This window comes from Chiloscyllium punctatum, chromosome 19 (genome assembly GCF_047496795.1).
Source record: "Chiloscyllium punctatum isolate Juve2018m chromosome 19, sChiPun1.3, whole genome shotgun sequence".
Lineage (NCBI taxonomy): Eukaryota > Metazoa > Chordata > Chondrichthyes > Orectolobiformes > Hemiscylliidae > Chiloscyllium > Chiloscyllium punctatum.
In genome coordinates this window covers 79,222,716-79,753,029 of record NC_092757.1, presented here as the reverse complement: position 1 = coordinate 79,753,029, position 530,314 = coordinate 79,222,716, and the positions used below count along the sequence as shown (strand labels likewise).

Here is a 530,314-nt window from a genome sequence, read left to right as displayed (position 1 = left end):
GTACTGCATTCTAATTTTTGAATAATTGCTGCATTGCTATTGACAAACAAATGCATGATGTGTTTTAATGCAACACTGCAATAACTGGAAACCTGAGTGACTAGACTGAGAACATCTTCATCACTAAAGCCATTTAAAAATAGATGTAAATGTACAAAATACACACACACACACACACACACACACGTGACTGGTATCCCGAAGGCAACATATTTATCCTTTATCACGATAACTGTAAACTATATTTTTCTGTCACATCTAACATTTGTTAAAAAGTCACTAGCATGATTTGTAACAGCATCACGTCATCAAACTCTTAATTTGTTGTAAAGTATCTTGGTTACATCAGAGAGTTGTGAAAGGTGCTGTACAAATGCACCATGCAAAGGTTAATCTGTTTTACAGATCAGGCCATTTCAAGATCTGAATGAAAAACCAGAAAATCTGTTGAGTGATCTATACTGATCCAACTCACCTTTTATACTCCAAATGGAGCTCCTATAGCAACAGTACATTCATTTTCAAGTATTGCTGGTTTTTTAATGTTTACCCACTATCCAGGATTATATACTCACCAATTTATCTTGCATTTTGTCATTTTATATTAACCTTATAGTTCTGAACTCTCAAACCTGCTCTTATACATTCCCTTCTTAATGAAACCCTAATCCAGATTTAGTCTGTTTATGTCGTATAAAGCAAGTAACTTAATTGTCATTATGTTTTACTTATCATTTTAAAATACCTCAACAAAGCTATCAGCACTTTGCTTTCCACGCTGGGAATGAACAGTATGTAAAAATCAGTCCAGGGTTTCCAATAAGTTCTGTCTGTTTGTGGACATAAGTCCAGGATTAAAGAATTAATGTGAATCTGGTTCACCTCCCTGTGCTGCCATTCCGAGCTCACATGCTCAAAGCTCCAAGCAGTGAGGGAGGGCTGAGAGTGGGAACAAAATGTCACTGTTGTCATCATCTGCTCTTATGATTACTATTCTATGCAGGCGAAGCACGACAACCGCAGTCTGCCATTAGACTGCCAACAGCTTTATTCGCTTACAATAGGCACTGATCTTAATTGCAAACTTGGGCTGCAGAAAAGGATAGGGGAGGGCAAGTGGAATCTCTCACTGCCCAGGCAAAATGGGCTTTATTCACGCTGTAGGAAAGATACCCATTTTAGTGAAAAGAATCAATGAGTAAAAAAGGGTTATTCATTTTTGTGTGTTGCCCAAGCCACCCTTTTTTCTTTCCAATTCAAAACAGCAGAGCAAAAACAAAAGGTTTAGTAAGGTGAGCTATTGCCACCGCTAGACCCTGACATGCGCCGTTTGAAATAATTGCCTGAAGAGGGTAAGGTCACTTCTACCAGCCCGACAGAACTGGATTAATTGTGAACCAATCCTGCTCCCTGAACCTGCACATTCTTGACCTGTGATGCCAATTAGTGCATTTGGGGCTAATCAGGAAATTGTGCCTGTTTGAATTAGATGCACTTGAACGAAAAACTGATCAAAATGAAATAAGGTAGGCTGTGAGTCCAGTCATTGCTGCTGCCTAAAGCATTAAACAACTGATCATCTCATGGATTATGATGGGGACTTTTTAAAAGAAAATGTTGATAGGATACACACGTGTATATATACTGTAAACATTTAAACATAGGACATTACAGCACAGTACAGGCTCTTTGGCCCCTGAAGTTGCACCGATCTGTGAAACAAATCTGAAGCCCATCTAAACTACACTATTCTGTTTTCATCCATGTGTTTATCCAATGACTATTTAAATGCCCTTAAAGTTGACAAATGTCCTACTATTGCAGGCCGTACCAAACCCTACTACTGAGTAAAGAAACTACCTCTGGCATTTGTCCTTTTCTACAGGACGTTGGTTAGAGCACTTTTGGAATGTTGTGTGCAGTTCTGGTCTCCCTCCTATTGAAAGGGTGTTGTGAAACTTGAAAGGGTTCAGAAAAGATTTGCAAGAATGTTGTCAGGTTTGGAGGATCTGAGCTACAGGGAGAGGCTGAACAGGCTGGGGCTGTTTTCCCTGGAGCATTGGAGGCTGAGGGGTGATCTTCTAGAAGTTTATAAAATCATGGGCATGGATAGGATAAGTGGACAAAGTCTTTTCCCTGGAGTGGGGGAATCCAGAACTAGAGGGCATAGGTTTAGGGTGAGAGGGGAAAGATATAAAAGGGACCTAAGGGGCAACGTTTTCATGCAGAGTGTGGTGTCTGTATGGAATGAGCTGCCAGAGGAAGTGGTGGCGGCTGGTACAATTGCAGAATTTAAAATGCATCTGGATGGGTATATGAATAGGAAGGGTTTAGAGGGATATGGGCCAAGTGGTGGCAAATGGAACTAGATTAGGTTAGGATATCTGGTTGCCATGGATGATTTGGACTGAAGGGGCTGTTTCCGTGCTGTACATCTCTATGACTCTCTCTTTCTGAAGAACATCCCACCCATCCCTCCCACTCCTTTTTGGCTCACTATTACTAATGCTTTCTACACTTCTCCCTCCTACTTCTCCCTTTGTAAACAGGCTCTGGTTTTCACTGTTCAATGCACAGTAAAAGGCTCAGCTTTCTGTTGAAACAATTGTTCAGAGTTGGGTTTTTATCTGCTTTTGACATGAGTGAAGTAGCAAACCTTGTTACATTTCACCTTAGCTCAAGTTGGACTTGAACCTAGATCCCCGACCCAGAAGGAGGAACACTACCACTTGCATCACAAGAGGAGGCAAGCACAAGGAGGCTGGACTGAAATATTATTTTTTGATCCAAACCCATAACTTCTCAAATACTGTGAATTAAAGGCCCAAAGCAAGAATCATGCCCCTAGAACAAGCTGTAGACATTTTTATGGGAACATTTTTATGGAGGCCATTAATTTTTTTAAACCTGACTATCCATAGAGACACTGAGTAGCTGTCTGTAAAAGAAACTGATGAGTGCTTGTAAAATGGCTGACATCTGTACTGTACAGAGCAACAATGGTGCACACTTGGGTTCATATCTGCTGGATTTGTTGTGCCAGTAAATGGGATTGAATATACATGTATGCACAGGCAATATTCAGTAAAACCCAGAGTGTTGATTCTTAGCTCTAAGTATCCTGGGAGGAGTGGTGTTAATAATGCAGTAAATCTATAATTTCTTTACCCTGTTTGAATTTTATGGACTTAGTAAAAAGCAGTAAACTGGTAGGCAATTGGAGCAGCAACACAGAGAAGAAAGGGACTGCAACAGTTCAAGGCGTACCAATTATTCATTTTTTTACCCAAAGGAGATGAACATGTAGCCACGTTTTGAATAACTGTGGACCTATTCCTGTCAGTCTGCTGGTGAACTTTGTGGGTTTAAGTGCTACAAGTTCGCTACTTACTTTCCCCTTTCAGTCTTATTGCATGAATGCATTCCAATTCCCTACCTACTGTGTTTATCAGTGTCTGTGGCCATAATGGGACTTCTGCAGTTTTTCAAAATGTTAAACCCTGTTCAACTTTCCAATTCAAACACGTTTCAAGCCCAGTGCACTTGTTTTGAAAGAAAGGCACAAATGTGTTCTCAAACATTTTTGCAGAATCTCCTCAAAAGGTTGAAGATTACTAGTTTTCAGATTAAATCCCTGTAATTCAAATAATTCCGTGTGAGGGAGGCTGAGTCTGGGGTGAGTGTATTTGGAAACTTGATGCATTGTGTGAAAGAGGAGCTTTTAAATAAGGTTTACTGCAAAAAGTAAATTGTGCTGAGTAAGAATCTCAGAAAAGGATAAGGTGTTTTTTTCGACCTTCAGCATTTGAATTCCAACTTTGTGTAGCAGTAGCAAATAAATCAGTAACTGCTTTAATAAAAACTAAGTTTTTTTTATCATATTTGTTTTATTGATATTGTAAAGGTATTGGGAGAAAGGGCAAGATTATTAATTATAAATTATTTTGCAATCATTAATACATATTCAAGGTGACTGGGTGGGTGATGATATGTAGATAAGTATTTTATGAAGATGATATGACAAGGATACAAACGAGAAAATGACTGCATAACTCTGAGGTGCAGAGGCATCTAGCGCATGGGTCAAAACAGTGAGTATGCAGGTACAATGATTAAGCAAGCTAATAAAATGTAATCTTTTATTACAAGATTAAATTTTTAAAGTAAGGATCAAAAACAAATAGCTGGAGAAACTCAGCAGGTCTGGCAGCATCTGTGGAGAGATAGCAGAGTCAGCAGTCCTGTTTGAGGATTTTGGGAATGATATAGAAACGGGATCTATAGGGTTGGAGGGCTATGAGGGAGAGATCACCAGATGAAATGAGATTAGCGACCATTGTGGACACTGTACAGACTGCTATTGGATGGCGGGTCATGGTCCGAGGGAGATAGGAGGAGGTGTCTGAGAGCTGGTGAAACATCGCCTGTGCGATGTTAACAACAGCACCGCCCTTGTTGGAAGGCTTGATGACAACATTAGAGTTGGATCTGAGGGCATGGAGTGTAGTCAGTCGGAGGGAGCAAGGCTTGAATCGGTAACAAGCAGAGAAATTAAGGCAACTGACGCCAACAGTTCTCGATGAACAGGTTGAGTGCAGGTGAAAGGCCAGAGGGAGGGGTCCACATCGAGGAAGCGTGTTGGAGACAGGTGCAGGGGAATTTAAAAAATATATATAAAATGAAAGATGCTATACTTCATTGCATTGCAGAGAACACACCTCGAAGGCTGTGTTCAGTTTTTCGCTTACTTTTCACATTTCCCATTCATCTCCAAGTGTTGAGGCAGGGCATACTTTGACCCATATTGCTCTTATACTGAGGAGCGATTGCAGATGTGAAATTTGTTCTTCGTTTAAATAAACTGTGACAATTGCGCAGATCGCCTCTTATCCCCAAATTCGAAAGACATTTGCTATCCTCCGGAAAGTCGCCACCCGTACCCGTTTGGTGCAGGCACCTTCAAAACCTATTTATCATTGAATATTAATCCAGTCGGACATAAGTTTCACAGTAACTGAGAACAGCGGATATTGGAATTGTACGGTCCTCATTCCTCCTCCTGTGCATCCTTCACATTTCCATAAGTACTGGTACAGGAGCATTTTTTTCTAGTCTTCCATAAACATGATTGATGGGTTAAAGATTTAAGTGGCCAACTCCCACTAATTTGTCAAAGTTTCCATTACATTAATCAGTACAGGTGCAGTGTGAGTGAGAACAGAGCGTGGTGCTTACTGAGCCATTGAGCAATGCTGGAAACAGGGTGTGAATCTGAATGAACATTTCATCCCGGGACAAACAGTGAGTGTTATCTTGGTGATTTCTGGAGTAGTAACAGTACTTTTCCAGTCTTCCTGTTTACTTCCAGTAACAATGTGACTTTGCAAAACAACCATTAAAGCTTTGGAGTTATGTGGGTCTGTGATTTTTTTATTTTCTGTAACTTTTGCCTCTGACCTTCAATACTGCCCTTCCCTTTGCTAATTCAGCACTGCACTCTTTCTGTCTGTTTTGTATTCAATGTTAGTGCACTTCTTAGTCATAGAGATGTACAACATGGAAACAGACCCTTCCGTCCAACTTGTCCATGCTGACCAGATATCCTAACCTAATCTAGTCCCATTTGCTAGCACTTGGCCCTATCCATCTAAACCCTTCCTATTCATCTATCCATATAGATGCATTTTAAATTCTGCAATTGTACCAGCCTCCACCATTTCCTCTGGCAGCTCATTCCATACATACCCCACACTGTGTGAAAACCTTGTCCCTTAAGTCCTTTTCTATCTTGCCCCTCTCACCCTAAACCTATGCCCTCTAGTCCTGGACTCCCCCACTCCAGGGAAAAGCCTTGTCTATTTATCCCATTCATGCCCATCACGATTTTATAAATCTCTATAGTGTCACCCCTCAGCCTCCCAACGCTCCAGGGAAAACAGCCCCAGCTGATTCAACCTCTCCCTATAGCTCAAATCCTCCAACCCTGGCAACATCCTTGTAAATTGTCAATTCTCCTACTCCTCTGATGCTGCCTGACCTGCTGTGCTTGTCCAGCACCACACACTCTACTCTGATCTCCAGCATCTACAGTCCTCACTTTCTACTTCTACTGCTCTGCCCTCCTCCATCCTCTTTGTTACTACTTCAGAAAATTCAATCAAGTTCATGAGATGTGATTTCTGATGCACAAAGCTATGCTGACTATCCCCAATCAGTCCTTGCCTTGCCAAACACGTGTAAATGCTGTACCTCAGGATTCCCTCCAACAACTTGCCCACCACTGAGGTCAGGTTCACCAGTCCATAGTTTCCTGGCTTTTCCTTACCAGCTCCTCTTCTGGAATGTAAGCTATGATCTTGCTTGAAGGGACACAGTGTTTAAAGCACATTCCTCTCTGCATTGTTTTAATGACGTCATGATGTGGATCAGAAAATATAAAACACTCCAATCTCATTAAAGTTCATTTCTATTTAAGTAGCTTAACTCATCCAGTCCGGTATCCTATAACTTTGTGAATGATCAATGTATTTAAACTCTGCTTGGTAAATAAATCAAAGTCTGTACCTCTTTAATTAAATAAGTTGAAATTCATTTCTGGTGAAATTTTATTACAACCCATTCTCAAAATGAAATGGAGACTTTCTTAATCAGATCTAAACTGATTTATGACAAGTTTACTATATGTGTGTGCATCATTAGTGCTGCTGTATTATGTCCAAAGGATAACCATTCCTCAGTGGTGGCTGGAAAACAGAATTGTGCTCACATGTAACTCTACGAACAGTTCCCAGATTTATATTCTGACGGGGGGAAGTTTCCATCAGAAATAAATGACTGCCTGTGGGAGATTTGTCAGATCTGAAGCAGTCATCTTGTCACATTTTTAAAAGCCTGGAAACCATTTGAATCTCATATTAGTATCTGCTCGTTCTTTCCCAGGCTCAGTGAGTGGTTGGTCTTGCAGCTGCACTGATACCTAATAAATAAATGCTTTCCCAGTATAGGTATGTTCTTCTTTTACAAGAATCACAACATCAATCTTTCCCTGGCTACACTGGATTCCCTGTTGGATTAGTATCAGTGTGGTAGTGCACCTGTGTGCACAAAATGCCCCTGACTCACGTCATGTTGAATTCCAAAGTTTCAATATGCTTTCAGATGAGCCAATTATCCTGGACCCCTGTACTCAAGAGGGGAAGGATGGAAAAGATACTCGAACAGGAGACACAGTGGAGAGGATGGGTTTGGATAATTTTACCCTGCTCAATGCTCCAATAGCAACCCAGAGTAGTGGCAATCTGTTGCTTATCTGGCTACTCAGTTGGGAAGTGGCAAATAGTATTGGGACACCGCATGAGGTGAGATACTCCAGTAATTAAATTCCAAGCGATAACCTGTAGTTACTGTGCTGTTCCAGTAGAGGGAGCATTTCCAGCTATTTTCTAATAAACCCTATCCTCTCATAATGGGCTATTGTGCTTCTTTTTAAAAATGGATGGTATCACCTTGACATTTGGCCCTTAGTTATTCCACAATCTGTACATTTTAATAAGCATTTTACACCTAGTTTGTATATCATTCCTCAAAGTCCCACAATTGTGTATCAGATTAGCTCAAATGGCATATTCATTAAGCAGCTAATTAAATAGTAATAACCTATGCAATATAAGACACAGCAGTGGCATTGCAGGGAGTGGAGTGCTTTATTTCCCCTCCAACTCTTCCCTTCACAGTTTGATGACGCAGCATTGCCCTTTGATGGGAAGGGCATTGCTTGTCACTGGCCATGCTGGTGTTTCCTTTCTTCCTTGTAGTGGAAATTGAATAAAGATTTATACACCCATTGTCTTTCACTGTGTCTCACACCTGCAATAAAAAAAACACAGCAGTTTAAAACTGTGTAAAGGTGGAGGTCAGTTGGCTTGGACAACTGGTTTGCGATGCAGAGTGATGCCAACAATGTGGGTTCAATGCCCACACTGTCTGAAGTTACCATCAAGGATTCTCCTGAAGCTCTCCCCTCCCTCCAGGAGTGATGACTCTCCAGTTTAAACCACCACCAGTCATCTCTCTCTCTCTCATGAGTGAGTGGCTCGATGGGACAATGGTAACTTTAGTTTCATATATTTAAAAAAATCCATTTCATTCAACAAATCCTTTGGTCAGAAGGATTTTCAGTTTGCTGCCAACCCACATCAGCAGCAACCTTCAATCAGCAAAAAAAAACAATTATCTATTAACTTGATCTCAGGATGTGCCTTTTTGACAATTAAGGTCATAAAGATAAAGGTTGCTTGAAACAAGTTCCTCTTTAACCATTTTCCCTTTTAAGCAAAGGCATAATTATGGACACTATTGTTATTATTTAATAGGCTGGTGATGAATGTGATGTGACATTTATTATAATAAAACAGCATTCTGTCAGATCAGAATTATGTCTTGTTTAATGCTATGGGGATCCTTATTACATTTTGACTTATGAGACTGCCACTTTAAATTGGTTACTGTAAATTTGATTAATCAGCAGTGGAAGAGAATTCACCAGATATTAAAGACACTGTAAATGATGATGGGATCAGAAGTGAAATGGTGTAATAGAGTGGAATCTGCTGTATTTAACATTCTGCCTGTTATTTTGCTTTTACTTTGAATGATTATCCTTCTGTTCCCCACAGTGGGAATAGAAAACTCTGCATCATTTCACTTACAGTTAACTGGGTATTCTGCCTGACCGCAGGCAATACACTCCTACATATTGTATTTGTAAAAAGGTCAAACTTGTACTGAACTAAGCGAAAAGTTCTGGAAACCCAGTCAGTTAGTAGCTGTGGCAAAAGAAATAAATAAAATTTCAGGTCCTTAACTATCATTAGAAAAAAAGTGTGGATTTTTAAAAAAAAATGATGTCCATTTTGAAGGTGTTTGTTTGCTATGTTAAAAAAGTGGATATTCCAAAACAAAATTTTTACCTCTAGTTCCTTGGTATGATCTTGCTGTGCACAAGGGGGCAAACATAATTCACCACCAGTTTTTGTCAAGTGCTTCCCAATGTTCCTGAGGGATGACCTAAAAAGAAAGGCCTCCTTTTGCAATTTCAAGATGTCTCAGAGAGCTCTCCAGCCAATGATGTCATTTAGGGCTGTAGTCACTATTACAATGCAGAAGGTTCCCACTATGTTATAGTGACCAGATATTGAGATGTTGATTGAAGGGATACATATAGGCAGGATGGTGGGGATAATTCTCCCAGTCTTTTCCAAATTAACAGAGTATTTCATATCCACCCAAAGTGAGCAGAGAAGGCCACACAGTTTAACATCATTCAAGAGCTAGCTGTGCTCCCCTTCAACTGTGCAATACTCCTGGTATTGCACTAGAGGGTCAGTAGATCCTTATGATCAGGCAGTGAACTATAATGTTCAGGAATTCTTCCTTCAAAGACCAAACTTGTATTCGTAGGTTCTAGTGGTGTAAGTCTTCAAATCGAATGGGCAGCAGAGTTTAGACTTGAGTTAGCTTATGTGATGGTACCTTCAGAAGTCCATCAGAACTACCAAACTACAACCATCTTACCATTACCATCACTGGGCATCTAACATCTCCCTTCCCACAACATCAATTCCCAGCATTAATCTGAAGGTTGACCAGTTTTTTCACCGATCGCCTTCCAAACAGTCTGCTTGTCAACTCCACTGAACATCTTGAGCAATTGCAAACGCAAAGAAAATGAAAATAATAACAGAAGTTACAAAGATGTGAAAGCAAAGTTCTAGGAGCTTCAAAGTTGATTTTGATGGTGCTAATTCATCAATCCAAGGGATAACATGTCTAGAGCATGAAAACAGACCCTTCTGTCCAACTCATCCGTGCTGACCAATCACCCCAATCTGACCTTGTTCCATTTGCCAACATTTGGCCCATTTCCTTCTAGATCCTTCCTATTCATAAACCCATCCAGATGTATCTGAAATGTTGACTACCCCCCACCACCCTATCCCTGTAACCCTGCATTTCCCATGGCTAATCCATCTAGCCTGCACATCTCTGGGAACTACACAGTAATTTAGCATGGCCAATCCACCTAACCTGCATATCTTTGGTCTGTGGGAGGAAACCCACACAGACACAGGGAGAATGTGCAAACTCCACAGTTGCTCTCAGGGTAGCATCAAACCTATGCTGTGAGGCATCAGTGCTAACCACTGAACTACCCAAAAGAGAAACAGCTCTTCCAGCCACAACTTTTTCCTGTCATCCATCTTGGATTACCCAGCGTCCTTTAAAGTAAAGAGGTTCTCTGCCCTGGGGGTGGCTTCAAACCAACCTTGAGGTTAACAGCCGAACACGTTAGCCTATCGTGTCACAGAAACTTTGATCACACTATCACTGAGCTTATTTTCCCCAGCACTTGTGTGTGTTGGCACAGGGCCCACTGAAAACCACCAGGTGTGTAAATAAACTTTATTAATATTCTACCACCAAGAAAAACACTCACATGGCCAAGGAACCAGTGATAAGCAGAGCCCTGGGAGGGGCAAAGAAAACATGAGGGGAGGGTAAGGACAAAATCAAAATAGCATTAGAAGAGGAAATAAAGCACTCCACCTCCCTACCCAGTGCTCACCTCTCCCCAAAAGGCATGGAGTGTGTGTTGGTGGACACAGTATACAGTACTTGCACTCCAAGGGCACCTGGACTCTTACGTAACCATGGAAAAAGTCAGGCAGTCAGCTGAAATGATCCCCCTGCACAGCCCGCTGCCTGGACAAGCTAACGGCCAGGAGCAGACTCACGCAGAGATCCTCCAACCTCTGCCCATACCCCTCAGCACCAGGTGCCCAAAGATCAGCAGCCAAACACATTATCACTGAATAACCTTGGAGGTGACTACTTCTATAAACATGCATAATGAATAGCAATGTGCTTTTGCTTTCAATAATCAAATCATCCATTGTTCGTACATAAGATAAACTCTATTCAAAAAGGTGTCAATAGAGCTGGAGAAGACAGGATTGGTTTATTGTTTTTGTAGAATCGAGCTACAATCTGTGGGATCAACAGACCCTGTGCAGTAAGACAGATCAAAATAGACAAACAGACTAATTTATACAAAAAAAGTTTATTTTTTTTTAAAGTTGTACGTTATTGATAGAGCTCTTCCTACATTGCAATTTTCATTAAAGAAACAAGGAATTACAAGCAGTTCTGCAGATAAATTTAATTTCATTTACAGTGTTTGACACTGTCTGGATTACCCTTGTTCAGCTTTGCAGATACTCAAGCATAGACCATTCAATACATCATTTAGACAATGTGCTCAAAAAAAGACAAAAGTTTCTACAAGTCTCACATTGGTCTGAGTGATCTACAGCTGCCCAGAAATACAATTCAAAGTTGTTCACAGGTAAAAAGGGAGGAGAGAATGTGCACATTACGGTATAGTGAGTTTGGGCTCACTAACAGAGACTGTGCTGGTTTAAGGAAGAGTGCAGACCTGGAATTGATTTTAAAAAACCCCATGAGAAACATACATCACTGTGAAATATCTAAGCACTCACTGCATAAGCAAATAATCTCTCTCAACTGCAACAGATCCACAAATCAAACCAATCTTTCACAGATCCCTGTTATAGGGCTCAATTCTCTCGCAGAATGACAATGCAAAACAGCAGCGCATTTATGTTTCACTGACTATACTCAGACCTCACACCATACTATTTAAAACAGGCAAGCGCTCTCTCTGCTGGTTTCAACTCATCTCTCAGGTAGACCTAGAAAGGTAGTACACATGACACAACAATAACACAGCAGTGCAAATAGGATCATTACATCTACAGTTTACTTCTTGTTCAAAATGAACTTTCACTGTGATCGTCCCAAGTTCATAGCAGCAGCTTACAGGTAGAAGGGAGGTGGAGAGATGTAGACACTGAAGTCTGTAAAATTATCCACAAACCAAGCACAACTCTCTCCATTCCAAGGTCCTGTCCGCATCAATATGAGAAATGTTAATATCTGCCTGTGAGTCCCACTGAAAGGACTGTGATAAAAACATTAAAGACAAAATAATTAGAATTAAATTTTAGAAATACATCTATGTTTAAAAATAAATACAAAGAAATTAATTCCACTATTAAAGCTGTAGAAAGCCCAGCGACTTTTAATGGATTTACGGTATTCTGAATCACTGGTTTATCTGAGGGCCTTGTGGGATACAGAACAACTGACGTTCAATCCATTTATATTGGATTTAGCAATGTCTACACCTTAATATTTTCCATCAGAGTTATGATCCTTTGGGAGACTTTAAATCCTTTTTGTTTGTGAAAACAGAGCAGTAGCAGATTAGTCCCTCAAACCGTGTTAAATGCCCCAAAAAGGAGCGAGGTTCCTGGTTTCCTTTTCATAAATGTCAGGGATTACTCCGATGGGAGACTGCATCATTTTAACACTGTTCTTGCCAAACAGTTTCCGTTCGTACTCTATCAGCTGCCTCCAGAAGCCCACGTTGGGCCGAATGATGGGGCGACGAGATTTGACCCAGTTGTGAGCCTCGAGAAGGGAGATCTTGTGAAACTTCATCAGGTAGGCAATACACAGTGAGGCTGATCTGCTGACGCCGGCTACACAATGGACCAAGGCCGAGCCGTGTTTTTTACTGACGCTGTGGATTTTATCGGCGATGCTGTCAAAATACAGAGAGATGGGGGCGTGTGGTAGGTCAGCGACAGGCACTTTGACATACTCAACCTCCGGCCAGTTAGCATTGGGGATCTCCATGGTCGCATTAATGATGCAGGTAACACCTTTCGACAGGACCAGGTTGCGATTTGTGGCTGCATTGCCACTGCAGAGGTAGAGACATGGGGTAATTTGAGCGATCCCCCCCAGGACGCCCCCAGTTACCAGCCGGGGTTTGGAAGAGGGACCTGGTGGGGTCCGGTGGAAGAAGCTTTGGCTCCGGGAACTCATCGAAACGTTGGCTCAACGGGAAGGTGCAGTAGAATACTGGAGGGGCCTCAACACTTCTCCAGTGGAATTAAGCTCTTAGCCAGCTGGCTGTCCTTCTGCTCAGGTTATTGGCCCTGAAAAAGACACAGTGTTTTTCAAAAAGAATGTTATTGCATCAAATCATTTGTGCGGCCAACTCAAACACATCCAAACCAAAAACAGCGAAAACTATTCACCAACATATTTCTGCAAACCCGTCCAGAGAGAAAAATAAAATCCTCAGGACCAATCCTATCACAATTGGTTCAAGAATGCTTCTGCAGAGTCCCTTTCCTTCACCTGCGCCCATCCTCAAAAATCTCTCAAAATAATTTTCACCTGACAGCAGGTGGGACAAATGTTAGGAAGACTTTCCGCTGATCAGGACAGCGAGGCTGCTTATGGTCAAAGTTCAAAAATCACAACACCAGGTTATAGTCCAACAGGAGCCCTCCAAAAGATAGCGCTTCCAAATCAACCTGCTGGTTTATAACCTTGTGGTGGGAGATTTGTATCTTTGTAGACGCCAGTCAAACACTGGATCCTCCATCCCCAAACCCCATTCCACCCCCATATTAGACAGCCTAATGAACATAAACTTTGTTTTAATAGACTTTGTTTTAATATATTTATATTAATGAACAAAAAATGCTGCAGATCTGTCAAAAACATCTTTTGTTGATAGCTCTACAAACTTAGGATCAGCTGAGCTAACCCACATATGGTTATTATAGGAGAGGCACCTCATCCCTTGGTTATTTACCAGCTAGTAGAAGAGAAACACTGTGTAAGCAGTGGTGTCCCTCTTGATTGGATGGGAATCGGTCACAGGAGAGCTGACGGGTCGGAGGGTCTTGTTCCTTCCTGTCAAAGGCTTCAATCCACAAAGCATTCACTTCCCTCCAGAATCCATTTCCCTTTGTCCCCTCACAGCTCGAGAGTTCAGAGGACCATTGCGAGACCCCCAGAAGAGGTTAGGATCAGCCTTGGTCACACTCCCTTGACCTGCCCTGTTCCCACAGGAATTGACACATGCAGTCAAAAATCCCAGCTGAAAAATTGGCCTCCATATCCCAGCCTCCATTCTTGTACCACCAGAGAGAATCTTTCTGGGATTTATGAATGAGATGGGGTCGGAGAGAGATTACAGGTGCTCCTCACATCCCCAAGGCTGAACGGAGTCTGTAAAGTGGTGCGTGGCCTTGTATCCCACCATTGTTCACTTGAGAAATTACTACATTGAAATGGTTTGTGCTCCAAACAATGGGAACAGTACTTGTGATTGCTTGCCAACTTGCTAAAAATCTGTGGACTGAAACAGAAGGAGTTTTGTCTACAGAGATATAAAGAGAGAGAGTAAGACAAGAGTGGATACATAAAATCTGAAGTGGCAGCAATAATGAGAGAGAGAGACAGACAGACAAGTGTCAGAAAAGGATAAAAATCACAACACCAGGTTATAGTCCAACAGGTTTAATTGGAAGCACACTAGCTTTAAGAGCAACGTTCCTTCATCAGGTGATTGTGGAGGGCTGATGAAGGAGCATCGCTCCGAAAGCTAATGTGCTTCCAATTAAACCTGTTGGACTATAGCCTGGTGTTGTGTGATTTTTAACTTTGTACACCCCAGTCCAACACCGGCATCTCCAAGTCAGAAAAGGAGGGAGTAGAGCAGAAGGAAGATGAAGGGCTGAGATTTTTAAAATTAGAATTTAATGAGAAGCCTTGCAGTGTCTACAATATTTTATGTAGATTCCTTACCACCCCTGCACTTGTGTTTAAAATTAGTTTGTGCAATATGGATGTCCCTGGCTGCGTCAACATTTACTGTTGGTCCCTTATTGTCACAGAGAAGGTGGTGCTGAGCTACCTTCCTGAACCACTGCAATCCTGTGATGTAGACATAATTTTCAGGGAAACAATTCTGCAATAATCGCTTTTTAAAAAATACAGAAAGTGATTTGTGTTAGTAAACTCTCACCAACTCAAGGCAGAAGTGTAGCTAAGATGCTAATACAAAAAAAGAGAGGAGGAAGGCTTGCATAACACTGGTTGGGTTAGTTACAGATCAGAAAAAAAAGATTAACACATCCAGCGCTTAGCAACAGGCCACATTGGACTTAGGCCCAGTTCATTGTTCAAAATCAAATTGGCTTTTGATTGTTTGGAACTGTGTGTATTCTTGATAAAAATCATTTTTATGAAGATAACTGACATGAGGGAGAGAGTCAGCCAAAGTGTACAACTTGGTCTCTTTAAGAGCAAGGTAATGGGGTGGGTATTTGTGTCATAATGGCAAAGTGGTCATAAGCAGTGGGACAAATCCTGCACTGAGCTTGGGCAGGTGTTGATCACATGGTTAAAAACGTAGGGCTCTTAAATATACAAGCTTGGAGCCTGATGCCTGCTGAACGACCTTGTGGAGGAATGGATCACTGGATGTTGCGAGAACACAACTCTTTCTCCCCTCCCCCCCCCCCCACCAACCCCCACCCCAAACCCTGTCTTTACCACCTCAATCAGCACTGATATAAAGCGCATGGACTACACAGCATTCCTACACGTGGGAGGCAGCGGGGAATGCAAGCGTTACTGCACGGGAGTCACAATCAGCCCTCTTCCTACCCTACACTCCCATCACCATCCTCAATGATCCACATTCAATCTTTCTCGCTGAGGTCCCTGGGAAGGTGGAACGTATTGCAAACAGATCACACCAGATACGGAGACTTCACCAGAGTCCCATCCATCCTCGGGCTCTGACCAAATCCATTCACTGTATTCTGTAGAACAAACTCTTTCCTGCCTCAGTACCACCACTGTGGAAAACTACAACAGGTTATAAATATTTAATATAAATATTAATTATAAATTATAAAAAGTACTTCCTGAACATAACAAGCCTAGTTGGAGTGTATCCCATTGCTAGTGGTTTGTGTTGCATATGTGCCTCCTCCAACTCTATTAATGTATTATTCCATTGTTTTCTCCCTCCTGTTTGTATCTAGCATCTCCTTAATGGCTAGTTACTGTGGTAGCTCCATGTTCCCACCAGGTCGAACTGTTTGGCTCTGCACCATTTGGAGCACACACTATCACCGACTGAAGGAACTTTGATAACGAAGAGCGTCACAGCGGTGATCTGTGCAGGAATGCTCACCACCATGGCTACCCATTGCTTCAGTGAAGTGTCACCAGCGTGTGGGAGGAAGGATTTTCAAAGAATGTTGTCTTCCTGCAATGCAGTGCAGAAACAGGGAGATTGTACAGAAACAGCTTGTGCGGTTGCCATAGTGACAGCACCTTTGCAAAACCATTTTGAGCAATGAACCTGGACTCACAAGTCTAGCAAAATCAGACAACTTTGAGCACATCCTTTGGCGTGGTAATAATGTCACTGGATTAATAATCCAGGGGCCCTGCTAATGCTCAGGTTCAAACCTCAATATCACCACCACCACTGCTGGTGGGATCCAAACTCAATTAATCTACAAATGAAAGCTACTTCCACTAAAAGCTGTGACCATGAAAAACAAACATGACCTGTTTAACTAATGCGCTTTAGGGAAGGAAATCTGCCACGTTTACAGAGTCCAACCTACATGTGACCAACACTTGACCACTGCCCAAAGTAGCTTGGCCAAGTGCTCAGTTCAAGGGCAATTAAAAAATAGGCAACAAATTCCTGGCCTTTCCAGCAATATCCACTTTCTACTAAACAACAAAAAAAACCCCAAGAAAATTCCCTTCATCCCATTCATGCAATGTTTTCTCCTCGACTCGCTTTTCCTTGCACAAACATTTCTTCAATAATTGAAACGATTTCATCTTAATTTGTATTAATTGGGAGACTACATAAATCCCCAAGGATTATGTTGGCCGGACCAGATAGAGGGAAAGTTGTGAAGAGAATAACCACCAGGTACACCAGGTGACCCATGACTGATTCATTTGCAATTCCAAACACTCTGATAGGCCTTTCCATGAAATAAAATTCTGAATGCCCTCTTTACAAATGGAAGAACTTCCCTCAAATTCCTAATAAATTGGAAAAACATAGACAGAACATGCAGAGTGCTCAACAAACTGACATACTGGCAGCAATCCACAAGCCAACCTTCCATCCACTGACTCCATCTATACTTCCCCCTGCCTCAGAACTTAGCCAACATCAAAGACCTCTCCCACCCTGGTTATAATCTCTTCCAATCTCTCCCATCAGGCTGAAGATACAAAAGCTTAAACACACGTGCTACCAGATTCATGCACAGCTTCTTCCCCACTGTTATTAGACTTCTGAATAGACCTCTCAAATTTTAAACTTAAATATTGATCTTGCTCTTTATGTGCCTTCACTGAAGTCATAACATTGTACTCAATAAAAACTGCAAAATTAGTGGAAGCTGTAAATCAGAGACAAAAATAGAAATTGCTGGAAAAGCTCAGCAGGTCTGGCAGCATCTGAGGATAGGAAACTGATTTCTCTCTACAGATGCTGCCATACCTACTCAGCTTTTTCTATCTTTGCCTCTAACACTGTATTCCTCACTCTGCTCCGTGAACCTTATGCATTTTGTGTGGTATGATCTGCCTTTACTGCATACATCTCACTCACTGTACCTAGGTACATGTGACATTAATAAATCAAATCAGGTTAGAAATTCTCAGCATCTGATGGCAACTCCAACTTTCTAAAAATGGAAGCAATGCTCTGACAAGTGCTGTTCAAAAAGATCTGCTAGGATTGGTATGTATCCCATCCCTCATTGTTACAGCCCAGGAAGATTAACATTTATAAACATGCCATTAAAGTGTAAAGTAGAAATATTTGCTTAGAAATGCTGGGAATAAGACATAAAAATCAGAAAACGTGAAGAGATTCATTCATTCATTAATTCATTCACAGGGTGATGACGTCGTTGGCTAAAACAGCATCTATTGCCTATGCCGAATTGCCCAGAGGGCAGTTCAGAACCAACCACATTGCTGTGGGTCTGGGGTTGCATGTAGACCAGACCAGGTAAGGATAACTGCTTCCTTCCCTAAAAGACATTAGTGAACCAGATGGGCTTTTCCCAACAATCAACAATAGTTTCATAGTCACCATTAGGGTCATAATTCCAGATTATTTTTTATTGAATTCAGGTTCCACCACCTGCCTTGTTCGGATTCGAACCCAGGTCTCCAGAACATTACCTGGGTCTCTGGCTTAACCGTCCAGCGATAATACCAGTCAGTCATTGCCTCGCCTATAATCCAGCAGCATTCATGAGGAAAGACCAGTTATGTTTAGGGTGCAGACCCTTTAATCAAAAACCAAAAACATATGCGCTGAAATACCTTCCTGTGATCTCAATATGACATCTGGGTCCTCCTGAAATAGCACACAGAGATTCTTCACTCATTTAGAAACGTTTAATCAGTGTAATGGGCGATTAAGCAGGAACATGCATTTGCTCAGGACTCTCTGGGGTGGGGGAGTCTAGAACTAGAGGACATAAATTTCGGGTGAGAGGGGAAAAGATCCAAAAGGGATCTAAGGGGCAACCTTTTCACACAGAGGATGGTGTGTGTTTGGAATGAGTTGCCAGAGGAAATGGCAGAGGCTGGTACAATTACAACATTTAAAAGGCATCTGGATGGGTATATGAATAGGAAAGGTTTAGAGGGATATGGGCTAAGTGCTGGCAAATGGGACTAGATTAATTTAGGGTATCTGGCTGGCATGGACAAACTGGATTGAAGGGTCTGTTTCCATGCTGTACATCTCCGTGACTCTATCAAAACATTTTGAAAGCGATTTTAAGGCAAAACTACTTTTGTCTTTGAAGGGATGTTACTATTGTAATACAGGGAAGTGTACTGACTCATATGCACAAACACGTTATAACCATTTACAATTGACCTCTACATTTAAAGATACAAGGGTCAGAACAGACCTCCTCACTGATTCCTAATTACAGGATCAACACTCTGCTCAGAAGAGGAGATTAGAATTATTTATGATGCAGGATAAATATCGAAGTTCCAATGGTGGCAAAAGCAGACCACAAACCTTGTTTACCCGTGTTTATTACAAATTAATAACGTATTTTGTGTGATTAAGTATTTATGAACCAGCTTTGCTCAAAAAGGGAACATGCCTTTTTCTCTCACACAGCACGACAGTGAATTCAGCATCACCCAGATGTGTTCAGTTGATGCTCGGTGCTGGCCAAAATGAAAATGGAACTAATCGACGGCTGTGAGAAAGGCTCTCCTTACAGTTCCAGCTCAAACCAGTTTCAGAATAGAGGACAGCATCCAGATCACACAGCTCCCCATTGTCAAATCGCTGTGCCCGGTGACCAGGAAATACTGACCCAGAACCAGCCATTTCAAAACTTCAAATCATTTTGTGGCGCTTTGCTAATTATTTTGTGAAGCAGATTCCCAACCAGCGGTTTAACCATCACACATGGTCTGTGCATCATATTCTAAGATGGATTTTGATCAAGAATCGACAGAAATTGTAAGAAATGTCTCTTTCTCCTACATATTGTTATAAGGTAGAGAGTAAACATTGCAGGTTTGATAGTAAAAAGAAATGCAGGGGCTCTATGTTAATTAGATCAGAGTGTGTTTGTCCTTTTCAGGCCTATCAGGGTTAGGAACTCTACCGCTGCACTGCAAGAGGGCCTCTGCACTGGTCTTGTTTTTTCCCTTCCCAGGCCCAACCAGTACCCTTTATTTTCTTTGTTTTTCTCTCCAAAAATTACTTGTGCTAATTTTTTTCTTCATATATATCGAGAGACAGAACTGAGCTTGCTTTTTGTTTTTAAACTGAGTGACTCAGGAAAAAAGACACCACTGTTTATATACTTTATTGTGCATTTTATTCTACCACCAGGAAAACACATGTGGCCAAACTCTGGAATGTTGATGTAATGGAATATTATCCACACTGTAGCTCCTTAATGCTGTTTTAACTAAGTGCTCTGACTAGTTGTTCCAACAGCAGCTAATGTACAGGACACAGGGGAGTGTTCAGCTCCTGAGGGTGTTGGAGATCACCACGTGGTTACCAACTCTGGCTGCAGACCACGGGGATTGTTTCAGCCTGGGGTCTTCCGGCAGAGTTGGCCGACCTTGGCCCAGTTGGAGAGTCTGGTGGAGGAGCTGCCATCTCGAGTCGTGGCACCAGGATACTCTTCCCAAGGGCCAACAGGGTATTCCCAGGAAATCAAAACCTCAGTGCTCTGACTGCTTGACTGCACAGACGCACCATGGTGCTCTTAAGGCTGCGAGAATTAGGAATGGAAGGCCATTTAGCCCCTGGAACCTGCTCCTTTATTCAATTGTATCACGGCTGATCAGACATCCCTCGCATCACCTTTCATCACATCCCTCACTGATCAAGAATATCTCTCGGCCTTTGATGTACAGAAGGACTCTAAGCCCAGAGATCTAAGTTCCTTCTCATCTCTGTCTCAAATTGGTGCCCCTGTCCAGGCAAGGGAGATGTTTGAGCTCAAGGCCAAGATGGCAGCCAGCTGGGATTCCATCAAAGTTGTCCGCAGAGGCTCTGTCAAGTGGGGTCTCCTAGAGGTGACTACACAGATAGTACCATGGATGAATCCCAACAATTTGTAAGGAACCTCTTTTGTACAGTTAAGCCGTCACAGGTTTCACTTCCAGCTTGCTGAGCCCAAAGTCTCTAGCTAATTTTGCTACAAAGCCATTCTAACTCCCTACCCATGCTCCTACACACTTGTGTTAAAGTGCAGCTCTACATGAAGAAAGGGTTTAAGAGGGTTATGGGCCACGTGCTGGCAAATGGGGCTAATTATATTAGGATATCTGGTCAGCATGGATGAGTTGGACCAAAGAATCTGCTTCCATGTTGTTCCCCCTGCTGATTTACCCTCTGAACTACAACTGGTGCCAGTCTGTGAGCTGGTGAATACTGGTGTAAATTTGAATGACAACCTGCACTGCATAGTGCTCCCTCTTTGACATCTCAAAGGAATAACTGGAGCTTCTGGTGGTGTTCAAATGGGACTGAAAATAAAGGGCATGCATTAACATTTGGTGGCCCTGGGTTAATATTTAGCAGCAAGAGACGGTTGGCTTTTGTAAGCTTCCAGAATTTCTCTCTCACGCCATCTCCAATTATTCCACCCATTTTAGATTTCACACGTGTAGCCTTTTGAACATTATATTTTTTCACATTCTTTGCACAATATATGTTCTCAGCGTTATTTACACAGCTCTGAGTTTCCAGTTTGTAGACAGATTGTTTCCATTACCATTATTTATTTTCAATATTATATTTACAATCCTCATTTACTCCCATTATCATTGCTACACAATTTTCTCATGAATTTTTGCAGAGGCCTGCAATCCAGCAAAATATTATTAAAACTCAGTTCGGTAAACATGGTTCATTATGATTGCTTCTTTAGCATTAAGGTTTGGATAGAAAAAACTGAGCTGTCATGCCTTAATTGTTCCCGCCCCCGCCCCAAAACAGTTTCACAAATCTGATTTTCCATCTATCATCTGAATTCTGGCTTTTTCAAACGATTCAACTCTCTCAACAATAATAATGTTGCTGGTTAATTTTCTAACTATTTTAATGAATTGCTAACTGGGGTTATTAATTGACCTTCCAATTGCTGAACCTACTGCCACTAAAATGGTCAATACCTTAAAAAAGAAACGTTTTATCTTTCTCAACAAATATATTCTGTTGAGACATTAAAATCTTGACCTGATAAATGATCCACCCAGAGCTAACTGAGAAAGGATAATATTAGATTGAAATAATGGGGCTTATACTATTGCGAAAAGACTGAACCCAAAGAGGTTTAGAAGCCAGCAAATAATAAAGGCAGAGGAATAACAACTGGAAAAGAGGAAGAAAATTGGTAAACAATTTCTTCTCCGCTCTGACCTAAACTGAAGACTGCGAGATCTGGTCCTGGATGGCCCTGCCAAGAGAAACAATCTTCCTCACACATTTTCTTGGTCAAAAGGTCCTCAACAACATTATCATTTACTTGAGAGGGATCAGCCCTCATTCTCCGGAGCACTGGGCGATATAGGCCTACCCTATTAACTCTGCACCTTCCCCATAGTCCTGACATCTCTTAGTTTCAAAAAGTATGTTGCTCAGAACATGACAGAATATTCCAAATTGCAAACTAAAGAATATTTTGTATAAGTCAGGCCTTAACCCTTTGCTGCCTGAACATCTTCAGTATGAGGCTACTAAAGCCCTCTTTCAACTTCAGCTGTGAAATAGAAAGTAACAGGAAATACATGCGGAACTTATGTAATATGTGAGGAAGAGAGGGACCACATGGTTTTTAGGTGGTTGGATTAATTTTTTGCTGATGAATTTAGGTACCCTCTCTCGACCAGTGAACATGGTGGCTCAGTGATTTGCACTGCTGCCTCACAATGCCAGGGACCAGTGTTCGATTACACCCTCAGCTGACTGTGTCTGGAATTGCACATTCGCTGGGTGCTCCAGTCTCCCCTCTCAGTCCAATGATGTTAGGTGGATTGGCCCTACTCAATTGCCTACAGTGTCCAGGGACATTCAGGCAAGTTGGATTATCCATGGGAAACACAGGGTTACAGGGATAGGATAGGGATCTGTGTTGGATGCTCTTCAGAGGTTCAGTGTGTACTTGATGGGCTAAATGGCCTACTTCCACACTGTATGGATTCGACGAACAAAATTAATGAAGTGGGGTGATACTATGTGCTTTTTTAAAAAAAAGTTTAATCAAATGTGGCTGTATCTTCCAAACTAAACTCTCTCTTTTCCGAAGATCTCCTAGTCCTCCTTGAAGCACTTATTCATTTGATGATTGAGCTCCAGAAGGTTCAGAATTGTCTATTCTCCACACAAATCTGTTAAAGTGGAGTCCTCTTCTGTCGCCTGGTGACTTTCAGTTCCAGAGGATAGACCCTGTCCAAAGGGATTATTACCCCTCTCCAACCCAGGGATACATCTAGGGCCAGCTAACTCAGACATGAACCAGGAATACAAACCCCTTTCAAGCAAAATTAATGAGCTGGGCAGTTCGGACCCACTTCCAGATGGAACATTAAACTCCGATGGTGGGCTCTGTTCTCTCAGGTAGATGTGGAAGATCCAACAGCACCATTCTGAGGAGAGTCAGGAGCTAGCCCTGATCTCCTGGCCAATCTTTATCCCTCAGTTATCAGTTATAGAGTCATAGAGTCAAGGAGATGTACAGCATGGAAACAGACCCTTCGGTCCAACCCGTCCATGCCGATTTGATATCCTAACCCAATCTAGTCCCACCTGCCAGCACCTGGCTCATATCGCTCCAAACCCTTCCTATTCATATACCCATCCAAATGCCTTTTAAATGCTGCAATTGTACCAGCCTCCACCACTTTCTCTGGAAGCTCATTCCATATACGTACCACTCTCTGCGTGAAAATGTTGCCCCTTAGGTCTCTTTTATATCTTTCCCCTCTCACCCTAAACCTATGCCCTCTAGTTCTGGACTCACCGACCCCAGGGAAAAGATTTTGACTATTTATCCTATCCATGCCCTTCATAATTTTGTAAACCTCTAAGGTCACCCCTCAGCCTCCGACGCTCCAGGGAAAACAGCCCCAGCCTGTTCAGCCTCTCCCTATAGCTCAAATCCTCCAACCCTGGCAACATCCTTGTAAATCTTTTCTGAAGCCTTTCAAGATTCACAACATCTTTCCGATAAGAAGGAGACTAGAATTGCACGCAATATTCCAACAGTGGCCTAACCAATATCCTGTACAGCCGCAACATGACTTCCCAACTCCTGTGCTCAATACTCTAACCAATAAAGGAAAGCATACCAAACACCTTCTGCACTATCCTATCTACTTGCGACTCTACTTTCAAGGAGTTATGAACCTGCACTCCAAGGTCCCTTTGTTCAGCAACACTCCCTAGGACCTTACCATTAAGTGTATAAGTGCTGCTAAGAGTTGCTTTCCCAAAATGCAGCATCTCACACTTATCTGAATTAAAGGGGGCATAGCTTTAAATTAAGGGGGGGGTAGATATAGGACTGATGTTAGGGGTAGGTTCTTCACTCAGCGAGTCGTAAGTTCATGGAATGCCCTGCCAGTAGCAGTAGTGGACTCTCCCTCTTTATGGGTATTTAAGCGGGCATTGGATAGGTATATGGAGGATGGTGGGTTAGTGTAGGTTAGGTGGGCTTTGATCGGCGCAACATCGAGGGCCGAAGGGCCTGTACTGCGCTGTATTCTTCTATGTTCTATGTTCTAAACTCCATTTGCCCTTCTCAGCCCATTGGCCCATCTGGTCCAGATCCTGTTGTAATCTGAGGTAACCCTCTTCACTGTCCAGTACACCTCCAATTTTGGTGTCATCTGCAAATTTACTAACCGCACCTCTTATGCTCGCATCCAAATCATTTATGTAAATGACAAAAAGTAGAGGACCCAGCACCAATCCTTGTGGCACTCCACTGGTCACAGGCTCCAGTCTGAAAAACAACCCTCCACCACCACCCTCTCTCTTCTACCTTTGAGCCAGTTCTGTATCCAAATGGCTAGTTCTCCCTGTATTCCATCAGATCTAACCTCGCTAATCAGTCTCCCAAACATCCTGGTTGTTATCATATTAAAATACACCATAGTCTTTCTCTAGCAAGAGCAGGACTCAATTGTTGGTGGTTTAACCGGAGGGTCACCACACATAAGGCGCGGGAGAGGTTGAGAAGGAGAGCCCTTCGAGGTAACCTCAGTCAGGGCTGGAATTGAGCCCATGCTGTTGTCCTCACTCACGATCACAAACCAGCCAGCCAACTGAGCAAACTGATTCCCTACTCCTATCAGAGTGCGGTGTGTGGCAGCGTGCTGTGCACAAATTAGTTGATGCATTTTCTGCATGGCTCCGCACTTGTATCCATCTCACCCTGTTCTCAACAGACTAGGTAAAGCAAGAAAAGCCAGCATTTATATCACGCATTACACACTAGAATTCACAAAGCATTTTAAAAACAAACATTGGACTTTTTGAAGTGTATTCACAAAATCTTGAAAGAAACTCCTGTCTATAACTAAGAATACAAGATGTGACAACAGAATTTTATATTTGAAGCATTTTACCATAACTAAAGTACTACTGACTAATTAGGGAAATTAAACTTTAATCACAAAACTAAAAATACCCTTTTTTTCTTTTAGAGCAACTAAGATCACAGTTCACAGGAGGTATGGTCAGCACATTTGCAGATAACACCAAATTTGGAGGTGGTGTGGTGGACAGGTTACCTCAGATTACAACGGGATCTTGATCAGATGGGCCAATGGGTCGAGGAGCAGCAGATGGAGTTTAACTTCGATAAATGTGAGGTGCTGCATTTTCGAAAGGTAAATCAGATTAGGACTTATACACTTAAATAGTAAGGTTCTAGGGAGTGCTGGTGAACAAACAGACCTTGGAGTGCAGGTTCATAGTTTCTTGAAAGTGGAGTTGCAGGTAGATAGCATAGTGAAGATGGCATTTGGTATGCTTGCCTTTATTGGTCAGAGTATTGAGTATAGGAGTTGGGAGGCCATGTTGTAACTGCACAGGACATTGTAAGGCCACTTTTGGAATACTGTGTGCAATTCTGGTCTCCTTCCTATCGGAAAGACGTTGTGAAACTTGGAAGGGTTCAGAAAAGATTTACAAGGATGTTGCCAGGTTGGAGGATTTGAGCTATAGAGAAAGGCTGGGGCTGTTTTCCCTGGAACGTTGGAGGCTGAGGGGTGATCTTATAGAGATTTATAAAATCATGAGGGGCACAGATAGGATAAATAGACAAAGTCTTTTCCCTGGGGTGGGGGATTCCAAAGTTAGAGGGCATAGGTTTAAACGTGAGCGAGCAAAGATTTAAAAAAGGGATCGAAGGGGCAACATTTTCACACAAACCGTGGTACATATCTGGAATGAGCTGCCAGAGGAAGTGGTGGAGGCTGGTACAATTATAACATTTCAAAGGAATCTAGATGGGTATATGAACAGGAGGGTTTAAGAGGGATATGGGCCACGTGCTGGCAAATGGGGCTAATTAATTTAGGATATCTGGTCAGCATGGATGAGTTGGACCAAAGGATCTGCTTCCATATTGTACAGCTCGATGATTCGATATAATTTTACACCATCCTTGAAGTAGATATTTAATCCTCTCAGACTCAGTCAAAGGTGATCCTGAGCTCCCAAGTGTTTACTTTGTTCTCAGCAAGGAAGTTTTTATCTCTCAGAACTGTCTATTACAATGAGGTGTTCTCCATTAGAAATTCTTCCTCACACACAAACTACATAAATCTTCTGGCCTGGTTTAACATGAACCCCTCATTACAGCCTTAGTTCAAACATGGACAAACAGCAGAACTCCAGAGGCAAGGCGAGAGGGTCAGCCTTTGACATCAAGGCCACATTTGATCAAGTATGGCATCTAGGAGCCCGAGAAAAACTGGAATCAATGGGGATCGGGTGCTAACTCTCTACTGGTTGGGAGTCATAACTAGCACATAGGAGAATAGTTCTGGTTTTTGGAGGCCAGTCACCTCATCTCCAGGACATTTCTGCAGAAGTTCCTCAGGGTTGTGTCTGAGATCCAACCATCTTTAGCTGCTTTAGTGACCTTCCCTGCGTGGTAAGGTTAGGGGTGGGGATGTTCATTGATGATTGTACAGTGCCCAGCACCTTTCATGACTCCTCAGGTATTGAAACAGTCCATGTTCAAATATGACAAAGAGATGGACAATATCCAGGCTTGGACAGACAAGTGACAAGTAACATTTATGCCACACAAATGGCAGGCATCGATCATCTCCAAAAGAAAGACAAAAAAAAAGACCAGAAACTCAACTGGATTTGCCACATAAACAGTGGCTAGAAGGGCAGGTCAGAGGGGAATACTGCGGCGAGTAACTTACCTCCTGACTCCCCAAAGCCTGTCCACCATCTACAGGGCACAAGTCAGGAATGTGATGGAATAACTCCCCACTTGCCTGGATGGGTGCAGCTCCAACAACACTCAAAGCTTGACACCATCCATGATAAAGAAGCCCGCTTGATTGGCACCACACCCACAAACATCCACTCTCTCCAGCACTGATGCTCAATAGCAGTACTATGTATGAATTACAAGATGCACTGAAGAAATTCACCAAAGATCCACAGACAGAACCTTACAAACTGACCATTTCCAGTTGGAAGGAAGAAGGGCTACAGACACATGGGAACACCACCACCTGCAAGTTCCCCTCCAAGCCCCTCACCATCCTGACATGGAAAAATATCGCAGTTCCTTCACTGTCACTGGGTCAAAATCCTGGAAACCCCTCTCCCTTAGGACATTATGGCTCAATCCACATGAACAGCAGCAGTTCAAAAAGGCAGATCACCACCACCTTCTGAAGGGCAACTAGAAACAAATGTAAGTGATGGCCCAGCCAACAAACCTCATAACCCATGAATGAATTTAAAAAACCCATCTGTAGTTTTGTGTAGTGAACCACAGTGTCTTGCTGCTCTCAGTTTGATCCTGGCAGACAAACCTTGACTGGGATATCTTAGACCCTTTCTGTCTTAAAGCTCATCTCCTTGGCAATGTGAAGGGCCTTGGGCTTTGTATTCAGTTAGAAAGGCTGATTGACACTCCTTGAGGCCCCAACTCTGTTTTTTTGTGGTAGTAGATAGGCAGTTTAAAAGCCCAATTGTTTACAACAGGACATTCTCAACACTTTGCTGGGACTGTGGAGAGCACATTCTCTGTTAAATAGTAGCTACATGAGACATATGAACGCCTTAAACATTGTTTTTAATCTTTAGCGATCAAACCACTCAAGCTTGCTGTGAGGATAATTTTAAGAACAGGTCAGATGACCCTGTAGTTTATCTTCAAGACAGTCCCAAAACTAATCTTCTAAACCTCATAACTGCAACACCATTAACAGCGCCACAATAACCAGATTATGTTTTTTTAAATACTATTTATTTAGGGATAAAATATTGCTTAGGCAATATAGGATAAATTGTTTACTGTTGTAGAAAATGGTGTTATAGGATTGTGTGTGTTCTCACCTGAGGGGAGTAATGATAAACTTGGTTTAACAGCTCATCCAAAGGACAATCATTCTATCACAGCAGCATTGCACTGGAGTGAGCTTGATACTTGCAGTGAGGTGTCTGGTGTGAAATCAGAACCCACTGTGTTCTCACTCATGGGAGACAGTGTTACTCACTGAGCCACTGACCAATGCACCTTTCACTGTTAAAGCCACAGACAGCTTGCAGTGAGACAGGATCATCTGGACCAATTACTACAACAAAATGAGAACACTCCTCTCTGGAGGGCTTTGGATAAATTTTCAGCTCATTAAAATGACAGCACACTGCTTTCAAAAATCCACACAGTTAGGCAGAAGGTAATCTTATTTAGATTCCACCGTGTAAAACTTATTTCTGTTCAATTTCCTTCTAATTAGAGCTGGTAATTAATTATTGGTTGACGGAAGGAATGTGGAAATATGGAACGCCTGCCAGCCCCTGCTTTCCACATTAAGCTAATTGAGAGGTTTATAACAATAAATGGTTTCAATAGAATAGATAGAGAGGAAGACCAATTTCTTCTAGTGAAGTAATCCGGAATTAGATAGCAATAATTAGGATATTTTATTCATTCGTTGGGATATGGGCATGGCTAATAATGTCAGGATTTATTGCCGGTTCTCAAATGTCTTTAGGAAGTGGTCAGGTACTTCCTGAACCATTAATGTCCAGTTGCTGTAAGTGCACAGCGTGGAAGGGAGTTCCCGGTTTTTTTACCCAGCAACGCTGGAAGGGACGTGATTCCAGATCAGGATAGTCAGTGACAGAAAGGAACTTGCAGTTGGTGGTGCTACCCTTGTCCTTCTGGGTGGTAGAGGTCACGGGTTTGACTACTCTAATCTAAACTCTGGTTTCCAGCATCTGTAGTCATTGTTTTTACCGAGGTCACGGGTTTGGGAGGTGCTGTTGAAAGCACCTTGGTGAGCTGCTGCAGTGCATCCTGTGAATGGCACACACTGCAGACACAATGTACATGGGGCAGGGGAGGTGAATGTTTAAAAGGGTATTGATGGGCTGCATTGTCTTCAATGATATCAAGTTTCTTGGTGTTGTTCAAGATGCACGCAGAAGTTATGTTTATGCAACCTCCAAGCAAGGAGTGTTAGGATAGAAATCTGCAGGTTATTTAAAAACAAAGAAAGGCGAAGCTCTCAGTTTTGTGTGCATTCATGTAAGAAGAGTTCACAGGAACGAACTGGAGAGAATAATTAGGTTGAACTCTAAGATTTGATATCAAGGGAAATTTCTTCAAATGAATTTCCATAAAAGGTGGTGTTGGAAAACAGGATGCAATTTCACTTTGCTGTGTTTTAAGATCTTTCTAACTGCTCCATGTGTCGTTTTCCATCTTTTGTGTAATAACCTTCTAAAGTATTGTTAAATAAATGCTGCAGCCTTGTGTGACTATGTTTCAGTGAATTGATCACATTTATATATTTATTATGAGTTATTGGTCAAACCGGATTTCATTGTGATCGGACTTGTCCAGTAGTATCATTCACTAGGATAATACTTGCCACTTTAAAACTCTACTGAGCTGTGGTCTTGTAGCATGCAGGAATGGAGTGCTTTATTATGTGAAGACTTGCAATGGAATCAACTACTTTACCATCAGCAAGTGCCCCCACTCCCTGACCTTATGGTGGAGGTAAGGCCACTGATAAGCAACTGAAGATGGCTGGGCCTTGGGCATGTCCCAAAGGAACTCTTTTGGCGATGCCCTGTGGCTTCGAGCCTACCACAAACATAATTTGTTCCACTTTGTGCTCCAGCCTTTTCCTCAATCTGTGACATCAAGGTGAGCAACTCTCGTCTCACAGAGTCATAGAGATGTACAGCACGGAAACAAACGCTTCGGTTCAACTCATCCATGCCAACCAGATATCCCAACCCAATCTAGTCCCACCTGCCAGCACCCAGCCCATATCCCACCACACCATTCCTATTCATATACCCATCCAGATGCCTTTCGTTGTAATTGTACCAGCCTCCACCACTTCCTCTGGCAGCTCATTCCATACCCATACCACCCTCTGCATGAAACACTTGCCCCTTAGCTCTCTTTTATATCTTTCCCCTCTCACCCTAAACCTTATGCCCTCTAGTTCTGCACTCCCCCACCCCAGGGAAAAGACCTTGTCTATTTATCATATCCATGCCTCGCATGATTTTATAAACCTCTATAAGATCACCCTTCAGCCTCCGACACTCCAGGGAAAACAGCCCTAGTCTATTCAGCCTCTCCCTATAGCTCAAATCCTCCAACCCTGGCAACATCCCTGCAAATCTTTTCTCAACCCTTTCAAGTTTTACAACATCTTTCCGATAGGAAGGAGACCAGAATCACACGTAATATTCCAACAGTGGCCTAACCAATGTCCTGTACAGCTGCAACATGACCTTCCAACTCCTGTACTCAATACTCTGACCAACAAAGGAAAGCATACCAAAAGCCGCCTTCACTATCCTATCTACCTGCAACTCCACTTTCAAGGAGCTATGAACCCGCACTCCAAGCTCTTTGTTCAGCAAATGTCCCTAGGACCTTTACCATTAAGTGTATAAATCCTGCTAAGAAAATCGCTTTTCCAAAATGCAGCATCCCACATTTATCTAAATTAGATTCCATCTGCTACCCCTCAGCCTACTGGTCCATCTGATCAAGATTCATTGTCATCCGAGGTAACCTTCTTCTCTGTCCAATACACCTCCAATTTTGGTGTCATCTGTAAACTGACTAACTATACCTCTTATGCTCACATCTAAATCATTTACATAAAATGATGAAAAGTAGTGGGACCCAGCACTGATCCTTGTGGCACTCCACTGATCACAAGCCTCCAGTCTTGAAAAACAACCCTCCACCACCACCCTCTCTCTTCTACCTTTTGAGCCAGTTCTGTATCCAAATGGCTAGTTCTCCCTGTATTCCATGAGATCTAACCTTGCTAACCAGTCTCCCATGGGGAACCTTGTTGAATGCCTTACTGAAGTCTATATAGATGACATCCATCTCTCTGCCCTCAATCCTCTGTTACTTTTTCAAAAAACTCAATCAAGTTTGAGAGACATGATTTCCCACACACAAAGCCATGTTGACTATCCCTAATCAGTACTTGCCTTTCCAAATACATGTACATCCTGTTCTTCTGGATTCCATCCAACAACTTGCCCACCACCGTCAGGCTCACGGGTCCATAGTTCCCTGGCTTGTCCTTACCACCTTCCTCAAACAGTAGCAAGTTATCCAACCTCCAGTCTTCTGGCACCTCACCTGTGACTAACGATGATACAAGTATCTTAGTAAGAGGCCCAGCAATCACTTCTCTAGCTTCCCACAGAGTTCTAGGGTACACCTAATCAGGTCCTGGGGATTTATCCACCTTTATGCATTTCAAGACATGCAGCACTTCCTCCTCTGTAATACGGTCATTTTTCCAAGATGTCACCATCTATTTCCCGACATTCCATATCTTCCATGTCCTTTTCCACAGTCAACACTGATGCAAAATACTTGTTTAGTATCTCCCCCATCTCTTGCGGCTCATCTCAAGTTCTGCTCCTTTATTCACGTTTGGTACAGGGCTGTAGCGGGGTCAGGGTCTCAAGGAGTGGGGGTTGTTGCTGCTGGATAGCACTGCTGACATCTTCCATGAATTTACTGACAGCCGTGAGGAGACTGACGGGACACTAACTGGCTTGATTGGGTTTTTCCTGCTTTTTACGGACAGGACATACGTGAACAAAATCTCCACTTTGTTGGGTAGATACTACATTGGGACAGCTTGGTCAGAGACGCAGCTAGCTTTGCGGCAGTATCCAATTCTGTCAGCTATTTCTTGACACCACTACATCTAGTGCACCAAAATAATGACAGTCAAGGACATCTGGCTGAAAGTGTCTGCTAATTCTTCCATTTCTTTTTTTAATGTCTGTGCTTTTGAAAAACAGTAGAAATGGAATTCTTGAGTACTGAGTAGATCTTAAGACGTTTAAAAGCATAACTTAAAAAACATATTCTTTGATGTGATGTGCCAACGTTTGTTGGCATTCCTAACTGCCCTTGGCTAATGATGACATTCATCTACTGTTCATTGTTGAAAACCTCATCTGGTTGACTCATGTCCTTTGGGTAAGGAAATCTGCCATCCTTACATGGCCTGGCCTACATGTGACTCCAGACCTACAGCAATGTGGTTGATTCTTAACTGCCCTTTGGGCAGTTAGGGGTGGACAATAAATGCTGGCCCAGCCAAGGATACTCTCATTCCGAGAGTGAACAAAAAAAAATGAAGGTCCTTCTTACATTACTGGAGACAGTGGAGTAGGTACACCCACAGCACTGTTAGGAAGTGAGTTTTGACTCAGCCAAGAAAAAAAATGCAAATTGAGGAATAATTCAACCAACTCTTTATCTTTCAATATGTAATTTGTGTTAACAGAAATTCTGAGTAGACAAAGTCAAATCAAGAACTAGCACATATAAGATGGGCTGAATGGATTCTGCGTGTTGTAGGTGTAGCTAGCTTCAAATAACTGACCTGCCCCTTTCCATTTTTACATATTTTAGAGTTTCCAGTTTTCAGGAACAAACTGGCAAAGAAACGTGATAAAAATGAATAAGATTTATCTCTATTCACAATTGAAACTTGCCACAAGCCTAGCAGTTTGATTTGAATAATTTTTTTAAAAAAAAGATTCCCTTCAGCATATTTTATTTCTGACCAACAGCTCCATTGTCAAGACTTTTCCTAAATTAACTTAAGGTCCACTGCTTTCATTTGCAAGTCATGTCACCGTAGTCTTAGCTGACAACAGGCTGCCCCCTCATTACAGAGAGGTGACTGGTGGCAATTTAACTAGAGTCACCACACCTCAGGCAAGGGGAGAGATTGAGAAATGGAGTCCTTCATGGTAAACTTAGCCAGTGTGGGAATTGAACCCACACAGTCAGCATCACACTGCTTTGTATACCAACCATCCAGTCAACTGAACTAAACCAAGCCCCTCAACAGAGCTGTAACCAATGTCTTCTGCAAAGTTCGATTTCCTTATACAGAGAGTTGCAAAGGACAAAGTTCCAGATAATTCTGCACATAGGGAGCATTCACATATCATTGTTCAGTAGACAAGAGGTGTGAGAGAGTTTTAATCTCCGAATATTGCTATGCACTGTTTGTCACTGTACGTACTCTAGTTTGGATATCTCACAACTGCAGGTACATACCTGACTGAGTGTGCACCGAGTTAAAACCAAAGGGAACCCTGCTGGGTGTCTTTTGATGAGGCAACTATACTGAAAAAGATACATCAGCCAGAAATGTGACGTTTTGTTTGCCATTTCAGCACAGATGCATTCTACTTCCATAACTTTTGGGTGGCATGGTGGATCAGTGGTTAGCACTGCTGCCTCACAGTGCCAAGGTGCCAGGTTCAATTCCTGCATCAGGCGACCGTCTGTGTGGAGTTTGCACATTCTCCCTGTGTCTGTGCGGGTTTCCTCCGGGTGCTCCGGTTTCCTCCCACAGTCCAAAGATGTGCAAGTCAGGTGAATTGGCCATGCTAAATTGCCCATAGTATTAGGTGCATTAGTCAGAGGGAAATGGGTGTCTAGGTGGGTTACTCTTTGGCGGGTTGCTGTGGACTGGTTGGGATGAAAGGCCTGTTTCCACACTGTAGGGATTGATTTAGAAAACCCATTTCTCCTTGAGCTCTCCCAATAACTCTTTGCAAAGATTTAATCTCCACCCAGCTGGCATTCAGCAATAACCCCAAACGGATTCCCCTGGCATTCATTTAGGAAACTGGAAATCATAATAATACTGGGATTAGTGGAATTTTGACTGGTGCAGACCCGATAGGTCAAAGGGCCTCTTTCTGTGCTGTCGACCTCTACTAACCCTTTCCAAGTCATACATTAATAATCCCCACATGCCACTGGCCTCAGGTCTGATTAAATGAACCCAACGGTAACTCACTCTGGTGGAGGACAGACACGGTCATTTCCAAAATCCAGTTAAACTACATCTGTGCAAAGTGTGTTAGACTGGTGTCAAATCCATAAGAAATGGAGCTTGTGATATACAAAGAATCATAAAATTTTAAGTACAGAAGGAGGCCATTCAACCCATTGTCTCTGTACTGGCTGTGGAAAGAGCTATCCAACTAGCCCCATATTCATCACTTTCAATATATATCCAATTCTCTTATGAAACTGCACATGGCATCCACCTCCACCACTCTCCCAAGCAGTGCATCCCAAATCCTAACAATTCTCTGCACAAAGAAGTCTCTCTTCATCTCACTCCTTGCTCTCTTGCTGACAATCTGGAAATCGTGACCCTTAGTTACTGACATACCAACTAGTGCAAACGGAATATCCTCTTTGCCCTTTCAACATTGTTCATAATTTTGAACACCTCAAGAAGATTACCTCTTAAAAATTCTCTGCTCAAAGGAGCATAAGAGTCAAGATTAGAGTAGTGCTGGAAAAGCACATCAGGTCAGGCAGCATCTGAGGAGCAGGAAGGAAGGTGCTTGATGAAGGGCTTTTGCCCGAAATGTTGATTTTCCTGCTCCTCAGATGCTGCCTGATCTGCTGTGCTTTTCCAGCACCACTCTAATCTCCAGCATCTGCAGTACCCACCTCCTCCAAGGAGAATAAGCCTAACTTCTCTATTATTTCCTTTATCTAAAATCCTCATTCCAGGTATCAGTTCTAGTAAACCTCCAATTAATTCTCTCCAGGGCTTTAACATCCTTCCTTAAATAAGGCGCCCAGAACTGAACACATACACTAAATGTGGTCTGACCAATGATTTGTAGAGGTGGAGCATTAATTATGTGTCTCTTATGTGTCTCTATTTATAAACCCAAGGATCCTACAAGACTTCTTAAACACTGTCAACTCGCTTGGCACCTTCAGAGAATTGTGTACCTGAACGCCAAGGTCCCTCTGCTCCTGGAATACTTCTAGTGACAAAACATCAGCAGATTGAATATTCAAAAGATTAAAACTCTCTCTCACCTTGTCTACTGAACAAAGAAATATGGACGCTGCCAACATACAGAATTATCTACTCTTGTGCTCCCCGCAAAGTTGTTCTGTTGAGCCTGTATTGTCTCTCCCAGTTTCCTCTACCAAAATGCACTACCTCACATTTTTCTCGACATTGAAATTCGTCTGCCAGCTCTGCCCATTTGGCCAACTTGTCAATGTCCCATTGAAGCAAATTCCTGCACAGTTTGTGAAATCTGAGAATTACAAGGGACGGGGCAGGGAAACGTGTCATGCCTCCACTTTCACAGATGGAAATAACAGAAGGTTTACATGATTCATTCCTTGGATAATGGACTTACTTTATGATGAAAGGTTGACTAGACTGGCACTATACCCCTTTGGAGTTTAAAAGAACGAAAGCTGACCTGACTGAAGTATTGAAGCTCCTGAGGGGTCTGAATGTTTGAATGAGACTAAAACCAGGGATCATAAGTGGTCTTCCTTTAGAAGAACATTTAAAAAGAGTTTTGTTTTCCTCTGGGAGGGCTGTTTGAGTGTAGAATTCTTTTCCCTAGAAGGCAGTGAAGATTGGATCTTTAAATTTATTCAAGGTTGACTTAGATAGATCTTTGACCAACAAGAGGTAGGCGTTATGGGTGCAAGCAGCAAGGACTGGAGCAGAGACCACAACCTGATCACCCATGATCCTAATGAACAGTAGAACAGATTCAAAAGGGCTGAATGGCCTGGACCCGATCCTAAATGCTCCCTCATTCTTCAGTTGATGAATGGATAAATATAGGCTAAGACACCGGGTAGAACTCCCGTGCCGTTCTTCAAAATAGTGCAACTGGATCAGCTCCATCAAGCTGAGCAGAGAGAGATTTAGCCTTAAATTAACATCTCTTACAAGAGGCAACACCTCAAGCAATACAAACCTCCCTCAGGATTGTACTGGGATGTCACTTTGTAGTCAGTATTTGAGGTAAACACCTAAACCTAAAATCCTTGGTCACCCAAAGATAAGACAGCAATCAGGACCTGATCCAGTGTACCCTAAAACTCTGTGGGAAGCTAGGGAAGTGATTGCTGGATCTCTTACTGAGATTTTTGTATCATCGATAGTCACATGTGAGGTGCCGGAAGACTGGAGGTTGGCTAACATGGTGCCACTGCTTCAGAAGGGTGGTAAGGACGAGCCACGGAACTATAGACCAGTGAGCCTGACCTCGGTGGTGGGCAAGTTGTTGGAGGGAATCCTGAGAGACAGGATGTACATGCATTTGGAAAGGCAAGGACTGATTAAGTATAGTCAACATGGCTTGGTGTGTGGGAAAAGTTGAAGAGTTCCGAGGTGCGCCGATTTTCCTGCTCTTCGGATGCTGCCTGACATGCTGTGCTTTTCCAGCACCACTCTAATTTAGACTCTGATTTCCAGCATCTGTAGCCCTCACTTTTGCCTTTATGCGTGGGAAATGTTGTCTCACAAACTTGATTGAGTTTTTTGAAGAAGTAACAAAGAGGATTGAAGAGGCAGAGCAGTAGATGTCATTTATATGGACTTCAGTAAGGCGTTCGACAGGGTTCCCCCTGGGAGGCTGGTGAGCAAGGTTAGATCTCATGGAATACAGGGAGAACTAGCCATTTGAATACAGAACTGGCACAAAGGTAGAAGACAGAGGGTGGTGGTGGAGGGTGGTTTTTCAAACTGGAGGCCTGTGACCATTGGTGTGCCACAAGGATTGGTGCTGGCTCCACTACGTTTCATCATTTATATCTTCACATCCAAATCATTTATATAAATGATTTGGATGTGAAAATAAGAGGTATATAGTTAGTAAGTTTCCTGATGACACCAAAATTGAAGGTGCAGTGGACAGCAAAGAAGGTTACCTCAGATTATAACAGGATCTTGATCAGATGGGCCAATGGGCTAAGACATGGCAGATGGAGTTTAATTCATATAAATGCGAGGTGCTGCATTTTGGGGAAGCAAATCTTAGCAGGACTTGTACACTTAATGGTAAAGGTCCTAGGGACTGTTTCTGAACAAAGAGCTTGGAGTGCGGGTTCATAACTCCTTAAAAGTGGAGTTGCAGGTAGATAGGATAGTGAAGGCGGCTTTTGGTATGCTTTCCTTTGTTGGTCAGAGTATTGAGTACTAGAGTTGGGAGGTCATGTTGCAGCTGTACAGGACATTGGTTCGGCCACTGTTGGAATATTAGGTACGATTCTGGTCTCCTTCCTATCGGAAAGATATTGTAAAACTTGAAAGGGTTGAGAAGAGATTTAGAAGGATGTTGCCAGGGTTGGAGGATCTGAGCTATAGGGAGAGGCTGAACAGGCTGGGGCTGTTTTCTCTGGAGTGGAGGCCGAGAGGTGACCTTATAGAGGTTTACAAAATCATGAGGCACATGGATAGGATAAATAGTCAAAGTCTTTTCCCTGGGGTGGGGGAGTTGAGAACTAGAGGGCATAGGTTTAGGGTGAGAGGGGAAAGATATAAAAATAGACCTAAGGGTCAACTTTTTCATGCAAAGGGTGGTACGTGTATGGAAATGAGCTGCCAGAGGATGTGGTGGAGGCTGGTACAATTGCAACATTTAAAAGGCATCTGGATTTGGAGGAATATGGGCCAGGTGCTGGCAGGTGGGACAAGATTGGGTTGGGATATCTGGTCGGCATGGACGAGTTGGACAGAAGGGTCGGTTTCCGTGCTGTACATCTCTATGACTCAGCCATAATGACACAACTTCCCTAGCTTTTTTTTTCCAAATAAATCTCTTCTTGGTTTCATCCTCTCACTCCACAAGACATTCAACTCCAATCACATTCACTTGATTTTGTTCCAGCACCTTGCTCAAGTGACCAAGGGGCACAGAAGATTCCAGGACCTGAGCATATAATCTAGGCTAACATTGGCTGAGGGAGTGCTGCAGAAGAACATCGGAAATAGGGAGGAGGAGCAGCAGGAAGCGAGGAAGACGACGACATTAGTTTTCCTCAAGCCTGCCCTCTCATTCAATAATACCATGGCTGCTTTACACAGGGCTTTACTTTGGATGCAACATTACACAGCGACCACCATGTGTCTGCTCCGCTAGACATGATCGGTTATTGTATTAGTTTTGAAAAGCTGGGTGTTCCTCAGTGCCCTGGCCACCATTTATTTCAAATGAACCTCATTCTAACAATCATGCAACTGAATCCACCAAAAACTCAATCAAACAGCCATTTATCTGAGTGCTATGGAGACCAACTTGTCATCGAGTCCATTCCAGACATCAATCTTGGCACCTAGAACCTAATGGTTATTGACCAACATCCTTCTGTCCACCATCACTCATACAGCCACAAAAAAAATTGAGTAAAAATTAGAAAGTTCTTTTCTGATCTTCTTGGAACCAGAACCAAAAAGGAATTTCTTCCTTCAATCCAAAGGCATGTAGATTCCAGAAAAATGTCTAATGTTCTTCCCACAATTCTGAACAATGAAGAACCTCGCCGCACTGCACCTGAACAGGCTGGATTTATCAGAGCAGTTTCAGTATTTGCCATCTCTCAGATGGACAATGGTCAGTAGGAGGTTCCTTTGTGTAACATTGTAATGGCACCAGTGCTTTAATAAGAAAACAAATGCATTTGGGTCTGTATTAAAGACACAAATATAAAGACATGCAATATATTCAAATCAAAACAAAATTAACCTCCTTGGGGAATCAACGTTCTCCAGATACTACCCCAGAACAAAAACAAAATGGAGTCCTGATGGGATCATACAGGACCAAAGACCAAAATATCCTGCAATTATAAAACAAGCAATACAACACATGTTGGCAAATTTCATTCCTGCTTATAATAACAATTAAGTTCAATGTTGTGAACTCAACCCATTCTTTATATGCCAATTTATTTCACACCCTGCCACAAAGTGGCTTCAAATAAAGCCCAGTGGAACGGCTATGATACAAACGGGAGTCAAAGATGCAAATGCTGCTTTTAGCATCTGCCTTACTCATCCCTCCCCCCCCATGGTCACATTCAATCCCAGTGAGGCTGGAGTGTAGGGCAACATTTCATTGCAACATTACAAAAAAAAGAGCACAAGTATCAACCTGAATCCTCCAAAGGATACAGCTGATTTGGGACGGTTCTCAATTAACTGAAGGTTCAAAATGAGTATGCAGTTGTTCTCTCTCACACACAAACTGCTGGAAGAAGGCTGACTGTGCATACACAGGGCAGTATTAGTGCTCCTTTGATGCTGGAGAGGTCACATTTCCCTGCAATGCTTATAACCATTCTTTGTGTTGACCTACGCCAGCCATTGTTTCCCCGACAATAGCATATTCCAGAGCTAGAAATAGAGACTGGCACCATGGCTCTTCTCAGAAGCAGCTGCCAGCCACAGAAATAGCATCAGTTAGATCCGTTATAATCCTGTTGACACAAAATTCACAGGAATTACATGACCACAACCCTGTAACTATGCATTTGTCCACAACAACTGTGTCCCACTGATGCATGGAAGCAGACGTGATTGAAGTAAGGGGGCTGTGCTGGGAGTCTGATCTTCGTTATACCTCTGCCAGACTTAATTCCACTAGGAATGAAAAACCAGTTTTTCTAACACTTCTAATCTCACTTTAAGGGATTAAAAACACACACACACACACACACACCGAAGTGTGGGGGGAGGGTGGGGGGGGGAAGAAAACCAGATTTTGGATGTAAGTATTTATTTATCACAATCCATTTTAATACAATAGGAACATCTCTAGGGCTGCAGCATTAGATCACTGGACATGAATGAATGGCCTCTTCACATATTCAGCCCAATTTGTTCAGCATGCTGAGTTGCTGAAATCGGGTGCCCACAAATTTAATTAACACCATCCTCCTACTTCCCAGCACAGGAGCTGACAGTGGAATGTCAGCAATAGAGATTACACATATCTCCTGAATCAGCTAAGTGGAATCCCTGAAGTCGCAGAAAGTCCCTGGTTTGATTCTGAAAGCCACAACTTAGTCCAGTCCGATCCAAATGATTTAATTTTAAGTGCTGAATAGTTAACACCATGTCCTTCCCTTTTTGTTAAGAGATCTAACCTCAGGTAATACTTTGTTATTTTCCATTTTCAACTTAGTTGGTAATAAAAGGGTTGAATGTTGGGCAGGTAATAACAGGCACTAGATAGGATACAAGAACACAAATTTCTGATTCAGTTAAATGTTAATCTATAATATCACAAGAGTGATTAGACTAATTGACAAATACAACCAATTCATCATAAAAACAGCACATTAATACCGAGGAATAATTTTCCAAAACTAAGTATCTGCCACACTTCTGTTCCACATTTAGATTTTGACCAAAGTGCGGATTTTGTGCCAGATATAAATGGGTGAGCAAATGTGTTTTAACTCATAGTGTAACACTATCAGCTCCCACTGTGTTACACTCACATTTGAGAATCATGCAGACAGACATGAGCAAAATCCACCCTGGCTCATTGTGACACAGGAGGCGGAAAACTGGTCATCACAACAGCATTTTGGGGAAACTGAAGCTGTTGAAAAATGAAGTGACCTTCGATGATAACAATATGAAAGGGAAAAATAAATCTAACCAAACCAGCGAACTTAATGCAGTGCACTTAATGAATAAGATAATGAAATAAATTAAACTCCCTTTGGAATGACATGACTATAGAAACAGTTTAAAAAAAAAAAAATTTATTTGTGGGTGTTGCTGGCTGGTCAGCATTTATTGCCCGTCCCTATTTGCCCTTGAGAAGGTGGTGGTGAGCTGTCTTCTTGAACCGCTGCAGTCCACCTGCTGTGTAATGCATATTATAACATTTGAATAGGTTAGAGGCACAACAGGTCAAATAGCCTCTTTCAACATCATTCACCTGTATGATTCTAAACTCTAAAAGATCACAAAATAGCAATACATCATTTTATACTAGAGATCAGAAACAGATGTGGTTATCATGATACACTGAGTAACAATAATTCGAACTCGCGCTGTTTGGTTTATGTTTCCATTCAATCTCCCTCAAAATGCCATAAAATACACTGGTTTGACTGAAACATTTTGAAAGGTTGCTTTTATACCTGGCATGAGGAAGGTAATATGGCTGGGCTAGTAATCCAGAGTGAAGCTCAGAGGACAAGGGTTTGAATTCTACCATGGCAGATGGTGAAACTCTAATTCAATTTTCAAGAAAAAAATCTGAAATTAAAAACTAACCAAATGATGATCATGTAACAATCATAACATTCCCATCCGATTTTCTGGATGCCCGTTAGGGAAAGAAATCTGCCATCCTTACCCAGACTGGACAACATGTAACTCCTAACCCACAGCAATTCTTAACTACACTCTGGAATGCTCCTTAAGCCATATAGCTCAGTGGCAATAAGAGACAGGCAACAAATGCTGGCCCAGTCAACAGTGCCCACATCCCATGAATAAATAAAAACAACACTGAAGCACATTTTATTGTAAAATGAACAGACACCCTCCTACAAATGTGTGACATTCAGAACCGATTCAGGGCAGCTTTCATTTTGGAACCAGTTAAAATTAAATTTTAATTAGGTAAGGAAATTGACAGTGTTGAACTGTGGGGGAGGGAAGCAGGAATTAAGATGTAGATCAGCAATGATCTAAGCAAACAGCTGAACAGACTCAAGGCAAGTAAATGGTCCACTCCTGTTGCTTGGCTTTGTATTGGAATAAAATTCCATTTTGAGCGCCTAACATAAATTAAATATCAAATAACAGAGTAACATTTTTCAAGAATGAGAATAGCTCTATGTACAATGAAAGCTCCCAGGTATAAGCACAGTGGCTGTGTTACTGAATCCAGAATAATGTCAACATGAATTCAAATCAGAATCTAACAATTTAAAATTAAATCTATGGAATAAATCTGAAGTTTTTTAAAAATGGTTAATAATGGTGACAGTGAAGCTACAAAATTGTCACAAAATAACCCATATGATCCATGAATGCCCATTATAGTTGGAAATTTGCCTTTCTTACATTCTGTGGCCTTCATGATTCCCGAGCCACAGTGCTGTGGTTGACTCTGAACTGGCCAATGATATGGCCCAGTAAGCCGCACAGTTGTACTAAGCCACTGCAGGATACAGACTGGCCATCTCACTCTGACTTGGGCACAGGACAAGACATGCCAAACCAAGTCCATTTCACCAACAGCTGGAGCCTTGTCAAAACTGGGAGAACTGTCCCACAAAAATAGTGAAGCAACTTCTCTTACATAGATAGCCGCACCATGTGCCAAACTCCTCCATCACCAGTACTGGGTCTGTCCTGTCCCAGCAGCATGAGCAATGACAAACCTAGCACTGAGTAACAGTTGCATGCAGTTGAGAGAGAGCATCGCTGGGGGTCCTCAACATTGACTCCCAAAAGTTTCATGATATTAGATCAAAATATGAGCAAAGGATCTTCATGCTAATTACAATATAGTGTCCTTCCCCAGTTGTGTTGAACACCAATTTAGAAGCAGCACTGAGGACAGCAAAGAACAGCTTCTACACTGGGTGACAGGGCAGAACCTCAATGGCCATCACTAAGGGTGGCTCAGGAACCACACCACTGATACAGCTCGGGGTTCTAAAGGATAAGCCTATCAAACTAGGTCTGGTTTTCTTCCTGCCCCCTACAGACCATCAGAAATACCAACCAGACCTTGTTCTCAACAACTGCCCTCTTGTAGGTATATCTGGGATTGACAGTATTGGTCAACAGTGGCCAGAGTCCTTGTGGAGATAGAAGCCATGTCCTCACAGAGGGCACACTCCAATGTGCTGAGCAGGAGCACAAAGCAGGGCAGTTACAAGGCTCTGTGGGCCATCAGCAGCAACACAAGTGTACTCCTGCCCAGTCCACAATCTTGTGGCCCACATTATACCACTCCACGGTGAGTATCAAACCAGGGGATCAATCCTGGTTCACTCTGGCTGTACAGGATCATATCAAGGCAGCACCAAACATCAATAAAAATTTGTAGCAGCCCGGAAAGGAAGGCTAAATAGTAGAAACAGCATTTTCTGTAATATATTTGCAATCTGTGGGGGTCAAAGGCTAGACCTGCAGTTACTGCCCATCCCGAATTGTCCACAGCACAGAGGTTAAGAGTGAACCATATAGCTATGGGTCTGGAGTCACATGTCCATCAGACCAGGTAAGGATGGCCATTTCCTTCCCTAAAGGACAGTGATGAAGCAGACATATTCCCTCTACCACCGCTCCCCCCCCAAACAATAATTTCATGGTCATCATTAGAGACTCAATCTTAGGTTTTTATTGAACGTAGGATTTGAACCCAGGTCCCCAGAACATTACACAGCTCTCTAGATTAATTGGCTAGCAATGACACCGCTAGTCCATCACCTCCCTCTGATAGACAGGGCCAAGCAATCCTGCAGACAACAGATCAAAACAAATCTCTGCAGCTGTACTAGTGGTGATTAATGGTGGACAGTTAAGTAACTAACCAAAGGAGGGGGTTCTATGAACATGTCTATCCTGAATGTCAGAGATATTAGAGAGAGTAAAAGTCATGGCTAAAGTATTTCCAACCACCTGGAGTAGATGATTCATCTGTGTCTCCTCTTAAGGATCCCAACATCACAGATGCCAGACTTCAGCTAATTTGATCTGGCCCTCAAGATATCTATAAACGTCTGAGTGTGCAGATACAGTCCAATGGTAATGGCCCTCGACAATGTTCTGGCTGAATTGCTGAAAATGTCTGCTTTGGGATCATTGATGCACAACTGCATCTTTAACATCTATCCAATAAAATAGCTTCTAATCTACTTACCCACAGCCAGGTCAATCTTAGCTGACTCTCCCTCTGCACTCAAGTAATTGCCTTTGTTTAATTTTAAAATCGTTGTTTGTATGGTGATTTTGACTTTGCTATGAAATTTAAATTGAACTCAGTTGTATTATGATCACTATATCCTAGTGGATACAGTGAGATTACTGATTAACCTTGCCTTATTAGACATGCAAATTATCTCTAAAATAATGTTATCTCCAGTTACTTCCATTTCAGATTGCTCCAGGAAACTGTCACAAAATCATTCTGCAACTCAACTTTTAGACCACCCTTTCCAGTCAAAAGCTGATTAAAGTTGACCACAATGATTACACTGTCTTTGCTCTAAGCTCCAATATGTTTTTATCTAATGCTCTAACAATGTAACTGTTAGATGACATGGAAACTACACCCACTAGTGGAGTATGACACTAGTCCTGCCTAAACTCCACCCATTTTGATTTGATTTAGTGGTTTTCTGAATCAAGAACTTTCTCCACTACTGTCATTACTTTCATGGCTCCCCATTCTCCTTAATTATTTCACCAACCCTTTTAAAAAATATTCCAAGGTACACTTCTTTTTAAAACCTATTTTCTAATCAACCCGTTCAGTAATGTTATTGCACACCTCTGGAACAGGTAGGATCTGAACCCTGGCTTCCTGGCTCCAAGGTAAGGATACTACCACACACAGTGCAACCGCACCTTTGTGATGGCGATTAATCTACTTGCCTGGATAAGTACAGCTCCAAGATTAAAAACCTCAACCTCATCCAGAGCAAAGCAGACTATGACTGGCACCCCATCCATCTCCTGTAAACATTAGTCCCCGCTGCTATCGAAGCTCAGTAGCAGCAGTGTGTCCATCTACCAGATTCACAACCGACCAGGGTTATTTGACCCAGTACCTAGAAGAACATGGGTCGGAGATGCACAAGGACAGCGCTCCCTGCACATTCCACCCAGAGTCACACACCATCATGACTTGGAATCACGATGTATTGCTAACATTTTCACTCACTGAGAATCCTGCAGCTCCATTCCGAACAGCATTGCAGAAGTAGCTTTTACACATGGACTGCAGCAATTCACCACCATCACCTGACACAGTGTTAGTTATAAACCCTGGCTTCAGTGTCAATGCTGTCAGCCCACAGATGGATAAGAAGCCACTACAGTATTCAGTCATACTTGGAACATCAAGAAGAATGTCTATTTGGTACATTATTGCTGAGATAAATTGGTGCAGGGGAATCACGCACACACACACAAAAGCACATGCACTACTCTGGTCTCTTCATCCATTATCACAAGTTCTCAAGACACACAATCCTGATGAATGTACAAACAGAATGCCCAACTTGTCCTGTGGGGGGGTGGGGAAGAGAAAGGGCAGGGCTCCATAGCAAATGACGTCTTCTACTGTACACCTACCCATCCCTCCCTCTCTCTTCAACCGGAGCTAGGCTCAAGACACATGTGTAATGCTTCTCAGTATTCTGTCCAGAATTCTAGAGATTGGGATCCATTCCCTGATTGAGACGGTGCAGAAACTGACCTCGGAAAGTGTTCAAAGCAGCTTGCAAGCTGATGTATTACAAACATTTGATCTTGCAGCTTCTGAACATACATGAAAGACAACATTCGCGTCGGGTTTACAGCTACATAAAGACTACACAAAATACTGGCCACATAAAAAGCGTGCAAATGCTGTCTTTTGTAAAACAAAAAAAGTGTGCGCGCGCGCAGGGAGACAGTCAACTTCCCAGTTAGGGACCAATTAACCGACTCAAAATGCTACCAGGACGGTACAAGAGGTTGGCACAGCCCCAGGCACACCATCTCAGTTTAAACTTCCCCAGTATCATTATTCCACACAGTTTCTCGCCTCAATGGTTTGCAGATGAAGCAGGGCACAGGCCAATTCCCCGCTGACGTTGGAACTCGGGAGTACAGTAAAAGGAAATGTAGCTGCAGTGTAGCAGGTCACTGTGGTAACACTTCCTACACACTGAATGGAGACTGTTCGTTTCACCAGGTTCTCCGGGCCGTTTTGGCTGTAACCCTTTTACTGATCGATACCCCCCCCCATCGAAATGCTTTAATATGCAATGATGCGCGCACACACACGCACATTCCCCATCCCACGGCCGTGTACTTCAAATGGAACTTGTGACCGGGAGATTCACATTGTTGATTTTTTTTTGTTATAAATTGCAAGGGACTATTATGATGTGTTGAATGCTCTCGAACAGTGGGAGACTCCGCGAGGGAATCAGCCCCCCAGCTCCGCCGTTGATGCTCCGAGCTGCGGACTATATGCATTAAAAGCAGCAAATATTTACAAGAAGCAATCCATCTCTCCCTCGAACTCGGATCATTGACGGGCTCGGTTCACAATGCAGCGGAGTGTCGCAGTCACAGATATATTAAAAATTACAAAAATAAACCCCAAAAGCGGGCTGCATTTTCACTTCCATCTTCACTTTACATCTCGCCTCCCAACTTGCTCAACAAAATAAATGATGTTGGAGCCCAGTGGAAATTTTTCTAAGAGATATTTGGCGACCGCGATGATTTCAGGGTAATTTTCCATCCCCGGTCCAGTGTGTAATAATGACATGGATTAGTGTCTCTTTAAGACACCGAGGTTTAATACTCGGACTGAACTTCGCCCTCTCTATTTCTCTCCCTCTCTCGTTTATTAATAGTTTTAATATTTATTTTACCTGGTTCTGCTGAGGTGCCATTCTATAACCACCTTCACTGGGCTTCAGTCTCAGAACGGCTCAGCACCGGACTAGGAGCTGTAAGCTTCCCTCTACAGTCACCGGGATGAGACTGTGTTCACTGTCGATACTCCAAAAGCGAGTGGAGAGACGGGAAAACAGGAGCCAATACAGAACAGCACCACCTCCCAGACTCTGAGAGCAACGTCACCCTGTCCCTGTACCCCCCCCCCCCGAGCTGGCCAGCACAGGGACAGAGCTGCAGTTACGATTTAAAGAGGCACATAGTTCCAAATTCTTGTACTGAGATGGTTCGATTTTTTTTTGCTGCAAAATCCACGCACCTTTAAATAATAAGCACGGCTCCGTTGAAAAAGCCCCTCAAAATGGACAGTATTTCCAATTCAATTTCTAACATCTAGATTTCAATGGTTTCCAAATAAATAAATGCCAATTACAATGAATAACTTTCAAACACGCAGCTGGAGATGACAAGGGGCAGCCTGTGATTTGGAAACCTGATTTGGGATGGGGGGATATTAAACCTACTGACGGCTCTTGCGATCATGTCCCTACCTCTGGGACTGGAAACATGGGGTCAAGTCCCACCCACTCCAGGGGTGTATATTACTACCGAGAGTGTGGCGCTGGAAAAGCACAGCCGGCCAGGCAGCATCCGAGGAGCAGGAGAATCGACGTTTCGGGCACTAGCCCTTCATCAGGAATGAGGCCGTTTTATTCCTGATGAAGAGGTTTCTTGACTTGTTGTGCTTTTCCAGCACCACACTCTCGACACTAATCTGCAGTCCTCACTTTCTCCTAGTGTGGACTAATATGTCTCAACAGGTTGGTTAAAAATATTTGAACCCACTTCTTTCAGTTCCGGTTAGCATCCACACTCATTAGGATGGGCTCATTGCCCAAACAAACAATACTTTGTTTCAGGTTGAGAAGGGAAAATAAACAGAGTAGGTTAATAACTGGTTGAGATCTCAATATGTTATTATGTGATTGGATGATACAGTCACGTGTACAAACTTGGAATGCGAACTATGCAAATATGATTGGATGGAGATGGGCTCAGGAAATGTGTAAGCCATGATAGGAACTTCATAATTTGTAAAAGCAATAATATTGGAGATGTACTCCATTTTCTTAATAGGTACATCTCCTGCACATGCACAAACAAATATTTAACAGGGAAACACGAGTCTTATCTGGTTTAAGAGGAAATCAAGGGGCAAACTCACTCTTTAACGGAGTCTATTGACAGCAAAAGGACCTTTAACCTTTTTCTTGTGTTTCACATCCCTGATGGACAATTCCTGATGGAGAAAGTGAGGCCTGCAGATGCTGGAGATCAGAGCTGAAAATGTGTTGCTGGAAAAGCGCAGCAGGTCAGGCAGCATCCAAGGAGCAGGAGAATCGACGTTTCGGGCATGAGCCCTTCTTCAGGAATAAGAAGGGCTGATGCCCGAAACGTCAATTCTCCTGCCCCTTGGATGCTGCCTGACCTGCTGTGCTTTTCCAGCAACACATTTTCAATTCCTGATGGAGCCAACATTGCAAACACTTCTGATAGCCCCAGGCCAAATAGAACTACCATTAACTCGGAAGCATCCTGAACTGGAAATTACTTTTTCTAAAATAAAACCCTTCACGATAATATGATTTGCTGTTAGATTACACTATTTGACCAATCTAATTTAAAGGCTGTGTGATAAAATCAGGAAGTGCCGGAGAAACACAGATTCTGGCAGACCCAAGGAGTCATATCGCGTTTTTCTCTGCACAGATGCTGCCAGATCTGCTGAGTTTCTCCAGCAATTTCTGATTTATTTCAAATTTCCAGCATCTGCAATTTGCCTTCACCAGAGACAATGTGGCTGGCCGTTGGAAATCTATTGATGGGGAAGAGGATCAAGATAGAATTAAGATAATTTTATGAGGACAGTATATTAGAAATCACAGTCCTCTACAAAAGTCCTTTGACCTGTTTGCCTGTGTCAAATGATGACTGTAGAAAACATACCGTCCGGGTGCTACAGAAGGTTGTGTGCACAGCCCAGACCATCTCCCATCCATACACTTCCTGATGCCATGGAAAAGCTACCAACAGCATCAATGACCTATTATACCCCAGTATTGCTCTCTTCCAACCTCGTCCGTCAGGCAGAAGATACAGAAACAAGAACAGCTTTTTTCCCTGCTGTTATTAGACTGATGAGTGGACTCAACAAATAATGTTGATCTTGTTAATGCTGATCTTGTTTCATGCACCTCCTGTGCTTCACTCTGTCTAAACACCCCATGATCTGTATATCCTTACATACAATGATCTGTCTATACTGCTCACAAAGCTTTTCACTTCTATACATGTGACAATCAATTAAATCAACTCAGGTGATCAGATCACCTAATATTGCCATTGTCGCCTCTGGTCTCTGATATGCACTTGGGTTTATTTTTCAACTTCCTTGAAATCATTAAGGAAGGATACATAGTTTATCAATTTTCTGAGCATTTTGAAACATTATCATTAATAAGTTGCTTAGATGTATCTGCTATCAAGATAGAAGTAAAACAATGACTGATCAATTTTCAACTGCCTTCATCTGATTTTAATATCTGAGACTCTTCATGGACTAAAATGTTTTTTTTGGAAAAAAAAGGAGAAAACACTGCCTTAGGATTGACCACCTGACAATTTTGAGAAGGAAACTGGGTTTGCAGCACAGACCTGGGATGAGAGGAGGTGGTGTAGGTGGGTACAATTACAACATTCCTGATGAAAGGCTTATGCTGGAAATGTCAACTCTCCTGTCCACGGATGCTGCTTGACCTGCTGCGCTTTTCCAGCACCACACATTTTGACTCTGAGCCAGCCTTATTAAACCAATGTGAGATAAACAGAGATGGTCTCAGCTAAAACCAAAGTTTTATCTAAAGGCAACAAAGCTCAGGTGAGAAGAAATATTCATCCGCCATCTTTCATGTACGTGTCTCTGGAAGTTTCACATATTTGGTTGAAATTTTCATGAATATTTTCCAACTTGAAAAAACAATCATGCCAGACATGGGAATACACAAATGAACTTTAGGGAACACAGCTTTTGGGCAAAACAGAGAAGAAAAATTGGTTTGTACCACAGAACTGGGATGAGACGAGGTGGTACAGGTGGGTACAGTTACAACATTTAAAAGGCTTCTGGATGGGGACAGGAACAGGAAGATTTATGACTGGATAACTCTATACCTCTCCCTCTCCCTTAGCCTTATGACAAACAGCGCATGTTCTCGTTTCTGTATCTTCTGCCTGACGGAAGAGGTTGGAAGAGAGCAATACTGGGGTGTAATAGGTCATTGATGATGTTGGTAGCCTTTCCATGGCATCAGGAAGTGTATGGATGGGAGATGGTCTGGGATGTGCACACAACCTTCTGTAGTTTCTTACAGCCCTGGGCAGCGCAGTTGTGCACCCGGACAGTATGTTTTCTACAGTCATCATTTGACACAGGCAAATGGGGAAAAATCTATTCACCAGAAACTCAAGATATTACAGATTTTGTCACAGCTGTCAGGTTAAAATATAACATCCCAAGGACTCCAAAGACTTTTTAAAATGATGCACATCCTTGCCCTTTTTTGCACCAGAAACATACTTTTTAAACTTCATACATGTCTTTGTGCATGTATTTGACGTCACATTTTATTCTTCTTCTTGGGTTCAGTAAGTAATGTGATTCCTTTTCTACCACTCAAGGAAACTTTGTATTTGGCTCCTTAATTTTAACCAAGTCATAAAGTTGTGCAGCTCAGAAACAGACCAACTTGTCCATGCCGACCAGATATTCTAAATTAATCTAGTCCCATTGCCAGAAATTGGCCCATATCCCTCTAAACCTTTCCTATTCATGTACCCATCCAGATGCCTTTCAAATGTTGTAATTGTACCTGCCTCCATTACTTCCACTGGCAGCTCATTCCATGCACACATTACTCTCGGTGGGAAAATGTTACCCCTCAGGTCCCTTTTAAATCTTTCCCCTCTCACCTTAAGCCTCTAGTTTTGAACTCCCATGGGAAAGACCCTTGGCTATTCACCCTATCCACGCCCCTTATGATTTTATAGACCTCTATAAGGTCACCCCTCAACCTCTGATGCTCCAGGGAAAATAGACTCAGCCTGTCCAGTTTCTGTCTGTAGCTCAATTCCTGGCAACATCCCAGTAAATCTTTTTTGAACCTTTTGAAATTTAAACGACAGATTTTCTATAGCAGGGAGACGAGAATTGAACGTAATATTCCAAAAGTGGCCTCACCAATGTCCTGTACAACCATAACATGATATGCCAATTCCTATAGTCAATGCACTGACCAATAAAGGCAAGTGCCAAACACCATCTTCACCACCCTGTCAACCTGTATCTCCACTTTCAAAGAACCATGCACCTCCACCCCTAGGTCCCTTTGTTCAAAAATGCTCCCTGGGGCCCTATCTGAGTAAGTCCTGCCCTGATTTGTCTTACCGAAATGCAACACCTCACATTTATCAAAATCAAACTCCACCAGCCCACTCCTCAGTACTACAGTTTAATTTAAATGTAACAGAGCTACATGCTAAAAAGGCAACAAAATAACTCTTATGATGTCCACTAGCGTTATGTCCCACATTACACCCTTTGTTACATTGCCTTGTGTCCAATTCTCCATCTCATCATTTATGACAGGAATTCCAGTTTCCTTGATTTTATTTTAAAAATCTTTTTCCAAACCTGCCTCTTGCCACGTTCCGACCTCTCAATTCCCATCACGTTGTCTCTCTTTCCTTCTCTGTCTCTGTCGATTTATTTATTTCTGTATTAACCTGAAAAAGTGTTATGAAAGCAGTTTTGCTTTGCTCCTTGCTATTCTGCCCGTCCATTTGCAGGAAGGCTCTTTTCTGATATTTGTGAAGGATGTGATAAATGCTGTCGACGGGAGGGATTGCTTATACTTTATCAAACGAGATTATTCATTCCTTTTACAATTAACGCAGCTACGAGAAGGACTTTTCCACAAAACCATACACTTCGCACCAAGTCCCAAATATCCCTTCCTAAACAATTGGCCAATGTATTTTGCTTTCATTTTTGATTTCTGGTGATGCATTTTGATTCTTTCTCTTTGTTTGCCCAACATTTTGAGTTTGGAATGGTGCAGATACAGTTGCTATGGTAGCAGTTTAATCCAGTATGAAGAGAAACACTTTAAAGTGGCCATTTGAAGGATTAAACCAAATTGGTTGCCATGGCTAGGTGGCAGTTCATTCAAATTTAAATTACGTTCAGCCTTCCAACTCTGAAATCCAAACCTCACTGCCTGGTTTTATCCAGTATTGTTGTTGTGTCTAAATATTAGCTGTTCCATGCAGGTGAACATTCCATTTTCTTGTATCGTGTCCAGGACACAGTTGCTTAATCACAGCACTGTGTAAATGTGACACTGCAGGAAGAATTAACAATTCCAAATCCAACCCGTTCCATTCTCATTTTCACATGAGAGTAAACAAAAATATTATTTAGCTGTACCTTGTTATTACAAACTAGTTGTTGCAATAAACATACTCAAATGTACATTTAATTATAACCTAAACTAGTGTATCCCTTAGGGAAGAAAAATTACTTTTACAAATCCAGTGATTGTAATAATATGGTTTTGACTATTCGTGAATAATTAGCATCTGGGTAGAAATGCAAACTGCAACATGCCTAGGGCTTGTCAGATATTTTTCCTTCAGTTGTATTTGGTAAGGATTGTTTATAATGGAAGAGCTTGCTGCAAGGTGTAGTCAGGAGTCAAACATATGTCATGATCAGATTAACTTCCCTTTCCTGGAGGCTGTTATTCTGTTTCAGCAGTAGCACAGTTGGTAGTTCTCTCACCTTCAAGTCACAAGGTTCTGGCTCAAGGCAGCTGGAGAATGTAACTTAAAAGGAGATTTTGAATTTGCATATTAAAGGGCCTAAACCAACATATCCCCTCCTAAAAGATGCAAGACTTAACCTGTTTGGTTAATATAACATTACACCTCTGTGACACTGTAATCCTCTTGCTATAATTTCTGTGTCTTCTGGTCCTGCTCCACAACTACCTGATGAAGAGGCAGCGCCTTGAAAGCTAGTGCTTCCAAATAAACCTGTTGGACTTTTTTTTATTTCAAAAATATACTTTATTCATAAATATTTTGATCTAATCAACTGGACATGCCATACATCTGTAAACATTCCATTTTTTCGTGTATTGAAACAGAGTAGTCATTCCTATTTACAGGTTGGTGCGATTACATTGAGCTGAGGTACCAGCAGAGCCCAAATGACTGCATGGGCCCCCTGTTGTTTTTTATTTCAAAAATATATTTTATTCATAAAATGATTTGATGGTCTGTACATTTGGTCATGCTATACATATGTCAACATTTACATACACAGATCAGAATTTATCATTGTTATATACAGGTCTGTGCATTTCTCAATCATATGCCCATATATTTTGCTAGGCATCAGCAGAGCCCAAACGACTGCATGGGCCCCCTGTTCTTCCTTATTCATAAAATACTTTAATGATCTGTACAACTGGACATGCCATACATATGTAAACATTCCATTTGTTTGCATACCGAAAACAGAGTAATCGTTCCTATTTACAGGTCTGTACGATTACATTTTTAGCTGAGGTGTCAGCAGAGCCCAAATGACTGCGCGGGGCCCCCTGTTCTTCTTTAGGCAGGCAGATGTTACACGGTGGTCTTACCCCACCGTGCCTTGGCAGCAGCTGCCCCAAGCTTCAGCGCGTCCCACAACACATAGTCCTGGACCTTGGAATGTGCCAGTCTGCAACACTCAGTCGGGGTCAACTCCTTCAGCTGGAAGATCAACAGGTTTTGGACCATCTAGAGAGCGTCTTTCACCGAGTTGATGATCCTCCAGGCACAGTTGATGTTCGTCTCGGTGTGCGTCCCGGGGAACAGACCGTAGAGCACGGAGTCCCGTGTCACGGCACTGCTCGGGACGAACCTCGACAAACACCACTGCATTCCTCTCCAGACTTCCTCTGCATAGCCACCTTCCAGAAGGAGGTGTGTGACAGTCTCGTTCCCCCCGCAGCCGCTTCGAGGGCAGTGTGCAGTGCGGTAGAGCGTCCGGGCATGCATAAAGGATCTCACGGGCAGAGCCCTTCTCACCACCAGCCAAGCCATGTCTTGGTGCTTTGCATGGGCCCCCTGTTGGACTATAGCCGAGTGTTGTGTGACTTTTAACTTTATTTTTTTATATTTCAAAATATACTTTATTCATAGCAATAAATCTTTGGTACTTGTACAATTTGCCATGTCGTTCATAGATATATACATTGCATGTATTAACATTACAAAGAACAGATTGAATTAATCGAATTTATAGTTATCCTATTTACAGTTCCCTTTATTAACCATCCAGTCTCTTAGTATTTAGCTGTGGCTTCAGCGGAACCCACCTACTGAGTGGGTGCCCTCTTATATGAAAGCAAAGGAAACTTCTTTAGCCCCCAGTTTATGGGGGTTACCATTGTCCATTTGACTGTCCTGTCTCTGGGGTAGCTGTCTATATCCACAAGGTAAGCACGAACTGCTGGACCTTCGCTGGGCTGAGGTAGCTATCCAGCTCCTCACTGGGGTCATTTACCCGCTCTGGTGTCATTGAGCCAAGGCAAGGGTCCTCACTGTCCAGTTCTGGGTCTGACAATGGGACTGTCAGAGGATCACACCTCTCAGTTGCCTGTAGTTGTGGGGTAGTGGGTACCCCCTGAGGGTGGACTTCGGGGGGGTCTGTTGTTTCCTGGTTGGGAGGAAATGCCCTCCTCTTTACCTACGGTGCTCTGTCTCTACTTCTGGTCGTGATGACCCTCTTTGCGCCCATCTTCCCCATCCAAAGAGCTGGCCGACCCTCCCTCTTTTCCCCCTTTGCTGGGAGGCTTTGGGGGCCTGGCAGGATTTTCTCTTCCTGTTTTTAACAGGTATCCACTCCTCCGCCTGCTTGATTACCTCCTCCTCCATTTCTTCCATCTGCCCGGCTAGAGCTAGGATCAGCTGCTGTGTCTCTCCGCTGGCTGCCCCCTCCTCCACTCCAGCCTGTTCTTCTTTCTGGGTGTCACCAGACTCCGTTTCCCTGCTGTCCGGTTGGACCTCGCTGGTCTTTGGGGGTCCACGGCTCACATTGCCACCTCCCGCCATCTGTGCGTAAGTGGGACCCCCCCTGTCTTGGGCAGGTCTTATACATGTGGCCCGCCTCTCCGCACAGGTTGCAGCTCTTTTCTTCCTGACAGTCCTTAGTCAAGTGACCCTCCTGTTTGCAGTTCCTGCAGATGGTCACCTTGCAATCCGCCGCCATGTGTCCCGACTTCCCGCAGGTTCGGCACACTTTCGGCTGCCCTGCATATGTCAGGTCGCCTCTGCTCCCTCCAATTGTGAAGCTCGAGGGTGGGTGGAGGATGTTCCCACTATCATCGGCCCTCAGAGTTACCCTGACCTGCCGCTTACTGGTCCAGATCCCAAAGGGGTCGATCACATCAGTGACTTCTCCCTCAACTTGGACGTACCCTCCCAGGAAGGTCAGGACATCAGGCGCTGGAACGTAGGGGTTGTACATATGGATTGTAACAACCCGATTCCTCTGTGCAGGAAGCACACAGAATGGGGTCGCCGACAAGATGGAAAAAAGTGGCTCCCCTTCCTTCTCCTTGAAAACCTTCAGGAGCTGTTCGCACTGCTTCACGCTTCTGAAGGTCACATCAAAGTAGCCTGCCCCAGGGAAATCCTGCAGGCAGTACACGTCTGCTGCGGTGAATCCACAGCATCCCAACAGTACTTTCTTAATCAACAGGATGCGGTCGACTGGTGTACGATCCTCTACCTTCTTCACAGTCACCCGGACTGTGTTTCGAACCCCCTGCCCAGGGCTGCGGGCAGCTGTTGAGGCCATAGCTCTGAGGTTGGCTGATCCCTGAATTGGCGTTAGGCCAAAGCCAGCATAAAAACCCACCAAGAGCAGGTCAGCACAACCAAACGATCCTCCAACGTCCAATTATGATCCAGCGATGATCTCCTCACTAGCTCTGATGACTCGCAACCTGTTCTGATAAGAACAGATACTTGATCCTAACCTCGTCCTGGGAGAACCACCTTGGTGATCATGGTATCTTTACCGACGGCGCTCTGTCTCTTCTTCTGGTGGTGATGGCGTTAGGCTGAAGCCAGCATGAAAACCCACCAAGAGCAGGTCAGCACAACCAAATGATCCTCCAACATCCAATCACGATCCATCGATGATCTCCACTAGCTCTGATGACTCGCAACTCAACACCCCTCCTGATAAGAACAGACACTTGATCTTAGCCAAAAGGCCGAGAAGCGATCAACTTTATGCATAGAAGTCAAGACTTATGCTCCTAGTGCAGTGCTGCACTGTCTGGGAGCCACCTCTCAGTGAGACATTGACAAGGCCCCATTTGCCTGCTTAGATAGGTGTACCTGATTCTATGGCACTGTTTGGAGAAGAGTATAGATGTATTCCTAATGTTTTTAGCCAGTATTTATCCCTGAACCAACATTACAAAAGGAGATTATTTGATTATGTTGCTTGTGGGAACCGTCTGTATGCAAATTGGCTGCTGTGTTTCCTATACTATAACAGACACTACACTTCACAAGGACCTAATTGGCTTTGAAGTACTTTGAGATGTCTGATGGCTGTGTAAAGAACTACATAAATAAAATATTGTGTCAATTAAGATTTTATACAGTGGGTGGCTTTGTTTCTTCCTAGTGCTAGTCCATAAATTACAAGGTTCACGCAATTTTATTGATGGGATTTGAGTTTATAGCTTCTGGGCAGCTCTTCAATTATCTACATGAACAAAGAGGATCTAACCATCACCCTTTGACATTCAGTGACATTACCATTTCTGATTCTACCACTTAATATATTAGAGTTATCATTGAGTAGAAACTGACCTGGACTAGCCATATAATCAACATGGCTACAAGAACTGACCAGAGGCTTAGAATTCTTCAGCGTGGGGAGTTCACATCTTGACTGCCCTCAAATCCTGTCCACCATCTACAAGACACAAGTTCAGAATGTGACTCAGTTGGGGGGGGGGGAGACAGTGGCTCAGTTGGGGTGACATAGTAGCTCAGTGGTTAGCACTGCTGTCTCACTGTGCCAGAGACCCAGGTTCAATTCCAGTCTCAGGCGACTGTCTGTGTGGAGTTTGCACATTCTTCCCAAGTCTGCATGAGTTTCCTCCCACAAACCAAAGAGGTGCAGGTTAGGTGGATTGGCCACGCTAAATTGCCCACAGTGTTCAGGGATGTGTAGGTAAGGTGCATTAGTCAGGGGAAATGTAGAGTAATAGGGTAAGGGAATAGTTCTGGGTGAGATACTCTTAGGTGGGTTGGTGTGGACTTGTTGGGCCAAATAGCCTGTTTCCACACTGAAGGGATTCTTAGATTCTAATGTACGCCTGTCTGGATGAGTCCAGGTCCGGCAACACACAAGACGTTTTGACATCATCCAGGACAGAGCAGTCCGTCCACCATCTTAAATATTCACTCCCTGCACCACTTGGAAGTAGATGTTTGGAATCAACCTGTTCTGACTGTTCTGACACATCTCTGGAGCAGGTAAGAGTTGAAGTATCCTCTCCCCATAACAAGCCACAAACCATTCTGACTTGGAAATATGATGCTGCTATTCCTTGACTATTGTTGCGTCAAACACCTGGAATTCCCTTCCCAACAGCACTTTAGGAGTGCCTACACCATATCAAACGAAAGCGGAAGCTCACCATCACCTTGTCAACACCTATTAGGGATGAGCAATGATCACATCCCATGAACAAATAAGAAAATCCCGACTTTACTGTAGTAAAATCAAACAAAAAGTTGTGGATGCTGGAAATCTGAAACAAAAACAGAAATCACTGGAGAAACTCAGCAGGTCTGTTATAAAAACAAGACTTTATTCAATAAAATAAATATTATTAACACCCAGTTTGAGATCTACCCTTTGAACTAAACTATCACACTGGATTAATACTGCTTACAAGGGATAGGTTACAGTAGGGTTATACAGCAATGCATTAAACCCAAATACCTGAATGAGTGAGAATATCAACTGGTACAACATTATTTTTCATTTAATGTATAGATTTTCATAAATGGACTCAGACATTGAAATGTGGAAGTTTGAAGGACATGGCTTTGCAAGTTGATTATTGTCAGCGTTCTTCAGAAATTCTGATGTTGGGAGGGGTTGTAGTGCATTTGCAAAGTGCCCTGTCACTTTGAGGTCTCTCATCTGACTACAGTTCAGACTGAAGGGACCAAGTCTCCTCATATTCCAGAGGGTCACATGTAAAATGATTTTGGATTTTCACTTTAGTTCCTGCCGGATGTGATTTCAGAAACAGAACTACCCACAATGTGGCACAAGGTAACACTAAATTAGTGCTCTCTGAAATAGGACATAATATTTAGAATTAAGGCTGCCACATTAGTTCAGTGGATGAAATTATAATCATTTGAGATTATAATTCACGCTATGAAAAATGAAAAGGTGCTATTATGTCCAAAATGCATCACAGCCAAATCAGTGCTTTGTAAGTATTAGCAGCCAATGGAAGCACTGCAAAGCCCGGGGACAGATACTGGCTGTATATACTTACTGCTTTTGTAAGGTAGGTTAATGAATAAATATTCACCATGGCCATCAGAAAAGAAAGGCCCTGAGATCTTCTTCTTCTGTCTGTGAGGGTAGATGTAACCTCAGTTTAATCCCCAACTGAAGGTCAGAGCCCCTCTCAATGCCAACTCTGTGGTGCTAGTTTAGGCTCTCAAAACCTCTAGAGGGAGGAGTGAATGTTGCGTTCTCCGAGTCTGACGTGAGAGTGCTATCACTGAACTATAGAGCAATGACGGAGCAGAGCTGAGGGGCTGGATGGCCTAATGTTGATCCTTATTGTACGGCTGCAAGACAACCTATAGACAATAGACAATAGACAATAGGTGCAGGAGTAGGCCATTCAGCCCTTCGAGCCTGCACCGCCATTCAATATGATCATGGCTGATCATCCTTAATCAGTATCCTCTTCCTGCCTTATCTCCATAACCCTTGATTCCTTGAGAGCTCTATCCAACTCTTTCTTAAATGAATCCAGAGACTGGGCCTCCACTGCCCTCTGGGGCAGAGCATTCCACACAGCCACCACTCTCTGGGTGAAGAAGTTTCTCCTCATCTCTGTCCTAAATGGTCCAACCTGTATTTTTAAGCTGTGTCCTCTGGTTCAGCACTCACCCATCAGCGGAAACATGTGTCCTGCTGCCAGAGTGTCCAATCCTTTCATAATCTTATATGTCTCAATCAGATCCCCTCTCAGTCTTCTAAACTCAAGGGTATACAAGCCCAGTCGCTACAGTCTTTCAGTGTAAGGTAATCCCGCCATTCCAGGAATTGACCTCGTGAACCTACGCTGCACTCCCTCAATAGCCAGAATGTCTTTCCTCAAATTTGGAGACCAGAACTGCACACAGTACTCCAGGTGTGGTCTCACCAGGTCCCTGTACAGCTGCAGAAGCACCTCTTTGCTTCTATACTCAATTCCGTTTGTTATGAAGGCCAGCATGCTATTAGCCTTCTTCACTACCTGCTGTACCTGCATGCTTGCCTTCATTGACTGGTGTACAAGAACACCCAGATCTCTCTGTACTGCCCCTTTACCTAAAATGATTCCAGTGAGGTAGTAATCTGCCTTCCTGTTCTTGCCACCAAAGTGGATAACCATGCATTTATCCACATTATGCACATTTAACCCACAGACTCTTGGAAAGCACTTCTCTTTCTTATCACCATCATCCCTTCAGGTTAGCACCAAATTTTGCCTCCTACTTAGAATCATATAATCCCTACAGTGTGGAAGGAGGCCATTTGGCCTATCAAGTCTGCACCGACCCTCCAAAGACCATCCCACTCAAACCCAGCCCTGCACCCTAACCCTGTGATCCCACATTTCCTATGGGTAATCCACCCATCCTGCACATCCCTGGACACTATGGGCAATCCACCCTAACCTACACAATCTTGGATGTGGGAAGAAACTGAAGAAACGCCTCTCAGATAGTCACCCAAGCCTGGAATCGAACCCGGTCCCTGGTGCTGTGAGTCAGCAGTGCCCACTACTGAGCCACCATAACTCTGGCCCTCTAGCTACCTCACAGACGAAGTCAAGAGGTGAGAAGTTGATTGAGTGATGGCCAGCATGTCTGAGTAATAGGATTGACATGGGAAAAGGAATCTGAGGGAAAGTGTTGCGGTGAAAGGGAAAGACTTACCTTTGACGTTAATAATAGCCAATCTTTTCTGACACTCTACTGTTGTGTTTCGTACCAGACTTTCCATGTGTACAGGTATTACTGAAATAGTTTTTTAAATTCACTTATGGGATGTAGGCATCTAGATCAACATTTATTACCCATCACTAATTCCCCAGAGGGCAGTTCGTTGCCGTGGGTCTGGAGTCACATGTAGGCCAGACCAGGTAAGGACAGCTGATTTCCTTCCCTAAAGAATGTTAGAGAAGCAGAATGATTGCTTTTTATTTATTGAATTCAAATTTCACCATCTTCCATTGTGGGAATTACATTGTGGGGATTACTGGATTACTAGTTCTGGATAAGCAGTCCAGTGACATTACTGCGATGCCATCGCCTCCTCCTATAACTGATTTGTTGTTTCCTAGTGAGATAGGTGGGGTGAACATTCACTTTCTGTCGGTTGTCTGTCATGCTGTGAGAATGTTCTGGAAAACACATTACCGTATTTCTCAAATAAAGTCTTCTTTGCTCAAAGAATGTGGAACCTCCCACCACACAGAGTAGCTGAGACAAATATCACAGATGCATTTAAGGAAAAGCTAGTTAAGCACATGAGGAGAAGGGAAGGCCTCTAAGAATTTGGACAGACTGAGATGAAGTAAGAAAGGAGAAGGATTTTGTGGAGGATAATAACCAAGCAAGGAACCATTGGGCTGAGTGGCCTGATGCAGTGCTATAAATACTGGTAAAAATAGACTTGTTGTCCCATGATATAATATGAGTACAAACATTCTCTTATTTCCCTGTTGTAGACTAATAATGTGCAACATATGAAACATCCTGCCATGTGCCTTCCCTTAAATCTGAAAATAGATGAAAATTGCTTTCCCACTATTTTCCTGGCATTTGTGACTTCTTTCGCTGTCTCTTTATTTTGCTTTCTCCTTTATCCACTTGATGTGCCATAAAAGGATTAATTAATGACTCATGCTGAATTCTTCACATTTTTATTTACAATATGAGTGCTCATATTTAGGGGATCTCCCCAGCACTGTTCATGATTCATTTGGCACACAATTGTGACATTTAGTTACAAACCTGGCCTTTCCCCTTTAAGCCAATGTTTGAGTTTGACCTGTGAGAATCTAGATTATGATGGATACTTATAGTTGAAGTCAATGATGGTACAGTGGTTATGAATAGCAGATTTTGAGTCTTTAAATAATTCTTACCCCTTGATGGGGATGCATGGGGAGCAGGTGACTTGATTGTAAAGTGATATCCAGCCCAAAGCACCCCCATTCTCGTCAGGTGGGTTTGGTCATATAGTATTTATCCAACTGGTACATGACAGAAATGTGCTAGGCTTTCATAGACGCACCAACAAGTAGAGTCAGAGAGTCATACAGCATGGAAGCAGACCCTTCGGTCCAACTAGTTCAAGCCAGCCATAATACCTAACTAAACTAGTCCTACTAGCCTGCACTTGGCCCATATCCCTCCAAGTGTTTCTTAATCATATACTTATCCAAATATCATAGAGTCATGCAGCATGGAAACAGACCTTTTGATCCAACGTGTCCATGCTGACTAGACATCGCAAATTAATGTAATCCCACTTGCCTGCATTTGGTCCGTGTCCCTCTAAACCCATCCTATTCCTATTCATATACCCATCCAGATGCCTTTTAAATGTTGTAATTGTACCAGTCTCCACCACCTCCTCTGGCAGCTCATTCCGCACACATATCATCCTCTGTGTGATAAATCTGCCCCTTAGGTTCCTTTTATATCTGCCCCCTCTTACCATGGCCTCTAGTTTTGGACTTCCCTACTAGGGGGAAAAGACCTGGGCTATTCACCCTATCCATGCCCCTCATAATGTTCCATGGTGCTTGCTATAGAACACACTTATTTCATAAGACCTGCAGTTACTTGTACAGGGGGTTGGTGAGGCTGAACCTGGAGTAATGTGAACAGTTTTGGTCCCCACATTTAACAAAAGGATGGAATGGCACTGGAAGAAGTTTAAAAACGGTTCACGAGGGCTGAACCCTGTATTGAAGGGGTTCGTTTATCAAGAAAAGCTAAACAGGTTTAGTCTTTATTCATTTAGAAGAATGAGGGCGATCTTATTGAAACATATAAGATTCTGAGAGGATTTGTCAGGATAGGTGTTGAGAAGAAGTTTCCACTAGTGAGGGAATTTCAAACTAAGGGACGCAGTTAGGGAATAAGAGAACACTCGTTTCAAGCTAAGACACAGAGGAATTTCTTCACCCAGGGGATAGCACATGTCTGGAATTCTCTCCCCAAGAAAGTTGTAGAGGTGAGATCATTCAAAGTATTGAAGGAGAAGGTAGATATATTTTTGAAATATCAAGGAGCTAGAGGGTGATGAGGAGCTGACACTGAAGAGGAATTGAGGCCTGAGGCAGGTCAAACGTAATGAAGGGCTTATGCCTATAACGTCGATTCTCCTGCTCCTCGGATGCTGCCTGACCTACTGTACTTTCCCAGCGCCACACTCTTGACTCTGATGTCCAGCAGCTGCAGCCCTCATTTTCTCCCAGTTACCTGAGGCAGATCAGCCATGATCTTGGTGGGCAGGCTTGAGGGGCCAAATATCCCACTCTTCCTCCCGTTTCTTATGTTCTTGTTGAAGCGTGTAAGGCTGCTTTAATTATTTCACTGACAAGTGTGGCTATGGGTTTCTTGCTGACAACATCTTGATAAGTCTAACAGTAGATTATTCGAATGTCCATGAGGAAGACACACATCTTCTCACTCAGTGACCCTAGGATCTTTTAATAGATTTCAAGTGTTGACTTGGCAACTTTATATTCAAGAGTGGCATAAAAACATTGCATTTAACAGTTTGTTGCATTGACAGCAGGGTAGATGAAAACTGCATGAGTATGTAAATTTGTTGTAATATCGTTTGTTACTCTTGGCAAGGCTTTGCTATCTTATAACAACATGGACAACATCAGGGCCATTGGTTTATGCTGACTGAAGATGTATCTCGGAACTTTAATGTTGGTTTTGAGGTTTGAATTTCACAACATTGTCCAAAATTAGTAGCCTTATATTCAATATGTACTACTTTATCTCAGCATTTAAATTTTATGTTTTAACACTAGGAATACATAGCAAGGAGGTGAAAAAGATGCAACATTTCGAAGAAATTAGAAGCACACTTTTTTTATGTTGCTATTTTCTCCAGCCAGTAGGAAGCCTAATTGATGTTACTCATCATCCGATACCTTCATAAATTCTTAGAATCTGGTCATAGTAACACATTGTCAGCATCATTGATTTAGCCAATTTAAATTAATGCTTTGGCCTCCATCACCCTATAAAAACTCTCTCTTCCTCCTTTAACAGAACAATGATTCCTCACTCTTCTGAAGACTTGCTCCAAATTGAATAACTTGTATATGTTACTATGACTGAGAGCTAACTTGGCAAATAGGAAAGCAGTGAGATTGGATAATTTGTAAGGATTCAACAACATTACAAATGAGTGGAAGCCTTATATTTATAGAGCATGTTATCACATCTTTTTCCAATTAGCTTTATTTAACATCTAGAAAATAATAAATCATTTCAAGTCTCTTCTCAGGAATAATATAAAAACAAAAATCGACACTGAGCCACTTAAGGCAGATCTTGCTCAAATACGTGGGTTTGAAAGAACCCCTGAAAGGAGGAAAATGAGGTCGAAAGGTGGAGAAGTGTAGGGATAGAATTCTGGAGCTTGGGAAAAAGGCAGCTTAAAGGAGTAGCCATCGACTGGTGGAGTGATTCAAATCAAGGATGTTGGAAGTGCTGGAATCAGAGGAAGGCAGATATCTTGGAGGGCTGTGGGGCTGGAGGAGTATTACAGAAATAGGGAGGGGTTTGAATTCCCATCAAAGATGAGAATATTAAAATCAACATGTAGTTTACCTAGGAGCCAATGTAGGTCACGGTGCACAGGGACGATATGTGAAGGGGATTTGGCATGAATGAAGACATAGGAAGCAGAATCCAGGTAACACACAGTTTATGGTAAGTAGGATGTGTGAGACCAGTCAGGAGTAGGCCAGAATAAAGTCAAGTCTCCAGAGGATTAAAGACGTAAATGGGGGGTTTCAATGGAAAATAAGGCAAAGTGTCGCATAATTATGAAGGTGGACATTAACAGACTCAGAGATCATGATGGTGCGTGTATATGGTGAGAGATTTATTTTGGGATCAAATATAGTACCGTGATTGTGATCAGACTGGCTTAATCCATGCCTTGGAGAGAGATGGAACATAGAACATTAGAACATAGAACAGTACAGCACAGTACAGGCCCTTTGGCCCTCTATGTTGTGCCGAGCATTTATCTTAATCTAAGACCAATCTAACAACACACCCCTCAATTTACTGCCATCCATGTTCTTGTCCAGCAGTCGCTTATATGTCCCTAATGTAAACCACTGCTACCACCACTGGTAGTGCATTCCACACACCCATCACTGTCTGAGAAAAGAACATACCTCTGACATCTCCCCATACCTTCCTCTAATCAGCTTTGAATTATGACACCTTGTGACAGCCATTTCTACTCTGGGGTAAAATCTCTGGCTACCTACTCTATCTATGCCTCTCATTACCTTGTACACCTCTATCAAGTCACCTCTCTTCCTTCTTCTCTCCAGTTGAAAAGCTCTCGCTCACTCAAACTCTCTTCATAAGACAATCCAGGCAGCATCCTGGGGAGTTTATAAATAGGAGACAGAACTTGAAGCAGGGACTGAAAACAACAGCTTCAGACTTTCTAACATTTAAATGGAGAAACTTCGACTCATCCAGTACTTGATGCTGTATAGGTGACGAATAGTGGAGGAATCGCGAGTGCTAGTAATGAGGTGAAGCTGGGTGTTAAACTAAATATAAGTTTTTTAAAACTTGTTACTGAACAGTTACAATTTATTTCATTGACTTCCTAACCCCGGAGCTGTTATAGGATAGAAGGAGGCTGCTTGGTCTATAGTGCCCATCCTAATTCTCTCTAAGTGTAATCGACCCGCCTTTCCCACATGGCCCCATTCATTCTTACGTTTCAGTTAACAATCTAAGTCCCTCCACAGGGACTCTGAATTGAATCCTCCACAGTATTCTCAGACATTCCAGATCCGAACCAGACATGTTTCCTCATGGCGCTGTTGCTTCTTTTGCCAATTGTCTTCAATGTGTGCTCTCCTGTTCTCGATCCTTCCACCAATGGGAATGGTATTTCCCTATCTACTCTATCCAAACCCCTCATGATTGTAAATACCTCTATAAATCTCCTTTCATCTTTCTCCGAGGGAAGTCCTAACTTCTCCAGTTTAGCTACATTACTGAATGTAGTGAAGTTCCTCTTCTCTAGGAATATTGTTATGAATCATTTCTGCACTCTGTCCAGTGCCTTCACCTTATCCCGAATGACAGCTTGCAGACAAGTTGAAAGCTACACTCCATTTGAGGCCAAATCAGTATTCTATACTTTTCATGGAACCGACTTCCTTATTTTATACCCTGTGCATCGATTAGTAAAACATAGATACTATGTGCTTTACAACAACTCTCTCAACCTGTGCTGCAACCTTCAATAACAGGGTAAATGCAGGTTCCTCTGCTATTGTAGTCCCTTTAGAATGGCGCCCTTTATTTAATATAGTCTCTCCACCTTCTTCCTAACAAAATGATTCACTTGATACTTCTCCACAATAACTCTCAGACGATGTATTTGGTTGCCATATTAGCTTTGTCCTGTTATATCTATAATTACTGGTAATATTCACTTCCACCACCCTGACACACTTACATTGTACCAATGGCCTCTGAGATGGTAGACTATGGATTCAAGCCCTATCTAAGACTAAAACAAATAAGCCACATTAACACTTCAGTTCCTAGAGAATGCCTAGAGAACATTATTACAGGTTCCATATTTTAGATGAGATATTAAAGCTAATTAATGTGGAGATGAAAATTCTGGGCACTATTCAAAATATAGATTAGACTACATTTTCCACTGAAGCAAACTCAAAATATCTATCAACTCATCGGACCTCACTTTCTGAGAATTATTGGCTATGTTTACCCAGCAACCAACAAAGATTGTATTTTAAAATGTATGAAGAGCTGTAGAACATTGTGGGAACATGATAAGGTGCAATGTAATGCCAGTCGTTTCTTCCTAATATCTGTCAACATAAGACACGCAATTCAAGGGAGAAATCCCTTCTGAAATAGCCTGTGGGTGAACATGATTCTGGAGCTGCAACATTGGCTCGTAGGAAAGATTCACACAAGAGTAAATATGAAAGTTGATCAGCAAATGAACAAATTTTCATTAGCCCTAGAAAATACAGAGACAAGACTGGTAATATTACTGATTATATTTTTCCTGTGTGGGCATCCATACAAACATAAACACCACTGAAGTAGACATGCTTCCTCAAGGTATGCAACTGAAGTCACTGAGATAAAACTTCATGTAGGTATTCCTTTTGCTTGCCTCAATATATTACCTCTGAAGGATAAATTCAATCATCGGTGAGTCTTTGCTACCATTATGTGTTTAACTGCTTCTAATCTGCTAGTGGCTTCTCAAGATTCTTTCTTCTACTCTTAAAAACAAGCTATCAGCCAGCTAGCCCCAACAGTGATGGAACATGAAGAGGATGATAAAATGAAAAAGATTTGCCAGTGGATTTCAAAATCTCTTCTGAGTCACTCTTTATAAACGTGCAATTTCCTTCTCCCATTCTCTTATGGAATTGATGCCTCATGCTAGGATATGGTAGGGGCACGGGATATAGGGGCGGCACGGTGGCTCAGTGGTTAGCACTGCTGCCTCACAGCACCAGGGTCCCAGGTTCAATTCCAGCCTCAGGTGTCTGTCTGTGTGGAGTTTGCACATTCTCCCCATGTCTGTGCGGGTTTCCTCTGGGTGCTCTGGTTTCCTCCCACAGTCCAAAGGGCTTGTGCAGGTCAGATGAATTGGCCATGCTAAATTGCCCGTAGTGTTAGATGTAGGGGAATGGGTCTGGGTGGGTTGCTCTTCAGAGGGTCGGTGTGGACTTGTTGGGCCGAAGGGCCTGTTTCCACACTGTAGGGAACCTAATCTAATCTAATCTAATCTAATCGTAGCAACTCACTAAATTGGCCGTCCCTAGTAAAAAGACAAGTTAAGCTTACGTCAATTGTCTACATTGAGTATGAGGGTTATATAAATAACTGATGTGACTTCAGGATGTACACAGTGATGAGATCGTTGGTAAGTATTGTGGAGTTTAAATAGAAAAACAAAACCTGACAGTCAATAACATCTCATCTGCTCACACAAATCATCTCAGCAATACAACAGGAATCTGTAGATGATTAGTCAGACATGGGTCAAAGGGGTGGAGAGTTGCTTTTTTCTCCCCAACCCTTAAACCTGGGATGACAGAGGCAATATTGCAGTGGTTCCAAGGGGTAAGTAGGACTTGGAAATGTATCACACATTTAATACATTTCGTTGGGTTAACTGGGAAGCACTTCCTTTTTTTATGTTTAGACAGTTCTTCTTCTAATGTTTATTTTTATGACGTTATAGCACGGTGCAGACAGGAGCACATGCCAGGACAATGTGTTATGATGTGAATGCAAAATGTATCTCTTCAAGCAATGTTACATGAAGCTGGATGAAAATCAGAGTAATGCACTGCATATAGGATCTCCTTTGGCTAGCTTCACATGATATGTTATATCACAGCAATAGTTCCTGACTTAGAGTCAGTTTGCTGATGTGTTGTGCAACCAACCAAAATCACATCACAATTGCAAGAATCCTGCAGGCAGCTGTGAATTGGAACTAATATTTCAAGACATCAGGTACAAGATCCACAGAAACCAAACAGCAAACAGGCAGTCCTCGGGTTGAATATTTCAAAACAATGTGGAATGTTTCTTGTTTTCACTCACGCAACAGGAAAAAAGAAAAATATTCCTCAGCAAACCTAAAGCAACTTAAGCTCTGATGCAGCAATTGCCTATTTGGTGTATCTGTTTAGTGTGGAGAAAATGAGGATGACAGACGCTGGAGATCAGAGTCGAGAGTGTGGTGCTGGAAAAGCACAGCAGGTCAGGCAGCATCCGAGGAGCAGGAGAATTGACTTTTCGGGCAAAAGCCCTTCATCAGGAATGAGGCTTGTGAGAAATAAACGGGAGGGGAGTATGGGGCTGATGGGAAGGTAGCTGAGTGTGCGTTCAGTAGATGGAGGTGGGGGTAATGGTGGTAGGTCAGAGAGGGGGACAGAGTGGATAGGTGGGAAGGAAGTTCATCAACTTTACAAATACATTCTACCCCGACCTTAAATTCACCTGGATCATCTTAGACATCTCCCTCCCCTTCCTGGACTTCTCCATCTCCATCAACGGTGACTGACTTAACACTGACATCTTCTACAAACCCACCAACTCCCACAGCTACCTGGACTATACCTGCTTCCAACCAGTAAAATGCTATCTCTTATGCCCAATTCTTCCGCCTCCACCGCATCTGCTCCCAGGAGGACCAGATCCACCACAGAACACACCAGAAGGCCTCCTTCTTCAAAGACCGCAATTTCCCCTCCCATGTGGTTGATGATAACCTCCAGCGCATCTTCTCCACTTTCCGCACCTCACCCTTGAATCCCGCCCCTCCAACCATAGCAAGGTCAGAACCCACCCTGGCCCTCACCTTCCACCCCACCGACCTCCATATACATAGCATCATCCTCCACCATTTCTGCCACCTACACAGGATCCCCACCACCAGAGATATATTTCCCTCCCCACCCCTATCTGCTTTCCATAAAGACTGTTCCCTTCGCGACAACCTAGTCAGGTCCACATGCCCCCACCACCCCACCCTCCCCTCCTGACACCTTCCCCTGCTACCACAGGAAGTGCAAAACCTGCACCCACCTTTCCCCACTCATCTCCGTCCAAGGCCCCAAGGGAGCCTTCCACATCCATCAAAGCTTCACCTGCACTTCCACTCGTCACTTACTGTATCCGTTGCTCCTGATGTGGTCTCCTCTACAATGGGGAGACAGAATGCCTACTCACAGAACGCTTCCGAGAACATCGCTGGGACACCCGCACCAACCAACCCCACTGCCCTGTGGCTGAACACTTCAACTCCCCCTCCCACTCCACCGAGGACATGCAGGTCCTGGGCCTCCTCCATCACCAGTCCCTGACCACCTGACGACTGGAGGAAGAACACCTCATCGTCTTCCTTGGGGCCATCCAACCCTATGGCATCAATGTGGCTTTCACAGTTTCCTCATTTTCCTTCCCCCACCTTATCCCAGTTCCAACCTTCCAACGTGGCACCGCCCTCATGCCTGTCCATCTTCCTTCCCACTGATCCACTCCACCTTCCCCTCTGATCTAACGCCATTACCCCTTCCTCCATCCACCTATCGCACTCTCAGCTACCTTACGCTCAGCCCCACCCCCTCCCATTTATCTCACCATCTCCTTGGCTCACAGCCTCATTCCTGATGAAGGGCATTTGCCCGAATCATAAATTCTCCTGCTCCTCGGATGCTGCCTGACCTGCTGTGCTTTTATCTGTTTTCCACTCTCATATCTGTTTAGTTTATGTGATTGGTGCAGCTGTTTGGTGTATCTGCTTAATGTACATGTTTAGTGTTTCTGGTTAATGTATTTGTTTGCTCTTTCTGGTTAATGGACCTATTTGGTGTTTCTGGTTAATGTACCTGTTTAGTGCTTCTGATTAATATATTAGTTTAGTGTACCTGTTTGGTATATCTGGTTAATGTACCTGTTTAGTGTTTCTAGTTAATGTTTCTGGTTAGCATACCTGTTTAGTGTTTCTTGTTAACGTGCCTGTTTGGTGTTTGTGGTTAATGTGCCTGTTTAGTATCTCTGGTTAATTTACCTTTTTGGTGTTTCTGGTTAATGTACCTGTTTGGTATTTCTGATTAATGTACCTGTTTAATGTACCTGTTTAGTGTTTCTGGTTAATGTACCTGTTTAGTGTACTTGTTAGTGATTCTGGTTAATGTAGCAGTTTGGTGTTTCTGGTTAATGTACCTATTTGGTATTTCTGGTTAATGTGCCTGTTTGATGTTTCTGGTTTATGTACCTGTTTGGTGTTTCTGGTTAAAATAACTGTTTGGTGTTTCTGGTTAATGTACCTGTTTGGTGTTTCTGGTTAGTGTAACTGTTTGGTGTATCTGTTTGGTATTTCTGGTTAATGTACCTGTTTGGTATTTCTGGTTAGTGTACTTGTTGGTGTTTCTCGTTAATGTACCTGTCTGGTATAAAGACCAGGCAGCTGGGTTCTCCTTTGAATATCTTTTGGCAGAAGCTAAACTTGTTGGTTGGCAAGGAGTGCAGAAATGATTCATAGCTGCAGATGAAACATGTTTATTTTGTTAGTAAAAATGTTCAGCCGCAGGTTATATAACAAGGCCCCCATTGGCAGAATAATCCTCTGCAGTAACAAGTCAAAGTTGCAATTCATTTTGTGGCTCACTCAGTCTAAATGTTCTGTGTCAATTCATTATGGCAATCTCTCTTCTATGGCTAAAAATAAGTTACAAACATCGTAGGAAGGAATATGTGAGATATGACCACAGAAATACACACACAGATCAGTCAAATGAAAGGCCAGGTTAATATTTTAGCCAAAGTCATGGTTGGAAGAATAATCCATTGTTCTCTTGCTGAAGCTGAGCAATTGTGCATCGCAGCTATTTGCTATTTATTTCAAATTACATATGCAGCAGAGTTGTCCCATCAAAACCTGCAGTATGTAGTTTAACTGTCACTCCAGTTACAGTACCGAGTACAGAAGTGTAAAGAGGCCATGTCTCCATTGGCTGAACAAGAGCTATGCAGCCTAACTTTCCAGCTCAGATCTTCGACTGTTACCCTGTAAACTACTAGTGCATGCCCAAGGATTTTTTTTAACACAGTGAGGAATTCATTAGCTTAGACCACTCTTATAAACTGTGAGCTCCAGACCCTTAATCGAGGTGAACAATTATCCCTAACTTTGCTGTAATTCTCCTGCTAATTACTCTTATTGATTTCCATTTAAAGGAAATAGGAGATTTCTATTCACTCTCTCCTGGCCCCTCACAATGTTACACACTGTAATTACATTTTTACCTCATTTTCCTCCATTCCAAATGTCCCACAGCCTGTCAAACTTTCATTGTGTCTAAGATTCTCATTTGTAGTGACATTTGCAAAAGCACCTCCATACCCTCTCTCGTGCAATCACAAAACAACGCAAAGCTAGATTGAAAAGTTTTGCAGCCCTGGGCACTGAGAATATTTTCTGTATCTCTGCACAACACACTAATGACTCATTAAAATTCTAAGCTGTCATAAAACAATATAAAGAAACGGCCCCTTCTTTTTACACTCCATAAATAATGAAGGAAATCACAATACACTGGATCTGAATCTCCTTCTTTCAGCTCATCCCATATTACTTGAGTTTGTCACAACACTAATGAATCACCCATGAGCAGCTCCCCCTGTCAGTCATCCTCCTCTTCCAATCCATTTATGATCCTTTGGATCATTCATCTGATCTTAAGACTTCATCTATTCCTTCTTCCTTGGCAATGCCAACTCCGTCACCTACCTTACCATGTTTCCTCAGTCTCTCTTCCTAACAGAATGCTGTAACATTTCAATCTCTTCTCAACATTTTCTTTGATGATCCCACAACCTTCACTGACCCCCTGCTTTACTGGTTACTGGTAATGTCCTTTCTCATCATTCTCAGTGTCCATGTCTCAATTCCTGTCTAGTCAAGGTAACACTGTTCTCTATTTGTTGCCCAGGTTTCATCATTATTTAACAAAGCTGGTCTCACAGCTTTCTTACAGATTCCTCCTTTCAGTTTCAGCAATATTCTTTCACAAAACACTCCACTGAACTTCTTCAAATCACTCTATTTCAACAGTTTCATCTTCTGCTATCCCTGGCCCTGAGTACTGGAAACTGCTCATCTTCTCCAAGCTCACCCATATTCATTACACCTTCATGTTGTTCCCCTTCCCTGCTCTCAAACAGCCAGTCCATAGGCTGGCTCTTTAGTTGACTGATTCTCAAAGTCCTGCCTTTCAGAAATTGCCTCCAATTCTCTAGACACTCAGTCATGTTATCATTATCCCCACCACATTGCTCAATATTACATGCAAGAATTGATCACAGTACTTCAGGTCTTATTTTGGATATAGAATAGAATCCCTACAGTGTGGAAACAGGCCCTCCAGCCCAATAAGTCCACACTGACCCTCCGAAGAGTAACCCATCCAGACCCATTCCCCTATTATCCGATATGTACCCCTGACTAATGCACCTAATCCACACACCCCTGGACACTATAGGCAATTTATCATGACCAATTCATCTGACCTGCACATCTTTGGACTGTTGGAGGAAACTGGAGCAGCTGGAGGAAACCAACACAGAGACGGGGAGAATGTGCCAACTCCACACAGACAGTTGCCTGAGGCTGGAATTGAATCCGGATCACTGGTGCTGTGAGGCAGCAGTGCTAACCACTGTGCCACCATGCTGCCCTGTGTTCCATGATAATCACTGGATTAATGGTGCTGGAAGAGCACAGCAGTTCAGGCAGCATCCAACGAGCAGCTCGTTGGATGCTGCCTGAACTGCTGTGCTCTTCCAGCACCACTAATCCAGTATTTGCTTTCCAGCATCTGCAGTCATTGTTTTTACCTTCCATGATAATCAGGCTGATGAAGGGATCAGTGTGAATTCTTGGCTCATTGTCTGCTGATGCTTTATCCTGCTGATGCTTTATCCTGCTGATGCTTTATCCTGAGCCATTTTCCTGGTAGTTTCCTGTGGGCACTTGTTTGCCACTACTCAGGAGTGGGATGAGGATGCAGGTCCCAAATCTATCTCCCCTGGAATTGGAATTGAACCAGGGTTGTTGGGATTCTGAACCATGTGCTAGCCTCCTGAGCTAACCAATATCTAATGGACACTACACCGTGTTCGAATTAAGCTGTGTAATGCTATCATGCATTAATGGAAAAAGAAATCTGATTGTAAGTGCTCTAAAAATGACATTCAGCCTCCTTCCTATCACAGCAATGATCTAACATCAACTTCCAATCATAATTCGAATACAGAAACCAGACCAGAAAAACAAGTGAATACAATAAAGAACTGAGGATGCTGGAAATCTGAAACAGAAACAGAAATTGCTGGAGAAACGCAGCTCCTCGGATGCTGCCTGACCTGCTGTGCTTTTCCAGCACCACTCTAATCTTGACTCTGTGGAAAGGAAGCCATGGTTACTGTTTCGAGTCTAGTGACCCTTCGTTGGAATTGGAGTTCGGAACTTCAGTTCTGAAGAAGTGTCACTGGACTTGAAATATTGACTGTGATTTCTCTCCACAGATGCTGCCAGACCTGCTGAGTTTCTCTGGCAATTTCTGTTTTTGTTTCAGAAAAAAAAAATTCCTCAAATAACTGATATTTTCTGACTCTTTATTTCTACAACAACTTAACAGAAAACTTATTTGGAGGAAGTAATTATAAAAAATAATTGTGGAAATTTGAAGTTTGTGTAAACCATAATGATAGAATAAATGAGAACTGAGAATAAAAACATTGATAAGTATTGACAGGGCAGAGGTTATGATAGAAAATTAATTAAGTTATGCATTTATCTCTTGCTGCTTGCATATCTGACTAATTAGCAGGCAAAAGAATATATTTCTTCAATTAGAATTCTTCAATCTATACATATATTGTTCTGCTTTGGAAAGGAGATGTTAAGAGGTTCACAGGAAACTTGGTGGATGCTATTTCAATTCAAAACGCACACAGATTTGAAATATTTCTCAGCAATGAAAAGGTTAATAATTGAGTGAATAAGTTCATTCAAGCCCTCTCTCATCTGATTGCATTTTCTGCAAAGCAACATTGGATCCTGCTAGCAAATAAGCTTTACTAACATTTTTAAAAAGTGCACAAGCAAGAGAAGTTACAGATGACTAGAGTAAATGTCCTTATTATTAGAAAACATTTATGGAATCATACAGTCATGCAGTATATGAAGAAAGACTGGATCGACTGGGCTTCTACTCACTGGAGTTTAGAAGAATGAGGGACGTTTTCATGGAAACATATAAAATCCTGATGGGACTGGACAGAATGTTCCCGATGTTGAGGGAAGTCCAGAACTATGGCCCACAGTCTAAGAATAAGGAGAAACCATTCAGGACAGAGATGAGGAGGAATTTTGTCACTCAGAGTTATGAACTTGGGATTTCTCTCCCATAGAAAGCTGTTGGGGTCAGTTTGTTAGATGTGTTCAAGAGAGAGTTGGGCGTCACCCTTGCAGCTAAAGGGATCAAGGGGTCTGGAGAGAAAGTGAGGGTGGGAGACTGAAATCACATGATTAGCTGTGATCTTATTGAATGACAGTGCAAGCTCGAAGGGCCAAATGGTCTACTCTTGTTCCTCTTTCCGATGTTTCTATGGAAACAGACTCTTCGGTCCAACCAGCCCATGCCAACTTTTTTCCCAAATTAAACTCGTCTTACCTGCCTGCATTTGGCCCATATCCTTCCAGATGTTTCTTATTCACTACACCCACACTCACTACACCCACACTCACTCAATACCCTCCCTCACTACATTCTCACTCACTACACCCTACATCCAAATGTCTTTTAAACTTTGTAACTTTACCCATTCCACCACTTTCTCTGGAAGTTCTTTCGCACATAAACCACTGTTTGTTTAAAAAAATTGCTCTTCATGTCTTTTTGAAATCTTTCTTCTCTGTCCTTAAAAAAATGTGCCCTCTTCCCCCAGTCTTTAACTCCCCCACCCTAGGGAAAAGACCCCTGTTATATTGTGCATGGATTCTAGATGGAAAAAAATGTTGTTTAAGGTTAAGTATTAATATCTTAAATGACGTTGTATTAATTTACATTAACTTAAAGAGAAGCTGGAATATAATTACTCTAGCTCATCTGTCGCACTGGACAAAACACAGATTAAGTATTTTGAATGTACTCTATAAATTTTAAATGCATGCTTAGAGCTGAAGCATCTCTCAGTAAGAACAAGGTTAATGAATTTGAGGAAAGACAAAAAGTATAACTTTAAACGGGTATAAGGACATAGAAATACAATACAATGTGGGCAGCATGGTGGTTCAGTGGTTAGCACTGCTGCCTCACAGCGCCAGGGACCTGGGTTCAATTACAGCCTCGGGCAACTGTCTGCGTGGAGTTTGCACGTTCTCCCTGTGTCTGCGTGGGTTTCCTCCCACAGTCCAAAGATGTGCAGGTCAGGTGAATTGGTCATGCCCAGAGAGTTAGGTACGTCATTCAGGGGGAATGGGTCTGGTGGGCTAGTCTTCAGAGAGTCGGTGTGGACTAGTTGGGCTGAAGGGCCTGTTTCTACACTGTACGTAGTCTAACCAGTCAGTCTAACCAATACATACTTGGGAGATACTTGTGCCAAAAGCATTGCAGCTGATAAAGACAGGTTATCATTACATAGTATATACATATGGGACCCTTGACTTAATAACTGTAGACGAACAGGAAAAAAGGCAGCAAAGTTACACTAAACTCGAGTGAAAACATTGACACTACATGTTAGGAAGAATGTAGAGCCTTTGGAGAAGGCAGAGAAGAGAATATATTGGACTGATTCCATGGATGAGGGCTCAAAATGGATAAATTGGAGAAGCTGAAGTTGTGCCCCTTAGAACAGTGAAGTCGAAGAGGAGATCTAATTGAGAAGTTTAAGATCATGAAGGGTTTAGGTGGAGTGAGAGAAACTGTTTCCAGTGGCCGAAAGGTCTATAGCCTGAGGACATAGATTTAAGTCCAATAATGAAATCACTAAAGGTGATGCGCAGAAAAATATTTTGAGCAATATGCGATTAAGATAAAGAAGTATTGCTTGATAATGCTGTCACAGATTAAATTGTAGCCTTACAAAGGGAACTGAATTAATACTGCAGAGGGAGCTGGGGAAATAACAGGTGAGCAGATTAACTGGATTGCTCTTCGAAAGGGCCAGCATGGACATGACAAGCTGAACGATCTCCTTCTGTGCGACGCTGTCCCATGATTCTATGACTCTACCTAGTAACACCCAACTGAGGAATATCAAGCTGTTTATTGGCTACAATTTGGGTCTGTTGGTACTTGGATGATAGACTGTATTTCTTGGGTTGCTGTAAAGAATGTATTGCGCACAAAACAGGAATTCAAAACCATAAAGCGTCTGCCAGGAGCAACTTCACTGCAAGGTGCATGTTTGAAACCAAATTAGATTGAACTTGTATTGGAAAATGTTGGGCCTACACAGCAGGTCAGGCAGCATTGATCGACAGGGAAACAGGCTTCATGTCGATGATGTTGGGTAGAGTGACACTGGAAGGCCAATGACCTATAATATTAACGGTTTCTCTCTCCACAGATCAGGCTGATCTACTCTGTATTTCATATGTTTTCTGTTTTTATTTCAGGAAGCAGTAATATGTTTCAGAATGTGCAATTGTTTGATCTGAATCAGGAGTTGGCTTTCATCATTATGTTGAACTTGTGAGGATCTGCTTTTGATTCTTCCTTTGGAAATGGAGCAAATGTTTCCCACTGTGCTTTAGTGGCTTCATCATAGTGTAGACACTGTTCTGCCCCACACTGACTTTTGTAGGATTTAAGCCTTCCTCATGAAAGTTAATAAGTTGATCAAGGACGTGTCCATAAAAAAAGACTGCAATTGCTGCTTTGAGTGAGCCAATGTTATTAGTTTGTCAATCGTTTCAAAGTCTGATTTATGTGTCCTTCAGTTGAATTCATATATGTTTCATTTGAAGATTTCATTTACTGGTTATTCTGAAAGTTTGATAGTGGACAGGATCCTCCTGTAGAAAATATTCCATTGGCTCCACTGGTCCCAGAGTCATCAAAGGCTTTGCAAAATGTGTGTTCAGTTTCTAACACTAGGAGAATTATTGCTGGATTCACATGATTTGAACAATTAGCTATATTCACAAAAAAAGCCTCTCTTCAAACTAATTAAATGTTTGGTCATTATTGAACAGTTCAAACACAATGAAAAAAACACACTGTTTCAGAGATAGACAAGTTGCATAAAATATCAACATCCAAAAGAGAATGCTTTCTTTGAATTGGAGATATTTTAGTTTTGACTTTGACATTGCAAAACTCTTATCAGATACACTTGTTCATGATCTGCAAAGAGTTTATGTAACTCCAAGGTATGTACCTTCCATTAATTCACCCCCATATGGAGAAGTGCACCAGTATTAGTGTCATTTGCCCCATAACAGCTGCAGCTTTCTTGATGAAGGTTGAGTCAGACACCTCCCAACTCACTTGCTTCTAAGTATGGACCTTGAGTGGCAAAAAAGAACTCAACGTCATAGTCATGGAGTCAAAGAGATGTACAGACCCTTTGGTCCAACTCGTCCATGCTGACCAGATATCCCCATCCAATCTAGTCTCACCTGCCAGCATCTGGCCCATATCCCTCTGAACCCTTCCTATTCCTACACCCATCCAGATGCCTTTTATATGTTGAAATTGTACCAGCCTCCACCACTTCATCTGGCAGCCCATTTCATACGCACACTACCCTCTGCATGAAAAAGTTGCCCCTTAAGTCTCTTTTATATCTTTCCCCTCTCACCCTAAACCTATGGTTTCTAGTTCTGAACTTTCACACCCCAGGGAAAAAATCTTGTCTATTTTCCCTATCCATGCCCCTCATGATTTTATAAACTTCTATAAGGTCACCCCTCAGCCTCTGACACTCTAGGGAAAATAGCCCCAGCCTATTCAGCCTCTCCCTATAGCTCAAATCGTCCAACCTTGGCAACATCCAGTAAATAGTGAGTTTTGAGAAGACTTGTAGCTCAGGTTGAGGTTCTGGATATAGGTTCACTCGCTGAGCTAGAAGGTTCATTTCCAGACATTTCATCACCCTACTAGGTAACATCTTCAGTGGGCCTCAGGTGGAGCACTGCTGATAAGTCCTGCTATCTATTTATATATTTGGGGTTCTTTGGATTGCTGATGTCATTTCCTGTGGTGATGTCATTTCCTGTGGTGAAGTCACTTCCTGTTCTTTTTCTCAGAGGGTGGTAGATGGGGTCTAACTCGATGTGTTTGTTGATAGAGTTCTGGTTGTAATGCCATGCTCTAGGAATTCTCGTGCGTGTCTTTGTTTGGCTTGTCTTGGGATGGATGTGTTGTCCCAGTAAAAGTGGTGTCCTTCTTCATCCGTACGTGAGGATACCAGTGAGAGAGGGTCATGCTTTTTGTGGCTAGTTGGTGTTCACGTAGCCTGGTGGCTAGTTTTCTGCCTGTTTGTCCAATGTAGTGTTTATTATAGTTCTTGCATGGTATTTTATAATATCTCACTAGTACCCTTACATATGGATGAGGAAGGAAACCACTTCGACTGGGACAAGCTAAACAAAGACACGCATGAAACTTCCTAGAAGCATGGCATTCCAACCAGAACTCTATCAACAAACACATCGAGTTAGACCACATCTACCACCCCCTGAGAAAAAGAACAGGAAATGACAACACCACAGGAAATGACATCACCAACCCAAAGAACTCCAAACATAAATAGAAAGCAGGACTTACCAGCAGTGCTTCACCTGAAGCCCACTGAAGATGTTACCTAGTAGAGTGATGAAACGTCTGGAAACGAACTTTCCAGTTCAGCAAGCAAACCTACATCCAGATCCTTATAAATCTTTTCTGAACCCTTTCAAGTTTCACAACATCCGTCCGATAGGAAGGAGACCAGAATTGCACGCAATATTCTAAAAGTGGCCTAACCAAAGTCCCCTACAGCTGCAACATGACCTCTCAACTCAATACTCTGACCAATAAAGGAAAGCATACCAAACGCCTTCTTCACTCTCCTATCTACCTACGACCCTACTTTCAAGAAGCTATGAACCTGCACTTACAGGTCTCTTTGCTCAGCAAACTCCCCAGGACCTGACATTAAGTGTATATAACTCCTTCTCTGATTTGCTTTTCCAAGATTCAGCACCTCACATTTATCTAAATTAAACTCCATCTGCCATTCCACAGCCCATTGGCCCATCTGATCAAAATCCCATTGTAATCTGAGGTAACCTTCTTCACTGTCCATTACACCTCCAATTTTGGTGTCATCTGCAAACTTACTAACTAAACCTCTTATGCTCACATCTAAATCATTTATATAAATGATGAAAGGTAGTGGACCCAGCAGCGATCCTTGTGGCACTTCACTGGTCACAGGCCTCCAGTCAGAAAAACAACCCTCCACCACCACCCTCTGTCTTCTACCTTTGGGCCAGTTCTGTATCCAAATGGCTAGTTCTCCCTGTATTCCATGAGATCTAACCTTACTAACTAGTCTCCTTTGGGAAACCTCGTCGAACGCCTTACTGAAGTCCATATAGATCATGTCTACAGTTCTGCTCTCATCAATCCTCTTTGTTACTTCTTCAAAAAACTCAAACAAGTTTGAGAGACATGATTTCCCACATACAAAGCCATGTTGACTATCCCTAATCAGTCCTTGCCTTTCCAAATACATGTACATCCTGTCCCTCAGGATTCCCTCCAATAATTTGCCCACCACCGACATCAGGCTCACTGGTTTTTGGTTCCCTGATTTGTCCTTACCACCTTTCTTAAACAGTGGTACCACATTAGCCAACCTCCAGTCTTCCTTCACCTCACCTGTGACCATCGATGATACAAATATCTCAGCAAGAGGCCCAGCAATCACTTCCCTCGCTTCCCACAGAGTTCTCGGGTACATGTGATCAGGTCTTGGGGATTTATCCACTTTTATGCGTTTCAAGACATCCAGCACTTCCTCCTCTGTATTATGGACATTTTTCAAATGTCACCGTCTATTTCCCCACATTCCATATCTTCCATGTCCTTTTCCACAGTAAACACTGACTCAAAATACACGTTTAGCATCTCTCCCATCTCCTGTGCCTCCACACAAAGGCTGCCTTGCTGATCTCTGAGGGACCCTATTCTCTCCCGAGTCACTCTTTTGTCATTAATGTATTTGTAAAAACTCTTTGAATTCTCCTTAACCCTATTTGCCAAAGCTATCTCATGTCCTCGTTTTGCCCTCCTGATTTCTCAAGTATACTCCTACCACCTTTATACTCTTCTAAGGATTCGCTTGATCTATCCTGACATATGCTTCCTTCTTTTTCTTAACCAAATCCTTAATTTCTTTAGTCATCCAGCATTCCCTATACCTACCAGCCTTTCCTTTCACCCCAACAGGAATATACTTTCTCTGGACTCTTGTTATTTCATTTCTGAAGGCTTCCCATTTTCCAGCCGTCCCTTCACCTGCGAATATCTGCACCCAATCAGCTTTTGAAAGTTCTTGCCTAATACCGTCAAAATTGGCCTTCCTCCAGTTTAGAACTTCAACTATTAGATCTGGTCTATCATTTTCCATCACTTTCCATCACTATTTTGAAACTAATAGAATTATGGCCGCTGGCCCCAGAATGCTCCCCCACTGACATCTCAGTCACCTGCTCTGCCTAATTTGGGAGCCAACTTATTTCTTTCTTGTGAGCAAGAACACCACTACACCTTCTGTGGAAAATATTTCCCAGTAAATTTGCTTCCTAACCTATTTTATCATCTACGTAAAAACAATGACTGCAGATGCTGGAAACCAGATTCTGGATTAGTGGTGCTGGAAGAGCACAGCAGTTCAGGCAGCATCCAAGTAGCTTCGAAATCGACATTTCGGGCAAAAGCCCTTCATCAGACTTTTGCCCGAAACGTCGATTTCAAAGCTACTTGGATGCTGCCTGAACTGCTGTGCTCTTCCAGCACCACTAATCCAGAATCTATTTTATCATCTAGCCTACTTTAAAAGCATTGTTCACTCGATATGACAGAGGAACAAATGGAAGAAGAGATGTAAATTTTTGCTTTTCCCCCCAGGGTGGAGATCTTCCCTCTGTCAAGCCTACAACAGCTTACCCTCTTACCAATCTGGAAAACAAGCAAATCTTATTTATTTGTGTAGCAAAATAAAAAGGACGTGATGCTGCTTATTTCATGCATGGCCTGATGCAAACTGAGAGAATATTTGACTAAAGTTTGAAAAATTCTTAAAAGACTTCTGAAAAAATAAATGCGTTTCAACCATGAGTGTTTAACATGTCTTAAAGAAGCTGCATTATATATTGTTGCAGGACGTATTATACAACATAATGGGGTGACTCACTTGTGCTGCCAATAAGCGGTGAGATCACAAAATGTGAAAGATTCTCCAGAAAAAGTGGAGTCAAACAGTGAGACATTTCCTTATTCCATTGATGGCATACAATTTATTCTGCCTGGCTTTCATTTAGTAATGGCTAGTAAGAACAACACTTGAAGCGAGAATGGTAATTTTAAAAATTAATTTGGAACAACCCAAACAAGGTCATAACACTTTAGTTTTACAATAGTCATTTGGAAAAACAAATTTGAACACAAAAAGACATTTTGTTGAAGCTTTTAGTTTTACATTCATCAGAACATTCACAATAAATAAAAGGGTAAGAGGAATCAATATGTTTGATTTAAATTTACACAAAGCTTTACATTTAACTGACGAATACAAGGTTTGTCAGCGTCTTTTTTTCCACAATATCTCAGAATTATTTGTTCCAAAGTTCCTGCCCAACAGGTTGTTGGTTTGCTTGCTGAGCTGATGAGTTTGAAAACAAACCCACCAGCTCAGTGAGCAAACTGACAACCTGAGCTACAAACCTTCTCCAAGATCTCTGCCCAACCCTTTGTAACTAAGCTTCACATGGTCAAGAGGGAGTGAGACACAGCCCAGTGAGTATGTAGTTCGGGGAATCTGGAGGTAGTGTGGAAATTTGGCGCAGAGGGGAAAAGGTGTCTTTTGTTTGCATGTTTGCCTTGTAGTTTGTAAGTTTTTTTTTAAACAGGATAACTTGAAGACTAATATCAGAGACTCAGCATGAAAGAGTGACATCATAGATAAACAGAAAGTTCATTGGTTGGTGATAGCTATTAATTCAATTATTATTATTGATTACTTGCAAATTGAAGGTAACTAGGAGAAATATTTACAGGCTACAAACTAAAAGGCCAGTCTGAAATTTTTAATAAGTCAAATTAAGTAATTGAAATAGAAATGCTGGCCCAAGCAATGTGTTGTAATTACATGATGTGGGAGCTGGTGGACCATATTTAGGTTCATAGTGACCACAGGTGTAACAAGTGCTGGTTGTCTGAGGAACTCTGACTCAGAGTTGATGGGCTGGAGTCTGAGCTTCAAACACTGCGACACATCAGGGTGGGAAAGAATTACCTGGAGCTGTGTTTCAGGAGGAGGTCACAACCCTTAAATTAACTACTTCAAATCTGGTCAGTGGTCAGGGACAGGAGGGTGTGACTACAAGTGAGGCAGGTAAAAGGATCCAGAGGTGGCTGAAGGAGCCTCAGCCCTTGAGTTTGTCTAACAGTTTGAGTTGCTTGCTCCCTTTGTACTGGTGCCAATGACCCATGAATTTAAATCTGTTTTCCCCACAACAATCTTTGAGCCACGTGTTTACCTCTTTAATCTTGTTGACCTTATGCCAATTTGTTTGTGACTCAGGTAGTAATCCAGTTCTGCTTTTTAATTTAGCCTTTAGCTCCTCACATTCCCTCAGCAGATCAAAGTGGGGATTGTAGGGAGGATGAGCAAACTGACCAAAGCACAGTGGTGCAGGAAAGCCATTCAACAGGAAAGAGAAAAGGGAAGGTAGTTGTAATCGGGGATGGTATATTTAGAGATCTCTGTGGCCAGGATCGAGAATTCCAAAGGCTGAGCTGCAGAGGAATTGAGAGTGGGAGGGGAAAGATTCTGTTGTCCTGGTTCACATAGGTACTAACAATCTAGGTAGAAAGAGGAAAGAGGTTCTGCTGAGGGAATATGAGCAGCTAAAGGCTAAATTAAAAAGCAGAACCAAAAAGGTAATAATTGCCGGATTACTACCTGAGCCACAAGCAAATTGGCACAGGGTCAACAAGATTAAAGAGGTAAACACATGCCTCAAAGATTGGTGTGGTAAAAACAGGTTCAAATTCATGGGACATTGTCACCAGTACAAGGGCAGCAGGGAGCTGTCCCAATGTGTGGGGCTCCAGCTGAGTCATGCTGGGACCACAGTCCTAGTGAATTGCATAACTAGGGCTGTGGATAGGGCTTTAAACTAACTATTGCGTGGGTGGAAGGGTGAAATCAATTGCATGGAAAATTATAGAATAAGTTAAAAGGGATGCGGTGGAGAAGGCTCAGCAGATATTAAAGTTCCCAAAACAAATAATAGGTCAGAGAATAAAGAAGTAGTCAGAAATCTAACTTCAGGCACAGTAAGGGGGCAACTGTGAGGAGACGATTGGCGGGGGGCGGGGGGCAGTGGCGAAGGCAGTCAGAACAGGACTGAGTGTGTTGTATTTGAAGGCACATGGTAGACTTAACAAGGTAAATGTAGCACAGATTGAAATTGGTTGATACGGTGCTGTGTATATCACAGAGATGAGACTGCAAGAGGATCAGGGCTGAGAACTAAATATCCAAGGATATGCATCCAATTGAAAGGACAGGCAGATGGGCAGAGTAGCCTTGTGAGTAAGAAACGATACTCAATCGAAAGCAAGAAGTGATATAGGGTCAGAAGATGTGTGTGTGTGTGGGTAGAATTGCAAGGTAAAAAAAGAGCTGATGAGAATTGTGTACAGGTCACAGCAATAATCAGGATGTGGGGCAGAAAATAAACCAAGAGATAGAAAAGGCATGTAAGAAAGGCACTATTATAATAATCATGGAGGACTTCAATATGCAGGTGGACTAGGAAAATCAGATTGGTTGCGGAAGAGCTCACTACATATTACCAAATCAAGAATCAAAGTGTTCACTATTGAGGCAGACCTGATTAGGAAGCTTAAGAAATCTTCTTGGGGCAGTGACTGTAATATGATAAAATTAATCCTGTAGTTTGAGAGGGAGAAGCTGGAATCAAATGAAACGGTATTACAATTGGTAACTACAAAGGGAGGAGGGAGGAGCTGGCCAGAGTTGAATAGAAGGGAAGCCCAGCAGGGATGATGGTGAAGCAGCAGTGGCAGGAGTTTCTGGGGGTAATTCTGGGGGTAACTCATCCCAAGGAGGAAGAAGCAACCATTTCTGGGAAGGGAAGTCAGTGACAGCACAAAAGCAAACAAAAAAAAACATACAATGGGGTGAAGACTAATGAGAAGCCAGAGGATTGAAAAACCTTTAAAATTCAGCAGAGGACATCTAATAAAAACAATAAGGGGGAGAAGATGAAAGTGAGAGCAAGCTAGCTAGTAAAATATAAAAGATTCCAAGACCCTTTTTTTTGCATATCAAAAAGAGAGAGGCAAGAGTGAACATTGGGCTGATGGAGAATAAGGCTGGAGATGGAATAATTGGGATCAAAATAATGGTGGAGGAACGGAATAGGTGTTTTGCATCAGTTTTCAGTGTGGAAGATACCAGTAGCATACCAGAACCTTCAAGAGAGTCGGGGGCAGAGATGAGTGTAGTGTTCATCACTAAGGAGGTGCTGGGGATGCTGAAAGGTCTGGATGTGAATACATCACTCAGAACAAATGGATCATATATCCCAGAGTTCTGAAGGAGATAGCTGAGGAGATTAGAGAGACATTGGTACTGATCCTTCAGAAAACCCTGTAGTCAGGGAGGGTCCCAGAGGACTAGAAAATGGCTAATGTGAAACCACTGTTTAAGAAGGTAGGAAGACAGAAGACAGGAAACTATAGGCCAGTTAGCCTGACCTCGGTGGTTGGTAAGATTTTAAGTGCATTATTAAGGATGAGATTCCAAAGTACTTGGGAGTGCATGGTAAAATAGGGCTGAGTCAGCATGGCTTCATCAAGGGGACATCATGCTGACAAATCTGTTAGAATTCTTTGAGATAGTGAGCATGTCAGACTAAGGAAAGATAGTGGATGTGATATATTTGGATTTCTAGAAGGCCACTGACAAGAGAATGCTAAATAAAAGCCCATGGTGTTAGAGGCAAGGTACTGGCATGGATAGAGGTTGGCTGGTTGGCAGAAGGAAGAGATTAGGGATAAAGGGGTCTTTTTTAGAATGGCAGATGGTGCCATGTTGGGAACACAATTATTCACAATACATTAACAATCTGGATGAAGAAATGGAGGACACTGTTGCTAAGCTTTCAAATGAGACAAAGTTGGGGGGGGGGAGCAGGTAATGTTGAGGAAGGGGGAGGCTGCAAAAGGATGTGGACAAGCTAGGAGAGTGTGCAATAGACCACCAGATGGAATACAATGTGGGAAAATGTGATGTAATGCACTTTGGTAGGAAGATTAGAGACTTAAGGCTACAGTAGTCACCCCATACCCTCGGGGAATATGTTTCAAGACGTACCGTGGAATCGCAAAACCCCGGATAGGAGCGAACCCATTTAAATGGGAAATTTACCTTCCCAGCAGCCCCTGCTCCCTAGTCCCTGAAGGTTCCCTGTAATATGTTCAGGCTGCGGGAAACTGCGAGATACTGAAACCACAAAAACAATTCTGTGGATATGGTGGTTGACTTGTATTTTCTAAATACAGCAAGACATCAGAAATCTGAATCACAAAGGGACTTGGGAGTCCTAGTTCAGGAGGTTAACCTGCTGTTCAGTTGGCATTTAGGAATGGAAATTTAATGTTACCATTCATTTCGAGAGGGCTAGAATACAACGCAGATATGTCCTGCTTAGGCTCTATTAGGCTTTGGTTGGACCGCATTTGGGATTTTTGATAGCAGTTTTGGGGCCCCATATCTAAAGGAAGAATATACTGGCCTTGGAAAGGTTCAGAGAATGTTTACAATAATGATCTCAGGGATAAAGAGCTTGTCATATGAGACGCAGTTGAAGACTTGGGTTCTGTACTCAACGGAGTTTAGAAAAACTGGGGAGTGGGGGAAGGAATCTTATTTGAAATTTACAGAGTACTGAGAGACTTGGATAGAGTGGACACAGATGTTTCTAGTACTAGGAGAGACTAGGTCCCAAAAGCACAGCCTCAAGAATGAAGTGGAGGCAAATTTGTTTATTTAAGACAAATATAGATAGGTTCTTGATTGGTAAGGGATCAAGGGTTATGGGTAGAAGACAGGAGAATGGGGTTGAGAAACATCAGCCATGATTGAAGAGCAGACTTAATGGACCAAATAGTCTGCTCCTATATCTTTTGGTCTCAATCCCATTTCTCCTGTAACGATCTCTTAAGGAAAATCCTAAGGATTCTTACTGGCTTGGCAGGATAAATGCTGAGACAATGTGTCCCTTCATGAACCAGAGCTATACTCTCAGAATAGAGGGGCATCAAGTTAAGACAAAGATCAGGAGGAATTTCTTCTCTCAGAGTTGTGACTTTGGAACTCCTTGCCACAGAGTGCTGTGAGAGAAGGATCCTTCTGTTTATTCAAGACTTAGATACGTTCTTAATCAGAAGGGGAATCAAAGGTTATGGGAAAAGGGTAGGAAAGTGGACATGAAATGTCTCTGCTCAGCCATGATTCTATTGAATGGTAGAACAGATTAGACTGACCAAATGATTAACTGCTGTCCCTATTTCTTATGGTTTTATATTAAAAAAAAGTGTATCTCATGTAGGAGAAAAAAATGAAGCAGTGTTACTGATCTCTTTATAAGCTTCAATCCCTAATTCAAGATATTGATACTTTTAAAAGGTGCCAACTGAATCCAAATCAACTATTGCTTTGTTGAGGTGTCTATTCCAAATATGCACTGTGGTGTGTACAAAAAAAAAGACTGCAATGGTCCAGATTACTCTCAGCATTAAAAAAAATTCTTCAGGGTAGCTAGCACATAAGAGTTAGGATGCCAAACACTGGAATGCTGCAAAGTAAAACAAATTGCATTGCAAAACTTCTTTGCAGTACAAACACCAAAAATTTCTAAATCATCTGCATACCATCCGAAGTAGATTTGGATCAGTAGGGCAAAGGAGGATACTTGAGGAAGCAAATTACAATTTTTGTGCTATAGGTAGAGTTCATGGTCAGAAAAAAAACCAAATCTCAGGCTTGCCAACAGAAATGAGATTAATAATTTAAGGCCATTAGATTTTCTTCAGTCATCTAATGCACTTCTTTATCATAGGTTAACTTTTTTGTGTACAATGGAATGTAATGATCAAAATCATTCCTTAATTTTGTACTGGTCATCCTTGGTACTTTATGTTTAACTGGACTTTATGTACAATTTTAAATCGACCTGCTCAGACATGTTATGGCACACCTCTGGGGAGGGTGGAGCTTGAACCTGGATCTTATATGATGCCAGGGAGAGATGAGCATGATGCGTTCCAAAACCCTTGGGCCAAGCAGCTAGCTGCAAACAAATCTATGATTCTCAATACTGGAAATAAATGCAAGTATTCAAACATAATACTGCCCCAGTTAGTATCTTTGATTACTAGTAAAATCTGAATTTCAGTGAAATATTCAAACTTATAGTCAGTGTTTTGAATCAGAAAACCTTAACTCTTCATTTTGTGAAACAATTCACCGTCCTTCATTGATGCTGAATAGATTTATTACATATCATTTATTTTACACTAAGCGATGTCTTTGTGATGGTGAGACAGCTTTGTAAATACAAGAAACAATCCACAAAGAGCTAAACACTTAAGAAAATTTCATCAGATTTTATAATAAAAAAGTTTAAATATGCATCTTTACACAAACAACTACAAAAAAGCTGTTTATTATGCTGAATTCACACCACTAGTCACCAAACCATAAAAGATCCAGAATCAGTGAACAATTTCAATCTTTTACAAAAAGAGAATAAATAAAAATACACGATTTTCCTTTTTCACTCTGTACATCACCAACAGAAAAAGCTGAGGTTGCCAGGTGACAGTCTGCTATTTTCCAAGGTTGCTTAGTGACAGCACAACTGAACGTCAGCTTTGGGTTGCACATTTAAGCTTTCGTAATATATCCTTCTTGTATCAGGAAATCATAGATCTTTCTGGTTTTGTTCACATCTATTTTAATGAGAGTCCTGGCCTGGGCTAGCTTCAGGCCACCTAATCTGCTGCTCTCATTCATTAAAGCCGACTTATACTCCAAATATGCTCCTGGGACCAATCGTACCATCTGGCACAGCTATGAGATAGGTAGATAGAAAAGATTCATAAAGAACAATGTTCAAACATATTTGTTGTATACTAAAGTCCTACATATAAATATTACAATTATAGGAAGATCATTCCTTGCTATTATGATAAACATTCTAATCTGTCTGTCTCCTGAATGCTGAATTTCCAGCATTTTCCATTTTAATAAATAATGCTGAGGTTTGTTGTTCAATTACTGCTGCCAAAATGGAATGAAATTGCAGAAGATACCATAAAATGATTAAATAAAAGGGTTAAATGATAGCCTTTTGTTTGGAACTAATTAAATAACTTTCCCCTCAGACCCATGAAATGAAGGATTAATTTATAATTAGCATTTCAGAATCACAAGGAAGTAGACTAATGAATGTACCTCCTTTTCCTTATCATTGAGCTTCTCTGTTCCTGGAAGGCCTGTGAGGTTCAGTGGGGGTGCATTTCTCCTACCTGTTCCATCCATAATGAGAAAGGGGCAAAAATTATTAAATCAATATCACAAAAGGAGCATTCCCTACTTGTCTCTTCTGAAGCCACAGCTGCTAGAAAAGCATTTCAGAATTACTGAGTGTGCACATTCTTATTACTTTGATAATCTTTCTTAAATATTCCAAAGTACTTCACAGACAATAAATTACTCTTGAATTAATCACCACTATTATGAAAGTGACAATTCTGCAACTCTGGTGAAGGCTACCAAACATTCAAAACAAAGGACGGGACTTCTGCTCGTATTATGTCAATCACCTTTCTTCCTCTAAGATGATGAGTACATTTAAAACTACAGGAATCTATGGTAGTTGAGACTGGGTCAGGAGTTCATTAATAAGTGGAAAGCAAGAACCTATTACCAGAGGTGAATTCAGATTAAGAGAAAAATTGGGTGAGTGCTGAGTAGGATCCTGAAATGACAAACATTGCCATCCTGAAGTCCCTACACTTAATGAACGAATGTGTTGACACTAAAAATTGTGGCGAACAGCAGATAAACAAAATAGAGCACAAGGATTATAATAATTAAGACAGTAAATTCAATGAGATAGACTATTGGTAAATGAAGGTTATATTCAAGTGAAACAGTACAAATTAATAAAATAGGAAGCAATCTTGGGAAATTCACCATTTCCACTGGGAAAACTGGCTCAAAGATACCACAGATTGAAAATAGGATTACTCCATTGTAACACTAATTCTGACTCATGCATACTTCAAGCATATTTCCCTTCTGGACAGGTAGACTGCTGAACCTAACTCACAAATTTAAATTAAATGGTGTCATCTGATGAAGATTTTGAAATGAACTGTGTGCAGTGATTGACAAGCTGTTGAAATGATAAGTCAATGACATGAATCATTCTTTGCACAAACTGAATGTCTCCAGCCTTTTATTTGCTTCCGATTCCACAATGTTTTGCTTTTGCATACATGATGAAGCTGTTACAAGAAAGGGATACTGAGTTTTGGTAATTGGTAATAAACATTCTTTCACAGTAAAGTTCATTCAAACCCAAATTCAGACAAGAAAAAGCACTTGTTTTAAGTAAGAAAAAATGCAGCCTGCAGTGCAAAATGAAAAAAAACTAGGAAAAGAGGAGACAAGTGATCTGTTGTTTAAAAATTCCTTATTTTTTAAAACTGGCATGATAATGCTGCCAATAGGATTTTCCAATCTCAATCACAGGTGTGTAAAAGATTACAAGTCATAATGATACACAAGTTACTGTTTTCATAGTTTGCAATTCTATAAACAATCTACAAATTGTACAGGAATGCACATTTCTCTATGAAGAAGGCTCACAAACACATTAAGACAATTTGTACATCTGACTGGACAGGAACAGAATTTTTAAATATACAACCACTAAACACAGGGAATTCCTGTACATGCAAAAATGTAAAAGAAGTTAAGCAAATGAGATTCGTCCTTATTCATAATATATTCTGACTAGAATAAGTGCTAGTTTGATTTTGACAGAATGTATAAAATTACTGTGCACCTTTGCTCATTCATTTATCGTATTAATTCAACTTCGCCCTGATGCTCTGCAAGTCGTATGTACAATTTCAATCATGTATAAACCAGAGGAAGAAAAATATACTGGTTCATTGTGAAGATCTAACCTATTCTAAAAAAGCAAATTGTTAATATATTGAGTTAGTCAAACTCTGTAGTGACATGGTACATACAACATAAAATTCTGGTTAATAAAATTAAGGTTCATAGAATATGAGGGCAAGTGTGCAACTGAAAAAAAATTGGCTTTTTAAAATTCTGTTAGAAGTTGCAGCAGTTGCATATCCAATTGTGACCTTCTGGAACCACTTCAGCCGATGTTGCATAGATACGCCGCATTACTACAGATAAAGTTTCAGGATTCTCACCCAAACAAAGGAATAATGATACTTGTTTGGGTCAGAAAGGTTAGTGGCTTGGAGGCTGTTGTCCTCCTATGCAGTTCTTGCCCTTATAGATGGCATAAGTTATGGGTTTGGAAGGTGTTGCTGAACATGCCTGGTTAAGTTGCTGGAAGCAGAAACAATCAAAGAATTAAAAGAAAAATGAAAGGGTAGTTGAAGGATATGGTATAAGAATATGGGGCCTGAGCTGGGGAGTGGGACTAAGTGGATTATTCTGAACGACTTTGTGCTGTAAATGACTCTAGTACTTGATGAAGTTAAGGAAAGCTTCCTGCACTTCTCAGCCATGATCAGCAGTTACTTACCTGCAGTTGGAATGACGAGTGCCACAGGGTTTAATCCTGAATCACTGAAATGTAAAGATGAAATACACATTAGTGCATCTTCAGAACATGGAACCTAATTTAGTAAATCAAAGTGGTGGATTTTTTGATTTGGATGACATGCTGATTAAATGAAAAAAATGACTGAGCAGAAAAAAACTTATGTTCTTTGTGTAGATTATTCCCTGCCATCAAATATCAAAAGATATTCCTTCAGCAGTAAACATTTAAGAAGCCATCTGCTTGTGTGCAAGGGTGAATGAGCATAAGTTTGGTAGGGTATAAGCAATAGACAAATACAACTTGGCCAGTGGGTCATTACAAATTTTGACTTTATTTAATACTAAACATGAGGTATTTTAACTAGAAAATAACTCTAATATAGACTATGTACCTTCTATAAACAATTGCACCCTTTCTCCAAATCTTCTAAAGAAATAAATAAAACAAAACCAAACAATTTGCATGATATGCAAGATTTTTGCAAGTGCAAACTGCATGAGATACATTTTGGCAGAAGGGATAGGGACAGTCAAAACATACTGAAAAGCAATATTCTAAGTATGCAGAAATAGACCAAACCATGGGTACATATATGGACCAAGACGACTAGCAGGATATATTGAGAACTTTGTTAGCAAAGCATATCAGATGCTGGGCTGCATACAGTGTAATACTGAGTACAAAAGCAGTTTAAGTTTCACTAAATATTTAAAAAGCTCTAAAATTGTACCCAGTTCTGTTCAGTACACTTTAGGAAGGACATGGATATCTTTGAGATGGTGAATATGAGATTTACTAGGATGGTTCTTTGGATGACAGGATTTAGCTACAAAGTTTAGCTAAAGAAGCTGAGATTACTTTCCTAAGTGTTAAGAAGGCTGAGGGAAAATCTGAGCGAGGTGTATAAAATCATGACAAATTTACATAAGGTAGACAAAGAAAAACTTCACATTATCTAATAAAACAAGCACTAAGAAGTGCTCTTGTGGCACAACAGTACTGACCCTATCAATGAGCCAGGAATCCAAGGTTCTAGTCCTATCTATTCCAGAAGTATACCATAACAACTCTGAACAGGTTGATCAGAAAGTATCTTATAAAGCTGAAGGAAAGGAAGATATAAGGTTTTAGGTGAGTAAGAACTTTTCTAGGCAGTGAATTGAATTGGAACTTATTGTCCAAATGATCTCAATAAATACTCAAGGCAAATACATTTGCAGAGCCATGGGGACAAAGAGTGTGAATGGGACTGATGGGACTGCTTCCCAGTCTCCTAGCATGGGCTTCATGGGCCAAATCCCCTCCTTCTGTGGTGTAATCACAGAACCTTGCAGTACAGGAGGCCCTTCAGTTCATCGAGTTGACACAAATAAAACTAAATATACAAATCCACTTTCCAGAACTTAGACCACAGCCTTTTTTCTGTCCGGGAGCAGCGGGAGACAGAGCAGAGGTGACATGGAAACCAGGAGGGTGCGGGAAGGTAAGGAAATTGCTTAAAAACTTACCTTCGAAGCCCACACAGCCTTTTTCCTGTCGGGGAGCAGTGGGAGACAGAGCGGAGGTGACATGGAGACCAGGAGGGTGCCGAGAAGGTAAGGACTTAGCATATATTTGGGCAGCGGCTAAACCCGAGATACTAGATGTGTAGTATCTCCCTCCACCCTCCTCTAACCAGAAGTGAAAGGTTCTGTAAGGTAAGGCTTTATTTTTTCTTTTTTATATATTTAAGTGCATTGTTTGGCTCAATAGGTGGGGGCAGCAATTGCCAAGATCATGGTACCGTGGCAGGCACTGTTGTTCAGAAGGGCGGGAAAAAGACTCGTAGGGCCATAGTCATAGGGGATTCTATTGTAAGGGGAGCCAGTAGCGGTTCTGTGGCCAAAAACGGGAGTCCCGGATGGTACGTTGCCTCCCAGGTGCTTGGGTCAGGGATGTCACTGATCGGCTGCACAGCATTTTAAAAGGGGAGGGTGAACAGCCAGCATAAAGGCACCAACAATGTAAGTAAAAAACAAGATGAGGTCCTGAAGGCAGAATTCAGGGAGCTGGAGAGAAGTTAAAAGGAGGACCTCAAAGGTAGTGATCTCGGGATTGGCCACGTGCCAGCCAGTGTAGAAATGAAAAAATAAGCAGGGTGAGCACGTGGCTTGAGGAATGGTGTAGGAGGGAGGGGTTCAGATTTATTGGACATTGGGACCGGTTGTGGGGAAGGTGGGACTATTACAAAATGGACGGTCTACATCTGAACCAGAGTGGAAGCAATGTCCTTGGGGGAGTTTTTGCTACTGCTGTTGGGGAGGTTTTAAATTAATGTGGCAGGGGGCTGGCAACCAGAAAAGAAGACAAGTAGACAGCAAGGTGGAAACTGGAGGCTGTAAGAATCATGAAGATAGCGTTAATAAGGGGAAGAGTAGGCAGACAGTAGATGAACACAAAGGAACTGGTAGCCTCAAGTGCATCTACTTTAATGCAAGGAGTATAGTGGGTAAGGCAGATGAACTTAGGGCTTGGATTGGTGCCTGGGAGTATGACGTTATTGCAATCACAGAGACTTGGCTGAAGGAAGGGAATGATTGGCAACTAAATGTTCCAGGATATAGATGCTTCAGACAGGACACGGAGGGAAGTAAAAGGGAGGATGGAGTTGCATTGCTGTTCAGGGATGACACCACGGCTGTGCTAAGGGAGGACACTATGGAGGGCTTGAGTAGTGAGGCATCATGGGTGGAACTGAGAAATAAGAAGGATGCAGTTACATTGTTGGGGCTGTATTACAGGTCTCCCAACAGTGAGCATGAGGTAGAAGAACAAATACGTCAACAGATTATGGAAAGATGTAGAGGCAATAGGGTAGTGGTGATGGGAGATTTTAAATTTCCCAACATTGACTGGGATACACTTAGCATCAGAGGTCTAGAGACTGTCCAGGAGACTTTTCTAGAGCAGTATGTCAAGAGTAAGATGAGGGACAGGGCCATATTGGACCTGGTGTTGGGGAATGAGCCAGGCCAGGTGGTAGAAGTTGCGGTGGGGATTTCTTTGGGAACAGTGACCACAATTCTGTAAGTTTTAAAATACTCATAGACAAAGATGAGAGTGGCCCTAAGGGAAGAGTACTAAACTGGGCCAAGGCCAATTATATCAAAATTAGGCAGGAGCTGGGAAATGTAGATTGGACACAGCTATTTGAAGGGAACTCCACATGTGGGAGGCTTTCAAAGATAGGTTGAAGATAGTGCAGGATAAGCATGTCCCATTGAAGGCAAAGGATAGGAAAGGCAAGATTCGTGAACCGTGGATGACAGGAGAAATCGTACAACTAGCCAAGCGGAAAAGGGAAGCATACAGGCAGCTAAGAACAGAATGGGTCCTGGAGGAATATCGGAAGAATAGGACCAGTCTTAAACGAGGAATCAAGCGGGCTAAAAGGGGTCATGAAATAGCTTTAGCGAGCAGAATTAAGGAGAATCCCAAAGCCTTTTATTTTTATATAAGAAGCAAGCATGTAACTAAAGAAAGGATTGGTCCACTAAAGGATAATGAAGGAAGGCTGTGTGTCGAACCTGAGAGAATGGGTGAGATTCTGAATGATTACTTTGCATCAGTGTTCACTGAGGAGAGGGACATGATGAATGTTGAGATTAGAGATAGAGGTTGATTAGGCTGGATCACGTTGACCTAAGTAGGGAAGATGTATTGGGTAGGCTAGAGGTGGACAAATCCCCAGGACCAGATGGGATCTATCCAAGGTTGATCAGGGAGGTGAGAGAGGCAATAGCTGGGACCCTGACAGATACCTTTGTATAAAGGTGAAACGCCGGAGGACTGGAGGGTTGCTCATGTTGTCCCCCTGTACAAGAAGGGTAGTAGGGATATTCCAGGTAAGTACAGACCAGTGAGCCTGACGTCAGTGGTGGGAAAGTTGCTGGAGAAGGTACTGAGGGATAGGATTTATTTATATTTAGAAAAGAATGGGCTTATCAGTGATAGGCAACATGGTTTTGTGCGGGGGAAGATCGTGCCTTACCAACTTAATAGAGTTCTTTGAGGAAGTGACCAAGTTGATAGATGAAGGAACGACTGTTGATGTCACATACATGGATTTTAGTAAGGCGTTTGATAAGGTTCCCCATGGTAAACTAATAGAGAAAGTGAAGTCACATGGTGTGCAGGGTGTTCTAGCTAGGTGGATAAAGAACTGGTTGAGCAACAGGAGACAGAGAGTAGTAGTTAAAGGGAGTTTCTCAAAACACAGAAAGGTGACCAGTGATGTTCCACAGGGATTAGTGCTGGGGTCACTGTTGTTTGTGATATACGTAAATGATCTGGAAGAGGGCACTGTTGGTATGATCAGCAAGTTTGTAGATGACACGAAGATTGGTGGAGTAACAGAAAGCATAAGGTACTGTCAAAGAATGCAGGAGAATATAGATAGACAGGAGAGTTAGACAGAGAAGTGGCAGATGGAGTTCAATCCAGGCAAATGTGAGGTGATGCATTTTGGCAAGTCTAATTCTAGAGTGAATTATAAGTGAACGGAAGAGCCTTGGGAAAAATTGATGAACAGAGAGATCTGAGAGTTCAGGTCCATTGTTGCTGCAGAGGTGGATACAGTGGTCAAGAAGGTATATGGTATGCTTGCCTTCATCGGATGGGGTATTGAGTATAAGAGCTGACAGGACATGTTAAAATTTTACACGACATTGGTTCACTGCATTTAGAATACTGTATACAGTCCTGGTCGCCACATTACCAAAAGGATGTGGATGCTTTGGAGAGGGTGCAGAGAAGGTTTATGAGGATGAGGATGTTTCTGGTATGGAAAGTGCTGGCTATGAAGAGAGGTTGAGTAGGCTAAGTTTATTTTCATTAGGAAAAAGGAGATTGAGGGAGGACCTGATTGAGGTCTATCTACTAAATCATGAAGGGTACAGACAGGGTAGATATGATAAGCTTTTTCCCAGGTTGAAGGATTCAATAATGAGAGGTCACGCTTTCAAGGTGAGGGGTGAAAAGTTTGAGGGGGATACACGCGGCAAGTACTTTACACAGAGGGTGGTGGGTGTCTGGAACGCGTTGCCAGCAGAGGTAGTAGAGGCAGGCACGGTAGATTCATTTAAGATGCGTCTAGACAGATGCATGAATAAGTGGGAGCGGAGGGATACAGATGTTTAGGAATTGGGCGTCAGGTTTAGACAGTAGATTTGGATTGGCTCAGGCTCGGAGGGCCGAAGGGCCTGTTCCTGGGCTGTAAGTTTTCTTTGTTCTTTGAATGTTATAATTATTCTCCTTCAGTCAATCTGTGGTTGAATTATTTTCTACTTCAGCTTCCAAGAAAGAATATATATTAGTAGGGAGTACTGTGTAATTAAACTTAAGTGTCTTAGGTTAAACAAAGAATTGTTTCAATGTGCAAAGAGTTGCGTGCAAGCTTACTGAGTTCTGGTTGGTTCTCATTCCCCCTATGTTTACTAAGATGTTTGTATGATATTTTTACTACAGGATATCTGCAACACCAAACTGAAAATCCTTTTCTTCATAACATTTGCAGAATGGATTCTGTATTAATACATGAAATTCATCACTGAAGTTCGGTTTACACTCTCAACAACAAAAAAAAACCTTCCTAGTACTGTTGCACAAATACATCCCAATGCAACAAATATGTTAAGAGGTCACAGTCCCATAAGGCAAAGAAACAAATTCAAAGACAACAAAGTGGGAAGAAATTTCAAACATCAGAATATAATATGCATTTCTTCCTGTATTTAGTTCATGTATGAATATCTTAATTACAAGTTACATGAGCTTCATATACGGCACTGGTCTGATTCTATTTAAATGTAACTTGAGCCAATGCTGATTTTTTCTTTATAAAAGGGTGCAATAATAATAGGATGCAAACTGAATGACTTGGAAAATGTAGAACATTTATGTGATGCCAGACTCAGTGACAAACACATATTTTTACTGGAAATATCAGAAATGGAGTGTTATGCCTTTTGTGATAAGCAGTAAGTACAAAGAAGTGGAAGGAATCAACTGATACACAGCATCACGCCTCAACTGGTCAACAAGCATAATCATAAATTAGAAAAAGTAATCTGAAGTGGTCCAGCTTGTGGACTGGAATTCAGCTGCTAAATCTGGTATAAAGGTTTGGAAGGATGATGACCGTGTACCACCAGATGATTTAAAGTGACTAAAATCTAAGTGACTGCATAATTTTTCTCTTTCAATTTTCATGCACAAAACAGGATGTCATGCTATAGTACCATGCAACAGAAACTCAGTCTCTAACATCATACTATGGATGGATGGGAAGTAAGGATCCTGAATCCATCCTCAGAACAACCTTTGTTGGAATCATCAGGACTCTCCCACCAAAATAACTTTAAATCCTCCCATGAAGAGAAAAAAAATCAAACGGTGATAAAATCACAAGGGTTAAACAAATTTCTGGGCATTTCTAGTCCAAGAGAACTCACATTGCTGCTTGTTTGTGTAACCACTGCTGGCAGGCATTGGAGTCTTGCAGACACTGAAGAACATCTGTGAGCATGTTGCGTTTTAGACGCTCCTCCTCACGATGCACCTTCAAGCAGTCATATACTTTGGCACCTACACAAGATGTGATCAGAGCACCATGAGAAAATTTTAAAAAACAGACACAACTGGAAATATTCTAAAACTAAAATATTCCAGCAACTTCTCCAACACAACACTTCTTTAGAGTGGTTCTAAAATTATGCAATTTCACAAAATACAAACTATTCTTACTACATATTATACCCCATAGTTTGTTATATATCAAATTTAAATCATGCAAGTTGTCTAGACATACTTTGCAGCAATTTAATTGCAATTTTCACTGACTCATTTTCTGATTACATAACTAGAGGACACAAATAATGATTTAAACAACAAGATAAAACTCATATAGGCATCATAGCATAGGAGGAGGTCAGTCAGAATATCAAATCCACATCAGCATTCTGTAGAGAAATTCAGCCAGACCCATTTACCACCCAACTATCCCGTAGTCATGAAAGTCTATTTCCATCCAATTTATCCATCATCTGATTCCTGCAATTTTAAGAAAAATGCACACTTCCTCAGGCATTCCATACACACTGCTACTTGGGCCTGGATATTAATAGGATTGACTGCATAGGATGGGAGGGAGTGTGGATCCAGAGTTTCTAATGGAAAATCCCAAGACAAGAGTTTCTCCAAATTCTGAAGTTCTAACCTCATAAAATAAATTGCATCTTTCAAATTGAAGAAAACAGGATTGGTAGATCTGATCTCAAACTCGAAGTATTTAAATTGCCAAGACAGAAATGGATGAGTTGGAATTAGGGTGAGATCTTTAAAATTTTCAACATCTGACCTCTCTGTAAATTCAATCATTGATTCTTCGCCAATAAAACAGCAAATACCAACACTAATTAGTTATCAAGCCCAGCTATAAGAAGGGAGAAGGCAAGTGAAAGAAAGGGTAGAGATAAAAGAAGTTCCCCAAATGAGTTACACTTCATCCCAATTGTTTTATTATTAAACCACACATCAGGGTTAATTAACTATTAATGTAATCAATTAGTCATTGAATGCAGTTCCTTGAATTACGTTGCTCAAGAAGGTCTCAAAAACAAAACTAGAATTAAAGGTATATTTCACTTTGTTACTAGCTAGCCAGTTAATTCACAAATTATTTGATGAAATGGAAATCTATTAAAAGTGATGTAATCCATTGACTGCAATGTTTGAACAGTGTCTCTGCTCAGTACCACCACATGACATCTTTTGGATTCAGTTGGGCTTCTGATGTCTGTAGTGATTGTAATAAGACCAGCCAGGTGGATCTTACAGAATATAAGTTCCCTGATTAGTCCAGATTAATAGCCACAATGAGGGTGCCCTGGCTGACAGATATAAACAGGAGTATCAGAGCTTCTGTTCACTCAAAGCTGGCTCTGAGCAAGTTGGATCAATGTCATGGAGTCTCCATGTACAGTTAAAGGGCGACTTGGTGAAGGGATGCTGGCCTCTGAGGAGTTATTTCAGTGCAGAATTCTTGACACCGATTCAGTTTCCTCAGAACCAGCTCTCAGAGTGAAAAGAACTTCTGACACTCCTGGTTATATGTCAGCTAGGGCCCCCTGAATGGACCAGATTAACAGCCCCAATCAAGGAACTTATATTCTATGAGGTCCACCTGGCTGACCTCATTACATTCACTTTATCTCTGCCCCTCTGAGCCTGAGGACATAGGCCAGTTCTTTTCTTTGTAGCTCCGCCTGTGGTATTTCAGCACTGGGTCAGGTTCCTCCAAGTCAGCCTCTGATACAGGAAGCTTGTAATGGATGTTAGCTTGCCTCTTACACTCGGAAGAAATTCATACTCCTTTTCAGGCGGCAAAAGTGATGACGTCTGTGTTCATCTGAGATTCCAAGGCATCTTCAGTGCTTGAAGGAGAGGGAAAACCCATGAGTTCCAGAACAGTCAGAAAGGCAGTCGAGAAGCTGGTCATATTTTGCTCCCGCGCTGTTTGCGAGTTGCAGCTTTCATATGGTCACATGCTTGTTCAGGACCATCACATCTACCCAAGCTTTATATGTCACTGGACCTGACCTCACATCGACCATGCCTCTTACCCATGGAGGGCCATTCCCATAGACTTTGTCTCCCGTAGTAAGCATTCTCTCTCGCCTAGCGGAGTCTTGTGTCTGGCACTGGTATTCCTGATGCTGTTTCAATATCCACAAAATATTTCATAGAGTAAAGGTTGTGAGGAGAAAGGTCATGGAAGTGGCTAATAAACTGCTAAGCCAACTTTAGTATACAGAGGAACTAACAGTCTCTCAGAATAAATCTCAGCACTTTTGTCCACATTATTCTCCAAATAAAATGGGCAGGACTTTATTGTTCTATGTGAACTGGACGGAAGTAGCGATTGAAACATAAAGACTCTTGGTTACTACAGGAATTGTTCAAAGTTATTTTTAAAATAGTGTTACTCTGAACTAAAATTTGATACATAAAACTTTACTAATATATAAAAATCACAACAGCATATGCACACTAAAACTTTTCCTTCATACGCTAATGGAATCCGATGCTATAGCAAACATTTTCATCATATAATATAGCTTTGTCTCTCAGAACACTTGTCTGACCTGTTGCATTATATTTATGAGCTTAAGAGAAAGCATACTTATTAAAAAACATTTACAAACAACTCACCACGGAATGTGAAAATTCCTGCCAGTCTATATTCTTGTAGTCGTTTGATCTCCTTCCGAAGTTCAAAATCCACTGAAGAAACAAATATTGGTAGACGATAAATTTTCATTGAATTTTCATAACTGCACCCCTTCCGCTCAAAACATGATATTTGTGGATTCATAAATGAAGTAATTCTAAAGAAGTTGTTGTGAGTTTCCAATTTTGTTAAGGAATTTAAACACCAAAGATCATTATTTTTAAGATATTCAAGACAGTAAACAAAAGCAGGAATAAAGATATTTTTAAAAATCTTTCAAGTCAAGGAATTAAATGATTGATATTTTGATCGATGATGTTTTCATTCAAAAGCAATACCAGGGCAGTGAATTGCTTGGAGGGAAACTTGTAATTAGTGGTGGTCCCATGTATCTGCTGCCCTTATCTTTCTAGAAGATGTGGTCATAGATTTGGAAGGAGCCTTGGTGAATTTCTGCAGTATGTCTGTGGGAGAGGGAAAATTGTTTGTGGATGCGGTTCCAGTCAAGTAGACTACTTTGTCCTTGATAATGTCAAGCTTCTTGAGCATTGTTTGAACTGCAGACTTCCATGAAAGTGGAGAGTTAAGTGATGAGTTACTCAGTGCAGGAGTCTTTGCCTCTGACCTTGTGTTTATACAGATAGTTTGATTCAGTTTCTGGTAAATGGTAATGTCCATGATGCTGATAATGGGTGACTCAACAACAGTTATGAGGGGCAATGATTAGATTCTCTCTCGTTGAGTATGTTGATTGCCTGGCACTTTTGTGGCGCAAATGTTTGCTTGCCACTTTCCAGGTCTTGCTGCATTTGGATGTTGACTGCTTTAATATCCAAGGAATCATGAATGTGCAATGTTCAGCACTAATCATGTTAGATACAGGTGAAGATAGTTAGGCCCAGGACACACTATCCTGAGGAGCTTCTGCAAAGATAACTGATCACTCACAATCGATTTCCTTTGTATTAACCAGTGTGCCCCATTTTGCACTGGCCCCAGTTTTGCTAGGGCTCCATGATGCCATATTGAGCCAAATGTTGCCTTGATGTCAAGAGCAGTTGCTCTTATCTCACCTCTGGAATTCAGCTATTTTACCCATATTTAAACTAAGGTTGTAACAAGATGAGGAGCACAGTGGCTGCATTGGAACTCAGACTGAATGAATAAGCAGGTTACAAGTAAGCAAGAACTACTTGATAGCACTGTAGGTAATACTTTCCTTTGCTTCACCGATGATTGGGTACACATGATTGGAGCAGTTATTTGCTTAATTGGAATTGTCATGCCTTCTGTATACTGGGCTGAAAAATGTCTTGCTGGAAAAGCGCAGCAGGTCAGGCAGCATCCAAGAAGCAGGAGAATCGACGTTTCAGGCATAAGCTCTTCTTTATACTGACTGTATACTGGGCATAGCTGAGCAATATTCCACATTGTTGGTAGATGTTAGTGTTGTCGATTCACTGGAATAACTTGGCAAGAGATGCAGCACGTTCTGGTTGAACATATCTTCAGTAGTATTGTCAGAATGCTGTCAGGTCCACAGTCTTTGGAGTATCTAGCACCTTCAACTGTTTCTTGATATAATGTGAAGTGAATCAAATTTGCTGAAGACTGGTATTTGTGATGCTGGGGACTTCTGGAAGAGGTCAAGATGGATCTTGTACTTGGCAATTCTGGCTGAATACTTCCACGATTGCATCAACTTCAATGATGTGCTGGGCTCCCCCGTTATTGAGGATGTAGGTATTTGTGGTGCTGTCTACTCTAGCGATTGGTTTAACTGTTTACTACCATTCACAACTATGTGTGGCACACCTGGACAGCTTGGATCTGGTCTGTTGGTTGTGAAATCACTTAGCTCTATCACTTATTGCTTATGCTGTTTGGCTACAAGTAGTCTTGTTTAAGGCTTCACCAGGTTGACTTTTCAATTTAGTTTTAGATATACCTGGTGCTCTTCCTGACATTTCTTCTTGTAATCTTCACTAAACCCAAGATGGTTCCCTGGCTCAACTGTAAGTTGAGCAGCAAGTATTGCAGTATTGCAGATTGTGTTGAGATATGATTCTGCTGCTGATGGGCTACATTGCTTCATGATTCCCAAGTCTCGAGTTGTTATATCTGTCTGAATTCTTTCCCATTCAACACAGTGATAGTGCCACACAACGCAATGTGAAGACAGAACTTGTCTTTATAACAGCTGTGCAGTGGGTACTCTTACTGACACTGCCATGTGACAAATGCATCTGCAATAAGCAGATTGGGGAGCATGAGGTTACATATGACTTTCACTTTTGTTTGTTCCCTCCCACTTGCTGCAGACCCAGTCTGTCTTCCCTTGTTGTTAGTCCCTTTACCACAGAACCAGTCTAACAGTAACATCCTTTTGGAGTCAACAACCTTAATCAGTAGTGATGCTGCCAAGCCACTCTTCGTGGCAGACATTGGTTCCCTAACCAGAGTATGTTCTGCTAAATTTGAAAGGCTGCAACTACTGTGAAAAATGGAAAACATATGAATGTTACATACACGTATGGCTTTCAATAAATTTGTCATGCTCTGTAGGTCCCAGTAGTCTTGCAAAGTGTCTCATAGCTTCATAGAGGTCTTGAACTTCTTTAGGGTACCGTCGTTCAAGAACTGCAATTTTGGAAGAGGACATTTTTGATTATAGTTTTACAATGGTTATAAGGTGTAACTGCAATTAACTCCTGGTTAAACTTCATTATAATATCTAATGCTTTTTAACACTGACACACATTAATTATTTCCAGACATTCCAATAGTGCATTTCCTGGATAGAGACTCATTCATTTACAATTAATCTGTTTCAATGAGTTCAATGAACTGTCAGCAGTTTAAATGGCAAATTAGTTGCTGGTGAGTGAATTATTAGCATGTAAAATGGTTTTTTTTCTAATATTATTTTCTGACTCATAGCACTGATCATGGGTAATTTAAAAACAAAATTAATTTCACTGGCTTTCTCTCTCTTATTTCAAGGTAATTTTCTTTTCTTTCCCTGGCTATACAATTCAGAAACTTTGCTGTTGCCTTTTCTCTATTTCGAACACTTTAAAAGGTTCTATCTACCACATTTAATCATACATAGTTTGCACTATTGATACCATTTGCACTAATGTCCTTTATTCAAAGCAGTCTTTCCTTACAAGACTACAACAAGCTGCAACATAATTGGTAACATTTGGAACTATGGATATAGATGTCAAGCACTGACAGACAACAGTCATATGGAAACTGTTGCAATCCACTCACAAAGGACCTTCGCTCTTTCTATCTTTCTCCACTTCTCCAAACCCATCATTTGCCCATTAATATATTTTTATCCTCATTCTAGTCAACACAGTCTCTCTTTGATTTCAGACTCCCTTCTCTTAAGAAGATCTCTCTTATTCCATCCAACAACAACCTTAAGAGATACTTCAACTCAGACCCGAATATACTTATAATTACATTACGCTTCATTAAAACCATAAATACCGAGTCTATTAGATAATATTGAATTCTAATATGTTATTTAAATGAATAAGTTAATTTTCTTTTCTCCAATTATATCAGATAGGAAATAAACACAAGGGAAGAAGTCTTTTTAAATTGGCAATGAAAATCAATACAGTTCTCTATTATATATAATTTTCCAATTTATTTTAAAACGTTATCATTTTCTGAAGGGTTTAGGATATTTTCTGGCACTTAATATTGTAATATAGAGAGGATCCTGTAACTCATATTTATTGCTGCAGAGCAATACTGAATCCTGAAAGTGATCAGGGTTTGCAATGACGTGTAACTGCAACACTCAGCTTACGGCAATGATAATGAACTGTAATTTATCTGTTTGTTGTTTTTAATTTAATCTGCTCTCAGTTTCTGCTGTTACTGAGCGAGTGAAAGCCAAGTAGAAACCTTGGTGAGTATTAATTACATTAATTATTTATTGTGAACAGCTGTAAAGAAAACGGCAGGATACGACATTCTGAAGGGACATACCCCTATTATCAGAAATTGTCTCTTGTTTATAGCGGCTGACTCAGCTATGTATTTCTAATTTTTAGAAGTACATATAGTACCAGACACTAAATACGCTAAAAATCATGGTGATGCAATGTGCTAGGAAAACTGATATCCAATTTGTAGTATGCTGACTATCTACTGATGAAAGCTTCTAAGCCATTTTTAGCTCAGCGACTCACTTTCGTAACAACAGGATGACTTCCATTAAGCTTGATCACCATTATTGGCTTTTAAAAAAATTTCTCATTTCAACAGATTAACAAGTACTAATATTCCTCTCTCAATACTACTGACATCAGTACCACTAAAATCTGTGCATGCTTCAGCTTCCCTGTTTGCACAATTTATTATTGAAGAGTTAAATTGCTGAATGAAACCAAATCTGGACAGAGTGGGAAAAAGGTCTAATGAGTGGCTCATACTCAATATGTTATGTATATATATAGCATCTTTAACACAGAAAAATGTCCTAAGGTGTTTCAAATGCATAGTCAAACCAAAATAAATGCCAAGCCAAAGAATCAGATATTAGGAGAGTTGACCAAAAACTTGGTCAAAGTGAGGAGTTTTGAGAAAAAGGAAGGCAGACAGGCAGCGAAAACTGGGGGAAATCTAGAGAGTAGATTCGAAAAGACTGAAGTTGCAGCTGACAAAAATGGAGGCAGTTTTAGGGCTGATGGAGGCTAAAGAAAAGGAATAGAAAAGCCAATTTAATTGCAAATGTTGGAGCCTGGAGGAAAAAAATATAGGTCAGCAAGCACACGAGTGATGAGCGAAAGGATTCTGGTGTAGGATAGGATGTGGGTAGTAGAACTGTTGAGTGTTCAGACTATGGACAATGAAAAATTGACCAGAAAACATATTGGAATAGTTAATGATGAAAATTTCAGCAGGAGATTGAATCAGGCAGGAGAGGAAACAGACAGGCTACAAAAAAAATGATCATCCAAATGACTAGTGCAAAACCAAGTACAAATGTTCTTCAAATTGCAAACCCATTGCTTTGAATATGGAAGTTTGACTTAAAAGAGTCTGTTGTAAATTCATCAGGTAGTTACATGGAAAGTTACAGTCCGATCTGTCTAAAGGAAACATCAGGAGAGTAAGCAATTTTGTACAATATTAACTTTTGCATGGTGCAATAATTGCTGCTATTTTACCAGTTTGGCGGTACAAAATTACTGACATCGGTTAAAGTTGCAATTAGTAGTAGTTTAGATATGATAATTTCAGTTCCATACTCTTGGCACTGGTAGAAACAATAAAATGGCTGCTATATCATCGAAGTAATTGAGAGACAGGTTAGCTATTTATTGATGTCCTAAAAATTTAAATCTCCCATAAATCTGCTTTATTTCTTTAGGCTAATGTAAAATAAAGTATGAAAAACAAACGCAGCAACCCAAATCAAAAGCAGATCGTATAATCCAATTTTGAAGAATGTGAATTTTGGTTATAAAGCCAACATTTCACATTCCTAGCTTTTTTCAAAGACATGTGGATGGCCTTTGGCAACAAATGTTAACAGCTAAAGCCCTTCTTGCCAGCACAATGATTAAAGGAATTATTAGGTTAAAGGATTAATAGAGGTATGCATAAAAGGATTAGGCTGCAATAAATCTGACAACTTTATTACAGAGCAAATTTGTACACTAATTTTCCACACAAAAATGGAGTTACTCCTTTAAGTAGAATTAATAACGCAACATAATACAAAGTATAGTGCACAGAATGTGCATTCACAAGTTGGGCTCAAAACCCTAAATCCATCTCAACCTAGTAGAAGCAAATACTCAGCAGTAGCAGCAGCAAGTGCATCACTGATACTTGATGTACTTCTGCACTGACAGTGTAGACACCTGCAATTAATATTTATACGATACTGCCTGAAGAAGGAAACCTTTGAAAAGGTTAAGTTCTGCATGACACCTCCAAATGAGACCTGTACCATTACAAACTTGCCTTCTTTTGACATACTAGACATTGTTCCTACTCACTTTGAAATTTTCTGAGGTTGATCAGGCCATGGTCTCTCAAAATTCTGTGGAGAGAGTAAGATTCTCCTGTCACAAATTACTTTTTAAATTATTGGAAAAATCAAATCACTTCTAGATGAATACATAGTATCATAAGTTTTAATGAGAGAACATAGAACATACAGCGCACTGGCCCTTCGGCCCTCGATGTTGCGCCAACCTGTCATACCAATCTGAAGCCCATCTAACCTACACTATTCCATGTACGTCCATATGCTTGTCCAATGACGACTTAAATGTACTTAAAGTTGGCGAATCTACTACCGTTGCAGGCAAAGCATTCCATACCCTTACTACTCTCTGAGTAAAGAAACTACCTATGATATCTGTCCTATATCTATCACCCCTCAACTTAAAGCTATGCCTCCTCGTGCTTGCCATCACCATACTTGGAAATAGGCTCTCCCTATCCACCCTATCTAACCCTCTGCCTTTATAACATTTATAATTACTAAAAATAAGTTGAATACATTAAGAGAGTAACCTTGCCCCACAAGGGGTCAGTAGGATGGGAAAAATGGATGTAAACACATTTCATTATTTCACTGATATTTAAGTACATTCAAATACACCACAATCAACCTTATACAAAAACTGGCCTTTATATGGTATTAGAAAGTTCTGCAGCTGTGTTGAACTGATACAGATTCTTCCAGCTTTGACATAGCAAGGTAGTGCTGTATAGAGATCATTAACTTTACTACACTGCTTGGGGAGGTGGGGTAGGAGTCCAGATCATCTGATGATTTGAACAGAATTTGGATAACCTATTTCACAGCTAGTCCACTCCAAACTGAGTCCCACAAATTTCATACAGAATACGATTTGCTGCTTGGGAAAAATGATCTTGCAGAATAATCTCTGGAAATCAATGTTATTTTTAAATGTCATGCAGCAGGACACTGCTATTATTAAAACCAAATGACACCATGTAACTGTTTATCTAGATGCTCTGAAAATGTCAGTTCTGAGCAGACTGGAGGAGGACTTTGGGAATTAAGTGCCCTGATGTCACATTGAGAAAGGAGCAGTACAAAGCATTAAAATAGATGGAACAATATAGGTAAAGTATATCACATTTGATCAGTGTTGGGTATCCCTTCAAATATTTTCATGTACATTATAACACTTCAGACACACTTAATTTACTCAGAAGTTATTTGGAACACCTTGAAGCCATATATTTCTTTCTAAATGATGCACTACTGGCAACAACTTATATTTATACAATATCTTCAAAACTGTAAATAGGTTAAGATACTTCAGAAGTAGGTTGTAAGCAGTTGGTGGACACAGACAGGAAGGTGGTAGTGGTAGAAAAATAAAATTAGTTAGCTGCAACACAAGCTGTTTTGTTTATTTTGACAAACATACTGCCACCAACTGCACAACAATTTACGTTTCAAAAATATTAAATGTGATTTAACTGCAGACAGTTAAATGAGAACATAAAACATCAATTTCACTGTAAAGTTGTCAACACTGTAAAGTCTACTCTGGCTGTCATGGACCAGAAATCAATTTTATAGATTGTTATTTTTCTGTCTAGAATGTTTAATTCTAAGTCAAAGGATCTCTGTTTCTGATTCCATTATAAATTTTCAATTGCTTCAGTACACAATGAAGATCACAGCTATACCACACTTGTGGTAAACTATCATGGTTAGTTTACATGTTTACATTACTGGAAAATCTAACCTAGCAAGACTTCTCTACCATATTTTATAAATAGAACATAGAACAGTACAGCGCAGTACAGGCCCTTCAGCCCTCGATGTTGCGCCAACCTGTCATACCATAAATATACTATCTCTACCTTTAATACAGAATACAATCAATGATTCAGCATTACAGACATGCAATGCAACACAACAAACCATCTTGTAGTGTTTTATTACAACAATGTCAAGTGCACTACCGCTGATAAACTGAGGGAGATGAAACAGCAACTTATTTTGAAAGGTAAAAACAAAACAGAAAAGCTAACTGCGTATGAAAACAAAAAAAAACCAGGAGCAACTTACTTTTTTCTTCGTTGTCTCTCTTTTAATCGGGAATAATAGATATCAACCACTGCAAGTTTTAAAGCTGTTTAAATGAAGTGAAAAAACTATTAAAATGATGCAGGGGTTATGTAAGGAAATAGCAGTACCTAATTATCAGATGAACAGTGAAACACTGAATTACAAAATAAACCAATAGACAACATCAACAGTGAAAGGATGCTTTCACTGTAGTTTTTCATGAAAGACATTTTTTGGGCAAAGCCAATTCAATAGGCTCTAGATACAAGGAATCACAAACAAAAGTATTGGATTAACAGTATATTACAAAGTATTACCATGAGGGGAATTATTATACTTGGTGACAGGTAAATGGCTCTGAAGCAAAGAAATGTTGTCTTTTTTGTATGCCCTCAGTAACCATAGATGCTTTGTTTGCGATACAGGCTTCTTCCAAATTAAACCCAACAGTCACATGAAAGATTTCTGGACTAACTTCAACAAAATGACCACTTTACAATGGGATGTTATCATAATAGACAGCAACTGGCATTTTGCTATATACAAAGCAAGAAGGAATGCTGTTTGAGGGGTTTACAAGACTAACAAAAGATAATTTTGTCGATCAACGAACTTACCATGCAAAATATCAGAGTCGTCTTCTACAAAATCAATATCTCTCAAATCCCATTCTGCATAATTGTCAAATTCCTGTATTAAAAGTATTAATTTTAATTCTGCTTAAATATTTTTAGATTTTCAATAAAAAAGTAATGTGAAAAGCAGAGAAGTAATTGCTGCAACTTTTAGTTCCTGGCAACCGGCCAGTTGCAACAACCTGCTGAACAGCAAATATACAAAAATGTAAATCTATAATTCCTTGAGCTCCAGGGATTTGTGATCAATGCTATTCCTTTGATTTGCAAATACCCTTTCAGCATGTCTCCCTGGGTGTCAACTTTATCCCAAAAACTGTCAAAATCACAGATACTGGCATAATTTAGCTCTGCAGTGCAAATGTTAAAATGGGGCAATGCTGTACAATAACACGCTGCACTGCACCCAACAGCAAATCATTTTTTGCAGGTGTAGGGGAGGAAACAAAATTGAATGCTAACTGAGTACTAATGGACAAACAAAATTGAATGCTAACTGAGTACTAATGGACAAACAAAGTCAGCCAACTAGCTAACAATCAAACAAGCCCTCTCTAATTAACTTCTAACTATTTTAAAACTAACATTAAGATGCATGAATACCAAGGAAACTAATCACCATAGAAAATCAGTTTACTTGCAAGACTAAAGTCAGTAATTAGTGATTGTGTAGAATCAGTCATTTGTAGAATGATATTACATAAATTATACAGAACAAGACAGTTGGGCCTAACTTGACTATGATGTTATTTACACATTTAATGCAGGATGTGGGTGTCACGGGCAAAACCAGTATTTCTTGCTCCTCCCAAAGTGAGTTTGGGAAGGTGTAAGGGTGTGAACAGAGTAGTTTGCTCAGCCATTTTAGAAGGTAGTAGGTTTGTTTTACACATCAGTCAGATCTGTTTAGGGCCTAAAGAACATCAGTAATACAGTTATGATTTTTATGACACTTCTAGTTTCACATTCAGAATTATGGATGCTACCTTAATTTAGTTGGCTGAATTTAAATTCGCCAATTGTCATGGAGCAACATGAAATCACTTTTTCCGAATATTAGTCCAGGCCTCAGGATTACTAGCCTAACAACATTAACATTATATCATGGTACTCTGGTGCTACCCATTAAATACATTTTTGCCACATGCCTCAACTACTCATTTCGTATTCTAACCAGTCTCTGGGTTTACTTCTGTTTTTCTATTATTTACAAATGGTTACATTTGTTCCAATCTTTTAACGTAGATTGTAGAACAAATACACGAATCAAGTAAAATAAACAACTTACTTCAACAAAGTCTGCTCGTGCTGGCATATACCCTGCCATATCTCTTGACACTGCAGAATCAAACGTTGGTCGAGGAGGATCATCACAAGCTGCAATTAATTGGGAAAAGCAAGATCTATTTTATGGTAGCAGAATTTCATTTGAAGCAGAAGACCAAAAATTAGCTCTTAATGTAAGACAACAGCACATAAGATTCTATCCAGCTTCAGAAAACCCAAGTAGTGTTTTATGATGGAAGATTCAGCCTCATTTTTCCTTCCAGATGGTGATTGACCCTCTGCATATTTCCAGCATTTTGTCTTTTATTTCAAATTGCATTTAAAAAAAGACTCTGTTAAAAGTCCATTAAACTAAGAATTATTTTGCATTAAGAGGCATTGAACAGTTATATATTACCCTCCAGTAGTTATTTTTTGAAGAGTAGTGCTTCAATGCATGATGGTCACAGATGGACACTGAAGCAAAAGTCTTTCAACTTGATGGCAATCGCAATTGAGCCTAATCAAGTCTAAACTCAATTTGATTCCCCTTCCCCACCCCCTGCCACAACATGACAAAGAAGAATGACAAACTAACTCTTTCATGACCTAATCATCAAAGTCAACTGCATTAATTCCTACTGGCAGTGAGAAGAAAACACTAGCACAGCAGAGACTGAAGATCTCCCTGGTCTATATAGCTGAACCATCAGGGATGCACCATAACCATAAAACTTTTCACAGGCCAATCACAGTTCAGTTATTGGAGATATTCTCTTGCAGTTAGAATCTGAAATTCTAGTATCTCAAATTTAACAAATACTCACCTCTAAATGTGATTGCTGTATCAAGGTCTTTGGTTTCTTCAGACTGCTTCAAACTCAGTAATGTGGAAGAAAACAGAGGATTGTTGACAAAATGTTTCATGTAGTGCTTCTCGCAATCTTCCTTGGATTTTGTACGCATCTGATTGGCTACATCTTGCCTTCAAAAAGGAAGTTTTTTGGAATTGTTTTAAAATATAGTTAATAGGTTGCTATACATTTCTCTATTATGGTACTGGGCATAACTCAACACTGAACCAAGAGAAACAAAGCTACAGTTTGTTTCTACCCAGACTTTAGTGCAATCAGCACAAAAGACCAGAAAATTTTAAACATACATAAATTACACCAAAAACTGCACGTCTGTGCTTCCTGCAATCTAATATGCAAGTTTACTAACAACTTGCATTTAAATGGTGCCTTTAAAATAAAAATAAAATCTAAGATGCTTCCTAGCTCTGTTACCAAATACTGATATTGCACCATAGGAGATATCAGAAAAGATGACCAAAAGCTGTGTCAAGGTAGGTAAGATTTAAGGAACATGTTAAAGTAGTAAGGATAGATAAGTTCAAGGTGCGGATTTCGGAGGCTCGATTCAACGAGTTGAAAATATGATCACTAACTCCACAGCATTCAAAATCAAAGATGTGCACAAAATGCTAGAAAGGCTCAGAGATTACAAATCCTTGTGGGGCTGGTGAAGGCGCAAACAGTAGCCAAGGTAAGTCCTTGAAAGAATATGAAAACAAGGGTGGGAATTTTAAAATTGAAACTCAGTTTCAGATATCTTTGAGGGAGAGGTAAGGAAACAATCACTACCGAATAGTTTGTGGTTGGAATGCATTGGCAGTTCCAATATTCAGTTGGAGGAATCCTCTTCTCAGCGGAAGTGGGCACTGCAGATGGTGGAGATCAGTGTCAAGATTAGAGTGGTGCTGGAAAAGCACAGCAGGTCAGGCAGCATTTGAAGGGCTTTTGCATGAAACGTTGAGGAATCCTCTTCTCATTCACCACTGCATGCTAAACAAGATCCTTAGCTTGCAACTTCCAAACCCACAATTGCTTGCATCTAGAAGGACAAGGGCAGCAGATACATGGGAATACTATCACCTGCAAGTTCCCCTCCAAGCCACTCACCATGTTGACCTGGAAACATATCGCTGTTCCTTCACTGTTGCTGGGTCAAAATCCTGGAACTGCAACCCCCTCCCCCTAAGGGCATTATGGGATCCAAGTCAATGTGTTTGTTAATAGAGTTCCGGTTGTCTATCAACAAACACATTGTCTTGGATCCCACTTACCACCCCTGAAAAAAAGAACAGGAAATGACATGACCAACCCAAGGAAACCTGAACACATAAATAAAAAGCGGGCCATACTACCAGTGCTTCACCGGAGGCTCAATGATGATATTACCTAGTATGGTGACGAAACGTCTCAAAATGAATCTTACAGCTCCGCAAGCAAACTTACATCCAGCTATCAATAAGGTGAACATTGAACAATGCTCCACCCTGTGGGACACTCTCAAACAAGAGGCCATAAAGTGAGGGGCAGTATGTTCAAAACTGAGATGAGGAGTAATTACTTCTTTTAGAGTTGTGAATCTGTGGAACTCACTGATCCAGAATGCAGTGAAGACAGAATCAATCAAGATTCAAGAAAAGAAAGTATCTGATGAAAAGTTGGATAAAGGATCACAGGGAGCAGGCAGGAAAGTGGAGTTTAGACCAGGATAAAATCAGCCATGATCATGTTAAATAGGTTCTGTGGGCACAAAGGCTGAATTGCCTACTCCGCTCCTAATTCCTATGTTTTTATATGATGGAAATGCAGAGAGCTGAATTCTGACACAGAAAGTATCTATTATTTTGTTCAAACTAAAACGGATATTGTGTTCTTGAGTATTATTTGGGGGGGTGGGGGGTGGGGAAAGCTGTTAAGCCTCCTTTATTATTCCATAATGCCATGGATCAGATTTTAAGTGGACTGGAAGGAGTCTACTGTTACCTGAATAATATTTTAGTCAGAGGGAAATGAAGATGAGCTTCTCCACAATTTAGATGCTACTCTGCAGAAACTTGAAGATTATGGCCTAAGAGTAAGGAAAGACAAATAGAAATTTACAAATGTTTGCACTGAATAGTTAGGCTAAGTCATTGACACTAAGGAAGTGCACACATCACCAGCACCTAAAAATGCAAACCAACTGTGATTATTTTTGGGCTTGCTAAATTACTTTAGCAGGTTTGCCTCAAATGATGTACTTGGACTTCCAGAAGGCTTTGATAAAGTGCTGCACAGGAGGCTGCTAAGTAAGAGCCCATGATATTAGGAACAACGTACTGGCATGGATAGGGGATTGGCTGACTGGCAGAAGGCAAAGATTGGGAATAAAGGGTTCTTTTTCAGGATGGCAGCTGGTGACTAGTGGAGTTCTACAGGGGTCCACGTTGGAACCAAACTATGCACGTTATACATTAACAGTCTGGACAAAGGAACTGAGGACGTTGTTGCGAAATTTGCAGATGACACAAAGATAGGTGTAGGGACAGGTGCTGTTGAGCTGAAGAGACTGTGAAAAGACTTAGGCTAAAAGTGGCAGATGGAATATAATGTGGGCAAATGTGAGGCAATGCACTTTGATAGGAAGAACAGAGGCGTAGACTATTTTCTAAATGGGAAAAGCTTCAAGGTCAGAAGGGAAGGGGGGGAGAATAGGAGAGTGATAGTGATAGGAGATTCAATGGGGAGAGGAACAGACTGGAGATTCTGTGATCGTGAATGAGACTCCTGGATGGTATGTTGCCTCCTGGGTGCCAGGATCGAGTCTACAGGATTCTTAAGGGGGAGTGTGAGCAGCCAGAAGTTGTGGTACACATCGGCATCAATGACATAGCTAGGAGAAGGGATAAGGACCTGAAAAATGAATATAGAGAGTTAGATTGGAAGCTAAAAGGCAGGATGAGCAGAGTAGCAATCTCAGGATTGCAATTAGTGCCATGGGTTACTAAGGCTAGGAACAGAACGCGAATGCAACCAAACATGTTGCTGCAGAGCTGGTGTAGGAGGGAGGGCTTCAGACATGTGAATCATTAGGATACCTTCTGGGGAGGGTGAGACCTGTACAAGGAGACTGGGTTGCAGTTGAACTGAACGGTGCAATAAAATTCTGGATGGGAGGCTTGTTTGAGCTCTTCGGGAGGGTTTAAACTAGTTTGGCAGTGGGAAGGAACTGGAGCTACGCATCAAGATGGAGTAGCTGGAAAACAGGCAGATACAGCACGCAGAGAGTCTGTGAGGAAGGATAGACAGTAGGTAGGGCAAAGTTGCAGTCAGTGTGATAGGCTGAAGTGTGTCTATTTTAATGCAAGAACTGTCAGGAATTAAGGTGAGGAACCTAAAGAGCATGAATCAGTATTGTGGCCATTAAGGAGACTTGAATATCACAAGGGGAGCAATGGTTGTTGGATATTCTGGGCTTGAGATGTTTCCAAAGGAATTGGAAGGGAAGTAAAAGAGGTGAGAGAGCATTGGTAATCAGGAATAGTATCACAGCTGCAGAAGGAGAGGTTGTTGAGGAGGGTTTGTCTACTGAGTCAGTATGGGTGGAAGTCAGAAACAGGAAAGCAGCAGTCATTTTATTGGGAGTTTTCCACAGACCATCCCAATAGCAACAGAGACACAGAGGAGCAGACTGGGAGATTTTGGAAAGGTGCAGAAATAACAGGATTATTGGCATGGGTAACTTCAACTTCCCTAATGTTGAATGGAACCTCTTTAGTGCAAATAGTTTGAATGCAGCAGATTTTGTCAGGTGTGTCCAGGAAGGATTCCTGACTCAGTATGTAGATAGGCTAATGAGAGGGGAAGCCATATTGGATTTGGTACTTGGCAAAAAACCAGGACAGGTGTCAGATCTCTCAGTGGGAGAGCATTTCAGTGACAGCAATCACAACTCCCTGACCTTTACGATGGTCATGGAGAGAGACAGGAGCAGATGGTATGGGAAAGTTTTTAATTGGGGGGAGAGAATTACAATGTAATTAGGCAGGAACTGTGGAACATAAATTGGGAACAGATATTCTCAGGGAAATGTACGAGAGAAATGTGGAGGTTGTTCAGGGGCACGTGTTGTGAATGCAGGATAGGTCTGTCCCAGTGAGGCAAGTGAGAAATGATCGGGTGAAGGGATCTTGGATGACAAGATATGTGGAACATCTCGTCAAGAGGAAGAAGGAAGCTTATTTAAGGTTGAGGAAGGAAGGATCAGATAGCACTCTTAAGAGTTAAAATGTAGCCAGGAAGAAACTAAGAATGGAATCCAGAGAGCTAAAAAGGGGCATGAAAAAGCCTTGGCGGATAGGATGAAGGAAAATCCCAAGATGTTCTACACTTGTGTGAGGGACAAGAGGATGGCCAGAGTCAGGGTAGGGTCATAGAATCATAGAGATGTACAGCAAGGAAACAGACCCTTCGGTCCAACTCGTCCATGCTGACCAGATATCCTAACCCAATCTAGTCACACCTGCCAGCACCCGGCCCATATCCCTCCAAACCCTTCCTATTCATATACCCATGCAGATGCCTTTTAAATGTTGCAATTGTACCAGCCTCCACCACTTCCTCTGGCAGCTCATTCCATACACGTACCATCCTCTGTATGAAAAGGTTGCCCCTTAAGTCTCTTTTATATCTTTCCCTTCTCACCCGAAACCTATGCCCTCTAGTTCTGGACACCACCACCCCAGGGCAGAGACTTTGTCTATTTAATTTATCAATGCCCCTCGTGATTTTCTAAACCTCTGTAAGGCCTACCCCTCAGCCTCCGACGCTCCAGGGAAAACGGCCCCAGCCTGTTCAGCCTCTCCCTGTAGCTCAAATCATCCAACCCTAGCAACATCCTTGTAAATCTTTTCTGAACCCTTTCAAGTTACACATCATCCTTCTGATAGGAAGGAGACCAGAAATACACGCAATATTCCAAAAGTGGCCTAACCAATATTGTGTACTGCTTCAACATGACCTCCCAACTCCCGTATTCAATATTCTGACCAATAAAGGAAAGCATACCAAAAGCCTTCTTTACTATCCTACCTACCTGTGACTCTACCTTCAAGAAGCTATGAACCTGCACTCTCTAGGAGCTTACCATTAAGTGTATAAGTCCTGCTAAGATTTGCTTTCCCAAAAATGGAGCACCTCAGATTTATCTAAATTAAACTCCATCTGCCATTCCTCAGCCCATTGGCCCATCTGATCAAGATCCTGCTGTAATCTGAGGTAAGCTTCTTCGCAGTCCACTACACCTCCAATTTTGGTGTCATCTGCAAACTTACCAACTATACCTCTTATGTTCACATCCAAATCATTTGTTATATATGACGAAAAATAGCAGACCCATCTTGTGGCACTCCACTGGTCACAGGCCTCCAGTCTGAAAAACAACCCCCCACCATCACCCTCTGTCTTCTACCTTCGAGCAAGTTCTGTATCCAAATGGATAGTTCTCCCTGTATTCCGTGAGATCTAACCTTACTAACCAGTCTCCCATGGAGAACCTTGTCAAACGCCTTACTGAAGTCCATATAGATCACGTCTACTGCTCTGACCTCAACAAACCTCTTTGTTACTTCTTCAAAAAACTCACTCAAGCTTGTGAGACATGATTTCCCATGCACAAAGCCATGTTGACTATCACGAATCAGTGCTTGCTTTTCAAATACCATGTAAGTCCTGTCCCTCAGGATTCCCTCCAACAACCTGCCCACCACCGATGTCAGGCTCACCGGTCTACAGTTCCCTGGCTTGTCCTTACCACCCTTCTTAAACAGTGGCACCATGTGAGCCAACATCCAGTCTTGCGGCACCTCACCTGTGACCATCGATGATACAAATATCTCAGCAAGGGGCCCAGCAATCACTTCCCCAGCTTCCCATAGAGTTCTAAGGTACATGGGATTTATCCACTTTTGTGCGTTTCAAGACATCCAGCACTTCCTCCTCTGTAATCTGGACATTTTTCAAGACGTCACCATTTATTTCCCTACATTCAATATCTCCCACATCCTTTTCCACAGTAAACACTCATGTAAAATACTCATTTAGTATCTCCCCCATCTCCTGTGCATTTCCGATCTCTGAGGGGCTCTATTCTCTCCCTCGTCACCCTTTTGTCCTTAACATATTTGTAAAAACTCTTTGGATTCTCCTTAACTCTATTTGCCAAAGCTACCTCATATGTCCACTTTTTACACTCTTGATTTCCCTAAGTATACTCCTATTGCCTTTATACTCTTCCAAGAATTAATTTGATCTATCTTGTCTATACTGACATACGCTTCCTTCTTTTTCTTACCCAAACCCTCAATTTCTTTAGTTATCCAGCATTCCCTAAACCTATCAGCCTTTCCTTTCACCCTAACAGGAAAAAACTCTGGACTCTTATTATCTCATTTCTGAAGACTTCTCATTTTCCAGCCATCCCTTTACCTGCGAACATCTGCCCCCAATTAACTTTTGAAAGTTCTTGCCTAATACCGTCAAAACTAGCCTTCTTCCAATTTAGAACTTCACCTTTTAGATCTTGTCTATCCTTTTCCATCACTATTTTAAAACTATAGGATTATGGTCACTAGCCCCAAACTGCGCCCCCATTGACACCTCAGTGACCTGCCCTGCCTTATTTCCCAAGAGTACGTCACGTTTTGCACCTTCTCTAGTAGGTACATCCACATACTGAATCAGAAGATTTTCTTGTACAGACTTAACCAAATCCTCTCTATCTAAACCGTAACACTATGGCAGTCCTAGTCTATGCTTGGAAAGTTAAAAGCCCTGACCAAACCACCCTGTTATTCTTACAGATAACTGATACAAATTTGTTTCTCAATTTCCCTCTGACTATTAGGGGGGTCTATAATACAATCCCAATAAGGAGATCATCCCTTTCTTATTTCTCAGTTCAATCCAAGTAACTTCCCTGGATATATTCCCAGGTATATCCTCCCTAAGTACAGCTGCAGGGCTATCCCTTATCAAAATGTCACTCCCCCTCCTCTCTTGCCTCCCTTTCTGTCCTTCCTGTAGCATTTGTATCCTGGAACATTAAGCTGCCAATCCTGTCCATCCCTGAGCCACATTTCTGTAATTGCTATGATATCCCAGACCCATGTTCCTAACCATGCTGAGTTCATCTGCCTTCATCTGCCCTGACTGTTTGACTCGCTTCTTTTCTCAAGTGTACCAGTCTCAGATTTATCACTTTCCTCACTATCTCCCTGGGTCCCACCCACCACCAACCCTCCTCCTCCCCCCCCCAACCTTAATAGTTTAAATCCTCCTGAGAAGCTCTAGCAAATCTCCCTACCAGTATATGAGCCCCTTCCAATTCAGGTGCAACCTGTCCTTCTTGTACAGGTCACTTCTACCCCAGAAGAGATTCCAATGTTCCAAAAATGTGAATCAGCTCCCATATACCAGCTCCTCAGCCATGCATTCATCAGCTCTATCCTCCTATTCCTACCCTCACTAGCTCGCAGCACCAGGAGAAATCCAGATATTACTACTCCCGAGGATCTCCTTTTCAAATTCCTGCACAACTCTATATTCTCCCATCAGAAACTCATCCTTTTCTCTTCCTATGTCATTGATTCCAATGTGTATAATGACCTCCTGCTGGCTCCTCGCTCCCTTGAGAACATTTTGCACCCTCTCTGAGACATCCTTGATCCTGGCACCAGGGAGGCAACAAACCATTCTGATTTTTCGCTGCTGGCCGCAGAATCGTCTGTCTGTGCCTCTGACTAGAGTCTCCTATCACAGTTGATGGCTTGGAACCTAATGTACCCCTCATTACATTAGAGCCTGGCTTGATGTCCGAAACTTTGCTGTTCGTGCAGAAAATCCATCACCTTCTACACTTTCCAAAACAGCACACTTATTTGAAATGGAGATAGCCACAGAAGACTCCCGCACTACCTGCCTACCTCTCTTATCTTTCCTGGAGTTAACCATCTATGTGACTGTATCTGCAACTTTTCTCCCCTCCTATAACTCTCCCTAAACTCCCACATCCAACAAGAAGAGCATATCACCCTACTAAAGGCAATTTTTGCTTCTTTCAATCTACAGATCCAGAACATAGCACTGTCTTATTCTTCTACAAAACACTGCTTCAGGCTAACTTAATACTTATGGCTTATATTTTTAAGTTTAAACGAGAGATATATCTCAAAAAAGCATATAATCAAGAAAGAACCTACTCTATTCACTCAATCAGGAATAGTGGAGGAAACTTGTGCCTGGAGTTGGAGGAGGTCCTCAATGAATGCTTTGTTTCAGTATTCACTAGTGAGAGGAACATTGTTGTTTGTGAGGACAGCGTGAAACAGGCTTATATGCTCTAACAGATTGCTGTTAAGGAGCAGGATGTGCAGGGAACTTTGAAAAACATGAGGATAGATAAGTCCCTGAGCCAGATAGGATATATTCCTATTGTCTACATAGGACGATTCCTGATGAAGGGCTTATGTCCAAAATGTCGATTCTCCTGGCTCCTTGGATGGTGCCTGACCTGCTGTGTTTTTCCAGCACCACACCCTCAACTCTAAACTCCAGCATCTGTAGTCCTCACTTTCTGCCAGATAGGATATACCCAAGGTTGCTATGGGAAACAACGGAAGAGATTGCTGCGTCTTCGGCAATGATATTTGTATCCTTTCTGTCCATTGGAGTAATACCAGATGATTGGAGGGTGGCACATGTTATCTCCTTTCTCAAGAAAGGGAGTAGGGATAACCCTCCAAATTAAAGACCAGTCAGTCTTATGTCAATGTGGGCAGATTATTAAAGAGGACTCTGAAAGACCGGATTAATGATTATTTGGAGAAACATAGCTTGATTACACATAGTCAGCATGGCTTGGTGAGAGGCAGGTCATACCTTAGAAGTCTTCATGAATTCTTTGAGAATGTGACAAAACACATTGAAGAAGGTAGAGGAGTTAATGTGGGGTATATGGATTTTAGCAAGTCATTTGATAAGGTTCCCCATGGTAGGTTCATTCAGAAACTAAGGAGGCATAGGATACAGGGAAATTTGGCTGTCACATCCAGAATTGGTTGGCCCATAGAAGACAGAGGGTTGTAGTAGATGGAAAGTATTCAGCCTGGAGCTCGGGACCAGTTGTGTTCTGGGATCTGTTCTGGGACCTCTGCTCTTTGTGATTTTTATACAAGACTTGAATGAGGAAGTGGAAGGGTGAGTTAGTAAGTTTGCTAATGACATGAAAGTTGTTGGAGTTGTGGTGGTGTGGAGGGCTGTGGTAGGTTGCAATGGGACATTGACAGGATGCAGAGCTGGGCTGAAAAGTGGAAAGTTGTGAAGTGACTCATTTTGGAAGGTTGAATTTGTATACAGATTACAGGATTAAAGGCAGGATTCTTGGCAGTGTGGAGGAACAGAGGGATCTTAGGGTTCATGTCCATAGATCCCTCAAAGTTGCCACCCATGTTAACAGGGTTGTTAAGGTGGCGGATGGTGTGTTAGCTTTCATTAGTTGGAGCTTAAGTTTAAGAGCTGTGAGGTTATGCTGCAGTTCTATAAAGCCCTGGTTAGACCACATTGGGAATATCGTGTTCAGTTCCAATTGTCTCATTATAGGAAGAGTCTCATTGAAACTTACAGATACTGAGACATCTGGATACAGTGAACGTCAAGAGGATGTTTCCATTAGTAGGAGAGACTAGAACCTGAGGGCACACCTCAGATTAAAGGGATAATTCTTTAGAAAAAAATGCTTATCGGTTGAGATGAAAGCAAGTAGCAAGAGACTTATCTGGGCATGGAGCATTTGCACAGAATGTTGCTGTGTTGTACATTCTGTGCGATGATATGCCACATTTTAATATTTGTAAATTTTTCAATGAAATACCAAATAGTCTCACTTACACACATTCCATGTGTTCTGAAAGGCCTCAATAAACACAATTGGGACAAAGACTCAACTTTCTTATTATAGTTCATAGCAATTTTTTTATCTTAAACATCAGAAGCTGAAGTGTTTGATGGCCTGCTAAATCAATATTTTGGTGCTATTGGAATTCCTGTCTGAAAATTAACCAGTAAACATCTCATAGGAATCAGCTGGCTTAGTTGGCTGGGTGGCTGGTTTGCGATGCAGAGTGATGCCAATAGCATGGGTTCAATTCCTGAACCAGCTGAGGTTACCACAAAGGACTCTCTTTCTCAACCTTTGCACACATCTGAGGTATGGTGATCCTCAGGTTAAACCACCATCACCACTGAGAGAGAGCAGCCGAATGGTCCTCTAGCAACTTTACCTTTAAACATCTCAAAAATATCTTGACAGAGAATTCAGAAACCCACTTTCTTTAAGATTCAGTACGTGAAGATTGGCAGGACTAAGACTGAACTTGGGTGTTCCCCAACCCAGAACACTAAGGGGCAACAGAAATGCTGTGATTGATAATGTCAGTGATTGACATTGGATAATGCATCACAGTCCTCACCACAAAGACTTTGCCTGTGACTTGATCCATTTAATTATTACGGAAGAATCATAATGTAAAGACGCAGTTAAGCTCTGGGAGCTGTCAGTGTGCACCTGGAGGGTAACAACTAGGGTCTTTGGAGAGGAATAGTCGAGATGAGGTGATAAATTGCAATATCACAGAAGGCAAGGATGGATAATTATAATAATCTGGCCTGGCATGAGATGTTTAAGAGTGCAGGAATTGGACCTTATGCAGTGGTTTTCAACTGGTGTGCCGTATCAAGGTGAGAAGCGTACCATGAAATTTTTTTCGATCATGCTTCCAAACTGCTCTGGAGCCTGTGTCTATTATTGAAGGCAGTATCTGCTGCCATTTGTCACCGTGCATACGGAGTAAAGAAATCCATTCAATTATTCAGCTAGTGTGCCTTGATATTTAAAAGATTGGGAACCACTGATCCTATGGACTCAACTTCGAGAAGATAATGCAGATGGTTTGGCAAGGAGATGAAAGAATATTAAAATTGAAACAGCGACCAGCAAGATTTGGGACGTAAGCAAGATTTTGGGCAAGGAGATACGAACAGAGAATAGGAATTGCAGCTGAATGCTTTTAGCTTAGTAACAGAAAGAAACTTGAATTTGTGCAATAATGACTATAACAGGAGGACAAATTTTCAGCAGATAATACATTTTTCTAAAAGATTGCTGGAATGAAAGAGCTAAGACTTGAATTGCAAACAAAAAAATGACTTGTATTACCAATTTCCAAAACCACAGTCCATCACTGCCTCAAGTAGCGCCATTTCCTCCTGAGCAGTCCAGTTTGGATCCAAAATGGGGAAATCAGATGTCTGTGTACAGGTCATGGAAAGTAAAAGAAAATGCTGTTTATAGCCATCACTGTATCTAACTAATACTGAACTTTTAAGTAGAAAAATGGAATTTCTATTTTAAACTGGTGAAATCTTGGCACATCACAACTGATCTACATCTGCCCTGAGGTGCTGAAGCGACAGGTGCTGTATATTCTCAAATAAATGTTAATCTTGTGCTCAAAAAAAATTTTTGGCCAAAATCACACTTATTTTTAATGTATCGTGTGTATAAATCAACTTTGTAAATTTTGGCCAAAAAATCCAAAATCATCATACCACGCACTCACTGCTGTGGTCAAATATACCCTAATGCAAATCTGCTCATTAACAAATCAGCTATTTTTAATCAACCTGTTCGGAGATGTTAATACACATGTCTGAAACTAGAGGGACCTGAACCTGGGCCTCATGGCTCAAAGGTAGGGACGCTACTGACGGCAGCTGTTGAGCTTTTGTTGCTTGTGATTATCAATATGTAATGTCAAAGGTCAGCTCACGGTATGTGCTGTGCCCTGCCAATCTGCCTTCGCTCAAAAGGGAATTGCAGATGCACAGTCTAATTCAAACATGCCCAAGAATGAAGAAGCAAAGACAGGAAGGCCTAGCAGCTGGAAATCAAAGTTGCAAAATTCATCAATGACAATTGCAAGAATGAATCTGTTACTCAAGGATTTTTCCAATCTTTGCCCTGAAACAAATAAGAAAATTAAGCTCTGGCGATTTCAAAACTAGTCCTGGATGGTAAACCAATTTTGTACTGTGACAGAAGACTAAGATGACATTGTCTTGCCCAGCAGAACTCGATGACAGAGTTAGATTTTAGGGAGTCTTTAATTAGGCATTGACAACATAACAGATAGAGATTAGTCTGTATTGGGGACATGGTTTAAATTCTCATTAATTTTGACATGCCAGCTCATCAGATGGTGAACAAAGCTCAAGAGAAAACCGGCCATCATTATCAATGTCTGATGGGACAAGGTTTAAGACAGTGCCTATATTCATGGGAAAGAAACTTCCCAAAGCAGCAATTCCCAAAAGGAGTAATCATTCACATCCACAATAAAGGACAGATCGATGGAAGTGATTTGAAAACGTGGCTCTGAAGAGTCTAAGCTTCCAATGAGAATAATGTAAAGGAATAAAGTCTTCTCATGTGGCACATTTTCAATCACACACTGATGTTGTTCCTGAACCTAGATAGGAAAAAGTAATATTGCAGCTAGCCCTGGTGCTCTAATCAGTTTTGTCCAACTGATGCCTCTCTAAATAAGCCACCAAGAATAGCATGAGAAAAAGTGGAATCACTAGATAACTGGAGAAGACTACCATCAAAGAAGGCAGCATATGGAATCTTACATTACCAACCCTGTGTGAATGGCATTTAAAGGCCCAGAGATGAAATTAAGATTAGATTGTCACAAAATAATTCAAGAAATGTGAGATATCCAATGTATTTGATATTGTAGACGATCATTTAAGAGATGAAGAGTGAGACAATGACAACTGTTGAAGATGATCTTTACAATGATGGTGTGCACAAAGCAGATTTGGACATATTACTTGGTTCTGACAATGAGCAGTAGGCTAAATTTTATGGATTTCTACATTCTCAGTGCATACTCTGCTACAAAGTAGTACTTCAAAAAAAAAGAAACTGAGCTAAAATACATATATTTGAATAGCAATGCCCTGTAGTTCACTAATGATGTGTTCCCAGGGAAGGTTGCAACTGGTGTGTTTTGTAACAGCACAAAAGATTAACTTCACATGAAGAGTACACGACACATGCAGTGTGCAATTTTACTCCAGAAAGAAGCTTCCCCTCATTTTCTTTAAGACTGCAGATAAGCAAAGATTAAGATCACCACGAGCAAATAGGTGCACAGTAATAGTGTGCAGATAAGCAGATTTGCAGAATAGTGTTAACTTATTCTTCATGGCTTTCGTTTTTGATAAATTTGATTAATTTATAGTACACATTTTAACATCTATGGAGGATATTATTTATTAATAAGATTCAATAATCAAAGTACTTTTTGGGTTGTTCTTGCCTTATTTTGAACAATTTCTGACTTACCAGGTCCATGAAAGTAAGATGATGAGAGAGAGGAATTCAGTCTCTTAAAACGATTACTTACATTTAAGTTAACCATCTCACCTCCCTCACCCCAGGGTTGCCTAAAAACTTAGTCTCAGAAACTCAACTTGAAATGAATATATTTATTTAATCTATTTGCTCAATAACTTTCGTATAACTTACTTTGACAGTGTATTGAAAATATATAGAAACCATGCTGAAACAAACAAGTTACTTTGTCTTCACATCTATGTCCTTTTATACCCAATGCTTGACCTGCATGAAGGATGTAGACCTGTCATCTTGTAAAGACAACTGAGCGAGAGCTCCCTAACACACTAAATATCCTTATGTAATACTGTTAGGCATCTGCACAAGCTATGCACAGAGCTTCATCCAATCTCTAACATTCTTTTCCAATATCACAAATTCTCTAGCTTCCACATAATTACTTGTCTGCTCTATAATTTTATTGATTAAATTTGAATTGGAATGGTTTTTCTGCTGTTCCTTCTTGATTGCATGTTGCCTTCATAGAGAGTGGAACTGGCATAATAGATGGAAGTGGAGGTTAATGTGCACAGGCAACAAGAGCTGAAAATAGTATGATGTTGCCTTCAATGTTAGATAAACTATAACTGAAATCATTTAAATAAATGTACACTACATGCGGAATTGGATAAAAAATTATAATTAACATTAATGAAGTGATCAGAAATTTCTTACCTACAAAATAAATTCTTTATTTGACTAGCTATCTGTAAGAGAACTTTAAGAATCTCTGTACTCACCATTATTTCATAGCTGTGGTCACTTTCATGTTTCTTGTATTCAAACCCTCTGGTAAAGCACTACAATACAAAAGGTCAAAAATATTTCAAAATACCATTCTTCCCCTTAAATATTCTAAGGTAGCATTCAGTGCAATAATCTTATAAAGCAGCAGGACCAAAATTTATTTGGTTAATAAAACTTAAATATTTCTTCAGAATCTACTTTTTTTTCTTTTTATCCCCTAATAGTACCATTTGTAACCAAATCTTTCAAACTGATGCATAACCCACACCTTTTACAATGTTTTTCAATACGAACCATTTATGAATTTTAAGGCTTAATATTGTCACTATATCATTTAACAGCACCAGCCATATAAACATTGCTGTTTCAAGAACAGGCCACAGGCTAGGAATTAACCTCCAGACACCCCAAAACTTGCCCAACAACTCAAGACAAAGGTCCGAAGTTAAAGAAAATCTCTCCCCCTCCTGGATTAATGCATCCCCAAGAACAATTAAGAACTATACATTTGAGTTCAAAGCAGTCTGCTTGATTAGCAACCCTTCCAGCACCCTACGTATTCACCCACCATATCGAGTGGCAGCAGTGTGTACAATATAGCAAGCTGTATTGTAACAACTTCCCAAAGCTCCTTTGTTGGAACTTTCTAAACCCACAACCTCCACTACTTAGAAGAACAAGGGTAGCAATTTCACCAGTACATCCCACCTGCAAGTTCCCCTTAAAGACATCCTGATTACCTTTTCCTTGCTGTTACTGGGTCAAAATCTGACAAATCCCTCCCTGATAACACGATGGGTGTACCTACATAAAATGGACTGAAATAATTGAGGTGGGCAACAATTGTTGTTCTTGCTAGTAAAGCCCTTATCCCAACAACAAATTTAAAACAAAACACTCATCTTGAGGCTAACAGCTCACATTTCAGAAAAAGTCAAGCACAAAATTTGACATCAAAAGAGGACAGAAATTACTTTTTAAGTTCATACATGAAACTGTAGCAGAATCAAAGAATTGCACAGGTTTAAAATGATTATCGATGTGCTATCACCTACAATGATTTTCTGCTTTTCAGTAAAATAAATGATAAATGATTTATTTTTGAATTACCTTTAAGATGAAGAAGGCATTCTTTTAGGTTTTTTCTCTGTGATCAACTCAGTAAGGGATCTACAGGGTAGGTGGTCCGGGTTTGGAAAGCTAAACTTCAGATTTGTCAGACTTGGCAAGAAAAAGACTGAATAAGTGAATTGACTTGCAAAGTCAGAAAACGAAGCTGACAATTGCAGGTCAAACTGTTTTTTTAAAAGTATTGTTCACTGGTTGAGCTTGGTTTTACTGTTCATATCTAATTGCCTTGAGAATGTGGTAATGATCAGCCTTTTTGAATCCTTGCAGTCCTCTGTGGGTAGATATAGCCACAGTGCTTTTAGGAAGGAAGTTTCTGACTTTGACCCAGTACACTGAAAGAATGACAATATAACCCCAAGTAAGGACAAGGTATGGATTGAAGGATAACTTGCAGGTTGAAAGTGTGCAATCTGTTGCCCTTGTCCTTGAAAGTGGTAGGGGTCATTTTTGAAGGAACTGTGGTGAACTGTTGCAGTATGACTCATGGATGGTAAATGGTGATGCCACTGTGGATTGTTGGGAAAGGGCATTAATTATTGGTGGTGGTGGATAGTGTCAAACTTCTTGAATATTACTGGAGTAGCACTTATGCAGGCAAGTGGAGAAAGCTCCAAAACATTCTTGACTTTTACAGTGCAGGACAAGCTCAGTGGAGATGACAAATTATCGCTGTAGAATTCCCAAGTCTCTGACCTCATCTTGAGGGCATGATATTTATATGGCTGTTTCAGTTATTTTTGGTCAATGGTAACATCAGGATGTTGATAATGGGGGATTTGTGAAAGCAACCTCAAGATGATTCGATTCTCTTGTAGGATATGGTCATTGTCTGGCATTCTTGGGTACAAATGTTACTAATTACTGTAAGTCTGAATGTTGTCCAGTTATTGTTCCATAACAACGTAGGCTGCTTCAAATGGTGATGAACGTTGTGCAAACATCACCACTTCTGATCCTATGAGGACGGAAAGTCATTGAAGAAGTAGCTGAAGGTGGTAAGGCTTGAGATATCATCCTACAACTGAGATTATTGACTTCTAATATCCACAACCATCTTTCTTTGTGCTAAGTATGACTCCAATCAGTGGACAGGACATCCTCAAATACTTTATTGTACTAAATAAAACGTAATTGCTGAGCTAGAAACAGCAAGGAATAGAAAAATAAAACATCACATGATCACATTGCCTTGTTACTTTTCATTTTGTGGGATTTTGTTTCCTGATGTAAATCAATGAAGTATTATCTTTCTTAAAATCGTAACTATTTGTATTATTTTGGACTTCGATATTCATACATAGGTTTATTGCTGATCTATGATCAAGCTTTGTAAGTGCAGAATGTGAAATGTAAGTATGGAAGACAAACATATCACTGGCATTCTTTTATAAGGTCATTTTATGGGAGCGTACCTGTAAACATATAAGCAGTGGAGGAGGTCCACAGTCTGCACACTTTATGTAGGGTTCCATTAGGTAAGAGGAACATCCACGACATGGTGGTTGATCGAAGGGGTCACCTGAAATAACGTCAGAAAAAGACAATTCAGCAATTCCAAATAGAATGAACACATTTAGTGTTCAACCAATCACCTTGTGGTATCTGTAACAGGGGAACCGTTACATTTTTGCAGTCACCTAAGCCATTCCGACATCTACCTACAAACCACTTCTCAGTTTCGGTAATTATCAATGCGAATGAAACTGCCATATCAACCAAGAGAAAAAAACACAGCAGCTCAAATACAGACTTTAGCTTTTCAAACTTTGCTTTGTCTTTGAAAAAAACTTTTAGCTGTGTAGCACTAGGTTGGAGTATTGGTAATTACAAGCCATGATTGCAGCAGAGTGAATGAAATGATTTCAAAGCATCAACGAATAAGCAGATACAAAAGCCTTGTGTTAAAACAATGATTCAAAGTAATTTTTAAAATTATTTAAACGTAAAACATGACAATCGGATTAGTAACAACACTATTATACGTATATATTTTGTTAATACAAACATTCTTGCTCCCTGTATTCTTGAGTTTCTGATCAGGAAATGAGCCATTATACACAATTTGTGCAACTTCAATAAGAAAATGCCAGAAATACTCAGCAGGTTGGGTAGTATAGCCAGAGAGAGAATTAAGATTTTTAGTTTGATTACCTGTCAACAAAAATGGAAAAAGTTATAGATGTGACAAGCCAGAAAGTAGAGAGGCAGGAAAATTGTGGAAAGAACGGAAAAGCTTTGTTGATTGGGTGGAAGGCAGGAATGGTTAAATGCCAAAAGATAATTTTTTTTTCATTTTAGTCCTCCTGTATTCCACATTATAAAACCTTCCCTTTTATTCTAATCTCCTTTCCTGACCACTGTACTTGCTTAAAACTCTGTAAAGTGTGTAACCTGTTTTCCAGTTCTCGTGAAACGTTATTAACCTGAAGCACTAACCATTTCAATGTCTGCAGATGCTGCCTGACCTGCTGAGTGTTTCCAGCAAAGTTTCAATTTCAGATTACCAACATCAGCACAATTTTGCTTCTGTAAACAGCATACACGAAGCACTCCCATGATCTAACTTTCTTGACATGAAACTAGGGAATAACAGAAAACTAAATTCTGCTTAAAAACCTGGAAGCAAAGAATGTGACTTTCAATTTTTTTTGGGCAAATGCAGCATTAGTTTTTGGAAGGTCTCAAAATATTTTTGATGGCATTCTAGGAGGAGATAGAGAAAATCTGAAAACAAAAATCATTGCCCCTTGTTTGACTAATATCAGAAGCAACATTTGGTTTTTTGGACTGGATAATCAAAAAGGTTCATTAAAAAGATGTGGCATGGTCGAAGGGAGAAGATATTCAACAGGACAAGGTACTAGTTTGCAGCAAGGGTTTTATTTCCTTTCCCCTTTCACATGATCTTCTCAAGCCTGATGAGGGGCTTATACCTGAAACGTCGACTCTCCTGCTCCTCAGACGCTGCCTGATCTGCTGTGCTTTTCAGTGTCACACTTTTCAACTCATGCCTCAGCAATCCATCCTAACATTATAGGCATTTTCCCAGTTGTAAAGTTTGAGTGGTGCTCTGGTTTCATATGGATATTGTTAGAAAAACTTGCTTTTACATCTAGATTTTAATTTGGTGAGTTAAGGTAGGATTCGGTTACATAAAATTTCACACAGACACAAAATGAAGAGACAGATACAGGAGTTGGGGGGTGGGCGGGCAAGTGTTAGTGATTGGGGTCTTGCAATAACATTTAAATACCTGCATAGAAATGGCTACATTTGATACGTTCTGTACTCTCTAAAGATCCTAGAAAAATGCCTATCTTTTTCTTATCACAATAATGGACCAATCATTTCCAGGATATTCTGCATGTCTCAGATTTAAAGGTTTGTTTTGAGGGGTGCTGTTGAAATATTATGGAAGTGTTTTGACTGCCAGCCCAATTCAACCAAGGTAGATCTTGTTGCCTCAGTTGACATGAACCAACCTTGTCTGGTCTGTTGCAGCTCAGGTCACACAGTTTGCCTGCACTTCCCCCTGCAGCCATCAGAAGCGAGGGACAGCAAATGCACAACACACGTGGCATGTTCTCTTGACTAAATACAAAGCTCCAAACGCAATTTGTGACACAAACAAGTCAGTTGGAGGGATTAATCTGAAGAAGGTTAGTTTAATACGCTTTATTTGTAGGCGTGGGCTTCTAAAACGCTGTTTTTGTTAAAATAAACATTTTTTGGTGAAGGGGGGGGGGGATGAAGTCGCCTCTCAAACAGTGATTCACACATTAAAAAAAGCACAGCACATCACACTCCTGCTGCAGATTTATTTTAGGTAAAGACATTTGGATTTGTTTTTGGATTATGTTTGGGGGGAGGGGGGAATGAAAGTGGAGCTTTTATTGAGAAGCAAGTTCTCGCCCAAATGCGAGTCCGATTCAATTCTCAGCTCATGATAAACGCTGCAGCCACAGGCCGGAGGGGAGCCCCGATCCTCCGGTTATCAGCCACCCCCCCCCCTCCCCGAGGATGAGGCGCAGCGTCGGGGGGGCTACTCACTGCCGAAGGGCGCCAGCCGGTCCATGCTTCGCAAAGCGGCGCCGACGAGAGACAGTAAAAATAAGTCAAATTTAATTAAACCGCGTTGTCGATCCAACACCGGCTATTGCTTCCGATTTTGAAAAAAATATAAGTTTCTGACTAAAAGGCTGCTCTTGCTCCTCATCGCTCGCCCCGCTGGCCCTTTGCCGCCATTTTATTTCCCACTCACTCCAGCGGCCCGCCCGCAAGATGGCCCCCACCGTCACTCAGAATGACTGACACCCGCCCCCGCCAATCCAATGTCAGAGTTCCCCACATAATCCCGCCCCCCGCCAATCCAATGTCAGAGTTCCCCACATAATCCCGCCCCCCGCCAATCCAATGTCAGAGTTCCCCACATAATCCCGCCCCCCGCCAATCCAATGTCAGAGTTCCCACATAATCCCGCCCCCCCGCCAATCCAATGTCAGAGTTCCCCACATAATCCCGCCCCCCCCGCCAATCCAATGTCAGAGTTCCCCACATAATCCCGCCCCCCCGCCAATCCAATGTCAGAGTTCCCACATAATCCCGCCCCCCGCCAATCCAATGTCAGAGTTCCCCACATAATCCCGCCCCCCGCCAATCCAATGTCAGAGTTCCCCACATAATCCCGCCCCCACCAATCCAATGTCAGAGTTCCCACATAATCCCGCCCCCGCCAATCCAATGTCAGAGTTCCCACATAATCCCGCCCCCCACCAATCCAATGTCAGAGTTCCCCACATAATCCCACCCCCGCCAATCCAATGTCAGAGTTCCCCACATAATCCCGCCCCCGCCAATCCAACGTCAGAGTTCCCCACATAATCCCGCCCCCTCGCTGCCCAGTAGCTCCGACCTAAAAGTCCAGCACCTCAGTCCTTCCACCCCACCAGCCACAGGAACGGAATTCCCCGGTCCTCACCTTCCACCCCATCATCCGCCAACATGTCTGCCACCTACAAATGGACTCCACCATCAGAGATATATTTACCTCCCCACCCGTATCTGCTTTCCGTAAAGACCTGTGCGACTACCTGGTCAGGTCCACACGCCCCCACCAACCCACCCTCTCCTCCAGACACTTCCAAGGTGTGGTTCTCACTCCCTATCAACATTTTAATGAATGATTTTACTATCATCTGCATTTTACAGTAAGAATACAACAAAATACACATCAAAAAGCTTTCATTTGTCGCCACAGTCCAGCACCATTTTGAATGATTTAAGAATAAGGAATAAAAAGTATGTCTTAAAGAGACCATCAGTCCTGAGCCACCTTATTACCAATGTCAATGCTTGTGCCGCCATTCCTCCTCCACCGCTTTCTTTGCCATCCATAGCAGACCCAACCAAAGCCGTTGAGCCTTGGGTGCTAGCATTTGCTGCCGGGCTGATTCTCCACAACCTGTGCCAGACCAACCAGCGTCTGAGTCACATCTCTCATCACAGGACCAAACTCATCAATGCTGCTTTGCCGCCGCCAATGCCAGACCCAACCAACAATGAAGTTGCCGATCCTCAGGCACCATGGTCAGCACGGTGGCTCAGTGGTTACCACTACTTCCTCACAGCACCAGGGACCTAGGTTCGACTCCAAACTCAGGCAACTGTCTGTGTCGAATTTGCACATTCTCCCAATGTCTGCGTGGGTACCCTCTGGGTGCTCTGGTTTTCTCCCACAATCCAAAGATGTGCAGGTCAGGTGAATTGGCTATTCTAAATTGCCCATGATGTTCAGGGATGTGTAGATTAGGTGCATTAGTCAGGGGTAAATATAGGATATACGACATGGGAATTGGTCTGGATGGATTATTCTTTGGAGGGTTTGTGTGGACTTGTTGGGCTAAACAGCCTGCTTCCAAACTGTAGGGATTCTATCTTTTGCCCAGGGGTCTACCTCATGAACGGTGCCTCCACTGATTCAGATGCCAGGTCTTGCACTCAAACCAGAAAAATAAGTAATGGGCTCACTTTAGGTCTTTGCTGGGGTCTCGCTGCTGCTGCTGCTGCCATTCACACTCAGGACATGAGATAAGTAAAGATATATAGAGAAAATAAAACATGGAAAAAAGGAAATGGTTGAAGCAGATGAGCTCCAATTCAGGAGGCCTACTCTGCTGCCATCTTGTTTCCAGTCTCCAAGGTTCTCAAGTTTCAAGAGTCTGGACAGAATTTAAAATTGGTTTAGAGTTCACAAGTGACCATACATTCACCAGCAGCTGCATATTGCAATTTAGGTGCATGTGTGTACTGATTCATACCTAAATATGAGTGAACTGCATTGTACAGTTATTGTGACTTTCATGACTTGAAATTAATTGACTGAGAGAAGTGCTTCAAATACTGTTGAATACAGCTAGAAGCCACAAATTAACCAACTATGATCTAATTTTATTTATGTTGGTGGGATAAATGTTAATCAGCTCTCCTCCTCCAGAAAGCATAGAACTGAAGCCAAGAAAGCTCTTGTGGTGCAATGGTAGTGTCCCTACCTCTTAATCATGAGTTCAAGTAACTGAGGTGTGCCATAAGATTCTTGAGCACGCTGAGTGTAACAATCTTTAAATACATTTATATTTGTTTATTTTACACATTAAACGTATACAAACACAACCATTCTGCCTGTGGCTATTCATAGGGTCTAGTTAATCAATGCTCACAAGTTGCACAACACAACTAATATAGGATTAACAGTTTGTTTGACTGTACATGAAACAGAATCTGCATGTTTACAGCTACCATTCTCCTTGGAATCTCCAGAGCCTGTTCTACTGTGGTAGGAGAAACACTTTACTGGTCTTACAAAACAGGTTTTTGTATTAAATAAGCAGTAGTTTATTACATGTTGGCAACTAATTACCGGTTACTTTGATGGTAAATATAGTCTGCTCTGGATATTAGGTTTTACTCTTTTGAGAGGTAAGAACAAGGACTGCAGATGCTGGAAACCAGAGTCTAGATTAGAATGGTGCTGGAAAAGCACAGCAGGTCAGGCAGCACCCGAGGAGCTGGAAAATCGACGTTTCGAGCAAAAGCCCTTCCTGATAAAGGGCTTTTGCCTGAAATGTCGATTTTCCTGCTCCTCGGATGCTGCCTGACCTGCTGTGCTTTTCCAGCACCACTCTAATCTTTACTCTTTTGAGAGCCCATTCTTCCTGCAAAGACATGATATCTAATGGATGGTGCTTAAGGCACTCCATATTTACCCTTCAGACCTTTATGAAATTGATGCAATCTCAAGATTAAATATGATTAATGAGGATATTCTAGAATTGCAGTCTGTCCCTCAAAGCTTCAACATGGGCACTTCCCTGACACCCCTCCCAACAAGCTTCTGCTTAGAATGACTTCAGTAGAAACCCCATAAAAAGTTACACTTGTTTAATCAGACATGTGAGCTTTTAAAAATTATGAGTAAAATTTAATGTACAGAATTTTTGAAAAATAATTTATATAACCATTACATCACAGCCCATCTAGGGGTGACATGGTGGCTCAGTGGTTATCACTGCTGCCTCACAGTGCTGGGGACCTGGGTTCAATCCCATCCTCGGACGACTGTCTGTGTGGGGTTTGCACCTTCTCCCTGTGTCCGTGTAGGTTTTCTCCCAGTCCAAAAATGTGCTGCTTAGATGGCCATTCAAAATTCCCATAGTGTTCAGGGATGTGTAGGTTAGCTGCATTAGTCAGGGGTAAATGTAGAATAACAGGGTAGGGGGATGGGTCTGATCTGCAGTGCTCACTTTCTGCTTGTTGGGACAAATGGCCTATTCCACACTGTAGGGATTCTAAGATTTGTGGACTGATAAAATGATTACATTTTCTAAAGCTTAATTTAAATTTTAAAAGTTTTATTTAGAATGATTTCTCTTTTCCCTTACTGCACATATATGTACCATTATGTAGTTTGCTATTAAAAAAAATATTTCAGTATTTCGTTTCTGATTTATAAGATTATTTGTAAAAATATTTTAATGTTTTTGGATGTTTATATAGTCTGATAACATCACTGCTGTTTCAAGTTGTTAATGCCCAGTAAAGATTGCTGAATCAGTTGCTGCAAGACTGAATGGGACTGGAACTGAAATTTTCATCAGAGACATTGCAAGATTTCTCAGCAAAACGTACGTCACAGCCAATTTTAAAAATATATCATGTTGTGGGGTGTGGGCGTCGCTCGCTGGCCAGCATTTATTGTCCCTCCATAGTTGCCCTTGAGCACCCTTACTCTGTTGCTGCTCTTAAGTCTTAGTCAATAACTTCCAACAGGTCTGCACTGAAATGTCAGCCTTTATTGTGTTCAACTCTCTGAACTTGAAGTAACCAGCAAGTGTGCCAGCAGTAAGTCAGGATACATGGATAGAGCTGCGAAAATGCTATAATGCACAGTATGAATTATTCTTAAATATGTGTCATGCATTTTTGTTTGGTCTTTTGACATATGGAGAAATGGGGTTGCATAGTGGACAAATTTCTGCAAAGGTTATGCCACCTAGCTAGTTTCCCCGTTTGAAAATATTGGAATTACTCTAAATTGAATAGTGAATTGACACTAACTCAAGGATACAATTTAAAATTTGCTGATATTATTGAGGAGAAAGTTGTAGATCAATAGGAAGAAGCCAAAGATAGAATCCAAGGTAATTCTTAAAAGTTTTGTTTGCTTTCTTTCTGAAGTAAACCATACTAAAAACTAATCATCCAGTATGAGATCTCTGAATTGACAAGTAGTGTATCATATAAAGATCAATTTTAATTACAATGTTGATTAAAAAATCATTCAGAATCTGAAATTAAACAGAAACATTGGAAATACTCAAAACGCCAGCAATAACTTTAAAGACTTTGCTATTTACTCCGAAAGCTACTGTGCTTCCAATTAAACCTGTTGGACTATAGCCTGGTGTTGTGTGATTTTTAACTTTGTACACCCCAGTCAAACACCGGCACCTCCAAATCATTGCTGCAACTAGGCTGCCATCTGCTGGTTACCAGAAGTTTGGTGAATCTTTCTCCTCCATTCCCTTCAAATCTTTCCAGTTTTGTGTTCCCAATATGTAACTTTCATTAAGCATGCACATCATAAATGTGGATATAATTTCTTTCAGATCTTTGATCTAAATGTGCCAGAATTGTTGAAATCATATTTCAAGTAAGGATCTTGTTGGAGCATGAAATCAGAAACTACCCAATTAAGACTGAAGTATCATATTCTTTTATTCCTTTTTAACTAAATATTAAATTATAAATAGTATTGTTGTCTAATAAAACTGTTTGAGATTTTGTGCCAATGCTTTGTCCATTTCATTTTTTCTCCATTTTAAACGTAGACTGCTCAGATTAACTTAATCAATCTGTGTAAAGAAAAAGCAAGTTGACTGAAGCAAAATGCTTCCTTTATGATGCTCCTGTAAATTACTCTTAAAATAGTAGCTATAACAAACACCTGAATATCTCTGAATAGAAATATAAATTGGAGAGGCTGTGAAAGACCATGAGTTTTGTCATCAGGCCAATCCGTAACTCAACAGTAAACATGCACATGGCCTGTCAATTTAGTTGTGACTCAACCTTGGGTTATCCAACCATGAAAAGTTCCTTTCTGAACAACTTAGAAAATATTGGACTGATACTTGGAAGTCATCACATGAGAAAATAGTGCCTTTGAAGTCTAGAAGGGTGGAATCTTTCAATCACTAAAATTGATGTGGAGGACTAATAGGATCTGAATTTTCTTGCTTTCAGTATGAGTGCATCTGAGATTTCATAGCTGTAACATCCAATGGGCAGCAATACCTACAAATAACATATTAGAGAGACTGATAAAACAGCATTTAACAGCTCATCCAAAAGTTCACTTCTTCAACAATACAGAGCTCCCTCAGTTCTATACTGGAATGTCAACCTACATTACTGTGCTCAAGTCCTGGAGTGAGACCTGAACATTTAACCTCAAACTCAGAAGTAAGTATGTTATCTCTGTCCTGACAGCTAAATGTCTATTTGGATGAACTACTGAATGGCAGCATATGGATTTCATCCCAACACCAAAGTCAATAATTTGAGATGAAATTGAGTACAAATGAGGAAAGTAAATCCAATGGCTACTTCAATTAAATTTTTGTACTGAAACACATTCAGCGTAAGAATATACTAAGTAACACAAACAATTCTTGAGAGGTAACAGTGTTTTCTTATGAAGCCAAACCTGAAGGCTCTCATTTTCATAGCTGGAACTGAACCAGTAGGAAAACAAAAGCCACAATACCCATAAGTAATAGACTCTTATAATAAATACATAAGTAGAATAGTGGATAGTCACCATTAAGTGATAATTTAAAATATTTTGATAGACTGTCAAGTTTGCAAGTTGTCCTTTGTGACAATCAGGCTGATTTTCAGCAGTATTTGCTGGATATGGAAATAATATTCAAGATGGCAATGGAGTAGGGCCCTGAGCTGGAGCTCCTCTGCTCTGTCTGTTTCATTCCTTTTCTTGTGTTTTTCCCCCTTTCTACGTACGTCCCATCCTTGGATAGCATAGTTGGTGGTGGTGGATTGAGCTAGCGTGGACTCCTGGCCTCGAGGTGAAGCCCAGCATACTCGTGTCTGCTCCATCTGCTTTTTTTCTCTTGCTCTCCTTTAGAAGGACTGTAATGCTGAACTTTTGACTTTGTTTGTTTATTTTTCTAACCTATACCCAAGATTTTGTACCTGGGCACCTTTGTATCTAAGATAGTGACTTTGTACAATTTTCACTGCACTCACATACCCTGTATTAGAGTACATTACAATAAAATCTAATTCTAATTAGTGTTATTTGATATATGAAAGTCCCATAATGTAGATTAGCATGTGAAATGAAAATGAACTATTTATAGCTGAAGTCAGAATTCAAAAATTTAAGTTACTATATTGCAAATTTTAAATGTAAAAACAGACCTTGCAAGTTTCCTTTTTACGTTTATTAGACTTAAAACATATAATTGTAATCTTTAACTATGTACAGAAAATTTAAAAATGCATGAGCTTTATAACAATCAAAATTCAATTCTCTCTGTTCTACAAGACAAAATTTTATAATGCTAATATCTGAAAAAAAGCAGGCATGTTAGGAGTATGTGTATTACACAACTTGCACTCACCAACCTAAAGAAAGATGCAGAATGCATTCAACAAATAGAACAAAGCGAAACCAGTTTTTTTTGGTCAAACTGTATATGTCTAAATTACAAAATGCAACAGTGAACCACAATTTGTTGTATTAATATTATTCTGTTTCTCTGTAGAGGGTACGGTGATTATTCATTAGCAACTCATGTAGTGTAATCACCTATAAGTTTGATTTAAAATGTAATAATAGTGAGTGCTATGTAAAATATGTTTTGCTGATTGCTTTTAAATGTAAATGACATTCTCTACAGCACACACCAATTATTGTCTTGAAATCCACAGAAATCACACTAATATACACTTTCCTTCAGAAATTTGGTATGGTGATGAGATATTAATGGGATAATTCGTATGAGTTACAAGAAAAACTAATGGTATATTTCATCATATCCTGAAGTTAAAATTTTTAACATAGCTGTCTTAAATACAGTCAAGTGTCATAATTCAAACGTCTGCTACTAAAAAAGCTACTCAATGCGAACAAGATTGAATTGGTTGCTCCATTTTGCTAGATCCTTAAACACAACTGACAAAAATACAGCCACATTTAGTAAATAATTTTTACTGTTAAACACAGCCTGCCCTTCCTTCCTATAAGTACTTGTTAGCGTACACTCCACAGCCAGGACTGCAGATATCGCCTTCGGGGATTACTGCATGGTGTTGTTGAATTGTAACCTGTAGATCAAAGAGAAAATGTTAAACATCATAATTTAAGTTTGATCAGCTCATTAATTTTTTGACATTAATATTGTTCCTGACTACTATGTTCTTTGTTTACTTAGTCTATTCATATTTAAAATTTTAAAAACCTTATATTCACTTCCACTGCTATTGAATTCTCCATCATAAGTTTCTATATCCTATTCTATAATGTAAACTGTTTATATAAACACATCATGCTATAACTGCATTTAGATAGAAACTGGTTCACAGCCAAATGCTTCCCCAAACACAGTGAGAAAAAGACTACCACAACAAAACTATTGTGACAAGGACCTCAGAAAAGCATTCCTCTAGTCTTAAAGAAGCCAGTCATGATGTAGAAGGCAGTGCACCAGTCCATAAGAGGACAACTGTTAGTTGACAAGAATGCCATTAATATCAGGATGAATCAGGGCAGATGCAATGTTGGTGATCAGGAGAAAGGCAAGCAATGGCTATTAATTTCAATGTACTACTACTACTCCTAGTTCCACATTCAGGCAAATCCTTTCTTTAAAATAAAAGTTATGTATTTTTTAAAAAGGCTCCAAGTGTTGCCTTATAGGTCCACTGCTTTGGCTATTTTGGGCTGAGAAAACACAAAGCAGCAAGAATTCTAAACCAACGTCATCAGAATACTTCAATTAGTCTTCATTCTCTGTACAAACCAATAAGATCAATTAGTTATACATCTACATTTTATATCAAGGGTCAGTTCAGATCATTTATTGTATCCGTTGCTCCCGATGCGGTCTCCTCTACATTGAGGAGACTGGATGCCTCCTAGCAGAGTGCTTTACAGAACATCTCTGGAACACCCACACTAATCAACCACACCGTCCTGTGGCCCAACATTTCAACTCCCCCTTCCACTCAGCCGAGGACATGGAGGTCCTGAGCGTCCTTCACCGCTGCTCCCTCACCACCCGACGCCTGGAGGAAGAACGCCTCATCTTCTGCCTTGGAACACTTCAACCCTAGGGCATCAATGTGGACTTCACCAGTTTCCTCATTTCCCCTTCCCCCACCTCACCCCAGTTCCAAACTTCCAGCTCAACACTGTCCCCATGACTTGTCCTGCCTGCCTATCTTTCCACCTATCCACTCCACTCTCCTCTCTGACCTATCACCTTCATCCCCATTTATCCATTGTACTCTTTGCTACCTTCCCCCATCCTCCTCCCTGACCTATCAACTCCATCTCTACCCCCATTCACCTACTGTACTCTATGCTACTTTCTCCCCACCCCCACACCCCTCTCATTTAACTCTCCACCCTGCAGGCACTCTGCCTCTATTCCTGATGAAGGGCTTTTGCCCGAAACGTCGATTTTCCTGCTCCTTGGATGCTGCCTGAACTACTGTGCTTTTCCAGCACCACTCCAATCTAGATCAGTTCAGATCAATTTGAAGCTATTTCTTCTCTGTCTCAGAAAGTTGTAACTTCCAAGTTTATTAAGTTGGTATTTCAACACACCACTGAGGGAATGTTGCATTGTTAAGACACTTATTTTCTGTTAAGAAAAAGCGTTAAATCGAGTTCCTTTCCACACGAATGTAAGAGTTCTCCTGCTGTCTTCACCAATACCACTGGAGAAAAACATTTAACTTATGTTTGCATGATCTTGCAGTACAAAATTGGACTGTTGCATTTTTACTGACGGGTGACTTTATAGAAGTTTATAAAATCATGAGTGGCATGGATGGGATAAATAGACAAGGTTGGGCAGTCCAGAACTAGAGTGCATAGGTTTAGGGTGAATGGTGAAAGAATCAAAAGGGACCCAAGGGGCAACTTTTTCATGCAGAGGGTGGTGCGCGTATGGAATGAGCTGCCAGAGGCAACATTTAAAAGGCTTCTGGATGGGTTTTTGAATAGCAAGTGTTTAGAGGGATATGAGCCAAGTGCTGTCAAATGGGGCTAAATTAATTTAGGATATTTGGTCCGCATGGACAGAACAAATGTCATATACAAAATACTCTGCAAGGACTGCAACAAACATTACACTGGGCAAGTGGGCAGGAAACTAGTCACCAGGATACATGAGCACCAACTAGCCACCAAAAGATATGACCAACTATCATGAGTATCCATACACAGATGAAGAGGGACACCAGTTTGACTGGAACAATTCATCCATCCTGGGATAGGATAAACAAAGACACGCATGGGAATTCCTAGGGGGCTTGGCATTCAAAGCGGAACTCCATTAACAAACATATCGATTTATCATCCTCTCAGAAAAATAACCGGAAGTGATATCATCCACCGCAATAGACCAAGACACATAAATAGCAAGCAGGCTAGCACACCAGTGCTTCACCGGAGGTTCACTGATGATGCTACCTAGCATGGTGACGAAACATCTGAGAACAAATCTACCAGCTCAGTGAGCAAACTTACAACCTGAGCTACAAATCTTTTCCAAAATCGCAGATTCCATTTTTGATAAAAGAAATCTGTCAAAAACCAAATGAAACCCCGATATAAAAATGAAATGATCCATGCTTATTGTTGTTCACATTAACTTCACCCTTTAACTGTCATATTGAAATCACTCCGCTATCAATTGATCTTTTAACAAAATCAATTATTTTGGTTCTTTTATTACTGGACACATTTTTCAACATTATGCAAATATATCATGCCACATTGTTCAAGTAATTTTAATGTCCAATTGTACTTCTCCATTTTAAATTTCAGCACTTAGTTCATCTGTGTGCATTTTAAAAAGATCATAATAGTTGATACTTTTCACTTTGTTAATTTTAGTAAACAAAAAAAAAGCCACATAACCAGTGAAGTGATAGAAAGTGCTGAGTCCATCTCTCTGTTTGATGTTGATCTGAGGATTATTCCAGTTCAAAATGATGTTAAAGAAAGTGGAAAGCAAAAAAAAAATCCTTAATTTATTAGAGCACTTTGCTCAGTCTTCAACATATACTAAATGTCTTCACAACAAAATACTTATGTTCAATCACTGTGATAAATGGGACAATCAATTTCCACATCACAAAGCGTCACAAACAGGAAATTAGACGAACAATCGATTAATCTGTTCTTGATTACAGTGAATGCAGGAGGACCCAGCACTTAACTCCGCAGGTATGTGAGAAATCAAAGAGGTTTGGGCACCTGAGCTAAGTGTTGTGATAGTCACATGGGATCAGATCCATTTCGTGCAGACACAAGCCAGTCGTGTATTTAGTGTCTGGAAATCTTTCTGCTAATAAAGCCTACTAACCGGTTTGGGGAGTCTTCATGACAAACATGAAGGTATATGGTACTCAGCAAGACTGGTTTCAGATCGTACTGGCCTCTCAATCTGATTGTCTGGATCAGTGCAAAACCATACATATTGGTTGGCACTCTTAAAAACACATTGGTGACCAGCTTGACACAAGCTACAGAATACAAAACCCGACAGATCTCTGCAGGAAATCCTGGGATGATCCTTTAAAAAACAAATTCAGAACCAAGGTAAACTTCAATGCCACCTACACTTCTCAATGACCTAAGAATCTCCATCTTGGTATATAACTCAGTGGTCTCTACTTTGGAGAGGCATTTCCTTCAGTGACACTGCTTCTTAAAACTTTACAGGAAGCATGCCTCAGATGATACAGTCTCTAGAGGGTAACACCTTCTGAGAATAAGAGGATGGCTCTTGCCTCTTTGCATTCTCCTTGTCCATTCCCCATTATGTTCTTGGTGCCTCTCTTTGGGTGCTGCTCAGGCCCCCCTCCTCAATGGAGGTCTCTTAGCATAATTGAAAGACGCCAGTACAAACAGCCATACACTTCTCATGATCTCAACCCCTTTACTCCACACAACAAGAATGCGTGCTGTGCTAGCCAAGTTTGGCTTGCTGCTAGAATACTACCATGCCACAGTTTCTCTTGTAATGGCAGTTGAATGCAGCAAAGATTAATCTTCTGTTTTTTTTAAAACTATAAAGGCTCTGCAGCTTGGTTATTATTCAAATTGGTTATTATACTAAAATTCAAAATCAATACTTTATTACCTCCCCAACATTTCCAAGTGTGACCTCCTCTGGGCATGCTGGACACCTTTAGGAATGTCTCCTAGTGACATGAACAAGACAAGCTTCTCTCTTCACTGTTTTTCCACCCTATCCAAGGTTTTTGTGCATTCCACTGACCCTGATTTAGCTCAGTACTGCCCTCTTGACGACTATTGGGGATGGGAACAAAAACTGCCTTTGCCAGCAATGGTCATAGTTTTTGAATATAAAAATTTGATAAATAACTTGTCCCAGATGCCAACAAACACAAAACTGAAATAAAACAGCATAACAACTTATAGTATGTTAATCTTAAAGTTCAGATATTATGATCAATACACAATAAAAAAATGAAAACTTGTTTTTAATGTATATTCGTGTAAAATATCATTTTACACAATTATGTTTCAGCCTGGCTCTCAGTATCCCCAGTGAAAGAAGAACTGGTGAATCTCTTCCCCACCCAGCAGACACACAGTCCTCTTCCTAACCAGCTGATATTTGACTTACAACTTTCCCTCTCTCCACATATCCCCATAAATCTTGTTCTCTTGTGTCCTCTATTCCTCAGCCCACATTTACTCAGCCTTTAAATGTTAGAATGATGGCTTTAGGAAAACCACAAACCAACATATTCTACACCAAAAGATATCTTTGGACACAAATTGTTATACGGATGAGTTTGATCATTTAATTAACAATGGAGACTTAGAACATACAATGCACTAAGTTTAAGTAACTTATTTCCACTCTGAGTTTAAGGTACCAAACTAATTTTGAAATATTTACATCAATTTTGGAACTAATTGTGAATATTTTGATTGGTATTTTTAAATGTTCTGTTGATGGTTTTCATTTCATCGTTCTATTTGTTTATTTATTATATTTCCTACTCTTGGTTTCTTCCCTGGTTCAACAGCAAGAATGATTTGCGATTTGTATAATTATAGCAGTAAGTGTTTGGAAATTGAGTAGTTAGTGATGCAAGGGAACAGTAGTGGTACTAGTAATAAATGGTGAGTAATTGAAGAGGCTGAATAATGATACTGTATAAGTGGTAGGCAAGGGAAATGTTTGGAAGTGCAGCATGCATTTGGAACAGCATTCTGAGGGTCAGTTTCCCTAGACCAGCCACAAGGTGGAAAGAAAAATAAAAAAGTCAGAATTCTGTCAATGTTGGAAATTTCTTATCCCTCGAACCAGGAATAAAACTGCTATTGTGCAGAATACATGGCACAAACACATAGAAACATGGAAAGTAGGAGCAATAGGACATTCAGGCCTTTGAGTCTACTCTGCTTTTCAATTTGGTCATGGCTGATTATCCAACTCAGTACCTAGTTCTGCTTTCTTCTCATAACCTTTGATCCCTTTAACCCTAAGAACTATACCTAACTCCTTCTTGAAAACATTCATTGTTTTGGCCTCAACCATTTTCTATGGCTGAGAATTTCACACGCTTCCAGAGGCTCACCATTCTTTGCGTAAGGAATTCTCTACTTATCTCATATATAATACGTATTATATGTAAGTATAAGCACAATTGGTTAAAATCTACTCCCTTGTACAACAACCTACAGAGTGACAAGTAAATTTACTCAATCAGTTTGGCTGAAGCCACAGCAATAAATAACATCACTATAGTTTCTGCTGAAGCTTTTTAGACTTACCTGTCTGTGGTGTTGTAGAAACATAAATTACAGGGATAGTCTGTATCCTTGTCAAGAAGGCATTATAAGCTACAAGACAAAATAAATTGTAGTTATACTTATTTCCCTACTAAGGTCCATTAGTTTCCTATTATTTTTATTTTAATGCATTGTAGACCAGCAATGCAAAGCAATATTTAAAGTTCTGTATCTTTAGAAAAGAAAATCCTTGAAACCTATATTACTACAGTATTTGTTTGCAGTTCCCAATATTATATGTGAAAATCTAAACAAAAACAATAAAATGTAAAAAAGGTAGGAATTCTGGAGAGTTTATAGAAACTAAAATACGTTGATTGCTTCGACAATCTACAGCACTGAATTACTGCATATTTCTCATTTTAAACATTCTCATCATTGTTTAATAACAGGATGTATATTTAATGACTTCCAGGCATTTGATAATGTTGCTCTTGATGGATAATGCATAAAGTATATAAGAGTCAGAAAGGAGATGAATTCCTCATATCTTTTTCCACATTAGAGTAGCAGTCTCCCTAATCTCTTCTCCAGTTCAAGTAGGAACTCCCTGTGTTCAAAAAATGAGGGTGGGAGAACCTTATTATTGCTTCAGGGGAGAGAAGTGGAGTGAAGGTAGAAGTGTGGGAAAGTGAATCAGACACAGCTGAAGGCTAGGAGAGAGGACAGGGAGGGGGGGGGGGCGAGATCCTGATTTGACTAGCATGTTGAAAGCACTCCTGCGAAAGGTGGCATTATTGGAACAAATATGATGGAGATGGAGAAGCTGGGAAAATAAAAAGGAGTCCTTGCAGGAAGCAAGATTTGAGGAAACGTAGTCAAGGTAACTGTTGGAGTCAATGGGTCTTTAATGGATGAAGGTGGACTCTCTACTTCTGGACGTAGAAACAGAGAGGTCAAGAGAGAGAAGAATCAGAATGGACAGGGTGCAAGTGAGAAAGGGATGGAAAATGAAAAAAGTTAGTTAATTTGTGCATTTTCAGGTGAGCAGGAAGCAGCATTAATGATGTAATCCATTCCCTGGTATTCCCTCCCTAAGAGCACTGTGGGTCAACCTACATGGATTGCAACAGTTGTAGAGGGCAGCTTACCACTACCTATGACAGCAACACCCATATTCCATGAATGAATAAAGGGGAAGAATAGGACTTGAAGAAGAAATATTCCACACCCCCCACAAAGGGCAGGCATTACATGGACCCATGCAGTTACGCACAGCCATACCTATTACTTGAAGAACATGAGGCAAGTTGAAGGAGAAATTGTCCAAAGTGAGAACGAGTTCAGCAAGATGTAGGATGATGGTTATGAATGGGATTGCCCAGGCCCTCTTTTAAGGAAGCAGCAGCAAACCTTCAATCTACCCTGACGGGAATGGATGTGTAGAGAGATTGCATGAGCATATGAGGAGGTCGTAGCAAGGACGAAGAAACTGGAAATTGTGGAAGCATTGTAAAGTACTGGAACAATCTGGATGACAGGAGAAAACAGTGTCGAGGAATAAGAAATAAGTTCAGTAGAGCAGGAACAGGCTGAAATGACAGGTCAGCCATTAGACTTCGAAATAATAACAGAAAGTGCTGGAGAAACTAGCATGTCTGACAGCATGTTGGAAAGAGAACCAAGGAAGCCTGGCATATAGATACAGCAGGTAATAAGGCAAATGGAATTTTAGCATCTATTGCTAAAGGAATAGAGAATAAAAGTAGATAGTGTTGCTGCAATAGTACAGTGCATTAGTGAGACTGCACCTGGAGTACTGTATACAGTTTTGGTCCCCTTAACTGATGAGTACTGAAGAAGTTCAGAAGACATTCACTAGATTGATTACAGAGATGAGAGGTTTGTCTTATGAAGAAAGATGAAGCAGCTTAAGCTTATTCTCTCTCGAGTTCAGAAGAATGAGAGGAGATCTAATTGGGGTATACAAGATGCTAAAGGGGATGTAGAGAGCATGTTTCCTTTTGTGGGACAATCTAGAAAGAGGTCATAATTCTAGGATAAGGAATAACAGATTTAAAACACAGATGAGGAGAAATTACTTCTCTCAAAGGGTCATGAAACTATCCCAGAGTGTGATGGATGTCAGGATGTTGAGTAAATTTAAGAAAGAGATAGTTTTCATGAGTAATTGGTCAAAGGTCAATTAAGAGCAGGCAAGAAATGGAGTTGAGGCTGAGATGAGATCAGTCATAATTGTGTTGAATGGCAGGATATGGTCAAGCAGTTGTATTGTAAATGGATTCAGGGAAGTCGTACAGGAAGATATACACATAAAATTCAGATCAATGCGGATGGAATTTAACGCTGAAAAGTGTGAGGTCATGTACTTTGGAAGACTTAACAAGACAAGGGAATACTCAATGAACAGCAGAATATTAGGAAGCTCATAGGAACATACGATCTTTGGGTGTTTGTCCATATATTCTGGAAGGTGACAGGAGAGGTCAAAAGGGTAGCAAAGAAGACATTTGAGACACTCACCTTTATTGGCTGAGGCATTGATAATATGAGCAGGACATTATATTGGAGCTCTACAGGGCTTTAGTTAGGCCACAGCTGAATGCTGTGTGCAGTTCTGGTTTCTGGACTATAGGAAGGATGTGACTGGGGCTGCAGAGGAGATTCACCAGGATGTTGCCTGGAATGGAGTATTCTAACTCTGAAGAATAGTTGGATAAGCTTTGGTTGTTTTCTTTGGAGCAGAGAAGGCTGTAGGGGATCTTGAGTGAGGTGTATAAGATTTATGAGAGGCATTCATAAGGTGAATAGAAAACAGCTGTTCCCCATAGTCAAAGGGTCAATAACAAGACAGGGGGACATAATTTTAATGTGAAAGGCAGGAGGTTAAAAAGGGATTTTAAGGACAGCTCTGCTGGGAGCAAACCCATGTTAACAAGATATGGAGCCAGAAGAAGAGGGTATAATCAAAATGGAGGACACTGTTGAAAATGTAGAGTTGGTGAACTCAATTGCTTTGAGAAAAAAATATGCAACACCCATGTATAAAAGGTGAGTCCAAAAAAAAGTTAAAAAGAGATGTACTACTCTTTGAATTGGTCATCAAAAGCAGATAACTGGATGTTGCAGTCAGTGCAGTAGATGCCACCAGTAAATGTGATGTTGGTATGAACAGCTGTTGATTGCCAGCATACACATTGTGAAAGTCTTCCTTCACTTTCACCTGCAGATGTGCTTAAATGATTGCTCTCCAAGTGCTCTCTCATTTTTGAGTGGGAGCAGCGGCTGAGTAAAAACGAACCCGGAAGACTACAGCTTAGGTAAGACAGTTTGTTTTAAAATTACTTACTAGTAGCGGGCAGTGGTGTTTTTTTGTTCCTCTCTCTTCACAGAAAGAGCGGGAGCAGCAGGGGAAGTGACGTCTACCAGAGGGGCAGCCGGGAAGGAAAGCAGTGAGTATAAATACTCACCCTTCGATACCAACGGCCATTTGAGTGGGAGCAGCAGTGTGTATATAAATCAGGAAGGCGGCTAAACCTGAGATTCTACACCTGTAGTATCTCCCACCCACCCTCTTCCTCTAACCTCCTTAACTACACTGGTTTTCTTTTAAGGTAAGGATTTTCTATTTCTTTACCAGTGACTGGTTAAAAATTTACTTTGTTTTTGTGTGTGTATATATATATTAATTCTTTAGGGAAAGACTATAGCAGAGAGGTATCAGAAAGTATTCTAACTCAAACTTGTATAAAGTAACTAAGTAATTAATTAACTAAGCAGAGATGGCTGGGCAGGTGATGTGCTGTAGCTGTATGATGTGGGAGCTGGCTGATCCCATTGTGAATGGCAGTGACCACATCTGCAGCAAGTGTTGGTTGCTGGAAGAACTCCGGATCAGGGTTGATGATCTGGAATCTGAGCTTCAAACATTGCGGCACATCCGGGAGGGGGAGAGTTACCTGGACGCTTTGTTTCAGGAGGCAGTCACACCTGGCAGATTAAGTAATTCACATTCAGTTAGTGATCAGGGACATCAGAGTGTGACTGTAAGTGAGGCAGGTAGGGGGAACCTGAGTTCAGGAGTGGAGGAGGCTCAGCCCTTGACCTTGTCCAACAGGTACGAGATTCTTGCTCCCTGTTCGGATGAGCCAACTGACCAAGGCACCATGGTGCAGAAGGCCATTCAAGAGGGGGGAGTTAATAGACAAGTAGTGGTTATAGGGGATTCTATAATTAGGGGGACAGATAGTATCCTTTGCAAGCCGGATCGGGAGTCTCGCATGGTGTGTTGTCTGCCCAGTGCCAGGGTGCGGGACATCTCTGACCGGCTTGAAAGGATATTGGAGCGGGAGGGGGAGGATCCAGTTGTTGTGGTCCACGTTGGGACTAACAACATAGGCAAGACTAGGGTGGAGGACCTGTTTGGGGATTACGAGGCACTAGGCAGGAAATTGAAGCACAGGTCCTCAAGGGTCACAATCTCCAGATTACTACCCGAGCCACGTGCCAATTTGCATAGGGACAAGAAAATTAGGCAAGTATACACATGGCTAAGGGATTGGTGTGGGAAAGAGGGATTCCACTTCATGGGGCATTGGCATCAGTTTTGGAACAGGGGGGATCTGTACCGTTGGGACGGTCTCCACCTGAACCGATCAGGTACCAATGTTCCAGTGAAGAGGATAAATAGGGTGGTCAGTAGGACTTTAAACTTCTGAGTTGGGGGGAAGGGAAAGTGAAAGCAACAGGGAGTATGGCGTTAAATGGAAAGTCAAGCAGCAGGATAGCATGTGTCCAGGCGGATTTAAAATTGAGGCAGACTGGGAATGCAGAAAAAAGCAAGGATAACTTAGGACATCATATGACTTCCAATATCTCTAATGTTAAGAAAGTTAGCATTAAGGCGCTTTACCTGAATGCGCGTAGCATTCATAACAAAGCAGATGAACTAATGGCACAGATCATAGTGAATGATTATGATGTGGTAGGCATCACAGAGACTTGGTTACAGGGGGGTCAGGACTGGCAGTTAAACCTCCAAGGATTTTCAACTTATCGAAAAGACAGGGAGGTTGGCAGAGGGGGTGGGGTTGCCTTGTTAGTTAAGAACAATATTAAATGTATGGCACTGAATGACATAGCGTCAGATGATGTGGAGTCTGTGTGGGTGGAATTGAGGAACCACAAAGGCAAAAAAACCATAATTGGAGTTGTGCACAGACCTCCTAACAGTGGTCAGGAGCAGGGACGCAACATGTACTGGGAAATAGAGAACACATGTCAGAAAGGCAAGGTCACGGTGATCATGGGAGAATTCAATATGCAGGTGGACTGGGTAAATAATGTTGCCAGTGGATCCAAAGAAAGGGAATTCATGGAATGCTTACAGAATGGCTTTTTGGAACAGCTTGTCATGGAGCCCACAAGGGAGCAGGCTATTCTGGACCTAGTGCTTTGCAATGAACGATCTTAAAGTAAGGGAACCCTTAGGAAGCAGCGATCATAATATGGTAGAGTTCAGTCTGGAGTTTGAAAGAGAGAAGGCAAAATCAGATGTAATGGTGTCACAGTTAAATAAAGGTAATTATGAGGGCATGAGAGAGGAACTGACAAAAATAGACTGGAAGCAGAGGCTTGCGGGTAAGACAGTAGAGCAAAAATGGCAGGGGTTTGTGGGTATAATTAAGAACACTGTACAGAGGTTCATCCCCAAGAAAAGAAAGATTATCCAGGGAGGGATTAGACAGCCATGGCTGACAAAGGAAGTCAGAAAATGTATTAAAGAAAAAGAGAGATCCTATAAAGTGGCCAATAGCAGTGGGAAATCAGAAGATTGGGAAGGCTACAAAAACAAACAGAGGATAACAAAGAGAGTAATAAGAAAGGAGAGGATCAAATATGAAGGTAGGCTAGCCAGTAATATTAGAAACGATAGTAAAAGTTTCTTTCAATACATAAGAAACAAACGACAGACAAAAGTAGACACTGGGCCACTTGAAACTGATGCTGAAGCCTAGTGATGGGAGATAAGGAAATAGCAGGAGAACTTAACAAGTACTTTGCGTCAGTTTTCACAGTGGAAGACAGGAGTAATATCCCAACAATTAAAGGGAGTCAGGAGGCTGAGTTGAGTATGGCTGTCATTACAAAAGAGATAGTGCGAGAAAAGCTAAAAAGTCTTAAAATTGATAAATCTCCTGGCCCCAATGGGATATATCCTAGAGTTCTGAGAGAGGTGGCTGAGGAAATAGCGGAGGCATTGGTTGAGATCTTTCAAGAGTCACTGGAGTCACGGAAAGTCCCGGATGATTGGAAGATCGCGGTTGTAACCCCATCGTTCAAGAAAGGATCAAGACAAAAGATGGAAAATTATAGCCCAATTAGCCTAACCTTGGTTGTTGGTAAAATTCTAGAATCCATCATTAAGGATGAGGTTTCTAAATTCTTAGAAGAGCAGAGTCTGATTAGAACAGGTCAACATGGATTTACTAAGGGGAGGTCATGCCTGACAAACCTGTTGGTATTCTTTGAAGAGGTGACAAGTAGGTTAGACCAGGGAAAGCCAGTGGATGTGGTCTATCTAGACTTCCAAAAGGCCTTTGATAAGGTGCCACACGGGAGGCTGCTGAGCAAGGTGAGGGCCCATGGTGTTCGAGGTGAGCTACTGGGATGGATTGAGGATTGGCTGTCTGACAGAAGGCAGAGAGTTGGGATAAAAGGTTCTTTTTCAGAATGGCAGCCGGCGACGAGCGGTGTCCCGCAGGGTTCAGTGTTGGGGCCACAGTTGTTCGCATTAATATGATCTGGATGAAGGGACTGGGGGCATTCTAAAGGTCAACATGCAGGTTGAGTCTGTGATTAAGAAAGCGAATGCGATGTTGTCACTTATCTCAAGAAGGTTGGAATATAAAAACACCATTGTGCTACTGAGACTTTATAAAGCTCTGGTTAGGCCCCATTTGGAGTACTGTGTCCAGTTTTGGTCCCCACACCTCAGGAAGGACATACTGGCACTGGAATGTGTCCAGCGGAGATTCACATGGATGATCCCTGGAATGGTAGGTCTAACATATGAGGAACAGATGACGATCCTGGGATTGTATTCATTGGAGTTTAGAAGATTAAGGGGAGACTTAATAGAGACGTACAAGATAATACATGGCTTGGAAAGGGTGGATGCTAGGAAATTGTTTCCGTTAGGTGAGGAGACTAGGACCCATGGACACAGCCTTAGAATTAGAGGGGGTAAATTCAGAACAGAAATGCGGAGACATTTCTTCAGCCAGAGAGTGGTGGGCCTGTGGAATTCATTGCCACAGAGTGCAGTGGAGGCTGGGATGCTAAATGTCTTCAAGGCAGAGATTGATAGATTCTTGTTGTCTCGGGGAACTAAGGGCTACGGGGAGAATGCGGGTAAGTGGAGTTGAAGTGCCCAGCAGCCATGATTGAATGGCAGAGTGGACTCGATGGGCCGAATGGCCTTACTTCCACTCCTATGTCTTATGGTCTTATGGTGATCCTTGCAGCATACCAGTCCAAACACGAGGATGCCAATCAACTAACATACACAGGCTGGGGTTGAAACTTGCTCTTAATCCCTGAGCCTGTGTATTCTTGAAGTGGGGTGGCAGGGGGGAATGTAAAAATGTTTCTCATCCACACTGCTTTTGTTTTACACCATCATATTCACAAATTGAGATACTTGCAGGGGATTACAACTGCAGCCTGTAGTTCATTTTCTTCCTTCGAAGCATCTTTGACACCCTATCAGGTATTACATCCTGGAATCTCTCTACTGAATTTATATCTGTAGTTAACTTTGGGCTGTATGACTTTTGTTTTAAAAAAGCACACTGTAATTAAAATATAATATGCCTAAGTGTAGTTATGACTGTGGTCATGATAATGTTAATGCCAATTACTCTTTTGATAGTGACAAACTATCAAATAAATTAAGATGAAATAGTACTATATTACATTATTATTTACAACAATTGCAGCTTTTCCTGTTTGTTAAAAGAAGATGTAAAGATCAAATGTGGAAAGCTTTTCAGTACCCCAGGTCGGTGTGGGAGTCTGTCACTTAACCATACACCAACACTGTTGGATGCTGAAAATAACTAATTAATCTTTGAGTGTGACATTCTAAGAAGAAACAGTAACAAAGGCTATGTAATTTTAGATACTTACCAATAAAGATGATAGCAGTTGTAGCCAAAACCGCAAATAAGGTGAACATCAACACTTGGTAGGATTCCACCAGCTGGTCAAAGAAAGTGGATTCCTCAAAAGGGAATTCTCCTATAAAGCAAAATTGAGAAGTGGATTTCCATTGCAATTAGGCTGAATTTGTTAAACTGATCTACATGGAATTGTAAGTTACAACCTATATTTGGTTAAATCACACTTTGGTGATGGAAATGGGATAAATTTGAAACATTCTTTAATTGCATTTAAAAATTCATTTAAAAACGAAAATGCATCTTACACCAGCTTATCTAACTCTAAGCAATACATCCAAAATTAGATGCATATTAAATAACGTTCAAGATAATACTCGTTTTAAGGGGCATAGGAAAAGTTGCCATCTACAGCAAACCTTTGTGTTTTACTATCAGGCTCACTCTGCAAATTCAACATTAAAAAGAAATTTGGCCAGTGTCAATATTACTTCAATTATCTTTGTAAGTTGAGTTATAGGGAGAGGCTGAACAGACTGGGGCTGTTTTCCCTGGAGCGTCGGAGGCTGAGGGATGATCTTATAGAGGTTTAGAAAATTATGAGGGGCATGGATAGGATAAATAGACAAAGTCTTTTTCTTGGGGTTGGGGAGTCCAGAGCTAGAGGGCATAGGTTTCGGGTGAGAGGGGAAAGATATAAAAGAGACCTAAAGGGCAACTTTTTCACACAGAGGGTGCTACATGTATGGAATGAGCAGCCAGAGGAAATGGTGGAGACTGGTACAATTGCAACATTTAAGAGGCATTTGGATGGGTGTATGAATAGGAAGGGTTTGGAGGGATCTGGGCTGGGTGCTGGCAGGTGGGACTAGATTGGGTTGGGATATCTGGTTGGCATGGACGGGTTGGACCGAAAGGTCTGTTTCCATGCTGTACATCTCTATGACTCTAAGTGCTTAAACTATAAACGTTGTTGGAAACACTGAAGAATTGCTCCTTCAGTCTTCCTGAAGCAAGACTATTTTGAAACTTGTAACACTGATATCCAAGACACCATTTCAGCTTTTCTGCACAAAGTACAAGTTCCTGCACACATCCCTCTGATACTGAAGTCACCATCGACAACCCTTGCAAAATCCATGTTTTCTTTTCCCTGGTATTTCTGACCATCTGGCCAGATTTTGGAAACCCTGGAGAAGTTTGGTGAACCATGGAGAAGCTTTCTAAGGAGTTGCGAATATTTCAAAAGGTGAATGTTAATTGCTTGATCACTTCTAATGTAATAATAAGATGCTGTATTATGAGTTATATGTGATTTACTGAAGTAATGACAATAGGCTCCCTTGTGAATTGATCACCACTGAATAATTTTTGAGATGTATTAGAGTAATTTTTCTTTTTTGCAAAATATTATTAGACATTTAAAACCGAATAAAGCAATACCTGGGGACCCTGCTGTCATGATCTGAAGTGACTTATATGTCCACAGTCCTTTACATTTGGAAAGTAAGATCTTTGTCTGCAGCTTTCAGTTTGATAAATTTCTGCTCTTGGATTGTTTTGATTGATAGACCATCTGGCGCAGCTTAGAAAAATAATCAATTTTGCAGTGGTCTCATTTCCTCCAGTTTGTATTGACAGCCGGGTCAATTTGAATGCTTGGCTGAATTAAAAAAACCTACAGAACCACTTATCTCAGCAGTAAGCCGTGTACAGGTTGATGACAGCCACAGAAGTTATTAAATGATTAGCTGTTTTCGATGGTGTTTACAGAAATAAGTTCATTTTAATAACAAAATAACCATCTGAAGGGACTGACATTATTTTCATTGAATCAAAATCTTTTTAAGAATATAAATGTTTTTGTTTTGCACTGATAGCTCTAATAAGATTGTTAGACATAAAAAAAACTACTCAAAGGATTCCCACTATTATTGCATGGCTCCTGAGGACATTGTGAATGGTAAAGAAGGACACATGAGAGGGCTCATGGTGAAGATGAGAGGTGCATGGAGATGGGAAGTGAGTCAGGCAAACAGTAAGGATTAGGACGGCATAAGATTTATGCTGAAGAGCTGGACCATTTTAACAAGTCCACTTGGCAATTAACACTCTGCTGTAGCTTCCTTGACACGCAGAGACCTGAATCCTGCCCTCTAAATCTCCAAGGGGTAGAAGAAGATGGATGGGGAGAGGATTGTTGTAAAATTCTAAATAATCTTAATTTAGGGATTTGATTAGTAGGTCAGAATGCTTTGTTTACCTGTTCCTCTTACATTTAATTTACCCCCAGAGCTACAGTGGACTAAAACCTAATGATTAACCTTTGCTCTATTTTATCCTTCCTGCACTCGGAAACATGAAATCCCTAGGCAAAGGACAGAAGAACATATGCATTAATATGCTTGTACTATACCATCTGGTCTTCCTCTATCGATGTAACTTAAAACCTTCAGACAGATATTTTAATGCTACAGAATATTGTGGGACACTGCACACTTTTTTATTAAGGACTACTTAAGTAAGCTTCAGTTGCGAGACTATGAGAAGTAAGATTTGGATATTAAAGGAAGGATGCAATTAAAAAAGAAACTTGACAAATATTGTTATGAAAACGACAGTATTGTATTATTTGTGCTAACTCTTGCCTGTTGTGCCACCATTGCCTCCACTCCGCAGAACTGTGACGGTCACATGTACTGACTGTTTTGTCAAGATGCTGGATACACTGATATTGGTACATGGTAATCCTTGCTGAAGAAGGCTAAGATTTGCAGTACTTAGTGAATAAACAACATTGTGCAATGAATGTGACCTAACAGGCTTACTCACTACAATCACAGGTGACTGTGATCGAACCTAAGGATTAAATTAAATAAGGTAACATTAATGCTTTTATACATTAAAACAAAAGTACATCTCAAATAGAAGTCACAGGATATCTTACATAACATTTGTCTTAATTAGCTTTCATTCATCTCTGATCTTTGCAAAGCTAACTGATCTCATAGCAAGATGGGTTATAGACAAAAAAAACGGACAGAGCTTGTGCTTCATATTACCATTTGGCTGTGATCATGCATGCATGTGGATATCAAATGAACATAGGATCATGGTCAGCTGCGAACCTGTCAACATTGGCATATGAACAAGTTCATTTACAAAAGATATCAGGAAGTGACCAGAGCTCATGAAACTATGCCCCAGCAATCACTGATCAAACAACACAAGAAAGGAAGACAATGAGGTAATTTATTTATTGAAGTGTGGCTTGTCCAGTGGAACAATAACTTAGATAAAGATTTTTAAAAATAGGATGGTGTATGCTAAAACCCTAGCGACGCCACTCCTGTTACAAATTGTTCTCATTGCAAAAGGATTCTGGAAGATTTGTAAAATTCCTCTGATTTTAACTTCATGAATTCCTAAAAATACTATACTTTAAAAAAACTGCTTTGCTACTAATTACCTTTATTTAAGATAAATGCATGCAATTGAATATAAGCGTTTACTAAGATTAGTTTTTATTCCACTGTAACCGCCTAATCAGAAACACAGCAGCTTGGTTATGTATATAAATGGACCTCTGCCATGCTTCTAGCAAGATGTAGCAGTGATGCTCTGAGCAAATTCCTGGCCATGCATGCTGTCTTATAAATTTGACACTGTAGCATTGCATTTGATAACTGCTAATGCCCAAAACTTTGTTCAGTAAATCCTTACCAGTCTGAAAGTTCAATGCAACTGTGTCTCTGATTCCTTACCTCCAGTTCATTTAATACTTTAGCTATACCAAAAATGGTGATGTTTACTGTTGGCTCTTTGCAACTAAGAGTCACAACTGATTGGTTCATATAAAATCCAGGAATGAAAGGAATCTCTGTTCTTCCAACTTGACCTGCATAATGGCCTCCCAGAACAGAAGCTTTTACAGATATATAGGTGTCTCCACCTATACTTAACTCCTTATGTACAGAGTCTGACAGTTCTTTTATTGTGACGGTGCAACTGTAATGACCTAAAAATTGAAAGCAAAATAATAGATACTCAGAAATTTACGATTGCAGAATTCAACTAGTAGTTTTTTAATTCAGTCAAAACTGATTTTCTTTTGACACATTGGATTTTCATTATTTTCTTTTCAAAAATATTGTCATAAGGCGTTAAAACATTTTTTGAATCCACTAGTTCTAATCTTTCCCATAAGGGGAAACATTCTCAGCATCCAACCTGTCAAAATCCCTTAAGATTTGAATGTTTCAGTAAGGTCACCTCTCATTCTTCTATACTCCAATGAATACAGGCCCAAACCTTGCTCAAAAAAGACATTCCCCATTTTCTTGGAATAACACAAGTCAAGTGAATCTTTATACTATAGTAATAAGTAAGAAGTTCAAAACTGTATGCATTATCCAGTTGAGGTAGCACTAAAACTCTACGCAATATTTCCTATTTAGATATTTCATTACCCTTGCAATAAATGACATTCCATTTGCCTTCCTAATTGCTGTAATTCATATACCAGGAAATGCATATCTGTCTATACTGAAGAGTTTTGCAATCTTTTTCCAATGTAAATGAAGATGATTAGTGGAGTGAACCTTATCTCTTAGACATTTGCCACGATACTGTCTTTATGGCATTTTATTTAATTGACTCAATGACCAGAATTGGTATAAAGTTAAGTTTTGCATTCTATTTCCTTCAACAGTCTCTGGTAACAGCAGAAAATTAGTATTGGGTTCAATTGATCTAGATTAATAAATAACGTGGCTTTGTAGCTATGTGAGAACATGATGTAACCAGCTTTTTCATGTATTGATATTAAACAGTGCATTGATAAGTCAGTTATAGCTATCATGATTAACATGGAAATAATTAGATATATTTTGAAATACTGCCTGCATGAAACAGCAAGAGAGATCACAACATTCTAGAAGGGCTATGTTATTCATTTACCTGTATCAGCTATGAATTCTGGTACCACAGAGAAAACAGAAACTGCTAGGAACTGCAATCCAATATTACTAAACCGCACAGAACAGGCAAGGTTTGATGCAGGGTTTAGCTTTGACATAGCTTTAACTTGAGCAAAACTGCAGTCTCCTGGATGAACACAAAAGACTGATGTCAGACAGTTCAATATGAGTAGACTTTATGACTACAAAGTTATAATTTATCTGCATTAATTAGGTAAATATACAGATAGCCTGACAGCAATATAATACTGGAGCGCTACAGCCTTAAGTTGCAAGACAAATGATACTGCCTGTGATTCAGCACTAGGAGAAAGGGAGGGATAGTGATTCTTTCAAAGTATTTTTCATATGTTAAGAAAGATGTTGGGCATAGTATAACTCAACTGTAATGTTTGATTAGTGCCAACATCTAGGAGATAATGAGGACTGCAGGTGCTGGAGATCAGAGCTGAAAATGTGTTGCTGGAAAAGCGCAGCAGGTCAGGCAGCATCCAAGGAGCAGGAGAATTGATGTTTTGGACATGAGCCCTTCTTCAGGTTAGTGCCAACATTTAACAAACATTCCTGTTGGGAACGCATGCTGATTATAAATGTTTTGTTTGAAAGAGTTCACTCATTGCATGTCAGTGGAATAACTCTCCCTTCAATTGACCAATCTAAATAGATTTGCTTTCTTGGAAAAAAAAAGCAAAAAATGATACATTAAGATTCAGTCATTTATAAAGAACTTGCACAAGACCGTAGAGTTTGAATGCTGAAAATGCAGTATATAAATGGAGGAATTTGGAATGTATCAAAATTTAATTTGATTAAAGGACATGATGATGGAAACGCTAATAACGCATGCTACTTATGTGAACGTATACAAAATGAAGTCAGGCACTTAAGGAAACATAATGGCAATACATTGTCTAATTTACACAAATTGGGGTTCGGCTCAAGAGAGAGAGAAAGGTTCTGAGTGCTACAGATATCTAGTTCATGGTTTATGTGTTTTAGTATACAAGGCACTCAAGTTAACTGTTGGAAATTGGATAAATGTAACTGAAGCACTCTGGGATTTGTGTACTAGGAAGGTTTAGGTTGTGATTCTTTAAGAGGCCAACAGCTAAAAAGTAATTAAAAAGTTGGGATTTAGCGATTGCCAGAGGAGCCAAAACAATTGACAGTTCCAAAGGTTACAACAAAACTGAAAGAACTGCAGTTCCTGAAAATCAGAAACAAAAACAAAATGTAAATTGCGGGGAAAACTCAGCAGGCCTGGCAGCATCCATGGAAAGAAATCAGAGTTAATGTTTCAGGTCCAGTGTTCCTTCTTCAGAAGCCAAAGGTTACTCCTTTTTGTTTAACATAATCAGAATAGAAGAGATGGAACTATAAAACAAAGGGTGGGTTTGCTGGAGATGTTGTGTCTGCACAGCCTGCAATAATAGCAGTCCAAGAGGAATCTGGAGCTAATATAAAAATAAAATACTGCAGATATGGAAATCTGAAATAAAACCAGAAATACTGGAGAAACTCAGCAGGCCTCATAGGATCCGTGGGAAGAGAAAAAGAATTAACATTTTGAGACTGATATGGCTTCTTCAGAAAGCTTTCCGAGTTACATTAGCCTAGAGGTATTCAGTAAACTTCAATGGTCAGGTTAAGGAGAATCTGGAACAAGCCACAGAGTCAGGCAAGTGCATGGAAGTTAAGAAGTTCCTTGGTTTAACTTACTGGGAGCATGTTTGCCAAAAGTCAGTTGTAGTTTGGAATTACACGTGTTGAAAGTAGTTCCAGGTAGCACAGGGGCTGCTGTTAGCAGACACCAAGAAGTTAGGGCTCAGCAGAAGACCCAAAGATTGGTGGCTTCATGAGGAGGAGAAAGCATTGGGCTAAAAGGCTTTGGAAGCCACCAATGGTTCAGTGTAGCTGTTATGGTGGTGATGGGAGCCCATAAGTAGTATTTGCTTGGTGCAGCTGAGAAGGACTGGAGCTAAGGGAAGTTCAGCTGCAGCTCAGCAACACTGTTTGTTAAAAACTGAATTGCATTAGGAATTAGACACCTGGGAGCAGATTCAGGAGTCCTGGGGAACTTAGTCTCAGGAAAAAGGACTTATTTACCAAGAGGTGTGCATCTAGGAAAACTTAACAAAAACCGAAATTCACAACTGATCTTGGAGGAAACTGTGTGGGATGGCTCACAGCACAGGAACAGATAAGTGAATAGTTTTTAAGTGTAGCCTTGCTGTAGATCTACAATTGTGAGTAGAGTGAGTTCTTTCTTGATTATATATTTTATTGATATCTGTCTTTTGATTAAATTTTAAAAATATAAGCCATAAGCATTAAGTTAGCCTGGAGCAGTGTTTTTTTAGAGCAAGAAGACAGTGCTATTTTCTGGGTCTGTAGATTGTGAAGGAGCAAAGATGGCCTTTAGTAGAGTAATGCTCATCTTGTCGGATGTGGGAGTTCAGGGAGAGTTTTCATGTTACTGAGGATTATGTCTGCAGGAAATGTCTTTGGTTGCGAATCATATCATGTAAAATGGATTGGTTAGATTGACAATTAGAGGCAGTGAGGAATTTACAATAGCAAGGGGATGTGATGGATGGCAGTTATAGGAATGGAGAAAAGCTGCAGATATAGTCACACAGATGGGTTAACGCCACGAAAAGTAGGAGAGGTAGGCAGGTAGTGCAGAAGTCTTCTGTGGCTATCCCCATTTCAAACAAGTATGCTGTTTAGAAAATGTAGAGGGTGATAGACTCTCAGGGGAATGTAGCACAAACAACCAAGTTTCTGGTTTAAGGCAGTCCAAAGATGTGCAGGTCAGGTGAATTGGCCATGCTAAATTGCCCGTAGTGTTAGGTAAGGTGTAGATGTAGGGGTATGGGTGGGTTGCGCTTCGGCGGGGCGGTGTGGACTTGTTGGGCCGAAGGGCCTGTTTCCACACTGTAAGTAATCTAATCTAATCTAATCTAATGAGGGGTACGTTGGGTTCTAAGCCATCGAATGTGATAGGAGACTCTATAGTCAGAGGCACAGACAGGTGATTCTGTGGCCAGCACCGAAAAATTAGAATGGTGTGTTGCCTCCCTGAGGCCAGGATCAAGGATGTCTCAGAGAGGGTACAGAATGTTCTCAAAGGGGAGAGGGACCAGCAGGAGGTCATTGTACACATTGGAACCAACAGCATAGGAAGGGAGAAGGATGAGATTCTGAAGGGAGGATATCGAAAGTTAGGCAGGAATTTAAAAAGGAGGTCCTTGAGGATAGTAATATCAGGATTACTCCTGGTGCTATGAACTAGTGAGGGTAGGAATAGGCAGATACAGAAGATGAATGCGTGTCTAAGGAGCTGGTGCACGGTAGATGTTTTCACGTTTTAGGATTGTTGGAATCTCTTCTGGGATGGAAGTGACCTATATATTTCCAGGAATATATCCAGGGAAGTTACTTGGGTGGAACAGAGAAATAAGAAAGGGATGATCACCTTATTTGGATTGTATTATAGACCACCAAATAGTCAGTGAGAAATTGAGAAACAAATTCGTCAGGAGATTTCAGTTATCCATGAGCATAACAGGGTGGTTTAGGAAGGGGATTTTAACTTTCCAATCATAGACTGGAACTGCCATAGTGTTAAAGGTTTAGATTGAGAGGAATTTAAGTGTGTACAAGAAAAGTTTCTGATTCAGTATGTGGGATATACCTACTTGAGAAGGTACAAAACTTGACCTACTCTTGAGAAATAAGGAAGGGCAGGTGACTGAGGTGTTAGTGGGTCTGCACTCTGGGGCCAGCAACCATAATCTTATTAGTTTTAAAATAGTGATGGAAAAGTATAGACAGGATCTAAAAGTTGAAGTTCTAAATTGGAGGGAGACTAATTTTGACAGTATTAGGTAAGAACTTTCAAAATCTATTGGGGGGCAGATGTTTGCAGGTAAAGGGACAGCTGGAAATCACCAACCCAAGGAAAACCAAACATATAAATAGAAAGCAGGAAACACCAGCAGTGCTTCGTCTGGAGGCTCACTGAAGATATTACCTGGTATGGTGACAGAAGGTCTGAAAACGAACCTTCCAGCTCAGCAAGCAAACCTACATGAAGAATTTTTCATTTTATTGCACACTGAAGCCAAGATGAAACTCAGTCTTTTAGTGAAACAGAATTAGATGGGGAGTAATTGGAGTCATGGTACAAAAATATAATTCAGTTCCTAATTTGAAATCATGCAATCAAGATTTTCCTCAAATATATATTCCTATATTCACATTTATAACAAAATATCCTAGATAAAATTCCTACATTCTGACACTGTAATTTTCCATTGTTACTGGAGAAAATGCAGTTAAGCAAGTGTGTCTTAAATTTCTCTTCACAACTATGGTTTCCCACCTGTATTTAGAAACAATGAGCACTCACCTCTCAGACTGCTGTCTTTGTTCATAGTTGTCACAAGAAATCTGTACACATTAATATTAGGACGACCAATTACACAAGTGAAACCATGAAAGGAAACTGAGGCTTTTCCTACACCAATAACTGTGATCTGAAATAGAAAGAGGAGAACTATTGCATTTTGCAACATAACCAAGGCTATAAGGATTCAATACTAGAAATTTGTTTTTGCAAGTTTTGATTATAATGGTCATTATACTGGAAATAAGGAGAAAGGTGAAGTTCCATTTGATGAACATGTGGTAGCAGAAAGAAAGAAAAATCTCTGAAATAATGCCACTTTGTTTATGTTTTGGTGAACTCTTCACTTCATAGGAATAATATTTTGTGCATAACTAATGAAATTAGATATTATCATATTTCCACTAATTTTATAGTCTATCAAGCATGATTATATAAAATACATCAAAATTAAATGATGGAAATCTTACTTCTCTGTAGGTTCTCACAATTCCTGGAATTTCATAATATACTGTGGTTGACCCTGTACTCCTTGTAACTCCCAATCCTGTGGCCGGATCAATCTGTAGAACTTCACTTGATAACTGATACCAGTTCCCAGGTTCACCTAAACAAATCCTTCAGTTTTGATTTTAAGATAAATAACTTCAAGCAACAAAACAGCTGATTCCACATTTTGAAAAAAAAAACTTGCAGTACTTCTTCAGACATATCAGATGCAGAAGCAATTTCACATTGTGGAATATTAAGCATGTATTTGCTTATCATTATTACCAAGAAGTAAATCAAGAAAAATGCTCCCTTTAAAATACTTCTGGGTGTCAAAATTATAAACAAAAGATTTGAAGAGAATGGAATTTTTGCAGCTACTGTAAAGGGTAACATGACATATGGGACTAAGTTGTGGGCTAAGATACTGTTTCTTACACCATTTGGAATTAAATCTTTTGTTTTCCTCTCAGTTATAAGGATTATAAACAATTTGAGCTGAAGCAATTCCAATGCAGCGCTCACCATACAAAAGATAATGTCACAAAACTTTCCAAAAAGCAGGAGGTTGCATTAGATTGTTCTAATTTGGGGTAACTGAGGCACATTTCTGTCTTTGTTGAAATTACACTAACTATTATTCTGAAGAAAACACAAACATAATCAAGCAATCCCTTTATATAAGTGAAAACTGAAGGAAATTCATTCTGCCAGACTTTATTCTGCTTATAGCACAAATAAATTTTACTGTGGTGTCTGCCCCACATATTTTATTTGTTAGTCCTTGTTCTTGCTTCTGAGGAGGTCACAGGTTTAAGCATCCCCCCCAGCAACTTGAGCGCATAATCGAGCTGATACTTCAATGAATTTTGGAGAGAGTGCTGCAAAAGGTGCTGTCTTCTGGTTGATAAACTGAACAAAAGCTCCACCTGTCCATCTCTGGAAACAGCCTGCATCATGGGGTAGGTGGGAATGGAAAGAAAATCGCTAACAAATGGAAGCTGGTGACCTATGTACATCATTTAGCAGCTTGGAAGAGAATTCCTGCTCACCTTAGTTCCAGATTTAGAAAGCAGTGGGAGCCTTCTTACCATTGTGCTGCTAACTCAACGTGTGGTGAGTGAAGTACTGGGGCAAATGATTCTAAGGCCACCAGATAGAAAGCTGCAACAGCAGCCAGACAGCTTTTGATTCCAGCAGAAAAATTGCTTCTTTAGTTATTTTAAGATTTCCAGCCAACTATAATGCTGTGCTATTTCAAGTCTTTTGAATTATGAAACTAAACTTTGTGGTATCTTTTATGTCAAAAAACTAACCTTCTTGGTTTACCAGTACACTGCTGAAACATATCACATCACTCAGTATCACATGCTCTGATATGTTGGGCCATATCGCATATTGGGTAGGTATTGGGATATAATCTGCAATGCCTGGGTGCCTGTTATCCCAAACTGCTAACAGGGTCAATCCTATATTGGCAGCCTGTGCCACGTAAGTATTATTCCTAGTACCAGGTCCAATCAGCAGCAGATCATCCCTAGATTGGTTTAAAAAAAATCTATTAATCTTTCAAGCATATTTTATAGAATTAGACATGAAAAATCATTTTTTGCACTAATCATTTTGAAAACATAATGAAAGTTGGACCTAGGAAGGATAACTGTAAAAGTAGCAATGACATTTCTATCTATAGAACACTATGGTCCAGATTTCTAATAGGTGAACAGATAATGCAGCAGCATAAGCCAGATGTCGAGTCGTGTAGAAGTACCAATTCATCAAATTCCAATTCAAGTTTAAATTTCTGATAGACAATCACTCAGCATTGGGAAAACTCTGAAAATGTTTGAATTATAGTTGGAAAACTGAGGCAGAAAAATGGGAGTTACAGACTGGTTACCCTAAAGTCAACAATAGGGAAATGCTGGAGTCTATTATAAAGGGCATAATAACAAGAACTCAGAAATAACCCCTGGGATTCTCTATTACAAAACGATGTGGAGGCCAAATCACTGTTTATATTTAAGAAATGGATAGATTTCAAGAGGGATTACACAAAGTTAACATGAATTTGTTACAGAATTGTTATGGCACAGATGGAAGCCATTCGGCCGATCATGCCTGCACTGGTTCTATTACCTAATGCCAATCTCCTGCCTTTTCCCCATATCCATGCACACGATTTCAATCCAAATAATCAATCAATACCTCTTGAATACGTCAAGTGAACCCTCCTCCATTTCTCCAGGTCCTATTTGCTGTCTGGAAAGGATTTTTCTCAATCTATGAAAAATAAATCTTATTTGACACATTGGATGTTTTCAGGATCTATCTAGTAAAATAAAGGAGGGAGAATCAGTGGATATGCTGTATTTGGATTTTCAGAAAGATTTTGGTAGAGTTCCATGTAAGAGGCTGGCATGCAAAATCAAAGAACATGGGACTAGGGGTAATGTATTGGCATTGATTCAATATTGGTTAGCAGACAGGAAATAGAGAGTAGGAATGATTGGGGCTTTTTTTCAGAATGGAAGACATGGACAAGTGGGAAACTCATGAAAAAAAATCTGGGATTCTCTAACACAGAATGTTGTGGAGGCCATGTCACTGATTATGTTTTAAAAATGGGTACATTTCCAGAGGCTAAAGATTCCAAAGGGTATGGGGAGAGAGATCAAGAATACAGGATCCACTGCAAACATGCTGAATGGTGGAGCTGGCTTGATAGGCTGAATAGCCTACTGCTAATATTCCTCCTCCTACACTTTTAGTTCTAACTCATATCTGGGTCAATTACTTAGAAATAAAATCTGCTCTAACTCCTGAGTAACTATAGAATTGATAATCATACCTCCTCACTCTACACCTTCAGGTGAAATAGGGGAGGGTGTAAAAGAAGAACACAGTTACTACAGTAAAGTAGGACATTACCTTGGAAGGGATTTTGAATGAGGCTTTGTGGGTGGAGCTTAGGAACAAAAAGAATGTAAAAACTTTGCTGGGAGTGTATTATAAGCCCTCAAACAGTCATTAGGCAATAGAGGTGCATATATTCAGACAACTCACTGAGATGTATAATAATAATACGATAATCATATTAGGGGATTTCAATTCACAAACATGAATTGTGATTGTCATAGTGTAAAGTATTTTAGAAGAGGCAGATTTCTTGAAATGTATTCAGGAGAGCTTTTTATCTCAGCCCGAAGAAGGGCATGGTGCTGGGGAGTGAAGCCAGACACATAGTCAAGATGGCAATGGGGAGCATTTCAGTGATAGAGACCACAACACAGTACGATTCAAGTTTCTTATGAAAAAGAAAAGCGATGCCTGCAAAAAGAGAGTTTTAGATTGGGGCATGGCAGATTTTATTTTTAAAAAGGTTTGATCTAGCAAATGAATACTGGGAACAGCTACTTGTGCGAAAATCTGCAGATCAGTGGGGAGTATTAAAAGGTAAATGGGAAGAATACAAGCCCAACATGTTCCCTTCAGGGTGAAATGTAGGAGCAACAAACCCAGGGAAGCTGAGATTTATGGGAATATTCAGGACTGGCAAAGAAAGGAAAGAGGTTCTTAGCAGATACAAGGGAAGCAAATCAATGTAGGTCCTAGTGAAACACAGGAAGTGCAGGAGGGGGAGGGTGGGAGCTTAAGAAAGCAATTAGAAGAGCAAAGGGGGGCATGAGAAAACACTGGTGGGTAAAGTTAGGAAGAATCTCAAGCTGTTCTCCAAGTATATTAAGGGGAAAAGAATAACCAGAGGAAGAGTAGGGCCCATTAGGGGCCAAGGGGGAAATCTGTACAGGGAGCCGGAGGACAATGATAGAGTGTTAAATGAGTCCTTCACAACCATCATCACTCAGGAGGAGGATGACGTAGGCACAAAATTTGGGCAGATGGATTGAGAGGATCTTCAGCAAAGTGATATAGGGAGTAAGGAAGTATTGGATTTTTTAAAAATCAGATTTAAAAATAGATGAATCCTTTGGTCCCGATGAGTTGTAAACCAGGCTTGTGTAGGTGGCAAGGAACAAAGTTGCAAGGACCCTGTCACGTTTTTTAAAGCCATTTCTTGCCACAGGGGTGATGCCAGAGGACTTGAGGCCAGCTAATGTTGTTCCACTTTTCAAAAAGGGTGGTAGAGATAAACCAGAAATTAAGGAATTACAGATCCCTGAGCCTTAATGGTAGGAAACTGTTGGATAAGATTCTGAAGAGGCAAGATTTCATCGTAGGTAGTCAGCATGGCCTTGTCAGAGGTAGGTCATGCTGAACAAATTTGAATAAAAATTTTGAGGTGGTGATCAGGTGTGTAGGTGAGTAGTGCGTATGACATACACAGATTTCAGCAAAGCCTTTGACAAGATCCCACATGGGAGATTATTGAAGGTAAAATTACAAGATGTGGGATACTTGGCAAGATGGACCCAAAATCAGCTTAATGACAGGTGACAAGAGAGTGGTAATACAAGGTTCCTTGAGAGACTGGAAGCTACTTTCCAGTGTTTCACAGAGATCGCTCTGGGTGCTTATTGTATACATGCAAAATGTAGATGAGAATGTCCTGGGGGAGGGAGATGATAATTGTTTGCAGATAACATAAAAATATACTAGGTGGTTAACAATGAGACAGGTGGTCTTAGTTTAGAGGAAGGTTTAGATGGGTTGGTCAGTTGGAATTTAACCCTGAGAAATGAGAGATGATGCACTTTATAGGAAGTAACAAGACAAGGGAGTACTAAATGAATGGCAAGATACTAGGAAGGCCAGAGCATCAGAGGATCTTGGGATGCTTATATACAATTTCCTGAAAGTGGCAGGAAAAGTTAATACTGATGTTAAGACGACAGAGAGGACACTTGCCTTCATCAGTTGAAGCACAGATTATAAGAGCAGAGAGGTTATGTTGCAGCTGTACAAAACTTTGGTTAAAAATAGCTGAAGCACTGTATGCAGTTCTGTTTGCTGCACTTTGGAAGGATGTGATTGGACTGCAGGTTTACCAGTATGTTGCCAGATTTGGAGGACTTCATCTTGAGATTGTTTTCTTTAGAGCAGAGCAGGCTGAGGAAGAGACCTGACTGAGATAATACATTTATGAGGGGCATGGATACGATGGATAGGAAGCTGCTATTCTCCTTAGTTTAGAACATAAAACATTACAGTGCAGTACAGGCCCTTCGGCCCTCAATATTGCACCGACCTGCGAAACCAACCTGAAGCCCATTTAATCTACACTATTCTATTCTCGTCCATATGCCTATCCAATTACCATTTAAATGCCCTTAACGTTGGTGAATCTACCGCTGTTGCAGGCAGTGCGTTCCATGCCCATAATACTGAGCAAAGAAACTACCTTTGACATCTGTCCTTTATCTATCACCCCTCAATTTAAAGGTATGTCCCCTCATGCTAGCCATCGCCATCAAGGAAAAAGACTCTCACTGTCCAACCTATCTAACCCTCATGTCTCAATAAAGTCGCTTCTCAACCTTCTTCTCTCTAATGAAAACAGCCTCAAGTCCCTCAGCCTTTCCTCGTAAGACCTTCCCTCCATACCAGGCAACAACCTAGTAAATCTCCTCTGCACCCTTTCTAAATCTTCTACATCGTTCCTATAATGTGGTCACCAGAACTGCGCAATACTCCAAGTACAGCCACACCAGAGTTTTGTATTGTGTATTGATGTGGCCAATCTCCCTTACTTTTCCCTATTTATAAAGTCAACGTCAGTGCAGTGCTAATATAAAATGGTGGCTGTGAACAAATCTAAGATGTCCGACTTGACTCATTTGTCAGCAAGGGAGAGGGGGCAATGTGTCAAAAGCCATTTCCATTCATAGATCTTTGCAGAGATAGGAGATAGCTCTTTGAAGGTGATGAAAATGCATATTCCAGAACCTGTTTACAGGGAATGCTGAGACAATGCCACATTCCAGGTCTGCCTTACCTTCCAAGCTCCAAATATCTGAGAGACTCAAGTATACAAAACCTGAAATAGCTCAGCCACTGAATTGTAGATCTGAAGCCTTGGATCAGAATTTGTCACAGGCTAAGAATCCTGTGTGCCTTGGCCCGATCCAAATCTCCCCCAGTTCCTTCCTGACTTTTGTTCGCTATGATACTGTCCTTCTATTTCTCTCCCATCTTTCAGAACCCATGAAAACTTCCACCTTCCAATCTGTAACTCATAGTTTAAAGGCATCATTTTAAGGTTGGAGGTCCTGCAGAAATTTGAGGAAAACACTTTTTTATCCAGAGAGTAGTGGGAATCTGGAATGCTCTGCCTAGGAGGATAGTAGAGGTGAGAAACCTCACTAAAGATTGTACGTGCATGAGCACTTGAGACATTATAATATTCAAGGTTATGGGTCAAAAGTTAGAAAATAGGATTAGGGTAGATAGGTCAGCACAGTCTTGATGGAATGAAGGGCCTCTTCTGTGCCATGTGACTCTAGAACTCTGCTCACCAGTAATCTCCTCACCAGGCTCTCCATATCATTGTGCCTGCCCACCCTTCTAAAAATAAAGCATACATCTTTCCTTTGACACTGCCCCAACTAGAACAACACTGGACACCCTTCCTCCACCACCCATCCCCCCAGGCCTCAGGAGAAGGGTATGCAGAAGGAGCTAATCACAAAAGACTGAGACTTCATGTGAATTCAGGTTGGACAACACCACCCCCATTCCAAGTAGCTATCCTAATTCATGAGAGAAACAATGTGTGAAGAGTTGCTTTTCTAATCACAGGCTGTTTCTCACCTGCATCTACAATAAAAAGGTTCACTAGCTAATACACCATAATGGTTAGGCATGGTGTTAGTGAGGCATTTCCCACCACAATGTGAAGACGAAAAAACACCAGTCACTTGCCAGTACTGGTCTGATTTCTCATTGGCACTAAGGGGACTCTCCCACATCTGCACTAAACTGATTCCGAATAGAGATTATTAGCAAAGGAACCAAAATTTGCTGCAGAACCCAAGGAATCCATTTTCATTTTTCTGAAGTATGACAGCCTTCCTTTGAACCTTAAATTATTAATCAAAGGCTGTAATGTCCTCTTTATGTTTGGTGTTCTTAAATCAGCAAGTTTGGACATGTTAAAACACCTCCATGGCCTTCAAAAACTGAAGTGGCACTTGAATCTTGACCCTCTATCCTCAAGACCTTCTATCCTATGACACTACTGCTGTGTCATAGGATCCCTCATTAGTAATGTTTTTTTTATCAACCTCTTGTCCACTTTGATGCTGCTATCAACTGTAATAAGGAACATTTTGACCTAACTTCAACTGATATATGAATAAGACTGGAGACAATCTGGTGTCAAATCAAATGGGTGACACCAATTTGTCACACAGTATCATCAAGGCCTCCCATGAGTCCAGATACACAGGTATAGACAATGATTTTCCCATGATAGAATCCATACAGTATGGAAGCAGGCCATTTGGCCCATTGAGTCCACACTGACCATCCAAACAACGTCCCACCCACCCCCACTCTATTCCTTTAACCCTGCATTTCCCAGGGCTAATCCACTGACATCCACTGCATGCACATCCCTAGACATTATGGGCAATTTGACATGGCCAATCAACCTAATCTGCACATCTCTGGATTGAGGTAGGAAACTGGAGCACCCAGAGAAAACCCATGCAGACACAGGGAGAATGTGCAAACTCCACACAATCAGCTGCCCAAGGCTGGAATTGAACCCGGTTCCCAGGCACTGTGAGGCAGCTTGGCTAACCACCATGCCACCCTGTTCCTTATAGTACCTGCTAGATGTTGCCATTCACCAATAACACTGCTGGTTCAATTACTGCGGAGTTATTTTTCAATTGTGTGCTGGTAGCTGAAGGTGTTTCACCTTACAGCCACATTGCAGACAGCACACCACTACTGCCACCATGAATAAACATCCTGGCAATGATTCGGGATCTTTGGACATCCTACATGCTCTGGCTTTAAGAGGTGTATTTTGACCATTTTTTTAAAAAGGAGAGATCAAGAGGTGACAATTAGTCTGCTTCAAGCCAATAAAGTAAACATGTGACGCTTTGGAGCTTCTAAAAAAATTGGAACAGTTGAAGCAGCATGAATATGTGACTCCCACAGAATCAATGCTTTTGTTTAGATTTCAGTAGTTGCTGGGATTTAGAACCTGGGTGTGGAAGCCATCTTTTTCTGTGTTTCAGCTAAAAGCTGGAGTTCTCTATGCCAGAATTTTCTCTTGATATTCTTTCCTCCTGGACTGAAGAAACATTGCATGTGAGACAATCTATTTTATTCAATTTGCCTTTGCCAAGGGTGTATGGGATGTTATTATATTGTAACAGTTGCTGTTTAAAAGTTAAATAATTTATTATTGTGTTTAGTTTTCCAATAGAGTTAAAGCTGGACCAATTCTTATTTCTTTTGTTAGTATTTTAACTATAGAGTAAACATAAAGTGTGTTTTGCATAAAGCCCAGCTGTTTGACTGATGAAAACACATCTGGAACACAATGCCTTATACTTGGCTTCAAAGGAGAAGTTAGAATCTAGGTGATCTCTTAGGGGTTCTGAGGGGTTTGGTCTGGTCCATAACATAGTGCAAACTGATAAATGCTTATTGATTATGTACATGACATATAGAACAATGAGACAGAAGGATTTCAAAAGAACTTTCTTCCATCAGATCCTACAACAGTATAATCTGACACAGGATAATTATGCACTGTAGTTATTAATTCCATAGTTGGCTAGATGGCTAGTTTGTGATGCAAAATAACAATAGCACCAGTTCAAATTGTATATTGACTGAGATTATCATGAAGAGTCCTCTTTCTCAATCCCTCCCCTCATTTAAAGGGTGGTGGCCGCCAGGTTAAAACACAACTGGCAATTCTGTCTCTCCAATGGGAGAAAACAGCCCTATAGTCCTCTGGGACTATGACGACTTTATACTACTTCAATTTTATTTAGTTATGTTATTAAATCCCCAGCTCATGCAAAGCATTCCTGCTATAAATACCATGAGAAGGACTACTACATAGTATGAACTCCACAGAAGCTGGTACCCTGTCACCAAATCACTCTTTATTTACACATGAACAGTCCCTGACTTCAGTGTTCTTCAGAGTCAGCTCTCAAGAGTGGCAGTACCTCTGATACTTCCCTTTTTGTCTGTCAACATGGGCTCCCTGATTGGACCAGATTGACAGCACCAGTTAGAGAACCCACATTCTATGAGGTCCAGCTGGTTGATCTTGTTACATTCATTACATCTTACCCCCGAGTCCACAAATTTAGGCTGGTCTTTGTCTTGGAGAGCTCCTTGGGTGTTTTAGTATTAGGCGAAAGTGAGGACTGCAAATGCTGGAGATCAGAGTTTAGATTACAGTGATGCTGGAAAAGCACAGCAGGTCAGGCAGCATCCGAGGAGCAGTAAAATGGACATTTCAAAACGTTGATTTTCCTGCTCCTTGGATGCTGCCTGACCTGCTGTGCTTTTCCAGCACCACTCTAATCTACACTGTTTTAGCATTAGGTCAGGTTCCTCCAACTTGGTATCCAACTCAGGCATGTGTGCAATGCATGGGAGCTCACCTCTTGAGCCAGGGGCACCTTGGTAGAATTTCACTCTCCTGGTGGCAAAGGCGTTGAGGCAGCTACATTGTTACGTCCTTCTCTGATTCAGAGGACTCGATAATGTTTGATAGAGATGAAGATCCAATGGGTTCAGGTGGCCTTTCCAAATGTTCATAAGGCAGGTTTTGCTCCCTCACTGTTTGCAAATTTGGGGCTTTCATATGGTCCACATGCTTGTTCAGGTCTGTTGTACCTATCCAAATTTTAGAGGACATTGGTCCTGACCTCATGTTGATCATGTCTTTTACCCACAGGGAGATATTTCTGTGTTTCTTACATCAAAACTTCGCCCTGTATCAAACTCTCTCTTGCCTGGCCGAGTCTTGTGTCTGGCATTGGAGTTCCTGATGCTATCTCACTTTCTTCCCCATTTCCATGAAGATCAAACTTAATCTGGTGTGGACGCTTCTACCCATTAGCAACGCTCCTGGTGCTATCCCTGTAGTTGCATGTGAGGTGATTCTACAATCAAATAAGAACCGTGACAGCTTAGTATTTAGCAAGGCTGTAGGCTGTTTCTTCAAGCCAGCCTTCAAAGCTTGAACTGCTCTTTCAGCGAGGCCATGGGATGATGGGTTGTACGGAGGTGTCCGCATGTGTCAAATGCCATTCAACTTAAAAACAGAACCAAATTCCCCACTAGTAAACAATGGCTTCTTATCTGTGACCATCACTTCCAGGACTCTGTGTTCTAAATGCATTCGGATTTAGTGGTTCCTCTCTCCACTGGGCCATCTATAAGCTAATATCACCCCCAATACCATACAGAGAGTCATCGCATGTCAATGCCAGCTCTTTTTGGGGATTATGAAGTACCAACACCTTACAGGGTGATAACTGTTTCTTTATGTCATTGAAAGCTAGGATTTGTCTCTGCGACCATTTCTAAGACCAACCCTTTTTTTAAGGAGTTGATGCAAATATGCCAGTATGAGTAACAGGTTATGCATGAACTTCCCATAATAATTCATCAGCCCAAGAAGTTACCTTATCTCCTGGACTGATGCGGGAGGTGGGACACCTTTGATCACCTTACTTTATCTTTCAACTGGTGGTGTTGACTCTGTGGCCCAAGTAGGTCACTTGGGAGAACCGGAACACCTTTTTCCTTTCAGAGGTATATGCCTGCCTTGGAAAAACATGGTAGGATTATATCCAGGTTCTTTAAGTATTCTTTTTTTAGTTTTCACTGTTATTAGAATATCTGAGGTAGACCTTACAAAATGTTCTCCATTGTCTGTTGAAAAATTGATCAGGCTGATGAGACCTCAAATGACAGTCACTTATATTGGTACAAATCCTTATGGGCATTAATTGTAGCATACATCTGGGAAACGCAATTGCAAGTAAGCTTGGCTCACATCCAAATTCATATCAGAAAGCACCTCCATGGCCAGCTTTGCATATAAATCCCCTATCCAAGAGATTGGGTATTTATCCAGCTGCACATGGTTTCGCATTTGTTTAAAGTCCACACAAAGGCGAACCTAGCCTGTTGCCCATTCTGTGAATTGGACTCGTTTGATCTTTCCTTCACTTGAGAGCCTCCAGATGTCTGCCTCTACTTTTGCCCATAAAGCAAAAGGCATTAGGCAGGCCTTGCAGAATCGCTGAACTCCTTCTTGGTCCACAAACAAAGTAGCCTTGGCTCCTCTAATAAGTCTTCCAGGAGGGTCTAGACAAAGAGTCATAGAGATGTACAGCATGGAAGCAGACCCTACGGTCTAACCCGTCCATACTGACCAGCTATCCCAACCCAATCTAGTGCCACCTGCCAGCACCCGGCCCATATCCCTCCAAACCCTTCCTATTCATATACCCATCCAAATGCCTTTTAAATGCTGCAATTGTACCAGCCTCCACCACTTTCTCTGGCAGCTCATTCCATACACGTACCACCCTCTGTGTGAAAAAGTTGCCCCTTAGGTCTCTTTTATATCTTTCCCCTCTCACCCTAAACCTATGCCCTCTAGTTCTGGACACCCCCGACCCCATGGAAAAGACTTTGTCTATTTATCCTATCCATGCCCCTCACAATTCTGTAAACCTCCAAAAGGTTGCCCCTCAGCCTCTGACGCTCCAGGGAAAACAGCCCCAACCGATTCAACCTCTCCCTATAGCTCAAATCCTCCAACCCTGGCAACATCCTCGTAAAACTTTTCTGAACCCTTTCAAGTTTCACATCTTTCCAATAGGAAGGAGACCAGAATTGCACGCAATATTCCAACAGTGGACTAACCAATGTCCTGTACAGCCGCAACATGACCTCCCAACTCCTGTACTCAATACTCTGACCAATAAAAGAAAGCATACCAAACGCCTTCTTCACTATCCTATCTACCTGCGACTCCACTTTCAAGGAGCTATGAACCCACATTCCAAGGTCTCTTTGTTCAGCAACACTCTCTAGGACCTTACCATTAAGTATATAAGTCCTGCTAAGATTTGCTTTCCCAAAATGCAGCACCTCGCATTTATCTGAATTGAACTCCATCTGCCACTTCTCAGCCTATTGGCCCATCTGATCCAGATCCTGTTGTAATCTGAGGTAACCTTCTTCACTGTCCACTACACCTCCAATTTTGGTGTCATCTGCAAACTTACTAACTGTACCGCTTATGCCCACATCAAAATAATTATTTAATGACAAAAAGTAGAGGACTCAGCACCGATCCTTGTGGCACTCCACTGGTCACAGGCCTCCAGTCTGAAAAACAACCCTCCACCACCACCCTCTGTCTACCTTTTGAGCCAGTTCTGTATCCAAATGGCTAGTTCTCCCTGTATTCCATGAGATCTAACCTTGCTAACCAGTCTCCCATGGGGAACCTGTCGGACGCCTTACTGAAGTCCATATAGATCACATCTACTGCTCTGCTCTCATCAATCCTCTCTGTTACTTCTTCAAAAAACTCAATCAAGTTTGAGAGACATGATTTCCCACACACAAAGCTATGTTGACTCTCTAATCAGTCCTTGCCTTTCCAAATACATGTACATCTTGTCCCTCAGGATTCCCTCGAACAACTTGCCCACCACCGATGTCAGGCTCACTGGTGTATAGCTCCCTATCTTGTCCTTACTACCCTTCTTAAAGAGTGGCACTGTGTTAGCCAACCTACAGTCTTCCGGCACCTCACCTGTGACTATCGATGATACAAATATCTCAGCAACAGGCCCAGCAATCACTTCTCTAGCTTCCCACAGAGTTCTAGGGTACACCGGATCAGGTCCTGAGGATTTATCCACCTTTATGCGTGTCAAGACATCCAGCACTTCCTCCTCTGTAATATGGACATTTTGCAAGGTGTCACCATCTATTTCCTTATATTCTATACCTTCCAAATCCTTTTCCACAGTAAATACTGATGCAAAATACTCGATTAGTATCTCCCCCATTTTCTGCAGCTCCACACAAAGGCTCCCTTGCTGATCTTTGAGGGGCCCTATTCTCTCCCTAGTTAGCCTTTTGTCCTTAACAGATTTGTAAAAACCCTTTGGATTCTCTTTAATTCTATTTGCCAAAGCTATTTCATGTCCCCTTTTTGCCCTCCTGATTTCTCTCTTATGTATACGCCTACTTCCTTTACACTCTAAGGATTCATTCGATGTATCCTGTTGATACCTTACATATGCTTCCTTCTTTTTCTTAACCAAACCCTCAATTTCTTTAGTTATCCAGCATTCCCTATACCTACCAGCCTTTGCTTTCACCCTAACCGGAATATACTTTCTCTGGATTCTCGTTATCTCATTTCTGAAGGCTTCCCATTTTCCAGCCATCCCTTTACCTACAAACATCTGCACCAAATCAGCTTTTGAAAGTTCTTGCCTAATACTGTCAAAATTGGCCTTTTTCCGATTTATAACTTCAACTTTTAGATCTGGTCTATCCTTTTCCATCACTATTTTAAATCTAATAAAATTATGGTCGCTGGCCCCAAAGCGTTCCCCCACTGACACCTCAGTCACCTACCCTGCCTTACTTCCCAACAGTAGGTCATGTTTTGCACCTTCTCTCATAGGTACATCCACATACTGAATCAGAAAATCTTCTTGTACACACTTAACAAATTCCTCTCCATCTAAACCTTTAACACTATGGCAGTCCCAATCGATGTTTGGAAAGTTAAAATCCCCTACCATAACCACCTGAGATCTCCTTACAAGTTTGTTTCTCAATTTTCCTCTGTTGGGGGTTTATAATACAGTCCCAAGAAGGTGATCATCCCTTTCTTATTTCTCAGTTTCACCCAAATAACTTCCCTGGATGTATTTCCGGGAATATCCAGCCCAGCTGTAATGCTATTCCCTTATCAAAAATGCCACTCCCCCTCCTCTCTTGCCTCCTTTTCTATCCTTCCTGTAGCATTTATATCCTGGAACATTATACTGCCAGTCCTGCCCATCCCTGAGACATGTTTTTATAATTGCTATGAATTCCATGTTCCTAACCATGCCCTGAGTTCATCTGCCTTCCCTGTTAGGCCCCTTGCATTGAAATAAATGCAGATAAATCTATTAGTCCTACCTTGTCCCTGCCTTCCCTGACTGTTTGACTCACTTCTGTTCTCAGCTGTACCCGTCTCAGATCGATCTCTTTCCTCACTATCTCCCTGGGTCCCATCCCCCACCTTACTCCTTTAAATCCTCCCAAGCAGTTCTAGCAAATTTCCCTGCCAGTATGTTAGTCCTCTTCCAAATTAGGTGCAAACCATCCTTCTTATACAGGTCACTTCTACCCCAAAAGAGATTCCAATGGTCCAAAAAAAAAATCCTTCTCCCATACACCAGCTCCTCAGCCATGCATTCTCCTTCTATCCTATTACTGCCTTCACTAGCTCGTAGCACTGGGAGTAATCCAGATATTACTACCCTTGAGGACCTCCTTTTTAAATTCCTGCCTAACTCTCTGTAATCTCCCTTCAGAATCTCAACTTTTACCCTTCCTATGTCGTTGGTTCCAATGTAGACAATGACCTTTTGCTGGCCCCTCTCCCCCTTGAGAACATTTTGCACCTCTCTGAGACATCTCGATCCTGGCACCAGGGGAGCAACACACCATTCTGCTTTTTCGCTGCTGGCCACAGAAACATCTGTCTGTACCTCAGACTAGAGAGTCCCCTAACGCAATTGATCTCTTGGAAGCCGACGTACCCCTCATTGCATTAGAGCCAGTCTCAATACAGGAAACTTGGCTGCTCGTGTTACGTTCCCCTGAGAATCCATCACCCCCTACATTTTCCAAAACAGCATACGTGTTTGAAATGGGTATAGCCACAGAAGTCTCCTGCACTGGCTGCCTATCTCTCTTACCTTTCCTGGAGTTAACCCATCTATGTGACTGTATCTGAGACTTCCCCGCTTCCTATAACTGCCATCCATCACATAGTGTTGCTGTTGCAAATTCTTCATTGCTTCTGTCTCTCCAACCAATCCATTTGATCTGATAAGACCTTGCAACCAACAGGATGTATTGCAGATATAATCTGCAGTAACCCTTAACTTCTCTTTAAACTCCCACATCTGACAAGAAGCGCATATCACTCTACTAAAGGCCATTTTTGCTCCTTCACAATCTGCAGACCCAGAAAATAACACCGTCTTAATTCGTGTACAAAACACTGCCCCAGGTTGAATTAATAGTTACGGCTTATATTTTAAGTTTAATCAAGAGACATATCTCAAAAAGCATATAGATCAAGAAAGGACCCACTCTACTCACTACTGCAGACTTTCTGTAGGTCACACCTAAAAACAATGCAGTTATCTGCTTCTGTGCTGTGAACTTTGCCCAAACAGTTCCTTTGAGATCAGTTGTGAATTTCACTGTTTGTTAATTTTCCCAGACGCACTCCAACATCCAGCGATACATGAATTCAAACAGCAAAGGCAGTAACTGTGCAGGTTCACGGCTGTGTCAGTTTTTCTCTCTCTACTGCACTGACCTCACCATGTGCTTCCTTTGTCTGTTCTTCTCCCTTTAAAAACAGCTGTTGTTTTGACGTTTTTTTCAAAGATCTAAAACAATGCAACAGCATATAAAACAATAATTGCTGTTCCTGGAATTCGAAGAAATCAACTCCAACACCTAACATACCTCAATAAAGGAGTAGCTGTTACAGGCAGAAATTTTTTCCCGTCCTCCATCTTGGATTACCCAGAATCCTTCCAGGTAATTAAGTATGACTTTACTTAGGCAGCTATTTTCTAATTGAAACAAGAAAGTTGAGCAAACCTAGGCAAATCTCTTGCAACAAATTTCATCCAATAAAGGTTTGGCCTGAGCCTTTTAATACAATCACTGGTAACTGAACCAGCTACTTTTCATAACAGTCTGAAACTGAAGCTGTACCCTTCATCTATGAAGATTCCTCAGTATCGGTTCTCAGCTTAACGGAGATCTTGCACAAAGTTAAAGACAATGAATTTTGTTAATAATTGCAATGACTGACACAGTTGTACTGGTATCAACCTCCATTAGAAATGGATTTTCATTTAACCAGACTTCTATCTTGACTTGTTCTGATTTTGATGTTGCTAAACAATTTGACTGTTCAAAACCAAATGTGGATGGATTTTCTAGGATATGAACGCTCCTGGATACAGGCCGAAGTAATCTTACTCAGTTTAGGTCTAGTAGAACTGTTTTGCTCTCTCGGGTCCGCATATCCACAACAACTACAATGGCCTGCTGGCCAGGATCCTGAAGGAAATTTTAACCATTTGGCCTAGGGTTAGCTTTGTTTTGAGGTTTTGCTATGAGCCAACCTAAAGCCCCTCTGATCAAGATATGTCCTGAGTGAGTCGATGCAGTTTTCTGCACTCAAGTGATGTTCCCCCACACTTAATCAGACTGGTGAGGGTGTCCACTTCCAATGGAATATACTGTGGAATATCGTACGCTTCACTGCTGCATTTTTCAATGGTAAAGCCAGTTGTCACACGTAGTTGAAGTCCAGGTGGACTTCAGCTAGAAGACATTTTTGTATAGTTACATCATTCATTCCTGATATCAGATAGTTTCAGAGCATCTGATCAAGGCTTAAACCAAAGTCGCAGGCTTCTTCCAATTGCTTAACCCAGTCAAAAATCCCAATACAAATTCCCCTGGTTTTTGACTTGCTGAGTGAAAACAATAGCTTTTCAGAACTAGAGGCAACTTGGGGATGTAATATTCCTTAATTACGTTTGTTAATTCTTGAAAGGTTTTAGTGGTGCCTCAGAGAAAATTAAGCACCTAATGACAGAGAAAGCTGTAGCTACAGAGGCGGTTAAGAGAATTACTCATTTCTTCTCTGCCACAATATTATTTGCTCGAAAAGAAATACCAATTCTTTCTACGTACTGAACTCAGTTCTCGACGGCAAGGTTGAACGTCTCAAGCTTCCTAAACAAATGCTTAACCTCAACTCAAATACGACTGCTGAGAGCAGGTTTCTTTAGGATTGTGCTTTACTCCTATTGCCATTAAAATAACTCCAAATAGACGACTATGTTGTCACCAAGTTATTTATACATGAACAATCCTTGGCTTTGGTCCTACGCATTCAGTGTTGGGTACCAGGATGTCAATACCTCTGACACTCATCCTTTTTATATGTCAGTCAAGGCTCCCTGATTGGACCAGACTTAACAGCCCAAACAGGGAACACATTTTTTTTAATAGAATCATAGAAATGTACAGCATGGAAACAGATCCTTCAGTCAAACTCATTCATGCCGACCAGATAATATAGACAGGGTTTTATTTTGGTTAGGTAGTACCTTTTCAAAGGCAGCAACAACAGCACTATGTTTTCAAAGAAGGAAAAGTAGGTTTTCATGTATATATTGCAGTTTCTCCAGTGTTTCTCAGTATCCCAATTTCACCTCAATGGTGCAAAATCTGCTATCCAAATACTCCTTGTGAATGTCAGAATCTATGCCACAGATAGAAGGACAAATTCCAAGTAGATACCATTCATGAAATTTGAATTATCAGGCATGAGATTATTGTTCTCGAATATCAGTATCAAGCACTGTCAAACACTGAGTCGATTGATCCCATAGTTGGGACTCCTAGAGTCCATTTGCATTAGTCAATCCTGCAAGTAGGCTAAGGATTTTCTTTAACATTTATTACAGTTGACCCACATGCTCTATATTATTTGTATAACAGTACAAACCAGGTTTATAACATAATAACATTTTATGACCCAGATTAGACATTGCATCTTTAGGGAACATAAATAACATGAGTCCATGAAGATTGGACTCACTTATCACTATTGGTCGTATTTGCACTACCATACAGAACAAAATAAAAGGCATGTTTCCCTGCATTATTAATCTGGTTTCATGGACTTTTAACACATGAAACATTATAATTCTACTTTAGCATTGCTAACTTTTTTTGCCTTGATTTCGCCCTGACTCTGAGTAGAGAAAACTATGGCTCAAAAAAAACACAAGGCATTACAGAGCTAGATAATGTTGCACTCTTCTCTACAAAACCAGTGCAACTTAGGAACTGGCTGTGTTTTAAAGTAGTAAAAGAATAGCTCGACTAAAGATATTGAGAGTCTAATTTCTGGGTTTAAATAATGTTTGCAAATCTTCCAGTGAGGGTTAATTTTAATCTAACTTTGCAAGCAGGAAAACCAACAGAATTAAATGGATGATTGATATAGAATATCAGATCAGGACAAACCACTAATAATCTCCACTGAATTCAAGGGAAGGTAAACTACACTAAGTGGAAAACCCAGTATATCACCCATCTTACCGGTTACCCAAGTGACGGGCTACCCAATCAATTAGAAAGATGATTCTGAAATGAGCTGGAGTTCTGAACTCAGTATTCAAAATTATTGGATCCCTCAAATCAAACTCTCACCAGTCTTTTGAGGTTTTACATCTTTATTTTACACCTAATAAATGACTGTTAGCATGTTTCTACATTACTTTTATTGTAACAATACATGTACAGAAAACTCTGTATAAGACGTCTTACACACATTGTGTTAATAAGCCAAATTCCTCTTAATAAGTTGCTTTGCCATTGGGATGATGAAATCAATCTAACTTCCAGTTTCAATATCAGCAATTTCTATGATTGTAGTTTTTTTTCTCATTTGTTCACGGGATGTATTGCTTATCCTTAACTGTCCTTAAGAAGATTGTGATATGCCACTTTCTTACACTACTGCAATCCATAGGGTGTCCATGTATAGGCATTAGTGCTTTTAGAAAAAGAACTCCAAAATTTTGAGCCAGTCACAATTAAGGAATGTGATGAGTTTCAAGTCAAGATGGTGTGAGAGTCAGATGGAAATTTAACAGATGGTGTTCCCGTGCCCTTGTTCTTCTAGACAGAGGTCATGACTTTGGAATGTGTTGCAGAATTACTACTTTAGCAAGAGAAACTTTTGATTATTTGATTTTATCCCATTTGCTTTAGTTTTGCAGGGCTACTTGTTGCCCTATCAGTGATTTCAATTGAGCTTTGGAAGCAGCAGGCATTTGCATATCTCCAAATAATATTCCCCTAAGCTATTGGCGACCTAATGTTAGGGAGGCCCAAAGAATCAGTCATAGTATAAAAGATCTTGTGATGCAGTTGTAAAGACTCGACTTCAGGGCTAGAAGGCCTGGGTTCAAGTGCCAACTGCTCTAGAAGTGTGTTATAATGCATCTGAACAGATTGATTTAAAATATATAAAGGTTCAGTCCTTAAAATTTTAGGAGGTGCTGTGTAGCTGCAATGAATTAAAATTTCATAATGCAACAAAACAAAATTAACATTATTCCAATATAAAAGCAGAACAATAACAATATTATTAACACATTCATCGGATCACATTTTGCAGAAGTCTGCTGCTAGTATGATTAAATCTGTTCCTTACAGGTTTGCCTAAGGTTTTTGTATTACAAAGTAAATAAATTGCCCTTGTTACTTATAATTATGCTCGACGTGTTTTATTAATAATTCAGAGATCTATTAACATGTAAACAATATAAATAATATTCCTATTCTGATTGATGGGAAAATAATGATGAAAACAAAGTTAGGAAGCTTTTCTTGTTGAGTCCCCAGAACTATTAGAGTCAGAATTCCAAATAATATTCATTAACAATGATGATGCAAACTGAAACTAAGACTTGCAAACTAAATAATTTTCATTAAAAATACTTGAGAATTCAGTTGTATCATTTCAAAATGGGGGTTTATTAAAAATGTGTGACATCAAATTATGATTCCAATTTTAATCATCAGGAGTCTTTGGGAGTACAACTTTCAGATAACCTAAATTAGATAACAGATAATGCCAGCTATATGTCGAGTATTGAGTTCAGAGTGTATCCTGAGCTGAAGTCAGGGAAGTACGCTAGATCTATGGTAATAATTGCTGTCTGTGTTCACAAATGAAGACATTGGCTGGGGTGGCAAGTCATGCAGACTGGAACAATTTGCATGGGTGAGAATGCCTATTTTTAATTAGTAGAATGGAACTGTGTACATGAGGTGATTCTATAGAAGTCAGATGAATAGAACCAGGAGGTGTCAGGCTCAGAACTGTGATTTAACTGGAGGCATTCCTAAAACACTTGATTCCAGGAGACAGCAATGTTTCTATGGTGTGATATGGCGTTGATAATTTCAATGAACTAACTATGATGTCCCAAAGAGATTTAAACAACCTAACAGTTCGGATTGTAGACTTTGATCCTTTATTCTCCTTTCGATGCATTAAATGGTTAAAATGCCAGATTTAGGATAAGAATGTTTGTATCTGATGGGCACATTTACAGAAACAAAGAAAGGTGACTTGATATAGCAAAGGACATTTAATAATTTTTTCCAAGCCAATCTGATGTGAAAATTAAATTGTAATATATAAAGCCTTCATAAAACTGGGGAGTTTTACATTATGTTGGTAAAAGATATAAAATCTGAAGGCAAAAAATAATTGCCATTCATATTCTCTACTTTTTTGCTGCAGGCTAAATATTCATTTTTGATTTACCCATGGGAGAAAGCTAATACCAGCTGTCACAGACAAGTCCAAGAACTGAAGAGTAAAGAACTCAAACAACAAATTCAATATTGGAGCTTGAGCAAATAAACAATATGGAATCATAATGTTTAACTTTATTAAGATTCAAGATTGAAATGTTTGCTATCCATCTCCTGATACCTATAAATGGAAAGCCAGTCTTCTGTTGCTGCTGCACTCAGCAAAACCTATTATTGAGTTCTTATGCATGATGTGCTGAGCTCCAGGTATATCAACAGGTTACTTATTTTATCTAAATATTGCACTTTAATGTGCTGCAATTACCTTTGGATATATAAATTGTAAATCTGCACTGAATGAATTGACTGGTACAGAAGCTGCTTTTAATTACCAGTTGAGCACGTATCTCAACACGTATCTTTAGGAAATAAAGAAGGATATCAAATTTCTCATTTATGAAAGGTATTTAAAAGAGGATCACTCTGTACCTGGCACTTACTAATAATTATATCAGATTTCCCTGCTGTAACAAGAACACTGAATTGGTTTAGATAAAGTTTTAAAACAATTTGTATCAAAATAAATGCCTTCCATTTGTTCTTCAAGATATGTTAATACTTTCTATAGTCAGAAATACTGCTTACCTGTTAACAGCTAAATACAATTCTGTGTTGTGCGCGTGGAATTGCTCTCCACTAAGATCATAAAAGTTAACCATAAAAGTCAATGTCATTCCAAGAGGGACAGCAGCCAGTTCTTCATTTTTGGCAATATGTAACTTGGGGCTGGTGTTAATACTGAGGTATGCCACTGGAGCCACCTAATAACAATGCAGAAGCAACATACATGCTAAGTGAATCTTAGTTAGCACATGAGGCTAATGTTAGTGCAGATTAATAACTGTTAACCAGAACAAATTTTGACAAATTTCAGCTAAGTGAATTGACAACCAAAGTATGTTAAACCTTTTTCTTATGGTACATTATCAAATAACGACTGCAGATATAAGACCTTAAAACATAGGAGTAGATGCAGACCATTTAGCTTACTGAACAAAGAAAATTACAGCAGAGGAACAGGCCCTTCGGCACTCCAAGCCTGCACCCATCCAGATCCTCTATCTAAACCTACAGCCTATTTTCTAAAGATCTGTATCTCTTTGCTCCCTGCCCATTCATGTATCTGCCTAGATACATCTTAAACGACAATATCGTTCCCGCCTTTACCACCTCCGCTGGTAACGCGTTCCACGCCCCCATCAACCTCTGCTTTCCACACACATTTCCCCTAAACCTTTCCCCTCTCACTCTGAACACGAGAGCCCTATAATTGAGTTCTACACTCTGGGGAAAAAAGCTTCTCACTATCCACCCTGTCTATACTTCTCATGATTTTGTAAACCTCAATCAGGTCCCCCTTCAACCTCCAACTTTCTAATGAAATAACCCTAATCTATTCAACCTCTCTTCATAACTAGCGCCCTCCATACCAGGCAACATCCTGGTGAACCTCCTCTGCACTGTCAGTGTTCCAAATGCAGTCGAACCAAAATCTGGTACAACTGTAACACGACCTGCCAATCTTGTACTCAATACCCCGTCCGATGAAGGAAAGCATGCCGTATGCGTTCTTGACCATTCTATTGACCTGCACTGCCACCTTCAGGAACAATGGACCTGAACTTCCAGATCTCTCTGTACATCAATTTTCGCCCGGACTTTTCCATTTACTGCATAGCTTGCCCTTGAATTGGATCTTCCAAAATGCATCACCTTGCATTTGCCCGCACTGAACGCCATCTGTCATTTCTCTCCAATCCATCTACATTCTGCTGTATTATCTGCTACTCCACCAATTCAAAGTTTGTGAGAAGATTTGTAGTTCGGGTGCTCGTTGTTGTGGTTCTGTTCACTGAGCTCGGAATTTGTGTTGCAGACGTTTCGTCTCCTGTCTAGGTGACATCCTCAGTGCTTGGGAGCCTCCTGTGAAGCGCTTCTGTGATCTTTCTCTCCGGCATTTGTAGTGGTTTGAATCTGCCGCTTCCGGTTGTCAGTTTCAGCTGCGGATCCATGAACACCAACTAGCCACGAAACAACATGACCAGCTATCCTTAGTAGCCACACACGCAGATGACAAGCAACATGAGTTCGACTGGGACTACTATTACAGGACAAGCCAAACAGAGAACAGCCAGGGAATTCCTAGAAGCATGGCACTCATCCACAGATTCAATCAATAAACACATTGACCTGGACCCAATATACCGACCACTGCAGCGGACAGCTGGAACTGACAACCGGAAGCGGCAGATTCAAACCACTACAAATGCCGGAAGAAAGATCACAGAAGCGCTTCACAGGAGGCTCCCACGCACTGAGGATGTCACCTAGACAGGGGACGAAATGTCGGCAACACAAATTCCCAGCTCGGCAAACAGAACCACAACAACTCCACCAATCTTAGTGTCATCTGCAAACTTTCTAATCAGGCAACTGATACCTTCCTCCAAGTCATTTATAAATATCAAAAACAACAGTGATGCCAGCATGGATCCCTGTGGAACACCACTGGTCACAGGTCTGCATTTTGAGAAACTCCCTTCCACTACTTATCTCTGTCTCCTGCTGCCCAGCCAGTTCTCTATCCATCTAGCTCGGACATCCTGGACCCCATGCAATTTCACCTTCTCCATCAGCCTACCATGGCGAACCTTATCAAATATATTACTAAAGTCCACGTATATGACATCTACAGCCCTTTCCCCATCAATCAACTTTGTCACCTCCTCAAAGAATTCCATTAAGATTTGTAAAACATTACCTTCCCCACAAAAAACCATGCTGCTCATTACTGATAAGCCCATTTTCTTCCAAATGGGAATAAATCCTATCCCTCAATATCTTCTCCAGCAGCTTTCCTACCACTGACATGAAGCTCACCGGTCTACAATTACCTGAAGTAATCCTGCTACCCTTCTTAAACAAGCAATTCTCCAGTCCTCTGGGACCTTACCAGTGTTCAAGGATGCTGCAAAGATATCTTTTAAAGCCCCAGCCATTTCATCTCTCATGCCCCTCAATAACCTGGGATAGATCCCATCCTGACCAGGAGACTTGTCTAGAATACCCAAAACTTCATCCCTTCTTATGCCAACTTGACTTAAAATACTCAAAGATCTATCCCTAACCTCACATCCTTGGTGAATACCGATACAAAGTACTCGTTAAGAATCTCACCCATTTTCTCCACGCAAAACTTTCCTCCTTTATCCTTCAGTGGGCCAATCCTTTCTCTAGTTACCCTCTTGCTTCTTATATATATGAAAAAAAGGCTTTGGTATTTTCCTTAACCTTGTTTGCTAAAGATACCTCATGACCCCTTTTATCCCTCTTAATTCCTTGTTTCAGACTAGTCCTACATTCCCAATATTCTTCCAAAGCTTTGTTTGTCTTCAATAACCTAGACATTATGTATGCATCCTTTTTCCTCTTAGCTAGTCTCACAATTTCACCTGTCATCCATGGTTCCCAAACCTTGCCATTTTGATCCCTCATTTTCGCAGGAACGTATCCCTCCTGAACTCAAATCAACCTCTCTTTAAAAGCCTCCCACATATCAAATGTGGACTTACCCTCAAATAGCTGCTCCCAACCCACATTTCCCAGATCCTGCCAAGTTTGGTATAGTTGGCCTTGGGTCTTCTCTGCAGTTCAATGAAATCCTGGCAGAATTGACATGCTCAGCTCCACTTTCTTGCCTTTCCCCCATAATTCTCAAATCCTTTACTGATCTTGGCCATGAATATATTTGATGACATTGCCTCTACAGCTCTCCGTAGTAAAGAATGCCAAAGGTGAACTGCCCTCAGAAGAAATGTTTCCTCATCTGTCTTAAATGCACGACCCCTTACTGAGATTATGCCTTTTGGTCCTGGAATCTCCTGCAAATAACCTATCACCTACCCTATCAAGCCCTGTAAGAATCTTATATGTTTCAATATAGTTGTCTGTCAATCTCTTAAAGTTCAATGAATACAAGAAAACTGAAAACTCTGAGGGAGCTTTATCCATATTATGGTAGAATTTAACGTTCAGTCTGAGAGGGAGAAACATGAATCAGACGCAACTGTGCTAAGCTTAAATAGGGTAATTACAAAGGCATGAGGGCAGAGCTGGCTGGATTGGGAAAAGAGTTTAGCAGGTATTCAGGAATAAGAAAAGACCTGGCATATGGAATATAATGTGGTAAAATGTAAGGTTATGAACTTTAGCAGGAAAAAGAGCTGAATATTACTTAAATGGAGAAAAACTACACAAAGCTACAACACAGAGGGATTTGGAAGTGGTCGTATATAAATCTCAAAATGTCAGCACACAGGTGCTAGGAAGGCAAATGGAATATTCGTCTTTATGTCAAAGGAAATGGAGTGTAAAAATGGCAGGAGGAGTCTTGCTAAAGCAATAAAAGGCATTTGTCCGACAACAGGTGGAATACTGTGAACAATTCTGGACTCCTTATGTAACAAAATATACACTGGCATTGAAGGCAGTCTCGAAATGTTTCACCAGGCTGATGCCAGGTATGGAGGCACTGACTTATGAGGAGCAGTTCAGTAGGTTGGGCCTGTATTCAATGGAGTATAGAAGAATGAGAAGCAACTTTATTGAAACGTACATTCTTAGGACTTGACAAGGTAGATGTGGAAAGGTTGCTTTCCCTTGGGGGAAGTTTAGGACCAGAGGGCACAAACAGAATGAATTTGACCTTTTAAGGCAGAGAATGAGGAGGAATGTCTTCTTTCAGAGGATAATGATGTTGTGCAATTGTTTACTATAAAGGGCTGTTGAGGATGAATAGTTGAGTGTATTCAAGGCTCAGATAAATCTTTTAAGCAGTAAGGGAATCAAGGGATATGGGGAAAAGGCAGGGAAGTTGAGTTCAGGATTATTAGTTCAGACATGATCTATGGCATGCTCGCCTTTATTTGAAGGATCAATAACCGGGGGGATAATTTTAAGGTGAAGGGCAGGAGGTTTAGAGAGGATTTGAGGAAAACATTTTTCACGCACAGGGTGGTGGAAATCTGGAATACACTGACTGGGAAGGTAGCAGAGGTGGAAAACCTCAAAACCTTTTTCAAGAAGTACATTAAAAAGCACTTGAAATGGCATAATATTCAAGGCTGTGGGCCCAGAAAGTGGTATCAGAGTAGTCAGGTCAGTGCAGGCTCAACAGGCTAGAGACTTGCTTGTTCTTAAATCTCATAATCTACGGAGAGGTTGTTGGAGTCATGGAGCTGAACTGACCCAGCTCTTGTGATACCCACCCTATCTTCCAGGGCTGGCAAAATACTGGTCTAACTGTCCATCTCATTTTCATGTATGGATTCTACTTTCAAGAGCTACTGACATATTTAGAAGAATGGGCAAATGGAGAAATAAAAAGTGAAAAATGAAGATTATAAATTATAAATTCCAAAGCAAATGATTTCCAGTGCTATTTCCACTGGTCTCTTTGATTTGGACAGAATCACACTATTACATACAACAAACATATTAACTGAATTGGGACTCATCTAAAAGGATATCTTGCTTTACAGGTGTCCCCCTGTATCCACGGGTGATATATTCCAAGACCTACTGTGGATGCCAGAAACCATGGATAGCAGCGAACCCTATCCCATTTAAATGGGAAACATACCTCCCTGGCAGCCCCTGGAATTATTTCTGGAATGTTTCATGTAATATTTTTTGGTCGCGGTAAACCACAGATAACTGAAACTGTGGAAACCGAATCCGTGGATAGAGGGGTTCTACTATATTCTGCAATTTGGTACACTTCTGCTACTTGGAGGACATGCTAACTATTATTTATCTTTTCCATTCATGCCTGCACATGCATTAAGTATATATTGAATTTTACAGGAAAATGATATACCTATGCAAAAAGTAGAATTAAACTGTAGTTTGCCTCAAATTTAATTATTTTAGTGATAAGAGAATGTTATTGGCTTTTATTCACTATTTAGAGTACATGTTGGAAATCATTCAAATGGTTCAACGAGGGATTTGAAGATGTAGGACTGATAAGTAAAACATTATTAGTTTTACAAGCAATCTAAACATTTTGTCCTTTGATGGTAATATTTCTGTGTCTTCAATTGCATGTCATAACCCAAAGTTTTTCTGAATTGACTCAGTTGAAAATAATTTGTCTCCAAAGGTCTTCTAGTTACCCAAGATTCTGAGCTGAAAGCCTTCAGTTATATTAAGTAACTTTTAATGAATTCTAGTCATGCACTTGTACTTGCATGTAATTTTTTATTATTTTCTCCCTGTGAGGAATAGGTTTCTTCTACATGCCCTCAACAGTACATATAAGCATCTGCTCTAAGACTTCCAACTACAGTTTACTGCAACAATTTACTAAGGACTCAATCATGACAACCTCTGGGTTAATTCTTTTTTCCCCATTCATGAGATGTGGGCTTCTTGGCTATGCTACAATTTATTGCCTAACCATAATTGCCCTCAAGAAGGTGATGGCCAGTTGCTTCTACTGCTGAGAGCTTCTTCTACTGCTCAGTGTTTGGAGGCTTCTAATCTGCTCTTTGTACATTTCAAGTTACAACATAGTTGTGATTAGGATCATATTGCACACAATGATCAATTTGTATTTTTTGGCTTCAATGAAACATACCATTTCTAAGTTCACTGCTAGAATAATTAATGCAACACGGGGACTATTTAAAATGACATTTAATGCTTAGCATTGGAACTCACTATATTGCAAAATAGTGAAATACTTACCCTTACTCCTGTTACAATAGTTTGATTCAGTCCAAAGTATTCAAGTGATGTTACCGTGAGTGCAGAAGAACCAGTTCGAGGTCCCGATGTCAAGACACCATGTCCATCTTCCATTATCACAGACTTATTGTGAGGACATTTGCGCACTTCATAGTTGACATAGGCTTTTCCATCCCTGTTGATTTCAAATGAGAACCTTAAAACTTTAGCACAGGTATACAGGCTCACATTTGGTAAAGGTATACCTGCTCCACATTACATTTATGTCTTATTGGAGAAACATGTTATTTCAAATGGATTGTTAAGAAGCAAAGAGTAAAATTTTCCCCGCATGTTTCGGAACTCTGCAATTAAGGTCAAATGGGGATCAGAAGCCAACAACATTGGCAAGGAGTTGAAAAAAACATAGCATGAAGGATGACACATTGACCCTCACGACATCTTGTTCTAATACCATTTGCATGCTATATCTTCTTTCTTTCGCTGGCACTAGGTCAAAATGCTGAACTCCTTCCAAACAGCACTATGGAGTGGACTACAATGATTCAAGAAGGTGTACCATCACTCTCACCTCAAGGACAGTTAGAGGTGGACAATAAATAGTGGCCTAGCCAGCAAACTATTCAACACCAATGAATGTTTTACAAACATGTGGCATCAGTCAACAGTGCTGCTGCTGGTTATGGATTAGTTAGTCAAATCTGGAGCTATTACATCACTGCTATAATGTACTGGTCAGAGATTCCACACAACTCTAATTGAAGAATTATTCAGATCTCAGTGTTATTTCCTATCTTTTCCTGTTATTTCCCCTTCTGTTGTGTAAATTAAGCTTTCATCTCAGTTCCATTCTCTTCCACATCGACTCCCTCCTTGAAGTCTGAATATCACAACAAACCAGCATACCCTCTACAATGCCTCACAATTGTTACGACACAACGGCGAACCCCTCTGTTAATTAAACTAAACACCCAGAAAAGCTCACCTCGCTTCGTAACCCGTTAAAGTATGAGTGAGAGAACTCTCAAATTTCACTATTTAAAGAAAATAATATCAATTTATTCTTTAACTCTAAAAGTGAACATTAAATGACAACTTTTCACAACTCTAAGCTCCCTTTTCACTTAACTGCTTATTATCTGTCTTCAACTTTATCACAATATACTGTTCCAATAAACCACTTATTAAAATTACATCAACTTAATTTCAAAACCATACAGCGGCTGGTGTCTTCGGTGTCTGTCTTCTTCTGGCTAAAGATCTCCCCGGGTTGTCTTCTTTCCTTTACTGCAAATATGCTTCATTTGAAAAGGTACCTTTGATAGGTAGTGTTCCTAATTTCTTGGTTCTCGATGGCAGTTGCTTGGTCTGCTTTTCAAAATGCCTGCCTTTTTAATACTCCCGACATCAGATCGTCTCATCAGTTCGATGCTGGCAAACAATAAATTCAAACGCCATTGGGTTTTAGTATCCTGGGGCATAATTTAAACTGATTGGTTAAATTCAAATTGTTGTCAAACCAGGAACCAACTCAGGTATCAATTTCACAGCCAAATCTTACATATTTTCAATTTTTCAATACAAAGACTGCTGTTTCAAGCTCAGTGCAGAATTCTCAGCATTCACTCTCTTTTCAAGGTAGTATACATGCCTTCAACTTCACAACACCTCCCTCCTTAAGAAAAAAAAAGAACCATCATTCTGAAAAGATGGCTTCTTTTTTTTGCTAATTCTTAATCCCATTACAGTATAAACACACAGGACATTAATCTAAGTTCATACTAATTTCTGCACACACCCACACACAGGAATCTGTTCAATCTTATCCATACTTTTTCCTTTAAATCCACATACCCACATTTTTATGACCTGCAACATGTACAATTGTAAATTAAAAGTCTGTAACACAAGACTCCAATGAAATAGTCTTATATTTTTGTCTTTAGATCATTCCAAGAATGTAAGAGGAATGTGGTCAGTTTACACAACTATCTCTGACACATTGCTCATCACATAAACATTAAAATTTTGTAAGGCCAGTACCAAACTTAATCATTCTTTTTTGACTGTGGAATATTTTCTCTGGTTGGGTGTTGAGTTTGAGAAGTATCCAATTGGTTGTTCAATTCCATCATCACTATCATGTAGCAGTACAGCTCCAACTCCTATATTGCTTGCATCAATTGCAACTTCAAAGGGTTTCAAAAAATTTGGTGTAGCTGCAACTGGTGTGGTTAACACTGATTTTAAATTCTCAAATCCCTCCTGACATTGTTCTGTCCACTGTAAGTTTGTATTCTTCTTTATCTGTTAGTGGTACCACCGCACTGCTGAAGTTTGGAACAAACTTCTGGTAGAATCCACTTAGCCGCAAAAATTGAAGCACCACTTTCTTTGAGGATGATTGTGGAAATTCCTCGATGGCTCCTGTCTGCGCGTTCCTTGGGGTCAACCTTCCATGACTGATCTTAAGTCCCAAGAATGTCACCTCTGCCTTTGCGAATACTGTTTTCTCTAAGTTTATTATCAGTTTTGCTTCTCATAATAATTCAAAGAACTCTGCCAACTATACCATGTGATCTTTCCATGACTCACGAAAGATCAGTGGGCGGCACGGTGGCACAGTGGTTAGCACGGCTGCCTCACAGCGCCAGAGACCCGGGTTCAATTCCCGCCTCAGGCGACTGACTGTGTGGAGTTTGCACGTTCTCCCCGTGTCTGCATGGGTTTCCTCTGGGTGCTCCAGTTTCCTTCCACAGTCCAAAGATGTGCAGGTCAGGTGAATTGGCCATGCTAAATTGCCTGTAGTGTTAGGTAAGGGGTAAATGTAGGGGTATGAGTGGGTTACGCTTTGGCGGGGCGGTGTGGACTTGTTGGGCCAAAGGGCCTGTTTTCACACTGTAATGTAATCATTAATCATCACTACATCATCCAGGTAAACTGCAGTTTGTTAATCCAGCCACAACTCTGTTCATGAGTCTTTGGAATGTGGCTGTTGCGATCTTCACTTCAAAAGGCTCACTTTGAATTGATACAGCCCATTCACAGAAACTTCTTTTGCCTTCTGTGATAAAGCTACCTGCCAATAACCATGCAGTAAACCCGACTTTGTAACTGGCTTGTCCAACTTTCTCTATATAGTTCTCCAATCTTGGTATTGGGTATGAGTCCAATTTTGTTATGGCACTGACCTTCCGATAGTCCACACAAAGTCCTCGAGTCCCGTCAGGTTTGGGAACTAACACAATCGGTGAACTCCATTCACTCTGACTCGGTTTGATGATATCTTCGTTGAGCATCCCGTCCACTTCCTTCTGGACCTGTGTGACTTTGGGAGGAAGTCTGTAGGGTTGTGTTTTATTGGAACAGTATTCCATACTTCCACCTCATGCACAATAGCATTAGTCCTCCTAATCTTATTCCTGCATATGTCATGTAGCAGATCTTTAGATCATTCCAAGAATGTAAGAGGAATGTGGTCAGTTTACACAACTATCTTCGACACATTGCTCATCACATAAACATTAAAATTTTGTAAGGCCAGTACCAAACTTAATCATTCTTTTTTGACTGTGAAATATTTTCTCTTGTGGGTGTTGAGTTTGAGAAGTATCCAATTGGTTGTTCAATTCCTTTCAACAAACCTTTCAACTGGGTTCTTTGCTCCTGAGGCAGATTGCTCACTAACCTATCCCACTCCTCAAAGATGTCATCAAACTATGGAATCCCTACAGTGTAGACACAGGCCCTTTTGGACCAACAACTCCACACCGACCCTCAAAAGAGTAACCCACTCAACCCCATTCCCCCTACTCTATATTTACCCCTGACTAGTGTACTTAACCTACATATGGGCAATTTAGCATAGCTAATACACCTAACCTGCACATCCTTGGACTGCGGGAGGAAATCTGAGCACCCGGACGAAACTCACGCAGACAAGGGGAGAATGTGTAAACTTAACATCAACAGTCACCTGAGGCTGGAATTGAACCTGGCACAATTAAGTAGCAGTGCTGACCACTGAGCCACCGTGCCGCCAATTCTATGATATCCTCATTATTTAACGTATTTTGAGGCACATCAAACTCCACGACATCTGGATTTGATTCCTCACTCTGTGGGGCAATAGCTAACACCCAGTTCCCTGTCTCTATTATAGTAAGGCTTCAACATATTCACAAATCATACCTGAGACAGTTTACCTGACTTAACTTTTTCTCAATTTGATAGGGACCATTAAACCTGGCTTTGAAGGGATCTACCATTGGTAAAAATACTAAAACGTCATCCCCACAGGAAAACGTCTGACTTTCAGAGTTTTTATCTGCCACCTGTTCCACTCTATGCTGTGCCCTCTTCAGGTGCTGTTAAGCTAATTCACCTACCCAGTTTAATCTCTACCTCATCTCAGATACATAATTTAAGTGTGAGATCTCAAACTTCGGTCCTGTCAATTTTTCTTTAATTAATTTCAAAGGCCCTCTCACTTCATGTCCGAATATTAACTCAAAGACAGTAAACTGAGTCAATTTGTTTGGAGCATCTCTAATGGCAAACAATATGAATAGGATACCTTTATCCCAATCATTCGGGTAATCCTGACAGTACACTCTTAACATGATCTTCAGGGTCTGATGCCACCTTTCCAAAAGCTCCTTGGGACTCAAGATGATACGCACTTGATTTAAGGTGCTGTATGCCTAAGCTATCCAAGACTTCCTTAAACAGCCTAGGAGTCAAATTAGACCCTTGGTCTGACTGAATCTCTCTGGGTAGCCCATACCATATGAAGAAAACTACTAACTCCTCTACCAGTCTTTTTGCCTTAATGCTTTGTAACGGAATTGCCTTCAGAAACCTGTTAGATATATCTATTCTGGTTAGCAAGCACTGATGCCCACTTTTAGTTTTCAGGAGGTGACCTACACAATCAATCATAACCAGCATAAAAGGTTCTTCGAATGCAGAAATTGGCAACAAAACTGCTGGTTTTATTACTGCCTGCGGCTTACCTATCATTTGGCACGTATGGCAAAATTTAACCACATCCTTGCGCAGTCCAAACCAATAGAAATGCTTTTGTACCTTAGCCTGAGTCTTCATCACGCCTAGATGTTGTCCTGCTGGTAATTCATGTGCTACCTGTAGCATCTCCTGTCTGTATGCTACCTGCAACACAATCTAGTGCACTTCCACCCATTCCTCCTCTGCATTAACCTGCCATGGTCTCCATTTTCATCTGAGGATTTTATCCTTAAGATAACCCTCAGGAAAACATTCTGATTCCATTTCTGAGTATGCCTCTCCTATAAACATATTTTATTGTCTTTCTGTTCTAAGTCCATTAGCCCTTCAGGACTAAACACTTCTGCCTGTTCAGGTTTTCCTGCACCATTACATCAAACAGGGTGTACACTAACTGAAACTCAAATCCTTCATCTGTGTCTTTAGTTTTTGCTTCTTGCTGTGACTTATGATAGTTGAATCTTGTTACTATACAGTCTGAAAAAATTCCAGGGTATTTTTCTTTTAACTCCTCAGTTCCCTAGTCTTCCTTTGGCTTCTCCACAACAAGGGTTGTTACTCCCACCTTGGATCCTGCTGAATCGTTCACAAGGACAAACTGTATTCCTGGAACTGACACTGTCAATCACTTCCACTGTTACTTCCCAGTCTTGTGTTGGCTCTCCAACCTGATCTTACACAGGGGAATGCTAAATTACCACTCTCTTAGGTAACAGGTCAAAAAGAGTGCAAATACGTTCATGTCTTAGAACATAGAACATTACAGCGCAGTATAGGCCCTTCGGCCCTCTATAGTGCGTCGATCTGTGGAACCAATCTGAAGCCTATCTAACCTAAGCTATTCCATTCTTCTCCATATACCTATCCAATGACCATTTAAATGGCCTTAAACTTTGGCGAGTCTACTATTGTTGCAGGTAGTGCATTCCATGTTCTTACTACTCTGAGTAAAGAAACTACTTCTGACATCTGTCCTATATCTATCACTCTAATTTAAAGCTATGCCCCCTTGTGCTAGCCATTGCCATCTGAGGAAAAAGACTTTCACTGTCTACCTATCTAAACCTCTCATTATCTTATATATCTCAATTAAGTTGCCTCTCAGCCTTCTTCTCTCTAACGAAAACAGCCTCAAGTCCCTCAGCCTTTCCTTGCAAGACCTTTTCTCCATACCAGGTAACATCCTAGTAAGTCTCCTCTGAACCCTTTCTAAAGCTTCCATATCCTTCCGATAATGCGGTGACCAGAACTCCACGTAATAATCCAATATGGTTGCACCAGAGTTTTGTACAGCTGCAGCATGATCTCATGGTTCCAAAAATCAATCCCTCTACCAATAAAAGCCTACACACCATATGCCTTCTGAACAACTCTATCAACCTGGGTGGCAACTTTCAAAGATCTATGTACCTGGACACCGAGATCTCTCTGATCATCTACACTACCAAGAATCTTACCATTAGCCCAGTACTCTGCATTCCTGTTACTCCTTCCAAAGTGAACCACCTCACACTTTTCCGCATTAAACTCCATTTGCCATCTCTCAGACCAGCTTATCTATGTCTTTCTGCAACCTACAACATCCTTCGTCACTATCCACATATCTACTGACCATCCCCAAATTTACTAACCCATCCTTCTATGCCCTCATCCAGGTCATTTATATAAATGATAAACAACAGTGGACCCAAAACAGATCCCTGTGGTACCCCTGAGTAACTGAACTCTAGGATAAATACTTCCCATCAAACACTACCCTCTGTCTTCTTTCAGCTAGTCAATTTCTGATCCAAACAGCTAAATCATCTTAATCCCATGCTTCCGCATTTTGTGCAATAGCTTTCTCATCAGTTCAAATTCTCTCTCCCTTTCTCTTTCTTCTCTCTCTCTTTGCTCAGCTAAGAACCTTCTATCTCTTTCTCCTCTCATGGCTCTTCTTTCCCTTCCTGTATCTTCTAACTCCATTTGCCTCAATTGCAACTTACATTTTTTCTAACTCTACTGCACTTGTTTGTTTCACTGACACATCTAAGTGCTCAATCAACTCCATTACAATTTCAACTTTCCTTTTGTCCCTGGTTAAACCCAATTCTAACCTGTTTGCTGATTCTAAAAGAATGCCGTTCCTATCTTTCTAAACTTTCTTGGCAAATTTGGGAAGCATTTTCAAAACCTAGAACTTCTTTAGCAATCTTAAGAGCCACTTCTCTCACTTTTAATTTAACCAACCACAAGTAACCAAAATTAAACAAATTGTCTCACCTAAGTTTTATTTTAAAATCTAGGACACTAATCGGCAAGTGTTTAAGTCTGCTGGGATCTTTCGTATCTCAAATCTGTCCAACTCTCAAACCGTATCTGTCTAAACCTGTCTAAATCATGGATAAGCCCCCAAACTGTTATGAGATGGCAGTGAACCCCTCTATTAATTCAACTAAACACCCAGAATAGCTCACTTTGCCTCGTAATCTGTTAAAATATGACTGACAGAACTCTCAAATTTCACTATTCAAAACAAAAATCGTGAACATTAAACAACAACTTCTCACAACTCTAAGCCCTTTTCTCTCTTAACTGCTTTATTATCTGTCTCCAACTCTATAACAATATACTGTTCCAATAAAACACTTATTAAAATTACATCAACTTAATTTCAAAACCATACGGCAGCTGTCATCATTAGGGTCTGTCTTCTTCTGGCTGAAGATCTCCCATTTTTCTTATTGTATATATGCTTCATATGAAGAGGAACCTTTGATAGAGAGTGTTTCTAATTTCTTGGCTCTCGATGGTAGCTGTTTCGTTTGATTTTCAAAATGCCTGTCTTTTTCATATCCCCAACATCATTGTTTGATGCTGGCAAAACAATAAATTCAAACTTGATTGGGTTTAGTATTCTGGGGCATAACTTAAACTGATCGGTTAAATTCGAATTGCTTTCAAAAAAGCAATCAACTCAGGTATCACACATAAATGTTAAATATTTTCAAATTTCCAGCACAGTCTGAGACTGCTCTTGTAAGCTCTCAGTGTAGAATAGCACTCACTCTCTTAAAAGATACAGTACACGCCTTCTACTTCATAACACAATACCCAAATCCTTCCGAGCCCCAACCTTTTACCAACACCAATTCTTCTCCCACCCAACCGCTAACTTACCAATGCTCATTTCAAGATTCATTCAAGCTTGTCAGTCCTCTGTGTTTCTTCTTTGTGGCACAGAGTTCAATATATTTGGATACAAATACACAGTGTTAACTGGTGCATGATACCTTTAAAGAAGTGTAAACCACGTTTAACAAGATTCTCTTGAGTCACTCACTTTTTCTAAGGGCAGAATACAATTACAGTTTCATGCTCATGCATGTTAGTGGCAGTTCCATGTTGGGATATGCATGGCTTGAAGGTGGACGCGCTGATGCTGCTGCTTTCATGTATCTGCTTCCTCATCATTGTAAGCAGTAGAGGTTATGGGATTGGAAAATGCTGTCAAAGGTACCTTGACAGTCTGCTTAGATGCATCGTGTAGATGGTTAACAATACAACCATTCTGCATTGGTGATGGAAACAGTAAATAGAATGTCAAATAAGTGGACTGCATTATCCTAAAAGTGCTGAGTTTCTTGCAAGTTAATGGATTAGCACTCATCTAATCAAGTGGGGAGTATCTCATTACACTCTGGATTTGCACCTAGTAGATGCTGTACAGGATAGAGTTAGGAGGTAATATGCTGCAGAATACTTGGTTCTAAGCTAAAATTACAGTTGCAACCAGCATAATTTGGAGGTGCCGGTGTTGGTCTGGAGTATACAAAGTTAAAAATCACACAACACCAGGTTAGAGTCCAACAGGTTCATTTGGAAGCCCAAGGTTTTGGACTTTATAGTCCACAACCACCTGAAAGAGCAGCCCTCCAAAAGCTAGTGCAACTAGCATATGATGCATCAGCATATAGAGGATGATTATTTCGGACATATGAGAAGACAATAGCTTTTGCATCAAGAGGAAGAAGCTCTAGGAATCACTTTTGCATTACAGAATTCCACCAATACCCGTAGGGCTCGGAATTTACCCTACCAACAGATCACAAACTATTGACTACAATATTTAGACCTCATACAGGGATACAGTCTTTAGCAGCAAGCCAACTCACACTTACACAATTAAGTATTTGCAATCAACTTACAATGGAAATGCTGATGGTCTCGCTAGGTTATCTTTGCCAGATGAGTTAACTACAAACAGTCCTTATGTAGACATTTTCTACTTCAATCATGTAGACAACACCATAAGAATGGTGAGAAAGATCACGCCAAAGAATCCATATTGGGTTAGAGACAAAACAAAACTGCAGATGCTGAAGTCCAAAGTAGACAGGCAGGAGGCTGGAAGAACACAGCAAGCCAAGTAGCTGTTTAATATTTCAGCCTTCCTAGCCTATCTGGGACCACAACATTAAGAAATTAGGAAGGTGAAATAGGAGTGACATTTCTCTGGGTTGCATATCTAAAAAGGATATTGTTGGTAACAGGTTGAAATGTTGTTTTGCTGATTACATTATGTTAAGATAATAAACATAATGAACTGTCATATATATAAATAAAGCTTTCTCCTATACTATGCATAATAAACCTGTGTTCTTCTGCTAAAGAACACTGGCAGCCTCATGTGAATACATTCAGTGACTAATCACCAAGAAAGAATTAAACTTAGGACTTATCAAGCCAGGTTTCATTCTGAAGTCCGACTTGTCAAGTATTACCATCTGCTCAGATCATGACAACATGACTTTGATTTTCCCAGTCTTCACTAAATATAACACAGGGTAACTGCAGCAATACATGAGCAGGCTTGGTTAAGATGAGCTTAATCAATGCAGACTTAGAATCAAAACTAATTTTTGCACTGCTTCGCTCAGTATTACCTTGGAAACAAGTAATTCCTGAGACAACCGGAGGAGTTCAACATGCAAACAAACTTAACATGCGAATATATCTAACAATTAGAAAGGCAAACAGTCTTGGTTATTAACAATTGTGAAAGGACACAGTAGGATACAGACAGATTGGCAAATTGGGCACAGAAATGGCAGATGGAATTTAATCCAGACAAATGAGAGGTGATGCATTTTGGAGGATCAAACTGAAGTGTGAATTATAGTGCAAATGGCAGAATCCTAAGGATTAACATACAGATGGATCTGGGCATTCAGGTCCACAGTTCCCTATAATTGGCAACACAGATGGCCAAGGTGATTAAGATGATATATGGCTCCCGGGGTAGACACATGCCAAGGAGGCCTGGTGGGCACATTTATGCAATCTAGACAGTTGGTGGCCTTGTGAAAGTTGGGATTCGTGGATGTGTGGAGGTATCTCCACCCAAACGGGAGACTTTATTTTCTATTCCAACACACACAAGAATTGGTATGTTCTTTATGCCGTCGGTCTGTTTGGACAGAATACTGCTTGCAAAATTGCTAATATAACTATCTCACACCATGTGTCAGTGTATTTAGATGTTAAAATCAAGAGTGACTGAATAGATGCATAACACTGACGCATGGACCCACTCCCATTAAGGAATAGCAAATTTGCTGAGTACATTGTAAGAAAGTTCAGGACCTTCTGGGATATCAACTCTGGTACGGCCAGTAATCCATCGGTACTTTGGGAGGCCACTAAGGCATATTTATGAGGCCTGACAATTTCATATTCAACAACTAGAGAGGCAGAGAGGGGAAGCAGCAACAGATGTTGGAGGCCTGGTTGAAGGTGCCTGAAGAAGCATATTATAATAGATCTTCAGTGGTCAAGCTGCAGAGGATCACGGCTCTCCTGGCTGCTCTTGACTCAGTGCACACACGTGTGGGAAAAAAAGGTCTCCTTTGCTAAACAAAGGTTGTTTGAACTTGGAGGTCAGCAACATAGATATCTGACTTATCTGGCTAGAAAGAAAAGTGTTTCGCAATCCTTTATATCTATCAGAGAGAGGACTGGCACAGTTACCTGTGAGTTGAAGAAGATCAATGCTAGATTTCCGGAATACTTTGCAGACTTTTACTGGTTCGAGGGTGGCGAAGATGATGCAGTGAGAATACAAACCTTTATTGAGAACCTGGACTTCCGCGGTATAAACATGGAACTTGCCTCCCTGTTAAATGCACCTAGTATGACACAAGAGGTGCTGGAAGCAATAAAGCATCCCCAGGGTGGCAAAGCACCGGGGCCAGATGGATTCCAGAATGAGTTTTATAAGGAATTCATAAATGAGTTGGCGGAGCTACTTCTGGGGATGTATAGTCATTCATTTACTCAGGATTGTCTCCCACCCTGGCTAATATCTCCCTCATTTTAAAGAAGGGGAAAGACCCTGAAGAATGTGCTTCATATGGACCAATTTTGGTGTTGAATGTGGACTTTAAAATTCTGTCTAAGGTGCTGGCCCTGAGGTTGGAAAAGGTATTGCCCGATATTATAAAAGATCAATGGGTTTTATCAAGGGCCATAGATCTTATGACAATGTCAGGAGGATACTGAACATGGTGCAAGTACGCCAAATATTGATCCCAGGTTTGGTCGTCTCCCTAGACACGGAATAACTTTTGACCAGGTATAATGGCCATACCTGTTTGGGTCCTAGATCACTTTGGTCTGGGGGAGCCTTTGCTAGGTGAATGGTAGTATTGTGCAATGATCCTAAGGTGGCAGTCATTACAAACAGTACTAAGCCAGATAACTTCAGTATTGGGAAAGGTACAATTGGGATGTCCTCTCTCATTGCGTTATGGCGCCAAGGATGGGAATGGTGGAGCAGAAGATCATCCTATACGCTGATGATGTCCTTTTGTTTTTGGCCAATCTGGAAAAATCCATACCCTGATCGATACAAAAGATTAGTTTAATTGGCAGTTTTTCGGAATAAAGGATCAACTTCACAAAATCAGAAGTCATGCCGGTGCGGGAATTAGTGGAGGTGCCTGATCTGAAGGATTGAATGCAGTTCCTGTTTAGATGGTTATCAAAAGGTTTTCTGTATTTTGGGAACCTCTATTACCCCTGCCTTACACCAGCTATATAAAGCTAACTTTGCATAGTTACTGGAGACGATAAAACAGGATCTGCAGTGGTGGGAAGGATTACTGTTATTACGGTTAGGCTGAATACCCCTGATCAAAATGAATGTTCTTCCTTGCCTGTTGTACCCCATGAGAAAGCTCCCATTATTGCTACCCAGACGAGTGTTACGGAGACACAAATAGTTGGCTTGGGTCCTTCATTTGGTGTCACAGGCTCCCCCTAATTAAATTTACTAAATTGCAACTCCCGCAGGGTGGTTGGGGTGGGGGTGGACCTTCCAGACTGGAAGAGATATCAAATAAATACTGTTAGCATACGTGGATGACTAGGTACGGGGGGATTTGGGCCCATTTGGCTTGACATTGCAGCCTCGCAGTTGAGATGTCCCCGGGTTAATCTATTATTTATGGCTAAGGTGAAATCTGTGACTGAGCAGTGTAAGAGCCCAATCATTTTGAATATGGTGAAAACTTGGAGGATAATGAGGTAAGATGAGGGCAATTGGCTTAAGACCTTGTTGTTTACCCCTTTGGTGAGAGTCCTAGGATTTAAACCTGTGACGATGGACTCTAGCTTTAAGGCACGGGGGAATAAGGGAATCTCTTGTTTGGGAAATTTATTCAAGGGGGAGGTCTTGATGTTGTTTAGTCAACTAAGTCAGAAATATGGATTGTCTAATAGGGACATCTTCCAATACTTTCAGATAAGGAATTATATACAGAGGAGGACCACGCTCCTGGCTCAGCCTTTCAAGTCAAACAGGGAGAAAAGTGTGCTCTGGTGCACGGGCGCTCTTTTGGTTACTACTTTGTATCATTTATAGAAAGGGTATGCCTTAGGAGATATGGAGAGGCTATGTGGGACTTGGAATCGGGAACTAGGAGAGGATATTTCATTGGAAACATGGAAAGATATATGGGAGAATGTAAACAAAATCTCAATACATAAAGTGCAGGGCATGCAAATGAAGATTTTACACAGGCTCATATGCGGCCAGAGAGGCTAGCTAAATTCAAGAGAGGAGTGTTTCCAGGATGTCCCAATTGTAACATTAGTTTAGGCACTCTTGCACACTGGGCGGCACGGTGGCACAGTGGTTAGCACTGCTGCCTCACAGCGCCTGAGACCCGGGTTCAATTTCCCGCCTCAGGCGACTGACTGTGTGGAGTTTGCACGTTCTCCCCGTGTCTGCGTGGGTTTCCTCCGGGTGCTCCGGTTTCCTCCCACACTCCAAAGATGTGCAGGTCAGGTGAATTGGCCATGCTAAATTGCCCATAGTGTTAGGTAAGGGGTAATTGTAGATGTAGGGGTATGGGTGGGTTACGCTTCGGCGGGGCGGTGTGGACTTGTTGGGCCGAAGGGCCTGTTTCCACACTGTAAGTAATCTAATCTAATCTAATCTAATCCAGAGATACAAGAGTGCCATAGTAAGGGAGCTGAAGGAATTCCTGGGAATTGAAGTCAAGGTGGATCCGGTATTTCTTCTCCTGGGGTTGCCAAACGTGTCCTCTGAGGGGGAACAAAGGAAGAGTTGCGTAACATTCTTAGACACTATGTGAGGAAGATCATTCTAATGAATTGGATGTTGGAAAAACCCCCTAGGTCTTATCGGATGGTACAGGCTGGTGATGGAGCATCTTCCCCAAGACTATCTTATAAATATCGTGCATCACAAAACAGAGCAGGTTTATAAAGATGAGTCAGCCCTTTCTAAATTATATAGATGCAGACTCATAGGCAATATTAACCAGGATTATACTATAGCCATGGGAGTTAGATTGGGCAGCCCGTGGGCCCTGAGAGGGGGAAAGTGGGAAAATACGGGAACAATGACTGGTGCTCCCAGGGATGGGAGCTTCAATGGAGGTGCAGTGACTGAAATAGAATAAAGTAATGTGATGTTATTTAATTTAGCTTGAATTCAACTTAATTTAGCCTTTATTTAATTTGATTATAGTTCAGTTTAAGTAGATATGTTTGTTCTGGTAGAATTGTAGGTAGTTTATTATTAATAGTATTGTGATATGACACTGCTGTACTACCTCTATACTTTTGTATTCTGTTGCATTTGTAAAAGATTTGAAAAAGTTTTCAATAAAAAAACATGCATGTCTTCATCAGCCAGGGTATGGAGTACAAGAGTTGGCAAATGATGTTGTAGCTACATAAAACCCTTGTTAGGCCACATTTGGAGTATTGTGTGCAGTTTTGGTTGCCACATTATCAGAAGGATGTGGAAGATTTGGAGAGAGAAGGTTCACCAGGATATTGCCTGGTCTCGAGGGTATTGCCTATGAGGAAAGTTAAAAAGACTAGAATTGTTTTCATTGGAAAGATGGCGACTGAGAGGAGACCTAATAGAGGTCTACAAAAGTATGAAAGGCACAGGTAAGGTGGATAGTCAGAGGCTTTTTCCCAGGGTTGTAGTTGCAATTACAAGGAGGCACAGGTTCAAGGTGAAAAGGGGAATGTTTAAGAGAGATGTGCGAGGGAAGATTTTCAGACTGTGTAAAGTTCTGGTTGCCACATTACCAAAAGAATGTGGACGCTTTGGAGAGGGTGGAGAGAAGGTTTATGAGGATGTTGCCTGGTATGGAAGGTAAAAACAATGACTGCAGATGCTGGAAACCAGATTCTGGATTAGTGGTGCTGGAAGAGCACAGCAGTTCAGGTAGCATCCAAGGAGCAGCGAAATCAACGTTTCGGGCAAAAGTCCTTCATCAGGAATAAAGGCAGTGAGCCTGAAGCGTGGAGAGATAAGCTAGAGGAGGGTGGAGGTGGGGAGAAAGTAGCATAGAGTACAATGGGTGAGTGGGGGAGGGGATGAAGGTGATAGGTCAGGGAGGAGAGGGTGGAGTGGATAGGTGGAAAAGGAGATAGGCAGGTAGGACAAGTCCGGACAAGTCATGGGGACAGTGCTGAGCTGGAAGTTTGGAACTAAGGTAAGGTGGGGGAAGGGGAAATGAGGAAACTGTTGAAGTCCACATTGATGCAGTGGGGTTGAAGTGTTCCGAGGCGGAAGATGAGGCGTTCTTACTCCAGGCGTCTGGTGGTGAGGGAGCGGCGGTGAAGGAGGCCCAGGACCTCCATGTCCTCGGCAGAGTGGGAGGGGGAGTTGAAATGTTGGGCCACGGGGCGGTGTGGTTGATTGGTGCGGGTGTCCCAGAGATGTTCCCTAAAACGCTCTGCTAGGAGGCGCCCAGTCTCGCCAATGTAGAGGAGACTGCATTGGGAGCAACGGATAAAATAAATGATATTAGTGGATGTGCAAGTAAAACTTTGATGGATGTGGAAGGCTCCTTTAGGGCCTTGGATAGAGGTGAGGGAGGTGTGGGCGCAGGTTTTACAGTTCCTGCGGTGGCAGGGGGAAGTGTCAGGATGGGAGGGTGGGTTGTAGGGGAGCGTGGACCTGACCAGGTAGTCATGGAGGGTACGGTCTTTGCGGAAGGCGGAAAGGGGTGGGGAGGGAAATATATCCCTGGTGTGGGGTCTTTTTGGAGGTGGCAGAAATGTCGGTGGGATGATTTGAAAGTGTTAGCTATGAAGAGAGGCTCAGGCTTGGAGGGCTGAAGGGCCTGTTCTTGGGTTGTAAATTTTCTTTGTTCTTCTTTCACACAGAGTGTGGTTGGAGCCTGAATGCATTGGTGGAAGCAGGCACATTGGCAACATTTAAGAGGCATCTGGATGATTACATGACTAGGGAGAGAACAGAGAGATATAGACTGGATAATGGCAGCAGGTTTTTTTAAAAAGTCTATTTAGGACATGATAATCAGCACAGGTTTGGAGGGTCAAAGGGCCTGTTCCTGTGCTGTACTTCTCCCTTGTTCTTAAAGGGGGTTACAGTAAGAATAAAATGATTCAACTGAAACAAATTTCTTAGAAACCTTGACAGAGTGGATAGTAATGTTTATTTCTCTGGCTCAAGAACTGGAGAATGAAAACATATCATCAAGTTCATGGATTGTCGACTTAGGACTGAGATGAGGAGAAATTTCTTCACTAATGGAGTGGTGAATCTTTGAAGTGTTCTACACCAGAAAACTGTGGATGCTTCTCAAACTGAGATTGATAGATTATTGAATACTGAAGAAACCGACAAGATAGGGTGGGAAGGTGTAGTTGATGTAAAAGTTCACCCATGATGAACTGAATGCTGCAGCAAGTTCAAGGGTCACTGCTGTGTTTAACTGTTGCATTATAATTAACAGCATACAACCACAAATTCTGGCTGCAGATGATCACACTTAAATGTAGCTTTTATCTTTCTGTGACCAGTTTTCTTACTATGTACTTTATTAGCCTTGCAATATTAATCTATGACTAAAATAGGAATAGTCAATTCTCCCTGTCTGTGTCACTATAGCCAAGCACTAGAAAATACAGAAGAATCACTCATGTTGTATTGCCTTACTGTGAAAGGACCATTAACCACTGTTTGATGCAGCTTTGAAATTTCTTTTTGTGGTCAGTTCAGCATGCAAATAAAGAAAGGGGTTACAAAAAAACTCCCACACATGAGCTAAATTTTAATATACTATGACATTATGATACATTGCAACTATGCCACCCTGAAAAGAATAAAACTTAAAATAAACCACATCCTTTGCTTTGATGTGACCACTCCAGATTTGAAAACATTTACACAATCCCAGAAATATGTTTACTTACAGTTTTAAATTGACATGAAAGATAAAGCTAAAATATATAATTGTGCTGCTTCATTGGAAATGCATTTAAAAAAGAATGCAAATGAGTAAACTTTCTTGGTTGTAGCCACATTTGTTACTCATACTTAAGTTGCCTTGAGAAGGCAGTTGTGTGTCTTCTCCTTGAACTACTGCAGCTCTTGAAATGATTATGCTTTCACAATGGTGTTAGTTTGGGAAATTTCAAACAACTGATCTTTGACAATGAAGATTTAATAGATTTGTCTAAGTCAGGATGATGTCCGATTTGTAAAGGGAAACACGGAATTAATGTTACTCTGACAATGTTCCACTTTGTTTTTCTTGGTGGTGGATGGCATGGAAGGGCTTTCTATGATGTTAATATCATGAGTCCACTTTAACTTGGGGTCAGTTAGATATTTTCAGGATAATGGGTGACTTGGCATTGGTGTTATCATTATAGGTCAAAAGGAGATGTATGGGCTTTCTCATGTTCAAGATAGGATTAATTTATGTATTATGTCACTAAACACTTGCCAGTCTGTCCATGCTTCACATGAAAGGAGCTGAACACTGAATTGTTAATGAGCAGCTACACACCTGAACCAATGATCATCCAGCTTAAGATGACTGGGTTGAGGCTGCTTCCCACAAAATAAATTGTTCATGCTTTAGGTAATACCCAATTTTGATCAAAATAATTCGAAGTACAAAAGCTCACCTAGAGGTTTGTAACTTTAGATGAGAATTTGGTGACATCAGTACTTCTTTTGCTGGCAGAGAGAGAGGCAAAAGTTGCAATATTCCAAACACCTTTAGTGAATAAAATAAGAAGTATTACTGTAAAATACCTTCATTAATCCAAACATGCACCGCTGTTGCAAAAAGAAATCACAATTCAGAGTTTAATGTAGTGAGTTTTGAACAAAAAAAAAGGCAACTTTTTTTTTAGGTATTGTAAGAATCTTTTCTAATGAAGTATTAAGTAACATCAGATAACTAGTTGGAAATACTGAAACTAGGGTTTCAGTATTAGCATAATTCCATAATTAGCAAATTTATTTTGTCTTTACATTTAGCATTTACTGAAGAAAATACATGGAATGTATAGAACTGGGTTATCTAGAAGTGTTCAGTGTTAAGAAGATACATTAAATAGATAACCAATCCCTATCTTTTACATTAAAAGCTTATTTTTATCTGAATATACTTAAAAGTAGTGTTGATGAATTGACCTTTTAAAAAAAAGAAAGAAAATTTACAGCCCAGGAACATGTCCTTTGGCCGTCCAAGTCTGAGCCAATCCAAATCCACTGTCTAAATCTGTCGCCCAATTCCTAAGCATCTGTATCCCTCTGCTTCTCACCTACTCATGTATCTGTCCAGATGCATCTTAAATGAACTTACCGTGCCTGTCTCTACTACCTCTACTGGCAATGCGTTCCAGGCACCTACCACTCTCTATGTAAAGTACTTGCCGTGTGTATCCCCCTTCAACTTTTCACCTCTCACCTTGAAAGCGTGACCTCTCGTTATTAAATTCTTTACCCTGGGAAAAAGCTTATCTCTATCTACCCTGTCTATACCCTTCATGATTTAGTAGACCTCAATCAGCTCTTCCTCAATCTCCTTTTTTCTAATGAAAACAAACTTAACTGTCTCAATCTCTCTTCATAGTTAGCACCTTACCAGGCAATATCCGCGTAAACCTTCTCTGCACCCTCTCCAAAGCGTCCACATCCTTTTGGTAATGTGGCGACCAGAATTGTACACAGTATTCTAAATGTGGCTGAACCAATGTCGTGTATAATTTTAACATGACCTGCCAGCTCTTATATTCAATACCCTGTCCGATGAAGGCAAGCATACCATATGTGCTCTTGACCACTCTATCCACCTGTGCAGCAACCTTCAGGGTACAATGGACCTGCACTCCTAGATCTCTCTGTTCATATACTTTTCCCAAGGCTCTTCTGTTTACTGTATAATTCACTCTGCAATTAGACTTGCCAAAATGCATCACCTCACATTTGCCACTTCTCCAACCAACTCTTCAGTCTATATTCTCCTGTATTCTTTGACAGTCCCCTATGTTTTCTGCTATACAACCAATCTTCGTGTCATCTGCAAACTTGCTGAGCATACCAACAGTGCCCTCTTCCAGATCATTTATGTATATCACAAACAACAGTGGCACCAGCACTGAGCATTGATCCCTGTGAACTGTTTTGGATAACAGTTGTATGAAATAAATATATTAAACATAAAGCAGTATACAAAATAAAAATCATGTTCCTAGGACATCATTAGCAATGTGGAATTGCAATTGTACAAAAGCAGCTGAGTTGATGTGCTTTCTATTTTTTCGTTTCTGCAATTCTAATCATCAACTCAACATCCTAAACTGAACTGCAAGTATAACATTTAAAGTCTCTTGCAGTTCAACATGCAAAATTAATATATGTCACTACTTGAGAGTTGATCCTAAGTGGAGTACAAATATTATTAAACTAAATTACCATAATTTGAATCTCATCAGAAAATCTGTCAAAGTTTCCTTCAAACTGAGCAGCAGATGGATTCTGTGAGGTTACTGTGACTTTTAAACCAGTTTTCCCTTCTGCTTTGCTATACAGTAGCATAGCAAAATTATGTTCTGCAGAAAGCTGTAAAGAAATCTATAAAACAATCACAAGTATTTCACATTACAAAAGGTGCTGTGCCGGTAACAAAATGCTTAAGAACAGTAGTTTCTTTTGCAATACAGACAAAGAACATATTTAGGACAATATTTTAACATTTTTCATCTCTGCTGGTAGTTAAGAAATGTATGTCCCATCAAGGCAACAACAGTTGAAGAGAATTTTAATTTTGCCTATAAGGAGAACCAAACTTATTCTCTCAATTTATTACGTTTAATACTGAGAAGTTTAGGTTTAAGAAGTCAAAGAAAAATACTTGAAAGTGTAGAGTGATATTCAACCTTAATGATCCATTGCACTAATCATTATTTCAAATTTCTATATCAACCAAATTACGTTAAAGGGCATGGATTTCCTCTGCAGAAAGAAGCTTTATATGAAGAATCAACCAGGCTGTTCTTTTGCATGGCTGGGTATCCAGATCAATAATGAAAGGTCTTCATGTAGGTCATTAGTTTCCACAGACTAACAAATCGAGCTATGGCCTATTAAAGGTTGGAATGGTAGGAAATTACATATATTTATAAATGTGGAAAAGTTAAGGAATATTACAGTTACCAGGGAGAGAAAGTAAAGCTACCTGACCTACATGCCCAATTCTGCTATGACTGAAAAAAACAAATGTTTTATTTTTTTTCCCCTAAATCTGCTGGTTTCCATACTAAGGGTAGTTAAATATCAGTATTTTATGTCAGTAAAAACAAATTGGTACAAATAAAGACAACCTCAAAATATTTCAAAAAGAAATGTATGAGTATCTGAGTTGTGAAATCATGTTGTGGCTATACAGGAGATTGGTGAGGCCACTTTTAGAAAATTGTGTTCAATTCTGATTGCCTTTTATAGAAAAGATGTTGTTAAACTTGAGAGGGTGCAGAAAAGATTTACAAGGATGCTGCCAGGACGAGGGGGTTTCAGTTGCAGGGAGAGGCTGAATAGGCTAAGGCTTCTTCTCTTGGAGCTTCAGAGGCTGAGGGCTGACCTTACAGAGGTTTATAAAAACATTAAGTGCATGGAAAGGGTGAATAGCCAAGGTCCTTTTCCTAGGGTAGAAGAGTCCAAAACTAGAGGGCATAGGTTTAAGGTTAGAGAGGAAGGATTTATAAAGGACCTGAGGATAAATTTTTTCATGCAGAGGGTGGTGTGTGTATGGAATGAGCTTCCAAAAGTGTGGTGGCAGCAGGTACAATTACAATAGTTAAAAAGGCATCTGGAAGGGTATATGAATAGCAAAGGTTTAGAGGGAAAAAGGTCAAATGTTGGTAAATGGGACGTGGTCAGATTGGGATGTCAGTTTAGCGTGGATGAGTTGGATTGAAGGGTCTGTTTCCATGTAGTATGACTCTACGACTCTAAGTGCAGTTGCTACTTCAACACAAAAATATTTTATTCATTACCAACACTAAGTAGTAATCTACACTTTTTATTTGAGCCATAATTTTTTTTTAAACAATAAGAAACTAACAGCTACCTCTGAGTGCCTGCTGACAAGCTCAATCACCTCCCGCTTTGTTGTTGTCCAGTGAAACGTCAGTCCTGGTACCGCACTACCGAAGGTGAATGGAGTCTGGCAACTTGTGACTCCTACCACATATACAGGTAGCTAAAATATAGCACATTTGAACTTTTTTTTTATGATGATGCATTAAATAACAGACTAGACTAGATGTCATGGGAGAGTGGAAGGTTTGGATAGGCTGATCTTCAATGGATTGCTTTTAAAAATGCCTGACCCATAATAATTTAGCACACTAGAAACAGGCTAAACAGGTTGTGATCGAGTCAGTTAACAGGAACCACAACTCTCGAGAGCTGCTGGCCAACATAATTTAACCACTACAACTAAGCAGCATCGGAACTCAATGGTGGACACCACAGAGGTTATAAAGAGGTCCTAAGAGGACGATCATTGTGACCAAAGATAGGCAAGTCCTAGGAATTTAGTGCAGGGAATAATTTGAGAGTCTAACTAGGAAGGGTGGGTGCAGCAGTCCAGTTTTGAGGAGCAAATAGAAACAAAAGGAGGTGAAATCTTGAGGGCTATGCCCTGGATGTACACAGGGTGCTCCCAATTAATAAGTGATCTCCTTTTTCCTCCTTGACTCTTCAAAGGAGTTGTTTTCACAATGCTTTGCACTCAGGTTCATCTACCACTGTCCAGCATAATGACAGTGGAGATAGATTGAGGGCCTTATTGAAACTTGTTTGGGCAGTTATTGCCTCAACAGGCCTAGGGTGGGCAGGTTATTGGGTGCCTTACTGCTCTCTCGCAACCCCCATATTACAGGGAACAGGGCGGGTGCAAGGAATTGCGCTTGGAATCCGACATATTTTATATGCTCAATCCACCAACAAACTTAATTTTATAATAAAATTGGTCATAAATTTTAAAATTTAAAGGATTAGTACATCTTATTACAAGACTTGATTCAAAATGTAATTTGGAACTTAACATTTTTAAAAGATATTGTTGAGCAAAACATAGAAAAGTCTCATGCTTATCCAATGTTTTTCCTAAATTATGCTCTGTGAGATATTCTAGACATCTGGTTGATGAAAATTACAAATCGACAGTGAGCATTATAAACTTAAAGCAAAAGCAATCTGTTGAACAGCTTGCATAATCGGAGATAAAAGTTAGTTCACTTTACTATATGTCTTAGGTTACTGATTGATTTTAATGATTTCAAACCTATAGTTGTGACATTAAAAAGGAACTTAACAACAAATTACAAAGAACGGTACACAGTCAAATGTAATTCATATATATATTGGATCCAAATGTTTTTGTTATTTCTAGTGGAATTATATATATATATGCTGACAGGGAAATTTTCACAAGAGTAAACTGTGCAGACATGCTTTCATATAGTTTTAGTTATAACAAAATGTTCAGGGCAACATACATCTTTAAGTTTCTCAGTTGGTTAGGCTAATTACTAAAGAGATGTGACATGAAGGTTTGCCATTGCAGTCATCTTTCCAGAAAGAATAACATCATGAAACTTTTTCAGCATTGGACCAAGTTTTCCCTCACTTCACCTGCTCATGTTTTCAGCCACCTCTATCTATGCCTAATTGGTTGGGTATTCTACCTTCTGAAAAGAAAAGTCTGCTTTCTCACTGTCTCAGGTTTGCACTTCAGGTCCACAGTTGTAAAGAGCGAGTAAGCCCTACTGTAGAAGCCCTCAGCCTCTCCTGAAATCCATGGTACTTATACTTCTGTAGTTACACGCCTATTAATACAGTCTGTTTCAATGAACCTGCACTTCAGCAATGCAGCCACCATTTTCTAGTCCATTCCCAAGGCAATTAACAGATTGCCTCTATCAAATCAGAGATTATGAGTGCTTTGCCCAATCCCCTTCCACTGTTACGAGTGGGACCTGGAACCAGTCCCACCATCTGCCCAGAATAAAAAGTAGGCTGTTTTGATTTATGGAAGATTAGGAAGTTTGGGATTTCAGCAACACAAATCTTTAAAAGTGAGATGTCCAATTCGTAAAACTACAAATGCTTGTATGATTCTTATTTGGATAAATAAGAGTACAATATATAATCAGTGGCTAGGGCACACATGGAACATTACTTCCTGTTTTGGGCACTTTATTTCAGGAAGAATATCAAAACTATTAAAGGATGGTTGAAGAGATGTACAAAGATCTATCAGTTAAAGGTAATGACTGCAGTTTATTTCTGTAAGAAGAAAGAGGTTCAAACATGTCAAAGGTGGTCAAGATGATGAAAAGTTTTGATAAATAGCTAGAATCTATTTTCACTGATTGGTGATTGGTACTGAAAAGATATAAATTAATTATCAAAAGAATAGAGAAGCGAGGACCTCATTTAAATGAAAATTGTTATTTGACCACAGAACATAAGATGGGGAATGGAATGAGGCCATTCGGCCCATTGAGTCTGCTCCGTCACACAACCATGGCTGATGTGTTTCTCACCCCATTCTCCTGTGTTCTCTCCATACCCTTGAACACCTTACCAATCAAGAGCCTGTCTATATCTGTCTTAAATACACTCAATAATTTGGCCTTAAAACCCTTCTGCAGTAATAACATCCACAGATTAACCACCCTGTGGCTGAAGAATTTCCATACGTTACTTCTAAAGGGTCATCTCTCCATTCTGAGGCTGAGGCCTTGGGTCCTAGCCTCTCCTATTAGTGGAAATATCTAACCTACATCCACTCTGTCCAGGCCCCTCTGTATTCTTTAAGTTTCAATGAGATAACCTCCTCACTCTTCTGATCAATTAGACCCACAGTCCTCAACCACACCTCATATGACAAGCCTTTAATCCAGGGATTATTCTCGTAAACCTTTGTATTTTCTCCAACACTAGCACATCCTTCCTTAGATAAAGGGTCCAAAACTGGCCACAACAATCCAAATGCAGTCCGACCAGAGCCTTACTCACCCTCAGCAATACATCTCTGAGCTTGTACTCTAGCTCTCTTGAAATTAATACTGACATTGCATTTGCCTTTCTAAATATCATGAACCTGCATGTTAACCTAAAGAGAATCCTGAACTAGGACTCCCAAGTCCCTTTTTGCTTGAGATTTCTGAAACCTTTCCCTATTAAGAAATTGGTCTATGCCTCCACTCTTCTTGCCAAAGTGCATAACTTCATACTTTCCCACAATGTTTTCCATTGTCACTGCGTTGCCCACTTTTTTTAGCCTGTTCAAGTCCTTCTGCAGCCTCCCCACTACCTCAACACTACCCATCCTTCCACCTACCTTTGTGTTATCTGCTGTCATTAGGACATAGTAAATCTAACATAAAAGCAGAATTTATAATGAGGTTTTAAAAAAGAACAAATATCTGTAAAAGAAAAACTGTCACGACTACACATTGGGAATGAGCAAAAATGGGCCAAATTAGTAACAAGATTATTAAAGTAGAAAGACTTATGATTCAAATTACACATATAAAATGTTGCTTGGCTAACATTCCTGATTTGAGCCACTGTTATAAAACAGTATACTACATAAAATATTTTTTAACAATATTAATATTAATTCACACAAACATGTAAATGATTATATATTGTACCTGAGTTCCAGTCCTCAATCTAGTTACTGGAGCATGAATTTTTATCCCTCTTAGTTGAATCACATTTACAGTCACTTCATCCTTTTGTGAAAACATAAAACTCCAGTTATTCTCAACAATGAATCTCAACTATGCAGTGCTTTGAAAAGTTATTTATTCAGCTTTATGGTTAAAAAAATCCTTTCTTTAAAAAAAAACGTATTTGCACAATTCATCAAACTGGTACAGAATGACCCCTCTTCATAGTTAGTCACCTTTACTGAAATACCTGCAAAATTTTTAATGGGACCAGTTTCACTTGTCTGTAATTTACAGCAGGTGAGAAAACCCAAATGTGGTCTGTCTGTCCTTGCCCTAAATGAGGCCCTTATTTGATCAATTAATGATCACTTGCTATCCGGCCTCAATTTTATGTCTGGTGGGAGGTGATCAAGAACAGAAAGATAACAGGTGGGATAACCTCAACTTTGTCCAAGTCCCTGCCATGACATCTGTTCACCTGCATCCATCCCAACACTGAAAGTGACTTATGGGGTTTCCTATAGTCCCAAAAGTGGCCAAGATTCCTAATGGCAATGATGGGATGACAGTTGTTGGTCATTTGGATTGGCTAACAAGTCTGAAATTGAACTTCTTCTGAAGAAATACTTAATATCTTGCCTCCAGATCAGAGTAGCTGACATTAGCTGGGAGTATTTTCTGCTGATTCTCTAGGCAACAGATACACAGTCACATCAATTCTTAAGTTTTGCCTGACAAATACAGGAAATGTAACCAGATCTTGACCCAAACAATAAAACCACATTGCTCTTATGCTGACAATTCTGACCTAGGCCTGCTGCAATATTCAACATAGGACAATGCAAGCTCAGGTACACCACCACTTAAGCAAATTACAGACTCTTGGACTCAATATTGAATTGCACAACGTTACAGCCTGACCACATGATGTCTGTCCTCCATTTTTCTTACAGCTTTCACCTCCTCAAACTCCAGTGTTGTTATGTTTACTTTGCCCTCAGCAAAGAGGACTCTTTCTCTATCTCACATCTTAATTTTTACGCATTTTACATATTTATTTTTCTTTCACCATTTTTAGCAACTCTAATGTCTTTTGTACTGGACCTCCACACCATCTGTTGCTCTCACTCCTCCTCTGCCTCTGTCAAATGTATAAAAAACATTTTACAAAATCTTTCAATTCTGAAGAAGCCATATCAGATTTGAAACATTAACTATGTTTCTTTCTGCACAGATGCTGCTAGGCCTGTTGAGTTTCTCCACACTTTCTGTATTTGTTTAAGGTGATCTATCTGCTGGGTTTTGGGAAGCCACTCTAGTTGCTTCAACCTGAAGTCACTGAACCATACCCCTTTACTTGCCTGTAACATGCCTCTCTCCGTGGGACCCAAAATAAATAGATAAACCTCCTGACTGTTGGATTCTCTGAAGCTTGATCTCTAGCAGTGATTTCTAGGAGCCAGAAGCTACTGGCATAAAGATTGGATGGCAATTTCTGGTGGGACAGGACTTCACTGTTGAGGCGATGAGTCACTGACCAACTCTGAAGTGGCTAATTGGAGCTTGATTTGGGCAAGTTTTCCCATTAGTGTGAGCAGGAGGCAGTCATCCCTCAAGGCATCTGCACTCTCCTCCACACTGAATGCATAGAACCCTAAAATGCAGCCACAGAGATGTTTCCGTATGTCCCTAATTCTGAGTTAGACAATCTGTCTTTACTAGATTTCTCAAAAAGACTGTTCCTCACAGAACCTCTTTTCCTCTTCATGTATTTCTGAAAACTACCAGTGACATTCTCACTACTAACTGAGGGAAGAATAAAACAGCTTTCTAGGATTTTAGCAAGTAGATTAAATAGTAACATGGATAGCTTTTACAGAATAAATAATAAAAAATAATCTTTCAACACATTGTACATATTTCATAACCATTGTGTTTGATGTAAACTGAAAGACATGTACACTGGAACACTGAACAATGTTTCAAGAAACACTGAACAATGTTTCTCCAGTAATCAACTCTGTTTTGGTAGGGGTGTACAAAATCACCATCGACTTTCCAGTTACTGTTGACGGTAAAATTAATCATATCTCAGTTGTTTTGGATTGGAAAGAATTACAAGAAGGTTCTGATAAATAAACTGCTAATCTTCAACATCCATTTATGAGCCAGATTGACAGCTGAGTCTTTAGGTGGAAATGCAAACTCATAGTCAAACCTTGCATTACCTTGGAGAAAACAACCACTTTTCCTGTATCATCGTCGGCAGCTTGAATAATACCAGTCACTTTTGCTGTTCCCACCATTAGGGCAGTCAGCTGCCCTAATTCATTTACTTTAGCAATGGTACCATTATTAATAGAGAAATGAATATTTGTCTGTGGTTGTGGACCACCTTCAGACATCACCTGCAATCAATTACATTATAAAGATCAGAAAATAATAGTTTGACTCTAGGACAAGCTTTTAATCAACGCTCTATATTAAAATATAGCACAGTTTTAGTACTTTTCAGGAGAAAGCACTGTTTTTCAGGTGTTTTCTCTATAATTTTGGCCTGTTCTCCCCACACATTTTTAAAAAAAATGTATTTATGGGATGTGGCATCACTGTCAGGGCCAATATTTATTGCCCATTCCTAGCTGCCTTAATAATGATGAGCTGCTTGCTCAAAGATCTGCAGTCCATTTGGTGTAGGTAGATTCACAATGCAGGAGGGAGTTCTGGGATATTGACCCAGTGACAGTGAAAAGAACAGCAATGTATTTCCAAGTCAGATTGGTGAATGCTTTGGAAGGGAATTTGCTGTTTGTGTCCACAAGTAGCTGGTGCCCTCTAGATGGTAGTGGTAATAGGTTTGGAAGGTGCTAAGAAACATTAGTTAATGCTGCAATGCATCTTGTAGATGATGGTAATTGTTACTAATGAATATTGGTGATGGAGGGATTGAATATTTGTGGCTGTAATACTGATCAAGCACACTGCTTTGTCCTGAATGATGACCGCTTCATGAATGTTGTTGCAGTTGCATTCATCCAGCCAAGTGAGAAGTATTCCACTGCATTCTTGACTTGCAGATAGTTGACAGGTTTCAGGGAGTCAGAATGCGAGTTACTCACTACAGGGCTCTTAGCCAATGATCTGGTCATGTAGCCACAGTATTTACGTGACTGCGCCAGTTCAGTTTCTGGTCAATTGGATGCCCCAGGATAATAATTGTAGGGGATGCAGCACAGTAATCCATTCAACGTTAAGGGATGATGGTTAAATTCACTCTTATTGGTGATGGTCATTGTCTGGAAATTATGTGGTGCAAATGTTACTTGCTATTTGTTATCCCAAACCGGATACTGACCAATTCCTGCTGCATGTGGAAATGATCTCCCTCAGTATCGGCGGAGTCAGGAACTGTACTGAATATTGTGCCATCATCAGCAAACGTATTTGATTTTATGATGCAGGCAAGTTCATTGATAAAGCAGCTGAAGATGACTGGGCCTAGGACATAACCCTGAGGAATTCCTGCAGAAATGTGTAATCAGGTGTTAGTTCATAACACTGTTTATAACACCTTCCATCAATTTACTGATGATTGAGAGTAGACTGATGGAGTGGTAATTGGCCACGTTGGACTGGGTCAGCTTGGCTAGGGGCATGGCAGGTTCTGGAGCAGACATCTGGAGTAGTAATGCGAGAATATTATCAGGGTCCATAGCCTTTGCAAGTATTCAGTGTCTCCAGCCATTCTTTAATATAACAGAGTGGAATGAATTGGCTTAAGACTTGCATCTGTGATGCTGGAAAGTCTGGAGTTGCCCGATGAATCATACACTCAACACTTTGGGCTAAAGATTGTTGCGAATGGGGCTCATGTATGTAATGAGCAGTGGATGTGCATGAGTGAACAACATTACAATTTAAGCCAAACCTTGAGAAGTTCCCTTTGGGAGTTTATCAAGTCCATGAAATTTTCTTTTTACCTTCCATTTACTTATTTATGTGTACTTAACAAATCTCTCCTCACTTTTATGTTCTGCACATACCAATGATTTATTCAATGACCAAATAGCGATCAGCAAAAACTACACTTCCAGTTGTTCCAAGCAGATATAAAGCATGATTCTAAACCTGGCAGCACCAGTTTTCTCATTTAAGACAGCCACAAAAAAAGGTCACAATAGTGGAAAATCATCAGTTTTTCCTTCCCAGAGCATGTTATTAACCTTTTATATGATTTACAAAGTATATTCTATGTTCACTGCGAAATCCTCAATTACATGACATTCATTACAATCATTTATAGAATCACAGAATCTCCACAGTATGCAAACAGGCCATTCGACCCATCATGTCTGTACTAACCCTCCAAAGATGATCCCACCTACATTCATGCCCTCACCCGAGCCCCAGAACCCCATATTTACCATGGTTAACCCAATTAGCCTGCTCATCCCTGGACACTACAGGGAAATTTAGCATGACTAATCCACCTAACCTGCACACCTTTGCATTGTGGGAGGAAAACGGAGCACGTAGAGGAAACTCCTGCGGACATGGGGAGAACATGCAAACTCCACATAGACAGTCACCAGAGGCTGGAATTAAACCCGATCCCTGCCACTGTGAGGCAGCAGTGCTAACCACTGAGCCACTGTGCTTTCCATTCTTGGTCCTTTATTCCTGATCCTTTTTATGTCAATCTTATGCTAACATCCTGAAAATGTTCGGCTCCAATATCACAACAGGATGTCCATAAATCTTATATTCATGCAATAAAGTTAGTGTGTGAGTTTATTTATGTTTACTGACCTGCATCATACCACCAATGATCAAGGTCACTTTTTGTGGGATTAATCTAAAAGGGGGGAATACCTGAAACCAATGCAAATTGTGGGTTAGGATCACGTGAGCAATCTATTCCTCATCTAAATATTGAATACACAATTTTTATGTCTATCATGTGCATCATTAACTGCTAATACTGATTTAGAAAGCAACGTGCCTCCCTAGTTCTAAGAACAAATGGTCAATTGTCAAAACATTTATACAAAAGAAAAATATTGCAAGTTTTCAAGCTTAAAAAGGAATAACAACATTAAAAATATTCAGCTGCTTGGACAACATTGATGGTTAGAAACAGAGTTAATGTTTCAGGTTATCTCTCATCTGAAAGATCACATGTGAGAAACGGGTTTTGAATTCATAGATATGGGGAAAATCTACAGCATTCTGGACTCAATATTGAATTCAACAACTCTCGGGCTTGAGCTTCTCCTATGTCCTTACCCCAACACCTGTACACCAGTATTACATGGTCTGCTACTAACGCAAGCCAATTTTAGCCACTAACAGTCCCCATTAATAGCTATTCATTTTCCTAGCCTGATCACTATTCATTTCTTTGTCTGTCCAACTGGTCTGTCTCTTTGGGCTGTATCTCCACTTATCAGTTAATCCTTACATCCTCTCCCCACCTTGTCTTCTGCATATAAAAAAAAATTTCCTAGCTACCATCAGTTCTGAGGAAGGTTCACTGGACCTGAAATGTTAACTGTGTTTTCTCTTTAGAGATGATGCCAGACTTAGCTTTTCCAGCAATTTCTATTTTTGAATACATGGGACATTGGCATCAGTACTGGGAAAGGAGGGAGCTGTTCACATAGATTGGGCTCAACCTGAATCCTGCTGGGTCCAAAGTCCTGGTGAATCACAAGGACATCTGGACAGAGGGATTGGGAATACCTTGTAAATATGAAATGAAATGAAATTCAACTGCTAGCAAGAAGTGATATTGGGTCAGAAGACATAAAACCTATATGGGTAGAGTTGAAGAACTGCAAAGGAAAAAGACCCGGATGAGATCTGTGTACAGGCCTCCAAGCAGTAGTCAAGATGTCAGTAGTCAGAAAATCAGATAATGAGCAGCTACCAAGAAAAGAAATTTGTAGAATGCCTATGCGATGGCTTTTTGGAACAGCTTGTGGTAGACCCCACTAGGGAACAGGTAATTCTTGATTTGGTGATGTGTAATGAGGCAGCCTTGTTTAGGGAGCTTAAGGTGAAGGAACCCCTAGGAGGCAGTGACCATAATATGATAGCATTGACCCTCTAGTCTGAGAGGGAGAAGCTTGAATCTAATATAACAATATTACAATTGAGCAAAGGTAACTACAAAGACATGAAGAAGGAGTTGACTGTTGATTGGAAGGAAGAGCCCAGCAAGGAAAATGGTGGGGCAGCAATGGCAATGGGAATTCAGGAGGCACAGCAGAAATTCATCCCAAGGAAGAAGAAGCATACTAAGGGGAAGATAAAGCAATCATGGCTGACCAGGGAAGTCAGGAACAGCATAAAAGTGCATAAGAAAGCATATGGTAAAGATTAGTGGGAAGCCAGAGGACTGGGATGCCTTTATAAAGCAGCATAGAATAACTGAAAAACCAATAAGGGGAGAGAAGATGAAATGGGAGAGTAAGCCAACTAATAATATAACAGAAAGTTGCAAGAGATCTTTTTAGATATCTAAAAGTTAAGAGGCAAGAGTGGACATTGGACTGCTGGAAAATAAGGCTGGAGATATAGTAATGGGAAATGAAGAAATTGTGGAGGTTCTGAATACTTAGACAAAACATTTTAGTTTTCCAATAGTAGAGTAATGCTAAGTGACAAATGCAATTTTCTGCAGGTAATGCAAAAACTACTCATTAGAACAAAACTAGTTCATGCAGGGTTGCGGGTTAAGACTTCTGTCCCAGTTTCCTTTCTGGAACATCTTTAATAAAGCAAAAACAGCTTTTACTGGGAAAAGCTTTTACCAACTTTTACCAAGAGGAAACTCACAGCTGCAAGACGTCAAACATGATCAGTATTATAATCAATCACATCTTGCAGCATCAGAGCAGGCAAGGCGTGGTATTAGTGGGCCAGCTAAGTCCCACAGATTTATTTTTCCTTTGGGTAATTGCTGTCTAATAAACACTGGATCTCTAAAGAGGAAGAGGCCAGCGTGAGAGAGGGGTCTTCCACTAAAGCTCCATTACTTCAATATGCTGCTCAGCATGATTGCCACACAGGCCCCATGGCTTAATGCTAATACCCTTTTTAGCAAAACAAGGCAAAGAAATTGTACTCAGCAGCAGGCCCTCATTCCCATGACACTGGAAGAGCAGTGTCTAAGGAGCAGGATTGTATCAGAAAGAAAATTTAAGTGGGTTTCAGGCCCCTAGTTCAATTTCCATGACCTCTACTCCCATTTCACGAACATGTCTAATGCAGTAAAATCCACGTTTCCTTCTTCAGAGGTAATAACAAATATAATCTTAAACATAAATGCTACTAATTTACTGCTTGAAATTGAACAAAACATTCTCAAGGTGTTGAAATTTATTACTGTTTGCGTTGTGGTTAAACTAAATAATATGGTGATAGAAATGCTGACTTAACTCTTAGTCAATACAATAAAAGGAACATACTTCAATCTGACGTGGGGAAGAGCTCAACTTTCGACCAAACTTGTCTCTGGCCATTGCTATAAGAGTGGTTTGACCCAAAGCCACAGCTCTCAGTAAGTAACTTGCAGCATATTTATCCAAGTCAGTAATTGGTCTGAAAATTAAAATGTTTATAGAAGTACTGTATTTTAACAATATTTAACCACCTCCCCATAGATTGTCATAAGTTGTTGAACACCAAAAATTGTTCATCAACTTAACATTTTAAGGGTTTGGTTCGCTCCATAACTACTATCGGCATGATTTTCACAATAAGTGGCAATGTGCACAAAATATCCAAAGACAGTCAGTTATGTTGCTTGTTCTACAGAAAATCATATTTATCCTTTCCCATAACAATATGAATTCCACTTTTAAACCTATTGCAATTTGAGAGAAACGCACAATTACTGAGCTTCATAAAATTCAAAACAAATTTTCAACATTTATAAAGTGTACAAACTCGCATGTTCAATCACACATACTGGAATTGACAGCAGGGTTCCCATAATCTTAAAATACACAAATGAGGGTAAAGTCTCCCACTGACTTGATGAATTCAGAAAATTACCTCAATATTGTCATCATTCTTACCAGTTAACCAGATTTCTTTTCTTCATTTTCTACTTCTGTTTCTCTTCTCCCAGCTCCATTTCTCAACCTCACCCTTATCACTTGCTTTCCTTGTTATTTCTCCTATCTTCCACTTATGTTCCTGCTGCTTTTCCCCTCCTGCAAATTCCTTTATTTCTTTCTATATTTACACATTACTTCCATACCTTCACTTTCATACCTAAAATGAGGTAGACCTGGTACTAATCCAATGAGAAATTGAATAGGGTGAGAAGTAATGTATGGGAAAAGTCAAGTTTGAGGTAGCAGATCGGGAGTCAGATATCAGGCAATCCAGGATGAGAGGTACTGAAACAGGATAGGTTGCATACACTCAACTTTGAGATCCACAGCCATAGTAAGCAGTGAAAACCTATGTCAAACCATACATCTATTTGTGCTGTGAGTGAGTGTTTCCATGCAAACATAAAAGAAAGATCAATATACTCTTTGAAAATACATGAATTTTACTTCTAATATTTTGAGTTGGTCTTTCTAAAATGTCTTTCTCAAACAATTAGACCTTTCGACTTGTGTTTAATACTTACTCTAAGGTGACAATTGGGGAAGCTGCCTGTAAGCTTATATTCATGTAACGAAAGTATCTGTTCAAAAAGGGTTTCTTGAAGAAATCCAACACCCTGACGTTAACTGGAACAGACTTTCCAATTTCAATCTGTAGGTTCAGATATTGAAATAACTATTTTAGTTGCAACCACTGCCTCATTTTCTAACCATTGTCCTATTAAGATCCTTTGCACCAGGCATCGCTGTGATTTTTCGAACTCTTTTAATCCCACCCAAGTACTATTGTTCTAAATACAGACACCAGAAGTACTAGATTAGTCTTATATCACCAAAATTTGATCTCAAGGAAGTTTACCAAGCTAAATATTATATAAATTTAATTTTTCTCATCTTACAAAAATAGCAATTTAACTTGTATTTGATCAGCAATTAAACTGCTCTGAAGTAACCGCTTAGTAATAGATTTGCATATTTACAATGTACTTACCTTGTGAATAAAATTTAGTTCAAAGTCTAATATATCTGATACACAGATTTCTGCTCTGGCTGGACCTTTGCATGTCAGGCAGAGGTCATATGCTTTCATTGTCACAAAGCCTGGTTGTAGTGGCCTTATCTGCAGCAAAAAGTTTAAAAGTATCAATGCAAGCCAAAAAAAAAGTAGCTATAATTTTTGAAAATTGATACTGACTTGTACATAGTTTTTGGTCTCCAGGTATGTGCTAGTCAGAATCTCAGTATCAGTAGTATTGACGAAAAAGTATCCAGAGCCCTCAGTTAAATAAACTATTTCCTAAAGAAAAATAAAACAAAAGTTACCAACATTACTTCGCTTACAAATACACAAATATAGTCCATAACTCTTTTAAAAGATGCAAGCTTACTTTACATTGTGCTTTATCATGGACTCAGGATATCCCAAAATGCTTCTTTCAAGCAGTCACAGTCATTATACAAGATTATGCCAGAACTAGAGGGCATAGGTTTAGGGTGCGAGGGGAAAGATATAGTAGAGAACTAAGGGGCGACTTTTTCACACAGAGGGTGGTATGTGTATGGAATGAGCTGCTTGGAATGACCTGCCAGAGGAAGTGGTGGAGGCTGGTACAATTTAGATGGGTATATGAATAGGAAGGGTTTGGAGGGATATGGGCCGGGTACTGGCAGGTGGGACTAGATTGGATTGGGATATCGGCATGGATAGGTTGGACTGAAGGGTCTGTTTCCATTCTGTATATCTCTATGACTCTAATATGCAGGTTGCCCAATAGGCACAGAGTGAAGACATGTATTTAACAAATAAACCAGTTAGTTTATTTGTAGTGGTTCAGTGGAGAGTAAAATGCTATACAAGCTCTTTCACAACCACCTGAGATTTGTTCTTAAGTTAATGCCTCATCTGAAAAAACAGAAGTAGGTCTTTCTGTGCCTTGAGCTCTTTTCTTTGGCTTCATTTTAAAACTTTTTTCAACTGATATGGGTATTACTAGCAAGGTCAACTCTCTATTCCTAATTCCCATAACCAAGTGGCAGTGAATCATCTCCTTGGATATGGTTCAATTACAAAACCTTTTAAGAGATAACTTAAGAGACTACGTAGAGTCACAGAGATGTACAGCACAGAAACACACCCTTCAGTCCAACTCGTCCATGCCGACCAGATATCCTAAATTAATCCAATCCCATCTGCCAGCACTCGGCCCATATCCCTCTAAATCCTTCCTTTTCATATACCCATCCAGATGCCTTTTAAATGTTGTAATTGTACCAGCCTCCACCACTTCCTCTGGCAGGTCATTCCAAGCATGAACCACCCTCTGCGCGAAAAAGTTGCCTCTTAGGTCTGCTATAAGTTGAGAGTCACATTTTGGCCAAACTAGTTAACGATAACAAATTGCCATCTCTGAAGGACGTGACTAAACCAAATAAGAATTTACAACAATCCAGCGGCTTTGCGGTCACTATTATTAATGCTAGCCTTGTATTCCATATTTATTTAAGATTAATTTAAATTCTCCAGCTGCCATTCATAGAATCCCTTCGGTGCAGCAAGAAGCCACTTGACCAAATGAGTCTGCACCGACACTCCTAAGAGCATTCCACCTCGTCCCCTTTCATGGGATTTTACATGGCTAACCCATGGGTTACTGGGCACTATGGAGCAATTCACCTAACCTGCACATCTTTGGACTGTGGGAGAAAACTGGAGCCAGTGGAAACCCACGCAGACACCAAAGACTGGAACTGAACCGAATCCCAGGTGTTGTGAGGCAGTAGTGCTAACCACTGAGCCACTGTGCTGCTCCATTGTGGGATTTAAACTCATTTTGGGATAACTAGCTCAGGCTTCTGCATTACTAATTCAGTGACATAACCATTGATGTCAGCCTTAGATCACAGGAGGGTACAGAGAGGCTGGTCAGTGGCAATTGGAATTCAATCCCTATAAGTCTGAGGCGCACCCCACTTGGACAGGATAAACAAGGCAAGCGAATACATGATGAAAGGTAGATCTCTGGGAAGCACTGGGGTCAGAAGGACCTTTGGTGTGCATGTCCATCAGTCCCTTAAGGTAGCAGGATATAGTGGTTAAGAAGCCATATGGGATACTTACCTTTATTAGCCGAGGCATAGAGCTGAAGAGCAGGGAGACAATGCTGAAACCATTTAAAACATTAGTTAGGTCACAGCTAGACTACTGTGCCCAGTTCTAGTATCCATATTATAGGATGGATGATTACACTGGAGAGTGCAGAAGAGATTTGATAGGATGTTGCCCGAGCTAGAAGTTTTAGTTATGAAGAGAGATAGAACAGACTGAGGTTGTTTTCCTTGAAGCAGAGAAGACCGAGGGGAACATAATATTAAATTATGGGTAACACAGACAGGGTAAACAGAAAGAAAGAAATGTTTCCCTTTAATGGATGGATCATTGAGCAGGGGGTTAGATTTAAGGTAAGGGGCATGTGTTTTAGAGGAAATGTGAAGAATTTTGTTTCATTCGGAGAGTGGTGGGAACTTGGAAATCATTGCCTGCAAGTATTGTAGAGACAGAAACCCTCATAACATTTCAGAAGAATTTAGAGAGCACTTGTGATGCCAAGGTTAAAACGCCACAGGAATCAGGTGGGATTAGAATAGTTAGGTGGTTGTTTTTAAAGCAGCACAAAATTGATGGGTCAAAGGGCTGTGCTGTAGACTGCTATGACCAGTAAGGTAAAAACAATGACTGCAGATGCTGGAAAGCAAATACTGGATTAGTGGTGCTGGAAGAGCACAGCAGTTCAGGCAGCATCCAACGAGCAGCGAAATCGACGTTTCGGGCAAAAGCCCTTCATCAGGAATAAAGGCAGTGAGCCTGAAGCATGGAGAGATAAGCTAGAAGAGGGTGGGGGTGGGGAGAGAGTAGCATAGAGTAGAATGGGTGAGTGGGGGAGGAGATGAAGATGATAGGTCAAGGAGGAGAGGGTGGAGTGGATAGGTGGAAAAGGAGATAGGCAGGTCGGACAAGTCCGGACAAGTCAAGGAGACAGTGCTGAGCTGGAAGTTTGAAACTAGGATGAGGTGGGGGAAGGGGAAATGTGGAAGCTGTTGAAGTAAGCAAATGTGGCTGTGGTAGCGAGTTTGTTTCACGACATAGTTGAAGAGCTTCAGAGCAGAGGAAATGACCTGGGAGTTGCAGTGGGAGAGGGACTCCCTGAGATTCTTGTAGAGAGAGGAGGAAAACTTCTTCAAGGCAGGCATCCTTGCAAGAGGATTGAACTGCTGTGCTCTTCCAGCTGCTGCCTGAACTGCTGTGCTCTTCCAGTACCACTAATCCAGTATTTGCTTTCCAGCATCTGCAGTCATTGTTTTTACCTCATTGATTTTAACCCGACTGCTTACTTCAACATTTGATTCCAGGAAGCACAGAATACATACAAACAAGAACAATTATAAGGGATGGACCCACCATCTGTGATTAATGAAAAAAATCAAAAATCAAATTATCAATTTAAAAGAAATATAATTGTGCAAAACTGGGGGCAGGTCAGAGGATTGAACTGAATATTTAAAATAAAACAAAGAATTACAAAAAGATTAAGGGGGGTGAAGAACTGGATTACAAAAGAAAGGTGGCTAAAATATAAAACCAGGTAGGAAAGCTACATCAGATATTTTCTAAAACATTAACAAAGAAAGTGTTGGTCCAACAGAAAATGAATCAGCACTTAGATGTAATGGGAGAGAAAGGAGAAAGAAAACCTTGAGGGCACATCGGTATCACACATGAAACTTCTTTGTAAACATATTACTGCATTTTTAAATAGGTTTGGTTTTCACCATCAGCTCTGTGAAAAACTGTCACTGTAGCTGCATCTACAAGAATGAAAACAGAGAGACCAGCCATCCTTAGCACCTCACAAAGTTCTAACTGTCGAAGTGACAGTGATCCTTTCCCTAACCCATACTAACACAAAGCTCTATCACGACTGAATCAAGGAACATCAGATGTTGTGAAGGCTTCCGTCAGATTGTAACCTTAACTTCCATTAAACAACAGGAAAGAAGTATAAAATGATCAATCCAGTAAAGCTATATTTGCAATTGGGATTATGCAGGGAATCTTGGCCGCATCAAAATATTTGCAGTCAATAGAATATGAATTCACAACACTCTGTTCCACTGTCTGGGATTCACAGAGAATTCCTATCTGAGTTGCTATGGCCAAAACTGCTCCTTCTGAAGAATATCCTTATTTTCTGCAGATTGTTCAACACTGTGGCTCTCATGGATTTTTGTTGAGTATAACATAACTTTTTTGTATCCTCCAGATGTCCAGAGCAAAGAATCCAAGTATCCAATTTCATCCCCTTGGCAATCAAGAATCTATTGACCTCTGGCTTAGAAATATTTGAAGGTCCAGTATCAACTGCTTTTTGAGATTCTGTCAATATGTCTTTGTTCGCTCATGTCCACTGCACAACTCACTTTTCTACCTATATTTGTGTCATCAGCAAATTTAGCTACCATACCTTTGGTCCCTTCATCTAAATCATTTACTTAAATTGTAAAGAGTTGAGCCTTAGCAATGATCCCTGAGACATATCACATGTGAGATCTTGCCAGCATGAAAAAGAACCATTTATTCCTATTGTCTGTTTTTCGTTAGCCAACCAATCAGCTAGCCATGCTAATGTTACTCCAATAGGATGAGATTTTAGTTTCTGCACTAACTTTTGATGTCATCATTATGAAATATTTTCTGGAAATCTAAATATAATACCTCCACTGGTTCCCCTTTATCCACAGAACAAGTTGCTTCTTTAAAGAACTCCAATAAATTAGTTAAAACATGACTTTTCTTTAACAAAGCCATGTTGTCTGTGCCTGATCACCATGAGTTCAAGCTGAGGAACAGGACGCCTGGTCAGGAAGTCTAGGACCTCTAGTCAAATGCCTTCAGGCTGGCCTCTCAAAGCATGGACACCACTATCTGGGCTAGAATCTATTACTTATCTGAGCTCACCTGGAATCAGGCAAAGAGAGTGACTGAGTGAGATGGAAGTGGCTGATTCAGCTGTTGGTGCTGGTGAAGGGAAAAAGTGGTGAGATGGCTCAAGTGAGAGAGTAAGAAACATTGAGAACATTTGAGTGAGAAGTCAGAGGGAGATAGAGGGAACATTAACCATACAATTGAGGGTGGCAGACCAAGAGCCCTGGCGGAAGGTGGGTGAAGTGGTTGTACATGGCAACAAAGAAACAAAAATGGCACTTATCATTCTGAAGCACAGAACATCACTAATGTTCTTCTTGTGCAGCTGGACATTTCTCTGGACCATCAACACCGTGCTGATTTGGGTGGCAATTTTAGACCAGGCTGGATAAGTCTGGTAGGTAAAAACAAGGACTGCAGATGCTGGAAATCAGAGTCTTGATTAGAGTGGTGCTGGAAAAGGTCAGGCAGCATCCGAGGAGCAGGAAAATCGAAGTTTCAGGCAAAAGCCCTTCATCAGGAATAGAGGCAAGGTGCCTGCAGAATGGAGAGATAAATGAAAGGGGGTGGGGATGGGGAGAAAGTAGCATAGGGTACAATAGATGAATAGTTAGCATCTTTGTAATTTTCTATTCCCATTTACACTATTTATCATACATCAGTTTTTCAAGTCATCGGCAAACCTGCAGCTCACCAAGGAAATTACAAGTTAGATAATGAGTTCAAGTCTTGGATAGGCAACCACCTGTGGTCTTCTGCTCATTAGGTAAGATAACTAGAATTCAAGTCAAATTCACACTTAGTAACCTTAATATGAAATAGCAGTTGAATCTTTGTCTGGAGTGCACTTTAATGTCGGAATGGCACAATTATTTTATTTTCCACCAAATCAAATTTTCCTCTCCACTTGCAAGAGTCCACCATTTTCCTCTGGCTGTTTTACAGAATGGAAATGCCTTTCTGCAAAACTCACACGTCCTCACTAATTAGCAACAACTCTATATTAAAATGGCGGATGAAAGTCGGATCTCCATCTTCACAATATAATTAAGAGGGATCAAATAAATAACATTCTGACTTTTTCTTCTGAATTTCAGTGATCATTATCAAGTTTTGTGCAGTGCAATCCAAAATTCAACTTGCTTAGAATTAGAACCACTAATTTATGATGACTGATTATTCAGTACCAGTGGAAGATGAGATGTTCACAATTATTTTGTTGCTTGTATTTCTTTAAAATATTCTATGATCTATTCAACCTGTTGGATTACACAAACTACCACAATATCTATGATTTTATACTCTTATTTGACCCTTAAAATCTTCTTACCAAAACATCAGGATGATTGTATACAGTGAGATTTTTCGGCACTAAGGACACATCATCCACCAGCAACAAATCAATAGTGGCTGATACTGGTGAAAACCTAACACCCTGAGGTACAAAATAAAATATACTTATTATCGTATTCATATACAGCTGACATTAATTCAGTATTAGTAAAATTAAAAATGCACTGCTCAAGTACAATTACTTCATTGGTATGTAGAATCCGTGAGAAATTTTATACCAAGAACTTGGGTATCAATCTCAAATATCAGTGTAAGTGAAAGATGCAAACAGCAAGTTTTCTTCTTTTATACTTTCCACAATAAACTAAATTTTATTTGATAATTTATTTTAACAGTACAAAACTTTAATACCTGAGTTTAAGTACAAGTGGTTGTCCTTTCTATCATGGCAGTACTTGATGAAGTAAAGCATCAAGAAGCCTAGCACATTTGAAGTCAATACAGAAAAACTATTCACTGAGTAGAGACATACTTAATGCAAAGGAAGCTGGTTGTAATTACTCAAGTCCAATCAATTCAACATCAGATGATTGCAGAAGAACTCTATCAGGCCAGAGTCCAAGCCTTAATTATCCGCAGTTGCTTCATCTTACTTTCACTGCATCATCAGATACTACGTGGGAGCACTTAGAGTCACAGAGATATACTGCATGGAAACTGACTCTTTGGTCCAATTCATCCATGCCAACTAGATATCCTACACAGAACTAATCTCATTTGCCAGCACTTGGCCCATATTCTTCTAAATCTTTCCTATTCATATACCCATCCTTTTAAATATTGTAATTATACTAGCCTCCACTACTTCCTCTGGCAGTTTATTCCATACACGCACAACCCACTGCGTGGAAAATTTGCCCCTTAGGTGCCTTTTAAATCTTTCCCATTTCACCTTAAACCTATGCCCCCTCTAGTTTGGAGTCCCCCACCCCAGGGTAAAAAACTTTGTCCACTTACCCTATCCATGCCCCTCATGATTTTATAAACCTCCACAAGGTTACCCCTCAGCCTCCAATGCTCCAGGGAAAATAGCCCCTGTTTATTCAGCCTTTCCTGGCAGCTCAAAATCTCCAACCCTGCCAACATTCTTGTAAATCTTTTCTGAACCTTTTCCAGTTTCACAACATCCTTCCTGTAGCAGGGAGACCAGAACTGCACATAGTATCCCAGTAGTGGTATAACCAATGTCCTGTACAGCTGCAGCATGACCTCCCAACTCTTATACTCAATGCTCTGACCAATAAAAGCAAGCATACTAATGCCTTCTTCACTATCCTATCTACCTGTGACTCCACTTTCAAGGTACTATGAATCTGCACTCCAAGGTCTCTTTGTTCAGCAATACTCCCCAGGACCTTACCATTAAGTATTTAAGTCCCACCCTGATTTGCCTTTCTAAAGGTCAGCACCTCACATTTATTTAAACTTCATCTGCCACTCCTCAGCCATCTGATCCATCCTGTTAGTCCATCTGATCAAGATCCTGTTGTACTCTGAGGTAACCTTCTTCACTGTCCACGACATCTCCAATTTTGGTGCCATCTGTAAACTTATTAACTACACTTCCTATGCTCACATCCAAATCATTTTTATAATGATGAAAAGCAGTGGACCAGGCACCAATTCTTGTTGTACACTGTTGGTCACAGGCCTCCAGTCGGAAAAGCAACCCTCCAACACCACCCTCTGTCTTGTACCTTTGAACCAGTTCTGTATCCAAACAGCTGGTTCTCCCTCTATTCCATGTGATCTAACTTTGCCTACCATGATGAACCTTGTTGAACACCTCACTGAAGTCCATACACATCACATCACTTGTTTATAATTAAGTGTTCAATTCCACTTGAAAGCCCTTAGATATGCACAATGTCCATCCTCGAATACAGGAGGACCTGGACAACTTACTGGATGAATAAGCTGCAAGTGGGAAGTTGACTGTGGACCTTGTGAAGATTTCATCAGTTTTCACTCAGGAAAAGGAAAATATTGTAGAGAAGAATGAGATACGAGATATCAGACTAGAAAAGATTGAGGTTAGTTACAAAGAGGTGTTATCAATTCTAGAAGGAGTGAAAGTAGACAAGCCCCCTGGACCGGATGGGATTTATCCAAGGATTCTCTGGGAAGCTAGGGAGGAGATAACGAAGCCTTTGGCTTTGACATTTGAGTCGTCATTGTCTACAGGTTTAGTACCGCAGAACTGGAGGATTGCAAATGCTGTGCCCTTGTTCAAGAAGGGCAGGAGAGATGACCCAGGTAATTATAGACCAGTGAGCCTTACTTCTGTTGTAGGAAAGGTTTTGGAAAGGATTATAAGAGATAGGATTTATAATCATCTAGCAAGCAACAATCTGAGTTCAGATAGTCAACATGGTTTCATCAACAGCAGGTCACGTCTCACAAACCTCATTGTGTTTTTTGAGAAGGTGACCAAGCATGTAGATGAGGGTAGGGCAGTTGACGTGGTGTACATGGACTTCAGTAAAGCCTTTGATAAGGTTCCACATGGTAGGCTGTTGGAGAAAATGCAGAGGCACGGGATTGAGGGCGATTTAGCAGTTTGGATTAGAAACTGGCTTTCTGAAAGAAGGCAGCAAGTGGTGATTGATGGAAAATATTCAGCATGGATCTGGTTACTCGTGGTGTGCCACAAGGATCTGTTTTGGTACCACTGCTGTTTGTCATTTTTATAAATGACTTAGATGCATGCAAAGATGGATGGGTGAATAAGTTTGCAGATGACACTAAAGTTGGTGGAGTAGTGGACAGTGTGGAAGAATGTGAGGTGATTTACTTTGGGAAGAATAACTGGAAGGCAGAGTACTGGGTCAATGGAAAGATTGTTGGTAGCGCGGATGTGCAGAGGGGTCTTGGAGGTCATGTACATAGATCCCTGAAAGTTACCAACCAGATTGATAGTGCTGTTAAGAAGACATATGGTGTGTTAGGTTTCATCGGTACAGGGATTGAGTTCTGGAGCCACAACATCATGCTGCAACTATACAAAATGCTAGTGCAGCCGCACTTGGAATATTGTGTACAGTTCTGGTCGTCCCATTACAAGAAGCATGTGGAAGCACTGGAAAAGGTGCAGAGAATATTTACCAGGATGTTGCCTGATCTGGAGCGAAGCTCTTATGTGGGTGGAAAGGTTGAGAGACTTGGGTCTGTTCTCATTGGAAAGAAGAAGATTTGATAGAGACATACAAGATGATCAGAGGATTAGATAGGGTAGACAGTGAATTCTTTTTCCTAGGAGGGTGATGTCAGCTTGTACTAAGGGGCATAACTACAAATTGGGGGTGATAGATTTAAGACAGATGTCAGAGGCAGGTTCTTCACTCCGAGAGTGGTAAGGGCGTAGAATGCCCTACCCGCCAATGTAGTTAACTGAGCCACATTAGGGAGATTTAAACAATCCTTGGATAAGCACATGGATGATGATGGGATAGTGTAGGGGATGAGCTTAAAATAGTTCACAGATCGGTGCAATGTCAAGGGCCGAAGGGCCTGTTTTGTGCTATATTGTTCTATGTTCTAATATTCATGCCATAGGCAATGGTCACCTCCATACTGATTTCCTCATGAACTTAGAGAAATAGTATCTTGGGCAAGTCCTGTGCTGGGTTTCCCTTACAATGCCATTCTAACCCAATCTTGGAAACACCAGGTGTGAAAGGCTATTCCTTCAAGTTCTTGGCGAAGACTATCTGAAACAAAGCCAAATCTTGCCAATTCAAAACCTATTGAATTTGAGTGAGAAGCTAAGCAATATTGCAGAATTTAAAAACCCCAGGCTCAGCCTGCAAATAGTCAAATAGTTTGGCATCAGATTGAATCCATCTGTTCAAATCTTGCCAAGGAATTTAAATCAGGAAATAAGCAGTCCTTTCTTTCAGGTTGTAAGTTTTCTTAAGGATTTTCTTTCTTCCCTGTCATCTTGTTGAAATTATGATAACTGTACATTTGGCCCTGTACCTTGCTCAAGTAATCATTAACCATGTGTGAACAGTAATAATAAGACTATTTGACTGTAAGGGATATCACACATAAACTAAATTCTCTCCTGATATACTTCCAGCAGAGGTTTGCTGCATAATGTGTTGAAATGCAAAACTCCACATCAATGAGTTAACATAATTTTAAAGAATGGACAAGTTCTATAGTCAAATACACTTGACATTTTGAAAACAATTCAAATTCATAGGGTATCCTTGATTCCACTATGAAAATACAACTGAGAATGCACTCACATGATAAAAGTAGAGAAACATTATTTTCAAATTCTTCCAAAATACCCATTACATGATCGATCAGAGCAATCTAAAATATGCAGTAAACCTAGTGTTTAAGTGGAAGTGATTTTTAAAATTGTACATTGTTTAGACATTTAAGTGTATTGATGGATTAATATGGTTCATAGTAACTTTTTGAACTTACAACATGGCTTTGAGGCAGATCAGTATCAGTTTTTCCATAGCCGACCAGATATACTGAAATAGTCACTGTTCCTTTCCTCTTGTAAACTACAACCATCCGATGACCTATTGTTAGAAAAAATGTACTACGGTAAAAACTGAACTATAACATGTACTTATATTGGCTGTGAATCTTAGGAAAATCAGTATAATAGGCATCTTCCCAAAACAATTCACACATGGATGGGGAAACAATGCAACGTTGGACTGGATTCTCTTTTCAGATTCTGATCTTGACAGGCTGAGTTCCAGGTCAGGAACCAAGAATTACCAGCAGCAAGATTCTGCAAGTGAATTGCTGAGGAAGCAGCTAAATTTTGGTAGCCGCATTCAATTAAGGATGGCAAATTGGTTTCCATGAATGGAGAGCCAGTTTGAAGCCAAACAGCAGCAGAAGAATGGCACCTCACTGACAAAGGTGGTAACCGTTAATGAAGATAGGGCTACACCTCAAGGTTGAGAACTCCAATGAAAATTCTTAAGTAAAATAAATTGAGGCTGTTAAGTTGAAATTTGGGTATGACATGAGTTAACCCATAAATCCACATGAATTTCCAGCTGGGATGAGAATAAGGTAGGAGCATTAGTTACCTTCATAAGCAATAATGATATAAATCAGTTAAGATTCATTTTCCATTTATTCTTATTCAACAAAGTAGTCAGGTTAAAAAAATAATTACTTAGACTGCAGAAACACACTCAGATGCTGAAGCAGCAGTTGTTATAAAAATGCAACATGGCTGAACTGGCGTTAACTCTTATTTGGAAATAGTGTGAAGATAACACCATACCATGGAAAGAAAGACAAAGCAATGGAGTTAAGTCAAGGATAGGAATGAAGCACAGGCTTCAGAGACGAGATAGGATGGCCAGCTGGGAAGATTAGGAGTGGCGAGACCAGGGGGTATCAACCTTCTTACCACTTTTGGATTGTATGAAAAACAAGTTGTTTGTCTAAAACACAGCATATGAGAATTCAAGTACTGCCTACATGATTTACAATGTAAAAATAGCTAATGGATGATTGTTGAGTTAAGAGTGCTACCTTGGAATCTTTTGAGGCAGACACTCCAAACACTGGCTGAATAAATGATCATTGACCTGTACCTCAAGGTTCCTGAGATTATTCTGTAAAATAGTTTCCACGATATTGCCATGACTGCCACACCATTATTATGGTAATAAAATCCCTCCACAAGTGCTGATAACAGCCAAGCCCATCTTGTAAACATGGCCAAATGATTATTTTTGGAATGTTTGCGAGAGGGGGCAGGGAAGAAAATGTGCTAAGAGTGGCCAGAGGAAATGGTGGAGCTGGGTACAATTAAAAATACTATATGGAACACTGGTAGACTGTCAGGAGGCTGCATCAATTTATCAATTGAGAGACAGTGTACAATTGTTACACAGAAAATTCCAGTCATCATCTATACAATGCCTTTGATCGGCCCTGCAAGGGATATAATTGGCGATCTGGCCTTGCGAGAGGAAAGCTATAACATTATCCTTCTATCACAATCCATTCAACACAGCAGTTTTGAAATGGCCCTGGTCAGGAATGTGTTAATAGATTGTGATTCCCCATTGAAGGCAATTGGATAATGTGATTATGTTGCTGACAGCTCATTAGAATATATTAAAATGACAAAGAATTTCTAAAAGCTGTAATTTGCAGATCCAATATTGTTTCAGTTAAGTCATGAGCTGTCTGTTGCATACTCTTTTAAGTAGACTTAAGTTGTATGTTACTCGAATAGACTCTGCTGAGCAAATGTACTTTGTTTGCTGTGAAATGGTTTGTTTAAGTAAGTGCCACCATATTTCTATTGCATTGGTTTTCATAATGGTGAAAACTGATATTCTGTTATCCCATGATGATCCCTCATATTATGTGTTAGAGGTTTGTACACAGTATACATCACCATGAAGCCTCTTCTGTCCACTTCCATCATCTCTTAAGAACATTTCCATTTGTATTGCTGGATGAAAACTGCCCAAAGAAAAGTTGGATGATTTCCAATTAATTTGTAGTGAAGTGAAGTTATCAAATTTTCGACCATATTTATCGTAGGCTGTTAGCTCCAAAATTGTATTCCTGCAAAAGGAAACAGGTACCTACCCAAACAAAACAGTAAGTGTAAAAGTACCATAGAGGAAACTAAAACTTGTACTCCCTTAATATATTTTTGAAAAAAATGGTATCGATTACACAGAATTTCTATAGTAGTTAGAAAAATACTCTTCTAACAATTATAAAGATGCTGCACCAATGAAATCTAAAGTTTCACATTAAACAAATCTTATTTTATGTAAAAATACTTGGATAGCTTTTTCATTAAGTTATAAGTAATTTCCTAATTGGAAGTAAATTTATAATACTGAAGTGTCATTGCATGCAGACGTTGTTATATTCCATGTGGTTAAACATTAAAAAAAAAAGCTCCTAAATTCAAGCCATTAGAGTTTTGACAGTGCAGCATACTAAGAACTTTGCACAGTGATCCTTCAATTGTTTTGAATTCTTATTATAGCGAGTGGAGATTAAACTGGCAAAATAATGAAAATAGCAAAACAAAACCTTTGACATTTTAGTTAAAGAATAAAGCCCAACATTTTACTTGCAATTTTCCCATTTTCCTACCAAAAATTCAGGCCAAAACCAATTCAATCAATCAAAATCTGCACTGAATGTAACTTTCCCAAAATTAATTTATATAATAATCCAATATAACTCTTGGAATATAAGACACATATAGACCAATTGTGCCATGCAGCCTGTCCTGTGAGAAGGTGTTTGTGTATGTGTGCATGCAGGTGGAACCCAGGGCGATAGTGAGGAAAGATATCAGTCTGAGACTGAAACAGTTGGCAAAAGGAGTCAGTCAAACAGTCAGGGCAGGCAAGAACAACGCAGAAAACAGTGTAGGATTGACATATTAAACTGCATTTATTTCAGTGCAAGAAGTGGAACAGCTAAGACAGATGAACTCAGGCCATGTTTGGGGACATAAGACTGAGATATCATAGCAATTACAGAGAAGTGGCTCAGGGATGGTCAGGACTGTCAGTTTAAACGTTCCAGGACATAGATGCTGTAGGAAGGACGGGGAAGGGTTGTGGACAAAAGTGGATGGGTGTGGCATTTTTGATGAGGGATAACATTAAGTCTGTACTTAGGGAGGATTTTCCTGGAAAACATCCAGTGAACTTATTTGGGTGGAACTGACAAATAAGAATGGACCACCTTATTCGGATTGTACTATAAAACCCCCAGCAGTCAGCAGGAAATTAAAAAACAAATTTGTAAGATCTCAGTTATCTGTAAGAATAATAGGATAGTTATGGTAGAAGATTTTGACACAGACTTGGACTGCCGTAGTGTTACGGGCTTGGATGGAGAGGAATATGTTAAGTGAATTCTAATTCAATATTGGATATACCTTCTTGAGAAAGTGCAAAACTTGACCTTCTCCTGGGAAAAGAAATGATTCAGTATTTTGTATACCTACTTGGGAAATAAGGCAGGACAGGTGACTGAGGTGTCAGTGGAGATGCACTGGGGCTAGTGACTGTAATGGTATTAGTTTTAAAGTAACACCAGAAAAAGATACACCGGATCTAAAAGTTAAAGTTCTAAATTAGAGGAAGATTAATTTTGACAGTATCAGGCAAGAACTTGCAAAAGTTGATTGGAGTGGATGTTTGCAGGTAAAGGGGTGGTTGGAAAATGGGAAGCCTTCAAAAAGGAAGTAACTGAAGTTCAGAGACAATATGTTCCTGTTAGGTGGATGAAGAGAATACCGACTTGACTAGAGAAATTGAAGTTTTGGTCAAGAATAAGAAGGAAGCATATATCAGGTACAACCAGCACAGATCGTGAATCCTTAGAAGAGTAAAAGGTAGTAGGAGTATGCTTAAGAGGGTAACCAGGAAGGCAAAAAGGGGACATGAGAAGCTTTGGCAAACAGGGTCAAGGAGAATTCAAAGGGATTCTACAAATACATTACCGACAAAAGGGTAAGTAGGGAGGGAATAGGGCCCCTTAAAGATTAACAAGGCCACCTATGTTCGGAACCATAGGAGTTGGGGGAGATACTAAACAAGTATTCTGCATCAGTGTTTACTTTGGAGAGAATAAAGAAGAGAGAGAATGTGTGGTAATAAATAGCAACATCTTAAAAAATGTCCATATTACAGAGGTGGTGGTACTGGACGTCTTAAAACACATAAAGATGGATAAATCCGTCAGACCTGATCAGGTATACCCTAGAACTCTTTGGGAAGCTAGGGAAGTGATTGCTGGGCTCTTGCTGAGATACTTGTATCATTGATAGTCACAGGTGAGGTGCCAAAGACTGGAGGTTGGCTAACATGGTGCTACTATTTAAGAAAGGTGTTAAGGAAAAGCCAGGGAACTATAGACCAGTGAACTTGACACTGGAGGGAATCCTGAGGGACAGGATTTACATGTATTTATTGTCGGGTCCACTGCTTTTCATCATTTAGAAAAATGATTTGGATGTGAACATAGGATGTATAGTTGCTAAGCTTGCAGATGACACCAAAATTGGAGATGCAGTGGTCAGCAAAGAAAGTTATCTCAGACTAAAATGGGATTATAATGAGATGGCCAATGGGCTGAGGAGTGGCAGATAGAGCTTAATTTAGATAAATTTGAGGTGTTGCATTTTCAAAAGGCAAATCAGGGCTGGACTTATACAATTAATACTAAGTTCCTGGGGAGAGTTGCGGAACAAAGAGACCTTGGACTGCAGGTTCATAGTTCCTTGAAAGTGGAGTCACAGGTGGATAGGATAGTGAAGAAGGTGTTTGGTATGCTTGCCTTTATCGGTCATGTTGCGGATGCACTATTAGACCACTTTTGGAACACTGCGTGCAATTCTGGTCTTCCTCTTATAGGAAGAATGTTGTGGAACTTGGAAGGGTTCAGAAAGTTTGCAAAGATGTTGCCAGATTTGTAGGATTTGAGCTACCAGAAGAGGTTGAATAGACTGGGGCTGTTTTCCCTGGAATGCTGGAAGCTGAGGGGTGACATCATAGAGGATTATAAAATCATGAGGAGCATGGATAGGGTAAACAGACAAAGTTTTTTTCCCTTAAGTGGGGGAGCAAAGGTTTAAGGTGAGAGGGGCAAGATTTAAAAGGGACTTAAGGGGTAACCTTTTCACGCAGAGGGTGGTACGTGCATGGAATGAGCTGCCAGAGAAAGTGGTGGAGGCTGGTACAATTACAACATTTAAAAGGTATCTGCATGGGTATATGAATAGAAAGGGTTTAGAGAGATATGGGCCAAGTGATGGCAAATGGGACTCATTTCTTTAGGATATCTTGTCGGCATGATAACTTGGACCGAAAGATCTTTTTCTGTGCTGTGCTGTCTACCTCTATGATTCCAGCAGAATAGTAGATTTAAATTTATTTTGGTTGTCTAACTGCTTCATGTTGATTATATAGTCTTACATTTTGTTTTATTTTAAATTACTGTTTTTCATCACCAACTAACAAATTAAACTTAAGCAAAATTCTATCAAATCTTACCCGTTGTTTCAAAAACAAAAGTACTGGGGAAACTCAGTAGTTCTGGTATCATCATTCTCTCCATAGATACTGCTGAGATCCCCCAGCAATTTCTGTTTTCATTTCAGATTTCCATGCTTCCAAAGTTCTTTGATTTTTGCTTACCAATTGTTTGTTGTGCTGCAACAGGGGACACGGAAGACCAAATTCACGTGACTTGTAAACAGCAGCCAAAGTGACACTGGTAGGCACAGCACAAACAAACTTCACTTTAATCGATTCAATGGCTGGATGGGGGTTCAGTAAGCTTGGATGATTACCAACTTTAAATGTCAGAAACTAAGGAAGAAGATTTGAAATGAAAATATTCAAAAGCTGAGTATGAACAATAATTTAGTTTTGTTAAAATTACATCTATTTTTGTGACTGGAAAAGAATGAGAGAATACTTCGCTAAACCAAGGAAGCTGACAAGATGATGCTGTAGCTTTAAAACTAGCAACTGGATCTACAACATAGCTTTTTTTTCCAGGCAGCGAGGAGAATGCTCAGCAGAATGGCAGTGTATGTGCATGATTGGCTTTTCAATTGACTGGTTGTTGGCGGTTTAGCAGAATAACAACCATTTGCTTGGTTTCTGGGCAGGTGGCTTGGGTGTAGACAATACATCAGAATTATCCAAACTGTGAAAAGGTGACTAATCAAGTTTTGAGAAGATTTGTAGCTCAGGTTCAGGTTCTGGATTGTAGGTTCACTCGCTGAGCTGGGAGGTTCATTTCCAGACATTTCTTCACCCTACTAGGTAACAACTTCAGTGGGCCTCAGGCAAAGCACTGTTTATGATTCCTGCTTTCTATTTATATGTTTGGGTTGGTGATGTTATTTCCTTTTTTTTCTCAGGGTGTGGTAGATGGGGTCTAACTCGATGTGTTTGTTGATAGAGTTCCGGTTGGAATGTCACGTTTCTAGGAATTCTCGTGCGTGTCTCTGTTTGGCTTGTCCTAAGATGGATGTGTTGTCCCAGTCGAAGTGGTGTCCTTCCTTATCTGTATGTAAGGGTACTAGTGAGAGAGGGTCATGTTGTTTTGTGGCTAGTTGGTGTTCATGTATCCTGGTGGCTAGTTTTCTGCCTGTTTGTCCAATGTAGTGTTTGTTACAATTCTTGCACGGTATTTTGTAAATGACGTTAGGTTTGCTTCTTGTCCCTATAGAGTCTTTCAAGTTCATTAGCTGCTGTTTTAGTGTGTTGGTGGGTTTATGGCTACCATGATGCCAAGGGGTCTGAGTAGTCTGGCAGTCATTTCAGAGATGTCTTTGACGTAGGGGAGAGTGGCTAGAGTTTCTGGACGTGGTTTGTCTGCTTGTTTGAGTTTGCTGCTGAGAAATTGGCTGTGTTCATTAGATACCCATTCTATTTGAATGCATGGTATAAGTGATTTTTCTCTGCTCTGCGTAGTTCCTCTGTGCTGCAGTGTGTGTTGGCTTGTTGAAATAATGTTCTGATGCAGCTTTGTTTGTGGATGTTGGGATGATTGCTTCTGTAGTTCAATATTTGGTCTGTACGTGTTGTTTTACTGTAGACGCTGGTTTGAAGCTGCCCATTGGCTGTTCGTTCTACTGCGATGTCTAGGAATGGCAGTTTGTTGTTGATTTTCTCCTCTTTAGTGAATTTTATGCCAATAAGGGTATTATTGATGGCCTTGAAGGTTTTCTCTAATTTCTTTTGTTTAATGATGACAAAGGTGTCATCCACTTAGTGAACCCAAAGTTTGGGTTGGATGGTTGGCGGAGCTGTTTGTTCGAGTCTCTGTTTTACTGCCTCTGCTAAGAACCCTGATATCGGAGATCCCATGGATGTTCCATTGGTTTGTCTGTAGGTTTTGTTGTTGAAGGTGAACTGTGTGTTAAGGCATAGGTCCAGTAGCTTGATGATACTATCCTTGCTGATGAAGTTAGTGGTGTTTGGTGTATGTGTCTTTGCATCTTCTAATAGTGTAGTCAGTGTTTCCTTGGCCAGGTTAATGTTGATTGATGTAAATAGGGCTGTTACATCAAAGGAGACCAACCTTTGATGTAACAGACCTCTTCTACCTTAGTGTCTTTGATGGTCTTCAGGAATTCTTGGGTGGAGTGGATGGAGTGGTGTGAGTCTTCTACTAAGTATTTTAGTCTTTGATGTAGCTCCTTGGCTAATCCATTAGTTGGTGTTCCAGGTAGCGAGACTATGGGTCTGAGGGGGGCTCCTGGTTTGTGAATTTTGGGTAATCCATAGAAGCGTGGTGTGTTGGATCCGTCTGGTTTCATTTTTTGGAAATCGGTCTTATTTATTTCTCCAGATTTCTGAAGTTTTTTGAGTAAGCCTGTGATTTGGTTCTCTAGTTGTGGGGTTGAGTCTATCGCCATTTGTTGGTAAGTGTTGGTATCTGTAAGTAGTGCATTCACTTTTTCAATGTAGTCTCTTCGATTTAGAATGACTGTCAAGCTCCTTTGTCGGCAGGTGGGATATCAATGTTTTTATCTTCTTTTAAGTCTTTCCAGTGCTTTCCTTTCTTGTGTCTTGAGCGTGTTTCCTTCCTTTTTTCTGCTTAATGTTGGTGCGACTATCTGTCTGATGGTTTGCTGGGCTTCTTCTGTTGGTTGCCTTTTAGTGTTGTTTCTAATGCTGCTAAGAAATCTTCCTTGTCCGCATCCTGGCAGTTGTAATTTAATCCTCTTACTAAGACAGCTTTATCTTCCTCCTGTGTGGAGAAGTAACAGAAAATCTCCTGGTTGCTGTTTTCAGTAACAAATTTCCTAAGACCTTCTCTCTGCAAATCTCCTTGTTGTAGCCTTCAGAATACTAAAAGGATGAATCCTCAACCAGTGAATGAAGGACTGAGAATTAGGGAATCTATAACGATTTTTTTCCCTTTCCCACCCATAATAATTGCATCTCTTTGTGTGGGTTTGCACGTGTATGGGAATTTGAAAAAGAGGTTGCGTTTTGTTCATGTTTCATTCTTGCCATTTGTTAAAAACAGTTTGATTACAATAAATAGTTATTTTCCTGTTAATGAAAATCAAGGTGTGTATATTATTTAACTTGAATTGGACAGTTTGGTGGTTTAATCAGAATTTTAACATTTGTAACATCTCAGTGAATAGTGAGGCTTAATTCAAGTGCATTAGCTTAGTAAATTGAGACAGATTACACTCTAAATTAATTTACTTTATCTAGCACAAACAATTCAGAAAATAATTACTGTTTTTATTGCCCCGACCATATGGTCAACAAAATAACTCGAAATTGAAAAACTTAAATACAGCTTGTTTCAGCAGTAAAAATTTGAATTGCTGCATTCACAAATTTCAAGGATGGATGTTGTAAGCAGTAGCTTGTAAGTGATGAAAAAGTTGAAACCAGTAGCAAGATCAACATCATGAGGCTAGAGAGTTCATTCATAAGTGGCTGTTCCTCAACCTGCTGGTGCATGCGTTCAGGCTTCTGTATCTTCTGCCTAAGAGAAGTTGTAGATCATTACCAGGGTGCAATGTATCTTTGATGATGTTGGCAACCTTTCCACAGCAGCAAGCTGTCCGTGGACAGAAGGCTGGCTTCCACGATAATCTGGGATATGCACAGCACTTTCTATTGTGTCTTACTGTCCTGGGCAAAGCAGTTGCCATACCTGGCTGTTATATGCCTGGACAGTATGCTTTCACTGGTGCAAGTGTAGAAGTTGGTGAGGGTCCTTATGGACATGCCAAACTTCTTGAGCCGCTGGAGGAAGAAGCAGCATTGTTGTGCCTTGGCCACTGCATCTACATGGAAGTCCAGGACAGGTTATCTGTTATCATCCCTCTGAGGAACTTGACCCTCTCTACCCTCTCAATCTCAGTTCCGTTGATGTAGAACGGGCTGTGTTCTTTTCCGTTCTTTCTGAAGTGAATGACCTGTTCTTTACTTTTGCCAATATTGAGAGAGAAGTTGTTCTCATTGCACCACGTTACCAAGCCCTCTATCTCCCTTCTGTATTTCCACTCAGTATTCTGAGATATCTGTCCTACTATGGTGGTGTTGTCAGCAATCTTGTTGCCAAATTCCAAATGAATGGCACCAACATAGTCTTGGGTGTACAGGTAACACAGTTAGGGTACTGAGGACGCAACCTTGGGGGAGAATTCAGTGTTGAGTGTTATTGTGGAAGTGGTGCAGTCGCCTGTCTTCACTGATTGCGGTCTGTGGGTCAGAAAGCTGAGGACTCAGTTGTAGAGGGTGGAGCCAAAATCAAGCTCATGGAGTATGGGGATCAATCTAGAAGGAATTGAAGAAAGAGCTGTAGTCAATGAGCAGGAGTTTAACGTAGGTGTCATCGTTGTCCAGATATTCCAGGTAAGTGTGCAGGGCTAGGGATATGGCATCTGCTGTGGACCCGTTACATCAGTAGCAAATTGCAAGGATCCAAACAAGTTGGGGGACTGAAAGTGATGTGGGCCATGACCAGCCTCTCAAAGCACTTAATGATTAGTGAGGTCAGTGTCACTGGGTGGTAACCATTAAGGCATACTACACGTGCTTTCTTAGTTACGGGATTGATGGTGGTCTTCTTGAAACAGGTCAGGCCTTTGGCTTGGGGAGGGAGAGGTTGTAGATGTCAGTGAATACCTCTGGCAGTTGGTCCAGACCGGATTGGAGTGCTCAGCCAGGGACACCATCCCGACCCATCGCTTTCCTCCAGTTGACCGATCTAATGTCTACAGCGGTGACCGAGGGAAATGGGTATACCTGGGGCAATTGGGGCAAGAATCACCACACCGCTGTCATTCTGTTCAAACTGAGCCTTGAAAACATTAAGGTGATATATGTCTTTGTCTGCTATCTTGCTCAGCTTGGTTTTGTATCCCGTAATGTTGTTGAAACCTTTCCATAGGCGGGAGTCTGTTGGTAGGTTTGGGCCTCTAACTTAGACCATAAGACCTAGGAGCGGAAGTAAGGCCATTCGGCCCATTGAGTCCACTCCGCCATTCAATCATGGCTGATGGGCATTTCAACTCCACTTACCCACATTCTCCCCGTAGCCCTTAATTCCTTGTAACATCAAGAATTTATCAATTTCTGCTTTGAAGACATTTAGCGTCCCAGCCTCCACTACACTCGGTGGCAATGAATTCCACAGGCCCACCACTCTCTGGCTGAAGAAATGTCGCCGCATTTCTGTTCTAAATTTACCCCCTCTAATTCTAAGGCTGTATCCATGGGTCTAAGTCTCCTCGCCTAAGGGAAACAATTTCCCAGCGTCCACCCGCACCAAGCCATGTATTATCTTGTAAGCTTCTATTAGATCTCCCCTTAATCTTCTAAACTCCAATGAATACAATCCCAGGATCCTCAACTGTTCCTCATATGTTAGGCCTACCATTCCAGGGATCATCAGTGTAAATCTCCGCTGGACACGCTCCAGTGCCACTATGTCCTTCCTGAGGTGTGGGGACCAAAACTGGACACAGTACTCCAAATGGGGCCTAACCAGAGCTTTATAAAGTCTCAGTTGCACAACAGTGCTTTTATATTCCAACCCTCTTGAGATAAATGTCAACATTGCATTCGCTTTCTTAATCACGGACTCAACCTGCATGTTTACCTTTACAGAATCCTCAACTAGCACTCCCAGATCCTGCTGTACTTTGGCTTTACGAATTTTCTTACCATTTAGAAAGTAGTCCATGCTTGTATTCTTTTTTCCAAAGTGCAAGACATCGCATTTGCTCACATTGAATTCCATCAGCCATTTCCTGGACCACTCCTCCAAACTGTCTAGATCCTTCTACAGCCTCCCCACTTCCTCAGTACTACCTGCCTGTCCACCTAACTTTATATCATTGGCAAACTTCGCTAGAATGCCCCCAGTCCCTTCATCCAGATCATATATAATGTGAACAGCTGTGGCGCCAACACTGAACCCTGCGGGACACCGCTTGTCACCGGCTGCCATTCTGAAAAAGAACCTTTTATCCCAACTCTCTGCCTTCTGTCAGACAGCCAATCCTCAATCCATACCAGTTGCTCACCTCGAACACCATGGGCCCTCACCTTGCTCAGCAGCCTCCTGTATGGCACCTTATCAAAGGCCTTTTGGAAGTCTAGGTAGACCACATCCACTGGGTTTCCCCGGTCCAACCTACTTATCACCTCTTCAAAGAACTCCAACAAGTTTGTCATACACGACCTCTCCTTACTAAATCCATGTTGACTTGTTCTAATCTGACCCTACTCTTCCAAGAATTTAGAAACCTCATCCTTAATGATGGATTCTAGAATTTTACCAACAACCGAGGTTAGGCTAATTAGCCTATAATTTTCCATCTTTTGCTTTGATTCTTTCTTGAACAAGGGGAATACAACAGCAATCTTCCAATCATCCGGGACTTTCCCTGACTCCAGTGACTTTTGTAAGATCTCAACCAACGCCTCCGTTATTTCCTCAGCCACCTCCCTCAGAACTCGAGGATGTAACCCATCAGGGCCAGGAGATTTATCAATTTTAAGACCTTCCAGCTTTTCTAGCATTTCTTCTTTTGTAATGGCAACCATACTCAACTCAGCCCCCTGACTCCCTTTAATTGTTGGGATATTACTCATGTCTTCCACTATGAAGACTGATGCAAAGTACTTATTAAGTTCTCCTGCTATTTCCCTATCTCCCATCACTAGGCTTCCAGCATCAGTTTGAAGTGGCCCAATGTCTACTCTTGCCTGTCGTTTGTTTCTTATGTATTGAAAGAAACTTTTACTATCATTTCTAATATTACTGGCTAGCCTACCTTCATATTTGATCCTCTCCTTATTTCTCTCTTTGTTATCCTCTGCTTGTTTTTGTAGCCTTCCCAATCTTCTGATTTCCCAGTGCTCTTGGTCACTTTATAGGTTCTCTCTTTTTCTTTGATAGATTTCCTGACTTCCTTTGTCAGCTATGGCTGTCTAATCCCTCCCCGGATAATCTTTCTCTTCTTGAGGATGAACTTCTGTACAGTGTCCTCAATTTTACCCACAAACTCCTGCCATTTTTTGCTCTACTGTCTTCCCTGCTAGGCTCTGCTTCCAGTCTATTTTCGTCAGTTCCTCTCTCATGCCCTCATAATTACCTTTATTTAACTGTAACACCATTACATCCGATTTTGCCTTCTCTCTTTCAAACTGCAGACTGAACTCTACCATATTATGATCGCTGCTTCCTAAGCGTGCCCTTACTTTATAAAAAATCTTAAAGTCTGGTTCATTACATAGCACTAGGTCCAGAATAGCCTGCTCCCTTGTGGGCTCCATGACAAGCTGTTCCAAAAAGCCGTCCTGTAAGCATTCCATGAATTCCCTTTCTTTGGATCCACTGGCAACATTATTTACCCAGTCCACCTGCATATTGAAGTCTCCCATGATCACTGTGACCTTGCCTTTCTGACATGCCTTCTCTATTTCCTGGTACATGTTGCGCCCCTGGTCCTGGTCTGTACATAACTGCCACTATGGTTTTTTTGCCTTTGTGGTTCCTCAATTCCACCCACACAGACTCCACATCATCCGACGCTATGTCATTCAGCGCCATAGATTTAATTTTGTTCTTAACTAACAAGGCATCCCTGCCCCCTCTGCCCACCTCCCTGTCTTTTCGATAAGTTGAAAACCCTTGGATGTTTAACTGCCAGTCCTGACCCCCCTGTAACTACGTCTCTGTGATGCCGACCACATCATAATCATTCACTATGATCTGTGCCATTAGTTCATCTGCTTTGTTATGAATGCTACGAGTATTCAGGTAAAGTGCCTTAATGCTAACTTTCTTATCATTAGAGATATTGGAAAGTCATAAGGTGTCTTAAGTTATCCTTCCTTTTTGCTGCATTTCCAGTCTGTCTCAAGTTTAAATCCGCCTGCACATATGCTATCCTGCCACTTATCTTTCCATTTAACGCTATACTCCCTGTTGCTTTCACTTTCCCTTCCCCCCAACTCAGAAGTTTAAAGTCCTACTGACTACCCTATTTATCTTCTTCGCTAGAACACTGGTACCTGATCGGTTCAGGTGGAGATCATCCCAACGGCACAGATTGCCCCCGGTTCCAAAACTGATGCCAATGCCCCATAAAGTGGAATCCCTCTTTCCCACACCAATCTCTTAGCCACGTGTTTACTTCCCTAATTTTCTTATCCCTATGCCAATTGGCACGTGGCTCAGGCAGTAATCGGAAATTATGACCCTTGAGGACCTGTACTTCAATTTCCTTCCTAGTGCTCAATAATCCCCAAACAGGTCCTCCACCCTAGTCTTGCCTATGTTGTTAGTCCCAACGTGGACCACAATAACTGGATCCTCCCCCTCCCGCTCCAATATCCTTTCAAGCTGGTCAGAGATGTCCCGAACCCTGGCACCAGGTAGGCAACACACCATGCGAGACTCCCGATCCGGCTTGCAAAGGATACTATCTGTCTCCCTAATCATAGAATCCCCTATAACAACTACTTGTCTTTTTGCTCCCCCCCCTCTTGAATGGCCTTCTGCACCATGGTGCCGTGGTCAGCTGGCTCATCCTGTCCAGAGCCCTTTTCCTCATCCGAACAGGGAGCAAGAATCTCATAGCTGTTGGACAAGGTCAAGGGTTGAGGCTCCTGCACTCCTGAACTCAGGTTCCCCCTACCTGCCTCACTTACAGTCACACTCTGATGTCCCTGATCACTAACTGAATGTGAATTACTTAATCTCCCAGGTGTGACTGCCTCCTGAAACAGTGTCCAGGTAACTCTCCCCCTCCCGGATGCGCCGCAGTGTTTGAAGCTCAGATTCCAGATCATCAACTCTGATCCGGGAGTTCTTCCAGCAACCAACACTTGCTGCAGATGTGGTCACTGCCGTTCACAATGGGATCAACCAGCTCCCACATCATACAGCTACAGCACATCACCTGCCCAGCCATCTCTGCTTAGTTAATTAATTTATTACTTTGTACAGGTTTGAGTTAAAATACTGTCTGATACCTCTCTGCTATAGTCTTTTTCTAAAAACAAATTTGGTTTTCTAAAAACCAACTTGGTCCAGTGTTGCCTCTTGGCATCCCTGATGGCTTTGTGAAGGTCATATCTGAATTTCCTGTATTGGTCTGGGTCATCTGAAGACCAGATAGGCAGCAATCAAGTCAGTAGGGAGTGGATTTGCCAGTTCATCCAAGATTTACAGTTGGGGAACAACTGGATTGACTTCTTTGGTATACAGTCCCCCACACATTTGCTAATGAAGTCCATGACTGTGGTGGCGTACTTGTCTAGGTTTTCTACCTGATCAGGTCTGTTTTCTTTAGAGTTTACCAAGTTAAGGGATGATTGACCAAGATATTAAACAGGAAAAGAGAGAGTTCATAAACATAAGCTGTTTCCATTGATTGGAGACTCTAGAACTGGGGACACAGTTTGAAAATTAGGGACATACCTAAAAGGTATGGAACACTCATCCACAAATGGCAGTTGATGCAAGATCATTTATTATTTTTAAATCTGACAGATAAATTTTTAAGCAAAGGTATTAAGGGATATAGGTCAAAGACAGATATATGGGTCTAGGAGACAGATCAACCATGATTTCACTGAATGGTGGAATAGGCTGAAGGGGGTGAATGATCTACATCTATTCGTGAAACATGGTGGACATTTAAACAGTTGACTGGAGTTGGAGGCTCCACAAATATTTCTATCCTCAATGATGGAGAAGTTCAACACATCAGTGCAACAATCTTCAGCCAGAAATTCCAAATGATTGATTCATCATCTTGGCTTTTATCAGACATCCCCAGCATCACTGGTCAGTCATTAGCCAATGTGATCTACTCTGGGTGATAGCAAGAAACAGTTGGAGGAAGTGGGTACTGAAATGGATATGGGCTCTGATAACATTCCTGAACTTTCCAAGCCCCTAACCATGCTGTTTGAGTATATATTTTGCACATGAGAAATAGGACAAAACCAATCCAGCTAAATCATCACCCAATCATGCTACTCTTGATGAAGCAATGCAAGATATCACCAACATTACTATTTGGCAGCATTCTCTCCACAGATTCTGTCAGACCTGCTGGGTTTCTCCAGAAATTTGTTTTGATTCTTTCAGACAAAACTTGCTTAGTAATTAACACATAAAATACTGGAGAACCTCGACGATTGTGGCGAGAGAAACTGAGTTGATGTTTTTGAGTCTGTTAATACTCTTCTTCAGAACTGTTCTGAGCCACAGCATCCGGAATTGAAAATATATGACTACCCCTAGAGTGTTGCTAGGTCAAAATTCTGGAACTCTCTCCTGCATTGTGGATTTATCTACAGCAAAAGGACTACTACAGCTCAAGAGGGCAACTCACCACCATCTTTTCAAGGGCAACTAAGCATGGCAATAAATGATAACCCAGCTAGTGACACATACATCCCATGAATGAATTAAAAAACACTTAAGCTGTTTGCACTGTAGAAGCAGATATCCTTAACACTATAACTCATTAATTTTGCAAAGCTAACTTTTACAATATTGCTGCGTAATACCTCTTACCTGTTCTCCCAAGGATACACAAATGATTCTAAACCCATGGTGATTTTTCTTTTTTACCAATGGAGCTCTTTGTTGTTTGATGATTACTGCTTCCCCCTTTTCGCCAATCAGATCTGTGAAAAATCCAGATGGTTCTAACACCCAAGGTCTAGGTCCTCCTTCAAACAGCATTTCTTTTGAAGAAGTCAGTGTGACTATAGCAACAGCAACTGGATCAATAGCCTGACATTATAAGAATAGTATGTATTACTGAACTACTCTGCTGGATGAAATCAGATCTATTAACAAAAATAGGCTTACCCTTGTTAGTAAAATCTTTGTAACTTGAATATAAATTTGTGAACATGTGGCACATGTCACACACTGCAGAAATGGACTGTGAAAGCTGCTCAACTATAACAATAATACATCGCACTTCTGGGGAAAACCAACAATGGATGGGTAATTTGCCATGAGACCTAGGGACATTGATAGTCCATTTGGTCTATCAAGTTCATTCTGCCATTTAATGAGAACACATTGATCTCAATCCTATCCTCCCATCTTTACCACATAATCTTGGATTCCTTTATTTAGAAGCTAGTGCTTCCAAATAAACCCATTGGACTATAATCTGATGTAGATTTTTAATTTTGTCCATTAGAACTGACTATTAGACCAAATAATGAGCAGAATCCGTGTGCATATTTCTGTAATTAACTCGAGAAAAGCTAACAATCTAGACATGAACTCCAGGATCCTCATGGTCTGTACCAATCAACTAATCACTGCTATTTAGCTCCACAATTGAAGACCTGTGTGTCATTTTCTTACATGCCTAAGTAATGTAGAGGTAATTTCACAGTCTTTAATTTTTAGACAAGAGATCCCCTTTCCCTTAGGCAAGTTAATAAATACTCTTTCCTCCTGCACAACATCAACATTTCAAGTGAATTTACTTAAGAATCTGCTCCAATAACAGGTTTTTATAAGGCCTGAGGAATGAGATAAAAATTATGTATAAAACACTGAAAAACATATTATCCAGTCAGACCAATCATGATTTCACGAATTAATATTCACAAAACTTGCACATATGAATATGAACAAATATAACAATCCAAGTAAAGACATATAGCCAAGTACTCTCTCAAACAATCTTCAAAAGGAACAGTACAGGAAACACTGAATAGGCAGTCTTCTTTTAAGATGGTAATTAGATGCACTTACATTAATTTACTTGTTTTATTCATTACATTTGCATGGTTTGCTTATGAAAGTGCACATCTGAAGGTATTATTAGCTTTCTGGTGCTTTTATCTGCATTTCAGTATTAATCCTGGTATCAACCAATATGATTCATTGACATGGAAGAGCTAGAAGAACCACTATTTTTCAAATTAGGTCTAAAGGGCTAAGACAGTAATAGGACTTTAAAAAAGCAAAAGATGCCCACAATAATGGTGAATTATAAGTCTAAAAAACTATAGAATTTCCAGGATGCTTTTCATGGGTTTGGAATTTGGTACTTAAGTTTATAAGTGACAGAAATAATCGCTGCAAAAAAAAAATGAATTAGTCTCCAGCCAAAATTCTTGGTTTGTTTTCTAAGGATGAAGGATAACAGTAGTTTTACAGAGCCCTTGCACTTGGCACCACGTGAAACGGCAACATATAAAATTGCAAGTCGTTGGTCTATGTTTTTGTACTTGATTTTATTTATTGCAGTCACATGTACCTAAGTACTGTGCAAACCTTTGTTTTGTGAGCAGTACGGATGGGTCATTGCAAATAAGGACCCACAAATCATAGGGTGCTTAGAGTGAGGCATGCAAGGTTGCCACTACACAGGACATGCACGAAGCAAGATAAACATTATTTGAAGTTACAGTGTTCCATTCGGAAATAATAAAGCAGGGAAGAAGCTGTTTTAAACCTTTTTGTGCATTTGTTCAAGCTTCTGTATCTTCTGCCTGATGAAGAGGTTGCAATAGAGCATTACTAGGATAGGAGGGGTCTTTGATGATGTTGGCAGCCTTTCTGTGGTAACAGAAAGTGTAAATGGACTCCGTGGATGAGAGATTGGTTTCCATGATGGCTTAAGCTGGGCACACAATGTTCTGTTATTCCTTATGGTCCAGGGCACAGCAGTTACCATAGCAGACTGTTATATAACCCAATGGATTGTTTTCTGTGTGGTGCATCTGTAAAAATTGGTGGAGGTCCTGATAGACATGCGGAACTTCCTAAACCGTCTGAGGAAGGTGCAGCATTGTTGTGCCTTCTTGACTGTCGCATCTACGTAGGAGGTCCAGGACAGACTGTTCTTCATCTTCACTCCTAAGAACTTGACCCTCTCTGCCTCAGTTCCGTTGAAATCAATGATCAGTTCTTTTTTTTGCCAGGAGAGGGGTTTATCATTGCATCATGATACCATGCACTCTATCTCCTTTCTGTATTTTGACAGATTGTTTACGCCTGTTGCAGACTAGTTACCACAATGTATGAAATGATTTTGGGAAAAAAAAAGGAGTGTGCAACTCTGATATTTTATTTATGATTATATGCAGGAATTTGATTTAATATGCCCTTCAGATGAGGAGTAAAGATTGGTGTCACCAGCAAAGTAAAATTACTTTTGATTACAGTCATCAAATTGCAAATAAAAGGAAGAATAGTGAACCCTCATCCAAGAACGTGGCAAGAAGAATGACTGTTTAAAAAAAAATTTCTGGAACATGAACATCCCTGACACCACCAATCTGTTAGGGATTGGATAGAGCATACAAGATGACACAGTTCCTCATTGTGAAATGAAGCAAGAAAGACGAGGCACAGATTTAAACTGATGTGCAAAGGAAATAAACATGATATGGCAATAAACATTTGTACACAAATGGTTCAGGTCTGGAATGTACTTTCGGGAAGTAAAGGTGGTGGCAGTTCAATTAAGGTATTCAAGAGGATATCAGATGATTATTAAACTGAAAGAACATGCAAGGGTATGGGGAAAAGGCAGGAGAATGGTATTAAGCCATGATGCTCAATTAGTAAGCCAGTGCAGACATGATGGACTGAATGACTTTTACCTACACCACCACATTTCTGTGATGTGGGAAACAAGTAATAAATGGTGTTGGAGTTTTTCATGTGAAACTCTGAATAAATGATCAGAACAAAAATTGCCTGAACTGTCTAAAAGACTTTCAACCTCTGGTGCTTAAACAGGTTGGTGTCCAGCTTCCTGAAGGTTGATGGAACTGGACTAATTCAGGCAAGTGGGTAGTATTGCATCCCACTCCTGACTTGTGCCGTGTAGATGGTGGACAGGTTTTGGGAAGTCAAGAGGTGTGTTATTCTCTGCAGAATTCCTAGTCTCAGACCTCATGGTCTATCACATTATCACTAATCCAACATTCCAGTGTTTTCGGAATAAAATGATGATACAGACACCAGATTTTTTTTTATATAAGGCACCAGAATGTCACAATCTATACATAAAGGTCGAGAAGTTATTCTTCTTTTAACTCCATGTTAAGTAGTGAGGCATTCTTCCACGTCTGGAGCACTAGTCAGTATGAAAAGTCATTCCTGGTTGGGTCGAGCTCAGGTTGAAAAGAGATCTTTGTTAACTCTGCTCTCTTTACATTCGGAGAACTAAACAAAAAATGCATGACTTAAAGATTGGTCCTCAATGTGACCATTATAACTTAGGTAAATCTGACAAGGAGCTGCTCTTGAGATATAAACTGATTGGGGGGGGGGGGGGGGGGGCTAATACTAAAATTGCACACTCAGAAATATATCATTTAAAAAGGGGTGACACTTATCGTGGGTTATGTACAAAATGAAACAAGGACAGTCCCATTACTTTTGATTAATGAGATCCATTGGCTTCCTGCAATGAGTTTTTCCTTAAATTTAACTGCTAGCCAAATCCAGTATGAGATCACGTGAAAACCTTTTACGTTCTCAAAATCTATAAAAGCAACTCAAAAGATAAAAGTTATGTTCAAGTGATCAATGATGTGGATATTGGTTGGTTAGTTAAGTTGGCTGGACAGCTGGGTTGCGATGTAGAGTTATACCAACAGCATGGGTTCAGTTCCTGCACCAGCTGAGGTTACCATGAGGGATCATCCTTCTCAACCTCTTCCCTTGCCTGAGATATGGTGATCCTCAGGTTAAACTACCACCAGTTATCACTCTCTAATGAGGGGGAAGCTCCTATGGTTCAGTAGGACCATGCTGATGATATGATCAATAATCGTCAGCATCAAATACAGAATTTAAAATCCAACAGCGTATCCAGTAATTCAAAAATGGAGGTGCTGAAGAAAACTGAAAATTTTATATCCAAAAGAACAAAGTACCATACATTCTTACATAATAAAGCACACACAATCAGTAAATAGCAACAAGAAAAATGGATTACACTGAACATTTTCACATAATACAAGCAGACAAAGATTTAATGGCTCTGTTTGAAAGATACTTGATGAAAAAAATGAAATAGACAAGATATTCAAAGTATATACAGAATAAAAAAAAATCACCAGCTTATTATTTTAAGAACACATATATAACTGATAAGCCTCATAAATATTGCTATATTGCTTTGGTATAACATCTATATTGACTGCAATATTATGGCTTGGTTTGTGTCACAGATGCTTACTCTAAGCCGCTGGTAAGAAGCAATGGTGATACTGCTGCTAAAATGGACCTCCAGAAATCCAGCACTAGCTGTTAGTACCGTATGGCCGGGTGTCTCTGCTTCAACGCGTATTCCTGTGCAATGTGCAGCATCTGGCTCTAATCTCCCTGGTAGAAAACAGTTAAAAGTTAGAGTAAAGATTTTGATTTACGAGAAGATATGGCCAAGAAAGTGTACTTAAGTGAGAATACTTAACAATATTAATTAATTTTTGCAATTAAATGTGTAGTAAAAATACAAAGTAAACAAAAACAGCATGAAATTGTTTTGGTATCAATGCTTACTCATTATGGTACAATGATTGCAACCAACTGACAAGTCATATTCCAGAGTGCAACTTTCACTTTAGTCATCAGCTTAAGATTTCTTACCCAACTGAAAGATTGCAAGCATTTCCTGTGAAGGACTTACTGCCCATTCATGACATCTAGTTCGCTTCCCTTGATTTGCAAGACAGAGGGCTAGCCAACTGAACTTTCTCACTTAACTCATGTCAGTTTAAACCACTTTTTCCAGCTCTGGTGGCCTGAATGCTTTTACAAACTAAACTTAGTCAGAGATATGCAGCACAGAAACAGACCATTTGGTCCAAGTTGTCCATGCCAACAGATATCCTAATCTGATCTAGTCCCATTTTCCAGCATTTGGCCCATATCCTTTTAAATGCTTGCTGTTCATATACCCACTGAGATGCCTTTTAAATGTTGTAATTGTACCAGCCTCCATCACTTCTTCGGGCAACTCATTCCATACATGCATCACTTCTGCATGAAAAAGTTGCCCCTTAGGTCCCTTTTAGATTTTTCGCCTCTCACCCTAAATCTATGTCCTCTAGTTCTGGACTCCCCAGGGAAAAGTCCTTGTCTATTTACCGTATCTATCCTTTTGCTGGAATGGATCTCTTCTTTGAACTCAACAATGTTTGTTGTAAAACCATGGTGGATAAAGTGAGGACTGCAGATGCTGGAGATCAGAGTCAAAGAGTATGGTGCTGGAAAAGCACAGCCGGTCAGGCAGCATTCCAGGAGCAGAAGAATTGACGTTTCGAGTATAAGCTCTTCAGCAGGAATGAAGGGATGGCCCAAGAGATAAATTGGAGGGGAGTGGGGCTGGAGGGAAGGCAGCTGAGAATGCGATAGATAGATGAAGGTGGGGATGAAGGTGATAGGTTAGAGGGGAGAGTGGAGCAGATAGGAGGGAAGGAAGATGGACAGGTAGGACAGTTATGAGGGTGGTGCCAAGTTGGAAGATTGGGCCTAGCATAAGGAGCGGAGGAGGGGGGAAAAAAAAAATGAAGAAACTGGTGAAATCCACATTGATCCTTTATGGTTGGAGGGTCCCAAGGTGGAATATCAGGCATTCTTCCTCCAAGTGTCAGGTGGCTAGATTTTGACAGTGGAGGACAACCAGGACTTGCATATCCCTGGCAGAATGGAAGGGGGGAGTTAAAGTGTTCAGCCACATGATTATAAAACCATGCATCATATAGAGTCATTGAGATGTACAGCACAAAGAGACCCTTCAGTCCAACTCAGCCTTGCTGACCAGATATCCCAACACAATCTGGTCCCACCTACCAACAGCCGGCCAATATCCCTCCAAATCTTTCCTATTCACATACCCATCCAGATGCCTTTTAAATGTTGCAGTCATATGGGCTACCACCACTTCTTCTGGCAGCTCATTCTGTACCACCCTCTGCGTGAAAAGGTTGCCCCTTAGGTGTCTTTTATATCTTTCCCCACTCACCTTAAAACTATGCCCTCTAATTCTGGACTCACACGACCCCAGGGAAAAGACTTTGTTTATTTATCCTATCCATGCCCCTCATGATTTTATAAACCTCTTTAAGGTCATTCCTCAGCCTCCAATGCTCCAGGGACAACAACCCCAGCCTCTTCAACCTCTTCATATAGCTCAAATCCTCCAAGCCTGGCAACATCCTTGTAAATCTTTTCTGAACCCTTTCAAGTTTCACAACATCTTTCTGATAGGAATGAGACAAGAATTGCATGCAATATTCTAACAGTGGCTGAACCAATGTCCTGTACAGCCGCAACATGACCTCCCAACTCCTGTACTCAATACTCTGACCAATAAAGGAAAGCATACCAAATGCCTTCTTCACTATCCTATTTACCTGCGACTCCACTTTCAAGGAGCTATGAACCTATACTCCAAGGTCTCTTTGTTAAGCAACACACCTTACCATTAAGCGTACAAGTTTTGCTAAGATTTGCTTTCCCAAAATGCAGCACCTCACATTTATCAGAATTAAACTCCATCTGCCACTTCTCAGCCCATTGGCCCATCTGATCAAGATCCCATTGTAATTGGAGGTAACCTTTTTCACTGTCCACAACACCTCTAATTTTGGTGTCATCTGCAAACTTACTAACTGTACCTTTTATGCTCACATTCAAATCATTATATAAATGACAAAATGTAGCAGAGTGAGCATTGATGCTTGTGGCACACCACTGGTCACAGGCCTCCAGTCCGAAAAGCAACCCTCCACCACCACCCTCTGTCTTCTATCTTTGAGCCAATTCTGTATCCAACTGTATCAAATACAGTTCTCCCTGTACTCCATGCGATCTAACCTTACAAACCAAACCAATCTCCCATGGGAAACCTTTCCATATGGATCACGTCCACTGCTCTGCCTTCATCAATCCTCTTTATTACTTCTTCAAAAAAACTCAATCAAGTTTGTGAGATCTCTAATCAGTCCTTGCCTTTCCAAATACATGTACATCCTGTCCCTCAGGAATCCCTCCTGCAGCTTGCCCACCTCAGACGTCAGGCTCACTGGTCTATAATTCCCTGGCTTGACCTTACCGCCCTTCTTAAACAGTGGCACCATGTTAGCCAACCTACAGTCTTCCGGCACCTCACCTATGACTGCGGAGATACTTTTATCATCGATAAAGGGCCCAGCAATCATCCCTATCTTCCCACAGAGTTCTAGGGTACACCTGATCAGGTCCTGGGCATTTACACTTTTATGCATTTCAAGACGTCCAGCACTTCCTCCTCTGTAATATGGACATTTTTCAAGACGTCACCATCAATTTCCCTACATTCTATATCTATTGTGTCCTTTTCAACAGTAAACACTGATGCAAAATACTAGCTTAGTATTTGCCCCATCTCCTTCGACTCCACACAAAGGCTGCCTCGCTGATCTTTGAGGGGCCCTGTTCTCTCCCTAGTTACCTTTATGTCTTTAATGTGTTTGTAAAAACCCTTTGGATTCTCCTTAACTCTATTTGCCAAGCTTTCTCATGTCCCGTTTTTGCCCTCCTGATTTCTTTCTTAAGTATATTCTTACTGTTTTTATACTCTAAGGACTCATTCAATCTATCTTGTCTATACTTGACATTTGCTTCCTTTTTCTTAACCAAACCCTCAAACTTATTTCATCATCCAGCTTTCCCTACACCCACCAGCCTTTCCTTTCACCACAGGAAATGACATCACCAATCAAGGAAACCTAAATACTTAAACAGAAAGCAGGCCATGTCAACAGTGCTTCATCTCGAGGCTCACAGATGATGTTACCTAGTATGGTGATGAAATGTCTGAAAACGAACTTTCACGATTCAGCTTGATATGTCTAACACTAGCTTCAAATGCAGTTTTGTTTACCCTATCCTGAAAAAGATTTTTTGCTGGTGATATTCAGTTTCACAAAGAGAGAATATTCCTCTTATAAGCTGTGAGAGAAAGTCTTTTTTACAAGGGCAATGTGCTTCACAGCTAGCAACTGAATTAAACCTTGCATGCTCTCTCAGCTGTGTATCTGCCAATGCTGAACAGGCAATCCCCCTATTTTGCTTCTATCCATATCTGTTACTGAAAATGCAGATCAAACAGAAATCCAGGTCCAACCACCCACTGAACAATAATCAGAATGACTCAATGCAAATACAGGCTGTAAACCAATGACTGAATTTCAAAAGACTTAACCAATATTAATGTGACTTTGAGTTAATGAACAACTGCAAAGTGGTGTCTCATTCCAAAGAAGTGGAAATAGAGACAGCCTATCTACAGACTTGCATACTGAAGGTTTGTGAATAGATCATCTCTTAAGCTATTCACAAAGCAACCAGACCATTATATAGGTAATCAACTTGGTGAGAAATTAAATGTTAGGCATAGTCACCTTAGACAACGAACTCTACCTGACAAATGGAGTTAATTCAGCCACAAGTACATCTGTGTAACCTGTCAGTTGTAAATAACAAAAAAAACACAAGACAGAAGCAAGACTCATGAGTTTTCATAAGCTCATTCAGAGGACATGTGTGTTGCTGGCTGGGTCAGCATTTATTTACCATTTCTAACTGTCCTTAAGGTGGCGGTGAACTGTCTTCTTGAACCACTGCAGTCTAATTTGGTGTAAGTAGTCCTACATTGCCATTTTTACAGGAGTTCTAGGGACTTGACCTTATAACTCTGAAGGAATGATGAAATATTTCCAAGTCATGAGGGGAAATTGCAGGTGGTGGTGTTCCCATGCATTGGCCACCCTTGTCCTTCTTAATGGCATTGGTTGTGGATTTGATAGGTACCTCAGTGAATTTCTACAGCATCTTGACTACATTGCACACAGCTGCTTTCACGTGTCAACGGTGGGGAGAGTAATGTTTTGAGGATGTGGTGCCAATCAAGTGAACTACTCTGCCCTGGATAGTATCAAGCTTGATTGTTGTTGGAGCTACGCCTATCTAGGCGGGTAGGAAGTATTCCATCACATTCCTGACTTGTGCTTTGTAGATGGTGGGCAGGCTTTGAGGAGTTAGGAGGTGGGCCATTCACCGTAGGATTTCTAGCATCTGACGCACTCGTGTAGTCAGTGTTTTTCAGGCTAGACCAGTTCGGTTCCTCGTCAATAACATCTCCAGCATCTTCATAGTGGGGCCCTCAATAGTGGTAAAGCCATCGGATTGCAGATCTCACCGTCTCCTCCTTGAATCCTTTCATGGCAGGTCAGAGTAAAACAGCATGGAAACAAACCCTTTGCTGACCACGGTGCCCACTCAGCTAGTTCCAATTGCCCTCATTTGGTCCATATCCCTCTAAACCCTTCCCACCCATGTTCCTATCCTATTTTTTCTTTAAAATGTTGCTATTGTACCCACCTCAACCACTTTCTCTGACAGCCATTCCATATATGCACCACTGTGTGAGGAAGTTGCTCCTCAGGTCCATCTTAAATCTTTCCCCTCTCACCTTAAACCTATGCCCTCCAATTTTCAATTCCCCATCCATAGGAAAAGCACTTTATGCATGCATCCTATCTACGCTCATGATTTTATACACCTCAATAAGGTCACCCTTCATTCTCCTATGTTCCAAGCAACTATCTTGCTACCCTCTCCCTATAACTCAGGCTTACTGGTTCTGGCAACATTCTCATAAATCTTCTTTGCACTTTTTCAAGTTTAACCATGTCTTTCTTATAACAGGGTGACCAAAACTGTATACAATACTTCAAGTGCACCCTTACCACTGACTTATACAACTGCAACTTAACGTCCCAAATCCTATACTCAAAGCCTTGACCAATGAAGGCCAACATACTAAGTGCCTTCTTCAACACCTGGTTTAACCTGTGACACCACTTTCAAAAACAATGCACTTTGTACTCCTAGGTCTGTCTGTTCCATAATATTCCTCAGGACTTTACCACATACTGTATAAGTCTACCTTGGTTTGACTTTCCAAAGTGCAGCACCTCACACTTATCAATATTGAACTGCAATTGCCAATCCTCAGCCCACTTCCCCATCTCATCAAGATCCCTCTGAAATTTTTGTTAACCTTCTTCAGTATTAACAATACCTCTTAATTTTGTATCATCTGCAAACTTCCCAATCATGCCTTGTACATTCACATTCAGATCATTTATGTAAATAAAAAAAATGCCCCAATGACTCCTGTCACAGGCCTCCAGTCTGAGAAGCAACCTTTAACCATCATCCTCTGCTTCCTACAATTGAGACAATTTTGAATCCAGTTAGCTAGCTCTCCCTAGATCCCATGTGATCTAACCTTCATTACCAGCCTGTCATGCGGGATCTTGTCAAAGGCCTTCCTAAAGTCCTTAGAGACAACATCCACTGCACTACTCTAATCTATCCTCTTGGTTACCCCTTTGAAAAACTCAAAGATCTGTCAGACATGACTTGCCGTCCACAAATCCATGTTGACTATCCCCAATCAGACCTTGACGATCCAAATGCTGGTTGATCCTGTCCTTCAGTATTCCCTCCAACAAACTTGCCTACCACTAATGTCAGGCTCACATCTCTATGACTGTACAGAGATGTACAGCATGGAAACAGAGCCTTCGGTCCAACTTGTCCATGCCAACCAGATATCCCAACTCAATTGAGTCCCACCTGCCAGCATCCATCCCATATCCCTCCAAACCCATCCTATGTAGTTCCCTGACTTACCTTTACTATTTTTCTTAAACAATGTGAACATTAGCCACCCTCCAGTGTTCTGGAAGATTACTAGTGGCTAAAGATGAAGCAAAAATCTCTGCAAGGGGCTCTGCAATTTCTTCCCTAGCCTCCCACAACATCTGAGGGTGGACTTGATCAGGCCCAGGGGATTTATCTGGCAGCATCCAAGGAACAGGGGAAAATCGACGTTTCGGGCATAAGCCCTTCTTCAGGAATGAGGAAAGTGTGTCCAGCAGGCGAAGATAAAAGGTAGGGAGGAGGGACTTGGGGGAGGGGTGTTGGAAATGCGCCCCCACCCCACTCCAGCCTATCACCCTCACCTTGACCTCCTTCCACCACCCCGTGGCTCACACTTCAACTCCCCCTCCCACTCCCACTCCACCAAGGACATGCAGGTCCTTGGACTTCTCCATCGCCAGACCATAGCAACATGACAGTTGGAGGAAGAGCGCCTCATCTTCCGCCTAGGAACCCTCCAACCACAAGGGATGAATGCAGATTTCTCCAGTTTCCTCATTTCCCCTCCCCCCCCACCCTGTCTCAGTCAAATCTCTCAAACTCAGCACCACCTTCCTAACCTGCAATCTTCTTCCTGACCTCTCTGCCCCCACCCCACTCCGGCCTATCACCCTCACCTTGACCTCCTTCCTACCTATCGCATTTCCAACGCCCCTCCCCCAAGTCCCTCCTCCCTACCTTTTATCTTAGCTCGCTGGACACACTTTCCTTATTCCTGAAGGGCTCATGCCCGAAACATCAATTCTCCTGTTCCTTGGATGCTGCCTGACCTGCTGCGCTTTTCCAGCAACACATTTTCAGCTCTGATCTCCAGCATCTGCAGTCCTCACTTTCTCCAGGGGACTTATCCACCTGAATGCAGTTTAATGTTGTAAACACCTGCTCTCTGGTAATAGGTATACAGTCCATGACATCCGCATGTGTTCCCCTTATTTCCACAGCATTCATGATTCTCTCCTCAGTAAACACAAAGGATAAATATTCATTAAAAATCTCCCACAACTTGGCAAGATGGTGGCAAATCTGTAGAACTGCCGTAGATGGCTCCGCCTAACAGTCAAGGCATACTGGTGTTTTTTGCCATCCCTGGCTATCTTATGTGGAGAATTATTAGTTTAAAACCTTAGAATACATATTCGTTAATGTTTGGGAGTGGGAAGGATGCCAAAAGGAAAAGGAGTGAGCAAACAGCAAGCAGGGAGGACACTACCCTGCAGCACCGGGCACACCAGGGGCCACAGCATTAGCCTCTCCCGAACCCCCAGGGGTCCTGACAAACTCACAGGAATTGGCGACGGCGAGACTTACCTCGAAGGTTGGGGCTGTGATTGAGGAGGTCCGTGAGGAGACCCTTGCCCAGGTTCAACCCATCGCGTCCATGCTGCAGAAGCATGAACAGGAGATCGTGTCCTCATCTGGTCGGATCCAGGTACTGGAGCAGGAGATGCGGGCTTTACGAGACCAGGTTGATGACCTTGAAAAATCAAGGTTGGAGGACGAATCTTCAGATTGTCGGATTCCCGGAGGGTGAAGAAGGTGGGCAGCCAGTCAGCTTCTTTGAAAACTGGCTGCCGCAGTTCCTGGGCCTTCAAATCAAGTCCAGCCGGCTGCAGATTGAAAGGGTCTATCGGATCGCAGTGCCGGTATAGCACCCCCACCTAGCGCACTTCACACATACAAGGACAAGCAAAAAGTGATAGAAGCCGCCAGACCACTGGGAAAGGAGCCACAGTCACTGCTGCACAATGGGTCAAAAATCACGATATTCCAGGATTGCTCAGCAGTTATAATTCAAAAGAGGAAGTCCTTCAATGAAGTTAAAAAGAGGCTGAGGAACCTGGGCATCTAATACCCGCAGTCCTCAGTTTCAGCCACGAGGACTCAGTAGATAAAGCTTAGAACTTTGAAGACACTTTAAAATAGACCGACTGGTCTGAAGAATACAGTTAATGCTCCTCTTTTCCTTCTTTCCCTGTGTTTTCCCTTTCTCTCCCCCTTTTATCTTTCTCTTTCCCTAATAATTTAAAAATAAATCTTGGAATATGCTCTTCCTATCATATTTAATAACTGAATGTTATCATGGACAAGTTTATGGGTGTCCTTTGTTGTCTACCTTTTTTTGTTCTCTTTCGGTCACAAGTAGGGGTGACATGGAGCCGGGGATGGGCAGAGTGCTTATCCTGACTGTCTTTTTTTGTTGACTTAAGGATCATCTCCTAGTTTAGTTTTTTTTTGCCTAAGGCTGCAGCACAGTCCAGGCTTCAAGGAACTGTGAAGGAGGAGATGGATAGGGTGAGTGCCCGCTATGGGGAGGGAAAAAAAGTCTCCCGTTCAAGGTTTTATAGTTGGTTTTCTTTGCAGTTTTTTGGTAGCAATAGTTGATTGTAGTGATCATAGAGTAGTTTTTGCATACACAATTCTGTTACTCTGAGTCTTTGCTTACTTATACTCAGCACACTAAGTAGGGTTCTCCCTCCCGGGGGTTCAAGGGTCTCTGAAAGAGGATATGGCAAAGTGTCTTCTTAAATGGTGCACATGGAACATCAAGGGAAGTAATTCACCTGTTAAAAGGAAAAAAGTGCTTTCGAGCCTCAAGAGTGAAAGGGTTGATATCACTCTGTTGCAGGAAATCCATCTTGAGTATTCTTTTCATCCTTTACTACTAAAAGTAGGAGTGGCGGTACTTATCCAGAAAAATCTTCCGTTCACATTATTAGAGCAGATGAAAGATGAGTAAGGACAGTTTGATACATGGGGAGGAATATGGCATTTTAAATGTCTCCTGTCCTCCGGCACATCCTTTCAGATTTTTGGTTAGTGCCGTTTCAAGGTTGAATGCCTTTGGAATGGGGAGGGGGGGGGGGGGGGGGGGGGGGAAGAGAAAGGGAGGTTGATTGGTGGCGATTTAACTTGCCTTTTGGATCAGATAGTGAACAGGATGCCTAGTGGGCCCCCAACTATTTCTTCACAGGCCAAGCAGGTGGTTGACTCATGTGAGCAGTTGGGGCTGGTGGATATTTGGATATGTCTTCACCCTACAGGCAGGGACTTCACCTTTTTACAAACCCACACAAATGTTACACGAGGATTGATCTTCTTCTGGATCCCCCGACCCTTCTGGATTTGATTATCAGTGGTAAAGTTGGGAACATAGCTATCTCTGATCACATGGCAGCATATTTGGAGGTTAAGGCCAAGGGTGAGGAGCTAGGGTTGCAGCACTAGTGTCTGGATCCTTTTCTCCTTAAGGATTCCAAATTTGTGGAATACTTTTTGAAGGAGTTTCAGGAGTTCTTGACCATCAACTCTGGAACAGCTAGTAGTCCATCTATGCTATAGAAGACTGCTAAAGCATTTGGTAGGGGATTAGCTATTTCCTATTCAGCTAGAAATGACAGACGGAGGAACAGCAACGCCCACTTGAGACGCAGCTGAAAGCTGCCGAGGCAGCACATTTTGCATGGCCTTCAATGAATAAGCTACAGTGGATCACGGCCCTCAGACTGCCATGAATTCAATACTTACACAAACTGCAAAGAAAGAACTTGCTTTTGCTCAACAAAGACTGGTCGAGTATGGAGATAGGCCAGGGAAGTATTTAGCGTATCTGACTAGGAAAAAGCATGCTCCCCAATCCATTACTGCAATTAGAGACAGCGCCGGGATTCTCACGTATGACGACAAAAGGATTAATGAGGCATTTCGGAGTTTTTACTCTGAATTGTATTGGTCTGAAAATTGAGGACAGGTGGGCTAAAATGGAAGCCTTTAGGAACCTGGACCTCCCAGGGGTAACCTAGGAACTGGCCTCTTTCCTTAATGCCCCCTTGATAGTTCAGGAAATACAGGAGGCAGCTAGGCAACTTCAGAGTGGGAAAGCGCCTGGCCCTGATGGTCTCCAGGGTGAGCTTTATAAGGAGTTTATAGGGATTCTGTCAGGGCCAATGTTGGAGATGTACAATCACTCCTGTATGCATGAATGCTTACCACCATCTTGGAGAGAAGCTAGTATTTCTCTCATTCTTAAGAAGGGAAAGGTTCCTGAGGATTGTGCTTCATACAGGCCCATCTCTCAATTAAATTCAGATTTCAAGATTCTGTCTAAGATCTTGGTGCGGAGATTGGAGAAGGTGTTGCTCTATATTGTCAAAGAGGACCAGACAGGTTTTATAAGGGGCTGTAGGTCTTCTAATAATATTAGAAGGTTGCTGAATATGGTCGAAGTATGTCAGCAATGATCAATTCAGGGGTTGGAGATTTCCTTAGATGCAGAGAAAGCATTTGACCAGGTGGAATGGCTGTATCTCTTTTATATCTTAGAGCGGTTTGGGTTGGGTGGGGTCTTGGCTAGGTGGGTGGAGGTTTTATATTGCCATCCTCTGGCCATGGTCATCACCAACAGGGTGAAGTCTGGGAACTTCAGGATTGGTAGGGGTAAACGTCAAGACTGCCCCCTTTTACCATTGTTGTTTACGTTGGTGATAGAGCCGCTGGCAGAGACCGTTCGTCAGAACATCCACATAACCGCTCTGGAAGTGGGATTGCTGATACAGTGTATTAATATATTTGGGAATATTTCAGAATATAAGATCAACTTTGCAAGATCAAGGTTATGCCTTTGGGGAACTCAAGGAAATGGCAGTGGTTGAAGGTGGCCCGAGGTTCCCTCTGAAGTGGTCACAGGTGGGGTTCCGATACTGAGGCATTTTTATTACCCCATGTTTGATCGGTTATTTCGGACTAACTTTGCTCACTTGTTTGACAACATTAGGCGGATCTCCAGAGATGGGAGGCTCTTCCAATTTAATGGTTGGGCCAAATAGTCCTCATTAATATGAATGTCCTTCCTTGTTGCTTTATCGCACATGTATGCTCCTATAATGTTTCCCAGTTCAACTCTGCAGAAACTTATGGGTTGGTTTAAATCCTTGTCTGGCATCATGGGTGACCACTCATCAAACTCACTAAATTGCAGTTGCCTCAAGCATGGAGTGGAGTTGATTTCCCAGACATCAGGACCTATCACTTGAGTTCCCTGCTGTCTTTTGTGTGCGATTGGGGGTAATAAAAATGCCTAGGTATCAGAACCCCACCTGTGACCATTTAAGAGGGAACCTCGGGCCACTTTCAACCTCTGGCATTTCCAGGAGGTCCCCAAAGGCATAACCTTGATTTTGCAAAGTTGATCTTATATTCTGAAATAGCCCCAAATAAATTAATACACTGTATCAGTTGGGGTACAGAGGTCATCAATATGGCTGGATATCGAGGCCTCCCAGGCAAAGTCACCTCTTATTAACCTGTTGTTCATGGATAAGATGAGGGCAGTTATGGACCACTGCCAGAACCCCATTGTTATCAGTACAGTCACGGCATGGAGGATGATGTGCCAGAGTGAGGGTTGCTTATCCAAGACTTTGCCACTTTTGTCCAAAGCTGGGACAGACTTTGAACAGATGAAGACTGGGCATCCATTAAGTCCTATGAACCATCAACAGCAGCAGAACTGTACTCTAACACAATTTACAACTCATAGGCTGGCATATCCCCGACTCATCCATGATCATCAAGTAAGGGGATCGTGCTCGGAGCAGTACCAGGCACACAAAAATTAACTGTCTACCTGGGGGATCAAGTAACCAGGGCTACTTGCGCGCCAAACATCATAAGCCGCAAGTGAGACACAACTAAACAATTCCACAACCAATAGATCAGATCTAAGCTCTGCAGTTCTACCACATCCAATTGTGAATGGTGATGGTCAATGGAGGAGGAGGCTCCATAAATATTCCCATCCTCAATGGTGGAAAGGCCCAACACATAGGAAGATTGTTGCAGATGTTGGAGTCAGTCATCTCAGCTCCAGGATACGTCTGCAAGGAGTACCTCAATGGTAGTGTCCTAGGCCCAACCACATCAAGATAAGGCTGAAGCATTTTCAGCAATCTTCAGCTAGAAGTGCTAAGTGAATGATCCATTCAAACTCTGCCAGTGTCTATGAATCTTCAGCCAATTCAATTCACTCCACATGATATCACGAAACAATTGGAGGCACTAGATACTGCAAAGGCGATGAGTCCTGACAATATTCTGGCAATAGGATGAAAGACTTGTGTTCCAGAACATGCTGCTCCTCTAACCACGCTAGTCCAGCACAGTATCAACACTAGTATCTACCTGACATTGTGGAAAGTTGCCCATATTTAATCCAATTAGCCAATTACCACCCCATCAGACTACTTTTGATCATCAGTAAACTGATGAAAGGAGTCATCAACGGGATGATCAAATAGAACCTGCTTAGCGACGCCCAATTTGGGTTCTGCCCAGGCCACTCAGCTCCTGACCACAGGCCAGATTTGGTTCAAACATGGACTAAAGAACTGAATTCTGGAGGGGAGGTGAATGTGACAGCCCTTGACATCAAGGCCACATCTAACTGAATGTGACAATAAAGAGCCATGGCAAAAGTGGAATCAATAGGTACCTGGCACATAGGAAGATTGTTGTAGATGTTGGAGTCAGTCATCTCAGCTCCAGGATACATCTGCAAGGAGTTCCTCAATGGTACTGTCCTATGCCCAACCATATTCAACTGCCTCAGCAATGACCTTCTCTGTATCATAAAGTCAGAACTGGGGATGTTCACTGATGATTACACAATGTTCAGCACCATTTGTAATTCCTCAGATATCAGGTTTGGGCTAACAAGTGGCAAGTAATATTCACAAATGATAGGCCATGATCACCTCCAAAACGAGACAATCTAACCACTGCCCCATAACATTCAATAGTCTTACCATCATTGAATTCCCCCCACCCCACACTATCAACATCCTGAGGATCACCGATCAAAAACTCAACTGGATCCACATGAACGCAATGGCTATAAGAGCAAGTCAGAGGCTAGGAATACTGGGACAAGTAACGCACCGCCTAAGGTTCTAAAGCCTGTCCACCAACTACAAGGCACAAGTCAGGAGTGTGACTGAATCCTCTTCACTTGCCTGGATGGGTGCAGCTCCACTAACATTCAAAAAGCCTGATGCCATCCAGGACAAAGCAGCAGATGACTGGTCCCACATCCACAAACATCCACTCCCTCCTCAACTACTGCTCATTAGCAGCAGTGTGTACAATCTACAAGGTGCACTGTAAAAATTCACCAAAGATCTTTAGATAGCACCATCTAAACCCATGACTACTTCTATCTAGAAGGACAAGAGCAGCAGATACATGGGGACACCACCACCTGCAAGTTCCTCTCCATTCCTTCACTGTCACTGGGTCGAAATCCTGGAATTCTCTCTCCAAGGGTATTGTGGGAGAATCTACAGCATATGGACTCTAGTGGTTCAAGGCGACAGCTCACCACCACCTTAAGGGAAACAAAGAGACAGGCAATAAATGCTGGCCAGCCAGTGGCACCCACATCCTACATGAATAAAACAAAAAAAAATAGAGTAGATGGATCAAAGTTACTAGCTTTCACAGTGAAAGATCAGAACAAGATCGCACAATTCTTAAATTCGAATCATAGCACCCCTATTGTGTGGAAACAGGTCATTTGGCCCAACAATTCCACACCGACCCTCCAAACAGTATCCCACCACGACCCATTCCTCTATCCCTATTACTCTACATTTCCCCTGACTAGCACAGCTAGCCTACATATTCCTCAACACTATGGGCAATTTAGCATGACTAATTCACCTAACCTGCACATCTTTGGACTGTGGGAAGAAACCCACGCGGACACAGAAAATGTGCAAACATAGACAGTTTCCTGAGGCTGAAATCAAACCCAGGTCAATAGACAATAGGTACAGGAGTAGGCCATTCTGCCCTTTGAGCCTGCACCACCATTCAATATGATCATCGCTGAACATCCTTAATCAGTATCCAGTTCCTGCCTTATCTCCATAACCCTTGATTCCACTATCCTTGAGAGGTCTATCCAACTCTTTCTTAAATGAATTCAGAGACTGGGCCTCCACTGCCTTCTGGGGCAGAGCATTCCACACAGTCACCACTCTCTGGGTGAAGAAGTTTCTCCTCATCTCTTCCTAAATGGTCTACCCTGCATTTTTAAGCAGTGTCCTCTGGTTCGGCACTCACCCATCAGCGGAAACATGTTTCCTGCCTCCAGAGTGTCCAATCCTTTAATAATCTTATATGTCTCAATCAGATCCCCTCTCAGGTCTTCTAAACTCAAGGGTATACAAGCCCAGTCGCTACAGGCTTTCAGCGCAAGGTAATCCCGCCATTCCAGGAATTGACCTCGTGAATCTATGCTGCACTCCCTCAATAGCCAGGAATGTCTTTCCTCAAATTTGGAGACCAGAACTGCACACAGTACTCCAGGTGTGGTCTCACCAGGGCCCTGTACAGCTGAAGAAACTGTACAGGACCCTAGCGCTATGAGGAAGCAGTGCTAACCACTGAGCTACTGTGTCAACCAACTGAACCACTGTGCTGCTATGTCATTTAGGGTCAAAATCAGGAAGCACTTTATTACACAAAGGGAAGTAGAAATGAGATTAGATTAGATTCCTTATAATGTGCAAACAGATCCTTCGGCCCAACCATTCACACCGACCCTCTGAAGAGGGATCCACCCAGACCCATTTCCCTCTGACTAATGCACTTAACACGATGGGCAAGTTAGCATGGCCAATCTACCTGACCTGCACATCTTTGGACTGTGGGAGGAAACCCACGCAGACACGGGGAGAATATGCAAACTCCACATAGACAGTCACCTGAGACTGGAATTGAACTTGGGACCCTAGTGCTGTGAGGCAGCAGTGCTAACCACTGAGCCACCCGTAAATTGGGAAGGCTCTCCCCTTAAAAACAAATTTGAGGTGGAGTTAATTAACATTTTAAATGGAGAGTGAATATTAAAAGGTATGGAATGAAGAAGGATAAGTTAAGATACACATCAGCCATAATTTAACTGAATGATGGAGTTGGTTTGAGAGGCAGAATGGTCTAGTTCTGCTCATATTCCTATAGAGTGCCGATACATTTATATGGGTTAGCATTTTAACCATCTTGAATGGAGTAAAACAAAGAAACCCAGGGAAACAGAGTAAGGAAAAGAATACTATAAAATCAAAACACTACAGTCGCTAGAAATTTGAAATAAAAATGTACTGGAATTCCTTGATTTCAAAGAGTTCTTGACTCTAAATGTTAACTGTTTCCCTCTCCAAGGATACTGAATTTTTCCAGCAATTTGTTTTCATGCAAGAAATGTCATTCCTGACAAAAATATAATATTTGACCGAAATTGGTCTGTACCACAAACCACCTAATTAAATGGCTTAGTGTCAAGCAGTACAAAAGTTTTCAGGTCCAGAGTAATAATATTTTAATTCAAGCTTAGATATTGCCTGGAAGTCATCATGCAACTAGTGTACAAATCTGATACCTTTTACCATAAAAGCATGATGGAAAGGAAGCTTCCATTTTACACATTCTGGTATAGGTAGACAAATCTACAACCTGCCAGTATTGTGATGGGTACAGACTGAAACCTGAGTATCACTGTACCTGTACTTTTTAGCTCCTGAAGAATTTGTCTTAGTCATTCTAAGTGTTGAGCACAAATGATAACACCAACTGCAACACCAGCAAAGATTAATAAAACAAAGTACAAGAGAAAAAGTACAAAAATTACAAAGAAATGGCAGATTACCCAGGAAAACCAAAATGCATATAGCCAAATGCTTTGGAATACAAAAATAAGCAATTTTAACAAGAATTCAACTCTCAGTCTATTTTTAAGCTACATGCTTTACCCAGACTGATTCAGTTCTTCTGACTTTCTGATCTAATGTTGAAAAAAATAAGTACTCCAGGCAGAACCTTGCCTAATGACATGAAATTCAGTTTGCAGCAAAATGTTATTAAATATTCCATGATAAGATGATTCACAGGATTGCTGTTAAATCTTATTCTCAAATCAAACATGTCCAAATGCCAACATTTTCAAACTTGCATCAATAAAGCTCCATGCAAGAGACTTGAATAATGATTTAATATTTAATTGTTTGAAAGATAAGCAAAAAGTATCCAATTTATTATGAAACAAAAACAAAACAATATCTTTCTACTGTACCTTGAATGACCTTGAATACCCCTTGCTTGTCCATCTCCACTGCCAAGTTCATTAATGTGCAATTATTCACTGGAACCGTTTCCATAGCATCAGTATCCATTAGCCCATAAACCATGATAGGTAGATCGAGGGTCTGACCAACCTCAATTTCTACACGGGATTGGACAAACTCTATACTGACTGGTCTCAGCACATTGACCTAAGGATAATTGAAAATACGGAATTAAATCTGTAAGACAAATCACACACAATTTCAGCCTAGCTCATTCATTTGAAGCATATGGGGAGACTTTCCATGGTCTATCCATGCACACTATTTATTTAGCTAGAATAGAAATTAGGGTTTCTTTTAGTGGGCAAGTGCTCATCGTATCAAAAATTCCAAAATCTACTGTGTCCAGATAATAAAGTGCAACACTCAAACCTGGAAAGGAGACAGAGAGCTTTGTAACATGGTGCAATAATAACAACCTCTCTCTTCATACTGGCAAAACTAAAGAACTGATCATTGACTTCAGAACATGCCCCCATCCACATTGAGGTTGAGAGGGTGAAGAAAAACAAGTTTCTTGTCAGTTATTGTCACTCCAACTTGTCCTGAAGTTCCCATGTAGACACAATGGTAAAGGAGGCACAACGACTATTCTTTCTCAGGCACCTCAGGAAATTTGGCATGTCCATGAGGAATCTCACCAATTTTTACAGCTACCCTGTAGAAATCACACTGTACAAATGCATAACTGCCTGGTATGGCAACTGCTCTGCCCAAGACCATAAGAGACTAAAGACTGTTGTGTATTGACCATCATGGAAGCTAACCTCCCATCCATACATCCAGTTATGCATTGCGCTGCTGTGAAAAGGCTGCCATCATCATCAAAGACCCATTCCATCCCGGTAATGCTTTCCAGGCAGAAGATATAGAAGCTTGAACACCCGCACCAGCAGATTCAAGGACAGCTTCATCCCTGCCATTATTAGGCTGATGAATGGACTCTCTAACATCAAATACTGCTGATCTTGTTAAAACTGATGATGTCTCATGCAGGTCTGTGCAGCGTAGCTTGCATGCCTTATTCTGTCCAAGTTTTGTTTTCACCTTATGATCTGTATGTCCTTGCTTACTATGATCTGCCCGTACTGCTCGCAAACAATGTTTTTCATTGTACTTAGGTATGTCTGACAATAAATAAATCAAATCAAAATTCCCTCAACAGTTTCTCTGGTTAAAACAGTGGTGCAAAATATACCACTCGAGTCAGTTCATATCAATTCTTCTATTTTTGGTTTCAAGAAAATACTTCACAATTCTCTTTCTTGTAGCAAATGGAGTACCAATTGTATTCTGTCAATTAGCCTTAATGCAACCTATAAAACAAATGGCTTGTATGTATACACAAAACTGTATGGGGTTTCACTTATTCAGAGCATTGTGGAATGGTCAGGAGGGAATTGCCTAGGAGTCCTTGACATTAACCCTAGATCCTGTGAAGTCTCAAGTCATCAGGTCAAACATAGGCAAGGAATCTGCCTACTGATTATCAGATACCAAACAATCCTTGGCTGATGAATCAGTACTCCTCCATACTGGTCATGACTTGGAGGAAGCAAATAGGCTCTTGATGGGGAATATGTTGGCCTGGTCAACAAAGCCCACATTCCCTGAATGAATTTTAAAAACTTCTGAAGCCAAACTGACCTGTTCAACAGCAGACATCAGGAGTGTTTTAACATCATGAAAGCCCAAAATCAGTTGTTATTTCAGCTTAATAAAATGCAGGAAATGCTGCAGCCCAGGATGTGCAATACTTTAGTATGCGAAGCCTTAAGAGGTGTTATCAGATTCTCCTGAAGAGGTGCTCACTTCAAGTTTGAATTCAAGACTGCAGTAACCTGATGCTATGCATAAATCTCATGCACAAATTACAAGGCCATCTGTCATGTTGTGTAATTAGATCTGCAAGTGCCACGTAGACAGCCATTGCACCAAACTACTCTTGGTCTGCAGCTGTTATTTTTGAAATGTGCGCACTAGAAATAACTGACTTTGTTCTTTATAGCAGGCAAAGTTGCATGCATTTTCTCTGGTGAGCCGTGAGATCGATTCTCCTGCTTCTTGGATGCTGCCTGACCTGCTGCGCTTTTCCAGCAACACGTTTTTCAGCTCTGATCTCCAGCATCTGCAGTCCTCACTTTCTCCTACATCTGTGATGTACCAATCTGTACTTACTCCTTCATATCATTACCAAAAGGTCAGGGGTATCAATTTCTGAGCAGTCATGGGCAGGTTTAGGAGTACTGACAGTCACAGTAGATTCTAGTTGCAGATTCTCCCTCCTCCTCTATTGGAAATCATCTGGCACTTAGAAAAGGAGAGAGAGAGATAATGGTTGCAGCTGGATTCACCCTCTGCAACAATTCTAGCTTTCTCTCCTATAGGAATTCCAAAGCAATCTCTTCAGTAAATAACACATGGAACAACTTCATTCTTCTTCATATGCACATCCTCTCCCTGGCATTTGCCCAGCTTATTCTGCATGAGAAAGAGACTATATTATTCAGCAATGAAGAGTTCTCAACATTTGCATGTGGGTATAATAGTTCAGCTGATATACCAAGTATGCAAAAGAAAAAGACAATATTTGAGAGCAGTGTTAAGCATTTGAAAGTAGGAAGCTCATTAAAGGGGGTTGCCATGACTGGATGAAAGGAATAGAAAGTGGGAGAGGTCTTCATTTGTCTTGCTGTTATGATGAAGTCCTGTGCTGACAATGGCAACAAAACTGTGAATGGGAGTCTCACCGTAGCAACTTGGATCAAGTCAGATTCTTTCCTGATTTGTTTCCAGATACAAGGAGCTAGATTTCTGGAAAATGTGACCTCATCCTGTGGTGGGATACTCTCCTTCCACCTGATGTAAAGGAGGCATACTTTGATCTAAAAGGATATTATTGTACTGCACTCTCAATCATGGAGTTTAAGTCTTCCATTACAGAAGCAATCTTCAGTTAACCCCTACAATGAACACAGCATCTGTTTAATTAAGAGATCAGTAAAGCAGCATGCATACCATGCTCTTCAAAGTGCCTACCCTTACTACTGATGAGATGCCCTGCTATCAGGAGGACATGCTGACATTGCTTGCACCATTTACAAATAATGTGCACACCTTTTAGGGAATGCTGTGCCCGTGACCATTGCATACTAAGAAACAAGAGAAAGACTAAATAAATAAAACAAAATAAAAATTGTGTGTGGAGTTCAAAGAGAACAAGAGACCAGATCTTCCAATTGCAATTACTTTACTATTTATATTTTTATTGTAAACGGTTAACACCAGAATTAAAATGAGACAGCTTGAAAAATCTAAACTTCAGAATTAAATAGTTAAGGACACCATGATTTATTACTTACTTGCATTTTGCCAAAGTGAATTGGATTTTCCACATCTCTAGCATGTATAATGCTGAAACCTCGGCTGCCACTGGTTGCTATAACACCTTTTACTGTCACCAGAGCTACACTTTCATTACCTGATGACCACGTAAAGTTGCCACTTCCACCATTAACCTGTGGAAATATAAAGACTTGTATAAGACATTTACAAAATCTATTTGTGCAGTTTATGTAGAAAGAATAACTTAAAAAATAAGACATGGATAATCCAATTTTGTGCTTCAGATGGGGCGTTTCACCTGCCAAGAACCACAACTTGTAAGCGTATACGGGAAATTTTGGCTAGACATGTACTGTGAAGTTTCTAGCAAACATTCATGACTAGGAAGATTCCCTGTTTGAAACAACACATTGAAAAGTTAGCCTTGTACCACAAGACAAGTGTTTCCAGGCAGTCCAGTGTATCCTCAGGTAGAATTCAATTTGTTTTTTAAACTAAATGTCAATTTTCTTCTGTTTTTAAGGGAATAGAAACTAGCGTAGGCAAAAGAATAGTTTAGGGAGAAAAAGTGAACACTGCAGATGTTGGAGATCAGAGTCAGAGAGTGTGCTGCTGCAAAAGCACAGCCAGTCAGGCAGCATCAGAGGTTCCTGATGAAGAGCTTATGCTCAAAACACCAATTCCTCTGCTCCTTAGATGCTGCCTGACTGGCTGTGCATTTTTAGCACCACATTCTTCAAAAAGAATCATTTGGAGAGAGGGCCCATTTGGTCCAATTAGGTCAGAGCAAATTACTGCAGATGCTGGAGGTCACAACGGGTAAGACAGCATCCATGAAGATGCCACCTGACCTTCTGTGATCTTACTATTTTTCGCTTTCAGTTTGGTCCAATAAGACTTTGCAGTTCTTTAAAACAGCTTTCCAATCAGTTGCATACCCTTGCTGTTTGCTCATAGCCCTGCAAATTTACCCAAGCATATATCCAATTTCCTACTGAAATTTACTACCATTAAAAATAATTTTCATTTCCACCTTTATTGGTAATTAACTTCACTGTCTATAATTAACTTGCACTGGTTTTAAACCCATCCACCCTGCTCAAATCTTTTTAACTACAAAATGCTTCACTTTCTTTGCTCACAGGAAAACAATATTTAAACCTTTCTACAAATCCCTTATCTCTAATTTTCAGATAAGCCTCATCTGCACATTCCCAAGTCCTTTTGTCCATTGTTTCATGCTCTTCCTCCCATCCTATTTTGGATCAGTTATATAGTGAATGGAATTGAATTACCTCTACTAGTGCTTTTTGATACAAGGTAAGTTGGCCTTCTATTTGTGTAGATTATGCAAGTTTCTTCAAAATAAAAGAGCAACTCATATCATAACCGAGTCACAGAAAGCAGTACCTGAATTAAGTGTCGATAACTTCTGGGTTTGGGATGCCAAGGGAACACAAGGACTTTAGGCTTCAGGATTATTGGTTCATAAATAGTTACTTCTTGGTGGTTGGTAATGGGGATAACCAGGCTCTAAAACAAGATAATATCAATAATCAAAAGAAGCAAAATGGATTTTTTTTCAAGTTTTTATATACTTGTAAGCCAGCCAATCTTTGTATCAATGGTTTTACACATCAATACCTGCATTAATTGCTTTGACAAAACATATCATTTTTGAGCAGATATAGAATGCCAGCAAGAAATAATTGCTGGAGCTGAATTTACCTTTACATTCATAAAAGATTAAATATATAATAAACATAACACAAATTTTACATGCTTCTATTCTGTTGTTAACAGTGGGATTATTTTTAAGATATCTTTTGTCATACCATTTAATGCTGATTGAACATTTAAAGGAACAACTTACTTCTATCGCTACTGCCAGATGAACATTAGTGAGCAAAATAGGGACCAAATGTTGTCTAAATTATCTATACCTGAACTCTGTATTCTGACAAATACACTAACATTTTAAGTGCAGCAAATCTGACATTTTAAAATGGCTGATTAAATCCACGATAAAATGTAGATTAAATGATTCTGTGGCAGGCTGTCAGTTGCAAAAAATGAAATAAAGTGCAACAGTTTAGATCAATTATATATGTTCGGAGCTGCACAGAGATCTCAAACATAGGTTAGCTAAAAACCCTGTTTCAGGAAATTCTCACTCATTAGTTTGTTTTGAGTAACTGTTGAAGCATGATGCCTATACAATAGCAAAACAAAAAATTTACAAATATAAAAACAAGTTTAAACAATCACATTGATGGAATAAAAACAGACCAGAGTGAACATACTTGAAGGATTCCACTATTTGTTTCTGAGTACAATGATAAATTGCTCCAAGCAATTTTTAAACAGCAATGTGTCTTGTAATATAGTGTGTATAGCATTTGTCAGATTACACATCTCATCCATACCTCTCCTGCTACTCCAAAGAGTGAAGCTTTAATTATTTCTTGGCCAGCCAGCAAAACATCAACATTATAATAAGTTCCATTAAGAGATTTATTCAAGATTCTGAAGTGTGTTTCCGGAATGTTAGTGCCAATATTTAAATTCTGGGAAAAAAAAACCCAAGTTTAAAATAATCATTTATGTTTCCAAAAGCATGCTTCCAATCATAAATTATTTTTACAATATTGTACTTTCTCAAACAGTGGCATTAAGATTGGGTTAGTAAGTGTGCCAACCAGTTATTTCACTGCAGCAGCCTCATTCTTCCAAGTTGCAAACTTTTATACAAAATTACATACGGAGAGCAGCCAAATTTCTGAATAAAGTTTACATTTTACCAGTTCTCTTATGATTTTCATTTCAGAAAAATTAAATAATTTAGTATACAGTACTAAACAAATATTATACCAAATTTTGATTAAATATGCAAAACATGTACACAAACATTTTAATCTGACAAAAGTGTACATGTTAAAACTACTGTTGACCAGTTAAGAGATTTCCACAGTATAAACATAACATTATAAATTATATTAAATTCGACCAGAAGACCATAAGAAATAGGAGTGTAAGTAAGGTTATTTGACCCATCGAGTCCACTCCGCCATTCAATCATGATTGATGGGCATTTCAACATCAATTGCCCGCATTCTCCCCGTAGCCCTAATTCCGTGTGAGATTAAGAATGTATCAAATCTTGGCCTTGAACACATTTAACGTCCCAGCCTCCACTACACTGTGGCAATGAATTGCACAGTCCCACCACTTTCTGGCTGAAGAAGTGTCTCCTCATTTCAGTTCTAAATTGACCCCCTTGAATTCTAAATCTCCTGGCACCAATGGGCTATATTCTAGAGTTCTGAGGGAGGTGGGTGAAGAAATAGTGGAGGCATTGGTTGTAATCTTCCAAAAGTCACTGGAGTCAGGGAAAGTCACAAAACGATTGGAAAATCGCTGTTGTAACCTCCTTGTTCAAGAAAGGATCAAGACAAAAAGATGGAAAATTATAGGCTGATTAGCCTAACCTCGGTTGTAGATAACATTCTAGAATCCATCGTCAAGGATGAGATTTCTAAAATTCTTGGAAGTGCAGGGTCCAATTAGAACAAGTCAGCATGAATTTAATAAGGGGAGGTTGTGCCTGACAAACCTGTTCTTTGATGAGGTAACAAGTAGGTTAGACCAGGGAAACCCAGTGGATTTTATCTACCTAGACTTCCAAAAGGCCTTTGATAAGATGCCTCACAGGAGGCTGCTGAGCAAGGCGAGGGCCCATGGTGCTCAAGGGGAGTTACTGGCATGGATTGAGAATACTAGGACTCGTGGGCACAGCCTTAGAATTTGAGCACAATGACAGTTACCAAACAGCTGATGAGTTGGGTACACATCAGAGCACAGAAACAGAACAGACTCTTTGGTCCAACTTGTTCGTGCTAACCAGGTTTCCCAAACTAAACTGACCCCAATTACCTGTATTTGGTCCAGATCCCTCTAAACCTTTCCCACCCAAATGTAAAGAAAAAGATCTTATCTACTTACCTATCCATGACTCTCATTACTTTATAAACCTCTATAAGGTCATGCCTCAGCCTCCGGCGCTCCAGTGAAAATAGCCCCAGCCTATTCAGCCCCTCCCAGTAGCTCAAATCCTCCAACCCTGGCAACATTCGTGTAAGCCTTTTCTGAATCCTTCCAAGTTTCACAACATCCTTTTGATAGGAAGGAAACCAGATTTGCACATATTCCAAAGTGGCCTAACCAATGTTCTGTACAGCCGCAACATGACCTCCCAACTCCTCTACTCAATGCACTGACCAATAAAGGCAAGCATACTAAATACTTTCTTCACTATTCTATCTACCTGCTACTCCACTTTCAAGGAACGATGAACCTCCACTCCAAGGTCTCTTATCAGCAGCATCACCCTTGACGTTACCTTTAAGTGTAGAAGTCCTGATATGTCTTTTCAAAATTCAGCGTCTCATATTTATCTAAACTCTATCTGCCACTCCTTGGCCCACTGGACCATCTGATCAAGATCCTGTTGTACTCTGCTCTCCCTCTATTCGGTGTGATCTAAACTTGCTAACTTAGTTTACTTTGAGGAAACTTGATGAATGCCTTACCAAAGTCCATATAAATCATATCCACTGCTCTGCCAGCAATCCTCTTCATTACTTCTTCAAAAATCTCAAGTTAGTGAAACACTATTTTCCACACACAACCTATATTAACTAACCCTAATTAGTCCTTGCCTGTCCTTCAGAATTCCCTCCAACAATCTGCCCACCACTGATATCAGGCTCACAAGCCTATAGTTTCCTCATTTTTTTCTTACCACCTTTCTTAAATAGTGGCACCATATTAGCCAGCCTTCAGTCTTCCAGCACTTCATCTGTGGCAATCAATGATACAAATACCTCGGCAAGGGGCCCAGCAATCACTTCCATAGCTTCCACAGAGCTCGAAGATATGCCTGATCAAATTCAGAGGATTTATCCACCTGATGCATTTTAAGATGTTCAGCACCTTCTTCTCTGCAATATGGACATCTTTCAAGTTGTCACTATTTATTTCCCCATGTTCTCTGTCTTCCATATCAGTCTCCACAGTAAACACTGATGCAAAATACTCAGCTGCAACATTATGTCCCAACGCCTATACTCAAGTGTGCCAAATGCCTTCTTCACCACCTTGTCTTCCTGTGACATCGCTTTCAAGGAATTATATATCTGAACTCTTAGGTCTCGCTGTTCAACAACACTGCCGGTGCCCTATCATTAATTGCGTAAGTCCTGTCCTGATTTGTTTTACCATAATGCAACAGCTCGCATTTATCTAAATTAAATTTTATCTGCCACTCCTAGGTCCTTAGCCACAACTGATTAAGATCGTGTTGTACTCTTAGATAACGTTCTTCACTGTCCACTACACCAATTTTAGTCTCATCCACAAACTTACTAATCACGTTTCCTGTATTCTCATCCAAATTATTTATATAAATGAAAACAATAATGGACACAGCTCCAATCCTTGCGGAACACCGCTGGTTACACGCCTCCAAACCTCCACCAACACCAATTTTGTATCCAGTTAGCTGGTTCTCCCTGGATCCTAAGTATTCTAACTTTACTAACCAACCTACCATGTGGAAGCTTGTCAAAGACCTTGCTATAGTCTATGTAGACAAGATCCACGACTGACCTCATCTATCTTGTTGGACATATCCTCAAAAAAACTCAAATTTGTGAGACACGATTTCCCACCTAAAGCTTCGTTGACTATCAATAATCAGTGCTTGCCCCTCCAAATGCATATAAATCCTGTCTCTCAGAATCACCTCCATCAGATGACCAGTCTACAGTTCCCAGGCTTCTCTTTACAGACTTTCTTAAAGGTCTTTAACAAGCAATGAGTATCAACTGGCAACTCATCACTGCTTGAGTAAAAAGATTCAACAAATGCTGCTTGGCAGACATCTTGCCCAATCTTGTCATACATCTCACTGTAGCTTATGTCACTTCAGATTTCACCCTTATAACGGAACTTTCTCCACTCAGTGTTATATTTAGGCATTATCTAAGTAGGCTTTAGCTTAGGGTCTCATATTAAGATGAGCCTTCAAGTATGAAAAATATAAAATAAATTCCAAGGTTTTCCACAATTAATTCAATGATAAAGGAGACAGACATTTTCATTCGGATGTGTCAAAAATATGCTTGAATAGTTACACAAAACACATAGAATAGTCCCCTTGGATATTAAACATAATTAGAAAACTTTGATTTACTCTCAGCTCCATTCAAGAAGTGCTATACTCAAGAATTCCACACTCCTGAGTTTCAGACCGATGAAGTGAATACATTGATGGTGTTCCTTTAAAAAAAATATATTTTCTCAAAGTCAATATTGGAATGGCCTGTTTGAAAGGTCGAAGTGTTTACTTCAAACAAATGAATCACTGTATAAAAGAACCTATTTCATTTAATGTAAGCTAAATGGTAGGAAATACAATCTAACTAGTATACTCTAAGTTCTATCTGCTAACTCTTCTAAACATTGTCAACAATACTAGCAGTGATGGTTTAATAGCTGGTAAAACTCTTTTGGAATTCAAAATTATAAGATTTCTGCAGATCACAGAAAAACTTTGCTTACATATCTAATGAGGCAATATGGGTTAATCATGGATTCAGACCTGGAGGAACAGATTAAAAAGCAACAAGAGTACTGAAGGCATGTACTCAAACATGCTGTTGCAGTTGTTTGCACAATATCAGAACTGTTGTGGCTCTGTTCGCCGAGCTGGGAATTTGTGTTGCAGACGTTACGCCCCCTATCTAGGTGACATCCTCAGTGCTTGGGAGCCTCCTGTGAAGCGCTTCTGTGATGTTTCCTCTGGCATTTATAGTGGCAGTTATAAATGCCAGAGGAAACATCACAGAAGCGCTTCACAGGAGGCTCCCAAGCACTGAGGATGTCACCTAGACAGGGGGCGTAACGTCTGCAACACAAATTCGCAGCTCGGCGAACAGAATCCCAACGAGCACCTGAACTACAAATCTTCTCACAAACTATGTACTAACTTTTAAGAGTGGAAATGAAGAGTTTGACTCATTATATAATGGGTATTTTCTTAGTTGAATAGTGCTCATTTCTAAGCAATCAGATCAAATATTACAGATGCAGTGGATTTGGGAAGCCTTCAATTGAGTAAAGTCAATTTATGATGAATTCATCCAGTTTACGGCTGAAAAATAGGATCTCTTTTGGATGACTTGTAACTAGCAGGATACTTCAACTTATCTCTCAACTCTACACTAGATCTTCCACATGTTGATTAATGAAATGATAATATGTGCCATCAAACAATAGTTTTCTCATTAAAACCATTTTAAATTTCCTTTGATTTGGAAAAACATAGTTGTGAAAGCATAGCCAACATGATGCTAGATTATCTAGGTAATCGAGTAGAGGCAATAAGTGCAAAGTTCACTTCAGTAAGTGCAGAACACAGTACTTTGATAAAGCAGTTGACATAGCAGGAAGGTATAATAGCTTGCAGCAAAACCTTGCAGAGAAAAATAGTTATGCCATATAAATGGCATATGCAGGATATTTACTGAATCTTGCTGCAAGCGCTGCACTTGGTAATTGCATTAATCTTTTTTGCTGTTATTCAACAATAACACATTCCTCTGTCTCTAGTAAATACAGGACCATAATCAAATCATTTGAGTCCTGATTCCACTTTTTTATTAACTGTTCTCTGCTTTCGATTAAATTATAATGCACGCTCCATTGTCCCTTCTAAACTAAATAATGGAAGATTCGTTCTAAAATAGATACATTGTTTAAAAATTATATGTATCGCTTAGATAATCGATCTCACAATTACTAAATCTTTTGTCATAAGAACAACGATTTTCCCTGCAAAGCACTTTTTTTTAAAAAAAACAAAAGTGCATGGAGCTTTGCCAGGAAAAACTGGTGGAGGCAAAGACTACGATACCTTTTTTATGGAAAATGTACGCAGATGACGACACAGACCGACTACACACAATATATAAACACAGAAATAGGTATTCAGCCCAACCAACCAGGATGTTATTAAAATTTATTTAGTAGGGAAATTGTACTCCAAACTACAGAAAGATTAGCCCATATTATCATCTTAACAGAATTGGCAACCAAATGTGCATATATATTTACTTTCCAGCATGCTTTTCATGGGACTAGAATCTTAAAGAACATGGTTCAAGTCCCAACTTCCAACAGATCCATGCCTTCCCATTTCATTGAATTATAGTGTTGAATGATTATCAACCTTCCATTAGTTTTCAGGCAATTCTAGAATGAACTACCAATAGTAAGGGCAACTTAGGAACTTCTCCTAACCTCACAGAACAAATTTTCCAGGGTCTTTAGATTATAACAGAGTACACCTCTTTGGCCAGTGATCGTCCTTCCTCTTGCAATCTGCTTGGTAACATATACAGGACTTAAAGCCTTTTCCCCGCTTTTGACCATGTTATCTGTAGCCTTTTGTCCTTATAAAAGGCTGCTCTCTCATTTGCTGTCCAAAGACTGATTAAAAACATGTCTACAGTTAATGCTCCTGTCTTAGTTTCCAGCTGTGAAATATATCACCTTGCTCTAATCAAGTCCCCATGGGAACTAAGCCACCCAGGTTTGTGGTCAAACAGAATTTGAAGCAGATCAAATGACCCTCTTTACCATTCGAATTTGCCCTGAATTAAAGAGATAGTACCAAACATCAAACAAACAAACATTACATGAATATCAGTTAGGACTGATGGCTAATATCAGTCAAGAACACAGAAGGAAAAAAGTGCACCGAAGAAACAAAATTGGGTTATCTAATAACTTACATCGGATAAATAAACTTTATTACTGCTTTTGTCGTAAACTTCCACTCTAAATTCATATGTTCTTCCTACTTCCAAAACCCACCTTTCTCCAGGAAAGACAGAAAAACCTGGATGGATCAAAAGGAGTCATTTTAGAACAATCTTCACGCATCTAGCAAGTATGTTGAATTTGAGTAGTTATAAAATATTTTGCGAACTTCCAGAACAATGAACTTGTGATGACTTGGATTTGAATATAGGAGGAATAATTAGCAAGTTTGCAGATAACAGCAAAACTGGGAGGTGTAGCCGAGCGTGAAGAAGGTTACCTCAGAGTACAATGGGACCTTGATCAGTTGGGCCGAGAAGTGGCAGATGGGGTTCAATCTAGATAAATGTGAGATATCGGAGGCTGAGGGGTGACCTTAAAGAAGTTTTTAAATTCATGAGAGATATGGATCGGTTGAACAGTCAAAATCATTTTCTCAGGGTAGGGGAGTCTAAAACTAGGCTTAAGGTGAGAGGGAAAGATTTAAAAGGGATCTAAGGGGCAACATTTTCACACAGCGGATGGTGTGTGTATGGAATGAGCTGCCAGAGGAAGTCATGGTGGCTGGTACAAATACAACAATTAAAAAGCATTTGGGTAGGTATACGAATAGGAAGGGTTTAGAGAGAGAGGAGATGAGCCAAATGCTGGCAATTGGGACTAGATTAATTTAGGATATGTGGTTGGCATGGACAAGTTGGACCAAAGGGTCTGTTTCCACACTGTATTTCTCTATTACTCTCTTAAAATGTGAACATCTAAGCATTTTAACTATCATACTAAGAGGATATTCTTTAGCCTACACAAGACCAATACTGGAAAACCCAAAGATCTCACTTCTTATTTTTAGATACCTTCTTTGTGAGATTTGCAATTAAACCGATTAACACTTCTTGAAAAGCTTGAATTTATTTGATTTCGAGTTCATTAAATAGTCAATAACCAAGATCTACAAGTTAACTGAGGCCATACAAAAAAGGTGCAGGATTTGGCTATTGGGACCCTTGAGCTAGCTCCACTGTTTAATAAGATCATGACTGATCTGACAGCAATCTCAAATCCACTTTCACATCTAGTGCAAATAACTTATTACCCCCTCGAATTAAAATGCCAAAAACTTAAAATATTTGTATTTTAAAATTAGAGTCCATGATTTTACTTCACTTCTCATATGTTAATCCAGCTGGTAAACAGCAAAAAAATAAAATTGCTTGCATGCTAAGAGTTGCAAAAATAATTTTAGTTAGTGATGTAGCATTTATTGTGGAGTTACAGAGTACTGGTCAACTTTTAATTATCTAATAATAGCAATAAAAAAAAAGTTCATCAACAAGCCAACCTGTACCAACAGCTCAGAAGGTAAGCAGCACAGGATTGCCATGTCTCCTAACTTTTCGAAATTATTAGTATTGGAAGCTTTAGGTGCAGCATTCTTGGCTGCAGGATTTTAAATTTTTTTAAAAATCAGTGCAGCTGGAGGTATTAAAGGATTGTTGCCAGAAACTGTATCAAGTCTGGACTTCCTCCTATGCAAGTGGTTTTGTAAAAACGTTCTAGATCTTCATTACTTTCTAGGTTTACCTTGCTTCAATATTTTGGAGGTTTCCTAGCATGATTACTAACTACGTGGAAACTTGTCATAGTTGGATATGGAACATAGCGAAAATCTGCTATTGAAAAGATCAAGACACCAATGCAGAAATTCCAAGTATCAGCAGTGCTCCCAAAAGGCACTTTCAGGACACATTTCTCCAAAAGTTCTGATCTCCATAACTCTATTGCAACAACTGGGTGAATTCTTTCTACTTAAGTCTCTTATCTTGCTTTATTCAATATTATGTCTACAAGCCATAAAGGAAATCTGTACAACACTAACCTAGAAAACCAGCCCCTACAACATATATTGTAGAATTGGGCAGCTGAGAAAATGCTTGCATGTGAATATCTACATTTTAGTTAAAGAGACCTTAACTTCTTTTAATACGGACTACTGATTGCAAATATATAGATAATAGATAGCAACAGTATTTTTTTTAAGAAATCCTATCAAGTGTATGGTAATTTAATGTCATTCAACACATGATGGCATATAAACTATACAAAATTTAATCTAATATCCAACATCTAGGATTGATTATACAACTCCAACTGCATATTACCTGCGCTTGCCCTCAAGAAAGCAGACTTTTATCCAAATGGCTGTGATGTGAGCACATTAAAACGATGGGAACAGGATGGACTGGGATTGCCTCCCCAAAATCACCATTTTGAAGAGATGCTGATTTGGTTGCAATGAACATAGGAATTCCATTATGTTGTGGAGAGCTACTTGTTTCAGCACCTGTGCAGACTTCCAGTTTCTTTTGAGGTGGCCAGTCACTTAAGACATTTTTCGTGCCTCAAAAGTATTGCCTGAATATTACATTACTGGTAATATTGGCACATAAGGAACAGGAACAGGAGTAGGCAATTTGGCCCCTCTTACTGAGATAGTAAATCCAAATATGATTTTTAAGCAGGATCTGAAATTCCTAATTGTCCACTGATTTAACTGATCAAAAAAAAGTTGAAAATTAGGGAAGAAACTAAATTGCAACAAAACAATAGAAAACAGATAGAATGTCTTTTTTAAAATAAAAGTTTAGAATTACAGCACCCAGACAAGTGATTATCGAAGTATTTCAATTTTCTATGCATTTGAATTCGAGATACATAACCCTGAAAATAACTTATAAATCCACAATTACAGCAAACTTTCAAAACAATAGTGTTTTCTCTCCCATTTGTGAGTCTACAGCTCCTCTACTGGAACTAGCTTCTTTTAAAGGAGTTGTTTTTTTCACTACAGTATCAACAAATAAGACAAAGAACAGGATTTTTGTTTGTCAAATCATTAATATTTGTGGAAAAAAAAATCCTTCACTTCTAAGACTTAGAATATTCTATCAGGAAATCCTATGGATAGGATCATATTCATCTTAGTCAGAACTGAAACCAACATGTTCATTCTAAAAGATGAGACTTAAACAATCCATATCTTTTTCAATATAGACTTTCAATTACATCACACTGTAAACTTCTGCTTTGTGTCTTACAATCTTATACTCCACAACCATCTGATGAAGGAACAGCGCTCCGAAAGCTAGTGCTTCCAAATAAAGCTGTTGGACTACAACTTGGTGTTGCGTAAATTTTTAACTTTGTACACCACAGTCCAACACTGGCATCTCCAAATTATAGTCAGGTTTTGACAACCTATTTCTTTCTCAAGAACCATTTCAGCACAAATCTTTAAATTATTATTGATTAAATTACCCATAAAATATCACTTTTTCCCTCAATTTGTTATATAACAGAACCACTCATCAAAAAGCCACACCAACAAAATACATTTTATAACATTATGTGAAACCTTTTGATGAGTTGACAGTGACATCTACAATTAGACGAATCCTGTTCATGTTAGCGATTTCCTGAAATGAACATGCTACACTTTTTAAAGTTGGAAACAAGCTTGCATGGATAATATTGTGCAGTGGAAAATCAATTTATGGAAAAAGGATACTCTTATAGGTAAGAACTAAGTTAATCTGCCCCTCTTGGACTGCTGTGACAATGCAGGTGTCAGAATCCAGTTCTGCAACTGTTCTGTCCACATCAGAGTCCGTTTCACCACTTTTTAACTCCAATTTGTACTGTTCGGATGGCATCTCAATTTCTGCAAGAGTAACAAGGAAAGAAGCAGAACATTTCAAAGTGTTACTAATTGATGATATATTAGATAAAATGAGCGACGTGTACTATGTTTTAATGCTCCAAGTTGTACAAAGTATGATTTCAGGAGTGTCATAATTCAGTAAATATTCAGTTCAGCCAGAATGTTAATGTCCAAAACAAATATATATAAAGTGAACATTTAAAATTGCAAATTTTTTTTCTATCATTTCGTAGGATGTGGGGTAGGCTGGTAAGTCTAGATCCAGCAAACTATTCCTAATTAGCTTAAGATAATGATGGACTACGGTCTTTATATAGTAACTAAAATAACTGCACAGAAGCTGGTATCCCATCACCAGTCAGCTCAGAGCCAGTCCCTCGAATGAAGACTCTCTGAATGTCATGTCAGTTAAGGCTTCCTGGTTGGGGTTGTTAACCTGGGCCAATCAAGAATCTCATGATTAATGAGATCCACTGGACGCTCATTCCAATCATGAAGTAACTGTTTTAAATGTCATTAAGAAGTCAAACATGTAGTGTGATATCATGATCTACCAGATTGATTACATTGTTCGAAGAAGGGAACCTGCTAGGTTTTAATGAACGTGTTGGATTTTCAGTGACAACCCAGTAGCTTAATTCCACAATCACTTTCTGATGCCTAACAAAAATTGCTATTTATTGATTTAAATTTCACAATTTGTAAAAGCAGATTTCAACTCAACCCACAGTTTGCAAATCTAGTACCAGACCCACAAAATTAAATTCCAGTAATACCTAAATAGCAACACTATCACAGTCAACCCACATAAGGCTGCTGGACAAGATAACATCCCTGGCAGAGTGCTAAGGGGATTCTCTGATGTACTGGCAGACGTTCTCACGGACATCTTTAACATCTCCCGGAGCTGTGCCATAGTTCCAACATGCTCTGTGGCCACTACCATCATCCCCGTGCTGAAGTCATCTTCAGCGCCCTGTCTCAACGACTATGCCCTGTTGCGCTAACACCCATCATGAAGTGTTTTGAGAGGCTCATGAGGAGGCGTATTAAGACCCTGCTGCCCCCTCATTGGACACCCTGAAGTTCAGGTATTGTCCAGACTATTCAACAGGTGATGACATTTCCACTACTCTCCATCTGGCCCTCACTCACCTGCAGGAGGATACCTACGTCAGAATACTGTTCATAGTGTTGAATGTGGAACCAAAAAGTCTATGATTCCTCAGCACCTGATTGGAAAGCCGAGTCTGCTGGACCTAAATACCTCCCTTTACAAGTGGATCCTGGACTTGCTGACTGGAAGACGTCAGACAGTCCAGACTGGGAACATCATCTCCAATACCACCACACTGACACAGGGTACCCTAGGGCTGTGTGCTCAGTTCACTGCTGTTCACCCTGCTGACACACCACTGTGAAGCAATGCACAGCCTGAATCATACCATCAAGTTCACTAATGACACGACTGTCATGGATCTCATTAGCAGGAACGGCAAGTTATCATACAGAGAGGTGGTGCAGTGGCTAACAGACTCGTGCAGAGCCAACAACCTGTCTCTGAATGTAGATAAGACAAAAGAGATGGTTGTTGACTTCAGGAGGGCATGGGGCAACCACTCTCCACTGGACATCAACAACTTCCCCGTGGAAATCGTGAAGAACACCAAATTTCTTTGCATCCACCTGGTGGACAATCTTACTTGATCCCTCAACACCAGCTCCATAGCCAAGAAAGTCCAGCAGTGTCTTGAGGGGAAAGATATAAAAGAGACCTAAGGGGCAATTTTTTCACGCAGAGGGTGGTACGTGTATGGAAAGAGCTGCCAGAGGAAGTGGTGGAGGCTGGTACACTTGCAACATTTAAAAGGCATTTGGATGGGTATATGAATAGGAAGGGTTGAGGGGGATATGGGCCAGGTGCTGGCAGGTGGGACTAGATTGGGTGGGATATCTGGTCGGCATGGATGGATTGGACCGAAGGGTCTGTTTCCATGCTGTACATCTCTATGACTCTAAGTACACCTCCCACACCCCAACCTCACCACATTCTACAGAGAATTCATTGAGAGTACCCAGAGCTGCTGCATCACCGCATGGCTCGAGAATAGTACCGTCTCGGATTGTAAAACCCTACAACTGATAGGGAAGACAGCGGAGAGGATCACTGGGGCCTCTCTTCCCTCAATTACAGACATTTACATCACGGTACTTCCAAAAGGCTTACAGCATTGTGGAAGACCCCACAAATCCCTCACTCAAACTCTTCTCCCTCCTGCCATCTGGCAGAAGATACTGGAGCGTTTGGCCTCTCACGGCAAGTCTGTGCAACACAGTTTTATCCCCAAGGCCATCAGGCTCGTTAACACTTTTGTGATCAGACTCTATTCCATCCGAAACGTTTTGCACGACTTCGAATTGCTGCTCAAACAATGTTTCACTAATTATTACACTAATTTATACACCACTATGCCTATTATCTTGGTGTGTCAGGACTTACTGTGCTGTCTTGCGTGTTTTGCACTTCTTATGCATGTTATGCCGCCCTGTGTAAGATTGCGCTGTTTATGCTGTCCATGTCACACCTTGATCCTGGATGAACGCTGTATTTTATTGTATCTGTTCTTTATGGTAGAAAATGACAAATAAAGCTACTCTTGACTCATGAGTAAATGTCCCTGTCCTGTCAAAGAGTCATTTTGGAAGATGCCTGTCCACTCTGGTTAGGGCTGCAAGGTATTGCTTTGCATTCTCGGATGTTTCTTTCGATAAATTTCATTCAACCCACAATACAATTTAAATACTCACAACATTTAAGGGACATACACAGATGAGGACAAATAATTAATGACAATATTCCTGCCTTTGTTTTCAAACTGGGCTCCTCCATAATGGGAATCCTCAAGATTTCTCCACCATTGGATTTATGCCTCATTCTCTATTTATTGGTCACCATTGTAATTATGTTGCCTCATACTAATTAACATTTCCTCTGTTGTGGCCATTTCAGAGGCATGGATAGAGCAGGAACAGGAATGGTTATTGCAGGTTCTGGGGTTTAGATGTTTCAGTAAGAACAGGGAAGGTGGCAAAGAAGGGGAGTGGCATTGTTAGTCAAGAACAGTATTACGGCAGCAGAAAGGACATTTGACGAGAACCCGTCTACCGAGGTAGCATGAGCGGAGGTTAGAAACAGGAAACCCTGTTGGACGTTTTCTATAGGCCTCCGAAAGTTCTAGAGATGTAGAGGAAAGGATTGCAAAGATGGTTCTGGATAGAGTGACAGTAACAGGTTAGTTGTTATGGGGGAACTTTAACTTTCCAAATATTGACTGGAAATGATATAGTTCAAGTATCTTAGATGGGCCAGTTTTTGTCCAATGTAAGCAGGAGGGTTTCGTGACATAGTATGTAGATAGGCCAAAAGAGGGGAGGCTGTATTGGGTTTGGTATTGGTAGTAGGTGAGCATTTTGGTGAAAGTGACCATAATTCAGTTATATTTACTTTAGCAATGGAAAGGGATAGATATATAGCACAGGGGAAGAGTTATAGCTGGGGGAAAGGCAATTAGGCAAGATTTAGGATACATAGGATGGGGAAGGAAACCTCAGGATTAGCACAATTGAAATGTGGAACTTGTTCAAGGAGCAGTTACTGCATGTCTTTGATAAGTATGTACTTGTCAGGCAGGAGGTGGTCAAGCGAGGGAAGCATGGTTTACTAAAGATGAATCTCTTTTCAAGAGGGGGAAGAAGGCTTATGTAAAGATGAGACATGAAGGCTCCATTAGGGCTTGAGTGTTACAAGTTAGCCAGGAAGGACCTAAATAGAGAGAGCTAAGAGGAGCTAGAAGGGGACATGAGAAGTCATTGGCAGAAAGGATCAAGGAAAACCCTAAAGCTATGTCAGGAATAAAAGAATGACTAGAGTAAGAGTAAGTAAAAACAAATGACTGCAGATGCTGGAAACCAGAGTCTAGATTAGAGTGGTGCTGGAAAAGCACAGCAGTTCAGGCAGCATCCGAGGAGCAGTAAAATCAGTGTTTCGGGCAAAAGCCCTTCATCAGGAATACAGGCAGCAAGCTCTTCTTGCATTTATCTCTCCACCCTTCAGGCTTTCTGCCTGTATTGCTGAAGAAGAACTTTTGTCCGAAACATCAATTTTACTGCTCCTCGGATGCTGCCTGAACTGCTGTGCTTTTCCAGCACCACTCTAATCTAGACTAGAGTAAGAGTAGGGCCTGTCAAGGACAGTAGCAGTGCATGGAGTCCAAAGAGATAGGAGAGGCACTAAATGAATATTTTTCATCAGTATTCACACAAGAAAAAGACAATGTGGTCGAGGAGAATACTGAAACACTGGCTATTGGACTAGACAGGATTGAAGTTCAGAAGAAGGTGGCGTCAGTAATTCTGCAAAGTGTGAAAATAAATAAGACCCCTGGGCCGGATGGGATTTATCCTAGGATTCTCTTCGAAGCAAGGGAGGAGATTGCAGAGCCTTTGGCTTTGATCTTTATGTTGTCATAGTCTACAGGAATAGTGCCAGAAGACTGGAGGGCAGAAAATGTTGTCCCCTTGTTCAAGAACAGGAGTAGAGACAATCCTGGTAATTATAGACCAGTGAGCCTTACTTTGGTTGTGGGTAAATTGTTGGAAAGGATTAGATGATTTATAATCATCTAGAAAGGAATAATTTGATTAGGGATAGTCAACACTCTTCTGTGAAGTGTGGGCTGTGCCTCACAAGTCTTATTAAGTTCTTTGAGAAGGTGACCAAACAGATGGGTGAGGGTAAAGTGGTAAATGTGGTGTATATGGACTTCAGTAAAGCGTTTGATAACGCTCCCCATGGTAGGCTATTGCAGAAAATGCAGACACATGGGATTGAGGGTGATTTGGCAGTTTGGATCAGAAATTGGCTAGCTGAAAGAAGACAGAGGGTGGTGGTTGATGGGAAATGTTCATCTGGAGTTCAGTTATTAGTGATGTACTGCAAGGATCTATTTTGGGGCCACTGCTGTTTGTCATTTTTATAAATGATCTGGTTGATGGCACAGAAGGATAGGTTAATAAATTTGCAGATGACACTAAAATCAGTCGAGTTATGGACAGTGTGGAAGGATGTTGCAGGTTACACAGAGGGACATACAGAAGCTGCAGAGCTAGGCTGAGAGGTGGTAAATGGAGTTTACTGCAGAGAAATGTGAGGTGATTCACTTTGGAAGGAGTAACAGGAATACAGAGTACTGGGCTAATGGTAAGATTCTTGGTAATGTGGATGAGCAAAGAGATCTCAGTGTCCATATACATAGATCCCTGAAAAGTTGCCACCCAGGTTGCGAGGGTTGTTAGGAAGGCTTATGGTGTGTTAGCTTTTATTGGTAGAGGGATTGTGTTTTGGAGCCATGTGGTCATGTTGCAGCTGCACAAAACTCTGGTGCAGCTGCACTTGGAGTACTGCGTACAGTTCTGGTTGCCACATTATATGAAAGACATGGAAGCACTGGAAAGGATGCAGAGACATTTTACCAGGATATTGGCTGCTATAGAGGGAAGGTCTTCTGAGGGACTTGAGGCTGTTTTTGTTAGGGAGAAGATAGATAAGAGATGACTTAATAGAGACATACAAAATCAGAGGATTACGTGTAGTGGACACATGAGCCTTTTTCCTCGGATGGTGATGGCCAGCACGTGGGGACATAGCTTTAAATTGAGGGGTGATAGATATAGGACAGATGTCAGAGGTAGGCTCTTTACTCAGAGTAATAAGGGCATGGAATGTCCTGCCTGCAACAGTAGTAGACTCACCAATTTAAGGGTATTTAAATGGTCATTGGATAAATACGGATGATAATAGAATAGCGTAGGTGAGATGGGCTTCAGTTTGGTTTCGCAGGTCAGTGGAACATCAGAGGGCTGTAGGACTTGTACTGCGATGTAATGTTCTATATTCTCTGTGAATAAAGCTTTATTTTCTTTTAGGTTATTGATATTATCTTTCAAAATTTCTGCTAGGGTCCCAGTACCCACAGTGAATCACAAGCAGTGTCAAAACTGAAAAACACGCATGTGCTTGCATCATATTGGGTAAATGAATTGTTTGGGCAGAAATGTCGGTAGAGATTAAGTACAAAGTAATTTGTTTCAAACTGTACAAGGCAAGCTAACCAACATTTAAATTACAGGAAAACATTTAGCATGAACTCTTGTCTTAATTTTTTAAACCAGCATTTTCCTCTCAAATTCTTTTCTGTTCCAAACAAGGTTCTGTCCCAACTTCAGTTCTTGGCTTTGGAAGTTTTTTTGCTCCTCCCTGCCACCATAATTTATCTTGTGATTTAAAACAATGCTGCTCTCTGCACATTCAGAAACTGAGCTGGGGACACTGGTCCTACTTCATAACTCAGTCCTGTCATCCCAGGAAGCAGTCTGGTTAATCTTCGTTCAACATTTCCAGAACATCCTTTGTCAGATTAAACAAAAATTGCACAGAATACTCCAGGTGTGGTTTCACCAATAGATTATAATCACTCCAACACAACATCCCTGCTCCTGTCCTTGAATTCTCTTGCTATTAAGACCAACATATTGTTTGTCCTTTTCACTGCCATATGCACATGCTTACTTTCAGTGACTAGTGTAATAGGACACTAAAGTCTCCCCATTTCCAAAGTTATCATTCAGATAATAATCTGTCTTCCTGTTTTTTATTTCCAAAGCAGATATCTTCACATTTATCCATTATGTTTCATTTGCCACGCATTTGCGCACTCACTCAGCGTGTTCAAATCACACTGATGTATCTCTGCATCCTCCTCAGAGCTCAACCTCTTCCCCAGCTTTGTGTTGTCTGCAAAACTGCAGATATTATTTAGTTCCCTAATTTAAATCATGAATATATATTGTGAATTGCTGGGTTCAGAGCTCTGATCCCTGCACTACACCAGTAGTCCCTGTCTCTTGGAAAAGAACCATTTATTCCTGCTGTCTGTTCCCAGTCTTCCAGATGTGATTGTGATGAATCATACCTGGAATACTCAATGACATTTAAAAAAATGATATTTTCAGCTGCAGATTTGGGATGATCCAGCTATTGCAAGCATTTTGATACCAATTTTGGGTCACGTATTAAGACCAAGGATTAAAAAGTGTGAGATGGTTACAGAGAATGATGACATTAGCCCTGACAATTACAAAGGCCGACCTTCCACCTACAGAATCCATCTACCAGGCCTACTGTCAAAGAAAGGCCGCCAGTATTCTCAAAGATCCATCCCACCCTGGCAATGTTTTTCTACAACCTCTACCATTGGGGAGAAGGTATAGAAGCCTGAACACACACACCAGCCAGTTTCGAAACAGTTTTTACCCTACTGCTGTTAGAATACTGAATGGACTCACAAACCCTTAACATTTGCCTGTACCTGTGTTTTTATTTTTGCCGCTGTTTACCTATTATTTACTTATCTATGGTACTTAACTCTGATCTGCCTGTATTACTCACAAGGCAAAGCTGTAAACTGTGCCTCAGTACACATGACAATAAATTCAATTCAATTCAATATTCCTGTGGGGGGGGGGGGGGGGGGGACGGTGTGCTACATGCAATGTATTTACAATACTGTTTTAAAGTTTTGTTCCACATTGTGGAAGTAGATTTTTCTCAATGCACAATTTGCAAAGTTTTAATCTAAATACTGTTTAAGTGCATAAATGTTTTAGTCATAGTATTTTTGCATTTTTTTTCAAAAAAAAACGTAGCACTTAACAGAATTGGTTGACTGACATTGCCCTGCCTGCTTTGTTCCAAACACTAAAAATTGTTTTGGTACCCTTTTGACCAAATTTCTGATCAATCTTTGGTTCTATGCAATTTGTTTAGTTGCATGTTATTTTACTGTGTAAGTTATTTTGAATATGCAGTCCTCTGCATTTCTTGCACTTCAAAAAACACCTTAATAGCCCAAATCTTCTGACTGCTTTATCTTAGATGTTTTACGTTCTACTAGATCCACTACCTGAAGACTTCAGATTAATTGAAATCTAGGCAGCCAGATGACATCTTTAGGTTGCAATTTTCTGTTTTTTTTAAAATCAACACAACACTCCTCACATGGGCAAAGTAACTTCAAATTTACTGCTCCATCATAAGTAAACAAATTCAACTACAGTTACATCTGGTTCAATGTCTAATTTCACTGCTAAAAGTAAATTGAAATGCATTAAACCTATATGTAATAGTTTGTTAGAGACAAAAAAAAATCTGCAGATGCTGGAATGCAAAATAGACAAGCAGGAGGCTGGAAGAAGGGTTATATTCGAAACGTTCACTTTTCGACTTGCTGATGCTGTCTGGTTTACTGTGTTCTTCTAGCCTCTTGCTGGTTTAATATGTATTACTTCAGCAGCTCCGTTGTAGACATGCGTACTTAAAGACAGAAGACATTCTAAAAGTATCTTTATCCCAACAGTCTCATAACAAGTTACTCACACCGAAAATAAATGCTTCCATGTTCAGTCATATTTTATGTCCATCTGGAGTCCAAAGGAAAATATTAAAAGCAAATAACCTTTCAAGATTCTGTAATCTATAACTGTTGATCTGAGAAACAAAAGAGATATAGAAATTCCCTCTTCTGGCAGTAGTTCAATTTAGTTTTTGTAGTTGAAAGTTACCTGTCATTTTCCCATTTACAACTTTAGCAACTCTGTAGCGAATAATAGAGCCTATCAACAAATAAATATCATGAGCTGGACTCAAGATAATGTTTTCCAAAATAGTGACACGTATTGATGCAGCAGGAACATTCTAGAAGAAAGAATCAGAAGTTAGAAATAACAATGTGCTTATGAATGCACATGCATGAAAAGAAATTACTATAATATTCCCCGTACTCCAATGACCCCAAGTTATCCACATTTTTGAGATCATTCTACTTCATACTTCATGCACCTGCTAGCAAACTGGATAAGAAAATATTAAAGTTATATTCACATTATGCAGGAATATCAAAATTCTGACCAGCAGCACAGACTGTATCAACAATTTTGTGAACAGCGAGGACCAAGCCTATTTCCCAACAGTATGATGCAATCCAATACACTGGCTTCCTTTTTTTTGAAAAAAGAATACCACCCTACTTACACAATGTGAATGCAGAACAATAAAGTGCATATGGGTTGTCAGTCTGCTAGATGTCGTACTACTAACTCAATGGATATTATAGCACAAAGACAGTGGACATTTTACTCAAGAATGAGAAAGCCAATCATAGATTTTGAAAAAAAACGGAGAATGTGGGCACAAGACTTGCTTATGGTTAAAGGATTTTAATAAATCACAGCAATCACATCATACGTTAACAACTAATATAGCAAAGCACATTGATAATTTGGTTTTCCAGATACATGCACACAATGTAATTCCAATAGTGAAGAGGGAAATGGCATGGGGCAGGGTGACACTAGGCACACGGACACACAAGATGGCCACTGAGCCATCAGTTGGCCAACTTGACACAGTATGGAGAGAAACAGCAAAACGGATGCAGACACTACTTGGGGCCATCATAATGCCAGCGCAATGCACTCACAACCCAGTTGATTAGCTTAAGGTGGGTGGGGGAGAGAATACACATGAGTAATAAACATTGCCCGAAGTGTCTGGGTCCAGCCAACACCTTACAGAAATACTAACAGCTTGATACAGACTCAATACGAAATGCTAATACTCAGGGGTGCAGTAATCATCCTTCTCTGTCTACACTGAAACTGACAACGACCACGCGGAAATTAACAAACGCTGTGCTGGAAGTGACAAAGACTGTATCGAAACTATCAACGATTGTAACATGGTTTGTTTGTGGCAAAGACAATAATCTCATCACTGACTTATTGTATCACAAGATGTACAAAAGTTTCTTGACGTGCGCTCCGGGTCAAGAGAAGACTCGCAGCTGACCACTGTGCTGTTGGTATCTTTCTCTCCCCGGAGCTCCAGTATTTCCTTGTGCAATAAGCTGTCATTGAACCCTGATTCTGACTCCAAGACTGGTGTTTTTCCCCGGAACAATAGTAAACACCAAAATTAGTCCCTCGTAATGGCCACATGAACTAAGCTATTACACAAATGAAATTAAGAATGGGCAAAAAGTGCTGGCCAAACATATGATGTTTGTATCCCATAAACGAGTAAGCTTAAAAATTTCAACATAGTGGGTAAAATAACTCAAGCAAGGTGCGACCATCGTTAGCTTGCCACAATCATATCTACTCAGATGTCTTTTAAAAAAAAGATATATTTTGAAAGAAATAATTGACAATGAAAATGTCATTTGAAAAGTAAAAACTGATAAAACAAAATCCAATTAAACAGACAGACATTCAGGTGGAAGGCAGACCATGTAAAGTTTCCTTGTCTGACTATTTTCTTACTTATTACTATCTCATTTAGGAAGTGACACACTCATTTAAGAGGTCTTTGGAAATATATTCACATTTGCACTCTGCTGCCTCTATTGGTTCAGGGAATCTGGGGTTGGGTTCATTTAGTTGGATGATACCTGGTTTGCAATGTAGAGGAACAGTGCAAATTCAGTTCCCACACCAGCTGAAACTGCCACGAAGAACTCTCTTTCTTGATCTCTCCTCTCACTTGAGGCATTGTGACCCTCAGTTTAAACTACCACCAGTTGTGGCTCTTTAACGAGTCTGGTTGGACCGTACTTCAAATTGCACTTTTTCCAAGAAATAATACTTCAATACCAATGTGGAATTATACTTTTCTGCTCCACTGCCAACAATTTAAGATTAAGTATGGTAACACTTCAATTCTTAAAAACAAAAAGGAACTTGCATTTATATAATCTTCAAATTCAGAAGTTTAAGAAAAGAAACACTGAGCAGAACAAAAATGAGGTAAGCTGGCAAAAACTGGGTGACAGAGTTGGGCTTTGAGAAGGACCTTTGAAGTTAATGACAGTAGGAGTTTATTTACATATGGCTATTACTATAGACCGATTTTGGTGTTTGCTATTGGAATTACATAGTTTTCTAGGTAAATGTGAACAAAGTAATTGATGTGCATTAACATTTTAGTTGTTAATTTATGATCTATGTAATAATTATTAAAATCCTTACTCTTGAAGACTTGAAAAGCCTTTATTAAAAACATTTCACTTATCAGCCAAGTATACAAGCTAAATGCTGTTTGTGTCTAGGTGATCATAATTCTGAAATGTAAATCTGCATAACTTGAAATAAATCAATGTTTTATTTAATAAAATAATTCTACAAGGTAAACTTGAACCACAATTGTAATATTTTAAAAGCGTCAAATTCATTAGATTCAGCATCCAACACAGAGTTCACTAAATTAATCCAAAATCATACTGGCTGTGGCATCATAAAGATCCAACTCTGAATCAGATAAGATGCTTTCAGTTCCATAAAAATGCCTTCACATAATAGATAACCTTCCTCTCCATTAATTGAAATGGATATGCAACATTTTTTGAACATTCTGAATGATCTTTTGTTGAGAGTATTGAAATTTCTGGATATTTCATTCATGTGGCCAAAGTTAATAGTTATACTGGTGTTTTTCCTTTTGACGATGAATCACTGCAGACTGGAAATAATGGCACTGGGGTTTTTGGTAGTCTGAGTGACTCTGGCTTTCTGTCTCACAAGGCATTTTTATTCCACAGAAAGGCTACACCAACTCACTCTAGCCCTGAAATTTTTGCTGGATTCATGAATAAATTGGCTTATTCAAAATGTATATTTACGCATTGCATTTCACATGAAAACATAACCATTCTATCAGTCAGTTTGTGAAGACCGATTCCATATATACATATCGCAAGATCAGACTAGTCTCTGGCTCCTCTTCTGCTGATGCATCTGGTCAGGGGCATTTTCTTCAAGGTAGATTGCTGGTTCTTCTAATCTTATTTTTCGCTAATTTTCACAGTTTTGCACTAAGTGCATTTCCTCACTGCAACACAGTTGAATACACAAAGGTGGATGAAAAGGTAATGTTGAAGCAGGGAGGCTGCAGAAGGATTTGGACAAGATAGGACAGCAGGCAAAGAAGTGGCAGATGGAATACAATGTTGAAAAATGAGAGGTTATGTAATTTCATTGGAAGAATAGAGCCTGGACTATTTTCTAATGGGGGGAGCCTTCGGAAGTCTGAAGCACAAAGGGACTTGGAAGTTTAGTTCAGGGTTCTCTTAAGATTAAGAATACAAGAGCAGAGATGTACTGCTGAGGCTCTGTAAGGTCTGGTCAGACATCATTTGGAATACTGTGAACAGTTTGAATTCTGTAGCGAAGGATACACTTGCCTTGAAGGAGAGTTAGAGGAAGTTGACAAGATTAGTCCCAGGGATGAAGGTCATTGTCACAGGAGGAGCAGTTGAGGACTGTGGGTTTTGCATGTGATAGAAGAATTGCCCAGTTATTTTTTGGGGGTGTGCACATTTGATTGAAACTTTCAGATTATTGAAAGGCCTGGATAGAGGGGACGTGGAAAAGACACTTCTACTAGTAGGAGAGACTTGGACCAGTGGGCACAGCCTCAGACTGAAGGGACAACTCTTTAGAACTGAAGGAATTTCTTCAGCCAGAGGGTGGTTAATATGTGGAACTCACTGGTGCATAGACCTGTGGAGGTCAAGTCACTGGAGTGTAGTTAAGAGAGAGAGAGATAAATTCTTGATTGTGTCCCCTTATCAACGGTTATGGGGAGAAGGCAGGAAAATGGCATCGATAAACATATCAGCCATGATTGAATGGCAGAGCAGACTTGATGGGCCAAAAAGCCTAATTCTATTCTTGTGTTCTGGTCTATTTTCCCTACTTGTGTATGACAGAGTGTGCATGTAAGTAAAGAGCGAGTTTATAAGGGAATTAGTTTTAATTAGTAGTATAATACATCAGTGGTTTGTACCTGTTTACTTGTGGTTATAGTAGAATTACTTGTAATAAATAATAATTTTTGCTTTATACATAAACCTGGTCCATTCTTTCTCTCAATCTTCATCTGAAAGTCAGGATACTGGGGATACGGTGTGTACCCGTTTAAAACAAAAAACAACATCTGGTACAAGTCCGGGAACAGTATGGCTCCATATATGGCAGGCTATCCCATTGGGTTGTAACAGTATGACTTTAGGAAATAATGGTACAACATTGAAAGGATTTAATGCACACAAGGAAAGTGCGTTGATAATTTACTGGTACTACAAAACTTAAAAAACAGTGCCAAATGTGGATAGGTAGTTGAAAATGAAGTTTTTTTGGCCTGCACTCATCAGAACTAGGACACAAGAAACAGCTTGCTAAAAAGGGACTCCAACGTATAGAGCATGAGAAAAGGATGCAGATTGGTTGGACAATCTGTGTGGAGTTTGCACATTCTCCCCGTATCTGCGTGGGTTTCCTCCGGGTGCTCCAGTTTCCTCCCACAGTCCAAAGATGTGCAGGTCAGGTGAATTGGCCATGCTAAAATGCCCATAGTGTTAGGTAAGGGGTAGATGTAGGGGTATGGGTGGGTTGCGCTTCAGCGGGGCGGTGTGGACTCGTTGGGCCGAAGGGCCTGTTTCCACACTGTAAGTAATCTAATCTAATCGGCACGGCAATGCAGCAAGATAGTTAATTGCTTATATTAGTTCTCAGACCAAGTAGTTAGGCTCTGATTGGTCGACTCGTTGATGCTTACAGCTCAAAAAGGAAGCCATTCAGCCACTGTCTATGTTGATCAATAAAGATCTGACTACACTAATCCAATTTTCCAGCTCTTGGCCAATAGCCTAATATAGTACTGCCTAAACATTGTGAGCTTCTACCTTAACCACCCATTCAGGCGAGGATTTCCAGGCTCCCACCCTCCTTTGGGTGTAAAGAATTCTCAACTGCTCTTTTATCCTTGTAGTTCTTAGGCAAGTTGGATTATAAAAGCATCTAAGCTTTATTTAAAAGCTGATTTCTTGGTAACTATAAAGTCTGCAACAAACCATTACCTTATATATAGCATCCTGCAGTCGTGTTTTCAGGTTAGCAGTACCAGTCATTAACCCAGATACAAGAATGATGTCGCCCTGCAGTCCATCTTTTTCCATTCTTGCTATATGTGCAGGTGGTAAATAGGTGGATTCTGAAAACTTCATTATTCTGATGAAAAAAAATGGAAACTCGTTAGATCATAAGACTGACAAATTTAAAGGCAAATTCTGAATATGATTTGTCAAAACAAACCAATTACCTGAGTCAATGTGAAGTTCTCAAACCTATTAGTGTACATATTAGTAAATCTAAAAAAACTAACTTCCAGTACAGTACAAGACAACTGTCATTCAAAATCTTATCACAACAGACTAATGCATGGCATGTTGGCACATAACAGAGAGCTATAATATAGGGTATTCCCTACACTTGCACATGGGCTGAATTTCTAGCAATGAATTCTGTGTTACAGTAGAGTTTGCTTTTCTTCAAGTCACAACTTTAAGTAAAATGACTTTTAAGTTTATCATACTTCCCTTTAGAAACTAATTTTAAAGCTGGAGTTTGGATCTTTGACATTTTTTGCCTGGAGAATCCATGGTACAGGTAGAAATACTATACCATATTTGTGCAGCACTGTATTCCTTGTATTTCATTTTGGAAGTCATTTTCACATCTCCAAATATAAAAGAAATACAATATAATTTTTTTTAAAATGACATGTGTAAAGTACAGCATTTGCGATTGCCCAGGCATCATCCAGTGGCATAATTGGTACAGGTGGCAGCTGAAGAACCTGTGTTATGAAGGTGCAGGTGTGTACAGTGAGTGAGCGAGAGAACACGCTAGCAAGGACTGACTGAACGCAAAGAGTGTGCTGAACAATTTAAAAATATAACGTAGTTGAAACAAATAGCTGGAGTTGTGTTGCCATAGAACAAAAACAAATTCAAATTCGGCTAGTTTAAAGAATGCTCCAGAGACCAAAGTCCAATCGATTTTGAATTTTACTGCTTGGGATGACATCAAACCAATGAAATAATCCGATGCTTTGGGGTATAAAACCAGACATCTGGAACAGTTAGTGGATAACAAAGACCACCAGCAGAATAGCTCTCTGAAAGGTACCTGCCCATAGGAAATTTGTGCAGCAGAACACCAAAGCCAACCTAGAGAAATTTACAGAGAAAGTTTGATATCCAAAAATGACAACTGGGTTTGAAATTGATTCGCGACAATAGACAATAGACAATAGATGCAGGAGTAGGCCATTCTGCCCTTCGAGCCTGCACCGCCATTCAATATGATCATGGCTGATCATTCCTAATTAGTATCCTGTTCCAGCCTTATCTCCATACCCCTTGACTCCACTATCTTTAAGAGCTCTATCCAATTCTTTCTTAAAAGAATCCAGAGACTGGGCCTCCACTGCCCTCTGGGGCAGAGCATTCCACACAGCCACCACTCTCTGTGTGAAGTAGTTTCTCCTCATCTCTGTCCTAAATGGTCTACCCCGTATTTTTAAGTTGTGTCCTCTGGTTCGGCACTCCCCCATCAACGGAAATATGTTCCCTCCTGCCAGAGTGTCCAGTCCTTTCATAAGCCTATACGTTTCAATCAGATCCCCTCTCAGTCTTCTAAACTCAAGGGTATACAAGCCCAGTCGCTTCAGTCTTTCCGTGTAAGGCAATCCTGCCATTCCAGGAATTGACCTAGTGAACCTACGCTGCACTCCCTCAATAGCCAGAATGTCTTTCCTCAAATTTGGAGACCAGAACTGTACACAGTACTCCAGGTGTGGTCTCACCAGGGCCCTGTACAGCTGCAGAAGCACCTCTTTGCTTCTGTACTCAATCCCTCTTGTTATGAAGGCCAGCATGCTATTAGCCTTCTTCACGACCTGCTGTACCTGCATGCTTGCCTTCATTGACTGGTGGACAAGAACACCCAGATCTCTCTGAACAGCCCCTTTACCTAATTTGATACCATTGAGGTAGTAATCTGCCTTCCTGTTCTTGCCACCAAAGTGGATAACCAGACATTTATCCACATTAAACTGCATCTGCCATGCATCTGCCCACTCACCTAACTTGTCCGGTCACCCTGTAATCCCCTAACATCCTCATCACATTTCACCCTACCACCTAGCTTTGTGTCATCAGCAAATTTGCTAATGTTATTGCTGATACCATCTTCTATATCATTTACATATATTGTAAAAAGCTGCGGTCCCAGCACGGATCCCTGCGGTACCCCACTGGTCACTGCCTGCCATTTCGAAATGGAGCCGTTAATCACTACCCTTTGTTTCCTGTTAGCCAACCAATTCTCTATCCAATCTAGTACTTTGCCCCCAATCCCGTGCGCCCTAATTTTACTCACTAACCTCTTGTGTGGGACTTTATCAAAAGCTTTCTGAAAGTCCAGGTACACTACATCCACTGGATCTCCCTCGTCCATCTTCCGAGTTACATCCTCAAAAAATTCAAGAAGATTAGTCAAGCATGATTTCCCCTTCATAAATCCATGCTGACTCTGTCCTATCCTGTTACTATTATCCAGATGTGCCGTAATTTCATCCTTTATAATAGACTCCAGCATCTTTCCCACCACTGAGGTCAGACTAACTGGTCTATAATTTCCTGCTTTCTCCCGCCCACCCTTCTTAAAAAGTGGCACAACATTAGCCGCCCTCCAATCCTCAGGAACCGACCCCGATTCTATTGAACTCTGGAAAATAATCACCAGCGCATCCACGATTTCCCGAGCCACCTCCTTCAGTACCCTGGGATGCAGGCCATCAGGTCCCGGAGACTTATCAACCTTCAGACCTAACAGTCTCTCCAACACCAAATCCTGGCAAATAGAAATTCCCTTAAGTTCAGGTCCTTCAGCCACTGTTACCTCAGGGAGATTGCTTGTGTCTTCCCCAGTGAACACAGATCTGAAGTACCCATTTAATTCCTCTGCCATTTCTTCGTTCCCAGTAATATATTCCCCTGCTTCTGTCTTCAAGGGCCCAATTTTTGTCCTAACCATTTTTTTGCCTTGGACATACCTAAAAAAGCTTTTACTATCCTCCTTTATATTCTTGGCCAGTTTACCTTCGTACCTCATTTTTTCTCTGCGTATTTCCTTCTTACTAATCCTCTGTTGTTCTTTAAAAGCTTCCCAGTCCTCCGTTTTCCCGCTTATCTTCGCTAAGTTATACTTTTTCTCTTTTAACCTTATATGTTTCTTTACTTCCCTTGTCAGCCACGGCCGCCCATGTCTCCTCCTGGGATCTTTCTTCCTTTTAGGAATGAACTGATCCTGCATCTTCTGCATTATACACAGAAATATCTGCCATTGTTCCTCCACGGTCTTCCCTGTTAAGGTATTAAACCATTGAACTTTGGCCAGTTGCTCCCTCATAGCTCCATATTTCCCTTTATTCAACTGAAATATTGTCACTTCAGATTGTACCCACTCCCTCTCAAATTGCAGATTGAAGCTTATTGTATTATGGTCACTACTTCCCAATGGCTCCTTCACTTCGAGGTCACTGACCAATTCTGGTTCGTTACACAATACCAGATCCAGAATCGCCTTATCCCTGGTCAGCTCCAGCACCAGCTGCACTAAAAATCCATCTCTGAGGCACTCCACAAAGTCTCTTTCTTGAGGCCCGATACCATCCTGATTCTCCCAGTCTACCTGCATGTTAAAATCCCCCATAACAACTGTAGTAACATCTTTGCGACAAGCCAATTTCAGCTCCTGATTCAACTTACCTCCAACATCCAGACTACTGTTTGGGGGCCTGTAGATGACTCCCATGAGGGTCTTTTTACCCTTAGTGTTTCGAAGCTCTATCCACACTGACTTTAAGACAACTTTAAGAGGGAATTTATCAGACAGTATTGTAGAGTGGGAGGTAAAAGATAGGTTTAAGAGAAAGGAGTTGTAAATAGTTGTGGTTTTAATGTTCTCTGTTGGACTTTAAAAAAATTGTTAACTGTTACTTTAAATAATGAAACCTGGGATGGTTCTTTGCCTCTTGAAATGTAACACATTATGGCGAGAGTTTCTCTGCTTTTTCAGTTTAAATTAGTAGAGGGGTTTACCTAGTATTGTAACACCTGTACTGACCAATCTCTGTCACTAGATGCAGGCTGACACTTCAGTGCAAGTTCAGAACGGGAGCTAGGAACAAAAGTAGCCGAAGACAGACCCAGGAGACTGAAGAACTGAAACAAGGCTGGAGGCAACAATAGGAAGCAAGAGCAACAGCATGTAGAAGACGTAGTTAGCAGAAAGAGTGATTACACTGTGGGAAAGATAACTTGCACATGCAGGCCAAATAAAAGGTGTGGCAAACAACTTGTTTGGGAAAATAATGATTCTCCTCCCACCTCTGAAAACCCACCAGCATGGGAATGTTAAATTCTGGTTTCCAGTTTTTTTTTCTTCCAATTCATGGATACATGACACACACTGAAAATTATAGAATAAAAAAAAATCGAGTCTAAGAAAAATGACAAGATTCAAACCACTTACATGAAATTATATGGTTAATGCTCAAATTTTCTTTAATTCATTCATGGAATGTGGATGTTGCTGGCTGGCCAACACTTCTTATCAGTCTTTAGTTGCCTTTGAGAAGGTGGTGGCGAGCTGCCTTCTTGAACCACTCATTGCAGCCCATGTGCTGTAGTTAGATCCACAAATGTTGTTCAGGAGGAAATTCCAGGATTTTGACCCAGTAACAGTGAAGGACGACTATTTATTTTAAAGTCAGGATGGCGAGTGGCTTGGAGGTGAACTTCGAGGTGGCGGTGCTCTCATGTATCTGCTGTCCATGTCCTTTTAGAAGGAAGTGATTGTGGGTTTGGACGGTGCTCTTTGAACATCTGTGGTGAATTTCTACAGTGCATTTTGTAGATAGTTCACAGTGCTGCTACCAAGTGTCGGTGATGCATTGAGTGGATTTTTGTGGATGTGGTGCCAATCAAGCAGGTTGCTTTGTTCTAGATGGTGTCAAGCTTCTTGAGTGTTGCTGGAGCTGCACCTATCTAGGCAAATGAGAAGTATTCCACCATACTTCTAATTTGTGCCTTGTAGATTATGGACAGAATTTGGGAAGAAAAGAGATGGGTGACTCACCGCAGTATTCATAGTCTTTGATTTGATCTTGTAGCCACTTTGTTTATGGGACAGGTGCAGTTGAGTTTCTGGTCAATAGTAGTCCCAAAGATGACGATAGTGGGGAATTCAGTGATGGTAACACTACTGAATGTCAAGGGATACGATTATTTCTTACTTAAAAGCCATAGCCTGGTAATTATGTGGCGCAAATATTACTTGCCACCCATGCCTAGATATTGTTCAGATCTTCTTGCATTTGAACACAGACTGCCTCAGTATCTGAGGATTTGCAAATGTGCTGAACATTGTGATGATTGCACAAACATCCCCACTTTGGACATTAGGATAGCAGGAAGGTGATTGGTGAAGTAGTTGAAGATAACAGGGCAAGATCACTACCTTAAGGAACTCCTGTTCAGATGTCCTGGACCTGAGAAGACTGACCAACAACCATGACCATCTTCCTATATGCCAGCAGAGAGTTTGTCCCCCGATACCCACTGATTCCAGTTTTGCTAGGACACTTTGATGCTACACTGCCGGATTCAGCCTTGACATCAAAGGCTGTCGCTGTCACTGTCACCTCAACTCTGGAATCCAAGTTTTTTGTCTGAGTTTGAACAAAGTCTGTCATGAGGTCAGGAGCTAAGTAACCTGGGCAGAACCCAAACTGGGTGTCAATGAGCAGGTGCTGCTTGATAACACTGTTGATGACATTTGCCATCACTTCATTGATGATAGTGAGTAGACTAATGGGGCAGTATTTGACCGGGTTGGATTTGTCATGCTTTTTATACACAGGACTTACCTGGGCAATTTTCCACATTGTCAGGTAGATGAGAGTGTTGCAACTGTACTGGAAAAGCTTGGCTAGGGGAATAGCACATTCTGGAGCACAAATCTTCAGTACTATTGCTGGAATGTTGTCAGTGCCTGTAGTGCCTCCAACCATGTCTTGATACGGAATCAGATGTACAGCACAGAAACAAACAAACAGTCTCTTCGATCCAACTCATCCATGTCAACCAGATATCCTAAATTAATCTAATCCCATTTAGCCAGCAATTGGCCCATATCCTTCTAAATCTTTTCTATTCATATACCCATCCAGATGCCTTTTAAATGTGTAGCAACCTCCACTACTTCCTCTGGCAACTCATTCCATACATGTACCGCTGAAAAAGTTGCCCCTTAGACCCCTTTTAAATCTTTCCCCTCTCACCTTAAACCTATGTGTTCTAGTTTTGGAGACCCCACCCTGGAGAAAACATCTTGTCTATTCATCCTATCTATGCCCCGCATGATTTTATAATCCTCCATAAAGTCACCTCTCAGTTTCTAACGCTTCAGGGAAAATTATTCAGCCTCTCCCAATAGCTTAAACCCTCCAACCCTCGCAACATCCTTATAAATCTTTTCTGAGCTCTTTCAAGTTTCACAACATCCTTCCTGTGACAGGGAGACCAGAATTGCACAGTATTCCAAAACTAACTAACCAATGTCCTGTACAGTCACAACATGACCTCCCAACTCCTATACTCAATACACTGACCAATAAAAGAAAGCATACCAACGCTGCCTTTACTAGCCTATCTACCGGCAACTCCACTTTCAAGGAACTATGAACCTGTACTCAAAGGTCTCTGTTCAGCAACACTCCCCAGAACCTTCCAATTAAGTATAGAAGTCCTGTCCTGTTTTGCCTTTCCAAAATGCAGCCACGGAGAATCAAATTGGCTGAAGACTGGTATCTGGAATGGTGGGAGCACTGGAGGAAGGTCACAATGGATAATCCACTCAGCATTTCTGGCTGAAGTTTGCTGTGAATGGTTCAGCCTTATCTTTTGCACTGATGTGCTGGGCTCTTTAATCTTTGAAGATGGGGAAATCTTTGGAGCATCCTCCTCCAGTGAGTGGTTTAGTTGTCCATCACCATTTATGACTGAATGTTGTAGGACTGCATAACTTAGACGTAATCCATTGGTTGTGGGATTGTTTAACTCTGTCTATCACGTACTGCTTATGTTGTTAGCCACACAAGTAGTCTTGTTTGGCAGTTTCACCTGATTGACCAGTTTGAGTGTAAGGTTGGCTTATTTCACTATTATCTAATTGGATCAAACTACTGTTTCCATTTTAAAGAATGACGCTTATTTGTTAGTCTATGTCAAAATACTGAAATAGTGATCTTCCAGTTTTCAAAAGCCCAACTGATGCCTACCTAATTTTACTTGGCGATTCAGCAATGTTATCCATATCTTCATTCTTCACAATGCTCCATTCGAAAATAAATCCTTCCAAGCTACTAAAAGTATTGCCTTAAACATAGATAGGAAAACTCCATTATACATTGCCATGTATTAAAAGAATTAAGGTACATTATCTTCAGAAATGATAGGGATTCCAAAATTCACAGGCAGCAGAAATTATATCTGAAGAAACAGGAACAGACCAACTAGCCCAGCAAATTAATCTTCTATTCATTAAGACCATGACTGATGTAACTGTTTGTATAGCTCCATTTCTTATCTGTTCCCCTTTATTCCCTTTTAGATAAAAAAAATCTAACTAGCATATGATGCGAGATGACGGATCAGAATTCCAAAGACAGCGCAAAGAAATCCCTTCTGTGAATCTTAGAAGTCAAGACAACTTTTTTTGAACTGTGCACCCTAATTCTAACCCCTTGAGAGGAATACCCTCTCAGTGTCCATCTTGGCAACCCTCTGAATATTGCACGTTTCAATAAGATTGCTTCTCATTCTTCTAAACATATTCCTTCATACTACAGCACCCTCTTCCCATGTAAATAATCTTAAGCTTTTCTATTCTTCCTACCAAAGTGAACAACCTCTCTGTTTTCCACATTATACTTCATCGCTGTATTCACTTAAACTTTTGTGCATTCCTTTATGGACTTCTTGTACCTTCCTCACTGATTTTCTTACATATCTTTATTTCTTCAGCAAATGTGGTGAAAATATACACAGTCATTTCATCTAAGTCATGAATGGAGATCATAAATAGTTGGTACTTAGCAACAAAGCCTGTGGCACTCCACTAATTACACTCTGTCAGCATGAAAATAAATCACTTATCGGACTGTTTCCTGTTAGCCAATCCTCCAGCTAATATAACACCCCAACATCATGAGATCTGATCTTGCACAGTAACCTTTGATAAGGCAAATCCTTAATTCCCTTTGAAATTCCAATTCAACACATCTACTAGTATCCTCTATTCATCATGCTTGCTACATCCTGAAAAGAACTCGAATAATTTGTCAAACATACTGTCCCTTTCATAATTCCATGATGAATTTACCCCCCGGAAAACAACTTAAATATTCTGCTCTGCCACCTTAATAACAGATTCTAGAATTTCCCAATCACAAGTGTTAGACTAACTGGCATAGCTTGTTGCTTTCAGTCTCCCCATTTTCTTGAATAAAAAAGTGTTACATCTGCTGTTTTCCAACGACAGAGCTTTCCAGTAGAGAAATTTTGCATATTACATGGAATGCATCCATTATCTCCATTTACATTTTTTTCAAGACCCTCAGATTCAGGATCTCAGATCCAGGGGACTTATCAGCCTTTGCCTCAAGATTTCCCAGTGCTTTTTACGATAGTGATCATGATTTAATGTTTCTTTATTCCTTTGCTTCTCGTTTCCTACTATTCTCGAAGCTTTTGTACTTTCCACTGTGAATACAAATTAAAAGTTCACTGTACTTATTCAAAAGCCTCACAATTTCTTTAATTTCCAAGTCTCACCCTTGAAGGATCAAACAGCATTTTAGCTATTCTCTTCCTTTTCTTTAAAAAAAATAATATACACATAGAAACATTTACTTTATTTTGTTCAATCCCTAATTTCTTCATCCTCATTAATTCACTTTTCCTGTTTCTAATGTTTTCTGAATCATAGAGTCATAGAGATGTACATCATGGAAACAGACCCTTCGGTCCAACCCGTCCATGCCGACCAGATATCCCAACCCAATCTAGTCCCACCTGCCAGCACCCGGCCCATATCCCTCCAAACCCTTCCTATTCATATACCCATCCAAACACCTTTTAAGTGTTGCAATTGTACCAGCCTCCATACCCTCTGGCAGCTCATTCCATACACGTATCATCCTCCGCTTGAAAAAGTTGCCCCTTAGGTCTCTTTTATATCTTTCCCCGCTCACCCTAAACCTATGCCCTCTAGTTCTGGACTCCCCCACCCCAGGGAAAAGACTTTGTCTATTTATCCCATCCATGCCCCTCATAATTTTGTAAACCTCTATAAGGTCACACCTCAGCCTCCGACGCTCCAGGGAAAACAGCCCCAGCCTGTTCAGCCTCTCCCTATAGCTCAGATCCTCCAACCCTGGCAACATCCTTGTAAATCTTTTCTGAACCCTTTCAAGTTTCACAACATCTTTCCGATAGGAAGGAGACCAGAACTGCACGCAATATCCAGTGCCCTGTACAGCTGCAACTTGATCTCCCAACTCCTGTACTCAATACTCTGACCGATAAAAGAAAGCATACCAAACTCCTTCTTCACTATCCCATCTACCTGCGACTCCACTTTCAAGGAGTTATGAACCTGCACTCCAAGGTCTCTTTGTTCAGCAACACTCCCTAGGACCTTAGCATTAAGTGTACAAGTCCTGCTAAGAATTGCTTTCCCAGAATGCAGCACATCGTATTTATTTGAATTAAACTCCACCTGCCACTTCTCAGCCCATCTGGTCCAGATCCTGTCATGTGGGGTAACCCTCTTCGCTGTCCACTACACCGCCAATTTTGGTGTCATCTGCAAACTTACTAACTGTACCTCTTATGCTCGCATCCAAATCATTTATGTAAATGACAAAAAGTAGAGGGCCCAGCACTGATCCTTGTGGCACTCCACTGGTTACAGGCCTCCAGTCTGAAAAACAACCCTCCACCACCCTCTGTCTTCTAACTTTGAGCCAGTTCTATAACCAAATGGCTAGTTCTCCCTGTATTCCACGAGGTCTAAACTTGCTAACCAGTCTCCCATGGGGAACCTTGTCAAGCGCCTTACTGAAGTCCATCTACTGCTCTGCCCTCAATCTTCTTTATTACTTCTTCAAAAAACCTCAATAAAGTTTGTGAGATGCAATTTCCCACACACAAAGCCATGTTGACTATCCCGGATCAGTCCTTGCCTTGCCAAATACATGTACATCCTGTCCCTCAGGATTCCCTCAAACAACTTGCCCACCACCGACATCAGGCTCACAAGTCTATAGTTCCCTGACTTGTCCTTACCACCCTTCTTAAACAGTGGCACCACGTCTGCCAACCTACAGTCTTCTGGCACCTCACCTGTGACTATCAATGATACAAATATCTCAACAAGAGGCCCAGCAATCATTTCTCTAGCTTCCCACAGTTCTTGTGTACACCTGACCAGGTCCTGGGATTTAGCCACCTTTACCTGTTTAAAGACATCCGGCACTTCCTCCTCTTTAATATGGACATTTTGCAAGATGTCACCATCTATTTCCTTACAGTCTGTATCTTCCATATCCTTTTCCACAGCAAATACTGATGCAAAATATTCATTTAGTATCTCCCCCATTTTCTGTGGCTCCACACAAAGGCCGCCTTGCTGATCTTTAAGGGGCCCTATTCTCTCCCTAGTTACCCTTTTGTTCTTAATAGATTTGTAAAAACCCTTTGGATTCTCCTTAATTCTATTTGCCAAAGCTATCTCATATCCCCATTTTTCCCTCCTGATTTCCCTCTTAAGTATATGCCTACTTTCTTTATACTAAGGATTCACTCGATCTATCCTGTCTATACCTGACATATGCTTCCTTCTGTTTCTTAACCAAACCCTCAATTTCTTTTTTGTCATCCAGCTTTCCCTATACCTACCAGCCTTCCCCCTCACCTTGACAGTAATATACTTTCTCTGGATTCTTGTTATCTCATTTGTGAAGGCTTCCCATTTTCCAGCCATCTGCCTCCAATCAGCTTTCGAACGTTCTTGCCCAATACTGTCAAAATTGGCCTTTCTCCAATTTAGAACTTCAACCTTTAGATCTAGTCTATTCTTTTCCATCACTATTTTAAAACGAATAGAATTATGGTCACTGGCCCCAAAATGCTCCCCCACTGACACTTCAATCACCTGCCCTGCCTTACTTCCCAAGATTGGTCAAGTTTTGCACCTTCTCTAGTCAGTACATCCACATACTGAATCAGAAAATCTTCTTGTACACACTTAAGAAATTCCTCTCCATCTAAACATTTAACACTATGGCAGTCCCAGTCGATGTTTGGAAAGTTAAAATCCCCTACCATAACTACCCTATTATTCTTACAGATAGTGGAGATCTCCTTACAAATTTGTTTCTCAATTTCCCTCTGGACTATTTGGGGGGGGGGGGGGGGGGGGGGGGGGGGTCTATAACACAATCCCAATAAGGTGATCATCCCTTTATTATTTCTCATTTCCACCCAAATAACTTCCTTGGATGTATTTCCGGGAATATCCTCCCTCAGCGCAGCTATAATGCTATCCCTTATCAAAAAGGCCACTCCCCCTCCTCTCTTGCCTCCCTTTCTATCCTTCCTGTAGCATTTGTATCCTGGAACATTAAGCTGCCAGTCCTGCCCATCCCTGAGCCATGTTTCCGTAATTGCTATGATATCCCAGTCCCATGTTCCTAACCATGCCTTGATTTCATCTGCCTTCCCTGTTAGGCCCCTTGCATTGAAATAAATGCAGGTAAATTTATTAGTCCTACCTTGTCCCTGCCTGTTTGACTCACTTCTGTTCTCAGCTGTACCCGTCTCAGATCGATCTCTTTCCTCACTATCTCCCTGGGTCCCACCCCCCACCTTACTATTTTAAATCCTCCCAAGCAGTTCTAGCAAATTTCCCTGCCAGTACATTAGCCCCCTTCCAATTTAGGTGCAATCAGTCCTTCTTGTACAGGTCACTTCTACCCCAAAAGAGATTCCAACGATCCAAAAATGTGAATCCTTCTCCCATACACCAGCTCCTCAGCCATGCATTCATCTGCTCTATCCTCCTATTCTTGCCCTCACTAGCTCATAGCACTGGGAATAATCCAGATATTACTATCCTTGAGGACCTCTTTTTTAAATTTCTGCCTAACACTAATCTCCCTTCAGAGTCTCAACCTTTTCCCTTCCAGTGTCGTTGGTTCCAATGTGGACAATGACCTCTTGCTGGCCCCTCTCCCCCTTGAGAACATTCTGCACCCTCTCTGAGGCATCCTTGATCCTGGCACCAGGGAAACACACCATTCTGCTTTTTCTCTGCTGGCCACAGAAACGTCTGTCTGTACCTCGGACTACAGAATCCCCCAACACAATTGACCTCTTAGAAGCCGACGTACCCCTCATTGCATTAGAGCTAGTCTCAAAACTATAAAATTGGCTGTTCGTGCTACATTCCCCTGAGCATCCATCACCCCCTACATTTTCCAAAACAGCATACTTGTTTGAAATGGGTATATCCACAAAGTCTATTATTAATCTTTGCAATATTTTCATACAATTACACCTTTTCTTTCAATTTGTTACAATCTCTAACTGCCATAGTTAGTTACTTATGTGAACCCTTCCCAGAGTTATTGTTTTGATGCATACATGAAAACATTTAAAACAATACTTAGAGAGCAATAAAACTTTATTGTAGTAAGCATTACTATAATCTTTAACTTGTACCAAAAATTGCCCTTTTTGCTGGTTTTAATACCAATGCCATTAGCAATGTCCTCAAAAGGGCAAGATAGATACAAGTGAGGAAGAATATACTAATAGGATGAAAGAAGTCAGGGTGAAGAGGAGACTTACATACAGCATAAGTATTGGCACAGACCAGTTGGACTGACTTGGTCATCTGTTCTCTAGGTAACTTCGTAAAATTGTGACTTTCATATTCTCTACATCAGATGTATTTTTTTGCCAAAGTACACTGTTATAGATGTGATTAAAGCACATTTATAGCGTTATGAAGTGCACTTCATACCTTCCTCATCCAATGCTCTGACTGTTAATTTTAAGAGAGAGTCATCAACATACAGCTCCCGGGTTGTTGATATAATTTCAATTTCACTTATTACATCAACCATTACATCACAGCGCAACACTTGTCCTGTCACTGAAACAAAAAGAAAGAACATGACTGCATTGCAGACCTTTTCCAATTGTTTTGTATGAAAATGGTGGTGAATTTCAATATGTTCCATTGTTTATCTGTACATGAAAAGTGGTATTACTTGTCACTTTCCTCCATTACCGAGCATCACATCTGAAACCATTGAGGTACAAAGTTTGATTTGCTGCTTCAAATGTATTAAAAAGTTCAGATCCAATGAAAGGTACCACATAGCACCAAAAGCCATATTTTTTGAGAATATAAAAGTTGTCTTAATTTGACTCTACTTCCCAAAATAATAAGCTTTTACAGCCTACATCAACTGATGTAGAAAGCAAAAGGAAGAAAATTTTCACTCTCAGTAATTTCTTTATGTTAATTTTGCATCTTCTTTCTTGCTTATTGTAATATTAAATCAAAGACCTAAAACAAGTTAACACTGTGCAAACCAGACAATTGATATTTCACCAACTGCAACATCCTGAACATCAGCTAGTGTTCTAGATTTTATGACTGGAGGATTTTGAAAGTCAATTTCTTCAAATACAACATGCTATACGGTAATACAGTCTTCCAATTGTATTTCCAAACTTCTACTAACCCTATAATTGAATTAATAGTGCAACGAAGTATACCTGTTTCCTCAGCTATAATTATGCTGGTGAGGCGAGTAAGCGAAGTTGAGCGGACAGATATCAGTGCTGTATGTGAACAATCAGTATCATTCTGAAATATAGCTTCAATAGTTGCCACATCTGGTCTTGTTGAAAACCTGCAACATGAAATAAATCTAGTAGGTCTATCATTACTGCTTTTACTAGTAAGGTAAGTCACCAAAAGGCTACTCTCACATTAGAGTGAGATGACTGGTGATGGTTTAAACAAAGGGAAAGGTTGAGAAGGAGAAACCTTCATGGTAACCTCAGTCAATGTGGGAATTGAACCCACATTGTTGGTATCACTCTAGATTGCAAGCCCACTGTCCAGCCAACTGAGCGAATCATCACTTTTCCAAGCTACTTTGCACATTTACGATAGACTAGCCATTAAGTGGAAGACCTGATGGATAACTTACACATTTTTAATAAGCAACATTGACTGTAACACAAATTCAAAACTTAATCTCACTTAAAATAAAAAATAGAATTTAAATCATTTACTAAGCATCTTGACTGCAATTAGCATCAAGCTGGATTTGTGAACCCAACATTTGAATCAATAGAAATACAATATCAGGTAAAATCAATTTTAAGTATATTCTGAAACTTTAAACAGTTAATATTTTGCTAATTTAAAATTTTTAATAACACATTCTTCTAATTTAAGCCCAAGTTGAACCCCTTATGCCCATATTTCAGATTATAGAACATAGAAAAATACAGCGCAGTACAGGACCTTCGGCCCTCGATGTTGCGCCGACCGAAGCCTACCTAACCTACACTAGCCCAATAACCTCCATATGCTTGTCCAATGCCCGCTTGAATGACCATAAAGAGGGAGAGTCCACCACTACTACTGGCAGGGCATTCCATGAACTCACAACCCGCTGAGTAAAAAATCTACCCCTAACATCTGTCCTATACCTACCACCCCTTAATTTAAAGCTGTGTCCCCTAGTAACAGCTGACTCCATACGCGGAAAAAAGGTTCCCACTGTCAACCCTATCTAAACCCCTAATCATCTTGTACACCTCTATCAAATCTCCCCTAAACCTTCTTTTCTCCAATGAGAAAAGCCCCAAGTGCCTCAGCTTTTCCTCATACGATCTTCCTACCATGCCAGGCAACATCCTGGTAAACCTCCTCTGCACTCGTTCCAATGCCTCCACATCCTTCCTATAATATGGCGACCAAAACTGCACACAATACTCCAGATGAGGCCGCACCAGAGTCTTATACAACTGCAACATGACCTCAGGACTCCGGAACTCAATTCCTCTACCAATAAAGCCCAGTACACCACCATATGCCTTCTTCACAGCACTATTTACCTGGGTGGCAACTTTCAAAGATCTATGTACATGGACACCAAGATCCCTCTGCTCATCCACACTACCAAGTAGTCTACCATTAGCCCAGTAATCCATCTTCTTGTTACTCCTACCAAAGTGAATGACTTCACACTTAGCTACATTGAATTCCATTTGCCACCTTACTGCCCAGCTCTGCAACTTATCTATATCACGCTGTAACCTGCCACATCCTTCTTCGCTGTCCACAACTCCACCGACTTTCGTGTCATCCGCAAACTTGCTCACCCAGCCTTCAAGCCCCTCCTCCAGGTCATTTATAAAAATGACAAACAGCAACGGTCCCAAAACAGATCCTTGTGGAACACCGCTAGTAACTGCGCTCCAAGATGAACCTTTACCATCAACTACTACCCTCTGTCTCCTTCCAGCCAGCCAATTCCTAATCCAAACCTCTAATGCACCCTCAATGCCATACCTCCGTAGTTTTTGCATTAGCCTGCCATGGGGTACCTTATCGAACACCTTGCTAAAATCCAAATACACCACATCTACTGCTTTACCCTCGTCCACTTCCTTGGGTCACCTTCTCAAAGAATTCAATAAGGTTTGTGAGGCACGACCTGCTCTTCACAAAACCATGCTGACTATCCTTGATCACATTATTCTTATCCAGATGTTCATAAATCCTATCCCTTACAATTGTCTCTAAGACTTTGCCCACAACAGAAGTGAGATTCACTGGCCTATAGTTATTTGGGCTATCCCTGCTCCCCTTCTTGAACAAGGGGACCATATTCGCTATCCTCCAGTCTTCTGGCACTATTCCCGTAGACAACGACGACACAAAAAATCAAGGCCAATGGCTCCGCTATCTCTTCCCTAGCTTCCCAGAGGATCCTAGGATAAATGCCATCAGGCCCAGGGGACTTATCTATTTTCATCCTTTCCAGTATTCCCCAGACCTCTTCCCTACATACCTCAAAGCCGTCCATTCTAATTAATTGTGGCTCAGTATTCACATCGGCAACAATGTCCTGTTCCTGAGTGAATACTGACGAAAAGTATTGATTTAGTGTCTCACCGATCTGCTCCGCCTCCACACACAACTTCCCACTACTATCCTTGACTGGACCGATACCTACCCTAGTCATCCTTTTATTCCTGACATACCTACAGAAAGCCTTTGGGCTTTCCCTAATCCTACCAACTAAGGACTTTTCATGTCCCCTTCTCGCTGCTCTTAGCTCTCTCTTTAGATCCTTCCTGGCTACCTTATAACTCTCAATCACCCCAACTGAACCTTCACGCCTCATCTTTACATAGGCTGCCCTCTTCCCTTTCACAAGGGATTCCAATTCCTTGTTAGACCACGGCTCCCTCACAAGACCCTTTACTCCCTGCCTGACTGGTATATACTTATCAAGGACACCCATTAGCTGTTCCTCGACCAATCTCCACATATCATTTGTGTTCTTCCCTAGAAGCCTATTTTTCCAATCCACGCATCCTAAGTCATGCCTCACCGCATAATAATTTCCCTGCCCCCAGCTATAACTGTTGCCCTGCAGTGCACACTTATCCCTCTCCATCACTAGAGTAAAAGTCACCGAGTTGTGGTCACTGCCCGCGAAGTGCTCACCTACCTCCAAGTCTAACACCTGGCCTGGTTCATTATCTAGAACCAAATCCAGTATAGCCTCACCTCTTGTTGGCCTGTCTTCATATTGTGTCAGGAAACCCTCCTCACACATTGGACAAACACCGACCCATCTAATAAACTTGAGCTATAGCTTTTCCAGTCAATATCTGGGAAGTTAAAGTCCCCCATAACAACCACCCTGCTACTTTCACTCTTCTCCTGAATCATCCTCGCAATACTTTCCTCTACTTCTCTCGGACTATTAGGAGGCCTGTAGAAAACTCCTAACAGGGTGACTTCACCTTTCCTATTTCTAACCTCCGCCCAAACTACCTCAGATGGCAAGTCTTCCTCCATCACCTTTTCTACTGCTGTAATACTATCCTTGACAAGCAATGCCACACCTCCCCCTCTTTTACCCCCATCTGTGACCCTACTAAAACATTTAAACCCTGGAACCTGCAACAGCCATTCCTGTCCCTGTTCTACCCACGTCTCTGTAATGGCCACAACATCGAAGTCCCAGGTACCAACCCATGCTGCAAGCTCACCTACCTTATTTCTTATACTTCTGGCATTGAGATATACACACTTCAAGCCACCTTCCTGTTTACAGGCACCCTCCTTCGAGATCGATGCTATGTTCCTAACCTCCCTACACTCAAGGTCCTGTACCCTAAAGCTACACTCCAGGTTCCCATGCCCCTGCAGAGTTAGTTTAAACCCTCCCAAAGAGTACTAGCAAACCTCCCCCCAAGGATACTGGTGCCCCTCAGGTTCAGGTGTAGACCATCCTGTTTATAGAGGTCCCACCTTCCCCAGAAAGAACCCCAGTTATCCAAATACCGGAATCCCTCCCTCCTGCACCACCCCTGTAGCCACGCATTTAACTCTTCTCTCTCCCTATTCCTCGACTCTCTTATCACGTGGCACAGGTAACAAACCAGAGACAACAACTCTGTTCGTTCTAGCTCTGAGCTTCCAACCTAGCTCCCTGAAAGCCTGTCTAACATCCTCACCCCTCTTCCTACCTATGTCGTTGGTGCCAACGTGGACCATGATCTGGGGCTGCTCCCCCTCCCCCTTAAGGACCCGGAAAACACAATCAGAGACATCACGTACCCTTGCACCTGGGAGGCAACATACCAATCGTGAGTTTCTTTCGCCCCCGCAAAACCGCCTATCTGTGCCCCTCACTATTGAGTCCCCAATAACTATTGCTCTACCTTTCACCACCCTTCCCTTCTGAGCAACGGAGACAGGCTCCGTGCCAGAGGCCTGAACCTCGTTGCTTACCCCTGGTAAGTCATCCCCCGCACAAATATCCAAAACGGTATACTTGTTCTTGAGGGGAATGACCGCAGGGGGTCCCTGCACTGGCTGCTTCCTCCCACTCCCCCTCACTGTCACCCATATCTCTATAACTTTTGGAGTAACTACTTCCCTAAAGCTCTGATCTATGACCACCTCTGCCTCCCGAATGATCCGCAGTTCATCCAACTCTAGCTCCAGTTCCCTAACACGGTCTTGGAGGAGCTGGAGATGGGTGCACTTCTTGCAAGTGTAATCAGGAGGGACGCTAATGGCTTCTCTCACCTCATACATGTTGCAAGAGGAACACTGCACTGCCTTCGCTGCCATCCCTCTAAAAAGGTAAACTTTAAAAACTAGATGTAAAGAAACAAACAAGCAAAATGCAGCACTTACCTGCTTATCACAACGGGTCGTATTATTAGGTTAGAGGAGGAGGGTGGGTGGGAGGCTCTACCCCTGTAGTCCCTCGGGTTCCTCGCCTGCGCGCTTTTATAAGAAAAAAACCTTCCCAGGTAAGCTAGCGCGACACCAGCTTCCGGGTCCGCTAGGCGCTTAAAAAAACTTTAAATTTTAGCCGTTAAAAAAAAATAACTGGACTATACCGCAACTTAAAAAAAAACACCAACAGACAGCCGTTACCTGCTCCGCCCAGAGAGATTGAAACATAACAAATTAAAAAAGTGTTCTCTACGCAATTAGTAACACACAAAAAGTTTATGTAAGATGTACTTCAAAAGTGGTGGGGGCACACACTGTTTCTCTGCAAATAGAGACATGGGATTTTATAAGTCCATTTGACAGGGTCCAAAGGGCCTTTGTTTAACATCTCGTCTGAAAGATGGACCTCCAACAGAGCAACACTCCATTATATTGCAGTGAACGGAAAGTAGGTTGGAAGAACAAATGATTTTGGGCAAAAAATATTTAAAGGATAATGCACATTGATATTTGAAGATCGTAGAACATGTTGAAAAAAAAAGTCAAAGCATGATGGGATCATGGGCTTTGTCAATGTTGAATGTTGAATTTCCTTCTTCTTAGGCTCCCCCTCGGAACAACTTGCCTCTGGGCACTGCTTGAATAGTTCTTAGATAGCTAATATGTTCAATACATAAATCTGTAGACTCAGCCGCATATGAGGCACGTAACACTTGAAGGGTCAGGTTTAGAGGTTTGTACCATCTCCTCTGTCTCAACTTAGTCTCTGACAATTCCAATGGAGTCTCCCAACATGCTCAGTGTCTTCCTGTATGATATTTCTTCATTTAGTCAATTGCAGGGAGGGTGTTAGGGAGAGGCTACTTTACACAGAAAGTGGTAATGACCAAGAACCTGTTGTTACTTAAGAGTACAGTGAAAGCAGAGATGATCAATGACTTTCAAAGGAAGATGGATAAGCACTTAAGGGAAATAAACTTGCATGGCTATTGGGATAGAGTGGGGAATTGAACTAACTGTATTGCTCTGAAGATTGCCTAATGGTCTCCTTCTGGACCATAAAGACCCTATAATTTCTATAACTGACTTGTCTAATTATGCTATTTTCCAAACACATGGTTCCACAATAAATTCTGAGCTTCTACATGGACATATAGATGTCCTTTAGAGTCACAGATGTACAGCATGGAAACAGACCCTTCGGTCCAACCCGTCCAGATATCCCAACCCAATCTAGTCCCACCTGCCAGCACCTGGCCCATATCCCTCCAAACCCTTCCTATTCATATACCCATCCAAATGCCTCTTAAATTCTGCAATTGTACCAGCCTCCATGACATCCTCTGGCAGCTCATTCCATACATGTACCACCCTCTGCGTGAAAAAGTTGCCCCTCAGGTCTCTTTTATATCTTTCCCCTCTCACCCTAAACCTATGCCCTCTAGTTCCGGACTCCCCCACTCCAGGGAAAAGACTTTTTGTTTATTTATCCTATCCATGCCCCTCATAATTTTGTAAACCTCTAGAAGGTCACACCTCAGCCTCCAACGCTCAAGGGAAAACAGCCCCAGCCTGTTCAGCCTCTCCCTGTAACTCAGATCCTCCAACCCTGGCAACATCCTTGTAAATCTTTTCTGAACCCTTTCAAGTTTCACAACACCTTTCCGATAGAAAGGTGACCAGAACTGCATGCAATATTCCAATAGTGGCCTGACCTTTTCACACAGTTCAAGACTTTATAAGCCAAAATGCTTGCGCATCTACAATGAACCATATATGCTTTGATAGCATCATGGACCAATAAGCACAAATCCTTGGATTCGAGGATTTTTGTCAAGGTAATAATTAAAGGCTGTGTAATGGGACACTTGGACTAGCTCGTTATTGCTATGAGGACTACATTCTTTATGCTGCAGCATTCGTTTCTTTTATTCCTATGTAGCAAGCACAAGTGTATGCTGGCTAACACAGTTACCTCACCAAAATTTCCTGAAGGCTGACTTGGATCGCACACTGGTTTAAAAGAAAAACAAGACCACCACCCCACAACTCCAGTTCTTCCCCTGTGCACAACCATTAAAAATTACACTATCTCTTATTATTTTGGCAAATAAATGGCCAGAGTTAAGGCTGAAGATGGCCTTTAATTTCAAGTCCTTGCTTAATGCTTTTTCATTTTAGCTACATTCAAAGTATGTAATCCTTAGTCTGATTTTACCCTGAAGTTACCTAGCTATTTTGGGATGAACATTTTCCATGCTAGTAAAATCCCTAGAAACTGTAAAATTGTAATGAAGATTAAATTTAACAATTCTTATAAATTGAGCAAAACAGGTAAACCTGCAGACAGTAGCTAGGTTTCATGTATTATGGACAAGATGTTATATTGATTAGTGCAAGCTTCGAATTGATATTAAGGAACTTTTATCTACCCAGGGTAATTAGTAACAAAAGTAATCTTTCACCAGGCAAAAAGCACACAAATCATTCAGCTTTCTTTTGGGAAAATTGATCCCAAAAAGACAAGAAGTTAGTGACTTGGTGATTGCCAACAAAAGTATATTTGTAATTTTTCAAACAGAAACATTTGATTCTTTTGAGGGCACAACTGTACAATAACTTTGGTCCTTTTCCAGCTTTAGCAGAGGCTGAAGTCATTTTTATAGCATAACACCATGTACAATAAAACTTTAAAGTTCATACAGTGCTGTGTTTTATTTATGGTAACTGTAAAATTGTAACATAAATACAAGCTCACAGTCCAAAAAAAATCTGGAGGTAGTGAGATTTCATGCAAACACTGAAGAGAAATTAGAAGACAAGTCAGCAGCCGAAAGAAATGAAGGAAGGTTGACAGAGGTTTTTAAATGTGGTTCCTTTAACAAAGATATACTTAATGCATCATTTGTCTTTAATGGTGCTGATGAATTTGTGAATTTCAACCAACTTTAGTTTTTATTCTTGATAGAAAGGAGTTAAAACTATAATGTGAAACTAAGTTTGCATCATTTGTAAGTTTTTGTTATGGTATTGAGAAAATATTATCCAACTTTACCACAGCCTATTTCATCTGCAGAACATTTATTTTGGTCAGACTATAATCCGGATTCTTTAAATTTTAAAGATGGCCATAATCTCTTTCAGTTGTGCATGCAGAAACTTAACCTCTAAAAGCGTCCACATTTGTATATAATTTTGAAATGCAATAAGTCAGTAGAAAACAATTTATATTTATACAACATCTGCAACGTAATAAAACAGTCAGACATGTACAGCACAAAAACAGACTCTTCAGTCCAACTCATCCATGCTAACCAGATATCCCAACCTCATCTAATCCCATTTGCCAGCACTTGGCCCGTATCCCTCTAAACCTTTCCTATTCACATACCTATCAGATGTTGTTATTTTAAATGTTATAATTGTACCAGCCTCCACCACTTCCTTTGGCAGCTCATTCCATACACACACCACCCTGTTTGTGAAAAAGTTGCCCCTTAGGTCCCTTTTATATTTTACCCCTCTTACCCTAAACCTTTACTTCTAGTTCTGACTACCTCAACTCAGGGAAAAGACTTTGTCTACTTAGCATATCCATGCTCATGATTTTATAAACCTCTAAGATCACCCCTCAACCTTCAACATTCCAGGGAAAAAAGCTACAGTCTATTCAGCCTCTCCCTATAGCTCAAATCCTCCAACCCTGTCAACATCCTTGTAAATCTTTTCTGAACCCTTTCAAGTTTCACAACATCCTTCTGATAGGAAGGCCAGAATTGCACGCAACATTCCAACAGTGGCCTAACCAATGTCCTGTACAGCCACATCATGACCCCCCCCCCCCCCCTCCCAACTTATATACTCAATGCTCTGACCAATAAAGGAAAACATACCAAGCACTTTCTTCACTATCTTATCTACCTATGACTCCACTTTCAAGGAACTATGAACCTGGACTCCAAGATCTCTTTGTTCAACAACACTTCCCAGGACCTTACCACTAAATGTCGGTCCTGCTCGGATTTGCTTTTCCAAAATGCAGCATCTTGCACTTATCTAAATTAAACTCATAGCACTTTGCAGGAATGACTATAATACAAAATACAATGCAGACTCAAAGAATTATTAAGCCAGCTGATCAAAAGTATGGTCAAGGAGATGATTTGTAGCATCTTAGAAGAGGCAAGAAATCAAAACAAAAGCTGTTACAAAACGGATGTATTTAGCAACGGAGTCTGGACAGCGCTCTACGATAAAGAAGTCCGCATGCATAATCCTGGGAGAGAAGAAATTGCACTTTATTGCTTTCTTAAATGCATGACTCCTCGTTCTAAGATTATGCCCTCTGGCCCCAGATTCTGCCACAAGGGGAAACACCTTCCCACATCTACCTCGTCAAGTCCCCCAAACATCTTGCGTGTGCCTGACGAATGGAGGTTCCGAATGATCATTTTGCAAACCTGAAAAGGAGTGCATAATCAAAATGGATGTCAAATACTTGACGTCCTGTTCAATAACGTCAAAAAAAAACTTTGCTTCAAAAAGGTCATCAGCAAAGTTAGGAGTTCTGAAGAAAGGCCACTGAACCCAAAAGGTCAACCCCGCCTTCTCTCTCCACAGATGCTGCCAGACCTGCTGAGTTTTCCCAGCAATTTCTTGACTCTTAGTCCCGAATTCCAGCATCCACGGTTCTTTGATTGGTTTAGTAATTATGAGTTGTTCGACAACGGGCACACATGAAGTCGACTGAGCATATGCTGCTGGGGGAGTGAAACCACCTGGCGCTGATCCCCATCCCACTCAAGAATCAAGTGGGCTTTTGTTTTCGGAAGGGAGAAGAGGAGGGAGCTCACCATAGGTAACACCCTTCGTCGGCCTCCAGGGTAAAGTTAACCTTCACGGTTGCGGAGTAAGGCAGCAGCACTTTGGGGACGTTCAGCTTGGTCCCGGCGATGTAACGGAAACCGACGACAGCGAGGAACAGGAGCCGTGCCCACAGGCCGGCCGCCATTGGTCCCCGCCCCGGGCGAAAGGAGCACGTTAAATGCGCAGCGGCAACGGGCGCGGGCTGTGCTTCGAAAACCGTTTTCGCTTCAGTAGTTTTAAACCGACAGGTTTTTAAGCGACGAAACCCCGCCCCGGCACGAATCGAGAACCTTCTTCACACGCGCGGGGCGTCGAAGCCGCGCGCGGGAACGGCCACGTGCTTCCCTTCACCCACCCTCCCGCTGCAGCGCCCCCCACAGGTTTGGAGGAGGATGAATGGTAGGTTCCTGGGAAGCACCAAAAATCAGAGGGACTTCGGTGTACATGACCATTGGGTACCTTAAGGTAGCAGAACAGGTAGATAAAGTGGTTAAGAAGGTAAATAGGATACTTGCCTGTACTAGCCAAGACATGAAGAAGAAGAACAGAGAAGTTATGCTGGAACTGTCTGGCTAATAGTGGGTGGAACTAACTTCAGGTTGCAAGTGCATGGTGTGGAGGAACTGCCCCTACCTCTGAGCCAGGAGGCCCGGGTCTTACCTACTCCAGAGATGGGTACTAACAGGTTGATTAAAAGAAAAATCCACAGGTGAAGAGTTTTCCTGGTGCAGTGGTAGTAGGTAAAAACAATGACTGCGGATGCTGGAAACCAGATTCTGGATTAGAGTGGTGCTGGAAAAGCACAGCAATTCAGGCAGTATCCAAGGAGCAGGAAAATCGACGTTTTGGGCAAAAGCCCTTCTGTGTTCCTGATGAAGGGCTTTTGCCCGAAACGTCAATTTTCCTGGTCCTCGGATGCTGCCTGAACTGCTGTGCTTTTCCAGCACCACTCTAATCCAGGCATTGGAAGTGGCCCTATCTCTGAGCCTGTGGTCCCTGCTTCGAATGCCTCTCTGTTCCAAAGGTGGACTATAATAATATCTGATGCACAGGTTGATTGGAAGGTCTCCATAGGTGAGGAGGAAACTTAGATTCAAGTCATTCCTGCTCCAGCAATGTGTCACAACGTAAAGAGAAATTGCTGGAGAAAGTCAGCAGATCTCTTGGCATCTGTGGAGTGAAAGCAGTATTAAGCATTTTGAGATCAGTGACTCTTCATGTGGACTCAGAAGGATTCACCCCTCCCCCCCCAAAAATGTCTGAAGATGTTTCTAACCAATCTGTTCAGAGATGTTATTGAATTTGGACCTCTTGCCTCAAAGGTAGGGGAGTACCATTGTGCCACCACAGCCCAACAACACAATCTGAACAGCTTGTTTAGAAAATATTCTGCAAGTGAGGAAAAAAGACAATCCAGAGAAGTAAATCTTCCAGCCAAATCAAAATGATAGCATTTAACCAATTTTGCTGCTTAATCAATTTTAGATTTGGACTTATTTGGATTTATTAGGACAAGTGATAAAAGGAAATTTTATTTTGATTTGATCCCTGCCCTCCCCTTCATTGTTTGATCATGCAGCATTGCCCTTCTGCCCTTTGAGAAGGGCACTGTTTGTCACTGGCCACTCGGTTGTTTCCTTTCTTCCTGGTGGTGGAATATAAATAAAGATCTGCACACTTGTTGCTTTTCACTGTGTCCGATACCTGCACACATTCGACATGGGTGCTGGAGAAAAATAAGTACTACTGCTGTCAGGCAGTAGTGTGTGGGGGGGGGGGGGAATAAATAAAAAGAATAGGAGGGTCAGACATCCTGTCACTCTGAGAGCTGGCTCTGAGGGAACTGGATCAGTGTGAGTGAAAGACTCTACACAGAAAAAAAAACAAAATTGCTAGATAATCTCAGCAGGTCAGGTGGCATCAGTGGATGTGGTAATTTGTGAGGTGTTGCACTTCAGTAGGACAAACAAGGCAAGGGAATACAGTATTGGATGAATGGTAGGTTCCTGGGAAGCACCAAAAATCAGAGGGACTTCGGTGTACATGACCATTGGCACCTTAAGGAAGCAGAACAGGTAGATACAGTGGTTAAGAAGGTAAATAGGATACTTGCCTTTACTAGCCAAGACATGAAGAAGAAGAGCAGAGAAGTTATGCTGGAACTGTCTGAGTTGGTTAGGTATTGAGTGCAGTTCTGGATTCCACATTATAGGAGGAATGTGATTGCACTAGACAGGGTGCAGAGGAGATAGACCAGGATTTTGCCTAGGCTGGAGGGTATTAGTTCTGAAGAGAAATTGGATGGACTGGGATTGTTTTCCTTGGAGAAGTTAAGAATAAAGGGAAAAATGATTGAGATGTATAAAATTGAGAGGCAAAGTAAGGGTAGGCAGGAAGGCACTTTTCTCCTGGGTCTAGAGTGAGGGATGGGCATGGATTTAAAGTAAAGGTTTAGAGGGGATTGAGGAAATAAAATTTCACTCAGGATAGTGGGAATCTGGAACTCATTGCCTGTAATGGTGGTAGAGACAGAGTCTCTCATACAGAAGTATTTAGACATACACTTGCAATTCCAAGGCATATGAGACTCTTGGCCAAGTGCTGGAGCATGGGATTAGAATAGTTTGGTGGTTGTTTTTGACTGGTACAGATTTGATGGGCCTTTTCTGTGCTGTAGACCTCAATAACTAAATGACCACTCACTCAGATATGTTTTTGATGTTTGATTTATAAATTGTTGGAATTTTGACCATTGAGATGAAAGTCATCTGCAGGGTATCCAGCATAAAAAAACCAATGGAGCCAGATATGGGAATACACAAAGGAATCATTTTTCAGGCAACAGTTTTTGAACAGAGTAGAAATTTGATTTATAATAGTAAAAATGGAAGTCTTCTCTCTCCATCTTACCCTGTTTCTCTCAGCCACTTGAAAAAAACAGTACTAGGTGACAAAGGAAATTAGAGGAACACCCATTCACTGAAACTTAAATACACCTACAAATTTTACAGCTGAAAGAACAAGACATCCATTAAACAAGAGTGGTCTCAAATTAAAATCTAAGACGTAAGAGACTTTGAGGACTTTTCAAATTGTTTATCCTTAATCTTCCTTTGTGAAGTAGACACTCCCTTTTTAAACTTTATACCTGTTTTTGTTTGTGTGTTTAATATCACAGTTTATTATTTTTCTTGAAATTAGTAAACAATAAAGTTTCCCTGTACAGGCAAGAAACCTTGTAATTGGCTCCTTAATTTTGACCAGTACTGTGTTTCAATTTAACAATTATAAAGATGCTTGCTAAAAAAGAATTTACAATCTTTGTTGCAGCTGACTGAGAAGTTTAAACAGCAAGGAGCTGATTTACTGCTACTGATCTGGTCTAAACAGAAGGGGAATAACATAACTTTTTTCATAAAAATTACAGGCAATTGTGTACATGTTAAATATTGATATATACACAATTGTCAAATCCGATTGTTGCATGGTCCTTAGCAACATGGGTTATTTCTGCATTTTACTTCAAATTCACGGTAAAAGGCACTCTTTCTTTGTCTCTGTTCCAGTTAAACCAGATGCTCTGTTGTCACCTCCACCTTATTCATGCTGCCAGCCCACCTCATTCTCCAAGTTCACATCCTTGTTCATTAATTCAGCCTGAGAACCTTTTCCCCTTCCCTTTTTAGTTCACATTGATCTGCTTATTCAAACTCATCTCCACCTTAACCTTTACACTGATACTGCTCTCTCTAGAACATCAAGGCACCTATTTAATTCTTTCTCCCAGTCACATTGTTGCCTTCCACATGGGGAAGAAAGAACTCTTCCGATACTCTTTCAATCTGGGACTCTTCCACCCATTTCCTTTTTCAGTTCACATCTTTCCACCATTTTAAGGAGACATATTCTACTCATTCTCTTCAGTCCATTCACATTGTTCTCTGATTGTACTTGTCCCCTGACCTGAAGATGCTACTCCAGTGGTTAGTAACTTACAACTAACATAATAAAGAGAAATGACCTAATTGATACATTAATAGAACACTGGCATTTTTAATACTGGATTAGTGGTGCTGGAAGAGCACAGCAGTTCAGGCAGCATCCAACGAGCAGCGAAATCGACGTTTCGGGCAAAAGCCCTTCATCAGGAATAAAGGCAGTGATGAAGGGCTTTTGCCCGAAACGTCGATTTCGCTGCTCGTTGGATGCTGCCTGAACTGCTGTGCTCTTTCAGCACCACTAATCCAGTATTTGGTTTTCAGCATCTGCAGTCATTGTTTTTACCTTACTGGCATTTTTAACTTCTGCCTTTTGTTCCATTCATGCAGATGTGCTAAATCAATTTATTTCACTTTGGGAAAGAGAGTGCAAGGAATTTGCATCAAAAATTGAGGTGCAAGGTAGAGCATTACAAAGTAATTCTACTTTGTTCATTTTTCAGGTCAGTAAAAATGATAAAAGTGTGTGTAATAACATCTCTGAACAGGTTGATTAGAAAATATCTATGTGCAATTCAGAATATTTTCACCAGGTGGTGTCTATGTTGCAGTAAGTTCAGACATTATAGGTTTGGGGCTTTAAGAATATATATGGTTCTAGGTCATACATAGTTTTTAAAATTTATATTGAATTCAGATTTAAATGCACAGCCCATTTTAAAATCATGCACAAAGCAAAATGGTATCCAGAACAGTGCTATTCCATCTATGGCAATGGAGTCCTTCAGAATAGGAGTGGAACCCGACACAAAAACACTCAATCCAACTCAATCTGCACGAGCTGCAGAAATGTCTGAATACATTCAATGGATTGAATCTTCCATTTCTTGGCTAAGTATATGTTGCACAGAGTTTCCTGAAGGCTTGTCGCTGAGGCCAAATAAGTTCTCTTGCTGCATCTCATCAAACTTCCTCTGCAAGGGCATCTCTCACATTCAATTTCTGCCCCATTTTACCACGCCATTTCTGATACAAACCGTCATCCTGAAGATAGTCTGGAATTAACCAGTTTCTCTTGTGTTTGTGCCAGACAATCGCTGTCAGTTTGGAGCTGGCTTGCATGGTTGCTACATTTGCCCTGGATGTGGCACAGGAAAATTGGCATCCCATTTTGCAGGTAGGGACATGGGTATGTTACTGGACTGGGTGATGCTGGCATGGGACTTCCTCTTCCCCCCTGGACCAGCAGTGGAAGACATGACGACAGATCACGCCCCACATTGGTACAAGGTCACCATCCGGGTAAAGCAGTCTCAGCCGTCTGGAAGAATGCCCAAACAGTAGGAAAAACGTCAATGATTTTCTCCACTCTGCCAGCATTCGTGTCACTGCCTTCTCTCCAACACCTCATACTCTATTTCTGCTACTGTACCTAACTCACAACAAGGTTCATACACTTCCATTCTCACGAATGCCTTCAACATTGTCCCTACCTGCTCTCACCCACCCCAAGCCCCAAAATCAATTGTTACAACACGGGGTAAACCCCTCCGCTAATTTAAACCAGCAACACAGAAAAGATTTAACCTGTGCTGTAATCTGTTAACATTTGAGAGGCCAAGAACTATCCCAAAAGTCACTATTTAAAGTAAAAATTAACTTTATTTTTTTAGGTCTAACAGAGAATAATTAGCTAACAACTATCTATAACTCCTTTCTCTAATCTATCTTTTACTTTACCTTCTACAATACTGGACTGATAAAATTTCTGATTACGATTTACCAAAAAGAAATCACATTTCAAAACCAGTCAGCTTGCCAAGTATCCTCTGTATTTTCCTTTGTCGTATTTTCTTCTTAGGGATTCCGTTTCACAGGTCGTTGATAGATAAAGGTACATTTAAGAGAGCTATTCTGAGGGCAGTCTGCATATGTTAGTGGCTTGGCAGTTCTCCTCCAACTGTTAATTTTTTTTTTCATTTTTATACCCCAAAGCATCGGATCGTTTCATTGGTTTTAATATTGTCAAAATACTAAATTAAAACTTGATTGGAGTTTAGTATTTTGGGACATAATTTAAACTAATTGGCCAAATTTGCATTTGTTTTTGTCTCATAGCAACCCAGGTACTGCTAGCTGCTGGATCAAATGTTACATTGTAAATTCTCCAGCATTCTGTGTGCTTGCTTCAACTCTTTTAAAGCTACAGTACCTCTCTACACCTTTATAACACAATAAACTTGCATGCTCTCTGTGCTGCCTACTCACTCACTCAGGACATCTTCCCACCTGCATCAATAATAATAGCTGTGTGATCCATTTTCACCTCTCATGATAATTACCTCTCTCTTATTCCATGAGAGAAACAGCCTATAAGAATGGAAAAACTCAAGATGGGTGATGTGCTGTCCACCATTCAGCTTTTCCTCGTTAATGAGAGAGGACCACCCTGAGCATGGCCTGGATCAATACCTGCCGTTGACTGCTGGGAACTCCTGAGCGAAGACTATTTCCTTTGATGAAACTGAAACTTGCTGACAATTATGACAAGTTTCCCAGCTTTCTGTCTGTGCTAAACTGCATGGCAAGATAGCAGAATATGAGCCTGGTATCTCTGGCTGAGAGGAAGAAACGCAAAAAAGCAAAACAATACAAGGCAGAGATGCTGTGAGTGTCTAGCTGGTGATAATTAATGGGCTCAGTTACAGCAGGTGAACACCCAGGGATACAGCCTGGTCCATTCCCTGAGCTGAGTAAATGTCTCAAAGTGGACAGTGTCATTTCAAAAGCTTTACAATGATAGTTATCAGTGCTAGCATTTAAGAGCAGAAATGTCTTCTAAATTAGTCTATGGTGTAGCTGGAGGGTTTAGAGGCTAATAAATGTGGGATACTAATGTTTATGGACATGGGGCATGTGTGGGATATGTCTCTGAAGTGTGCCCTATGACGTTGGTATCTTGTTTCCAACATGGAAGTCATTCCAACAAGCATTGAGCTGAATCTGCCAAGTTCTGCTCCAGTTTCTTTGTCGACTCTTCCCAAAATGTAGTTTGTTTGATGAGTTTGGTAAGATTCAAAGCTGGTTAGAACTGATAGAGTTATGTTTTAGCAAGCATGAATCCTTGTCAGTTGGTATCTCATCAACATTTAGTGAGGAATTTACCACTCTGCTTGTGAAATGTATGATGCAATTTGCTTTTGATGTCAAAATGAGCCTTGTTGCGCAACCAGCCAGTTCTGGGGTGTACAAAGTTAAAAATCCGACAATACCAGAGTATAGTCTAACAAGTTCAGCCAGTTTTGCCACACATCTTTATACAGCCCACCTTGCTTAGATCCCTGTAAGATTCTGTTCGTAATCACCCCTAGGCTGAAAACGTGTTTTACTGGAAAAAACTCACCTGCCCTTAGCCCAATGAGTAAACTGAATTGGGAAAATTCTCTTGTTGTCTCAGCATGATTCAAACAATACAATGGACACCATTCAGCCATATAGTTTACTGCTGAATGTCTGAGATAAAAGTACTAGGATTCTAAAACAATGAACACTTTTTTTAAAAGACTATGGGATAATAGTATTTCTGGTGCAAATGAGAATCCTTCAGACAGTGGCTCTAAGACAAACTATTAAAACTGTGGGGTTCATGTATTCTTAATATATATGGCATTAACATGTGATATTTCATGCTAAGTACTACACCTAAAATATTAGCAATGTCTACAGGAATTGTATTTTTTTAACATGGAAAACATAAAACAATTACATGAAAACATAATGCATTGAAATTCACAGAATGTAATTTTATTTGTCAAAGATTCTGAAAAACATAGAAAACTCTACATTTTATTCTCCTTTTATACAAGGCAACAAACATTATTAGCAGCACCAATAACTTTAACGAAAAGAACATACATTTCACCAAACTAGTTCAGGCAGTTCCTTGCTAGACCAGTATCTGCCTATCATCCCAGTTGGTTTAAGAATGATGTAGTAGTTACATTTACCCCTCCCTGGCAAGCGGATATTTACCCCTCCCTGGCAAGCTACATTTATTGATAACAGTGGATTCTCCTTAGATATTCAATATTCTGTTAACGATAGTGTCACTCATAGAGTAACTCACCCCATTCATACTCGGTTTTTTTATATTCTAGACCAACTCTACAACTTTCCTTTTGAAACAGAATAAGCTTACAGTATTGAATGCTATGTTATTCGCAGAAGGTTTTGCACCAGTTGCCTGATAACGAAGAAATCACAAGCAAAAATGCACATTGTCATACTAGCTAGGCTTTCAGGTGTCATAAATATTGATCATTCACCTTGTCAATCTAACTGTTAACATATGCATTGAGTTGCATCAGTACTTCATAAGAAGTCATCAGTGTCATATACCACCATAAAAGAAATAATTTTATTCATTAATAACTATTACCATCTTTTGGCAAAGCTATAGAAAACTATATAAGACAAGTTTCATCTGAGAGGACTGCAGTGCTGCAATTGGACGTTTCTAGAAAGTACTGTTTAGTAAAATAACAGCAAACAGTGACTGAAATGCTTAATTTAATTCTACAAAATTCAAGAGAAATGACATATAAAAATAGTGATACCATTCCCTTAATTATGCAGCGTTCACACATGGGCATATGTTGGGGCAACACTATCGACGGACATTATAAAGTCTTGCATTTAATATTAATACAAGTTAGAGAAATAATTTGGACTGCGTATAGTCCACAAAAGCTCTGGAATGACTTAAAAATAAAGCCAGAGCTGTTTGACCAAGTCAAAACACCTAGGTTGCCAATGTCTGAGTTATTCCAATAATGCTACAAATCACACAGGAAAGAGTTAATGCCAACTCCTCTCCTTGTATTTGTCTTTGCTTTTAGCCATCTGATGTTCATTTGTGACCACATTGTTTTAGGAATGTTGGACTTACAAGATACAATTTCCTGTTGAGCAAGTTTTGGAACAGTAAAAGAAGGAAGGTGAAATGCAGACCCTCTAAAACATACTTGGAGAATTTGATAAAAGCAAGATATAAATTCTTTTCACCTGTTTTACTTGCAAATATAGATACAGTGAAAAAGTTTAGTAAAATTGTATTTCAGCATTATAGTGCACTTAATCAAAGCAGTGGCACTGGTATGCAAACAGGTAATGCTAACATATTAAACATATCACATTACCTCCGCAATCTCCTTGCAAGACAGTAGAAACTGCCTTTAAAGACGTGAGGGAGGATGGCTACACATAACTGCTGTTTCCATTTTGTGTAGATAGTGAATTGCAACCTTTTCACATATGAGCTGTGCTATTACTATAAAACACACATTTCTTATCGTTCTCCATTGCAAGTTCTTTTAAAGAAACGCAAAGAGATTTAAATTCATTTTGCATCAATTATACAGGAAAGTTTTATTGTACAAATTCAATTCAACACAAATTACTTAAGACAAACATAATGCTATGGACTCAAGAACAATGACTATTGTAGCATAACTAAAGATCAGCTTTTTGTTTGGCATTGTGTAGTGTGAACATGTCAAATGTCCTATGTACCTCATCCAAGTAGCCAGAAATTATGCATGAATTTGGATAATGAGATTTTCTACTGAGATTACATTATGGAGTCAGTCGTACTTCAGCTGACTGAGGCAAAATAAAACCTCTTCTGGAACTTCTCTCCAGCTCTAGCATTTGTTTGAGGAACCTTAGGCCTATAGGCTGGGCAATTATTATTATCCTTAGATATGAACACATCATATGATGAATTTCCCAGCATCCAGCATGTGCACTGTTAGCAAGCATGTGACAAGAGGTTTCCTTGTCCCTGTATCTGACATTGCTGTGGATGACAGAGACACTATTTCACTTTCTGGGTAGCTCAATTGGTTGCAAAGCTGAAGGTACTTTCAAAAGAAAGTACAGTTTACAACTATTTAAGTACTTTAAGGTGTCATGAAGGATGCTGCAAACAGTAAAAGGCTTTAATGGTCAGCTGTGCATGTTTCCCACATCTGTTCCAGGCAGTTTCCCTGGCTGAGGCCTGCCCACAGTTACACAGAATAACCAGATTCTGGAAAACTGGTGAGTACCAGAGGCACATCCTCATGATAATTCCTATCTCACTAAACACATGTAAGCCAAAACTCCACAACTACAGAGTCCATGGTATTGACAGATTATTTGCCACAGCCAAGTCCAACAATCTTCCCGATATCTGGTCACCCTCACATCTGAACTTTCAGAAGAGACTGCCAGGTTAGTTTACTCAAGGCAGGAACCTCAGTTCTTTATCAGCTCCATAACCCAGAAGCACTGCGACTACCTCTATTACCACAACACTGCCACACCAGCGATTAGACTGGGCATCAAACATGAATTTTCCTCATTCATATTGCTCATCCATTCTCTGGATAATAATGCTTAGTGTTTGATGGAGTTCGGTCAAGGCTCCTTAACAGTATTATACACTTCTATCTTTTATTTCCTGTATTACAATAAATTTAAAAAAAACTTGTACACTATTTTTAATCCCTACAATTACACAATTTTTTTTTGTTACAATTCTTGTCCTATCCAATCTAGCCATTTTGACTAATAAAGCTAACACGCATGTGTACTGGCTCTGTCAGTTTCCTTCCTTAGCAGCCCAAAGTCTTATCCCATTAATATATTACATTAGAAATACAATCTTGGACATTCAGCAGTTAAACAGTTAAAATGTAAGGTATTCTGCTTCTTGTATTTAGTCCAGCTTTAAATTAATTCAATAAATCTGTCTCCGTTTCAAACCATAATTTTCAAAAGCAGGAGACTTTTAATCATCCACAAACTTTGTGTTGTTGTTGCCATTCTGTAAGTAGTGCTTCGGCTTCCTGAAAAAATCTGTGCGGATCAGACGGTAGAAATAAACCAAGATCATGATGTTCATTGCATTCAAGTTCAGGTTAATGTAGCCCGAGTTTGGAAGGATGCTAAAATTCGTCAGCATGAACCAAGTGAGGTAAAACTGAGCAAGCAGCCGGAAAATAATATAGGTGAAGACATTGATGTACTTGTTGTAGTGGTACAGCTGTGAGGTCTGTGCATTCGCCAGCTTCAGAAGCAGTCGGGTATGGAGGAAGATGCTGTTTATCTCGACAAACAGTGCAACAACGGCACCAGCAACATAATTATGGGTCAGCACAATATACAGGAATGTGGAAATTACCTGAGGAGAAAATTGATCTTGTTAAATGGCAGCAGTCAGGTTCTCATTGTGAACTACATTCCTCTCATACATTTGTACCAATCCTGGCCTGGGTTTAGTATATTTCTTGTATATATTTATTTAAAATATCATGGTTCCATAATTATACGCTCACAATAACAATGTGGGTTTTCATAGGTTTTGCATGCAGGAAATCATTGTGCATGGGGTACAGGCTTGAAATCCAGAGGTACAATAGAAACAAATGTGCATTTAGCAGTCTTATCTATTTCACGTATTAATATTACTAAGTTGCAGACAGTTGGACAGCGAGGCTCACATTTTTGAAATAAAAACAGAAAATGGTACAAAAACAAAATCCAGACAAGACATCATCTATGCAAAGAGAGAGAAAGAAAAGCAGTGCCAGGTCTGTGACCTTTCATCAGTAGACAACATTGAAATGTAGATTTGGTTTTCTCAATCATTCACGGGATGTGGGAGTCCCTGGCTGAGCCAGCATTAATTGCCTATCACTAGTTGCTCTTGAGAAGGTCATCATTAGCTATCTTCTTGAACAATTCCACTCCATGTGCTATAGATTGACCCACAATCCCTTTAGGAAGGGATTGCCAGGATTTCAACCCAACAAAACTGAAGGAATCACAAGATATTTCCAACTCCTAATGGCGCGTGACTTGGAGGAGAACTTGAAGGTGGGTGGTGTTTCCTTATATCTCAGAGTCAGAGAGATGTAAAGCACGGAAACAAACCCTTCAGTCCAACCCGTCCATGCCAACCAGATATCCCAACCCAATCTAGTCCCACCTGCCAGCACCAGGCCCATATCCCTCCAAACCCTTCCTATTCATATACCCATCCAGATGCCTTTTAAATGTTGCAATTGTATTAGCCTCCACTCACTTCCTCTGGCAGCTCATTCCATACATGTACCATCCTCTGCATGAAAACGTTGCCCCTTAGGTCTCTTTTATATCTTTCCCCTCTCACCCTAAACCTATGCCCTCTAGTTCTGGACTCCCCCACTCCAGGGAAAAGACTTTGTTTATTTATCCTATCCATGCCCCTCATGATTTTGTAAAACTCTATAAGGTCACCCCTCAGCCACTGACGATCCAGGGAAAACAGCCCTAGCCTATTCGACCTCTCCCTATAGCTCAAATCCTCCAACCCTGGCAACATCCTTGTAAATCTTTTCTGAACCCTTTCAAGTTTTACAACATCTTTCTGATAGGAAGGAGACCAGAACTGCACACAATATTCCAACAGTGGCCTAACCAATGTCCTGTACAGCCGCAACATGACCTTGCAACCCCTGTACTCAATGCTCTGACCAATAAAGGAAAGCATACCAAATGCCTTCGTCACTATCCTATCTACCTGTGATTCCACTTTCAAGGAGCTATGAACCTGGATTCCAAGGTCTTTGTTCAGCAACACTCTCTAGGACCTTACCATTAAGTGTATAAGTCCTGCTAAGATTTGCTTTCCCAAAATGTAGCATCTCACATTCTCTAAATTAAACTCCATCTGTCACTTCTCAGCCCATTGGATCATCTGATCAAGATCCCATTGTAATCGGAGATAACCTTCTTCGCTGTCCACTACACCTCCAATTTTGGTGTCATCTGCAAACTTTCTAATTGTACCTCTTATGCTCACATCCAAATCATTTATATAAATGATGAAAAGTAGTGGACCCAGCACCGATCCTTGTGGCACTCCACTGGTCACAGACCTCCAGTCTGAAAAACAACCCTCCACCACCACCCTCTGTCTTCTACCTTTGAGCCAGTTCTATAACCAAATGGCTAGTTCTCCCTGTATTCCATAAGATCTAACCTTGCTAACCAGTCTCCCATGGGGAACCTTATTGATGTCCATATAGATCACGTCCACTGTTCTGCCCTCATCAATTGTCTTTGTTACTTCTTCAAAAAACTCTATCATGTTTGTGCGACACAATTTCCCAAGCACAAAGCCATGTTGACTATCCCTAATCAATCCTTGCCTTTCCAAATACACGTACATCCTGTCCCTCAGGATTCCCTCTAACAACTTGCACACCATCGAGGTCAGGCTCACTGGTCTATAGTTCCCTGGCTTGTCCTTACCGCCCTTCTTATACAATAGCACCATGTTAGCCAACCTCCAGTCTTCCCACACCTCACCGGTGACTATCGATGATACAAATATCTCAGCAAGAGGCCCAGCAATCACTTCCCTAGCTTCCCACAAGTTTTAGGGTACATCTAATCAGGTCCTGGGGATTTATCCACCTTTATGCGTTTCAAGACATCTAGCACTTCCTCCTCTGTAATGTGGACATTTTGCAAGATGTCACCATCTATTTCCCTACATTCTATATCTTCCATATCTTTTCCACAGTAAATACTGATGAAAAATACTCATTTAGTATCTCCCCCATTTTCTGCGGCTCCACACAAAGGCCACCTTGCTGATCTCTAAAGGGCCCTATTCTCTCCCTAGTTACCCTTTTTGTCCTTTATGTATTTGTAAAATACCTTTGCATTCTCATTAACTCTATTTGCCAAAACTATCTCATGTCCCCTTTTTGCCCTCCTGATTTTTCTCAAGTATACTCCTACTGCCTTTATACTCTATGTATTCACTCGATCTGTCTATACCTGACATATGCTTCCTCCTTTTTCTAAACCAAGCCCTCAATTTCTTTAGTTATCCAGCATTCCCTATACCTACCAGCCTTTCCTTTCACCCTAACAGGAATATACTTTCTCTGGACTCTCATTATCTCATCTCTGAATGCTTCCCATTTTCCAGCCATCCCTTTACCTGCGAACATTTGCCCCCAATTAGCTTTTGAAAGTTCTTGCCTAATACCGTCAAAATTGGCCTTTCTCCAACTTAGAACTTCAACTTTTAAATCTGGTCTATCTTTTTTCCATCACTAATTTAAAACTAATAGAATTATGGTCGCTGGCCCCAAAGTGCTCCCCCATTGACACCTCAGTCACCTGCCCTGCCTTATTTCCCAAGAGTACGTCAAGTTTTGCACCTTCTCTAGTAGGTACATCCACATAATGAATCAGAAAATTTTCTTGAACACACTTAACAAATTCCTCTGAATCTAAACCCTTAAGACTATGGCAGTCCCAGTCTATGTTTGGAAAGTTAAAATCCCCCACCATAACCACCCTATTATTCTTATAGATAACTGAGATCTCCTTACAAATTTGTTTCTCAATTTCCCTCTGACTATTAGGGGGTCTATAATACAATCCCAATAAGGTGATCATCCCTTTCTTATTTCTCAGTTTCACCCAAATAACTTCCCTGCATGTATTTCTGGGAATATATCCTCCCTAAGTACAGCCATAATGCTATCCCTTATCAAAAACGCCACTTCCCCCTCCTCCCTTTCTATCCTTCCTGTAGCATTTGCATCCTGGAACATTAAACAGCCAGTCCTGTCCATCCCCAAGTCATGTTTCTGTAATAGCTATGATATCCCAGTCCCATGCTCGTAACCATGCCCTGAGTTCATCTGCTTCCCTGCCCTTGTCCTTCTAGATGTAAGTGGTTGTGGGTTTGGAAGGTGCTTCCTAAGGATCTTTGGTGAACTTCTACAGTACATTTTATAGATAGTACACACTGCTGCTACTGAGCTTTGGTGGAAGAGGGAATGGATGCTTGTGGATATGGTGCCAATTCAATGGGATCTTTTGCCCTGGATGGTGTCAAATGTCTTGCATCTTTTTGGAGCTGCACTTATTCAGGCAAGTGCAGAGTATTCCATCACACTGCTGACGTGCCTTGTAGATAATGGACAAGCTTTGGGGAGTCAAGAGGAAAGTGACTCACTGAGCAGATGCTGCCTGGCTTGTTGCTCTTTTCTCCCAATTGTTTTCTGTCTTTATTTACAATTCTTATCATCCACTGTATTAGGCCTTTCAATTCATGTTCTTGAAATTTTCCTCCTGTAACCTCAGATTACTCAATCATTACTGACCTTATCTGACAAGACTTCCAGACTAAGCAGTGACCGGGAACTAAGGCAGGAAGAGACCAAACAAATGCCAGTTGCACAGTGCCAGCCATTTTGGTGTGGGTGAAGCTGGGTTTGGCTAACTGACCTCAATTAGTCTTCTTCAGAGTCTTGTCAACTGAAATTAAAGAAGGCCGACAAGAATTCTACAGCTGTCCTCCACTGGCCCACACTCACAGAAACCAGATGAGCTGCCTAATGACTGGCACATGATGGCAGACAGGGAGGAGTCCCTAGTGTACTGAGGTGGCATAGTGGCTCAGTGGTTAGCACTGCTTCCTCCCACCACCAAGGACTCAGGTTAAATTCCAGCCTTGAGTGACTGTGTGGAATTTGCACTCTATCTGTATTTGCGTGGGTATCCTCCGAGTGCTCTGGTTTCCTCCCACAGTCTGAAGATGTGCAGGATAGGTGGCCTGGCTATGCTAAATTGTCCATAGTTTCCAGGGATGGTTGTTGTGGTTCTGTTCGCCGAGCTGGGAATTTGTGTTGCAGACGTTTCGTCCCCTGTCTAGGTGACATCCTCAGTGCTCGGGAGCCTCCTGTGAAGCGCTTCTGTGATGTTTCCTCTGGCATTTATAGTGACTTTTATAACACTACTATTATAGGACAAGCCAAACAGAGAAAAGCCAGGGAATTCCTAGAGGCATGGCACTCATCCACAGACTCGATCAACAAACACATCAACCTGGACCCAATATACCGGCCACTGCAGCGGACAGCTGGAACTGACAACCGGAAGCGGCAGAGGCAAATCACTATAAATGCCAGAGGAAACATCACAGAAGCGCTTCACAGGAGGCTCCCAAGCACTGAGGATGTCACCTAGACAGGGGACGAAACGTTTGCAACACAAATTCCCAGCTTGACGAACAGAACCACAACAACGAGCACCCGAGCTACAAATCTTCTCCCAAACTTTGAATTCCATCCCTGGACCTCTTTCTGCACTGTAGAGATTCTAATGATTCTTGATCTCTATTCCCTTTTCCCCTGTCTAGGTGCTAGGCAATACTGCAGTTAGCATTTTACAATTAAAGTTTCCACAAGGTAGATGAGAGGGCACCACTTCCCATGTTGAAACACCCACTCAATATTCACCATCCATTTCAAGTTGAAGTGTCTCAGAAAACATTCAGCTTTGATAGGCTGTCCATCCACCTTTAATTGGACCAGGATTCTGCCTCTATGCCAAGTTCAGGGGCATCTGAGTCAAAAATCCAAAAATATGACTGTTTATCTTGGATACAGAAGTGACACCTGTTCCCTGTCCTCTTGGAAACATCCGCTGTGGAGTTTATTATGGCACACAAACAGATAATGCTGGAGAAACTCAGCAGGCCTGGCAGCATCCAGAGTAGGCAGAGTCAATGTTTCAGGTTCAGTGACCATCCCTCCAATCTCAGTTCTGGACCCAAAATATCAACTCTGCTTTCTTCCCATAGCTGCTGCCAGACCTGCTGATTTTCGCTGCCAATTTGAGATTTCCAGCTGTTTTTTGAGTTTATTTAGGCATTGTATAACTCAAAATAGCTTCTACTCACCTTAAGTCAAAGTTGCTTAAGTCAATTTACCTGATCATCTATTTTTAGAAGTAAGCTGTCACTGTTAGTTTCACTGTTCAACCCAAGAGTCATGAATAACTTCAAAAATATCAGGATAAAAAGTAAGACAACAGGAGTGGACTGTCTCTGGAAGCAACTCAAATATGAGAAAGCATTTCATGTAAAATAATTTCAAATGTGAAACCAGCTGTTTTCACAGATTAAGTGGACACACAACGAACATATCACAAAACCACCATAATATTTTCCAGAAATATTTGAAATATTTAAATACGTTTTACTGGGCTGGAGATCAAATGTCACTTTCACAGATGAGGATGAATTTCACAATTGTCTGCTCCTCGGAGATAAATAACCTTAGAATCTTTAAGGGTGGATACACTGCTTCCTAGTGTGCACTCTTGATAAAGCTCCAATGAGAGTGTACATTTATTTAATTTATCATTTTTTTGGAAATGAATCTGAAATGTCAGGTACATTCTGTACGTAGCAACATGTGAAAAAAATTGAAACAATTTTACTTTTACTGCATGGAAGTTTTCAGAGGTTCTTGCATAACACTTCTTTTTTAACCTGGTTTGTTTACATAGGATAGAATGGCATGACGTCATTGTGTAATCACTTTGTGGGTTACATCTGGTGCTACTTCCAATTTTAGTTTTACCATTGTTTGGATCAAGTGGAATTGGCCCCAGCACGTAGATCCCAGTTTTGATCTCAGATCGACAAAGAATGCGCTGATCTCAGCCAGAGCAACAACAGTGCGCTACAATTACGGAGGATTTGTGTTTATGACAGTGGTCAAAAATACTCAGTGCTTGATTGAAGGAAACATTGACTCATTCATAACTAGTTACCAGCTGAGCAGTCAGATGGGAACAAGCCTGACTTTGCCTTTGATCCATCCTATAACTGAATTGCTTGGTCTTGCAAATAAATGAGAATAGCTGGTGGAAAATTCTGACAAAAGCCAATGGCTTCAGGAAATTTTGATTAGGCTGTTTTAAAACAGCATCTGAAAGCAACACAGGTGTAGTCAGATAAATATATACAGTTTTTTCTTTCCCCTTGGGCTGTAGCAAATTAATCAGTGCTGTAGTAACTGTTCTGCTTCCCCTAGGGGATTTTGAGTTCAGTAAAATGGGGAGAGTTGACATTTGCTTCACTATTCTTTCAGAACCAACAGTGCTGCAGCCTGGGCATCTGGCTGCTCACATCAGGTTACCATTTCCAATTCTTCACTGGATAGCACCATTTAAGAGGCATTCAGACAGACACACGAACAGGCAAGGAAAAGATGGATAAGGACCATGTGCAGACAGGTGGGATTAGTGTAAAATGGCATCATGATTGGCACAGCCACGGTGGGCCGAACTGCCTGTTCCTGTACTGTACTGTTCTAAGTTATACACAAGACCTTCCTTGCTCTCCCCCCCGGGCACTCATTGATGTCAAACAGCTTGTTAATGCACACCTGGTCATGTTACAAAGCGTGGATGCTTCTGCCTGATTTCTGAATGCTGTTCTCATTCCCCAATGAATTTTCACCTTTGTAACTGCTCTCACAGTGTTCCAGTCCCAGCCTGTGCAGGGTTCAGAGTGAAGGGGGATTGTATGAACGGTATCAGTGCACAGGAAAGATGCTAAATCCTTTGAAGGTTTGATTATTTCAAATTCCCCACAATAAGACAAACTTGAATATCTGCCTTATAAAGTCTTCTAGAAAAACTTTAACCTTAAGATTCTCTATTTAAAAGCACTTCAGAGATCAGATCAGATTTTTACCCTTCAGTACATGGCTATTTAGGATGGGTGGAGCATGTATATAAAATTCACACTGGAATGCATGACCTAATACAGATCTCCCAATATTCTGTTCATTGAAATGAATAGAAAGCCCAAAGGACTTCAGTAAAGATCTGTTATGCTCGTGACTGACCCCACATGTCAGAGGCATTAGAACCCAGTCTATAAATACACAATTTAAAAATATCTAGGGCAGAGTTTTCTCTTCCCTGGTGTACTGTCAGCAATGGCAATAAAGTTGGAAGACATGAAGAAAATGGGAAAAACCAGAACTGCAACACTGAAAAACTGAATGTGATTTTCCATGTGAGCCTTAAATGGTGACTTCAGAAGCTTGCCATTGAGTGGTGAGTCGAGAGTGTGATGCTGGAAAAGTACAGCAGGTTAGGCAGCATCAGCCCTTCATCGGGAATGAGGCATGTGGGCTGCAGTCTGAGAGACAAATTGGAGGGGGTTGGGTTTGGGTGGGGGAAGGTAGCTGAGAATACGATAGGTAGATGAAGGTGAGGGAGAAGGTGATAGGTCAGGGGGGAATGGAGTGGGTAGATGGGAAGGCAATGCCAAGTTGGAGGCTTGGGAATGGGATAAGGTTGAGAGATTGGAAATGAGGAAACTGTTGAAATCCAATTTGATCCATTGTGGTTGCAGGGTCCCAAGGTGGGATATGAAGTGTTCTTCCTCCAGGTGTCAGGTGGTAATGGTTTGGCGATGGATGAAGCCGAGGACTTGCATGTCCTTGACACAGGGGGAGGGAGAGTTGAAGTGTTCAACCACAGGCCGATGGGGTTGGTTGGTACAGGTGTCCCAGAGATGTTCTCTGAAACGATCCGCAAGGAGACGTCCTGTCTCCCCGATGTAGAGGAGACCAGCCTGTGTGCAATGGATACAAATGATTACATTAGTGAAGGTACAGGTAAGTTTCTGTCAGATGTGGAAGGATCATTTGGGTGGAGGTGAGGGGAGTTGTGTGGGCGCAGGTTTTGCACTTCCTGCGGTGGCAGGATAAGGTGCCGGGAGTAGTGGGGGGGGGGGCGTGGACCTGATAAGGGAGTTGTGGGGAGGAATGGTCTCTCTGAAATGCTGATAGGGATGAGGAGGGAAATATATCTTCGGTCATGGGGTCCATTTGTAGATGGCAGAAGTGGCAGAGGATGATGTGATGTACGCGAAGGTTGGTGGGGTGGAAGGTGGAGGACCAGGGGTGTTCTGTCCTTGTTGCGTTGGGAGGGGTGAGGTTCAAAGGCGGTGGTGCGGGAGGAGGGCATCGTCGACCACATGGGAAGGGAAATTGTGATCTTGGAAGAAGAACGCCATTTAATGGCTATCCAGGTATCAGGACATTAGTGAATTAGATGGGTTATTCTGGTAATTAACAATGGATTCGTGGTCATCATTGGATGATTAATTCCAGATTTTTATTGAATTCAAATCCACCATCTGCCAAGGCGGGATTCCAATCTGGGTCTCCAGAACATTGCCTTGGTCTCTGGATTAACAGCTCAGTAATATTATCCTAGGCCATTGCCTCCCCTACTTCCTTGCCATTGACGCTGAGCACTTCTGTCTAGGAGTATAGGTTTTGTGCAAACCCAGCAGACAGAGTGTGCTGGATCTGGGGCTTCATGATAGCAGCCAGCCTGTCCATGCAGACAGCTGAACAGACGAATGCTGGAGCCAGCCGGGTACTGATAACGTTGGTGAACACTTCTAATCATTCCATTTAGCTAACTGACTCCTCAAACAAAACCAGCCTGCTGTTCCTGTCCCGTCTGCATTTTGTTGAAGTCTTTAATGGCAGGGGATCATCTTTTGCCTGGTCTCCAGCAGTCCTCCGAGAGCCAGAGACCTTGGGTGTTTCTCCTTAAACCAGCTGCAGAGACATGTCAGTGATCTGCTCACTAGGTCGTGCTTCCAAATCTAATCTAAGGTGAAAGTCTCTGACCCAGTGGAAGATACAGGTAAAAGCTTTGCAAGAACATCCTCTGAGGCTTCAGAGGCTTTCTCCTCAAAGATGGAGATAGAGTTAAGAGCCTCTGGTGCCAATCTCTTCTTAGTATGTGTTCACTGGAGCTGCTGGTGCCTGGGTGAAAGAAGTAGTAAATTTGTGGTCTAAAAAGAAGAGTGAGCAGCACAGCATAGTCCCTCAGTGATATTTACTGAAGCAGTTAGTCACTGAGGTCCCCCATCCTGACATGAGCAGTCATGCTCTTCTCCAACTAAAATCAAGAACCTTTTCCTGGTACAGAGTGAGAAGCCTGATGTCTGCCAACCCCTCCACTCCCCCCAATAAAAGTGGAGGAAATGTGTCACCAAACAATCAGCGTCAGTCTGAATGCCAGTTTGAGTGTAAACCTTCATTAGAAAACTATGCTCTGATGTAAAATCCACCCAAAGATGTTTACCCTTCACTTTGAGATGGTAACCTACAGATTTATTACACATTTCAGCATCTTCATTTCTGACATGTTTCATTTACTGACCATTTCCTCCCTCACTGTCAAGACACTATTAAGCTGTAGCACCATAAAAAAAATGTGGAAGGCATATCATTTCACCTCAAAGAACCAGATTATATTTGCACAGTATATTCAAGAAAATCTAAATAAGTCATTACCTTTTAATGAATTTGCCAATTTAGGCTCTGTTGAGTAACAGGGATCTGCTGCAGTGAGGTGGTGTGACAATAGAGTAACTTGGGTTCATTAGAGACTGAACAATGGAGACAGTGTGACATGACCAGCAACAATTTAAAGCTATAGTACCACAGACAGTACAGTTCTGTACCACTGTCCTATTCATTTGTGCAAACTTAGCAATGTCATGCAGCTGGGCTCCACAGGAACACAATTTAATTTAGTTAAATGCTGCAGGCTGTGTTGCATTTGAAGGGCACTGTCATTCATTTCCTCCATTTTTACTCGCCCTCCTTCAAAGCACTCTCATTAGTGAGATGGTCAGGTACTTAGATTTGTATTGTGTGTGTTTAGGACCAGTCCATGGTAATGCATAATTATAGCTCATACCAATCTAAATTACTGCAAATTTAAAACACGTATTAGTATTTATTACAATATGCAATCTGTAAGTTGTTTTCGATACTTTTCTGGAAAATGGAATTTAGTTTTTAACAGTGCCATGGTGTACGTGTATCAATTAAGGAAAGCACCACTTCTATGCCTAGTACCATGAAGTCCAAAGGTAGAGATTAACTTATTTTTAAACTCTGTAACATTGTTCTAAAAAATACTATTTGGGGTTCAATCATAGATACCCATTATCGACCATTTGTTTTGTGATAATGCATAGAACTGAATTATCCTGCATTTAGTATGACTTTCTTGGATTCTCATGCAACTCTCTGGAACATCTATTTGTCCTGTGTGGTCTGTACAATCCTCTTTAGAGCCCTACGTGAACTTGCTGAAGCCTATATATTTGACATATTTGCCTTCTCACAGCATTGAAGCAGTTCAGCAAATACTCATGGATTGTGATAGCCAAAAGGATCTCTGTTTGTTTTGCACCAAGCTGCCTGTGGAATCTATTTTCATAATCCACATTGACATTGATGGAAAGGAAAACTGACTGGCATGTCATAGGCTGCCAATTCGCTATTGCCCAATTTATGCGACTGCCTGAGAACAATTTCACCCTCACTTACTCTTCCAAACCAAATGAATCAATGATGTCTTAAATTGCTACTATCTTAAGTAAACCATGGCTTCATAAGCTTAAACTGTATATCGGTTCATACGGCAGTTTTTGGAAAATGTACTGTAAGGTTTTATATGAAACTGTAAGAGATGCTTCATGAACAGCTCAATCCAGACACTGTAGCAATCAGATACTAATTAGACAAAGACTGCATGAAGAATGTCTCACATTTATAAACATACCTTTAATATAATCTCCAACTGAAATTGTTGACTAACCATAGTCTTGGTTGAGGTAATACTATTTTACCTGTCTGTGTTAATTTTAATAGAAACCCATTCTGTACACAGTATGGGGTAAATTGGCTTTACTTGTTACATTTACACTACTTCCACAGACTACCATTTCATAATCAAGGAGATAAAGCATCCACAACTGCCCAAAACACCCACAGAACCTAATTTTGACAATTTGCCATCAAATGGGCATAAAGGTTAAAGAACACATGTACGCAGTGGGAATAGGAGTATTGAAATTACATTCCGACTGACAGTGACAATTACTCATGTTCCATTCCCCTATGTGAAATGCAATCTGGCTACCCAATTAGCCACAAGTAGCTAGTGCCTAATGTAATGGGCAACACTGCTTCAAGTAGAAAAGTCTCTTGAGAGCCTTTACAGAGGTGCAATAAATTAAACATACGTTGACTGACGCAAAGAAGAAATAACTGGGAAGAGGAATTCTGGTTAAAAAAAATTGGATTTTGGGTTTTAAGGAATGGTTTTAAAGACAAAGAGGGAGACTGACATGCAGGTTGGGGTTTTGGAGGATTGAGGGAGGACAGTGTAGAATATGCATCTAATGCCACATCTTGAGGCACTGCATAGTGCTGCACAAGAAGTTATGAAACAGCTCGAGTTCTAGGAGTTTTGGGAATTCTCCATGAACAGGGGCAGGGTGGCATTATTGGGGATGCTGTTTTGGCATTGAAAAACATTACAGCAAAAAGAGCCTGAAAAGATTAACAAATAAATGTTTAAAGATAAGTTCTCACTTTTACTCAGAGTACAGGGAACTCCAACCTAACAAAGGATTCTAATGACAAGTTTATATGAGCTGGATTACAGAATGATTGAATTGTGTCCTGGTGGTTCAAATATTTATGACTCTGCAAATATTACTCAAATAAGTAACATTGACTGACTGAAGACTGGCTTTGGAATAGCTCTGATCTTCCAACATGTATGATCAACATATAAAATCCTTGTAAATACTGGAAAATTAAACTAGTGAGTTCGTGGTTGGTTTGTACCCAGTTCCATTTCCCTACTGAGGCTGTATATTCTCCTATTGCCAAGCAGGCTTCACACTTCCATCAGAATCTAATTGCTAATCCTGCTACTTGATATACCTGAGATTGAAGATTAGAACAGGAGGGATTTTAAGACATCAAGCTTGTTCAATATTATAAGTCAATTTGATACCAGCAAAGGACACCAATCTTTACTATCTTCATCCCTGTTTGTGGCATGTTACAATTTTGATTTCTCAAAATGCAATCCCAAATAAATGCGTTTTAACTACAGCCAGGCTACCTGCATGTAGTTTGCACACACATCGTAAATCTTTTGTGATTTAACACTTAGCCAGGCAGGGACAAAGAATGAAACTGCAGATTTATGACATCGCTACAATAATTAAACAAAAGTCAACAAACAGCCTAAGTCCCATAATGTTAATAGATATATACAAATTAAGTACAGAAGCTTCTGACCCATTGATGATCATCATTCCATTATTTGTTGAACTAGAAGACATAGTTCCACTTGAAACATATAATCAGAATGCTAATATATAATTCACATTTAAAAATATTATGCCTACTCAAGAAACTAATCCATCAGTTCATCATTGTCTAGTTGTATAAATTTCTGCTCTTCTTTAGTGACCTGCCACAAAACCTATTAGGATTAGCAAAGTCTTTGTTTTATTTTTTAAGAGCTCAGCCATTGAAGTAAGCAGTGCAAATGTCAGCTCATCGTGCTGTTGTAAATTCCTCTCTGTGCTAGTTAAATGTACCAACCGGTCTGTTAATCATAAACAAGTTAACTTTAAACATGATTTTCTTAAGGTAACAGGCCAAAGAAGTTTCAAGCAACACATTTCAGGCTGTCTTTTCACATAGGGATGGGTAAATATGAACTGGCACTTTATCAGCTTCCAAAATGCAAGCTTGCCTCTGAAACCAATTTTTGTCATATTTTTGTTTCTCAAAGATGTTGGCGGGGGAAGGCTTGCAGGTGCGAAGTCAGACTAGTTAAAAGGCCTGCCATGGTTCTCAGGGCTAGCAGCCCAGCTGATGACATTGTTCTTATGCTCATTAAACCTCACCCCTCAACCTGCAGCTGCTCCCATGGCCCCTCCAAGCTACATATATGCCCCATGCCTCCTCAGACTCTGAAACAGTTTGTATGGGTTACAGGTTAGCTAGGGTAACCCCACTATTGAAAACGGCAGGTAGCGAGAACAGGCGTTTGCCCGAAACGCGATTTTCCTGCTCCTCGGATGCTGTCTGGCCTGCTGTGCTTTTCCAGCACCATTCTAATCTGGAATTATAGACCAATTAACATAACAGTGGTTGTTAGGAAAATGCTAGAGTCCACCGTAAAAGATTTAGTAGCACAGCAATTAGCAAACAGTGACAGGATCAGACAGAGTCAGAATGGATTTATGAAAGGCACATCATTCTTGACAAATCTACTGGACATTTTTTGGTGGACATAATTAGTTAACTTGATAAGGGAGAACCAGTGGATGTCATTCATGTGGACTCTCAGAGGCTTTTGATAATGCCCCACATACATTATTAACATATAATAATAAGTACGTAGGACTGGGGCAGTGTACTGACGTTGTTAGAGAAACTGCAGGCAGTAGAAAAGTAGAAATAAAAACTGGTCATTTCCGACTGGAAGCTACTGACTAGTGGGATATCACATGGATCATTTCACAACATATATCAATGGTCTAGCTGAGGGAATAAACTCCATTTGCAGATGACTCAAACCAAGTGTGAGGATGAACTGTGAGGAGGGTGCGGAGATGCTCCGGTGTAATTTGGACAAGTTCAGTGAGTGGTCAAATGCATGGCAGATGAAGTATAATTTGGATAATGTGATCCAGTTTACTAGCCAAAAACATTAAGGCAGGCTGAACGGCGATAGATTGAGAAAGGGGAGGTACAACGAGAGCTAGGTGACTTTATATACCAGTCACTGAAAGTAAGCAAAAAAATAAAAACCAAATAACTGTGGAAGTTGAAAGCAAATAAAAACAGAAAAGGAGCAGAAAATCAATAGGTCAGACAGTATCAATATAGAAAATATTAGAGTTAACATTTCAAGTCCAGTCTGATATTCTGACCCAGCGTCACCATAGAAACGGCGACGTATTTCCAAGTCAGGGTAGTGAGTGACGAGGATGGGAATTTGCAGATAGTAGTGTTCACATGTGTTTCCTGCCTTTGTCCTCTGATATTATAGGTCATTATTTTAGAAGGTGCTTTCTACTGAACTTCAGAATTTCTACGGTGCATTTTATAGATGGTGTACACAACTGCTACAGAGCATTGGTGGTGGACGGAATGGATGCTTATAGGTGTGGGGCCAATCAAGCAGGCTGTTTTATCTTGGATGGTATCAAGCTTCTTCAGAGTTATTTGAGCTCGTCCAGGCAGGCAGGAAGTATTCAATCACACTCTTGATTTGAGCCTTGTACAGATTTTGGAAAACCATGAAGTGGAGGTGCTGGTGTTGGACTAGGATGTATTGTGTGCAGTTTTGGGCCCCATGTCTCAGGAAGGATGTAGTGGGCCTGGAGCGTGTTCACAGGAGGTTCACAAGAATGGTCCCAGGAATGAAAAGCTTAACATATGAGGAAAGTTTGAGGACTCTGGGTTTATACTCAATGGAGTTCAGAAGGATGAGGGGAGGATCTAATTGAAACACACAGAATAGTGAATGGCCCGGACCTAGTAGATGTTGAGAAGATGTTTCCATTGGTAGGAGAGACTAGGACCGAAGGGCACAGCCTTAGAGTAAAGGGAAGGCCTTTTAGAATGAAGATGAAGAGAAACTTCTTCAGCCAGACAGTGCTGAACCTATGGAATTCAATGCTACAGAAAGCTGTGGAGACCAGATTATTGAGTACATTTAAGACTGAAATAGATAGGTGCTTGAGAATCAACAGGGTCAAGGGTTACAGGAAGATAGCGGGAGAATGGGGTGGAGAAACTTATCAGCCATAATTGAATGGCAGAGCAGACTCGATGGGCTGAATGGCCGAATTTCTGCTGCTAATGTCTTATGGCCTTATGGACAAAGTCAGAAGTCACATGACACCAGGTTATAGTCCAACAGGTTCGTCTGAAATCACAAGCTTTCACAGCACTGCTCCTTCATTGGGTGAAATGCTCCGTTCTGAAAGCTCATGATTTCAAATAAACCTGTTGGACTATAACATGGTGTCATGTGATCTCTGACTTTGGAAAATCAGGAAATGAGTTTCTCACTGCAGATTCCTAGACTCTGAACTGCTCTTGGAATCATGGTATGACCTGTCCCGTTCAGTTTCTCAGTAATCCCCAGGATGTTGATAGTTAGGAATTCAATGATGATAATGACATTGAGTATCAAGAGGGCGAAGATTAGATTCTATCTTATTGGAGATGGTCATTGGTTGGCATTTCTGTGACACAAATGTTACTTGCCATTTGTCAGCCAAAGCCTGGCTATTATGTAGGTCAGTTAGCTCAATTGGCTGGAGTATGTTTCCCATGTAGTGTGTTTGTCACGCAAGTTGCTGGCGCTTTCTGTACGCGTGACACTGACGTAACACAGTTTTGTACAGCAACATACCCACCCCTCTAGTCATTGCTGACAACCATGACAAGCTGGATGGCCTTTGTCTGCATTAAGAGGCATTGCAAAGCAGAAATACTGAGAGCCTGTCAGCTCTGAATTAAGACGCACCATGTGTGAGATGGTCTCTGTCCCTGCACACTAAATGGCCTGGCAGTTGGTGAACGCCAAAGTGGTGTATTGAAGTGAACAACTATGTCGTAAATGACCTGGAAACATACATGATAATGCGGTGAGGCTGGTGCATGGCCAATACCAACCTTTGAGGATGGAGGGAGCCTGGGGATGTACAAGTGGTCATTACACATGGAGCATAGCCACACCTACTTCAACTATTTAAAATATAAATAGAGAATGCTGCTCATCCCAATCAGAATTCCTCTCCTTGTCCTCAGTGATCATGATATACTACTAACTGCATAAAATGAAAAAAATAAACTTGTGGTATTTAGACATTTAATATTTGCAGAGCATCCTTTTAAGAGCTGAATGATGACATTGATTAGATATTTTGCCCTGAACTGCATTGTATCTAGCTGCTTTCAAATTAGTCTCCTGCTCTTTTGGAAGATAACAGAAATAGCATTGTTCAAATTCTACTAATATCACAAGGGCGTATGTATTAAATAGCCTTTTCATTCATCTTCAGTGCATAAAGCAAAATGGTTTTACTGTTTTCTAGCGCTTTCTTCAATGTCTTGCTGAGGGCTGATTGTCATTATGTAAATTTATCTGCAGCCTGGCTAATCTGTAACATTCCAGTCTGCAGTGATCTTATGATTAACCTACATACTAATGTTGAAATTTACATGACAGACTGTCAGCACTTAACCTGCCAAAGCCTAAAATTATACTTCAGCCACATATCTAAACATTTTGTTACAGCAATGAAACACTGTACTTAGAATGCTAATATTTATAACACTAGTTTATAAATCATATGACTGAGCAAACTAAATCTTTGAGCGCAAAATACCTTTTCAGTGGTAATATTTTATTGTTTTGTCATCATTTTTTTCCTGTTGTTAAATCTGTTATGTGTCATGACCAATGAACACTGGTCTACTTCTTAGTTCTGCTTTTTAAGTTTAGTATTTAAATCTGACTTTTAAAAAAAATACTCATCGTTATAAAATGCATAACCACATTCCAAAATATTATATTTGCTTCCATCCACATTTCAGTAAAGAGAGATTTATAAGAGTTCCTCATGCATGAGAATATAAACAGACATAAAATAAAATGTAATCACAAAACAAGCACCAAAAACATTCCCATGAAATGTACACAGGTCCTGTCCTTTCCTCCATTCCAACCACAATGCACAGAGTGCACGACCATATTTCTGAACATACCAGATTCCAAATACACCCTTCCCCCACTTGGATATACCTGCTATAATTTGCAGCAAACAGTGAAGGTGGCTTTTTTTTTGGCAGCATTGAAACACTGAAGTAAACAACACACACTCATGAATCTCTCTGCTGGATTATTATTATAATTCCCAGATTCCCCCTTCATATCATGAAGTTAATAAAAGGAAGGAAAAAAAACTGAGTGAAGAAGAGAGGGACACCAGTGTTTTGTTGTTAGGAGTAGTGTACAGACAGAAATTATTAAACTGGGCAGGAAAAGATTGAACACCAAGGAGAGGTAACGCAGGAAGACAAAAGAGACAGAAATCATGTTGTTGGATGAGATGCTAAAATAAAGGCTTGAAATATTTTGTGCAGCACATTCCCTGATTTTGGATGTGTGTTTTTGGCAGGCATGGCTCCCCACTGACAGCGTGACTCATAAAATTAGCCCCTGTGTTGCAACAGTAGATAATACTGTCAGTTGCTATAACAACTGATGCTTTCTCAATATGGAGCATGTGTGCACAAGGGAGAAATAGTTAACGCAGAATAAAATCTAGTATTACAACTCTCACAGAACCGATCTACTTTTCCAGCATAAAATTTATACTTTTTTGAAGTAAATTAACTTAAAAGCTGATCTGAATTGCTGGGTTAGTATTGAAGCTGCACAATATAATTACCAACATATGGTGTAACAGGAACTCCCATGATGCTTTAGACTGGCCATTCATGATGATATCAGCCACATCTTGGACAAAATAGCCTGAAAAGAACAATTCACAATTATTATATAAAAGTGACAAAGGACTAGAGCTGTATAATGTACTTACTAAAATTGGTAGAACACAATGTAACTGAATGGTTCAAGAAAACAGATGCATAAACATGTTTCCCACCCACTTATTTAGTAAGTAGATTCATCAGCTGATGTGAAATCAGAAGACCAGGAAGCTTCAGGCTTGAACCTGCACTGATTTAATAGCTGTTTAGGGTGGAGTGCAGTTTGTTACAGCTGGGCTTGGTATTCTTAACAGGGGGAACGATGGGGCTGCTGACATAGTTGGGTTTGCCATTCCTTATAGCTCTCTGGTGACATTGCTGGGAGGCGACAACAGTGAAAGCCACGTTGAATTAGGTTTTCAGTGACCACTGGCCGGTATGGGAGGAACTGCCATTGTGCAAGATTTACAGTCTTCAAGAAAAATAAAGTTGGAAGCACTCAAATGAGAGAAGAAAGCCCCACCAAACTCCAGTTACATAAACAGCTGAAACCTTCCCAGTTTACTTAATGCACATACATTTTAATTATGCACTTAGCATGGGCTGTTCCATGATTTATATTTGAACCAGAATTATAGGACTTGCATTTGATTGGTACATCACTATCATGTCCAGAGGGAGTTCAACAAGTGATTTCTTGTTTGAAGTGTAGACTTGATTTTTTTTTTAAAAAAAGGAGAAAGTGAGGACTGCAGATGCTGGAGAATCAGAGTCAAAATGTGTGGTGCTGGAAAATTACAGCAGGTCAGACAACAGGAGAGTCGACATTTCGGGCACAAGCCCTGAATCATTTTTTCAGCCAAACATGGTAGCCATTGTGAACGCTGCAAAGATGCCAAAAAAGCAAAACAGGTACATGATTCTGTTTTTGATTGTGTGTGTTGAAGGAGGTTTTCTAAAGCATCAAGAAAACTCTAAGCTCTTTTTGGAAAAGTACTAAGGCATCTCTTGCATCTGATTAATTGACTACATTTCCTCAGTTTAAGTTTTCCACCCAAAGCACCATTTTCAGTTAATGCAGCCATCCTTCAATATTCCAACAAATTGTTAGCCAGAGCTTCCTCTATGCCATTAAGGTGTGCTAACACGCAGTAATCTGTTGTGTAGTGGAATAAACAGGCTACACACAAAAAAAATATCAGAGGCAGGAACAGTGCATGTGGCTAAAGCAGGACAGGAATGCGAATGTTGAGTATTGTGCCATGACAGCATAGAAACTGATTGTGATAACTCCAACAGTTAAACAAGCTGTTCACACTAACTACAGCAGAAAATGGTAAGACACTGAAAGGAATTTTCAGGGAGTCTGGTGACATATTTCAAACACTCTCAAATAACAATTTATCAAGCGTGGTTTCTGAGAAACATGAACTTGGTGCATATTTGACTTTGTGAAATGTATCTGATATTATCATCAGTTTGCCGAGGTTAAGCTACGAATTCGAGCCAAATGCTGAAAACATGACTCACTGAAGATCAGTGGAAACAAAAATAATATTTTTTAAAATCCCCAAATTTTAAAAACAGCAGCAAATGGGAACACATCAAATGGGTATTTTGGCCTTTATTGATGAGTATTATATGACACAAAGATGCATACTAATCTTAAGTCTTCATTCATAACCTTGATCATTCAAAAGCTTCCTGTGGTGATTTTCAGCCACTGGGTTACTCTGGGTCAAACAACACTGTCTGTAAATTTATCTGCTTGGAGTATTTGGTCCAGACTCTGCAAAAATATCTTTGGGGTTATTGTGACTGCTGCACCTTACTTGGGAGAAACGTGGGTACCTCATTCTTTCTAGTTTAGAACTCCTAACTATTACGGATTGTCCAATGCTAGGAATCCCAATTTCCTTATCTCTTATTACTCAGTATGGTCCTGACTGTTCAATATGTTGCTTGGGTGCCTGGCTGACACTGTACTGCTGTAGGGTAGCATACGCCCCTGCTTTTAGTCTGGCCCTAATCTCCTGGTTGTCTTGAAATCTCTAATATCACTGTCCTGCTCACCTCCTTACAATCCCCTTTCACCTGCGACTTTGCTTTAAGGGATGCTTTGAACTAGGTCAGGATTGTTTTCCAAAAAACAGCAGTTTAATATGAATGACTTATGCACTGCTAATAATACTCAGGATGGAGTTAGATGTGGGTACCTCTTGCTATCGCTAATAGCTCTACTCAAAGTCATGCATCAAACTCGATGGCCTACATCTGCTCCTAAGCATTTTATGGTCTGAAAATTGGATGTCTTCTTCATCTGACAAATAAAGAGGGAGACCACATATTCTGAGTTGGACTGGCCAACAGCAAGGCTCAGTGAGCAGTTATTACTTTCTGAACACTTCAGATTACCAAGAGATCAATAACATCATCAAACAAACAATTTTGAAGAAAATAACTCTGGCTGAATATTTTCCAAATACACTGACTATAACCCTGGAAGATCCAGTAAACCATAAAATCACTATCTGATTCAGTTGTTCTTGCACAAAAAGCTTGTGAAAAGTATATTTACTACATTTCTATATATTTGCTGCATTCATTTTTCTATTCATTCATGGGCATATGGACATCACTGGCTGGTGCAGCATTTACTGCCCTTTTGTAATTGCCTTGAGAAGGGGATGATGAGCTGCCTTCTTGAATCACTTCAGTCCTTAGTGGGTGCAAACATTAGAGATGGTAAGGTGAACATTGGAAAGGTGTTCCCCCTTCTGGAACAGCCTTGAACAAGAGGTCATATATATCGAGTGAGAAGAGGTGGTTTAAAACTGCGATGAGGAGAAACTATTTCTCTCAGAGGGTTTTTAATCTGTAACATTCGCTGCCCCAGACAGCAATCAACAGATTCAAAAAAGAAGTAGATATGTTTCTGATAAAAAGCAAGATAAAGGGCAATGGGGAGCAGGCAGAAAAGTGGAGTTGAGCCCAGGATAAGATCAGCCATGATCATTTGAAATCACAGAGCGTGCTCCAAGGGTTGAATTGCCTATTCCTGCTCCTAATTCCTGTGTTCCTATACATTCACAGTACTGTTAGGGAGGGAATTCTAGAATTTGGACCCAATGACAATGAATGAATGGCGATATATTTCCAAATCAGGATGATGAGTAGCTTGGAGGGGAGCTTGCAGGTGATGTGTTCCCATGTATCTAATGCCCTTGTTCTAAGTAGTACAGAATGCACTTTTGGAAGGTGCTGCCAAAGAAGTCCTGGTGAGTTGTCCTGTAAAAATAGTTTGAAGGAACTTTTATATACTATCAAAGTAAAATCAGCTAATGTTGTTCCATGCCTTTGAGATGATTCATTATAATGGTCACATAATTACCACATTTCAATGAGTCTCTTTCCCACAAGACCAGTGTCACATTTGTTAAAAACTCTAACCTCTCAGCTCCCAACTCCATACAGGCTGCATTACCACCTTCCCAAGACCCACAAACTGTATGGTCCTGCCAGACACACAATTTCAGCCTATTCATCCTCAATGGAACCGATTTCTTTTATAGGTTCTCACCCGTCTAGTCTCTTTCCTTGTACTGTACGTCCACAACTCTTTCACCACTATCCACCACTTTATGGTGTCCTAGACTTAACTATTTCCTTTTCACCAGGGATGTTGCATTCTTTACACCTTTAACCCTCTACAGAATGTGCTAAGAGATTTCAATTTCATTTAAAGGGGCCACCCACTTAAGATTAAAATGAGAAGAATTATTTTCTCTCAGACAGTCCTGAGTCATTGGAACGCTCTTCGTCAGAAAACTGTGGAGACAATGTCAGTGAAACTTCTGAAATAGAGATCAATATGTTATTGACTAACAAGGGAGTCAAAGGTTACTGGGGGTAGATGGGAATGTGGAGTTGAGGCCATAATCAAATCAGCCACGATCTTATTGACATCAGGCTTGAAGGCCAAATGGACTGCTCCAGCTCCCAATTTGTACTTTCTTTGAATGGAGGAAGAACCACTGTCCAGCTACGATCATCTTATTCCACTGGATGAACTTATTCTCACATGGAACATTTTCTCCTCTAACTTCACTCACTTCCTTCAAGTAAAAGATGTTTCTTTGTGAATCTGCACATGTCCAGGCTGTAGCTGCCTCTCTATAGGAGAGGTGGAATGTTCTTTATTCACGTTTTGCTGGAGTCCCTCACTTCTCCTGATGCCTGGATGAGTGCATCGTGCTATTACTGCCCTTTCTCCAAACTGGAAAGTTTAATCCCATTTACTTCCAGTTTTCACTCTTTACTTGCCTTCACATGGTCTCTCTCAAATTCTTTCTTTCCCTTCCATGACTTTCCTCTTCCCATTTCTGGGGATAGACTATCCACCAAAATCCACTGAAAACTCACTGCCTGCCACAGTTATTTCTACTACACATCATCACACAATACTGCCCCACACCAAGTCCTGTTAGAATTCTGGCCTCTCAGTTTCTCTGCTGCGTCTGTTCTGACAGTACATCCTTACAAATCTGATCTGTCTTCCTCAACCAAGGTGACAGGGTCTTCAACTGTTTACATCCTGTTTTCCATACTTCTGTTCTCACCCTTTCCCTCATGAAAGCTCTTGTCCTTGCTGTCCATCCCATCAGCATCCGCCAAACAGATCATCTTCGGACTTTCCCTTCTGAAGGGACCCGATCCTTAGTGGAAGTTCAGTCCTAAACATGCCCTGTCCCTCACTCGGTACTGTCACATGAAAGTACAGGTGCTGCTACATTTAACTTAACTCTTCCCTTCTTGCCATTCAAAGGTCCTGAACACTCCTTCCCAGTGAAGCAGTGACTTGTTTGTATTTTTTTCATTTTCATATATTCTATTCACTCAATGGTGCAGTCTCCTATTCATTGGAGAAATGGGGCAATTACATTTTACAGTATCTCCATCCAGTTTGCCTTCAAAGCATGTCCTCAAATTGATTTTAGTTCTGTGTTCCACTCCTCCACTGACCCCTCTACCCTCACTCTCCAATACTGTTCCCATGGAGATCAAGGTAAGCTTGAGAAACAATATCTCATCTTGTGAATAGGCATTTCACGGCCTTCAGGAGGTTGTTGAGTTAAAAAAAACTGTTAAAAATATTAAGATAAAAATTCCAGATTACCACTATAAATGAATGAAGCGCCCTGTAAGTGAGATAATTGAAAAGTGACCTAATTATGTTGCCCAAAAGAGATATTTTGATTTTAAGTAAATTATTAAAGATGGATTCATAGGTTCATAGAGTCATACAGCACAGAAATGGACACTTTGGTCCAAACCAGTCCATTCCAGACATAATCCCAAACTAAACTAGTCCCAGCTGCCAGCTCCTGGTCCCTATCCCTCCAAACCTTTCCTGTTCATGTACTTATCCAATTGTATCTACAGCCATCACCTCCTCAGGAAGTTCATTCCATACGCAAACCATCTTCTGTGTAAAAAAATTTGCCTGTGTCTTTTTCAAATCTCTTTCCATTCACCTTAAAAAATACATCCCCTCGTCTTGAAATCCCCTATTCTAGGGAAAAAGAGGCCAACCTTAACCCTATCTACACCCCTCACTATTTTATAAACTTCTCAACCTCTTACACTCCAGTGAAAAAATTCCAGCATTTCATTATAATCATATTGTTAAAAACTATTATTGTATTATAAACTCTCCTCTGGAACAAATAAATGTTAAATTGTTCAGTGTAAATATAAAGGAATAACATCTGTAAAGTAATAACTATGTGTGTCATTATGACATGTTGTTACATTCTATACTCAAGCAGTTTTATAAAGTATGTACTTTCATCTGAAAACAGGCTGTTTGTGAAGCTGCAATTGCTTTGTTAATCACCTTTCCTCTCTCTTACTATTTTCATAACATGTCTTTGCATTAATTACTTATACCCAGAGAAATTGATCTTTTTATGTTTACTCAATCTTTCCTTCTTTTGTTTTAGTTCACTTTTGCTTTTCCCCCTTGGTGACCTATTTCCACAGAAAAAGTTTGTTAACGAAGTGTTTTTACGTTTTTCTCTCTTGCATGAAACAGAATTGCCTTACGAGTTAGAAAGAGCTGTGGGCGTTTTAACTCAGAACACCAGCATGGAGCGGCAGCGACGGGAAACGGCATTGTGCCAGAATGGAACTTATTGTGGACAGAAACACAGTTAACATTTCAGCTCAAATGACCCTTCGGCTGAACTCTTTTCTCAACTCTGATGAGAGATCATCAATCTTAAGCATGACCTGTTTCTCTCTGAAGATGCTGCCTGACCTCCTGTATACTTCCAGCAATTTCTGTTTGCACTTTAGATTTTCAGTGTCTGTAGTAACTTGTTTTTGTGTTGTTTTAAGTGCAGTGGGAGGTGGTCCTTTATAAAGGAAGAGCAAGGAGAACAGATGCTGTGATGGAGATCGACTGGAAGGAGTGGAAACAAACATGCTCCTGAGAAAGAACAGGAAGCAATTGATGCAGTAAAGGAGTATTCCCCTGACCTAGCAAGGAACGTAGGAACAAAAATCAATACTGACAGAGAGAGCAGCTAACCTTAGGAGAATTAGGATGAAATCTCCTGCAACTGCTTGGTCAATATGATAGAATAACATGTTTAGTGATAGATTGGGTGGTCCTAACACTCCCGTCTGTAACACAATCTTAGTGGGAACCATTTTAGCCTGCTCTTGTACTCTACAAACTTCCAAGAACAGATAGAAACAAAAGTGATAATTCTAATTCACTTTTATTTTAGAGAGCCACAAAGCCCACTGAGAGCTGAAGGATAATTTGGTTCGATATGGACTTGTCGCACGTGTCGGACATTTGGCCCCTTGAGCCTTCTCTGCCATTTAATAAGATCATGACTCTTTGTCATAAGCCCAAGGCTGCACTGAAACTGCTGCCTGATGATGCATGGTTATGGGGCTGTAAAGTAGGAATTCAATAGACAGTTCTGATAAAATTAAAAGCTATCACAGAAGCATATCTTGTTTCTCTTCAGATGTACTTCACACTTAACTGTACCTGCCACTGAATTAGCATTTGACTCAAAAATGTTGATCTTGAATTTCTAATAGTGTAGTAAATCTGTCGCAGAATGACGGACTGTGACAACCCATGAGCAGTAATTTCAAAGGGAAAGACTCTATCCACAGCATTACCTTTCCACCAACAAACAAGGCTTTATGCAATCATCCTACTATTATTTCTCAAAACTACTTTCAAAAGCAACAGTTTAAACCTAAAATTATTTTGTGATAGCAGGATAAATTTGTATTTGTATAATGACACATTAGTCATACATAATTAGGATGCGAAGGTCCCTCACGGTGAAAAAAATGGTTTAAATTTATTCTACTAATCAGAATATCAAAACCATGAAAAAAAAAGGATCTAAATGAAGCTGCAGGTCATCTGGCTAGCCCAAAAAATCAAGCTCCATGCAATGACTTCTGTTGCTATTTACAATATTTAATTCTCACTTAACATGTTTCAATATTTTCTGCTTTCAAATATTTATCATTTTCATGGTGAAAAGGTACATCTTTACATCAGCAGATCCCAGATCATCGGTTTGGTTTACACTGTGAATGGTTTTGTGGGCGTGAAAATAGGTTTCATGTTTTAAACCAGAAATGTCCTCCTTTTTTTTGTATTGGTTCTCTGGGTATGAGCAACATTAGCAAGGCTGAAATTTTTTGTTATGAATTAATGTTCTACATGCATTTCAAGATTCTTTGAGAGACATTGGAAAATCATGAACCAGAAAAGCGCTGGTTTAAAGTAAATCACTAAGACCAGAAACTTTCATGCATGATAAGGATTTTATAAAGGCCTTTAGATCAAAGTTCAAACTTGGAATAAGACAATTTATTAGATCCCATAATATCAGCAAAGAGCCATGATCTCAAGGTGTCAATGAAGCTTGGGGGTAAAGCAAGAATGTTGTACCTCCAATGTTCAAACCTATGACACCACCTCTTCACTACAGCAGTATTGAAAAGACTTGAAATAAAAGTTAAAATCTAATTCCCATGTAAGCCCATGCAATGGTTGTCACTGGCTTCAAGCAGTTCCCTGGCCATTATGTATTCTCCACTTGGTGATGTCTGGATGTCAGGCTGCCCACAGACCACTGTGCAGGATCCTCATCACCAAGGCTCATTTGTCTCTCTCAATCCCAGTCATTACTAATTGGTTGTGGCCAGGATTGCGCAGTTACTTCCAATGTCTGTCCTTGATTACATATACATTTTAAAATTAGAACCATAGAATCCCTAAAGTGTGGAAGCAGGCCATTCGGCCTTGGGTAACATGGGTCTGGGTGGGATGCTCTTCAGAGCATCGGTGGGGGCTGAATGGCCTGCTTCCTCATTGTAGGAATTCTATGACCTAGTCCACGCCGACTCTCTGAAGATCATCCCACCCAGACCCGACCCAACCACCTCCCCCCTCCACCCCCGTGCCGTATGCTATCCTTGTAATCCTGCATTTCCCATGGATAACCCACCCAGCTTAGATACTCCCCCTTACAGACAGGGGGAGAATATGCTACTCCACACAGACAGACACCAGAGGGTGCAATCGAACCTGGGTCCCTGGCACTGTGAGGCAGCAGTGCTAACAACCAAGTCACTGTGCTGTCCCATGTAGTTTCAATATGGTTTCTCCACAGACGTAAACAGCAATTTATTCCCAACCACTTCAGTTTAAGTCAAACTACATTAGTTCAGTTCTGCAAAATGCATCCAGCTGATTTTTTTTTAAAATAGCCTTTCTTGTGCTATTAATTCAGTTGGGAATCTGGAAATTAGCCTCCCTGTACTTTTTTTCCTGGCATTTATCCTAAGGATAAGAATGACTTTGTCCTGGCAGCAGAGTTACTGACTCAGGGTAAAATTTTGTTGAGGAGTCTGGAGCTGGGATAAGGTGGAATGGATAAAGGAGTGGAAACACCCAGTGAACCTCCCTAAAAACAAGTAGCTGTGAGATTCCAATTAAGATACTGCTAAAACTGGAAGATGTTTTTGAGAACCTTCTTGAAAATAAATTGAATAACATAGCTGCAGCACAGTTTTTGTTATTTGGCCGTGATTAGTTTCGGTATTTTCTGAATAATACCAAACTTATAAACTTGCTGCTTTCATAAAGAAATCTGTTTCCTTAACAGTACAACTGCAAGGCAACAGGTAGAATACTAACTTTGAGCAATATGTCAGCATAGGACTGGAAGTTTAATTAACTTTTTGACTCCACCATAACAGGAAAGTTTCAACAATAGTGAATTCCTAATTTAGTTGTGAAGTTATTTCACAATCACCATAGCATTAAAAAAAAGTCATAAGTTTGCTGGTTAGATCTGTTAGTGATGTACATTGCAGTCTCAAGCTTTGAACAAGCAACAAACTTTGGATGAAATCTACTATTTTTCATACTGTGCACAACATTCTATATGATTGACATTCTTACCCGTGGAAACACAGATCAGCAAGTATGAAAAGGAACTGTGGAACGTTAATAATTCAGTTAACATTTCAGGAGAGTTGTATACGCTGCAAAAGAGGGGGAAAAAAAAAGACATGTTACACTGTTGAATTTTGTTTTACAGAAACCAAGTTTGCTATTGCAGGGCTGCAAAATTGATAAAGCAACTTGACTGCACTGCTTAGTGACTACACCTTCTGTAGTAACAACCAGTGATATTTACGACAAGACAATTTTCTTTTGTAAACTCATGCTTCATAAATAATTACTTTCAAGCACTTTTCCATTTCTTTCATGTAACTTGCTTTTGCAATGTGGACTATGCTGAACAAGCAGTATTTACGGAGGGACTGGAATCACATGCAAGCCCAAACAGGCAGAAATGGCAGGTTTCCTGATCGATGTTAGTGAATGAGTTTGATTTTTAATGACAGTCTGACAGTATTCACAGCTATTATCTTATACAAAATAACAACATTTATGAAATGAACTGGCTGTTGTGGAGATCTGAACTCAATGTTGGCAGTAGTTAGTTCACTACTATACTATCTTTTTTGTAGCAAATCATAAGTCCTTTCTCAGCACACAGTAGCCAAAGCTTATCGGTTTCTGTTTCTCTGCATCATTTTTCCTCGATGTTGACTATACAGTCTGGAGACTCCATGTAAAACTCATTCACACACTGCAGTGTTATTTTACACATACTTTATGTAAACTGCATGCTCCTCTTTCTAATTTTATTTCGGCAATCATGTTCCTGCAAATCCAAATTAGGTCAAGTTCTAATTCTCTATGTACATCCAGATAATTACAAGATTTTTCACTGTACTTGTGCACTCTCACACCCTGGCATACCGACATACAAACTGGAAACAAAAGTAGGCCAGTTGGCCATTCAAGCTGCTCGATCTTTCACTAAGCTCACTGTTGATACGTTTGCATTCCAAGTTCCATACTCCCATTTGACCCCAATAACGTCTGGTTCCCTTGCCCAACAAGAATCTATCTACAGCCATCTTAAAAGTATTCAGTGTTCCCATCCCCCACTGGCATGTAATGCAGAGTTCCAAAGGAACACAACTCAAGAGGAAAATAACAACCCTCATTTTGGACCCTCCCACAAGTATAGCCATCCTTTCCACTTCTACTTTGTCAAGATCATTCAGGACGTTATAGAATTTAATTAAATCACACCTCGCCCATCTACACTTTAGCAAAATAAAGCCCAGTTTTTCTTCACTCTAGACTTTCTCTCTTCATTTACTGTATTGTAAAATGAATGTATTACAGATCTTTGTGAAAAAAATATTATTGGAAGAGAAAGCAACGAAGTCTTGTGAATCCAATCTTGGCACATGGAAGAAGTGGGGATGATTCAAAAATCTGCCCTTTTTTTTGAAGGAAGGCAGTTACAAATTCATCAGTGTCAGATTTCTGTTGGGCAAGGGAATCAGAAGTTGTTGGGGTTAAATAGAAACATGGAACTTGGAATGCAAACATATTATTTGAGTACAATAAAGTCACTAAAAAGCAAAACAAAGCTCTGGATTTGTTTCCAGAAAGATAAAAGGTGAAAAGCAGAGATGTTCTGTTGAACATGCATTTGGGCAGCACAGTGGCACAGTGGTTAGCACTGCTGCCTCACAGCGCCAGAGACCCAGGTTCAATTCCCGCCTCAGGCGACTCTCTGTGTGGATTAGATTAGATTAGACTTACAGTGTGGAAACAGGCCCTTCGGCCCAACAAGTCCACACCGACCCGCCGAAGCGCAGCCCACCCATTCCCCTACATTTACCCCTTACCTAACACTACGGGCAATTTAGCATGGCCAATTCACCTAACCCTGCACATCTTTGGACTGTGGGAGGAAACCGGAGCACCCGGAAGAAACCCACGCAGACACGGGGAGAACGTGCAAACTCCACACAGTCAGTCGCCTGAGGCGGGAACTGAACCCGGGTCTCTGACGCTGTGAGGCAGCAGTGCTAACCACTGTGCCACCGTGTCTGTGTGGGTTTTCTCCGGGTGCTCCAGTTTCCTCCCACACTCCAAAGATGTGCAGGTCAGGTGAATTGGCCATGATAAATTGCCCGTAGTGTTAGGTAAGGGGTAGATGTAGGGGTATGGATGGGTTGCGCTTCGGCGGGGCGATGTGCACTTGTTGGGCCGAAGGGCCTGTTTCCACACTGTAAGTAATCTAATCTAATCTAAACATTGGTTAGCCCACAGCTGGAGTACTGTGATTAATTCTACTCTCCATATTATACAAAAAGAAGAAAGTGCAAAAATTATTTATTTAAACAATACCAGGACTGAGAGTTGACACCTACCAGGAAAGGGTGAACAGGATGGAAGCCTTTTCATGAGAGAAGGGGAGAATAAAAGATAAATCTGATAGACTATTTCAAGATTATTGAAGAGCTTTATAGGGCAGAGGTAAAAAAGATGGGGGCAGGACCAGGACAATGGCAATAAGGTGGTCTCTAATAAAATGAGCAGGAAATTTAAGAGGAACGTGTTTTATGCAGAGAGGTTTTAGAATGTAGAACTCGCCATCAGAGGAATTAGTTGACGTGGCCATCATAGCTCTGTTTTAAGGAGAAGCTAGATAAGGACAGAAGTAAGAAAGGTGTAGAGGGATCCCTTGATGAGATTAGATTAAGGTTGTTGAGAGAAGGCTGGTGTGGATCACAAGAACAAGAACAGACCTTTAGGATTTCAAGGACTGCTGCTATGCTGCATCTCAATAAATGTGAACTTCATCTCAGGGTGAAATCTACAGATGGATAAGTAATTGGCTGAAAGGTCAAATTGAAGATACTTGTTAGTGGAGGAAAGTGATGAGTGGCATGTCCTAGGAATTGATATTGCTGCTTCTTGTTCAAAGTTTTAGTTCAAATTGCTTGGATTTTGAGATGACACCAAATTTGAGACAGCAAAGTTGAACCTGAGGAAGCAAACAAGGAATGACAAAGTGAATTGGTCTACATACATAACCGGAGCAGGTAAAATTTAATATAGACAAACTTAAAGTAATGTATCTTGGTAGAAAAGCAAGTGATATATGGTCCCAAAGAAGCTAAGTGTCATTATTGAGAGATACAGGGAGATCAATCTTCTTAGAACTCAACCTGTCCAGTCTGGAACAACATCAACAATCTAAATATTGTGTCATACAGGTCAAAATACAAACTAAAAATAAATTGTTGGAGACACTCAGCAAATTTGGCAGTATCTGTCGAGAGAAACAGTTCACATTTGAGTCCAAAAAAATTCCTCTTCAGAACTGAAGAGACAGGTAGAAAAGTGGGTTACACAGGTGGTTTACTGTGGGAAAAGGTGGAATTGATCAAATGGAACAGAAGGAATGGTCAGGGGAAAGTTAAAGGCCAAAAGAGGTTAGAGATCACAGGTGCCACAGTACAAAAGGCAAAGGGAGTGGTAATGGTTGCAGAGAAGAGAGATAGGTCAGAATATAGGTCATCTTGCTGAAAGCAAAATCACAAATCCAGAGATTTGGCAGTGGGTTGACTCCACAAGGTTAAAAACTGCCTCAACAGAAAAGGAGCTGCTTCGGAGCACTAAAGCAAGCTTAGGACAAACACGCGATCGTGGGTGAAAATGGCAAGTGACAAGAAAGTCAGGGTCATACCTGTGGACTGAGTGGAGGTGTTCCACAAATCAGTATTTGGTCTCCTTACTGTAGTGAAGACAGTATAATAAGCAGTGAAAAAAGTAGACTAGACTGAAAGACACACACGCAAACTGCTGCAAAGGAGTGTTTGGACCTTGGAAAGTGAGGACAGGGAAGGTGAAAGGGCAAGTATTATACCTCCTGCAATCGCATGGGAAGGTGCTAGGAGACAATCGAAGAGTGGACCAGCATGTCACAGAAGGAATCATCCTTTCAAAGTGTTGACAGGGAGGGGAAGGGATGATGTTTTTGATGGTGGCATCATGCCATAGGTGACAGAAATGGCAGAGGATCCTTTCAGTATGGATAAAGTGAGGTGGGAAAAGCCAATAAGGGAATCCTAACAGAATCAGAAACGGGAATCTGGGAGAATGGAATGCAGTCCTTACAGGAAGCAGCGTGTGAGGACAAGTAGTTGAAGTAATGTTGTGTGGGTTTGCGATGAATTTCAACAACTCAATTTCAATAGGCTATCCTGGAAATGGGGAGAGAACATAAAAAAGGAAAAGAGACAGAGACAATCAGATGAACCAAGTGAAGATGAGGGAGGGGTAGAAATTGGTTGCAAATTGATGACGCTTTCTGGTTCCAGATGAGAGCAGGAAATGGCACCGACACAATCATTAATATACTGGAAAAAGTATTGTAAGAGGGAATGTGAGGAGAACTGGAACAAATATTGCATAAACCTCACAATAGGACAGGCATAACCCGTGGCCACACCTTTTATTTGGAGGAGGTGAGACAAGTTAAAGAGAAATCGGGAAACAAGCTCAGCCAGTTGAAAGAGGCAGATGGTGGATGCAATCAGTTCAGATCTCCATTTAAGGAAGAAGCAGAGCGCGTATTACGAAACTCCACATTTTATTAGTCTTGTGAGATCTAGCACTTTGATTTGCTTGTTACTAGGTCCGTTGCTGCCATAGTAATGTGCCTGGCAAGAATCTTCACTCTGTTTATATAAAGAAGGGACGCGCATTTATCAAATTCTCAGGACCTCCATAGCATTAACACTCACTGAAGCGCTCGAGAAATCTAATCACTCTCATAATCTCAGAAAACACAACAGCCTGTGACAAACAGCAGAGTACCACAACCAACAATGAAATATAGGACAAGGTTATCCAGTTCAGTGATACTGAAGCACACTACGGGTGTGCACACTAAGAGATTCTCATGCTTTTTTTCCCTACAATACTGCTACAGAAGCTTTCCCATCCACCAGTCCTTCAAGATTCCAGATTTTACAGCTCATTTGAGTGCACCACTTCCTCAGTGCAAGGTGAACATACCAGCCCAGATTGGGTGTTGAACCATGACTTTCTCACACAGGCAAGGCCACCATCGACCAAATATTGACACACAAAATCACAAGGTATGACCTGACTATCTAATTGAATTATATTTTAATGTAAATAAGGTTGATATCTAAAATCGGAGATTAAGTTGAAAGAGTGCAAAGTCTCCTGTTTTTGTGTGCAAGAGTGTACTTAAAGATTAAAGCTTCAAGCCACTTCTTAGTGGATCAGGATGTTAAAGCACAAAATTACAAAAGAATTAAAAGTTAGCAAGAGACCCTAACTGGAATGAGGTATTTCTCTGTGGTTTCTAGACATTTTACTCTGCTAGATGCATGCGTTGCAAAACCTAAAGATATTGGAGTGGAGTGCAGGTTAGACCAGTGAGCAAGGCCTATGAAACTCCTTGGAAGCTCAAATCATTTTCAAGATCAGATTTTTTAAACAATTAAAAATGGCATGTTCCTAGCAATATAGAAAGGCTGATAGGCAGCTGGTTCATCAGTGACAGGGGAGTCCATCGTCTCATATCTAGAACCAAATGAACACAGCACTCTGACAGTGACTGCATACAATACAATCTGGGTGGGTAGAGTTTATGGAAGATCTTGCAGCAGTAAAAATGATTTTTTTAATATGGGGGGGTGGAAGGGGGGGGGCATAAGAAACAAATTAAAGAGCCTCTACCAATCTTTAAAAATCTGCCGCCCACTTGCAACAAAGCTTCTTAATGAGTCACCTCCAGTTATTCCTTGGGATTCTGGTTTGCTGCATTCCATAGCCATGGTCTGACGAATTTAACATCTGCTACACAGGTTAGCTTTAAAATTGCTTTCAGGCCTTACAGATTACATCAGATTCCATTTCTTATACAATATCAAGGATCATGCCCTGGTGCTCACAAGACCCTTCTAGCTCCGGGATGATTACATCAGGCATAAAATGGGTAGTTGTTGTGCATCTAAACTTGGCCTAGTCTGTGAATTTGGACACACAACGGTCTACTCTTTCATCCAAATCACTTATATGAGGGCCAATACACAATCCTGGAAAATTTCACTTTTCACATTCGCCAATCTAGAAACTGATTTCTATTTTCTGTCTCCTACATCTCAACCAATAACCGCATCCATGGCACAAGAACACCTCCAATCCTGTGCACGCTCACTTGTGCTAATAACCTAATTCAAAATGATATGAATTGCCATCTAAAATCCACTTCCATGGACACCTCTCTATCGACCATGTTGGTCACCTCAAAAGTCTCAACTAAATTCATTGGCTTTAAATGTCTATCTTTCAATCAGTTTGCACTTGTTCATCACTCTGTAATAAACATAGGGAATGACAGAATTACTTAGCAGTTCTGGCAGCAACTGTGAGCAAAGAAACAGAGTTAATGTTTCAAGCCAGTCACTTTTCATTAGAACAGAGAAAGGAAACAAGCAAATGTCCTATCTACTCTGATGGAAGGTTATCAACTGAAACTTTGATGCTACTTGCCCTGCTGGACATTTCCAAAAATTTCAGTCTTTGGTTTAGATTTCTGGTATATTCAGTTTTTGCATTTACTCTTTGCGTTCTCACTTTCATGGATATGTTCCAGCGACATCCTCACACCTGGTGTTAACCTGTAGCTTATCTGTAGTTACAGGTAGCTCTCCTTTAATGCCGTAGATGCATTCCAGCAAAACCTTGCTTAATTGAAAATTGCTTAAATATAAATAATGGGGTCTGTCAGAAACTGGAGTTGGGGCAGACCACCAAAAATATCACTCACGATGGCTCTAAAATTACCTAAAATACAAAGTATTGCACAGCCTGAATGATAAATATGATTTATAATTTCAATGAAACAAAAGTAAATTTAACACAGTACATTTAAAAGTTATTGTTAATGCAGGGACAGAAGGTAGTCATGGTGCCTAAGGTAGACTCCCTCATTCCTGTTAAGCGAGCTATATCATGTATTCTTTCCTTATGCTCAAAATTTTTTATAATATTTAGCTTTTCTTCCAGCATTATAGCCTTTCTTTTGCGTTCATCACCTGCAATTTTATCACCAGGACACTTCTTGCTAACATTCTTGTCATTATGCCCCTCCATTTTTTCAAAAAAATGGGATAGTCTAGGAAAAGTGTACCTTTCACAGGAAGCTGCTTAATATATCTCTCTCAGAAAGCTGCTCTCTCTACTGTACCTCTCACAGAAAGCTGCTCTGTCGGCAGCTGACATCAGTGCATATGCAGAACAGAGCGCGCAAAATGATGCCCGCTGGAATCGCGCTATTGCAAACAAAGGTAAGGGTTCTTAAAAATACCACTTCTTAGTTCCTCAGCGACATTATAAACAAATTGCACTGCTGGACCGTGCATTATCTGAGAACAACTGTAGGAGGTTTCCCACTCCTTTCTTCATGAACAATGGAATGAAATTCCTAATTTGCAATTTACCAATCCAAAGGAATGTCCACTAAATCTAAAGAGCTTTAGAAAATTCCAATTAACAAATAAGAATTTTCCTCACATTTTCCAAGTAAACGTTTTCAATAATCAATTGCATGATTTCCCTTTAGGTAACTGACATTTTGACCTACTTATTGAAACACACAGTGCTCAATCAGCAAGTCTCCCACTTCATTGCTGCCCATTTTAAACACATTCCCCACAATAAGATAGCCACACAGTTGTGGGGATCCTCTGAAAATATTTACACATTCCTACTAAGGTCTCCTTGTAAATATAGGCACCTACATGAGAACCCTTTGCCTGTATTGATGCACAGCCTAAGGAATCTCCTAAAAATACCGACAAATGTACTTGCAATTTCAGAAACCCAAAAGAATAGAATGCAAACAATTGTTGAATTTTCATTTTGTCACAGCAAACAGCATAAGAAATCATATGTTATCAATGGAAAAAAAAACAAAATCTGATAGCATTTGAATAGAAGTCTGCTTACAATACCACTGACTGTGGTCAGAGCCCCTTGTGGATCCCTTAGGATCTGCAGGCTCCAGTTTGAACACCTACATTGGAGGGCATAGGGGGTGAACTGATGTTGCAGTATACAGAATTGAACCTGCACTGCATACAACTGGACCTTAGGATACAGGTTTGAAACCACATCAGAACCTAGATGGATTAAAATTATTTAAAAACAGCAACATTTTAATATCACCAAGGTAACCCTAATTGCAATGCCTTTCAGCAATTTTTACATTAGACATAGGAATTGCAGGGGAAACTCAACTTTCTCAAGTTAGTTTGTAGAATCCTTTCCATTATGAAATTAACAGAAAATTTTAATCTTTTATGTTTAACAATGACAAATGATATATGAATACACTCAATTAAGAGAGATTGGTGGTTAGACTCCTCTGGACATTGAATGTACAAATTAGGAGCAGTAAAACTCTACTGATGGGTGAGTCCCGAACCAGAGGGCACAGCTTAAAAATAAGGGGTAGGTCATTTAGGATAAAGATGAAGAGAAATCTCTTCACCCAGAGTGTGGTGGGTGTGTGGAATGCTCTGCTCCAGAAGGCAGTGGAGGCCCAGTCTCTGGATTCGTTTAAGAAAGAGTTGGGTAGACCTCTCAAGGATAGTGGAATCAAGGGTTATGGAGATAAGGCAGGAACAGGATACTGATTGAGGATGATCAGCCATGATCATATTGAATGGTGGTGCAGGCTTGAAGGGCAGAATGGCCTACTCCTGCACCTATTGTCTATTATCTCGCAGCTGCTTCAGCCTGTTCCTCCATTCTCTCAGGTCATGGTTGATCTGATACTCCTTTTTCCTGCTTACATCTGATAACATTTCACCCCCTTGCTTATTTTACCTGTTTTACAAGTGTTCAATTTGTTCACTTCCAATGCCTTCTGAGAAAGGGCTTTCCAAAGACTTCTGACTCTTTGAAAATGAAAATTTCCCCTCATCTCTGTCTTAAATAGAAAAATTCTCATTTTTAAACAAGGATCCCTAGTTCTAGATTTTCCCAGCAGAGGAATTGTGCTTTCCACATCCAGTCTGTCAAGCTCCTCAGAATCTCTTTCACCTCTTACTCTTCAGTGGATACAAGCTCGAGCTTGAACAACATTTCCTCATAATGCAACCCACCCATTCTAGGCATTAGAGTATCAGGAACCTTTCTCTGAACTGTTTCCAAAGCATATACATCCTTCTTTAAATAAGGCGACCTATAGTGTACATAACACGCAGATATGGTCCGATTGTATAACTGGAGAATGACTGAAGTGTTCTACACCCCATATAAAAATAAGCTTCCCTAATTACTTCCTGGACCTGCATACTAACCTTTTTCATGTATTGAGACACCCAGATCCCTCTGCATCTCAGAGCTTTGCAAACTCTCAACATTTATATAACATGCCTATTTTTTATTCTTCCTGCTGAAATGCACAATTTCATATTTTCCCACATTATACTCTATTTGCCAGATCATTACTGCATGCTTATTATACTTTGTAAATGACTTATGCATTCTTTACAAATTACTTTCCTACCTATCTTTCAATCATCAACAGATTTACCAACTATATCTTTAGTTCCATCAAAGTCTTTTTATATAAAATGTTGACATCTAAAGCCCAAGCACATCTTCTTACCTCTTGCCAATCAGAAAAAGGATCATTTATGCCTTCTCTATGTTTCCTGTTAGCTAGCCAGTCTTATATACATGCCAATATGTGACCTCTACACCACTAGCTTTTATTTTCCCCAATAACCTTTGATGCAGATTCTTATTAAATGCTTTCTGGAAATTCAAGTACAGTACATCTACTGATTCCCCTTTAGCCACATGTTACATCCTCAAAGAAGTTCAACAAATTATCTAAGCATGATTCTAATTTATTGGACCCTTTCCTGAATTAGGGAATTTTGAAAAATTAAATATCAACCATCTCACTAGTCACTTCTTTTATGATCTGAAGGTGAAGTCCATTAGGACCCAGGGACATGCTTACCCACAGCTTCAACAATTTGCTCAATACTACTTTCCTGTTGATTGTAATTTTCTGGAGTTGCTCCTTCCCTTCTATTTCTTGACTTACAGCTATTTCTAGGATGCTGCTTGCATCCTCTACAGTGATGACAGATGTAAAAACCTTGTGCAATTCATGTCATCTTCTTATTTTCCACTACTAATTCCCCAAACTCTCTTTCTGTAGAACCAATACTCACTTTGTTAACTCTTTTACTTAGTAAATACCTATAGAAACCTTTCACTTTCTGTTTCTGTATTTCTAGCTAGTTGTCTCATGTACTCTATTTTTTAAAGGTGCAAAGATGTACACAATGACTGGGGAATCCATACCAGGGGTCACAATCTAAGGATATGGGTTAGGCCATTTAAGCACGAGATGAAGAGAAATGTCTTCACTCAGAGAGTGGTGAGCTTGTGGCATTCCTTCTACAGAAAGTGGGTGAGGCCAAAACAGTGAATGATTTTGAAGTACTAATAGTTCTCAGGGCTAAAGGAATTAAAGGATATAAAGGAGAAGGTGGGAACAGGGTACTGATCACATTGAATGATGGAGCAGGCTCAAAGGACTGCAAGGCCTACTCCTGTTCCAATTTTCACTGTTTTCCCACCTTATTCATCTTTTAGTCAATTCTTTGCTTTGTTTTTAGGTTCTGTTCAATCTTCTGACATGCCAATCAACTTTACTCTGCTTTTCCTTCAAGTTTGACAACATCTTTAACTTTTTAGTTAACAGCGGGTGGTGAACTCCACCCTTGGAAGTTTTCCATTCTTGTTGGATATATCTATTCTGTACATTCTGAAATATCCACTTAAACGTCTTTATCACTGCATTTATATGGATGTATCCCTTATTTGCCCATTCATTTAATTGGCTTTGCTTTTGTGCTCTCAAAATTGCCCTTATTTAAGTTTAAAATACTACACTTGGACACATTCCTCCCTCCATTCAAACTGAATGTCAAATTAAATCATGTTATGATCACTGGTACCTAGGGAAGTCTTCACTATTAGGGAATTAATTAATCCTATCTCACTGCACAATGTCAGGTCCAGTATAATCTATTCTTGGGGTCCAGCATGTGAATTTCTAAAAGGCTATCCCAAATATATTCTGTGAAGTACTTACCTAAGCTACCCTCCCATCTGATTGTTCTGTCTACACATTGTTAACTTGTCAGAAAGGTAATTTTAACCTTAGTTTCATTTTTTAATACCCTATCCTGCATTCCACTCCCGAAGTGTCTTTTTGCTATTATAATTCCTCATCTCAACCCAAACTGCTTCTATTGCCTTGTTTCCTAAATTTAGGTCACATTCCCTTTTCTGCCAAAACTATCATTTATTAACAGAACCACTCCTCCAACTTTTCCTAGCTTCCTGTCCTTCCTAAATGTCCTGTACCTTTCACCACTCAGAACCTAAATTGTGTCACCCTGCAGCCATGTCTCTGTAATGGTTATCAGATCTTAGTTATTTATCTCTATTTGTACTGTCAATTCATTTGTTTTGTTCCAAACACTATCTGCATTCAGATACAGAGCCTTTGACTTTTGCATAATCTCTAGCCTTGTCTGTTGGATTACTCTTTTTTGTATTCCCTATCCTTTCCTGTAATGTCTGTTAATCATATTCCTTTCTCACTTGCCACGCCTCGACTCTTTGATTTAGACCATAAGGTATAGGAGCAGAATTTGGCCATTCTGCCCATCAAGTCTGCTCCACCATTCAATCATGGCTTATATGTATCTCACCCCCATTATCCTGCCTTCACCCAGTAACCCTTGATCCTCTTAATAATGAGCACAAATTTATCCAACTCTGCATCAACACATATTTCCAAATTTGATCCCTTGCCCCCCATTATTTAAAATCCTCTCTACTTCCCCAATTATGTGGCTCACTAGAAGTCAGACCCCAGCATGATTCAGGTTTAGACTGTCCCAACTTTATGAATCCCATTTTCCTTAGTATTGGTGCCAGTGGCCCACAAACTAGATCCCACTTCTCCCACACCAGTCTTTCAGCCACACATTCATTTCTCCAATCTTATGTGCCCAGTGACAAATTGCTCATGGTTCCAAAATTGATTACATTTAAGGTTATCACTTTTACTTTGGCACCTAGCTCCTCGTGCCCTATAGAACTTCCTTGTCCTACCTATGTTGTTGGTACCTACATGAACAACAATGACCTAACCCTGGTCCCTTCTATTGCCAATTCCCCCACAGCTCAGAGTAGATGTCCTGAACTCTGACAGACAACATGAGCTGGGCTCTTTGCAGCTGAAAAGTGTCAACACCTTCCCTCAGCCCCAAGTATACTGTCCCCTACCACATACCTTTACAGTCCTCCCCATTTGAGGGGCTTACGGCCTCCCACACCCCTCTATCCTCCTGGCAACTTTCAACCCTCATCCAACAAGGCAGAAACAGAAGAACCTCCAACCTGTTGGACCACTTGGCTCCTGTGGGTCTGTACCAGTCCTGGAGCTGGCCGAAGTCGGCAGTCCCACCCGCCTGAACCCTCTCCAACCCAGACCATAGGGAGCAAGTGCTCTCATATCAAAAGCATTTGCAGGACAGCAACAACACGTCGAGTGACTCAGATTTTAAACACGAGTTGCACTGGCAACCAATGAAGTGTGGAAAACACGCGCTGGGATCAGGTTCTCCACCATTCCTCCACCCCCCCCCCCCCCCCCCCCAAGGACTGTACACCTCAACCCAGACGGGGTGGTCGGCTGAAAGGGGGGCGAGGGGGGGAAACATACCACAACAAAGCCCACGGTCCTGTGATCGCCGAGTGCACCAGGGAGACGCTGAGGTTGGTCCATCTCCACGACTTGGTCTTGTTGCCCTCGACCTGTTTCGGGAGGAGGCAGCCGCTCCGCGCCCTCAGGACGAGCCGGAGGCTCTGGAAAGCCAGGGCGGACAATAGGATCGTCAGGATCGGGTGGTCCTGTGCGATCATGGCCGGAGCAGCGGCTCACAGCCGCTTCCCATTCAGTGGGGAAAGCACCGGGGAACGCCTCTGTGTCTCTCCACCCAGGCGGGAGCTCCGCGCACACACAACACACACACCCTTCCTTCCCTCCTCCTCTTCCTCCTCACTCCCTTGTTGGTGCCAAAGAGACGTCCCACAAACTGTTATTCGCTGTGGCCGCTCCGCCTGCGCTGGCGAGGGACATTTGTAGCCAGCGACACATCAACAACATTAAAAACCCAAAGCCAAATCAGGGCTTTTGGGGTGGAGCCTGTGTTCCCCTGTGTTCACACAGACAGGGGGGAAAAAAAATCCATTCCAAACTCCGCTGTCTGCTCTAGAGAGTGACAATGTAGGAAAACTGCAGCCTGTTGGTTTTCAGTGTTTAAGGCCCAGGGAAATGAATACTGCAAACACACACAAGTCACAAACAAACACAAAAAGTGCTGGAGAAACTCTGGCAGCGTCTGTGTGGGGAGAGAGAGAGAGAAAGCAGAGTTAACGTTTCAGGTCCGGTCACCCTTCTACAGAACGGGTGAAGTGAGGAGGTGAGTTTAATATATATATTAAAAATAAAAACTGAGACACCAGTTGCTCCTTCGTTGAGAACTAGATGACTGAACTTTGACATTCCTTCCCCCCCCCCCCCCCCCCAACACGCACACACAGGGGTGTGTCCCAGCTGTAAATCAAAATGCAGGGAATTATTATACAGAGACTGGAAATCAAAATGCGGGAGAGATCCAAGGGCTCGGGCAACAGCTGTGAAGAGAGGAAGTTTAGGTTGGACCTTCCGCTGGATTATTCTGGTAATGTTACATCGAGGGAATCATTTGGTGTCATTAAACAGCAGAACGAACGCTGTTGTTTCGATTTGTCACAGTCTCCTCACCCCAGAGGGAGATGAGGAAGAAAACGTTTTCCCTCTGAGGGTCGTTAATCTGTGGAATTTCCTCTCCCCCTCCACAAAGCATTGGAGACAGGTTCCTTCGTGGTGCACAGGGCTGTGTTGGGTTGATTCTTGATTCGGGCAATCAAATGTTAACTGAGGCGGGGACTGGGTACGCAGGAAAGTGGAGCTGATGTCCCAATCGAATGAGCCACGAGTTTCTGAGAGGGGGAGCAGTCTCCAGTTGCCCGTTGGTGCTCCTTTTTATGTCTGTCTTCTTATGCACTGTCACTCGATAAGAATGTAAAATCATCGAACCGTGAAATCCCTGTAGTGTGGACCAGGTCATTCAGCTCATCGATTCCCCCTAAGAACATCCCAACCAGACTTAATCCTTACCCCATCACCCTGCATTTCCCATGGCTCGTCCACCTAACCTATATATCTCTGGTACAACCACCTGATGAAGGAGCAGCACTCAGGAAGCTAGTGCTTCCAAATAAACTTGTTGGACTATAACCTGGTGTTGTGTGATCTTTAACTTTGTGCACCTCAGTTCAACAGCGGCATCTCCAGATCAAACAGGAAACCCACACAGATACAGGGAGAAAGTGCAAACACCACACAGTCACCCAAGACTGGAATCAAACCCAGGTGCCTGGTGCTGTGAGGCAGAGGTGCTAACCACTGAGCCATCATGTCACCTAAAGTAACAGCAAAAGTAGACCATTCAGCTCATCGAGTCTGGTTCACCATTGATAATTTTCACCCTGATTGATCTGACTATTTTCACCCCCATTTCCCTGCCTTTTCCGCATGAGCCTTGATTCCCTGTGAGAAAAGGTCCTTCTCATCTCTGTTTTAAATGGGTGACCCCCTAATTGAGATTCTGTCCTCAGGTCCTACGCTTTTCCACAAGGGGAACCAACCCACCTGCACCTACCCTGTTAAGCCCCCTAAGAATCATAACATGTTTCAATAAAGTCACCTTAAACTCCAGTGAGTGATGATCAAACTAAGGGAGCACAGTCAATAGACAATACACAATTTTTTTTAGATTAGATTACTTACAGTGTGGAAACAGGCCCTCCGGCCCAACAAGTCCACACCGCCCCGCCGAAGCATAACCCACCCATACCCCTACATCTACATCTACCCCTTACCTAACACTACAGGCAATTTAGCATGGCCAATTCACCTGACCTGCACATCTTTGTGACTGTGGGAGGAAACTGGAGCACCCGGAGGAAACCCACGCAGACACGGGGAGAACGTGCAGACTCCACACAGTCAGTCGCCTGAGGCGGGAATTGAACCCGGGTCTCCGGCGCTGTGAGGCAGCAGTGCTAACCACTGTGCCACTGTGCCGCCCACTAATAGGTGCAGGAGTGGGCCATTCTGCCCTTCGAGCCTGCACCACCATTCAGTATGATCATGGCTGATCATCCTCAATCAGTATCCTGTTCCTGCCTTATCTCCATAACCCTTGATTCCACTATCCTTGAGAGCTCTATCCAACTCTTTCTTAAATGAATCCAGAGACTGGGCCTCCACTGCCCTCTGGGGCAGAGCATTCCACACAGCCACCACACTCTGGGTGAAGAAGTTTCTCCTCATTTCTGTCCTAAATGGTCTACCCCATATTTTTAAGCTGTGTCCTCTGGTTCGGCACTCACCCATCAGTGGAAACATGTTTCCTGCCTCCAGAGTGTCCAATCCTTTAATAATCTTATATGTCTCAATCAGATCCCCTCTCAGTCTTCTAAACTCAAGGGTATACAAGCCCAGTCACTACAGTCTTTCAGCGTAAGGTAGTCCCGCCATTCCAGGAATTGACCTCGTGAACATCCGCTGCATTCCCTCAATAGCCAGAATGTCTTTCCTCAAATTTGGAAACCAGAACTGCACACAATAATCCAGGTGCGGTCTCACCAGGGCCCTGTACAGCTGCAGAAGAACCTCTTTGCTTCTATACTCAATCCCTCTTGTTATGAAGGCCAGCATGCTATTAGCCTTCTTCACTCCCTGCTGTACCTGCATGCTTACCTTCATTGACTGGTGGGCAAGAATACCCAGATCTCTTTGTACTACCCCTTTACCTAAATTGATTCCATTTAGGTAGTAATCTGCCTTCCTGTTCTTGCCACCAAATTGGATAACCATACATTTATCCACATCAAACTGCATCTGCCATGCATCTGACCACTCACCTAACCTGTCCAGGTCACCCTGTCATCTCCTAACATCCTCCTCACATTTCACCCTGCCACCCAGCTCAGTATCATCAGCAGATTTGCTAATGTTATTACTAATACCAGCTTCTATATCATTAATATATATTGTAAAAAGCTGCGGTCCCAGCACTGATCCCTGCGGTATCCCACTGGTCACTGCCTGCCATTCCGAAATGGAGTCGTTTATCACTACTCTTTGTTTCCTGTCAGCCAACCAACTTTCAATCCAAGTTAGTACTTTGCCCCAATACCATGCGCCCTAATTTTGCTCACTAACCTCTTATGTGGGACTTTATCAAAAGCTTTCTGAAGTCCAGGTACACTACATCTACTGGACCTCCCTTGTCCACTTTAAGAGTTACATCCTCAAAGTCCTGGAATAGTTCATGGTTCTCCTGATTTTACCTTGTTTAAAGTCAAAAGGGGAACGTTTCCCAAAAGCAAGAAAAATGAAAAACGTGGAAATGAATACACTGGCTTTCCTGGAGTTCCATATAAGATGAATAGGACCAGTATGTGTCATACCGCACAACCCAGATGTCCTCCTTCTTCAAAGACCGCAATTTCCCCCCAGACGTGATTGATGATGCTCTCCACCACATCTCCTCAACTTCCCGCTCCTCCGCCCTTGAGCCCTGCCCCTCCAATCGTCACCAGGACAGAACCCCACTGGTCCTCACCTACCACCCCACCAACCTCCATATACATCATATCATCCGTCGTCATTTCCGCCACCTCCAAACAGACCCCACCACCAGGGATATATTTCCCTCCCCTCCCCTATCAGTGTTCCGAAAAGACCACTCCCTCTGTGATTCCCTCATCAGGGCCACACCCCCCACCAACCCAACCTCCACTCCCGGCATCTTCCCCTGCAACCGCAAGAAATGCAAAACTTGCACCCACACCTCCCCCCTTACTTCCCTCCAAGGCCCCAAGGGATCCTTCCACATCCGCCACAAATTCACCTGCACCTTCACACACATCATTTACTGCATCCACTGCACCCGATGTGGCCTCCTCTATATTGGGGAGACAGGCTGCCTACATGCGGAACATTTCAGAGAACACCTCTGGGACACCTGGACCAACCAACCCAACCACACTTCAACACTTCAACTCCCCCTCCCACTCCACCAAGGACATGCAGGTCCTTGGACTCCTCCATTGCCAGACCATAGCAACACGACAGCTGGAGGAAGAGCGCCTCATCTTCTGCCTAGGAACCCTCCAACCACAAGGGATGAACTCAGACTTCTCCAGTTTCCCCGTTTCCCCTCCCCCCACCTTGTCGCAGTCCCAACCCTCGAACTCAGCACCACCTTCCTAACCTGCAATCTTCTTCCTGATCTCTCCGCCCCCACCGCCACTCCGGCCTATCACCCTCACCTTAACCTCCTTCCACCTATCGCATTTCCAACGCCCCTCCCCCAAGTCCCTCCTTCCTACCTTTTATCTTAGCCTGCTTGGCACACCCTCCTCATTCCTGAAGAAGGGCTCATGCCCGAAACATCGATTCTCCTGCTCCTTGGATGCTGCCTGACCTGCTGCGCTTTTCCAGCAACACATTTTCAGCTCTGATCTCTAGCATCTGCAGTCCTCACTTTCTCCCAGTATGTGTCATTCATAAGTTTTACTGTTTTTTTCCTGTAGGGTTTGGAGCTCCTTGTACTGGCAGTGGATATAGTGGGAACATCAAGAAATGAAGAGGAATTTTTCCACTGTCTGTGTGGAACATCAAGTTATTGGAGTTGGGAATATTCAGTGATAGGAATGCCACATTGATTTTGTCAGAGAGAATTCCATTGACCCTTTTGGCACTCAAATCAGCCAGGTGAGGGAGAGTGGTGGTTGATGGAACTGTTCAGGCCCTCTTTCAAGGGAGAAGTGGCAATCCTTCAGACCTCCCTGATCGGGGATGGATGTGTAGAAAGATTGCACATCCATGTTGAAGAGGAGGATACTGGGGCCAGGTTCCTGAGAATTGTGGATCTGATATAAAGGTTGAGAAGGATCACAGATGTAAGTAAGCTCAGACTGAATAAGGGGAGGTAAGAAGAAATAAGTGCTATGATGTGGGAACAGGCTGAAATGATGGACTCGCAGGCCAGTGCCCTTCTCACTTTGAACAACTTCTTTAACTTATCTCACTCTTTCCAAGACTAATGTATGGCTATGGGTAAGCCCTACATCCCAGTTATGCATGGTATTTGTGGAATATTGCTTATTCCAGTCCTCCCACAGCTCTTCCTCCAATACATTGATGACAACATTGTTGCCACTTCCTGCTCTTGTCCAGAATTGACAAAAAAAGAATCAGTTTTGCTTCCAATTTCATCTCTTCACCTGGTCCATCTCTATGTATTCCCTGGCTATCATTGACTTCACGTTTTCCATGTCTAGTGATAATCTGTTCGCCAATACAACTGACCAACTACCACTGTTACTTTGACTACACTTCCTCACACTCTACTTCCTGCAAGGACTCCATTCCGTTGTCCCAGTTTCTCTGTTTGTGTCACACCTGTTTCAACAATGCCACCTTCCACAGGTGTGCCTCTGACATGTTCACATTTTTCCTCAACTAAGGATTCCCCTCCCCACCATGGTAGAGTGGGTCCTCAACTGTGTACAACCCATTTGTCCCACCTGTGCCCTCACCCCTTCCCCTCTCAGAACAGTTATAGGGTTTAGGGTTCCCCTTGTCCTCACTTTCCACCTCACTAACATCCACGCTCAAAAGATCACCCTCCACCATTTCCGTCACCTCTAGCAGGATACCATCACCAAATACATCTTTCCCTCTCCTCCAAATGTCATATTCTGCAGGGAATGTTGCATTAGTGACAGCCTGTTTCATTCCTCCATCATTCCTAACAAATTTCTTACCCCGCCCCATGGCACCTTCCTGTGCAATCACATAGAATGCAACTCTTGCCTTTTTGCTTCATGTTTACTCACTGTCTAAGGCTGCAAATACACCTTTCAGGTGAAGCAGTGGTTAATTTGTACTCCTTTCAATTTATTCCACTGCATTTGCTACTCACAATATGTCACTAACACCTATTTTGCATTTCAGTTGGCTCCTTTATTACCATCAGCACTCCCTTCATCACCATCAGCAATCCCTTCATCTTTTGCTCGGGGCATCTGTTACTTTTCTCTTCCCCTTTATCACAGCGTTAAAAAGTTAAAAACCACAAAACACCAAGTTATAGTCCAACAGGTTTACTTGGAAGCACTAGCTTTCAGAGCACTCGACTTAAAAGAGGTTCTCAAATTTACATATTAATGAACTGAAACCTGCAACCCATTCTAAAAGATGAAAGACTTAACAACAATCTGGGTTTGTTCAATATATCATTTCAGTCACTTGACACTGTAATCTTTTGCTATATATTCTGTGTCTCATGATCCTGCTACACAACTACCCAATGAAGGAGCAGCACTCTGAAAGCTAGTGCTTCCAAATAAACCTGTTGGACTATAAGCTGGTGTTGTGTGATTTTTAACTTTGTCCACCTCAGTCCAACACCGGCTCCTCCACATCACAGCGTTGAAAGCATAATTTCCAAGCCCCCTCCAGGTCCAAAAAAACAGTCATTAGCCAAGATGCTAAACGTCTGAAAAAACTTGTGATATATATTATTCTCCACTAGGCGGAGACAGCACTGTTCTGAATTTTAGACAGCACAGTGGGGTTAATTAAAGCAGAAGTGTGCTAAATGTGGTTTTTTTAGCATAAAGTGGCAAATCTTTGTTACTCGTAGTATACTGACTTTGAGATTGAATACATTATACTGAGGAGTCAAGCAGAATGCAACATGACCTGCTGATTAGCTAAACGCACTAAAATCTGGAAAAGAATAGTTAATTCCTGAGTGTAATGTCTGCACCTTTAATGCTTTTTTATTTCAGATTGGCCTACATTAAAATGCAGGTACCGGTATACTGTCTGCACAGGTATCCCTGCACTAATCCATGTCCATAATCATAATTCGTTGCCTATGAAATAAAAGGAACTTTATGGAAATTTTGGAATAATTAAATGTGTGAATGTCCCTTGTTGTTCTGCACAGAAGGACTATCAGTTAAAGCACTAGTATTAAATTGTTAAATTGATGCATTGAACAAACAAATAATTTTCAAACTCATGAGATTGACATCATAGATGTGTATCAATAATGGGTGTGAATATCACATCGATCATGCAGCAAAAAAGGAATTACACAAATTTGTAAAATTAGGTGAATGCATTGGGAAAATGTGTAAAGGAATCTGGTCATTACAATTCACAAACTACAAAGTTCTGGTCTTCACACTATTAAAAAAATTTGTGGCATGGACTGGAGAAGGTGCAAAACATATTTATAAAGTTGACAATAAACTGTCTGATTATACTCAGAAAGCAATCAACAGAATAGGGTTTCTACAAAAGAGAAAACTTTTAAGGAGACTGGAGAGGGAGTTTAAAATTATGATGGGTTCTACAGAGGGTTAGATGTGGAGAGAAAAGTAAAGGCCATTCATACAGGATCGTGAAAAAAAAACAAGCTTACAGGAAATAATGAGAACTGTCTTTGCTCAGATAGCAGTTAGAATGTGGAATTTCCAACCCAGGACAGACTGGGACAAATAGTTCTGCTGTTCTTCATTCTGGTGCTTGTCCACTTGATCTGCAAACATGTGCTACTAACAACTAAGGCCACAACACTTCCACTTAGCTTTAAGGTCAAATTCACTTAGCTCATATGCAACTCTCCATCCTTGTTTTTCTCTCCTACTGACCATCTCCAACATCATGTTTATTGAAGTTCCCACTTCCATGCCAAAAATGGACATTTAGAATTCTAAGCTGACACCATGCTAACTACAAGCCAGCTTCCTCCTACTGCTAGCAGATACTGGGAAATTGAGGGATTGGATTCTATTTTGAGGGGGTACAGCATGAAAAGCAGCCTATTGTGACCATAGTGTTGAATACATACTCAGGAAGAACAACATATTACACATAGCTTAAAATTATTTTAACATCCCACCACAGTGACTCAGACTTTAACCCTGGACTGTTTCATTTTATCTCAACCATGGTGCTGTTTACAATCATATCATCATCCTAATCTTTCCTGGACCTCTGTAGGCTGAATTCTGAGTCTCAGAGCCAAAGTGTGTGGTGCTGGAAAAACACAGCCAGTCAGGTAGCATCCAAGGAGCAGGGGAATCGACTTTTCGAGCAAAAGTTGTTCATCAGGAATGAGGCTTGTGGCCCAAGGGGGCTGAGAGATAAATGGGGGTTTGGGGGGTGGAGGGGTCAGGGAGATGTTGGGGAAGGTAGCTGAGATCCTTGTAAAGGGAGGAGGAGAACTTCTTCAAGGTAGGCATCCTTGGAAGAGACTTTGCAGTCAGGTTATAATCAACTAGGAGAAAGTGGGGACTGCAGATGCTGGAGGTCAGAGTCGAGAGTGTGGTGCTGGTCAGGCAGCATTCTTTCCTGATGAAAAGCTTATGCTCGTAACATCGATTCTCCTGCTCCTCAGATGCTGCCTGACCTGCTGTGCTTTTCCAGTACCACACTCTTCACTCTGATCTCCAGCATCTGCAGTCCTCGCTTTCTCCTAGTTGATTATAACCTTACTGCAAAGTCTCTTCCAAGGATGCCTACCTTGAAGAAACTCTCCTTCTCCCTCTGCAAGGATCTCAGCTACCTTCCCCCAAGTCCCACCCCACCTTCCATTTATCTCTCAGCCCCCTTGGGGCCACCCTCTCATTCCTGATGAAAAGCCTATGCTTGAAACATCAACTCTCCTGCTCCTGGGTTCTGCCTGACCGGCTGTGCTTTTCCATCATCACACTCTTCACCTCTGAATTCCCTGGATGTTCATTCACAGGCTCAGGAGCCCTTACTTCTATCACCCTTTGTTCTCTCTCTGGCACTTCACCTCTCCCCAACCTGTTATCCAGTCTTGCTGTAACAAAATCCAAACTGAGCATTTGCTTGGTGAACAGTGAGCTTCTGTCCTCTATAATGATCCACTGAGAACATTGCCTCACTCCACAAGAGTGCCCCACAAGAACTGGCACCATGTCTTCTCATTGTTGTTCAAAATGACGACCCCTCGAAGTGAGGCTGAACCTTACAACATCAGTGAGCAGAATTTCGGAGGAGAGGTAACACCTATTCCAACAAGTCCTGACAAAGCTATCCCAACAGTCACCGTATCAGAGGTCAGATCAGTTTTCCTTCATGTTAATCCAAGGAAAGCAATGGGTCCAGACGGAATACCAGGCCGTGCACTCAGACCATGCGCAGATCAACTGGCAAAGGTCTTCTTGGACATCTTCAACCCCTCCCTGCAACAGGCCACTGTCCCTGCCTGTTTCAAGAGGCCAACATCATCCTGTGCCTAAGAAGGCTCATGCAGCATGTCTCAATGACTACCGCCCAGTGGCCCTAACTTCGGTGGTCATGAAGTGCTTTGAAAAGCTGGTCATGGCATTAAATAACTCCAGCCTCCCCACTACTCTGACTCACTCCAATTTGCCTATCGGACCAACAGATCCACATAGCATGCCATATCACTTGCTCTTCACTCCTCCCTAGAACATCTTGACACCAAGAACAGCTACGTAAGAATCCTACTCATTGTCGACAGTTCAGCCTTCAACACTATTATCCCCTCGAGACTGATTACTGAACTTAGCGATCTTGAAATAAGCCCCACTCTCTGCAACTAGATCCTCAGTTTCCTGATCCACAGGCCACAATCAGTAAAGATTGGGGACAATATTTAATCCTCACCAACACTCAACACTGGAGTCAGTCGAATCTCAGACGGCGATGAAACAGACTACAGATGGGAGGTGGAAGACCTGGAAAAATAATGCACTGAGAACAACCTAGCTCTCAATTCCGGGAAATCCAAGGAACTCATTATTATCTTTCGGGGGATGTTAATCATGCCTCCCTACACATTAACAGCACAGAGGTGGAATGAGTGGAGAGTGTCAAGTTCCTGGGAGTGGTCAACCACAACAAGCTTTCTTGGACTCTTCATGTGGACACACTGGTTACAAAGGCCCAACAACACCTCTTCTTCCTCAGGCAGCTGAGGAAATTTGGCATGACAGCGAATACCCTCGCCAACTTTTATAGGTGTGCCACCAAGAGCATTCTGTCTGGATATATCACTACCTCGAATGGCAACTGTACCATTCAAGATTGGAGACGGTTACAGAGAGTGATGAACTCGGCCTGGACAATCACAAAGGCCAACCTCTCATCTACAGAATCCATCTACCAGGCCCGCTGTCACGGAAAGGCTGCCAGAATTCTCAAAGATCCATCCCACCCTGAAAATGTTTTTCTAAACCTCTACCATCAGGAAGAAGGTACAGAAACCTGAACACACGCACCAGCCAGTTTTGCAACAGTTTCTACCCTCCTGCTATTAGAGTACTGAATGGACTCACAAACTCTTAACATTCGCCTACACCTGTGTTTTTGTTTTTGCCACTGTTTAACTATTATTAACTCTGTGATCTGCCTGTATTGCTCACAACACAAAGCTTTTCACTGTGCCTCGGTACACATGATAATAAATTCAAGTCAGTCGAACTTTTCTGATGAGTAGTTATCTACTTCATGGCCTCCTTTAGTTTTGAGCATTTAGTGTATATTCATCATAAGCATGACAGAATTGTAAACAAAATTGCATAATTGCAAAGACAAAGCATTCAGGTAAGTCATTATCATTTTGATTAAGGTCTTTGTAAGTCAAGAGGATCAAACCATATTTAAGTCTATGTAATCAATTGCAGGTTCATAATCGGCAGCTTTATGTGATGGACCAGTGTTTCAATGCAACAAGGAAGGAATATGTGACAAGCTAGCAAAATAAAGTTCTTCACAAATGTTCTTAGAATGGGAAAGGAATTAATTTATGAGGAATTTGGCTTCTTGACTAGGTTGTTGATAAAATAAAGATCATTAATTTGATTTAATGAGAGAGTGATTTTGAAATTTGAGGATGGGTTATGGTATACACTTAATGAAAACACAATTCAAAACCATAAGTTTTGTTCCACAGAAGTAAAAATATAATTTGTCTATGTGGTGTTTCTACAAGATTTCCTTAATCGACCTGTTTTGAGATATTTTTACATACCTCCAGAGCAGGTGGGATTGAACTTGGGTCTCTTCTCTCAGAGGTAGGGACACTACTATATAATTGCACTATTTGATGTCTCTTTTGTACTTTCTAATGAAGCTGATCTGAGACATTATTATCCACCTCTGGAGCAGGTGGGACTTGTACCCAGGCTGCCTGGCTTAGGGATAGGGACAATACCACTGCATCACAAGAGCTCAACTTGACATCTCTTTAGATAATTTATAATCTTGTACTTTTGAGTGCACCTGAATTAGCTGAGGAACATTCCAACGTTGGAAGAAATTGTGTTTCGTACGAGGCACTAAAACTAATGTGCATACCACTTTAACATTAACTGCCTGAATATTGCTGCAGAGCATTAAATGCAGACATTCCAGGGCAATAGTTACTGAACTGTATGATTTCATGTGAGTCAACCTGCAAAGCTCAGTCCAATATCAGCACAGCTTTGCCTTTGGCCTTTAAAATCGTGCCAATTGTTAAATTTTTCCATCTTAGATCCCCATCTCAGGTCGAACAATTTCTTGATATGGCATGTGATGCAGAACATTTTAAAAACTGCTAAATCTTGAGTTCCAGTGGATGTACTTTGGCACCGACCCTCAGCAGTGGATATCCAGATGACAACATCCCTCTTTTGAAACGGCTAGATTCCCAAGACTACTTACAAGGGTGAGTCCATTTGGGCTCTTTCAGGCTCAGTGATGTCCTGAAGAACAGGAGATAACTTAGTCCGTGTGCAGACACTTTGTAAAGTCACTGAGGCTATTGTCCTTGTTCATTCAGATGCTCACAAAGTTGTGCAGGTCAGCGTTCAAGCTCTGTTTCTTGGAGATGCCAAACCAGATGGATTTCTAGAATGAGTGTTGTGGCTACTCCTTTCACTATGGCTGATTCCAATTGGCATGGCAACCAAAAGGGCAACAAAGTGATACATCAAAACCCATGCAAAAACTAATTTGTTTATCAGGTGGGATATCTGGGGCCTAAATAAAACCTTCCTGCACAGAGTCGGCCAGACTAAACGCGGCACGGTGGCACAGTGGTTAGCACTGCTGCCTCACAGCGCCAGAGACCTGGGTTCAATTCCCGACTCAGGCGACTGACTGTGTGGAGTTTGCACATTCTCCCCGTGTCTGCGTGGGTTTCCTCCGGGTGCTCCGGTTTCCTCCCACAGTCCAAAGATGTGCAGGGTCAGGTGAATTGGCCACGCTAAATTGCCCGTAGTGTTAGGTAAGGGGTAAATGTAGGGGTATGGTTGGGTTGCGCTTCGGCGGGGCGGTGTGGACTTGTTGGGCCGAAGGGCCTGTTTCCACACTGTAAGTAATCTAAACAACCTGTGGTAGCTCACTGAACTATAATTTACCGTGACAGCCTTCTCCCATTAGAATGCTGAAACCCTCCATTCTTTGAAAACTGGTTCAGCAACTTCAGATAGTTTAAATATATTATTAGTGGATGGTGCCTCCCTATTATCCTATTAATGAATATAAATTATAAATTATAAATATAAATAAATAAATTATAAATATAAATATAAATAAAATATAAATTATATCCTATAAATGAATATGTATTAATGGATGGTGCTAGCATGTGAGTGTGTGTGTGGGGCACAGGGTGGAATTCCAGTGGCTAGCAGAAGACATATGTCACACTAAATGCCATTAAATATTTTGAATGTTTGTGTGAAGGCAGCCAGGATATGCAATGTGTCCCATACAATTGAAGAGGTATACATGATGGAAGCTGATCTGTACTAACTTAAGCTTAATTGAACTGACAAACCTTGAATAGAGAGAGGAAAACTCAACAACAGTCTCCGCCCAGCTAGGCTTGGAGTTCCCCCATGTAGGGTGACAGGACTGAACTCAACCCTAATGTTCCTTGGTCAATAGAGCTCACTGTCACTCAGTGCCCCAGCTCCCTCATGCAGAAAGACCACTTTAAACCTTGTGAAAGAATAAACCATGCCTGAGAAATGAGGCAGTGCCTTTCTGAGGATGCATCACAGTGCAAAACATCCAGTAAATGATCTAAAATAACAACAGGAAGTGCTGGAGGAACTCAGCAGGTCTGGCAGCAACTATGGACAGAAATGCATACTTAACATTTCAAATCCATTGATTCATCCTCAGAACTTTTCTCTCTCCACAGATGCTGCCAGACCTGTTGAGTTTCTCCAACACCTTATGTTTTTATTTTAGATCTCCAGCATCTTCAGAATTTTGCTCTTCTTAGAGAATAGACCTCAGCTTGTCAATAGGAGCTGGAATAAACTCAAGAGCCCAGGGGTGGAAGGATAATTTGTTCATTCACTCACAAGGGAGTGCCATAGGGAACGGTTTTTTGATCATTTTACTTGAGTGTGGAATTTGGTGTCTATGGTTTAAAATGTGCTGTTTGTTCAGTAACCTGTGATTTTACGTCCCACATGGTTATAGTAGTGTTTAAATTCAGATTACTTGATAACATCGTATAGAAGAAGTATTATTTAAAAGTCAGTACAATGTTACAAAGCATTTTCTTCATCCTTATCTGCTATTGCATTGACTGTATTTACATCGTTTGTGTAATAGCAAATTTAACACAGAAACTTGTGTTAAGTGACTTTACAATTTGATGATTTGGAGATGCCGGTGTTGGACTGGGGTGTACAAAGTTAAAAATCACACAACACCAGGTTATAGTCCAACAGGTTTGTCACAATCACCTGATGAAGGAGCGTCACTCCGAAAGCTAGTGTGCTTCCAATTAAACCTGTTGGACTATAACCTGGTGTTGTATGATTTTTAACTTTTTACAATTTGATCTTTTGGTGGCCTGTCAACCTCTGAATCATACAAATCACATTTTCCCTCATGGATAATGCAGTGGGGTATTTGGCTCCACTCTACCATATAATCTATTCAGGTAAATAGAGTCTTAAAAGGAAGTTGGCACTGCTTCCCCAGTAGTTTAGGGAATAAATACACAGCTTTCTGCATTTGGAGCAAAGAGGAGAGGTCCCAGCTTCACCTGCTCTTGTGCAGGGAGCAGCTGATCTGTGTTAGAGCAGCAGGCAGAGCATTGCAATTAGCCAGAGTGCCTCAGGTTAGGCAGGAGAAAATCAATCAGGGATCCTGCTCTGGATCACTATCCCCTGGAGGTATGGGCATAAGTACCAGGTGAGGCAAAGACTTGGCACAGCTGCAATGCCCCACCTCCACTACATGAATGAACTTGTTGCACTCCCAGATAAACTCAAGCTTTAAGGTTCAGCAAATTGGCTCAGGTATTGTAGTATGTCTGACACATGTCAAACTATACTTTTGTCACAGCTTTAACACAAAGAAAGTCAAACATTGGAGGAAGGAATCCTTTAGTAAATTCAAACTGCGTTTACAAAAGCACCAGTTTTGAAGAACATGGCAGCACTAAAAGAGGGAATTTGAACGGGGTGAAGAAGACTGAGATATCTTTAAAAATGGAATTTAAAAAGTTACAATTTCCTCATCTTCTTTCTGACTGCATTGGACATGGGGAAAGAGCAAAGCAACTTGAAGTTGATAGTGTCATTTTAAATAAATATTTAACAAAGGCCTGTAGTGTATTTTGGCAGCTTTCAATCACCTAATTCTCGACAAGAGAAATGTACTTCAGAAATATTGGCACTGACTGTTAATATGAAAATATCAACAACAATTCATTCTGTGTAAATCCAATGCTCATTTTTTGGATATAGTATAATCGCAGTGAAACAATGAAGCAGAGAAGCAATATAATTAATTCACATTTTTAAGTATTCAGAGATCTAGAACTAATGTCCTGTGAAACAAGGAAGGAAAAGAGAGTACTTCTTTTAATTTCTATTCTCTATTTAAGGAGCTAACATGTATTGGGATATAGTTCCACAACTAAGTATGACAAATGCTAGTGTCTTTACTGAAACCCTCTATGAGCATTCAGATGTGTTCCTGCAGAATTAACAACAATGCACTGAACACTGTGTCTAAATGATCAAAAAGTGTCTCCCCTGCCAGGTCCCATTTCTTCAACTCTCAAGTGACCAGTGCCCAGGTGAAGACACAGAAGAAACCATGAGGCCACTCTGGAAGCCTTCTTGCAGTATGGCAGCATTGGGAGGAACTTGCTATCAATCTGTCCACATGGTGTTAACATGTCCATAAGTATGCATCACACTTTCAATCCAAAGACTATAACGATGAGGCAGAGCAGCAGTACAGATCAAGAAAGGGGAAGAAAATTCTACAGTCCAGATCCCACCACTTTGTGGGCTGTCCTACCACGGGTATCCAAAGATCTGAAGGGTGAGAATCAACCTGGTCTCGCACATGAAGTCTCATGGCAACTCAAGTAGACCTCATCCTTGAATCAAGTAACAACTTAAGATGACACTTTGATGCTTCTCCCAATCTTTCTGTGAGAAAATCAGCATGCTATTTGATCACAACAAAGATAATATAGTCGAACCTGATTTTATTCTCACCTAAATTTCATGTGAGGACTCACTACCTGACTGTGCATGCATGTTTATTCCATCAGGGAGACCCTCTCTGATTTCTCTCCCCCATAATCATAGGGTATTAAAACCAGTTGCAGTGACCATATCTCCATTCTGATTCAGTCAGTCATCAAAAACTAAAAAAAAAACCAAAAGAACTGCAGATGCTGTAAATCAGAAACAAAAATAGAACTTGCTGGAAAAACTCAGCAGGTCTGGCAGCATCTGTGGAAAGAAATCAGAGTTAACATTTTAGGTTGAAGGCTCACTCAGCCCAAAATGTTAACTCTGATTTCTCTCCACAGATGCTGCTAGACCTTTTGAGTTTTTACAGCAAGTTCTACTTCTGTCACATAAAACCAAAATCTTTCCAGTCCGTAAGGATCAGTTCCACACTAAACATTCAAGGTAACAGATAAGCCAGTGATGGAATTAAAAGAGTGCTGAGGAACCAAGAGAGAAAATGTGAGAGAAGCAAAGATGGACTTTATCACAGACTGGCACAATTCCCGCTTGTTAATTTTTATTATACATTTACAGTGAAGCATTGCTGGGTTTTAGTACTTCCTTATGTTGGAGTTGTAAGTTATCCTCCTGAGAGTAAATCACAGACTCCCAATGCAACATTAAACACACAGTGTTGTTTTTCAGAAGTGTAAAACTTTCCATTGTTTTTTTAAAAATCTTTTGTAATTTATTGAGGTTCAGTTATTCATTTATGCATACCTAAGGTGTTGCAATGTTGCTAATGCTAATATTAATTATTCAATAAGTCACATTAACCATGCAGCCTTACATAAAGCTAACACATTTATGACAGTTTACCAACAATATTTTTATTTAATTCTGTTTTTATTAAATCCACACAGCAGGTATCATGGTGTTGTGGTGGACTGGAAATGTGGTTGTGGATTTATGTGAGCCTCCATTCAGTGCACTTGATGCAAACGCCAGGCACAATAAGTGAATGTTGCAGGAATCCCCCACCAGAATTAGAGAGGAGCTTCACTCTGGTGTGTTAATACATTGAAATGCTACCTGGAGTATGTGGACTCTTGTTCCCATCACCTTCTATTCTGCCCACACACACACACACACACACACACCCTCCCCACTCCTCCCTAAAAGGTTCAAGTTAGCTTTTGAATTGTGTTTCTGATGCAGTTTTCTGGTCTTGTTATTTTACTTCTGGCTAACCCTGTGCTTGATGAGGTTTTGCAGCACTCAGTATTGTGAAAGACCTATGTCTAGATTAGAGTGGTGCTGGAAAAGCACAGCAGTTCAGGCAGCATCTGAGGAGCAGTAAAAACGACGATTTGGGCAAAAGCCCTTCCATCAGGAATACAGGCAGAGATCCTGAAGGGTGGAGAGAGTTTTCATCTGTGAAAGACCTATTCCTAACATCATGGCTATCTCTATGGGAACCCCAATTTAACTCAATGAGTTGATTAGAAAGAGGAAGAGATATAGAACTTCTCAGTACTTCTGAATGTAGGCTTTTCTAATAATGTTTCCTGTAAATAACTAGTTAAGTCTGTTTTAGTAATTCAAAGCTAATTATTAGGCAAGACACATTTGAAATGGCTATCACAGAATCTTTTATATGCACCTGAAAGGACAGACAGTGCATCAGTCTAGAAGTTTATCGAAAGGTGGCATCTTCAACAATGCAGAATGCCCTCAATACTGCCCTGGATGTCATCCTCAAATCTTTGCTATGGCGCTTGTGCCATGACCTGGCCCAGAGTTATGAATTATATCAGCTGAACCATGATGCAATATATAGGCTCAACATATTACTTCAGAGAAGGTGAGTGCCTGTTTGCCTGATTGCGCGTTAAAGTAACAGAGACTTACTCAGACTTGTCCAATGAACACTGTATCCAAATCCTACAATGCAGCAAAAAGAGTGTGATAGAGTTGAGCCACATGCAAGTTGATCTGCAGCCCATTTCCTGGGCCAATGCTGTATAGGTAGTGCTGTCTATATCCATACTATAGAAACGTGAAATGTAAAGTTCTTATGTGGTGTGTGCGGTGACTGACAATGCCAGTCAGGCCTTGAACTGACTATCTCATATCAGAGAATGACATTTCATTTGAAGGTTAATGTTATCTGTCTCAACATGTGACTCAAAAATGTTAAAAACAAATGGGTGGGGTTGGTATCATCATTGCTTTTAAATTATGCAATACCTTGGTTCATTAGTGGGGACACTGATTTCTACTGAACCAAACAAAAACAGAAAATGCTGGAGAAACTCAGCAGTCTGGCAGCATCTGGAGTGAGAGAAACAAACATTTTGTGTCCAGTGGCTTTTTGTTGGAAACAAACCTTGAAGCTCAAAAGCGACATTGTTAACTATTTTCATTTTTAGAAGTCTTCCTTTACCCACAATTGACTTGTGTAACAATAAATATGGTTAACCCAGCAACATTAATCTTCAAAACATATCATTGTCAGTGAAGTGATTTGAAGTGTTTTAGAGAGTTGAAGCAACACTAAACCCCTAAATCTATTGAACTGTTATTCATGGTCTGAATTTTGGAAGAGATATTTCTCATGTTAGTGTGGGTTACATTGATTCTCCACAGAGTTACCAAAATGCCTAACAGCTCAAATTTCCTCTAATTGACAGGAATTGAATGAAATGTGAAATCTATAGCTTTGTATTTGCCATGGAAGCCAAACAATTATTATTTTTAATTAAGAAGTTCCTTGTCTTGTGTGTTAGATGGATCACAAGCCGCTGATGGTGGTTTAGTTTCTTGGTTTTATTGTTGCCTCCCATTCTTGGAATTAAACTTTGACCACATTGTTCCCAATTAATGCAATTCCTGAGCAACTTCTGGGTGATTTCTGTGGCATGGGCAGGGCCAGCTCATTGCACCCTATCAGCCAGTACTCATGATGAAGCTTGTTGCCACCATCCTTTTTGAGCTAAAGGAGACTTTGACACCTGTATGGTCAAGTGGGGGAGAGCTCCTGAACTAACTAGAAACATTTCTTGGGATTACCAAGATATCATTCATCACATGTTCGCAACCAGTTCTGTTTACATTGAGATGTTAGAGATTGTTAAAGAAATTTAGAGGAAGACAAGATGTTAGATGTTCCTTCTTAGAGATCCTAAACTTTTCATCATACCTCAAAATGAACCTTTCCAGATCTTTACACAACAGTTTCTGCTGTATTTCTTTACTGTGCATCCTAAGCAAGATTTAGAATCATGTGCTTTAAAATTTAAAAACCTGACATATTGAATTCTGTCATATCACATGAAGGTCCCAGTTGCTTTATTCATCCAAAAATGTGATTAATAACTTGGCACATTTACTTCCTTAAAACTGCCTTGTTTAATCTAACCACCCATTCATTCATGGGCCCCATGTTTTCTGTATCAGTGATGTTTTTGGTTTCCTTAACACATCTGTATTGTGGAGTGGAGACCAGCAGAAGACCGACACATATAACCATATCGGATGGGAGCAAAACATAGACTATTCAGGTACTCTTCCATTCAATAAGATTATGGCTGATTTGTTTCTGTTCCACATTCATCATATCCATCTGTCCCAATATCCCTTAATCCCTTACCTGACAAGAATTTATCCAGAGTCTAGATTAGAGTGGTGCTGGAAAAGCACAGCAGTTCAGGCAGCATCCGAGGAGCAGTAAAATCGACATTTCGGGCAAAAGCCCTTCATCAGGAATTCAGGCAGAGAGCCTGAAGGGTGGAGAGATAAATGAGAGGAGGGTGGGGGTGGGGAGAAAGTAGCATAGAGTACAATAGGTGAGTGGGGGACGGGATGAAGTTGATAGGTCGGGGGGAGGGTGGAGTGGATAGGTGGAAAGGAACATAGGCAGGTGGGACAGGTCATGGGGACAGTGCTGAGCTGGAAGTTTGGAACTGGGGTGAGGTGGGGGAAGGGGAAATGAGGAAACTGTTGAAGTCCACATTGATGCCCTGGGGTTGAAGTGTTCTGAGGCGGAAGATGAGGCGTTCTTCCTCCAGGTGTCTGGTGGTGAGGGAGCGGCGGTGAAGGAGGCCCAGGACCTCCATGTCCTTGGCAGAGTGGGAGGGGGAGTTGAAATGTTGGGCCACAGGGCGGTGGGGTTGATTGGTGCGGGTGTCCCAGAGATGTTCCCTAAAGCGCTCTGCTAGAAGGCATCCAGTCTCCTCAATGTAGAGGAGACCGCATCGGGAGCAACGGATAGAATAAATGGTATTGGTGGATGTGCAGGTAAAACTTTGATGGATGTGGAAGGCTCCTTTAGGGCCTTGGATGGAGGTGAGGGAGGAGGTGTGGGCACAGGTTTTACAGTTCCTGCGGTGGCAGGGGAAAGTGCCAGAATGGGAGGGTGGGTCGTAGGGGGGCGTGGACCTGACCAGGTAGTCACGGAGGTAACAGTCTTTGCGGAAGGCAGAAAAGGGTGGGGAGGGAAATATATCCCTGGTGGTGGGGTCTTTTTGGAGGTGGCGGAAATGTCGGCGGATGATTTGGTTTATGCGAAGGTTGGTAGGGTGAAAGGTGAGCATCAGGGGCATTCTGTCCTTATTACGGTTGGAGGGGTGGGGTCTGAGGGCGGAGGTGCGGAATGTGGACGAGATGCGTTGGAGGGCATCTTTAACCACATGGGAAAGGAAATTGCGGTCTCTAAAGAAGGAGGCCATCTGGTGTGTTCACCTCCACCTCCTTCTGAGGCAGAGAGCTCCAAAGTCACATAACCGCGGAGAAAATTCATTGGTTTTGTCTCTGCCCCAAATGGGTGACTCCTTAATTTTATAACAGGGCACCTTAGTTCTGGTCCAACCCAGAGGAACTAACCTTTCTACTTGCACCTTGCCAAGACCATTCAAGATCTTATACACTTCAATCAAGTCACCCCTCATGCTTTGAAAATCCAGTGAGAACAAGCCCAGCTTGAGCAACCTATCCTTGTAAAGCAACTCACTAATTCCAGGCAGCAATCTAGGCAATTTCTTCTGAGCAATCTCCAATGTATTTACATCGTACCTCTCATTGCCAAAAACCTTTAAGTATTCAAGTACATTCAGAGATTACCACATAAAATACTCCTCTTTGTTATCTGCAGTCTGTTTTTGTAATTGAGTGGCAGTAATGCCACTCATTAGCCCTCCATCTTGTAATCTGATCATGTTAAACAGCATGAATGAAAGCTAATGCTTGGCCATTGCAATCTTATCTGTGGTAAAGATGTGTTCTGAAAAATCCTCGTTTCAGCGATTTCAATTCTATATTTTTAAAATTCATTCACAAGATAAGGGCATTGCTGGCTAGGCCAACATTTATTACCCATTCCTCATTACCCAGGGGGAAGTTAAGAGTCAACCACATTGCTGTGGGTTTGGAGTCATATGGAGGCCAGAGCAGATAAGTCTAGCAGCTTTCTTCCCTAAAGGGCTTTAGTGAACCTTTAGAAGGGCTTTTCCTGACAATCAGAAATTGTTTCATGGTGGTCATTAGACCCAGATTTTTTACTGAATTCAAATTCTATCATCTGCTGTGGTGGGATTCAAACCCAGGTTCCCAGGATATTACCAGGATATCTGGATTAAGTAGCAATGATACCACTAGGGCATCAACTCCTCAATCATTTTGCATACCATTTAACATAATTGGATCAGTGTTAAAATAAAAGTTGGTCGAAGATGCTGTTGTGGGGCAGTGGCTGGTTCCCTATCTCTGAGCCTGGAGGCTTGAGTTCAAGTAAGACCCACTCCAGAGGTGTGCCATCTTGCCTCAGAACATGAGGATTAGAAGCTATCTCTAGATGTTAGTCTATCAGGTGTGTGATTAATCAATTGCAAAAGCAAACTCTGTCAGTCATAATGATATGCATTGCTTTTTTTGTAAACATGGGGAAGAATCTTCCCAGCCCTGACTGACATGGGCGATGGTGACAATTTTGGGAAAACTGTGTGAGATGGACAGTAAATAACAACAGGTTCAATTTTCCAACCAAGTGTCAGGTAGATCTCTGACCTGTTTAAAGTTCTGCATTTCAAAACTACACTTTGGTGTAAAGGCAAAGTCATCATAGCCTTCCCAGACTGCAGGGCTGCTCTCTCATTAGACAGAGACAGAAAGAGAGACAACTGGTGGTGGTTTAACCAGAGGGTCACCAAACCTCAGGTGAAAAGAGAGGTTGAGTAGGAGAGTCCTTCATGGTAACCTCAGTTGGTGCAAAACCTGAATTCACATTGCAAATGTCACTGTGCATCACAAGCTAGCCATCCAGCCAACTGAGCTAACTGACCCCCAACTTTGGTACATCCTGATGCCTGCCATTGTAATGTTGCTGCAAGGGCACTTTGGGGTGAGGGATAGGTACTCAGCTAATGGGTTCAAATAGGGTTCATCTCAAGGCTGCTCACTCACTCTCTTAATGCTCACTCACCTTGCACCTACTTGGATGCTCATAGCATCCTTGCCTTGCCTTCCTTTTATGTGATTTGCTTCTTCAGCCAGAGCTTAAAGCCTCACAGTACTTCTATCTTGACTTGCCCTTTGAGTTCAGCCACAAAGGCCACACAGCTTGTCATAGTTTCAGCTATGGTGATCAGTCAAGAGGGTAAACACCTTGCTGTACCTCACTGATCTTCCTCAGTCTCACATCTGCATCATGTGCCAACAACCTATGTGGCAAACAGGCTGCTTCAACTGAATGACTGTGTCTCAAACCCTAGCGGGGGGGCTAGCCCTCAATCAACTCAAGGCAGGCAGAGTTCAGTTAATGGTTCCCAACGCAGTAAGCAAGGTCAGGCTCTGATACCAGTCCAGGGGCTTAGGCATGGTCAGTCACTTGGAGAAGTCAGAGCCAGTACCTCTATTGTTGGGGGAATGGGCCACACTCTGTAGTGTGGATCCTCTGCAGGTGATTCAGGAAGGTCAGTCAGGAGTCTGGGTCTTCATCTTTCAAGGCTCTCCATCCAGGTCAGTGAAGGAGGTGGGCCACGGTCAGTCCACCTATTAATTTTTGGGGATTGCAAACAGCGTACTGGGATGCAGAGAGGATAAAAAGTTGTGAAGAGAGTCATCACGGAGTCCTAGCAAAACTGGAATCAATGGGGGAAACTCTCTGCTGGTTTGAGTCATACTAGGCACATAGGCAGATGGTTGTGGTCATTAGAAGTCAGTTATCTCAGCTCCAGGACATCTCTGCAGGAGTTTCTCAGAGTAGTGCCCGAGACCCAAACATCTTCAGCTGCTTCATCAATGATCTTCCCCCTCATCATAAGGTCAGACATGGGTGTGTTCACCAATGATTGCACAGTATTCAGCACCATTTGCCACCTCTCAAATTCAAATGTAATAAGATCTGGTCAATATCCAGGCTTGGGCTGACAAGTGACAAGTAGCGTTTGCACCACAAATACCAGGCACGAACATCTCCAATAACAATCTAACCGCCGCCCTTTGACATTCAATGGTGTTACTATTACTGTATTCCCACTATCAACATCCTTGGGTTTGCCATTTACCAGAAACACAAATGGTCTCATCACATAAACACAGTGGCTACCAAAGCAGGCCAGAGGCTAGGAATGCTGCTGCTGAATTCCTGACTCCTTAAAGCCTATCCATCATCTACAAGGCACAAGTCAGGAGTGTGATGGAATACTCACCATTTGCCTGGAAGGGTGCAGCTCCAACAATACACAAGAGGCCTGACACCATCCAGGACAAAGTAGCCCACTTGATCAGAACCACATTCCACAGCATCCACTCCTCCAACACTGATGCTCAGTAGCAGCAGCATGTACTATCTACAAGATGCACAGCAGAAATTCACCAAAGGTCCTCAGGCAGAGCCTTCCAAACCCACGACCCTTCCATCTAGAAGGATAAGGATAGCAGATACTTGGTAACACCACCACCTGTAACTTCCCCTCCAAGCCACTCACCATCCTGACTTGGAAATATATTGTAGTTTCTTCACTGTCTCTGGGTCAAAATCCTGGAATTACCTCCCTAAGGGCATTGTGGATCAACCCACAGCAGGTGGACTGCAACGGTTCAAGAAGGCAGCTCACTACCATCTTCTCAAGGGGCAACTAGGGATGGGCACTAAATGCTGGGCTCAGCCAGTGAATGAAACAGAGGGTAAAGAAAGGCAAGGCTTTGCACCAGCAATCTTGGAGTTGCAGCTTGACAGACATTCACTCACACATCTGATGATGATCAATGAGCATTTATTAACAAATGTGATTATTTATTTAGAATGAAATGTCCCCATAAATGCTCTCAGAGGTCTCCTTCTTTCTTTCCCTCTTACTAGGCCTTGTTGTAGTCCTGGGGTCCACAGCGGCCTGCAGCCTGCCCAACTCTGGAACCTGGAGTTTTGGTTGGGTGATCTCATGGACACGTGTGTCTAGACGTGCTGGGAATTCTCGACCCACAGGCAGGTGCAGCCACTTCAGTGTGAATTCCCACAGGGCTGAGGGCAGCAGGAAGGGCAGAGGTGGAAGGCCTGGCCACCTCTGGGATGTCCTGGGACAGCACACTCCTGGGATGCCCATGTGTGATTCCTGCATTGGCTGGGCACCTACTGACATCGCCCTGCCTCCTTGTGAGGAAGGGGCACCTGGAGTGATGTCAAGGTCCCTCACCCTCCTGTGGCTAAAGCAATGAAGTGCAGGCCTATGCATCAATCCAGCAGGCTCTGGTACCACTGGACCTGACTTTCATGAAGGCAACCAGACATTTGGATGCCAGAGGCAGCACAATCCTAATGCATTTGCTGTAGCCTTTGTGTCAGGTTGGCCAGTGCCTTGGACAATCCTGTCTGTTGTTCCTGTGTATTCAGATGAAGTGATAAATGTCCAACACCATGGCCTCCTCTCCTGTCTGTGGCTGGGCAGGTGCCTAGTCTCTGGCAGTCCTCTGAGTGCCAGTGAACTGGGGCATTTCTTCCTTGGCCAGCTGTAGAGAGGTGGCAGCGTGATGTGCTCACCAGAAGTTGCTCATTGAGCTACAATACCCACCGAGATGTTTGTGTCTGAGCTGCTGGAGGGTGCTGACTAAAGACTTACTGGTGCATCCTCTGAGGGGTCCATGCTCTCTTCCTCAGAGGTGGAGGTACCTTGCCCACCAGGACTGTGCTGATGCCACTGGTATCTGCAGGGGACAAAAGAGAGAAAGTGTTGCAAACAAGAGGTGGGAATGTTGGTACATTGGGAACACATTCATATGGGGGGGGGGGCGGGTGGGGGGGTGGTGGCAACAGGAGAATCGCACAACAATGGATAATGCTTCTTATTTGGTTGTCTGGATTTGGAGGTTTCTCATCTGCACAGGAACCGTCCTGGTCTTATTGGCAAGAACCGGGATTCTCTCCATGTTCCCTCTGTGAATTTCAACATCCCCACCCTCACTATCCACCTTTGCTCTCTCTGCCTATTTTCTTCTGCAATGAGATAAAGGGAGTGATGGTTGGGCAAAATTGGTGAGATGTCCCACGGAGTGAGTAGAGAACACAGAGGCCGTGCAGGTTTGTGCTATGGTAGGTTAAGGTAGGTAAGAGTGAGTGAAGGAAGCTGTTGGGTAGATTATTGGAAGTGGGAGACAATGATCCTTGGTGGGAGGTATGTGCAATAGCAGAAGTAGAGAGACATGAACACATACCCAAGTGGTACAGGGAAGCTCATTGACCTTCTTTCTATTCTGCTCTTCCTTCACTGCTCAGCATTCCTCTGGATGTTAGAGACTACATTTACCCAGGGGGTTACCTCAGATCAGGCTGGCATGGTCTGTTTTCGTGGCTTCCTCTGCCACTCCTGGGGAAGTAGCTTGGCCCTCCTCTGCACCAACCTGCCGACCAGGACCTCTACACCCCATTTTCAAAGTGGAGCCAATCTTCCTTTATCTGGCATGTCAGGGAAAATACATCAAACTGTGCAGGGCTATTCCAGACTGACTGTTCTAGTGTTGGACCAGGCGCACAAGGGCTTTTCAAATATGGCTGCGGCACCAGGAATGCCAGGATGCCCTGTCAGTGGCAGGTACTTCAGCCTACAGTGACGACAGGGAGAATATGGTGAGCAGTGAGCCCTCAGGACATGGTGTATAGACAATGTGTTTGGGGCAATAACATGAGAAAACTCACTGGGCCTCAAAAATGAAAATCCTCCATGAAGCTTTCTAAAAATGACACTTTACTGATTTCTGGTAGGATTTGACCTGTAGAAAATAGGCTTGGGGTAGGCAGGTCATATAGATACACAGCATGGAATCAGACCATTTCGTCCATTCAAAATGATCATGCTGATCCTATATCTCAGTGCCATCGCCATAGTCTTACCAGACCATGGAGCTGCTCTTTGATTAGAGAAAGAGACACACACAATTGGTTATAGTTTAACCTGAGGCCCATCATACCTCAGGGCTGGGGAGAGGTTGAGAAGGGAAGCCCTTCATAGTAACTTCAACCAGTGCAGGGATTGAACCCACACTGTTGGCACTATGCTGCTTCACAAGCCAACCAGCTAGCCAACCGAGCTAAACCGATTTCAGCCTCTAGAGAGCGATCCAATTCTTTCCTGAAAGTATTCAGAGGCTTCACCCCTCAGCCTTTCTGGTTAGATAATTCCACAAGTTCACTGCTCTCTGTTTGAAGAAACCTCTCATTTCATTTCAAAATGGCCTACCCTGTATCTGGAGACTGTGGTCACAGGGAGAACCCTGACCCTACATCCAGTCTGTCCAGCTCAGTTAGAATTTGAAATGTTTCAGTGAGTTCTTCCCTCACTCTTTGAAACTCTATTGAATCCAGACTCGGTTGACCCAAACTCTCCTCAAAAGGACAAACCTGCCATTCAAGAAACAGACTGAAACTTGCTGCTGGAATTAATTGAAAATCTGTTGTTGATTTAACAAAAAGGGCGGTAATGGAGTCAGGTTACAAACAAGAACAGACATTTGAGATTCTTCAAAGCAATAAAGATTTTTAACAGCTTTCTGAACGCAGGCTAACAATGCCTGTGTAGTCTGTGCTACAATGGGATGTTGGCAGTGTAACAATCTGGGTGGCGTTCTGTAATTTAGAGCTATAAAGGGTGATTGAATTTAACACCTTGAGAACACAGTGCACATTGTGAATTTTCTAAAAACGAATATTGTTCACGTGAATTATTTGAAATGAATGGTTTCCAACAGTACCTGTGTTCTTTTGGCATTATGAATGTGCCATCTGTTATGGACTAGGCCTGACCACTCAAAACATTCTTAAGGAGGCAGCCCAGACCATAACTTTGCAACTTGTTTCGGTAAGTGTACAGTGAAAATTACCCGGAATAAGTCAGTGAGGTTGACTACCAGGTTAAAAACGGGCAAAAGCTTTATTCACAAAATTACACAATGAAACACAAAGAACAGAATAAAGAACCCCTACAGAATTCAGTTTATCTAAACTAGACTTAATTATGCTGTTCCATATATACACAATAGTCCTAATAAGCAAACCCCCTCAGAAACCAGGATAAATGAACGGAACAGATGCTTACAGGTTGAAGGTAGAAGGGCAGAGAGAGAGAGAGAGTTTGTTTCCACACAGGTCACTGTTGAATTCCCAACTAGTTCTCGACTGAACTAAACTGCTCAGATAGAGAGCTGACCACTCCCCTTTCGTTATACAGGTCACTCCTAAAACCTATTTACATATAAACAAAAAGGCCTCTCAATACCCTTTCATCTCTGTACCCGGCTAATTGGAACCGGGAGCAGTTTATTACTCCTCTACAAAATCCCAGGGACATTGTATCCTTCAGAAAAGGAACTTATTTTAGAGAAAAAGAAACCAGCTTTGTGACATATCAAACACCTGCCTTTGTTTGCCTGAACTATATATCATTGGAAATGATTCAACAAAAACTGGCTCAAGGCATAAAGTTTGATACATACACAGGAGAGGTGGACTAGCTGAAATTCTTTAGTTATAGAAGAGTATTAACCTTTGCTGAGTGCTTCAACACTAATTAGACAGACACATAAATGTGGAGAAAGCGAGGACTGCAGATGCTGGAAATCAGAGCTGAAAAATGTGTTGCTGAAAAAGTGCAGCAGGTCAGGCAGCATCAAAGGAGCAGGAGAATCGACGTTTCGGGCATAAGCCCTTCTTCAGGAATGTTTCTTTATTGACCACATGAGAGATTAGATTACTTACAGTGTGGAAACAGGCTCTTCGGCCCAACAAGTTCACACCGACCCGCCGAAGCACAACCCACCCAGACCCATTCCCCTACATTTATCCCTGCACCTAACACTACAGGCAATTTAGCCTGGCTAATTCACCTGACCGGAACATTTTTGGACTGTGGGAGGAAACCGGAGCACCCGGAGGAAACCCACGCAGACATGGGGAGAATGTGCAACCTCCACACAGTCAGTCGCCTGAGGCAGGAATTGAACCCGGGTCTCTGGCGCTGTGAGGCAACAGTGCTAACCACTGTGCCACCTTGCCACCGATGTGGGAACAATTTACATCAGGATGCTGCCATGAACTTGGCATTTATTGGGATTTGTTGTTTAGTTGCTGTGTTTGTACAGGGAGTTGCATTGCTTTTTGTATGTCAGCACTTTTAAATTGAAGAACCAGTATTTTTCCCCGACTCACAGCATGTACTGTTGCATTGACACATCTATGGTCTAGACACTCCTCTTTGCATCATGACTGGTAATTAGATTAGGTTACAGTACACTGCGACATGTTTGTCTATTTACGTTGTATCAAGTTCAGGGAAATGTAATTGTGGTTTCCCCCCATTTCTGTACAGCAAGTCTCCTATACTCCCTTCCACAGAATTCACAATCTGGACTCTTAAACATGACAGTTGCATTTAGGTCAAAGCACTGAAATGAACGGAAACTTGGCTTGTATTTTCAATCTGCTGTCAATTTTCAATTGATTCACTATCACCACCTAGCGAGTTTTGTAAAGTGTAAAGTTTCCAACAGCTGTCAGGCTGCACAAGAAATGCATGTGGTATGTTGGAGGCAAAAACCTCAAAGTCCCTGAACCCTGGCCACCAGGTCCTTGAAGCCCAGGTTAATATGTCTTGCCACATGTCTTACAGCCCTCTCTGTATTCCAGACCTGTTTTCATTGATGTTATTGGTACATAACTTTTACATTAAAACACCAAGATCTGATAATATGAGCAATTTAAGGCTTAAATGATGGATTTAAATCTTATTAATCACACAAACGCTTTAGTATATCACTTACGGTAGAGTGGTTCCCAAAAGACTGAACCGCGGACCTTTGAGTAGTCAGCAACGTATGACAAATGAATGTTGAGTTATAGAGTCATAAAGATGTACAGCACAGAAACAGACACTTTGGTCCAACTCATCCATGCCGACCAGATATCCTAAATAAATCTAATCCAGTGTGCCAACGTTTGGCCCAAAATCCTCTAAATCCTTCCTATTCATATACCCATCCAAATGCCTTTTAAATGTTGCAATTGTACCAGCCTCCACCACTTCCTCTGGCTGCTCATTCCATGCATGCACCACCTTCTGTGGGAAGAAGTTGCCCCTTAGGCCTTTTTTTATTTCTTTCCCCTCTCACCCTAAACCTATGCCCTCTAGTTTTGGACTCCCCCACCCTGGGGAAAAGACATTGTCTAATAACCCTATCCATACCTCTCATGACTTTATAAACCTCTATCAGGTCACCCCTCAGCCCCTGACGCTCCAGGGAAATAGCTGCAGCCAACTCAGCCTCATTCTATAGTTGGTGTGTACATTCCCTGTATCAGTAGATCTGCTGAATTGGATCCTGAAGAATGTTTTAAAGGGCATTTACCAGATATAGTGAAATAAAGCTTTTGCCTTGTGCCCTACTGAGTTAGAGTTGAGTGTTTGGTGTTGAAAAGACTCCGGTGGCAGTCTCTGGCCCCAGTCCCAACTCCAGCTCCAGCTCCACACCAGGTCCTAGCTTCCTGCCCTGCCGTGATTTATCATTCCCTAGACCTCCCCAACACTGAGGGTGAACGATCCTCAGCCAAGGCCTCACCTTAATCCCACTACGCTCGAGGATTAATGAGTTTGTCTCGCATTACGACCTTGAACGATTCTTCCACCGCCTCTGCCTGCAGGCCCACTTTTTTCATCAGGACTCCCACACACCCTCCGTGGACCCCTTCTCCCATCTCCAACATACCCCATCCACCTGGACACCCCATGCTGATCTGTTACTCTCCCTTGAACTCCTCATTTCCAACTGCTGCTGTGTCATAGACTGCCTCAACCTGTCCACCTCCCTCACCCACTCCAATCTCTCAGCCTTGCAATGTACAGCTTTCCACTCCCTCCATGCCCACCCCAACCTCACCATCAAACTAGCAGACAAGGGGGTTGCAGTACTAGTTTGGCGCACTGACCCCTACACCACTAAGTTCAGGCATCACCTCAAGGACACCTCCTCCTACTGCCCCCTCAACCACGACCGCACCTCCAATCACCAAGCCATCATCTCCCAGACCATCCATAACCTCATCACCTCAGGGGATCGCCCACCCACAGCTTCCAACCTCGTATTCCGAGAACCCCACATCACCCAATTCTACCTCCAACTGAAGATTCACAAACCTGACAAACCCATTGTCTCTGCCTGCTCCTGTCCCACTGAACTCATCTCTGTATACCTTGACACCATCCTGTCCCCCTTGGTGCAGGAACTCCCCACCTACATTTGGGACACCATCCATGCCCTTCATCTCCTCCAAGTCTTTCATTTGCCCAGCCCCCAGTGCCTTTTCACCATGGACATCCAATCCCTGTACACGTCTATCCACCGTGATGAAGGCCTCCAAGCCCTCCATTTCTTCCTCTCAACCAGTACCCTTCCACTGACACTCATCCTGGCTGATCTCGTCCCCACCCTCAACAACTTCTTCTTCCAAACCTCCCACCTCCTCCAAACCAAAGGGGTTACCATGGGCACCTGCATAGGCCCTAGCTATGCCTACCTCTTTGTCAGGTATGTGGAACAGTCCGTCTTCCATAGCTACACTGGCATCATTCCCCACCTTTTACTCTGTTACATTGATGACTGCATTGACAGCACCTTGTGCTCAACCAGGTGAGGAGCTTGACCAGTTCATCAATTTCACTAAGACCTTTCACCCGATCTCAATTTCACCTGGACCGTCTCAGACACCTCCCTCCCCTTTCTGGAGTGCTCCATCTCCATCTCCGGCAACTGACTCAACACAGACATCTACTTCAAACCCATTGACTCCCACAGCTACCTGGGCTACACCTCCTCCCACCCTGCCTCCTGTAAAAATGCTATCCCTAATTCCCAATTCCTCTGTCTCCACCGTATCTGCTCCCAGGAGGACCAATTCCACCACAGAACATACCAAATGGCTTCCTTCTTCAAAGATCGTAATTTCCCCTCCCACATGGTTGATGATGCCCTCCAACGCATCTCCTCCACTTCCCGCACCTCCGCCCTTCAACCCCACCACTCCAAATGCAACAAGGACAGACCCAACCAACCTCTGGATACACTGCATCATTGTTTGCCACTTCTGCCACCGACAAACAGACCCCACCACCAGAGATATATTTCCCTCCCCGCCCCTATCAGCATTCCGGAGCCGTTCCCTCCGCGACTCCCTTGTCAGATCCATGTTCCCCCACCAGCCCACACCCCACTCTCGCACCTTCCCCTATCACTTCAGGAAATGCAAAACCTGCGTCCACACCACTCCCCTCACCTTCGCCCAAGGCCCCAAAGGATACTTCCATGCATGTCATCTACTGTATCTGTTGCACCTGATGCGGTCTCCTCTACATCGGGGAGATAGGATGCCTACTTGTAGATCATTTCAGGGAACATCTCTGAGACACCGACACCAACCAACCCCATCGCCCCGTGGCTGAACATTTCAATGCTCCCTCCCACTCTGCCAAGAACATGCAGGTCCTGGGCCTCCCCATCGCCAAACCCCAACCACCCGACACCTGGAGGAAGAATGCCTCACCTTTCACCTTGGCACCCTGCAACCCGACGGGACCAATGTGAATTTCACTAGTTTCCACATTTTCCCCTCCCCCCCACCTTATCTCAGTTCCAACATTCCAGCTCATCACTGCCCTCATGACCATCTTCCCCCCACCTTCATCTACCTATCGGACTCTCAGCTATCTTCCCTCCCCCAGCTCCACCCCCCTCCCATTTATCTCTCAGCCCCCTTGGCTCAGAAGCCTCATTCCTGATGAAGGGATTATGCCCGAAACATTGACTCTCCTGCTCCTCGGATGCTGCTTGACCCACTGTGCTTTTCCAGCATCACACTCTCGACTCTGACCTCCAGCATCTGCAGTCCTGATAGAGTTAGACTTGGTTGTGACAGGATCAGGAGGTTCTCAATACCAACTTCATCCATGGAAATTCCCTTGTGTAGAATTTTAATGGAGGAGAAGGGGGTTGATAAACTTTGTTGGATGAGGAAATAAACATTGACAGTCTGTGCAGTGCTCCTGACAATCAACAGATTCCCTCATAGGAACAGGAGTAGGCCATTCAGCCAATCAAACTTGTCCTGTCATTTGAGATCATGACATGAGTAGCCTATTCAGCCCATTAAGGCTGTCCTATTATTCAAGATCATGCCTGATCATCTCCTCAATGCCATTTTTCTGCCAATGGAGAGAATTCCAAAAAATACACAAGCCGCTGAATGAAGATATTCCAGTCTTAAACAGCCTGAGATATACCCCCTGGTTCAAAGGTCAGCAGCCAAGAGAAATAATCTTTCTATGTCCACTTTGTCACACCAGTAAGAAATTTGTTAAGTTTCAATGAGATCCTCTGTCATTCTTCAAAACACACTGGGTCACTGGATCATGGACAGATGTTGGAGACGAGGAACCTGCTCAGCCCCAAGCTGGAGAGGACGCCATGATGTTGGCAAGTCGTAACTTCATTAACACGTGCATACACACACACACACTCTCACACACAGACACACAAACCCCCATACACAGAACACCCACACGCCCCCACACAGACACACCCCCACACAGACACACCCCCACACAGACACACCCCCACACAGACATACACAGACACACAGACACACACACTCAGACACCAGACTCAGACACCAGACTCAGACACCACACTCAGACACCACGCTCAGACACACACGCGCATACACACATAGACACACACGTGTGCAGACACATGCACTCGCGTACACACACACGCGCACACAGACAGACAGACAGACACAAGCAGCAGGCAGGTTTGTCTAGGCACTTGGTAATTGGCAAAATATATTATTGTTACTAGGGGAGCTAGTGATATGTATTATTGTTACTAAAAGTGCTAGCAAAATGTATTATTGTTACTAGGGGAGCTGGTGAAATGTATTATTGTTACTAGGGGAGCTGGCGATATGAATTATTGTTACTAGGCGTGTTGGCAAAATATATTATTGTTACTAGGGGAGCTAGTGATATGTATTATTGTTACTAAAAGTGCTAGCAAAATGTATTATTGTTACTAGGGGAGCTGGTGAAATGTATTATTGTGACTAGGGGAGCTGGCGATATGAATTATTGTTACTAGGCGTGTTGGCAAAATGTATTATTGTTACTAGGGGAGCTAGTGATATGTATTATTGTTACTAAAAGTGCTAGCAAAATGTATTATTGTTACTAGGGGATCTAATGATATGTATTATTGTTACTAGGGGAGCTGGCAAAATGTATTGTCAGAGCCTGACTTAGTGCCCCTGTAACAGTGGTGAAAATATGACTTGTAGCTTCTCGTTATTCATTTTTGGGAGGCTAATAGTGTGTTAGTGCCCGAGCGAATGAAGGGGATTTGGTGTCACTTGCCTGCTCTTGCCAGGCCATTAATTGGATTCTCCTGATGCTCTGTATTTCTGGGAGTAAAAGAGGAGTGATGTTTAGTGCTATTGCTGCCCTATTCCATTGGCAGGCAAGACATTTTTTCTGTGGTTTCCTCCCATTGGCACCCCAACTGTTCTTCTCTTTATTGCCGTGCAGAAGGCCATGACACACACAGTTCTTAACTGTTTTCCTTCTCCCTTTTTCAGAGTCTCTGCCAGGTGACAACATTGAATATAAGAGTTGGGACATCATGTTGCAGCTGGACAGGACACTGGTGAGGCCATGTTTAGAACCCTGCATACAGTTTTGATTGCTCTTCTATGTGAAGGATGCTGTTAAACTTGAGAGGGCACAGAAAAGATTCACAAGAATGTTGTCAGGGTTGAAGGTTTTGAGCTTTAGGGAGAGGCTGAATAGGCTGGGGCTGTTTTCCCTGGAGAATCAGAGGCTGAAGGGTGACCTTATAAAATCACAGGGGATGTGAATGGGGTAAGTAGCCAAGGTCTTTCTCCAAAACAAGAGCGCATCGGTTTAAGGTGAGGGGGAAAGATTTAAAAAGGACCGAAGGAGCAATTTTTTTCACACAGAAGGTGGAGCATGTATAGAATGCACTGCCAGAGGAAGTGGCGGAGACTGGTACAATTAAAGCATTTAAGTGGCTTCAAGTACATGAATGGGAAGGGTTTAGAGGGATATGAGCCAAATGCTGGCAAATGGGAGTAGGTCAGATTGGGATGTCTGATTGGCATGAACAAAGTTGGACCAATGGGTTTGTTTTCATGCTGTATGACTCTGGGTCCTTCACTTTTGGCATGTGACACAAATCACACATGACCCATTAAATACAGCTACCTGGCAACCAAATCATTTGGCCAAGCATTTCCTACTTACCCATTTCTACCCTCAAGCCTTTACCAAACTTGTGCCAGTTTCATTCATTTGAAAAGATCTTGTCTGGTTTTTCAAGTTCCCTTGCAACACTCCTGGGTTAAGTGGGATATAGATCACCAAACCACAAACGAATTTTGTAATGAACTGATTCTTGAAGGTACAGCAGAGTTGATGTTCGACAGTTTTGGTAAAAGTAGACAGGATCTCAGTTCTAAAATACCCCACAGTGAAAGATTCTGAGGAGATTTGGGGCTAATTTGTCTTTTGGAATGATCCACCACTTTGAGAGAGGAAGGAAAATATTGGAGAGAAAAAGATATTTTATAAAGATATTATAATTGTCTAAAACTACAATGTTTCCTCAGGCACTATTATATATTAACCAACTAACTTTTTAAAAAAAGTATTTTAGACTATTTTACTTAATCCTTAGGAAATAATTAACTGAGAAGCTCCCATGGTTTTTAAATCAGCAATACTCTGAAAGCTATCATATAATATTTCACAAACGTGTAGGTTTATGAATCACGGTTAGTGCAATATCAGGCAGTGAAGCTGGGCATGTAATTTGAAAAAGTATTGAGATTTTCCAATTGTCATAATGCTGGAGTTCTTGGACCTGTTGAGGATGTAACCTTAACAGAGGTTTGAACATTAGCTGCAGTTCCTACCTTCTGTCAAAGGATGGAGCACAGAGTCAATATATAATTCTCTCTGCCCCATTACATTGAGACATAGAGATATGAATCAAACAGTCAAAGATTAGCATCTGTGGACACAAGTTCTGTAGCTGTGTGTGGCAATGTGAAAGATGATTCAATAAACTAAATGCCATTTTGGTGACTCAGTTCATGTTTTAGACAAAGAAACTTTTAGAAGTGATTAAAAGCATATCTTTCAGCAAGGTATTAGTATAATGCCATGTGCAGGTTACTGAGATGGCTATGAGAGAAGTACTTTTAGCACTTTAGACAGAATCACTTATCTCATTGACCTTGAAAGTGAATTTGAATGACAAGTTTTAAGACATAAGTAAACATGGAAAGGGGAAAAAAATTCTGCATACATGGGTTGTGCACAATCAATTCTTTCACCAACTCTACTCATTGGTTTCCAAAAGAAAGGTTCGGTGAACTTTCTCCTCATTTCTGTAAATCACATCTAATAGTGGAATATTTATCCAACATTCCATTCGATACTTACATGTCTTTATTTAGCGGTCTTCTTTGGTTCATGTTCCCAAATAGCACCTTGATGTTCAGCCATCGTTACCTTTACAATGCCCAGTGTTATAGACAATCACAGTGTTTTTTTTTAAAAGGCATTAATCAGCACAGTTTTTAGTATGGAGTCTGCTCCCAGAAATTGCCGTGAAAAAAATTAACAATGCTTTTAATCTTTCCCAAAACTTGCTAGTTTAATACAGGTATTCTCTAATTCAGCAGCCAGGATTGCAAACAGGCTGACGAGCCCAACGATTGGCATTCATGTACAAGGATCTGTGAGGATAAATCAAATAAATGTGCATTCAGGGTTTTCTCCTGGTCAAAATTATCCTTCAATCAAAGCCAGATTAGGTGGTCAATTATTTTACTGTTGGTTTGTGGAATGTTATGTAGGACTCCATTTGGCAGAGAAAAACCTCATTTGTTTGAGTTGCAGAGGTGGTTAGACAGAGTCCAGGCATATACTTTGAGTGAGTTTTGTTTCTATTCACTCCACAAGCACCAACAACACTGATTACTTGTTTCCCATATATAAACACCCAGTCAAGTGCTCACCCAACAATCTCTTAATTAATATATAAATATTACCTGTTCCCTTTGTTGCATTTGCTTTCAGATATCCCTGCCATGATTTGATACTAATTAAGCCAAAACAGTCCATAGCAGTGTTTATGCTCCACTCAAACTTTGCATAACATGAATTGGCTGTGACTTTTGACTAGAAATAATAGTTACGACACTTCACTTTATGATCAGCTGACTAAAAGCAAAACACAGCAGATGCTGAAAATATGAAATAAAAACAACAAGCGATTGGGAAACTCAGCAGGTCTGGCAGCATGTATATAGAGACAGAAATTGAGTTTTGAAGAAGAGATGTACCAGAATTGAAATGTTAACTACAGTTTTCTCTTCACAGATGCTGAGAGTTTCTCTTGCATTTTCTTTATGGGCAGCAGACTGCCCATTTTATGGGCAGCTCTCTGTGGCAAGGAGCTCCAAAGACTCACAACCTTCTGAGATCTTCTAATTTTATTTTATGGGCAGCTGACTGGGAGTCAGCTCAAAAATCAAGCCCTTCTCAATCCTGGCAGGTGAAATACTGCTGTCCTACACAGAGCAAGTCAGGCATTGTAATGTTAGTAACCTGTAAACTCTTCTGTGAGTTTAAAGTGCATTGGAGTGGGTGGTTGGATAGGCATCCATTTCCTCTGACCCATGAAAAATTGGTGGGAGTTGACACATCTTTTTGTTTCAGAAGCCAGGACTGGACTCAAAGTGGGATTCCATGGAGCACTTTCAAATTGGACCAATAATTGTCTCACTGCCTTTTCCATCTTTTCCTTATCCTCTTCCCATTTTTGCCATGCATTTCCTGTCATACACTCTTTTTATCCCTCGCTAGTCAGCAGCAATGATCCCACTGGGAATCTTGCAGTGGCAAATGGAAATGATTCTCCCTGTTTACACACTTCTTTTGTGAGAATTGCTGCCCAGAGTATTGAATGAGTTTAAACCCTTTATTTCGAATCAGGATTTGAGAAGAGTTTGGTGGAGGAAAGGAGTGCAATTGGCACTGTTTATACACACCTGACTCCCAAAACTCTGCCAGATGGAAAGTGTATATTTTCTGTGCAATTGTAGAATGGTGCAGCACAGAAAGAGGTCATTTGGGGTAAACTGAACCTCTTACATGATATATCTTTGGAAGAGCTACCCAATTAGTAGCCACTCCACTTTAATTTCCCCTTGCCCTGTACAGTAATTCTTTTCCTTTCCAAGGATTTATCCAATTTCCTTTTGAAAATTGTTGAATTTTGTTTCAACAACCTATCAGTTATTGTATAGCAGATGATAACAACACAGTCAATAAAAACTTCCTGAGCTCGTCTTGCAGAATTTGTCAATCATCTTAAAACTTTCTTCTGTACATAGTGCTCTTGCTTAATTCAAAATGTTATTATTTCACTCAGAATACAGTATATGTCTCTGTCTTTTCACAGGATCTTTGTGTGGCTGACCCTCATGAAAGAAGTACAAGAAGATCTGGATGAATCAGAATCAGAGAATGATTACAGCACTGAAGGAGGCTACTGGATCAGTCATTTTTGTGCCAGCCGTCAGATACAGCTCAATGTGTCCCACTCCCTTGCCTGTACACCTTTTCTCTTTAGATAATCCTCCAATTCTTCTGTGAAAGCCTTGAGTGAATCTGCCTCGACCACATTCTCAGGCATTGGCCATAAGCACAGAACATGTTAAAAAAAAACATCTTTTGAAACATGATCTTGGCCAATTATTTCAAATTAGAATCGTCTGACTCTGTGTTTTTACCAGTAAGAACACTTCAACCTTATTCACTCTGTCCTGATCCTCCATGATCTTGTACACTTCTCTTAAGTCTCCTCTTAACTTTCTCTTACAATAACAGCCTCAACATCTTCAATCTATTATCATAAATGCAGTAAAGAGACCAAAGTAATCTAGGTGTAAGTCAGGTCTTTAATGACATGATTGATATATCACTCTGGTAAATACTGACAATGCTTTCTTCTGTTGAAAAGACTATTCTTTCCATAAAGGCTGTCTATTGTTAAACTAGCAAAGGTCTTGGCACTGTTCAATTATAGGTGTTTGAAGGGCTGCTGGTTAATAATTCAAATAGAAATGTTCAACATAAGTGACTAACAGAAAAATATCATTATTGTCAAACACACCATTCAACACAGGAAAGTCATTTTTGGTTGCAGGAAATCCCTGAGAAGATACTTTGTAAATTTCAGTATAGAATATAAGATAGTAATCAAACACAAGCTCCTTCTATGAACCTTAGCTCACAAATTTTTAATTTCACTTTTATCAGTCATTGTGAATAAGTTACGTTCAGTTTCACTGCTGTCGTAACTGGAAGATGGTGGTGACGCACTGTAACATTATGTTCACCAACATCATGTTTTTGAAAGTTAAAAAAAGTGATAATTGCTACTAAGAAGTGAGATGTCCTTCCTCAGGTTGGATGTAGCACTCTGCCTCATAATTAATATGCTACACCTACACTCTTTCAAGGTTTTACAAAGTGACAACCTAGAAAAAGGAATGATTGCTGACTCCCTTCTAAAGCTATATTGAGACAGATCTATTAATAGTGTTTGTTACTTGGATCATTACAGAGCCAGATAATCTCAGTGACTTTTTTAATACAAGGGAACAGTGAAAGCTATGACTTCAGTTCAAGTATTTATAATTTTTAGTGGAATACGTGATATGTATATTTTCAAAGTTGGAAAAAGTGGGGATGGGAATCAGGGAAACACTTAAAACAGTGCTGCCCCAACATTTGCCCACTGTGGCCCCATTTCACAGCTTGAAAGTTGTCACAAATGCTCTCAACTGAGGAGAGCAGAAGAACTAAAGGGCAAGGGAGAGATGAGCTGTAGCGGTGTTGGTAGGGGGGTGGGGGCAGCTCAGTGTTGTAAACATTGCTGCCTTGGAGCTTGTGATGCCACAATCTCAGCGCGGGACCTAACGTGAGTTCCTAATCCCCTCTTTGGGAAGCCCTGCACTAAAACATCTCTCACAGTGACTTGTGTTCTCCTGATTGGAAAGAGCAAGCATATGAAGTTAAAGGGGTAAATACGAGAAAAAAATTTAAGAGTGGAGTTTTCTTCATTATGAATACATTTGGCCACGCCAGCTCTAATGAATCGGTGTAGAAACGATTTGCCCAGGCTTCTTATTTTAAAGGAATTTGGAATGTATGGCAAGTAATCTTTGCCCTGCATTGACAGTAGATTGTGAAACAAAAGATCAATGGATTTATTTGTAATGTGAAGTGATTAAGGACAGCATTTGGGGAAGTAACATGCTCTGGTGCAATATAACATAATTTGACATTGAGCCACATGGGTAGGAAACTGCAACATGATGCTCAATGTAGACCCCAGCTTGGCTGGCAGCTCAGTATGTTCCACAGACTTACCTGAGTTAAGGAACTTAATGCTAAGTGCCATGTCCTCAATAGGATTTTATTTATGCACAAACATTAATTGATGTCATCGATTAGGAATGTTTTCATTTGCAATAAGCTGTTAACCAGAAGTGGTGTAAGATAAATTGCAAAAAAGTCAAAGGAGTGATGAAGAGAATTTCATTTTACGTAGCGTGTCGTTGGAATGTACTGCCTGAGAGGCTGGTGGATGTAGGCTTAACAGGAAACAGGAACTCTTTACAGGGCTAGATAGAAAGGGAAGGGTACTGGGACTAATTGGAGACCTCTTTCAAGGAATCGGCATAGACATGGTGGGCCAAATTGTGTTACAACTCTTGTAGAGATTTACAACTTGTAAGACAAGACCAAATTCCCAAAAACTGATTAAAATGATCACACATTATAAGAATTTTACCGTAATAAGTGCTGTAAAATCAACACAGAGTAAATATTCCAGAGGCAAATTATATTGGACTCGAAATGTTTACGACCTTTTTCTCATCAGAGGTGATGTTGAGTTTCTCCAAAGATTTTCTGTTTTTATTTCCAAACTCCAGCATCTGCAGTATTTCACCATTATGACATAAACATTACTTATTACGCAACCAATACACTAAATTGCAGAAATATTATTCTCCCATTAGCTTCCCAATAAAAATCCCCATGCCACATTTCACATCACACTGACCTCTTTGCAGCATTGTAATTTTACAGGAACCAGTCCAAAGTTATTCCGAGCTGCCAACAAATTTGCCTGTTCTTGTTTTGCTGAATCACAATATCCAGTGTCTGTCAAATGGCATTTCTTCAGTCTTTTGAAAATTCCCAAACTGATTTCCAGCAGTAACACCCACTACAATGACTATTCCTCTCAGACATACTCCACAGCTCATGTTTCATCAACCCAACAATGAGGTTGTATCAGCATCCCGCCTGGCAGCTAACAGAAAGCAGTCTGTGTTCACTGCAGCTGCTGTTTTTCTCTTTCTCTCTCTCTGGATTCTCACATTATGGGCAGAATCTCTGAGCCAATAAGTAAGGCCAGCTGGCTCTTCCTTAGTCTCAATGTATTAACAATTACCACTTTGTGTTCAATCAAACTTGATCTGAGGCCATGGGTCTATGGAAGCCAGGCCACATGGGTTTATCACTGGGCTGAGCTAGTAGGCAATGACATGTCTCTATCAATGATTCCATTATATCTTGAAGTGAAGAAGACAGTTTAAAACATAACCACCTTATTAAATCTCATCATGCAAGCTCAGCAAAGGCACTAAAGAGGTCACTCTTAGCCCTAGAAAGTGCCCGGTCTACTCCAGTTTGCCCTGGAAGAATAAGGTATCTCAAATGCTTGAGGAACAGGTGAAGCCAGCTGTTTCATACTGCCATTATGCAGTAGAAACATGAGTGGTGTTTGTGATTAATAGGATGAGTGTAAAATTACAATCTTGTATAATCTAATAGGGAAGGTCATGAGGTGGAGTGCATAGAGTCCACACCTCTGAGTCAGCTAGCTCTGGGTTCAAGGCACATTCTAAAAGCTGATAGCCACAGAAGCTGCATTCGTAACACGGCAAGGCAGACTGATCATCAACCTGTTACTCTTTGCAATACATCTGTGGAAGTGTTGTTTGTGCTGGGAAACCAACCACTACCAGCTATTGATCATGTTAGAGTGCTGCCACCTTTTTAGCTATTTTCTAATCAACCTGATCACAGAAGTTATTACAGACCTCTGGTGCAAGTGGGACTTGAACCTAAGTCTCCTGAGTCAGCAGTAGGGACACTACCACTGCACCACAAGACCCTCCAGCCATGTTTCTGTACTAGGACTAAGGGCCTTTTTCTTTTTATTCATTCACAGGATGAGGGCATTGCTGACTAGGCTAACATTTATTGCCCATCCTTAATTGCCCAGGGGGAAGTTAAGAGTTAACCACATTGCTGTGGGTCTTTAGTCACATGTTGGCCAGACCAGGCAAGGATGGTGGTTTCCTTCCCTAAAGGATATTAGTGAACCAGATGGGTTTTTCCAACAATCGATTCATGGTCATCATTAGACTTTTAATTCCAGATATTTATTGAATTCAAATTCCACCATCTGCCTGGGAAAGATTTGAGCCTGGATTATATGTGTCTCTGAATTAACATGCCAGTGATAATACCACTAGGCCAACATCTTCACAGTTGTTAACAATTAAAGAGGATCAATCCCTTGTGAGTCATAGTGAGAAGAGGCATTTACTTTCAAAAGGTAGCAGTATGTACAAGTTCCATTGGTGAGTTAGACACAAGAGGCAAACCTACCAAGTGATGGAATGTCAGTCTCCACTGGGATCTCAAACTAGACTTTGCCTTTCTTCACCCAAAACTGTATGACATCATCAGATTGGGTGGCGTTTCCAACATTAACCCTCGGTGAAGTATTATGTTGTGCTGGAGCAGACGATTAGAGAGAGTATATCTCCTGGTCAGCCTTGCTTGCTGTAGAGTGGTACCTTTTCAGCGATAGCCACTAGTGACAGCCTGAGAAACTTCTCCAGGAAGAACCAGCTTGGAAACGGACATGAGCATGTGCTTTGTCTGCCTCATGTGCCAATAGGCCATGATGGGAAGTGAAAAGAAAGTATAATCAAATAAAATAAATTGTTCAGAGTTGTTTGCTGCAACCACATGTTAGAGGTGGATCTTTTGGCCCATTGTTTATTTGCCACATGTGAAAGAGAAAAAGCAATTGTCAATGGTTGGCTAAAACCAGCATGAAGACAGAAGAGAGACTGAGCAAACTGCAGGAGAACTGACCCATTTTCTGTCTGGAGCCAGTTAGCTGCCAGTGAAAAACAGGCACCTTGTTCCAATTCCCTGCTTGTGGGAGGTTGCAGAACATACTTGATTTTGTACTGAGCAACATAGCTTGTTGAGCCTGCTCCTCCTGGTCTCACAAAGATGACTAAAAATAGATTTATCATCCATTAATGAATATCTGCAATAGGGTTAGGGTTCCCTTTACAACCTTTGCTATTAAACCATGGACTGTTTGGTACAAATGTCTGGAACAGGATCACAGATTTAATATAGGGAAGAGGGGAGGCCATTTGGCCCATCATATCTCTAACTGGTCTCTGAATAAGCATTTCCCTTTGAGCCATTCTCCTACAATCTCCTCCTTTTGAAATAAAAGCCCAATTCCCATCTGAATGCTTCAATTGAACTTGCCTCCAACAAACTCTCAGGCAGAACATTTCAGACTCTAATCACTTACTGCATGAAAAAGACTTTTCTTGTATTGCTTTTGTTTTACAATTGCTCTAATCTGTGCACCATTATTGGACCATTCACATGTGGGAAACGATTCTTAGATTGGATTACTTATAGTGTGGAAACAGGCCCTTCGGCCCAACAAGTTCACACCGACTCGCAACCCACCCAGACCCATTCCCCTAACACTACAGGCAATTTAACATGGCTAATTCACCTAACCTGCACATTTTTGGACTGTGGGAGGAAACCCACACAGACACAGAGAGAATGTGCAAACTCCACACAGTCAGTCGCCTGAGGCGGGAATTGAACCCGGGTCTCTGGCACTGTGAGGCGGCAGTGCTAACCACTGTGCCACCCAGTTTTGCTATGTCTCACTGCATCAAGACCATCGTGAGTTTGAATAGCTCGATCAATCTCCTTTCAAGCTTCTTCTAGGAATATAGTCTTAACATCTCCAATCTATCTTTCTATGTGAGGGTCCTACTCCCTGTGTGAAATGTACACTCTACGTCAATTTCTATATTTCAGTCAGAGTCTCACAACATCATCAGTAATGATTTATATTTTGAAACATCCTTCAGCCTTGCAAGTGAGTGTATGGAAGAGGGGCTTGCTTGTTGTGTATGCATTTACATTCCCATGCCCATCTGTAACTTAACCTTGTGCATCTACGAAAAACTGAGAGTTGTGGCTCTCATTGCCCAGATTTTACACTGATCCCCACTCATTTTTTAAACAAAAGGGTGATTGTACATCACTACCATCTACATGCAGCCCTGTTCCTGAGCTTTAGATATCCTTTTCTATTTTTAATTCCAAATCCTTTCTTTAATAGTTGTGCTGAGGCTAGGACTCCTTGTTCCCTTCTCTGGGCAGTCTGTCCTTGTGCTCTATTTTTAAACAGTGCCTGAGGTGATTGCATGCTTGTTCCAACATTGTGGCATCACTGAAAACTGTCATCTTTTGATTACAATTCCAAAGGCCATGTGGACATTAACAGAGATGTTCGGAATTCTGAGCGGTTTAAGGAGAGAAATCGTTTTTAATGGCAGGAGGGTCACATTCCTTTTCCTTTGTTCGATGATGCCTCATTGTCATTACCACAGCTTGGCTCAGTTTGTTGTTCATTGGTGGCTTAGTTGGACCTGAGGGTTTTCTGGTTGCTTTGGGTTTAAGGATTATTTCTTACAGCCTCTCGGAATATAGCTTCTCTGCTCTCTAGACAGAAAATTGCGGACAGCACTTTACGGAAAAAGGAGTAAGAGAGAGATCAATGCAGTTAACTACCAGATATCTTCTTGCTTCGTTCTCTCCATTACATTCCCCTCACAGGTTCTGGGTTAAACTACAACCTGGCCAATCGGTGGCTTGTTGCTATGCTGAGTTCTCCCAACCCCACATCAAGTGGTACGACTTTGTCTGGACTCAACGTCGTCAAAAAGTAACATTATCTGATATGCACCAGGTAACTTCACTTGTTTTTCCAAAGCTGCAAACAACTTGTATGTTTGCACCTTTTAAAAAATAGTGCCCATTTTTAAAATTTTCAGTTTTGAGTCCAGTTAGGATTGGAAGTCTGTAACTGGTCATTGCCTACCGCTGTTGGTCTTCATTTTGTGTATTTTCCACACTCTGGTTTGGTCACTGAGCTGGCCTTATGGTTTCTTCCCTTAGTGCTCTACTGTCCAAAGGCTTTACATTAGGTTCTTCCAAACCTCCTGTTTTGTGAATATCTCATTAGCGTTGCCATCATGTAGTTGTGTAAATTCTACATTCTTGTGAGCAAATGGCAACAGACTTTATTAAACATACAGATGTTCAGAAAGGGTGTCTCACCTGCAGCCATACACATCCAGGCTCCAGTTTCATGTAACCTGGTCTCACAATGATACAGCACAATTAGCACATCTTCAGGAGCTAGAGCCAGAGTATAGTTATAACTCCCTTTACTTAACATGCACATGTAAGATAACTGGCCAAAACCACCAGTGTGGGGGAAATGAGAAGATTGCTTTGCTCATTGAATTATTGTGAGCTGGAAATGACAGGATGGCAGAAGGGGATTCAATAATAACAGTCAAAAGGGAATTGGACATGCACTTGACAAGAATAATTTGCAAATCTATGGGGAAAGAGGTTGGGAGTGGGACTACTTAGTTAGCAATTCAAGAAGCTGAATGTTTAGCTCCTGCGCTGTATAATTCGATGATTCAGTATAACTCCAGAGGCGGGTAATTTATCATTGAATTCATCAATTTTGATTTTGGACAAAATTCAGAATGAATTAAAATATTTCCAAACTCTGTTCTACTGTTGAAATCACCAAATCACTGGATTCCCTCTGTGAGAAATCAAAGCAGATTGACTCGCAGTTTCCAGCCCTAAGCTGTACTAATCAGCCATAGTGATCATAGGGACCTTCCTACAAAGGATTCAGCCCCGTGACTTGAGGTGGGGATTGTTGTCCCTCCTGGCTTTCCATTGAGCTTCAGGTGAAAACAAAATTAACTTCAGCTACAACTCCCTGGAAAAGGAATCAACATTCACTGTTCTTACACAAATAAAAATGGCCCTGGGATGGATGGCTATGAAATCACAGTCTACAAGGAATCATTCATGATTGAAAAAGAGGAAGTTAATTTTTCTAATAATAAGGAGGATACTAATAGCTACATGAACAACTAAGTTGAGATGATCAGTCGAGGTCACAATGTATTTTCATGTACTAGAAGCAATACACATGCAGATTAGAGACCAATTCTCTGCAAACAAAGGAATATAGAGTCATAGAATCCTATAGCGCAGAGCTACACCCTTCAGCTCAAACTGGTCCATGCTGACCAAGCTGTCCATCCATGCTAACCCCATTTCCCTGCATGTTCAAACTTAGTGCCTTTCTTTTAATTACCCGGGAATTCATAGAGCATCCACTCCCCTATAGCTTTCTGTATGGCAATACCTTGACTAATCAAATTCGACTTGCCAACTAACCAAAACCCTTTTCTCCTGTGGTATAAAACGTTGTGACTAATTGAAATTTGCTATTCTTACACTTGTCTTTCAGAGTGCAAGATGAAAAGCTTCACCAAACGTGTCACTACTTTCAGCAAGATTAAAGTGAAAAGTTGTGAAGACTTTCTGTCTTTAAAAGAGCAACATAAATAATATCCGACAATACAACAATGAACCTGAAGTTAAATGCCCTTTGGAAACAGACAGTGCTGTTCTGAGTTTATTTAGTGTACATTTGCATTACATGAACTGACTGATCTCATCTTGGGCAGCATTAGGACCGCAGCAATGGGTCTGACCATTCCTTGATTAAAGAGGAGGAATTGGTCAAGGGAAAGAAAGAAGTTTCTTCCTTGCACAGGGTTTACGATAGAGACTTAAATAACTTGCCAAATAAGATTTTAAGTAAGGAGCTTTTAAACCCAGTCCACACTTAAGGAACATAATCGTTCTCGCTACAGTGGCTTAAGTCAATTAAACAGTATGCTGCAGATAGGAATTATACAGACTGAAGTTAGAGTCAAAGTCTTGTTGACAATAGTCGTCATGCCCAATAGATACCAGTCTTAAAAGCTTTTGATGTGTGAAAGCCGCAGAAAAAAATCACTAACGGAGGAAGATCCTTAAAGTTCATTTCTGCTTGAATGGCATTGTTCAACACTCCTCTGACTAATAAAAGATAAAAGATCTCTGTGCTGCTGTAAAACAGTTCTGTCTTCACAATATAGTCCCTGAGTAGCAGTTTATTACTTCAAAGTTCTAGATCCCTGAGGACTCAAACGATCTCATTAACAAATTGCATGAAAGCCTGAATAGTTGTTTGTCTTCAAGTCCCCACTTGACAAGCCATGTGAGGGGCTGTTCGAATATATCCCATTAAGGATTCTGCAAATGTGAGACAATCTGAATAAACACAAGGTCAATAAATAATAAATGTAATGCTTACATTATTTGATCGTGCTGCAGGTCACAGAAACAATTCGTTTTGAGGCATGAGGATTGTCACGAGGAAATGGAATAAGTACTTTCAGCAGCACAGTTTCTGTAGAGCAGGTTGGATTGAAAGCATTATATGAGGGTCTCCAAGGTGTTCGATAGTGAGCACAAAGTAAATAGGGTGAGCCAAAAACGAATGCTCGAGTGGCTGGGTCGAAACTCAAATGTTCGTAAAAGTTTTTGAAATGAGAGGAAAGTGATAAAATCCAGGGCTGAGGAGAAGAATTCGTAAGGACAGGCCAGGGTGGGAAGGTCAAGGGAGTGACCATCATTTGTAGTTTAGGGTATAGGGTGACCTGGGGGAATCCAAATGCTGTTCGCTTGGGAAGTGATCATGCAGCTGACTAGCTGTGAGGTCACGCAAGGAAAATAAAAGAAACGACCTGCATTTAATTGGCACCTGGGACTACAAGGGCCTAATAGCCAATGTATTACTTGTGCAGTGATTGTTGTAGAGGTATCCCATGTAGTAATGTTCTTGTGCTACCTAAATGTAGGTACATGAATTTTGTTTATTTGATGAGCTCTGGTGTATTTATTTACACTAAATTAATATCTACAGTGCAGAGAGTTTTCCAGATACTATCTTTGCCTCGGGGTTTACTGTGCTGATTGACTGTGGCCTCTGGTCATGTGTATCTCAGCTTGTCCACTTTATGACCATATACCCAGCTGTAGTTGTAACAATATCTCCTGCTACAGGTGCTTGGTTTCCTTTAAATGAAAGCACCTCTCAAGATATTGAGCTCATTTCTGTGAGGTTAAAAGCATTTGAATGCATCTAGTATCAATTTTATTATGTTAAGCCACTTTCTATGGTAACATGAGGTTTGAACACATGGCTGGCCTAAAGATCATGAAGCAGGGATTCTTTATTCCACTTTCATCAGGCCATTACAACCATGAAGAGAAATTAAGATTAAGCAATGAAATGTTTATTATATCTATGAATGAAACCCATGAGGAATCCTTTCTTTGTTCGTTTTTTCTTTCGATGAGCCCTCCTTCCCCTTACTTCCCAGAGAGGGTCCATCTGACTCCTCAAGCTGCCCTTACTTACCATCACCTGGAGGACCTAGCACAACTGTTCAAGCTCCCTTTCTACGCACCCACCTCACCACTACCACCGACTGCTGGATGTTCTCTTACACATCCTCCTGCTCGAAATTTGCCATTCCAACACCCACATGACTATTTACCTAGTAACTGTTCACTAAGCAGCTGCACGTCGCAGGTTCAATTGTCCAATGATGGATAGAATATCTGAATACATATCAATGTGAAAGCAGTAATAGCAGTATCATTCATCTGGGAAAATGGTAGATGCTGATGTGATATCCAGAATTTGCTTCAGATGACTTTCTCAGACTCTCGCCCTGTGCCAGTGCCTTCCAAAAGCTCCACGCTCACCCACATTGGGGTTTAGATTGGTCAAGTCTCCAGGAGTTGTATGATTCATAGTCCTTGTTGCCATTATCCGTAGCAGGAATAGACTTCCCAATTCTGGATGCATTCCTACATTAAAATCCATTGCAAGAAATTGGAAAAACGAAATCGAGAGGTCCCCTGGTGACCCTGGATCCTGTCCTGGTGTGAAGTCACATCTTGGCTTTGGTTAAATTTTACTTATCACAATTTGGTCAATAATCATCAATGTCAGCAACAATCCTGGGCCCGTAATACCACTCCCTGGTCAGGGCAGTCACCTTTCTACATTCACTCTGATGGGTATCCCATGATAACCCAAAGTTGTCACAGGTGTCGGTAGAATTCCACACATACATGCAAAGAACTTTCAGGGCACTTTGTGGAAACCAAATCAAAAATGCTCTTCACTGAAACAAATTGGTTTATGAGCCCTTCCACTGTTGAGCTTCCCTTAAGTTCAGCTCCTATTGTATAGCTCCATTTGTGCACAATGATGGGGATATGAGCATCTTTCCTTGTATCGCTGGAGACATTTTGATAAATTACTACAATTCATTTGCAACATGTTGGTTCTGTCAAACAATGATTTGAAAATTCTTGCAATTCCATGATTTAATTGGACTCTCTGCAAATAACAGCCTGTATCTTTAAGAAGATGGTTGATAACTCTGTGCTTACAAGTGAGTTTGATGATGTTGTGTAGCACCTGTGTAGTGAATAGCTGCACTCCTGTGTCAGATTGTCTTAAGTGCAATGTGTGTTGACAAAAAGGCTTTGACACATCAATCTAGGTTAAGCTTGAACCCAGACATTGGAGTTGAAAGGGCAGAATTCCAATTCATCCAGTGGTTAACTTTCTGTGTCCAGGCACCATGTGAACGCTGCATTGTTGCTAAGGGTTCATTCAGACTTCACTTTGCTTAGGACAGAGAGTGTTGACTTCCGACAACAACACTTGCAACTGAAAGCAAACGTTTCATTGGATAAAGCTGTTAATGCATATGGCAGGTATATCAACCAGACAGGAACAAATGAATCAACAATAGCAATATTAGGCCAACATGAGCTTTATTTAGGGTTGAGTTCAAAGATTGTTTTTTTCTTTACTTACTCTTCTTAGTACAACAAAGCAAAAAGCAAATAATCAATTTAGATGATTGTTCATTAACCTCACATTTTTTGGCTGTGCAGGAGCTAGCACAAGATGACAGTAACTTAAGGTGAAATTAAATCAGGTTTTTGGAACAATGCCAACATTGTGCCATAATCCATAAGTCTAGCACTTCATTGTCATTTGAGGCGATATTTCTATTTTCTATATCATGATTTGCTGCTCATACCATACTTCTCATTATCTTCTACTGTAAGCAATACAATTAACCGGATATTCCTGCCTAAGTGCCCATGTGCATGCTTCAGTCCTGTCCTGCCAGTCACTGTTATCCCCTTCATGGAGATAATGAGAAGAGCAAGCATCTGGACAAGTTGGTAGCAGAACGATTCCTGTAACTTTCTCATCAGCTCAATAGTTAAGTGCTGAGTGAGAAGATTCATGGCCAACTATAATGGAAAATTAACATTTACTGTGAAATCTATAAAGGCATAGGGGAACAAAGAAGTAAGGGTCTGACTGAAACAAGGGGTATTGCAAACAAACAGAAAAATGTAAAGGCAAACCGACCTAACAGCAGACTTACAAGGCCAGTTAAACTACCATATCAGCAGTGAAGAAATGAGAAAAACAACTCCATATATGGAAAAGAACTCAAATGTTCCAGGCCTCTAGCAATGCAGGTGCTGATAAGGGGAAGAGAATTATAATATAAAGGGAGTATGTGAAAGCTGTCAAATGCCCCTCATGTGAGGCATCTTGCCAATGTATTGGGTCCCTTTGCAAAACTCTTGCAAGCATTTGAGTCACGTTGATTTAATTTCCACGACAGTAAACTTGGGGGCTCGTCTGGGATCCCGTGACTGAGGAAGATTCTGAAGATTCCCAGGAGGCATAGGCGCCAGCACCTTGAAGGACTTTCACTTCATCTTGAGCACTAAATTGGCCATTTTGCACGTGAGAGCTGGGAATCTATGCATTGCCCCAGTGCCTGAATCCAAATCGAATAAGATTGGGGTAAGAGTTGTGGCTTAGGTAATTCTACATAGAGACTCGTTCTAAGAGAATAAATAAATTAGGAGGAGGGTCCCATGAACTCTCATACGGTCTTTGAGCAAAACTCAAGGCAAAGGATTGCAGTCTCTAGAGTGTTTAAGAGACAGCAAGTCTAAGGGTGGTTTTAGACTTGGAAACGCCACTGGCTGAGTTGGACTCGCCAAAGATGTACTGGGTACATGGTTTCTTGGTTTATGAAAACCAAGCATTGAGGTGGACGCGCCCAATGAGAGGGGACCTCTGGAGGTAAAAAGCAAGTCATATTGGCAAATAAGATAATGGTACTGTGAGAGAGAGAGATCTGTACACTTTTCCAATTACCCTGAAAATGGGCTCCAGCAAGAGCAACCAAAAAGAGGGTCCACAGAGGACTTGGAATGGACAACCAAAAATACGATACATGTTAAATAATTAAAGCCCAGAGTCCATAAAGCAGTTAGAATTGTGGATCAAAGAATATGGTTTTCTGGAGGGAGAAAGTTTTAGTAAGAGGCAGTTGGAAATACTGAAGTCACAGTTGGAGGAGAGAGAGAAGGAGAAATGGAAGGGAAAAATAGACCGTGTGAATTGGAGTGCTTATAAGATGTGGAAGGCTGAGGCTGATATCAGAGAAAGGAAATCTCAAGTAAAGGATAGATCAAATACGTGTACAAACACCAGCGCACACACAGATGCACATGGAAAACAACCTAATGAAGCTGTACAGTTTCTTAAATCTGTTCCAGATACTTCTCAATATCTTCTACTGTAAGCAATACAATTAACCGGATATTCCTGCCTAAGTGCCCATGTGCATGCTTCAGTCCTGTCCTGCCAGTCACTGTTATCCCCTTCATGGAGATAATGAGAAGAGCAAGCATCTGGACAAGTTGGTAGCAGAACGATTCCTGTAACTTTCTCATCAGCTCAATAGTTAAGTGCTGAGTGAGAAGATTCATGGCCAACTATAATGGAAAATTAACATTTACTGTGAAATCTATAAAGGCATAGGGGAACAAAGAAATAAGGGTCTGACTGAAACAAGGGGTATTGCAAACAAACAGAAAAATGGAAAGGCAAACCGACCTAACAGCAGACTTACAAGGCCAGTTAAACTACCATATCAGCAGTGAAGAAATGAGAAAAACAACTCCATATATGGAAAGGAAGTCGAATGTTCCAGGCCTCCAGCAATGCAGGTGCTGATAAGGGAAGCGAATTATAATATAAAGGGAGTATGTGAAAGCTGTCAAATGCCCCTTACGTGAGGTGTCTTGCCAATGTATTGGTCCCTTTGCAAAGGTCTGAAATAAACCTTTTCTTTGCTTTTGCAAGAATTTCAGTCGAGTCTATTTAATTTCCATAACATCAACCTTCTTGATTCATCACCAATTAAGGGCCTGAAGTATTAATCGACATACATTTAAGTGCCTCAATTTGCTAGGGGCCAATTAGCTGCCTTGCCAGCCATAAGAGAAGTGGCCAGTTTCCTGACTGTGAATCCGGGTTGTGGAAGAGCTCCATTTCCCCAAATCTGGCACAAATTGGGGCAAAGATGGGGAGCAAGAGGATAGCCTTCAGCAGTCAACCTGAATACTTTTTCCAATAGCATCTGACCTCCCTGCAACTCTTACTGGTAAGATTGTTCATACTTATTCACAACAAACTTCTGGGAGATTGATTCTATCCAAAAATGTGCCCTAATCCCACACATTGTGATCTTCAACTGATCATTAGTGATCTTCTGTTAAAGATTCAAATGAGGGAAACTGATGGTATCAGAGTTTGTCTTTATCTTTTCATTTATTATGGTAACATTGTTTATGCATAATTAATTCCATAGTTCAATGCTTTTATGGCCCAATTTACCTTTCCAAATAGCATCTGGAAAAGAACATTTGCATTTTACCTTAAGAAGCACATAAAACATTATAATAAGCTGTTGAAATGTTATACGTTCTTAGAGTTCAGCAGATTAAAGTGAATATGTTGAACACTTTTCTTCAGATAAAAGCTGAAATTAATCCTGAAAATAATGAATGTCCATAAATTGGAAACAGCTTTTCATTTTTCATCTTGGTTAGTTTGTCATTTATGCCATTTCATAACACACATAAATTTCACTAGACATGGAGATCTAACCTTGACAAGTGGTACTGGGATGGTGTTCAGATAAAGCTCTTAAATGAGATTTCTGGTTATTTCTAAATGATGATTACAGTGTCAGGAGAGTCACAGAGATGTACAGCATGGAAACAGACCCTTCAGTCCAACTCATCCATGCTGACCAGATATCCTAAATTAATCTAGTCCCATTTGCCAGCATTTGGCCCATATCTCTCTAATTCACGTATCCATCCAGATTACTTTTATATGTCATAATTGTACCAGCTTCCACCATGTCCTCTGGCAGTTCATTCCATACACTCACCACCCTCTGCTTGAAAAAGTTGCCCCTTAAGTCCTTTTTATATGGTTGCTTGCAAAAGTACTGAGGTCCCTCAGGGCTCAATGTTCAAACCATTGTTGCTTCTATTTTACATAAAAGACCTGCATTCAGAAGCATGATGCAAGGGGAGGAGTGAAATTGGAAGAGGCAACTCAGAAATTATAGAGTGATTTGGAAAAGATATTGAATGAATATAGCAATGTTAGAATAAAGTTAACCAAGACAAATAAGGCTCTGATACAGGTAAATAACACGTACACTGAATGAGTGGCATTGATTGTAGGCTGAAGTGACAAATGACCTAGGCATCTTAATAATATTGATGGTAAACATATCCAATCAATCCAGGACAGCAGTCACGAAGAAGATGTTGAATAGCCAAATCAGTAAATAATAAGCTCAGATGGGAACTGTTTTCTTTAACAGGATGAGGGTGTTGCTGGCTAAGCAGCATTTATTGCCCAGAGAGCAGTTGAGAGTCATCTGCTGTGGGCTTGAAGTTACATGTAGGCCAGACCAGGTAAGGATGGCAGCTTCCTTCCCTGAATGACGTTAGTGAACCAAATGGGCTTTTCCAACAATTGGCAATGGAATGATAGTAATCATGAGATTCTTAATTCTAGATATTTATTGAATTCAAATTCCACCTCTTGCCATGGTGGGATTTGAACCCAGGTCCCCAGAACAATACTTTGGTCCGTGGATTAATAGTTCAGTGACAATATCGCTAGGCCTTCACCTCCCCAGTGATCAAAGTTTATAGATCTCTGGTATGATCCCAGCTTGAACTCTGCTCTAGCTCTGATCACCAAGAAAAATGGGACTTTTCAACTGTTGGGTACAGTGTAAAGTAATGTTCTACACGACAAGCTTCTCATTTAAAGATCAGGTGCACACTGGCTCCCTCCAAGTGGCCAAGTCTCCATATGTTCATTAACCCTATTTATGACTGAGTAGTGGAGAACACTGTTTTGCTGTAAATTCAGGAGCAAATGTCTCCATGATTTTTTCATATAAACATATTATGTATATATGAAAGTCCACTTTTGCATTGAATAGGAACACAAGAGGATACAAAGATAGGCACTAAAAGGAACATGTATTCAGAAACACTTTTTTCTTGCTGTGTGTTTCTGATCCAGTAAACTATTGGCAGAGGAAGTCCTGGCCTCTAACCATAGAGCAGACTGCAGCCAAATCTTACCCTCATTGATCCAACAGAGGACAGGAGCAGGAACACTGGGGTCAAGACACTGAGGTCAATTGTAACACCCTTATTGCCATAAAATCACCTAACTTCACAGATAGAATACAAGACCAGCAGAAAGTAAAAGATTTTACCAATACTGTTGTGTAATTTGAGAGAATGTGAAAACTGTGTTTTGCTAGGCTTTGTATGTTTGGAAATGAGCTTACTAAGGAGATACTGTAATATGAGACAGAAAATGATGATTAATGGGAACTCAAAACTGTAAATCAAAGATGAATGACTGAGATACGTTCCCTGTCAGAGTAGGGCCATGGCAAAGAAGCCTCCTCTGAGGCTGTCTTTTCATTGACAAGCTTTCTGTCTTTTCAATTCACATGCCAAGGTAACAAAAAGGAGGTACTTAAATTAATCTAAATCTTTAGCCACAAAGGACTGGCAATGATAGCGTGACAGTGTTCCTGGCAGAAGTCATTGGAATTATTAAGCCTTCTGTAGTGAATGGCTCTGTCCTCTTCCACCATATCAATTTGTCATCAAATACGATCTTGTGATGGTAGATCCTTCAAGCAGTTTAACGTATGTCCTGTCCTTTTGTCCCGTCACACAACCTGACAGTTCCCACCAACACTGGACGATTCTGTGGTGAGTTATTGTTGCCCTGCAGCTGAAAGCTGATGCCTCTCATTTTGTGTCTTTTCCACATTGTTGGAATTCTGCAGAGATCTCATGCCCTATTGGGAATAAAGTTGCTGTCACTATCGTTATCATTTGACATGACTAAACTTGTAACCTAATTGAGAAAGCATCGGTATGTTGTAAAGTATTATTATTAATGTCTTCCAACATATTAGCAGATATTAGCAGAAATATGAGAAGGAAAGCCCTCAGGACAGTACCTTCAGAAGGCAGTTTTCTGAGTTAAGGATTCTCATTACTCTTGGCTGGTTATGATTTTCATTTAGCAGTGAAATTCAATGAAGTGCCTTTTTATATAAAGCAGAAAAAGTGATATGTTCCATCAGGAGAAATACCAGAGACTTATTAGACAGCTTTTTTTTTACTATTTATGAATCACAATGCTGCTCTGAGCTAGGCAATCATAACCTAAGATACCTGAGAGTGTGATGTGGAGATAGTGATCACCCCTCTGCTGTCTATCACATCTTAAAGATATATGAGCATTTTTGTTATCACAAGTCAAAGATAGCTTGCTGTGAGGAATGTTCCATTCATTCATCAGCAGTACTCCAAGTCTTTGGCATGCTCCAGGTTATTGTACACAGTATAAATCACTCAGGCTGTTGAAAGTAATTCTGTTTTCCCCTAGACTTGTGTCCATCAGCAGCCTGTGGAATCCACCTCAGATGTACATAGGGTGACATTTGAACTTCCGAATTTGCCATCACTGAGCAGGAGGCTAAACTCAGGTCAGGTGTTGCCAGACTCAATACTTGGAGCACCGTTCATCCTTGAGGGAATATTAAAGGGAAAGTCTCTGTGGAATAACTCCTTGATAGTAACAGAAACCAGATGTTTGGCAGAACCCAGCTCATGTTTGTGCTAGGCTGCATCTGAGGGCTACAGGCTGACCATCTTAGCACTCACTCACCCTTCCCAGCATGCTCCCACTATCCATGCCTTGCCACGTCGTACCTCTGAGTGTGTTGATGCTTTAGCCACAAATAAAAGCTATCAGGCTGCCACCTTGATGTGCTTTGATTCCCTGGTTAAAACTCTGTCTGTTTTAGTATTGAACATACTTACTAACCCATCCTTGACAGGTGCCCTGTGAGAAAGAATTCCAAACTTGGACTACCCTCTGACAGAAAATAAATCATCCTTATTTCTGTCTTAAGTGGACAACCGCTTTACTTTGAAATTAGGCCTTTTGGTCTTAGACTTTCCCACAAGGGGAAATAATGTCTCTGCCTCTATCTTGTTAAGCAGTGTAATCAGCTTCTATGTTTCAATAAGATCTCCACTCATTCTTCTAAATTGTAGTGAGTACAAGTCCAACCCAAGCAAATTCTCCTTGTAAGACAATCCTCCATGCCTGAGGTCAACCAAGTGAAGCTTCTCTGGACTGTCCTTCGATAAGAAGACTAAAATGTTTACAGTATTCCAGGTGGGTATTGACTAGTGCCTTGCATAGTTTTAGCAAAAACTCCCTACTTTGTTATTCCATTTGCTTTGAAATAAATGTCAACTGTACATTTGCCTTCCCTATTACCACTGAACTTGGATGCGAGCTTTCTGTGATTCCTGCATGAGGAACCTGAATTCTCTGCGTGTTGTAGCTTTGTACAGTTTTTCCTCATTAAAGAGTATTGAGCTCTTCTATTATTGCTGCATAACCTCATATTTTCCCATATTGTATTCCATCTACCAACTTTTTGCCCACTCATTTAGCCTGTCAATATCCGTCTGTCCACTCTTTGTGTAATCTTCATTACATGACTTCCCAACTATGTTTTGGGTCATTTCAGTTATGGACATAATCCATTCCTTTTTATCTTCCAAGTCATTAATGTACATTGTAGGTCATTAATCTATATTGCACTGGTCCCTGTTACACTCCACTAGTTACAGGTTGCCATCCTTAAAGTGTCCCTTATTCTGACTCTCTGACTTCTATTATTATTATTATTATTATTATTATTATTATTATTATTTTAAAATGCCACCATCATCAAGGGCTTTTATATCATTAAGCCATATATGTGGTATCTCTTTGAATGCTTTTAGGAAAATCAAATATGTTATATCTACTCATTCCCCTTTATCTATCCCACTTGCTACCTGTCAAAGTACTGTAATAAATTTGTCAGTCATGATTTCCCCTTCATGAAGCATTACTGACTCTGCTTGATTTCATTATGCATTTGCGATCACATCCTTTGCAGAAGACTGACATTTTCTTCATGACAAATGTCAAGCTAATTGCTTTATAGTTCGTTATTTTGTGTCTTCCTCCCTTTCTTTGAATAAGGGTGTAACATAGGCAGTTTGCCAATCCTCTGGAATTTTGCTTGCATCTAAGGGTTCTTGGAAATTGTTACTGGTGCAGCCATTATCTCTGCACCTACTTCCATTATAATTCCTTTATAATGGAGCCCTTGGCTCCACTAACTTACCGAGTACATTTTCTCAAGTGATAGCTATTGTGTTCATTCTTCCACCACTTTTGCTTCCCTCTGGAACCCTCTTGGGTCTCTTGATTACTTGTTATTTTTGGAAAGTTGTGAATGCCTTGCACCATGAAGACTGATTCAAAGTATTTATTCAACACTTCTGCCATTTGCTGGTTTCCCATTATCGTCTCCCTAACCTCATTCTCTAAAGGGCCTATGTTCACTTTGGCTTCTCTTTTCCTTTTGATGTATTTAAAGAAGCTCTTACTGTTTATTACTATATTGCTTGCTAGTTCACCTACAAGAAGTTTGTCTTTTACCTCTTTATTTATTTTTTGCTCCTCTTTTGTTAACGTTTAAAATTTTCCCAATCTACTATGTTGTATGAATTTTTTCTTTCAATTTAACAATATCCTTAACATTTTTGATTAACCTGCTTTGAATTATCCCTTTCCTAGAATCCTTTCCCCTATTGGAATATATTTTTGCTGTGATTCGTGAAGTATTTCCTTAAACATTCACTATTGTTCCTCAACTGTCTTTTTTTGCGAAACTTTTTTCCTAGTCCAAACCAGACAACTCTGCCATCAATCTCATGTAATTTTTCGAATTATCTGTAGGAGATGGTTTTGTGCTGAGAGAGGATAAGACCCTCAAAATATCTGTAGCCACAGGAGATCACAGTTCAAGGTTTAGAATGACATCTCTCTCTTTGAAGTGTTGCTGTATGAAGTTTCCTTGACACTCTTCAGGCATGACATTTTATGGTACTCCATGGGACTTAGTGTAATCCACATAGGGCTGTTCCAAACAGCCACTGAGTTTACATTCTCAGCTATAATTTAGCTTGTATGTTTTTCTTTCAAAAGACACATATTCTACTTTAGATATTCGATGTATATATTTATATAATCTGGGGTTATGCATTGTTGTCACAATAATATGGTGCATTTTGTTTTGCCTATCCTACTTGTTCTATCTTCTAAGGACTCTAATAAATTTGTCAAACCTGAAGAAGGGCTGATGCCCGAAACGTCAATTCTCCTGTTCCTTGGATGCTGCCTGACCTGCTGCGCTTTTCCAGCAACACATTTTCAACTCTGATCTCCAGCATCTGCAGTCCTCACTGTCTCCCCGTTATTAATTCCCCAGTTCCAGGCTGTGAGGAAACAATGCTCATTTTAGCAGCTTCTTTCCTTTTTACATACTTTTAGAAGATTTTACCTTTTTTTATGGTTTGAATTTTTTATGATCCATTTTCACACTGTGTTAATCTTTTATTTATTCTTTGCCAACTTCTAAATCTGTCCTATTAAAAATCTTTATGTTGATTGTATTTTTTTTTCAGCTTGATGCATCCTAATTTGCAAAGTTGGCCACAGATGGTACATACTTTTTCAAAGTTTTTCATTCTAGGTGGAATATATCTTTCTTCAGAGTAATGAAGTATCTTCTGGAATGTCAGCCTTATTTGTCTATGGTTTTATCTTTAACCTACTTTCCCATTCTACTTCAACCAACTATCTTTACTTACATAGAAAGCTCTATTTCAGACCCACAGTTCACAGTCTGCGGTAATGGACAAATCATCTCCCTTCATATCAACGTGCTCTGAACTGGTTATCATAAATATTTTTAATTTTTTTAGATGCAGTTATAACACTTCAATTAAAATGTAGTCAAAATTAAGTAGCACACAAGCCCACCAACACTCTCAAATAAAAACTAACAAACTTAAAAGACCCAGTACAACCCATGGACAAAACCAATGTCGTCTACAAACATTCCATGCAAGGACTGCCACAAACACTACGTAGGACAAACAGGAAGAAAGTTAGCCACTAGGATGCACGAGCACCAGCTAGCCACAAAAAGACACAACCCTCTCTCCCTTGTAGCCCTACACACGGAAGAAAAAAAACCAACAATTCGACTGGGACAAGACATCTATCCTGATGAAGGGCTTTTGCCCGAAATGTCGATTTCGAAGCTACTTGGATGCTGCCTGAACTGCTGTGCTCTTCCAGCACCACTAATCCAGAATCTGATTTCCAGCATCTGCAGTCATTGTTTTTACCAGGCTAAGCAAAGACATGCCAGAGAATTCCTAGAGGCCTGGCACTCCAACCACAACACCATAAACAAGCACATAGATCTAGATACCACCTATCAACCCCTCAGAAAACAAACAGGAAATGACATTACCACAAACCCCAGGAACCCCATCTGGGACAAACATATAAATAGAAAGCAGGAGACAACAGCTTCACTTCACTTGGAGGTCACCACTGATGATGTTACCTCGCCAGGTAATGAAACATCTGGATATCAAACCTACAGCTCAGCGAGCAAACCTACACCCTAAACTGAAAGGAGCTTTTGAGTGAATGAAAATGGAATTTTATTACTTACTTACCTCAAAAAAAGTGATAAGACATGACTTCAAAACCACACACATAAATGCAAGCAATAAGCTTAAAAAGAAGAGAATGTCTGATACAGACAAGAGGAATATGCAGTTTGAAAGTTATGAGAGTCCTTGAATGTTAGTTTTTAGAGCTGAGACCACAGTTATTGAATTACTGAGTGCTGCACACAGGAGTAGTGAAGTTTCTAGATATCTTTCCATTCTCAGTAAACGTTGTTCCCCCAGTATGTGAGCCCTGTCATCTAAGGTCATGAGGGAAACAATGTGAGAGAGAAAACTTCCAGCACTAATTGTTACAAATTCATTTTCCTTCTCTGGTGTGCTGCTGAAAAGCAGCCACTGAAAATGATTTGTTGGTCTGATTCCAATGTCTTTCCAAGTGGAACATTTTCAGACTACCTTTGATATCCAATAGGTACTTTTATCATACAAGTGTGAATTAAAATAGGAGATGTGAATTTCTTAACACTGACTCTATCACCTGGTTTCAATGAGAAAGTGGTAATTTCAGCCCAGAGAGTTTCTTTTATTTCACATTGATCTCCTGGACTTCGCTTAATATGTGTGCTCAGGTGATCATGAGTGTTAATTTATTCTTTGTCTTTTTTCTTAATACAGTATGAATCAGTGAAAGTTCTTAGGTGTAACAATCAGATGATGGAAGTTAAAAGTTGATTGTCCATATTTACCATTGTTGCAATAGCTCACAAACTGACTTGAAATTCCATCAGAGCTGAAAATGTGTTGCTGGAAAAGCGCAGCCGGTCAGGCAGCATCCAAATAGCAGGAGAATCGACGTTTCGGGTATGAGCCCTTCTTCAGGAATGAGGAAAGTGTGCCAGGCAGGCTAAGATAAAAGGTAGGGAGGAGGGACTTGGGGGAGGGGCATTGGAAATGCAATAGGTGGAAGGAGGTAAAGGTGAGGGTGATAGGCTGGAGTTGGTGTGGGGACAGAAAGGTTAAGAAGGAGATTGCAGGTTAGGAAAGTGGTGCTGAGTTCGAGGGTTGGGACTGAGACAAGGTGGGGGGAGGGGAAATGAGGAAACTGGAGAAGTCTGAGCTCATCCCTTGTGGTTGGAGGGTTCCTAGGCGGAAGATGAGGTGCTCTTCCTCCAGCCGTTGTGTTGCTATGGTGTGGTGATGGAGGAGTCCAAGGACCTGCATGTCCTTGGTGGAGATTTGTTCTGACACATAAGAACAAATTCAAGAACATCTTCTTCCCCACTGTTATAAGACTTTTGAATGGACCTCTTTAAAATTAATGTTGATCTCTCTCTGCACCTTCTCAACAGCTGTAACACTGTAATCTGTACTCTATTCTGTTACTGTGATGCACTTGTATAGCATGATCTGCCTGTACAGTACATAAGACAGCACTTTTCACTGTACCTCGGTACACATGACAGAAATAAATCAAATCAAAAAGTTTGTGCAAATGAAGAAAACACAACATATGAAAGTTTTTATATCATTTATTTTTGTTTTGGATTTAGAGTTTAGATTTTATTGTCACATGTAATCAAAGAAGTATAGGAGCACAGCGAATAGTGTACAATGTCGCCCACATAGGGCCATCTTAGGTACCGAGGTAGCCAGGTACAAAACACGCTTAGGTACAAAGTAATAAGAGAAACAACAGTTAAAAAGTCAAGCATTACTCAATAAAATAGTTGAAAAATAAAAAATAGGCGATAGTTTACATTGAAGTTTTTCATTAGTTTAAACCAGGAAAATTAAAGAATAAGTTAAAAGTTCAACAGTCTTTGATGAGTCCTCTGCTTATCTCACTCTGTATCCCGTTCCTGATGCCCCGACCACAGATACCCTCAGTGCCACTGAAACTATACCTCTCCGATCTCCCTGGTGCCTCAGCAACATGCTTGGGCAGGACTCACTTGCATCCCGAACCGAGACAACACCATGAGTCACCAAGAGACCAGCTGACATACCAGCGATAGACCTGGCTGAGAACCGCTGTGAGACCAAGCCAGGACCCACCAGGAGCCATCGAAAGACCAGGCCTGGACCCACCAGAAGCCATCGAGAGACCAGCCTGGGACCTACCGAGAGACCAGCTGATATACCAGCAATAGACCAGGCTGGAAACTGCTGAGAGATCAGGCCGGGACCCATAGCAGCCATCAAGAATCCAAGCTGGGACCTACTGAGAGATCAGCCGACATACCAGCAATAGATCAGGCTGAGAACTGCTGTGAGACCAGGCTGGGATGCACCAGAAGCTATCAAGAGACCAGCCTGGGACCTATCGAGAGACCAGCTAACATACCAGAAATAGATAAGGCTGAGAACCGCTGTGAGACCAGGCTGGGACCCACCAGGAGCCATCGAGAGACCAGGCCGGAACCTACCAAGAGACCAAAGGGGGAGAAAAGATAAAAAAAGAAAAGGAAACGGAAGATCTCCAGTTGGAACATCCCACTCTGCCATTATCTTGACCAGAAATACTGTGAGCACACAAAGCATCTCTGACTATTGGTGCCGTCAAAAGTGATAATGGGGCATCTAAACTTTGATAGAATATTTGCTGTACAGTAGGTGGCAAAATGAAAATTGTACATTTTTAAAAAAGTGGTGTGGCTGCAAATCCGGCCTTACCTAAGCAAGGTGTATGAATGAGCTTTCATTGACTCCCTGCCTTTTGGGTGGGGGCAGGTTGGGGTGGGGGTGAAGCTGTTCCTTCAGTGGTGCAACTGTGAAGATAAAATATGTAAATACCTTTGACCTCAGACAGTGGTTTGGGGCACAGGTTAAAAAAAAGCCAGAAATCCTATCCCACTCACCACCTGCTGACATTGCAGCACAGAGGAAATTTGAGGCCAACATTTTAAATGTACGCCCATGACAAATTACATCTTGTTTTACAATTGCCACAAAAATGCATATCATCCATTAAATTTGCTATTTCTCACAATGCAACATTTTAGTGGCCATGCCTAACTGCTGATGTACAGTTGAAAATAGGGAATTGTTCAACAAGGCAAATCCATTCTTCCACATTTTACAGTGAAATCCAAAGCATGTGAATTCCTGTATTGCAACAATACACAGCGTTATTGTACAATTCAGAAACCAATTGTCAATTCAGTGCAAGGATTTAGTCAGTTCTCATAACACTGGCCTTCTATTGATCTTGTAATAATCTGTAAATCTGAATGGAAAGTGCCACAGAAAGTATAACCTGTCTGTAGAAGGAGTATAAATATTTATATTGTTTCAACATTTTTTGTTCCTGCTCAAAGATGTGTGCAAAACACTCAAAAGTGAGGTAGAACATTGTAGCTCTGTCCTCCAGGGTTTCCTGTTTCTAACACAACACATCCTTTCTGGTGCAAGCAAATAGATTAGATGTTTTGAGGGAACTTATAACCCTCCAAGAAACATGCGCTTTGATCAGCTGGTGATGTTAAAATGTCCAAAATCTCAAATGTGAACCCAATACCTGTTATGTGCACCATCAGCTTGAGCACTCCTGCCTCTATGTGTGTCAGCGGGGGCTCCATTTTGTTAATCTTATTTATTCATGGGACATGGGCATTGATGGCTAGGCCAGCATTTATTGCCCATCTCCTGTTGCCCTTGAGGAGGGCTGCCTTCTTGAACTGCTGTAGTCCACATGCAGACCCACAATGCCCTGGGGGATGGAGTTCTGGAATTTTGACCCAATAATCCTGAAGGATCAGAGATACAGTTAGGATGACAAGTGGCCTGATGAGGAAGTTGTAGGTAGTGGTGTTCCCATGTATCTGCTGCCCTTATCCATTGCAATGAAAATTCTGTGTTTGGAAGGTGCTATCTAGGGAACCTTGAGGAATTTCTTCAGTGCACCTTGTAGATGGTATATACTGCTGCTAATGAGTGTTATTGATAAAGGATGTGAATATTTGTGGATATGGTACTAATCAAAAGGGCTGCTTTGTCCTGGAAAATGTCAAACTTCTTGAGTGTTGTTGGAGCTGTGCTCCTGCAGGCCAATGGGGAGCGTTCCATCGCATTCTAACTTGTGCCTTGTAGATGGTGGGCAGGCTTTGGAGATTCAGGAGGTGAGTTACTTGCTACAGTATTCCTAGCCTCTGACCTGCTCTTGTAGCCACTATATATATATAATATGGTTGGTCTAGTTCAGTTTCTAGCAGATGGTAAGTCCCAGGATGTTGGTAGTGGGGATTCAGTGGTAATGCTTTTGAAAGCCAAGGAGTGATGGCTAGATTTTTTTTCTTGTTGGAGATGATTATTGCCTGACATTGCGTGGTACTAATATTACTTGTCACTTTTCAACCCAAGCCTGGAGAGTGTGCACGTCTTACTCCATTTGGACGTGACACCTTCAGTATCTGAGGAGTCCTGAACATTGTGAAATCATCGGAGAACATCACACTTCTGATCTTGTTGATATGCACACAGGGGTTGTAGCATTTGTTGTCCCCTGAAACACCAGGTTCTGTGTATAAGCCCTGCTTCTGGGTCTGAGTGCAAATGTCAAAGCTGACGCTGCACTGTATTACTGAGGGAGTGCCGTGCTGGCGCATGTTATTATTTATGTTTGAGACGTTAAATCAAAGCTCCATCTGCTTCCAAGGTCCCATGCCATGATTATGCAAAAAGAGCAAGGGAGTGACCCTTGGTGTCTTGACCAATACCTACCCCTCAACCAACATCAGAAAGAACAGCTGATCTGTTCATCACCATATTCTTATTTGTGGGAGTTTGCTATGGGGTTGGCTGTTGTGGTTTAACTACGCTTCATAATGTACTTAATTTGAGATATTTGGTCGTTGTGAAAGGTGCTATATAATGCAAGCCTTTCTTTCTTTGTGTGATTCATAATGCAATTTAAAGTGATTTCCTGATTCTTACAAAGTATGTATTAAAGATTGTACTGACCATGTCAATGCTGGATTACCCTTTTGAAATATAACTTTGAGCTTGTTTTAATAGCTGCAGTTTCTAAAGTGATGACCATAACAAAGCCAGTACAACTCTTAAGAATGAAACAACAGTTGCCATGACACTGAAGAAAATGCTTTTCATCCACATCAAGTTAGTACTGGATGGTATCAACTTTAACGTGGATTGCAGACTGTGTCAGAGAAGCTGACAACCTGGGAAATTACTCCAAGCATTAACCTTTTCCCAGAGCTTTGAAATCTGCGCACAATATTATTAGAATATTTGTGTCTGCATAGTTCTCCCCACATGGATGAGATCAAGCTCCAAGCAATAATATTGTCAGATGGATTTTCCTCTAGTGTCCTCTTAGAAACTGGGGCAGATTTGGACACTGGAGTCCACTACTAGATGATGCTCAAAACTGATGGTAATGTTAAACAGGCTGTGGTGGGTCTGTTTGATGAAATTTGGCCTGCACAGCATGTGTTAGAGTCATGGGCCCATGAGGAACATCTGGGCCTTTATCCAATCAATGACAGCACCCCTCCCCTGACCTCGCCTTAGATAGTCAGACTGTCCACACTGGGAGACAGTGAGGTCTGCAGATGCTGGAGATCAGAGTTGAGTGTGTGTTGCTGGAAAAGCACAGCAGGTCAGGCAGCATCCAAGGAGCAGGAAAATCGATGTTTCAGGCCGGAGCCCTTCATCAGGAAACTGCCCACATTACTCCTCCCTTAGAGCTGTCCATACCCGTCTTCCACTGCCATGTTTGTCACACAGCAAGGACTGGTAAAACAATACTTGGGTTCTTTATTTGTAGATAACATGACTGATCCTTGGGAGAGGGTCCTCAATGCATTCAGACTCCGAATGGCTACTCTCAGCTGGTCATGGTCTCAGGTAAACAGGGATGACCCTTCTTAACTCAAACCCTCTCTCTGCAGCTCACAGCATCAATTTAAAATAGATCCCCTCACTTCTGGATATTTTTAACCAGATCAAATGTATTGACATTTTCAAAGGAACCTAGTTGACTAGACTCTCTTGAGTTAAAGAAACGGAGATAATATTAGCTACTGGATAGAATAGACAATAGACAATAGACAATAGGTGCAGGAGTAGGCCATTCTGCCCTTCAAGCCTGCACCGCCATTCAATATGATCATGGCTGATCATTCCTAATCAGTATCCTCTTCCTGCCTTATCTCCATAACCCTTGATTCCACTATCTTTGAGAGCTCTATCCAACTCTTTCTTAAATGAATCCAGAGACTGGGCCTCCACTGCCCTCTGGGGCAGAGCATTCCACACAGCCACCACTCTCTGGGTGAAGAAGTTTCTCCTCACCTCTGTCCTAAATGGTCTATCCCGTATTTTTAAGCTGTGTCCTCTGGTTCGGCACTCACCCATCAGCGGAAACATGTTTCCTGCTGCCAGAGTGTCCAATCCTTTCGTAATCTTATATGTCTCAATCAGATCCCCTCTCAGTCTTCTAAACTCAAGGGCATACAAGCCCAGTCGCTTCAGTCTTTCAGTGTAAGTTAAGAAAAGATAGAGTCAAAAATGTGGTGCTGGAAAAGGACAGCCAGTCAGGCAGCATCCGAGGAGCAGGAGAGTCGACATTTCGGGCATAAGTCCTTCATCAGGAATGTGGAGGGGGAAGGGGGTTGAGAGATAAACAGGGGGCTGGGGATGGGGGTGGGGATGAGGGTAGGTGGAATGATGATAGGTGGATGCAGATGGGAAGTAATTATAATAGGTCATTGCGGAGGGTGGAGCAGATTGGTGGGAAGGAAGATGGACAGCTAGGACAGGTCGAGAAAGTGGTGCCTAGCTGGAGAGTTGGATCTGGGATGAGGTGGGGGGAGGGGAGATTTAGAAACTGGTGAAGTTGATGTTGATGCTGTGTGGTTGTAGGGCTCCAAAGAGGAAGATGAGGCGTTCTTCTTCCAGTTGGCGGGTGGCTTGGATTTGGCGGTGAGGAGGCCCTGGACTTGCATGTCCTGGGGGGAGTGGGAGGGGGAAGTTGATGTGGTTGGTCACAAGGTGGTGGGTTGTTTGGTGCTTGCAGAACAGATATGCTCCCAGAACTGTTCCGCAAATTGGCATCCTGTGGCCCTGACGCAGAGGAGACCACATCAAGAGCAATGGAGATGGTAGATGAGGTGTTTGGATGCGCAGGAAAATCTCCGCCGATTTGAAATTATCCTTTGTGGCCTTGGATGGAGGTGTGGGCACAGGCTTTGCACAGCAGCGGCAGGGGCAGGTGCTGGATGTAGAGGGTGGGTTGGAGGGGGACCTGGACCTGATGAGGGAGTCGCGTAGGGAATCGTCTCTGTGGAATACAGATAATGGTGGAAAGGGAAATATATTCTTGGTGGTGGGGTCAGACTCTAGGTGATGAAAATGGCGGAGGATAATGTACTGTATCCACAGATTCGTGGGGTGGAAGGTGAAGACGAGGGGTTGTTTTGTTTGGAGGGGTGGGTTTTGAGGGCAGAGGTGCAGGAAGTGGAGGAGATGCAATGGAGGCCGATGTTGATCATGTGGGAGGAGAAATTGAAGTCCTTGAAACAGAAGGACATCTGGGATGTCCTGGATTTGAATTGCTCCTCCTGGGAGCAGACATGGTGGAGGCAAAGGAACTGGGAGTAAGAAGAAAACATGAATGCTCACACACTTTAGAAAAGTGACTTGAATAAAAAAAATAGCAGTTGAAAACATGTGCAACTCAGTCTCTGGGTTCCGTGAAGAATAGATGGAGTTACGTTACGGACATTAAGTTGGATTATACCAGTAGTTCCGACAGTGGCTGTGCACATCATTTGACAGGTTTTTGACCATGTCTTCTTTTTGACAGTGACTTCACGGACTGGCCTGTCCCCTAGCACTCAGAACGAAAAAGAGTCTACCTTCAGGGTAGGATGGTCTTCACAGCGCACATGCTCATACCCACCCAAATACACACTGAGTTTAAGGCTATTTTCTTGCTGAAAGGGTTTCACAGTTTTTGCCTTGTATTTCTTCCTTTCTTCCTTCTAACTTTCTCTGTTTGAGGTTTTGTTGACACTTTTACAGGTGTGACATTCCATGAGTTCACACAGTGATTTTCAACAGCCAATAAATTTGCAGGACTTGCATTAGCATTAATCTTTTCATACAATCTTCTCTTCAAAAAAACACATTTTTAAAAAAAAATTATAGCATGTCCATAAGTAACTTGGGTTCTGAGCTAATGTCACGACATCATTCCCAAACCTTAACTAAGAGGCTACATAGAATGACATGTTTAACCTAAAGGAGAGCTGCTTTGTTCTATTCTGCAGAGCCATGGACTTATACTTCATGTCTTTAGATTAGAGTGGTGCTGGAAAAGCACAGCAGGTCAGGCAGCATCTGAGGAGCAGGAAAATCGACGTTTCAGGCAAAAGTACTTCATCAGGAATGGCTTTTGCCCGAAACGTCGATTTTCCTGCACCTTGGATACTGCCTGACCTGCTGTGCTTTTCCAGCACCACTCTAATCTAACCTCTGGTTTCCAGCATCTGCAATCCTCACTTTTACCTTATACATCATGTCTGTCTTGTGGGGGTTCTAATGGACAGCAGTTTAAGATATGCCCCTTTAAAGGTATATCACTTCCCAATGTTTGCTACCTGATTATCTTCTGACCCCTTCTGTTCCCAGCTGTCCAATCACCAACTACTAAAATCCTTTTGGTCATCTGGAAGGTGATTTGAGCTTGGGAGTTTAAATGCATGGACCCCAAATTCACAGTATTGGTGGGGAGTGGAAGTGACAGTTGACTTTTCATTGCATACCCCCTTTCCCCCACACAGCACAACCCCCTCTGCCTGATTATCTGCTCCCCAAGTAAAAATCTACCACAATGTCATCTTGTCACGTAATAGTTAAAACAGTAACCGAGATGACATTAGACAAAAACATGTATAGTACAGACAAAATGCAGAGAATTCAAGATACTGCAGCTGCAGTCAATATTCTAATGACCACATAAATCTCAATTTTAATCAGGTGTATTTGGGAAGCAGTCATTTGGAACTTTACACAGAGGGTTTCATCTGCCAGTTGGAATCAGTTGAGACAATCCCTTGTCACCTTGTGTTTTGGGGAGCGGGGCAATTTAAATGAAGAGGTTTGTTGTTTGCTATCACACAAAGTCATAGTCTCCATAAGACCATAAGACCATAAGACATAGGAGTGGAAGTAAGGCCATTCGGCCCATCGAGTCCACTCCGCCATTCAATCATGGCTGATGCGCATTTCAGCTCCACTTGCCAGCGTTCTCCCCGTAGCCCTTAATTCCTCTAGACAACAAGAACCTATCAATCTCGGCCTTGAAGACATTTAGCGTCCCGGCTTCCACTGCACTCCGTGGCAATGAATTCCACAGGCCCACCACTCTCTGGCTGAAGAAATGTCTCCGCATTTCCGTTCTGAAATGACCCCCTCTAATTCTAAGGCTGTGTCCACGGGTCCTAGTCTCCTCGCCTAACAGAAACAATTTTCTAGCATCCACCTTTTCAAAGCCATGTATTATTTTGTACGTCTCTATTAGATCTCCCCTTAATCTTCTAAACTCCAACGAATACAATCCCAGTATCCTCAGCCGTTCCTCATATGCTAGACCTGTCATTCCAGGGATCATCCGTGTGAATCTCCGCTGGACACGTTCCAGTGCCAGTATGTCCTTCCTGAGGTGTGGGGACCAAAACTGGACACAGTACTCCAAATGGGGCCTAACCAGAGCTTTATAAAGTCTTAGTAGTACATCTCTGCTTTTATATTCCAACCCTCTTGAGATAAGAGACAACATTGCATTCGCTTTCTTAATCACAGACTCAACCTGCATGTTTACCTTTAGAGAATCCTCGACTAGCACTCCCAGATCCCTTTGTGCTTTGGCTTTATTAAGTTTCTCACCATTTAGAAAGTAGTCCATTCCTATATTCTTTTTGCCAAAGTGCAAGACCTCGCACTTGCTCACGTTAAATTCCATCAGCCATTTCCTGGACCACTCTCCCAACCTGTCTAGATCCTTCTGTAGCCTCCCCACTTCCTCAGTACTACCTGCCTGTCTACCTAACTTTGTATCATCGGCAAACTTCGCTAGAATGCCCCCGGTTCCCTCATCCAAATCATTAATATATAATGCGAACAGCTGTGGCCCCAGCACCGAACCCTGCGGGACACCGCTCGTCACCGGCTGCCATTCTGAAAAAGAACCTTTTATCCCAACTCTCTGCCTTCTGTTAGATAGCCAATCCTCAATCCATCCCAGCAGCTCACCTCGAACACCATGGGCCCTCACCTTGCTCAGCAGTCTCCCGTGTGGCACCTTATCAAAGGCCTTTTGAAAGTCCAGATAGACCACATCCACTGGGTTCCCCTGGTCTAACCTACTTGTTACCTCTTCAAAAAATTCCAACAGGTTTGTCAGGCATGACCTCCCTTTACTAAATCCATGTTGACTTGTTCTAATCAGACTCTGCTCTTCCAAGAATTTAGAAACCTCATCTAAACCTCGTCTCAAGGTCAAGTTGTTTGAAGTCAGCATAGGATGTCACCAGTATGTGCAGTAATCTCATCCACAGTCAGAACTGGAGTAAAACTTTCATTTAAACATATTTGTATTGTTTTATGGAAAACGGCACGTTCGATAAAGTGCATACTATAGGGAATTCCCAAAGTCACATGAATTCTGTTGTAATTTGCTTTCACTTTCAGATAATTGGCCACTAAACACAGTAAATGAAACAGTGAGCAGACAGATTAGGGAAGCAGCAGCTGTAATGATCTGAGTTTGATCTGAGATCTCAACCTCAACCTCAACTCCATCTCCATATCCCAGTTTCGCCCATGCTGCTGGGTGAACATGTACCATTGTGACAACACTGGGCATCACGTCAGAAGAAACAACTATCAGCAATGCCAACTCCACTTGGCAAAACACACTCTCTGTTAGCTGCCTGCCAAATGGCATCACTGGGGGGGATCCTGTTGCAGATGGCACTGGCTTTCCAAAAGAAGCCGTTGAAGTGAGATTTGGGGCTAAGATCTGTATTCAGTTTTGATGACTTAAAAAGTAATCTCATGCAATTGGATTTGAATGAGGCAGGTGGTGTAAATAATTTAATTTGAATCCAAGGTCATGTTCATGTTGTGGAATTTGCCAATCACTTGTCTGAGACGTTACAAATTGATCTATTCTTTCAGAGACTGATCCAGTGCAGGCAAGGGAGAGATTGTGCTTATGCATTCTAAATCTTTATTTTATATAGAAGGCTTACAGCATCTGTACATGAGATGACTTCACAAAACAATGAGTAGCAACAGAGTAATAGGTGACTGAAATGAGGTTTTGTTGTCCTCACTCATTCTTCCTTAACACATGCAGCTTGTCACAATGTGTACTACTTTAGAATGCCTTTGGATATCCAGACATCTCTTTTGCAACTCCTGGTGGTTTACCAGACAGTAGTGGTGTATAGTACACAGCAAAATCTCCTTTTCCTGTTCCAAAATAAGGGATGGTGCATACTTTGGGGAAACAAATGGAAGCAGAGGAGAAAAACAGAATAAAATGAGACAAAATAGAAAATGTTACAGATCAAAAAGAAACAGTAGCCAGGAAATCTAAAGTGAAACAGACTATACAACAGATGGTTATGTTATGTCTCAGGGTGCATATATCCATAAATGCCTTTAAGACACATGCTGTAATATCACCACCGTATAATAGCATATGATCTGAGCATCTCAAGGTTTCAGATTCCATCTTAATTAGAGCCACTGGAAGCATGTCATACTGATGCAAGTGTGTTACTGTTTATAACTGAACAGCTTAATATTATATCAGACATTAAAGTGCCTGCGATTTTAACATATGTACGTCTCAGAATCTGCAATAAACATTTGTTGATTCTTTCACTACCACATTGCCCTCATTGTGTTCTTGTGCTTTATGAACTAAGATCAGTATTGCCACGTCAGGTACAAAGATCCTGCTGGATGGAGAGCCCATATCACGATGGCAGTTCACAGGGAAGGCAACATTTCTTACAATGCTACAGTACTGAAGGAAGCAATTTGAGCTATCCTGCTTGTGCCAGCATTTTGGTGAAGCTACACAGTTAACGTTTCTTTCGAGTATTTTCCTAATTCCCTAAATGTTGCCAATGAGTTTGCTTCCCAGAGCTATTCAGGTGATACATTCCAGATTACAACACCTCACTGTGCAAAAACTTTGTATAGCCAGCATGTCCTCTGGTTACCAACATCGGTGCCACTGGAAACAGGTTCCCTTTCCTGATTTCTCCAGGAGGGTGGTAACACTGAGACTGATTGTACAGCCTTGACAGCAGCTCAACTGCTTCAGGCCATGAATTGAACTGGTAAAGTCTCTGTTGGAGCTGGGTATGGAAGAGCTAATCTTTATTGGAGCTGGTGATGACACTGTGTAATGTGTTGTAAGTAAAGAAAATTCCTTCCCACTCTGCCTCCCTGCCCTGAACATTCCTAGCAACACCGGAACTGATGGCAACCTCATACTTTACTTTGAGCTCTTCAGATCACATAATGGCCCAAGTTTCTGTCTTATCTGTTGATGCAAAATACTTTGTTTAATGTACAGTCTATATTGTTCATTCTTCATAAGTAATACAGTTCCCCTACTAAACAAGGGACCCCAAAACATTTTCTGATGCTCACTTCATGAATAAGTGAAGTTATTACACATGAATACCACATACTGACATTCTCTTTAGTGAACTATCCCATCAGTGAGGACATGAGATTTCTCTTGCAGTGTAAAACTGTGCCATTTCTTTATAATAAATAACAGGTATCAAAATTATAGCACAGCAGGGCTTTGAGATCTGTTTGTGATTCCATTAGTGATTCCACATTAGTCATAGAAAGAAAAATGAGCACGCTCTCATTTTTGTTTAAAGAGGAATTTCAATCCCACTGGAGCTGCAGAGACCAGATAACACGAACAGTAAAGTCAGGACTGAGTGAGTCATGGGTGCGAGAGTCACTACAGGAATGCTTACATGTATTATCACCAAGCTACAATGACCTAATTAATTGAATTGATGAGTGACTTTCTTGCACAATGGAATTCTTGTAGCTGCACTTGCTTTCTCTATTCACATGTTGCCATTTCTGTTGTTACATCTTGTTCCTTTGAAACCCAGGATTATCTGAGGGGAGGCTTAGATTCTTTGTACTATGGAATCTCTGACTCTACCTGTGCCACTCTTCACTTGCCTGCAAAGATTACTCTGATATCTACTTTAGACCCACTGCTTCTCAGTCTTCCTGGTCACTTTCATTTTACTTGTAAACTGAATTCAATCTATTTGACTTTTTTTACCATTTCCTTCTTATTTAATGGGAGCCAAGTTACTTCCTGACTTTACATTGCACTGCTTGTGATAAATACCCCTACACTTCCCAGGGAAGGTGTTAAATTTTGCTGGAAACAGGTTTTTGTTGCTTGAAAGTTAATCTGAAGAGCTCCTGAGGGTGACTGTGTTAATGAACTGGAAATGGATTGGTTGCTGGTGAAGGGGGTGGGGCAGCTGACAACAGAGAACACCATACCACTGTAATCATTGAGCTGTGAGGCTTTCTCACCTGGGGTAGAGAATTATTACACGTAACTAGTCCAGTTGAAAAGGTGTCTTATGAACTGGTCACCCATAAAAGTCTCCTCCATATTGAATGGTACCAAACATTGTCCCTATCAGCCTAAAGGGATTGGAGATCAGTTAATTATCACTGGGGCATGTCCTGTCAAGGTTTGACCTCTCCATTCATCGATGGCTCTTTGATGTAAAGAAAAATATGAAAAGTGGTTCTGCCTTTCAGCCATTCTTATAACTTTCCCTCCTTACTCTTCCACTCCTGTAGTAAGTGGCCCACCCATAGACGACAGCATCAAGTAGCCCACCTAAACATCCATTAGCGGAGGCTTGGGCCATGGGCACTAAACCCTATGAAGTCAGGGTATGTTCCTGACCATCAAGAATTCAGTCCACACACAGTCAAATACACACATGCACACACACACACACTCACTCTCCAAACAAGGGCTACCATATCCAAGGTATGGGGACCATGACTCTTTTTTTGTTCCCCTTGCACTAATTCCCTTAGGTCACTTATGATCCCACCCTTAAGATTAGTAATGGTGTCACTGATTGGACCTCTTTGCCTCATGGTTGAGGCGGGGTCATTGAATATTTTTAAGTCAGAACTGGATATATTCTTGTTAGGCAGGGCATCTGTGTGTTAACAAGGGGCAATGGCAATGTGCAATTTGAAACACAGATATATCTTTTTGAACGATGAAGCAGTCTCGAAGAGCTGAATAGTCTCCATCTGCTCCTGTTTTATATGGTTGTGTTATTGATTGAAAACGAGAACCTTCTGATTTGTTCGTGGCTTTGAACCTCACCACATGGCGCATTCACCGACTGAACTCTCAAACCAGGAACATCGCTGAGGCTCTAAACCGCCAACAATATTAACTGTGCAAATTCAATTTTCTTTCTACGCCTGACTCCTGCAGGTATTAACCCCTAAAGCCCAAACTTAAAAGGAGCAGTTAACTATTAATCCACTTAACCTGTGACCATTATCTTTGTTTTTTTTAAATTTAATTCCTAAAAATGGACTGTCATGTATATTAGGGAAATACTTGAGAGTTTTAATTGTGTCTTGCTTATGGAAGTAGTATACTGATATAGCTGACTCCCTTGGCATAATGTGTTCAGGTCAGTGCACTAAAGCAGCTTGTTTAATATCTGTTTGTTTATTAACTATATATTCCATTTTTAGATACTGTTGTTTCACTTTTCTACCCCTCATTCTCCCTATCCTGAAAATATTAGCCTTAATATTAAATGCTCTATAGTGGATTGGCGAGGGTTGATACATCTTCACAGAATGGCAGAGGATTATGGAGCAGAGAAAGGCTGTTTGACTGATCATGTCCACCCCAGCTTTCCAAATGAGCATCTCACTGAGAACCGTCTTCTCCCCAGAGCCCTGCACATTGCTCCTTTGCAAATGGCCATCCAGTTCCCTTCTCAATAAAGCCTTTGTAAAGTCTTTAAAGACTTCAGTAAAACCTTTGATAACGTTCCCATGGTAGGCTATTGGAGAAAATACAGAGGCCTGGGATCGAGGGTGATCTAGCAGCTTGGATTATAAACTGGCTTTCTGTAAGAAGGCAGCGAGTGGTGATTGAGGGAAAACATTCAGCCTGGGCTCCGGTTGCTAGTGATGTGCCACAAGGATCTGTTTTGGGACCACTGCTGTTTGTCATTTATATAAATGACGTTGATGCAGGCATAGGTGGATGGGTTAGTAAGTTTGTAGATGACACTAACGTCGGTGGAGTAGTGGACAGTGTGAAAGAATGTTGCAGGTTGCAGGGGGACTTGGAAATAACTGCAGAATTGGGCTGAGAGGTGGCAAATAGAGTTCAATACAGCTAAGTGTGAGGTGATTCACTTTGGGAAGAATAACAGAAAGGCAGAATACTGAGTCAATGGAAAGATTCGTGGTAGTGAGGATGTGCAGAGGGATCTTGGAGTCCATGTACATAGATCCCTGAAAGTTGCCAACCAGGTTGGTAGTGTTGTTAAGAAGGCATACGGTGTGTTCGGCTTCACTGGTATAGAGATTGAGTTCCAGAGCCGCAACGTCATGCTGCAACTACACAAAACGCTAGTGCAGCCGCACTTGGAATATTGTGTGCAGTTCTGGTCATCCCATTACAGGAGGGTAGTTGAGTGTCCTTCACCTGATGAAGGAGTAGCACTCCGAAAGTGAATGCTTCCAAATAACCCTGATGTACTATAACCTGGTGTTGTGTGATTTTTAACTTTGTCTGCCCCAGTCCAATACCAGGACCTCTAAGTCATTATCACAAGGATGCCTAGTCATTGGAGAGGGTGCAGAAATGATTTACCAGGATGTCACCTGGTTTGGAGGGTATTAGCTATGAGGAGGGATTGGACAAACTTGATTTGTTTTCACTTGAGCAACAAAGGATGAGGGGCAACCTGCCAGAAGAACAAAATTAGTGGAGGCTGGATAGAATGGATAGTTGGAGTGTTTTTCCCAGGGTAGAAATGTCAAATGTGAGGGGACTTTGGTTTAAGGTAAAAGGAAGGAAGCTGAGAGGAGATGTGAGAGTCAAGTTTTTACACAGAGAGTGGAAAATGCCTGGAATTCACTGCCAGACGAGATGGTGCAGGTGGATATAATGGCAATGTTTAAGAGGCATCTTGATGATGTATGAATAGACGTGGAGTAGAGGGATACAGACTGTGTAGAGGCAAAAGGTTTTTAGTTTAAAAAGGCATCACGTGTTGGTGCCATCTTGATGGGCCAAAGGTCCTGATCCTGTCTGTGCTGGACATATCTTTGTTCTTTTCATCCGATGGGGTCCTTTTAAAATCTCACTATTGTACACTGGAACGTATGGTAACCGTCAGTAACTAGGAAGCTGGCAAAGATTTACGGACTCTCTCTCTATGAAGTTTACATTGTGGCATGTGGCAAGTCATAGGTTAAACCAACTGGACTCTTGGAGAGAAAAGACCAATGATTGTCTGATTCATGAGTCAACTCACCTTGGGTTTAAAAAACATTGTTCATTTCCTGTGGTTTTTGGGAGATAAGAGGTGTTAGCTGTTTGCAGCTGCTGCTACTATTAAAAATGGTCAAGTTTCGAGTTTGTTGTCTATTTCTTGGATTCTTCCTTAAGCCCTAGGCCAGCACCTGGCTTTTCACCTCAGCTCTCTCAGAATGGACTCTCGCTGTTCCCTTTTGTTGCGTGGGTTTCTGGTGAAGGTAAAGAATAGCAACATTCTCAGCAGGCAAGTCAGCATACTGTGCACAGGCAGGGAGAGAAACAATGCAATACTGTCCCCACACAAGAATGTAAATGAGCAAAAATGTTGCTGCAATTAGCCCTTTTTGAATGTCCCACCAAGATGTGTGAAAGGGAATTATTCTTTTGGGTATGTATGGATTTACTAGCAAAGGTGTGACGGTATTAAATAGGTGCTTAAAAGATTCACAGGGATGTGGGACTTCGGCTATGAAGAGAGATTGGAGAAGCTAAGACTGTTTTTTTCTCAGAGAGGGAGAGGACATTTGATCATGGTATTCAAAATCCTGAGGGGTCAAGGTAGCATAAGCAGGGAGGAACTGTTCCCATTATGAAAAGGATCAAGAAGAAGTGATGGCAGATTTATGGTAATTACCAAAAGAAGCAATGGCGACATGTTGGAAAGCTTTCTCACAAAGAAAACAGTTAGGGCTGCTGCTAAGAAAAAGCTACCGATATTCCATCAGTTTGAAAGAAGAGTTGAAAAATTGCTGGCAGTTGTGAGATCACACCTCAGCAAAAGTAAGCAGCTTCAGTTAGAGAGAGGAGTAAATGGGAATGGGAATGGGAATGGGAATGAGGTGGGTGGGGGAGAAGGGTCAGTGAATGAAATGAGAAAAGGCCACGAGAGAAGGCTCTGTTCTCTTTAACCATAACTCAAGAATTAGTGGGCGGCACAGTGGCACAGTGGTTAGCACCTCAGGCAACTGTCTATGTGGAGTTTGCACATTCTCCCAGTGTCTGTGTGGGGGTGCTCCGGTTTCCTCCCACAGTCCAAAGATGTGCAGGTTAGGTGTATTGGCCATGCTAAATTGCCCGTAGTGTTAGGTGTAGGGGAATGGGTCTAGGTGGGTTGCTGTTCCAAGGGTCGGTGTGGACTTGTTGGGCCAAAGGGCCTGTTTCCACACTGTAAGTAATCTAATCTAATTATGTCACAGACTATTGTAATTCAACAATGCCAATAGATCTCGGAACTATATTTTTGAAAATTGGGCTTCATTCACTTACAATTATAGAGGGTTACAGCATTTGAGCCACTGAGTGTGCACCGGTCAAACGTAATAAATAGCTATTCTAATCCCATTTTCCAGCACTTAGCCTGTATGCCTTGGCATTGCCAGTTCCTATCTAAGTACCGCTTTAACGTTATGAGGGTTTCTACCTCTACCTCACTCAGGCAGAGAGTTATAGATTGCCACCATCCTCTGAGTGAAAAGGTTTTTCCTCACATCTCCAATAAACTTCTTGTCCCTTGCCTTAAATCCTTGTCCCAGTCATTGATCCTCTATCACCCTGTCCACCCTATCTGTGTGGCAGATACATATATAACATAGAACATTACAGCACAGTATAGGCCCTTCGGCCCTTGATGTTGCGCCAACCAATCATGTCCCCATCCCTGATTCTCCTCTGCTCCTATTGTGTTTCACTGGTTCAATATATTTTTCCTTACTTATAATTTTTCATAGTACTCCAGTGCCGCACTGAGGGTGTGATGTCTTGTCAGTGATACTATCTTCTGATAATATGCTAAGGCAAGGTCCCATCTTTTCAAAGATGGGTAAAATATCCATTCAAGTTAGAAACAGGGAATTTTCTACTATGGCCTAATCAATACTTAGGCTTCAGTTAAGACTTTTCAAAAATTATGTAGTCATGTAGGCATTTTTTTTGTGGGATCTTGCAATACACAAATTGCTGGCACATTTCCTTATTGCAGCAGTGTCTAAATGTGTAAAATGTACTTAATTGGCAGCAAAATACTTTGGAATGTCCTGAGGTTGTGAAAAGCAGTGTTTAAGCATAAATTCTTTCTTTAATTTGAAGACACTTAAAAGTGCAGTGATCTCTACTTAGAATCATAGTGTTGTATAGATCCTTGGGTTCAACTTGTCCCCACCGACCAGATATCCTAAATTAATCTAGTTCCATTCGCCAACATTTGGCCCATATCTCTCTAAACTCTTTCTATTCATATACCCACTCAGATGCCTTGTAAATGTTGTGACTTGAATACTCTAATGTGAATTGACTCATTTAATGCCATTTCTTGTGAAAATCGCTTGCTACAAACTCTTAATGTAACTTGAATTTGGTGGGCTTAATCCAAAAGACTCAGGTGAACTAAGGTAACTGCGATGGAAAATATGGGTTGCCTGGAATCAATATCAATGTCATGAGGTATTGTATTTCATATATGCAAATAGATCCATGACTTGCATCATACAGATGGTTTATTAAGCTGCAACACGATGAAGATATATTTGTTACAATTTCTGAGTTTATGATATCCATTAATAATATATACGAGGCTAATATGAAGCAGTGAAACCAAACCTCAGTCTTGAGTTTGTGATATATTACAATCTTTTTCCATGCATCTCAGTTGACAATTACTTTAAATACGATCTTTCCGTGAATTTCTTCCTTATAGCTTTCAAGTGTTAACTTGAAATTCCTCTTTCCTACAAACAACAAGCTTATTTTGTTGCTCGTATGTTCTCACATACAATAAAATTACAAACCTGACCCATTTGGATCAACTGCATGACTTGATCTGAGTTTTGCTCTCATGCTGATGAATCATCATTACCTTTGCTTATTAAAATCTGTACTTGCTTTAAAAACCATGTGAAAAATTGCCAGTACACTACCATTTTCATTGGTACATTAAAAGTATTCAAGTATCTTTCTTAAATGTCATTAACTTCAAGATGACTGCTGTACATTTGAGTATTTTCTGCAAATGTAATTTTCTGCTCCATTGTGGATATGCAACATGAAGTTGTGTCCAATAAAAACATTTAGGAAGAGAAAAATTTATGTAGAATCTTTTACAGCCTTAGCAAACTCTTTGCAACAAATGAATTAATGTTTGCAATGTAGACATTGTTGTTATGTAGTCAAACATGGCAAATAATTTACACACAGCCAGATTTCATCAGTAAACAATCAGGTATTTTCAAAGTTAAAAATCACACAACACCAGGTTATAGTTCAACAGACAACACCGGCGTCTCCAAATCAGGTAATATCAAGAGATGAATATTGGTCAGGGCACTAATATAACTCACTGCATCTGCATATAATGCCATGGGATCTTATATGTCCATCTAAGCAACAACAACTTATCTTAATGTAACACCTTTAATATTACAAAATGTCCCAAGGTTCATCATTGGAGCATTATAAAACAAAGTATGATGCACATATTTGAAGGAGATGGTGGTATAGAGATAACATCACTGGACATATAATCCAGGGGCACAGGCTAACATTCTGATCACATGGGTTCAACTACTACAATGGCAGATCATGAATGTAAGTTAAAATTAATAAAAATCTGGAATTGAAAGTTAGGTTCATGGTGGTCTTAAGGTTTCAGTGGTTCATTCAGGAAAAGAGATCTGCCATTCTTACCTTGCCTATATGTGACTTCAGACCCATAGTAATGGGGTTGGCTCTTAATTATTCTCTGAAATGGCCAAGCAAGCCATTCAGTTCAAGGAAAGTTCAGGGTGGACAGCAAACTCACACCTCCCATGAAAGAATACAAAAAAAGGCAATAATAGATCAGAAGACCAAAAGTCTGGTCAAAGAAGTAGAATTTATGGACTGCCTTAAAGTAGGGATGTGAGGTGGAGGGGTAAAAGAGGTGTAAGGAGGGTATTCCTGAGCTTGAGGGCTGGCACTGCCACAGCCACCAATGATGGAGAAATTAAAACCGGGCATACACAAGTGGCCGCAATTAAAGCAGTGGAGATAAATAGGAAGGATCAAGACCTGTTGGAGAAAATTCTTTTGAATAAATCTCATACGCAGACTTTGAGTATTGACACCTTTATTTCATGATATATATCAAGGGGAGAGAGACAGAGACTAACACAAATGAATGGTCCTGAATACTCTGGGTTACAGAGTTCCGTGAGTCTTTATAGTCTTACAAGTAGCTGACTGTTAACTATAGAATGATAGGTATGGGGCATCTTGCAAAGCTTTAGACCTGGTCAAGTAGCATCTTGTTTTGCAAAGGTTAGTAGTTGATAAGCAGAAGTTAGTTATGCGGTTAGACCATGCCTCATACAGAAAGAAGAACTTTATCTATGGCTATGCAGGCATTGGTTCAAGGTCAGGTAGGAACAGAAATCTTGTAAACAATTCAGCTAAAATGGTTTCTTCAGGACAGACAATGAATATGTGACAAAATGGCTTCCATAAGACCACAGAGGGATTTGAAAACAATGCTAATCTTAAAACCCAGGCATTGTTTGACCAAGAGCCAAAGTGGGTCAGTGAGCATAGAGATCAGCTATATTGCAGGAATTGAGTTTGAGGTAATCTCTGTCTTACAGAAGGTAGAATGTGGGATGTACAATTCAGTGCAATAGTCAAGATTAGTTGTAACAAAGGCATGAAAACGGACTTCAACAACTAATGAGACAGGGTGAGGTTTGGACAATGCTAAAGTGGAAATAGATGTCGGAACAATACCACAAATGCAAGGTTGGGAGTGTATCTTGAGATCAAATATAACACCAAGGTCATTATGAGCCTTGTTCTAATATCTTATAGGAGATAGTGAGGGCTGCAGATGCTGGAGAGTCAGAGATGATAACGTGTGGCTCTGGAAGAAGCATGGCAGGTCAGGCAGCATCTGAGGAGCAAGAGAGTCGACAAATTGGGCATAGCCTTTCATCAAGCCTGGCCTGCTGGTTTTTTTCCAGCTCCACACTTTATCAACTCGAACATCTCATCCCAAAGACAGTACAGTTTGTAGTTAAGGCTCTTTGTTATCTTTGTCACTCAGGGTGGATGGAGGCAACAGTTTTGTCCTGCTCATCAATAAGCAGCATGTTAACAACTAATGGACAAGATTCAACAAAGCTTGGCACACTGATGGAGTATGGCCCAAGGACGAAGTGATAAGCTTTTGGCAAAGCTGTGGATCTGGGTCCGGGAATTTTTTTAAAGGATTAATTAACATTGGCAGAATGGGTGAAATGACATTTTCCTTGAAAACATCATGGGTTACTTTATTTTGAACATCAGTGACTGGTTTAGAATGTTACGGATTGTCTCGGCCTTTGTGGTACAGTTTGTTGCAGCTGTCAGAGCAGAATTTTCAGAGCAGATTATTGGAATTGACCTGCAGCCTCTTCAGTAAGCTGGATACTCTTACTGAAATAATTTAACTTTTCAAGTTTGTACTTACAGAGCATTAATCTGTATAGACTCGATGGGCTGAAGGGCCTCATCTGTCCTGTATGATTCTCTGATACTAGGATTGAATCAATCAGGGAAAAGGCCCAAGGAACAGATGTGTAGTTTAGTAATGCTGAGTTACCACAACGTGGTAACAATCTTTTTAAAAAGTTGTTATTGCTCAAGATGTGGATGATGCTGTCAGGCCAGCATTATTATCCCATCCCTCATTGTTTGTCACAAAGTGGTAGTGAGCTGCCTTCTTCAACTACTGCTGGCCATGTGGGGCAGGTACACTCACAGTGCTGTTTTGACTGTACCTTTACATATATTCTATAACTTCACAACGTGGCATTAGCTGCCCTTCCAAAGTAAACAGTTCAGATTAGAAAAGGATAAATAAATCTGATGCTCCACGTTTCCTTGATGTCTTTTGAACTTCACCTTCTTTGACCTGGCTGGGATGAATTGCCACACAAACAGCAATTCTTTGTTTCGGGCTTTGAAGCAGTATCCAGCAAACAGTCCTTCCTGAAACCAGTATCAGGTGACATGACGCTGTGAAGCAGTTTCATTTGTTTCACTTTACGTTTCTATTGTCAAATAGTTGCAACTTAAGGAGTGCGAAAAGAACCAGGAAAACTGATATCATCAACAGCACCAACTGTAACAGCACCCTCCAGCTTTCAAGGGCCCATCTTGGTTATTTCTTCAAAACTTCAAGGACATTGCTTGCAGACGGGAACAACAGTGTCTGACCAGAGGGAACACAGGAGCTGAATGGAAGGCAATGTTACAACAGATGCAGATAGTCCAGATGTGTAATCCTGACATGTTCCCGGTACTATCTAGAGTCAGCCATGCCTCAGTGGTAGAACACTGCATTTGGCAATACTCCCCAGTTCTCACAGAATGCCAATTTTGAGAGGAGTTGTTAGCAGTTGTCTGTCAGCAGTAAACAATTGTATGGCGTAATTTTGTAGAAGATCAGAGAGAAATTGTGGTGCCATAATAATGTTCCGTAAGTAATAATTAGGCAAATGGTCAAGGACATGGGTTCAAATTACAGAGGAGGAAGTGCTGGATGTCTTGAAATACATAAAAGTGGATAAATCCCCAGGACCTGATTAGGTGTACCCTAGAACTCTGTGGGAAGCTAGGGAAGTGATTGCTGGGCCTCTTACTGAGATATTTGTATCATTGATAGTCACAGGTGAGGTGCAGGAAGACTAGAGGTTGGCTAATGTGGTGCCATTGTTTAAGAAAGGTGGTAAGGACAAGCCAGGGAACTATAGACCAGTGAGCCTGACCTCAGTGGTGGGCAAGTTATTGGAGGGAATCCTGAGGGACAGGATATACATATATTTGGAAAGGAAGGGACTTATTAGTGATAGTCAACATGGCTTTGTGCATGGGAAATCATGTCTCACAAACTTGATTAAGCTTTTTGAACAAATAATAAAGAGGATTGATGAGGGCAGAGCAGTGGATGTCATCTATATGGACTTCAGTTAGGCATTCAACAGGTTCCCCATGGGTGACTAATTAGCAAGATTAGATCTCATGGAATACAGGGAGAACTAGCCATTTGGATACAGAACTGGCTCAAAGGTAGAAGACAGAGGGTGGTGGTGGAGGGTTGTTTTTCAGACTGGAGGCTTGTGACCAGTGGAGTGCCACAAGGATTGGTGCTGGGTCCACTACTTTTCATAATTTATATAAATTATTTGTATATGAACATAGGAGGTATAGTTGGTAAGTTTGCAGATGACACCAAAACATGAAGTGTAGTGGACAGTGAAGAGGGTTACCTCAGATTACAATGGGATCTTGATCAGATGGGCCAATGGGCTGAGGAGTGGCTGATGGAGTTTAATTTAGATAAATGTGAGGTGCTGCATTTTGGGAAAGCAACTCTTAGCAGGACTTATACACTTAATGCTAAGGTGTTAGGGAGTGTGGCTGAACAAAGAGACCTTGGAGTGTGATTCATAGCTCCTTGAAAGTAGAGTCACAGGTAGATAGGATAGTGAAGAAGGTGTTTGGTATGCTTTTCTTTATTGGTCAGAGTACTGAGTATAGGAGTTACGATGTCATGTTGTGGCTGTACAGGACTTTGGTTAGGCCACCTTTGGAATATTGCGTGCAATTCTGATTTTTTTTCCTATTGGAAGGATGCTGTGAAATTTGAAAGGGTTCAGAAAAGATTTACAAGGATGTTGCCAGGGTTGGAAGATTTGAGCTGTAGGGAGAAGTTGAATAGGTTGGGACTGCTTTCCCTGGAGCGTTGGAGGCTGAGGAGTGACCTTATAGAGGTTTATAAAATCATGAGGGGATAGGATAAATAGACAAAATCTTTTCCCTGCAGTGGGGGAGTCCAGAACTAGAGGGCATAGGTTTAGGGTGAGAGGGGAAAGATATAAAAGAGACCTAAGAGGCAACTTTTTCATGCAAAGGGTGGTGTGTGTATGGAATGAGCTGCCAGAAGAAATGGCGGAGACTGGTACAATTGCAACATTTAAAAGGCATTTGGATGGGTATTTGAATAGGAAGGGTTTGGAGGGATATGGGCCAAGTGCTGTCAAATTGAACTAGATTAGATAAGGATATCTGGTTGGCATGGACTAGTTGGACCGAAGGGTCTATTTCCATGCTGTACATCTCTGTGACTCTATGACTCTAAATCCTACCATGGCCACTGGTCAAATTTAAAATATATGACTAAATCTGGAGCATAATGTTAATCTCAGAAACTGTGATTATTACAATTGATTGTTATGTGAAAAAAAAACACATCTAGTTCCCTTTAATGAGGGAAATCTGTCATCTTTTGTCCTGTCTGGGCTACATGTGACCCCAGACCCACAGCAATCTGGGAGACTCTGAACTGCCTTTCGAAACAATTGAGCAAGCCAAGGACAATTAGGGATGGGCATTAAATCCTGGCCTTGTCAACCATGCCCACATTCCATGAACAGAATTAAGAAAAAGGGAGTCTTCAGTATCCCAACCAGTATTGACAACTGGATTGTCTGCGAGGGAGAAAGATGAACCTATACTCCAAGGTTTCTTTGTTCAGCAACACTCCCCAGGACCTTACCATTAAGTGTATAAGTCCTTCCCTGATTTGCCTTACCAAAATGCAGCACTTCACACTTATCTAAATTAAACTCCATTTGCTACTCCTTGGCCCAGCTGATCAAGGTCCCATTGTACTCGGAGATAATCTTCTGCCCTGCCCACTATACCTCCAATTTTGTTGTCATCTGCAAAATTGCTAAACATACCTCCTATATTCACATCCAAATCATTTATGTAAATTGCAAAAGGTAGTGGACCCAGCACCAATCCTTGTTGGTCACAGGCCTCCAGTCCAAAAAGCATCCCTCCACCTTCTACCTACAAGCCAATTTTGTATCCAAATAGCTAGCTCTCCCCTGGATTCCATGTGAACTAAGTTTTCTAACCAGTCTATCATGTGGAACCTTGTTGAACATCTTTCTGAAGTCCACATATATAAATGTTCACCACTCTTCCTTCATTGAAAAAAGTCAATCAAGTTAGTGAGACATGATTTCCTACACACAAAGCCATGATGACTATCCCAAATCAGTCATTGCCTTTCCAAAGACAAACATTCTTCAGGAATACAATTTAGTTTTGATAAGTTTGCAATCCTAAGCAGGTAAGAGGCCATGAGCTGTATGAAAGGCTAATGAGGTTTGTGCTTTTCAGTTGCAATGTTGTTAAACAGCTATTGATGTTATAACAACAAACACTTTTAAATCATTGATTTGCATTGGAGGTGGTACCACAGGTAGCAGGACAGGAACAAATACAGAGAATCCTGGAGAAATTCATCAAGTCCAGCAGTGTCAGTGGAGAGAGAAACAAAGTTAACATTTCAAAACCAGTATCATTCTTTTTAAGAACTCAAAGGCACTGGAAAACATTTTTTTATAACCTTTTGCCAGAGACAGAGGGGGCAGATATTCTCGATGCCCAGTACGAAGGGCTCATTCGGCTTGGTGAAAGAGAAAAAGAGATGTAAAATGGATGTAAATTAAGGTGTTAAAGGAGGAAATTAAACAAGCCATGCCATCTCAGGAGGGAACACAATGTGGGGTCAGGACCTGGGTGAGGTTCAGATGTCAGGGACCCAACTGCAAAACAAAAGCCCTGCCCAGAGAGTGAGCCCATGGCTGGAGACTCGACCCAGGTTAAATTACAGCCCTCTTTCCTTCCCACATCTGCTATGCATTTTCCAAAAATTTGTTTCAGATTTTCTTAGTTTGCTTTGTGCTTAGCGTCATGAAGTCATAAGATATACAGCATGAAAAGAGACCCTTCAATCCATTCATCCAGGCCGACCAGATATCCTAAATTAATCTATTTCCATTTGCCAGCATTTGGCCCATATCCCTCTAAACGCTTCCAATTCATATACCCATCCAGATGCCTTTTCAATGTTGTAATTGTTCTTTGTCTATCTATTGGATCTTCTTCTCAGGATAGATTCCCGGGATCCATCTCACGTGTCAATAAATTAAAACATCCAAAATAAAAACAGAAGGTGCCAAAAGGTAGCATTTGTGAAAAGAGATTAAATGCTTCAGGCCAGAGCTGAAATTAAACTGTATTGCTGAGATCTATTATTAAGCTGATAGCCCAGACATTTTTTGCAATAGATAAATGACTGAGCAATTCCACCTGGGGAAGGCACTGATTCGGTTCCGAACCTGTGCTGTTAGTCAGTTGTAATTAAGATCCAATGGAGGTGCATGATTAGCCATGAGACTGAGGAGCCAGGAAGAGGATTGTTATGGTAAAATCTTACGGAATGTGGTCAGGACAGAATTGGGCAAAGCGGGTGTGAGCAACCTCTATGCTTGGAGAGTGCCAAAGGGACTATTAAATGATTCGACTGCAGTGTTTCACCAAGGTGTCTCGTCTCCATGAGATAGGCAACAAAGCCCTCCCTCGAAATGAAGGTTTTCAAAAATTAAAACCCAATCTGAGGAAAGGTCACTGAACCAGAAACGTTAACTCTGACTTCTCTCCACAGATGCTGCCAGACCTGCTGAGCACTTCCAGCAATGTCTGTTTTTGTTTCAAATATTAAAATCCGCTATGGGTGAAGAGCTGGAAGGAAATCTGTTGCTATGACAACATACGAAGCCTGTTTTTGGGGATGAGGCATCTTAGAATGCAAAAGACAATGGAACACACCACAAATCTAAAAGATATGTCTTTCATTTTTATTGTGGGAGTAGATGCTCAAGAGAATCAGTGTGACCCCATGTTTCTCAGTTTCATGAGAAACGACATGATCACCAAAGGCTGTTAATTGGTTTTGGACAAAGTCAGAAGTCACACACCACCAGGTTATAATCCAACGGGTTTACGTAAAATCATAAGCTTTCGGAGCACTGCTCCTTCATAAGGTCACCTGATGAGGGAGCAGCGCTCTGAAAGCTTGTGACTTCAAATAAACCCCTGTTGGACTATAACCCAGTGGCGTGTGACTTCTAACTTTCACTTATTACACATTGTACCTTTTCCCCATTGTAAGGTAGAACCTAAACTGAATTTGAGCTGGAGTCAGCTTTGCAATTTTGAGCTTAGCTATTAATTCAAAACTGGAGCCAGTCAGAAATGTGATTGGATGATTTGAAACCGCGTTAGATCTTTGTTGGGAACCCAATTTGATCGGGCAGTACAACATTATTTTCACTAACTACTCAACACAATCAAACACATACTCAAGGAATCCCCACATAATGGCTGTGCACTCATTTCTGATGAGACATGTACAATGTAATAAAATACAGCAGTGATTAATTCAAAAAAGATTATCTCTTACTCCCTTGCATATCACGATGAAAAGAAGGTAATTGAAAATTATTGATCAGACAAATTGGTTGTGCAATGGTATGACATGAGGAAACCTCCTCTCCTATGTTTGACCACAAAATGCTGTAGTTGCAGAATTTGATGAGCTTCCAACAACAGGGATAGAAACAACTTAAGAAACTTTTGGACTGTTACAGAGAACCTCAACAGAATGCATGTGCTGCATTTCTCCTTGCCCCCACTCACATTCCTGACAATTCTATCAATCAATCTTCAACCAAAATATTTTAAAATCCTGGACAAAGCCAGAAATTATTGGAAAAATTCAGCAGGTCTGGCAGCATCTGTGGAGAGAAAGCAGATGTAATGTTTTGGGTCCAGTGACCCGCCTGATAGTAGCTAGGGGAAGGTTGGTATATATGCTATAGAAAGCGGTGGGGGGGTTGAGGGGAGGGGGGGGGTACGGTGACAGCCTGGGTGAATGAGTAATTGTAAATGGGGACCGTTTGTAGCTGCCAATGGACTGTGTGTGGTAGCAGCCCATGTGATGACAAGGCCCGGTGTGTGGAGGTTGGGTAAGGAAATGGGAGAAGGTACTCAGGTCCTAAGATTATTGAACTCGGTATTGAATCCTGAAGGCTGCAGGGTTCCCAAATGGAAAACGAGATGCTGTTCTTCCAGCTTGCACTGAGACAGAGACGTTGGCCAGGGACAGGGGGTGTGTTGAAGTGACAGGCAACTGGAAGCTCAGGGTCATTTTTGACAACAGAGCAACTTCTGTTTTTGTTTCTGATTTCCAGTATCCGCACTCCTATAGTTTTTTATTCTAAAATCCTTTTTCTTTTTCCTTACCAATCTTTGTCTTCTCTTCTTCCAGACTCGAAGTCTGGGCTGGTGTGACACAGAGAAAGACGTGGCGTTGTCCTTCATTAACAAGTGTCACCTTTCTACTCAACCTTAATGGTCACCACAGCTGGCTGCTTTGGCCAGCACATGATATTTTACAGTAACCATTCAAGTCAGGAGCACTGTGCTGAATTTATTTTATTCTAACCCATACCTACTGATGAAATTTGTAGATGTTGTTGGGTCAAGCCCCTCTTCCAGACTTGAGTGCAACAATCTAGGTTCATATTCTAGTTCTGAGGGTGTGCTGCTCTGTCAGGGCCACTGACCTATGGGTGAGACATTATAATGTGGTCCTGTGGATAATTACTCTCTATACATTTTGCAAATTTGGAAATGGGCCAAACAGCAACACTTTCGAACCTGAGAAATGTCTGGTCTAACACCAATAACACTGGAAAAGCGAGATATCTCAAAAATTTGAATAATGGATTAAGCAGCTGTTAGGTTGTGGCCATGTGAATGGCACTTTGTGTTCGCGGGATTGCTGTCACTCAGAAAAGACATCTCGTCAATCATACAATTGAACAACATTATGTCTGAATTTCGACACTGGTGTAATGCCAGCTACATTGAATCAAACAGAAGGTGCCTTGCTATAGGCAGAGTACAGGCCATACTCAACCAGCCCAGGTTTACAAAACCCAAAACAAAGCCTCTAATATCAGATATGATTCTCCAATTGGGCAGAATGATTCTGAATGGGGCCATAGCTTTATTAACAACCAATTTCAGATAACCAATGGCGCTCATAACATAGTGTGTTTATTCTTTCTTGAAGTAACACACTCATATGCTAGAGCTCGCTACCTGTAAACAAAAGGAACATGTTCAAGCCTTGCCTTTTTATTTGTATTCCTCAGGACCTTGCAGTGCCCATAATTTCTTGTGGCAACACCTCAACCAATCAAACTTGACCTGTCAGCCAACTAACCTTCCTTCTGTAGTATAACTTGTTATGATCATTTGAAATTTGGCTTTCTTGTGCTTGTCCTGACAGGTGAAAAATACTAGTCTGAAAATGCCCGATCTTGTCTGATCTCAGAAGCAAAGCAAATGCAGGCCTGGTTAGTACTTGGATGGGAGACCACCTGGGAATACAGGTGCAGTGGGCTTGGGGCGGCATGTGGCTCAGTGGTTAGCACTGCTGCCTCACAGCAGCAGGGGCCCAGGTTCAATTCCAGCCTTTGGCAGACTGTCTGTGTAGGGCTTGCACATTCTCCCTGTGTCTGTGTGGGTTTCCTCCCACAGTCCAAAGATGTGCAGGTTAGGTGAATTGGCCATGCTAAATTGCCTGTTGTGTTAGGGGAATCAGTCTGGGTGGGTTGCTCTTCAGAGGGTCAGTTTGGGCTGAAGGGCCTGTTTCTACACTGAAGGGAATCTAATCTAAAAAAACTCTTTGCTCTCGTTTTGACAAGATTCACTTTTGTACCAGGTTGTAGGTAAAATACTCTTGCAGGGAGCTAGCATGAAAATAATGTTCTTCTGTATTGTAACCATTCTGTGATTCTAGGATTGCAACATCCCCAGTTAAAGGCTGCAAATCTTCAATCTTGGGACTAATTTGAACTTTTGGTGATAATGTAAGTTAGCTACAATTTACACTGGTCTCCCTATTAAAGTCCTGTTCCCTCCACCCCCAACCTCCCCCACTCTTGCAGTAAGTACATTTGGAATAAACTTCTCAGACTGCTTTGGAAACCATAATGAATATTTACTGCATCATTAAGTATCTGTTCTTTCCTTATAACAGATAATGAGGCCATTTGCTCAAGGCAAGAACTACTTAGATGTTTGTTAAGCACAAATTGAACACAGAGTTCTTCTGAAAACACAACAAATCTGTTGCAGTTAAGGTGAAATGCAGTATTTTATTGCAAATTTCACATGTGTATGCAAATTCCTTTCTGTGGAAACAACGAGCCTCAAAGCTGGAATGAATGTTTAAATCTCCCTGTCTCCTTTGTTGAGAAATAAGATGCAAAGGAAGCTTTGCTTTCTCAAAACATCAGCAGTAACTTGCAACTGCCTCGGGCCCCATTTTCTGCATCCGAAACCCTACAGCCTCTCCCAACTCCTTCACCTTCTCAAAGCCCACCTCTTTGTCTAAAGTTTAGGGTCACCTCTCCTCAAATCTCCTTCATCGATTCTGTATATTATCGTTTTCTTACCCTCCGGTGAAGCAGCTGGTGGCCAGAGAAATGGAAGCTATTGTGAGTGTAAACTTGTCATTATCTCTGTTAACAAAACAAAATAGAAATGTACGGTGGTGAGAATTGTCCACAACCTTTTCTATTGTTTACCGTTTTAGGTTGCTGTGGAAATATCCAGACCAACCTTTACTACAGCTCAGAATGCTTCAGCACAGAAAGAGACCATTGAACCCAGTGTACCTGCACTATCTCTGTCTTAGCAGAGCTATCTATTGGTTGTCAGTGGTAAGACTCGTGGTTGGAATGCCATCATGGCTTTGGAGCATTGCTTTACGTTTAGTGTAACATGCCAGAGATGAATCCAGGATCTGCTGCTCCTGTGGAACGCTCACAGAAAGTGTGTCTGGAGAAGACCGATGACACATGAAGCTGATTCTCTATTGAGCAAGTGGAAGATTGTAAACTGTGCTTGTGATTTCTGGAGGACCCTCCCTCTGTGGGCTGGTGGCATCAGATGGATGGAACACCCCCTATTACTCCACCCTCAGGGTGTGGCATTCCTGTACAGACCAACAAAATGGTTCCTTTCTGAACACTACGCACGGATGAAACTATATTTTAAAAAATATAATTCAACAACAACTTGCATCTATCTTTCTTTTCTTCCTTCGGTTCATTCCCACAGATTGTGGCATATGAGGCCAACATACGTATGACAATGGCTACATTTTCTGGGTCAGGCCACTAACCCGAGGTGGCCAGGGAGAGGGGGGGAGGTGAGCGCTGATGGGGGACCTCGGGTCAATGATGGCAGTCCAGGAGACTTTTATTCAGGTGATGAAACTGAAAGGGTTAATGTGGGAAACTGCATTAAACTCCACCCAGTCAGATGACATCACATAATCATGAATGGGGAGACCAGGAGATTAGATTTGAATCCCAAAGGTGTAAATTTGTCGTCCACATCTCCCAATCATCTGTGTACCAGTGTCTTATACCTAACTGCTATCACACAATAGACTATACCTTGATGAAGACAGGAGTTTCATCGAGTTAGGACTCTTTCTTGTTGTTGTTCCTGCATCACTGTAAAACAAATTGGTCCTTTGGCCTACTCTAAGGAAAGGAAAGGTGGCACCATCCCTTACACCTGAATATCCGAATGCTGCAGGCAGTGAACAGATCTATAGTGGATCACCAACCTCTTTGGCTACATTATGAATTCACTTTCAACCTGAGTCCTGGTATGGGACTCGATCCTGGAGCTTTTGGATCAGAGGCAGGGACACTAATTGCTGTGCCACACAACCTCCTAACTGCATTAATTTAACATCTTTAATGTAGTGAAATGTTCCCAAGTTGCTTTGCAGGAGCATTAATATCACACAAGATGGATATATATGTATGTAGTCAGAATTGCGTGGAGTGAAAGCAATATCCAAATTACCTGGTTGAAAATATGAAGAAAACTAAAAATACCAGGTTAAAAATCACATAACACCAGGTTATAGTCCAACAGGTTTAATTGGAAGCACACTAGCTTTCAGAGCGACGCTCCTTCATCAGGTGATTGTGGAGGGCTCGATCGTAACACAGAATTTATAGCAAAAATTTGCAGTGTGATGTAACTGAAATTATACATTGAAAAATTGATTGTCTGTTAAGCCTTTCATCTGTTAGAATACAGTGATAGTTTCACTTTTTTCATGTGTAAATCACAAAACCCTTTTTTTTAAAGTTGCATTCTCGGGTTAGCTGTTAACAATGGTGATAACTAGACAATATGTTGTAGGTGTTAGCCCCCTGTGTTCTCTGTCTATGTACACCCCAGTCCAACACCGGCATTTCCAAATCATAAAAATACCAGATCACACTAAAAGCTCTGAGCGGGTCAGGTAGTATATCTGTGGAGTGATTAAGCAAATAGGTTCTACCGTTTAATTATTCTCACCCTGTGTTCTCAGACAGCAAGTGGTTCAGATCTGGATCTGGGATGTATGGTATAGATGTATACTAGAAGCAATCAAAGCAGTCAAGAGCTGAATTGAATTATTATTTGAATTGAAATGAGGACTGTGGGAGAAGGGAGGAAAGTGACAGTTAATATATTGTTCCAATGGACTGGTGCCGTTGTGATTGGCTGAATGGCCTCCTTGGTGTTGTGACAATTCTGTGATATCTCCCCTGTGCTGGCTGGCCTGAAGAGTGTTTCCAGTGCATAGAAAAAGGATACTGCTGAAAATTACATTTCTGCACCTCCAGATGGCACTAATTCCCCACTAAAGCCATATCTGTCCAAGCTGCTTTTCAAAAGCACTGCACACAAGACTACCTAGTGCCAAACAGTATTAGCAGCAAGTGTTAGGCAGAGCTGAGTGATCCCACAAGCAATAGATCAGATCTAAACTCTGAAGTCCTGCCTCATCTAGCAATGAATGTTGGTGAACAATTAAACAACTCACTGGAGGGTGAGGCTCCACAAATATCCCCATCCTCAATGATGATATGGGGGTGTTGGTATTGGACTGGGATCGACAAAGGTAAAAATCACACAACATTAAGTGATAGTCCAACAGGTTTATTAGAAGCACTACCTTTCAGAGCGCTGCTCCTCCATCGGGTAGCTGTGGAGCAGGAACAGATTTCTGTGTCTTATGATCCTGCTCCACAGCTACCCGATGAAAGAGTGGTGCTCCGAAAGCTAGTACATCCAAATAAACCTGTTGGACGATAACTTTGTTTTTGTGCGATTATTAACTTTATCCTCAAAGATGTAAGAGCACAACACATCAGTGCAAAAGATAAGGCTGAAGCATTCACAGCAGCCAGAAGTGCCAAGTGGGTGATACATATTGACCTCCTCCAGTGGTCCCCAGCATCACAGATACAGGTCTTCAGCCCATTTGATTCACTCGATGTGTTATCAAGAAACAGCTGGAGATACTGGAAACTGCAAAGGCTGTGGGCCCTGATAACATTCCGGCAACTTTACTGAAGACTGGTGCTCCAGAATTTCCTGCCTCCCTTGCAAAGCTGTTCCAGTATAATTACAACACTTGCACCTACCCAATAATGTGGAAAATTGCCCTGATACATCCTATACATAAAAAGCAGGATAAATCCAATCCAGTCAATTCCCACCCCATCAGTCTACTCTTGATCATCAGTAAAGTGTTGGAAGGTGTCACCAACAGGGCTACCAAGCAGTACCTGCTCAGCAATAATTTGCTCCGTGACACCCAGTTTGGATTCCGCCAAGGCCACTAAGGTCCTGACCTCACTACAGCCTTGGGTCAAACATGGACAAAAGAGTTGAATTTCAGAGGAGAGGTGAGAGTGACAGTCCTTGATATCAAGACTGCTTTTGACCAAGTGTGGTATCAAGGAGCCCTTGCAAAACTGGAATCAATGGGCATCAGGTGGCAGTCTCTCTGCTGGTTGGAGTCATACCTGGCACATATGAAGATGGTCGTGATAGTTGAGGGTCTGTTATCTCAGCTCCAGAACATCTCCACAGGAGTTCCTCAGGCAAGTGTCCTAGGCCCAACCATCTTCAGCGGCTTCATTAATAACCTTCCTCCGTCATATCATCACCAATGGTTGCACAATGTTCAGTACCATTCACAACTCCTCAGATACTGAAGTAGTGCATATTCAACTGCAATAAGATCTGGACAATATCCAGGCTTGGGCTAACAAGTGGCAAGTAACATTCACACCACACTAATGCCACGCAATGAACATTCCTAATAAGCTAAATCTAACCACTGCCCTTAGTGAAGGAGCCAATGGGAAGTAGTGACCATAATACAATAAGCTTCAATCTGCAATTTGAGAGGGAGAGGGTACAATCGGAAGTGGCAATATTTCAGTTGAATAAAGGGTACTAAGGAGCTATGAGGGAGGAGCTGGCCAAGGTTCAATGGTGCAATACCTTAGCAGGGATGACAGTGGAGGAACAATGGCAGATATTTCTGTGTATAATGCAGAAGATGCAGGATCAGTTCATTCCAAAAAGGAAGCAAGATCCTAGGAGGAGGCATGGGTGGCCGTGGCTGATGAGGGAGGTTAAGAAACATATAAAGTTAAAAGAGAAAAAGTATAACATAGCAAAGATAGGTGGGAAAACGGAGGATTGGGAAGCTGTTAAAGAACAACAGAGGATAATTAAGAAGAAAATACGCAGAGGGGAAAATGAGGTACGAAGATAAACTGGCCAAAAATATAAAGGAGGATAGTAAAAGCTTTTTTAGGTATGTGAATGGCAAAAAAATGGTTAAGACTAAAATTGGGCCCTTGAAGACAGACACAGGGGAATATATTACAGGGAACAAAGGAATGGCAGAAGAATTGAATTGGTACTTCAGATCTGTGTTCACTGGGGAAGACACAAGCATTCTCCCTGAGGAAACAGTGGCTGAAGGACCTGAACTGAAGGGAATTTATATTTGCCAGGATTTGGTGTTGGAGACACTGTTAGGTCTAAAGGTTGTTAAGTCCCCGGGGCCTGATGGTCTACATCTCAGGGTACTGAAGGAGGTGGTTTGAGAAATCATGGATGCGTTGGTGATTATTTTCCAGAGTTCGATAGATTCGGGATCAGTTCCTGCGGATTGGAGGGTGGCTAATGTTGTCCCACTTTTTAAGAAAGGTGGGAGAGGGAAAGCAGGAAATTATAGACCAGTTAGTCTGACCTCAGTGGTGGGAAAAATGCTGGATTCAATTATAAAGGATGAAATTATGACAGGATAGGTCAGAGTCAACATGGATTTATGAAGGGGAAATCATGCTTGACTAATCTTCTGGACTTTTTTGAGGATGTAACTCTGAAGATGGGCGAGGGAGATCCAGTACATGTAGTGTACCTGGACTTTCAGAAAGCTTTTGATAAAATCCCACATAGGAGGTTAGTGAGCAAAATTAGGGCGCATGGTAGTGGGGTAAAATACTAACTTGGATTGAAAGTTGGTTGGCTGACAGGAAACAAAGAGTAGTGATAAATGGCTCCATTTCGAAAGGGTAGGCACTGACCAGTGAGGTACTGCAGGGATCAGTGCTGGGACCGCAGCTTTTTACAATATATATAAATGATATAGAAGCTGGTATTAGTAATAACATTAGCAAATTTGTTGATGATACTGAGCTGGGTGGCAGGGTGAAATGTGAGGAGGATGTTAGGAGATGACAGGGTGACCTGGACAGGTTAGGTGAGTGGACAGATGCATGGCAGATGCAGTTTGATGTGGATAAATGTATGGTTATCCACTTTGGTGGCAAGAACAGGAAGGCAGATTACTACCTAAATGGAATCAATTTAGGTAAAGGGGCAGTACAAAGAGATCTGGGTGTTCTTGTACACCAGTCAATGAAGGTAAGCATGCAGGTACAGCAGGTAGTGAAGAAGGCTAATAGCATGCTGGCCTTCATAACAAGAGGGATTGAGTATAGAAGCAAAGAGGTTCTTCTGCAGCTGTACAGGGCCCTGGTGAGACCACACCTGGAGTATTGTGTGCAGCTCTGGTCTCCAAATTTGAGGAAAGACATTCTGGCTATAGAGGGAATGCAGCGTAGGTTCACAAGGTCAATTCCTTTGAATGGTGGGACTACCTTACGCTGAAAGACTGGAGCGACTGGGCTTGTATACCCTTGAGTTTAGAAGACTGAGAGGGGATCTGATTGAGACATATAAGATTATTAAAGGATTGGACATCCTGGAGGCAGGAAACATGCTTCCACTGATGGGTGAGTGCTGAACCAGAGGACACAGCTTAAAAATGCGGGTTAGACCATTTAGGGAGAGATGAGGAGAAACTTCTTCACCCAGAGAGTGGTGGCTGTGTGGAATGCTCTGCCCCAGAGGGCAGTGGAGGCCCAGTCTCTAGATTCATTTAAGAAAGAGTTGGATAGAGCTTTCAAGGATAGTGGAATCAAGGGTTATGGAGATAGTGTGTAACATAGCTCCTGACTCCCCAAAGCCTGTCCACCATCTACAAGGCACAAGTCAGGAATGTGATGGAATACTCCTACTTGCCTGGATGGGTGCAGCTCCAACAACACACAAGAAACGTGATACCATCCAGGACAAAGCAACCTGCTTGATTGGCACCACATCCACAAAGATCCACTCCCTGTACCACCAACCATCAGTCGTGGAATGTACTATCTACAAGATGCACCACTGAAATTCACCAAAGGTCCTTATTCAGCATCTTCCAAACCCATAACGACTTCCATCTCGATTAAAAAGGGCAGCAAATATATGGGAACTCCACCATCTCCAAGCCACTCACCATCCTGACTTGGAAATATATTGTTGGTTCCTTCACTGTCCCTGGGTCAAAATCCTGGAATTCCCTCCCCTGAGGTGTAAGGAGAAGTGCAGCAGCTTATCCGAGAAAAAGGGAGGCGGAAACAAACCAGGAATTGAATGGCGGTGTTGCTGACGGATGACCGTGGCAGAAAGGTTGCGAGCGGATGGCTACGCAGAATCGTGACAGGGGCCATACTGGCCAAAGCAATGATCGTCCGACCCACACAGATGTGGAGGGATCGGGGGAGACTGGAGTGGTTCCTCTCTGCAGATTCTCCTTGCATCCAGCTTGGCTACAGCCACCGACCGAAGGATGACACCAGGTGCTGAGATCGACAGCCTGATCTTTTGTGATTTCTCAATGCATTGATAATAGGAGTTGGGAGGTCATATTGCAGCTGTACAGGACATTGGTGAGGCCACTACTGCAATACTGTGCACAATTCTGATCTCCCTGCTATAGGAAGGATGTTGTGAAACTTGAAATAAATTCTGGGCAATAAATTCTGACTCAGTCGCTGACACCCATCTCCCAGGAAGAAAAAAGAAACTTAAAAATGAAATAATTATATCAGGTGCAATGATAAATGGCAGGACTGGGATATTTCTGACTCCAAACCTTCCTAACTCTGTGGTAAACATTGCTGAATATATCCCATCCTAATAAGGATATCTCTTCTCATTGCTGGAGTTTGATGTTCATGTTGTTTTGTGTACAGGGATTGGGAGGAACTGTTTAGGTAGAACTCTTAAATAGAATGTGAGTGTATTTCACCTTTCCCTGAACAGTAAGATTTCCTGAACTACTCTTCATCATTTACATAAATGATTTGGATGTGAGCATAAGAGGTACAGTTAGTAAGTTTGCAGATGACACCAAAGTTGGAGGTGTAGTGGACAGTGACGGAGGTTACCTCAGATTACAACAGGATCTTGACCAGATGGGCCAATGGGCTGAGAAGTGGCAGATGGAGTTTAATTTAGATAAATGTGAGGTGCTGCATTTTGGGAAAACAAATCTTAGCAGGACTTATACACTTAATGGTAAAGTGCTAGGGAGTGTTGCTGAACAAAGAGACCTTGAAGTGTAGGTTCATAGCTTCTTGAAGGTAGAGTTGCAGGTAGATAGGATAGTGAAGGTGGCGTTTGGTATGCTTTCCTTTATTGGTCAGAGTATTGAGTACAGGAGTTGGGAGGTCATGTTGCGGCTGTACAGGACATTGGTTAGGCTACTGTTGGAATATTGTGTACAATTCTGGTTTCCTTCCTATTGGAAGGATGTTGTGGAACTTGTAATGGCTCAGAAAAGATTTACAAAGATGTTGCTAGGGTTGGAGGATTTGAGCTACAGGGAGAGATTGGATAGACTGGGGCTGTTTTCCCTGGAGCGTCGGAGGCTGAGGGGTGACCTTATAGAGGTTTACAAAATTATGAGGGGCATGGATAGGATAAATAGACAAAGTCTTTTCCCTGAGGTTGGGGAGTCCAGAACTAGAGGGCATAGCTTGAGGGTAAGAGGGGAAAGATACAAAAGAGACCTAAGGGGCAACTTTTTCACACTGAGGGTGGTGCGTGTGTGGAATGAGCTGCCAGAGGAAGTGGTGGAGGCTGGTACAATTGCAACATTTAAGAGGCATGAATGTGAATAGGAAGGGTTTGGAGGAATATGGGCCGGGTGCTGGCAGGTGGGACTAGATTGGGTTGAGATATCTGGCCGGCATGGACGGGTTGGACCGAAGGGTCTGTTTCCATGCTGTACATCTCTATGACTGTGTGACTTTATGAGTAGGGAGGAGCAATCCCCACAATCTGCCCCTTCTGCTTCATGATGCTAGTGGAATAAACTTAGGGAATTCTGTGCTAAATGTCTGCTCCCATGCAGGATCATCCTGTTCTGTTTTTAATGGCTGGGCCTTGGAGCTCCCAATGGATTGGTCTGTGTTTATGGCAGGTACTGCAGTGGCTGGAGATTACAATCTGCAGTCTAGCTGGCCAGGAGACTTCCCCACTGCTGGGGAATTGGGAGGATTTACAAGCTGATGATTAACCCATTCGGCCACGTTACAAAAAAGCATCTTCAGTAGCCAACATCTCTTGGCCTGAGCTTCAAACTCAGGGCTATCTTTGAGCCCCAAGACCTGCAATCTAATTAGCTGTGTGAAAACATTCAACATAATGGCAGTCAGTTTATAGACATTTTCTCTATAAACTTTAGCGATGTGGCGATTATTATTTTGCAACTGATAATGGCCAGACAATCTGTTTCCTTAATGATGTTGGTTAGGGGATAAATAAAAATTACCCAGAGCCTTGGTGAATCCCTGCCCTGCTCTTACATAGAACATAGAACATAGAAGAATACAGCGCAGTACAGGCCCTTTGGCCCTCGATGTTGTGCTGATCCAAGCCTGCCTAACCTACATTAGCCCACTATCCTCCATATACCTATCCAATGCCCTTTTAAATGCCCATAAAGAGGGAGAGTCCACCACTGCTACTGGCAGGGCATTCCATGAACTCACGACTCACTGAGTAAAGAATCTACCCCTAACATCTGTCCTATACCTACCACCCCTTAATTTAAAGCTATGCCCCCTAGTAACAGCTGACTCCATACGTGGAAGAAGGTTCTCATGGTCAACCCTATCTAAACCCCTAATCATCTTGTACACCTCTATCAAGTCACCCCTAAACCTTCTTTTCTCCAATGAAAACAGCCCCAAGTGCCTCAGCCTTTCCTCATACGATCTCCCTACCATACCAGGCAACATCCTGGTAAACCTCCTCTGCACCCGGTCCAGTGCCTCCACATCCTTCCTATAGTATGGCGACCAAATCTGCACACAATACTCCAGATGTGGCCGCACCAGAGTCTTATACAACTGCAACATGACCTCAGGACTCCGGAACTCAATTCCTCTACCAATAAACGCCAGTACGCCATTTGCCTTCTTCACCGAACTGTTTACCTGAGTGGCAACTTTCAGAGATCTGTGTGCATGGACACCAAGATCCCTCTGCTCATCCACACTACCAAGTATCCGACCATTAGCCCAGTACTCCATCTTTTTGTTCTTCATACCAAAGTGAATCACCTCACACTTAGCTACATTGAACTCCATTTGCCACCTTTCTGCCCAGCTCTGCAGCTTATTTATATCCCGCTGTAACCTGCCACATCCTTCCTCACTGTCAACAACTCCACCGACTTTCGTATCATCCGCAAACTTGCTTACCCAACCTTCTAGCCCCTCCTCCAGGTCATTTATAAAAATGACAAACAGCAATGGTCCCAAAACAGATCCTTGTGGAACACCGCTAGTAACCGCACTCCAAGATGAACCTTTACCATCAACTACTACCCTCTGTCTTCTTCCAGCCAGCCAATTCCTAATCCAAACCTCTAATGCACCCTCAATGCCATATCTCTGTATTTTTTGCAGTAGCCTACCATGGGGAACCTTATCAAACACCTTACTAAAATCGATATACACCACATCTACCGCTTTACACTCGTCCACCTCCTTAGTCACCTTCTCAAAGAATTCAATAAGGTTTATGAGGCATGACCTGCCCTTCACAAAACCATGCTGACTATCCTTGATCACATTATTCCTATCCAGATGTTCATAAATCCTATCCCTTACAATTCTCTCTAAGACTTTGCCCACAACAGAAGTGAGACTCACCGGCCGATAATTACTAGGGTTATCCCTACTCCCCTTCTTGAACAAGGGAACCACATTCGCTATCCTCCAGTCTTCTGGCACTATTCCTGTAGACAACGAGGACATAAAAACCAAGGCCAATGGCTCCGCTATCTCCTCCCTTGCTTCCCAGAGAATCCTAGGATAAATGCCATCAGGCCCAGGGGACTTATCTATTTTCATCCTTTCCAGAATTTCCAACACCTCTTCCCTACATACCTCAAAGCCATCCATTCTAATTAATTGTGACTCAATATTCACATCGGCAACAATGTCCTGTTCCTGAGTGAATACTGACGAAAAGTATTCATTCAGTGTCTCCCCAATCTCTTCAGCCTCCACACGCAACTTCCCACTACTATCCTTGACTGGACCTATTCCTACCCTAGTCATTCTTTTACTCCTGACATACCTATAGAAAGCCTTTGGGTTTTCCCTAATCCTACCAACTAAGGACTTTTCATGTCCCCTCCTTGCTGCTCTTAGCTCTCTCTTCAGATCCTTCCTGGCTACCTTATAATTCTCAATCGCCCCAATTGAACCTTCACGCCTCATCTTTACATAGGCCGCCCTCTTCCCTTTAACAAGGGATTCCAATTCGTTATTAAACCACGGCTCCCTCACACGACCCTTTCCTCCCTAGGAGTTACTACTTCCCTAAAGCTCCAATCTATGACCCCCTCTGCCTCCCGAATGATCCTAAGTTCATCCAACTCCAGCTCTAGTTCCCTAACACGGTCTTGGAGGAGCTGGAGATGGGTGCACTTCCTGCAAGTGTAATCAGCAGGGACGTCCATGGCATCCCTCACCTCAAACTGGAAATAGTAACGTGGGATCTTTTGTGTCTACTTCAGAATGAGATAGTGTCTTGGTTCGAGCATATAAGATGATTAATGAATACACTGAGGCATTCTCTGCAGTGTTGTTCAGTGAGTGAAATACAAAGTGAGGATGGACAATGGCAGATGGGGAGTTAGCAGTAGGCAAGGGATTTGACCCTCATCTGAATAGAGGAGGTGGCAAAGCTGGTATGGAGCTTATAGAGTAGATGCATCTTGTTGTGGAGAAGTTGCCAATGGTGCTACTATCACAAGTTCTGAAGCTGTGTTCAAACTTGGACATGTCACAGATAGAGATAAATTAGAGTTTCTATGTTGATGGGTTGTTGTGAAATGGTAATTGGAAAGATTTATTTTTCTGTTCCCTGGCATCTGTCTGGTTCAGTGTTTACACTGAAAAAACAACCAGACAGATAAAAAAAGGCACCTTAATGTTTGTCTGTCATGTGTGATTATGTGAGAGTTTCAATAGTAGTAAAGAACCAATCAGGAAACGGAACTTACAGATTTTAGTGATACAAAGATTGAAAGCAGCATGTCATGTGGACTGCATGAAAACAAAAGTACCAATACTTTATGAGACATCAGGCTCGTTTTTTTTAAACTGGCGGCCAATTTCCTGCACAGTTTCGGATCCAAATGCTGCCTGTAGGTAGACAAGTGGGGTCTGTTTGCAGAGCAAGCAACATGACAGCATGGCACCTCTCTGGAATGTTTACTCTCATTAAGCAGTGCAGGTAGTGGGAGGTTCAGGGAGGCAACCTACCACTGGAATGTCAGAGAGCCTTACAGCACAGAAGCAGGCTTGAGATGGTTATTTAAAAATATACCGGCTAACAATGTTGCATTATTTCCTGAAAGCCTGTGTGGTTATTTTGCCCCCTGTTAGTCTATGTACAGTTTTTAGTAAAGTTTCTGATAAAATGTATGCGGTAAACCAGAGTAATTCATCGCCACCAATGAGCTCCAGTTTGAAACAAAATATACTAGAGTATACACTGTTGCCCACTGTTCCAATTTAACAAAATGAACAGTCATTTAAATTGGACTTCTTCTTCTGCTAAGTGTTTTATGCCAGCTTTCTCCTCTCCTTTGCCTAAGGTGTCATATCCCTTATTAAAGTTTGGAGAACTCACTAACACCGTAGTCCTCAAAGTGTGATGTGCAATTATTCAGTGTTTGGTTATTAGAGTCTGGTAACTGATCTAGGCTCACTGTGCTTGATTAGTTAAGCCTAAGTGTGAATTGTGAAAGTAAACACAGACAATGTGGGTCTTGTACTTCCAAATAAACCTGTTGGACTATAACCCGGTCTTGTGTGAGTTTTAACTTTGTCTCCTACAGTCCACCACCGGCACCTCCACCTCACATGTCTTTTTCAGGTTGGAAAGACGTGACGAGTAGACTGCCACAAGGATTAGTTCTAGGGTCTAAATTCCTTATGATGTATGTCATTGACATGGAGGAGAGGGCAGAATGTAAAGTATCCAAATTTGCTGATGATGCAAAAATAGATGGGAGGCTATGTTGTGTTGTGAATGTAAGGAATCTGCAAATGGATATAGATAGGTTGAATGAATGGGAAAAAGCTTGGAGTTTAATGTTGGAAAATGTGAAGTGGGTACAATTAAACATTTAAAAGGCATCATGAAAAGGAAGGTATGGACCAAATGCTGGCAAATGGGACTAGGTCAGATTGGGATGTCTGGATGAATTAGAGTCATAGAGTTTCCAAGCTCTATCGATGATTCTATTTAAATGGAGAATGTCTCCAAATAAAAGGTGCAGCACAGGGGGCTCTGGGTATTTTTGTGCATAAAACACAGAAAGTTAGTCTGCAGGCGCAGCAAGTAATTAAGAAGGCAAATGGAATTATGCCTTTTATTGTCAGGGGTTGGAATTTAAAATTAGGGAAGTCTTGTTTCAACTGCAAAGGGAGTTGGGGAGACTGCACATACAATACAGTGTACAGCGTTGGTCCCCTATATAAGAAAGAATGTGCTGACACTGGAGGCAGTTCGAAAGAGATTCACTCGGCTGATTAAGGATGATGGGTTGACCTATGGTTTTTAACCGTTAGAGTTTAGAAGAATATGGGGTGATCTTAATGAGACATACAAGATTCTGAATGGACTTGACAGGGCAGGTGTTAAGAAGATGTTTCTTTTTATAGAATCCCGACAATGCAGAAACAGGCCCTTCAGCCCAACAAGTTCACACCTACTCTCTGAAGAGTATCGCACCCAAACCTTTACCCTGTTACACTACACTTAACCCTAGCTAACACATCTCTGAACATGATGGGCAATTTATCTTGGCCAATTCACCTGACTTGCATATCTTTGGACTGTGGGAGGAAACCGGAGCACCCGGAGGAAACCCACGCAGACACAGGGAGAATGTGCAAACTCCACACTTAGTGAGGATTCTCGTGAAACTTGAAAGGGTTCAGACAAGACTTACAAGGACATTGCCAGGGTTGGAGGATTTGAGCTACAGGGAGAGGCTGAATTGGCTGGGGCTGTTTTCCCTGAAGCATTGGAGGCCGATGAGTGACCTGACAGAGGTTTATAAAATCATGAGGGGCATGGATAGGATAAATAGACAAGGTCTTTTCCTGGGGTGGGGGAGTCCAGAAATAGAGGGCATAGGTTTAGGGTGAGGAGGGAAAGATATAAAAGTGACCGAAGGGGCAACTTTTTCACACAGAGAGTGATGCATATATGAAATGAGCTGTCAGAGGAAGTGGCGGAGGTTGGTACAATTACAACATTTAAAAGGCAGCTGGATAGGTATATGAATAGAAAGGGTTTAGAGGGATATGGGCCAATTGCAAATGGGACTAGATTAATTTAGGATATCTGGTCAGTGTGGACAAGTTGGACTGAAGGGTCTGTTTCTGTGCTGTACATCTCCATGACTCTATGGCTCTTAAGAATGGAATCTGACTTGAACCATTTACCAGATACTGTTGTTTTGAGAGAGTGATCCATCCAGATACCTTTTAAATGTTGTAATTGTACCAGCCTGCACCATTTCCTCTGGCATTCCATGCGCATGGCACCCTCTGCGTAAACAAGTTGGTTTTAAAATAATACAGGAACTGGTGGTAATATTAATAAGGTTTATAAAAGTAGGAATAGCATCACTGAATTGCTGTGTAAGGGAAAGAGGAACTTGGAGAGGAACTCAAGCTCCCAGGATACTGAGCTTTCAGCCAAGGAAGAAAAGCTTCTAGAAAGTTCCTAGAGCATATAAGAGGTTATTCTGCTAGTAGTGATGTCCCAGTGACTATGAAGCAACTTTTTGAAGGTGAACCACTCCCGATGTGATCCTGGGCCCTGCCTGGCTCCATCCCTTGAAAAGAATCTTAGCTTGAAGGTGTCTAGGCTTCTCCCTGAAACCTGCAGGAGACAAAGCTGATATCAATATTGGAAATACTCCAGTCCAGTGAGGGATGGATTTGGCAGACGAGGGAATGGGCAGGTTGCAGTGACCAGAGATTCCCTGTATTTAATTGGAGCAAATTGCAATGAACCCAGTACTGGATGCAAGACAAAACAGTCTGATCATTTCGAGGTGGTGCAGGTGTTGAGAGAGGTGTTGGTGAGGTTGAGCTGGCAGTCATTAACTTTGCATGTGAAAGTCTTTGGATGATGTTTCTGAGGTCTGTAATTATCTGCCTTGTTGAGATACTTCAGAGTGTGAGCAATATGGAATTCAGGACAGGTAGGGCTGGAGGAGTCACTGACAAGGAGAGCAAAATAATCAAATCAGTGGGACATTTACATTACATTCTTTTGATTTGATTTCTGTGTTACACATGACAATGCTCACAGCCTCAATTTCCAACAAGCCCAGGAGGAAACTTTTTGTTTTAGTTTAATTGAAGTAAGCACTGTGGGAATTGAAGGAGCCAGTCTGTGATGGTGAAACTCAGCTGTGACAATGAAGCTTCAACTTTCTTCACGGGCACTACTTTGAATTGTTTGCTGACAACCACAGCTCAAAGGTATTCCCCCAACCACCCCCCCCCCCCACCCCCATCCCCCTTAATCCCAGGATAAGATGCACCCACATTTCCCTGAGTCAGCCACTTTAGTAAATACACAGACAATAACATGGGATATTACATATCAGCCCAGGTTGACGTCATTCCAGAGGACCTAAAACAGACAATTCTAACTGAAGCCCACTCCATTCTTGATGCATGGTATGGCTGTGGACAACTGTTTTCCTTTCCAAACATCAGCTTTTCAAACAATAGAACATTGTTTGAGGATTAACATTCTCCGAGTTGTCAGATGGTGGCATAGGGAAACACTTATGATATAGAAATTGCTTCAGGCTCTTCTTAGCTCTCATCATGTTTCTGACTTACTAACTGTTTCCTTTAAATGAAAACTGGTCCTTCCTCCCTCTGTCCGGTATAAATGTGAATTCCTAACATATGGGACATTGTGTACAAAAGGTCAGGATAAACCGAAAGGAGATTGTGATTTCAAGAAAGGAATGTGCCTCTTTGTTCCTAAAAATGAGAGAGCTATTCTTCCATAACAGAGAACGTTCTGTATTTATCTGGTTTCAAATCTTTTATAATTGGCTTGCTTTCTGTTATGTTGGAAATCAAACATAGAATAGATAAAACACTTTTCTCTCCAGCAATAGCCAGATATCAGAGTCCTGAAGTCTGCAAACTGGAGGAACTGAGTGAAATACTTTCTGAGCGTGTTAGGTTCACTTTCTTAGATTACTTACAGTGTGGAAACAGGCCCTTCAGCCCAACAAGTCCACACCAACCCGCCGAAGCGTAACCCACCCATACCCCTACATCTACCGCTTACCTAACACTACGGGCAATTTAGCATGGCCAATTCACCTGGCCTGCACATCTTTGGACTGTGGGAGGAAACCGGAGCACCCGGAGGAAACCCACGCAGACACGGGGAGAACGTGCAAACTCCACACAGTCAGCCGCCTGAGGCGGGAATTGAACCCGGGTCTCCGGCGCTGTGAGGCAGCAGTGCTAACCACTGTGCCACCTGACCTTCACTGAAAGAGTTGGCAAGGCAAGATACAATTTGCCATTGCAAAAAAAGGAATCGCAAATCATGTAGATTAACTTCTTATTCCTTGCATCGTAGTGCTAAAAATGTTCTGTTTTCGCCCATAAAAATAGTATGATCCTGCCCTTCACTTTACACCTTTCTCTTTCCTCTGCCTTACCTTGTTTGCCTGGCCTACAAATGACTCCAGACCCACCGCAATATAGTTGGCTCTGAACTGCTCTCTCAAATGGTCTAACAAACCATTCAATTGAAGGGCAGGTAAGGATGGACAACAAACGCTGGCCTTGCCAGTGACAGCTACATCCCAGAGACTCCAATGGGTATAAGACAGTTGTTGATTCTAAAGTCAGCAACTGACTTGTTGATTAAGGCCTTTGTGATTCTAAGGTCTTATCCATGTGAAACCCTTGTCTTGTAGTCTAGGTTGTGACCCACTTGCCTGTGCCCTCTCCCACCCCTGTGAACTGACACTAATTGCAGAAAACAGGAGGTTACCAGATTGTTCCCAAATCAAGAATGGACTGGTTTTATTATTTTACATTTTTGAGAGCTGCATTTTCAACATCTTGTATGGGTGCCACAGTGCCATTGCAGATCAGCAACCATCTCAACCTCCCTGCTTCTATCTTATCTATTCCCTTCATAATTTTCCATAAGATCCCCCGCGATTCTTCTAAATTCCAATGCATATAGCCCTAATGTACTCAATCTCTCCTCATAAGCCAATCCTCTTAACCCTGGTTTAAACCTAGTGAACCTCCTCTGTACCTGTCCATACCAGTACATCCCTTCTCAAACTGTACACATTACTGCAGGTGTGGTTTCACTGCTACCCAGTACAGCTGCAATATAACCTCGCTGTTTTTAAACTCCATCCCCCTAACCATGAAGGACAATATTCCATTTGCCAAAATGCAATGAAAATATTTGCCCCTAATTTGTGATTCTCCTGACTACTGGGTCTAAGAGTGCTTCACAGCCAATTAATTATTTTTGAAACGTAGTCACTGTTCCAAAACAGGAAATGCCACTACCAGCAACTCAGCATAGACAATAGACAATAGACAATAGACAATAGACAATAGACAATAGATGCAGGAGTAGGCCATTCAGCCCTTCGAGCCTGCACCGCCATTCAATAATATGATCATGGCTGATCATTCCCAATCAGTATCCTGTTCCAGCCTTATCTCCATAACCCTTGACTCCACTATCTTTAAGAGCTCTATCCAATTCTTTCTTAAATGAATCCAGAGACTGGGCCTCCACTGCCCTCTGGGGCAGAGCATTCCACACAGCCACCACTCTCTGGGTGAAGTAGTTTCTCCTCATCTCTGTCCTAAATGGTCTACCCCGTATTTTTAAGTTGTGTCCTCTGGTTCGGCACTCCCCCATCAGCGGAAATATGTTTCCTCCTGCCAGAGTGTCCAATCCTTTCATAATCCTATACGTTTCAATCAGATCCCCTCTCAGTCTTCTAAACTCAAGCCCAGTCACTTCAGTCTTTCCGTGTAAGGCAATCCTGCCATTCCAGGAATTGACCTCGTGAACCTACGCTGCACTCCCTCAATAGCCAGAATGTCTTTCCTCAAATTTGGAGACCAGAACTGCACACAATACTCCAGGTGTGGTCTCACCAGGGCCCTGTACAGCTGCAGAAGCACCTCTTTGCTTCTATACTCAATTCCTCTTGTTAAGAAGGCCAGCATGCTATTAGCCTTCTTCACGACCTGCTGTACCTGCATGCTTGCCTTCATTGACTGGTGGACAAGAACACCCAGATCTCTCTGAACAGCCCCTTTACCTAATTTGATACCATTGAGGTAGTAATCTGCCTTCCTGTTCTTGCCACCAAAGTGGATAACCAGACATTTATCCACATTAAACTGCATCCGCCATGCATCTGCCCACTCACCTAACTTGTCCAGGTCACCCTGTAATCTCCTAACATCCTCATCACATTTCACCCTACCACCCAGCTTTGTATCATCAGCAAATTTGCTAATGTTATTGCTGATACCATCTTCTATATCATTAACATATATTGTAAAAAGCTGCGGTCCCAGCACGGATCCCTGCGGTACCCCACTGGTCACTGCCTGCCATTCCGAAATGGAGCTGTTAATCACTACCCTTTGTTTCCTATTAGCCAACCAATTCTCTATCCAATCTAGTACTTTGCCCCCAATTCCGTGCACCCTAATTTTACTCACTAACCTCTTGTGTGGGACTTTATCAAAAGCTTTCTGAAGGTCCAGGTACACTACATCCACTGGATCTCCCTCGTCCATCTTCCGAGTTACATCCTCAAAAAATTCAAGAAGATTAGTCAAGCATGATTTCCCCTTCATAAATCCATGCTGACTCTGTCCTATCCTGTTACTATTATCCAGATGTGCCGTAATTTCATCCTTTATAATAGACTCCAGCATCTTTCCCACCACTGAGGTCAGACTAACTGGTCTATAATTTCCTGCTTTCTCCCGCCCACCCTTCTTAAAAAGTGGCACAACATTAGCCGCCCTCCAATCCTCAGGAACCGACCCCGATTCTATTGAACTCTGGAAAATAATCACCAGCGCATCCATGATTTCCCGAGCCACCTCCTTCAGTACCCTGGGATGCAGGCCATCAGGTCCCGGAGACTTATCAACCTTCAGACCTAACAGTCTCTCCAAACACCAAATCTTGGCAAATATAAATTCCCTTCAGTACAGGTCCTTCAGCCACTGTTACCTCAGGGAGATTGCTTGTGTCTTCCCCAGTGAACACAGATCTGAAGTACCCATTTAATTCCTCTGCCATTTCTTTGTTCCCAGTAATATATTCCCCTGTTTCTGTCTTCAAGGGCCCAATTTTTGTCCTAACCATTTTTTTGCCTTTTGTAAGCATACTCCTACAAATAGCAATGTAGAAATGACCTGATGATCTGTTTGCGTGATGTTAATTGAGGCATGCTTTATTTGGCAAGGAAGTCAAGAGTAACTTACTTGCTGTCCATCAAGTTCTTCCAAGAGGTCATTAACATCCCCAAGACAGTGCAGACACAATCCAGTGAACATCCATCTGAAAGACAGTCCTTCCAACAGCATGGCACTCTCACAGCATTGCACTGAAATGGCAGCCTTGGTCCTTGTATTCAGGTTCTGGGTACCATCTGAGGTCAAGCCAGTCGATTCACAATCTCAAATCTCTATTTGACCCTCAGCTGAACTTCTGTCACTATGTTCTCTCTATCAGAAAGATTACCTACTGCCACCTCGATAACATTGCCCTGCATCTTCTAGCATTGCTGCTGAAGCCCTGTGTCCTTGTCATCTCCAGAATAAACAATGCTAATGTTCTCCTGGATGGCATCTAAGCAAACCTTCAGCTCATTTAACACTATGTCACACATGTCTAGCATCTTGGACCACATCCTGTTCTGTCATTACTTTGGCTCTCATTGAACTGAATTGATCCTGATCTCTCAAAATCCCCAGTTTAAAAGTTTTACTTACATATTTTAATCCTTCTGCACCCTTACCCCGCCTATCTCTCCAATCCTACATCCTACTCCGGACATCTGCCTTCTATGATCTCTTGTGTGTCCTCCTTTCCTTCACTTTGTCCCAGTATTCAGAGGTTGTTCCATCTGTCAATGAAGCTCAATGTTCTGGAGTGTGCTTCAGCTCTCGCTGTCCACCAGCCTCTTCCCCCACTTAAGACCCTTTTTAAAAAACTAACCCTTGAAGCAAGCTTCATATCACCTGTCCTCACCTTTTTTGAGCAAACTACATTTAATTTAGTTATGCCTCCATGAAACACTTTGGGATGTTTTTCTCTGGTATATATGCTGTAAATTGATGAAGCAATTTCATCATGTACTTTTTATCACTTATGTAGCCTTCTCTATTAAGAGAACACTTTAAATAGGGCCCCAGCTGATATTGGCATCTATTCATGCTTATAGTTTGGTTACATAAGCTTTGCCAATTCCTGTTGTTATTGCAAATAATAGTGTCTTGTGTATTTTTACTGACCCCTGAGATTCTGATGCCAGTGCAAGATTGTCAATGTTAAGAGTCACGGTTCCTTCCAATGTTTAGTCAGTTATTTCTCGAGGTAAGTCATGGAGGTACTTGTTAATTGAGGATCTTAAGTGTGAAATGAACATATTGAAGCTTTGGATCAGTTTTCTCTGATACATTCTTGATTGCTCTGGACTCCAAGTGGGGATGATTTGATCAAAATCTGCTACTCCTTATCCTAAAACTATAAACTATTTAATGCACAAAAGCTTAATCCACAAAGAAAGGTCACTTGGTTGATGTAATTTATTAAGTTGAATAGAGGATAGGCTAACCAACAGAAAGCAGAAAGTGGTGATAAATGGCTCCTTTTCTGGTTTGCACAATGTAATTACTGGGGTGCCACAGGATTCAGTTCTCAGGAGCGAACTACTTACAAACTATATAAAAGACTTGGATGTGGGGTTGGAAAGTACGACAGCCAAATTTGCAGATGACACTAAAATAGGTGGAAATGAAGTTGCAATGAAAATATAAGAAATGTATAAATGGACATGGATAAGTTAGGTAAATGTGCCAAAATTTGGCAGATGAAGTTTAACATGGATAAATATGAGACTATCTATTTTGGTTGGAGGAATAGAAAGGCAACTTATTATCTAAATGGAGAGAAACCAGACTTTATAAAAAATCTTAAAATAAGGGAACACTTAGGAAACAGCTATTATAATATGGTAGAGTTCAGTCTGCAGTTTGAAAGAGAGAAGGCAAAATCGGATGTAATGGTGCTATAGTTAAATAAAGGTAATTATGAGGGCATGAGAGAGGAACTGACGAAAATAGACTGGAAGCAGAGCCTAGCAGGGAAGATAGTAGAGCAAAAATGGGAGGAGTTTGTAGGTATAATTGAGGACACTATACAGAGGCTAATCCCCAAGAAAAGAAAGATTATCCGGGGAGGGATTAGACAGCCATGGCTGACAAAGGAAGTCAGGAAATGTATTAAAGAAAAAGAGAGATCCTATAAAGTGGCCAAGAGCACTGGGAAATCAGAAGATTGGGAAGGCTACAAAAACAAACAGAGGATAACAAAGAGAGAAATAAGGAAGGAGAGGATCAAATATGAAGGCAGGCTAGCCAGTAATATTAGAAATGATAGTAAAAGTTTCTTTCGATACATAAGAAACAAACGACAGGCAAAAGTAGACATTGGGCCACTTCAAACTGATGCTGGAAGGCTAGTGATGGGAGATAAGGAAATAGCTGGAGAACTTAATAAGTACTTTGCGTCAGTCTTCAAAGTGGCAGACATGAGTAATATCCCAACAATTAAAGGGAGTCAGGGGGCTGAGTTGAGTATGGTTGCCATTACAAAAGAGAAAGTGCTAGAAAAGCTAAAAGGTCTTAAAATTGATAAATATCCTGGCCCCAATGGGCTCCCTAGAGTTCTGAGGGAGGTGGCTGAGGAAATAGCGGAGGTGCTGGTTGAGATCTTTCAAAATTCACTGGAGTCAGGGAAAGTCCCGGATGATTGGAAGTTCGCTGTTGTAACCGCCTTGATCAAGAAAGGATCAAGACAAAAGATGGAAAATTATAGGCCAATTAGCCTAACCTCAGTTGTTGGTAACATTCTAGAATCCATCATTAAGGATGAGGTTTCTAAATTCTTGGAAGAGCAGGGTCGGATTAGAACAAGTCAACATGGATTTAGTAAGGGGAGGTCGTGTCTGACAAACCTATTGGAATTCTTTGAAGAGGTGACAAGTAGGTTAGACCAGGGAAACCCAGTGGATGTGGTCTATCTAGACTTCCAAAAGATCTTTGATAAGGTGCCACACGGGAGGCTGCTGAGCAAGGTGTGGGCCCATGGTGTTCAAGGTGACCCATTGGGATGGATTGAGGATTGGCTGTCTTACAGAAGGCAGAGAGTTGGGATCAAAGATTCTTTTTCGGAATGGCAGCCGGTGACAAATGGTGTCCCACAGGGTTCAGTGTTGGGGCCACAGCTGTTCACGTTATATATTAATGATCTGGATGAAGGGACTGGGGGCATTCTAGCGAAGTTTGCTGATGATACAAAGTTAGGTGGACAGGCAGGTAGTACTGAGGAAGTGGGGAGGCTGCAGAAGGATCTAGACAGTTTGGTAGAGTGATCCAGGAAATGGCTGATGGAATTCAATGTGAGCAAATGCGAGGTCTTGCACTTTGGAAAAAAGAATACAAGCGTGGACTACTTTCTAAACGGTGAGAAAATTCATAAAGCCAAAGTACAAAGGGATCTGGGAGTGCTAGTCGAGGATTCTCTAAAGGTAAACATGCAGGTTGAGTCCGTGATTAAGAAAGTGAATGCAATGTTGACATTTATCTCAAGAGGGTTGGAATATAAAAGCACCGTTGTGCTACTGAGACTTTATAAAGCTCTGGTTAGGCCCCATTTGGAGTACTGTATCTAGTTTTGGTCCCCACACCTCAGGAAGGACATACTGGCACTGGAACGTGTCCAGCGGAGATTCACACTGATGATCCCTGGAATGATAGGTCTAACATACAAGGAACGGCTGAGGATCCTGGGATTGTATTCATTGGAGTTTAGAAGATTAAGGGGAGATCTAATAGAAACTTACAAGATAATACATGGCTTGGAAAGGGTGGACGCTAGGGAATTGTTTCCATTAGGCAAGGAGACTAGGACCCGTGGACACAGCCTTAGAATTAGAGGAGGTAAATTCAGAACAGAAATGCGGATACATATCTTCAGCCAGAGAGTGTTGGGCCTGTGGAATTCGTTGCCGCAGAGTGCAGTGGAGGCTGGGGCGCTAAATATCTTCAAGGCAGAGATTGATAAATTCCTGATGTCACAAGGAATTAAGGGCTACGAGGAGAATGTGGGTAAGTGGAGTTGAAATGCCCATCAGCCATGATTGAATGGCGGAGTGGACTCGATGGGCCGAATGGCCTTACTTCCACTCCTATGTCTTATGGTCTTATGGTCTTAAACTTCAGAGTGCTTCAATGCAGAGGGATCAGGGTGTCCTCATGCATGAATCACAGAAAACTTGTACACAGATACAGTAGGTCATAATGAAGGCAAAGAGAATTTTGACATTTATTCTAAAGGAGTAGAATATAAAAAAAGGGAAGAGTTGCTGCAACAATATAAGGCATTAGTGAGATTGCACCTGTAGTAGTGCATTCAATTGTGGTTCCCCTACTTGAGGAGGAATGTAGTCGCATTGGAGGCAGCTCAGAGGAGGTTAATTAGATTGATTGTAGAGATGAGGGACTTGTCTTATGAAGGGACATTAAGCAGTTTAGACCTGTTGGCTCTGGGAGGTTAGAAGAACGAGAGGAGATCTAACTGAGAAATAAAGAGGCTAAAGGGGATCGACAAAGTAGACGTAAAGAGGATGTTTCTGAAAGTGGGGCAATCTGGAATGAGAGGTCATAGTTTTAGAATAAGGAATAGCAGAGTTAAAATAGGGATGACGAGAAATTACTTCTCTCAAAGTGTCATGAATCTCTGGAATTCACTATTGCGGAGTGCAGTGGAAACTGGGACATTGAGCCCATTTAAGGAAGAGACAGACAGATTATTAATTAGTTGAAGGATTACAGAGAGTGAGGTTATATAGAGGTTACATAAGAAAGTCGATTTGAGGCTGAGATGAGATCAGCCATGATAGTATTGACGGGCTGAACTGCTGACTTCTGCTTCTGGTTCTTCCATACCTTCTTATGTATGAATTTCTGAATTGGCTCCAATAATTGAAACACAGTCTGCAAGCCCTCTTTAGTTCAGTCAAAGCCACTTTGCAGGTTTGAGTTCTATTTGACATCTCTACCTTTGCCTGTGAGTCAAACAAACAATAATTTGGAACTCTGTTGATTGACAGCACAACTCATTTCTTAATTCCAGTTGCTATGGTGACAGGGCAGGCTGACCACAGGAAAATCCTTAGTGCATACAATAACTAGCTCTAAAGTGGCAGCACCAATTTGTTTCAAAATCACACAGTTTATCTTTAGGCATTTTCACATTTTACTTCAGTTGCCATCTCTGAAGTTGATTTAAATGACAGATTGAGGAGAATGATGAGATCAAGAAAGTTTGACAGCTTCAGGAATGTGGAGATCAAGTCCTCCCCTTTGGTTTCCTTATGCTCATAAAACCTCAGCTGTAGCCGTGTCAGCTTCTGTCCCCAAACATCTCGTCAGTGCGTTAAAGATGCAGACTTCTTTGAAGATCTATACCTCTTCCCAGTATTTCCCGATGGACTTTGCTGCGTAGATGTCCTATGACGAATGATGCCCTTAATCCAGTCTTCAATGATGGATCATCAGCTGTTTCTGGTCTTCCCTTGAATCTGTCCACTCCCATCAGCAAGTAGGTAATCCAACCAGAAGCACCACTTCCTTCTTTAGTAGCCTCAAAGGAATGAGTATGGGGGAAAGAGAGGACTACAGATGCTGGAGATCAGAGTCAAAAAGTGTGGTGCCAGAAAAACACAGCTGGTCAGGCAGCATCTGAGGAGCAGGAGAATCGACGTTCCGAACATAAGGTTTTCATCAGGAAGAGCTTATGGGGCTTTTCTATCTGGGTTTGGCCTAAAGGTCCGATTTCATCAGCTGATGTCCGAACAACCTGAAGCAAATCAGACTCCCTCATGGTCATTACCAAATTTCAACTCCTCCACCATCCATTCCATCTTGTCGAGGCATCTTTCAACCTTGCCTGCCAGGACTGGATGCCTGAGCTGTGGAATCCTGCCAATTACACCAGAAATCTAACCAGACTTGAACAGGTGGGCGGTCCATTTGTCTGCTCCAGCTGCTCTGCTCATTGTCCTATCTCAGCAGCATGCCCTCTCATTTTCTTTACAGCTGTGTGGGCATCCGAGGTACCTGTGCAGCAGTGACCTCTGGGACCAGAAGTCAATGCCTCAGTCAGCAAGCTGACATCGATTGCCACACAGAGAACATCACCTACAGGGAATATTCTCCCCCACCATCACTACCCATCTGCTGGAGATTCTGCTACAGCAATAAAGGTAATGGTACTGAAGATAAATGGTAAAATAGTAAATCGCTGAGATACTGATCATTGCCTGCATTTGAGACTCAAAGGTTCCTCTTCACATACAGGAGTCTACTTTAGCTGTGCAATTAAACTATCCAGAGGGACAAGTTACTGTGAAGTCAAGAGGTAAAACTGTTAAAGAATGAACATTATTAACAAGCATGTTTAAAGTGTCCCTATGAAATCCCCTTCTCCGATCTCTTGAATAAATTAATATAATTGTTAAAGTGGTTGGCTGAGGAACTGTACAAAGCACCAATTCTTTCAGTAATGCTGCACAATGTACTTTCCACTCAAATGGGTTCCTTAATAGGCAAATATTTCAGGAGATGTCCAGATAGGAATCTTTCATTGGGTCAGTGCCAACAATAAAACATACATTCATGAAGTGGAATTGGAAATAAAAGCAATTGGATAGTACATGAAGGAAAATGAAACATAAGGTTTCAGGGAGTTGGAATGGTTAATGGCTCTTGCGGGGGGGGGCAACACAGAGCTGACATACTGAAAGGCCTCCTTTTGTCCTGTAAAACATTTACTGGTTTATCATGCAGTAGTTTGCTTATTGTTTCAGCTCAGGTCCACAAGATGACTTCTGACCTTTCCACGCACTACTGCCTTGGATACGATTTCCCAGTTAATCTGCAAACAACAATTGTTGTGTGATTATTTGCTGTGAGTAAGTAGCATTCCTTGTTCATACAGCCAGATTGTTCTCAGACAGAATTTGGCCAATGGTTTTGTTTGTACATGAGGCATGTTAAATGTCTCTGTATTAAAACAGCTGGTATTTCACAGTTGTGTGAAAAAATTCAAGAGTACAAGACACCTTTCCTCCCAAACACCCTATACAATGCAATGACATATGTGTGTCTGTTTTCCTGCTTCTAAAGTCAATACAAGCTTAACCCATCAAATCAAAATATACGCTCAAGGGAAGAGCCAATTGTGGTTTATCCAACAGAAAGTGATCTGAAAGTTACTCAATGGGCAAGATGAGTAAAAAGGTGAAATTAGAGCATTAGTTGGTGAGGTGATGTGAAAAGTACATTGGATGGGACATGTGTTGGATCAGAGGCCCAGTCTCACATCTGTGATTGCATTTCTAACACCAGAAAACCCAAAGTGTTGGTGCTAATTGGGAGGACAAGACAAAATAGAGACATCCCTAAATTCCCCAGATGCTATTGGATATTGTACAATGTGTGTTTTTCTTTCATGGGTTGTGGTCATTGCTGCCTAGGCCAGCATTAATTGCTCATCCCTTGATAAGGTAGGAATAAGCTGCCTACTTGAAGTGGTGCAGTCCTTGAGATATAAGGACACCCACTATACTGTTTGATGGTAGTTCCAGGATTTTGACAGTAAGGGAGCAGCAACATAATTCCGAGTCAGGATAGTAAACGATGCAGAAAGATCATAACCGAAAGGGAAAATGGAGAATATTAAAGAAAAAGTTATTATTACATATTTTGGTAGGAATGCAATTTCCTGTTGTACCTTACAGACCAATAACTATATATTGTGGCACTTTTGTGAGCTTTAAAAAAATACTTACACATTCAGTCACCTTTCAGCTTCATTTTTAATACAAACTATGACAAGGGCATGTGCCTGGACACATGTAGCTTTTTAAGGGAATACATGCTGATAAATAAAGTCCCCATTATACTAAAGATGACCTTGGCCAGCCTCTGTTCCCCAATATCAGTTATGTAACATCAATCCCTCTGTATATTTGATTTTCATTGCACTAGGATTTGATTGGACCTATATGCTGCCACTCCTACCTTAATATGGATGTTACAATGAAAGAATATAAGTTCCCTCAGAACTGAAATGCTGGATTCACCAGCTGTACAGTTGTGCAGTTCACATGTGTGATTACATTGCCACAATGAACTATACAGTGGGCTGTACTTTCGCTAATTTGTTGGATAGTTATACAGTCATTGAGTCAAATAGGCCTACAACACAGAAAAAAGGCTTTTCAGCCCATTACGTCTGTGCTGGTCAAACACAAGCTATTATGCTCACATTGACTCATAGTCTTGTGTGCCTTGCCAAAACAAATAAATCATATATCTGATTTACCTCAGAGCATTGTAGCAAGGACATTATATCTAAGGTTTATTTACAATGCTTTAACATGTCACTTAAATGGTAAGCTTTCCCTACACATATTCACAGTTCATTTTCTTGGGTCTTTCTCTGGAAGTGAAAGGGTTCATGCCCGAAACGTCGATTCTCCTGCTCCTGGGATGCTGCCTGACCTGCTGCGCTTTTCCAGCAACACATTTTCAGCTCTTTCTCTGGAGGTACCTATTTAGTTTTCATCTCAGACACTGCACCCAGGTTTAAGAAATCAAGCACAGTGAACATTGATCAGTCAACAGAGGAAAATAGTCAAAGAGAAATCAATCATTGATCACAACATTGTGTACTACACTTCAAATTGATCTGTAAAAGTTACATTGGGTCAGTCCTTTGACAAAGATAATAATATGCAGACACAATTAATAAAATGATTGAAGCACAAAGTATGACTTCTACAGAGCCAAACTTCAATGGCTAAAACCAATTCATAATGTCACTGGATGGACCACTTTCCACTTGAAGAGAAATAAGCGATTCAGGCTTGTGACTCTTGATCATTTACATTTACCCCTTCACCTAACACTTGGCAATTTAGCACGGCCAATTCACTTACCCTGCACATTTTTGGAGTGTGGGAGGAAACCAGAGCACCCGGAGGAAACCCATGCAGACACTGGGAGAATGTGCAAACTCCACACAGACAGTTGCCTGAGGCTGGAATTGAAGCCGGGTCTCTGGCACTGTGAGGCAGCAGTGCTAACCACTGTGCCACTGTGCCGCCCTTTATATGTTTAGTTCACGTAACCCAGCTCTTTGTTTACCTGAAAGATAAAATTTGAACTTGAAGGCATATATTGATATTCATTGCAGTAGAGCGACAGCCTTAACCACTTCCGCCGCCTTCTCTGTACAATATTTCATCTAACCTTTGGGCCCTGTTCTATCTATATCCCTGCAGCAGACAGAGACTTCCTACAAATTTCTGTTGGACTTTTTTTTTAGATTCCTTATAGTATGGAAACAGGCCCTTCAGCCCAACCAGTCCATACTGACCCTCCGAAGAGTAACCCACCCAAACCCATTTCCCTCTGGCTAATGCACCTAACACTATGGGCAATTTAGCATAGCCAATTCACCTGACCAGCACATCTTTGGACTGTGGGAGAAAACCAGAGCACCCGGAGGAAGCCCACACAGACCCAGGGAGAATGTGCAAACTCCACACAGTCATCTGAGGCTGGAATTGAACCTGGGACCATAGTACTGTAAGTCAGTAGTGCTTACCACTGAGCCACCATGCCACCCAACATTAACATCTAGAGAAAGGCAATATAGTAGATGCAACTGAAAAGCAACTGCCCCAGTGAGAACCAAAATACACAAAGAAAATTAATGCATCTTTACTCACTTCATAATTTGTATCTTATGTGGTCAGTTTAACACCCAATATTCTGTAAAGTTGTATTTTGTTTTTGTGTGCCTGTAGGGTATGTGTATGTGCATATATTAGTGTGAAACTGAAGACATTTGTATATATGCAACATTATTTTTATCTGGATGGGTTTTAGCAATAAAACTAATGCTTTATATGTTTAATTCAAGAATAACCATCTGGCTTAATTCTTACAAAGTGCACAAAATAAGTACTGAATCTAACAGTCTTTTTTAAGCATTGGAAATAAAGGTAATATGGTCAAACAACAAAGGTGAAAAGAGGAAAGCCAATATATCCCAACTTACCTGGTTGTGATAATAACAAACCAGATATTATGAATTTTCTAGTTGGTGTTAGTATGAGTGCTGTTCTTTTGGTAGAAAAGTTGAAATGTGGAGTGTGTTATGATCGCAGCCGATATTAATGCTGCACAAAACAGATCCCAGACCAAAATCTGGATGGAGAGATTGTTTTTGGTCGGAAAGAGCTTGACGTTCACTGAAACACAAACAATGCCGTAGATTTGGCTTTAACAATAAAACAGATGTTTATTATGCGCAAGAAATGAAACTCCATCCAAGATGCTGTGGAGAGGCTGGCACGTGTTGAATGCCAGTGTCAGTGGATGTGAGGCCTGTGCCTGTGGAGTGTACCCTGAAGTGTTGGTGTTGGGTGTTCAGACTGGAGGATTGGATTTGGAAGGAGTGAGCTGGAGTCACCAGGTGCCTGCTCTGACTTTCATTCTTTTCATGGCCCTCGGACCCATCTTTTGGGCAGCTCCCAACAATGTACTGGAAAGAATCTTTCACCCCAGCTGGCCTCAGACCATATTCGAGAGTTAGCAAAACATATAAATCTATTTATAAATTTGTCTTTTCTCTATACAGATACCAAAAATACTCCAATATTTTCTGATTTAGTGTAAGATTTTCAACGTTCACTTCTTTTTGTCATCTCTGTTAACTTTAAGACAGTCTTTAAAACATTCCTCTTTCACCAAATGTTTGGTAATCTGGCCTAATATGGTCAACGAACTGTAATTTATATCGTTCGTTTAGAACCCTTTTGTTTCATTTAGTGTCTCAATTTAAAATAACAAGCAGCAAAGCTCTACTTTTAAAATAACAGTGAAGGTTAGTTTATCACACAAGTATTGCTGAAGTTATTAAGTAAAAGTAGTGATACAGTTACTAGGTAAAATACAGATAAAGATTAAAAGTAGACACAGACAACAGAAACTTATAATGGTGGAAATCAATTCAGTCTGTTATCATTGCATTCCTGTAGTTTACTCTTGCCTGAGGTGAATGGTTAGACAATTTAAAGTCAAAATTCAGTAGCTGCAATAATTTTTGTAGTAGAACAGTTAGAGGTTGTGGGTACACATACACTCTGCAGGGAAAGCAAGTTTTGAAAAACAGAGAGAGAAAAGGCTTCTTGTTCCTCACCAGTTCTGCAGTTATGGCACTTGCAGATTGCTTGGACTCTTAAGGGTCAAACTATAGGTGATTCTTTTAAACAAGACTTTCTATTGAGCTGAGGGCTGTCTGCTCTGAGGATGTTTCCTCAGGCTTTGGTGCAGAGGTCTGCTTTTAAAATGATAATCTCAGAGCTTTATGGAAGTCAAACCTAAGATGACTATGATGTTTTCTTTTATGAATCAATGTCCCACAAAGCAGTCAATTATTTTGGAATTCCCTGTGGAGTTTTCTTCCAGTTCCTTGTTTGAAGTCTAAAAAGGCCTTGAATTTCTACACCTTGAAAAACTTATATTGTTCAAGCATTATCAAATTTTAAACAGTTCCCTTTGTGATTGATATTGAGATAATATGCCAGTCTACTTACGGCTGGTAGTCAATTAATAGGAATACAGGTATATATTTGTACATATACTATATTTAATATTTATAAGGCACACTAACCTTTTTAATAAAGAAGTTATATTGTAATTATATACTTTGAATCTTTTCCTGTGACTTGATATCACAGTTAGTTTATAGACAATAGACAATAGGTGCAGGAGTAGGTCATTCTGCCCTTCGAGCCTGCACCACCATTCAGTATGATCATGGCTGATCATTCCTAATCAGTATCCTCTTCCTGCCTTATCTCCATAACCCTTGATTCCACTATCTTTGAGAGCTCTATCCGACTCTTTCTTAAACGAATCCAGAGACTGGGCCTCCACTGCCTTCTGGAGCAGAGCATTCCACGCACCCACCACTCTCTGGTTGAAGAGGTTTCTCCTCATCTCTGTCCTAAATGGTTTACCCCTTATTTTTAAGCTGTGTCCTCTGGTTCGTCACTCACCCATCAGTGGAAACATGTTTCCTGCCTCCAGAGTGTCCAATCCTTTAATTTTCTTATATGTCTCAATCAGTATACCTCTCAGTCTTCTAAATTCAAGGGTTTACAAGCCCAGTAGCTCCAATCTTTCAACATAAGATAGTCCCGCCATTCCAGGAATTGACCTCGTGAACCTATGCTGCACTCCCTCAATAGCCAGAATGTTTTTCCTCAAATTTGGAGACCAGAACTGCACACAATACTCCAGGTACGGTCTCACCAGGGCCCTGTACAGCTGCAGAAGAACCTCTTTGCTTCTATACTCAATCCCTCTTGTTATGAAGGCCAGCATGCTATTAGATTTCTTCACTACCTGCTGTACTTGCATGCTTACCTTCATTGACTGGTGTACAAGAACACCCAGATCTCTTTGTACTGCCCCTTTACCTAACTTGACTCCATTTAGGTAGTAATCTGCCTTCCTGTTCTTGCCACCAAAGTGGATAACCATACATTTATCCACATCAAACTGCATCTGCCATGCATCTGTCCACTCACCTAACCTGTCCAGGTCACCCTGTAATCTCCTAACATCCTCCTCACATTTCACCCTGCCACCCAGCTTAGTATCATCAGCAAATTTGCTAATGTTACTATTAATACCAGCTTCTATATCATTAACATATATTGTAAAAAGCTGCGGTCCCAGCACTGATCCCTGCAGTACCCCACTGGTCACCGCCTGCCATTCCGAAGGGAGTCGTTTATCACTACTCTTTGTTTCCTGTCAGCCAACCAATTTTCAATCCAAGTCAGTACTTTGCCCCAATACCATGCGCCCTAATTTTGCTCACTAACCTCCTATGTGGGACTTTATCAAAGGCTTTCTCAAAGTCCAAGTACACTACATCCACTGGATCTCCCTTGTCCATCTTCAGAGTTACATCCTCAAAAAGTTCCAGAAGATTAGTCAAGCATGATTTCCCCTTCATAAATCCATGCTGACTCTGACCTATCCTGTTACTGCTATCCAGATGTGTCGTAATTTCATCCTTTACAATTGACTCCAGCATCTTTCCCACCACTGAGGTCAGACTAACTGTCTATAATTTCTTGCTTTCTCTCTCCCACCTTTCTTAAAAAGTGGGACAACATTACCCACCCTCCAATCCGCAGGAACTGATCCCGAATCTATCGAACTCTGGAAAATAATCACCAACGCATCCACGATTTCCCGAGCCACCTCCTTCAGTACCCTGGGATGTAGACCATCAGGCCCCGGGGACTTATCAACCTTCAGACCTAACAGTCTCTCCAACACCAATTCCTGGCAAATATAAATTCCCTTCAGTTCAGGTCCTTCAGCCACTGTTACCTCAGGGAGAATGCTTGTGTCTTCCCCAATGAACACAGATCTGAAGTACCAATTCAACTCTTCTGCCATTTCTTTGTTCCCCTGCGAAGCTCCAGGTTTGTATGTTTTATATTATTACAGACTTTGATTGTTGTTTGAATGCCACAGTGATTGAGAGCTGTTTGCATTAGTTTTTAAAAGGCAAGTGTTCCAGTCTCTTATATCTCACTTATGCCAGATTCAAAACTAGCATTTTTGTTGTAAATTCACAGCAAAGTGACAGATTTAAACAGGGAACATCATTTATTAAATTGTGATTTCAGTGTAAAAGCTCCTATCTTATTCCATAAATACTCTCCCCTACAACAAGTCATAGAGTCAGAGAGTTATAGAGATGTACAGCACAGAAACAGACCTTTCGGCCCAACTCACCCATGCCGACCAGCTATCCCAACCTAATCTAGTCCCAGTTGCCATATCCCTCCAAACCCTTCCTATTCATATACTCATCCAGATGCCATTTAAATGTTGCAATTGTACCAGCCTCCAATGCACGGTTAAACAAAAGACTCCTAATAGAATTAAAATTTGAATAAAGATTTAAGGTAATATCTCCCAGGTCTTGAATTGGCTGGTAACAAGCTTTGCCACAAATACTAAGGGACCTGCATTCTGTTCAGGGCATCACAGACCTCACTTAATGCATTTTCAGGAGGTTGCATGATATAACCAGGCCATATAGACAGAGCTCAATGATTTCATATAAAAACATTAAGCCCCTTTGCTCTACCAATAGTGCAAGTCTGGAACAAAGCAATTTCCTGTAAAATACAGATGTTCAGTTTGTGTTTTTGTAAAGCTATGAAAGCGTCTGCAAATGGTTGAGTATCTGAAACAAAATTTGTTTTGTCAGACTGTAGAGAATGAATGTCACACAATTAAACCATGGAAATGATTCAGGGACTGATGTGGTACAACACCTCTACTCAAGGCCACGAAAGTCAATCGCCTGCCAAAACAATAGACCACCTTCACATCACAAAGTACAGAACTGGTGTCCTCTACTGTTAGAACCACACACAATAAAATTTACCATTTTCCTTTTATTGACCATGTAAGAGATATTAAATATCATGCTTGCGTTGACATTTCTCATCGAGCTAAAGAATATTTGAACGTGATCTGAATTATTTAAGCCACAGCCGGTGACTTAATTTTATATAGTACAGGATATGAAGTTTGCATTACCTGGATTAAAGTGATATGGTCCTTTAATTCATAAAAGGCAAGTTGCCGAAGAATGCATGGAAGTCTGCTATTTGCTATCTTAAGACATGAATCAGAGAAATGTATTATTTCCTAATGTTGTATCGATCAATTTCCAGCCAATTGGTTCTTAAATATCAATTTGAACAGCTTGCAGCTGAAAATATAAATTAATGAAGGAAATTGCATTTATATAGCACCATGTCCTGAAAGTGCTTTACAGCCAATTTGGAACTTTTAATCATGATGAAAAACATGGCAGCTAATTTGCAGATAGTAAACTCCCACAAACAGTAATGAAATAATGATCTGATAATCTGAAAGAGCTTTCTGCTTAGCTCCAACCCTCTCCCTTTCCACTATATCTTTTTACATTATTACTTTTCAAAAAAAAATCCCACACCTACTTTTTTAAAGTTGATATTCTTCATAGAATATTCATAGAATCCCTACAGAGTGGCCCAACAAGTCCATACTGACCCTCTGAAGAGTAACCCACCCAGACCTATTCCCCTACTCTATGACTCGACATTTATCCCAGACTAATGCACCTAACCTACACATCCCTGAACACTATGGGCAATTTAGTCTGGCCAATGCAACCTAAACTGCATATTTTTGGATTGTGGGGGGAAACCGGAGCATCCAGAGGAAGCACGTGCAGACATGGGGAGAATGTGCAAACTCCACACAGACAGTCTGCTAAGGCTGGAATCGAATCCAGATCCCTGGCACTGAGAGGCATCAGTGCTGACCACTGATCCACCGAGTGCCCCACTGATCCATCGTGTCCCCCACTGATCCACCGTGTCCCCCACTGATCCATTGTGTCCCCCACTGATCCACCATGTCCCCCACAGATCCACCGTGTCCCCCACTGATCCACCGTGTTCCCACTGATCCACCGTGTCCCCCACTGATCCACCGTGTTCCCCACTGATCCACTGTGTCCCCACTGATCCACCGTGTCCCCCACTGATCCACCATGTCCCCCACTGATCCACCGTGTCCCCCACTGAGCCACTGTGTCCCCCACTGATCCACTGTGTCCCCCACTGATCCACCATGTCCCAACTGATCCACCGTGTCCCCCACTGATCCACCGTGTTCCCACTGATCCACCGTGTCCCCCACTGATCCACCGTGTCCCCCACTGATCCACCGTGTCCTCACTGATCCACCGTGTCCCCCACTGATCTACCGTGTCCCCCACTGATCTACCGTGTCCCCCACTGATCCAATGTGTCCCCCACTGATCCACCGTGTCCCCACTGATCCACCGTATCCCCCACTGATCCACCGTGTCCCCCACTGATCCACCGTGTCCCCACTGATCCACCATGTCCCCCACTGATCCACCGTGTCCCCCACTGAGCCACCGTGTCCCCCACTGATCCACCGTGTCCCCACTGATCCACCGTGTCCCCCACTGAGCCACCGTGACCCCTCTGATCCTGTTTCCACTATAATTTCTGAAATGCCTATCCATATTTAGCCACTAGCCTTGCCCCTAGCCAAGCTGTTCCAACTACAACTCTATACCTACCCAGCCCTGTGGAAATGATATGTCCTATCTCAGGGTTTCCTGTCCACTCAGAGCGAAAAGACTCTTACCAGGCCAATTACTGTGCTGTCAGTTTATTCTCGATCATCAGTTAAGTGACATATAAGGTTATTGACAGTGGCAGTTGTAGACCATTAACTTTCTCCCTGATGCTTTGTTGGCTTTCTCTCAAGGCCGTTTAGTTCATTACCTCATTACAGCTTTGGTCCAAATGTGGACACAAGTGAGGTCAGGGTAACTACCTTTGACATCAAAGTAGTAGAGAACCAGGTTTGGCAACACAGAGCCTTAGCAAAACTCGGATCAATGGTAATCAGGGGCAAATAAGTGCATTGGTTGGAGTCATACACAGCACCAAGGATTGTGATTGGTGGAAATCAAGTACCTTAGGGCCCTGACACCATTGCAAAGTTCGTCAGGGCAGTGTCTTGGCCTAACCAGCTTTACATTGCATTCTCAATAAAATTCCTTCCATCACAAGGTCAAAAGTGGAGATATTCTTTGTTAATTGCACAATACAGAACAACTTTGGTTATCCAAATATCGATTATTCAAATTTCAGATAGTCCAAACAAGATCTCGAGGTCCTGTAAAAACTTTATCCATTATCTGAACAATCAATTATCCGAACAAAATACTCCCCATCTTGTCTTGTTCAGATAATCGAGGGTGTTCTGTATTCAGTTCCGGTTGTGATTCCTGGATACTGAAACAATTTGTGTTCAAATGCAGCAAGATCTGGGTGACACTCAGCCTTGCATTAATAAGCAGCAAATAAGATTGGTGCCACACAAGTGCAAGGTAATGACCATCTCAAACAGGAGAGAATCTAACCATTATCTTTTGATGGAAAAAGGCATTGCTATTGAACCTCCACCATCATTATTCCAGGATAATGATTGACTCAAAACTGACCTGGACTAACCATAGTCAAAGGCTGGGAATTCTGCAGTAATTCACCTCCTGACTTTCCAGTGCCTGTCTAACATTCACAATCGGGAGAATTGTAAAATACACTCCATTTACTTGGACTGGTGAATTCTAACAACATTCAAGAAGCTCGTTACCATCCAGAACCAAGAAGCCCACTTGTTTGATACCCTGCCCACCACCTTCCCCATTCATTCCCTTCAACACTGCCACACAGACGCAGCAGTGTGTACCACTCTAAGGTGCACTGCAATAACTCACAAAGTCTCCTCTGACAGTATGTGCCAAACCCACAGCATCCACTACTTAGAAGGAGAAGGGCAGCAGATACAAGGGAACAAGTCCCCTCCAAGTCACCCACCATTCTGATTTAGAGATATAGCACCTTTCCTTCAATGTCACTGAATCCAAAACCTGGAACTCCCAGGATGACTCAGTGGTCAGCACTGCTGCCTCACAGCACCAGGGCACTGGGTTTGATTCTATTCTTGGGCGAGGTAAAAACAATGACTGGAAACCAGATTCTGGATTAGTGGTGCTCGAAGAGCACAGCAGTTCAGGCAGCATCCAAAGAGCTTCGAAATCGACGTTTTGGGCAAAAGCCTACCATTCCTGATGAAGGGCTTTTGCCTGAAATGTCGATTTCGCTGCTCCTTGGATGCTGTCTATTCTTGGGCGATTGTCTGTGTAGAGTTTGCACATTCTCCCCGTGTCTACGTGGGTTTCTTTTAGGTGCTCCAGTTTCCTCCCACCCTCCAAAGATACGCATGTTAGGTTGATAGGCAATGTTAACATGTCGACGGATGTCAGACTGGGTGGATTAGCCATGGGGAATGCAGGGTTACATGGATAGGTTGGGGGGGGGGGGGGGGGGGGGAGGTTGTGAGTCTGTGTAGGGCGGTCTTCCCAAACAATATGATGCTCTTCAACTCAATGGGCCAAATGGCCTGCTTCCGCATTGTAGGCATTCGGTAATTCTATGAACTCCCATCCTAACAGCATTAGGGCTGACTCTAGAGAGATTAGGTGGTGGTCATGTGACCCCAAGCTCTAGCATTCCATTCACAAAGCTCTTCACCCTCAACCAGGTTTTCATTCACCCTTCCGAATATCTCTTACTGTGCCTTGATGTCCATTTTAAATGGACACTTCTGGGAAGTGATTGAGATTATTTCCAAATATATAGCTTTAATAAATGCAAGTCATTGTGGTTAATTATCAAAACCATATGCAAGATCGCACATAAAGATCACATACAGTGGGTCAGCATTTTAGGCATGCCAAGCAATGGCAGACTGAATTTCTGAGTTTTTCTGAGATCTTTACTCTCTCAAGGGATTGAGGTCAGTAGCATTGAAATGTCAGAGCCTTGTTTAATAGAAAATATAACTTGTAATACATGCTGGAATGTAGCAGAGCAAGAAGCTATCAGACCAGGAGTGCTTTACAAACAATGTATATTTGGTTTAAGTACAAACTACCCTTTGTCCATAGGGTATTGGAATGTGATGGTGTTTGACTAGTGATAAAATAGTCTTGTATGTTTTAGTCCATTAACTGCCACATAGTGACTTGAAAATTCAAATCTGAAATAAAGACACCTTAATGTTGTTTGTATTGTGCAAGAAGTAGATCAGGAGGACATTTTAAATGATGTAATTTAATCACCATTTCTCAGGAGACAAAATGTAGTCCTGTTACTTTTTCTTCTCTTTTGCCACTTTCTTAAATCTCTGCTTGGGGCAACTGCACCAATGTTCCTGGTGGATAAAGATTTAATAATGTCCCCTGATTCCTCTGCCTCATGCATCTGGTTAGGAACCGTTACCTCTACATAGAAGTATGGGGCTGCAAAGAAAGGAAAGAATTTTAATTTGTCTGGCATCACTCACAACCTCAGAATGTCCCAAACAACTTACAGCCAATGAAGCACTTCTGAAGTTCAGTCACTGTTATAATTCTCTAGTTGATTGACAAGGGAGTTGAGGACTACAAGGAGCTAAGGTTACAGTCAGATCAGGCTGAAGGAGCAGACTGCTGCTCCTGTTTCTTATATCTTATGTTCTTGATAATCCAAGAAAATGTAGTTCAACCACAAAGGGCCTGGAATTCTAATGAGACCCTGAGTGAATCATAGAACAGTACGCTGCTTACTGTGAGGTCAGTGAACATTAATATGCTTTATTAAACATAACATGATACAAAAGATGGTTAGATTGCACAGTGCTGGTATCTTCATGGCTCAAGTCGCAGTCCATGTGACCTGATGCTACTGTGACATAGTTCCTTATGCTCAGTAACTATTCTTAGAGGTAAAGTAATAGTTAACTTTTACCCCTCACAGGGGACCAGTAAATCAAACCAAAAACAGAAAATGCTGGAACAACTCAGGAATTTCAGTGTGGAGACAGGCCATTTGGCCCATCGAGTTGAAGAGCATCCTATTGAGTGGGAAGACCATCCCAGCTAGACTCACAGCCCCTAACCTATCCCTGTAATCCTGCATGCCCCATGGCTAATCCACCCAGCCTGACATACCCAGACAAGTTAGCGTGGCCAATCCACCTAACCTGCATATCTTTGGACTGGAGGAAACCGGACCACCAGGAGGAAACCCAGGTAGTGACCAAAACAGAGCTAAGGTTTCAAGTCCAATGACCCTTGGTTTCAGCTCCCTCAACCTTTCTCTGATGGGTCACGTTGTGACCAATTTTTGTTGGGAATTCAGGTGACTTTTGGGGGCAAATCTACTTTCTGCACTCCTGTAATTTGAGCACACTTCACAACACCCTGTGGCACAGTATTCCAATCCCGTGAACAATATTGACTTCTAATATTTAGAGAAAGAACCAATTAGATTCCCAACAGTGTGAAAACAGGCCCTTCGGCCCAACAAGTCCACACCGACCCTCTGAAGTGTAACCCACCCAGACCAATTTCCCTCTGACTAATGCACCTAACACTATGGGCAATGTAGCATGGCTAATCCACCTGATCTGTACAACTTTGGACTGTGAGAGGAAACCAGAACACCCAGAGGAAGTCCACACAGACATAGGGAGAATGTGCAAACTCCACACAAACAGTCACCTGAGGTGGGAATCGATCCTAGGTCCCTGGTACTGTGAGGCTGCAGTGTTAACCACTGAGCCACTGTGCTGCCCCAAATTGAAATACCTCCCCAATGAGGGGGTGGGGAAATGGCAGGTTTGCCTTACATCACAGGTGTGGATCAGGTCTGTTCCTGAGCTGTGCATTTCATCCTTAAAAGATTTTAGCAGCATATCTTCTGTGCTGTGCTTTTCCAAGTCTTGCTGACAGAGAACTAGCCTGAGGTATGGGGCCAAGACCTTGCAAAAAGGGGCTACATGGAAATGAAGACTCTTCAGTGCTGCTTTTCCCTGGCTTTGAAAGGGCATGGGAACAGCTGAGGGAATGGTTGGAAGGAACTCTGCCTCTTACGCAATAATTGAGACATATTTCTTTAAATTCTGCTTAGAGGGAGGGACCTCCTGCCCTGCACATGTTAATGAGCCTATTCTCCAAATTCCTACTGCCTCTGGTGGTTTCTATTCAAAAGGAGGATTGGTGGGAGGTGTTGGTGACGGCTGTGTATGACAGTCGGGTGAAGGACATGTCTGTCGTATATGGGATTGAAAGGGATAATACAGAGGAGAACCATAGCTCACTATCTTGAGGCCAAGTGCACTTGTGGACAGAACAGTTCAGAATCTCAAAGTAGTAAGACCTAAGTCAAATCCTCCTCAAAACCTCTGTCTGTCCGATCAATGTAACATGTAGCTAGTTGCTGTCATGTAATGAACATTAAGCTTAATCTTATTATATTTAGCAAAGTGTCATTTCAGTCATGTTTCATGGCGGTTTCTCTCCGCCAGGCCTCGTGAGTATTTTGCACTATTATCCCAAACCCGCCTCATTAACGACCTGCCATACCCTTATGTGCCTTTCTCATTCGATGTCAGCCTGATTCTCCCACTGCCTGTAGCTGGAAGTATTCACCACATTGAGGACATCCTGGGATCCCAGCCACCCCCATTGTATTTAAAAGACAGTTGAGTGCCCAGCCAGGCACTGTCACTCTGAAGCTATCCTCATGGTTCTTGACATTTGTTCTGCACATAGTAGACAAGGGGACATTGGTGCCATGCTTTTTAGACAGGTATCTGGAGGGCCTAGTAGACAGGCTGGTGCAGAGGATGGACCTCCTCTTCTCTCAGAACCAGCAGAGGAGGTTCTGTGACCTCCTGTGTCTGAGGTTGCCTCCCGGTCAGTGCAATTTCAACATCTGGAGAAATGCCAGTGGTGTATGAAGCAGGTCAATGGCCATCTCTGCTCTGCCAAGGTAAGTGCCATCAGCTTCTCCCTGCTACCTCACACACACTATCTCTGCTACTGTCCCTGCCTTACATCAAGGTTCATGCTCGACCACTCTCCCTACAGCCTGTAACAGGTGCCACATTCAATCTTACCGATTCCAACACCCGACACCATTAACCCTGTATGCTCTCCGTGCTGCCTACTCACTCGCTTGACACACCTCCCCAGCTTCCCCTCCCAACAACCCCCCCCCGCCACCCCTCAGCCAAGAGCTGTGCCACTCATTCAATTCCCCTCTTTCTCTCATTCAGGGAGACAACAGTCAAAAATGGGGGAGAAAGAGCCACAATGGGTGGTGGAGTGTCTGATATTCGTTTCCTCATCACCCCCTCCCAATAATGATCAGATCCTGACCCTGACCACCATCATTGACCGAATCAGTGTATCCAAGCCTGATACTGGAGCTATCCTTGACTTATTGTGCTGGGACCCCCTGACTGAATGCTGTCTCCCTTGACTTGCTGGAGGATTGCTGCTTTTTCAGACAGGGCCAATTGCTTGAATCTTGAAGCACACACAGTGGATTTGCTTATGGTGCAGGTGTGACATTGAAATAGCGTACTATTGTCCAGCAAGATGCCCAGTTCCTTGACTGATGCCTGCTGGCAAACATGGACAAGCTGCCTGACTTTGTGCCTGAGCTGAAAGACAAGTTCTTCTTTAATTCGTTCACAGGATCTGGATGTCACTCCAACTCCAGCACTGCTACCCAGGGAAGGATGGCAGCTTCCTTTCCGAAAGGATATTAGTGAACCAGATGGGCTTTTCCAACAATCAGCAATGGTTTCAGGGTCATCGTAATACTTACAATTTCAGATTTTTATTCAATTCACATTTTACCATCTGGCTTGGCATGATCTGAATCCAGGTCCCCAGAACATTATCTTGGTCTCTGGATTAACAGTCTAGCAAAAACCCATGAGACCATTTTCTCTCCCATCAAGAGCAGAAGGACATTGAGTCCCTTAACTCTGGCTGAGGGCCAGGCAGGTGCCAAGTGAGGAAGCGCGAAGAAAGCAAATGATCAGCTCAGCGAAGCAGGCTGGTCTAACTGGTGAGCTGCGTTACTGTCCCTTCACACGCAGCAGTATTCTAATGATAGTTGCCAATATGCTCTAAGGCATAACAAAGTAACAGGGTGGTCTGATAGAGATTTATAAAATAATGAGAGGAACAGATAGAGTTAATGGTAGTTGTCTTTTCCCTAAGATGGGGAATTTCAAGACTAGGGGGCACATTTTAAGTAAGAGGAGAGAGAGAGAGATTTTAAAAAGGCATAAAGAGGCTTTTTTTTACACAGAGGTTGGTTCGAGTGTGTAATGAACTTCCAGAGGAATTGGTGGATGTGGGTACAATTACAATGTTTAAAAGATATTTGGGTGGACAGATAAATAGGAAATGGGAGTCTACATTAGAGTGGTGCTGGAAAAGCAAAGCCAGTCAAGCAGCATTGTTTCCATGCTGTACATCTCTATGACTCTATGACTCAACAGGAAAATCGATGTTTCGGGCAAAAGCCCTTCATCAGCCCTTCCTGATGAAGGGCTTTTGCCCGAAACGTCGATTCTCCTGCTCCTCGGATGCTGCCTGACCGGCTGTGCTTTTTCAGCACCACTCCAATGTGGATTCTGATTTCCAGCATCTGCAGTCCTCACTTTTGCCTCGATGAATAGGAAATGTTTGGAGGGACATGGGCCAGGAGCAGCAAGTGGGACTATAGTTTAGTTTGGGATTATGTTTGGTATGGACTGGTTGAACCGAAGGGACTGTTTCTGCGCTGTATGACTCTATGACTAAGTGAATCAGAGAAGTACCGTGATGATGCAAAGAGCTTTAATGGCTCTTTGGAGGGTTGGTGCACACTCAATGGGATGAATAGCCTCTGTCTGCGCTGTAGGGTTTCTATGATTCACTTACAGGAGAAAAGGAAAGGGAGATTCCTAGTGGAAAAAGGAATATAATTAATGTCTTTCACTAATACCCAAATGTAGGGTTATTCTAGGTTTGGGCTTATACAACGCTTTTCAGAAAAGCTCAATATCTCTCTCTATGAAAGAAAATCTAGCATCTGTTGCTGCAGTTACAGTGACAGATGTGTTTGCACTTTGCAAATGTTCGTTAAGTCTGTTGGGTCCAGTGGGGTATCCAATTTCTGGCAATCTGGAGGAGAGGTGAAGGGACAGAGAGGGCCATCCAATTTCAGGCAATTTAATCCATGTTTCTTTTCCCTGGTGTGTTCATGCCTGACTCTGCCAGGCTGGTGTTTGAGCTGGCATCTGTTTGCCTCAGCAGTGTTATTGGGCTAATCATTTACACAAAGAGTTGCTTGTATTTGACCCTGGGCATTGAGTACACACCTGTTCCTTCGAAGCACATAAAACAGAGACTCATCTGTTCTCTCCGGTAGTTAGAGGGAGCTGGTGGACCAGTGTGTTTTTACTGAAAGTTTAATTTCAATTCCATGAATCTGAAGTTGAATTCTGATCAAACTCATGTCGGAAAATAATATTTTCACCTTTTTACTGGAGCCAGCTAGCTACTGAGGGAGACAAAAAGGTTGAAAATAACACAATTGGGTAAATAATTTCCTTGAGTATTTCAAATCAGGTCATTAAAATTGTTTTTGAAATACTTTCAAGCTCATTCGAGACAGATGGCTGGTGGTTTAACCTGAGGGTCACCACACCTCAGGAAAGGAGAAGAGGTTGAAGAGGTGAGTCCTTCATTGTAACCTCAGCCAGTTTAAGAGGTGAACCCACACTGTTGCAAACCAGCTGTTCAGCCAGCTGAGCTAACCTACCCAGGCCTGCATTCAAAACAGAAAATCTGGACAACTTCTGACTTCAATACTGAAAAATAAATTGTAAACAATTGGAGCACTGGTCTTACTCCAGACCCACCCTAAATGACACATGCTTCATGTCGATCAGGTTTCAACTTATTTGGAACCTGGAATCCAGCCAATGTAAGACAGCAATGTGCAGTTCACTCCCTCCTGAACTCCCCCTGTCAGATTTTACAATGATTTCACTAATTGAGCAAAGCCTGATCTCATTGTTTTGGTCTCAAACACATTACTGCCCACAGGCAAATGTTTATTGGACAACATTACAAACTCTTTCACATAGGCATCAGTCATAAAAAAAGTGCTGTTAATAGACCAGCTCTACCTATAAATATAGAAATTAAATGCTTTTAAATAAGTGAACTACGTAGAGATACTTGACTGTATATAGAATGTACTAACTAGTAAAGAGGGTTGATTCTGAGCTTGCTTTACATGGTTTGTTACGAAAGTAGCCACAAATCACATGTACTTAACTGTGAGTGTTAACTGAGAGGCAACTGTATTTACTCCCTTTCAAAATTATGTAATATTTCTTCACAACTTTTTTCAATTAATGTTAGTTACCATTCTGACCCAGATTTTCTGTCCTTCACTCATAGGATGAGGGTGTCTCTGGCTAGGCCAGCATTATTGTCCCATCCCTAATTGCCCAGAAGGCAGGTAAGAGTCAACCACAATGCTGTGGGTCTGGAGTAACGTGTAGGCCAGACGAGGTGGGGATAGCAGATCTCCTTCGCTAAAGGACATTAGTGAACCAGATGGGTTTTTCTGACAATCAACAATGGATTCATGACCATCATTAGATCCTTAATTCTAGTTTCTTTATTGAATTCAAATTCCACCACCTGCCATGGCAAGATTTGAACCAGGTTCCCTGGAACATTAGCTGATCATCCTGGATTAACAGCCCAGTGATAATACCACAATGTCATTGCCTCTCTAAATTTTCTGGTTTTCAAATAACCAGATGCCAGATATACACCCAGAAATGTGGGTCAGAGCCTGGAGAATTCCCAATGCATTGACTCTGTGCAGATTTTCCAGGATGTTTAAATTTCTGGATGCAATCCCCCAGCTCCCTGGGAATGTTTGAAAATATATGCAGATAGTTCTGACTTACAGTCTGTTCTGATATAGTGTGATAGTTCTGTTCCCGAGCAATCCCACGTTATGAGAAAATCGCGTAATAGCAGCACCATTTGAACCAATTAGACCAGAATAACATTATAGCCAATATAGGTATGGAAAGTTTACGCTCTACAAATAATGGTCTAAATTCTTCCATTGCATTATAGCCAATTTGCATTGAAGAAACAAATGTTAGAGTAGAACCGACTGTATTTGCTTGGATAGTTACTCAGGAAATGGGTGCATGGGAAAATCCTTGTCTAATTCTGAGGTAACTGACACCATTCCCCACACCTCATCTGTGCAAACGTGCAGTCTCCCTTCTCTGATTCTTGCGCTGAGTTAGCTGGATTGCACAACCCAATTCCAATCTGACAACTTCCACCCCAATCCTCTGACTCCATCCTCCATTCCTGACTCCCATCCAAGCAGACCTGACTAGACTCCACTACCTGACCCACTTCTGACATGACTCTCCCTACCACACTGCCCAGACCTGACTAGATCCCACCCCCAACTCTACCCTGAAATGACACCCTCACTAGAACCCACCATTCTACTATCTGCTCCCTGGCTACCTGTACCCCCTTTACTGATCTGACTAGCTTCCTGTTCTGTGTCCTGACCTGAATGCTCATAGTCAATAACATTCAGGAAGAGGATTGGCCTATTTGGTCCATCAAGTCTGCTTTGCCATTCGATCATGGCTGATAAGTTTCTCAAACCCATTCTGTAGCCTTCTCCCCGTAACCCTTGATCACCTTACTAATCAAGAACCTATCTCTTTTTGACTTAAGTATACTCAACGACTTGGCCTCTACAGTCTTCTAAACTCTATCAAGTACAGACCCAGGGTTCTAAACCCCTCCTCATACGATAAGCCCTTCATTCCTCGGACCATTCTTGTAAACGTCCTCTGGACCCCCTCTAACAACAACTCATCTTTCCTTAGAAATGGGGCCTAAAATTGCTTGCAATATTCCAAATGTGGTCTGCCCAGCATCTTATACAGCCTAAACAGTACATTTCTGCTCTTGTATTCAAGCCCTCTCCAGTGAATACTAACATTGCATTTGTCTTCCTAACTGCCAACTGAACCTGCATACCAACCTTAAGAGAATCCTGATCTAGGATGCCTAAGTCTCTTTGTACTTCAGATTTCCAAAGCCAATCCCCATTTAGGAAACAGTCTATGCCTCTACTCATCCTATTAAAGTGCATAATCTCACAGGACCTTGATCAGATGAGCCATTGGGCCAAGGAGTGACAGATGGAGTTTAGTTTAGATAAATGTGAGTTACTGCATTTTGGTACAGTCAACCAGGACAGGACTGGTACAGTTAATGGTAGGATTAGAGTGGTGCTGGAAAAGCACAGCCCATCAGGCAACATCTGAAGAGCAGGAAAATCGATGTTTCAAGCAAAAGCCCTTCATCAGGAATCCAGCATCTGCAGTCCTCACTTTTGCCTCATTAATGGTAGGGCCCTGGGGAATGTTGCAAACAAAGAGACCTAGGGGTGTGGGTGCATAGTTCTGTAAAATGGGGAGCTGCAGGTAAACTGGTGAAGCAGATGTTTGCAATGCTTGCCTTCATTGGTCAGAACATTGAGTACAGGATGTCATGTTTTGTCTGTGCAGGACATTAGTGAGGCCTCGTTTAGATTACTGCAAGCAATGCTGGTTGCCCTGCTTTAAGAAGGATGTTGTTAAACTTGAAAGAGTGCAGAAAAGATTCACAAGGATGTTGCCAGGGTTGGAGGATTTGAGCTACAGGGAGAGGCTGAATAGGCTGGGACTGTTTTCCCTGGAGCGTCGGAGGCTGAGAGGTGACCTTATGGAGGCTGATAAAGTCCTGAGGGGCATGGGTAAGGTGAACAGCCCAGGTCTTTTCCCCAGTGTGGGAGAACTCCAAAACTAGATGGCATTGGTTTAAGGTGAGTGGGGAAAGATTTAGAAAGGATCTGAGGGTATCTTTTTCATGCAGAGGGTGATGCATGTATGGAATAAGCTGCCAGAGGAAGTGGTGGAGGCTGGTACAATTACAACATTTAAAAGGCATCTGGATGGGTATATGAATAGGAATGGTTTAGAGGGATATGGGCCGGGTGCTGGCAAATGGGACTGGGTCAGGTTGGGATGTCTGGTCAGCAAGAACAAGTTGGACTGAAGGGTCTGTTTCCATGTTGTATGATTCTATGACTCGGCCACATTGTATTCCATCGACCACTTCTTTGCCCCTTCTCTTAGCTTGCCTAAGTCCTTCTACAGCCTCCCTGCCTCCTCAACACTACCTCTCCCTCCACCTATCCTTCTGTCATCTACAAAGTTTGTAACAATGTCGTCAATTCCTTTGTCCAGGTTGTCAATGTATAATGTAAATAGTTGTGGCCCCAACACTGACCTCTGCTGAACTCCACTAGTCAAGGACTGCCATCCTGAAAAAGACCCTATTATCCCTACTCCCTGCCTTCTGCAGTCAGTCAATCCTATATCCATGCCAGAATCTTGCCCCCAATTCTATGGGCTCTTATCTTATTTAGCAGCCTCTTGGCTGTGGCACTGTCCTAGTCCTTCGGGAAATCCACATAAATCATTTCCACTGGCTCTCCTTTGTTTTACTTGCTTGTTATGCCTTCAAAGAATTCTAACAGATTTGATTAGATTAGATTCCCTAGTGTGGAAACAGGCCCTTTGGTCCAACAAGTCCATACCGACCCTACGAACAGCAACCCAACCAGACCGACCTCCCTCTGACTATGCACCTAACACCATGGGCAACTTAGCATGGCGAAATCACCTGTCCCGCACATCTTTGGACTGTGGGAGGAAACCGGAGCACCCGGAGGGGGGCCCACACAGACACGGGGAGAAGGTGCAAATTCCACACAGACAGTTACCCGAGGCTGGAATTGAACCTGGGATTCTGGTGTTGTGAGGCAGCAGTGCTAACCACTGAGCCACTGAGCTGCCCCATGGTTAGGCATGAACTCCCCATAACAAAGCCATACTGACTCAGCCCTATTTACCATGCACTTCCAAGTACTCCTCAATCTCATCCTTAATTATGGTCACTAAAATCTTACCAACAACTGAGGTAAGGCTAACAGTCTAGAGTTTCCTGTCTTATCCCTCCTTTCCTTATTAATCGGGGTGTTACCTTAGCCATTTTCCAGATCTCTGTGACTCACCCTGACTCCAGTGATTCCTTAAACATCACCACCAATGCCTGTACAATTTCCTCAGCTATCTTCTTCAGAACTATGGGGTGTAGTCCACCTAGTCCAGATTATTTATAAACCTTTCAGTTACCCCAGCACCTTCTCAGGACTTCGGGACTCTTGATCCTGGCGACAGAGAACAGTGTCTATTCCCTTTTCTATACTATCCCTCATGCGCAGCAGGTCAGGCAGCATCTGAGGAGCAGGAGAATTGACATTTCAGGCATTCATCAGGAATGAGGCTTGTGGGCCTTGGGGCTGAGAGAGAAATGGGAGGGGGGTGGGGTAGGGGAGAAAGTAGCTGAGAATGCAATAAGTAGATGAAGGTGCGGGAGAAGGTCAGAGAGGAGGGTGGAGCGGATAGATGGGAAAGGTGATGGCCAGGTCAGGAGGGCAGTGCTGAGTTGGAGGCTTGGGACTGGGATAAGGTGGGGGGAGGGGAAATGAGGGAACTGTTGAAATCCACATTCATCCCGCAGGGTCTCAAGGCGGAATATCAGGCGTTCTTCCTCCAGGTGTTGGGTGGTAAGGGTTTGGCGATGGAGGAGGCCCAGGACCTGCGTGTCCTTGATGGAGTAGGAGGTGGAATTGAAGTTTTCAGCCATGGGGTGGTGGGGTTGGTTGGTGTGGGTGTCCCAGAGATGTTCTCTGAAACGATCCATAAGGAGGCGTCCTGTCTCCCCGAAGTAGATGAGACCACATCTCCCCGGTGTGGACGGATACAGTAGATGACATTGGTGGAGGTACAGGTAAAATTCTGTCAGATGTAGGACCCTTTGGACCCTTGGACGGAGGTGAGGGGAGTGGTGTGGATGTAGGTTTTGCACTTCCTGTGGTGGCAGGGGAAAGTGCTGGAAGTGGGGTGTGGGCTGGTTGGGGGCGTGGACCTGACAAGGGAGTTGTGGAGAGAATGGTCTCTCTGGAATGCTGATAGGGGTGGGGAGGGAAATATATCTCTGGCGGAGAGGTCCGTTTGTAGGTGACGGAAATGGTGGAGGATGATGCGATGTATGAGGAGGTTGGTGGGGTGGAAGGTGAGGACCGGGGGTTCTGTCCTTGTTGTGTTGGGAGGGATGGAGTTCGAAGGCGGTGGTGCAGGAAGTGAAGTCGATGTGCTGGAGGGCATTGTCGACCATGTGGGAAGGGAAATTGTGATCTTGGAAGAAGGAGGCCACTGGGACTTTCTGAGGTGGAATTGGTCATCCTGGGAACAGACGCAGTGGAGGCGGAGGAATTGGGAATAAGGGATGGCATTTTTATGGGTGGTAGGGTGGAAGGAGGAGTAGTCTAGGTAGCTGTGGGAGTCAGTGGGCTTGTAGATGTCCGTGTGGGTCCCCAGAAATGGAGATGGAGAGGTTCAGAAAGGGGAGCTAGGTGTCCGCAATGGTCCAGGTGAATTTCAGGTTGGGGTGAAAGGTGTTGGTGAAGTTGATGAACTGTTCAACTTCATGGGAGCACAAGGTAGCATGGATGTAGACATTGTTGTAGCAGAGGAACAGGCAGGGTATGGTGTTAACGTAACTGCGGAAGATGGACTGTTCCATGTATCCGACAAAGAGGCACGCATCGCATCATCCTTCGCCACCTACAAATGGACCCCACCAGCAGAGATATATTTCCCTCCCCACCCCTATCAGCGTTCTGGAGAGACCATTCCCTCCATGACTCCTTCATCAGGTCCACGCACCACCCCCCCCCCCCCAACCAGCCCACACCCCACTCCCGGCACCTTCCCACTGCAGGAAGTCCAAAACCTGTGCCCACACCACTCCCCTCACATCTGTCCAAGGCCCCAAAGGATCCTTCCACATCCAGCAGAAATTTATTTGTACATGCACCAATGTCATTTACTGTATCCGTTGCACCCGATGTGGTCTCCTCTACATCGGCCAGACAGGACGCCTCCTTGCGGATCATTTCAGAGAACATCTCTGGGACATCTGCACCCACCAACCCCATCGCCCTGTGGCTGAACACTTCAATTTCCCCTCCCACTCCATCAAAGGCATGCAGGTCCTGGCCCTCCTCCACATTCAAACCCTTACCACCCAACGCCTGGAGGAAGAACACCTCATATTCCACCTTAGGACCCTGCGACCACACGGGATGAATGTGGATTTCAACAGTTTCCTCATTTCCCCTCCCTTCACATTATCTCAGTCCCAAGCCTCCAACTCGGCACCACCCTCCTGACCTGTGCATCACCTTTGCCACTCCTCCACCCTCCTCTCTGACCTATCACCTTCTCCCTAACCTTCATCTACCTATTGAATTCTCAGTTACTTTCTCCCAACCCCACCCCCCTCCCATTTATCTCTCGGCACCTTTGGCCCATAAGCCTCATTCCTGATGAAGGACTCATGCCCGAAAGGTCAATTCTCCTCCTCCTCAGATGCTGCCTGACCTGCTGTGCTTTGCCAGCACCACACTCTTGACTCAGATCTCCAGTATCTGCAGTCCTCACTTTCTACTATACTTTTCCTCATTACAACTACATTTCTCTTTTCTTTCCCCTCTTGAGTAGCTCCCTGTACAATGACCCTCTGGTCAGTTTGCTCATCCTTCCTATAGCCCCCTATATCTCAACTTCCTGCCCGAGGTAATCATGTGTATGTGTTCTGCCACACTTTCAGCAGTTATATAACCTGGTACATAAAATTCGAAACTCCTCCCAGCATTTCAACATGCTGCCTTCTCCCAAAGTCACAACAACAGGTCGTCTGGTTATCATTCAATAACTCCTTCCATGAATCATCTGAGTATCATTACACTAATGTATGACAGGAAGACAGCCACTGGTGGATCCTTAGCCCTTATATCTCTACAAATCCTATCTGTTAAAACATGGAATCCCTCTTCATATCATTCTGCCTGGTGTGTAACATAAAACAGTCTTTCCCCTCTGCTCAGCACAGCAGCAGCTGTTTTCAGTCTCTGACTCCATGTCTCTCATTTCAGAGTTTGTGTTCAACAGGACCAGCTCTTTTGTCTTAAGGTGTGAGTGCTGACATTGGAGTTTCAATCAGTTTCCGTCTGGGTCTTTGTTCCCAAATCATATGGTTCTGACTCTGGGCAAAGTGTGGAATGATTTCACCATCGCCCATTCCATGACATTGTTTCACTTTATATAAAAACAGGCAGATTAAAACATAACCTTATAACGTCCCTCATTGTGACAATTGTTGCAGTTAGGTGTTCTATTAAACAATTTTCATGCAATTTATGAAACTATTCTTAAAAATAAATTTGGCTCTTGAAAACCATGTAACAGCTACGACCGACCCAATACCATAGGTTTTCACTTTCAAATAAAAAATCTTTCCACAAAATGTGTTTGGTAAATGTTTCACGTAAGTGGATGACAATCATAGAATTAGCACTTTATTTACAATAATGGCTCAGATCTTCCGGTCAGTATTGGAACACTTTCCTCCAATTTTTCTGTCCAATCTTGGATGAAGGTCATTGCAGAACTCAGTCAGCATCAGAGAGACACTGTGCAGGAGCCACACTCCCTCCTTATGGCACTGGCTGCAGTATTCTGGGAAGTAGCTGTTTAAATGTCCAGTGTGTTAGTGTCAGTGAAGGTATAGTGGGTAAGGCAAGTGGATAAGGGGCAGAGTGGGTGAAGTAAGGGAGTATGTGGGCATGATGGTAGCTGTGTAGAGTGGGGAAGGTTAGTTCAATGATACTCAGATGTTTGACTGAAGGATCTTTTGAGTGATTCTGGAAGACCTGTGGTGTGGTAGAGAGACAATAGCATGTTGGAGGAAACCCAGATAATGTTCTGGGCACCTGGGTTCGAATCCACCATGGCAGATGACGGAATTTAAATTCAATAAAATCTCTGGAATTAAGAGTCCAATGATGACTAAGAATCCATTGTTGATTGTTGGAAAAATCTGGTTTACTAATGTCCTCTATGGAAAGAAATTGCCATCCTTACCTGGGCTGGCCTACATGTGATTCCAGACCCACAGCTATGTGGTTGACTCTTGACTGCCCTCTGGGCAATTAGGGATGGACAACAAATGCTGGGCTGAGCCACTGATGCCCTAACCTCATAAATTATTTTTTAAAGAAGTTACTGCAAATGCTAGAATCTGACCTGAGAACAGAAATTGCTGGAGCTCACAGCAGGTCAGGCAGGATCCATGGGCACTGCCTGACCCGTTGTGGTGTCCAGCACTTTTTATCTTCAACGACATGTTGGAATTCTGGGAGGAGTTTGTGATTTTAATGACCAAGTTACGCAGCTACTGAGAGTGTGGGGTGTTCTGTTGTGGCAATTAATTAATTGGGAAATCCCTTTTCTGTCGTTTCGAATATTAGCCACCTAGTAAGTAATGTTTAGCTGATGTTAATTTGAGTTTATTAAAGTGAAGACTTAAGATGTGAAATATTGCAATGTGACCCTTAATACTGATTCCTGGGAATCTCACTCTTTTTAAAGTTGATCGGTCTCCGTGGGGATTGTGACACAATGGATCTTTTACTGGGTTTCAAAATGTCTAAGACTGTTCCTTGGATAATTGACACAGGACCTAATTTCCTGTGGAGTGAGAACTTTTCAGTTGCTGGAAACTGAACTGAAAAAAATGAACTCTGATGGTCTGAGTCTTGTCACCACTGACATTTCTTAAATCTTTTAACTTACTTCATATAAACCTTTTCTCACACATAAATCTTCTTTATCCTGGCAGGGGAATCTACATTTCCTACATTTGTAGAGGAGATTGCTATATACTCTGCTCTTTGCACCATCAAGTAATTCCAAAGGATAAGTCATTGGTTTAAAATCTTGCAACTCTTTCCCAAGCAGTGTTGTAGGATCACATTCAGCACGAGGATTCTGGCTGTTCCTGAAAAATGCCCACCACCTTCTCAAGAGCAATAAGGGTCACCCAGATGCCAAGATTAAATGAGAGCATAAAGATGGAGAGTGAGACTGTCCTTACACTCTCTTAACAATGTCCTAGTAAAGAATCTGCCATTATTGAGCACCCCTACAGACCTTCTGAAGGCACTCTGCAACAAATGCAATACTTGTGAAGTGCAGTCAATGTTATGTAGACCAACAATTTGTGCATAACAAGAGCTTAGCCAGAGTCACATGATAAGGCACAGTGAGATGGAAGGAATCAGGATCTCTTACCTAGCATGAGTTTTTGCAGACAACTCCATGGACTCCAGCAACATTTCTTTAGGAGAATAAGCAAAATTGGGCTTCAAACTCACAACAAAACAGGCTCTGGTAATGTTATTGTACATTCAGGACAACGTGGGGTACCAGGGTACCAAGATATACAAGAGCAGTCTTGAGAGGATTATTAATCTTGAACATGTGACAGTTACTTAATTGCTTGTCCCAACATTCACGGCACATTCAAAAATGAACCAAATTGCCCAGGTACCAATTATTTCTATTTTTATTCTTGTTCATTACCAACATCAGTCAGCCCCACAGGATAAACTTACTCATATCTAAGAAACAAGTATGAGTGTTTTCATTATCTATGTTTTTGTTACAATGAGTAATTTCTATTGGGAGTACTGTAAGATATAAATTAAAGTTTGCTTAAAAGTGTTCTATCGATAAGGGAAGGTCAAAAACTCTCCCAATGTTACTTAATATACACACCATTACACCCAGGCATACATAACCTAAGATTTAGAGTAGAATAGAATAGCCTTTAGTGTCACATGGACTCGAAGGAGTGCAGTGAAAAGTTTGTAATGTCATCTCTCGGTGCCATCTTAGGTACAGGGTACCTAGGTACAGATACTTTAAGTGTTGTCACAGAATTGAAATAGTAAGAAAAAGGATGAGTGTGGGAATACAGAATTTTAAAAGTCTAGAATGATAATAAAAAGTATCTTTGAAGTACTCAAGTTATAGTCCTTTTCCACTGAGACCGAGCCCACCATGCTTCAGAACACAAGGCCTCACTGCCTCCACGCTGGCCTGGGACTCAGTTCTCCATTTCTGCCAGGTAGGGAAGTTTAAAAAATTGAAAGTTGGGGAGGTGGGGGGATGTGGGTGCGGCTGTGGGAGAGGTGGAAAAAAGAACTGAGGCAAAGAGAGAAAAAAGAAAGAAAAAGGGATCGCCGAGCAGAGAAGCTCTGGCTAGAATGTCGGACTTTGCCGCCATCTTGCTGCACTGTGATTTTATAAGTTTGGAGCTATTTAATTGGCAACAATTGTTCAGGTCTTTGAAATAAAGTTAATTGTTAATGTTTGCAAATGTAAGTGTGATTTATCCTTTCAATGGAGCTAATGATATATTCAATGACTGTATTACTTTAAATTCTGTTTCTGTTTCGACCTTGGGTTGGCTGGGATAATGCTGGGGCTGGCTTGGAGAGAAAGGTTCGTGAAAATGAGCAAAATGTTTGAAATGAGAGATGTGCAGAAGGAAATGGAAGAAAATAAGAGACATTGAGCAAGCCTGAAAAATAACTTATTTGAGACCCAACGGGAGACAAAAAATTGGGTTTCTTTTGAAATTGTTTTGACAGTCAGAGCAAAGAAAATCTTTTCATTTCAGCGAATTGTGGTTGCAGATGTGTATTTGTCGTTTTGTGTATTAACTTTGAGTTTTAAATTCAGCGATGTTCTAATTCTGCCAAAATATGTAAGCGATGATTAAATGCCTTTTAGTAAAGTTTAAAACAAGGCATTAAAGCAAATGTTGTGAAGGTGAGGATGACATCAGGGCTGGTTGTGTCAGGGAATAAATGATGAAAACAAAGGTCTTATTTGATGGATCATTGCATCGTATGCTTTTGACACATACTGGAAGGTGTCAGGTTCCAATCTTAAAGTCTTTGCAGAATTAACAAATTGTAGTCAGGGTAATTAGGCACATTGGGATCAGTTTATTGTCACTGGGCTGAGAGGGAGGGGGTGGATTAGCCCTGTTCTTGATAACTCTTTATTGAACCCTGCTGGAAAATGTATATGTCTAGATATTGTTTGAATTTAAGATTAAGTTTGACTGTGACATCTCCCTTCTGAATTGATAAGCTTCTGGGCACTCAGTGGTTTATAGGCAACAAAATTTGCTAAGATACAAAATAGTCCCTGTGCCGTTAGAATGAGTCAGCGTGAGTCAGAAAGGCAAAGCCAAGAAGAAACATACTTTTGGAGAACTATCAAAAGAATAAATGGTGTGTACAATTATCCTATCACGTGGACTCAATCTAGAGGTAATGTACCACTTTTTATCAATGCTTTTATTACTCATGATGGTCTAAAAAATTCCATTAGTTTATCTGATACTTGTCAGTGAATGCCAAACATACAAGTTTAAAGTCAAGCCAAGTTTCTGAAAATTCTTCAAATCTTCTAAGTGCAAAATGTTAAAAGAAACACAAAGTGGTTTTGCAATACCCAAGAGGAAAAGGATTTACAAAACCTCTTGATTGGCTTTTGCAACTCCACAGAATAGCCAGAGACACTAATAGTAATCCAGACACCTCGACTAATTCCCAGAGACATGAGCACAAATCCTATCATGGCAGCCAGGGGAATTCCACAAATTCAATTAATTATGTAAATATGAATAGAAATCTAGTGCCGGTATTGCAGCCATGAAACTACTTGCTTGTTGAAAAATCCATTTGGCTTATATAGTCCTTTAGGGAAGGAAATGTATTGTTAGTGTGAGATCGCCTCCTGTAAGGTGTTTTACCTAATGTAGCAATGTTTATCTCCTCTAACAATAGAAAATGGGCAAACATATTGCAGTTTTGAAGAATCCGACAGACGTTTATTACATTTGACTTTTAGCTACAAACATTTTATTGCCGAAGCACTCAAGAGGCAGGAAAAAACATTAAGCTATTAAGTTGCACAAAGCAACATGCTTCCACTTGGGTGTCATACTTCAAGAGATCCAAGGCAAGATGGAGACCTTTATAGTCTCAGGCCACATGGTGTAATGCAGTGAAGATATCATGTAAAGGTATACTGTTGACCATAATACAACAATTATTAGATTAGATTAGATTCCCTACAGTGTGGAAACAGGCCCTTTGGCCCAACAAGTCCACACTGACCCTCCGAAGAGTAACCCACCCAGACCCATTTCCCTCTGACTAATGCACCTAATGCTATGGGCAATTTAGCATGGCCAATTCACCTGCCCTCACATCTTTGGACTGTGGGAGGAAACTGGAGCGCCCTGAGGAAACCCACGCAGACATGGGATCCTTCCCTATTCTGGCTTATATACAACTCCAGATCCACAGCAATGTCATAAATGCCTCGCAAGACACTCGGTTGTATTCAAGACAGCATCACCACCTTTTCAAAAAGGAAGTTGGGATCTACAGTAAATACTCACCTTACTAGTGATGCCCGTATTTAGATTAGATTACTTACAGTGTGGAAACAGGCCCTTCGGCCCAATAAGTCCACACTGACCTACCATCCATCCAGACCCATTCCCCTACATTTTCCCCTTCACCTAACACTACAGACAATTTAGCATGGCCAATTCACCTAACTTGCACATTTTTGGACTGTGGGAGGAAACCGGAGCACCTGGAGGAAACCCGTGCAGACACGGGGAGAATGTGCAAACTCCACTCTGCTTTTGCTCTGTTACTCTACAATTCAGATTGAAAAACATCAAATGGAATCATAAATTAATCTAAATGGATGCAAACTAATGTTGCAAACATAACTAGCTAACAGAGTTTAATTCTTAATTGCTGATCTAATCAATGTTGTTTTGCTAATGTGCTTTCATGCCACGGATTAGCCAGATGAGTGAAATCCATTCTGAGTCAAGGCTTTAGTAATGACGAGTTAACACTTTAAGGCCTGTGACTGCTATGCTGTATTCAAAGCCCAGATTTATCTCTAGGTTCCTCAGTATTGGAAAGCATGTGGCGAACAATCTTGAACCCACCCAAACAAAAATAATTGTCATGGGCGAAGAACCAAATACTTACTTTCTAAGTACTTAATCATACTTACTTGTCAGGTTAGGTAGATTGGCCATGGTAAATTGCCCATTGTGTCCAGGGATGTGCTGGCTAGGGGGATTAGCCATGGGAAATGTAGGGTTACAGGGATAGGATGGGGAAAGGGTCAGGATGAAATGCTTTCTGAGAGTTGGTGTGGACCCGATGGGCTGAATAGCCTGCTTCCGCACTGTCGGGATTCTATGATGTTTCTATGACTTACATTCTGCATTCATCAAGAACCAATAAAATTCTTATCCCATTAGCAGCATCACATATACTTACATTTTGTAAGGAATTATATTGATGCTACTTTAAACATAATCAGAGCACCAATCCTAAATCAGATTGATATGTAGAAGAATTGCTCCTGTCTTACTAATTGTACAGCATTTCCTTTTGCTCATTATTTTGCCAAATGTCTTTGGAAAACACAATCCATTCAGAGATTTGGCCATATAATTCCTTTCATGACATTTAGTTTCATTTTCAAGCTGATATAATTTTCCTATTCTCAAACCTTTCACTTGAGTAAATCAAGTAAGGAGCTGACCTGTCTTATCTGTCTTCTTGAGTATGAGCTTACTCCATGGAAAACAACAACTGCTGGAGATCACAGAGGGTCAGGCAGCATCCATGGAGAGAGAGAGAGAGAGAGAGCAAGCTGACGGTTTGAGTCTTTCTCTACATTTGTCTTTTCAATGGCTGATAACTGATTACTTTATGTATGCGATGCTATTGGCCCCAGTCTCCATAAGATGCAAAATGTCATTTTAATCATGTATTGCTGGATAATTGTATTAAAATGCAACTTGTAGTCATTGCACAGAAACACAATCGCTGAAGCTTAATTATTTTTCCACCTGATGCTTGCTGAGCTATGTTGACTCCCAGTAAAGCAATGACTTGATTTTGAAATTTTCATGTTTCTTTTTCAGTTCCTCCATGGCTTCACCTCCTACCTCTATAATCTCCTCCAGCTCCACAAGCCTCAAGGGTATCTAATTCTGACCTCCATGGCTTCCCCAAAATGTAATTGCTTTGCAGTTTGTGGCTGTAACTTGCCTAGGCACTAATCTCTGGAACTGTCACCATAAACTCTCTCGCTCCCTTTTTTTTTAAAAACACGCTTTCTCAAACCTATCTCTTCCTCCAGGCATTTGACAATGATATCTCCTTTCTGGCTTTGTGTCAAACGTTACTGTGTAAAGTTCCTGTTATATATCTTGGGATGTTTTATCATGTTAAAGGTCTTACAATCTATATGTTGTCAGTGGCCATATCTTTGGTTAATTGCAGTGGAACGGAAATGAGTGAATAACCTGACTCATAAAATCCCTAGTGTTTGAAAGCAGGCCATTCACCTCAGCAAGTGCACACCACCTCCCCCAGAGGCATTCCCTACTCTACCCACACAACCCCACATTTCCCATGGCTAGTCCATCTAACCTGTGTAATTGAAAATTAACAAATTTTACATTTATTATGAAATTTGAAAGAGAATGCTTTTCTAAAATTTAATGCTGTGCTGAGCTTTGTAAACAATACTTTGATGAGGTTTGCAGCCAGCTTGTCTCTGTTTGAACTTTGTAAACGTTCAACTTGACCTTGTGACAGTCGAATTCAGCGAAAGCTGAAGAACTGTTATGTCCAAGACCAGGGGATGAGCGAATAATAACTTGAGTTTTCCCAGTCTTTGCCCTTGAGAGTGTGATAAGGAACAGTATAAGATGAGTATCTGAATTATGCTCAAGTACCCCTTGCATAGAAGGTATTTTGTCAAGTTCAGAGGGTCCCTTTGCAAAGGCATGTAATAAAACTTTTCTTTGCTCTTGCTAGCATTTGAGTCGAGTCGATTTAATTTCCATGACAGTTTATGGATTTAATTTCCATAAACTTGGGGGCTTGTCCAGGATCCCGCGACTGGGTGAGATTCTGAGGATTCCCAGGAGACGCAGGCACCTTGAAGGTTTTTCACTTTATCTTGAGCACTGAATTGGCCCTTTTGTGTGAGAGGACTGGGAATCTGTGGATTGCCCCAGCGCCGGGGTCCGAACTGAATAGGGTCGGGGTAAGAGTCATGGCTTAAGTAATCCTATATAGAGACTCATTCTAAGAGAATAAATGAATCAGGAAAAGGGTTCGGTAAACTCTCGTGCAGTATTTGAGCTAAATTTAAGGGAAAGGATTGCCATCTCTAGAGTATTTGAGAGACAGCAAGTTTAAGGGTGGTTTTAGATTTGGAACCGCCATTGGCTGAGTTGGATTCGCCAAAGAAGTACCGGGTACATGGTTTCTTGGTTTACGAAAAACAAGGCATTGAGGCAATGCGAGTGGGGACCTCCGGAGGTAAAAACCAAGTCAAGGGAAAAAGATAATGGTATCGCGCGTGAGAGAGAAAGCTGAAGACTTTTCCAGTAACACTGAAAATGGGCTCCGCCAAGAGCAAACAAAAAGAGGGTCCACAGAGGAATTGGAATGGCCAACCAAAAATATAGTACATGTTAAATCATTATGGTCCAGAGTCTGTAAAGCAGTTAGAATTGTGGACCAAGGAATGTGGATTTCCAGAGGGGGGCTGTTTTAGTAAAAGGCAGTTGGAAGTATTGAGGTTGAAGTTGGAGGAGAGAGAAAAGGAGAAACGGAAGGGAAAAATAGGACCTGTGAATTGGAGTGCTTATAACATGTGGAAGGCTGAGGCTGATATCAGAGAAAGGAAATCTCAAGTAAAGGATAGATCAAATGTACATACAAATACCAGTGCACTGCAGATGTGCGCGGAAAACAACTTAACAAAGTTGTATAGTGTCTTAAGTCTGTTTCAGATCCTGACCTTGATGACTGCCCTCCGAGACCTACATCCCCCCCTACGAGATCTGCCTGGTGAAGGTTCCAAGTCAGCGGCTGCCACCTCAGGGTCTGTTGGATCACTGGTAGCAAATCGTACCCACAACCAACTGAAGCAAGAAACCCAAAATGACAACGGCCACTCCAAGATGGAAAGGCATCCAGGGCCTGCTCACGATCTCCCCACGATGGATGCTGAGTCAGACGGTGAGGGGTTTGGCGTACGATCATCTAACCAGGTAGTTCTGCAAGCACCAATGGTTGAAGTTGCAGATCCAGAAGGCTGCCCAGTGCTGGTCCACCGACCATGGACCATGAAGGATTTGGAAAGTGCCTATGGGCAGTTGCCTGACCCACGCAAGGTTGGAAGTAATAAGTTCACCGAAGAAGGGATGAAGTTCTGTACCGAGTTCCGTCCCACGTCACATGAGATGAAACATCTCCTGGAATGAAAACTGGGTGCTGATATCACCAAAATCAAGTATAGATGACCAGCCGTAAACATCCATACCAGATCAACCGACCGGCAAGTGGAAGAGAACAGAGACTTTAATGCTTTTGTTGCAGTGCTAGCAACCACCTGTAGGGAGGCATTCCCAGTGTGAATGGCCATGACCAAAATTGCAATGTGTGAACAACAAGAAGGTGAGACAGTCTCCCAGTACCTTACGTGCCTCACAGAAGTCCATAACGCCCATAGTGGACTGAGACCACCGACGACATAATGGCGGCAGAGATCACGGCGTATGAAACACACCTGAGGAACAGCTTCATCAATGGAATGAAGGACGAAATAGCGAAGAAGGTAAAGGAGACATATATTACCTGGGACACGGGAAAGCTGAATTTGATAGAACAGCATGCAATATATGCTGAAAAATTGCTTACCCAAGAGAAGGATAAGTGGAAACTAAAAATGGAACAGCAAGCACATAAAGCCCAGCTTACTCTGATGCAGATGGTCGCCCAGCCTTTGGAGGGAGGTCCTGCAGAAAAGAGAGGAAGAGGCGCTGGCAGAGGTGGATCTGGTGGGTGCTTTGTTTGTGGAGCAATGGACCACTGGGCGAGACAGTGCCCACACAGACAGCCTCAATCAGCCCTGAAGGCTGGACAGCAGGGTGATTGATGGGGGAAAACTGAGGTGGAGGTGGGCAGCCCACAAGGTACAGGTAAGCCTCTTTCCTTTATGCTTGGCAATGAAGACTCACTTATGCTAAGCTCTTCTACTATCCTTACGGGCACTGAAACATGTCCCACCTCTATATTGAGTGCTGAGATTGTGAAGTATGGACAATATGTCCAATATAACAACGATGCGTATAAGTCGATGCCTACCTCTATGTTATATGTGGAAGGTACATCAGTTACCTTTTTGGTAGATACAGGGACAACACATTCAGTCCTTAAATCAAGCCAGTTCAGAGAGTCAACACCAATAAAGATAAGTGGAAGGTTCCTGAACTCAATGAGTGCATCAGGAGTCGTGCTACGAGAGAGATTTACCGCATCCTTGCAGAGCACAATACCTGTTAAAACCCGAGGCTACAGAGGAATTACTCCAGTCTTTGAATCCCTCCCAAAGGCTGGAGTGATAATCCCCTGTGAGAACTCACTGGTGAGAACCCCTATTTTTCCGGTCAAAAAAGCAAACATTCCAGGTGAACCAGAGGAATGGAAGTTTGTTCAAGACCTTCAGGCAGTCAATAGCATTAAAGATAGAGGGGCTGAATGATCCTCTTCGTTTGCTTGGTGTTCTTTCATTTTTCGGGCTTTGGTTTAAATTCATTGCGGGATGCAAGTCGCCCTGGAGAAGCCCTAAATATATGTGTTTTGGGCAATTCCACCCACTTTTTAGAGTGGCTATGAATATACAATCTATAATACAACTCTAAATTACTACCCTCACATAAAGGTCCAAAACAATTGTTGTGCTCAGGATTGTGAATGTTCTTTTGACGTAAATGGAAAAACATCATTGAGAGGGAGGCTAACCTAGGATCTAACTCAAGCTGTGCCTGATGTGGGAGTGTTTGACTGATGACACTGTTTGAAATCAAGTGGAATATAATCTGTTCCCCAGGCCTGACATCTCTCATTTTGAAAAAGACGCAAAACCTGAAGAGAAAGGCAGATTTGGTAAAGTGTCTATGGGGGACAGAGATTAACTGGTATCATAGATCCTCCTACATCAATCTGCAAACCAACTAGAAAGACAAAGTAGAATTCAGAACTTTCTAAGAAACATTTAGAATAGCAATTACCTGGTGTTAATTTTGTTAGTTTGTAAACATGTTGCTAAATCCAGGTCAAATATAACCCTCCAAAACTGTTATATTATTCTAACGCATACTTGGAGCTTTTCGCATTCTGTAGGACAAGTTGTTTCACTTGTCTGCTGGCAGTTCATAGTTCATTTGGGCATACAGTTAATGTTATAAAAATTGTTTGTTAAAAGGAGAACAAGATATGACAGTAATAACATAATTTATTGGTCAAGCTTCTCATTAATCTCTTGGACCAAGAACATATTTGGTGTGTTTTAATAAGCCATACAATTATTTCAGGGGGTGCAATTCAGGAGTTGTCATGACTGGTCTCAGTGTCCCAGCCAAGATGTTGGAGATTGGTGAAAAATAAAACATAACTCTCAGAATCCCTACAATGTGGAAGCAGGTCATTCGGCCTATCAAGTTCACACTGACCCACCCCCCCCCACTCAATGAGCATCCCACACCTGTAACCCTGCATTCCCCATGGCCAATCCACCTAGACTGCATATCCCCAGATGCTACGGGCAACTTAGCATGGCCAATCCACCTAATTTACACATGTTTGGACTGTGGGAAGAAACCCACACAGACATGGGGAGAATGTACAAACTCCAAACAGTCACCCAAAGATGGAACTGAACCTTGATTTGTGGCACTGTGTGGCAGCAGTGTTAACCAAATGCCATCCTGCTACCCTCCACTGAGCCACTGTGCTGGTCTTACTGCACAAAATCTGTCACATTTTCCATTGAGATGCTGCTCTTTTGATCAGTTTGTGTTAGTTTTGCTGTTACCTATTTGCATATTCAATCCTCTTGAACTATCTGTGCTTTGCAGGGCTCAGATGAATTCTGGTTT

The 530,314-nt window shown here is 41.4% G+C and overlaps 4 protein-coding genes and 1 long non-coding RNA gene across 6 annotated transcripts; 1 reads left to right on the top strand and 4 right to left on the bottom strand.

Annotated features, from left to right (window-relative positions):
- Positions 1–11,103: 11,103 nt before the first annotated feature.
- dusp14 (dual specificity phosphatase 14) lies at positions 11,104–46,901 on the bottom strand. The gene is made up of 2 exons (XM_072589783.1): positions 46,725–46,901; positions 11,104–13,085 (listed from the first exon to the last, which is right to left on the bottom strand). Exon 2 carries the CDS (start codon positions 12,970–12,972, stop codon positions 12,364–12,366), a length of 609 nt encoding a protein of 202 aa, XP_072445884.1. The 5' UTR covers positions 12,973–13,085; positions 46,725–46,901; the 3' UTR covers positions 11,104–12,363.
- Positions 15,502–29,538, top strand: LOC140491508 (uncharacterized). Its single transcript, XR_011963323.1, has 3 exons — positions 15,502–18,010; positions 19,151–19,501; positions 25,213–29,538. It is a non-coding gene; the product is annotated as an uncharacterized lncRNA (long non-coding RNA).
- A 41,061-nt stretch (positions 46,902–87,962) lies between the features above and the next one.
- Positions 87,963–130,969, bottom strand: tada2a (transcriptional adaptor 2A). Of its 2 annotated transcripts, XM_072589781.1 has the most exons (15): positions 130,752–130,968; positions 128,114–128,220; positions 125,564–125,623; positions 122,577–122,668; positions 111,299–111,456; positions 110,494–110,582; positions 109,188–109,260; positions 108,571–108,634; positions 106,508–106,551; positions 103,005–103,115; positions 100,457–100,528; positions 97,699–97,831; positions 91,187–91,230; positions 88,840–88,913; positions 87,963–88,455 (listed from the first exon to the last, which is right to left on the bottom strand). In XM_072589781.1, exons 1-15 carry the CDS (start codon positions 130,774–130,776, stop codon positions 88,270–88,272), a joined length of 1,332 nt encoding a protein of 443 aa, XP_072445882.1. In that variant the 5' UTR covers positions 130,777–130,968; the 3' UTR covers positions 87,963–88,269. The 2 variants fall into 2 exon arrangements, with proteins under 2 accessions (XP_072445882.1, XP_072445883.1); XM_072589782.1 differs by lacking the exons at positions 87,963–88,455; positions 88,840–88,913 and adding an exon at positions 88,920–89,897 and having other exon boundaries at positions 130,752–130,969.
- A 7,016-nt stretch (positions 130,970–137,985) lies between these two features.
- On the bottom strand, positions 137,986–325,546 carry LOC140491205 (nuclear pore membrane glycoprotein 210-like). The gene is made up of 40 exons (XM_072589184.1): positions 325,268–325,546; positions 315,686–315,822; positions 314,922–315,053; positions 309,112–309,208; positions 301,781–301,931; positions 296,430–296,562; positions 287,598–287,750; positions 285,909–285,977; positions 284,005–284,111; positions 277,576–277,716; positions 276,560–276,682; positions 275,167–275,322; positions 271,753–271,951; positions 255,088–255,233; positions 250,431–250,652; positions 240,035–240,208; positions 236,254–236,446; positions 234,294–234,397; positions 229,831–229,935; positions 223,716–223,817; positions 223,512–223,640; positions 223,045–223,172; positions 221,867–221,999; positions 219,204–219,266; positions 216,623–216,802; positions 214,374–214,454; positions 210,773–210,904; positions 209,119–209,277; positions 207,321–207,412; positions 189,822–189,996; positions 183,657–183,832; positions 163,685–163,905; positions 162,350–162,486; positions 161,883–162,009; positions 157,449–157,595; positions 156,254–156,507; positions 155,138–155,348; positions 152,500–152,610; positions 144,331–144,399; positions 137,986–138,608 (listed from the first exon to the last, which is right to left on the bottom strand). The coding sequence occupies exons 1-40, from the start codon at positions 325,423–325,425 to the stop codon at positions 138,535–138,537; spliced, it is 5,601 nt and encodes a 1,866-aa protein (XP_072445285.1). The 5' UTR covers positions 325,426–325,546; the 3' UTR covers positions 137,986–138,534.
- Positions 325,547–332,996: 7,450 nt separating this feature from the next.
- Positions 332,997–377,226, bottom strand: tlcd1 (TLC domain containing 1). The gene is made up of 4 exons (XM_072589780.1): positions 376,797–377,226; positions 364,010–364,092; positions 354,459–354,541; positions 332,997–336,443 (listed from the first exon to the last, which is right to left on the bottom strand). The coding sequence occupies exons 1-4, from the start codon at positions 376,994–376,996 to the stop codon at positions 336,051–336,053; spliced, it is 759 nt and encodes a 252-aa protein (XP_072445881.1). The 5' UTR covers positions 376,997–377,226; the 3' UTR covers positions 332,997–336,050.
- Positions 377,227–530,314: the final 153,088 nt, after the last annotated feature.

What these genes read in the sequence shown, in the direction of transcription:
- dusp14 (XM_072589783.1), bottom strand. Translation starts at nt 12,972, where the DNA reads ATGAGTTCCCGGAGCCAAAGCTTCTTCCACCGGACCCCACCAGGTCCC.
- tada2a (XM_072589781.1), bottom strand. Translation starts at nt 130,776, where the DNA reads ATGGACCGGCTGGCGCCCTTCGGCA. An exon ending in CACGAGCAGACTTTGTTGAA is followed by an intron (nt 109,261 to 110,493) that starts GTAAGTTGTTTA and finishes CTTTTAATACAG; the next exon opens with GAATTTGACAATTATGCAGA. An exon ending in ATTTATTGAAAGCCATACGT is followed by an intron (nt 100,529 to 103,004) that starts GTATGTAACATT and finishes TTGTTTCTTCAG; the next exon opens with TGGATTTTGAACTTCGGAAG.
- LOC140491205 (XM_072589184.1), bottom strand. Translation starts at nt 325,425, where the DNA reads ATGGCGGCCGGCCTGTGGGCACGGCTCCTGTTCCTCGCTGTCGTCGGT. An exon ending in AGACCAAAAACTATGTACAA is followed by an intron (nt 223,641 to 223,715) that starts GTCAGTATCAAT and finishes TTTTTGCTGCAG; the next exon opens with ATAAGGCCACTACAACCAGG. An exon ending in AGAATTCATAGCTGATACAG is followed by an intron (nt 156,508 to 157,448) that starts GTAAATGAATAA and finishes TTCAATTTTTAG; the next exon opens with GTCATTACAGTTGCACCGTC.
- tlcd1 (XM_072589780.1), bottom strand. Translation starts at nt 376,996, where the DNA reads ATGATCGCACAGGACCACCCGATCCTGACGATCCTATTGTCCGCCCTG. An exon ending in GCTGATCTGTGTTTCCACGG is followed by an intron (nt 354,542 to 364,009) that starts GTAAGAATGTCA and finishes TGTTCTTTTCAG; the next exon opens with GCTATTTTGTCCAAGATGTG. An exon ending in TCCTGTTACACCATATGTTG is followed by an intron (nt 336,444 to 354,458) that starts GTAATTATATTG and finishes TTTTCTCCTCAG; the next exon opens with GTAATTTCCACATTCCTGTA.